Genomic DNA, 460045 nt, shown 5'->3' on the forward strand with positions numbered 1-460045 from the left:
CCTATCTATATCCCTCTGCAGACTTTCCACATCCTATGTACAATTTGCTTTTCCATTCAGTTTAGTGTCGTCAGCAAATTTTGCTATGCTACACTCAGTCCCCTCTTCCAAATCATCAGTGTAAATGGTAAACAGCTGCAGGCCCAGCACTGACCCCTGCAGCACCCCACTCACCACTGGCTGCCAACCGGAGAAACACCCATTTATATTGACTCTCTGCCTTCTGTTGGTCAACCAATCTACTATTCACGCCAATACACTTCCTCCGACTCCACGTATCCTTATTTATAAGTTTCTTATGCGGCACCTTATCTAACGCCTTCTGGAAATCCAAGTATACGACATCCACCTGTTCCCCTCTATCCACTGCATTCATTATGTCCTCAAAGAACTCCAGTAAGTTTGTCAAACAGGACCTGCCCTTTCTGAATCCACGCTGTGTCTGTCTAATGGAACCACTCCTTTCTAAATGTTCTGCTATTTCTTCCTTAATGACAGCTCAACCATTTTCCTGACTACAGATGTTAAGCAAACTGGCCTATAGTTGCCCGTCTTTTGCCCACATCCTTTTTCAAAAAGTGGCGTGACAGTTGCTGTCTTCCAATCTGCCGGGACCTGCCCAGAGTTTAGAGAATTTTGGTAAATGATTACCAATGCCTCTATTATAACCTTCGCCAATACCCTCAGCACCCTGGGATGCATCCCATCAGGACCAGGGGACTTACCTACCTTCAGGCCCTCTAATTTGCTCATCACAATCTTTTTAGTGACAGTGATTTTATCAAGGTCAACACCTCCCTTTTCATCCATAACATCCTTCTTTGGCATATTAGACATGTCCTCCACCATGAAGACCAACACAAAATGGTCGTTCAATGCCTGAGCCATTTCCTTATTACCCAATATCAATTTCCCCTTGGGTCCAAGGGACCTACGTTGACTTTAGCCACCCTTTTCCGCTTTATTTATAAAGACTTTTGCTATCTGTTTTTATATTTTGTGCTAATTTACTTTCATACTTTATCTTCCCTTTACTTATTTCTTTAGTTGTTCTTTGTTGCTTTTTCAAGTTTTCCCAATCCTCCAGTCTCCTACTACTCTGCGACTTTGTACACGAGCTTTTAATTTGCTACTATCTTTTATTTCCTTAGTTATCCAAGGCTGGCTCTCCCCACACTTACTGTCCTTACTTTTGACTGGAATATACTTTCGTTGAGCACCGTGAAAAATCTCTTTGAAAGTATTCCGCTGTTCCTCAACTGTCCTACCAAATAGCCTGTGCTCCCAATCCACATTAGCCAACAACTCTCATCCTGTTACTGTCTCCCATGTTCAAGCATAATACACTAGTTTTAGATCTAAGTATTTCATCCTCCATCTGTATGTGAAATTCAATCATATTATGATCACTCTTTCCAAGAGAATCCCTGACTACAAGATCATTAATCTTACCTGTCTCATTGCACAGGACTAGATCTAAGATAGTATTTTCCCTTGTAGGTTCACTAACATGATGCTCAAGAAAGCCATCACGGATGCATTCTATGAAGTTCTCCTCAAGACTTCCTTGACCAACCTCATTCACCCAATCTATGTGGAAGTTAAAATCCCCCATGACAACTGTCGTTTTTTCTTACAAGCCTCAGTTATTTCTTGGTTAATCACCTCTGCCACTGCAATATTTTTATTAGGTGGCCTATAGACAACTCCCACCAGTGATTTTTTTCCATTTACTATTCTTAATCTCTACCAACATTCTGCTCTGTAGATCTTATATCGTCTCTCACAGTCGCCTTGATCTCATCCTTAATTTATTGTAGCCGCTTGTGTTGTTCCCAAGCTTTTACTCCCCTTGTAAATAAACTCAGTATTATTAAAACTCTGTGTCCAGAGCTCTTGCCTTTAAGAGCACCACCCCACCTCCTTTGCCTTCCTGCCTATCTTTCCGTATTACCTGATACCCTTGGATATTTAATTGCCAGTCATCTCCACCTTGCAACCAGGCTTCTATAATGGCCACTAAATCTTATGCCTTGGTACTGATCTGTGCACAAGTTCACTAACCTTGTTTTTAATACTATGGGCATTTAGATAAAATGCCCTTATATTCATTGTCTTTTTAGAATCTAGTGGCCTATGCGATTTTTGCTTTTTACTTTTATGCACTCTTACTTTTTTCTTCACTAACTCTAGGTTTGGTTTCTGCATCACTTCACTCTTCTTTTCTGTGTGTGTTTCTCTCCCCCTGCCATATTAGTTTAAAGCCTCCCCAACAGCACTAGCAAACAATCTCCCTAGGACATTGATCCCGGCCCTGCCCAGATGTAGACCGTCCGGATGGTACTGGCCCCACGTCCCCCTGAAGCGGTTCCAATGCCCCAAGAATCTGAAACCCTCCCTCCTGCACCACCGCTCAAGCCACATATTCATTCTAGCTCTCCTGCTATTCCAACTCTGGCTAGCACGTGGCACCGATAATAATCCTGAGGTTATTACCTTTGAGGTCATACTCCTAGCTCCCTAAATTCAGTTTGTAGGTCCTCATACCACTTTCTTCCTATATCGTTAGTACCTGCATACACACGACAGCTGGCTGCTCACCATCACCTTTCAGAATGCCCTGCAGCCTCTCCAAGACATCTATGTTCTTATGTCTGACTCAATGACTCAGTGCAGCAGATTTAACATTCCTTCTGAAACAGTGTGCTAAACTATTTGGTCCAGAGGTAATTTGAGATGGACGAGAAATAAAACAATAGTGAAACAGTTGCAGTTGTGAGTTGTGCCTTGAGATTAGTGTGGCCAGTTTGCACTGATGGATAATTGGTGCTTTTGCACAGAAGTGGCAGCATTTTCTATTGTTTTCCTGCCAGTGCAGTGTAGTATGGAAAAGTTGAATATGTGACCACCTGCTCTTTGTACGGAATCACATAATTGTGGGTGTTCTGGCTTGAGGTGTTAGCTACACTCCACTCTCTTCCCAAGCTATGGCATTAAATCTGATGCAGATATTTACCTGTAATGAAGTGCCCTGTTTTCCACAGGCTTCAAGCTCTTTTGTTTTCCTGTGCCCTGGAGGTGGGTGGATCTGTGGAGGACTACTACAAGGCTATAGCTGGCCTGGTTATAGAAGACAAGATTATGGTGGTGAAGGGTATTATTCTGATGGGAGGTCTGTGACCTTTGGTGTTCTGCAAGGATCACAGCTAGGACATCTTTGATGATTAGGACAAAACTGATTTAGGTCTGATTAGTAAGTTTGCAGATAAAAAACTATTTGGAGTAATTAGATACTGAGGAAGGTTGTCAAAGTATATGACAGGAGGTGTATCATTTGGAAATTTGGAGAAATGGCAGATGGCGGTTAATCGAAATGGTTCATTCTGGGAGGTCAAATACAAAAGGAATGCATTCATTAAATGCCAGAACCCTTCGGAATGATGATGTACAGACTGGGGTGCAAATCCATACTCCCTGAAAGTGGCAACACAAGCTTGCTTGCCTTAATAAAAAAAAGACTATTGAGCATAAAAGATTGGCAGATTTTGTTGCAGATTTGGTTAGGCATAGATAGGATAGACGGTTAGTCTGTTTTCCAGAGTGGAAATGTGGGTTTAAGGTGAGAGCAAGAAAGTTTAAAGATGTACAAGGAAAGTTTGTTTTACACAGCAGGTACCATAACAATGTTTAAAAAACATTAAGGGAGACTGACGACTGACATTAGAAAGAGATACTATCTGCAAGTAAATTAGTTAGTTACGCGGATATCGTTGGTTCTAAGACTTGTTCCAGTGCTATGCCGTATGATGTTCATTTATTGAGAGATACAGCACGATAACAGGTCCTTCTGGCCCATCGAACACCCACTGTCCAATTATACCCATGTGACAAATTAACCTACTAATCTTTATGTCTGGAATGTGGGAGACTCCTAAAAACAAGATTCTGCAGCTGCTAGAAGTCCAGAAAGAAACACATGCAAAAATGCTGGAGGAACTCAGGCAGAGGGGAAAAGCAGTCAATGTTTCAGGCAGAAACCTTTACCAGTTCTTCTAATCCCTTTTGTTGTGATATTGTATTTCATACTTACAATTCAGGGTCTATTTTTGGTTCTAATTTGTATCTACAGTAGTTTACCATTGTTGTGGGAGAATGTAAACTGGAAGGTATTTTGGTCCAAATGTGAAAGAAGCCCAGACCTTGCTTTAGTTTTGTTTACTCTGTAGTTGATGTAATATGGTGTAATCTTAGAGATAGGTAGTGGTTAAAAAAAAAGCTCTGAAGCTGCGAATGAAAATTGGTAATTTATTTTTGAGAGGCATTGGACCAGAGATAATGAATTTAAATGAAAGGAAATTGGAGGAGAACCTGGAGAAGCTCATGCAGAAAGAGATAATTATAAGAATAAGGTTTATTATCACCATCTTATATGACTGAAATTTGATGTTTTGCCACAGCATTGGAGTGCTAAAATTACAAAATAAATTTTGTGCAAAAGAAAAGACAAGGCAGTGTCCATGGACCATTTAGAAATCTGATGATAGAGCCAAAGAAGCTGTTCCTGAATAGTTGAATGTGGGCTCTTGTACGCCTTCCCTGCTGGCAGTAATAGATAGATAGATAGATAGATACTTTATTCATCCCCATGGGGAAATTCAACAAATGAGAACACACATCCCGGATGGTGAGGGCAATAAGGAGAACACACATCCCGGATGGTGAGGGCAATAAGGAGAACAAGTGTCCAGGATGGTGAGGGTCCTTAAGGATGGATACCACCTTCTTGAGGAACCATCTCTTCAAGACGTCCTCAATGGTGGTGAAGGTTGCACCTGTTTTGGATCTGGCTGAGTACAATCATCTGCAGTCTTGCAATCTTGTGTATTGCACTCTCCATAATAGGCTATGATGCAATTGGTCAGAATGCTCTCCACTGTACATTTACAGAAATCTGCAAGACTCTTTGGTGACATGCCAGATCTCAAACTGCTAACAAAGTAGTGTTTCTAGCATGCATTCTTCATGACTGCTTTAATGTGTTGGGGCCCAGGACAGATCCTTAGAGATGCTGGCACTCAGGAACTTACAAATTGCTCATTCTTTTTGCTGCTGACCTCTCAAAGAAAACTGGTGTGTGTTCTCCTCACTTCCCCTTCCTGAAGTCCACAATCAATTCCTGGTTTTGTTGACACCGAGTGTGAGATTGCTTCAATGCCACTCAACTAAACAATTTATCTCATTCCTGTGTATGCTTCCTTGTAGTTATCTGAGATTTTACCAACAGTGCAGTGATGTTTTAGCTGTGTCTAGACACGCAATCATGAGTGTAGAAAATGTAGTGAACTGAAGACACATCCTTGAGGTTCGCCAGTGTTGAATGTAGGCAAGGGGATTTAATTATGTGAAAGGAGAAAGGAAGATTTAATCATGTAATTATGTTCGTGTGAATGAGGAAAAATTGATTTGAATGGTAGAATCTCAAATATATTGGGTTTTGCATGAGTTCTTAAGACAAGGCTGAATTATTTGCCTGAATTATTGAATATTTGATCCATTTGGCTTCACCTGAGAACCCATCATCACATGGGTAATGTTCCAACTATAAAGAAGTGACTGCTCACATTGCAAACTTTTATATCACTGGAATCTAGCTGACAGGTTGAAAAGTTGCCCAGGTGTGCTTTGCTTTCAAATAGCAGGATGCAAACTATCTGTTATTACCATTTAAAGAATCGGCAATATTGCTGACAGTGCGGTAAAAGGACATCAATAGTCTGCTCTTGAATAAAGAAAGGCAGTAATTAGAGGTCAGTTGTCTGTGCCTTACGACTTCACCTCAGTAGTTCTCAAGCAGTGCCTTAAACCCAAAATATTAAGCTGCTTTATGAATATCCTTCCTTCCATAGTGAGCCTAGATGTGGGATATTTAATAATGATTGCTCAGTGCTCAATTCTGTTTGTAATTTCATAAATGAAATAGTCTATGTCTGAATGTAGCAATACCTAGAAAACCAACAGGCAGAGGCTCAGGCTGGAGGTATAGTCCACCACAAATGTGCCAAGCAAGGTCACTTCCAATGAGAAAGAGAGACTCCACCTAAACTTCAAAGTTTGAAGTAAATTTATTATCAAAGTTATGTTACCGTATACTATCTTGAGATTCATTTTCATACAGGCATTTACAGGAAAAATAAAGAAATACAACAGAATCTATGAGAAAACGTACATAAGCAAAGACTGACAAATGACCAATGTGGAAAAGAGAACTAACTGTTCAAGTGTAAAAAAATACTGAGAGCATGAATTGTAAAGGAGTCCTTGAAAGTGAGTCTGTAGATTGTAGAATCAATTCAGAGTTGTGGCGAGTGAAGTTACCACGCTTGTTCAGGAGCCTGATAGTTATAGAGTATTAACTGTTCATGAACCTGGTTGTGTGAGACCTAAGGCTCCTATACCTCCTGCCTGATGATAGTAATGAACAAGGGTATCTGATGCATGGCAGCAATGCCTTATACAGGTTTCCCCTCCAAGTCACATACCATCCTGATTTGGAAATAATAATGTAATTTCGTCATTGCTGAGCTAAGTCCTGGAATTCCATGGTCAACTGCACGGTTGGGGGTGACCTTCACTAGAACTGTGGTGATTAAAGAAAGCCCGTCATCACTAGAGGATAGTTAGGGATGGCAATAAATGTTGGCCTTTTCCAGGGACACCCAGATCGTAGACAAATGAAAGGTAAACAGAGTTTGTTAGTTCAGTTTCAGATTTAAACTAATGGGAAAAGAGCCCGAGTGTAATAGTTAAACTTACACGTTATGGTCTAAGTTACTTACTTGGTGCTTGTTTGTAGAGCTATGTGGAAAGGACAGAGGGACTCTGAGTAATTGTGTGATTTCAAAAGACTGTCCCCCTCACTGGAAGACTATAATCTGGAAGAAAGGGTAATGATGCAAGCTTCCTTAAGGATTTTGCCAGTTTATGTCCATTACCTTGTATTTTAATGTGAAAAGAGTTCCCAGATTGTAAAAGGCCAGTGAGTGATGATGCTTAAATTCCTGCCTATTGCCAGCATTTGGAAGAGATCACATTGCCAGGTTGTGTCACAGTTCTCTTGAAGCTCTATTTACATATAACTGTACCAACAATTTTATTTGTTAGGTGTAAACCAAAAATGTACTTTGCTCTTGTATACTCAGTGAGCACTTTATTAGTACACCCTTGCACCTGCTGCTTTAATGCAAGTATCTAATCAGCTAATCGTGGCAGCAAGTCAATTCATGCAGACATGGTCAAGAGGTTCATTTGTTTAGACCAAACATCACAATGGAAGAAATGTGACTTTAAGCAACCTTGACTGAAAAGATTGTTGGTGCCATATGGGGTGGTTTGAATATCTCAGAAACTGCTGATACAGGATTTTCTTGCATAGCAATCTCTAGAGATCACAGAGAATGATTTTAAAAACAAATGCAAAGATAAAATATCCAGTGAGCGACAGTTCTGTGGGTATTAATGACAGAGGTCTCTAAACGCAGAAGTGGATGGCCAACAGCAGCAGAAGACCATGAGCATACACTCAGGTACCCAATAAAGTGGCTACTGTATAACGTGGTGAAGAACTTTAAACTTGATAAGGTAATCGAGCAGAAGGACATACTGTACAGCACACTGGCATGCATTGTTAGCTGTGTGCAATATGCATGGTCTAACCAGAGTGCTGTCTAATTCATGAACTTCTCATATGCTCAGTTTTGATATAAGATTCGGAATGTATTGATTTGCTTCATTGTTCCTCTACAATAGTTAAGTATTGTTAAACATTGTCATCTAATAACAGCTTTATATTTACTCTCAGCTAATTTGTAAATGTATCTTTAAAGCACCCACTTTTGTATTGATCAGATATCTGGGGAGGGTCTAGAGGAGATCCATGAAAATGATCCTGGAAATAAAGGGTTAACATCTGAGGAGCATTTGATGGTTCTGGATCTGTTTGGAGTTTAGAAAAATAAGGGAGATATTGAAACCTACCAAATATTGAAAGGCCTAGATAGAATGGATGTTCAGAGGATATCTCCATTAGTGAGAGAGTCTAGGATCAGAGAGCACAGCCTCAGAATATAAGGACATCGCTTTAGAACAGAGATGAAGAATTTCTTCAGGCAGACGGTGGTGAATCTGTGGAATTCATTACCACAGATGAGTTTGGTATACTTAAACCAGAGGTTGATAGGATCTTGACTGGTGGGAGGTGTCAAAGGTTACAGGGAGAAAGCAGGAAATTAGTTTCCATGGCATTGGTTGTCCATTCCCCTCATTTGAATGTCACTGTACAGTTATTGGTTTTTTGGACTTCCATCCTATAAATGATATAATAACCCCTTTCCCACAACCACCCCTAACCCATCCACCCACCCAACTTTTTATTATATTGTCCATATTCATCTATTGCTCTAAATCAGGTCGTCACAGCCCCTTATATTACCACATCTTTGTTGTTTTAGTAAAGTTGGTGGTATTGTATATTATTTCCAAATGTAGCAATAAATCCTGTTGGACTTACTTACCAGAACTCTATAACTCATGTTCTCATTACTTACTTATCTATTTATTTACTATTAATAATAATAATTATTATTATTGTATTTTCACAGTTTGACTTTTTTCATTTGTTTGTCAATCTTTGCAGTTTTTCCATTGTATTTCTTTGTTCTATTGTGAATGTCTGCAAGTAAATGAATCTCTAGATAGTACTTATATAATGACATATACGCACTTTGATAATAAATTTACTTTCTACTTTGTAGATGGGAGAAAAAGGTCAACCCAGTATATTTGAAAAAAAATTGCTGTTCATTTTGTTGCTGTGTATCTTACCAGATTACCACAGGCTCTACTCTTTACTTATGGCCATGCTAATTCTAGAAATATATGAGATATATGGTTAAGGAATGCAACATACAAGACTTACTTCAACCAGAGGGTGGTGAACCTGTGGAAGTCTTTGCCTCAGAGAGCTGTGGAGGACAAGCCATTGGATGTACTTAAGGCATAGATTGATAGATTTTTGATTAGTAAGAATGGGATTATAAAAGAAATCCGTCACGATTGAACGGTGGAGTAGGCTTGATGAACTGAATGGCTTAATTCTGCTCTGATATCTTATTACCTTATGGTAAGACTTTACCTATAATTGATCCCAATTATTTTAGAATAGGCAGTTGCAGAACTAACTAACTGAGGAGAAATCCTTATATTTTAAAATACATATCAAAATGAAACACAATTTTCGCCCTTTCTTTGAGTAGAACAGCTAAATTTGTTAACATTTTAGACATACACTCAGTGGCCACCTTATTAGGTACACCTGCACGTCTGCTTATTAATGCAGCAATCTAAACAGCTAATAATGTGGCAGCAACTCACACAAAAGCATGCAGACATGGTGAAGAGGTTCAGTTGTTCAACCCAAACATCAGAATGGGAAAGAAACGTGATAGAAGTGACTTTGACTGTAGAATGCTTGTTGGCATACGGAATGACTTGAGTATCTCAGAAACTGCTGATCTAGGATTTTCATGCACAACCATCTCTAGAGTTTACAGAGAATGGTCCAAAAGACAAAAAAAAAAATTCAGTGATTTGCAGTTCTGTGGGTGAAAATGCGTTGTTAATGAGAGAGGTCAGAAGAGAATGGCCAGACTGGTTCAAGCTCAAATAACCACATGTTACAACAGTGGTGTGCAGGAGAGCATGTCTGAGCGCGTGACATGTCGAACCTTGAATTGGATGGGCTACAGCAGCAGACGACCACAGCCGGGTTCCACTCCTGCACCCAATAAAGTGGCCATTGATTGTATTTTGCAATTATTTTGTTAGATTATTTCATAGATTATAAGAAAGATTCATTTTGGTGCAGTAGAAATGCTCACAACTGTGAGCATTAACTGTGTCCATAGCATGGACACAATATAGATTTATATATTCACAATATAAATGTGAAGTTTTAAAGTGATTATTCTGCCAGAGAAACTATTATAAATACTATCAGTGTAGTATTCGGACGTTTCTGACTGCACTTATACTAGTATTGAATGTTCTGCTGAATACAGAGTACTCTAAATGAAGAGTTTTGTATTTAACCTCAACTTAGTTGGTTCAGTTTTACCAAGGCTATAAATACACCCTTCTATGTTATCTACATTGTTTATTACAAATCATTAAAATAAACAAATTATTAGAAACAGATTATATTTGAATTGCAAATGAGCACATGGTCAGAAAGTAATGGCATTGATATAAATAGAGAAATACTGTCATGGTTAGCAATTCAATGGAGATGCATGATAAGTGAACAAAAAGTGCATTCAGTTAAGATTTATTTTGCAGAACTTCCTACTCTGAATAATGCAAAGACTCACATAAAAAAGGAATTTTAAGAATTCGAATACATTCAACATTTTTATACATTTTTTTCCCCTTTTTTTGCTGTTTGGTTAGCATTCGGGAAACAAGATGGAGCACAGAGAACCTCATAGTTGGTATGCTGGACTGGATCTTTACCACAAACAATTATCTACACATGCTCAACAGATAATCAGAGCCATTCGGTCTGAGCATACAAGGAGTGTGCTGAATTCAGGAGACCACAAATGCTGTGAGTTGTCACAAAAGGTCCTTGTTGACACCCAAATTTGGAGTTTTCAGCCATACATAAATAGCAATGTAAAAAAGATTAGCTTTATCTGTCACATGTACATTGAAACATACAGTGCAATGCGTCATTTGTGGCAAATCAAATCAGCGAGAATTGTGTTTGAGCAGCCCAAAGTGTCGGCACTTAGAATGCCATACTAACCTTTACTAACCCATATGTCTTTGGGCTGTGGGAAGAAACCCATGTGGTCATGGGCAGAATGTACAAGCTCCTTACAGAAGATGGTGTATTTATGGATAATGACATTAAAGGAATCAAGGCGTGAAAAGATCAGGCAGAAAAATGGTGTTGAGGTGGAAATACAGACATAATCTCTCTGAATGCTGTAATGGAATAGACACAGGAGGCTTAACAAACCAAGTTATTTGTGCAAGTTACCAGTTCATGGAAGAATTGAAGAGGAAGAGCAAGTGAAAGCAATACAGACAAGTAGGGCAACAGAAGCAGCAATAAAAATAGGCCAATGAGTACCACAGTGAGCAATAGGAGACTAGTCAGGTAATTGTTAGGAAGGGGATTAAGAAAGTCAATTTTAAAAGATGGTCAAAAAATCTGGCAGGACTCTATTTATTTCCATGTTCCTCATTGGTTTTCTTTTTCAAATGGACTTGGTGTTGGTTTATTATTGGTAGATGTACTGAGATACTACAAAAAGACATTGATGAAGGAAGAGCAGTAGATGTAGTGTATATGGATTTCATCAAGGCATTTGATAAAGTAAGGAGGCAAGGGATCCAAGGGGTCATTGCTTTGTGGGTCCAGAATTGGCTTGCCCACAGAAGGTAAAGAGTGGTTGTAGACGGGTCATATTCTGCATGGAGGTCATTCACCAGTGGAGTGCCTCAAGGATCTGTTCTGGGACCCTTACTCTTCGTGATTTTTATAAATGACCGGGATGAGGAAGTGGAGGGATGGGTTAGTAAGTTTGCTGATGACACAAAGGTTGGAGGTGTTGTGGATAGTGTGGAGGGCTGTCAGAGGTTACAGCGGGACATTGATAGGATGCAAAACTGGGCTGAGAAGTGGTGGATGGAGTTGAACCCAGATAAGTGTGAAGTTGTTCATTTTGGTAGGTCAAATATGATGGCAGAATATAGTATTAATGGTAAGACTCTTGGCAGTGTGGAGGATCAGAGGGACCTTGGGGTCCGAGTCCATAGGACGCTCAAAGCAGCTGTGCAGGTTGACTTTGTGGTTAAGAAAGCGTACGGTGTATTGGCCTTCATCAATTGTGGAATTGAATTTAGGAGCCGAGAGGTAATGCTGCAGCTCAGTTCTGGTTGCCTCACCATAAGAAGGATCTGGAAGCCATAGAAAGGGTGCAAAGGAGATTTACAAGGATGTTCAAACAACAACACACACAAAATGCTGGTGGAACGCAGCAGGCCAGGCAGCATCTATAGGGAGAAGTGCTGTCGGTGTTTCAGGCCAAGACCCTTCTCCCTATAGATGCTGCCTGGCCTGCTGCGTTCCACCAGCATTTTGTGTGTGTGTGTTGTTTGAATTTCCAGTATCTGCAGATTTCCTCGTGTTTACAAGGATGTTGCCTGGATTGGGGAGCATGCCTTATGAGAATAGGTTGAGTGAACTCGGCCTTTTCTCCTTGGAGCGATGGAGGATGAGAGGTGACCTAACAGAGATGCATAAGATGATGAGAGGCATTGATCATGTGTATAGTCAGAGTCTTTTTCCCAGGGCTGAAATGGTTGCCACAAGAGGACACAGGTTTAAAGTGCTGGGGAGTAGGTACAGAGGAGATGTTGGGGTAAGATTTTTACTCAGAGAGTGGTGAGTGCATGGAATGGGCTGCCGACAATGGTGGTGGAGGCGGATACAATAGGGTCTTTTAAGAGACTTTTGGATAGGTACATGGAGCTTAGAAAAATAGAGGGCTATGGGTAACCCTAGTAACTTCTAGGGTAGGTACATGTTCGGCACAACTTTGTGGACCGAAGGACCTGTATTGTACTGTAGGTTTTCTATGGTTCTATGTTTCTAAAAATATGTTTTGCATACCACTCAGATAGATCATGCTATACATAATTACACTGAGGCTGAGGGAATAAAAATAGAATGCAGAATATGGTAAACAGAAGAGATTCTGCAGATGCTGGAAATCCAGAGCAACATACACAAAGTGGGACTTGGCACAAAACATCGAATGCTTATCCATATCCATAAATGCTGCATTGCTGCAGCATTTTGCCTGCAGGATATAGTATGGAAGTTACAGAGTAAGTGCAGTGCAGACAGACAAATAAGTGCAAGGGCCACAATGAGGTGGATTGGGAGATCAGGAGTTCATCTTTTAGCAGTTGATAATGGCCATAAAACGATATAGGGAGTTATGGAAAAATAATGTTTAAAGTCAGGATGGGGTGTAGTGTTAGTGAAAAAATACAGGTATTTATGTTCCTAAAGATAGTATTTGTGATCTGAGAGCTGTTATTGAAGTAAGTTAGGTGAATTTCAGCACTGCATAGTGTAACTGGTAAGCTCAGACACTATTACCTGAGTTGTCAGTGCTACTTAGCAAGCTTGCTAATTTATCCTACCGTCATTGTAATAGAATCATAGAACAAGGAAACAGATTGTTCGGCTCAACAGTTCCATGCTCGGCAAGCTAGTCCCGTCTGCCCATCCTTGGCTCATAGCTCTCTATGTACTTATTTAGATGGCTGTTAAACATTGCTAATGTGCCCAGTTCAACCACAACTGCTGGCAGCTCATTCCACACAAAATGCCGGAGGAATTCACTAGGTCAAGCAGCATCCATGGAAAGGAATAAACAGTCAACGTTTCGGACATCAGGACATGCATCAGGAGATGTAGCATGATATGTCTTCATTATCTACAAGGCTCAACTCAAATCTCAATTTTAATGGGATACCTACTACTTTTCTGGACTGGTACAATTCAATAGGGACCTAGGAGCTGCACATAGCATAGTGGTTAATTAAATCCCTTTACAGCGTCAGTGACTACCATTCTGGGTTCAACTTACACTGTCTGTAAGGAGTTTGTACGACCTCCTAGTGACCGCATGGGCTTCCTCTGGGTGCTCCAGTTTCCTCCCACGTTCTAAAGATGTACAGGTTAGAGAGATGCTATGTTGGTACCGGAAGCATGATGACACTTGCGGGATTCCCCAGCACAATCCTAGGACTGTATTGGGTGTTGACGCAAAACAGCACATTTCATTGCATGCTTCAATGTGCATGTGACAAAGAAAGGTAATTTTTCAATCTTTAGGAGTGTAATGCAAGTCATTGAAAGGGCAGTCACGGGTAAATATGGTAGCAAAGATGACCTTTGGCATGCTGGTCTTTATCAGTTGGGACACTGAGTATAGGAGTTTAGAAGTTATGTTGCAGTTCTATAAAACATCAATGAGGCCACACTTGGAGTACTAGGTATGGTTTGGTTACCCTGTTAAAGGAAAGATGATATTAAACCAGAAAGAGTGCAGAAAAAATTACCAATATGATGCCTGGACTTGGGGGCCTGGGGAAAGATTGTGTAGATTAGGACTTTATTCCTAGAACATAGAAGATTGAGGGGTGACCTTATAGTGGTGTATAAGATCATGAGAGACATAGACAGGCAGTAGTCTTTTTCCCAGGGAGGGGATGCTAAAGACAAGAGGGCATAGGTTGAATATCAGAGGTTTGTTAATAATAATATAATAACAAGTAAGTAATAAATAATATTGAAAACATGAGTTGTAGAATCCTTGAAAGTGAATCCATAGGTTGTAGAATCAGTTCAGTGTAGAGGTGGCTCAGGGTTTTATTAAGATCTTGTCTTCAACCCACAAATGTCCAGCTTAAAGAAACCAAGCAGACAAAGATGTAATTGTTCTTAGTTTAAACATTTGTTTTGTGGCTAGAGTCACAGATTATAATATTTAAAGTGTACATTAAATTTACACAGGTTGAATGTACCTCATGGGATGTTCTTTTTATAGATCAGTGGAATCTCGAAATGGAAGAGTTATCTACAGACAAACAGAATGTAAGGAAGGTTGCAGAGTTTCAGGAAGTAGGATATTGGAAAGATATGAAAAGGTATAAATATATTTTAACAACTTCTTAGCTGTGAACAGTCTAAGGAAGGATTGCAGAGTCATAGAGTTGTACAACATTGAAACAAGATCTTTGGCCCACCACGTCAATGTCAATCATCATGCCTATCTATACCAATCCCATTTGCCTGCATTACTTCTGTATCCTCCCATACCTTACACATTTAAGTATCTGTCAAAGTTCCACTTAATTATTTTATGTGTTGATAAGTTATATATTAAAACAATGTTATGGGTGCTAGTGATGTATTGAATCAATGGGCCAAGTAGCCTAATTCTACTCCTGTTCCTTCTGGTCTTAAGGTCTTGAACTGAGACATTTAATAAGAGTTGGCAGCAAGCATTCAAGTGAAAAGGGTTTAGGTGATCAGTCTAGTTCTTAGTAACTATGAAATCCTTGTCAAATCCAAAGGGTTCCCAATGGGTTTGGGAACTATTTGGTAATCCTACCCAGGGAAGCCATGGGGTAGATGATATGCAAAAAGGAAAAGGATTACATTGGTCAGATTCAGATTCAGGTTTCAGATTTATTTACCACATGTACATCAAAACATATAGTGAAATATGTCATTTGTATTAACCAAGGATGTGCTGGGGGCAGTCCGTAAGTGTCACCACACATTCCGACGCCAACATACATAAACACAACACACAACTGAACAGCACCAGCAGTAACAAAACAACAACAACAAAACAAAACAATAACAGCAAAACAACCCCCTTTCCAACTCTCTCACCCCCTACAAACACATGGGCCTCCAACCTCAGGACTGCCTCCAGTCCTTGGCCAGACTCCCAGACTTGCAGACATTTGGCCACCAACCTCAGCTGGTCATTCAGACCCATGAAAAGATGCAATTAAGGGAAAGTAATTTTCAAGAGTACAGGATGTGAAATGACTTTGCTCTACAATGAACTTGATGAGCCAATGGTCTCCACTGTGCTGTAACAATTCTGTGATTTTACGGGGCAAAAAGAACCTTGCACTAGCCATGCCATCTCTAACCTACAAGAGCTCTGTTTCCATTTAAAGTGGTTCCAAGATGTAAGCTCAAATTTTAGTTATCTTTTGTGAGCAGTTTGGCCAAGCAAGTGCCCAATAAAAGAATTGGATAAAATGTACAGCTATCTCTTGTAGCTTTAAATCTGCATTCTTCCTTACAGTATCTTTTTACCATTCCTAGAACCACAATATCTCCTTCCTGGGTATATTTCCTTGTAACCTAGAAGGAGGCCATTTGGCCCATTGATTTTATGCTGGTCTTCAATGCAATCCCATCAACTTCCTTCCTTTACTTTATTCCTTGTAACCGATTCTCTCTCATATACCTATTAACTCCTTCCAGATTCTTGATTATTTATCCAGACTAGAGTAATAATGTATGACAACCAACTGTGCTTGAGAAAAGCCGAGTGCCCTGGGGAAATAATCCAGAAAGTACTATCTTCTGAAATCCTACTTCTAAACTCCCTCATTCTTTTTCTTTTTCCCTACAGCTAACTGGGTTCAATTCCCTCCGTTGTCAGTAAGGCGTTTGTACACTCTCCCTGTAAGCATGGGTTTCCTCTGTGCGTTCTGGTTCTCTCCCACATTCCAAAGATATATGGGTTAGTAGGCTAATTGGTCACATGGGTGTCATTAGGAGGTGTGTACTGGTTGGGCCAGAAGGGCCTAATACTATTATGTATCTTTAAATAAAAATAAATGTCATTGGTTTTGACATGTTTTTGTGACCATACCTAAGGTTTATGATAATGATAACTCTGGGCTATTTTAAGTATAGGAAATTGAATGGGATTACACACACTATTCTCTTTCAGATAGAAGAGCTTGGTATTTTTGACAACAGAAGAATATTATTTATTGTCAGCATTGCATCCGTCAGTGTGCATTAAACTGTTACAGGACAGGCAGAGCTGATTTGCTCAGGAGACACAGATCAAGGAAAACCGTATAACCATATAACAATCACAGCACGGAAACAGGGCATCGCGGCCCTTCTAGTCCATGCTGAATGCTTACTCTCACCTAGTCCCACCTATCTGCACTCAGCCCATAACCCTCCATTCCTTTCCTGTCCATATACCTATCCAATTTTTTTTTAAATGACAATATTGAACCTGCCTCTACTACTTCTACTGAAAGCTTGTTCCACACAGCTACCACTCTCTGAGTAAAGAAATTCCCCCTGGCATTAGCCCTAAACTTTTGCCCCCTAACTCTCAACTCATGTCCTCTTGTTTGAATCTCCCCTACTCTCAATGGAAAATGCCTATCTACGTCAACTCTATCCCCCTCATAATTTTAAATACCTCTATCAAGTCCCCCCTCAACCTTTTACGCTCCAAAGAATAAAGACCTAACTTGTTCAACCTTTCTCTGTAACTTAGGTGCTGAAATCCAGGTAACATTCTAGTAAATCTTCTCTGTACTCTCTCTATTTTGTTGACATCATTCCTATAATTCAGTGAAAAGAGGCAACGGAAGTAATTTCTCCCAATAATAGAATAATTTCTCTAAAAGAGTGAGTGGAATAAAATTACATATATGATACATTATGAGTCTGTAACCAAATTTAGATATTTACTGCATTTAAGCCTATCACCTTGACAGCAGCTTGCTCGAGTCCTCTATCCTGGGCTAGTCCTTCAAATTGTCTCCAGGTGTGGTCCATCTTAGGCAAGATCCTTCTTTTCCTGGGATGAGGTTTTTGGAACTTCTGTTGGCATTTCTGTATTTCTGGGTTTTTACAAGATGGCGTTGCCCATGCCTAATCCTCTTCCTTTCACAGCTGGGCTTGGGACCATCCATGGTGGAGTTTTGGTTGTCAGGGAAGTTATCCAATTCTCTGCACTCTGTCTGGCTGCAGTGTGTCATTAGATACAGCCCCACTACCCCACTACCAAAACAAAGCCACAGTTAGGTAATGTTGTGTTTTTCAGGAAAGAAGCAAACTTTGTTGAATTCCAGCCTGGGAATATGACAAGTCAGAAGATTGACATAGCTCGCACAGACGCTTACACTGAGAATCAGACAGAGCGATGTTGCACAGATAGATTGGACGATACTTTTCTGACATCTGACAGTTCAGCACAGAGTCCTCCTGTAACCAGCTACCATCTACCTGTAGGTGTGTATCCCAACTTGTTCTTCCTTATTCATCCTTTTCATTTAGATTCTTTTAATAACCACAGAAATGCAGTCAGAAACAGAAACATTGCATTAAATATTGACGGGGTTTACCATTAAATGAATTTGGTAAATTTTTAATTTGTGTTTCTCAGCAATGAGATCAAACTTGTAAGCGTATTTGAATTACCCTGCAATGGAAAATTTCCCACTTTAAGTTTAAACTATAGAATGAAAGGAAAATTTACTTAATCAATTTATAAAGCTTGTCTGTAATGCCCTTTGTGAAAGTCCTTTAAGAATATTTCACCTTCAGTTTTTGTTTCTTTAAGGTAGAGTGAAGTTGAAGGTAATTTGTTTCCCAAAGAGTGATGGGAATGAGCTCGACATTGAGGGAGGCAGAAACATTTCAGATTTCAGATCCATTTATTTATCATATACACATCGAAACACGGTGAAATGCTTCATTTGCGCCAACAACCGAAACAACAGGATGTGTGGGGGGCAGCCCGCAAGTGTCGCCAGGCTTCTGGTGTCAACGTAACATGCCCACAACTTACTACTCCTAACCTGGACATCATTGGAATATGGGAGGAATCTGGAGCACCCAGAGGATACCCACATGTTCACAGAGCTAATGTACGATCTCCCTGCATACAGCACAGGGAAGTGAATCCCAATGCTGGCATTGTAGAGCAGTACACTAACCACTGTGCTACTGTCCCACCTCACGTCGCATCTTCATGTACAGATAGACAGTACAGAGCTTGTTTAAAACTTTATGGTGGTAGATGATTGTCTCTATTGAAAGACAACTATCTGAAGGTTAATTACAATTCTGTTACAAAAGGAATGGCAACATTCAGATTCATTTATGTGTCTCATTTACATGAAAACATACAGTAAAATGCACTGTCACAGTCTCAGAATAAAGAGGTGTCCTTTTAGAATGGTGATGAGGAGGAATTTCTTTAGCCAGAGAGTGGTGAATCTGTGGAATTCATTGCCACAGGCAGCTGTGGACGCCAAGTCTTTAAGGATATTTAAGGCAGAGGGTGATAGATTTTTGATTGGTCAGGGAATGAAGGGATAAGGGAAGAAGGCAGGAGACTGGGGCTGAGAGGGAAATTGGATCAGCCGTGATGAAATGGTGGAGCAGACTCGATGAGCCTAATGGTCTAATTCTGCTCCTATATTGTATGGGCATATTACTGTAAGTTACACAATAAAATAATGCAAAAGCTGAACAATGAATGTTCATGGGTTCATGGGCTCTTCAGAAATCTGATGGGGATAACACTAACTGTATGACTTCAGGCTCCTGTACTACCTTCCCAGTGGTAGTAATAAGAAGAGGGCATGCCCCTGATGGCGAATCTTTACTGATGGATACTGCCTTCTGTAGGCATTGTCTCTTGAAGATGTCCCCGCTGGTGGGGAGGGTTGTGCCTGTGATGGAGACAGCTGAGTCTACAACCCTCTATAACCTATTGAACCAGTGACATTGGAGCCTCCATACCAGACTGTGATGTAACCAGTCAGAAGTTCAACTTCAATTGTCATTCAACCAGACATGAATAACTATGGATACAACCAAACGAAACAGGGTTAGTCTGGGGCCAAGGTGTAAAATACAGTACCAACAGTCATACATAGTGCAGAGCACATATAGCATATATAAGATAGCAGTAACATTCTCCCCCATCCCTGTCCTTAATCCCTAACCTGACACCTAACTCCCCACGCTGTTGCCAAACCATCCCTATAAGAGTAAATAAACAACTAATTCTGACCCATATCTGCTTATGTAAAATACAGTCACACAAAAAATATAGTCCAAGTCCCTAAGTCTATGAATGTTGCAGCTGTCTGCAGTCGAATACATCTTCTGCAGAGTGAACACTAGGGGGCAGCACCAACTCCAGCATCAATGCTGCAGCACACCATCTCAAGCACTCTGGTGGAGCATACGACTCTGATGCCTCTTCATAGGCAGCTGCAAGCAGGCGTCACCACAGCCTGAGGCCTTGTCCTCTCTATGACTGAGGCCACACTGTTTCCCCACTCTCTGCCCTCGCCTTTTTCCAATAAACCAATGAAGTGGACTGGTAGCATTCCACACAACCAATGTCCAACAGGGTCTTGCGGTCACAAGGAGAGTGACTAAAATGATCACTCGCTGTTAGTCTGTACACCTCCTTTGTGCAAAGATGCCTCTCTGTCATAGGTTGCATCACGATCTGCACAGAGTCCAGCTCCTTCATTTTCTCCACCAATGAGCAACTCCCTGATGGGGTAGAACTGCAGTACTTTATGTTGTTAACATCCAGCAGAGTCTTGCAATCATTAAAAAAATACATTTAAAAAGGACAATAACAGCTTTGGTCCTGTAGAAGGATGCCTCCATCTGACCAGAATGGTCTCCACCGTACATCTGTAGAAATCTGCAAGAATCTGTGGTGATATGCCACATCTCCTCAAATTCCTAATGAATTGCCTTCTTCATGAGTGCTGTATTTCATCATTGCTTGGTCTAAATCCTGGAATTCCCTACACAGCATAATTGTGGGATCACCTTCATGAGAAATATTGCCCCTATAAAAGAAGACTTCTCACCACCATCTGTGCATGCTTACTCTGTGATTACATGGACTTCTGCCAGGTATTGAAGATGTGCCAGCAGAGAATTGGATCAAAGGAAAATTACTGAGTATGTTAGGGACCCGTAAAAGGGAAGTGGAACTACAATGTTAGGAATGGTCTCATTCTGTGTTTAAGTAAGCAATTTCTTAAAATTTAGAATGGACATTAAATGCTGGCCTTGCCACTGACATCTACATTCAGTGGCCACTTTATTAGGTACCTCTTGAGTGTATTTTTGTGGTCTTCTGTCGCTGTAGCCCATCACTTAAAGGTTCAATGTGTTGTCTGTTCAGTGATGCTCTTCTGCTACACCACTGTTGTAACGCGTAGTTATTTGAGTTACTGTCATCTTCCTGTCATCGTAAACCAGTCTGGCCATTCTCTGACCTCTCTCATTAACAAGGTGTTTTTGCCCACAGAACTGCCGCTCACTGGATGTTTTTTGATTTTTGCATCATTCTCTATAAACAGGTAGATAGAATAGTTAAGAAAGCTTATGGGGTGTTAGCTTTCATAAGTCGAGGGATAGAGTTTAAGAAATGCGATGTAATGAAGCAGCTCTATAAAACTCTAGTTAGGCCACACTTGGGGAGTACTGTGTCCAGTTCTGGTCCTCAGTATAGGAAGGATGTGGAAGCATTGGAAAGGGTACAGAGGAGATTTACCAGGATGCTGCCTGGTTTAGAGAGTATGGATTATGATCAGAGATTAAGGGAGCTAGGGCTTTACTCTTTGGAGAGAAGGAGGATGAGAGGAGACATGATAGAAGTGTACAAGATATTAAGAGGAATAGACAGAGTGGACAGCCAGTGCCTCTTCCCCAGGGCACCACTGCTCAGTACAAGAGGACATGGCTTTAAGGTAAAGGGGAGGGAAGTTCAAGGGGGATATTAGAGGAAGGTTTCTCACTCAGAGAGTGGTTGGTGCGTGGAATGCACTGCCTGAGTCAGTGGTGGAGGCAGATACACTAGTGAAGTTTAAGAGACTACTAGATAGGTATATGGAGGAATTTAAGGTGGGGGGTTATATGGGAGGCAGGGTTTGAGGGTCGGCACAACATTGTGGGCTGAAGGGCCTGTAATGTGCTGTACTATTCTATGTTCTATGTTAACTCTAGAGACTTGGCATGAAAATTCCAGGAGATCAGCAGTTTCTGAAATATTGAAACCACTCCATCTGGCACCAAGAATCATTCCATGGTCAATGCTACTTGGATCACATTTCTTCCCCATTGTGATGTTTGGTTTGAACATCAACTGAACCTCTTGACCATGTCTGTATGCTTTTATGTGTAACCCTCAGGCTCGGCCAGCTCGTGTTCTTCTAGGGGAAACAGCCTTCAGCCCCACCAAACTGGGTAACCACGTTGGTGTGGATGCTGTGTAACGTACCCCCAGTTACAAGCCCACAATGCAAAATATCGGACAGTACACTATATGCAATTAAATGATTGAACTTTATGAATCTTAATCTGAATATAGGGTTAGTAATAAAAATAAAAAGGGCCCAATTCAAGTCAAAGTCACGTTGGATCTCACTCAGTAGTCATTCTTCCACCATCGGTCTCCTCCGAGCGTCACCGACCTTCGGACCCTCAGAACCCAGTCCACTCCGTCTGGTGGTCTACCAGCTCTCTCTACTCGTGTCTTCCCTCTTCATCTCTCCATAACAAAAGACCGTGAAAAAGCATCCTTCCAGATACACAAGACAAAGCAACAATCTCCAGTTGGCTAACATGCATACCACAGTCCTGTTATCTTCAGCCATAACCCAAACATTGCTACTACAGAGAAACTGTTACCTCAGCAGTGAACATTGCAGAGAAGCCATTATATTAGCCTTAGCAGTGAAACATTACAAAGAAGCCGTTACATGTGCATTGAGTTGCTGCCACATGATTGGCTGGTTAGATATTTGTATTAACATGTAGGTGTAGAGATGTACCTAATAACGTGGCCACTGAGTGTACATCCCACACTTAGTTTAGATGTGAGATTAATCTGAATAGCTTTTCCTCTTGCCAGAAATACTAAGATAGGGTGAGTGCTCATAAATTTCTAGGATTCTATGATTTTGTCAAACAAAATTTGATACTGAGCCACATTAAGGACATGGTGGATCATTGTTTAATTTTAGACTGGTCATAAATCACTATGAGTTTGCTGCAATCAATAACTATTATCAGCTCTGTGCTATACTTCCTCTTCAGTGTGCCAAAGTAAAATATGAGCCCCTTTGAACTTGGAGGTTTTTATTATTCAGCTGTCAAGGTCCGGATTCTTGTGAAAATATTTATTGTCACATCTTACAAATATCAATCCTAGTTTCTGTTACAATTGTTTTTTGGAATTGCCATAGAATACATTGGAAGCTTTCTATGACTGACATTTTCACTGTCCCTTCACGCAGTCAAAGCAATGTGTTAAAACATTGGGTTCCAGAGGAGTGAATCACATGAACTGGGATCCACGACTGATAAACAACTTTGCCAGGTCAGGATGCTTAAGGCAGAATGAACATAATGTATTGCACTTTCTGAGCACCATAAATACTCACAGAACACCCTGAGCGGCTATTTAAAACAATCTATGTTTAAGTCACAATGTTTCTTCACCACACTAGTTTAAAATACATAAATCTAGTCCTTAGGTGTGCTGGAGGTAAAATCAATATTTTAAAATATTGATCTAAGAAAGTTTTTCAGCCATGTCTAGTTATCCAAAGATCATTTTAAACCTTTTAAGTCATTTTCATTTGAACATTGTTCATAGAACATAACAGTGTGGTACAGGCCCTTCAGCTCGCAATGTTGTGCTGAACTTTTAACCTACTCCAAGATCAATCTAAACCTTCCCTACTACTTAGACTTCCAATTTTCCATCATCCATGTGCTTACCTAAGAGTTTTTAAAATGCCCCTAATTTATCCGCCTCCACCACCACCCCTGGCAGGGCATTCCACACACTCACCATTCACCATGTAAAAAACTTATCTTTGACATCCCCCGTATACTTTCCTCCAATCACCTTAAAATGATGTTCCCTTATGTTAGCTATTTCTGCACTTGGAGGAAGGTCTTTGGTTATCCACTCGATCTATGCCTCTCATAATCTTGTATAACTAGCAAGTCACCGCTCATCCTCCTTTCAAACGAGAATAGCCTTAGTTCACTCAATCTTTCCTCATAAGACATGCTCTCTGAGCATGGAAGTGAACAAGCAGTCAACGTTTTGTGTCAAGACCCTTCTTCAGGACTGGAAAGGAAGGGGGAAGATGCCAGAATAAAAAGTTGAGTGGAGGGAAAGGAGGATAGCTAGAAGATGATAGGTGAAGCCAGGTGGGTAGGAAAGATAAAGGGCTGGAGAGAAAGGGATCTGAAAGAAGAGGACCTTGGACTATAGGAGAAAGGGAGGAGGAGGGAATCAAGGGGGAGGTGATAGGCAGGTGAGAAGAGTAAGAGGCCAGAGTAGGGAATAGAACAATAGGGGAGGGGGGAGAATTTTTTTTAACTGGGAGGAGTAATTGTTAGATTCACCTACCTGGGCAGCATTATTTGGCAGGATGGTGGGATCAAGGATGACAAGGTGAAGCTGTACCGCAGTTGTGTTCTGTCCACACTTTTGTATGGGTCAGAATGCTGGTGTGTGACGGAGAACGACCTTGCAAGCTGTCATCATTCCACACCATGAGCCTCTGGAAGATCCTCCATATTTTCTGGCCAAGAAAGTTCTTCAACCACAGTGTCAGTGTCACCAAGAGGACACGGCCACAATCATCATGAGGAAACGTTAGAGATGGTTTGGGCACTTGATGATAACTAAAGCCAGCTCCATCATCAAGACAGCACTTCATTGGACCCCTAAAGGATGGAGGAAACATGGGAGACCAAAGACAACTTGGTGTTGTACCAGAGAGGTGGAAATGACGACCATGAACCACACTTGGAGCACAATAGAGAGGAATGCCAAGCACAGACAGAGATAGAGGACCTTCATTGCTGCCCTAATTGGCAGCAGCTCAACAGGCAGTAACTGATTAGAAATCAATGTTCATGCCATCAGGTTGAAGGCTACCCAGACAGAATACAAGGTATTGCTCATCCAGCCTGAAGGTGGCCTCATCATGGCTCAAGAGGAGTCAATGGACAGACTGCAGAATGGGAATTGGAATTAAAATGTTTGGCCACCAGAAAGTTCTGCTTTTGGTGGATGGAGCGGAGGTGCTTGATGGAGGTTACGGGAGGTCACTTTACATATAAGTATTTTATATATAGTGTAAAGTAACTGCACCCAACCCATGCTGTGGCTAATCCCCTCAAACTTGCCTCAGAAGGGGAATCAGATGATTACACTTTCAAAATACCATCTCTTATAACCAAAGGTTTTTGCTCCACGGGATTGGTGCCAGTCTGCTGCATTGTAAATGGCACACTAGCATTTCTAGGCAGTCTTCTCTATATTTATGAATTTTTCATAATTTTATAGGTTTCGGTCACCATACTCCACAGTTACTAGATCTCCTGAGAAAATCATCCACTTTTTTTGATAGGTATAATTTCTCTCAATTCCGGTAGCATTATAGTAAATCATTTGTATTTTCACCAATGCCTCAAAATGCCTTTTATTAACATAGATAATAGTGCTGTTTATAGTAGTCCAAGTGTGATCTGACCTATGATTTTACATATTTTACACTGATTACATAAGTTTCTCGGCATTCTCCTGAAATTTACCTGGTCCACCCTATCTATGAATGAATTAATTAATCAATCAATCTATCTGTCTGTCTGTCTATCTTTCTGTTTATCTATTTATTTAGAGATACAGCACGAAATCAGGCCCTTCCGGCCCAATGAAGTTCTAAGATGGAACTAGAGCATCCAGGAGAAACCAATGTGGGTATGGGGAGAACGTATACACTCCTTACAAACAGCGGCAGAGTGGAATCTGAGTCACTGGCGCTGTAATAGTGTTATGCTAATTGTTACCTTTTACTTTGGATTCTGCTCGTCTCGTTGCTGTCATGTGGCATAAAGATTTTCTGTTTAATTATATTATTCTGCATCAAGATACCTCTTTTCAAAGCTTCAGAGCAATGGATTTAGGGAGAGAATCCTCAGAACCCATTCTTTATGTGTCCCTTGTCTCTAATCTGTGGCAGAATCATTTGGCTAAGGATTTAATGGCTTAATGATGGTCAGCTATCACAGTAAGCTCAGAATCAGAATCAGGTTTAATATCACTCACATATGTCATGACTTTTGTTGTTTTGCAGTAGCTGTATGGTGTCATATATAATTATATATATAATAAGGTAGTGCAAAAAGAGAGGGAAAAATAATAGTTAAGTGGTGTATATGGGTTCATTGTCCATTCAGAAATCTAATGGCAGATGATGTTTGCATTTGCAACTACTAAAGCTGCATTCTGAATTTTGTTTGTGAGAAGAATTAATGCAGCTGCAATGGGTTGATGATTTGGATATGATCTTTCAGTTAGCATGGAAACTGTATTTTGTAGTTTAGTAATTATGGCCTCCGTTGGTCGTGGTTGACCATGGGTACTGCGCCTCTGGTAGTCACTGGTTTGTCGAGCAGCGTCGACTGTGGCTATTGAGGCTGATCCTGGAACGGCAGGCTCTGCCACAGTTGCTGCATGTGTAGGGTGTCGTGGAATTGTTGTCCGCTGTGCTCTCCGTTTAGCTCTCTGCTCCTCAAACTGACTCAGGATCACTCTTTCACCTTGCTCTAGGTGTTGCTGAAGAGTACCTCGCCATTTGTTGGGGTCATCTGCTGTATCCTCCCAGCACTCTGTGTTGATTTTTAAGGCTTTCATGCCACGCTTGCAGAGGTCCTTGAAGCGAAGCTGGGGTCTACCAACGTTCCTCTTGCCTGTTGCTAGTTCTCCGTAGAGGATGTCCTTCGGCAGTCTACCACCCTTCATACTACAGATGTGGCCCAGCCAGCGCAGTCTGCATTGTCTTAAAAGCGTGAACATTGTGAGAAGTCCAGCGCGGGAGAGGACTTCAGAGTTTGGGTGATGCCGAGGATGCGGCGAAGGCTGAGCAGGTGAAAATTATTGAGTTTCCTCTCCCGTTTGGAGTAGATGGTCCAGGTCTCGCTGCCATGCAGGAGGGTGCTGATAATGCATGCATTGTACAAAGCAGTCTTGGTCTTTGTAGCGAGTTTCAGATTCTCCCAGACCCGCGAGGAGAGTCGAGCAAGGATCGATGTTGCTTTGCCGATACGCATATTGATTTCAGCATCAAGGAAGAGAGTGTCGCTAATGGTCGACCTCAAGTATGTGAACTCGTGGACCACTTCTAGATCGTAATTGTCGATGGTAATGACTGGTGTCTCCACTACGTTCAGGGTAAGGACATTTGTTTTCTTTAGGCTGATGGTAAGCCCGAAGTCCTTGCATGCCTTAGAGAAGCGGTCCATGAGAGTTTGTAGTTGCTGTTTGGTGTGCAAAGTTATAGCAGTGTCATCGACAAAGAGCATGTCACGTATTAAGATCTTTTGCACCTTTGTTCTTGCTCTCAGGCGCGCAGGGTTGAACAGCCGCCCATCAGACCTGCTGTGCATGTAGATGCCTTCTGTCGACATCCCAAATGCGTGCTTCAATAGCAGAGAGAAGAAGATGCCGAATAATATTGGGGCCAACACACATCCTTGTTTGACGCCACTATGAATAGCAAAGGGTTCTGATGAGCTGCCATTGTACTGAACAGTAGCCCTCATGTCATCATGGAATGACTTGGTGATACTTTGGGGTTTCGGGGGACAGCCGATCTTGAAGAGAACCTGAAAGTGTCATAAGGGGGGCATTAGGAACGGACCCAAATGCGAGACACAGACACTGAAGTACTAGGGAGAGGACTAGGTGTATCAAGAAAGCAAGGGAATTGGGGAAGAAATGACGCTGGACAAGACTAGGATACAGGGCCTGGGCTAGGACTAGACTGGGAAAGCGGGACCTGGACAAGGAATTAGGAACTTGGAACCTGGACAAGGACTCTGAGCCAGAGACTGGACAGGGACCCAGAACCTGGTCTTGACTCAGGCTTGGACTCCAGATTCAGGCGAGGACTGGACGTGGCAAGGCAACAGGACTGGACGTGGGGGCAGGACGCGGGACTCCAGGGCTGGACGAGGACATGAAGCTCAGACTTGGTCTTGATCGGGGGAGAGCAGAGCCTAGGTCAAGGGAGAGTGAAGCAGATGCGGGGAGAGGCATAGCTGGACATGGACACTAGCCCTGGATGAGACCAGCATTCAGGGCCTAGGCTACGACTTGGACTTGGACACGGAATGGAGCCTCCTCAGAGCCCTGGACACAGACTGGAATCTCCTTGGAGCCTTGGACTTGAGCACAGGAACACTGAGCCTTGGACTGGAGTACAGGAGCACAGAACACAGAGTCAGGACCCCTTGGGGACAGGACATAGGGCCGGGACTCATACACGGACACGAAACACAATTCCAAGCTCAACAATAGATAGTTCCTTCTGTTGGTGTGGCAAGGCTCCAGTCTCACTCCGGCAGCTGAACTTGACGGCGATGCAGGTGAGGTTGCCGGCAGGGCTACAGGCCAGGCTTCAGAGGGAAGGAAGGGAACAGTCCAGCCTCAAGGTAATGGCAAGGACAGCCTGAATTACCCCACGGAGGCAAGGACAAGATACCAACAAGACAAACCAGCAACCACACTCGAACCCAGGGCCACTAATATTCCAGCCTCAATATGAGAATCAGGTGCCTGTGATTAAGCCCAGCTGAAACAACGGACAGCCAGAAGACCCAGAGTCCAGAGTCCACGGACTGAACCACGAACCGGCACGCGGACTTCATGGACCGGACCATGACAGAAACAGCCCATCCCTGCTGACAAGGTCAAATGCCTTGGTCAAATCAGTGAAAGTGACATAGAGGGGTTTCTGTTGTTCCCTGCACTTCTCCTGAAGTTGACGAAGTGAGAAAATCATGTCGACAGTTGACCTCTTTGTGCGAAAACCACAGAAGGACTCAGGGTAGACCCATTCTTCCAGAGTTTGTAGATGTGCCAGAGCTACACGAGCAAAGACTTTGCCAACAATACTCAGGAGGGAGATACCCCTGTAGCTGTTGCAGTCAACTCTATCACCCTTGTTCTTGTACAAAGTGATGATTTTGGAGTTCGCATATCCTGTGGTATGGTTCCTTCCTTCCAGCACTGACAGGGGACCTTGTGTAAAGGTTAGAGGAGTGAGCTCTTGTAGTGTTTGATCAGGTCTGGAGGAATCCCATCATTGCCAGGAGCTTTCCCTGGGGCAGACTGTCAATTGCCTTGCTGAGATCCTCAATGGTTGATTCGGAGTCGAGTTCATCCATGACTGGTAGACAATCAATGACATCAATGGCTGAGCTAACAACAACGTTTTCCCTCGTGTGGAGCTCAGAGTAGTGTTCTACCCAGAATTCCATCTGCTTGCTTTTATCGGTGATTATTTCACCGCTGGATGACTTCAGTGGTGCTGTCTTGCTCTGCGATGGGCCAAGGGCCTTCTTGATACCATCATACATCGATCTGATGTTGCCTGTAACAGCTGCTGTCAGAATGTCCTCACTGAGCTGAAGCCAGTACTCCTTTGTGCACTGCCTTGCAGTCTGTTGCATTTTGCTTCTAGCAGCTCGAAGAGCCTGGAGTGTTTGGTCGGATGGTGAGCGCTTGTACTCTGTGAGAGCTGCACGCTTGGCTTCGATGACAGGAGTCATGATGCTGGACTTTGCCTCAGACCAGTCACTGCTCTTTGTGGTCTTTCTTCCAAAGATAGAGAGTGCTGATTCGTGGATGGGGTCACGAAGTTATGACCATTGTCCTGTTGCAGTATCTCCTCGTGAGGAGGTAGTCACAGCACCCTGTACTGACTTGGCCAACTGGTCAACCTTTTCTGACTGTTTCATCTCTGTTGTGTTGATGTGAGGTTTTCCAGTTTGTTTGGAGTGGTGGATTTTCTTCGGTCGTAGTTTGATCTTGCAGCATACTAAAGCATGATCCGTATCGTAGTCTGCACTGTGGTAGTGTGGTGAACTACATATACCTGTCTGGACACGCCCCCTGCTGACTGCTCCTGTGGCTCCTCCTACAGACCCCGGTATAAAGGCGATTGAGGTCTGAGCCCGGCCTTTCTGTCTCCAGGATGTAGTATGGTGGTCAACCACTGCTTGTTCCTTCTTCCAGTCAATAAAAGCCGATATCTCGCCTTTACGTCTCAGAGAGAGTTATTGATGGTGCATCAGGTAGTACAGAGCAGTACGGGTGATTAGTACAGAGTTGATGAAGGAGCGCCTGGTGATGATCATGTCTAGTTGGTGCCAGTGTTTAGACCGTGGATGTCGCCATGAGAACTTGTACTGCGACTTCATCTGAAAGTAGGAGTTTGTTACACACAGGCCGTGATAGTGGCAGAACTCCAGGAGACGTTGTCGTTGTCATTTATTTTGCCAATTCCAAAGTGGCCAAGACAAGACGGCCAGGAATCGTTATCGGCTCCCACTCTGGTGTTGAAGTCACCAAGGAGAACGAGGTGCACATCATTGACAACAGCTTCTAATTTGTCTAGTTTAGTAATACTTCCAGAGAATTTCTCTTAAATGGCACAAGATCTATCTTTCCATTAGAGCTGAGGAAATGAGGAGAACTATAGATCAGTTTGATTTTAAGTAAAGGCTGATTGATTGGCAGAGAGCTGGGCCATGAACAGAATACAAACATGGACAAGACAAAGACAAATGGAAAAAAATAGATATATCAGAATGAATAGAGTATAATTCAATTAAGCCAAGGAAGTAGCTGGTGCATTTGTGGGCATCTTAATCAGAGATTTACAACAATCTTTCTATGTGTTGTTCCAGGAATTGCTGCTGGTAACTCTAGTGGCATGCAATGCTTAAGAACTGAAATCAGAAGGAATATCTTTAGCCAGAAGGTGGTGAATCTATGGAATTCATTGCCACAGACAGCTGCAGAGGCCAAGTCATTGCATATATTTGAAGTGGAGGTTAATACGTTTTCGATTAATAAGGGTGTCAAATCTTACAAGGTGATTGTCATAAAGCTTGAGAACTTTGCATGAATTAAACTCAAGAGAGCACAAAGAATTTCAGATGCCCAGTCTGTACTGTACTGCTGGTGCATAACATCAAATTTCATAATATATGTCAGTGATAATAAACCAGATTTTGATGCATTGGGTGTAATTTATCTAAGATTCATCTTCTCAGGATGTTGGAATGATTACCTTATATTCCCACTTTGGGCACCTTGGATCAGTGAATAATTGATGTCTTCAGTTGCAAAATATTTGCAAATCCACGGTTGTGTATTTATCTGAATTTGTCCAATCTTTTAGAGCTTTTTCATAAAAGGAGTAGTATTCTTCATTATTTTGGTTAGTTCTGTAGCAGGAAGTCATTATCCACTAGTTGGAAGGATTGTACTTTCACTGTGTCAATTTTTGAAGATGGCACCAGCGAACAGTTCATGAAACTACTTCTTTTACTTCTTCTTTCACATATGATTCTACTACTAAGCCTGGAACCTGTGATTTACATTTTGATGGTGTGTTTTTGGGCCAATTGAAATGATCTGGTGCTTTGCTGCTTTCGAGGGAGTTCGTGAGGTTTTCAGTGGAGTGTGCAGCCTGGAGACAAAGCGCGAGCCCATGATTGCCTCCATTTCTCGATGATCTCGCTGATTAAAGCCTCGAGCAAGATTGAAATCATTGGGGACAAGAAAGCAAGGTCAGTGGGTGTTCAGCATCGTCTCTCTCTCGCTGCTGCTGGAGGAAGGTGCCTGTGTGTGCCCAGTCTCTTACTTGCTGTTGTTCGCTGCATCTGAAGGAAGGTGTCTGCATCTGACTGGCCTCTCCCTCCCTCTCACTCAACTTTGCTGGAGGATGGTGCTGGAGCCTTGAATGTGGTTTGTGGATTGGACACTGCTGTTAATGTTATATGTGTTTCTGGTTACTCATTTTTTTATTGCTATTTTGCGTGATTTTGATCAGGGCAGACTGGGGTCTATGGCCTGCTTCAATGAGCGACACAGTACTAAATTGAACGGAACTGAACTAAACTAAACATTACTAGACTGTTTCAACAACCCTGTGGTTTGATGGTTTATATTTTACTCTCCTTTTCTGCTTTGCACGATTTATTCTTTTTTGTGTGTTGGGTGTTTGATGGTTTCTTTGAATGGGTGCCATGGTGTTTCTTTGTTTCCTGGCTGTCTGTGGAAAGATGAATCTCATAGTTGTACACTGCATACATACTTTGATTAGAAACATACTCTCAAAACTTTGGAAGGATTATACTTTCTCTACCTGTGTCCACTTTTCATTTCTGTACAATGAGGTCTTTGATGATGATTTTGAGGTGTCCACATGAATATTGAACACACCTCTCCACCTGGTGTTTAGATTCCTTAGCTAAACCTTATCTAGTAATGTCACTTGTGCAATTAGTGATGACTATTGACTGCTATAGCTTATCCAGTTCAATTGAAATAACAACTTCGACACCTTAAGGTCCTAAGACTGGTTATTGATTTAGCGATACAGTGTGGTACAGGCCTTTCCAGCCCTTTGAGCTGCTCCACGCAGCAACTCACCTATCTAACCCTGGCCTAATCACAGGACAATTTACAGTGACCAGTTAACCTACTAACTGGTACGTTATTGGGTTATGGGAGGAAACTGGAGCATACAGAGGAAGCCTACGTGCACATGGGAAGAATGTACAAACTTTCTTACAGAAGACACTGGAATTGAATTCCAAATTCTCCAATCTGTATTTATGCTTTATGTCAATGCTTGATGAATTGCTTCTGCAGGTATTTCTACCTTTTGCAGAATAATCTGTATCAATGTGCAATATCTGCAGATTGATCACTGAAGTGTATCTTTATTTTGAAACTTGACAGTGGGTTTCCTGGCATCAAGCTCGGGACCCCTCAGCCCTGGTTGTGCATGTGTTTGCTTAGAGGATGTAAAATAAAAAGACACAGACTTAATTCTGTCTGCATTGTTCCTGATTTACAATTATATTTGATTTTGATCTGTTGAAATCAGTTTGAGTAGTGCAGGAAGTTTGGCTGATTTGTGTTTTGCTGGGTTTATTGAAGAATGCTACAACATTTTGTTCTTGGAATGGGGCAAGGTAAAATCTGCATTTACTGTTTCCTCTAGTTGCTCTAAGAAGGAAGTGATGGGCAGCTTGAACCGTCATGTTATTTGTGGTGAATATGGTCCCACATCTGCTGGGGGGGGGGGGCCTACCAATGAGGAAAGGATGAGAACTTGAAAACAACAATCCTGGACTGGACTACCTATCAATAAACAGTGAGAAAGTGAACCAACTGAGTCACTGAATCTCAGTTTTGAAGTGTTTGCTTTGCTTCTGATAGCCATAGAGTGGTACAGCATGGAAATTGGCCATTCAGCCCAACTTGTCAATGCTAACCAAAATGTCTTTCTGAGCCAAGCCCATTTGTCTACATTTGATCCCTATCCCTCTAAGCATTTCCTATCCTGCTTCAATTGAAATAACAACTTAGCTATCTTAATGTCTTGAGAATGGTTATTTATTTATTTAACTGTTCATTATGCCGCTGGTGTTTCGGGCAGCAGTGAAGATCCTCCATCTCTGGTAGTGGTCAGAGCTTCCTTCATCATGTCAGTAGCTCTGTTTTCACTACCGTCAGTGAAGCAAGTTCTGGAGGAGACTCAGGAATACTGTCACATTAGATGGAGAAGAAGAATTCTTCATTGCTGTTTCTGTAACAGTTTTGTTTTACTAATCAGGGTTGTTAGCTCTGAGATGAGCCCCTGAACCTGGAGGACTGGTGGGCAACTCTTAGTCTGCCATCTATCCCATTGATCTTTTTGGCATGGGTGACCCTACCAAAAGCCAAAGCATAAAGACCTGACTCCAGGCCGCCATTGAGACACACAAGCCTCCAAACCACGACAAGGTTGTGGTCCTCTTGGAGGACCTTATCTATTCCCCTTATGACATTTACCTTGTTACGGCCTTGCACCTTATTGTCTTTAACTGCAACATTTTATTACGTATTCTGTTATTGTTTTCCCTACCATTGCCTCAATGCACTGTTGTAATGAAATTATCTGTATGGATGTCATGGAAATAAAGTTTTTTCACCGTACCTTGGCATATGTGACAATAAAAACCTCATTTACAATTTAATGTGATGAATTGAAAATTCCAATAACGAAATTAAGTATCGAAGGAAAGTAGAAGCTAAAAAGATTTTACAATAATCTGATTCCCTGTGTCTCTTAATGACTTTACTAAATGTTTTAATTCAAAATTGCAATACAACTCAAATGCCTGAAAATTTAAAAAAACTCTCCAAATGCTGTAATAAAACCTGAAAATGATGAAAATAATCAGCAGGCCAGGCAACTGCTGTTGAGAGAGAAATAGTTATCATTTCAGGTGGATGATATTTGATTAGAATTAGTTTGGACAAGCAATCGTTAACCTGAAGTTTTAACACTGCTTCTCTTTTAATGATCTGCTGAGTATCTCTGACTTCTCAAAATATTGTTTACGAACTGCGTATTTTATCTGCAGATGTAGGGGCTCTCAGCATGCAGTGCTTGCAGAAATTCACAGAATGTCAAGATTAAACTTCTTTGAGTCAAAATCAAAAGCTGTTTTGTCCTATTCTTTCAGCGTAGTGCATTTCTTTATCCTTTATTTAAAGGACTTCTAAACACGCTAGGAAACAAAAGTTTTAATTTTATGTTAGTAAGATAAGACCATAAGACATAGGAGCAGAATTGGGCCATTTGGCCCATCGAGTCTGCTCCGCCATTCAATCATGGCTGATCCTTAAGATGTTAACAACTGCTTTTATTTCCGTTTATCCAGACTTTTTCTGGAGCTGAAACACAACTGTCATTAAACGCAGCTATTTTGCCTTTGATATGTTATCCTTAATTCTAACCTAATGGGTAGCTGGAGAAGTTTGAAGTCAGCTTCCATCACAACCACCTGATCCATCGAAATCTGTTTCCTTAGATCTTGGAAGCTAATAAAGTATTTCTATCCTTAGTTTTCTATTCTGTATGGATTTCCTGCTGAAGTCATAGAGTCATAGAGCACTTCAGCCTGTCTGTTATTCTGCCTAGTCCTAGGCTATATCTCTCCATACCCTTCCCATCCGTTTACTCATACAAACTTCTCTTAAATGTTGCAGTTGAACCCTGGTAAGCTCATCCCACATTACCACCATTCTCTGAGTGAAGAAGTTCCCCTTCAAGTTACCCATAAATATTTCAAATTTCACCCAGCATCTTTTGGAGGTATTCCTATTTTCAGTGGTATATTAATTTGTTTTCAATTAATTCACTTGTTACTTTACATACTCCTTACTTCCAAAATAGTTTCAGGCTTCGCAGTAAGCCATTCATTAGATACTTTTGATTACTTTTCCACTTCAGTGATTAGTGAGGCAGCAAACTTCTGCATGCTACAGGTAGTTCTGCTTTACTGCAATGCTCGAATTATTGAGAAAATAGTGTTGTAAAACTATTGTGTGAATAGGGAGAAGGGAGTTAGGGTCTAGACAGTTTCAGACTCATAATAACAAAGTAATTTTTCCTGCAAGATTTTCAAAAATGGTGATTTTTTTAATGCTTACAGGTTTATTCTGTTTTTTGCAAGTTAAAAATACTATAGGCCCATTGTCTGACAGAGTATCATTGCACAAGTATCAATCAAAGTGACTCATTTTCCAAAATATCACTCTAAAATGGCCTCCCCATGGTGAAACTGCAGCCAGTATTCTTGTGAGATGATGGTGCCTGATTATTGTGGGGCAAGTTACCAATTGAAATTGTTATCAGTAATGCAGTCCACTAATACACTTAGTGTTATTTAAATGCATATTATACAGAACTATGTGTATTTATTTATTTTTATTTATTTAGAGATATAGAGTGGAACAGGGTCTTCTGGCCCAATGAGCCACAACCTATCTATTTACCCATAGCCTAATCACATGACAATTTACAATGACCAGTTAACCAGTACATCTTTTGGCTGTGGGAGGAAATCCATGCGTTCACGGGAAGGATGCACAAAGTTCCTAAATATGGCGTTGGAACTGAACTCACTCTAACACCCCAGGCTGTAATAGTTCAATAAAATAATAAATTGCATCAATCTGTTCTGGTCGCAGCCTGCTATGAAGGGGGGCAGCCACGTGGTGGGGTACGGTGTGCTGTTTTCCACCTGCCAATAAAGCTATGGACAATTCAGAAGATGCCAGGTGTAGAGTGGAGATAGAAGAGCCTGTAGATGCTGTAATCTGGAGCAAGGTCCACAGCAATGACCAGAAGGCTTCAGAGCAGAATGGGCCATTCAGCCCATTGTGTCTGCTCCACCGTTCATTCATGGCTTTAGAAGGACCAAGAATCAAGGATCAACTTTATTCACCGTATACATTTACATGTGTTAGGAATTTGCTGTGGTGCATTGACATGACGTGCAATAAAACCTACCATATTCAACAGTTATAAGAATAAAGAATTATATAACATATAAACTTAGAGGTTAAACAGTAGATATGGAATAAAATGTGCATAGATACATAAATATCAACATGTAAAAAGCATTATAAACAGTGGTTTAAAGTGATTATGTTGCAGTGAAGGGGTTAATCGATAGAGGGGGTGGGGGGGCTAACTAGAATTGTTAATTAGATTAACTGCTTGGGGGAAGAAACTTTTAAGATGGTGTGAATTTTTTTGTTTTAATAGTTCTATAGCACTTTGAAAAAATATTTTCTCTCATTTGTTAAAGGAAGTGAAATTGTCTATACTGTACCCAAAACTCCCCTCAGCATAAAGGAATTGCATGTAACTGAGACACCGGTAAGTGCCAAAATTGTATTATATCATGATAACCACATGGTTCTTACCTCTCAGTACTGAGGGGAAGTTTGAAGTGACCACTGTGGATTTTGCACCTTTCACTGTTGCTGTGATTGGTTGATTGTGGGTGTTTAGTTCATGCTTGCTACAACTGGCATGATGACGTTTTGCTGAATCTGTGTCTATATACATGGCCTCCTGTACTGCTGCATGAAGAGAAACACTTCATACTCCATCTGGGTAGCCTGCAACCTGATGGCATGAGCATCAATTTCTCTAACTACTGGGAATTTCTGTCCTATTCTCCTCCTTCTCTCTTCTTACATTCCCTATTCTGGTTCCCCTCTCACCCCTTCCCTTCTCCTCACCTGCCCATTGCCATCTCTGGGGCCTCTCCTCCTTCCCTTTCTCCCATGGTCCCGTATCCTCTCATTATCAGATCCCTTCTTCTTCAGCCCTTTACCTCTTCCACATATCACCTCTGAGCTTCTTACTTCATCATCTCTCCCCCACCCACCTAACTTCCTCCTCACCTGGCCTCACCTATCACCTACCAACTTGTAGTCCTTCCCCTCCCCCATCTACTTATTCTGGCTTGTTTCCCCCTTTTTCTCTATAGATGGGACCCAACTAGCTGAGTATTTTCACCAATCTCTGTTCTACCTTCTCCTTGTGTATAGAATCAGAGTCATACAGTGCTAAAACAGGCCATTCAGCCTAACCTCTTCATGCCAACCATCTAATAATCCCATTTGCTTGTGTTTGGCCTCTGTCTTGCTAATTCTTTCCTATCCATGTTCCAGTATATTTTTAACTGTTCCAATTGTGAGATTAGCCTTACTTCTCATGTGCGTCAAACCATCAAAAACTACAGTGAAATGCGCTTTTTTCTGTCAATGTCCAAAACAGTCCAAGGAGTGCTGGGTGGCAGCTTGCAAAGATCACCATGCTTTTGGTACCAACATAGCATGCCCACTCCTGACTAACTTTAAACTCTGTCTTTAGAAGGATCAGATGGGTCTATTGAGGAATATAGGGTAGCAAGAAAGGAGCTTAAGAAGGGGCTAAGGAGAGCAAGAAGGGGGCAGGAGAAGGTCTTGGCAAGTAGGGTAAAGGAAAACCCCAAGGCATTCTTCAATTATGTGAAGAACAAAAGGATGACAGTAGAGAAGGTAGGACCGATTAGAGATAAAGGTGGGAAGATGTGCCTGGAGGCTGTGGAAGTGAGCGAGGTCCTCAATGAATACTTCTCTTCGGTTTTCACCAATGAGAGGGAACTTGATGACTGTGAGGACAATATGAGTGAGGTTAATGTTCTGGAACATGTTGATATTAAGAGAGAGGAGGTGTTGGAGTTGTTAAAATACATTAGGATGGATAAGTCCCCAGGGCCTGACGGAATATTCCCCAGGCTGCTCCACAGATTGAAGAGGAGGAGGTGCTTGGTATCTTGAGGCAAATAAGAGTTGGTAAGTCCCCAGGACCTGACAGGGTATTCCCTCGGACCTTGAAGGAGACTAGTGTTGAAATTGCAGGGGCCCTGGCAGATATATTTAAAATGTCGATATCTACAGGTGAGGTGCTGGAGGATTGGAGGATAGCTCATGTTGTTCCGTTGTTTAAAAAAGGCTCTAAAAGTAATCCGGGAAATTGTAGGCCAGTAAGTTTGACGTCGCTAGTAGGTAAATCATTGGAAGGAGTACTAAGAGATAGGATCTACAAGTGAGGTTGTATAAGGCATTGGTGAGGCCGAATTTGGAGTATTGTGTGCAGTTTTGGTCACCGAATTACAGGAAGAATATTAATAAGGTTAAAAGAGTGCAGAGAAGGTTTACAAGGATGTTGCCAGGACTTGAGAAACTGAGTTACAGAGAAAGGTTGAATAGGTTAGGACTTTATTCCTTGGAGCATAGAAGAATGAGGGGAGACTTGATAGAGGTATATAAAATTATGATGGGTTTAGATACAGTGAATGCAAGCAGGCTTTTTCCACTGAGGCTAGGGGGAGAAAAAAACCCAGAGGTCATAGGTTAAGGGTGAAGGGGGAAAAGTTTAAAGGGAACATTGTGGGGGGGACTTCTTCACGCAGAGAGTGGTGGGAGTGTGGAATGAGCTGTCAGATGAAATTGTTAAATGCAGGCTCATTTTTAACATTTAAGAAAAACTTGGGACAGGTACATGGATGAGAGGTGTATGGAGGGGATATGGGTCAGGTGCAGGTCAGTGGGACTAGGCAGAAAAATGTTTCGGCACAGCCAAGAAGGGCCAAAAGGCCTGGTTCTGTGCTGTAATGTTCTATGGTTCTATGTTCTATGAGGCGAGGGAAGAGATTGCTGAGCCTCTGGCTAGGATCTTTATGTCCTCGTTGTCCACGGGAATGGTACTGGAGGATTGGAGGGAGGCAAATGTTGTCCCTTTGTTCAAAAAAGGTAGTAGGGGTAGTTCGGGTAATTACAGACCAGTGAGCCTTATGTCTGTGGTGGGAAAGCTGTTGGAAAAGATTCTTAGAGATAGGATCTATGGGCATTTAGAGAATCATGGTCTGATCAGGGACAGACAGCATGGCTTTGTGAAGGGCAGATCATATCTAACAAGTGTGATATGAGGAGGTGACCAGGCATATAGATGAGGGTAGTGCAGTGGATGTGATCTACATGGATTTTAGTAAGACATTTGATAAGGTTCCACACGGCAGGCTTATTCAGAAAGTCAGAAGGCATGGAATCCAGGGAAGTTTGACCAGGTGGATTCAGAATTGGCTTGCCTGCAGAAAGCAGAGGGTCATGGTGGAGGGAGTACATTCGGATTGGAGGGTTGTGACTAGTGGTGTCCCACAAGGATCGGTTCTGGGACCTCTACTTTTCGTGATTTTTATTAATGACCTGGAAGTGGGAGTAGAAGGGTGGGTTGGCAAGTTTGCAGACGACACAAAGGTTGGTGTTGTAGATAGCGTAGAGTATTGTTGAGGATTGCAGGGAGACATTGATAGGATGCAGAAGTGGGCTGAGAAGTGGCAGATGGAGTTCAACCCAGAGAAGTGTGAGGTGGTACAATTTGGAAGGACAAACTCCAAGGTAGAGTACAAGATAATGGCAGGATACTTGGAAGTGTGGAGGAGCAGAGGGATCTGGGGGTACATGTCCACAGATCCCTGAAAGTTGCCTCACAGGAAGATAGGGTAGTTAAAAAAGCTTATGGGGTGTTAGCTTTCATAAGTTGAGGGATAGAGTTTAAGAGACGCGATGTAATGATGCAGCTCTATAAAACTCTAGTTAGGCCACACTTGGAGTACTGTGTCCAGTTCTGGTCGCCTCACTATAGGAAGGATGTGAAAGCATTGGAAAGGGTACAGAGGAGATTTACCAGGATGCTGCCTGGTTTAGAGAGTATGCATTATGATCAGAGATTAAGGGAGCTAGGGCTTTACTCTCTGGAGAGGAGGATGATGAGAAGAGACATGATAGAGGTATACAAGATATTAAGAGGAATAGGTAGAGTGGACAGCAAGCACCTCTTCCCCAGGGCATCACTGCTCAATACAAGAGGACATGGCTTTAAGGTAAGGGGAGGGAAGTTCAAGGGGGATATTAGAGGAAGTTTTTTACTCAGAGAGTGGTTGGTGCATGGAATGCACTGGAGGAGTCATGGTGGAGGCAGATACACTAGTGAAATTTAAGAGACTACTAGACAGGTATATGGAGGAATTTAAAGTGGGGAGTTATATGGGAGGCAGGGTTTAAGGGTCGGCACAACATTGTGGGCTGAAGGGCCTGTAATTTGCTGTACTATTCTATGTTCTAATGTGGAAGGAAACTGGAGCACCTGGAGGAAACCTACACGGTATTGGAGAGAACATATGAACTCCTTACAGACAGTATTGAAAGTCCTAGATAGAATGGTTATGGAGATAATAGGGGAGTTTAGGACCAGAAAGCACAGCTTCAGAATAGGGGGACATCCATTTAGAACAGAGATGAGAAGGAAATTCTTTAGCCATAAGGTGGTAAACTGTGGAATTCATTGCCACGGACAGCTGTAGAGGCCAAATCATTGGGTATATTTAAAGTGGAGGCTAATAAGTTCTTGGTTAGTAAGGGGGTCAAAGGTTATGGGGAGAAGGGTTAAGAGGGATAATAAATCAGCCATGAATGAATGGCGGAACAGACTCGATGGGCTGAGTGGCCAAATAGTGCTTCTATGTCTTATGACCTTACAGAGGTGTATTTGAACTCCGATCTTCTAGCTAGCACTGGAAAGCATTACATATGCTAACCACTCTGCTACTGTGCCGTCTCAATCACTTCATCTGGCAGCTTTTTCCATCTTTCCACCACTCTGTGTGAAGAAGTTGCCTCTCAGGTCCTTTATAAATCTTTCTACTTTCACCTTAACTCTATGCCCTCTAATTTTCTATTCTGTTTCCCTGGGAAAAGAAGACCCTTTCCATGCCCTTTATGGTTCTTTTAGAGATGTAGTGTGGAACAGGCCCTTCTGGCCCACTGAGCCATGCTGCCCAGCACCCCACCTATTTAACCCTTGTCTAATCAAAGGATAATTTACAATGTCCAGTTAACCTACTAACTAGTAAGTTTTTGGACTGTGGGAGGAAGCCAAAGCACCCTGGGGAAACTCATGTGCACACGGGAAGGTCGTGCAAGCATTCTTACAGATGTCACCAAAATTGAACTCCGAACTTTGGATCCCTCGGCTGTAAAGGCATTGTGCCAATGGCTACACCTCCACAGCTTTATACACTAAGTTATGTATACACATGTGCGCAAGAAACAAATGCGGATTTTTATTTCACAACAGAAAACAGATTTGGGCAGCCAATCAGAACACACGCCTGTGCAGCTTGTGAACGATCTGGCTGCTAATGAATCTCCAGAAGAATGGGGCAACTTTCGGTTCGATGGGAAGCGTCATGGTGCGGCTGTCTGTAGGGACCAAGCGGATTCTGTACAGCAGCATGGTACTCTGGCACAGCAGGGGTCCCTAGTGAACCAGTACTTGGGACTCCCAGGGCTAAACAAGACACTAACATCTTTAACAGGGAGACTCAGTTCAGTCCAGGAGGAGAAGAAGGATAATTGCCTCAAAAGGAAAAGGGAGAAGCCAGCAAACATGAGCACGGCAAAGCAACCTGTGCTGGATGGCAGGGCGAAGGAGCACCACGATCCTACCACCAAAGGCTTGGACTCTGCAGAACTACGGTCACGGCCACAGATCTGTGATCTGATCAGACTGGATTCTGATCAAAGGCCCCAGGTGCTGGAGGAGGTGGCTCGTGCAGCTGGCATCATTTTAACCATGGTGTATCAAGATGGATCCACCCAGCTAACTGCTGAGAAGGTGAGCAGAAAGGTTGTGTTATGGCAAATGTTGTATGCTTCTAAAAGTATGCTCTAGCTTAAGACATTATTCAATACAGCACACACAAAATGCAGGAGGAATTCAGCAGACCAGGCAGCATCCATGGAAATGAACAAGCAGTCGATGTTTTGGCCTGAGACCCTTCTTCAGAACTAGAAAGGAAGGGGGAAGATGCTAAAATACAAAAAGTAGGGGAGGAGAACGAGGATAGCTTGAAAGTGATAGGTGAAGCCAGGTGAGTGTGAAAGATAAAGGGCTGGAGATGAAAGAATCTGATAGTAAAAAGAGAGTAGAGCTTAGGAGAAAGGGAAGGAGGGCATCGGGGAGGGGAAGGAGGTTGATAGGCAGGTGAGAAGAGGTAAGAGGCCAGAGTGGGGAATAGAAGAAGAGGGGAGGGGGAGGATTTTTTTACTGGAAGGAGAAATCAACATTCATACCATCAGGATGGAGGCTCCTTCCAATAAGAGTAGAGGGAAGGATGATTAGATATGTGGATTCCAGATGGATAGCTTAAAATTGCTCTCTATGTTCAATCTTTGCTATTCTTCAATGTAGGAACCTTCCTCTTCAGTGAGTGGTTTCCTCATGTTATTGAGTAATCAGCCTGCTGGCCTGTTCCCTGATACAACTGCTGAAACCCAGACCTCTGAACACATCGTTTACAGAGCAGATGCAGATGGCAGGTTCTTCCACCTGAAGCTTGAGCCGAATCTCTCTTGGTTACAGCGAGGGCACGGTTACAGGGAATTTACCAGGTGAGAGTAGATTTTACACATTTAGTTCCTTGGTACTTCTGCCTCTGTCTCCCATCTCCACCCCCTTCCCCACCCCACCTGGCTCCATCTGCCCATCATCCTTCACCTTTCCTTGGTCACAATCATCTCTTGGCCCACATATCAGCCTCCATCTCCTCTCTCTACACTGGGCGTCTTCCCTCTTCAATCTCAGTCCTCAACCTGAACCACTGAGATTCTGCAGATGCTGGAAATCCAGAGCAACACACACATGATGCTGGAGGAACTCAGCAGGTCAGGTAGCATTTATGGAGGAGAATAAGCAGTTGATGTTTCTGGCTGAGATCCTTGATCAGGACTGCAAAGGAAGGAGGCAGAAGCCAGATTGAGAAGGTGGGGGAAGGGAAGAGTGCAAGCTGGATGGTGATAGGTAATGTTCCCTCTAAGGTGTGCGCGTGCACACCTCTTTCTCTGCTAGTGCACAAAGGAATTTAAACTGCGTGCAAATGGTTGTCTCCCTCTACCTCATTGGTTAAGTTTATTTCACTATCGTACACAATCACATTTCTTTTTCCACTTTCTGATGTGGACAGTGTTAACAACATGGAGTTTGTGACGATTTGTCTTCAGATTTGAGAACTGGCTTATTTATACTGTTTTTATTGAAGAAATTATTCAGTGAGCACGTATTGTTATCATTGGGCAACAAATTGCACAGCACAAGATTTTTGCGCACACCGGTCATTACAAATTAGAGGGAGCATTGGTGACAGGTGAGACCAGGAGAGGAGACAGTTAAGTGGGTAGAGGAGGGGGCGATGAAGTATGAAGCTGGGAAAGGAAAAGGTAAAGGACTGGAGAAGGAATCTGATGGGAGAGGAGAGTAGACCATGGGAGAAAGGGAAGGAGGATGGGAACCCGAGGGAGGAGAAAAGAGGTAAGAGGAGAGAAGGGGTAAGAGGGGAAACAGAATGTGGAATGGAAAATGAAAGAAGCAGGAGGGGGAGAAATTAACTGGTTAGAGAATTTGATGTTGACATAGTTAGGTTGGAGACTACGCGAGTGGAATGTGAGGTGTTGCTCCCTAATGAAATGACCTTTCGAAGACCTCAACTGGCGCATTTACTCCCTTAATTCCATATTTTCTGGATCAGCTAGAGGGACGTCCATTTAGAACAGAGATGAGGAGTAATTTCTTTAGCCAGAGGGTGATGAATCTAGAACTGATTGCCACAGATGGCTGTGGAGGCTGAGTCATTGGGTATATTTAAAGGAGAGGTTGATAGGTTCAGAATTAGTCAAGGCGCCAAAGGTTAAGGGGAGAAGACGGGAGAATGAGTTGAGAAAGAAAATAAATCAGTCATGATGGAATGGCAGAGCAACTCGATGGGCAAAAGGCCTAACTGTGTTCCTGTGTCTAATGCTCCTTGTTTCTGTACTGCAGCTCTCTCTGACTATGACTATGACTCTATGTCTCACTGACTTTCTCTACAAAACAGTGTACCTCATAAGTGGAATCGATAGTGAATTGCCAGCATCTTTTCCCCATGGTGAATACAAGAAGGCATAATTTTAAGCTGATATGAGAAAAGTATGGAAGGGGATGTCAGGGGTAGGTTGTTTACACAGAGAGTGGTATCTACATGGAATGCACTGGCGGGGGTACCGGTAGAGGTAGACACATTAGAGACGTTTAAGAAACTCTTCGGCACATGATGAGAGTAGGAGGGAAGAGTTGAATTGATCTTGGAGTAGATTAAAGGGTTGGCACAACATTGTGGGCCAAAGGGCCTGTATTGTGCTGTACTGTTTTATGTTCCATATTTCTTTTAAAGTGAATCTCTTTCCACTCATAATATGGAGTTGTGATCTTTCTCCTTGGTATTTTGATGTGTTTATATTGGTCACATGTACCAAGGTACAGGTAATTCTGCTCCTTTGTCTTATGGTCTTATAAATTTATCAGGCATACGAATCTGTTGAGAGGGACAATGACTACTTTTTGGTCAGCACAGTGGCACATTTGTAACACAATTAAAGTGACTTCAGTTCACTCCTGAGATCCTGTGCAGGTTGTGTGGGGCTTAAACATACTCCCTCTGACCGTATGCGTTTTCTCCAACTTCTCTGGTGTCCCTCTCATTTTCCAAAGAAGTGCAAGTTTGGAAGGTTAAACAGCTACTGTAAATTACCTTGGCTCTGAATGGTAGAGCAGGAGGTTCGACTGGGTAATGCGTAGGGTGGACGAGAAGGTGTATAAAGTAAATTATTGAGAAATAAGTCAAACCATAAGACATAGGAGCAGAATTAGGCCATTCAGTCCATCGAGTTTGCTCCACCATTCCATCACGACTGATCCTGGATGCCACTCAACCCCATACACCTGCCTTCTCACCATATCCTTTGATGCCCTGACCGGTCAGAAAACTATCAACTGCTGCCTCCTTAAATATACCCACGGACTCGGCCTCCACCGCAGTCTGTGGCAAAGTATTCCACAGATTCACTACTCTCTGGCAAAAAAATTCCCCCTTGCCTCTGTTCTAAAGGGTCACCATTCAATTTTGAGGCTGTGCTCTCTGGTTCTGGAAACCCCCACCATAGGAAACATCCTCTCCACTTCCACTCTATCTAGACCTTTCAACATTCAGTAGATTTCAATGAGATCACCCCCCACCGCATTCTTCTAAATTTCAGTGAGTACAGGCCCAAAGCTGCCAAAAACTCCTCACAAGTTAACCCCTTCATTCCCGGAATTCTGGAATCATCCTTGTGAACCTTCTTTGCACTCTCCCCAATGACAACACATCCTTTCTGAGATACAAAGCCCAAAACTGTTGACAATACTCCAAGTGTGGTCTGACCAGCATCTTCTAAAGCCTCAGTGTTATTTTCTTGCTTTCATATTCTATTCTCCTTGAAATAAATGCCAACATTGCATTTGCCTTCTTTATCACAAACTCAACCCATAAATTAACCTTCCGGGAGTCTTTCAAAAGTCCCGCTGCACCTCTGATGTTTGAATTTTCTCCCCATTTAGATAATAGTCCGCACTATTGTTCCTTTTCCCAAAATGCATTATCACTCATTTCCCAACACTGTATTCCATCTGCCATTTTTTGCCCATTTTTCCAATTTGTCTATAAGTTCTTAGCACTACCTACCCCTCCAGCTATCTTCATATCATCCACAAACTTTGCCACAAAGGCATCAATTCCATTAGACATAGGCATCCATTAGTTTCGAGAGACCATGGATTTGTGCCTTGGAAAGTTTCCAGGGCGCTGGCCTGGGCAGGGTTGTATGGGAGACTGGCAGTTGCCCATGCTGCAAGTCTCCCCTCTCCACGCCACCATTGTTGTCCAAGGGATACAGCTTGGCACCGGTGTCGTCACAGAGCAATGTGTGGTTAAATGCCTTGCTCAAGGACACAACACGCTGCCTAGCTGAGCTCGAACTAGCCACTAGACCAATGCCTTAACCACTTGGCCACGCACCAACACATGATTTATGCAACAATGATTTATACAAATCATTGACAAACAATGTGAAAAGTAGTGGTCCCAGTACTGACCCTTGAGGAACACCACTCGTCACCAGAAAAGGCCCCCTTTAATCCAACTCAGTGCCTCCTGCCTGTCAGCCATTCCTTTATCCATGCCAGTATCTTTCCTGTAACACCATAAGACTTTATCTTGCTAAGCAGCTTTATGTGTGGCACCTTATCAAATGCCTTCTGAAAATCCAAGTAAGTGACATCCACTGCCTCTACTTTGTCCACCTTACTTGTTACTTCCTTGAAGAACTCTAACAGATTTGTCAGGCAAGATTTCCCTTGACAGAAACCATGCTGACTTTGACTTATTTCATCATTAGTCTCCAAGTACCCCAAAACGTCATCCTTAGTAATAGACTCCGACGCTTTCCTAACCACTGAGGTTAGGCTAATTGGTCTATAATTTCCTTTCTTTTGCCTTCCTCCCTTCTTAAAGAGTAGAGTGATATTTGCAATCTTTCAGTTCTCTGGGAGCATGCCAGAATCAAGTGATTCTTGAAAGATCATGACCAATGTACCCGTTATATCTTCAGCAACCTCTCTCAGGACTCTGGGATGTAGTCCATCTGGTCCAGGTGACTTATCCACCTTAACGCATACAAACAAGCTGGGGGAACTCAGCAGGTCGGGCAGCATCTGTGGAAACGAGCAGTCAACGTTTCGGGCCGAGACCCTTTGTCAGGACCCTTATCCACCTTAATATCTTTGAGTTTGCCTAGAACTTTTACCTTTGTAATAGCAATGGCTTTCCTTGACACTTATGGACCTCTGGCACACTGCTAGTGTCTTCCATAGTGAAGACAGATGCAAAGTACTCATTAAGTTTAGCTGCCATTTCTTTGTCCCTCATTACTACCTCACCAGCATCATTTTCCAGTGGTCCAATATCAGCTCTCATCTCCCTTTTACTCTTTATATAATTGAAAAAAAACATTGTATCCTGCTTTATATTATAAGCTATTTTGCCCTCATTTTACATCATTTCCCTTCTTACAGATTTTTTTATTGCCTATTGTTGGATTTTAAAAGCTTTCCAATCATCCAACTTTCCACTCACTTCTGCTACCTTATATGCCCTTTCCTTGGCTTTTATGCAGTCCTTAACTTCCCTTGTCTGTCATGGTTGACTACTCCTGCCAATTGAGAACTTCTGTGAGACATATCTGTCCTCTGCCTTGTGAACTATTCCCAGAAACTTCAGCCATCTCTGCTCTGCTGTCATCTTCACCAGTATTCTCTTTCAATCCACCTGGGCAAACTCCTCTCTCATGAGTCTGTAATTCCCTTTATTCCATCGTGATACTGATACTGATGCATGTGACTTATGCTTCTCCCTCTCAAATTGTAGTATGAATTCAATCATATTATGATCACTGCCTCCTAAGTGATCTTTTACATGAAGCTCCCTAATAATACACAACACCTCATCTAAGATTACCTTTCCCAAGTAGGCTGAAGTACAAGCTGATCTAAAAAGACATTTCATAGGCATGCAACAAATTCCCTCTCTTGCGATTTGACACCAACCTGATTTTCCCAATTCCCTTGCATATTGAAGTCCCCAATTACAATTGTGTCATTACCCTTATTACATGCCCTTTCCAGCTCACTTGGCAGACTCAACCCCACATCATGGCTACTATTTGGAGGCCTATATATGATTCCCAGAATGTTTTTTTTACGTAACTCTACCCACAAAGATTCAACATTCACTGACCCTATGCCACCTCTTTCTAAAGATGTGATTCCATCTCTTACCAACAAAACCACAGCACCGCCTTTGCCTTCCTGCCTGTCCTTTCGATACAAAGTAAATCCTTTGATGTTACGCTGTCAACTATGGCCTTCTTTCAGCCATGACTCAGAGATGCCCACAGCATCATACTAACCAATCTCTAATTGCGCCACGAGTTTGTCCACCTTATTCCGAATGCTACATGCATTTAAATACAGGTTGCTTTTTGTAAGGCCATTTGTAAAAACAAATATAGGAGTGGGTCTGATTGGATTGATCTGAGTGTCACCGTTGACTCGCTCGCCTGAATGGCATTCCACATTGTATGCTGTTCAGATGTTCCACAGCACCATGTGTAGTCTGGTCACTGTTTAAGGGAATGCTGATCTTCATGACTCATCAGTATTATGTGCCATGTTGTATGACATGGGTAATCATGGTCTTCCATCTGTCATTAATACCTCCTTCACACTTTTGTTCTTATTCTTTTCTCTATCCATGACCAACATATATTTCTTGGCAAATTTTTCTACAGAAGTGGTTTGCCATTGCCTTCTTCTGGGCAGTGTCTTTACAAGATGGGTGATCTCAGCCATTATTGTCTGCTTGGCGTCAGTGGTCACTTAACCAGGACTTGTGATCTGCACCGGCTGCTCATTCGACCATCCACCACCTGCTCCCATGGCTTCACGTGACCCTGATCAGTGGGGGCTACACCCAAGAGTGAAGGAGTTTCTTACACATGCTTTAATAGAGACGTATCACCACCTCGTCATGACTATATTTTACAAAAGCACATACCACAAGGCTCCAGGGAATCTTCCATCCCATTGTAAGACTATTGAACTATCCCATAGTATAATAAGAATGGGTTCTAGTCCTCACAATCTACTTCACCATGGTCTTGCACCTTATTGTCTGCCTGCACTGCACTTTCTCTGTAACTGTAACACTTTATTCTTCATTTTGTAATTTATTTTTTTATTGAAGTTCATCAAACAAACATTTCCATAAGATGTATTTCAGACATTGTACATATATATCATATAATCATATATATCACAAAATCTCCACAAAGTATTTATCTGGGGTATACACTTAAAGAAAAGAGTGAAAAGAAAAATCAAGCAAAAGGAAAGAACTATGTACAAGTAGGGAGTGATCTTTTCTTTTACAACAGATTCATTGATTTGTGAGAATAAAATCAGGCCTATGAGACATTATGTAGTTAAACCATTTTTCCCAGTATGAATCAAATTGTTCCAGCTTATGATTAACAGATGCTGTTATCTTCTCCATTTTGTAAATGTCCATTGTAATTTCCATCCCTGTATTTAAAGTTGGGCTCTCCTGTGATAACCATTTCCTAGTAAGAGTCTTTTTACCAGCCATCAAAAGTATATTCATTAAATATTTATCTCTTTTCAACCATTCTTGAGGTATATATCCAAAATATATGGTCTTACTCTCCAAGGGTATTTCACATTTAAAGATGTCTTGTAGGGCATTGTGTATCCCCCTCCAATAGTTTTTGATTACAGGGCAGTCCCAAAAAATATGATAATGATTTGCATTTTGATTTCCACAATTTTTCCAGCAAACAGGGAGGTTACTATCATAATGGGATTTCTGAGAGGGTGTAATAAAATACCTTATCAAGTTTTTCCATCCAAACTCCCTCCATTTCTGTGAATTAGTACACTTCCATTGATATCTCCATACTGTTGTCCATTCTTCCTCAGATATAATTATCCCTCCTTCCTTCTCCCATTTTGTTTTATTTTAATGTATGAAGTCGAATGTGTTTTAAGATTTGACAGCCCCTTATACATGCTTGAAATTATTCTACTACCATTATCTGAATTATATGCTTTTCTAAAGAGCTCTATCAAGCATGTATTTGCCTTGGTTACATTTTTAAGCGTCTTATTAACATATTGTCACATCTGTAAATACCGATAAAAATCTTGTTTTTCTATTGTGTTTCTCTTTAAGCATTTCAAAACTGACCAGTGTTCCTTCTTTCATTATGTTGCAAAGAACTGTTATTCCTTTAGCTGTCCAGTCCTTAAATCTAGCATCCAATTTATTTGGTGTAAAATCAGAGTCGTATGCACACCATTTAAGAATTGCAATATCTCCCTCTAGATTATATTCTTTTATAGTGGTTTTCCATATTTTAAGAGTCAATTTCACCCATGGGTTATCAATAGTATTTATGTACCTTTGCAGGTTGTTATCAGCTAAAATTGCTTGTATGGGGATGGGAAGTACCCGCTCCTCAATGTTTTTCCATTGAGCATCATATGATGGGTTGCACCAACATATCACAGCTCTCAACTGTGCTGCAAAATAATAATCTCTAAGAGAAGGCAAGCCCCATCCCCCCTTTTCCTTTGCTAATTGCAAAGTTTTGAGAAGAACTCTAGGCCTTTTACCCTGCCAAATGTACCTTGATAGCATCTTGTTCCATTCATTAAATTGATTTTGATCAATCCCTATTGGTAGGGTCTGAAAGAGATATAACAGTCTGGGCAGTATATTCATTTTAATAGACTCAATCCTTGAACTGAAACTGAGAAAAGGAATCAGGCTCCATCTTGCCACATCTTCCTTAATTTTTTTATATAGAGGCTGATAATTACATTCTGATAATTTTGCCAGATCTTTTGGCATAATGATGCCCAAATATTTGAAAGACTCTGTGTGCCATGCCCAGGGGTATCAACTTTCAATTTCTTTTGGTGGGCTATAGTTATATGAAAGTAATTGGGTTTTATCTATGTTGATCTTGTATCCTGATAATTGACCATATTGTTCAAAGGATTGCATCAATTTAGGTAAAGAGTATGTTGGTTGCCCTAGATAGATCAAAATGTCATCCGCATAACAAGCCAATTTATGCTCTGTCCCTTTAATAGTAATTCCCCTGATATCTTCATTTTGTCTGATGTATTGAGCTAATGGTTCCAGATATAGTGCGAAGAGTAGTGGTGACCATGCACAACCCTGTCTCGTGCCCCTTTCTAGGGTAAGACTATTTGATAAATATCCATTGATTTTAATCCTAGCTGTAGGATTGTCATATAGTGTCTGTATAGTTTTAATAATTGTGTCTTGGAAACCAAATCTATGTAAAACTCTGTAAAGAAAATTCCAATTAACCAAATCAAATGCTTTTTCAGCGTCCACGCTTATTACTATTGCTTCAATTTTATTTTTTGTATATGATCCATAATGTGAAGTGTCCTTCGTATATTGTCTTGAGTCTGGTGTTGTTGTATAAAACCTGTCTGATCATTACGTATCAGTATGGGTAGAAACTCCTCTAATCATTTGGCCATGATGGAGGTAAATAACCTATAATCTACATTAAGAACGGATATTGGTCTAAATGACCCGCATTCCATTTTATCCTTGCCTTCTTTCAGTATAGCTGAGATTATCACTTCCTTCCAACTGGGTGGCATTTGTGACTTTTTTAGAGCCCAGTTTAGTGTGGGGAGTAAAACAGGAATTAACTCATTTTTAAATTCTTTGTACCACTCTGCCGTATACCCATCTGATCCTGGTGACTTGCTTAATTTAAGCCTACTAATTGCAGCTTTTAATTCAACTTCAGTTATGTCAGCAATCATCCTTCTATTTTGTTCTTCGCTTAAAGTGGGTAACTCTAGAGAATTCAAGAAGGTGTCAATTTGGGTTATGCTTCCCCCTGGAACTTTGGAACATAGCGTTTTGTAAAACACTTCAAAAGCTTCTTGAATTTCACTTAGCTTATTTTTTATCATTTTCGTTCTTGGGTCCCTAATTCTATGAATTGTATTTTCTGGTATCTTTTTTTTCAGTTTCCACACCAGTATTTTCATAGATTTCGACCCACTTTCATATGGTCTCTGTTTCAGAAACATTAAGTTTTTCCTGATTTCTTGCGTAGCCAAATTATTTATTTCATTCCCAATTCTTTTAATTTCCCCTAATGTATCCTGTGCCAAATTCAATTTGTGTTTTTTCTCTAGTTCCTTCAGCCTATTTTGTAATTCCTCTAATGTTTTATTCCTTATTTTTTTCTTATATGAAGATATCGCTATAATTTTCCCTCTTAAGACTGCCTTCAGAGTATCCCATAAAATGGGAGGTGAAACCTCTCCATTATCATTAAATTCTAAGTAGAGACCAATTTCTTTTTTAATTTGTTCCTTAAAGTATGGATCATTGAGTAGACTTGAATTTAGTTTCCAAATAGTATTCTTTGGTTGTAGGTCAAAATCAACAGATAAATATATAGGTGCATGGTCACCTACATCTATTGTCCCAATTCCACAGGTGTTTATTTTGTCTTTGTCTTTTCCAAATGTTCTGAAATAGTCTATTCTTGTATATACAGAATGTGGAGCAGAATAATGAGTGTAATCCCTTCTGTCAGGGAAAAGGTCCCTCCATATATCAATTAAACCAACATCCTCAAAAAGTGTATTAACTTTCTTATGTAAAGATTTTGCTTTACTACTCGCTATACTTCAGAGTATTCTTTGCATTTGTGGAGGACCGCGGGGGGGGGTAATCTTGGTTGAAATATATTAATTTATCCTCTAAAAACACTCTCTTCTTACCCCAGGCCCTTCGTAGAATCTCCGCCTTGGTGCTGTACCGAAGGAATTTAATTATAATTGATCATGGCTTTCTATCCTGGGTAGGTTTTGGGACTAACGCGCGGTGTGCTCTTTCGACTTCCAGCTTCATAGCCGGGGGAAGCTCCAGCGCGTCCCGCAGTAACTTTCCGACAAACTCCGTCATAGACGGGCCCTCCACTCCTTCGGGAACGTTGTAGAATCTGATATTTTTCCGCCGTGATCTTTCCTCCAGGTCAAGCAGTTTACCTTCTTGGTGATGTATTATTTTTATTGTCTTGCTCAGTATCCGTTCCACGTTTTGAACGCGATCTTCCCCCTTCTCAATGTGAGTCTCTGCCACCGCTATTTTTTGATTAATGCTGGCGAGCTCTGCCTTAATATCACGGAGCTGCTGCTTTATATCTTTCTGGACCTCCATTATTTCTTTCAGGATTTCAAAGACATTTGCCACTTTGACTGAACGAGGCCCAGCAGCTGCCTCGCTAGCACGCGGTCAGGTCAGAGAGCCGCTCGCTGCACTCCTCTCGGATGCAGGCTTTTTTAATTTCCATTTAAAAAGTCACTTTTTAAATTTCCATTTCTTCTCCCCACTCTTGCCCCTCTTTTCAGTTCAAATATTTTTTGAAAATTATTATATTTGATGGGTTAATGGGGCTTAATACGCATTTTTCCGGAGGAGCTAGTGACTTAAGCTGCCATTCTCGACAATGATGTCACCGGAAATGCTTATTCTTCATTTTGTTATTGTTTTCCCTTCAGTGTACTGATATGATGAAATGATTTGCATGGATGGCATGCTAAACAAATTTTTCACTGTATGTCAGTACATATGACAATGAGAAACCAATCCCAATTTACCAATGTCTCCATAATTAGCAATCTTATGAAACTTAACCCAAAACATTGAGTGCCATTTGTGTAGGTGCATCTGCCACCTGCCATGGGGTTAAGGGGAAAATATATCAGACACGATCAAATGGCAAAGCAGACTTGATGGGTTGAATGGCCAATTCTGCTGCTATGAGTTATGGTTTTATAAATGTGAGATGATGCACTTTGGGAAAGAATACACAATGAATAACAAGTTCTTAGTGGGTACTGAGGAACACACTGACTTTCATGTAAATGTTCAGGGAACCCTGAAGATGGCAGCACAGTAGTATAGTAGGTAGCATAACACTTTACAGCACTATTGATTAGCAATATGGGTTCATTTCTCACTGTACATTCTCCCTGTGACTGCTTGTGTTTCCTTCGAGTGTTCCAGTTTCCTCACACATTCCAAAGGTTCAGGTTAGTAAGTTGTGGGCATGCTACGTTGGCGCCAGAAGCATGGCGACACTGGCAGTCTGCCCCCAGCACATCTTCAGTCTGTGTTGGTCATCGATGCAAAATGATGCATTTCACAGTGTGTGTTGAGGGTTCGATGTACATGTTACAAATAAAGCTAATCTTTATCTCTATCATGTCGTGAAGAGGGCAAGAATAATGAGCGGCAAATGCAGGCAAATAGGACTAGTTCAGATCGGTAACTTAGTTGGCATGCTCAAATTGGACTGAAGGGCCTGTTTCTCTGCTGTAAATGTCTTTGACTCCATTAGGCTATGCTTGAATCTTGTCTACAACTTACAATATGCAGGCATATAGTTTATATACTGCTGACTGTATGTGCTATGTGTACTGTGTTTTGTACCTTGGCCCCACAGGGAACTCTGTTTTGTTTAGCTGTAGACACATGTATGATTGAATGACAATGAAACCAGAACTTGAACTTCATTTTCTGAGGAGTTAATGATGGGATTGAAAGTAGTGCGATCATCCACCCCCACTCAGCATCGGAGGGGATCAACCCATTGAGAGGGAATGCAGTTAGAGGTGACTAGTTTCTCACTGACAAAACTCTTCCACCCAGTGTTGATGTTATGTAGGTGCTGTTTGAACCACTCTTCCAACCAAATCTGAGGAAGCTAATTAGTGTTAGAACCATCCACCCTTCCTCGGTGTTATTTTTAGCATTTTGACTGCTCATTTTTCAAGGCATCAGATCAATTTATGAAGCCAATTGAGTCTCTAGCAAACATTTTCTACTGAAAGCACAGACTTGCAGTTGTGATTTATCATTTAAGAATAGAGCTATTTGTATTGTTCACTATTCATGACAGCATGGAAAGGCAGACTCTGATATCAGCGCAGACATTCTCCAAGGGTGTCAGATAGTGCTGTGATGATAGATTAAATCCAAAACAGGACTGCAGGCTGGGAAGAATGTATATATCACTGGGTTGAAGACTTTCCTAAAAAGTTTAGTCACTTGGTGCAATCTCAGAATACAGTCTGCTGGTTAATGTTGTAAGTGAGCAAAGGTTTGACACCAGAGATTCTGCAGATAATGGAAATCTTGTGCAACACATACAAAGTAAGACCATAAGAGATAGGAGCAGAATTAGGCCATTTCGCCCATTGAGTCTGCTCTGCCATTCAATCATGGCTGATTCTTTTTGCCCCTCCTCAGCCCCACTCTCTAGCCTTCTCCCTGTAATCTTTGATGCTGTAGCCAGTTAAGTACCTATCAAGTTCTGCCTTAAAAACACCCAGCATCCTGGCCTACACAGTTGTTTGTGGTAATAAATTCCACAAATTTATGAATCTCTGGCATAAGAAATGTCTCCGCATCACTATTTTAAATGGACACCCCTCTATCCTGAGACTGTGCCCTCTTGTCCTAGACTCCCCCACCATGGGAACCATCCTTTCCACATTTACTCTGTCTAGGTCTTTCAGCATTTGAGAGGTTTCAGTGAGATCCCCCCTCATCCTTCTAAATTCCAGTGAGTACAGACCAACAGCTATCAAATGTTCAAAAGTTTCAAAGGTACATTTAATGTCAGAGAAATGTATACAATATACATCCTGAAATTCTTTTTCTTCACAACCATCCACGAAAACAGAGGAGCGCTCCAATGAATGAACGACAATTAAATGTTAGAACCCCAAAGCACCCCCCAGCTCCCCCCCACGTGTAAGCAGCAGCCCCCCCTCCCCCACCAGCAAAAAGCATCGGCGCCCCCCATTGAGCACTCAAGCATGCAGCAAAGCATCAATAAAGACACAGATTTGCAGTACCCCAAAGGCTACTCGTTCACCTGGTAAGAAAAAGAGGTAATCCGTTTCACAGCAAGAGAGGAGACATAACAAACAACTCGCTGATTTATGATGTTAAAAGTCTGTTGCGTCGCTTCTTCTGAGCTCTGTGCCTAAAGAACTTGGGTCTCTGGGTACACAGCCAGCAGCCAGCTCGCTGCTTTTGATCTTCCGTGTACTCCTAGGACACACCAGGCAGCAGCACTGACCTCGAGTCCACCTGCATCCAGAATCACAAAATCCCAGAACCCTGAAGGTGTGCTAGTCTTCTAGACAGAGTCTTTGGTGTATCGAATAGCAGCCAATGTTGAGACCCCGAGAGTGGGTTCCATTCCCGCAAAGAACTGAAGTTGGCATGTAACTCCAAGTCAGAGTCTTCAAAAGAACCCTGAAAGGGGAAAATAGAGATATTAAAGATAGAAATAGAGCTGTTTCTGAAGATGCAAGCAAAGGAGTTGCTGTTAGGCACCATCATCTCCTAAGCTCCATCCCTTTTGTTTAGTTTTTTTTATTTTTTTATTTTTTTTGTTTCAGGAATGTTATCCCTTTCATTTCTGGAATCATCCTTGTGAACCTTCTCTGAACCCTCTCCAATGCCAACACATCTTTTCTGAGATGAGAAGCCTAAAACTGTTCACAATACTTGAGTTGAGACCTCACCAGTGCCTTAGAAAGCTTCAGCATCATGCCCTGCTTTTGTATTCTAGACCTTTTGAAGTGAATGCTAGCATTGCTGGAGGAACTCAGCAGGTCAGACAGCATCTTTTTGAGGGGAATAAACAGCTGATATTTTGGGCCAAGACCCTTCTTCAGGACTGAAAAAAAGAGGACAAAACTCAGATTAAGAAGGTGGGAGGAAGGGAAGGAGTACAAGCTGTTAAATGATATGTGAGACCAGGTGAGTGGGAAGGATGGTGGATGAAATATGACGCTGGGAGGTGATAGGTGGAAAAGATAAATAGCTGAGGAAGAAGGAACCTGATAGGAGAAGAGAGTGGACCATGGGAAGTGATGGTCAGCTCACGAATCGCACCATTCTCAATCAATTCAATTGGTACAGTTGATAGTAAGTGTGACCCTCTTACCGGGCTTGTGTACAAACAGGACTCAGCAGTGAGAAGGCCTCCTTTCATAAACAATATACTTCTAAGGTCAGTATGATTTGGGGTTCAACCAAATAGGAACGTATCAATGTTCTGATTTAAGAAACCTTGATTTGTATGAATGCTGTGTAAATATTGCCCATACACAATTGTCGGTTGGCAAGAAATAATCATACACTGGATAAAATTATAAAGAAAGTATATTTACAAATTTAAGCTTTATCAATAGTTAATAGAGAAGAGAAAAGAAAAGAATTAAGGGGCCCATTACAGTTAAACCAATCCAATGTGCCCTATGACCGTTGGAGTTCATACTGGAGTTGTATTTTACTCATGCGCTGGACCTGTGGTCTACGTGAAAGCATACGGTATATTCCAAACTTTCCTCAGAGTCAATCACAAACAAGCTGGATCTCCCTCAGGAGTATTGGCCATTCCTTCTTGGAGCCATTTATCTTCACAAAGCACTTTATGCAATGGGGCTGTCCTTGCAATGGGATTCTCTGCATCTTCCTTTCTGTCCCACTCTGCAGCTCCCGCCAAAGACCCCAGACTGGATTATTGTCCATTACAAAACTCTCTCTGCACTGCCCTCTCTAGAACTTCCTCCCAATCCCACCACCCTGACTGGCTGACACAACATTCCTAAGTTGAACAACATGACGTCTTATCTCTAGCCGAAAACAAAACATTCCACCAGCAGGGCATACTACTTTTGCAGAAACCTTCTGAAATGAAATACTGCAATGTAGCAGTAGAAATCTTAACCAGTGTATTACACTCACCCCCACCAAAAATAGTCATATCCTCATGACTTTAAAACTCATTAAATAATTATTATTGGTGAGTCACCAAAGTTGAATGACTTTGAGGTCAACTTCCTCAATCCAGGAGACTACTTTTCTTCCAGTTCTCTCAGAAAACTAGACACTACCATCACAGGAAACAAAGGGGCAATCAGCATCCGACATCTGAGGATAGCATCTCTTCCTGAGGTGTTCTTAACAATCGCTGTCATCCTGTTTGAGTAGACTATCGAAGATTTCTGCAGTTCAGACCTCACCAGCACTCCTCTGGGTAAATCTGACTCTTCTTTCTGACCATCAGGAGCATCCACCTGGTTGGCCGAGGCGTTGGGCATTTTGGCACAATTAGAGGTTCCCATCACTCCAACTACTCCTCCGGGACATAACATGACAGGTTTAGACTGGATGTACCACATAGCTCCTATTTTCCTGCACATCATCCTGCTTTGGAGGAGCTTGCACCTTCTCAAAAGCAGCTCTGAACACAGGGTGAATGGACAAGGTTTTCAAAAGTTCTCTCCATTTCTCTCCTTGCATGCTCCCACAAGTCTTCTCACATTGGAAGCTTTCATTCCCGTTAGGATGGAAGCTACAGGATCTGGGCAGACCAACACGAGTTTCAGTGACTCCAACATCTCCTTCTGAAAGCTCCAGTTTCAACAAAAGTAACCATCGTATGGGTACTCGTTAGTACTAAGTCCCCAAATTTCAAGGGCATTGAGTGGCGTCAATGGTAAATGTGTCAAATACCTGTTGTAAAAGGATCTGTAGAGTAAAGTAACTTGAGAACTTGGGTCAAGTATAGCTCTAGCATAAATACCTTCAATCTGTATGGATACATCAGAGCTTGGTCCCACTAAACCTTCAGGAGTAGTATGTCTATGAAACGTCTCAGTCATCCAGGTCATTGTATATCAAGTTGTAAACCAAGACAACTGAACTCGCTGAGTTACAGAATACGTCAACTCGGTGGATAATAAAATCAAATTTATGCGAGAAGATGTCGAGAACAATAAACTGGCCTTTTTAGACTGTGCAGTACTTATCGAAGATAGTGGACACCTTGATATTGAACTTTACAGGAAACCAACACACACAGATCAGTACATATGGTTTAATTCTCCTCACCCATTAGAACATAAGCTAGGGCTTATCAGAACACTACATCACTGCACTGAGAATGTGTCACCAACATTACAGCCGAAGACAAGAAGTGCAAGTAATTGAGAGAAGTCTTGAAAGCTTGCAACTACCCGGACTGAGCCTTCGTCAAGATAGCAACAAAAACCAGCAGGGTCATCAGCTCAACAGGCAGAGATAAAGAGCAAAGCAGACAGAAATACAGCCAACATGAGGAAATCTGCAGGTGCTGGAAATTCAAGCAAGACACACAAAATGCTGGTGGAACACAGCAGGCCAGGCAGCATCTATAGGGCGAAGCACCGTCGACGTTTCGGGCCGAGACCCTTCATCAGGACTAACTGAAAGGAAAGATAGTAAGAGATTTGAAAGTAGGAGCCATCCTGTATGTCGCTGGAGCTTCAGAAAAACTCAAAAGGATTGTCACAAACACCAAATCCCTGTGTTTTTTAAACCACAAACACACTCAGACAGAAACTCAACCACCCCAGGGTTACTACACCGAAACATAAAGAGAGCAATGTTGTAGATGCTGCCCAGTGCAATGAGAACTGCTCAGATCTGTATATCGGTGAGACTAAACAACCTCTTCACAAATGGATGGCACAACAGAGGAGGGCTAACACCTCAGGTCAAGACCTGGCTGTATATCTACAACTAAAGGACAAGAGACACTCGTTTGATAATAACAATGTGCATAGTTTGGACAGGGAAGATAAGTGATTTGAAAGAGGAGTTAAAGAAGCCATGCTTGTCAAACTGGAAAACCCATCTTTAAACAGAAGGGGTGGGGTACGACACCGCCTATCAGCTGCTTACAATGCAGTCCTAATATCTCTACCCTGGCATCTCCACAACACTATACCCTATTGTATTCGCCTCTCTCACTGTCACTGGCAGTGCATTCCAAGCACCCACCACTCTCTGTGTGAAAAACATACCATTGACATCCCCTTCCAAGCACCTTAAAACCATGCCCCCTTGTGTTAGCCATTTCAGCCCTGGAAAAAAGCCTCCACATGATCAATGCCTTTCATCATCTTATGCATCTCTGTCAGGTCACCTCTCATCCTCCGTCACTCCAGGGAGAAAAGGCCAAGTTCACTCAACCTGTTCTCATAAGGCATGCTCCCCAATCCAGGCAATATCCTTGTAAATCTCCTTTGCACTCTCTCTATAGTATCCACATCCTTCCTGTAGTGAGGTGACCAGAACTGAACACAGTTCTCCAGGTGGGGTCTGACCAAGGTCTTATATAGCTATAACATTAACTCACGGCTCTTGAACTCAATCCCATGGTTGATGAATGCCAACACACTATACGCCTTCTTAACAACACTGTCAACCTGCACAGAATCATGGACCCCAAAATCACTCTGATCTTACGAACTGCCAAGAGTCTTGCCATTAATATTATACTTTGTCTTCAAATTTATCCTACCAAAATGAACCACTTCACACTTATCTGGGTTGAACTGCATCTGCCATTTCTCAGCCCAGTTCTGCATCTTATTGATTCCATGCTGTAACCCCTCTGACAACCGTCTTGACTATCCACAACACACCCAACCTTTGTGTCATCAGCAAACTTACTAACCCACCCTTCTACTTCCTTATTCAGGTTATTTATAAAAATCAGAACAGGAAGGGCCTCAGAACAAATCCCTGGGGAACACCACTGGTCACCGACCTCCATGCAGAATATGAACCATCTACAACCAACCTTTCCCTTCCGTGGACAAGCCAATTCTGGATCCACAAAGGAAGGTCTCCTTGGATCCCATGTCTCTTTACTTTTTGAATGATCCTGGCATGGGGAACCTTATCAAAGGCCTTACTGAAATCCATTTACACTACATTCACTGCTCTACCTTCATCAATGTGTTTTGTTACATCCTCAACGAATTCAATCAGGCTCGTAAGCCACAACCTGCCCTTGACAAAGCCATGCTGATTATCCCTAATCAGATTATGTCTCTCCAAAACTCATAATTCCTGCCTCTCAGGATCTTCCTCAATAACTTGCTCACTACTGAAGTAGACTCACTGGTCTATAATTTCCTGGATTATCTCTACTCCCTTTCTCGAACAAGGGAACAACATTTGCAACCCTCCAATCTTCTGGTACTTCTCCCGTCCCTATTGATGCAAAAATCATCACCAGAGGCTCAGCAATCTCCTCCCTCACTTCTCACAGTATATCACTGTGTATATGAGATATCTCATCCAGACCCAATGACTTAACTAAATTAAAAGTTCCAGCACATCCTCTTTCTTAATGTCTATATGCTCAAGCGTTTCAGTCCGCTGTAAGTCATTCCCACAATTGCCAAGCAAAGTATTCATTAAGTACCTCTGCTATCTCATCTGACTCCATACCCCTGATTCCACTATCGAACCTGATTGGTCCAATCTCTTACTCTTACTCTTCACATGCTTGTAGAATGTCTTGGGGTTTTCTTTAATCCTACTCACCAAGGGATTCTCATGGCCCCTTCTAACTCTCCTAATTTCATTCTTAAGCTCCTTCCTGGCAACCTTGTAATTTTCTAGAGCTCTAACAGTACCTAGTTTCTTGAATCTCTTGTAAGCTTTTCTTTTCTGCTTAATTAGACTTTCTACATCATTTGTATACCTTGGTTCTTTTACCCCACCATCCTCTCCCTGCCTCAATGGAACACCATGCAAATGTTCCCTGAACATTTCAGAATCAGAATCAGAATCAGGTTTATTATCACTGTTAACTTAGCACCAGCAGTTCAATGCAACACATAATATAGAAGAAAAAAATAATAATAAATAAATAAGTAAACCAATTACAGTATATGTGTATTGAATAGATTAAACATTGTGCAAAAAACAGAAATAATATATACTAAAAAAGTGAGGTAGTGTTCATGGGTTCAATGTCCATTTAGGAATCGGGTGACAGAGGGGAAGTAGCTGTTCCTGAATCACTGAGTGTGTGCCTTTGGGCTTCTGTACCTCCTACCTGATGGTAACAGTGAGAAAAGGGCATGCCCTGGGTGCTGGGAGTCCTTAATAATGGACGCTCCTTTTCTGAGACATAGCTCCTTGAAGACGTCCTGGGTACTTTGTCGGCTAGTACCCAAGAAGTAGCTGACTAGATTTACAACCCTCTGCAGCTTCTTTCGGTCCTGTGAGTAGCCCCCCACCCCCCATACCAGACAGTGATGTAGTCTGACAGAATGCTCTCCACAGTACATCTATAGAAGTTTTTGAGTGTATTTGTTGACATACCAAATCTCTTTAAACTCCTAGTGAAGTATAGTCGCTGCTTGCCTTCTTTATGACTGCATCGATATGTTGAGACCAGGTTAGATCCTCAGAGCTCTTGACACCCAGGAACCTGAAAATGCTCATTCTCTCCACTTCTGATCCCTCTATGACGATTGATATGTGTTCCTTTGTTTTACCCTTTATGAAGTCTACAGTCAGCTCTTTCGTCTTACTGACGTTGAGTGCCAGGTTGTTGCTGTGACACCACTCACTAGTTGGCATATCTCGCTCCTGTATGCCCTCTCATCTCCATCTGAGATTCTACCAATAATGGTTGTATCATCAACAAATTTATAGATGTTATTTGAGCTATGTCTAGCCACACAGTCATGGGTTTGTAGGGAGTAGAGCAGTCGACTAAGCACGCACTCCAGAGGTGCACTAGTGTTGATCGTCAGCGAGGAGGAAATGTTATTACCAATCGGCACAGGTTGTGCTCTTCCAGTCAAGGATCCAATTGCAGAGGGTGGTACAGAGGCTCAGGTCCTGCAACTTCTCAAACAGGATTGTGGGAATTATTAAGTGCTGAGTTATGGTCGATGGACAATATCCTGACATAGTTGTTAGTGTTGTCCAGGTGGTCTAAAGCCACATGGAGAGCCATTGAGATTGCATCTGCCATTGACCTATTGTGGTGATTGGTAAATTGCAATGGGTCCAGGTCCTTACTGAGGCAAGAGTTCAGTCTAGACATGACCAACCTCTCAAAGCATTTCATCACTGTAGATGTGAGTGCTACCAGGTGAAATTCATTAAGGTAGCTCACATTATTCTTCTTAGGCACTGGTATAATTGTTGCCTTTTTGAAGCAAGTGGGAACTTCAACCCTTAGCAGTGAGAGGTTGAAAATATCCTTGAATACTCCCGCCAATTGTTTGGCATAGGTTTTCAGAGCCTTACCAGACACTCCGTCGGGACCTTCCACCTTGCGAGGGTTCACTCTCTTTAAAGATAGCCTAACACCAGCCTTTGAGACAGAGATCACAGGGTCATCACAGCTGTAGTTATATTCTCCCTTTCAAAGTGGGCATAGAAGGTTGAGTTCACCTAGGTAGTGAAGCATCGCTGCCATTCATGCTATTGGGTTTCACTTTGTAGGAAGAAAAATGTTGCAAACACTGCCAGAGTTGTTGTACATCTGATGTCACCTCCAACCTTGTTTGAATTGTCTCCTCACCCTTGAAATTGCCCTCTGCAAATCATACCTGGTTTTCTGGTACAGGCCTGGGTTGCCAAACTTGAATGCCACAGATCTAGCCTTAAGCAGATGACGTACCACCTGGTTCATCCATGGCTTTTGGTTTGGGAATGTTTAATAAGTCCTTGTAAGCACACACTATTCCACACAGGTTTTACTGAAGTCAGTAACAACTGCAGCATACTTATCCAGGTTCGAAGATGAATCCCTGAATACAGTCCAGTTCACTGATTCAAAGGAGTGCTATAAAGGCTCCTGTGCTTCCCTTGACGATACCTTCTTGGTCCTCACTACTGGTGCAGCAGTTTTCAGCCTCTGCCTATACTCAGGGAGTAAAAGTACAGGCAGGTGATCAAACTTCTCGAAGTGAGGGTGTGAAATAGCATGGTAGGCATTCTTGGTGGTGGTGTAACAATAGTCCAGTGTGTTGTTTCCTTTAGTATTGCAAATGTTTTGTTAATGGTAATTACTTAGTGTTTTTTTAAGACTGGCCTGGTTAAAATCTCCCAAAACGATGGTGAAGGCATTAGGGTGTGCTGTTTTGTGTATGTTGATCCCATTGCTCAGATCTTCTAAAGCCTGATTGACATTGGCCTGAGTTAGCATGTATACTGCTACCAAAATGACCCCAGAGAACTTACGTGGTAGGTAAAAAGGACGACACTTATTGCTAGATTTTCCAGGTCTGGTGAGTAGAATTGGGACAGCACTGATATATTTGTGCACCAAGAAGAGTTGATCATGAGGCATACTCCTCCACCTCTGCTTTTGAGAGACTCTATAGATCTATCCTGACAGTGTATAGTAAATCCGGCAATCTGGATCACTGCATCCAGTATGGAAGGGGTTAACCAGGATTCCATGAAACAAAAGACACACAGGGTCCTAATGTCCCTCTGATTCAGCACCCTAGCTCTGAGATCATTGACTTTATTCACCAGAGACTGCATTTTTGCCAGCAAGATAGTCCGTATTGGGAGTTTAAAACCACGTTTTCTTAAATGCACTTGTATCCCTGGTCTGCAGCCATGCTTTCTCTGAGGATGCATCCATCCACAATCAGTGTTGTTTCCGTTGGTTTTAAGCAGCAATGGTTCATTTAAATGCATTCAACATCTTTGTTGACTGTCTGACCTTGGAAGCAGTTGTGCTTTTTAGCTGTATTAGGCTGAAATGAGAATATTTCTGCCGTGCATTTCCCTGAGAACATCTGCCTAGTAGCATCATATTTTCCCCTACCCCAATTAAATGTTATCCCAAGTTGTCTGCTCCTATCTCTCTCCAGCGCTATGGTAAAAGAGTTAGAGTTGTGATCACTACCTTCAAAATGCTCTCCTACCGAGAGATCTGACACCTGACCAGGTTAATTTCCCAATACCAGATCAAGTACAGCTTCTCCTCTAGTTGGCCTATCTACATCTTGCATCAGGAAACTTTTCTGAACATACCCAGCAAGCTCCACCCCATCCAAACCCCTTGCTCTAAGGAGATGCCAGTCAATATTAGGAAAGTTAAAATCACCTATCACAACAACTCTATTATTATTGCACCATTCCAGATTCTGCCTCCCTAGTTGCCCCTCAATGTCTCTGTTACTGTTGTGGGGGGGGGGGGAGAAGGGTCTAAAAAAATCTCAGTCGAGTTATTGCCCCCTTCCTGTTTCTGACTTTTGACTTGGTAGACAATCCCTCCATGACTTCCTCCTTTTCTGCAGCCATGATACTATCCCTGGTTAGCAATGCCATGCCCCACCTCTTTTGCTTTCCTCCCTGTCCGTTTTGAAACATTTAAAGACCAGCACCCTCAGCAGCCATTCTTGCCCCTGACATCCAAGTCTCTGTAATGGCCATAATGTCATAGTTCCACTATTGATCCACGCTCTAAGCTCATCAGCCTTGTTATGATACTCTTTGCATTAAAATAGACACATCGCAAACCATCTGGCTGTGTGCATCTTTGCTCTATTGTCTGCCTATCCTTCCTCACAGACTCCCTACAAGCTGTCTCTATTTATGTGCCAACCGCCCCATTCTCTGCCTTTTCACTTCAGTTCCCATCCCTCTGCAAATCTAATTTAAAACCTCTCCAACAGCATTAGCAAATCTCCCTCCCAGGATATTGATTACTCTCCAGCTCAGGTGCAATTCGACCCACTTGTACAGGTCACCCCTTCCCCAGAAAAGGTTCCAATGATCCAAGAACGTGAAACCCTGCCCCTTGCAACAGCTCCTCAGCCACTCATTCATCTGCGCTGTCTTCCTGTTCTGACCTTCACTAGTTCATGGCACTGGGAGTAATCTGGAGATTACCACCTTGGAGGTCCTGCTCTTCAGCCTCCTTCTGAACTCCCTAAACTTACTGCTCAAGAGCACTACCCCTCACCTTTCTATGTCATTGGTACCAATATGTACCACGACCTCTGGCTGCCCACCTTCCCCTTCAAGAATATTCTACAACCGCTCAGAGACATCCTGGACCCTAGCACCTGGGATGCAACCCACAATTGCGGTGTCTCTTTTGCTGCCGCAGAATCTCCTATCTGTCCCCCTAACTATTGAGTCCCCTATGGCTATTGCTCCATCTGACTTCACCCTCCCCTTCTGAGACTCAGAGCCGACCACAGTGCTATTGGTCTGGCTGCTGCTGCCTTGCCCAAATAGGTCATCCCCCCAAGCAGTATCCAAAGGGGCATACCTGTTGCTGAGGGAAATGTCCACAGGGGGACCCTGCAGTGAACTCTTTCTCCCTTTACCTCTCTTGGTGTTCACCCATATACTCCCTGAATTCTGCACTCTGTGTGTACTCACCTGCTCAAAAGTCTTATCTATCAGTTGCTCTGCCTCCCAGATGATCCTTAGTTCATCCAGCTCCTTAATGCGTCTTTAAGGTAATTATGGAAAAGGATAGGTCTGGTCATTGGGTTAAGATTTAAATTGGAGAAAGGCCAATTTTGATGATATCAGAAAAGATTTGGCAAGAGTAGATTGGGACAGTTTGTTTTCTGATACAGGTGTACTTGCTTGGTGAAGGCCTTCAAAAATGAAATTTTGAGAGTATAGAGTTTGAATAAAAGGCAAGGATAACAGGTTTAGGGAACCTTGGTTTTTGAGAGATATTGACGCACTGCCTAAGGAAAAGAAGGAGGTGCAAAGCAGGTATAGGCAGGTAGGAACAAATGAGGTACTTCCGGAGTATAAGAAATACAAGAGAACACTTTAGGGATGAAATCAGGGTGGTTAAAAGAAGGCATGAGGTTGCTCTACCAGAAAAGGTGAAGGAGATTCCTATGGGCATCTACAGATATATTAAGGGCAAAAGGATTGCAAAGTCCTGCCGAAGGGTCTCAGCCCGAAATGTTGACTGTACCTTTTTTCCCATAGCTGCTGCCAGGCCTGCTGAGTTCCTCCAGCATTTTGTGTGTGTTGCTTGCAAGGGTCAAAATTGGTTCTCTGGAAGATAAGAGTGGTAATCTATGTGTGGAGCCGAAAGAGATGGTTGAGATCTTAAATGGATTTCTTACATCTGTACTTACTCAGGAACAAACATAGAGTGTATGGATGTGAGGCAATGCAGCAGTGAGGTCATGGAACCTATACAGATTATAGAGGAGAATGTGTTTGCTGTCTTGAAGTAAATTAGGGTGGATACACCCCTGGGGCCTGACAAGATGTTCCCTCGGATCCTGTGGGAGGTATGCAAAAACTGCAGGGGCCCTAGCAGAGATATTTAAAAGGTCCTTAGCCACAAGTGACGGGCCAGAGGATTGGAGGATAGCAAATGTTACTCTGTTGTTTAAGAAAGGCTCTAAGAATAGGCCGGTGAGTCTGACACCTGCAGTGGGAAAGTTATTGAAAGGTATTCTGAGGACTGGATATTTAAGTATTTGGCTAGACAGGGACTGGTTAGGAATAGTCAACATGGTTTTGTGTATAGTATGTCATGCTTTTCAAGGAAATTTTCAGGAAATCTTGTGGAGGCAAGGCAATGGATGTTATCTACATGGAATTTAGCAAGGCATTTAACAAGGTCCCATTGCGCAAGAAGATTCAGTTGCTTGGCATTCAAGGTGAAGTAGTAGATTGGATAAACTATCTCATCCACTCTGGAGAAGCCAGAGAGTGGTAGTAGATGGTTGCATCTCTGACTGGAGGCTTGTGACTGATGGTGTGGCACAGGGTTTGGTGCTGGGCCCATTGTTGTTTGTCATCTAGATGGATGATAATGTGGTAAACTGGATCTACAGATCTGCGGATGACACCAAGATTGGGGATGTGGTGGACAGTTCATACAATAGGTCAATGCAGACACAATCTCAATGGTTCTTTACACTGCCTTAGACCACCTGGACAATACAAACACCTATGTCAGGATGCTGTTCATCGACTATAGCTCAGCATTTAACACCATCATTCACACAATCTGATCGATAATTTAAGTCAACTTTTATTGTCATTTCGACCATAACTGCTGGTACAGTGCATAGTAAAAATGAGACAACGTTTTTTTGGTGTCACATGACATGGTGTTACATGACAAAGCACAAAAAACTAGACTGAACTACGTAATAAAAAAAAAAACAACACAGAGAAAGCTACACTAGACTGCATAAAGTTCATAAGTTACAGAACCTGGGTCTCTGTACCTCGTTCTGCAATTGGATCCTCGACTTCCTAACCAGAAGATCGCAATCTGTGCAGATTGGTGATAATATCTCCTCCTCGCTGATGATCAACACTGGTGCACTTCAGGGGTGTGTGCTTAGCCCACTGCTCTACTCTCTCTATACCCATGATTAGGCATAGCTCAAATACCATCTATAAATTTGCTGATGATACAACCATTACTTCCCTCAATCGCAGGACTCTGCAGGGAGTGGTGTGGACAGCCCAGCTCATCTGTAGATGTGAACTTCCCCAATATTCAGGACATTTACAAAGAGGTGTGTAAAAAGGGCCCGAAGAATCGTTGGGGACCCGAGTCACACCAACCACAAACTGTTTCTACCATCCGGGAAACAGTACCAACAGGCTCTGGGACAGCTTCTTCCACCAGGCCATCAGACTGATTAATTCATGCTGACACAACTGTATTTCTACATGATATTTGACTATCCTGTTGAACTTACTATTTATTATAAATTATTATAAATTGCACATTTAGGTGGAGATGTGACGTAAAGATTTTTTCTCCTCACGTATATGAATACATGATTCAATTCATTGTTGGTGGAATCTCAGGTGGTGACGAGAGGGTGTACAGGAATGAGATATGCCAACTAGTGGAGTGGTGTCACAGCAACAACCTGGCACTCAACGTCAGTAAGCCGAAAGAGCTGATTGTGAACTTCAGGAAGGGTAAGGCGAAGGAACACATACCGATCCTCATAGAGGGATCAGATGTGGAGAGAGTGAGCAGTTTCAAGTTCCTGGGTGTCAAGATCTCTGTGGACCTAACCTGGTCTCAACATGTCAATGCAGTTATAAAGAAGGCAAGACAGCGACTATATTTCATAGGAGTTTGAAGAGATTTGGTATGTCAACAAAAACACGCAAAAACTTCTCCAGATGTACCATGGACAGCCTTCTGACAGGCCGCATCACTGTCTGGTATGGAGGGGCTACTGCACAGGACTGAAAGAAGCTGCAGAGGGTCATGAATTTAGTTGGCTCTATCTTGGGTAATAGCCTCCAAAGAACCAAGGACATCTTCAAGCAGTGGTGTCTCAGGAAGGCAGCGTCCATTATTAAGGACCTCCAGCACCCAGGGCATGCCCTTTTCTCACTGTTACCATCAGGTAGGAGGTACAGAAGCCTGAAGGCACATACTCAGTGATTCAGGAACGGCTTCTTCCCCTCTGCCATCCGATTCCTAAATGGGCTTTGAACCCATGAACACTACCTCACTTTTTTAGTATATATTATTTCTGTTTTTGCATGATTTTTAATCTGTTCAACATACATATACTGTAATTTATCTACTTATTTATTTATTTTCTTCTATTTTATGTATTTCATTATATTGCTGCTGCTAAGTTAACAGATTTCAAGACACACGCTGGTGATAATAAACCTGATTCTGAGAGGTATAGATGGTAAACGCAAGCAGGCTTTTTCCACAGAGGTTGAGTGACACTACAGTGAGAGGTCATGGGTTAGGGGTGAATGGTGAAAGGTTTAAAGGGAACATGTGGAGGAACTTCTTCACTTAGAGAGTGGTGAGTGTGGAATGAGCTGCTAGTGAAAGTGGTGGATATGGGGTATATTTCAACATTTAAGTGAAATTTGGATAGGACATAGATGGAGGGGTATGGAGGGCTATGGTCCAGTGCAGATTGGGACTAGGCAAATTAATAGTTTGGTTCAGAGTAGATGAATTGAAGAGGCTGTTTCTGTGCTGTAGTGTTTTATGACTCTGTGACTGTAACCACCCCCCACCACCCCAACTGCTCAAGATGCAAGATTCAAGATGTTTGTTATCATTCTTCAGTAGATGTATGTAAAGGAGAACAAATTATTTGTTACTCTGGAGCTGATGCCCCACAAAAAAACACAATATGCATAAATATAAAAGCAAACCCATAAAATACAATGTATAAACTGTTAAAAGTAGCCGTGGGTACTTATGATTCAGCTTATATGCATAGACTGATTGTATGAGCATGAAGTGACCCTTGGTGCAGCAGTATCTGAACATATGGTGATTGACTGGAAATGATAAACTGGGCATATGAAAACACAGGTAGTCACTGTGTCAGTGCAGGGATGAGATGTGGAGTGTCAGTGTAAAGTGGTGGTGCATGGGGTGATGAAGGGTGCTGAGGGGCTGCGGAGAGGAGTGGCTGTTGTGGATGTAATGGTGGGGTGTGTTAATGGGTAGAGGTGTTGATTAGCTTGGGGAAGTAACTGTTTTTGAGTCTAGTGGTCCCGGCGTGGATGCTGCGTAGCCTCTTCCCTGATGGGAATGTTCTTCCATTGATTGTAGTTTCTTATTGACAGTCTGGAGTTTTGACACCAACTTGCCATGTTTTAAACATTATTAAACTCATCATTATTATCTCAGTGGATAAAATGCCACATACATAGAGCATTGATAACAGACAAGTGATTGTCTTTTATTGCCTGCAGGGCACTGCTGCTTCAGATAATGAATCATAAAGGCTGCATTGTCGCTTTTAAGGCCAAGGATCTGCTACGGACAGTGCTTCACTATGCTGCAGACACAGTGTGCTGGAAACAAGGTACAGTGGGACACAAGATGTACAATAAGGGTTAATGACACAGGATCTGATGCTGGATTTGTGCTCAGCTTGTTGGATAATTGACATTATTTTTTACAGGGACAAAATGTTGCATTTATATAGACGAGTAAACCTCGCTGCTCTGCAAGGTTTGCTCATCTCTGTGCTGAACTGAGGCTACAGCCTGCAATTAACAAGCTCTTGAATTGGCTGGCTGCTGGTTTCGTGTCAATGGACTCACATTTGTGAACTTCAGTTCTGAATGTTATTTGCTTACTTTTATTGTTTGTATGATGTGTTTTTTTTCTGCACGTTGGGTGTTTGATGGTCTTTTTTATTGGGTTTTATTTTGTTTTGTGGCTGCCTGAAGGAGCTGAATCTCAAGGTTATATAATATATACATACTTTGATAATAAATGTACTTTGAATTTTGAAAAAGCACTAAGGCACTTCAGAGGAGCAGAATTAGAGAAAGATGATGCTGGAAAAAGTAATAATAACAACAACAACAAATAATAATAATAATTATAATAATTATGATTATTATTCACCAAAATCTTGCTTTAAAATACACAATCCTAAACACGAATAGAATAGTTTCTAGTAATTTAGAAATGAATGTGCTTGGCAGGGCCTGTACCTCAGGTTTTACCAGCCTGAGCTGAGAAAAAAATAACAATAATAATGATAATAACTTAATTGTAGAACTACAGACAATGTAGTTCAAACTGCTTTACAATGGGATAAAGTACATCATGAAAATAAAATAAAAAATAAAAATAAAAATAAATGTGAAAATAAAAGAGAAGAAGATGTTAGTTAAAAGCAAGGTTAAATAAATAGGTTTTGAGCAGGCATTTAAAAGCTTCCTCAACAGGCAGTCAGATTGCTAAATAGTTGCTCTACCTGACTCTGCTTTGGACACTTTTAACTTGTACTGGACACTTATAACTTGATTTTAACCGACATGTGGCTGTTGTGTTTTACTATTTATTGTTGTGTTTACTATTTATTGTTGCGTTTGTTACGTTATGATTGCACTTGCCCCTGGGAAACGCTGTCTCATTCTGCCCTGCAGAGCTGATGTATGGTTGGAATGACAATAAAGTTTTTGAATCTTGAATCTTGAAGTGTCAACTGAGACTGCATCCCTTATAGTTTTAGATATTGAATTCCACAACTTTAGGAGCGTAGTTCAAAAAAGCTGGCATGCCAATTATCTTTTGAGGGAGATTGTTTAAATTTAAGAGATCAATTGAAAAAGACCTGAGAGCTCGAGCAAAGTTATAAAACAAAAATGAAAAAAGAGGTATTAAGCAACCTGTCATCTGGATTAGACTAGATTAGGGGCAGCATTGCAGCGTAGTGGTTAGATTAATGCTGTTACGGCACCAGTGACCGGGTTCCATTCCATCATTGCCTGTAAGGAGTTTGTATGTTCTCCTTTTGATCATGTGGATTTCCTCCGGGTGCTCTGGTTTCATCCGTCTCAGAGTCCAAAGACCTATGAGTTAGTAGGTTAATTGGTCATATGGGTGTTATTGGGCTACTCGGACTTCTTAGGTTGGAAGTTACTGTGCTGTTGTTTCCATGTTGTATCTCTAACTAAAATAAAATATGCTGTATTTAAATAAAATGAAAATTAGTATAGTTTTATCTCAAATAGATTAACTCATTGTCATATACACTAGGGTGCAATGAAATTCATCATTTGCATGAAGCTCACTGGGAATTGTTACTACGTTGTAACAATACAGTAAATATAGCGACAAGTGCAAAACACCAGGATGTTGCAAACGTAAAGATAAAGATAAAATTCGCCCACATCTCAGCGAGTTCTGCATACGCCATGATGCCGAACTCTTCTTCCGCCGTCTCCGTCTCCGAGCTTACAAAATCCTCCCCCTTTCTTTCTCCCGAGGCCTCCTGTCCCATGATCCTTTCCTTTCTCCAGCTCTGTATCCCTTTTGCTAATCACTTTTCCAGCTCCTAGCTTCATCCCACCCCCTCCGGTCTTCTCCTATCATTTTGCATTTCCCCCTCCTCCCACTACTTTCAAATCACTTACTATCTTTCCTTTCAGTTAGTCCTGACAAAGGGTCTCGGCCCGAAACGTCGACAGTGCTTCTCCCTATAGATTCTGCCTAGCCTGCTGCGTTCCACCAACATTTTGTGTGTGTTGGTTGAGGATAAAGATTAGCTTTATTTGTCACATATACATCAAAACATACAGTGAAATGTGTCTTTTGTGTCAAATCAAATCAGCGAGGATTGTGCCGTGCAGCCTGTAAATGTCGCCACTCTTCCAGCGTGAACGTAGCATGCCCACAACTCACTAACCCTAACTGTACGTCTTTGGAATGTGGGAAGAAACTGCAGCACCTGGAGCAAACACACAGTCACAGGGAAAGCATACAAACTCCTTAAAGAAAGACAGAATTGGGAAGAGAACCCTGATCTTACGGCTGGCGTTATAAAGCATTGCTCTGACCACTACACAAAATGCCACTCTAGATGGTAGTACAATTTGAATTAGTGCAAAAACAAATGGTAAAGAGACAAAACCAAGCGAAGTAATGTTAGAGAATCTTAGCAAATCAGGCAGCATCTGTGGAGAGGAATAAACAGTCGACATTGCTCTCCATAAATGCTGCTTGACCTCCCAAATTCCTCCAGTACTCTGTGTGTGTTCCTCAAGATTTCCAACATCTTGTGTTAGAGAATCTTTGTATCACTGGAATTCTTCAAAGACCATTGAATCCTTTTTCCAGCATGTGTTATTTTTAGAAAATAGTGTATATTTAGTTCAAGATGTATATAGTAAATGCAAATGGTGCCTCAATCCTTCGTTCACTATACCAAGAAATTTGGGACATTCCCTAACTTCATATTAATGTCACTAGTGTTCCATCAGTGTGCAGGAGTTATGCAGGACCCAGCCTCTCACTGTCTGGTTGCAGCAGCATTATCAAGCTTCAGTGCATTCTTCAGTATATGCTCTTGCACCGTGCGACGTACCAGTTGGCAGCACTCGTTTGTGAACAACAACCTTTAATGGAAGTTTCATGCAGGCCAATGTGCATCTTTCATCAAGCTGATGATCTTCTGGCAGCAGGCCATGTTGCTGTAGAGCACAGAGCTGCTTGGGACAAACCTTAGTAAAGACCTTTGCATCCCTTTCCAGTCCTCAGTGGGAAATGCATAGCACACAAGAAGATAGGGTGTCCATCTCAGCCAAGTCAAGTGGAATCGAGATCCCAGCTGTGTATAGCAAAGCTGATGGCAAGGGACCTACTCACCTGGGGTGCAGCGAGGTCATGGTGCTTGTTTGTTAGGTTTTGACACACTTTTATGAAACACTGTACGGCCAAAACTGTGTGTTATGTCCATTTATGATGACTTATTTTCATGAAGATGTGAAGATTGTGGAGATACTGCAGAAGAGACATTTATATAATTCCAGGATTGGAAGATTGTAGATACATGGACAAAATGGGGAAGCTGAGATATTTTCTTTGGAATAGAAGAGATTGAGAAGGAATCTGATGAGGTATTTAAAATCATGAATTTTGATAGAATAGATAGAGTGAAACCATTTGCAGTGGTCTACAACTTGAGGACATAGACTGAAGGTTCAAGGCCAAAGTTGAGTTTATTGTCACACGCACAAGTACATGTGTACACAGGTGCAATGGAAAACTTGCTTACAGCAGCATCTCGGGCACAGCATCCGATAAGCAGTGTTCACAAGAAAATCATCAACTATGCACATGTTTTACAAGAAAGAACACAATTAGAACAAAAACAGTCTGTTTTAGGGCAAAGAGATCTAAGTGGCCACACTATTGCTAAACTACGGTGATAGGGCTGTGTTTGTCGATCAAGAACTGAATGGTCAAAGGAAAGTAGCTGTTCTTGGACCAGGTAGAGTGGGACTTCAGGCTTCTGCAGCTCTTGATGGTAGCCATGAGAAGATGGCATGGCCCAGATGGTGACATTGAATATGTAGAGGTGACTACAGTTGTTGGCGAGCATGAAAGTGATGAAGAATGTGCTTTTTAATTGCAATTCTGATGAAGTTAGCACAAGACTGTTGAGATATCTCCAAGGCTGGACTGTCTGATCTGTGAACTGGGAGTTCTACCTTGTTCCACGTAGATGACCACCATCCAGGTCATGCTCTCTTCTCACTTCTACCATTGGGGAGGAGATACAGGAGCCTTAGGTCCCACACCACCAGGTTCAGGAACAGTTACTGCCATGCAGTCATCAGACTCCTGAACCAATGTGGATAACTTCACTCACGTCATGTCTGAATTGATTCCACAATCTATGGACTCACTTTCAAGGACTCAACAATTCATGTTCTCAGTATGTATGTATGTACCTATATCTGTATGTATGTATGTATGTATTTATTTATTATTATTTTTAATCAGCTTATTATTATTATTAAAAGTTTGTCTGATTTTGCACAATGGTTGTTTGTCCATCTTTGTATATAGTTTTTCATTGATTCTATTGTGTTTCTTTGTTCTGTGAGTGCCCACAAGAAAATGTATCTCTAGGTAGTATCTGGTGACATGTATGTACATAGTTTGATAATAAATTTATCTCAGGTCACCATAACTTTTCCCAAATAGGGCAGAAGTTACATGCTGGGATATTTAAGACAATAAATCTGTGTTATAAGTTGTATGGCATTGTGTACTGTATATCATTAATTAACCTTTGATTGCTCTATGATGATGCTGTAACTGTCTATAGCTGCTAAAAATGGCACCACAATCTTCACCTTTAATGCTTCATTGCAGCCAGCAGCTGGAAAATATTTGATCCAAGGATTGCTGGCTGGTTGTTGGAACCCACAGACACTTCCCCCTGCTTCAAGACTTTGGTATTGAAACACTGTGGGGCATCTTCGGCACTGGAATTGACTCCATCCAACATTCACTGTACAGGAAACTCAAAGGTTGGTCTCTGATTTATTACAATTAGACAGATGCTCCTTTGATCATCATCTCCACAGTGTCCTGGTTTTAGTACATGACTGACATTTGAAAGAGATATGGAAAATACTCAAGGAATACATGAATCTTTAAAAGTGGACTGGTCCTTCACACTCATCATTAAGGTTGGGTCCCCATCCCAAGGCCTTTTTCTGAGTAGACCACATTTAAAAAGTACCTGAAGACCCATGACCTGCAGGCATGGGAAGTGGGTTTAACTTAAGTTCCAATTTCAGCTGCCATGGTTGTGGTGGGCCAAATGGCCTCATTCTCTGATCAATATTTCAGTTATAATATGATTTCCATGATGATTTTCTCTTTGTCTACCATATCAATTCCTTTCAAAGTCTTCAAAATATCAATCAAATCTATAACCTATGCTGCAGGGAGTATAATTCTCTGTTAACTAGTCTCTCCTTGGAGATTGTGTAATTGGTGCATTCACACTGTGCTGGAACTCTGCATCAGACTACAGGTACAGCTTAACCAGGGCATTGATCAGCTGTGGAAGTGTTGTTGAAACCTAGGGCAACCATTTTGTGGAGCACCTGTGCTCTGTCTGCAATGGACATCTTGTGCTTTCGGTTACATGTCATTTAAACTCTGCTTCCCACTCCCACACCAGCCTGTCTGTTCTCATCCTTCTCCATTGCTATGGAAAGGCCAAATCCAAATTGGGAAGAATATTTCATATTTCTTCTAGGTAGCTTACAACCTAATGGCATGGACAATGAATTTCCAATTACAGGCAATCCGCATCTCCGCTGTTCTCACCCCCACTCACCTGTCCACCTGGTTTTCTACTCCTTCTCCCCCACCTATCTGCTTTCCCCCTTTATCTAATTAGTTGGATAAAGAGCTTTACTACAGAGAATCAATCTTCATATGTCTTTTCAGTGAAGTACAGATATGCAGGAGACCATTTTGCACTTTAAGTGCTGGCTCTATGATTATCCCAATCCTCTGCTTTTTCCACAGAGCCATGAGAAAAGTTTTTCTTCATAAGTATTAATCCCCATTTCCTTTTGAAAGTCACCATTAAATTTGTTTCCATTGTCTAATGATAAAAAGTCATTCAGCTCCCTTCTGCATTTTTTTTAACGGTTATCTCAACCAACCACTTGCCCAGCTCTGCTTCCTTCACGTTTAATTATCGAACATTGATGGCAAATATCGTGGCTGTCAAGGTCCTAATTTGCAGAATTCTTTCCTTAAAGCTCTTGTTTCTCTGTTCAGTATTCCTCACTTCTGACCAGAGTTTTGGTGAACTCACTTAACAAGCTATTGTTAGATTCTGATGTTTTTGATCCATCCAAGGTTCTTTCAGAAGTCAAGAAAGAACTATAAAATTGTTGCTTCATGATCATTTTATTAAGAACTAACAGAACAAAGAGAATTGTCTGTCTGGAATGTGGTGGCTACTGCAAAGGACCGAGAGAAGCTGCAGAGGGTTGTAAGTTTAGTCCGCTCCATCTTGGGTACTAGACTACAAAATACCCAGGACATCTTCAAGGAGCGCTGTCTCAGAAAGGCAGCGGCCATTATTAAGGATCCCAGCACCCAGGGCATACCCTTTTCTCACTTTTACCATCAGGTAGGAGGTACAGAAGCCTGAAGGCACGCACTCAGCGATTCAGGAACAGCTTCTTCCCCTCTGCCATTCAATTCCTAAATAGACATTGAATCTTTGAACACTACCTCACATTTTTAATATATATTATTTCTGTTTTTTGCACTATTTTTAATCTAGTCAATATATGTATACCATAATTGATTGATTGATTTATTTTTTTTCTTCTATGTTATGTATTGCATTGAACTGCTGCTGCTAAGTTAACAAATTTCATGACACATGCTGGTAATAATAAACCTGATTCTGACCCTGATGCTGATTCTGAATTGGAAATGTCCAATTGCAAAAGTCTGGTAGCTAAGAACAAAGAAGATTAAAAAATCTAAAGATGGCGGGGCAACGTGTTCTGCCATAGGTAAGAAATATTGCATTTAAATGTGTAGATAAGAATTAATCAATCAGATAACCGCTATTCAAATAATGCAATACCAAAAGAAGCTTCCAGAATCATGCAAAGAAATGTATCCTTTAGGCGACCTACTGAGCAACTGCATATACATTCTGTGACCACAAGGAAACATACTAAACAGTTCCATGTATGTAAGTAGTACATGAAATACAAGCAGGCAAGTAATTGTTGAACTGGTATGATAGTAACAATTATATAGTCTAATCCATCACTCCCCATGTAGGTGAGTAGCAATTCGCACTGGGTGGTGCACCTATGAAGTGACTGTAGAGCTTTTCCTGTGTTAAAGGTACACTATAATGGTAGTTGTTTGATTTTTCTATTTTTCATAAGCTGCAGGAACTCTGTGTTGGCCTTCGCATTCTTCACCGCCTCATGATGCATGTCTGTGCTAAATTACAGGTACGAGTCATCTCTTTTAATCAGAGTTGCCTTCTTGAGGTAACGACACCTGTGGATGGTACTGATGGAAGGGAGGGATGTGCTCATGATGTATCGGGCAGAGTCCACTACCCTCTGCAGCTTCTTACACCCCTGTGCATTTGAATTGCTGTACCAGATCTGATCTCTGAATCATCACTTTTCTTCTAGTCATTCCCATCTTAACCAGCCATGCTGTTGTCTACCTCCATTAAATTTCTCAGCCTTATTTGTTCCATGAAGACTAATTCCAACCTCTCCAATCTTAACATGTAGCTGAAATCCCTTGTCCCTGGAAACATTTGTGCAAATCTTCCTGCAACATTTTGAGGACTTTCCCATCTTCTCTTAACTTTGAGGATAGAGTTGAACAGAGTATGCCAGTATCAGAAATAGAAAGCAGAATGAAGATAAAGAAAGAAATTAGATAAAGTTAAAGATTAGCTTTGGTGGGAATTGAACCACGATCACTGGCTTTGTAAAGCATGCACTAGCCGCTATGCTACAGAGTTGCCATTGCTTTGCTGTTCAAAAGCAGGCTCAATGCTCCAAACTCCAGCATCTGCGATCCTTTGGGTCTCCATGGCTACTCACAATTGTGGATTTGCTCTTCCTCTACTTCAGTTCTCTAACCTGTGCCCAAAGCCTTAATTCCCCTCAGGTCCAAAGTTCTGTCCACTTGCGTGTTTCAAATGGATGATGTGAGGTGAGGTGAGGGCTCCGTCGGTCAGAGTTGACCATGGATGTTGCATCCTAGCTGTCTAGATAAGCAAGCCTGGGCAGTATGGTATGGAGGCCAAGTTGGTCCCCATATAGCAAGCTCCCCCTCTCCACACATCTGATGAACCCAGAGGAATGGCAGAGACCTGCATAGTTTGGTACCAGCAGCATTGCAGGAGGTTCCAAACAACAGTGAACTCAATGTAGAGTAGGACTGCTGAGGGACTTCGGCTCTGGATTTCTCCCTCGGGCTTTACTCCCGAAGCTTTCCCCATGAAGAAATGGAGGAAGAGGCAGAGAAAGCTTGGAGACAGTGCGAGAGGGAGAATAGGCAGGTGATCAAGAAGGGACGCGCCCTGACCGATGGTTTCAGATGTGTCTATTTTAATGCAAGGAGTATTATGAACAAAGTGGAAGAGCTTAGACCATGGATCAGTACTTGGAACTATGATGTTGTGGCCATTATAGAGACTTGGATGGCTCAGGGGCAGGAATGGTTACTTCGAGTGCCAGACTTTAGATGTTTCACAAAGGACAGGGAGGGAGGCAAAAGAGGTAGGGGTGTGGGACCATTAATCAGAGATAATGTCATGGCCGTAGAAAAGGAGGAAGACATGGAGGGATTGTCTATGGACTGTGTCAGGGTGGAAGTTAGGAACAGGAAGGGGTCAATAACTCTACTGGGTATTTTTTTATAGACAACCCATAGTAACAGGGGCATTGAGGAGCAGATAGGGAGACAGATTCTAAAAAGGTGTAATAATAACAGGCTTGTCATGGTAGGAGATTTTAATTTCCCAAATATCGATTGGCATGTCCCCAGAGCAAGGGGTTTAGTTGGGGTAGAGTTTGTTAGGTGTGTTCAAGAAGGTTTCTTGACATAATATGTAGATAAGCGTACAAGAGGAGAAGCTGTACTTGATCTGGTATTGGGAAATGAACCTGGTCAGGTGTCAGATCTTTCAGTGGGAGAACATTATGAAGATAGTGATCACAACTCTATCTCCTTTACCATAGCATTGGAGAGGGATAGGACCAGACAAGTTAGGAAAGCATTTAATTGGAGTAAGGGGAAATATGAAGCTATCAGGCAGGAACTTGGAAGCATAAATTGTAAACAGATGTTCCCAGGGAAATGTATGGAAGAAATGTGGCAAATGTTCAGGGGATACTTGCATTGGTACGTTCCAATGAGACAGGGAAAGGATGGTAGGGTACTGGAAACATGGTGTACAAAGGCTGTTGTAAATCTAGTCAAGAAGAAAAGAAGAACTTACAAAAGGTTCAAAAAACTAGGTAATGATAGAGATCTAGAAGATTATAAGGCTAGCAGGAAGGAGCTCAAGAAAGAAATTAGGAGAGCCAGAAGGGGCAATGAGAAGGCCTGGTGGACAGGATTAAGGAAAATCCAAGGCATTCTACAAGTATGTGAAGAGCAAGAGGTTAAGATATAAGAGAATAGGACCAATCAAGTGTGACAATGGAGAAGTGTGTATGGAACCGAAGGAAATAGGGGAGGTATTTAATGAATACTTTGCTTCAGTATTCACTACAGAAAAGGATCTTGGCGATTGTAGGGATTACATACAGTGGACTGAAAAGCTTGAGCATGTAGATATTAAGAAAAAGGATGTGCAGAAGCTTTTGGAAAGCATCAAGTTGGATAAGTAGGTGTATAAGATGATGAGAGGCATTTATCGTGTGGATAGTCAGAGGCTTTTTCCCAGGGCTGAAATGGCTAGCACGAGAGGACACAGGTTTAAGGTGCTTGGAAGTAGGTACAGAGCAGATGTCAGGGGTAAGTTTTATATGCAGAGAGTGGTGAGTGCGTGGAATGGGCTGCCAGTGATGGTGGTGGAGGCGGATATGATAGAGTCTTTTAAGAGACTCCTGGACAGGTATATGGAGCTCAGAAAAATAGAGGGCTATGGCACAGCTTTGTGGGCCGAAGGGCCTGTATTGTGCTGTAGGTTTTATCTATGTTTTCTATGTTTCTATGACTGGGTGTAGCTACAAGGCAGCGGAGGTTTAGGATCAGAGTATTCCTTCTCTTACATGAGCTGCCAACTCATGTTAATGAGCCCCATCTGCCCAAAACAACTGGTTTTAAGGCACCAGTAACCCGCCTTTGCCCCTTCTCCTGTCAGTAGAAATGGTTCTGCCGGACTTAATAGCTAAGCCACATGTGAAGGCCAGGAGCTAGACTTGGTTGTCAGAGGCTATTTGAGGCACAGGCCATTGGGAGCATTTAATAGGTAGTGGGGGCTTTTTCCATTACCACCCCCAGCTATAACAACCTTAAGGAAAACAAATGGATGATAAGCTCTGATAAAATAATCACCAGATAATGCAATTGGAGACACTTATCATCACCAGCTAATATCACTCTGTTTTTAATTCCAGAGTCAACACCTTTGGAAGCTGTTTTGCCTGGTGGAGTTGAGATTGATCCCAGTTCTGGCAGGTGAGCAAGCAAATACAATCTATAGGATCAGAATCAGAATCAGAATCTGGTCTAATCACAGATATATGTTGTGAAATTTGTTGTTTTGTGGCAGCAGTACAGTGAAAACATTTAATATAAAATAAATTAAATAAGAAGTGCAAATAGAGCACACATAGTGAGATAGTGTTCATGGGTTGGTTCATTGTCCATTCAGAAATCTGATGGTGGAGGGGAAGAAGTTCTCCTCTTCAGGCTCCTGATATGATTTGTAATGTATTAAATCATCTAAAACTTCTAATGAAATATAGTTGCTGGCATGATTGCAGAATATGTTGAGCTCAGGATAGATCCTCACTTCCAAGAGGACCACAGCCTTGTACTGGTTTGGAGGCTTGCATGCCTCAAAGGTTCAAAATGTTCAGAGGTTCATTTATTATTACAGTATACAACTCTGAAAAAATTTTTCTCAGAGAGCCAGGGAACCAAGAAAGAAAAAATCGGCAGCACGATCATCAACTCCCAAATCTCTCCTCCCCAGACAAAAGTATTACAGGCACATTGACCCCCCAAATCCCCCATCCCTGCACACAAAAAAATGAGAAAGATCGGGCAAATAACACAGAATATAAATTCTATAAGACTGAAAAGAAGTCTATAGTCCAAGTCCACATCCAAAATGCAGAAAACCTGGGTAATGTTCTCTGGGCAGAGTGGCAGGCCTTCACCTCTCCGGCAGCAAGTGATCCTACCTGGGATCAAAAGTCAGTCTCCCCTCTCCGTAGCAGAGCAAGCTCATCAGCGATCAAAAGACAGCCTCCTCTCTCTGTAACAGAGCAATCTTACCAGCGATTAATTACCCAGAGAAATATGTTGGCTAGAGTCTAGTTTTATGCTTTGGTTCCTGGCAGGGTTACCCATGCCAAACAGGTCAAAGGATAGAGGACAGACTAAGAGTGATCCACCAGTCCTCCAGGTTCAGGGGTTCAGCTCAGGGCTAACAACCCTGACTGGTAAAACAAAATTGTTATGGAAACAGCAATGAAGAATCTTTCTACACCTGAGTGCAACGGTATTCCTGAGTCTCCACCCAGGACTTGTATGACTGACAGTGGTGAAAACTGAGGGGAAGCTACTAACATGATGAAGGAAACTCTGAACACTGCTAGAGATGGAGGGCTTTCATTGCTGCCCGAAATGCCAGTGGCAAAACGGAAAGTAAGTAAGTAAGGATAGATCCTTTGAGGTGTTCATGCCCAGAAACTCACATATTTATTGTTTTTTACAGTGATGGAAAATTACAGAATTCAAGTCAATAAAGAAGACCTGAAGAGAACTTCTGAGCTGCTGGGGGTATCCATCTCTCCTGCTTTTTCAGTTTTTAATGTTGCACATTGGACATGACTAAAACACTTATTACAGCCTGGCCACCAGTGGGTATGGGTGAACAAACAATTGGCTTTGTGTTGGATCCACAAGAGACTGAAGATACTGGAATTGGGAACAGTGTACAGTGTGCTGAGGGTCAGGCAGCAACCAGTTTGAGTTGAATTGTGTCTTTCCTGCGCGCCCAGTCCAGTATTTCATTCCTCACACGCTCAAGGATTTCAGATTCCCTGACCCCCATGATCTTATTTTTACTATGGATGTCCAGTCACCATACACCTCCATCCCCCAGCAGGAAGGCCTCAAAGCTTTCCGTTTCTTTCTGGACACCAAACCCAACCTGTTGTCCTGCACCACCACTCTTCTCCGCCTAGCGGAACTTGTCCTCACTCTAATTTCTCCTTTGGCGCCTCCCACTTCCTTCAAACAAAAGGGGTAGCCATGGGCACTCGCATGGGTCCCAGCTATACTTGCCTGTTTGTTGGCTATGTGGAACAGTCTATGTTCCAAGCCTAGACTGGTGACTGTCCACACTTTTCCTACTCTACATCGACGACTGCATTGATGCTGCTTCCTACACCCATGTTCAACTTGTTGATTTCATCCACATTGCCTCCAACGTCCACCCCGCCCTCACATTCACCTGGTCTATTTCCGACACTTCCCTTCCCCTTCTCGATCTCACTGTCTCTATCTCCGGAGGCAGCTTATCCACCCATGTCTATTATAAACCAATGGACCCTCACAGCTACCTGAACTATACCCTGCCCCACCCCGATACTTGTAAAAATGCCACCCCCTTCTCTCAATTCCTCTATCTCCACCACATCGGCCCTCAGGATGAGGCTTTTCATTCTAGAACAAAGGAGATGTCCTCTTTTTTCAAAGAAAGGGGCTTCCCTTCCTCCACCATCAACACTGCCATCAACTGTATCTCTTCCATTTCATGCAGGTCTGCTCTTACTCCATCTTCCTGCCACCCTATCAGGCATAGGGTTCCTCTTGTCCTCACCTACCACACCATCAGCCTCCACGTCCAGCACATAATTCTCTGAAACTTATGCCACCTCCAATGGGATCCCACCACCAAACACATCTTTCCCCTCCCCCCACTTTTTGCTTTCTACGCGACTCCCTTGTCCATTCGTCCCTCCCCACTGATCTCCCTCCTGGCACTTATCCTTGCAAGTGGAACAAGTGCTACACCTGCCCTTGCCCCTGATGATGAAATGAGTTATAATAAAGTTAGAGGTTAAAGTATAGATATGGAATACAATGTGCATAAATGCAAAAATGCCAGAAATATAAACATCATAAAATGAGGTTTTGTTGTACAATTGACAAATAAAGCTAATTTTTAAATCTTTCTTTTCTTGAAAATGACAAATACAGAAACTTTGAATTGAGAAGAGAAATGACAGGAATTGAGAGTTCTTCCACTGCCTGAGGTGGTGGATGTTAATGGCAGACTTTAACACTGCTGTCAGGATTGGTGCCAGGGTGACTGGTGTTGTTGTTGAACTTTTGCAGGTTCGGCAGAAGCAGCTGGAGCAGGAAGCACATCTGGTGGCCGGAGAGCAATTCCTTCTGACCAGCAGCAACCAGCTTCGGCAGGTGGGCTTAGTTTTCCAAAGGCAGTAAGTACCTGATTCAGCTTCAGTGTTTCGCTTTGCATCAATGAGCAACACAACCCACATATGTGATGGAGGCAGCCCACTAGTGTCACCACACTTCTGGCACCGATGTAGCATGCCCACAACTGACTAGCCCTAATGCTCTGTCTTTGGAACATGGGAGCATACCGGAGGAAATCCTTGTGGTCATGGGAGAATGTACAAACTCTTTACAGACAGCAGCGGGAATTGAACTCCAATCTTCCAGTTGCTGGTGCTGTAGAGCGTTACACTAACCATAAAGCTACTGTGTCACTCTTGTTCCCATTTCCCAGACAGAGTTCCCAGTTCACTGACGATAATAGGCTGAGTGGGACTCTTGAGGAGCACGTAGAGGAGTTTGAGGTCAAGCTGAAAGAGTGGGTGAGGACCTGACAGGTGGATTGCAATGTGACAAAATGTGACCACAATTTGCAATGGTGAACAAAATAGAAATCAGAGTGTTTGTTAAATAGTGAGAGATTCTGTGGTGCTGTTGATCCAGATTCAGATTAATTTACTGGTCACATTTACATTAAAACATGCAGTGAAATGCATTGTTTGCGTTAACAGCCAACACAACCGAAGGATGTACTGGGGGCAGCCCGCAAGTGTCGCCTTGCGTTCCGGCGCCAACATAACATACCCAAAACGTTCAGCAGAACATCACAAGCTGCAACAGCATTAACTCAACAACAAAAACAGCAGAACACGCCACATCTCTCCAACCCCAGAGTAGGCTGCTTCCAAGCCTCCGGCTTCCAGTAGACTCACAGATTCAGACATGTGGACTTGTACAGCCAAAATAATCATCCAGCTCCTGATCCAGTACTTCAGAGGCAATTTTGTTGCATTTTGTTTTTGTCTACATCTACCTTACCCTTTGAACATAAGAAATAGTAGCCACAGTAGCCCCTATAATTCTAATAAGTCCTTATGGTTCTTCATGTAGAGGGTGATGAGGACGTGGAATGAGCTGCCAGAAGAAGTGGGTGAGGCAGGTACAATGGTTTCATTTAAGAAGTACTTGGCTAGGTCCATGGAGGGAGTGGCTGAACACTGGAAATTGGGACTAGCATTGTGGTTGTCATGAACTTGCCTTCAGTTTTATTTTGTTTTTGAACACCTTAGATTGGTTGGATTTTGAACCTTTATTAATATGACTTTCTTTCAGGTTGGTATTACTCTGTATAGAGACATAGAGCCCTGTAGTGCGAAACAGGCCCTTCAGCTCATCTAGTCCATGCCAAAGTGTTATTCTGCACACTCATCAACCTACACCTGGACCATAGCCCATCCATGAACTTATTCAAAAATGTTGCAATCGAACCTGCATCCACCACTTCTGTTGGAAGCTCGTTCCATTCTTCCAGTATCTTCTGGGTGAAGGTGCTCCCCCTCAGGCTCCCCTTTAAATATTTCACCTTTCACCCTTAACCCATGACCTCAGTTTTAGTCTTCCACAACCTTAGCGGGAAAGGCTGCTTGCTTTAACTCTATCTATACCCCCTCAATGTTGTACGCCTCAATAAGATCTCACACGAGGAAATCTGCAGATGCTGGAAATTCAAACAACACACACAAAATGCTGGTGGAACACAGCAGGCCAGGCAGCATCTACAAGGAGAAGCACTGTCGACGTTTCGGGCCGAGACCCTTCGTCAGGACTAACTGAAAGGAAAGATACTAAGAGATTTGAAAGTGGTGGGGGGAGGGGGAAATGCGAAATGATAGAAGACTGGAGGGGGTGGGATGAAGCTAGGAGCTGGAAAGGTGATTGGTGAAAGTGATACAGAGCTGGAGAAGGGAAAGGATCATGGGACGGGAGGCCTCGGGAGAAAGAAAGGGGGGGGGGGAGGAGCACCAGAGGGAGATGGAGAACAGGCAGAGTGATGGGCAGAGAGGGAGAAAAAAACCAAACAACTAAATATGTCAGGGATGGGGTAAGAAGGGGAGGAGGGGCATTAACGGAAGTTAGAGAAGTCAATGTTCATGCCATCAGGTTGGAGGCTACCCAGCTGGTATATAAGGTGTTGTTCCTCCAACCTGAGTGTGGCTTCATCTTGACAGTAGAGGAGACCATGGATAGACATATCAGAATGGGAATGGGACGTGGAATTAAAATGTGTGGCCAATGGGAGATCCTGCTTTCTCTGGCGGACCGAGCATACTCTGGCGCGACTCTCTTGTCCAAGCAGACTGGGAGACCGTTTCACTGAACACCTACGCTCGGTCCGCCAGAGAAAGCAGGATCTCCCAGTGGCCACACATTTTAATTCCATGTCCCATTCCCATTCTGATATGTCTATCCATGGCCTCCTCTACTGTCAAGATGAAGCCACACTCAGGTTGGAGGAACAACACCTTATATACCAGCTGGGTAGCCTCCAACCTGATGGCATGAACATTGACTTCTCTAACTTCCGTTAATGCCCCTCCTCCCCTTCTTACACCATCCCTGACATATTTAGTTGTTTGGTTTTTGTCTCCCTCTCTGCCCATCACTCTGCCTGTTCTCCATCTCCCTCTGGTGCTTCCCCCTCCTTTCTTTCTCCCGAGGCCTCCCATCCCATGATACTTTCCCTTCTCCAGCTCTGTATCACTTTCGCCAATCACCTTTCCAGCTCTTAGCTTCATCCCACCCCCTCCGGTCTTCTCCTATCATTTTGCATTTCCCCCTCCCCCCACTACTTTTAAATCTCTTAGTACCTTTCCTTTCAGTTAGTCCTGACGAAGGGTCTCGGCCCGAAACGTCGACAGCGCTTCTCCTTATAGATGCTGCCTGGCCTGCTGTGTTCCACCAGCGTTTTGTGTGTGTTGTATAAGATCTCCGCTCATTTTCCTATGCGCCAGTGAATAAAGTCCTAGCATATTCAACCTTCCCCTATAACTCAGGACCTCAACTCCCGGCAACATCCTTGTAAATTCTTCCTGTACTTTCAGTCTTATTGATTTATTTCCTGCAGGCAGATGACCAGAATAGAACCCAATATTCTGAATTTAGTCTCACGAATGTCTGATACAACTTCAGTATAACATCCCAGCTCCTGTACTCAATGCTTTGACTTACGAAGGCCAAATTGCTAAAAGCTCTCTTTACAACCCTTCTTGACCAAGATTACAACAGGATCTAGATGAATTTTGTTTTGGTAACTAGTCAGAGTGATCCTTGTAAATTTACCCCAGTCTGAACAGTTTCCAAACCAGTTTAGGTCACAATTAGTCACAACTTCAGGCTGAAAGATAACAGCAATATTTTCCATCTTCTGACCTGAGGCAGATTCTGTACGACAAACTATGCCTACATCTCCTTTGTGAGAAAAAGATTCGAAAGACAGACCTGAAGCAACAGCAGTCAACCTCTGAGGCAGTGGTGAGTCCAACCTCCTTGTGGAAATAAAACATGTCAAAAGGGGCTCACATTCATATGGTTTAACTCTGATTACGTTCTAAATGGAGAGATACAGTGTAGGTGTCTGGACCAGTGGAAAACAGTAAGTCATTCTGAGTGTGCAGGTAATTGGTAGAATCCAAGGGGAATGCTGGTACAAGATGTTACAAGGAAAATTTGTTCCTTCTTCATCCAAAAAATTGTTACTTTTTATTATATCCAATTCTCAGAATCAGTTCTTTTCACTAACATGTGTTGTGAAATCTGTTTTGTGGCTGCAGTGCAGTGCAATACATATAATTATTTCTATAAGTTTCAATACAGAATATAAAAAAAGTAGAACAAAAAGAGAGCAAAATAACGAGTCGGTGTGCATGGTCCCTTCAGAAATCTGACTGCAGAAGGGAAGAAGCTGTTCCTAAAATGTTGACTGTGTGTCCTCAGGCTCCTGTACCTCGTTGCTAATGAAAAGAGGGCAAGACCTGGGTGGACATAGAACGTAAAGAACACAGAACATTACCGCACAAAACAAGCCCTTTGGCCCACAATGTTGTTCTGACCTTTTAACCTATTCCAAGATCAATTTAATCTTTCCCTCCCATTTAGCCTCCATCTTTACTTTCATCCATATGCCTATCTAGGAGTCTCTAAATGCTCCTAACGTATCTGCCTCTTACCACCACCCTGGCAGCACACTCCATGCATTTACCACTCTCCTGTAACAAACTTACCCCTGACATCTGCTGCCCCCACCATTCTTTCCTCCAATCACCTTAAAAATTACGTGCCCTCATTTTATCTATTTGCACCCTGGAAACTCATACATTATCCATTGTCTCAGAGTGTGATTCAGCTCTGGGTCTTCGGATTTAGTCCTGGTATTGATGTTCTACACTGCCATAGTGTGTTATTTCACCATAGGTGTTCAGTAGCTGACTTGTGTTATGTCTCTAGCAATCTTACAAAGGTATCTTCAGAAAAACCTATTTGATGGCCATGAGGAACAAATCAGGTAGCAATTTTCCTCTGTGTCCAATAGATCTTCTCTCAGTTGTAGCAGGCTCAATTTCCCATGGGAAGCATTGTAGCCTGGGTTGTTCCATGGCAGGTCCTAGTCAAATAGTTGTACATGTTAGTACAAAGCAGTTGTCACACACTCACCTGCAACTCTTATTATACTTAAAAAGGTAGTTATAGAACATAGAACAGTACAGCACATTATAGGGCCTTCAGCCCATAATGTTGTGCTGGCCTTTAACCAGAATCAATCTAACCCTTCCTTCCCATTAGCCATAATTTATTTATTAAGATACAATGTGGAACAGGACCTTACGGCCCTTTGAGCTGTACCGCCCAGAAACCCCCAGTTTAACCCTAGCCTAATCATGGGACGATTTACAATGACCAATTAACCTACTAACCCGTACGTCTTTGCACTTTGGGAGGAAACCAGAGCACCTGGAGGAAACCCATACAGTCACAAGGAGAACGTACAAACTCCTTACAGGCAATGGTGGTGGGAACTGAATCCAGCTCACCTGTACCATAAAGTGTTGTGCTAATCTCGATGCTACTGTGCCACCCACAATATGATGGGATGGTGGAGCAGAACTTGATGGATAGAATGGCTTAATTCTACGTCTATATCTTATGGTCTTTTGCCCTCTATCTAAAAGTCTCTGAAATGTCCCTAAGAGTCTCTTAAATAACCCTAACATATCTGCCTCCACTACCACCCCAGCAGTTCCATGCACCCACCACTCTCTGTGTGAAAAATCTGCCCCTGGCATCCCCTATGCTTTCCTCCAATCACCATAAAATTATGCCTTCTTGTATGTCATGAGCCATTTCCTCTTGCCTGTCCACTCTAGCAAAGAATCTTAACATCTTATCCACCTCTGTCAAGTCACATCTCATCCTCCTTTTGTTCTGAAATGAAAAGCCCTAGCTTGTGGAGTGTTTCCTCATTAGAAATGCTCTCTAATACAAGCAGCTCCCTGGATAGGGATCTATAATACGGCTTTAACACAGGAAAAATTCCAGTCACTTCATACATACACCTCCAAATACAAATTGACAGCCAGCCACGTAAAAGGGTTACGAAGGAACATGAAATATTGAACATAGAAGAATACAGCACAGTATAGGCCCTTTGGCCCATAATGTTGTGCAACCTTTTAACTTACTCTAAGATCAATATAACCCTTCCTTTCCACATAACTCTCCATTTTTCTTTCATCCATGTGCCTATCTAAGAGTCTCTTAAATGCCCCTAATGTTTCTGCCTCTACCACCACACCTTGCAGTACGTTCCATGCACCTTACCTCTGACACCAGTATGGGTAATGCTAATCTACTCCACAGGCCAGAGTGAGATTGGATCAGGTGAGAGTTTCATACCCATACCCTTTTCCGATGAATGTTTTTTCAGAGAGATTAGGTTTCAGTTTGCTGATGACACCACTGTTGTGGTCTGTATCAAGGGTGATGATGGATTGATAATTAGGCTGACTGCTGTCATAACAACTTCTCATTTAATGCCATGAGCCAGTCCTCATCGGAGGATCAGAAGTGGAGAGGGTTAGCAACTTTAAATTCCTGGGTGTTACTATTTCCAAGGACCTGTCCTGGACCCAGCACGTAAGTGCAATTGCGAAGAAAGCATGATAGTGTCTCTATTTCCTTAGGAGTCTGTGGAGATTTGACATGACAACTAAAACTTTGACAAACTCCAATAGATGTATAGAGGAAAATATATTGACTAGTATGGAAACACCAATACTTTTGAATGGAAAATCCTATAAAGGTAGTGGATTCGGCCCAGTACATCACGGATAAAGCCCTCTCAACCATTGAGGACATCTACATTGAAACGCTGTCATTGGAAAGCAGCATCCATCATCTGAGATTTCCACCTTCCAGACCATGCTCTCTTTTTTTTAAAACTTTTTTTTTATTGTGTTTTCAAATAGTTACAGAATAAAAGTGTGTGAAAAAGAAAATATGTGTTCAGACCATGCTCTCTTCTTGCTGCTGCCATCAGGCAGAAGGTACAAGGGCCTCAGGACTTGCATCACCAGGTTCAAGAACATTTCCTACCCTTCAACCATCAAGCTCTTGAATAAAAGGGGATAACTACACTCACTTGCTTCAACATTGAAATGTTCCCACAACTAATGATCTGACTTTAAGGACTCCTTATCTTGTTCTCTCATATTCTCGTTATTTATTGCTATTTATTTATATTTGCATTTTCAGTTTGTTGTCTCTGCACTCTGGTTGATCTTTCACTGATCCCTTTTATAGTTACTATTCTAGAGCTTTGCTGAGTATGCACACAAGAAAATTAATTACAGGGTTGTATGTGGTGACATATATGTACCTTGATAATAAATTTACTTTGAAATAACACTCATGGAGCATGTATCTGACTTCAAAAATGAAGGAATCTGAGTTTTAATTATTACACCAACATAAACATTCCAAGTAGAAATTCACATTTGTATTCAATTGTTCAATCTGTCAGTCTCAATTGCAGTTACCACAGATATAACTAAATTCACTAAAAATGTCTTGGAGATTTTTTTGAGGAGATTTAAAGTAAAAACCTAGAAATACTCAACAAAGTCAAACGTATGCCACTATATACTGAAGCTTTAGGAGGCATTGGTCAATCCACACCAGGAGTACTGTGAGCAGATCTGGGCCCTGTATATAAGAAAGCATATCCTGCCAATAGAAAGAGTTCAGAGAAGGTTCACGAGAATGATTCTGGGAATGAAAGGTTTAATGTATAAAAAACGTATGATGGGTCTGGGCCCGAACTCACAGGAGTTTAAAGTTCAAAGTAAATTTATTTTCAAAGTATATTTACATCATCGTATTCAACCCTGAGATTTGTTTTCTTGTGGGCATACACAGTAACTCCAAAAGCCACAATACAATCAATGAAACACTGGACCAACAGGACGGATAAACTGCCAATGTGCTAAAGACACCAATCTGTGCAAATACAAAAGAAAAAAAGGAGAAATAATAATAATAAATAAATAAGCAATCAATATTGAGAATATGAGATGAAGAGTCCTTGAAAGTGAATCCATAGGTTGTGGGAACAGTTCAGTGACAGTGAGAGTGAGGTTGTCCCCTCTGGTTCAAGAGTCTGATTGTTGAGGGGTAATAACTGTTCCTGAACCTGGTGGTGTGAATCCTGAGGCTTCTGTTCCTTCTTCCTGGTGGCAGCAGTGAGAAGAGAGCATGGTCTGGATGGTGTAAATCCTTGATGATGGATGCTGCTTTCCTGTGACACTGCTCCATGTAGGTGTGTTCAAAGGTGGGGAGAGCTTCACCTATCATAGACCGGGTCTTATCCATCTCTTTTTGTAGGATTTTCCATTCATGGGTATTGGTGCTTCCATATACATCAGTCAATGTACTATAGAAGCTTGTCAAAGTTTTAGATGTCATGATAAAAGAATGAGGGGGGGATCTCATTGAAACCTTTCAAACATTGAAAGGCCTAGATAGAGTGGATGTGGAGAGGATGCTTCCTATAGTGAGGAGTCTAGAACCAGAGGGCACAGCCTCAGAACAGAGAGACGTCCAGTTAGAACAGGAAAGAGGAGGAATTTCTTCAGCTAGAGGGTAATGAATCTGTAGAATTCATTGTCACAGACAGCTGTGGAGGCTAAGTCATTGGGTATATTTAAAGCATAGATTGACAGGTTCTTGATCAGTAAGAGCATCAAAGGTTATGGGGAGAAGTCAGGAGAATGGAGTTGAAAGGGATAATAAATCGGCTATCATGAGGAAATCTGCAGATTCTGGAAATTCAAGCAACACACACAAAATGTCGGTGGAATGCAGCAGGCCAGGCAGCATCTATAGGAAGAAGTACAGTCGACGTTTTGGGCCGAGACCTTTTGTCAGGACTAACTGAAAGAAGAGATAGTAAGAGATTTGGAAGTGGGAGATCCAAAATGATAGGAGAAGACAGGAGGGGGTGGGGTGAAGCTAAGAGCTGGAAATTTGATTGGCAAAAGGGATACACAGCTGGAGAGGGAGAGGATCATGGGATGGGAGGCCTGGGGAGAAAGAAAAGGGGAGGGGAGCACCAGAGGAAGATGGAGAGCAGGCAAGGAGTTATTGTGAGAGGGACAGAGAAAAGAGAGAGAGAAAAGAGAAAAAGGGGGAAAAAAAAGGGATGGGTTAAGAAGGGGAGGGGGGCATTAACGGAAGTTAGAGAGATCAATGTTCATGCCATCAGGTTGGAGTCTACCCAGACGGAATATAAGGTGTTGTTCCTCCAACCTGAGTGTGACTTCATCTTGACAGTAGAGGAGGCCGTGGATAGACATGTCAGAATGGGAATGGGATGTGGAATTAAAATGTGTGGCTACTGGGAGATCCTGATTTCTCTGGTGGACAGAGCGTAGGTGTTCAGCGAAATGGTCTCCCAGTCTGCATCGGGTCTCACCAATATATAAAAGGCCGCACCGGGAGCACCGGACGCAGTATATCACACCAGCCGACTCACAGGTGAAGTGTCGCCTCACCTGGAAGGACTGTCTGGGGCCCTGAATGGTGGTGAGGGAGGAAGTGTAAGGGCAGGTGTAGCACTTGTTCCACTTACAAGGATAAGTGCCAGGAGGGAGATTGGTGGGAAGGGATGGGGGGGGACGAATGGACAAGGAAGTTGTGTAGGGAGCAATGCAGAGCAGACTTGATGGATGGAATGGCTTAATTCTGCTCCTATGTCTTATAGCCTTATGGTCTTTTTCAGCTAGACAGGGTGATGAAGGAGGTGTTTGGCACACTTGCCTTAATGAAGCAGGGTGCTGAGTTGGGATGTCATTTTACAGTTGTACGAGATGTTGGTGAGGTTGCCCTGGGAGTTTTATATGCAGTTCTGGTCACCAGCTACAGGAAGGATGTGGGTGCATGGAAAACGCTTCCAGGGATGGTGGCAGAGGCAGATACATTAGGAACATTTAAGAAACTCTTAGATAGGCACGTGGATGATAGAAAAATGCAAGGCTTTGTGAGAGGGAAGGGTTAGATTGATCTTAGAGTAGATTAAAAGACCAGCACGATATCAGAGGCCGAAGGGCCTGTACTGGACTGTAGTGTTCTATGTTTTTTGTTGTTTTTATGTTTGTCATTAAGCTAGAGAGGGTTCAGAAAAGATTCACAAAAACATTACTAGGACTAAAGGGCTCAAATTATGAGGAGAGACTGGACAATCTGGGATTTTTTCTCTGGAGCGCAAGAAGCTGTGGTCCTCTCCCGCATGATTTCATTGTTCATTTCTGACTTACAAACAGTTGGGGTTCAGGAACAGGACCCTGTCAAAACCTGGGGTCTGCTTGTAGTGGGTCTGATTGGATAGAATTTTCATGATGGGCTGAACCACCTCCTGCATGGTGTGAATCTGTGATTTACATGAGCAAAGAATTACAAGTTCCAAGCCACAGGACAAGCATGAAGAATGATATTTCTCTAATTCAAACATCTTATGTTCCTGCTTAGCATGTAACCGTATCTGGTTCTATTTTATACTTGCTGTTACTCTGTACAAACATCATGCAGCTAAGTGAGATTTATTCAGAGAAGGAATACTTTTATATTTTGTTGCCATAAATTATGGGGTTTTAAAAGGGTTGTTTAAGTGATTGGTTGCCTTATAAAAAATTCATGCTCAGAATGTACTCGCCAATAAAAATATCAACTGTATTTCCCGAGATTAGCTGCTTGACATGAAAGCTATCTGTGAGATAATGACAAGAGAGCTTAATTTAGCAGAGTCGGGGTTCTGGAATGTTTAAATATTAAGATGGTCTTGTTGTGTGGTTATATTTACCAGCTGCTGCAGCTGCAGGAACTTCATCCACTGCCTAAAATAATCCTGGAATACAGACAGGTGAGTCAATCCATTGGAAAAGGCGAAAGATTCCCAGCCAAGATCAACACTTGCTTTAGCAATGCAATGACCATAAGACCATAAGAGCAGAATTAGGCCACTCCACCCATCGAGTCTGCTCTGACATTCCATCATGGCTGATTTATTATCCCTTTCAACCCTATTCTCCTGCTTGCTCCTCCTAACCTTTGACACCCTGACCTAACAAATCAAGAAACTATCAACCTCCGCTTTAAGTATACCCAATGACTTGGCCTCCACAGCCATCTGTGCAATGATTTCCACACATTCACTATCCTCTGGCTAAAGAAATTCCTCTTCATCTCTAGTCATATGGACATTCCTCTGTTCTGAGGCTGTGCCCTCTGGTCCAAGACTTCTCACTATAAGAAACATCCTCTCTATATCCACTTTATCTAGGCCTTTCGATATTCGATAGGTTTAAAAGGGTCCCCCATCCCCATTCTTTTAAACTCCAGCAAGTACAGGTCCAGAGTAATATGCTCCTCATATGTTAACCCTTTCATTCCCAGGATAATTCTCGTGAACCTCCTCTGGACCATCTTCAATACCAGTACATCTTCGCTTAGATAAGGGGCCCAAAACTGCCCACAATACTCCAAGGGCAGTCTGATCAATCCCTTATAAAACCTCAGCGTTGTTCTCATATTCTAGTCCTCTTGAAATGATGCTAACATTGCACTTGCCTTCCTCTCAAATTGCAAATTAACCTTTAGGGAGTCCTGACCCCCAAGTCCCTCTGATTTTTGAATTTTCTCACCATTTAGAAAATAGTCTATGCCTTTATTCCTTCTTCTGAATTTCATGACCATACACTTCTCTGTACTATTCTACATGCCACTCCTTTGCTCATTCTCCCAATCTGTTTAAGTCCTTCTGCAGTCTCCCTGCTTCCCCATCATTACCTGTCCCTCCAGGTAGTGTTGACAGTGGCACTTTATTCTGCCACCCTAGTGTTCCTGAGCTGACCTTGCAATTCAGCTGTGTGAAGTTATTATGAGCTGGAGGAACCTGTTCCTGCACTGTACTGTCCGAAGTTCTAAGGTATGATCTACGATAAGACAAGATCAGGGTGACCATGGAAAAAGCCATGAACAAGATTACCTGGAACACATAAAATGATCAACAAACTCAATAGGTCAGGTAGCATCTATGGAGGGGAATAAACAGTTAAAATCTTGGGCCACGATTCCTGCAACTGTCTGTAAGGAGTTTGTACATTCTCTCATGACTGCATGGGTTTCATCCAGGTGTTCTGGTTTCCTCCCACAATCCAAGGACATTCGGTTAAGATTAGTATATTGTGAACATGCAATGTTGGTGCTAGAAACATGGTGACACTTGCAGGCTGCCCAGCACAACCTCATTGATTTGATTTGATTGGAAGCAAATGATGCTTTTCACTGTATGTTTGGATGTAAACGTGACCAAAAACGGTAATCTTTAGAGGGATGGGGGTGTAGACCTGCCTAACTGGAGTTATTTGCACAGCACTGTCCTGCAACAGCTTTCTTGCTACAATGCAAACGTTCATTGATCTCGCTGCCACGTTGGTGCCTATATGACAGAGATCTGCTCCGATTATAAAGAAAGATCACACATTGAAACATCAAATCGAACAGTGAAATCTGTGTCAATAACCAACACAGTCTGAGGATGTGCTGGGGGCAGCCCAGAGGAGTTGCACGCTTCCGGTGCCAACACAGCATGCCCGTAATCTACTAACCTCAACCCGTACAGCTTGAAATGTGGGAAGAAATCAGAACACCCAGATGAAAACCAGATCATGGGTTCACTGTACAAACTCCATACACAGAGAGGCGGGAATTGAACCTGGATCACGGGCACTGTAATGGCATTATACTAGTCTATGTTCTCTACATGTTATGATTGCCGCTGAAGGTTTTGTCCATTCCAGGACTTGTTAGATTCTCATTCTGACTGATTTACACTCCTATTATCTCACCAGGAACCCCCGGATTCTCAGCATCAAAATGGGTTCATTGGTGCTTCTCCATGTGGTATGGGACCTGTTGAATTAGGACTGGGATAGAAATTCACCATGCAGGTATAATAAAGGCCATGTATTTTTCGCTGTGTCCAAAATTTGGTTATATTGATTTTACTAACTTCTCTGGGATTCACTTCTTGTGGAGTCTGGGAGAATGAGCTTTACTCCATAATAATACTGGAGGGTTAGACAATCTAGTGAGTGAGGAATGCCAGATGAGGGACTTATCCAGCATTCTTCAATCAGAGTGAAGAATAAAAATAGCCCATTCCATCATGCACCTTGTAACCTGCACAGATTTAATTTGTTTTTCAGATTCATAAGATCAAATCAACATACATCGATGGCCTTCTGTCCTGCATGAGGAAGGTAAATTATTTTAGATGCATCTGATAGACATGAGCTGGCACACTGATGGCATTGGATTCCAGAAAATATAAACAAAATATTTAAGATTTGGATATAATGTTCCATCTTTTATTTCTTCCCCACCTCTCCCAACATTTTCTTGTCCCAAGTTTCCCTTCCTCCCCATTCTCTGCTCTGTACATGCTCCCAATTCTTTCCTGTCTCCTCACCAACCTGCTGTTCACTGTCCCTTATTTTTTACATAGTCAATGTCCTTTCCCATATTCTCCATTCTGCCCTACTTCTCCTGTTCTTCTTTCTCTTCCCCTTTCCTCCTCTCCAATCTTGCCTCATGCCTTTCTGGCTTTCCTCTCACTCCTTGTTGGTCCTCCCCTCCCCTCTCTCTCACCCCCTTCTCCATTCTTGTCCATTCTCCTTCATTCCCAAACACTCCACTGTTGTCTTTCTTCCCATCTTATTCCTTCTGTTCTTCCTCCCATCCTCTTTACATTTTCTCTACTATCCGTCTATCTGCCATACTCTCTGTGTTCTATCCTCTCTACTCTCTTCTCTCTTCTTTTCTCTCACATCCTTTTCTTTTCTCCTTACTTCTCTAATCTCTCTGCTCTCCCATCATCTCTGGTCTCCCATCTACTGCACATCCTCTCCATTGTCCTCTCTACCATGGACCTTTGCTCCGTCCCAGTCACTGCAAAATCCTTTACTCTCTTTTTTAATTTTATATTTTTAATTTTATTTAGGAACACAGTAAAAGGTCCTTCCGGCCCAATGAGCCTGTGCAGCCCAATTACACTCATGAGACCAGTTAGCTTACTAACTGATTCGTCCTTGGACTGTGGGAGGAAACTGGGGGAACAGGAGGAATGTACAAACTCCGTGCAGACAATGCCGGAATTGAATCGGAGTCACTGGTGCTGTAATAGTGTTACTCCAATTGCTAACCCCATTCTTCTCCGCTCTCCTAACCCCCACCCATGCTCTATTCTCCTCTGTCCTCCGCATCCTGTGTGTTCTCTTCACCTCCCTAATCTCTTCTGACTCTGCCACCACAGTACATTCAACCAAGGAGAAAAATGTGACAGCTGTCCTCACTTCAACTCTATGCATGTATTTCCTTAAGGGCTCACTGGGTGGCAGTGTGGCCCGAGATGACAACCGTGCAGTCCTGCGCCCTGCTGGCTCAGTACAGGTTGGAGAATGTAGGTACTTTGGTTTCTTAGAACTGCAGCCAAGTAGCCAGAATGTGCATCACACTGACATCCTAAGCCCAGGTTTTGAGCCAATTTGAAAATCCAAAGGTACCATAAAGAAAGTTGTAGCTATGCTAGATTCATTGCAGCGGGCAAAAAATCTTACCATTGCTCGCAACTGAAGAAGACTTTGCCTCAAGAATGATGCCCACCATCAGGGCCCTGCCCCCTTCTCTCTGCCACCATGAAGCAGGAGGTACAGAAGCCTGAAGTCCCACACCACCAGGCTCGGGAACAGCTAATTCCTATAACCATCAGATTCTTCAACTGACCTGTTTAACATTAACCCTGCCTCAGTGACAGAACACTACGGACCACCTTCTGCACGGTCTAGTCTCTGAGTGTAGTTAATTAGAACTAAGTTTTGTTTTGCACTGCCTTTTCTTTCTTCACTCATAAATTATGTACGATTGATGTTGTGTGTTGTCTGTAACGCTGTTGTAACCAATCTGTTTCCGTTTCCGTGCCCCCCTATATTTGTGCACATGACAATAAACTCACCTTGATTTGACTTGAAACAAACTTCTGCAGGATCTCAGTGCATCAGGCAGCATCTGTGAAGGCAGAGAGATGGTAGACATTTTAGGTCAAGCCCCTGTTTCAGATTGCAGCATGTCTTGTGTCTCCATCTCTTTGTGGAGAGGGCAGTCTAGTAGATTCAGTCTTCTGTTCCATTTTTGTTTTCCTTTCGTACATGTCCAATTCCTTTTTGAAAGTTACTATTGAATCTGCTTCCACTATTTAAAGCACTGCACTTCAACTGATAACAATTGTAGACCTTCCTCATCTCCCCTTTGTCAATTATCTTCAATCTGCAGTTACAAAACACCTGCCTTATTGAGTCTTACCAAAACTACTTGCGATTTATAACATCCTTTCCTTTATTGTATACAAGGGGCAGCATAGTAGCGTAACAGTTAAGTAATGCAATTACGCCAGCAACCAGTTGTTTAATTCTGCCGCTGCCTGTAAGGTGTCGTACAGTCTCCCTACGACTGCATGGGTTTCCTCCAGTTCCCTCTCACATTCCAAAGATGTACAAGTTAGCAGGTTAATTGGTCACAATGGGTATAATTGGCAGTGTGGACTCATTGGCCATGAAGGGTCTGTTACCGTGCTGTATCTCTAAATGAAATAAAACAATAAATTGTGAATAATTTCCTTTCTCTGCTGTGAAGCAAGTAACCCTGGTGACCTGGTATCTCCCGTGCATCCACAACAAGGCCTAAGTAGGCACCTTGACGCAACTCCCATTGTTTTGGATGTGTACCCTCAGTGAGGGTTATGTGTTGATATCTAAAGGTTTGGTTTAGTGCCAAAAGGTCAAACGTTTAAAAAATTAAAATAAAAAGAAACTATTTATATTTTAAAAATAATTATAACTATTTAAAATATAAAGACTATTCCTAGAGGATAATGAACCTGTGGAACTCATTGTCACAGATGTCAAACCATTGAGTATATTTAAAGCAGAAGTTGATAGGTTCTTGATTAATAAGGGTGACAAAGGTTATGGGGAGAGGGCAGAAGAATAGGGGTGAGGGGGAAGTAAGTCAGTCATGATAGAATGGGCCAAATGGCCTAATTCTACTCTGTTTATTATGGATAGAAATTGGACCACATGGATATTACAGAGGTGACTTGATAGAGATGTATGTATAAGATAATAAGAGGCACAGGTTGGATTGGACAGCCAGCACCTTTTTCCCAGAGTGGAAATATGAGAGTGTATAATTTTAAGGATATTGTAGGAAGGTATAGGGGATCTGTCAGAGGTAAGCTTTTTACACAGAGAGTGGTGAGTACATGGAACTCACTGACAGGAGTGGTGGTAGAAGTGTAGGTTTTCACAAAGAAAATGGTGGAGAGATTTTATGTTTAAGAAAAATCCGTAGCAGCTCATTTATTGAACACAAAAAAACCAACACAAAATGTGCTAAAAGTACTTCGTGTAATTACATCATCACATTAGATCAGCCTCTTAAAGTGAAACCCCAACTCAATGTCAGTGGCTGTGAATTCTGTACGTTTCCACCAATTACATTATCCTCCAGACCCTCTTCGCAGAATTCACTAAAACCAGCATTGTCCGGAGCTCGGAGGAGTCACCCGGCTCAGGTCCTGTGTTCCATGGTGGAGTTACTGAAGGTGCATCTGGCTCGACAGAGGTGTACTGACACGCTCATGGTCACGTTGTGATGCCAGGGGCATGGTAGCAGAATCCTCCAAATCTTGGTGAGCCAGTTTAAGGTAATATACCAAAATATGTTCAGGTTTACCCCTCTTATCTGTGATAAAAGTCTTTTCTCCCCATCCCAAACTGTAGACACTCCTTTGATGATAACAATGTTGCCTTTTTGGACAGGGAGGACAGGTGGTTTGAAAGAGGGGTTAAAGAAGCCATGTTTGTCAAACTGGAAAACCCATCCCTGAACAGAGGGAGTGGGGTACAACGCCTCCCATCAACTACTTACAACATAGTCCTAACATCTTTACCCCAGCATCTCCACAACAGTTCACACCTCCATTCATGCAAATATAAGACTAATGACTCTCTCATTACCTCAACGACTCTAAACGATCCTCATGTGATTGCTATACCTTTAAACAACCACTGAGTTTATAAGCCAGAAAACTACCCATGGTGGATCAGAACTGAAGAAGCCTCTTGGATGAGTGGTGAAGTGGCTTCTGGACAACACAGCAAGTCCAGTTGCCTTGATTTACTACTGCTTGATAAATAGCTGTAAAGGATTTGAATTTACTGAGTAGGGTGGAACACTGTTGAGAGGCTGACCTGCCAGTCATGGCATCAGGAGTCAAATCACCTAGCACTTGTATTGGCTGCCTGTATACCAACTCTGCCATGGACAACTGCAGGTCCTCTTTTGGAGCTGTTCTGAGCCATTGATGCACCATCAATAACTCTCTCTGAGACGTGAAGGTGAGATATCGGCTTTTATTGACTGGAAGAAAGAACAAGCAGTAGTTGACCACCATACTATGTCCTGGAGACTGAGGGCCGGGTTATTTTTATAACATATAATATGTTTATTAAACACTGAAAAACAAACCCCCAAAAGTAAACAAACCACTCACGTAACCGGAAATCAGCTGCTGTGCGGCAGCTTAAACAGTTCTTGAAGCAAGGAAGCTTAACCAGTTCTTAAAGCGATGTTGCAAAAACAGTTCTTCAAAGTAGTATTGCAAAAGTTCAAAATGCTTACAGTCCATTTAAGGGAGAGACTTTTTAAGACGATTTAAATTCTCTTTCACGTCGTGTTGCCGCGATTCCAAATCGAACTTTTCCCATGAAGAATATACGAAGATGAAATGTAATGGCTTAAAGGCACTGACCTTTCCTTTACAAAACTGTTCCCAATCCTTTCTGCTATTCATAGGGATTAACATGGGCACAGTCAACGAATTCCTTCCGAATGAGGATCAAACAAGGTCGAACCTGTTTCACCGTCAAAATCGACTTACCTCAATCTTTTAACTCCCGAACTCTGATCTTCACTCTCCACTAATTCTCAACTAGCAGTATTATAAAGAAACTGCTGGCAATGATCTTTTAAACTTTAAGCATTAAATAAAACTCCATTTTTCAACCACACTGCATCATAACATTAAATCACGCAGTGGCATGAAGTCAACATGGCAAATCCAGCCATGAACTGCCCCTCCTCACAGGGAGGGGTCCTCCTTTTATACCCTGTAAAAAAAACCTGTCACATGACCTCTACTGGTGGGAAAATGACATCACTCCACCATAACAAGACCATTACCTCAAGTCCAGTATAGCTTCAACACCTGTCACGTGACAAGTACACCACTGTCACGTGTCACGGGTACGTAACACCTCCCTCCAAAAAAAAATTTTTTCTGTCAAGAACAAAAATTTTAACAATTATTTACAAGAAAAACAAATGTATAAATATTATAACATACACAATATACATAGTATCATCATATAACATCTTAGAATTCACAATACAGTAGGAATGTTACAATTGTAAAAAAAACCACTCCATAAAAAAATTACATTGTACATTCATCATCGAGATAGACAATCAGCAACCACATTATCTTTACCTTTAATATGAGTTATCACAATATTGTACTCTTGTAACATCAAACTCCAATTTAATAACCTGTTTTTGTTTTTCATTTTACTTAGAAAAACTAACGGATTATGATCAGTGTAAACAATAAATGGTTTCTGAGTTGTACCAACATATACCTCAAAATATTCCAAAGCTAAAACAAGAGATAACAATTCCTTCTCTATTGTCAAATAGTTTCTTTGATGCTTATTAAATTTCCTAGAAAAGTAAGCTACTGGATGATCAACCTCATCACCCTCATTCCTTTGCATTAATACTGCTCCTGCAGCCTCATCACTAGCATCTACAGCTAATGAAAAAGGTTTTTCAAAATCAGGTGCCTTGAGCACAGGTTGTTGACATATCATTGTTTTCAACTTTTCAAATGCTTCTTGACAAGGCACTGTCCACACAAACTTCACATTCTTCTGCAAAAGGTTAGTTAATGGAACACCCCAATACCCTTTCAATAAATCAATCTTTGTAAGAAACTTTGCTTTTCCAACTTTATCTAAACAATCATCTACTCTAGGAATTGGATATGCATCTGTTTTCGTTACAGAATTCACCTTCCTATAGTCCGTACAAAACCTAATACTACCATCTAGTTTTGGCACCATAACACAGGGTGAACTCCAATTTGAGTTAGAAGGTTTAATAATATTATTCTCTAACATATATTTAATTTCTTTCTCAGCAAGTTCACATTTTTTTATGTTCATCCTATATGGGTGTTGTTTAATAGGTTTGGCATCTCCAACATCTACATCATGTGAAACTATAGTAGTCCTTCTTGGAACATCTGGAAACAAATCCTTATATTTAAAAATTAATTTCTTCATCTGCTGTTTCTGCTCCAGCTGTAAATGTGCTAATTTCTCATCAATATTTTCCAGAATGGTTGAATTTGGTAACCTAACAGAAACAATGTTGGATTTAGAATGAAATTCAGATGAATCATCTATCATGTTCCTAGTTAAATCAAACTCATTATCATTAACCACAACAGAACAGTATCAGATTGTTTCTCAAAATACGGTTTGATCATATTTATATGCCAAAGTTGTGTTGACCTTCTACGATCTGGAGTTTTTATCACGTAATCCACATCATTGATTTTAGTCACAATTTCATAAGGACCATGAAATCTAGCTAGTAAAGGATTCGTTTGCACTGGGAAAAGAACCAACACCTTATCTCCATACTTAAACATCCTCATCCTAGCTTCTTTATCATACCAAGTTTTCATTTTCTCCTGAGCCAATTTAAAATTTTCCTTGGCTAAGCTACAAGCTTTATGTAACCTGTCCTTAAATTTCAAAACATAGTCCAACAAATTAGTGTGTATTTCCTTACTAATCCACTGTTCTTTTAATAAAGCTAAAGGTCCTCTAACTCTATGCCCAAATACAAGTTCAAACGGACTGAAACCTAAAGATTCTTGTACCGATTCCCTTACTGCAAATAAAAGTAAGTTTATACCCTCATCCCAATCACTTTCATTTTCCACACAATATGTCCTAATCATATTCTTGAGGGTAGAATGAAACCTCTCCAAGGCACCTTGCGATTCTGGATGGTATGCAGACGAAGTGAATTGCTTAGCTCCCAATTTATAAACTATCTGTTGAAACAATCCAGACATAAAATTACTGCCTTGATCAGTCTGTATTTCCTTAGGTAATCCAAAATAAGTAAAGAATTTTATAAGAGCCCTTGTCACAGTTTTAGCTTTTATATTCCTAAGTGGTACTGCCTCTGGAAACCTAGACGAAGTACACATGATAGTCAACAAGTACTGATAACCAGTTTTTGTCTTTGGTAATGGACCAACACAATCTATAATAACTTTAGAAAATGGTTACCAAATGCTGGAATAGGTTGTAATGGAGCCACTGGTGTAACTTGATTTGGTTTACCCACAATTTGACAAGCATGGCACGTTTTACAAAACATCGCCACATCTTTTCTTAGACCAGGCCAGTAAAAATGTTTTAAAATCTTGTCCACAGTTTTCCTTACCCCTTGATGTCCACCTAAAGGCACACTATGAGCTAAAGTCAAAATCTCATTTCGATAAACTATAGGGACAACTACCTGGTAAACAATATTCCATTCCTCACTTGCAGGAATTGTAGGTGATCTCCACTTCCTCATCAATACTCCTTTTTCCAAGTAATATCCTACTCAATTTCACTATCTAGTAGAGCTTGTTCTCTTAATTTTATAATCTCAGGGTCTCTATTCTGCTCTGCTATCATCTCCTTCCGAGACAGAGATAAATCTTCATAGTCAGACTTACTCCAAGAATCTTGTTCAAACAACGAAGGTAAGAAAGTCTCTGACACATCCTCAAAACTCGAATCCTGAGTTGAACAGTCATGAGTAACAACCTCATTCTGCGCATCAATCTTTTTAGCCATAGCTCTAGTCACAACACAGGAAGAATTTGTGTTAGAATTCATCTCTGGTTCCTCTGACTCCATTGTCAAATGCACTTCAGGAAAAACTTGTCCACCTGCCAAGTCATTACCTAACAATAAAGAAATATCCTTCACAGGTAAGCTATGCTGTAATCCTACTTTAACAAATCCTGTAACTAACCCTGACTTTAAATTTACTTTATGCAAATGTACAGGCATAAAATCACTCCCAACACCTCTTATATAATTTACCTCAACAGTATCAGACTCTTCATTAAACTTCAATACACTGTCTAACATCAGTGATTGAGAAGCTCCAGTATCCCTAAGGATTTTTATTGGCACCAGAGTAGATCCTTCTTTCAAGGATACAAACCCTTCAGTTATAAAATGATCATATCCCTTTTTAACTTGGTCAGACTCTAACAAAACCTCATTTGTGTTTATCAAACCCTGTAATTTTACAGGTGCTTCAGTATGTTGCACACAAGCATCTGGAACTGCTTCCTTCTCTTTCTTTTTCAATCTGAAACAGTTAGCTATTACATGGCCAGGTTTCTTACAATAGTTACAAATAAGACCAAACTGTCTTTCCTTCACAGGTTTTCCTTCCTCCTTACCTTTCTCATTAACTTCTGATTTAATTTCTGATTTACCTTGAGTCTCTGTGTTATTTTTCCTCTTAAAAATTCTGCCCTGAGGAAATTTATTCTTATGGATCAAAACATACTCATCAGCTAATCTAGCAGAGTCCTGCAATGTATCAGTATCCTTCTCATTTAAGTAGGTCCTTACTTCAACGGAGATGCTTCTTTTAAATTCCTCCATTAAAATCAGCTCTTTCAATGTATCATAGTCCCCATTTACATTTTTAGAAGAAAACCATCTGTCAAAACACAGCTTTATCATAGGCAAATTCCACATAAGTTTTTTCCACAGACTTCTTCAAACTTCTGAATCTTTCTGTATACGCTTCTGGGACCAATTCATATGCTTTTAAAATATGCTTTTTCACAATATCATAATCAAGTGCTTGCTCAGCAGTTAAGCTGTATAAACTTGTTGTGCTTTGCCTTTAATTACACTTTGTAACAACACTGACCATTTATCTTTTGGCCACTCTGAAATCTGAGCAATTATTTCAAAATGTTGGAAATATCTTTCCACTTCTGTTTCACTAAATGGAGGGACCAATTTAATTTCTTGACTAGCAACAAACGGTTTTTTAGAACCAGAAGACTGATTCCCAGACCTTAATTCCATCATCGCTCTTTCAAATTACTTTTTTTTTCTGATCAGCTTCTAACCTACAACGCTCCAATTCTGCTTTACTTTCTTCCAACTTCATTTGTTCGATTTGCAACTGCATCTCTATATTACTTATTGGAAATGACTCTAAAATCGATTCATCAAAATCACCCGAATCCACATAGTGTGACACAATTTTTCTTTGTATTAGAGCCTTTGATGTAGTCTTCAAAATACCTTTAAGTTGCGATCTACTAGCTATCTCAGACATCTCAGTTTTTTTCGCCTTCGCTATCAACTCCGCGTCTGGTGAAGCCAGAAACTCATCAATATTCATTGTTGCGGAATACCACTCACAAGCCAATCAAACAAAAGAATCGAGTATTCCCCTTTTCCAAAACACCGATTCAAAATTTAACACGCATTTAAACTCAAATGATTCATCTTGGACGCAACCCCCATATTTATGTTACGGATTCAAGCAACAATAAATATATGAGCGAGGCAGGGGTTTTTATAACAAATAACACGTTTATTAAACACTGAAAAACAAACCCCCAAAAGTAAACAAACCACTCACGTAACTGGAAATCAGCTGCTGTGCGGCAGCTTAAACAGTTCTTGAAGCAAGGAAGCTTAAACAGTTCTTAAAGCGATGTTGCAAAAACAGTTCTTCAAAGTAGTATTGCAAAAGTTCAAAATGCTTACAGTCCATTTAAGGGAGAGACTTTTTAAGACGATTTAAATTTTCTTTCACGTCGTGTCGCCGCGATTCCAAATCGAACTTTTCCCATGAAGAATATACGAAGATGAAATGTAATGGCTTAAAGGCACTGACCTTTCCTTTACAAAACTGTTCCCAATCCTTTCTGCTATTCATAGGGATTAACACGGGCACAGTCAACGAATTCCTTCCGAATGAGGATCAAACAAGGTCGAACCTGTTTCACCGTCAAAATCGACTTTCCTCGATCTTTTAACTCCCGAATTCCGATCTCCACTCTCCACTAATTCTCAACTAGCAGTATTATAAAGAAACTGCTGGCAATGACCTTTTAAACTTTAGGCATTAAATAAAACTCAATTTTTCAACCACACTGCGTCATAACATTAAATCACGCAGTGGCATGAAGTCAACATGGCAAATCCAGCCACAAACTGCCCCTCCTCACAGGGAGGGGTCCTCCTTTTATACCCTGTAAAAAAAACCTGTCACATGACCTCTACTGGCGGGAAAATGACGTCACTCCACCATAACAAGACCATTACCTCAAGTCCAGTATAGCTTCAACACCTGTCACGTGACAAGTACACCACTGTCACGTGTCACGGGTATGTAACACAGGGAAGCCCTCAGTGCAGTCTTTAAGGGACAGTGAAACTGCTTACATAGGCCATTGGACTGCAGGTGATATGCTGTGGTGTGATCTAGCTTAAAGTTGAGGTTTTGGGCCATTGCAGCCTTGAAGTCTGATAGGGTTGGGGGCTACAGTCAGGGGAAATATCGGATGGGGTGCCAAACCCAGCAATCGTGTGCTGATGAATGCCTGAGCTATGTCTACAGCCATTGTCGAGGCTAGAGGGATGACCTCTGGCCACCTGGTGATATGGTCCACCATGGTAAGAAAGTGTGGGAGGGGGAAGGGACCAAGAAATTCCACATTGACATGGCCAAACTGTCACTCAGGGGCTTCAGAAGGTGCCAGTAGTGCCTGGATGTGATGGTTAACTTTTGTTCTCTGGCTCTCCACACACAGACTGATTCCAATCAAGCACATCCTTTCCAAGGCTGTGCCACACAAACTTAAGTGCAACCAGTTTCTGTGAGGCCTTCTGTCCTGGTTGCAAGAGGCCATGTATGAAGTTAAAAACAGTCTACCTCCGCTTTGCGGACATAATTGGGCAAAGATGACCAGTTGAGACATTGCACAGGACAGAAATCCCAGATTTCCTGAACTTAATGTCAGCTAATTGCAGGCCCGTGATTGCTGTTCAGTAAGCCTGGACTTCGGGGTCAGTAATGTGGTTGGTGCCCAAGGCAACATTGTCAACCCCTTTGTGAATGGCCTCAGTGTCTGGCCATGAGAAGCAATCCACTACGGCATTATTTTTCCCCTTCATATATGATTTATCAGTTGTGAACTTGGATATGTGGGTCAGGTGGCATTACTGCCATGCAGGCCATGGGTCTGATATTTTGGCCATCGCTTGAAGGAGCGGTTTGTGGTCAATGAACTCTATGAAATGGCGACCCCTCGAGAAGAAAACAAAAATGGTGGACAGCCGTTACAGCTGTACTTGTTTTCGGTGGGATGGAACTGTCGGCTGAAGAAGACGTACGACTTCGTGCACAGCACCCACAGTATGGTCCAAGGTTTCAGTGGTAATGGCTATGAGGAGTGGGTGCACCAGTAGGTTTGTGTTAGAAAGAGCTTGTTTGGTATCATCAAATGCCCTGGTGATGTCCGCTGACCAGTCAAGCACTTGATTAGGGGTATTGCTTTTAAGCACACCATACAGGGGGACCATAAGTTCAGCAGCTCGTGGAAGGAAGCGGTGATATAAATTCACCATGCCTAAATACTCCTGTAGTTTTTTGTAGTGCAGGACAGTAGGAAATCCATAATACTGGCTACTTTTGATGGGAAGGGTTCACACCTTCTGCAGAAATGCGATGGCTGAGAACGCCATTGGAAAGTCTCTGCTGTATTTTTCAGGCCACACGGCATACACAGAAACTCAAACAGACCTAACAGGGTTATCACAGCTGTTTTGGGAATGTCCCTCGAGTATACAGGTACCTGATGGTAGCCTCTAACTAGATCGACTTTAGAAAAAATTAACTTCCTGGCTAAACGTGCAGAAAAGTCCTGGATGTGTGGGATCAGGTAATGATCGGCATCACATCAGACCAGCTTCTTAAAGTGAAACCCCAACTCAATGTTGGTGGTTGTGAATTATATACATTTCCACCAATTACATTACCCTATACAGACAGATACATTAGGGAAAGTTTAAGAGACTGTTGGATAGGAAGGCTATGTGGGTTGGAAAGGTTAGATTGATCTTGGAGTAGATTGAAATGTCAGTACAACACTGTGGGCCGAATGGTCTGTCCTGTGCTCTACTGTTAAGTTCTATTGTCTATGTTCACCAACATCCATATAACAGGGATGGTGGAGCTGATGCAAAAAACAAAATGATATCAAAGCAGGGCCTTGAGTCTGCACTGTCATTAAGTAGCTAATATTTAGGAATGAACTCAGAATCAGAATAAGGTTTACTGTCAATGACACGTTATGAAAGTAGTTGTTTTATGGCAGTGCAAGATATAAAAAAATTACAAAATCAAAATAAATAGTGCGAAAGAGGATTAGTGTTCATGGGTTCAGAAATCTGATGGCGGAGGGGAAGAAACTGTTCCTAAAATGTTGAGTATGGGTCTTCAGGCTCCTGTACCTCCTACCTGATGAGAAGACGGAATGTCCTGGATGGCGAGGGACCCTGATGAATTCATCTGTTAACCCATTTTTACCCTGAGTGAACTCCCCTCCCCAGGTTTCCACTACCTGCAGTGTTTTCCCTCTGCTTCTTTTTATTGTTCAGTGTCTCATCAGGTGGCATGTTCTTTCCCTAATGGATATATTTTCTTATCTTTCTTACACAGGGTTTTGTGTCCCCTACGTGGAATCAGACTGGCACTGTCAGTGGGAGGCTGTCGGCCAAGCATCCTGTAAGTGCTTTCAGTCAGCCTAGGGCTTCTTTCACATTGTTCTCTCTGCTGCAGAGGTGAGTGCACAGGCCATTGTCTAACAGAAAGCAGGAAGGCCTTTTAAAATCAATCGGCCCCTTCTCATTATGGGTTTGAGTTTAATCTTTACCACAGCACACAAAGCCTCTCTATGTTACAGTCCATAGTCATGGAGTCATACAGCCCTGAAACAGGCCTTTTGGCCCAACTTGTCTGAACTTCCGGGGTAGTAATTTCTGGATTGCTGCCTGTGCCACGCGGCAGTGATAGTAGAAATGGGATGATTTGGCAGATAAATGTGTGGCTGAGAATCTGGTGCAGGGGGCAGGGCTTCAGGTTCTTGGATCATTGGGATCGCTTCTCGAGGAAGTACGACCTGTCCAAAAGTGACGGGTTGCACCTGCACCCGAGGGGAACCAATATTCTCACGGGCAGGTTTGTTAGAGCTGTTGGGGAGGATTTAAACTAATTTGGCAGGGGGGTGGGAACTGGAGTGAAGGGAATCAAGATAGGACAGATGGTAAAAAAGCAAAGATAGCATGCAGTCAGACTGTCAGGAAGGACAGGCAGATGATAGGACATAATTGCAGCCAGCAGGGTGAGTATCAGTGCATTAGGGATGCAGAATCAAAAAGGGTAGCAAACACAGCACTCAAAGTGTTATATCTCAATGCACAGAGTATAAAAAATAAGGTGGATGATCTTGTTGCACTATTATAGATTGTCAGGTATGCTGTTGCCATCACTGGATCGTGGCTGAAGGATGATTGCAGTTGGGAGCTAAATGTGCAAGGTTACGCATTGTATTGGAGGGATAGGAAGGTAGGCAGAGGGGGTGGTGTGGTTCTGTTGGCAAAGAATGGTATCAATTCAGTTGAAAGATGCAACATAGGATTGGACGATGTTGAATCCTTGTGGGTTGAATTAAGAAGCTACAAGGGGAAAAGAACCCTGATGGCAGTTGTATACAGGCCTCCCAACAGTAGCTGGGTTATGGACAACAAATTACCACAGGAAATGGAAAAGGCATGTCAAAAGGGCAATATTTTGATCATCATGGGAGGTTTCAACTTGAAGCTCGATTGGGGAAAATCAGGTTGGAAATGGATCTCAAGAGAGTGAGGTTGTTAAATGACTACAAGGTGACTTTTTAGAGCAGTTTGTCGTTGAGCCTACTAGGGGATCAGCTATACTGGATTGGGTGTTATGTACTGAACCGGAGGTGATTAGAGAGCTTAAGGTAAAAGAACCCTTAGGAGACCATGATCACAATATGATTGAGTTGAAATTTGATAGGGAGAAAGTAAAGTCTGATGAAGCAGTATTTCAGTGGAGTAAGGGAAATTACATTGTTATGAGAGAGGAGGTGGCCAAAGTAAATTGGAAGGAGCTGCTGGCAGGGATGTCAACAGAGCAGCAATGGCGTGAGTTTCTGGGAAAAATGAGGAAGGTTCAGGATAGATATTCTACAAATGAAGAAATACTCAAATGGCAAAATAGTACAACCATGGCTGACAATGGAAGTCAAAGCTAATGTGAAAGCAAAAGAGAGGGCATACAACAAAGCAAAAATTAGTGGGAAGACAAATGATTGGGAAGCTTTTAAAACCCTACAGAGAGCAACTAAAAGAATCATTAGGAGGGAAAAGATGAAACACAAAAGCAAGCTTGCAAACAGTATCAAAGTGGATAGTAAAAGCTTTTTCAAGTATGAAAAAAAAGAGAGATGAGAGTGGATATAGGACCGCTGGAAAATGAGGCCAGTGAAATAATAACAGGGCACAAGGAGATGGCAGATGAACTAAATGAGTATTTTGCATCAGTCTTCACTGTGGAAGACACTAGCAGTGTGCCATTTATTGAAGTATGTGAGGGAAGAGAAATGGGTGCAGTTGCTATTACAAGGGAGAAGGTGTTCAAAAAGCTGAAAGACCTAAAGATACATAAGCCAGCCAGACCAGATGAACTATACCCTAGGGTTCAGAAAGAGGTAGCGGTAGAGATTGTTGGGGCATTAGTAATGATCTTCAAAATCATTGGACTCTGGTATGCTGCCAGAGGACTGGAGAACTTAAAATGTCGCTCCACTCTTTAAGAAAGGAGGAAGGCGGCAGAGAGGAAATTATAGACCAGTTAGCCTGACCTCAGTGGTTGGGAAGATGTTGGAGTCAATTGTTAAGGATGAGGTGATGGAGTACTTGGTGACACAGGCCAAGATAGGACAAAGTCAGCATGATTTCCTTAAGGGAAAATCCTGCCTGATGAACCTGTTGGAATTCTTTGAGGAGATTACAAATAGGATAGATAAGGGGGATTCAGTGGATGTTGCATATTTGGACTTTCAGAAGCCTTTGACAAAGTGCCACACATGAAGTTGTTTATCAGGTTAAGAGCCCATGGTATAATAGGAAAGTTACTGGCATGGTTAGAGCATTGGCTGATAGGTAGGAGGCAGTGAATGGGAATGAAAGACCCTTTCTGATGGCAGCCAGTAACTAGTGGTGTTCCACAGGGTTTGTTGTTGGGACCGCTTCTTTTTATGCTGTGTATCAATTATTTAGATGATGGAATGGATGGCTTTGTTGTGAAGTATTCAGATGATTTGAAGATTGTTGCAGGGACAGGTAGTGTTGAGGAAACAGATAGAGAGAGGCAAATGAAATACAATGTTGGAAAATGCATGGTCATGCACTTTGGTAGTAGAATTAAATGAGCAGACTATTTTCTAAACAGGGAGAAAAATCCAAAAATTTGAGATGCAAAGGGATTTGGGAGTCCTTGTGCAGAACACCTTGAAGGTTAATTTTCTGGTAAAGTTGGTGGTGAGTAAGGCAAATGCAATGTTAGCATTCATTTCAAGAGGTCTAGAATACAAGAGCAGGGATGTGATGCTGAGGCTTTATAAGGCACTGGTGAGGCCTCAGCTTGAGTATTGTGAACAGCTTTGGGCTCCTCATCTAAGAGAAGATATGCTGGCATTGAAGAGGGTTCAAGGGAAGTTCACAAGGATGATTCTGGGAAAGAAAGGGTTATCATATGAGGAATATTTGATGGCTCTGGGGCTGTACAGCAATGAGGGGGAATCTCACTGAAACCTTTTGAATGTTGAAAGGCCTGGACAGAGTAGATGTGGAAGGGATGTTTCCCACAGTGGTGGGAGTCTAGGACAAGCAGGCACTGCCTCAGGATAGAGGGAAGTCCATTTAAAACAGAGATTTGGAGGGTGGTGAATTTGTGGAATTTATTACCTCAGGCAGCTGTATAGACCAGGTCATTGGGTATATTTAAGGCAAAGCTTGATAGGTTCTTGATTGGACATGGCATCAAAGGTTGCAGCGAGAAGGCTAGAGATTGGGGCCGAGGAGGGAAAAAAGGATCAGCCATGATTGAATGGCAGGGCAGCCTCGATGAGCCAGATTCCCTAATTCTGCTCCTGTGACTTACGGTCTACCTATCGCCACCTATTCCAGAGCCAACAGAGCATGCTCACAATGTTCAGCAGACCAACACTAATAAATATCCCCTGTCCCACCCTCTTATAACACAAACCCCTCAGTTCTGGTTACATCTTTGTTGATCTTTCTTGCACCATCTCCACTTCAGTAACATCCTTCATATAACAGGGTGACCAGAACTGGGTTGTTTTGGATTTCTTTGTGTTGTATCTGCCTGTAAGGAGACAAATCTCATCACTGTGTAATGTTTAATTTACAATAAGTGTACTTTGAACTTTGAACATGACATCCCAAATCCTGTATTCAGCATTATGACCAATGAAGGCAAGCATGCCAAACACCTTTACCATCTTGTCTACCTGCATCACCAGGTAACACTTCAAAATATCCACAGAGAGGCCTAGGGCAGCACAATGCAACACTGTTCACACTTGCTGTAAAATTGGGTTTTGATTCCCATCACTGTCTGTAAGGAGTTTGTATGTGATGCACCATCAATAACTCTCTGAGACGTGAGGCGAGATATCGGCTTTTATTGACTGGAAGAAAAAACAAGCAGCAATTGACCACCTTGCTACATCCTGGAGACTGAGGGCAGGGCTCAGGCCTCAATCGCCTTTATACCGGGGTCTGTGGGAGGAGCCACAGGAGCAGTCAGCAGTGGGGTGTGTCCAGACAGGTATATGTAGTTCACCACAGTATGTTTTCCCTGTGATAATGTGGGTTTATAGCCGGGGTGGGGGTGGTGGATAAGCTCCCACTACCTACTTAATGCCCCCAATGTCGTGTACCTCAAATAGTCTCTGACGACCAAGTCCAGCTCCTGGCTTTCATGTGTGGCTTAGCTTCAAAGTCCAGTGGACAGGAGAAGGGGCAAAGTCAGGTTACTGGTGCCTTAAAACTAGTTGCTTCAGGCAGATGGGGCTTGTCAGCTGTGGTTGGCAGCTCATCTAGGAGGAAAAAAAGCTCTGATCTCAAACCTCTGCTACCTTGTGGCTGTACTCACTCATGGGGAAGGCTTCAGAAGTAAACCTCGAGGGAAAAATCTGAAGCTAGAGTCCCTAAGGCGGTCTTACGTTGAGTTCAACATTGCCTGGCAACTCCTGCGATGCTGCTGGTACCAAACTGAATCAATCTCTGCCTTTTCTTCAGGTTCATCAGATGTGTGGAGAGGGGAGCTTATTACTTGGGCAATAGCTTGCACTCCATGTTGTACTGCCCAGGCTTGCATATCTAGACAGCTGACTGACAGAAGCCTCATGAGTGTCAGTTTTCTCTCTGGGTGCTCCTGTTTTCTCCCACATTCCAAAGACGTACGCTTAGGTTTAGTCAGTTGTTGGCATGCGATATGTTGGCACCAGAACCATGGCGACATTTATGGGCTGCCCAGCACAAATTCTTGCTGAGTTAATTTGACGTAACCAACACATTTCATTGTATGTTTCAATGTACATGTGACAAATAAAGCTAATCTTTTATCTTCATCTTTTAACTTTACATATAATTTTGATTAGATGCATAAGTTTGCATTTAGGGTTCACTATCAATGATGCACCTTTTCTAAAAGTAGTTTTCTCCAACCCTCCAGCAACTTGGGTTCAAACAGGACAAAAGAGCAAATAAGTGCAAACCATTCTGGGTTCCTCAAGCTTCGAGGTTGCTTGTTAGATCTGAGGATCACTCATGATGGTTCGTGGGTGTTCCTGATTCTAGGGTACAGATGCCAACCATGGGAATGGTAGAACTGTGGGTAAACTATTGGCCTGGCAAACCAGATACTTGTGCTGACCAAGTGACAGGAGTTCAGATTCCATCTGCGATGTTTAAATTTAGTTAATCAACTGTATCCTTGAGTTAAAAGGCTCACATCTGGAATGGAGAGCAGGAGCCTGCTGAATTGTAATAACCAATGTGGTTACTAATGCATGAAGGAAAGAATGTCAGCTTTGCTTTCTTTGACCAGTTAACTCATGACTTCAGGTCCGCAGTAATGAGGTTAACTATTGCCCAGCCAATATTTCTGGGATTATTATGACCAACTAATGTAAAGGGTTGAACCTGTAGTAAACTGGTAGGATACACATCAACAAAATGAACAGCAAAATTTTCAAATTTACTAGGTTGACATTTTTTCTTTTTACAAAGTTCAAAATGAATCTATTATTAAAGTGTATATAAATTGTATGTCACCATATACTACTCTGAGAATCAGTTTCTTAGACCATAAGACATAGGAGCAGAATTAGGCCATTTGGCCCATTGTATCTGCTCCACCATTCGATCATGGCTGATTTATTATCCCTCTCAATCCCATTCACCTGGCTTCTCTCTGTAATCTTTGATGTTATTATTAATCAAAATTCTATTAACTTCCACTTTAAATATACCCAGTGACTTGGTCTCCATGGCCATCTATGGCAATGAATTCCAGAGATTCACCATCTGCTGGCAAAAGAAATTTCTCTTCATCTAAAGGGACGTTCTTTCTATTCTGCTGCTCTTCCCTCTGGTCCTGGTTTCTCCTACTTTTGGAAACATCATCTGCATGTCCATTCCAACTAGGCCTTTCAATATCCAGTAGGTTTCAATAAGATCTCCCTCATTCACCCAAACTCCAGCAAGACAGGCCCAGGGCTATCCAACACTCCTCATAACTTTTCATTTCAGAGATCATTCTTACAAACTTCCTCTGGACCCTCTCCAATGGCAGCACATCCTTTCTTAGTTATGGGGCCTAAAACGGCTCACAATACTCCAAATGGGCTCTGACCCACGTTTTATAAAGCCTCAACATTACATCCCGAGGAAGAGAGGAACGAGAGAGTAACAGAGAGGAACAATTATTGATTGTCATTAAATTCTGGTCCTGCTGGTGATGTCCCCAACTTGTGAATCACAGAAATTAATTAAAAACTTGTCAGTTTTTATATTCTCTACACAAGAATATTACAGAAAAGTATTTATTGTTTCAATTTACTGTATAATAGCGTGAACACAAAAAAATTGGAACGGGGTTGTGCTGGAGCTTGGAAGTCAGTACAACCACAACATGGACATTTGTGGTGAAGGGTGAGCTTGAGTGAGAAGGTGAGGAAGAGAGACTGTAGATGCCGGAATCTGGAGCAACACACCATCTTCTGCAGGAACTCAGTGGGTCAGGGGCATCTACAGAGGAAAATTAACAGTTGAGATTTTGGGTTGCGACCTTTCATCTGGGAGGGTGATGGAATCAGAAAGTTGCTGGGAGAATTCTGTGTTGCCATACACAGATGGGATCTCCTTATTTTGGTGAGCAGACAGAAGCACGTGTCCTGGTGTCCTTTGCAATCAGAGTATAGTTTAGTATAGGCCATACCAAGGATACCAGCCAGTTCCTTCATTTTGAAAAATGCAGAGCAGTAAATTGGATCGAAGAGATTTGGTTGGGAAAAGCAAATTATAGAACATAGATTGTACTGTATCAGATTGATTGTGAGAATGTGGCAAGTGCTCACGAGCCGATTAATCAAGTGGTGAATCAATTGGGCCTCCTATATGTGAGAGGCACTCTCTTTCAGCGCGGGTTTTCGAGTGCACATGCATTTCGTATTGGTGGGCCCAGTTTGTTGCTCCCTCACAGCAAATAGATAGATAGATAGATAGATAGATAGATAGATACTTTATTCATCCCCAAGGGGAAATTCAACATTTTTTCCAATGTCCCATACACTTATTGTAGCAAAACTAATTACATACAATACTTAACTCAGTAAAAATATGATATGCATCTAAAATCACCCTCTCAAAAAGCATTAATAATAGCTTTTAAAAAGTTCTTAAGTAGTTTACTTAAATACATTGAGTCCTAACCCCAGCACTTTAACATATCTTACTCCTGGCGGTTGAATTGTAAAGCCGAATGGCATTGGGGAGTATTGACCTCTTCATCCTGTCTGAGAGCATTGCATCGATAGCAACCTGTCGCTGAAACTGCTTCTCTGTCTCTGGATGGTGCTATGTAGAGGATGTTCAGGGTTTTCCATAATTGACCGTAGCCTACTCAGCGCCCTTCGCTCTGCTACCATTACTAACATGACTCAGTATAAAATTTTAATTATTACTCTGTTGTAGTAACATGTAACATAGATCATACATCATACGGACAGGCCCTCTGGCCCATGATATCTGTTCATGCTATAATCCCAATTTAAACTGCACATATGCCTGCTCATTGTCTCTATCCCTCCATTTCCTGCCTGTTCATGCCATGGTATCTGCTTCATAACACAGTCTGAGTAAAAGAACGTACCTCATAAAGGCTCAGATTAAAGATTAGCTTTGTCACGTGTACGTCAGAGCATACAGTGAAATGCATTGTTTTGCGTCAAATCAAACCATTGAGAATTGTTCTGGGCAAGTGTCGCCACACTTCTGGCACTGACACAGCAAACCCACAACTTACTAACCCTGCCTGACATCTTTGGAATGTGGGAGGAAGCTGGAGCAGGTGGAGGAAACCCACGTGGTCACAGGGAGAATGTACAAAGTTCTTACAGACGGTGATTGAACCCCAATCGGTGATCATCTGGCTGTAAAGCCTTGTGCTAACCACTACAGTACCATGCCACCTTTAATCCTTCCTTCGAACTTCGAACAGTACATCACTCTACACGCCATTCGGCCCACATTGTGGTGCTGACCTATATGAACCTTCCCAAAACCCACGTCCTCTGGTATTTGAGACATGGGAGCAGAATCAGTCGAGTCTACTCCGCCATTCCATCATGACTGGTTTATTGTTCCTCTATAAGATTGTAGGCACAGCAGAGGAATTAGGCCATTCAGCTCATCGAGGCAACTCCACGAATTTAACATTTCTACATTGGGAACAAGCATTATATCTCAATATATATATGACAGCACAGTTGCTAGTTTCCTTGACTGCCCATATCATTCAAACAGACCTCATATCATAGAGACCAGAAGTATTACAGGAATATCATAACCTCCAAAGTGACCTCAGTAACACAACACCTTGGGTTGCCTATCCACTGTCAGTGCAAGTTGATATCTGTGGAACTACCAAAACATCGCTTTAGCTAGAGCTTGGTGAATCTGGGTATATTTAAGGCAGTGGTTGATAGATACTTATTTGTCAGGGCCGTGTTCTTTTGATTGACTGTTTATGAACCAAATCAGCACAGACACCTAGTGCTGATAATGGACTGCCTTCAAACGATGCTTTCAATGAGTGTATCCTCCAAATCTTCATATTCATTGTAACATTCAAGATGATTCTTTGTAGTTCCTAACCTGTTGAATTAGTGAAATCCTTTCATTTTCGCTCCTGGCTTTTTCTGGCATCTCCAAGCTTGAATGCCTGAAACCACAGTGAGGAACGAAGTTCAGAATTCTTACCGCTTTATTTCTCTCCATCAGTGACAAAAGTCACTGCTTTTTGAACAGAAACACATGCAACTCTCGCTATTTAAAAGTTTTACTCTAAGTGTGGCGTAGTGTCCAACACGAGTTAGAAACTGTTCGGCAATGGTCTCCTGTCCCAATTAAATGGCATAGTGTCCCAAGTAAAAGAAGGGAATTCTGGCTATTTTCTTAATTTGCTATTGTTCTTCAAGAGTTGTCCCAAATAAGAGGTTGCCCCAGCTAACCAATAACCCAATTAACCAGAATCTACTGTACATTAAAACAAACACCTCTTGAATATTACAATTGTACTTGTCTGGACCTCTTCCTGAGGCTACTCATTCCCTTTACTCTCTCCCCCCTTCTCTTGTATCTGGCCCTCTGGTGCGGGACTCCTGAGCCCTGCAGAAAACACTATGACTGTCAAATTATTAATGGTGAATAAATGTTACTGTCATCACCATGAGCTTTAGTACCTCGGAGAGAAAATCCATTCATTGTATTCTTAAGGGAACAGAAAGCAGTCAATTAGAGTGGCATTTATAAATGACACTCACAAACCCCACAAAAATAAAATGAACAAACAAGGCACCTGGGAGTATTAGTCGGCAGTTCAGTGAAAGTGGTAAACGCTGTGTGGAGCAACATTTTGAAATTCATAACTAAAGGTAAGAGCACAGACCACAAAAAGTGATCATTTGGAGGAAATTAGACTACATCGTGCCCATTTCTTGGGTAAAAGTGGTTGTATGCTCGGACCACACATGAAGCATTTTGAACAGATGGGAATCCTTATCTAAGAAAGGATATGCTGGCATTGGAGAGGATCCAGACAAGGTTCACGCAAATGATCCTGGGATGAAAGGGAAGTGGAGCATTTGATTGGTCTGGTCCTGTACTCACTGGAGTTTAGAAGAATGGAGGGTGGAGAGGTTCTCTATTGAATATTGAAAGGACTAGATAGAATAGAATGGCCATGGAGAGGATGTTTGTGATGGTGCGAGAGTCTAGGACTAGAGGGCATAGCCTCAGAATAGAAGGCCGTCCTTTTTAAAAAGAGATGAGGAGGAATTTCTTTAGCCAGAGGTTTGTGAATCTGTGGAAATCATTGCTACAAATGCCTGTGGTGGCCAAGTCATTGTGTATATTTAAAGCAGAGACTGATACGTTCTTGATGAGTAAGGCCATCAAAGGTTATGGGGTAAAGGCAGGTGAATGGGGTTGAGAGAGATAATAAATCTGCCATGGTGGAATGGTGTATAAGACGTTGGTGAGGTCTAATTTGGAGCATTGTGTGCAGTTTTGGTCACCTGCCTACAGGAGAGGAGTAAATAAGAGTGAAAGAGTTCAGGGAAAATTTCCAAGGGTGTTGAGGACCTGAGTTACAGGGGAAGTTTGAATAGGATTGGACTTTTTCTTAGAACATTTGATAGAGATGTACAAAATTATGAGGGGTATAGATAGGGTAAATTCAAGCAGGATTTTTCTATTGAGGTTGGGTGAGACTACAACTGGAGGTCATGAGTTAGTGGTGAACGGTGAACCATTTAAGGCGAACATGAGGAGGAACTTCTTCACTCAGAGTGTGGAATGAACTGCCAGCACAAGTGGTGCATGCGGGTCGATGGAATGGTGGAACAGACTTGATGGGCTGAGTGGCCTGGTGCAGCTCTTAAGTCTAATGGTCTTATAGTCTTATGGTATGGTGTACCAGATTTTGGCTGAACACTCAAGAATCTGACTTGGGTCCCAGCACGCTGCCACCATATTGATGTTCACTGTTTTGGCATGCTGGTTGATTGCTACAAGTGATGTTGATCGAATGTAATTATGTGAGAAAGCATCCAACATCCCATCTGCAGTATTTCTCAGAAATTTGGCACAGCATATGCTGTGTATATTGCAAACCATCTTCACAGCTCAACTAGTCTTCTTGGAGACACGTTGTAAATGGTATCTGATTTTCTTTTTAAACCTACCTTCATGTAAAGGTGAGTGGCCTGGGTGCAACTCTGCAAGAAGGAAGCTTAGCTTTATTTGTCACATGTACAGCTAAACATACAGTGAAATGTATTGTTTGTGTCAATGCCCAAAACTGCTGTGGGCAGCCTGCAAGACACCTCCATCTCCACTCAGTAACCCACCTGCCCATGCCCCCAACCACCACTACTTTATCATTTCCTGTCAGTTACCCCTTGTACAGACACCCCAGAACCTAGAGTCACCTCATGGACATACAATTAATTTATGAATACAAGCTACTTTATGCATTTATATTTATTCTGTTTTTATTTTAATATCATGTTCTTGATCTTATTGAGTTTATTTTTGTTCTGCATCAGATATGGAGTAACAATTTGTTCTCCTTTACACTTGTGTACTGGAAATAGCATTAAACACTCTTGAATCCTGAATCATGGTTAAAGAACCATGGTTCCAGCACCAGCATAGTTTTCCTACAGCTTTCTACCCTAACCCGGATGTCTTTGTGGGAGGAAACCAGTCATGGGGAGAACGTACAAACTCCTTTCAGACAGCAGTGGGAATTTAACCCTAATCACTGGCACTGCATTGCATTATGCTAACTGCTGCGCTACCCTGCTGCCCATCAGCATTTTGAGTTTGAGCGACAGTCTCACTGAGATAAAACATTACTGTTCAGTGAGTCACAGATGGCATAATTGTGTAGACCATCATAAATAAATAGAATCATATATACTTACTTAACCTTCCTAATTCTTTGTAAAATATCAATTTAGCCATTTAACATAGAACATAGAATAGTACAGCACATTACAGGCCCTTCGGCCCACAATATTGTGCCGACCCTCAAACCCTGCCTCCCATATAACCCCCCACCTTAAATTCCTCCATATACCTGTCTAGTAGTCTCTTAAATTTCACTAGTGTATCTGCCTCCACCACTGACTCAGGCAGTGCATTACACGCACCAACCACTCTCTGGGTGAGAAACCTTCCTCTAATATCCCCCTTGGACTTCCCTCTCCTTACCTTAAAGCCATGTCCTCTTGTACTGAGCAGTGGTGCCCTGGGGAAGAGGCGCTGGCTGTCCACTCTGTCTATTCCTCTTAATATCTTGTACACCTCTATCATGTCTCCTCTCATCCTCCTCCTCTCCAAAGAGTAAAGCCCTAGCTCCCTTAATCTCTGATCATAATGCATACTCTCTAAACCAGGCAGCATTCTGGTAAATCTCCTCTGTACCCTTTCTAATGCTTCCACATCCTTCCTATACTGAGGCGACCAGAACTGGACACAGTACTCCAAGTGTGGCCTAACTAGAGTTTTATAGAGCTGCATCATTACATCGCGTCTCTTAAACTCTATCCCTCGACTTATGAAAGCTAACACCCCATAAGCTTTCTTAACTACCCTATCTACCTGTGAGGCAACTTTCAGGGATCTGTGGACATGTACCCCCAGATCCCTCTGCTCCTCCATACTACCAAGTATCCTGCCATTTACTTTGTACTCTACCTTGGAGTTTGTCCTTCCAAAGTGTACCTTCTCACACTTCTCCGGGTTGAACTCCATCTGCCACTTCTCAGCCCACTTCTGCATCCTATCAATGTATCTCTGCAATCTTCGACAATCCTCTACACTATCTACAACACCACCAATCTTTGTGTCGTCTGCAAACTTGCCAACCCACCCTTCTACCCCCTCATCCAGGTCGTTAATAAAAATCACAAAAAGTAGAGGTCCCAGAACAGATCCTTGTGGGACACCACTAGTCACAACCCTCCAATCTGAATGTACTCCCTCCACCACAACCCTCTGCCTTCTGCAGGCAAGCCAATTCTGAATCCACCTGGCCAAACCTCCCTGGATCCCATGTCTTCTGACTTTCTGAATAAGCCTACCGTGTGGAACCTTGTCAAATGCCTTACTAAAATCCATGTAGATCACATCCACTGCACTACCCTCATCTATATGCCTGCTCACCTCCTCAAAGAACTCTATCAGGCTTGTTAGGCATGATCTGCCCTTCACAAAGCCATGCTGACTGTCCCTGATCAGACCATGATTCTCTAAATGCCCATAGATCCTATCTCTAAGAATCTTTTCTAACAGCTTTCCCACCACAGACGTGAGGCTCACTGGTCTATAATTACCTGGACTATCCCTACTACCTTTTTTGAACAAGGGGACAACATACTCCTCCCTCCAATCCTCCGGTACCATTCCCGTGGACAACGAGGACATAAAGATCCTAGCCAGTAATCTCTTCCCTTGCCTCATGGAGCAGCCTGGGAAATATTCCGTCAGGCCCCGGGGACTTATCCATCCTAATGTATTTTAACAACTCCAACACCTCCTCTCCCTTAATATCAACATGCTCCAGAACATCAACCTCACTCATATTGTCCTCACCGTCATCAAGTTCCCTCTCAGTGGTGAATACTGAAGAGAAGCATTCATTGAGGACCTCGCTCACTTCCACAGCCTCCAGGCACATCTTCCCACTTTTATCTTTAATCGGTCCTACCTTCACTCCTGTCATCCTTTTGTTCTTCACATAATTGAAGAACACCTTGGGGTTTTCCTTTACCCTACTTGCCAAGGCCTTCTCTTGTCCCCTACTTGCTCTTCTCAGCCCCTTCTTAAGCTCCTTTCTTGCTACCCTATATTCCTCAATAGACCCATCTGATCTTTGCTTCCTAAACCTCATGTATGCTGCCTTCTTCCACCTGACTAGATTTTCCACTTCACTTGTCACCCATGGTTCCTTCACCCTACCATTCTTTATTTTCCTCACCGGGACAAATTTATCCCTAACATCCTGCAAGAGATCCTTAAACATCGACCACATGTCCATAGTACATTTCCCTGCAAAAACATCATCCCAATTCACACCTGCAAGTTCTAACCTTGTAGCCTCATAATTTGCCCTTCCCCAATTAAAAATTTTCCTATCCTCTCTGATTCTATCCTTTTCCATGATAATGCTAAAGGTCAGGGAGCGGTGATCACTGTCCCCCAGATGCTCACCCACTGACAGATCTGTGACCTGACCCGGTTCGTTACCTAATACTAGATCTAGTATGGCATTCCCCCTAGTTGGCCTGTCAACATACTGTGACAGGAATCCATCCTGGACACACTTAACAAACTTTGCCCCATCTAAACCCTTAGAACTAATCAAGTGCCAATCAATATTAGGGAAGTTAAAGTCACCCATCATAACAACCCTGTTATTTTTGCACCTTTCCAAAATCTGCCTCCCAATCTGCTCCTCGGTATCTCTGCTGCTACCAGGGGCCCTATAGAATACCCCCAGTAGAGTAACTGCTCCCTTCCTGTTCCTGACTTCCACCCATACTGACTCAAAAGAGGATCCTGCTACATTACCCACCCTTTCTGCAGCTGTAATAATATCCCTGACCAGTAATGCCACCCTCCTCCCCCTTTTCTCCCCTCTCTATCCCTCTTGAATCCAGGAATATTGAGAATCCATTCCTGCCCTGGTGCCAGCCAAGTCTCCGTAATGGCCACTACATCATAATTCCATGTATGTATCCAAGCTCTCAGTTCATTACCTTTGTTCCTGATGCTTCTTGCATTGAAGTACACACACTTTAGCCCTTCTACCTTACTACCTTTATACCCTTTATTTTGCTGCTCTTTCCTCAAAGCCTCTCTATATGTTAGACCTGGCTTTACTCCATGCATTTCTTTCACCGCTCTATCGCTCCAGGTCCCATTTAGCAACCATTTCATCTAAGAAACTGTATCAGTAGAATATTATTGAACACAATTGAATGGAAAGGTTTCTTAAATCAGTATTCTCGCAATAGAATATTGATTTGTTCGAGTGTTAAATTGTTTGGAAGGGAACCATGATTTCCACACACTCTGCAGCCGGCAACTGATTCTTTCTGGACTGCAGATTTGATTGAATGGTTGGAGGACAAGGCTTCAACATTCTCATTAGTTCAGTCAACAGTTTATTCAATTTTCACATTGAAAAGAAAGGCCATGCATTTATATAGCAACTTTCATGATCTTAGTCATGGCTGTTATGTGGCATATGTAGCAGCCAATCCTACAAACAGCAAAGTGATTGTGCTCAGGTAATCTTTTAGCTGAGGAATATACACTGGGTGAATGTCCCTTCTTCGAATTTTTAAGACAATGAGACAGAATTAGGCCATTTTTATCATTGAGCCTGCTCTGCCATTCCATCATGGCTGATTTATTATCCCTCTCAACCCCATTCTCCTGCCTTTTCCCTGTAACCTTTGCCTCCCTTACTAATCAAGAACCTATCAACCTCCACTTTAAATATACCCAATGACTTGACCTCCACAACGTCTGTGGCAACGAGTTCCACAGGTTCACTGCCTTTTAGTAAAAGATTAGCTTTATTTGCACATCAAAATATACAGTAAAATGTGTCATTTTGTGTCAGATGAAATCAAATCAGTGAGGATTGTGCTGGGCAGCCTGCAGGGGTCGCCACACTTCCGGTGCCCACATTAGCATGCCCACAATTCACTAACTCCAACCCAATTATGTTTGGAATGAGGGAGGAAACCGGAGCACCTGGAGAAAACCCATGTGGTCACGGGGAGAATGTAAAACTCCATATAACAGTGGCAGTAATCAAGTCCCGATCTCTGATCACTGTAAAAGTGATGCACTAACCACTGCATTACTGCCGTGTTCCAGCTTAGACCAATACTGGGACTGTTAGGTTGTGTGTGAGCAAATGGTAGACGCTGGAGTTAATGAGCAAGTAGGGAGACTAACAGGAGATTAGTGTAAATGGGTTGTTTAAGGTCAAAATGGACTTGGTATTCTATGTTCTACAGGACAGGTAGGGTAAATGCAAGCAGGCTTTTCCCACTGAGGATAGGTGAGTCTAGAGGTCATAGGTTAAGGGAGAAAGGTGGAATATTTAAGGGGAACTTCTCTCAGAGGGTGGTGCCAGCGCGGAACAAGCTGTCAGCGGAAGAGGTGGATGTAGGTTCAGCTGTTAAGTACATGGATGGAGGGATACAGAGGGCTATGGTCCAGGTGCAGCTTGATAGGATTAGGCAGAATAGATGGGCCAAATATCCTGTATCTGTGTTGTAGTGTTCTGACTCCATGACTCTGAGGTGTTATGGTCCAGGTGCATGGATTGGTGGGACTAGGCATACTAACAACTTGCCACAGACTGGATGGATGGGCTGAAGGGCCTGTTTCTGTGACTATGACTTAGTCTACAACTCTATGTCTCACTGAGTTTCTCTACAAAACAATGCACCTCCATAAGCAATATAGATAAAGTGGACGGCCAGAAACCTTTTTTCCAGCGTGTCAATGGCTAATACAGGGGATATAATTTTAAGGTGATTGGTTGAAAGACAGAAGTAGGTTTTCCTACACCCTCTCAGGGGTGGTGGTAGAGGCAGATACATTAGGGACATTTTAGAGACACTTGTATAGGCACATGGATGATAGAAAAACGGAGGGTTATGTGGGAGGGAAAGTTTACATTGATCTTGGAATAGGTTAAAATGTTGGCACAGCATTGTGGGTTGAAGGGCCTATACTGAGCTGTAATGCTCTATGTTTTGCGTTTGTATTTATTTCAAACAGTGAATTGCTTTCCACTTATAATATGGAGTTGTGACCTTTCTCCTGTTTAAGTTTTTAAGTTATTTAAGTTTTTTAAGTTCCCCTTAAATATTCCACCTTTCTCCCTTAACCTATGACCTCTAGACTCACCTATTCTCAGTGGGAAAAGCCTGCTTGCATTTACCCTACCTGTCCTGTAGAACATAGAATAGCAAGTCCGTTTTGGTTGGTTTGTTATTGTCACGTGTACAAAAGTACAGTGAAAAGCTTGTCTGGCATTGATACAGATCAATTCATTATACAATACTCCTTATCGAGCATTTCCATGGACCCCATTGTGCCACTCTTCCCCTACGTCCTTTCCACTGCCTTTTCAATTTCATGTTAAAGACCCTGGTTAATCTGTGCTCATGCCCCTACAGATCCAAACTGCTCTTCTGCTCAGCAGCCACACCTTCCCACCACTCCAAAATATCTTTTGCCGGAATATTAAGCCTGTGTTGCTTGTTCCTTGAACTTCTGCCAACGAGGACAAGCCAAGTATCACAGTTGCATCCCTGGCTAGGCAGAATGGAAAGTCCCTCAGTACAAATGTTCCCCACATTTCAAACAGAAATTTAATATTCTGGCAAGCGATATTTTGGAGGGGGGTGTGGGAGGTTTGTTGGTGCGGGTGTGGCATAGACCCAATGGGTCAAATGGCCTCCTTCTCTGCAACAATTTTAATATTCCAGTGTATAAAAAGAATACAAAAAAATACCATGGAAGGTCAGAACATACATCTGAGGAGCAGGCCTTTCACCCCACCATGTCTGTGCCAACATGAAATATTTAGTCATTCTTTGCAGGCTGAGCCAGCGTTTAATTTCCCATCCCTTAACCCCCCTCCAATAGGTAGTGGTGAGTTGACTTCTCGAACTGCTGTGCAACCATAATGCTGTTAGGGAGGGAGCTCCAGGGTTTAGCCCAGTGATAGTGAGGGAACAGGGACCTGGAGGGAATTTCCAGGGAGCGTTGCTCCCTGTGATTCTGCTGCCCTTGTCATTCCAGCTGGTAGAGATGGTGGGTTGGGAAGGTGCTGTCTGAGAAATCTTGGTGAGTTACTGCAGTCTGTTCTGTAGATGGTACAAACTGCAGTGACTGTGTGTTGTGTTGGTGGGACGAGTGAATGGTCGTGGAGGGGGTGTCAAGCGGGCTGCTGAGGCCTGTATGGTATCGTGCTTTTTGAGTGTTGTTGAAGCCCTTATCAGGCAAGTGGGAAGTGTTCAGTCACATTCCTGACACAAGCCGTGTAGATGGTCGATGGGCTTTGTGTTCGTGGTGAGTGTTCCATCACACTCCTGACCTGAGACGTGTCGATGGTGGATGGGCTTTGTGGAGTTAAAAGGTGAGTTATTCACTGCAGGAAGTCAAGAGAATATGGTCAACTATCCCTAGATGCATATCTGTTTGCCATTGTGAAGTTTCCAAATAAGCTCTGGAATCTTCTTGTCACTGCAGAGCAAACATTAACTTGCTAAAGTACACTGAATCAGCATGTGTAAGTAAGTGCAGAGTCATAAACCTAAAATCCTGTTGTGAAGAGGAATCGTTCAGTTCAAAGTGGAAGCAAATTGACTCAAATGCTACCTTGTGTGATGAATTATGAGCTGTATTTTGACCAATTTGACCCAAATGCATTCTGGACAGGTTAGATTTTTGTAAAACAAGCATCTGATATCATTCTGACTAGTGTTCATTTAGCCTTGCTGCATTGTAAGCAGATTCAACAACTTGGCAAAGAAAACACTGGAAGCTCCCAATAGCTGTGGGCACTTTATACATTCCTCTAATTAAGCTTCAGTTTTGCAAGATAATCCTTGTCTATCATAGTCATCCATTCAGTATAGTCTGCCAAAACACGATGTGTGATTCTATACATTGCATCTGCTCCAAACCTTCACAATTTCTCCAGTTTAGGCTGCAAGATTGATGTATCCTTTACTGAGGTACAACTGCATAATGAAACAATGCATCAAACCACACTACAGATGACTTAAACACAAGAGATGCTGCAAATGCTGGAGGAACTCGGCAGGTCAGGCAGCATCTGTGGAATGGAATAAACAGTCAATGTTTTAGGCCAAGACCCTTCATCAGGACAGGAGAGGAAGGGGGAAGAACTCAGAATAAGAAGGTGGGGGAGGGGAAGGAGTAAAGCTGAGACCAGGTGAGGGGTAAGGTGGGTGGGTGAGGAAGGTGGGGGCGTGGTGGAGATGAATTAAGAAGCTGGGAGGTGATAGTTGGAAAAGGTAAAGTCCTGAAGAAGAAGGAATCTGATAGAAGAGGAGAGTGGAGCATGGGGGAAAGGGAAAGAGGAGGGGATCAGAGTGAGGTGATGGCAGATGAGGAAAAGAGAAGTGGTAAGAGGGGAGCCAGAGTGGGGAATGAAAAAGGAAGAGGGGAGGGGGAGAAATTGCCAGAAGTTAGAGAAATTAATGTTCATGAAAAATCCACACTCATACTCATTGAAACTAGGCTTTTGATATTTTTTATGTGCCAAGTTTTCTATTTTTAATTTTATTTAGAGATACATCACAATAACAGGCCCTTTCGGCCCAGTGAGCCCATGTAACCAATTAACCTATTAACAGGGACGTATTTGGAATGTGGGAGAAAACTGGAGCACTCAGAGGAAACACGGGCTCTCACAGACAGAATGTTCAAGCTCCTTTCAGGCAATGGTGAAAACTGACCTCTGACCGTAGGCACTGTTATAGGGATACGCTCACTGTTATGTCCTGTGCCACCCAAGTGTGTCTGAGCATAACTACAAGGAGTGCTGCCACAAGAAGGCAGCATCCATCATTAAGAACCCCACCATCCAGGCCATTCTTGCTGATGCCGTCAAGCAGGGAGTACAGGAGCGTCACCACCAGTTCAGGAACAGTTATTACCCTACAACCAAAAGGCTCCTAAACCAGAGTGGATAACTTACACTCACCTCAACTAAACTGATTCCACAATATATGGATTCACTTTCAAGGACTTTGCAACTCATGCTCTCAGTATTATTTATTAATTCATCTTTTCATCTATTGTGCAAATGTCTTGGGTACGTATATACAGCTAAGATGCCTAATACTTTTGCATAGTACTGCATATGTCAATGTGAAGTAGAGAGTGAGTTTGTAAATCTGGCGGGAGCAATGGATGTTGGGAATGACAAGGGTGGAGCGTTGCGGGAGGGGTGTGGGACAGGTGGCAGAGAAGGAGAGCCAGGAGCAGAAGCTGGTGCAAGTGCAGACACACCCAGCCCTGGGACACCAGGAAAGATCATTTGATTCCAAACAATTGGTTTATTGATCATTACAGAATGTTCCTCTGGTATTTCTCTCTTTCACCCCCCCTTCCCCATTTCCCCAACCATGATTCCCCACTCCCTGCCCTCGTCCCACTCGCAGTCCACAACAGAGACCCATATCGGAATCAGGTTCATCATCACTCATATATCTCATGAAATTTGTTATTTTTGTGGCAGCAGTATATATATACTTTTGCACAGTACTGTATTTCCTTTTTTATTTTTGTATTTGCATAGTTAGTCTTTTTTGCTCATTGGCTGTTTGTCAGTCTTTGTGTGTAGTTTTTCATTGAATCTGTTGTATTTCTTTGATCTACTGTGTATGCCTGCAAAAAATGAATCTCAGGGTTGTTCTGATGACATATGTGCTTTGATAATAAATTTACTTTGAACTTTGTAATACAGATTTATAATTGTTGATGTTTGCAAAACCCTGATAATCAACTTCTTCTTGAACTGTCTTGAACTGTATATGATGTATACATCAATGTATTTCATTATGTTAAAACTGTTACATAAAAGCTGTGAATAAATAGGAATTGCTGTTTCCTTAGAATATTATTGAGTTAAGGTTCCTTAAATGAAAATTAATGCTCCTAGATGTATTTTTCAGTAAGGCTATAAAACAGCCACTTGATTTAGGAGCAGTGTGCACTTTACAGAGGATTCATAAATCTCGGGCTGGAGCTGAGCAGCCATGCCAGGGTCACACTTCGTTAATACATCAATATAAAGAGGGAGCTGCTGTTTAAGACGGAGCTGACTTTATGTAGAGGAGCCTGGCTGTGGAGGGATGGAGCCCAGTGTGGGTGGGAACAGACTGCGCTCTCCATGGTTGGAAGCACTTGGGTTGCATCAAGGTTATCTGGAGAGTGGTGCTGTCAAAGAATAGCTGATTTGTAGGATTATATGAAACGGGAGGTATGAACTTTCTTCCTACATGAGTGCTCACTATGGCTAAGATAAGCTTCACAAGCTCCAAGCCTCACCACTCAAAACACTGAGGAACTATTACATTGGTAACTATCGGATGTGACTAATTAAATGACATGCTTAAAACATGTCAGAAGCAGAATCAGAATCAAGACATATGTCATGAAATTTGTTGTTTTGTGGTAGCAGAACAGTGCAATACATAAAAAGACTATACATTACAATAAGAAATACGATATATGTTGTGCTGGCATTGGAGAGGATCCAGAGATTTGTGAGAATGATTCTGGGAATGGAAGGGTTAATGTATGAAGAGTGCTTGATGGCTCTGGGCCTGTATTCACTGGAGTTTAGATGAATGAGTGGAGATCTCATCGAAACTTGTCAAGTATTGAAAGGCCTAGATAGAGTGTCTGTGGAGAGGATGATTCCTATAGCAAAGGGAATCTAGGACCAGAGGGCACAGCCTCAGAATAGAGGAATGGCCATTTAAAACAGCGACGAGGCAGAATTTTTATAGCCAGAGAGTGGCGAATCTGTGGAATTAATTGCCACAAACAGATGTGGAGGCTAAGTCATTGAGTTTACTTAAAGTGGAAGTTGATAGGTGCTTGATGAGTAAAGGCATCAAAGGTGACAGGGAAAAGCAGGAGAACGGGGTTGAGAGGGGTAATAAATCAGCCATGACGGAATGGTGCAGTAGACTCAATGAGTCAAAAGCCTTAATACTGTTCATGGGCTGGTTCATTGTCTGTTTAGAAATCCTAAAGCTATGGAAGGAAACTAACACGTATTGACAAATGATTGGCAAGTATTGACATACACCCTTCGCCTCCTCAGATTGACCAGCATTCTTGTTTTCTCGTCCAGATTCCAGCATCTGCAAACTTTTTGTCAAAGTATATATGCATAGTTATTTATGGATATTAATGTTTATGGGCATGCTGTGTGAATTATGTGGCTGCTCACTGCCAATTCCGTTAGTGACAGTCCTTAGTTATTGCTTAGCGTTAAATCCTGGCAAATGCAGTGCCTGTTACTAGTTCCTTCTGTAAATTAAGATGCTTCCTGAAAGGTTAACCCATCAGATGCTATTTTTATGAAGCAATGAGACATTGGATGGGGAAAATGTAGAAGGACACAGACATGATGCAGGCAAAGGAGAAGAATGTAGGTAGGCATCTCGGTCAGCTTGGACGAGGTAGGCCAAAAGAGCCTATTCCTGTACTTGTGTGATTCTATGCATCTTTAGTAATATAATTATCAAAAGACAGCGCCTCCAGTATTGCTGGGCCTCCTCTGTATAGATCGAAGTGTCACTCAGCCACTCCAGACATTCTCCCATTCAAGGCCTCAGGATCAGAAAAAGCTACAGGAAATTGTGAACTCAGCCAGATCCATCATACCTTCTAGCATCCAGCATCCTTCAAAAGGGAATGCCTCAAAAAGACGGCATCCATCATTAAGGACGTCCCCTTTTCTCATTGCTACCATCAGGGAGGAGGTACAGGAGCTTGAAGATACACTCACTATTTCAGGAACAGCTTTAACTTCTTTGCCATTAGATTTCTACATGGACAATGAACCCATGAATACTACCTCACTATTTTTTAACCTCTCATTTTGCACTGCTTACTTAATTTAGTTTTCTTTTTTTATAATTTTTTTCTTATTGTAATTTATAGTTTTATTATTTTGTATTGCAGTGTACTGCTGCCGCAAAACAAGTTTCACGACGTATGTATGTCAGTGATAATAAACTTGAATCTGATTCTCTTGAATGGTCATCTTGAATAAGAAGGGCAATTCAATCTACGTCAATCTACCTCAGATCTTACACATCCACCTGAGTACAGGCAACATCATGTTCAGTCCTGAAGAAAGGTCTTGGGCCAAAATGTCGATTGTTTATTCATTTCCACAGATATTGTCTGACCTGCTGAGCTCCTCCAGCATTTTGAGTGTGTTGCTCTGAATTTTCATTCTCTGCAGGCTTTCTCATGTTTACGTGGAGGGTATCGATCCGAAGGTTTGACTGTATTTCCCTCTAAAGATGCTAACTCACTGTGCCCCCCTGGCATTTTGTTGGTTGCTCCAGCTTCCAACATCTGCAGTCTCTTGTTCCTCCAGCACGTTAGTGAAATGTGTCTTCCAAAAGATAGCTTTTCTCACAGACCACAATATACCCCTCCCCATGTTACACTGAGAGATGCTGACCCAGAATATCCTCAGACTGTGTTGGTCATTGACACAAACAAAGCATTTCACTGTATGTTTCATAAATGCAAGAGCTTCTGCAGTTGAAGGTTTTGGTATTTCAATGTTTTGATGTACCTGTGACAAATAATACTCATCTAATCTAAACATTACTCTGTTCCTCACAGCAGAAGAATGGTTTGTATATAACATTGCTGTCACTCATTTTATTGAGGATTCAAAGCCTCCTGTATGAAATAACAAGTAGCCTTGTAATTTAAGCTGTTAAGACCATAAGTTATAGGAGCAGAATTAGGCCATTTGGCCCATTGAGTCTTAACTTAGAAGAATGCATGGTAGAATGAAAAAGATACCTTTGTCTTAGACATAAGGTTGGAAAGAGCTTACAGAGGAAGTGGCTGAAGCAGCTACAATAATAACTTTTAAAATACATTTAGATAAGTGCATGGGTCGGAGGGGTTCAGAGGGACATGGGTAAACTTGAGCAAATGAGGCTAACTTGGCATAGATTGTTTGAGCTGAAGGGCCTGTTTAGAATCAGCAAGCCATTGTCAGGGAAACAGGCCTTTTGGCCCTACTTGTTCATGCCGACTGTGTTGCCTAGTGAACCAGTCCCATCTGGCTGCATTTGGCCCATCGACCTCCAGACCTCCCCGATTCAGGTACAATAGATGGCTTTTAAATGTTGCTAATGTGCCTGCCTCAACCACTATTTCTGATACCTCATTGCAAAGACACACCACCCTTTGTGCGAAGGAGTTGCCCCTAATGTACCTTTTTAACCTTTTGCCTCTGATCTTAAATCCATGCCCTTTTTTTTAAGCATGACTACCTTTTACATTTTATTTTCTGTGCCCCTATTGGTCTTGTATACCTCCATCAGGTCACCCCTTAGTCCCCTAGATAGATAGATAGATAGATACTTTATTCATCCCCATGGGGAAATTCAACTTTTTTCCAATGTCCCATACACTTGTTGTAGCAAAACTAATTACATACAATACTTAACTCAGTAAAAAATATGATATGCATCTAAATCACTATCTCAAAAAGCATTAATAATAGCTTTTAAAAAGTTCTTAAGTCCTGGCGGTAGAATTGTAAAGCCTAATGGCATTGGGGAGTATTGACCTCTTCATCCTGTCTGAGGAGCATTGCATCGATAGTAACCTGTCGCTGAAACTGCTTCTCTGTCTCTGGATGGTGCTAAGTAGAGGATGTTCAGAGTTATCCATAATTGACCGTAGCCTACTCAGCGCCCTTCGCTCAGCTACCGATGTTAAACTCTCCAGTACTTTGCCCACGACAGAGCCCGCCTTCCTTACCAGCTTATTAAGACGTGAGGCGTCCCTCTTCTTAATGCTTCCTCCCCAACACGCCACCACAAAGAAGAGGGCGCTCTCCACAACTGACCTATAGAACATCTTCAGCATCTCACTACAGACATTGAATGACGCCAACCTTCTAAGGAAGTACAGTTGACTCTGTGCCTTCCTGCACAAGGCATCTGTGTTGGCAGTCCAGTCTAGCTTCTCGTCTAACTGTACTCCCAGATACTTGTAGGTCTTAACCTGCTCCACACATTCTCCATTAATGATCACTGGCTCCATATGAGGCTTAGATCTCCTAAAGTCCACCACCATCTCCTTGGTCTTGGTGATATTGAGACGCAGGTAGTTTGAGTTGCACCATATCACAAAGTCCTGTATTAGTTTCCTATACTCCTCCTCCTTATGTTCCATGTGATACAGAGTCAAACATTACTGAAGCAGGCCACTTAGCCCACCACATCCAAGATATATATATCGTTCTATCGATATATTGTTGCAAGGTGGAAGTCATTTGAAAAGTGCAAGTCTTGTCAGGAGTAAATTTTATTTGAGCCAATAAAAGGAAGGAAGGTGTAAGCAGACACCATTGTTGGAGCAGCCATTATGTGAACGGCCCAGTGTTAGAATGGGAGACTTTGGAGAACAGGCTTGGGCAAGCAAAGGTGGAGGTTCCAAGTAAGATTCCAGTAATTTTTTTTCTCTTTCTTTGTTTATTAGCGTACAGCTAGAGCACCAAGAATGGGTCCAGAGTTAGTGGCATGTTCTTTGTGTGAGATCTGGGAACTCTGGGAGACTTTTCGTCTCCCTGATAACTACATCTGCATGAAGTACATCAAGCTGCAGCTTCTTAGAGACTGAGATAAGGAATTAGAGCTGCAAATCGATATATACTGCTTTGGATACTGTCGGGGTGGTGTGGTTGTGGAAAGATCTACCAGGAAGAAGCTGCAATGACTGGATCTCTGGCACTGAATCTCGCTCTGTGGCTCAGAAGGGAAGAGGGGAAAAGAGGAGTGCAGTAGTGATAGGGCATTCCATGGTTAGAGGAGCAGACAGGAGATTCTGTGGATGTGAAAATGACACCCAGATTGTATTCTGCCTCTCATGTGCCAGGGTGTGGGATGTCTTGGATCGAGTCCACAGCATTCCAAAAGGGGAGAGTGAGCAGCCAGAAGTCGTGGTACATATTTGTAACAACAACATAGGTAGGAAATGGGAGGAGGTCCTGAAAATATATAGGGAGATAGGTAAGAAGCTAAAAAGCAGGACCTCCAAGGTAGTAATTTTTGGATTGCTACCCGTGAGACGCGCCAGTGAAGGTTAAAATGTGGGATACACATTACAATAGGAGATAGAAAAGTCTAGGGGATTTCAATATGCAGGTAGATGGGGTAAAACAGGTTGATGCTGGATTCCAAGAGAGGGAATTTGTAGAATACATTTCTAGAGAAACTTGCGATTGAGCCCAAAAGGGGAAAGACAATTCTGGACCGGGTGTTGTGTGATGAACCAGATTTCATTAGGGAGCTTAAGGTAAAGGAACACTTATGAGAGGGCGGTCATAATATGATAGAGTTTACCCTGCAGTTTGAGAGGGAGAAGAAAAATCAGATGTATCAGTATTATAGTGAAGTAATTACAGAGTCATGAGAGAGAAGCTGGCTGAAGTTGATTGGAAGGGTCACTAACAGGGATGACAGCAAGAGTTTTTGGGGGAAAATCAGAAGGCGCAAGATAGATACAGCCCAAAGATGAAGGAGTATTCTAACGGGAGGATGAAGCAACCATGGCTGACAAGACAAGTCAAAGACAGCATATAAGCCAAAGAGAAGGCATATAATATAGCAAAAATCAGTGGGAAATTAGGGGATTAGGGAGCTTTTAAAAACCAACAGAAGGCAACTTAAAAATCATATGGAGAGAAAAGATGAAATATGAAGGTAAGATAGCTAATAATAAAGAGTAAAAGAGAGGTGAGGATGGATATCAGACCACTGGAAAATAAGACTGGAGAAGTAGGAATGCGGGTCAAAGAAAAGGTGGGTGAATTTAACAAGTATTTTGTGTCAGTCTGTACTGTGGAAGACACCAGCAGTATGCAAGAGTTTTGAAAGTATCAGGGTACAGAACTGAATGTATTATTAAGGAGAAGGTCCTTGGGAAGCTGAAAGGTCTAAAGGTAGATAAGTCACCTGGACCAGATGGACAGCACTCCAGGACTCTGAAAGTTGTAGCTGAAGAGATTATGTAGGCATTAGTAATGATCTTTGAAGAATGACTAGATTCTGGAATGGTTCTGGAAGACTGGAGAATGACCAGTGTCACTCCACTCTTTAACACTGGATGTTGTTTACCTAGATTTTCAGAAGGCCTTTGACAAGGTGCCATACATGAGACTGCTTAATAAGGTAAGAGCCCATGGTATTATAGGAAAAATACCATCTTGGATAAAAGATTGGCTGACAGGCAGGAGGCAAAGAGTGGGAATGAAGAGGGCATTTTCTGATTGCCTGCCTATGACTAGTGATGTTCTACAGGGTGCAGAAATGGGACCACTTCATGTTCTACGTCAATGATTTAGATGACAGAATTGATGTTTTGTGGCCAAGTTTGAGGATGATAACAAGATAGGTGTAGGGGCAGATCATGTTGAGGAAGTAAGGAGTCTGCAGAAGGACGTAGGCCGATAAGGAGAATGGGCAAGGAAGTGGCAGATGGAATATAGTGTAGGGAAGCATATGGTCATTCAAAAATTGGAGATGCAAGATGACTCAGAAGTCCTTGTGCAGGATTCCTGAAAGATTCATGAGAGGACTATAAAATACTGTAAGTGCAATGAAGTGATGTTGAGGCTTCAGACTGGTTGGTCAGACTGAACTTGGAGTATTGTGAGCAGTTTTGGGCCCCTTTTCTAAGAAAAGATGTGCTGGCATTGGAAGGGGTCCAGAGGAGCTCCAGGAATGAAAGGGTTAACAAATGAGGAGCATTTGTCGCTCTGGGCTGTACTCGCTGGAGTTTATAAGAATGAGGGGGATCTAAATGAAACTTAACAAATATTGAAAGGCGTAGATCAAATGGGTTGGAGAGGATGTTTCCTATAGTGGGGGAGTCGAGGACCAGAGAGAACAGACTCAGAATACAGGGGCATCCATTTAGAACAGAGATGAGAGGAGTTTCTTTAGCCAGAGGTTGGTGAATCTGTGGAATTCATTGCCAGAGGCCAAGTCATTGGATATATTTAAAATGGAGGTTATTAGTCAAAGTGTCAAAGGTTACAGGGAGAAAGTAGAAGAATGGGGCTGAGAGGGATAATAAATCAGCCATGATGGAATGGTGGAGCAGGCTCCATGGGCTGAATGGCCTAATCCTGCTCCTATGTCTTATGTTCTTAAGGTCTATGCTGGCACCAGAACTATGGCAACACTTGCGGACTGCCGCCGGCACAGCCTCGGACTATGTTGGTCGTTGACACAAACAACACATTTCACTGTATGCTTTGATGTTTTGATGTACTTGTGACCAATAAATCTAACCTAATCTTTTGTTTACATGAATACATTATAAGGATGTACATATGATACACGTTCTGTGAATGTTGTATGTTGCGTTAAATATACAGTATCACTGGAATTGAAATCCAGTCCCCTAGGAAATACATCCAGTTTTAAAAGCCAATTTCCAAAGAATTTCTGCTGCCAATTTTCAGTGAATGCAAGGAAAATTCAATCACATTTTAAATTGGAAGTGGATATTGTTCAATTCACAAAGCAGTTAGTGAGTGTTCAGTCTGTGGTTTTCACAATAGCAAAATGAAAGTCTAGTCTTTCTTCTGCATAAAGCACACAGCTCCCAGACATGCCAACAGTGATGTACACAAGCAGTTTCCTTTGTCTTCCTCTCTGTACACACACAGGCTAAAAATAGTAGGTGAGTCTATCCCAGCGCCAGCCAGCAAAGCAGGCTGGGAGGCTGGCTATGCAGAAACCCATCAGAAAGATTAGATTAGCTTAATTTGTCACATGTACATTGAAACATGTAGTGAATGTGTTCTTTGCATTAACAATCAAAAGTCTGAAGATGTACTGGGGCAGACTACAAGTGGTGCCAACATAGCATACCCACAATTTACTAACCCAACATAGCATACCCACAATTTACTAACCCAACATAGCATGTCCACGACTTACTAACCCAACATAGCATACCCACGACTTACTAACCCAACATAGCATGCCCACGACTTACTAACCCAACATAGCATGCCCACGACTTACTAACCCAACATAGCATGCCCACGACTTACTAACCCAACATAGCATACCCACGACTTACTAACCCAACATAGCATGCCCACGACTTACTAACCCAACATAGCATGCCCACGACTTACTAACCCAACATAGCATACCCACAACTTACTAACCCAACATAGTATACCCACGACTTACTAACCCAACATAGTATACCCACGACTTACTAACCCAACATAGCATACCCACAATTTACTAACCCAACATAGCATGCCCACGACTTACTAACCCAACATAGCATGCCCACGACTTACTAACCCAACATAGCATGCCCACGAGTTACTAACCCAACATAGCATGCCCACGACTTACTAACCCAACATAGCATACCCACGACTTACTAACCCAACATAGCATGCCCACGACTTACTAACCCAACATAGCATGCCCACGACTTACTAACCCAACATAGCATACCCACGAGTTACTAACCCAACATAGCATACCCATAATTTACTAACCCAACATAGCATACCCACGAGTTACTAACCCAACATAGCATGCCCACGACTTACTAACCCAACATAGCATACCCACGACTTACTAACCCAACATAGCATGCCCACGACTTACTAACCCAACATAGCATACCCACGAGTTACTAACCCAACATAGCATACCCATAATTTACTAACCCAACATAGCATACCCACGAGTTACTAACCCAACATAGCATGTCCACGACTTACTAACCCAACATAGCATACCCACGAGTTACTAACCCAACATAGCATGCCCACGACTTACTAACCCAACATAGCATGCCCACGACTTACTGACCCAACATAGCATGCCCACGACTTACTAACCCAACATAGCATGCCCACGACTTACTAACCCAACATAGCATACCCACGAGTTACTAACCCAACATAGCATGCCCACGACTTACTAACCCAACATAGCATACCCACAATTTACTAACCCAACATAGCATACCCACAACTTACTAACCCAACATAGCATACCCACAATTTACTAACCCAACATAGCATGCCCACGACTTACTAACCCAACATAGCATACCCACAATTTACTAACCCAACATAGCATGCCCACGACTTACTAACCCAACATAGCATGCCCACAAGTTACTAACCTGTACTGCATGCCTTTGGACTGTGGAAGGAAACTGGAGCGCCCCATGGAAACCCATGTGGTCATGGGGAGAACATACAACCACCTTACAGACAACAGTGGGAATTGAACCCTGGTTGCTGACATTATAAAGCACTACGCTAGCTGCTATGCTTCCATGCCAAAGATGGAGGGATGATGCTTTGCCTGGTTAATGTGTATGAACCATGTCTCAGAATATGGATTGGTCCTTCAGGAACATGCAGAAGTTGACAGGAGAGCTGTCAATAAGATTGAAAGTGTGCAGAGGAAACTTACAAGAATGTTTTCAGGACTTGAGGACCTGAGCAAAAGAAAGGTTGAATGGGTTAGGACTTTATTCCCTGGAGCACAGGAGAATGATGGAGATCTGATAGAGATGTACAAAATTATGACTGGTATAGATAGGTAAATGCAAACAAGCTTTTTCCACTGAGGGTGAGTGAGACCTGAACAAGAGGTCATAGGTTCAGTGTGAAAAGTGAAATATTTAAGGGGAACCTGATGGGGGACTTCTTCGCTCAAGAGGGTGGTGACAGTGTGGAACAAGCTATCAGTGCAAGTGATGGATTAAAGTCTGATTGCAGCATTAAGGAGAAGTTTGAATAAGAACATTGATGGGAGGGGTATGGAGGGCTATGGTCTAAGTGCAGGCCAATGGGACTAGGCAGAATAATATTTTGGTGCACAGTAGATGGGCTAAAGGGTCTGTTCCTCTGATGCGTGCACTAAGACTGATTTTAAATGTCTTTCTTGAAAAGGACTCCTCAGCTTTCTCTCCCTATGACGATTTGAGAAACTCAGTTGCTCAGTAAAATTGAAGACATTGATCGCTATTTGTATATTAGGGGAAAGAAGGGATAATGAGGTAGTGCTGGAAGTGGTGTGAAGTAAAATATTAGCCATGATCTGAGGGGTGTAAAGGGTCAGGTGACCTAACCATCACTTCTATTTTTTACGTCCTAACCTATTTCTTATGTTCTAATGTTCTATTTACGAGTTTAGATACTGCAGGATGTTATTTCTGTCACTATTACAGAGTGAAATTATCTTGGCAGAACATGATGTTGGCACAACTTGTTAGGAATGCCAAATCTTTATAAACACTAAGTACAAAGCACAGTTAAGTGCTACTGTAAACCCAGACATAGAACAAATTGATATTGGAAGCAGAGTGTAGATTTATAAGAGCTTGCTAAAGACAGTACATTCCTTATTGCAAGTGTATTAAAAATGTTGAACACATTATTATGGAAATAGGTTTCAGCTGCAATAATAGGTCGAGACTGCCCTGTTCCTATAAATAGTGGCACACAAACTCACAGTAATTCCTGCACGCACTGCCCTGACTCACTGCCTTACTCTCTCACCTCTGAGGCTGACCACTGTGTCCAAGTTTTGTTGCAGAAATTAGGGACAAAATTGTTAGGCAGTTGTTCCCAGTGTAGTACTGAGGAAGTTCTGCACTGCCAGTAATGTTATCTGGCAACACTTATATAATCCTAGGGGAACTTACCTATCAATGTACTGTACCTGTCCAAGTGTCTTTTAAATTATGTTCCCTGATTGTGCAATGGGCAGCGCAGAATGGGCTTTATTCTGTATCTCAGAACCCACACCACCAGGTTCAGGAACAGTTATTACCCTACAACCATCAGGTTCCTGAAACAGAGAGGATAACTTCACTCACCCTATCACTGAACTGTTCTTAATATTTATTCCTTAATAATTTCCTGTTTGTTATTATTTTGTTTGATAGAACAGTTTTTGAACAGTTTGCTGTCTTTTGCACGTTGGTTGTTTGCATATCTGGTTGATGGAGAGGGTCAGCAACTTTAAATTCCTTAGATAGATAGATAGATAGATAGATAGATTATTCATCCCCATGGGGAAATTCAACATTTTTTCCAATGTCCCATACACTTGTTGTAGCAAAAACTCCTTACATACAATACTTAACTCAGTAATAATATGATATGCATCTAAATCACTAACTCAAAAAGCATTAATAATAGCTTTAAAAAAAAAAAAAAAAAAAGTTCTTAAGTCCTGGCAGTTGAATTGTAAAGCCTAATGGCATTGGGGAGTATTGACCTCTTCATCCTGTCTGAGGAGCATTGCATCGACAGTAACCTGTCGCTGAAACTGCTTCTCTGTCTCTGGATGGTGCTATGTAGAGGATGTTCAGGGTTTTCCATAATTGACCGTAGCCTACTCAGCGCCCTTCGCTCAGCTACCGATGTTAAACTCTCCAGTACTTTGCCCACGACAGAGCCCGCCTTCCTTATCAGCTTATTAAGACGTGAGGCATCCTTCTTCTTAATGCTTCCTCCCCAACACGCCACCACAAAGAAGAGGGCGCTCTCAACAACTGACCTATAGAACATCATCAGCATCTCATTGCAGACATTGAATGACGCCAACCTTCTTAGTGTTATAATTTCAGAGAATCTGTCCTGTGTCCAGCAGGTAAGTACCATTTAGAAGAATTTCTAATTTCTTAGAAGTTTGCGAAGATTCGGCATGTCAAACTTCTAAAACACTGACAAATTTCTCTCGATGTGTGGTGGAGAGTACATATATTGTCTGGTATGGAAACAACAATGCCGTTGTATGGAAAAACCTACAAAAAGTAGTGAATATGGCCCAGTCCATCATGAGAAAAGACCTCTGCATGAGCAATGTCACAGGAAAACAGCATCTGTCGTCAAGGAACACCCATCATCCAAGCCATGTTCCCTTCTCACTGCTGCCATCAGGAAGATGGTACAGAAGCCTCAGGACCCACAGCACCATGTTCCAGAACAGTTATTATCCCTCAAGCATCGGGCTCTTGAATCAGAGGGGTAACTTCACTCAACTACCCGTGTTCCATTACTGAACTGTTCCCACTGAAATGGACTCACTTTTAAGCACTTTTCGTCAATACTTATTGCTTATTTATTTATTATTATTATTTATTTTTTCCTCTCTTTCTTTTTGTATTATTTTTGCACATTGGTTGTTTGTCCACTCTGTTGGGCATGGTCTTTCATTGATTCTATTGTGTTTCTTCGATTTGCTGTGAATGCCTGCAAGAAAATGTATCTCTATGTTGTATATGGTGACTTATATGTACTTTGATAAAATATTAACATAGAACTTTTGAACCAATGCTGCCCCTGCCCTGGAAGTAATTAAGTGTAAGAGAGAGTTTGATTCTGTCTCTAACCCATACTGCATGATAAACTGTGCAGGCAGAGCTTTACTCTCCTGCACCTGCCCTAGGAGTAAGGGGCAGGACAGAGGGACAGTACACTCTCTGCCTAATCCATACCATCCATGACCTTTGACAATATGCACACAATCCTGAAGAAACTCAGCAAGCTAGGCATCATCTATGGAGAGGAATAAACTGTTGATGTTTCAGGTCGAGATCCTTCATTGGGACAAGACAGAAAGGGGACAGAAGCCAGAATAAGGTGAGGGAGGGGAAGGAACACAAGCTGGCAGGTGAAAGGTGAGACCAGGTGAGGGGGATGGTGGGTGGGTGGGGAATGAAGTAAGAAGCTGGGAGGTGATAGGTGGAAAAGGTAAAGGGTTGAAGAAGGAATCTGATAGGAGAGGAGAGTGGACCATGGGAGAAAGGGAAGGAGGAGGGGAACCAGAGAGAGGCAATAGGCAGGAGAGGAGAAGAAAATTGGTGAGAGGGGAACCAGAATGGGGAATAGAAAAAGAAAGAATGGTTGGGTGGACAAATTACTTGAAATGAGAGAAATTGATATTCATGCCGTTAAGTTGGAGGCTACCCAGATGGATATGAGGTGTTGCTCCTCCAGTCTGAGTGGGGCCTCATTGTAGCACTATGCCATGGACCGACATGTCAGAATGGGAATGGTAACTGGGAAACTACTTATATATTTTATCAAAAATTTCAAGGAGAAGCCTTGATCAGCTCGGCTAAGGAATGGCAATCGATGTCCAGTTCAGATGTGCAAGGTGTTGCATTTAGGGAAGTCAAACCAGGGTAGAACTTATGCAGTGAATGGCTGAGCCCTGAGGAGTGTCGTAGAACAGAGAGACCTAGTTTGTTGAAAGTGGCAACGAAGGTGGACAAGGGGCTGAAGAAGGTATTGGGACTGTTGGCCTTCATCAGTCAGGGCAGTGACTATGAGAATTGGGATTACGTTGCAGTTGTATGAGATGTTAGTGAGGCCATACAGTCTTGTGTACAGTTTTGGTCACCCTGAGATAGGAAGGATGTGATTAAGATGGAAATTGTGCAAAGAAGATTTACAAGGATGTTGCTAGGACTTGAGTTATAAGGAGCGGTTGGGCAGCCTAAGACTTGGAGTGTTGGAGACTGTGTGGTGACCATACTGGGGTGTTTAATATCATGAGAGACATAGATTGAGTGGAGGCACATAGTCATTTCCAGAAAAAGGAACCAAAATCTCTAAGGCATGAGTTTAAAGTGAGAGGGGAAAGATTTGAAAGTGACCCCAGGGGTAACTTCTTCCTGCAGGAGAAGGTGTCTATGAAACAAGCTGCCACAGGAAGTCAAACACGAGGAAATCTGCAGATGCTGGAAATTCAAGCAACACACACAAAATGCTGGCCTCCTGCGTTCCACCAGCATTTTGTGTGTGTTGCCGCAGGAAGTAGCTGAAATAGACATAGACATAGGAGCAGAATTAGGCCATCTGGCCCATCGTGTCTGCTCTGCCATTCCATTGTGGCTGATCCTTTTTTCTATCTCCTCCTCAACCCCAGTTCCCAGCCTTCTCCCTGTAACCTTTGATGCCATGTCCAATCAAGAACCTATCATTCTTTGCCTTAAGTACACCCAACAACCTGGCCTCCACAGCTGCATGTGGCAACAAATTCCACAAATTCAAATATTTGCAATGATAACATTAAAGCTACAGAAAGGAAGGGTTCAGGAAAACAGGGATCAAATGCAAACAAGTGTACCAGCTCCCGTACTCAGTGCCCTGATTGATGAAGGCCAGCACGCCAAACACATTCTTTCACCACCCTGTCTAACTGTGATGGCACTTTCTATGAATTATGCACTTGTACTACTAGGTTCCACTGTTCCAATACACCCTCTAGTGCTCTACCATTCATTGTCTAAATCCTACGCTGCTTCGCAGACATTCCCTGTGCATACCGAGGCACTCCTGGGAATTACCCTGCAAGTACTGACTCATACACAGAGTCAGTGTAGCTACTGATTCATCTCTGCCATAATGATGTACTCCAAAGGGATACCTGTGCAAATATTGGCCCTGCATTCTGCTGCCTTGCCTTTTGAAATAAATTTTGGAATTGATTTTGTTTTTGAATTCTATTTGAGCTCCTCTTCAAAAATGGTGCTTCCCTGAAACACTGCCATTCCCCACCCCCAACTCAAACTGGCCATCAGGTCTCTCAGAGTAAACAGGAGCTCAAGAGGGGCTGAAATTCCAAATCAAAGTACATAGATGTCACCATCTACTACCTTGAGATTTCTTATCTTGCAGGTATTTACAGGAAAATAAAGAAATACAATAGAATTTGTGAAAAAAAAATAAAGATAACAACCAATGTGCAAAAGAAGACAAATTTTGCAAATAAAAATATAAATAAATAATTCAGAGAACAACCCTTGAAAGTGAGATTGTCAAGTCAATTCAATGTTGAAGTGAGTGAGTTATCCATGATGGTTCAAGAGCCTGATGGTCGTAGGGTAATAACTGTTCTTGAACTTGGTTGTGTGGGACCTAAGGCTCCTGTACCTCCTGCCTGATGGTAGTAGTGAGAAGAGGGCAGGGCCTGGATGGTGGGAGTACTTGACGAAGGATACTGCTTTCTTGTGGCAGCGCTCTTTGTAGATGTGCTCATCGATGGGGAGAGCTTTGCCTGTGATGGGGCATCACTTTCTGTAGCCTCTTCCATTCCTGGACATGGTGTTTCCATATCAGGCTGTGTTGCAGTAAAGATACTCTCCACTGTGCATCTATAGAAGTTCATCAATATTTTAGGTGACTTGTTGAATCTACCCTACCTTCTAAGAAAGTAGAGGCACTGTCATGCATTCTTTATGATGGCACTTAAGTGCTGGTCCCAGGATAGATCCTCTGATATGATAATGTATATCTTCAAATTTGAATTCAACCTGCCAACTCCCCCTCCCCCATACCTGAACCTTGAAGGACCTCAAGACCAAAGTGTTGGTCATTCAGGGAGTAGCTGAGGTTGAGAGAAGAGTGACTGATGGATAAGTGGGGTGCTGTGTTCTGAAGTCCCATATTGGTAACTAGGTCCCAGTGAGCTCTAATTCAACGTCTTCCATTAACTTCCCCCACCCACCCCACTCGTTTTGTTAAGTGACTGTGAAGAAGAAAGGCTAAAATGTTAGAGCATAGAACATAAAGCATCAAAAAATAAACAGTACAGGATCTTTAAACCTACTTCAGCATCAATCTAACCCTTTCCTCCCACACAGCCGTCCATGTGCCTATTTAAAAGTCTTAGATGTCCCTAATCTCTACCGTCACTCCTGGCAGCGCATTTGCTGTTTAGCATTTTAGTCTGAAGGAACTGAAATCCACACTGATGCCTGACTACATCACCCGTGTGAATGATCTGTCTTTTTATCTGCACTGTAGTGGTTCCCAGAGTACAAAGAATCCAGGCTAGAATGCACATGTATCAAGACTACTGCAAACATCGTTAAAATGCAAGAAGAAGCTTCAAGTACATGGGCTGAATGGTAATGGCCTTTATCAGTATTGGACCCATTTATTCTCCCGTTCCAACTCCCCCCCCCCCCCCAATAGTGCAGCATGGACATCACGACTCACCATCCCCATGGAAACCAAGATTATGACATCACTGCAGCTTTTTCCAATAGCAAAGGTTTAATTTTATCCACCTATTAATACGCTTTGGGCTCACTGAACACTTAAAATATGATCCGTTCAGAATGCTGTACTGTTAAGCTGCAATGTACATACCTGTATATCTCTGCATCACATTATCCTCCTCTCCTTGCATGAATATGGCATGGTCTATAGCTCCTGTTCGATCCCCAGACTGGAGGTCAGGGAATCGAGTTACACCGCACCGTCTCTGGGAATTTGTGCTGTTACTTTTAACAATGCAGATGAAGACAGACTAAGGATTAGCTTTATTTGTCACATGTACCTCAAAACATCAATAGGTACAGTGAAGTGCGTCGTTTGTATCAATGAGCAACACAGTCTGAGGATTCTGTTGGGGACAGCCATGCTTCTGGCACCAACATAGCATGCCCACAACTTACCTGTAGGTCTTTGGAATGTGGGAGGAAACCAGAGCACCCAGAGGAAATCCACATGATCACAGGGAGAACGTACAAACCCCTTACAGACAGCAGAGGGGATTGAACCCTTGTCACTAAGCACTATGCCAAATGTAATTGAAAAGGCTGCTGGGGTGGCGCATTTCACATGGATTTCAGGCAGTGCAGAGAAATGGGAAAGCCTGCATCAGAGGTGCACAGATTTATTGACAGTGTTTGGCTGGGAATCCCTTACAGTCTGAGTACAGAGAGGATCTATTTCATTCTTTCATCAATGTGAGGTCCAAGTAAATCTGTGTAGATGTAAAGCTGGTCTGTTGGACCAAGCGATAAGCATTTGATGATTAATTGGAACGGAGTAGAATGTGGAACAGTACAACACAGGAACAGGCCAAAATACTCTAATCTCTTCTGTCTGAACGTGATTCCTACCCCTCCATTCCCCGCACATCCATCTGTCTCTCTATCCATCTATCTGTCTGTCTATTTGTTTAATTATTGGTTTATTTATTTGTTATTTATTTGCATGCACATTTTAAAAACTTTTTTTATATAGAGATATTACGTGGCCCTTTTGGCCCTTCAAGCTGCGTTGCCCCAGCAATCCCGATTTAACCCTAGTCTAAACATGGGACAATTTACAATGACCAATTAATCCACTAACCGGTACATCTTTGGACTGTGGGAGGAAACTGGAGCACCCAGAGGAAACCCACGCATTCCATGGAGAGGACATAAAGACTCCTTACAAAGGACACTGAAACTGAACTCCAGACTCCAATGCCCTGAGCTCTGATAACGTCCTGCTAGCTGTTACACTACTGTGACACCCCACCTGTTTATCCATTTATCTATTATTTATATGGAGATGCAACATGGTACCAGACCCTTCTGGCCCAACAAACCATCGGATGTGATTTCATGGTCTGTTCTTCATTCACAGAACCTCAGCACCCTCCAGTTTTACCGGGGAGTGAAGCTCCCGCTGATTGATTTATGTCAGATAGCATAGCAGGGTGGAAATGGCTAATGGAATGGTGTTTGGAGGGAAGTATAGGGAGGACATCAGAGATACATTTTTTGCACACAGTGTTGAGTGTGTGGAACATTTAAGAAAGATAAGCACATGGATGATAGAAAATGGAGGGCTTGTGTATGTGGGAGGGTAGAGTCAGATTAAAAGGAGTCAGTTAAAAGGTTGGCACAACATTGTGGGCAGAAGGGTCTTTACTGTGCTGTTTCATGTTCTATGCTCTATATCCAATCTATCTAACCCCCTCTTGGTCTTATACATCCCTTATATCTCTCCTCTGCAGAGAGGAGCAGTGTTGAAGACATGCTGGCATAATGTTAGCACCGAGTGCAATCAGTACCACATTCTGAGCAGACAAGACTGGTCAGGGATGGGTAATGTTGAATGTCGGTTACACAACAGCACAGCAACTTGATTTGATATTTCTCTCTGAAGAGAGAAAGGTTTTCAGGAGGATTTGCTCAGGAAATTAAATGAGTTTTGTACAGTTCGTGGTTGAACAGATTCCTCCTTTGCTCAATCCGTGATTTTCCATGTTTTTGTAAATGAAGTACAAACATCTCAGTTGGCTCAAGACATTAGCCAGTCTAAAAGTTTTCAAATCAGCCTTGATGGTTGGTGGCAGAGTGTCACACTTGCTATGCAGGAAATCAGGTCAGATGGTGAAACTACATAATAAGGTTAATAACTATTAGAGCCATAGAGTCATAGAGTGCAACTGCACAAAAACAGGCTTTTGGCCATCTAGTCTGCGCAAGTCCTGCCTAGTCCCATTGACCTGCACGGAGACCATATCCCTGCATACCCCTCCCATCCATGTACCTACCCAAATTTCTCTTAAATGTTGAAACTGAATCCTCATCCACCACTTCCACTGGCAGCTCATTCTACACTCTCACTACCTTCTGAGTGAAGAAGTTTCCCCTTAGGTTCCCCTTAAATATTTCATAGTACAAAACAAGCATGTGGTCTTTTCAACACTATAACCACTTTGCAGTCAATTGGTCTTTGTTTCTTTTTGCTCTAATTGTGTTCCTCCTTGTAAAATTCACATATTCTTTATATTTTGCTTGTGAATGCTGCTTGCCTGATGTCATGTGCCTGCGATGCTGCTACCTGTGCATATCTGAGAATAGAGAATACTGAGAATGAGAATAGGTTGAGTGAACTTGGTCTTTTCCCCTTGGAATGACAGAGGATGAGAGGCATTGATTGTGTGGATAGTCAGAGGCTTTTCCCCAGGGCTGAAATAGCTAGCATGAGGGGGCATAGTTTTAAGGTGCTTGGAAGTAGCTACAGAGGAAATGTCAGGATAAGTTTTTCACAGAAAGTGGTGGGCGTATGGAAGGCACTGCCAGCGAAGGTGGTAGAGGTGGATACAATAGGGTCTTTTAAGAGTCTCTTAGATAGGTACATGGAGCTTAGAAAAATAGAGGGCTATGTGATAGGGTAATTCTAGGCAGCTTCTAGAGTAGGTTACATGGTTGGCACAACATTGTGGGCTGAAGGGCCTTAATGTGCTGTAGATTTCTATGTTCCATCTGTATGTGACAATAAATTCCACTTCCACTTGGATAATTAATACCTAGAAGGAGACTACTTAGTCTATCTAATCACAGCAGACCAATCCTATTGGACTTAATAATTTCTGCCTTATTCCCCTTTAATGCATTATCTCTCATGTGATCATCATATCTTTGATCCTTTGATACTTTTCCTACTTAAACTAAGGGGTAAGTCAAAGTTGCCAATTATCATATGAGAGAGTGAGAGAGAGAGAGAAAGAGGGAGAGAGACAGAGGGATAAAAGGAGAGAGTGAGGGGGAGAAAGAGAGAAGTAGAAAGAGAGAAAGGAGGAGATAAGGAGATGGGGAGAGAGAGGGGGAGAGAGGAAGTCAGAGGGTGAGGGGGAGAAGGAGCGATAAGGAGAGAGAGACTGTGGGGGACAGAGAGATTGAAAGGGAGAGAGAAGGAGAGAGGGAGAGAGAGGGTGGGAGGAAGAGAGGAGAGAGGGAAAGAGAGAGAGAATACATTGATCAACTGTTGTACAGTATGCTAGAGCCACAGAACACTACAGCACAGAAATAGGCCTTTTGGTTCATCTAGTACATGCTGAGCTGTTATTCTTCCTAGACACCGACCCGCAGCTGAATCATAGCCCTCCATATTCCTTATCCAAACTTCTCTTAAATGTTACAATTGAACCTTCATCCACTACTTCTGCTGACAGCTTGTTTTACACTTGCACCACCTTCTGATCGAAGAAGTTTCCCCTCAGGCTCTCCATAAGTATTTCACCTTTCACCTTTAACCTATGATCTCTAGTTCTTATCTCAGCCAACCTCTGCGGAAAAAGCCTGCTTGCATTTACTCTGTCTATAAAACCTCCTAATTTTGTATAACTGTATCAGATCTCCCCTCATTCCCCTACACTCCAAGATCACTCCCTACTCACTGGCTAGTGCATGAATCATATAAGGCATAATCACATGCAAGTACAGCAAGGTGTTAGGCAATTTAGTAGAACGTTGCTGTGGTACTGACCTACAAATATAGGAATGTTATATAGCATGTTGATGAAGTCAAATCTGGAGTACTGTGTACAGTGTTGATCTTAAGGACATTGTTACATTGAAAGCAGACCAGAGAAGGTTACTGAAGAAGTCCTGGAGTCGTATAGCACAGAAACAGGCTCCATCGTGTACATTCTGACCCTTTGGCTAATCTACACTAATCCCATTGCTAGGATTAAATCTATATTCTTCATTCAAGACCTTCTCCCTCATCCCCCCCACTTCCCTGAAGCTTAACAAGCTTCTGTTCTCTCCCCCAGGGTTTCTGGTCTGTTTCTCTTCCTACAGATGTGACCTGACCTGTTGGATATTTCAAGCATCTGCAGTTTTTAGGATTTTCCATGCCCTGCCATTGAAATGTTTGTCTAAGTGTCTCTCAGTTGTGGCGATTCTATCTGATTCCACCCTCCCTAACTCTCTCTGATCTTGGGTAACTTTGAATAGGACCGGCCTGCAGATAATGAACACTGAGCTGAACTAAATAGGCCAGGACTCTTTCGATGTTGTGTTTTATATTCTGTGATTTATGCTAGATATTTTTTGTGGCTGTTTGCGCTTTTTTTGTGTGGGGTGTGTGTTTGATGTTTTTCTTTGAATTGGTTCCAGGATTTTCTTTGTTTTGTGACTATATGTGGGAAGGCGAATCTCAGGGTTGTATACTGCATATGGACTTTGATAATAAATGTACTTGGAATCTTTGAATTCTCTGGAAGGTATCCAGATGTCAACCACTTCCTGTGGAAAAAAAAACTCCCTCAAATCTCCTATAAAATTCCTTCCTCTTATCTTAAACCTTTGCACTCTTGCTTTTCATACTCCTACTAAAGGAGAAAGATTATGACTTTATACCATAAGACCATAAGACATAGGAACAGAATGAGACCATCTGGCCCATCAAGTCTGCTCTGCCATTCAATCAAAGCTGATTCCATTTTTTTTTCTCCTTCTCAATCCTAGTTCCCGGCCTTCTCCCTGTAACCTTTGTTGCCATGTCCAATCAAGAACCTATCAGTCTCTGCCTTAAATACACCGAACACCCTGGCCTCCATAAAACCATATAACATATAACCATATAACAATTACAGCATGGAAACAGGCCATCTCAGCCATTCTAGTCTGTGCCGAATGCTTACTCTCACCTAGTCCCACCTACATGCACTCAGCCCATAACCCTCCATTCCTTTCCTGTCCATATACCTGTCCAATTTTTTTTAAAATGACAAAGTCGAACCTGCCTCTACCACTTCTACTGGAAGCTCGTTCCACACAGCTACCACTCTCTGAGTAAAGAATTTCCCCTCATGTTACCCCTAAACTTTTGCCCCTTAAATCTCAACTCATGTCCTCTTGTTTGAATCTCTCCTACTCTCAATGGAAAAAGCCTATCCACGTCAACTCTATCTATCCCCCTCATAATTACATTACATTCCAACTCCTATACTCAATGCTCAATATTTCAAATGTCGTTAGAGACATTTATAAAGGCCAGCATACCAAAAGCTTTCTTCACCACCCTATCCACATGAGATTCCACCTTCAGGGAACTATGCACCATTATTCCTAGATCACTCTGTTCTACTGCATTCCTCAATGCCCTACTATTTACCATGTAAGTTCTATTTTGATTAGTCCTACCAAAATATAGCACCTCACACTTCTCAGCATTAAACTCCATCTGCCATCTTTCAGTCCACTCTTCTAACTGGCCTAAATCTCTCTACAAGCTTTGAAAACCTACTTCATTATCCACAATGCCACCTATCTTAGTATCATCTGCATACTTACTAATCCAATTTACCACCCCATCATCCAGATCATTAATGTATATGACAAACAACATTGGACCCAGTACAGATCCCTGAGGCACACCACTAGTCACCTCAGGCCTCCAACCTGACAAACAGTTATCCACCACTACTCTCTGGCATCTCCCATCCAGCCACTGTTGAATCCATTTTACTACTTAAATATTAATACCTAACGATTGAACCTTCCTAACTAACCTTCCATGTGGAACCTTGCCAAAGGCCTTACTGAAATCCATATAGACAACATCTACTGCTTTAACCTCGTCAACTTTCCTGGTAACCTCTTCAAAAAATTCAATAAGATTTGTCAAACATGACCTTCCGCGCACAAATCCATGTTGACTGTTCCTAATCAGACCCTGTCTATCCAGATAATTATATATACCATCTCTTAGAATACTTTCCACTAACTTACCCACCACTGACGTCAAACTTACAGGTCGATAATTGCTAGGTTTACTCTTAGAGCCCTTTTTAAACAATGGAACCACATGAGCAATATGCCAATCCTCCGGCACCATCCCCGTCTCTAATGACAGTTGAAATATTTCTGTCAGAGCCCATTTCTACACTAACTTTCCTCAAGGTCCTAGAGAATATCCTGTCAGGATCTGGAGATTTATCCACTTTTATATTCTTTAAAAGCACCAGTACTTCCTCTTCTTTAATCATCGTAGTTTCCATAACAACCCTACTTGTTTCCCTTACTTTACACGATTCAATATCCTTCTCCTTAGTGAATACCGAAGAAAAGAAATTTTTCAAAATCTCCCCCATCTCTTTTGGCTCCGCACATAGCTGTCCACTCTGATTCTCTAAGGGACCAATTTTATCCCTCACTATCCTTTTGCTATTAATATAACTGTAGAAACCCTTTGGATTTATTTTCACCTTACTTGCCAAAGCATCCTCATATCTTTTCTAATTTCTTTCTTAAGATTCTTTTTACATTCTTTATATTCCTCGAGCACCTCATTTACTCCATGTTGCCTATATTTATTGTAGATCTCCCTCTTTTTCCGAACCAAGTTTCCAATATCCCTTGAAAACCATGGCTCTCTCAAACTTTTAACCTTTCCTTTCAACCTAACAGGAACATAAAGATTCTGTACCCTCAAAATTTCACCCTCCATAGCTGCATGTTGCAACAAATTCCACAAATTCACTAACCTCTGGCTAAAGAAATTTCTCCGCATCTCTGTTTTGAAAGGGTGCCCCTCTATCCTAAGGCTGTGCTGTCTTGTCTGAGACTCTCCCACCATGGGAAACATTCTTTCCATGTCTACTCTGTCTAGGCCTTTCAACATTCAAAAGGTTTAAATGAGATGCCCCTTTATCCTTCTGAATTCCAGTGAGCACAGACCCAGAACCATCAAATGTTCCTCATATGATAACCCGTTCATTCCTGGAATCATCCTTGTGAACCTCCTCTGGACCCTTTTCAATGCCAGCACATCCTTTCTAAGATGAGGGGCCCAAATCTGTTCACGATATTCAAGGTGAAGCCTCACCAGAGCCTTATAAAGCCTCAGCATCACATCCCTGCTCTTGTATTCTGGACCTCTTGAAATGAATGCTACCATGGCATTTGCCTTCCTCACCACTGACTCAACCTGCAAGTTAACCTTAAGTGTGTTCTGCACAAGGACTCCCAAATCCCTCTGCATTTCAGATTCCTGGATTTTCTCCCCATTTAGAAAATAGTCCACACATTTATTTCTAGTACCAAAGTGCATGACCATGCCTTTTCCAACATTGTATTTATACCCTCTCTAATCCTCATGACTGTATATACTTCTATCAGGCAACACCTCAGCCTCTAAAGAAAACAAGCCCAGCTTTCCCAGTCTAAAGATAAAGATTAGATACAAACAGTGTAATGCATTCTTTGTGTCAACGACCAGCACGGTGTGAGGATGTGCTGGGGACAGCCTGCAAGTGTCGCCATGTTTACGGAGCCAGCATAGCATGCCTACAACTTACTAACTCTGACCCGAACCATACGTATTTGCAATGTACGAGGAGACAACAAGGGCAAAACAAGTCTCATTCCTCCCTCCCACCCAATCACATACACAAACAGGACAAGCTGCTTCCAATGGACTCACAGACTTGCAGATTTCCCCAATGACTTCTTTGGCAGATCCATCCATCTTTGGTTATCCACTCTACATACGCTACAGGAGGTACCTAATAAAGCGGCTACTGAAGGTATGTTCATGGTCTTTGTTGCTGTAGCCCATCCACTTTAAAGTTTGACATGTTGTGCGTTCAGAGATGCTCTTCTGTACACCATTGTTGTAATGTGTGGTTATTTGAGTCACTGTCTCCTTCCTGTCAGCTTGAACCATTCTGGCCATTCTCCTCTAACCTCTGTCAATAACAAAGCACTTTTGTCCACAGAATTACCACACACTGGATGATTTTTTTGTTTTTTGCACTATTGTCTGTAAACTCTAGAGACTGTTGTGTGTGAAAATCTCAGGAGATCAGCAGTTTCTGAGATACTCAAACCACTCTGTCTAGCACCAACACTCATTCCACAGTCAAAGACACTTAGATCACATTTCTTTCCCCTTCTGATGTTTGATCTGACCAACAACTGAACCTCTTGACTGTGTCTGGATGCTTTTATACGTTGAGTTGCTGCCACATGATTGGCTGACTAGATATTTGCAGTAGTGAGCAGGTGTAAAGGTGAACAGGTGCACCTAATAAAGTGGCTACTGAGTGTACTGCCATCCACTTCTACGTGGATGGGAAAGCATTAGAAGGACAGCTCAGCACATCATGGAAACAATCCTCCCCTCCATCGACTGAACACCAGTCAGAGACCCCTCCCCTCCCAGATATTCCCTTTTCTCCCATCGGTCAAAAGATAATGAAGCCTGAAAATGATGTGTTTCCAGGGTCAAGGACAGCTTCTACTTCACCATTATTGGACTATTGAATGGTTTCCTAGTACAATAAGATGGACTCCTGACCTCACAATCTACCTTGTTATGATCTTTCACCTTCACAATCAGAAACAGGATCAGATTTATTATTGCAGACATTTGTTGTGAAATTTGCTGTTTCGTGGCAGCAGTACAGTGCAATACATAACAATTACTAAAGGATACAATAAGAACTAAACAAATAATGTGAAAGAGGGCAAAAGAGTGAGGCAATGTTCAGGGTTCATGGACCAGTCAGAAATCTGATGGTGGAGGGGAAGAAGCTGTCCCTAAAACATTGAATGTGGGTCTTCAGGCTACTGTACCTCCTCCCTGATGGTAGTAATGAGAAGAGGGCATGTCCTGGAGGTGATGGATACCACCTTCTTGAAGCTGTCATCAAGGATGTGGAGGCTAGTACCCACGACGGAGTTCACTGAGTTTATAAGCTGAGTCATTTGGCACTGCACTTTCTCTGTAACACTCTGTTCTGCATTCTGTTATTATTTTCCCTCGAATTACCTCAATAGACTGTGTAATGAATTGATCTGTATAAACAGTAGCGAGATAAGTTTTTCTCTGTACCTCAGTACATGTGATAATAATAAACCAATTCCAAATGAGCCAGATGCAGGCGGATGGGACTAACTGAGGAAGAGCGTTTGGTCGGACGGGTCTGAAGGGCCTGTTTCTGTACTGCGTAACTTAATGACTGTAAAGTGACTGCCAGTGCTTGCCATTGGGTAAGTTGTTGCTGTATTTCATCAATTGCAAAGCACTTAGTGAAGGGAAGATCGATGCAAGCCCTTCAATCCGTTTGTTGACACCCGTGGTGCAAGTTGCACTCTCCACTGTGTCCTGAGGGTGGCAGTGTGGGGCAGCAGAAGGCCCTTCTCTTGCCTTTACTTGAGGTGTCTAACTGGACAGTTGTGCACATGACAGACTTTCAGAATGTCAGTTGCACAGGTCTGATGACAAATGGGATAGTACCTCACTCTGACTAGTGACCAGAGCACAGTGATCCTGTTATAATCTTGGTCAAGAAGGTACTTGGTATGGTTGTCTTCATCTGTGAGGGCACCGAGTGCAGGAGCATCAGTGTTATGTTACAATGGTACACGACGTTGGTGAGACCACACTTGGAACATTGTGTGCAGTTCTGCTCGCCCAGGTAGAGGAAAGGTCTCATTAAGCTGGAAAGGGACTCACAAGCATTTTAATAGGACTGGGGGTTTGCATGCTTCCCCCGGCACATCCTCAGACCGTGTTGGTCATTGGCACAAGCAACACATTTCACTCTATGTTTTGATGTACATATGACAAATAAAGCTAATCTAAAGAACCTAATCTTTATAAGGAGAGGCTGGAGAGGGTGGGAATTTTTACCTTGAAATGTGGGAGTCTGAGGAGTGACCTTGTAGAGGTTTATAAAATCACGAGGGACATAGATAAGGTGGATGGTTAAAGCCTTTGTCACAGGACAGGGCAGTCTAAAACTAGGGGCCATGGATTTGAGGTGAGAGGAGAAAGATTTAAAAGGGACGAGGAGAAGCTTTTACACCCACAAAGAGTGGTGATTGTATGGAATGGGATGCCAAAGGGAACATTAGAGGAGAGTACTATCACACTGTTTAAAAGTTATTTATACAGTTTAATGTCTAGAAAAGACTTAAAGGGAAATGGGTCAAATGCAGTTAAATGTGACTAGTATAGAACATGGAACACAGTACCGGCCCTGAGCTCCACAGTGTTTAAACTACTCCAAGATCAATCTTATCCTTCCCTCTATTTTCTATCATTCCATTTTCCTTTATCTAAGTGTCTTTAATTTACTCTAATGTATCCACTTCAACCACCACCCCTGGCAGCGCATTCCACACTTCCACCACTCTCTGTGTAAAAACCCTACCTGACACCACCCCTATACTTTCCTCTAATATGTATATCCCTCATATCCCCTCATAATAACCGTTTCCACCCTGGGAAAAAAGTCTCTGGCTGTCCACTCGATCCATGTCTCTAACTATCGTCATTTCTCACCCTCCTTCACTCCAGAGAAAAGCCCCAGCATGGACAAGTTGGACAAGTTTGACCCCATGACCTTATGACACAGACTCATGTTTGCTACAACGGACTCACAGATATATAGTGGAATTGATTAGAAATCTTCCGACAACATCGAATAATTAATCTTGATTATCAAGCAGCATAGCAACTACCTACCAACTGTCACGCAAACACATCACACTCTGTGCCATTAACCAACACTTTTAGTGTTCATAGTAATTTTCTCTGCTAATAGGTGAGCTGAAGCTCATTTTGCCTGGACTGCAGGACTTTAGTTATGGGGAAAGATGGGTTCGGCGAGGGCTGTTTCTCCAGGAGTGAAGGAGACTTGGGGGTGAGACCTGATGGTGGGATAAATATCAATTACACTGTAGACAGGGCAAATAAAGACTTTTTGGCTCCATAAAAGAGGTATCAGAAATGAGAAGGCAAAAGGTTTAAGGTGAGGGGATGGCGTATTAAAGGGGATTTGAGGGGCAAGTTTTTTTTACACAGAATGTGGTGGATATACAACATAGAACATTAGAGCACAGTACAGGCCCTTCAGCCCATGATGTTGTGCTGACCTTTTAACCTATTCCAAGATCAACCTAACCCTTCGCTCCCACCCAGCCCTCCAGTTTTCTTTCATCCATGTGCCTGTCTAAGAGTCTCTTAAATGTCTCTAATGCATTTCACCTTTCATCCTCCTTCACTCCAAAGAGAAAAGCCCTGGCTCACTCAACCTATCCTCATAAGACATGCTCTCAAATCCAGGCAGCATCCTGGTAAATCTCCTCTGCACCCTCTCTAAAGCTTCCTAATCCTTCCTATAATGAGGCGACCAGAACTGAATACAATGCCCCAAGTGTAGCCTCACCAGAGTTTTATAGAGCTGAAACATTACTTTGTGACTATTGAACTTAATCCCCCTTACACTTTCCTCTAATCACATTAAAGTTATGCCCTCTTGTACTTTCCATTTCGCACTAGGAAAAGTTGGAACTTGCTGCTAGAAGAGGTGGTGGATTCATTTACTATCTTCAAGAGGCACTTAGAGGGGCAATTAAATAGGAAAGGCATAGAATGGTGCAAGGGAGACGGGATTAGTTGAAGATGGACAAAACGATCAGCATGTTGTGGTGGGACAGTTTCTGTGCTTTAACACTCAGTGACTCTATTATAGACTCAGGTTTATTATCACTGATGTGTCATGAAATTTGTTGTTCTGCAACAACTGTACATCGCAATACATAAAACTTTGTGTGCATACCTTCAGGGTGCTGTTCCTCCAAGATGGTAGTAATGAGAAAAGAACACGTCCTGGCTGGTGAGGGTTCTTAATGATGGATGAACCTTTTTAAGGCACCACCTTTTGAAGATGTCCTTGACAGTGGGGAGGCTAGTGGTCACGGTGGAGCTGGCTGAGTTTACAATTCTCTGTAGCTTTTTCTGATCCTGTGCATTGCCACTTCCATAGCAGGCGGTGATGCAACCCTGTTAGCTACACATGAGGTCTCCAGTCTGACCTTAAATCCTGAGGCCATCAGTAATTCATGCGTGACAGCACTGAGCTTCTGTGTTAATGCTGCAATGCCCGGTGATCATGCAAATTTCATGCCATTTGGTTTAAAAGTACTTTTAACGTAAGTTTGTTTTATACTTTAATATTTTACAGAATGCCACAATGACTTGAAGTTCCTTAGATATTTAAGCATATGAATGGCATGGCATATGGATTGATGATCTCACAGCAGTTAGCGTAATGCTTTACAATACCAAAAATCGGGGTTCAATTCCTGCTGTCTGTAAGGAGTTTGTATGGGCTCCCTGAGAGCTTGTGGGCTTCTTACAGGTGTGCTAGTTTCATCCCATATTCGTACAGGTTAGGGTTAATAAGTTGTGGACAAGCTACTTTAGCACTGGAAGTGTGGTGACACCTGTGGGCTATCCCCAACACCAACCTCAGAGTGCATTGGTCATTGACATAAATGGCACATTTCCCCCTATGTTTCCACGTAGATATGTCACTTGTCACCTCTTTCCACCAATTTTACAGTCAGGACAGTCAAAGATGAGAACATTAAGCACTTTTACAAACTAGATATTAATATAAAGAGCACTAAATTAAAATAATAATAGTTTACATTTATATTAACTTATATTTCTTTGAGGAGGCTTTGAGCATGTCCTTGAATCTTTTCCTCAGTCCCTCTGGTATATCTCCCATGACAAAACTCAGCATTGCAATTCTGGCCACCACATTACAGGAAGGATATGGAGTCTTTGAAGAGGATGCAGAAGAGGTTCACCAGGATGCTGCCTGGATTGAATGTAAAAAACGAAATCAAATCTTTAGAAACAGGTGACATAGGATTGGAAGATGTAGGAGTGTTGAAAGATAGAGTTAAGAAGCTGCAAGGATAAAAAGACCCTACTGGGAGTTATATACAGTTCTCCAAACAGTAGCCATAATGTTGGGTACAAATTAAAATGGGAGAACGAAAACGCATCAAAAGGCAACGTTATGATAGTCATGGGGGGATTTCAATATGCAGCGCTGGATTCCAAGAGAGAGAATTTGTAGAATGCCTGCAAGATGGCTTTTTAGATCATCTACTGGTTGAGCCCACTAGGGGGTTATTCTAGACTGAGTGTTGTATAATAAACCAGATTTGATTAATGAGCTTAAGGTAAAGGAATCCTTAGGAGACAATTATCATGATATGATAAAATTCACCATGCAACTTAAGACAGAGAAGCTAAAATCAGATGAATCGGTATTATAGTGGCATAAAGGGAATTACAGAGGCACGAGAGAGGAGTTAGTCAAAATTGATTGGAAAGGGACACTAGCAGGGGTTACGGCAGAGTAGCAATGGCTGGAATTTCTGGAAGAAAATTAGAAGGCTCATGATAAATACATTCCAAAGAAGAAGTATTCAAAGGCAGGATGCCGCAACTGTGGCTGACAAGGAAAGTCAAGAACAACATAAACTGCAAAAGAGAGAGCATATAACAGAGCAAAAATTTGTGTGAAAATAGAGAACTGGGAAGCTTTTAAAAAGCACCAGAAGACAACTAAAAAGCCATAAGGAGAGAAAAAATTAAATCTGAAGGTAAACGAGCCAGTAATATCAAAGAGGATACCAAAAGTTTTTTTCAGATATATATAAGAAAATAAAAGAGAGGTGGGAGTAGGTATTGGACCACTGGAAAATGACACTGAAGGGGTAGTAATGAGGAACAAGGAAATAGCGGATGAATTAAAAAAGTATTTTGCATCTGCCTTCACTGTGCAAGACACTAGCAATATGCTGGAAGTTTGACAGTGTCAGTGGACAGAAGTGAGCACAATTGCTATAACTAGGAAAAAAGTTCCTGGGAAGCTGATGGGTCTGGACCAGATGGACTGCACCCCAGGATTTTGAAAGAGGTAGCTAAGAAATTGTGGAGGTGTTAGTAACGATCTTTTAAGAGTCACTAGATTCTGGCATACTTCTAGAGGACTGAAAAATTGCAAATGTCACTCCACTCTTCAAGAAAATAATATCTCCTTCTCTCTGACAATCAACACTGGTAAACCCCGGAGGTGGGTGCCTAGCCCATTGCTCTACTCTGTCTATATCCAAGACAGTTTTATGGCTGTCATGCATCTGAGTTGCACTTTGTACTGCTGGACATTGCTTGTACTGGCTGGTTACTTGATTTTATTTATTGTTTATTTATTTTATTTGTTGTTTTATAGCATTGAGTACGAGAGTTGCAAACTCATTTTCGCTGTATTGGTGCGTGAAAATTGTACTATGCAATGACAATAAAGATATTTCATTTCATTTCATGACTGTGTGGCTAAGCATAGCTCAAATACCATCTATAAATTTGCTGATGATACAACCATTGTTGGTACAATCTCAGATGGAGACGAGTGGGTGTACAGGAGCGAGACCTACCAACTAGTGGAGTGGCGTCTCAGCAACAACCTTGCACTCAACATCAGCAAGATGAAAGAGCTGATTGTGGACTTCAGGAAGGGTATAGACAAAGGAACACATAACATTCCTCATAGAGGGATCAGAAGTGGAGAGAGTGAGCAGCTTCAAGTTCCTGGCTGTCAAGATCTCTGAGGACCTAACCTGGTTCCAACATATCAATGAAGCTATAAAAAAGGCCAGACAGTGACTATACTTCATTAGGGGGATTATGTCAATAAAAACACTCAAAAACTTCCATCGATGTACTGTGGAAAGCATTCTGACAGGCTGCATCACTGTCTGGTGGGGGGGGGGGGGTGGGCAGGGTGGTGGTGCTGCTACTGCACAGGACCAGAAGAAGCTGCAGAAGGTTGTAAATTTAGTCATCTTCAAGGAGCGGTGTGTCAGAAGGGCAGCATCCTTTATTAAGGAGCTCCAGCACCCAGGGCATGCCCTTTCTTCACTGTTACCATCAGGTAGGAGGTACAGAAGCCTGAAGGCACACACTCAGCGATTCAAGATCAGGTTCTTCCCCTCTGCCATCCGATTCCTAAATGGACATTGAACCCTTGAACACCACTTCACTTAAAATATATATTGTTTCTGTTTATTGATTTTTTTCTTCTATTTTCTGTATTGCGTTGAACTGCTGCTGCTGAGTTAACAAATTTCAGGACACAAACCAGTGATAATAAACCTGATTCTGATTCTGAAGCAGAAGAAAGGAAATTACATACCAGTTAGCCTGACCTCAGTGGTTGGGAAGAAGCTGGAGTCAATTGTTAAGACTGTGGTGTCTGAGTACTTGGAGGCCCATGATAAAATAGGCTGTAATCAGCATGGTTTCCATAAGGGAATATCTTGCCTGAAAATTTGTTGGAATTCTTTGAGGAAATAACAAGCAGGAAAGATAAAGGAGAATCAGTGGATGTTGCGTACTTGGATTTTTAGAAGGGCTTTGACAAGGTGCCACACATGAGGCTCCTTAACAAGATAAGAGCTCATGGCATTACAGGAAAGGTACTAGTATGGATAGAGAATCAGAATCAGGTTGATTATCACAGTTATCACTGACTTCATCAAGACCTGTGTGGGTAAGGGCGTGCCTTTGAGAAGTACTGGACATACCTAAACCAAAAGCTGTGGATAAACCAGGAGATTTGTCATCTCTGAGGGCTAGATCTGTGGCATTCAAGACTGGTGATGTTGAACTATACAAGAAGTCTGGGTATGAGTTATGGTAGGCTATTTTAAGAACAAAAAAACAATTCTGACTGAAGTTAGAGACAGAATCGGAATGTATGTCAGCTCTTGCAGGGTATCAAGCCATTACTTCCGACAAGCGAAACCTAACATCATGAATAGCCGCGAGCTCAACACCTTTTATGCACACTTTGAAAAGGAGAATAAAACTACAACTGTGTGATCCCTGCAGCATCCAGTGACCCTGTGATATCTGTCTTGGAGGTTGCCGTCAGAATGATTTTCAAGAGTGTGAAAGGCGTCAAGCCCAGATGGTGGACCTGGTAGGACATTAAAATCCTGTGCCAACCAAATGGCATGAATGTTCAAAGATGTGTTCAATCTCTCACTGCTGCAGTCGGAGGTTCCCACCTACTTCAAAAGGGCTGCAATCCGATGCCTTGTGCTCAAGAAGAGCAGGGTGAGCCGTCTCAGCGATTATCACCTAGGGCACTCACATCCATAGTGATGAAATGCTTTGAGAGGTTGGTCATGGCCAGAATCAACTGCCTCAGCAAGGGCCTGGACCCACTGCCATTAGCCTATTGCCACAATAGATCTACAGTAGATGCAATCTCACTGGCTCTCCACTCAGCTTTGGATCACCTGGACAACAGCAATACCTACATCAGGCTTTTGGTCATTGATTACAGCTCAGTGTTCAATACAATCCTTCCCTCAGTTCTAATCAACGAGCTCCAAACCTGGGGCTCTGTGCTGGAACTGGATCCTTGACTTCCTCACTGGGAGACCACAGTCAGTGCAGATCGGAAGTATCATTGCCTTTTCTCTGACAAGCAACACTGGGGCACCTCAAGGATGCATGCTTAGCCCACTGCTCTATTCTCTTTACACTGTGTTGCTGGGCGCAGTTCAAATGCCATTTATAATTCTGCTGATGGCACAACTATTGCAGGCAAAATTTCAGATGGTGACCAGAAGGCCTACAGAAGGAAGGTAGGAATTACCATCAATATTTACATCGATGGCTGGTTGAGTGGCATCACAACAACAACCTTGCACTCAACATCAGTAAGTTCAAGGAATTGATTGTGGACTTCAGGAAGAGGAATTTGAAGGAATTTATACTTGTTCTCTGCAGCAGTGAGAATGGTGAGAAGTTTCAAGTTCCTGGCTGTCAACATCTCTGAAGATCTACCCTCAGCCCAACATATTAGTGCAATTACAAAGAAGGCACCACAGTGGTTATATTTCATGAGGAGTTTGAGGAGACTCGGTATGCCACCAAAAACTCTCGCAAATTTCTAGAGATGTGACATGGAAAGCATTCTAACTGGTTGCATCACTGTTTGATATGGAGGAGCCACTACACAGGATTGGAAAAAGCTGCAGAAAGTTGTAAACTCATCCAGCTCCATCATGGGCACTAACTTCCCCAGCATCCAGGACACCATCAGAGACGATGCCTCATCTATCATTAACCATATAACCATTTAACAATTTCAGCACGGAAACAGGCCATCTTGGCCCTTCTAGTCCATGCCGAATGCTTACTCTCACCTAGTCCCACCTACCTGCACTCAGCCCTTAACCCTCCATTCCTTTCCTGTCCATATACCTATCTAAACTTTTTCTAAATGACAAAATCGAACCTGCCTCTACCACTTCTACTGAAAGCTTGTTCCACACAGCTACCACTCTCTGAGTAAAGAAGTTCCCCCTCGTGTTACCCCTAAACTTTTGCCCCTTAACTCTAAACTCATGTTCTCTTGTTTGAATCTCCCCTACTGTCAATGGAAAAAGCCTATCCACGTCAACTCTATCTAAACCCCTCATAATTTTAAATACCTCTATCAAGTCCCCCCTCAACCTTCTATGCTCCAAAGAATAAAGGCCTAACTTGTTCAACCTTTCTCTGTACCTTAGGTGCTGAAACCCAGGTATCATTCGAATAAATCTCCTCTGTACTCTCTCTATTTTGTTGACATCTTTCCTATAATTTGGTGACCAGAACTGTACACAATACTCCAAATTTGGCCTCACCAATACCTTGTACAATTTTAACATTACATCCCAACTCCTATACTCAATGCTCTGATTTATAAAGGCCAGCATACCAAAAGCTTTCTTCACCACCCTATCCACATGAGATTCCACCTTCAGGGAACTATACACCATTATTCCTAGATCACTCTGTCCTACTGCATTCTTCAATGCCCTACCATTTATCACGTATGTCCTATTTTGATTAGTCCTACCAAAATGTAGCACCTCACACTTATCAGCATTAAACTCTATCTGCCATCTTTCAGCCCACTCTTCTAACTGGCCTAAATCTCTCTGCAAGCTTTGAAAACCTATTTCATTATCCACAACGCCACCTATCTTAGTATCATCTGCATACTTACTAATCCAATTTACCACCCCATCATTCAGATCATCAGAACATTGGACCCAGTACAGATCCCTGAGGCACACCACTAGTCACTGGCCTCCAACCTGACAAACAGTTATCCACCCAACACACACAAAAAGCTGGTGGAACACAGCAGGCCAGGCAGCATCTATAAGGAGAAGCACTGTTGATGTTTCGGGCCGAGACCCTTCGTTAGGACTAACTGAAAGGAAAGATAGTAAGATATTTGAAAGTAGTGGGGGGGGGGGGGAATGCAAAATGATAGGAGAAGACCGGAGTGGGTGGGATGAAGCTAAGAGCTGGAAAGGTGATTGGTGAAAGTGATACAGAGCTGGAGAAGGGAAAGGATCATGGGACGGGAGGCCTCAGGAGAAAGAAAGGGGGGGGGAAGCACCGAGGGAGATGGAGAATAGGCAAACAACTAAATATGTCAGGGATGGGGTAAGAAGGGAAGGAGGGGCATTAACGGAAGTTAGAGAAGTCAATGTTCATGCCATCAGGTTGGAGGCTACCCAGCCGGTATATAAGGTGTTGTTCCTCCAACCTGAGTTAGGATTCATTTTGACAGTAGAGTAGGCCATGAATAGACATATCAGAATGGGAATGGGATGTGGAATTAAAATGTGTGGCCACTGGGAGATCCTGCCTTCTCTGGCGGACTGAGCGTAGGTGTTTAGCGAAATGGTCTCCCAGTCTGCGTCGGGTCTCACCAATATATAAAAGGCCACACCGGGAGCACCGGACACAGTATACCACACCAGCCGACTCACAGGTGAAGTGTCGCCTCACCTGGAAGGACTGTCTGGGGCCCTGAATGGTGGTGAAGGAGGAAGTGTAAGGGCAGGTGTAGCACTTGTTCCGCTTACAAGGATAAGTGCCAGGAGGGAGATCGGTGGGAAGGGATGGGGGGGACGAGTGGACAAGGGAGTCGCCTAGGGAGCGATCCCTGTGGAAAGCAGAAAGGTGGGGGGAGGGAAAGATGTGCTTGGTAGTGGGATCCCGTTGGAGGTGGCGGAAGTTACGGAGAATTATACGTTGGACCTGGAGGCTGGTGGGGTGGTAGGTAAGTACAAGGGGACCCCTATCCCGAGTGGGGTGGCAGGCGGATGGGATGAGGGCAGGTGTGCAGGAAATGGGAGAGATACATTTGAGAGCAGAGTTGATGGTGGAAGAAGGGAAGCCCCTTTGTTTAAAAAAGGAAGACATCTCCTTCGTCCTGGAATGAAAAGCCTCATCCTGAGAGCAGATGCGGCGGAGACAGAGGAATTGTGAGAAGGGGATAGCATTTTTGGAAGAGACAGGGTGGGAAGAGGAATAGTCCAGGTAGCTGTGAGAGTCTGTAGGCTTATAGTAGATATCAGTAGATAAGCCGTCTCCAGAGATGAAGACAGAAAGATCGAGAAAGGGGAGGGAGGTGTCGGAAATGGACCAGGTAAATTTGAGGGCAGGGTGAAAGTTGGAGGCAGAGTTAATGAAGTCAACGAGCTCAGCATGCGTGCAGGAGGCAGTGCCAATGCAGTCATCGATGTAGCGAAGGAAGAGAGGGGGACAGATACCCGTATAGACTTGGAACATGGACCGTTCCACAAAGCCAACAAAAAAGCAGGCATAACTGGGACTCATACGGGTGCCCATGGCTACACCCTTGGTTTGGAGGAAGTGGGAGGAGCCAAAGGAGAAATTATTGAGAGTAAGAACTAATTCCGCTAGACGGAGGAGAGTGGTGGTAGAGGGGAATTGGTTAGGTCTTGAATCCAAAAAGAAGTGAAGAGCTTTGAGACCATCCGGGTGGGGGGTGGAGGTATATAGGGATTGGATGTCCATGGTGAAAATAAGGCGGTGGGGGTCAGGGAACTTAAAATCATTGAAAAATTCAAAGCTTGAGAAGTGTCATGAACATAGGTGGGAAGAGATTGAACAAGCGGGGATAAGACAGTGTCAAGGTATGCAGAAATGAGTTCGGTGGGGCAGGAGCAAGCTGAGACAATAGGTCTACCTGGACAGGCAGGTTTGTGCATCTTGGGTAGAAGGTAGATAAACAGTTATCCACCACTGCTCTCTGGCATCTCTCATCCAGCCACTGTTGAATCCATTTTACTACTTCAATATTAATACCTAACAATTGAATCTTCCTAACTAACCTTCCGTGTGGAACATTGTCAAAGGCCTTACTGAAGTCCTTATAGACAACATCCATTGCTTTACCCTCGTCAACTTTCCTAATAACCTCTTCAAAAAATTCAATAAGATTTGTCAAACATGACCTTCCACGCACAAATCCATGTTGACTGCTCCTAATCAGACCCTGTCTATCCAGATAATTAAATATACCATCTCTAAGAATACTTTCCATTAATTTACCCACCACTGATGTCAAACTTACAGGCCGATAATTGCTAGGTTTACTCTTAGAACCCCTTTTAAACAATGGAACCACATGAGCAATACGCCAATCCTCCGGCACCATCCCCATTTCTAATGACATTTGAAATATTTTTATCAGAGCCCCTGCTATTTCTACACTAACTTCCCTCAAGGTCCTAGGGAATGATCTGGATGATGGGTGGTAAATTGGATTAGTAAGTATGCAGATGATACTAAGATAGGTGGCGTGTGGATAATGAAGTAGGTTTTCAAAGCTTGCAGAGAGATTTAGGCCAGTTAGAAGAGTGGGCTGAAAGATGGCAGATGGAGTTTAATGCTGATAAGTGTGAGATGCTACATTTTGGTGGGACTAATCAAAATAGGACATACATGTTAAATGGTAGGGCATTGAAGAATGCAGTAGAACAGAGTGATCTAGGAATAATGGTGCATAGTTCCCTGAAGGTGGAATCTCATGTGGATAGGGTGGTGAAGAAAGCTTTTGGTATGTTGGCCTTTATAAATCAGAGCATTGAGTATAGGAGTTGGGATGTAATGTTAAAATTGTACAAGGCATTGGTGAGACCAAATTTGGAGTATTGTGTACAGTTCTGGTTGCCGAATTATAGGAAAGATGTCAACAAAATATAGCGAGTACAGAGGAGATTTACTAGAATGTTACCTGGGTTTCAGCACCTAAATTACAGAGAAAGGTTAAACAAGTTAGGTCTTTATTCTTTGGAGTGTAGAAGGTTGAGGGGGGCTTGATAAGAGGTATTTAAAATTATGAGTGGGATAGATAGAGTTGCCGTGGATAGGTTTTTTCCATTGAGAGTAGGGGAGATTCAAACAAAAAGACATGAACTGAGAGTTAAGGGGCAAAAGTTTAGGGGTAACGTGAGGGGGAACTTCTTTACTCAGAGAGTGGTAGCTGTGTGGAACGAGCTTCCAGTAGAAGTGGTAGAGGCAGGTTTGATTTTGTCATTTAAAGTAAAATTATATAGGTATATGGACAGGAAAGGAATGGAGGGTTATGGGCTGACTGCAGGTCAGTGGGACTAGGTGAGAGTAAGTGTTCAGCACGGACTAGAAGGGCCGAGATGGCCTGTTTCCATGCTGTAATTGTTATATGGTTATAAAGCTACAATGAGTTCAATTTTTCAACACATTTAAAAATAGATGCAGCTTTTTGAAATGAGTGTTGTACTAGACCAAACCGTACTGTATGTGTCAGTGTTTGTGTGTGTAAGAGACACCCTGTACTTAGTGATGTGTCAGTCAGTTTCATAGTCATTTAGTCTCAGCAGTGAAGTAACTCCTTAAGTTCCTGTAGTAATTCCCCCCTTTCTGCTTTCCCCAGGTATCGCTCTCCCTTTTGATTCCCTTGTCCTTTCAACCCTCCTCACTAATCCCCCTTCAGGCACTTATCCCTACAGGAGGCCTAAGTGCTCCCCTGCCCATATACTTCCTCCCTCACCTCCATTCAGAGCCCCAAACAGTTCTTCCAGCTGAGGCAACACTTCACCTGAGAATCTGTGGGGTCGTCTGTCGTGTCCTGTGTTCCCAATGCTCTACATTGGTGAGACCTGTTGTAAATTGGAGGACTGCTTCGTCGAGCATCTCCGCAATATCTGCTACAAGTGGGACTTCCTGATGGCTAAACATTTCATTTCCGATTCCCATTCCTATTCCGACACGTTGATCTGCGTCCTCCTCTAGTGCCAAGATGAGGCCATCCTCAGGGTGGAGGCACAACACTTTATATACTGTCTGGGTACCCTCCAACTTTATGGTATGAATATTGATTTCTCCTTTCGGTGAACAAAATCTTCCCAACCCCCCCCACAACTTTCTCTATTCCCCAATTATTTCACTTCTTCTCACTTGCCTGTTACTTCCCCCTGTGTCCCTCCTCCTTCCCTTTCTCCCATCAGATTTGTTCTTCTCCAGCCCTTTCCCAACCACCTGGCTTCACCTATTATTTTGCAGCTATCCTCCTTCCTGTCCCGCCACTGTTTAATTCAGGCATCTCCCCACTTCCCTCTTAGTCCTGAAGAAGGGTCTTGGCCCAAAATATTGACTGTTTTCCCTTTTCTATGGATGCTGCCTGACCTGTTGAGTTCCTCCAGCATTTTGTGTATGTTGCTTATATACATAGATCAATTGTATGCCCATAAAGTTACGCTAAGCACAGGAATGTCTGTGCATAAGGTGACTCTGACAGGAAATGATAAATTAGTGGTGGTTAGGGGTGTGGTGGTGCGGGTTAGTGGGTGGAGGTGTTGAATAGCCTTACTGCTTGGAAAAAGTAACTGTTTTTGAGTCTGGTGGTTCTGGAGTGGTTGCTATATAGCCTCCTCCCTGATGGGAATGGGACAGACAGTCCCATCAAGTTTAGCATGTGATTCTAATCCATAATTGCCTGTGAGAAGTTAGCCAATGTTGTGAACTACTTCAGTCCCTCACAATGTTGTTGGGGAGCTAGTAGCAAGGAGCGACAGATTAAGGAATGGCAATGTACTGAGAATGGTGTGATTGAAAGGAGGAGGTTGCGCTCCTGCTGCCAAATGCAGAATATCAAATAAACCTTTTACAAGGAAACATTATGTTTCATGAACCTATGCAAACACCAATTCCCAGCAATGGAAAAGTCTACAGAAAGTGGTGGATGCACCACAGGCAAAGCCCTCCCCACCATTGAGCACATTTACATGGAGCACTGCCTCAAGAAAGCAACATCTGCCATCAAAGATCCTCACCATCCAGGCTTTCTCTCTTCTGGCTGCTGCCATCAGGCAGGAGGTACAGGAGCCTTATGTCCCACGCCACCAGGTTCAGGAACTGTTGTTACTCTTCAACCATCAGGCTCTTGAACCAGCGTGGATAACTTCACTCACCTCATTGCTGAATGACTCCACAGACTCATTTCCAAAGACCCTGCCACTCCTGTTCTCAGTATTATTAATTTGTTTTATTATTTGCACGATTTGTCTTCTTTTGCTCTATGGTTGTTTTTCAGTCTATGTTTATAGATAGCTTTTCATAAATTCTGTTGTATTTCTTTATTTTCCTGTGAGTGCCTGCAAGAAAATGAATCTCAATATAGGATATGGTGACATATACTGTATGTACTTTGATAATAAATTTACTTTGACCTTGACTTTTGAAAGATTTTAATGGTTAGCTCTTTTTGTCACAAGTATATCAAAATATTGAAACATCAAAGCATGGGTGCCATGGTTAGCACTGCACTATTAGAGTATGGAGGTCAATTCTGACATTGTCATATGTTCTCCCCGTGAACCCCATGTGTTTCCTCCAGGTGCACCGGTTTCCTTGTACAGTCCAAAGTCATAACAGTTAGTCGGTGATTTGGTTTCGTAAATTGTCCTGTGACTGAGCTATTGTTAAAGTAGGAGGATTGCAGGGCGATGCGTCTCATTGGGCCGGAAGGGCCTGTTCTGCATTGTATCTCAAAATAAAATAAAAATAAATAAATACAGTTCTGATCTAAAAGTCTTTTCAACGTTGCTGTGATCGCTGCCTCTGCCAGAAGTTCTTTCTTTCCCCTCAGATCTTATACCTTCAACCAAGCATCTGTTCATTTGGTCATACATGTCATCCAGCTATGACAATGAAAGCATTTATTTACATGTTCTAACATTATTTGGTGCCATTTTGTCAACATAAATGTCAGCTATTAGTACTTTAAATAAATGCTGCTTATATTAAAAGTTTGCATATAAGAACCCTCAACATTCTCACCTTTGACTGTCCTGTTTGTAAGTGTGATGGAAGGAGATAAAGATTAGCTTTTTTTGTCACATGTACATCATAACATACAGTGAAATGTGTTGTTTACATCAACAACCAACAAGGATGTGCTGGGGGAAGCCACAAGTGTTGCCATACTTCCAGTGCCAACATAGCATGCCCACAACTCATTGACACTTACTAACCTATACATCTTTGGAATGTGGGAGAAAAATGGAGTAAACCCATATGGTCACAGGGAAAATGTGCAAACTCCTTACAGACAGCAGCACACTTGGAGTACTACGTTCAGCTTTAATGCAGCAGGACCTGGACAATATCCAGGCTTGGGCTGACAAGTGGCAAGTGCATTCAATCCACGCAATTGCCAGGCAATGACCATCTCCAACAAGAGAGGCTCTAACCATCGTCCCTTGACATTCAGTAAATCCCCTACTATCCTGGGGGTTGCCATTGACAGGAAACTGAATTGGTCTAGCCATATAAACACCGTGGCTACCAGAGCAGGTCAAAGGCTAGGAATCCTGTGGCGTGCAACTCACCTCCTGACTCCCCAAAGCCTGTCCACCATCTTGCTCAGGCTCAGATCAGGAGTATGATGGAATACTCAGCACTTATCTGGATGAGTGCAGCTCCATCAACACTCAAGAAGCTTGACACCATCCAGTACAAGGCAGTCCACTTGATTGGTACCCCTTCCACAAGCATCCAATTCCTCCACCATTGACGAACAGTTGCAGTAGTGTGTACTATCTACAAGATGCACTGCAACCTACCGAAGTTCCTAAGGCAGCACCTTCCAGACCCATGACCACTACTACTATCATCCAGAAGGATGAGAACAGCAGATACCTGGGAACACCACCACTTAGAAATCCCCCTCCAAGTCACTCAACATCCTTGGAAACACATCGCTATTCCTTCATTGTCGCTGGGTCAAAATCATGGAATTCCCTCCCCAAAAGCACTGTGGGTGTACCTACACCTCAGGGACTGCAGCGGTTCAAGAAGGCAGCTCATCACCACCTTCTCAAGGGCAACTAGGGATGGGCAATAAATGCTGGCTTAGCTGGTGATGCCCACATCCTGTAAATGAATAAAAAAAAAATTAGCCACCGTGCTATGGGAAAGATGCCATTAAGTTGGAAAGAATACAGAGGAGATTTATAAGGATGTTGCCAGGACAAGCAACTGAGTTATAGGGAGAGGTTGGGTAAGCTAGGACCTTTATTACTGAGGTGTATAAAATCAAGAGGGAAATAGATAAGTTGAATGCATGCAGTCTTGAACGTGAAAGCACGTTCAACCACCAGGCTCAAGGACAGCTTCTAGCCTGCTGCTATAATGCTATTGAATGTTATTCTTGTATGATAAGATGATTCCTGACCTCACAGTGAACCTCTCTGTCCCTTTATTCAGGAGAGAGAGAGAGAGCCTGTGGAGTGTCAAATTGTTGGGTGAATTTGTTGTTCTACAGATCATGGTCTTTCTTGGGGGCCTTGCTATTGTGTGCTTGGTGGGTGGAGGGTGCTAATGCCTTTTGCTGAAGTAAGTAGGTGAGTGGAGGGTTGATGCTTTGTTGCTGCTTGTGCGTGGGAGAGAAGAGTAGGGGGGGATTCTGACATTTCACCATTCCTCATTCTTTTGGGCATTCTGTTTTTGTGGATGCCTGCAAAGAACAAGAATTTCAGGACATATATTGTATACATTCTCTGATATTAAATGGAACCATTGTACCACTGACCATTCTACATAGAACATAGAAAATTACAGCACGGTACTTAGGATATCGGAAACAAGAAGGCAAAGGTATAAGGTGAGGGAAAGGAGTATTTGAGAGGCAACATTTTTTACAGAGATTGAGATTGATATAGAAAGTAGAACATAGAACAGTACAGCACAGTGTAGGGCCTTCAGCCCACAATGTTGTGCAACCTCAACCTACTCTAAGATCAATCTAATCCTGCTCTCCTACAAAGCCATCTTTCTTTCATTCACGTGCTATCTAAGAGCTATGGCCTTATACCTCATTGTCTGTCTGCACTGCTCCTTCTCTGTAACTGTAACACTTTATTCTGCCTTCTGATATTACTTTTTCTTTGTACAGCCTCAATGCACCATTGTGATGAAATGATCTGTACAGATGGTATGCCAATCAAAGATTTTCACTGTACCTTAGTCTATCTGACAATAATAAACCAGTTTACCAACTTATGAATTTATTACTGATGCAACAAATTGGGAAATGTGGGGGGACAAGAAGCAATGCTGTGAAGAATTTTAAACATACACACATGAGTAGCACAGCCTCCATTGGGAAACCACCAGGTAGACAAGAGCCACACAGTCTGTGTACTGAGTTCCACTTAATAACTACAATTAGAACCGCTTATCAGCCTATTTCTTGAAGTACAGCTCCACCCTAATTTCAAGGGTGGGTAAGATGTGAAGCATCATGTTGTTGTTCTCCTTATCGATTTACCAAGATTCTGCAGTTACCCAGCTGGGTATAGCTCCCAGCAGACCCCACCTTAAAATTTAAAAGGATTATTCAGTGGCATCATTCCTGAAGCTGCATTTGTGCACAAACCCTGACAGACCCACCAACCCAGCCATTGAGGTGGAAGTCCCTCTTACCTGGCAAATCTTGCCTTGGGGTCAATGAGGTGAGCTTCCACCACCCTCTACAACCACAGAATCACCACATACAGATTGGAGAAATTCCTCCTCATCTCAGTTTGAAACATAGACACATGAGTAGCATAGCCTCCATTGAGAAACCCCCAGGTACAGTCACACAGCCCTTTATTCTGAGGCTTTGCCCTCAGATCCTCAACTCTCCTACTGATGGGAACATCCTCTCCATATCCACTCTATTCAGGTCTTGCAGCATCTGGTACATTTCAATGAGATTCTGCCACCCCCCACCTCATCATTCTGAACTCTTATCGAGTACAGACCCAGTGCCATCAAACACTCTTTATACATTAACCCTTTCATTCCTGGGACAATTTTTGTGAACCTCTTCTGGACCCTTCCAAAACCAACACATCCTACCTTAGAGAGCTGAAAATTGTTCAACGTATTCCAAACACATTCTGACCAATGCCTTAAAAAGCTTCGGCAGTATATCCTTGCTTTTATATTCTCATCCTCTCAAAATGAATGTTAACATTGTATTTGCCTTCCTTAGTACCAAACTCAATCTGCAACTTAATCTTGAAGGATTTCTGATTCTGGACTCCTATGCCCTTTTCACCTCTGATTTCTGAATTCTCTCCACATTTAGCAAATAGATTTCACCTTTATTCTTCCTACCAAACTGGACAAGCCCCACACTTCCCTGCGCTGTATTCCATCAGCCACTTGTTTGCTCACTCTTCCAACCTCTCCAGATCCTTGTGCAGACTCTCTGCTTCTGTGACACTACCTGTTCCTCCACCTATCTTGGTATTGGAAGGGTTTGCAAGAATGCACTTGAAGACTAAGGGGAAAGTAGAGGTGTGAGGTGGTTACGGAGAAGAGAAGAAGTGATGAAACCTTGAGTTGTTAATCCTGTTTCTTAGATCACTGACTTTCTTTTTTAATCCTCTGATGAACCTGAAAGCCAAGTGAGATGTAGAATGCACATCTGTGTCTGAAGACCAGGTAGCCGAGCTAAAATATTAATGGGTCAGCTTAGGGAGGTCACAAAACCAACTGTTGAAGGTACAGCGGTGGGTGTGGTGTATATGGATTTTAGACCAGGTTCCACAAGGTCATCCAGAAAGCCATGAGGCATAGGATCCAGGGAAACTTGACTACATAGATTCAGAATTGGCTTGTCCATAGAAGGCAGAAGGTGGAGGTAAATGGAGCACATTCTGCCTAGTGGTGTTCCACAGGGATCTGTTCTGGGACCCCTGATCTTTGTGAGCTGATTGAGAAAGTGGATGACTGGGTTGGTAAGTTTGCAGGTGACACTAATGTAGATAATGTAAAAGCTTGTTATAGGTTACAACATGTTATAGACAAGATGCAGATTTGGGTGGAGAAGTGGCAGATGCAGTTTAATCCAGAAATTTCACACAGAGTGTGGAATGCACTGCCAGTGACAGCGGTAGAGGTGGATACAATAGGGTCTTGTAAGAAACTCTTAGATAGGTACATAGAGCTTAGGAAAAAGAGGGCTATGCGGTAGGGAAGTTCTAGGCAGCTTCTAGAGTAGGTTACATGGTCGGCACAACATTGTGGGCGGAAGGGCCTGTAATGTGCTGTAGATTTTCTATGAACTATGTTCTATGTTCTAAAATGTGAAATGATGAACTTTAGAAGATCAAACTTGAAGGCAGAGGACTAGGTTAATGATAGGTTTCTTAACAGTGTGGAGGAACAGAGGAATCATGGGGTCATGCCCATAGATCCCTCAAAATTGCCATGCAGGTTGATGGTTAAGAAAATGTATAGTGTGTTGGCCTTCATTAATTGGGGAATTGAGTTGAAGAGCTGTAAGGTAATGTTGCAACTCTATAAGACACTGGTTAGTTCATACTTGAGAGTATTGTGTTCAGCTCTAGTCACCTCCTTATAGGAAGGGTGTGGAATCTTTAGATAAGGTGCAGGGGAGATTTACCAGGATACTGTCTGGATTAGAGAGCATGTCTTATGAGGAATGGTTGAGAAAGCTAAGGCTGTTCTCTTTGGAGTGAAGGAGGGTGAGAAGTGACTGGATAGAGACATATAAGATGATAAGGGGTATAGATCGAGTGGACAGACAGCCTCTTTTTATAGGGTGACAGTAGCCAATACCAGAGGACATCCAGTTAAGGTGAGTGAAGAAAAGTTTAAGGGAGATATTGGAGGTAGGTTTTTTATGCAGAGTGGGGTGGGTGGGTGCTGGAACAGACTGCCAGGGGTAATCAAGTCAAATGTCAAGTTTATTGTCATTTCGACCATAAACTGCTGGTACAGTACACGGTAAAAATGAAACAACATTCCTCCAGGACCCTGGTGCTACATGAAACAACACAAAACTCCACTAGACTATGTGAGTTAGATATGGCCCTTGTGGCTAAAGGGATCAGGGGGTATGGAGAGAAAGCAGGTACAGGATTCTGAGTTGGATGATCAGCCATGATCATACTGAATGGCAGTGCAGGCTCGAAGGGCCGAAGGGCCTACTCCTGTACCTATTTTCTATGTTTCTATGTGAGACAGCACAAGGCTACACTAGACTACATAAAACAACATAAAAACTGCACTAGACTACAGACCTGCACAGGACTGCATAAAGTGCACAAAACAGTGCAGGGCAGTACAATAATTAATGAACAAGACAATAGGCACAGTAGAGGACAAATTACAATATAATAATAAATGATGTAGATGTCAATCTACACTCTGACTATTGAGGAGTCTGATGGCTTGGGGTAATGATAGGGGCTGATATAAAAAGGACATTTCAAAAACCCCCAGATAGGCACATGGATAGAAGAAAAATAGAGGGTTATGTCCTGTGTGGGATTGAAGGGTTAGATTGATCATGGAGTAGGTTTATATAGATCGGCACAACATCAGTGCCCATAATGTGTTGTTCCATGTTCTATTAGTGAAACGTTCTGAGAGGAAATTCTGTACAACAGACTAGAATATGGCAACACGATAGTGTAGCGGCAGCACAACGCTTTACTGTAGCAGTGACCTGGGTTCAATTCCCACCACTGCCTGTAAGGAGTTTTACATTCTCCTCATGACTGTGTGGGTTTCCTCTGGGTGCTCTAGTTTCCTCCCACAGTCCAAAGACCTACTGGTTGGAAAATTATTTGATTATTGTTAATTGTTCCATGATTAGGCTGGGACTAAATTGGGAGATTGATAGGTGGTGCAGCTCACAAAGGGCTGGAAGGGCCTGTTCTGCAATGTATTGCAATAAATACTAGTGGAAAACCAACATCATTGTGAAATACCCTCCTGTAAATTTTAAGCAATTGTCAATGCCTAAAGAAACTGAAATTAACCTCCCAATGATTGTCCACAAGTGACTGAACACTCTCTAGCAAGTCAATATCAACCCACCCTCCATGTAGCAGGTTGCATCATTAATAAAGAATCGGAGTCTAAGAGATTGGGTGAGTGTTGAGGGTCTGTTGGAGAGAAGTCCTCCAGGTATCTACAGCTGAGAAAGAAGCACTGTTTCTGATGTAAGCTTCCAGACTAAGGGTCGTAGTCTCAGATGTCCTAGCGAAGTGGAGAGAAATTTCTTTGGAATCCTCTCTCTCCCTCTCTCAGTGGGATGTGGGTGGTCAGACACTGAATGTACTCAAATCCGAAACTGATAGATTTTTAGATTCTATGGACATTATAAAGATACTTGACATGTCTCTTTTAACCCTCACCAATTTTTATTGATGCACCATGGAATGCATCCAGGTGCACCACGGCTTGGTACGGCAACTGCTCTACCCATGAGCGCAAGAAGCTGCAGAGACTTGTGGGCACAGCTCAACATATCAAGGAAGTCAGCCTCCTGTCCATAGACTCTGTGTAAATTTCTCGCTGCCTCAGTAATCAATCAAAGATCCCCATCCACCCCAGACATTTTCTCTTCTCACCCCTCCCATCAGGCAGAAGATACAAAAGCTTGAAAGCACATGGCACTAGGCTTAAGGACAGATTCTATCCCACTGATATAGGACTATTGTATAATCCCTTAGTAGGACACAATAGACTCTTAACCTCACAATCCACCTCATTATGGCCTTATTCTGCATTATGTTATTGCTTTCCCTTATACTACCTCAATGCACTATGTAATGAAATGATCTGTATGGATGGCATGCAAAGCAAGTATTTTACTGCATTTGAGTACATGTGACAATGATAAAACAATTTACCAATTTATCAATAGTTTCTATTAAGTTTGAGGAAAATCAGTTAGAATTGGAATTGGTGTTAGCTTATTAACAAGAGATAATGAAAACCTTGTCTTGCATATTGCTCATACAAATCAAATCAATTATATGGAGCATTGAGGTTGTAGCAGGTAAAACAATAACAATACAGAATAAAGTGTAACAATTACGGAGAAAGAGCAGTGGATGTAAACAACAAGGTGCAAGATCATAACGAGGTAGATTATGAAGCCAAGAGTTCATCTTATTGTAGCAGGGAACCATTTAATAGCAATGGGAAGAACAGGAGGATCTCTGCACTTCCAGAAAATGAATCGTCTGCTCTGTGCTGTAATCCTCTGATCTGCTTTGGTTCCAAGATGTTAATATCTTTGTGATCAAAAATTTATTTACTTAGAGCTGTAATTATTAATTGAAACGCGAGTTAGACAAGAGAAGTTGGGTTTTCTTCTTGGAACAAAGGATGAAAGGAGGTTTGACAGAGGTGGGTGCAATCACAGCAGGATTAGAGAGGGTGAACAGAATGAAATGGTTCCCATTAACACTCAGTTCAAGGGGCTGGGTCCACATACTTCAGAATCAGAATCATATGTCATGAAATTTGCTGTTTTGTGGCAGTAATACAGTGCAATACATAAAAAATAACTATAAGTTGCAACAATAGCCATAAGAATATAAATAAGTTGAGAAAAAAAGAGGAAAAAATAGTTATGTAAAATCAGATTACTCTGCCATGGACAATCCTAGACCGGCTGCGAAAGGAGGGGGATGGGGATGGGGATGTTGGTCATTGGGCTAGCAACCCCATCCCATAAAAGCCCAAAGATACAGAAATGGCAAAGACCTCTTCCCTGTGAATGGCAGGATACATCAAGAAGATGGGCTACACTTGGGAAAACTTTTAAGGACTGGCCCAGGTCAGAGGACTCTGGTGAGCTGCTGTTTGTGGCCTGTGCCCAGTAGGGGTGAACAGCTTAAGAAGAATGTTCATGGGTGCTCGGACCATTCAGAAATCTGACGCTGAGGGGAAGAAGCTGTTTCTAAAATGTTGAGTGTATGTCTTCAGGTTCTTGTACCTTCTCTCTGATGCTAGTAATGAGAAGAAGATATGTTCTGGATGGTGGGCTCCTTCATAATGGATGCCGCCTTCTTGAGGCCTCCCCTTTTGAAACTGTCCTCGATGGTGGGGCAGCTAGTGCCAGTAATGGAGCAGGCTGAGTTTGCAGCCCTGTGCAGCTTTGTCCAGTCCTGTGCATTGGAACCTCCATACCAGACCACGGCACATCTGCAGAAATTTGCTAGTCTCTGGTGACGTACCAAATCTCCTCAAACTTAAACTGTTGCCAAAAGGTGAATATGAGTTACATGTGACAGTAATAAGCCAATTTAGCAATTTATCTATTTACCAATTAAGAATATGTCATGGTAGTATTAGCAACACAGAGGAAAGGGTAATCTTTGAATGGAGACATGCTACAGGTGGAGGGGTCAGAGGCTCAAGCGTCTGCCATTCCAAATGAGGACAAGATTTATTTCCCCTGCTTGTAAATCTTTGGAATTCTTAAAGAGGCTAACAATTTATCTGTGAAGTTGTGTTGAAGTCACAGGAGCACTGACTTTAGCTGACTGACTTCATGGGAGCGTGGAAGTGATTAGCCTGAGAACATGAGCAGGGTAAAGCTGTTCAATTTCACCAGCTGCTGTAACAGTGTCATTGAGAAGGAGAACATCACCACAGGAGGGCCTGGAACTTGTCTTGAAGATTGTTTAGACACAAAAGCTGAGAGTATCCTTGAATGAACCTAATGCCAGTTTGACTAATCTACCTCCTACTGGTTACTTAATTATTACATGAAAGAGGAGGACATTTGGCCCATCAGCTCCATGTTAGCTCTCAGCAGAGAAATTCCATCAGTCCCATCAGATTTGGAACAGAATTAGGCCATTCAGCCCATCGAGTCTGCTCCACCATTCAATCATGGCTTCTTGATTATTATACCCATTTTCTCACATTCCTCCTTTAACTCTTAACCTCCTTACCAACCAACAACCAATCAATTTTGCCTTAAGTACACCCCATCACAACCCCATCATTTGTCCTCCAGAATGAATTCCACAGATTCATCACTCCCTGTCTTGAAGAAGTTTCTCCTCTTTCCTTTACTGTGAAGCTCTGCTCTCAGATCCCAGATTCTCTCACTAATGGAAACATCCTTTCCCTGTCCATTCTACCCAGGCCTTTCGGTATCTGGTAGGCTTCAATGACTTCTGTCCTCATCCATTGAGTACAGGCTTAGAGACATCAGAGGTTAAACTTTTCATTCTTGTGAATCTCCTCCAGACCCTCTCAAGGGCCAGCACATGCTGAGAGCTGACATGGAGCTGATGGGCCAAATGTCCTCCTCTTTCATGCAATAATTAAGTAACCAGTAGGAAGTAGATTAGTTAAACTGGCATTAGGTTCATTCAAGGATACTCTCAGCTTTTGTGTCTAAACAATCTTCAAGACAAGTTCAAGGGCCTTTAGGTATGGGCTCCTTTCCTTCCCTCCTTATTTCCCCTCATTTGCGCTACCCAATTAACCTATCACCCTATCTTTGGTTTGTAGCGGGAAATCAGGGTACCCAGGGGAAAGTTCATGGTCACAGAGAGAATGTGAAAACTCCACACAGAAAGAACCAGAGGTTGGACTTGAACCCGGATTGCTGAGCTGTGGGATTGTAATCTGCAGGCTCTGTCACCGGGACTGATTTGAGCTGGGTTAGAATTGAGGACAAATTGGTAATATGAATAGGAAAACGGGAGGCAGACACTGGGGAAGGAGGGTAGACCAGAAGAATCTTTTCTTTTTAGGATCCCTGTTTCCCTGTAAACTGAACGGTTTTGGGCCCCTTATTTACAAAAGGATGTGCTGGCACTGGAGAGAGTCCAGAGGAGGGTCACGAGAATGATGGGTCTGGGCCTATACTCATTGGAATTTAGAAGAATGAGGAGGGATCTCATTGAATCCTATAGAATATTGAAAGGCCTAGATAGAGTGGATGTGGGAGGATGCTTCCTATAGTGGGTGAGTCTAGGATCAGAGGGCACAGCCTTAGAATAGAGGCTTTAGAACAGAGATGAGGAGAAATTTCTTCAGTCAATGGGTGGCAAATCTGTGAAATTCATTTCCACAGACAGCTATAGGGACCAAGTCATTGGGTATATTTCAAACAGAGCTTAGTAGGTTCTCAATTAGTAAGCGCATTAAAGGTTATGGAGAGAAGGCAGGAGTATGGGGCTCAGTGGGATAATAAATCAGCTGTGATGGAATGACGAAGAAAATTCAGAGGGCCAAGTGGACTAATTATGTTCCAAGGTCTTATGGTCTGGAGACACTAATCAATTTTCACAAGATTCTGCAGATGTTGGAAATGCAGATCAACACACACAACACAGAGGGATCAGAAGTGGAGAGAGTGCGCAGCTTCAAGTTCCTGGGTGTCAAGATCTCTGAGGATCTAACCTGGTCCCAACATATTGATGTGGTTATAAAGAAGGCAAGACAGTGGCTATACCTTACTAGGTGTTTGAAGAGATTTGGCATGTCAACAAATACACCCAAAAATTGTTATAGTTGTACCGTGGAGAGCATTCTGACAGGCTGCATCACTGTCTGGTATGGAGGGGCTACTGCACAGGACTGAAAGATGCTGTAGAAGGTTGTAAATCTAGTCAGCTCCATTTTGGGTACTAGCCTACAAAGTACCCAGGAGCAGTGTGTCAGAAAGGCAGCGTCCATTATTAAGGAGCTCCAGCACCCAGGCATGCCCTTTTCTCACTGTTACCATCAGGTAGGAGGTACAGAAGCCTGAAGGCACACACTCAGCGATTCAGGAACAGCTTCTTCCCCTCTGCCATCTGATTCCTAAATGGACATTGAATCTTTAGACACTATCTCAATTTTTAAAAAAATATACAGTATTTCTGTTTTTGCATGTTTTTAAAATCTATTCAATATACATAATTGATTTACTTGATAATTTATTATTTTTATTTTATTTAGTATTATTTTTTCTCTCTGCTAGATTATGTATTGCATTGAACTGCTGCTGCTCAGTTAACAAATTTCACGTCACAAGCCGATGATAATAAACCTGATTCGGATGTGCTGAGTTCCTCTAGCATTTTGTGTGTTGCACTAATTCATTTTGTCTCTGCCAGTTTTGAGACAATTTGCGTAAAAAAAACTTTTCCTCACATTGATCTATTGACCTCCCAGTCAAGCTTGGTATGTCTTGCACCTTATTCTCTGCCTGCACTGCACTTTCTCTACAACTTTTTCACTTTATTCGGCATTGTTATTGTTTCACCTTGTTCTAGCTCATTGCACTGTGTAATGATTTGACCTGTGTGAAACAATCTTTACACTCCGTACCTTGGTACATGTAACAATAACATATCAATTCCAATTCCAATTCTCCTTCGATTTTCTGCTAACACTTTATGTATGTTGACCCAATTGGAACTGTGTGTTAATGGGAATGACTTCATTTTCTAACCTAACTGTGATTGTGTCTACCTTTGCCAGATCTCCTTCATCCCTTTGTTCTGAGAAGAACAACACAACTCCTGCCGTGTATCTTGCGGGTTAGTTAAAATCTAAAGCAGCAAATAAATGGATTTTTGTTAGGGAAACCTGTTGAGATTTTGGGACCAACTCAGTTCAAAGAATTACGGCACATATCATGAAATATTCATTTCCTGGAAGTGCAGAGACTCTCCTGTTCTTTCTGTTGCTATTAAATGCTTCCCTGGTACAAAGATCCCATAATCTACCTCATTACGATCTTGCACCTTATTGTCTTACCTGCCCTGCACTTCCTCTGTGGTTGTTACACTTTATTCTGCATTGTATTGTTTTTCGTTGTACAACCCCAATGCACTGTGTGTTGATTTGAACTCTAAACAGTATGGGTGGCGGGGAGGGCATATGTCTCAACCAAAGAAGGCATAAGGCGCTCCTTCCTTCTGCAAGCCTGCAGTTCACCCTTGGACAGGGTAGAGCACCTGCTTAGCCCCCAGTGAGGGTCACGAGAAGCCATGGGAGTAGGTAGTGGATGGTTGTATGTGCAGCTGGTGCATATCACAAGTTCCAGTTACGTGATCACTGATGCCAGGCAGACAATATCTGAAGAGTATTGATAATGGCTGGGGTCACCTGTCTTGTAAAGGCACTGCCCAGAAAAAGACAATGGCAAACCTCTTCTGTAGGAAAATTTGCCAAGAACAATCACGGTCATGGAAAGACCATGATCACCCACATCATACGGCATGGCACATAATGAATGAATGAATGAATGAAACAGTATACAAGACCAGCTTATCACTGAGCATGTGACAATAATAAATCAATTCCAATTCCAGTTCTAGATGGGTCAAATGCAGGCAAGTGGGACTAACTGAGAAAGACAGTTTGGTTGAAATGGGCTGAAAGGCCTGTTTACATGCTGGATAACTAAATGACTTTAAAGTGACTGTATCTGCATTGTTATTGTTTTACCTTGTTCTACTTCAATGCACTGTGCAATGATGTGATCCATATCAACAATATGCAAGACAAACTTTTCACAGTATCTGTGACAATAATAAATAATAAAAAAAAATAAAAAATCTAATTTCAATTCTGTTCCCATTGGATTTTCCTCACATTTAATAGAAGCTATTGATAAATTGGTAAATTGGCCTAGTATTATTAACTGTACTGAGATACAGTGATCACCTGGGGCACATGGAATGGTGGCTGTAAATTCAGCTTACCCAGCTGACCAAGCATTGGAGAGGCAGCTCGGCATGGTGAGTGGTTTTCTACCATTCCAGTGAGTCACAGTGTTCCCTCTTCATCACTGTGTGGTTCTGATCATCTCATTACACAGGGGACACAACAGCAGAGTGCAGAATAAGGTGTGTCAGTTACTGAGAAAGTGCAGAGCAGTGCAGGCAAACAATAAGATGCAAGGCAGTAATGAGTCACTGTTCAAATGGATCAAATCATTACACAGTGCAGTGAGATACAGCAAGGTAAAGCAATAAAAAACAAGGTTCCTTAAGGTTGTCATAGCTGGGGGCAAGCTGTTGCCCATGTGGCAGGCTCCCTCTCTCCACACTGGGGGCAGTAGTGTGGAAAAGCTCCTACTACCTGTTAAATTCTCCCACTGGTGTGCAGCTCAAATAGCCTCCGACAACCAAGTTCAGCTCCTGGCTATTCAGCTTGGCAGAACTGTTTCTACTGACAGGAGAAGGGCCAAAATTGGGTTACTGGTGCCTTAAAACCAGTCGCTTCAGGCAGATCAGGCTTGTCAGCCGTGGTTGGCAGCTCACATAGGAGAAGGAAAACTCTGATCTCAAACCTCCGCAGCCTTGTGGCTATTCCCATGCACGGCAACTCCTGTGATGCTGCTGGTGCCATTCCTTCGGATTGATCAGCTGTGTGGAGAGAGGGAGCCTGCCGCATGGGCAACAGCTTGCTCTCCGTATCATTCTGCCCTGGCTTGTGCATCATGTAGACAGCTAGGATGCAACATTCACGGTCAACCGTGACCGACGGAAGGTCCCGACAAAATAACAGTGCAGAATAAAATGTAACAGCTATAGAGAACATGCAACAATAGTGTCCAATAGCAGGGTAGAAGCTGTCCTTGAGCCTGGTGGCATGTGCTTTCAGACTTTTGTATCTTCTGTCTAATTGGGAAGTGGGATGGGGAAAGAAAAGAGTATATCCAGGGTGTGTGTGTGTGTGGGGGGGGGGGTGTCTTTGATTATGCTGGCTGTTTTACTGCGGCAGTAAGATGTATAGACAGAGTCTATAGAGGGGAGTCCGGCTTCCAAGTTGTGCTGAGCTGTGTCCATAACTCTCTGCAGTTTCTTGCAGTCACGTGCACAGCAATTGCTGTACCAAACCGTGATACATCAAGACAGTATGCTTTCTATGGTACGAAAATAAAAATTTGTAAGCACGCACAGGACATGGTAAATTTCTTCAGTCCAGGAGTTCCCAGCCTGGGGTCCACAGTCCCCTCAGTTAATGGGAGGGGACAATGGCATAGAAAAAGTTGAGCACCCCTGCTTTAGGCTCGTCAGGATGTAGAGGCACTGATATGCTTTCTTGGGAGCTATTCTTCCGAAGCAGAACTCAACATTTGTGGTTTTCTGTGTTTCTTTCAGAATATTCAAGCAATTCCAAAGCAGCCAGTCCAAATTACCAAACTGCAGTATATCCAAGGTAGAGTATATAGCAGAGGTTGGCATCATGTTGTCCTGTTTGTTCAATCTGAGTGCATCAGGAGAGGCCAGAATTTATTGACCTTCCCGGCTTGGCCCCAGCAGAGGGTAGGACATCTTCTCAAATCGCCTCGAGGAGCGGCTAGACGTGGCATGCTAGTAGAGTGGTTATTTTAAGAAACTTGGAGCAGTGATGTGGAAATGTGAATTCCAATCTCCCCATGACTGCTGTGGAAGTCAAATTCAGATAATTAAATAATCTGGAAGTAAAAAGCTGCTGAGCCATATAGCAAGAGATTACTGGACTTTTAAAGAGATTTTTAAAGATTAAGAGATTAACTTTATTCATCATGTACATTGAAACATAAGAATCAGGTTGAAAATCACTGGCAAATGTCATAAAAATAGTTGTTTTGTGACAGCAGTACATTGTAATAAAGAATAATAAAAACCTATAAATTATAAATAAGTATATATAAAAATTAAATTAAATAAGTAGTGCAAAAAGAGAGCAAAAAATAGTGAGATAGTGTTCATGGGTTCACGGACCGTTCAGAAATCTGATGGTGGAGGGGAAGAAGCTGTCGCTGAAATGTGACGTGTGTGTCTTCAAGCTCCTATACCTCTCCCCTGATGTTAGCAGTGAGAAGAGGGCATGTCCTGGGTGATGGGGGTCCTTAAAGATGGGAACAGCACATCGAATATCACATCAAAGTATCAAAATATTGAGTGAATTGTGTTATTTGAGTCACAGTCCGAGGATGTGTTGGGGGCAGCCCCCAGGTGTCGCCAATGCTTCTGCCGGAAACATAACATGCCCACGACGTACTAGAGGTTGAGGTTCCAGAAAAACGCAGAGAGTGCCCAACGTCACTGAGAGGGAAATTGATGCAGTCTGTAATGAAGTATATAATAATAGAATCACTAGAAAAGAAAAATAGATTTCACTGAAGTCAGCTTGGATTTATGAAAAAGAACTAATGCTTAACTAATCTATTAGGATTAGTCTGATAGTCTAATTTTTTAGAAAGAAGAGAGCTGCCTTGATAGAGATGTTAAGATAGAGTGGACAGCCAGATACTTTCCCCTAGTCTGGAAATGGCTAATATGGGGGGCATAATTTTAAGGTATTCGGAGGAAAGTATAAGGAGGATGTCAGAGGTAGGATTTTTACAGAGAGTGGTGGGTGCGTAGAATGCGATGCCCAGGGTCGTAGTAGAGGGAGATACATTAAGGACATTTAAGAGACTCATAAATAGGCACATGGATGAAAGAGAAATGGAAGGCTATGTGGTAGGCAAAGGTTAGGTTGATCTTAGAGTGGGTTAATGGGTCAGCACAACATTGTGGGCCAAAGGGCCTGTACTATGATGAACTGTTCTATGTTCTATTGGAATTCATGAGAGTGTGATTAGAATATCTAAGGAACAGCATGAAGTGTTATCTCCAGATCTTCAGAAGTCAATTGAAAAGTAGCTACAGGTGAGGTTGATCAGCAAGTCTGGAGTGCACCCTGCTGGGGTGAAGTTGTCAGACTGAGAACTGGACAGAAAACAGAGAATGTGAATAAGTGACTTTTTGTCCAAGTGCCAGGCTATGAGCAGTTCTTCACAATTTACTCTCAGTGGTCACTTCATTTGCTACTTTATGGCTTTCTGCTGCTGTAGCCCATCTAGGTTCGAAGTGTTGTGTATTCAGAGAAGCTCTTCTGCTACACCATGAGTTACTGTTGCCTTCCTGTCTGGCCATTCTCCTCTGACCTATCTCATTAACAAGATGTTTTTACCCACAGGGCTGCCGCTTACTGGATGTGTTTTGATTTTCGCATCGTTCTCTGCAAACTATAGAGACTGTTGTGCGTGAAAATCCCAAAAAAGTTCTGTGGGCTTAAAAGCTTTGTTAACAGTTTCTGAGATACTCAAGCCACCCAGTCTGGCACCAACAATCATTCCATAGTCAAAGTCACTTAGATCACATTTCTTCCCCATTCTGATGTATGGTCTAAACAACAACTGAACCTCTTGGCCATGTCTGCATGCTTTTATGCACTGAGTTGCTGCCACATGATTGGCTGAATAGATGATTGCATAATGAACAGGTACAGTGGTGTACCTAATAAAGTGGCCACTGAGTGTACATCGGTGTTGTGACTATATGTAATAGTTCTGGGTTTGCTGATGGTGCAGAGTGAATGTAAATTGAATAATGAGGAGGAAGGAGGATGTAAAGGCACCCAGGGGAAACACATGAGCTGAAAGAGCTAAGAGACAACATGACAGATGGAATATTATGGGAGGTGGGGGGTGGGGGAATGTGAGATTATCCACTTGTGTGCTAAACAGAGAAGCAGAGCATTTTTAAACAGTGACAAATTTGGAAATGTTGAAGTTCAAAGGGACCACATATCCTTTTACTCATTGAAAGATTATGGGCAGATGCAGCAAGCAATTATGAAGGCAAATAGTGTGTTGGCTTATACACTCGGTGTCCATTTATTGCCCTGTTTCTTAATGCAAATATGTAATCAGCCAATCATGTGGCAGCAATTCGATGCATAAAAAGCATGCTGACATGGTCAAAAGGTTCAGACCAAACAGCAGAATGGGAAGAAATGTGATCTCAATGATTCTGACTGTTGGTGCCAGACAGTGTGGTTTGAGTAAACACAAAGTACACTGCAGATGCTGTGGTCAAATCAAGACGTACAAAAAAGCTGGAAGAACTCAGCAGGTCGGGCAGCATCCGTTGAAAGGAGCAGTCAACGTTTCAGGCTGAGACCCTTCATCAGGACTAAAGAAGGAGGGGCCAGGGACCCTATAAAGAAGGTGGGGGGAGGGTGGAGAACCAATCAGAGAAAAGATCAAGGGGAAGCAGGGTGGGGATAGGCAGGAGAGGTGAAGAAGGAATGTAAGGGGAAAGCACTATGGGTAGTAGAAGAAGTCAGAATCATGAGAGGTGATAGGCAGCTAGAAGAGGAGACAGAGTGAAGGTGGGATGGGAGAAGGGTGAAGGAGGGAATTACGGGAAGTTGGAGAATTCGATGTTCATACCAAGGGGCCGGAGACTACCCAGACGGTATATGAGATGTTGTTCCTCCATCTGAAGTTTGGCCTCATCATGGCAGTAGAGGAGGCCATGTATGGACATATCCGAATGGGAATGTGAAGGAGAGTTGAACTGAGTGGCAACTGGGAGATCCTGTCTGTTGTGGCGGACGGAGCATAGGTGCTCGACAAAGCGGTCCCCCAATCTGCGTCGGGTCTCGCCGATGTAGAGGAGGCCGTACCGGGAGCACCGGATGCAATAGATTACCCCAACAGACTCACAAGTGAAGTGTTGCCTCTCCTGGAAGGACTGTTTGGGGTCCTGAATGGTGGTAAGAGAGGAGGTATCTCAGAAACTGCTGATCTCCTGGGATTTTTATGCACAATAGTCTCTAGAGTTTGCAGAGAATGGTTCGAGAAACAAAAATCATGCAGCAAGCCATAGTTTTGCAGGTAAAAACGTCTTGTTAATGTGAGAGGTCAGAGGAGAATGGCCAAACAGGTTCAAGGTGACAGGAAGGTGACAGTAACTCAACCAACCATGCTTTATAACAGTGGTGTGCAGAAGAACATCACTGAATGGCACTACATGTCGAACCTTGAAGTGGATGGGGTGCAGCAGCAGAAGACCATGAACGTACACTCAGTGGACACTTTTTTAGGTACAGGAGGTACCTAGTAAAGTGGCTACTGTGTGTATTAGGAGAGGACTGAAATAAAGGCGTAAAGAAGTCTTATTGAAAATGATAAAGCCTCTGTGGGACCTCACCTGGAATACTGTGTACGGTTTTGATTCCTTACTTTCGAGGTTGTGTAGCAGAGAATTACCAACCAACTGCTGGGATGGTGGGTTTGTATAAGGAGAGTATGAGAAAATGCAGAGGATGTTTCTCCTGGCTAAGGAGGGTGGCAGCAGGGGGTAGTAGTCTCAGAATAATTGAGGTTGTTTTGGACTGAATGTGGTAAAATATGAAGGGAGAGGGCTGTGGAGGCTTTGTCATTGTTTCCCCTCCCCCAAATTCAGGTTCAAGTTTATATTGTCATCTGCCTATAAATATACTGTACAGCCAAACATAGATTTCGGGATATGAAGGAAATCCAGGAATGTGGAGATATTGCAGGAGATGTGGAGATCAAAAGCAACACTCACAAAATGCTGGAGGAACTCGACAGACCAGGCAGCATCTATGGTAAAGAGTAAGCAGTCAATGATTTGGGCCAAAACCCTTCAACAGGACTCAGGATGTGGAGATCATTTGTGATTATGATGAAAGGCGAAGCAGGCTCAGTCTATTCTCGCTCCCAATCCCTCTCCTCAGATGGTCATGGTCCTCCCTTGGGCCTTGCAAGTGGTGAAGAAGAAAAGAGGGAGAAGAGAGAATGCTGGGGCTGGGAGTGAGAACTGACAGAGTCTGCCAGTGTTATGTTGGACACCAGTGCATCTTGTAACATTCCCATCAAGCATCTGGCAGGAAAACCTTCATAAAGGCTGAAATACCGATTAATATTCTGCTTTCTGGAAACAGGTTGAAATGACTGAATTTTGTTGGATGGAAAGAAATGCAAATAGAACTTTCAATATATCTGAGGACAAGTTCATAACGTGATGAAGATATTTAAAGTACACCTGCTCAGACTGCAACAGCTGGAAAGACACCCAACACCAGCAGGAGTGTGGTATCTGCTGCTTTTCCTGTCCATGGGCAGTGTAGCGGTTAGCATAACTCTTTACAGCACCAGCAACCCAGCTTCAATTCCTGCAGTTGTCTGAAAGAAGTTTTTACGTCCTCCCTGTACTGGGTGGGTTTCCTGCAGGTACTGTAGTTTCCTTTCACATTCCAGAGACATTTGGATTAGGGTTAGTAAGTTGTGGGTATGCTATGTTGGCACCGGAAGCATGATGACACTTGTAAGTTGCCCCCAGCTCACCCTCGGACTGTTGGTTATTGATGTTAAATGATCCATTTTGCAATGACGTATGTTTCAATGTACTTGTGACAAACAGAAATAATCTGTTTAATTTTCAAGATAATTAACTTTAAAAATCTGTAATTGATTATAAATGAAATTTTTTAAGAGTAAACAAATCTTAGCAGCACAACTACAGCATGTCACAGACTCTTTATTACAACTCCCTCACCTACACAGCAACCATCAGATCACATCCCTCTTGGCTGCTGTACACTACACACCCCCTGCCCACTCACAAATGCTCCTCAGTGTGTCAGCCTCTCTCCAGAAGCACAACGGCACCACTTGTCCACAGCCACGAAAGACAAAACATAGATTAGTTCTTGAACATAAATGCAAGAGGTTCTGCAGATGCTAGAAATCTTGAGCAACACTGGCATCAGGCCTGACTTGCAGAGTTCCTCCAGCACTTGCTGCGTTGCCCTTTTTCTAGCTGAGTGTGGTCCTTTCTTATTTATATTATTTATATTAGTTTATATTAGGCAAGAAACGGTGTTGGATAGACTGTTGAGTCTGAAGGCTGATAAGTCCCCGGGACCTGATGGTCTGCATCCCAGGGTACTTAAAGTGGCTCTAGAAATCGTGGACGCATTGGTAATCATTTTTCAATGTTCTATAGATTCAGGAACAGTTTCTGCTGATTGGAGGGTGGCTAATGTTGTCCCACTTTTCAAGAAAGGAGGGAGAGAGAAAACAGGGAATTATAGACCGGTTAGCCTGATGTCAGTGGTGGGAAAGATGCTGGAGTCAATTATAAAAGAGGAAATTATGACACATTTGGATAGCAGTAGAAGGATCAGTCCGAGTCAGCATGGATTTATGAAGGGAAAATCATGCTTGACTAATCTTCTGGAGTTTTTTGAGGATGTAACTATGAAAATGGACAAGGGAGATCCAGTGGATGTAGTGTACCTGGACTTCCAGAAAGCTTTTGATAAAGTCCCACATAGGAGATTAGTGGGCAAAATTAGGGCACATGGTATTGGGGGCAAAGTACTGACATGGATTGAAAATTGGCTGGCTGACAGGAAACAAAGAGTAGCGATTAACGGGTCCCTTTCGGAATGGTAGGCTGTGACCAGTGGGGTACCGCAAGGTTCGGTGCTGGGACCGCAGCTGTTTACAATATACATTAATGATTTAGATGAAGGGATTAAAAGTAACATTAGCAAATTTGCTGATGACACAAAGCTGGGTGGCAGTGTGAAATGTTAGGAGGATGTTACGAGAATGCAGGGTGACTTGGACAGGTTGGGTGAGTGGGCAAATGTATGGCAGATGCAGTTTAATGTGGATAAATGTGAGGTTATCCACTTTGGTGGCAAGAACAGGAAGGCAGATTACTATCTAAATGGAGTCAAGTTAGGAAAAGGGGAAGTACAACGAGATCTAGGTGTTCTTGTATATCAGTCAATGAAAGCAAGCATGCAGGTACAGCAGGCAGTGAAGAAAGCTAATGGCATGCTGGCATTTATAACAAGAGGAATTGAGTATAGGAGTAAAGAGGTCCTTCTGCAGCTGTACAGGGCCCTGGTGAGACCCCACCTGGAATATTGTGTGCAGTTTTGGTCTCCAAATTTGAGGAAGGACATTCTTGCTATTGAGGGAGTGCAGCACAGGTTCACAAGGTTAATTCCCGGAATGGCGGGACTGTCATATGTTGAAAGATTGGAGTGACTGGGCTTGTATACACTGGAATTTAGAAGGATGAGAGGGGATCTGATTGAAACATATAAGATTATTAAGGGATTGGACGTGCTGGAGGCAGGAAACATGTTCCCGCTGATGGGTGAGTCCAGAACTAGAGGCCACAGTTTAAGAATAAGGGGTAGGCCATTTAGAACAGAGATGCGGAAAAACTTTTTCACCCAGAGAGTGGTGGATATGTGGAATGCTCTGCCCCAGAAGGCAGTGGAGGCCAAGTCTCTGGATGCATTCAAGAGAGAGTTAGATAGAGCTCTTATAGATAGCAGGGTCAAGGGATATGGGGAGAGGGCAGGAACAGGGTACTGATTGTGTATGATCAGCCATGATCACAGTGAATGGTGGTGTGGGCTAGAAGGGCCGAATGGCCTACTCCTGCACCTACTGTCTATTGTCTATATTCTCGGGCAATGTGCTGCAATTAGGGCCAAGCTGTGCATCCACAAAAAGCTCATGGAGTTTCACAGTCATACAGCACAGAAACAGGCTCTTTGGCCCATCATGAACATGCTGACTATCAAATACCCATCCATTCTAATCCCATCTAAGGAATGAATTCCACAGATTCACTACCCTCTGGCTAAAGAAATTCCTCCTTATGTCCTTCCTAAAGTGACATTCTTCTATTCTGAGGCTGTGCCCTATGACCTTAGACTCCCCCACTTTAGGAAACATCCTCTCCACACCCACTCTATCTAGGCCTTTCAAGATTTGGTAGGTTTCAATGAGATCCCCTTTCATTCTTCTAAACTTCAGTGAGTACAGACATGGAGCTATCGGATGCTATCAAACCTATTGGTGAGTAAATGCGCTCTTCATGACATCAATTGAATAAATGACCCTTTTCAAAGATACAGAATAGTCTGCCATGTTTGCTTGTTGTACCATGAGCGTTCTGTGATCTGTTAATCCATCGACTCTGAGGCACGGTGGGGGTGGGGCATCCTGAAAACACAGAAACTATAAAGTGAATGCCAGATTAACCCTTCTGATCAGAGAGCAGGCTGAAAGTTGTCAAGCAAGCAATGCTTAAAGTGCAAATTTAAGATTAATACACACGAAATGCTGGAGGAACTCAGCAGGCCAGGCAGTAAATATGGAAGGGAATTAATAGTCGATGTTTCAGGCCGAGTCCCTTCATTAGGTCTGGAAAGGAAGGGGGCAGAAGCCAGAATCAGTTTAGAATATTCTGTAGAATGCAAAGGGACTAATGTAAATCCAGGGGAAAGTTCCATTGTGCCTGTGTTCTGTTTGTAGGAAGGGAGGCGGACTCGATATCGATCTCACCGAGAAGCATGTTTCTTTCATCGGATGGGTGGACATTTTTAGCAGCAGGTAAGCAAAACAATAGCAGAGTGGGAGCAGCTTAAAGCTGAACCAAAGATACCAAAAATGTTTTACATAAAGCTGAAAATAAAAATACATTTATTTTATGTTGCCTCGGAATAAAGGGACATCTCTTTAGACTGAGATGAGAAAGAATTTCTTTAGTCAGAAGGTAGTGACCCTGTGGAATTCATTACCACAGAGGGTGCTGGAGGCCAAGTCATTTTGTGTACTTAAGGCAGAGATTGATAGATTCTTGAATGGTAAGGGAATTAAAGGTTATGGAGAGAAGGCAGGAGAATGGGGTTGAGAGGGATAATAAATCAGGTGATGGGCTAAGTGGCATAGCACTGCTCCTATGTCTTATGGTCTTGTGGCTAAAATTCTTTTCTTCTGCTCTTTCCCCACTCCTGTGGATGTACAACTTTACAAGAATTTGAACTTAGAAATCTCTGGTGCCCCTACTCCCATGTTTTTATCTTTTTTCTATGTTTCTTTACCTTGATGTTTCACTCCACTTATCTCCTTAGATAATACATAGAAACATAGAAAACCGACAGCACAATCCAGGCCTGTCAGCCCATGATGCTGTGCCGAACATATACTTACTTTAGAAATTACCTAGGGTTACCCATAACCATCTATTTTTCTAGGCTCCATGTACCTATCCAGGAGTCTCTTAAAAGACCCTATCATTTCCGCCTCCACCACCATTGCCGGCAGCCCATTCCACACACTCATCACTCTCTGTGTAAAAAACTTACCCCTGACATCTCCCGTGTGCCTACTCCCCAGCACCTTAAACCTGTGTCCTCTTGTGGTACCCATTTCAGCCCTGGGAAAAAGCCTCTGATTATCCACACGATCAATGCCTCATCATCTTGTACACCTCTATCAGGTCACCTTCCATCCTCTGCCACTCCAAGGAGAAAAGGCCGAGTTCACTCAACATATTCTCATAAGGCATGCTCCCCAATCCAGGGCACTTCCTTATAAATCACCTCTGCACCCTTTTTATGGTTTCCACATTCTTCCTGTAGTGAGGTGACCAGAAACGAGCACAGTACTCAAAGTGGGGTCTGACCAGGGTTCTATAAAGCTGTAACCTTATCTCTCGACTCTTGAACTCAATCCCATGATTCATGAAGGCCAATGCACTGTATGCCTTCTTATCCACAGAGTCAACCTGCGCGGCAGCTTTGAGTGTCCTATGGACTCGGACCCCAAGATCCATCTGATCCTCCAAACTGCCAAGAGTCTTACCATTAATACTATATTCTGCCATCATATTTGACCTACCAAAATGAACCACCTCACACTTATCTGGGTTGAACGCTCAGCCCAGTTTTGCATCCTATCCATGTCCCGCTGTAAACTCTGACAGACCTCCACGCTATCCACAACAACCCCAACCTTTGTGTCATTAACAAATTTATTAACCCATCCCTCCACTTCCTCATCCAGGTCATTTATAAAAATCTCAAAGAGAAGGGGTCCCAGAACAGATCTCTGAGGCACACCACTGGTCACTGACCTCCATGCAGAATATGACCCATCTACAACCACTCTGCCTTCTGTGAGCAAGCCAGTTCTGGATCTGCAAAGCAAGGTGTCTTGGATCCCATGCCTCCTTACTTTCTCAGTAAGCCTTCGATGGGGAACCTTATCAAATGCCTTGCTGAAATCCATATACACGATATCTACTGCTCTACCTTCATCAATGTGTGTAGTCACATTTTCAAAAAATTCAATCAGGCTTGTAAGGCATGACCTGCCCTCGACAAAGCCATGCTGACTACTCCTAATCATATTATGCCTCTCCAAATGTTCATAAATCCTGCATCTCAGGATCTTTTCCATCAACTTACCAACCACGGAAGTAAGACTCACTGGTCTATAACTTCTTGAGCAATCTCTACTCCCTTTCTTGAATAAGGGAACAATATCTGCAACCCTCCAGTCCTCCGGAGCCTTCCCCTGTCCCCATTGATGATGCAAAGATCATTGCCAGAGGCTCAGCAATCTCCTCCCTTGCCTCCCAAGTAGCCTGGGGTACACCTCATCTGGTCCTGGAGACTTATCCAACTTGAGAGTAGTCCACCCAGAGAGTGGTGGATATGTGGAATGCTCTGCCCCAGAAGGCAGTGGAGGCCAAGTTTCTGGATGCTTTCAAGAGAGAGTTAGATAGCGCTCTTATAGATAGCAGGGTCAAGGGATATGGGGAGAGGGCAGGAATGGGGTACTGATTGTGTATGATCAGCCATGATCACAGTGAATGGCGGTGTTGGCTAGAAGGGCTGAATGGCCTACTCCTGCACCTATTGTCTATTGTCTATTGACACTTTCCAAAAGCTCCAGCACATCCTCTTTCTTAATGTCAATATGCTCAAGCTTTTCAATCCTCTGTAAGTCATCCCGACAGTCACCAAGGTCCCTTTCCTTAGTGAATACTGAAGCAAAGAATTCATTAAATATCTCTGCTATTTCCTCCATTTCCATACACAGTTTTCCAATGTCATATGTACTTACTTGATTGGTCCTATTGTCTCATGTCTTATCCTCTTGCTCTTCACATTCTTGTAGAATGCCTTGGGGTTTTCCTTAATCCTACTCAGCAAGGCCTTCTCATGGCCCCTTCTGGCTTTCCTAATTTCATTCTTAAGCTCCTTTCTGCTAGCCTTATAATCTTCTAGATCTCTGTCATTACCTAGTTTTTTGAACATTTTGTAAGCTTTCCTTTTCTTCTTGACTAGATTTTCAACAGCCTTTGTACACCAGGGTTCCCATACCCTACCGTCATTTCCCTGTCTCATTGGAAGGTACTTATGCAGAATCCCTCGCAAATATCCCCTGAACATTTGCCACATTTCTGCCGTACATTTCCCTGAGAACATCTGTTCCCAATTTATGCTTCCAAGTTCCTGCCTGATAGCTTCATATTTCCCCTTAACTCCAGTTAAATGCTTTCCTAACTTGTCTGTTCCTATCCTTCACCAATGCTATGGTAAAGGGGATAAAATTGTGATCACTATCTCCAAAATGCTCTCCCATTGAGAGACCTGACACCTGACCAGGTTCATTTCCGAATACTAGAGCAAGTACAGCCTCTCCTCTTGTAGGCTTATCTACATATTGTGTCTGAACACACCTAACAAACTCCACCCCATCTAAACCCCTCTCTCTAGGGAGATGCCAATCAGTATTTGGGAAATTAAAATCTCCCACCATGACAACCCTGTTATTATTACACCTTTATAGAATCTGTTTCCCTATCTGCTCCTCGATGTCCCTGTTTCTATTATGTGGTCTATAACAAAACAGTAGAGTTATTGACCCCTTCCTGTTTCTAACCTCCATCCAGAGAGATTCAGTAGACAATCCCTCCATGACTTCCTCCTTTTCTGCAGTCGTAACGCTATCTCTGATCAGCAATGCCATGCCCCCACCTCTTTTGCCTCCCTCCCTGTCCTTTCTGAAACATCTAAAGCCTGGCACTTTAAGTAACCGTTCCTGCCCCTAAACCATCCAAGTCTCTGTAATGGCCACAACATCATAGCTCTGAGTACTGATCCACGCTCTAAGCACATCCGCTTTGTTCATAAATACAAACACAAAATGCTGGCAGAACTCAGCAGGCCAGACAGCATCTATGGGAGGAGGTAGTGACGACGTTTTGGGCCGAAACGTCGTCACTACCTCCTCCCATAGATGCTGTCTGGCCTGCTGAGTTCTGCCAGCATTTTGTGTTTTTATTTATTTATTTCCAGCATCTGCAGATTCATCCGGTTTGTTCATGATGCTTCTTGCCTTAAAATAGACACATCTCAAACCATCGGTCTGAGTGCATCCCTTCTCTATCACCTGCCAATCCTCCCTCTCACACTGTCTCCAAGCTTCCTCTATTTGTGAGCCAACTGCTCCTTCCTCCATCTCTTTGGTTCCCACTCCCCAGTAATTCTAGTTTAAACTCTTCCCAGTAGCCTTAGTAAGCCTCCCAGCCAGGATATTCGTTCCCCTCAAGTGCAACCCGTCCTTTTTGTACAGGTCTCGCCTCATCTCAGCCATGCATTTATCCTCCACCTCACTCTATTCCTATACTCACTGTCGCATGGCACAGGCAGTAATCCTGAGATTACTACCTTTGTAGTCCTGCTTCTCAACTTCCTTCCTAACTCCCTGTAGTCTGTTTTCAGGACTTCCTCCCTTTTCCTACCTATGTCGCTGGTACCAACATGTACCATGACTTCTGGCTGCTCACCTTCCCCTTTCAGGATATTGTAGACTCTGGCACCTGGGAAGGAAACTACCACCCGTGTTTCTTTCCTGTGTCCACAGAATTGCCTATCTGACCCCCTAAATATAGAGCCCCTATTACTGCTGCCGTCTTCCTTTCCCTACCCTTCTGAGCCACAGGGCCAGACTCTGTGCCAGAGGCACAGACCACCCAGGTAGGCTGTCTCCCCCAACAGTACTCAGACAGGAGTACTTATTGTTAAGGGGGACAGCCACAGGGGTACTCTCTAGTATCTGACCCTTGCCCTTCCCTCTCCTGACTGTTACCCACTTATCTAACTCCCAAGGCCCCAGTGTGACAACCTGCCTGTAGCTCCTCTCTATCACTTCCTCATTTTCCCTGACCAGAGGAAGGTCATCGAGCTGCAGTTCCAGTTCCCTAACCTGGTCCCTAAAGAGCTGCAGCTCGACACACCTGACGCAGATATGGCCTTCTGGGAAGCTGGGAGTCTCCCAGACTTCCCACATACGACACGCAGTACAGAACATCGCTCACAGATATACTTCCTGTTTCTATTCTTCACAGGTAACCTACCTCGCCTCAACCTGTCATCTCCGAAGCCCCGCTGAGCCAAAGCCCTCCTACTCTGTCTACCTCTACTCAGATGCCCGCTCTATAAAACTGTCTCCTTTCTAAACTCTTCCCACCAGTCTAACTTGCTGATGTCCACATGCCTGCACAGTCATTCCTCGATCAAACTGCTAAAGAAAAAATGATCTCCTTTTATACTCTTCCAGCCAGTCTAACTTGCTGACGTCCATGCGCTTGCACAGTCGTTCCTTGATCTTACCTTCATACATACTTCCACATCATGATTATCTGTTCAGAACGTGAAAGATTGGAGCAGGACTAGGGCACTGGGTCACTTGGAACTTGATCTACCATTTCTTAGAATCACATACAAAATGCTGGAGGAACTCAGCAGGTGATGCAGTATCTATGGAAAAGAATAAACAGTTGACATCTTGGGCCAAAACCCGATCTCGGCCCAAAATGTCGACTGTTTATTTATTTTCACAGATGCTGCCTGACTTGCTGAGTTCCTCCAGCATCTAGTGTGTGTTACTCTGGATTTCCAGCATCTGCAGAATATCTTGCATTTATCATAGAATCACAGCCAATTTTATACCTGAACGCTTTCTCAACTCCCTGCACACGTTTTTTAAAATTGTTTTACTTCCCTTTGACACTTCAGAATCGGAATCAGGTTTATTATCACTGACATATGTCGTGAAAATTGTTGTTCTGCAATATTTTCCAAAGTGAAAGGCATTTCTTAAATGTAAGTTACTTGTGCTGGTGTGAAGCAGTTAAAAAACCAAGAACAATCAACCAGTAAATGCAGAAAATATATAACTAATTTGTGGAACAAACTGAAGCCTCCTGAATCCGCTGGGGCCATCTCACAATCCAGGTACTCCATTTTGAACTCCTGTGCTGGACATGAAGAATGTTATAGTCAAAGTCAGCTTCAATGTCAAATACACAAGAACCTAAAGATTACCATTATTTGACACGTACATTGAAACATTAAAACATACAGTGAAATGCATCATTTTGTATCAATGACCAACATAGCCTACAAGTGTCACCATGCTTCCAGTGCTAACAAAGCAAGCCCACAGCTTACTAACCCTAACCTGTACCTCTTTGGACTGTGGGAGGAAACCGGAGCACCCAGAGGAAACCACGTAGTCACAGGGACGATGTACAAATTCCTACTATTAATGCTGTAGGGTATTTCATTTATAGCTTTCCTTAAAAGCAGTGTGGCCTACTGGGAGAATGTTTTGGTTTTGGCTAAAGATAAGGGGCTACGATGTTTAATTTAGGAATGTTGTGACAGCCATTCAGAATGGTGGAATTGGGAGATGGTTCTAGCGAGAGCTGGGCAAAGAGAGATTTGTGATCCACACCGGTGGGGGTTCGTGGTCATTTTGGCGGGAGATGGAGAGAAGAGAAGATCGGGAGAGATGGCTCTAGGAATTGATCCAACAGAAAGACGTGATGGCAAGGAGTGCTTTGTGAGACGAAGGAGTCCAAGATGGGAAACTCTGCCAGTGATTGTTGATGAGAATTCGGCACCGTGAGTAACCGTCATACCCAGTTTTTGAACAATATGAGCTCCAATGCCATGTGCACATTTAGACTGGTTTAATGTATTTTTTCTTTTCTTTTTTTTTCTCTTATTAACTGTTTGATAAAGCTGAAACTAGTAAATACACTTTCTTTATAATTGTATGCGGTGCACAATCCGTTATTTCTTGCCAACTGATAATTATGTATGGACAGTATTTACACAGCATTCGCACAAATTAGGGTTCTGTTGATCAAAACAGCCCAACTTTCCTGTTTGGTTGAACCCCAAATCATACCCACCCTAGACGTATGATTGTTTGTGATTGGTGACCTCCTCACTGCTGAGTCATGTAGCTACAACAAGTGTATGGGACATTGGAAAAAAGTTGAATTTCCCCATGGGGATGAATAAAGTATCTATCTATCTATCTATCTATCTGTCAGCAGAGCCGGCTAACAAGCCCAGTCAGGGACCACACTTCTTACAGAAAAAGGCAGTAATTGAACTCCGAACAGTGACCCCTGTCACTGTAAAGCAATTGCTTTAACCTCTACACTACCATGCTGTCCCTGTATGCACAGGTGTAACGAGAAACTTACTTGCGACAGTCGTAAGCATATAGCATTAGATAAACGGCATTCACAAGAAAATTATAAATTAAACATCAATTATATACATTTTTTACTAGAAAGAACACAGAACAAAAAAAAAGCCCAATTTTAGTGCAAAGTTGTTGAACAGTGGATTAGGGTTTACTGGTTAGTTCAAGAACTGAATGGTTGAAGGGAAGTTATTCCTGGATCTAGTGGTGAGTGACTTCATGCTTCTGTACCTCCAGAAGAAGATGGGATGGATGGATGGTGAGGATCTTTGATGATGGATGTAGCCTTCTTGCGGCAGTGTCTCCTGTAGATACTACCAGTGGTGGGAAGGGATGTGTCTGTGATTTATTAGGCTGAGTCCACTACTCTCTGTATCTCCCTATTTTTCTGTACATTTGAATTTCCATGCCAGCCTGCGATGTAACCAGGATACTTTCACCAGTAGAAGTCTTTTAGGGTGTTTGGTTACAAGATGAACCTCCATAACCTTCTAAAAATGTAAAAATGCTGGTGTGCTTTCTTTATGAGGGTAAGAAGGAGACATCTGTGTGGAAAAGATCCCAGTGTAGACGCATTCTGGTCTTAGCACTTTTAACACCTCTTGAAAACCATTGTAAAACCCACCGTGTATCTTTAGTCTAAATCAATGACTGTCTACTCCCTTCCAACCTTCTGAGTTCCTCCAGCATTTTTTGTGTGGTGCTCAAGATTTCCGGCATCTGCAGAATCTCTTCTGTTTACATATCTTTAGTTAATCTGGATTGGTGTGTAGACAAATTCAGAACATGGACAAGAAAGGAACAGAGGCATATGAGCCAAATGCATGCAAATGGAAATAGCTCAGTAAGGCAATTTGGTTAGTGTGAATGCAATGTGCTGAAGGGTCTATTTCCAAGCTGGATAACTATCACTCTAATGCTATTAGAGTTAAAATGTTATGTTATGAATACGAGGTTTGTGTTAATTTGTATTGTGCTAGTAATATCAGTTTACGGGTCATGTCAAGAGTGATTCCTTTTTTGGAATGGGCCCTTTGGTCTGAAAGCTGATCACCGCACATTGTGGAAACCAAGGTAATACTGAGGGTCAGGCTGTATCTGCAGAGAGAGTTCCAGGTCAATGGCCTCTCATCAACGTAGGATGCTATGTGGAGCCAAGATTTCAGAATCAGAGTCAGGTTTATTATTTGCTTATTTATCTAGAGTGACAGGTCCTTACAGCCCAACGACCCCACGTTACCTGATTACACCCATGTGAACAATTAACCTACTAACCCTTACGTCTTTGGCATGTGGGAGGAAACCAGAGCACCCGGAAGAAATACACGCAAGCGTGAGGAGAACGTACAAACTCCTGACAAACAGCTGTAATAGGTCAAACACGAGGAAATCTGCAGATGCTGGAAATTCAAACAACACACACAAAATGCTGGTGGAACACAGCGGGCTAGGCAGCATCTATAAGGAGAAGCACTGTCAACGTTTTGGGCCGAGACCCTTTGTCAGGACGAAACATCGACAGTGCTTCTCCTTATAGATGCTGCCTAGCCTGCTGTGTTCCACCAGCATTTTGTGTGAGCTGTAATAGGTCTCTCTCTCTCTCTCTCTCTCTCTCTCTCTCTCTCTCCCTCCTCCCTCCCCCTCTCCCCCTCTCTCCCTCTCTCCCTCTCTCCCTCTCTGCCTCTCCCCTCTCCCCACTCTGCACTCTCTTCTCTGTACTGGAACCTCAGCCTGGTTTAACACGCCTCTCATATGTCCTTTCTAGCTGCCACTTTAATAGACACTGACGTGAAGCTGCAGTTTGGTAGCAGCAACGGTAAGTAGTTGTGGGTAGTGCTGGCCGAAGTGTTCCATGAGGGACAGTATATTGACACCATAAATTACAGGAGATACTATGGCTAAGAAGAGGAAGGAAGATAAGGGACTGAAAGACTGTACTGGATTCTGCACTGCTCACCACGTACAAACCCAGCCACAGGAACTCGGCACGCAGCCAAAGGCTGAGGCTTGGTAACCCAGTGGAAACCTTCAAGCTTCCAGAGCTGCTGACTGCGGTTTACACTTCGACCGCAGTTGGTTTGCAGAGAATGACCCCACACTGCTGACTCCTATAGTCGGACTCCTACACCCCATTTCACAATGATGGGGACAGATGGTGTCACTAAATGACTGCAAGCCTTGTTTCAAAATGAGGTGCTAGTAAAAAAAAATGAGGAGCTAAACAAATTAAATAATTTAACATTTGGCCATATTTGTAACTTGTCATGGAGATATGTACATATTGGTACATTGCACAGAAACAGGCCCTTTGGTCCACGATGCTGTACTAAACTAATTAAACAAGTAATTGTATGCCTAACTAAACTAATCCCTTCACAAAGTCCATTTCCCTCCATTCTCTGTATATTAATGTGTCCATCTACAATAAGAGCCTCTAAAAGGCCTCTATTGTATTTGCCTCCACCTTCGTTCCAGGTAGTGCATTCCAAGCACCCATAACTTTCTGTGTGAAAAAACATGCCCCACTCATCTCCTTTGAACTTGAACCTTCTCCCCTTAAATTCATGCCCTGTAGTATTCAATATTTAGACCCAGGGCAGTGGGGTGGGGAAGATTCCAGCTTCATTATCAATTCCAACCTCTCTTTACAGTACATGCCCTCATCTGACAGCAAACCACTGGTAATTAGTGACTGGTTCATTGTTGTTAAATATACCAAGATACGGTAAAGGGATTCGTTTGTGTGCCATCCAGATATGTCATTCCGTACATCAAGGTTGTAAAAACAAATCCAGAATGTAGAATATCATTGAACTGAATTGACTTCATTTCTTACATTCTTCACATACATGAAGAGTAAAAATCTTCATGTTACATCTCTGTCTAAATGTGCAATCATAGTAATTTATAATAATTTATAATAAGTAGAACAGTCAATGTAATATAAAGTACACTCAAATCAGTGTGAGTTAAGCAGTCAGATGGCCTGGTGGAAGAAGCTGTCCCGCCTGTTGGTCCTGGCTTTTAAGCTGTGGTACCATTCCCAGATGGTAGCAGCTGGAATAGATTGTGGTTGTGGTGACTCGGGTCCCCAATGATCCTACAGGCCCTTTTTTCACATCTGTCTTTGTAAATGTCCTGAATCATGGGAAGTTCACAACTACAGATGCGCTGGGCTGTCCGCACCACTCTTTGCAGAGTCCTGCGATTAAAGGAGGTACAGTTCCCGTACCAGGCAGTGATGCAGCCAGTCAGGATGCTCTCAATTGCACCCCTGTAGAAAGTCCTTAGGATTTGGGGGCCCATACCAAACTTCCTCAACCATCTGAGGTGAAGGAAGCACTGTTGTGTCTTTTTCACCACACAACTGGTGTGTACAGACCACGTGAGGTCCTTAGTGGATGCCGAGGAATTTAGGGCTGTCTACTCTCTCAACCCTAGATCCATTGATGTCAATAGGGAGAACAATTACAGAGAAAATACAGTGCAAATAAAGTGTAACATTGAAAGGCCTAGATAGAGTGGATGTGGGGAGGATATTTCCTGTAGAAGGAGAGTCTAGGACCAGAGGGCACAGCCTCAGAATAGAGGGAACTCCTATTAGAACAGAGATGCTGAGAGATTTCTCTAGCCAGTGAGTGGTGAACCTGTGAAATTCATTTCCACGATGGCTATGGAGGCCAAGGCATTGGGTATATGTAATTAAAGTGAAGGGACACATGCACTTAATTAGTAAGGGGGTCAAAGGTTACAGGGAGAAGGCAGGAGAATGAGACTGAGAAGGAAAAGAAATTAGCCATGATCAAATGATGGTGCAGACTTGATGAGCCAAATGGTCTAACTCTGCTCCTGTGTCTTATGGTTTTATGGTCTCAAATCACAGCTGCTGATTCTATATGCTTTGACTCTCCTGCTGATAATCAGTGAAATTACATTTGAAGGGGTTGGCTAAATTTCAGAGTTATGGACCTGTGTAACTGTGTCCTATGGTCTCACTCTGATGAAATATCAGATACTCAGTTTGACAGGCAGACTGCCATGGAGTAGTGGTGAAAGGAGGTATGATAGTGTCGTTTAAGAATCCATTAGATTGAGTACGCAGGGAACTGAGAGATATGGGTCATATTTGCATGTGTTTTTTAACACATATAGTACTATGCAAAAGCCTTAGGCACATACTGTATATATTGCTTGGGTGCCTCAGACTTTTTCACAGTACTATAGTAATTTTATGTTTGCCACCAAAAAAAACTAATTTCATGACATTAGTGAGTGATGATTAACCTGATTCTGATATGAATCTCTATTTTAGATTGAGAGTGGAAGGGGGGCAGGGACAGAGGAATCATGATTGGGAAAGGGGAAGGGAGAGGAGAGGGAACAGGAAGCACCAGAGAGACATTCTGTAATGATCAATACACCAATTGTTTGGAATCAGATGACCTTGCCTGGTGTCTCAGGGCTGGGTGTGTCTGTACCTGTGCCAACCTCCCCCCCCACACCTGGCATTCCTTCTCTGACACCTGTCCCATACCCCTCCCGCAGCACTCCACCTTTGCCATTCCCAACATCCTTTGCTCCCATCAGATTTACAAACTCGCTCTCTGCTCCACATTGACGAATACAGTACTGTGCAAAACTCTTAGGCAGCCTAACTATATGTATGTGCCTAATGCTTTTGCTCAGTACCGTATGTCTGGATGTTTCTGCCAGTCATACCCTGCTTTCCTTCAAGTTACACCTTTGAGCTCTTTGCCAATAGAGTTCCACTGGGCACGCAACTCTCACCTGTGGCTCGGTGCCTCATATCCTAGTGATATGTTTCTGATCACCTATCCTTATCCTTATCCAGATAATTTGGAAAAATCTCAGCTACTGTCTCCATTCCCAGCTCTGACCTCCTGTGGATCAAGATCACCTGGGCCAAGGGGTTTCTTCCACTAACTATTGCTGATCTTATCCTGTACAGCATTCCCGTTTATTCAGAAAGCATAGATCCGACAGTGTGGTGCTTGGACAGTTTCAGTTCCTCTGTGTGCTCTAGTTTCCTCTCGCGTTCCAAAGGCATATTGGTTTGTAGGTTAATTGGTCACATGGGTGTAATTGGGTGGTACGGGCTTTGGCACAATGAGAAGACCATTATCTTACCTACTGAATGTTGAAAGGACTAGATAGGGTGGATGTGGAGATGATGTTTCCTCTGGTGGGGGTATCCTGAACTAGAGCATGCAGCCTCAAAATTGAGGGGCAACCTTTTAGAACAGATTTAAGGAGAATTTTTTGAGCCAGAGAGTATTGAATCTGTGGAACGCTTTGCCACAGACTGCGATGGAGGCCAAGTCTTTGGGTATATTTAAGGTGGAAGTTGATCATTTCCTGAATGGTCAGGGCATCAAAGGATATGGTGAGGAGACAGGTATATGGGGTTGAGTGGGGTCCAGGTTCAGCCATGATGGAATGGTGGAACAGACTCAATTGGCTGAATGGTCTAATTTTGCTCCTATGATCTTCCTTACAAAATCCTATTTAACCATGAACTGAACTTCTGAACCTTTGCTACATGATAAATCTATGTACCAACAATGCAGTAATGCATTGAAACTGCAAACATGCATTACCACTGCAAAATAGTGACAGCGCAGTTGAACTCTGCACTGTACTTTTGCGGCCTGTATCAAGGACATTGTCAAGGATTAAAGGAAAAAGGAGGACATGAATCCATTAAAACTAAATCCAAAGTTCTAGGTCGAGCCATCAAGCAAATGCAAGTCTACAGCCCTCCAGCATGTTCACAACATAATCAAAGACCTCACCCACCCAGACATTCTCTCTTCTCCCCTCTCCCACTGGCAGGAGATACAAAAGTCTGAAAGCACCTACCATTAGGCTCAAGGGCAGCTTCTACCGCATTGTGATACACTCTTGAAAAGGACCTATTGTATGATAAAATCAACTCTTGGCCTCATAATCTACCTGGTTATGATCTTTCACTTTATCGTTTACCTTCATTGTACTTTCTCTGTAACTTTTGAACTTTATTCTGCATTGTTATTGTTTTACCTGGTTTTTAGAGATTGAGCGCGGAACAGGCCCTTCCGGCCCAAAGAGCTACACTGACCAGCTACCCACCTATTTAACACTAGCCTAATCACAGGGCAATTTAAAACGAACAATTAATCTCATAACAGTACATCTTTGGATTGTGGGAGAAAACAGGAGCACCCAGAGGAAATCCATGCGCTTAGGGAAAGGGCATACAAACTCCTTACAGCTGGTGTCGGAGTTGAACTCCAAACTCTGACAGCCCAGACTGTAATAGTGGCACACTAACTGTTACCCAATCGTGGCACTCTGTTGTTCTAGCTCAATGCACCATTTAATGATTTGATCTGTATGAACAATATGCTAGACAAGTTTTTCACTACATCTTGGTACGTGTGACAACAATTAACAAATACCAATTTCAGGAAATCTGCTTTGTCTCTGTCCCATTCTCCTTCCTCCTGATGTATCAAGCTGATAGATCTATCTAGGAAAGTCCATCTCCAAACCTCCAGTCCTTAGTCTCAGATTCTCGCAGTCATCGGTCTCCAGCTTTGGATGTCACCAACTTCTATTTGGGCCTAGATCCCAGGACTTACTGATCACATGTTTGACCTTTGGACCTTGACTTCTGGACTTCCATGGACCTCTGATCTCAGTTTGACCTTGGGCCCTCTATCTTTGGGCTTGCTGACTTTAGCCTTCTACCTCCTGACCTGCTCTGGATTTTGACCTTCGCTTTTACCCTCTGGACTTTGCCCGTGTCTGGGTATCAACCACAGTACTAGCTGATCATGGGTTTAATCTTCGAGCCTCGACTTCCAGAGCTGCACAGAGGACTGATCCTGGTGACTAGGGATGGAGGGGTGGAGGGTTCAAGGGCCCTCATGACTCCCATCCATTTGGACCTCTGACCTGGGATCCAGGACTCGCTAACCTGGGAATCACCGATCTCCTCAGCGACCGGTGACTTGAGCTTTAGGTTCGCTGGCCTTCGACTGCGGAGTAGTCCAGCCCTGGACTCCAAATACCAGCTTCTGCCCAGACCTCTAACTCCGCATCATCCCATCCCAAAAGCCCAACCTGTCTGTCACAGCAGCATAGTGGTTAGCACTTTGCTTTAGAGTATAGGTGACGAGTTCAGTTCCTGCCACTGCCTGTAAGGAGTTTGTACGTTCTGCCTGTGACTGTGGGGGTTTCCTCAGGTGCTCTGATTTCCTCCCACAGTCCAAAGATGTACCGGTTTGTAAATTGTCCTGTGATTAAACTAAGATTAAATTGGGGGATTGCGGGACGGCATGGCTTGAAAGGCTGGAAAGGCCTGTTCTGTGCTGTATGTCAACATAAAATAAAATAACTGCCTGCCCTGTCCCTAACATCATCCCTATGAAACTAAAAAAAATCACCTCAGGCCGAGGCACGGACCTCACAGCTTGATGATATCCTTGAACATTAGGTTAACTGACCACTGTAAGTTGCCCCTAGTGTATAAGTGGGTGGTAGAAATGATGGGAGTGTGGGGGGAATAGTTTAAAGGGAGGTTGGTTGGAGAAGATTTGTTTATTCCGGCGGTCACATAGCATGTCCACATTATCCAACAGAACAGCCACAACAACTACACAAGCCCCTTTCCTCCCTCCCACCCACCAACACGTGTGCGCACACACACACACACACACACACACACACACACACACACACACACACACACACACACACACACACACACACACACACACACACACACACACACACACACACACACACACTTCAGGTGCCTTGCTGTTTGGTGTGGGCAATCATGTCTCTCCATCCATCACAGTCCCTGATGCTCCGAATTGTAGCTGTTGCCTCCCCTGTTTCTAACCGTGATGTTAATCCATCTATCATTTTCATTCTCTGTTTGCCTCTGCTTCTGTTTCCTTCCAGCTTTCCAGTTGTAACTAAATGTTCTAATGTTTCTCTTCGCATGATGTGTCCAAGGAATTTTAATTGCTGTTTTCTGATTTTTTTAAGTAATGCACATTTTGTTTTCGTTTTCTGTAGAACTTATATCCTGTCCGTATACGATATGCATAGCATTCTTCTGAGGAACCACATCTCTGCTGCATTGATTCTTTTTTCTGTTGTATTTGTGATGGTCCTTGACTCGCAGCCATACATCAATATAGGAAGAATGTAGCAGCTGAGAGTTCTAAGGTGGATGTCAATTGCTATTTTCTTGTTCGTTAGGGTGTTTCTCATTTCTGTAAATGCTGTTCTTGCCATTGCTATTCTTGCTTTTATGTCTGTTTTGCATTTGCCATCAGATGTTACCCGTGATCCAAGGTACTTGAAGTTGTGAACTTATTTCAGGATTTCATTTCCTAATACGATCCTACAGTTTGGGATATCAGGTTTCTTTGATATTACCATTACTGTACTTCAGTTTTCTTTTTGTTTAAGGTTAGGCCAAGTCTTTTACTCTCTGTGTTGATGGTAGATACTAGCTTGATGGTAGTTGATGGTAGTTACTGAGTTTGCAGCTAGGGCCAAGGACAGTGGAAGCAAACTGCAATGGAGTGTGGATGAGGAATGGGAAAAGGTTAAGGATAAATCCAGTGGAATATTAAGTGTGGAGTATGTAAACAGTTCAATTGTAAATGTGTGTGGTTTGAAGCATGTTAATGCCTCTTTCTCTATTATCTGTTCATCATGGCAACGGTATTGGTAGCAGTTGCTTTTATTTATAGGTCACATTGCAACCCCTTTAAAAATTCATTATATAGGTTACTACGGTAACTATTCAGATTTAAGCAGAGGGTCATGTGACTATTCAATATTCATTGAACGCAAATCACTGTGAGGGAATTTCTGTGAAATCGTTTCAGTCACAATGTTACAGGGTTTGTCCTAGACTTACCCCTGCTGAGACCCAAAATGAACTGGAGCTGAAGCCCTGGATTTGCTGAGATGGACTATTAATGCGTATTGAGAAATGGAGTGATTAACACAATGAAAGCCGGACTTCAATTCCCGTCGCTGTCTGTAAGGAGTTTGTACCTTTTCCCTGTGGCTGCATGGGTTTCCTCATGGTGCTCTGCTTTCCTCCCATGGTCTGAAGACGTACAGGTTAGGTTTAGTAAGTTGTAGGCACACTACGTCGGTGCTGTAAGCATGGCAACTCTTGCAGATTGCCTTCAGCACGTCCTTGGACTGTGTTGGTTGTCAACACAAGCGATGAATTTTACTATACAGAATGAAATGAATTTATTTGTGTTCCCATGTGCCTTTTGCACAGACTGGCTCGGAACTGAAATTTTGCTCCTGTGTCTTATGGTCTTATAAACTAGCATAGAACCAGCAATTTCTACTTGTGCTCTTGTCAGGAAATTTGGCTAACTATGTTGCTGATTTGTTTGATGGTAAAGATTAGCTTTATTTGTCACATGTAGGCGTCTGAAGATTGTGTTGCAAGCATCCTGCAAGCGTTGCCATGCTTCTGTTGCCAACAAAGCATGGTCCCAACATGCTCACCTTAACTCTTTCATAACATCAAATAAATCAGATAAAGATTAAAGATTCGTTTTGAAGTTACTTATTCTATTTTGCTCTCTTTTTGCACTACTTAAAAATGTGAATATTTTATATATATATTTCTTTTAGTCATTTATAGTTTTTTTTTGTAGTACACTGTACTGCTGTTGCAAAACCTGGTAGTGCAGTGGTTAGTGCGACATTATTACAGCTTGGGGCGTTGGAGTTCAGAGTTCAGTTCCGGCCTAATCTGGAAGAAATTTTCCTCCAGGTACTCCAGTATCCTCCCGTAGTAGGTTAGTTAGGTTAGTAGGTTAGTTGGACATCGTAAATTGTCCTGTGATTAGGCTAGGCTTATAATCAATGGGTTGCTGGACAGCGCAACTCTGTGGGCCAGAAGGGTCTGTTCTGTCCTGTATCTTCAGACTAAAAAGTAATAAAAATAACAAATTTCACAGCACACACAAAATGCTGGAGGAACTCAGCAGGTAATGCAGCATCTATGGAAATCAACAAACAGTCGATGTTTTGGGCTGAGAACCTTCTTCAGAACAGGAAAGGAAATGGGAAGTGTGGTAAACTATGTATACCTGTCTGGACATGCCCCTCTGCTGACTGCTCCTGTGGCTCCTCCCACAGACCCCTGTATAAAGGCGATTGGAGGCACTGCTCCCCCCTCAGTCTCCGAGATGCTGTGCTCCGTTTTGCTGCTAATAAAAGTCTATCATTCGCCTCCCGTCTTTGAGAGTTATTGATGGTGCATCAGGAAGATACCATAATAAGAAGGTAGGGGGAGGAGAAGGAGGATATCTAGATGTTAATAGGTGAAGCCAGGTGGGTAGACCATAAGGCCATAAGACAAAGAAGCAGAATTAGGACATTCAGCCTATCAGGTCTTCTCTGCCATTCCGTCAAGACTGAATCCAGATCCCACTCAACCTCATACACTTGCCTTCTCGCCATATCCTCACCACACCCTGACTGATCAGGAAACATTCAACTTCTGCCTTAAATAAACCCATGGACTTTGCCTTCACCGCAGTCTGTGGCAGAGCATTCCACAGATACACTACTCTCTTACTAAAAAATTCCTTCTTACTTCTGTTCTAAAAGGTCGCCCCTCAATTTTGAGGCTGTGCCCTCTAGTTCAGGATAGCTCCACCATAGGAAACATCCTATCTAGTCCTTCCATCATTCAGTAGGTTTCAATGAGATCCCCACATATTCTTCTAAATTCCAGTGAGTACAGGCCCAAAGCTGCTCAACACTTCTCATATGTTAACCCCATTCATCCCCCGACTCCAGGAATCATCCTTGTGAACCTCCTCTGGACTCTCTCCAATGACAACACATCCTTTCTGAGATATGGGGCCAAAACTGTTGACAATACTCCAAGTGTGACCAGACTAGTGTCTTATAAAGGCTCAGCATTATCTCCTTGCTTTTATATTCTGTTCCCCTTGAAATAAATGCCAACTTTGGATTTGCCTTCTTTACCAGAGACTCAACCTGTAAATTAACCTTCTGGGAGTCTTGCACAAGGACTCCCAAGTCCCTCTGCACCTCTGATGTTTGAACCTTCTTCCCATTTAGATAATAGTCCACACTGTTGTTCCTTTTACCAAAATGCATTATCATACACTTCCTAACACTGTATTCCATCTTTTTTGCTCATTCTTCCAATTTGTCTAAGTCCTGCTGTAATCACACTACCTATTCCTCCACCCATCTTCATATCATCCTCAAACTTTGCCACAAAGCCATCAACTCCATTATCCAAATCACTGACAAACAATGTGAAAAGTAGCAGTTCCAATACTGACCCTTGAGGAACAACACTAGTCACTGGCAGCCAACCAGAAAAGGTCCCCTTTATTCCTACTTGCTGCCTCCTGCCTCTCAGCTATTCCTCTATCCATGTCAGTATCTTTCCTGTAACACCATAGGATTTTATCTTGTTAAACAGCCTCATGTGTGGCACCTTATCAAATGCCTTCTGAAAATCCAAGTAAATGACATCCACTGCCTCTCCTTTGTCCACCCTGTTTGTTACTTCCTCAAAGAACTTTAACAGATTTGTCAGGCAAGATTCCCTTTACAGAAACCATACTGACTTTGACTTGTTTTATCATTAGTCTCCAAGTACCCTGAAACCTCTTCCTTAATAATACACTCCAGCACTTTCCCAACCACTGAAATTAGGCTGACAGGCCTCTACTTCCTTTTCTTTTGCCTTCTCCCCTTCTTAAAGAGAGGAATGACATTTGCAATCTTCCAGTCCTCCAGGACCATGCCAGGATCAAGTGATTCTTGAAAGATCATGACTTATGCATTCATTATCTTTTCAGCAATCTCTCTGGACTTTGTGATGTGGTCCACCTATTCCAGGTGACTTATCCACCTAAGGCTGCTAGTGTCTTCCACAGTGAAGTCAGCTACAAAGTACCCATTAAGTTCATCTGCCATTTCCTTATATGCCCTTCCCCTCAGTCCTTAATATCCCTTGTCAGCCATGGTTGCCGACCCCTGCAATTTGAGAACTTCTTCCTCTGTGGGACATATCTATCCTGCACCTTGTGAACTATTCCCAGAAACTTCAGCCATTTCTGTTCTGCTGTCATCCCTGCCAGTATCCTCCTCCAATTCAACTCGGCAAGGTCCTCTCTCATGCCTCTGTAATTCCCTTTATTCCATTGCGATACTGATACATGTGATTTATGTTTCTCCCTCTCAAATTGCAGTATGAATTCAATCATATTATGATCACTGCCTCCTAAGTGTTCCTTTACATTAAGCTCCCTAATAAGATCTGGATTACTGCACAACACCCAATCTAAAATTACCTTTCCCAAGTAGGCTGAAGCACACGCTGATCTAAAAAGCCATCTTGTAGGCATTCAACAAATTCCTCTCTTGCAATCCAACACCAACCTGATCTTCCCAATCCTCTTGCATATTGAAGTCCACCATTCCAAATGCATCATTACCCTTACTACATGCCTTTTCCAGCTCCCTTTGCAATCTCAACCTTACAACTTGGCTACTATAAGGTCTATATATGATTCCCATAATGGTTTTTCAACCCTTGAAGTTTCTTAACTCTACCCACAAAGATTTTATATTCTCTGACCCTATGTCACCTCTTTCTAAAGATGTAATTCCATCTCTTACCAACAGAGCCACACCACAGCCTATGCCTTCCTGCCTATCCTTTCGATATAAAGTATATCCTTTGATGTAACTCAGTGATGCCCACAATGTCATACCAACCAATCTCTAATTGCATCACAATTGCAATGAGAAGATCCTGAGAGGCAGAATTTATGAACATTTGGAGAGGTATAATATGATTAGGAATAGTCAGCATGGCTTTGTCAAAGGCAGGTCGTGCCTTACCAGCCTGATTGAATTTTTTGAGGATGTGACTTTACACATTGATGAAGGTAGAGCAGTAGATGTAGTGTATATGGATTTCAGCAAGGCATTTGATAAGGTGACCCCATGCAAGGCTTATTGAGAAAATAAGGAGGCATGGGATCCAAAGGGACATTACTTCGTGGATCCAGAACTGGCTTGCCCACAGAAGGCAAAGAGTGGTTGTAGATGGGTCAATTTCTGCATGGAGGTCGGTGACCAGTGGTATGCCTCAGGGGTCTGTTCTCGGACCCCTACTCTTCGTGATTTCTATAAATGATTGGATGAGAAATGGAAGGATGGGTTAGTAAGTTTGCTGATGACACAAAGGTTGGAGGTGTTGTGGATAGTGTGGAGGGCTGTCAGAGGTTACAGTGGGACATTGATAGGATGCAAAACTGGACTGAGAAGTGGCAGATGGAGTTCAACCCAGATAAGTGTGAGGTGGTTCATTTTGGTAGGTCAAATATGATGGCAGAATATATTCTTCACGGTAAGACTCTTTGCAGTGTGGAGGATCAGAGGAACCTTGGGGTCCGAGTCCATAGGACACTCAAAGCAGCTGCGCAGGTTGACTCTGTGGTTAAGAAAGCATACAGTGCATTGGCCTTCATCAATTGTGGGATTGAGTTTAGGAGTCAACAGGTAATGTTGCAGCTATATAGGACCCTGGTCAGACCCCACTTGGAGTACTGTGCTCAGTTCTGGTTGCCTTACTACAGGAAGGGATGTTGAAGCCATAGAAAGGGTGCAGAGGAGATTTACAAGGATATTGCCTGGATTGGGGAGCATGCCTTATGAGAATAGGTGGAGTGAACTTAGCCTTTTTTCCTTGGAGTGATGGAGGATGAGAGGTGACCTGATAGAGGTGTATAAGATGATGAGAGGCATTGATCGTGTGGATAGTCAGAGGCTTTTTCCTAGGCTGAAATGGCTAGCGCGAGAGGGCATTGTTTTAAGGTGCTTATAAGTAGGTACAGAGGAGATGTCAGGGTTAAGTTTTTATGGTGAGAGTGGTGAGTGTGTGGAATGGGCTGCCGGAAGGGTTTTCTATGTTCTATGTGCTGTAGGTTTTCTATGTTTCTATGTTCATCCACCTTACTCCAAATGCTACATGTATTTGAATACAGTATCTTCAGTCCTGCATTCTTCACCTTTTTGAATTTTGCCTCTGTGGTACAATCTAACTCTTTGCTGTATCTGCATTTATACTCAATCATTGGCTTGTTCTTCCTTACATTTATGTTACACCCATCATGTACTTGTAAACCTGCTGGCTCTATCATACTGGATCCCAACTACCTGCCATATTAGTTTAAACCACTCCCAGCAGCTCTAGTAAACCTGCCCACAAGAATACAGGTCCCCCTCAGATTCAAGTGCTACGCGTCCCTTTTGTACAGGTCCCACCTGCCCCAGAAGAGGTCCGAATTATCCAGAAATCTGAATCCCTGTCCCTTGCTCGAATTCTTCAGTCATGCATTTATCTGCCACTTCATTCTATTCTTATCCTCACTGTCACATGGCACAGGCATCAATCCCGAGATTACTACCCTTGAGGGCCTGCTTCTCGGCCTCCTTCCTAACTCCCTGTATTCTTTCAGGACCTTCTCCCTTTTTTTACCTATGTTGTTGGTATCAATATGACTTTTGACTGCTCACCATCCCTTTTCAGGATATTGTGAACATGTTCAGAAACATTGTGGACCCTGGCACCTGGGAGGCAAACTGCCATCTGTGTTTCCTTTTAGTGTCCACAGAATCACCTATCTGTCCCCCTGACTATAGAGTTCCCTATCACTGCTGCCATCGTCTTCGGTTTCCCACTCTTCTGAAGTATAGGACCAGACTCAATGCCAGAGACATGGCCACTGTTGCTTCCCCCAGGTAGGTCTCTCCCCCCCCCCCCCAACGATACTCAAAATAGAGTACTTATTGTTGAGGCGGACGACCACAGGGGTGCTCTCCAATATCTGACATTCTCCCTTCCTTCTCCTGACAGTCATCCATTTATCAGTCTCCTGTTGTCTTGGGGTGACTACCTCCCTGTAGCTCCTGTCTATTACTGATTCACTTACCCTAAGAAGCCGAAGGTCATCGAGCCGCAGCTCCAGTTCCCTAACATGGTCTCTAAGGAGCTGCATCTCGATGCATTTGGTGCAGATGTGGCCATCAGGGAAGCTGGAAGTCTCCTGGAGATCCCACATCTGACACTCAGGGTAGGAAAGGTTAAGGGCTGAAGAACAAGGAATTTGATAGGAGAGGATAGTGGACCATAGGAGAAAGGGAAGGAAGAGGAGCACCAGGGGGAGGAGATAAGCAGGTGAGAAGTAAGAGGCCAGAGTGATTCTGATTCTCATTCTCAATATTATCATAAATGGGGGAAGTGTAACCTTGACGAATTGGCCTCTACTGATGATGAACTCATTAGCCTTCAGCCTGGAGCAGTTTTTCAGGTTTATTCCTGTTAAAATTTTACATTCTGAAGAAATGAGCCCTTTCCAGTCAATTGTTTGCATAGTTTATGTGTTTAAACTGAATGCACTTAGAATCGAAAGAGCCCTCAAGAAGGAGCAGGAACCCAGAGATTATTGATGACAAAGGTCGACTCACGGTGTTTTGTACCTCACATTGCCAGCAGTGTTTTCATTGCCTCTCATCTGTTCTCATTCATCTCTCGATGTGTGGTAGAGAGCATCCTAATTTGCTGCATCACTGCATGATACAGAAGCTCTACCGCGGTGGTCAGGGAGGCTCTACCACTGCCCAATGCATCACTGGCAACAGCCTACCCACCATCAACGACGTATATACAGCACATTGCCAGAAAAGTGACATTAACATCATGAAGGGTCTCACCCATCCTGTTCATGGACTGCTTGTCCCACTCCCATCAGGGAGGAGGCTAAGTAGCATCAGGACCACCAGACTCAAAAGCAGTTACTTTTCCCAAGCAATAAGGCTGATCAACATCTCCACCCACTAACCCACTCCTCCACAACCCCAACCACCACTACTTAATCATTTCCTGTCAGTCACCTTATGTACAGACACTCATGTGCGTAGCGTCACTTTATGGACATACAATCAATCTATGCGTATAAGTTATATATGTATTATATTTATTTTGTTTTTTACATTATAGTGTTCTTTATTTTATTGTGTTATTTTTTGTGCTGCATCAGATCTGGAGTAACAACTATTTTGTTTTACTGTTGACTGGAGATGACATTAAGCAATCTTCTCAACTTGTACTTCTATGCCCGTTTCTGCCGGGCAGGTCCACTGTAGATGCAGGTTTAATCCTGACCTTGAGTGCTGTCTGTGTGGAGATTTCCTCTTAACCTAGAACATAGAATAGTCAAGTTTATTTATATAGCACATTTAAAAACAACCCACGTTGACCAAAGTGCTGTACAGATCAGAGCAGATCACAAATACAAGAAACACAGACATAACCAACAAGGCAAACAGCTTATTGGCACAAAAGAAACAACACAAGGGCTTCGGCACAAACCAAAAATCAGCCACATCAGGATTCAAACGCTAGTGAATAAAAGTAAGTTTTGAGCCTGGATTTAAAAGAGTCGATGGAGGGGGCAGATCTGACAGGGAGGTGAATGCTGTTCCACAGTCTAGGGGCTACAACAGCAAAGGCGCGGCCACCCCTGAGCTTAAGTCGCGGGACAGCCAGGAGCCCCAAGTCAGCCGACCTGAAGGACCTGGAAGTAGAATAAAGGTTAAAAGGTCAGTGATATGGGGGGGGGGGGTAGCCCATTTAGGGCTTTATAAACAGGAGAATCTTAAAATCAATTCTGAACCATACTGGCAGCCAGTGGAGGGAGGCCAGGATAGGAGTAATATGGTCCCTCTTCCGGGCACCTGTCAGGAGCCTGGCTGTGGCATTCTGGACCATTTGCAGATGGGACAGCGCAGTGCTGTACAGCCCCTTTGGCCACAATGTTGTGCTGACCTTTTAACCTACTCCAAGATCAATCTAGTACTTCCCTCCCACATAGCCCTCACTTTTTCTTTCATCCCTGTTCTCCCTGTGTGACTTCCCCTGTGTGCTCTGAGTTCTATTTCTCTCCCACATCCCAAAGGTGTCCAAGTTGGCATATTACTTCACCACTGTAAAGTACCCTTTGCACAGTACTGTATAAAAGTCTTAGGCACATGCAAAAAAAAATCTGTAAAGCAAGGATGCTTTAAAAGTAAGGAAATGAAAAGTTTCTAATGAACAAAAATTGTTATAAAGAACAGTAAGCAGAGAAAAATGAAATCAAATCAATATTTGATGTGAATGCCCTTTGCCTTTAAAACAGCATCAATTCTCTTAGTTGTGCTGTTGTGCAGTTTTATCAGATAATCAGCTGGAAAACTTGCCACAGTTCTTCCGCAGACTTTGCCTGTCTCTCTGGCTTCTGTCTCTCCAGGCAATCCCAGATGATATTGAGATCAGGGCTCTGTGGAAGCCATACCATATGAAACCATATAAAAAATCTAGGGTGGCTAAGACCTTTGTACAGAACTGTATATAGATAAGTGATAAAATCAGAGTGTGTGATTTGTAGGGAGAATAACATGGGATTAGCGCAGTCACTGAAGAAGTCCGCTAGTGTTAGACTGTTTAACTTTTTGACTTGTGTCCAAAATGCACCTTATCCTAAATATTAATCTATCTGGAATATATTTTATTATCTGTTAATATATTAATGGTAATATTATGTTAAAGGTTTCAAGGGTACATTTAATGTCAGAGAAATGTATACAATATACATCCTGAAATGATTTTTCTTGGCAACCATCCATGAAAACAGAGGAGTGCCCCCAAAAAATGAACGACAGTTAAATGTTAGAACCCCAAACTCCCCCCAGCTCCCCCCTCCCACATGTATGCAGCAGCAAAGCAATGATCCCTCCTCCCCCACTGGCAAAACAAAAGCATCGGCACCCACCACCTCAAGCGTGAGCAAAGCAACAGCAAAGACACAGACTTGCAGTTACCCCAAAGACTATGTGTTCACCCGGTATTCGACATACCACAGGCTCTCTTTCTCCCTAATAAAGGAGAAAGAGGTGTCTCTGTTTCACAGCAAGAGGGGAGACGTAACAAAGAACTCACTGATTTATGATGGTAAAAGTCCGTTGCGTTGCTTTTTCTGAGCTCTGATCTCGGGTCTCTGGGCACATAGCCAGAGATCTTCTGTCTCCCATGCACACCGATTTCCTGCCAGGACACTGACCTTCGGTCCACCCTTCTCCAGAGCCATGAGATCCCAGAACTCTGAAGGTGAGCTAACCTCTTAGGCTGCATCCTTGGCATGTCGAATAATGGTCAGTCGTGAAATCTCTAGAGCAGCTCCCATTCCCGCAACGAACCGAAGTCAACGTGTAACTCCAGGTCAGGGTCTTCAAAAGATCCATGAAAGGGAAAAATAGAGATATTAAAGGTAAAAATAGAGCTGTTTCTGAAGATGCAAGCAAAGGAGTTGCCATTGTCTCTCCTTATGTGTTGTGTGTGAGTTATACGTACTGTGTTGTGTGTGAGTTATATGTACTGTATTATGCACCTTGGTCTGTTCCTTTGGTTACATCTAAATCTCCCACTTCTCTGTTTGATTCCTAGCTTCTGATTATTAGGGCATAACCTCGGCTGTTTCTCTTTTCACAGATGCTCCTCCATCTGCTGAGCATTCCCAGCATTTTCTGGTTTTGCTTGGTTGCTGGTCTGGCCTTGACCAGATCTGAACAGTGAGGATGGAGGAGGTTATTTTTCTGTTTCATTCAGCATATTTCTCTTTCTCTCTCACTTTCTCTCTCTCTGATTCTCTTTTCCCTCTCTCCTTTTCTCTCCGATTCTCTCTATCTCACTCTTTCCCTCTCTCTCTCCCACATGATAGCACAGCAGTTAGCACAATGCTTTACAACACAGGCTGTAAGATCAGAGTTCAATTCCATTGCTGCCTATAAGGAGTCTGTACTTTTTCCCTGTGACTGCATGGACTTCCTCTGGGTGCTCCTGCTTTCTCTTACATTTCAAAGACATACAAGTTAGGCTAGTAAGTTGTGGAAATGCTATGTTGGTGTCAGAAGCATGGTGACACTTCCTAATCTTTTCTCTCTCTCTTTCTCTGTCTCTGTCTCTCTTTTTATTTGTCTGTCTGTCTCTCTCTTTTTTTTCCGAGGGATATTTCAGCTGATATTTTAGATGGTATGAGGAGATTGGAAGATTCCATAAGACCACAAGACACAGGAGCAGAATTAGGCCATGCAGCCCATTGAGTCTGCTCTGCCATTCCATCATGGCTGATCCTGGATCTCACTCAACCCCATACACCTTCCTTTCCGCCATATCCTTTGATGCCCTGACTGATCAAGAAATGATCAACTTTTGCCTTAAATATACTCACATACTTGGCCTTCATCATAGTCTGTGGCAGAGCATTCCACTCTGTCTAACAAAAATTCCTCCTTACCTTTGTTCTAAAGGGTTGCCTCTCAATTTTGGAGCTGTGCCCGCTAATTCTGGATACCCCCACCACAGGAAACCTCTTCTCTACCCTATCTAGTCTTTTCAACATTTGGTAGATTTCAATGAGATCCCCTCACATTCTTCTAAATTCCAGTGAGTACGGGCCCTAAGCTGCCAAACCCTTGTCATATGTTAACCCCTTCATTCCCAAAAACATCCTCGTGAACCTCCTCTGGACCCTCTCCAATGACAACATATCCTTTTGGAGATATTGGGTCCAAAACTGTTGACAATACTCCAAGTGTGGCCTGACTAGTCTTATAAAGGCTCAGCATTATCTCCTTGCTATTATATTTTATTCCCCATGGAATAAATGCCAACACTGCATTTGCCTTTTTTACCACACTCATCCTGTAAATTAACCTTCTATGAGTCTTGCACGAGGACTCCTAAGTCACTCTGCACCTCTGATGTTTGAACCTTCTCCCCATTCAGATAATAGTCCGCACTATTGTTCCTTTTACCAAAATGCATTACCATACATTTCCCAACACTGTATTCCATCTGCCACTTTTTTGCCCATTCTTCCAATTGTCTTCCTGCTGCAACCGCATTGCTTCCTCTGCACCACCTAGCCCTCCACCTATCTTTGTATCATCCTCAAACTTTGCCACAAAGCCATCAGTTCCATTATCTAAATCACTGACAAACAATGTGAAATTCCTCATGTAATATGCTGTTGCATTAAAAGTAACATCAGTAGAGGGTGGTAGTGTGGCAGAATATTTTATCTGGTCTGGTGTGTTTAAGGTGGGTAGACTAAAAGGCTTGAAGACTGCTTCTGGAAACTAGGAATGCAGGTGGTCTCCGTCACTGGAAATCTTGACCATCCAACCTTGTCTGTAGCAGTTTGCCCAGAGGATCTTGTCCTGTTGAGGTCTGAGACACTTCCCTAAGACCCACTCTTCCTTGGAGGCATGGATAACTTCCTGACCCTTTTCACTCTCTCCACAGCCCTGCCCGGTGCAGTTATAGGATTGTTCAAGGTAACATAGGGAGGCAGTAAAGTCTCCTGCCAAAGTAAGCTTGTCAGTTGAGGGTGACCTTAGGCAGTGATCCGTAAGGAAGCTGAAAACAGGTTAATATTTCCCAGCGATGCACTTCCCTCTGATTGCAAAGTGCCACTGGGAGCACACATAACATGCAACAATTTGGCATATTTATGAGGTGAATGATTTTTATTGGAAAATTTTGCTCATGGACTGAATATTCATAACCCTCCAGTAACATATTCACAGGGCACATGTCTGACTACTCTGTGTAATGTGCTTTGGAAATAGCCGCACTGCTCTCTTTGATTAAGGAAATCAAGGAAACCCAACATTTGTTGTCCTCTGTGAGAACAGCTAATCAGTAGTGGGACTTAAGTGGGCTACTGATGATTACTCAGTGAAACTAAGACTGCAGGACCACCCTAAGGGTAGCCTTCTTGTTACACAACAGGAAGCCACGGACTGTCACGGTGGATTGGGAATGGGAGTGAAAATTAAAACATTTGGTCTCTGGAAATTCCCACTTGCGGCGGGTGGTGTGGAGGTGCTTGACGAAATGGCCCCCCGATATGCGACGTGTTTCACCAATGTAGAGGAGGCTCCGTCAGGGGCGCTGGACACAATAGATGACCCACCAGCAGCTTTGCAGGTGAAGTGTTGCCTTACCTGGACGGACTGCCAGGGGCTTTGAATGGAGATGAGGGAAGAGGTGTATGGGCAGGTGTGGCACTGAGGCTGCCCGTAGGCATAAATGCTGAGAGGGAGGGATGAACTGACAAGAGAATCACGGAGGAAACGATCCCTGTGAAACCGGGGGGGGGGGGGGGATGAGGAGGGGGTCTAGTGGTAGGATCCCTTTGGAAATGGCAGAAGTTGTGGAGGTTAATGTATGCCATACTCCTGGTGTAACCTTAAACTCTGTAACAGTTGTAAGCCTTACACCCTCAATAGAGTAAAAGAGTCATAGAATACTATATCATGGAAACAGGCCCTTTGGCCCATCTAGCCCTACCGAAATGTTATTCTGCCTCATCCTATCAGCCACCACTTGGGCCTCCATACCCATCCCGTCTATATAGCTATCCAAATTTCCTTTAAATGTTGCAATTGAACCTGCATCCACTGGCAGCTCGTTCCACGCTCTCACTGCCCTCTGAGTGAAGAAGTTTCCCCTCATGTTCCCCTTAAACATTTCACCCTTCATCCTTAACTTAGTTATACTCACCCAAACTCAATGGAAAAAGCCTCTTTGCATTCACCCCATCTATATCCCTTATAATCTGTATACTTCTATAAAATCTTCCCTCATTCACCAGGGAATAAAGTCCTATCCTATTCAGCCTTCTCCTGTATCAGGTATCTCCTCTGTCTGAGGTCCTCAAATCTTGCAAATTTTCTCTGCACTCTTTCAATCTTATTGATATCATTTCGGAAGGTAAATGTGACCTTTACACCCTGTATAATTGTAACCCTTGCATTCTGTTCAGTTGTAACCTCACGCCCTATATACAGTAATTGTAGCCCTTGCACCGTGGTTTCATTTGCACACTGTATGTTTGTTAACTACATCTGATACAATTGTAACCCTTTCATCCTGTACAATTGTAACCCTCACCTTTCTTTTAAACACCATTCCTTCTTTGCAACAAGGTCTCCAGTTCCACGTGTTGGCTAAATATTTGCTAAACTTACATGCTAACACCCGGTGTTCCTGTGGGCAACTCAAGCGAATAATACCTACCTGAAGAGTGCAGAGGCACAAAGCAGTAGTTTTCAGTGAACCTTACACGTTGTGGAGATTCCTGCTGACACCTACTCATTCTCACAGCCTGGCTGGTACAAAAAATATTATTTTCCCCAAGCAGTAAGGCTGATCAGTATGTTCACCCACTAACCCACCCCTCCACAACCCCAACCACCACTACTTTATCGTTTCCAGTCAGTCACCATATCTCTAGACACTCTTGTGCCTAGTGACACTTTATGGACTTACAATTAATCTACTGTATCTATATAAGCTATCATATATATTTATATTTATTGTGTTTTTTCACTTTCAATATTTTTATTAGTTTCTGCATAGAGGAATACAGAGTACAAGAAGATATATTAGTCAAAAGAAACAAAATAAATAGTACCAAATACATTGTATTAAAAATACAGTTACAATCACAAATCCCTGTATTCATAAAAATTAAATTAAATTGTAATATTGAAATATAATAATTTTGTCATACAAAAAATCTAAACCCACTACCAAAGTCAGAGCTGTTAGGAAAAGCAAGAAAAAAAGGAGAAAAATCCCTTATCATATAATAAAATATATTATTAGCCACCATCTGTATTTTACAACAAATCAAAGGTTTTGTAAATAAGTCAAAAATGGTCCCCACAATGTCTAAAAGTCTTGGCTAGATTCAATAACTGCACATTTGATCTTCTCTAAATTTAAGCATGACATAACATCCCGTAATCATTGAGCATGAGTAGGCAGAACAGCATCCTTCCATTTAAGCAAGAGCGCCCTTCTAGTTATAAGAGAAGTAAAAGCCAAAATGTGCAAATCAGGTGTCTCCAAAATAAAGTCTTTTATTTTGGATAAATCGGGTAAAAGGGTTAGGCTTAAAATTTACCATGAAAAGTATCGAGAAAGTCTGGAATACTGTACTCCCTTCCAGTATCTTTCAAGGCTCGGACATGTCCAGAGCATGTGAATTAATGAAGCTTCTCCATTATTACATCTATCACAGAAAGGAGATATATCCGTGATGCACCATCAATAACTCACGCTGAGACGTAGGAAGCGAGGTATCGGCTTTTATTGACTGGAAGAATGAACAACACTACATCCTGGGCAATGAGGCAGGGCAACAGGCCACAGTCGCCTTTATACAGGGGTCTGTGGGAGGAGCCACAGGAGCAGTCAGCAGGGGTCTGTGGGAGGAGCCACAGGAGCAGTCCAAACAGGTATATCTAGTTCACCACATTCACCCCCCCTTTGTTTTAAAAAAAGTCCCCAAGTATATTTACAGGTTAAGTCTATCAGGTGGTCGAATCTTTCACTGCAATCTACGTAGCTCCGGCTGCAATTGCACAGGTGCCGGAGGTGGTGATGGTACAGGTGCCGGAGGTGGTGATTGCACCGGAGACGGAGAGTGGGCTGGTTCTGGCCCAACTGGAGGTGTCAGGGATCCCTCGCGTGTGTGCGAGGCCCCCGGAATAGACGCGTACGAGATGCCCGGTACATGAGCGTCGTGAGGAGTCTGTGCCTAACAGCGGGGTCAGTGGCACGAACCTCCTCCAAGTATGATTGGAAGCATGCAAGCCAGAGTTCAAAGGCAAGAGTTGCTTCAGGGTCCTGGGGGTCCAAATCCAAATGTTCTGGGTGTAAAATGGTTTCCATGCTTTAACTTCCAGTCAATAAAATTGATGCACCATCAATAACTCATGCTGAGACGTAGGAAGCGAGGTATCGGCTTTTATTGACTTGAAGAATGAACAACACTACATCCTGGGGAATGAGGCAGGGCAACAGGCCACAGTCGCCTTTATACAGGGGTCTGTGGGAGGAGCCACAGGAGCAGTCAGCAGGGGTCTGTGGGAGGAGCCACAGGAGCAGTCCAGACAGGTATATCTAGTTCACCACAATCCGAATAAAAACGAGGTAGCTTATATTTAGACATGTAAGCCCTATGAACCACTTTAAATTGTAAGAGGGAATTATTGTGCTCTTATTGTGATTTTTTTTGCGATGAGGAGTAACAATTATTTTGTTCTCCTTTACACTTGTATACTGGAAATGACATTAAACAGTCTTGAATCTTGAATTCCAATTAATCTTGAACCCATCTCCAACCACTCTATAGCAGGCGATTGTCTCCTCACTGGTAGCTCCCCTTCCTGGGGAGCCACAACCCAATACAAATAGGGTGTGATAGTTAATGTAACGCTATTACTTCAAATATCAAACACCCTCATGAACCATTTGTGCCTCCTTTTCTGGTTTCATGGTCTTCAGATGATGGATAATTGGGCTTTGAGCATATTCTTAAGATGACCATGGGATGAAATTCCCTGTGTTCTTTGAGAGTGGAGATTATGATTGAACCTGCCTGGCAGACTAGACAATGTCTCAGTTCACACTAAATAGGATCTTCTGCAGCCTTGTAGATCAGCCCACAGATAATTGTAGAAACTTTACTGAAATGCTACCAACTCTCCTGTGGTGCCTGGTCTACAGCAAAGCTGTGTGTCACCAATCTTTTTCACAAATGCTCTGGATAACTGCACTCACTACCACTCCGAACTGATTTTACAACCTATGCTCTCACTCTCAAAGACTCTTCACAACTCATGTTCTCAGTTTTATTTTAATTTGCACAATTTGTCTCCTTTTGCACATTTGTTACTTGTCAGGCATTGTTTTTTGAATATTGAACATAAAACGTAAAACAGTACAGCACAGCCCACAATGTTGTGCCAGCCCTTTAACCTACACCAAGATCAATCCATATAGCCCTTCAGTTTTCCTTCATTCATCTGCCACTTATGTATAGATCTTTAAAATTTTTGCTGTATTTATTTATTTTCCTGTAAATGCCTACAAGAAAAGGCATTTTGGTAACGTGTCTGTGCTTTGATAATAAAATTTACCTTGACTTTGAAAGTTACAATACCTCAAGTTTCTGGCTCACTCCTAATGACTCGTGGGAATAAGTTTACAAAAGATGCATTGCGGGTTTCTTTAGTTTTCACATCCTCTGTCTGCTGCAGTTACACTGTCCTGGAACCGTTCCACGTTATTGTTTTCAGTGCATCTATTAAAATCTGGAGCATGGGAGCTCTTCTTCACACCAGGGGATCATTAAGGCACCTGGTATCAATGTAAGAGAGCTGATATCGCTGCAACAGCAATTTTAGTAAATTTAATTTTGTTTTTATTTAGTGAAACAGCACGGTAACAAGCTCTTCAAGCCCAACGAGCCCGCACTGCCCAGTTACACCCATGTGACCAATGAAGCTACTAACCTGTACACCTTTGCAATGTGGGAGGAAACCAGAGCACCCACAGGAAACCTGCGCAGTCACGACAGAAAGTACAAACACCTTACAGGCAGCAGAGGGAATCGAACTCCGATCACTGGCACTGAAATTTATTTTTTAATTTCATTTTATTGAGATACAGTTTGGAATAGCCCTTCTGGCATTTCGAGTGGTGCCGCCCAGCAGTCCCCAATTTAATCCTAGCCTAATCATGGGACAATTTACAATGGCTGATTAACCTACCAACTGGCAAATCTTTGGATTGTGGGAGGAAACCGGAACATCCGGAGGAAACCCAAATGGGTACAGAGTGAACGTACAAGCTCATTACAGACAATGGTGGGAATTGAATCCAGGTCGCTGGTACTGTAAAGCATTATGCTAATCACTATCCCTATGCACTATGCTACAGTGCCCTAGAATGTTATTATGGAGCACTTTACGGTACCACTTGGCTCTTTCTGCCTTTGCCCAGTGCTTTGCCTCCTTTCCCTCTGGCTATGTTGATGCTTGCTGGGACTGGAGGGCTTGAGTTACAAGGAGAGACTGGAGACTTTAAAACCTGGAATGCAAGATCTGAGGGTTATAAAATCATGAGGGGTGTGCACAGCATGAATGTTCATGGGGTAGAGGGGTTTAAAACTAGAGGACATTGGTTTGTGAGAGAGGAAAGATTTAAAGGGGATTTGAGGGGCAAATTTTCCACACAGAGGCTCGTGGGGATAAGGAACGAGCTGCCAGAGGAAGTGGTAGAGACAGATACAATGATTAGTGCAGCACTTCACAGCAGTCAGCTGTAAGATTGGGATTCGCTTCATGCCGCTGTCCGTCGGGAGTTTGTATGTGTGCGTTTTTGCCAGGCGCTCAGGGTTCCCCCCACATCCCAAAGGCTTACCGGTTAGGATCCCCTGCATGCTATGTTGGTATCAGAAACTCAGTGGCATTTGCGGGCTGCTCAGCAAAATCCTCGCTGATTTGATGTGGCGCAAATGTCACGTTTCACTGTAGGTCTCGATGTATGGGCGAAAAATAAAGGTGATCTGACATTTAAACATTTGAAAGGTGTTTTGGCAGGTACATGGACAAGAAAGGTTACAGGAAAGTTTACCGTGGCACCTGTGCATACATGGTACTGTACTTGTACGTACAGCAGTGAACTCAACTTAGTTTAGAGCATGGCTCCAAACCGTTTTTATGCCACTGTCAGCGGACCCCAGGTTGGGAACCCCTGGTCTGGAGGGCCAAAAGCAGGCAAATGGGCTGATTTCAGACAGACATTCTGGTTTGTGTGGACTAGGTGTGGCAGAGGGCCTATTTTGTGCTGTCTGACAACAAAGCCAAAAGTAAGCACATGTATCATGGAAAGAAAACATAAAGGCACTACCAGAAAACATCAAACAAAATTTGACATCTAGCTAGAGAAGGACACATTAGCATTGATGTCTAAAGTGAGGTTGTAAGGAGGAAAATAAAGAGAGAGAGTTTATGGCAAGAATTTCAAAGTTTGGCACCTTGCTTTCTGAAGGGAATAGAGCAGTAGATATCATGGATGATCAGAGACAAGAAATGGAGGAGTGCAGAGGTGCTGGAGGGTTCACAGAACTGGAGGAGGTTGCAGAGAAATGGGAAGGAATATTAAAACTGATGCTTTGATGAAAGAGGGTTCATGCAGGTGAGTCAGCACAGGTTTGAAGTTACAGCAGCTGCAGTAAACTACTTGGCCCCTTGTGCCAACCCTGCTATCCAATGAGATCACAGCTGACCTTCGACATCAGCACCACTCTCATGCACTCAGCAGGTATCTCTCAATCCCCTTCACATCCAAAATGATATGGAAACCTCCACCAGACGCGCACGAGAAGCCTGATGCAGGAAGGGAGGCTGAGACACGTGGGCGAAGATTTCCTCTTTAATCACCACTTAGACAGTCACTGAGTGGTCACTTTGTCTGGTACCCCTATACACCTGCTCATTAATACGAATATCTAATCAGCCAATCATGTGGCAGTAACTCAATGCTTAAAAGCATGCAAACGTGGTCAAGAAGTTCAGTTGTTGTTCAGACCAAACAATGAACTACAATGAACTAACATTGACCTATCAGAATAAACACAATGAACTATCAGAACTCACCCTAGCCCTTCCTGAGGGAAGCAATGCAATCAAAGAGACTTTGACCGTGGAATGATTGTTGGTGCCAGACAGGGCAGTTTCACTATTTCAGAAACTGCTGATCTCCTGGGATTTTCACACACAACAGTCTCTAGAGTTTACAGAGAATGGTGTGAAAAACATTAAAAAATATCCAGTGAATGGCAGTTCTTTGTTAATGAGAGAGGTCAGAGGAGAATGGCCAGACTGGTTCATGCTGACAGGAAGATAACAGTAACTCAGATAGCTTTGGGTTACAACAGTGGTGTGGAGAAGAGCATCTCTGAATGTACAACACATTGAACCTTGTAGTTAATGGCTACAACAGCTGAAGGCCACACTGCGTTCCACACCTATACCTAATAAGATGGCCACTGAGTATGCAATATAAAACATTATAGCGCTATACAGGCCATTCAGCCCACAATGTTGTATTGACCTTTTAACCTAAAATCAATCCAGCACTTCCCTACTTCATAGCCCACCATTTTTCTATCATACGCATGCCTAAATGCATAACATTTACAAATACATTCCATAGTTCCTATTTTGAAAAAAAAAAGCATACAATCTTCATACAGGGCATCTATTTCACTTTTCATATCTCATATTCAAAACCTGTTGAGTTTTAGCTGTGGCCTTGTCTGGACAACAGATTAGCTTCTGACCTAAACCTTCTCACCCCACACCCCTGTGCCACACTGGCTTCTGGTTTAGCATCATTTCAAAATTCTCATCCATCTCTGAGAAATCAATCCCAGCCACCCTCCTCTGTCTAACCCTGATCTCATTCAGCCTGAAAATCATCCCAGGTATAAACACGGGATTCCGCAGATGCTGGAAATCCGGAGCAACACACATAAATTGCTGGAGGAACAGGCAGCATCTATGGATAGGGATAAATGGTTAACGTTTTGGGTTAAGACTGTTTATCAGGATTGGAAAGGAAGGGTGAAGCAGCCAGAATGTGAAGGTGGTGGGTGGTGGGTGAAGAGGAGGAGTATAAGCTGGCTGAGCATGTGGTTGAAGAGTTGGAGAGCAGCAGGGATCACAGAGGGGGAGCAGTCAGTGGAGGTTTCACTGAACTCCCTTCAAAGAGAACATTTATCTTGGAACGACATACAAAATGCTGGAGAAACTCAACAGGTCACCTGTAGAGGGAAGTGGACAGTCTCTAGGTATCTGAGATAGCCAGTTCCCTCTAATTCTCTGAGCTTTCCTGAATTTAATTGTGCCATCAATTGCTATCTGGTGTCCTAAGTTTTGGAATTTCCTCCCTCAAACTCTCTCTCTCCCCTTCAAAAAGTTCTTTAAAATTTACTTCTTTGACCAAGCATTGAACCACCTCAAATAATATCCCTTCAGAAAGCATACCTTCAAGTATTGACTGATAACGTTTCAATGAAAAGACCAGGGACATTTTGCTACAATAAAGCTGCTATATAAATCAAAACTGTTATTATAATTGATGTCTCAGAACCTCGTTTGTAGTCACATACTTCATATAGTCTCAAGCCTGGAAGATACTTGCAGCCCGCTGCATAATATTGATTCCCACTTAACTCCAGTCAGTGGAACGGAAGCACTTAGCCTGATGTTGTATCAATTGTTCTGTTCTATTGGCCCTGAGACAGCGGGTTGCTGTATCCTCCTCAAACCCACCCCATAATGACGCTTTGCAATTTTCTGAAAGATGCCTATGATAGCATGGGCAAAAGTTGACACTGAGGAAATTGAAAAGGGCTCCACAACAGAATACTAAAAGCCCAAAGAATCTCTTGCTGTTGGAATAGAAAGGCACAGAAACCCCACCTCTGCCATTTGTCTGCTTTTATTTCCTCATTTTCTCTCGTTATAAACTCCTCTATTGCTTTTAAATTTGAACTTAAATTCTAGTTATCACTCTATAGTAGGGGTTCCCAACCTGGGGTCCACGGACCTCTTGCTTAATGAGATTGGTCCATGGCATAGAAAAAGTTGGGAACTCCTGCTCTATAGGAGTAATGTGAAGCAACAAACAATCTGCTGGAGGAACACAGAGGGTTGAGCAGAATCTGTGTCATGGGGGTTGGGGGGAGAAGGAAACGCAGATGTTTCAGGTCAAAAATCTGCATCTGGACAATAGAAGCCTAAAGAATTGGGCGCCATGGCAACGCAGTGTTTAGTGCGACGCTATTACAGCTCGGAGCTTCAGAGTTTAGAGTTTCAATTCCAGCAGCCTCTGTAAGAACCTCGTTCATCCTTCCCGTGAAGTGCCTGGGTTTCCTCTGAGTGTTCTAGATTCTTCTCACATTCCAAAAATGTACCGGTTAGAAAGTTAATTCCGCCCACTGAGTTCCTCAGTCAGCTCCATCATGGGCACTAGCCTTCCCAGCAGAAAGGACATTTTCAAAAGGCAATGTCTCAAAAAGGCAGCATCCATCAATAAGGATCCCCATTACCCAGGACGTGCCCATTTCTCAATACTACTTCAGAGAGGAGGTACAGGAGAGCGAAGACAATCTCTCAACATTTTAGGTACAGCTACTTCCCTTCCGTCATCATATTTCTGAATGGACAATGAACCCTTGTACACTACCTGGTCCTGGTGTGGCCTCCTGTATATCGGTGAGACCCGACGTAGATCGGGAGACCATTTCGCTGAGCACCGGTGCTCCATCTACCAGAAAAAGTGGGATCTCCCATGGCCACCCATTTTAGTTCCATTTTCCATTCCCATTCTGACATGTCAGTCCATGGTATCCTCTACTGTTGTGAAGGAGGCCACACTCAGGCTGGAGGAGCAACTCCTCATATTCTATCTGGACAGCCTCCAACTTGATAGTATGAACATCGATTTCTTGAACTTCTGGTAATGCACCCCCCCCTCACCATTCCCCATTCCTATTTCCCTCTCTCATTGTATCTCCCTACCTGTCCATCACCTCCCTCTGCTGCTCCTCCCCCTTTTCTGTCTTCCATGGTCTTCTGTCCTCTCCTGTCAGACTCCCCCTTTTCCAGCCCTGTATCTCTGTCACTGATCAACCTCCCAGCTCTTTACTTCACCCTTCCCTCCCCAACTCCACTTCACCTATTACCTTGTGTTTCTTCCTCCGCTCCCCTCCCCTTCTTACTCTGACTGCTCTCTCTTTTTTCCAGTTCTAATGAAGGGTCTCGGCCTGAAATGTTGACTGTACTCTTTTCCACGGATGCTGCCTGGCCTGCTGAGTTCCTCCAGCATTGTGTGTGTGTTGCTCGGATTTCCAGCATCTGCAGATTTTCTCTTGTTTGTGATTACACCACGTCAATTTTTTTTGCTCTGTTTGCAATGCTTATTTAATTTATATATAGATATGTTTCTTTTTTGCAATTTATAGTTTACTTATTATTATGTATTGCATTGTACTGCTGCTGAAAAACAACAAATTTCATGACATATGCTGGTGATGTTAAACCTGATTCTGATTCATAGAGTCGTGCTGTTTATATAGTATGCAAACAGGCCCTTCAGCCCATCTCATCCATGCAGGCCAGGTTGCCTACCTGAGCTAGTCCCAGTTACCTCGTTGCCTACCTGAGCTAGTCCCGGTTACCTCGTTGCCTACCTGAGCTAGTCCCAGTTACCAGCAGGACCTTGAGAAAAGCAACTATGATCTGCGCAAAGCTATCAAGGCTGTGAAACAACAATACAGGGACAAGATTGAGTCAAGATTGACAACGAATAGCACACGTGACTTGTGGCGAGGGTTGCATACCATTACAGACTTCAAAGCCAAACTTTGTGGTGCCGCCAACATCGCGTCCTCTCCCCCAGATGAGCTCAATCACTTTTACACGCGGTTCGATGTCGCTAACTCTCAGCCTCTGAGGAAAGACACCGCAACAACCTGCAACCTGGTCATCTCTGAGGCTGAGGTACGCAGGTGTTTCCAACGAGTGGACAGTCGCAAAGCTGCGGGACCAGACGGCATCCCAGGGCGAGTACTCAGGATGTGCGCAGCACAACTGGCAGGTGTGTTTGCAGTAATTTTTAATCGTTTCCTCTCCCAGTGTAGAGTGCCCTCCTACTTCAAATTATCCACCATTGTTCCTGTACCAAAAAAGACCAAGGTAACATGTCTGAATGACTGGCATCCTGTCGCACTACAATAATAAGCAAGTGCTTTGAGAGGCTTGTCAAGGATTACATCTGCAGCTTGTTACCACCCAAGCTGGACCCCCTACAATTTGCCTATCGACACAACCGATCGACAGACAACACAATAGCCACTGCTCTACATACTGTCCTTGCACATCTGGAGATGAAGGTTGCTTATGTGAGAATGCTGTTCTTGGACTACAGTTCAGCATTCAACACCATAATTCCATCCAGGCTTGACAGGAAGCTCAGAGACCTCGGCCTTCACCCTGCCTTGTGCAGCTGTCAGATCGCCAGCAGGTGGTAAGAGTGGGCTCCCTCACCTCTGCCCTTCTGACCCTCAACACAGGAGTCCCTCAGGGCTGTGTACTAAGTCCTTCCTTTACTCCCTGTATACCCATGACGGTGTCACCACCCACAGCTCTAATCAGCTAATTAAATTTGCCGATGACACTACATTTATTAGCCTAATCTCAAACAATAATGAGATTGCCTACAGGGAAGAAGTCATCTCTCTGACACAGTGGTGTCAAGAAATCAACCTCTCCCTCAAAGTCGTGAAAACAAAGGAGCTGGTTGTGGATTACAGGAGGAATGGAGACGGGCTAACCCCTATTGACATCAATGGATCTGGGGTTGAGGGGGTGAACAGCTTTAAGTTCTCACGACGTCTGTACACACCAGCTGTGTGGTGAAAAAAGCACATCAGCTTCTCTTTCACCTCAGACAGTTGAGAAATTTTGGTATGGGCCCCCAGATCCTAAGAACTTTCTACAGGGGCACAATTGAGAGCATCCTGACTGGCTGCATCACTGCCCAGTATGGAAACTGTATCTCCCTCAATCGCAGGACTCTGCAGAGAGTAGTACAGACAGCCCAGCACATCTGTAGTTGTGAACTTCCCATGATTCAGGATATTTACAAAGACAGGTGTGTAAAAAGGGCCCGAAGGATCATTGGGGACCCGAGTCACCCCAACCACAATCTATTCCAGCTGCTACTATCTGGGAAATGGTACCGCAGTATAAAAGCCAGGACTGACAGGCTCTGGGACAGCTTCTTCCACCAGGCCATCAGACTGATTAACCCGCACTGATTTGAGTGTATTTCTATGTGACATTAACTGTTCTATTTATTATAAATGATTATAAGTTACTATGATTGCACATTTAAACGGAGACTTAACGTAAAGAATTTTACTCCTCATATATGTGTAGGATGTAAGAAATAAAGTCAATTCAATTCAATTCTATAAACCTTTCCCATGCATATATCTGTCTATGTGTCTTTAAACACTGCAATTGTACTCATCTCTACCACTTTCTCTGGCAGCTCGTTACATATATTCACCAGCCTCTGTGTGAAAAGAACTGCCCCTCAGATCCCTTCTAAATCACTTCCCTACCCTGGGAAAATGACTTCGGCTACTCACCTTATCTAGATCCCTTGTGCTTTTCTGAACTCCTGTAAGGTCACCGCTCAGCCTTGTATGCTCCAGGAAATAACTGTTGGTTACAGATGAATAGTAAGTCCTAGCTTAACCAACCTCCCATTATAACCTCAGCCCTCTAGTCCTGGTAATATGCTCATAAATCTTTTCTTGAGCCCTCTCCAGTTTAATGACATCCTGCTGTGTATAGAGGTAAAGTAGCAGAGCCTGGGGAACAAGTTCCTAAGATGCTTCTGGTGTATAACACTTAATCACCTCCACCACCTCCAAATAATTTACGACTTTATATTTTGTTACAGACTTTTCCCACATCGAACTGCGAATCCTCGCACACCTCACCTCAGACCCAGAGCTGCTGAGGCTGTTCCAGGAACCAGAGCCACCTGATATCTTTACCAGCCTTGCTTCTCAATGGTAGGTGAACAATATCCTTGCCACAAGTGTTCATATTGGAACATCTTGTTGGAAGTCAGCTGATTGCAGATCAGCGAAGGTGCGACCTACACCTTTTCTGTCATCCTATCACAGGCACACATGATTCAGTACCACAAGATAGTGTCACTCCTGTTTAATGCATCAAAACCATCCCACAGGAGAGCAGGCAGAGTGCTGCTATTGGCATCAGAAAGTTGTGAGTGAGAGTCCTACACTGGAGACTTCAGACCAGATTCTTATTTCTTAAAAGTTAAATATTAGCTTTATTTGTCACATACACATATACATTGAAACATATAGTGAAATGTGTTGATTGCATCAAATCAAATCACTGGTGGTTGTATTGGGGTAGCCTGCAAGTGTCACCATTCTTCCAGCACCAACATAGTATGCCCACAACTTGGTTGGAGGAACAACACCTTATATTCGGGTCTGGGTAGTCTCCAACCTGATGGCATGAACATTGATTTCTCTAACTTCCATTAATGCCCCCCTCCCCTTCTTACCCCATCCCGTATTTATCTATCTATCTATCTATCTATCTATCTATTTATTTATTTATTTATTTACCTGCCCACCCACCCTTTTTTCCTCTTTTTTCTCTCTCTCTCTTTTTTCTCCCTCTGCCCCTCTCACAATCACTCCTTGCCTGCTCTCCATCTCCCTCTGGTGCTCCCCTCCCCCTTTCTTTCTCCCTAGGCCTCTGGTCCCATGATCCTTTCCCTCCTCCAGCTCTGTATCCCTTTTGCCAATCAACTTTCCAGCTCTTAGCTTCATTCCTTTCCCTCCTGTCTTCTCCCATCATTTCGGATTTCCCACTCCCCCTCCCACTTTCAAATCTCTTACTATCTCTTCTATCAGTTAGTCCTGATGAAGGGTCTCGGCCCGAAAAGTCGACTGTACTTCTCCCTATAGATGCTGCCTGGCCTGCTGTGTTCCACCAGCATTTTGTGTGTGTTGCTTGAATTTCCAGCATCTGCAGATTTCCTCGTGTTTGCATTTTTCCACACTGTATATTTTTGGACTGTGGGAGGAAACTGGAGCGCCTGGAGGAAACCCTCGTGGTCATGGGGAGAACGTACAAACTCCTTAAGGGCAGCGGTAGAAATTGAACCCTGACCTTACAGCTAGCACTGTAAATTGTGACACTAACCACTGCACCACTGTGCTGCCCCATTGAGTTTTTAGTTTCATTGAGTTCATAGAGGAATACTGCACAGAAACAGCTCCTTTAGTCCAAATTGCCTGTGCCAACCAAGGTAACTACTTAAGCTACACAGACAAAATGCTGGAGCCACATCAATTACTGGCCCTTCGGCCCACCATGTTGTGCCAACCTTTTAACCTACGCTAAGACCAATCTAACCCTTTCCTCCTATTTAACCCTCCATTTTTCTTTCATCCACGTGCCTCTCTAAGAGTTTCTTAAATGTCCCTAATATATCTGCCTCCAACACCATCCCTGGCAGGGTATTCCACACACCTATCATTCTCTGTGTAAAAAAAAAAATCTAACCTCTGACTTTGCCCCCTATACTTCCCTCCAAACACCTTAAAATTGTGTCCCTTGGTCTTGGTCATTTCCGCCCTGAGTGAAAGGCACTGACTGTCTATTCTATCATCTTCGTGTTCTATGTTCTATCAGGACTAACACAGGATTTCAGCCTGAAATGTTGACATTTCGTTTCCCATCACAGATACTGCTTGACCTACTGAGTAACTTGAGATCATTTGGTGTGGGAGAAATTTTGCCCACTCTCCTGTTCTTTAAGTGTGCATCACAAGCACAAACTTTGTTGTAGCATGGAATGTAATAGTTCAAATTTAATTGTCCTTCAACCATACATGAATACAGCCAAATGAAAAGGCGATTCTCCGGGGCCAGAGTGCAAAATACCGTAGCAACAATCACACACAAACAGAATACTTCGGTAAAGTATTCTGTTTACCAAAATATTTCATTCGTAGTCGGATGTGACTCCAAAAACTGCTACTCAACAACAGTAACTAATAAATTTAGACAACTGTCACTCGTTTTACATTCAAAGCAGGAACTTGGTCTAATTGACTATTACATTGAAGGATTTCTGCATAAAAGGAGATGTCAGGTGATTGTCCATGCAGCCAGGTCATTAGAGAATGTGGCAGGGTGATGCCTACAGTGGTGGTGAAGTTTCAGATCAGGCTTTAACTTGGAACCCCTGACGTAAGATGCTGAGGTGGATATAAACAATCCCACTGTAATATGTTAGACTGCATTTGGAGTACTGTGTGCAGTTGAGCTCACCTCATCACAGGCAAGATGTTCAAAGGTCAAAGAAAATTTATTATCAAAGTACTGTGTATATCACCATGTACTATGAGATTCATTTTCATGTAGGCATTCACAGTATAATCAATGAAAAACTACACACAAAGACTGACAAACAACCAATGTGCAAAAGAAGACAAACTGCAAATAAAAAATAGTGGTGCCAGAGAGTTTGTGAACCCTGTAGAATTTTCTCTATTTCTGCATAAATATGTCCTGAAATGTGATCAGATCTTCACGAGTCCGAAAACTAGATAAAGAGAACCCAATTAAATAAAAAACACAAAAAAACATTATACTTCATTTATTTATTGAGAAAATGATCCAATATTACATGTATTTGTTGGAAAATGTATGTGAACCTTTGGTTTCAGTAACTGGTGTGACCCCTTGTTCAACCAAATATTTCTGGTAACTGTTGATCAGTCCTGCACATAGGCTTGGAGGAATGTTCTCCGTACAGGACTGCCTCAACTATGTTGGTGGGCTTCCTTGCATGAACTGCTTGCTTCAGTCCTTCCACAACATTTCTATCGGATTAAGCTCAGGACTTTGCTATTCCAAACCACGAATTTTCTTCTTTTTGTTGATTTATCCTTCTCTTTTGGATCATTGTCTTGTTGCATTATCCGACTTCTATTTAACTTCAGATGATGGACTGCTACCCTGACATTTTCCTGTACAATGTCTTGATACAATTTTGAATTCATTGTTCTCTCAATGATGCTCAGACCCTGAAGCAGCAAATCAGCCCCAAATCATGCTGTTCCTTCCACCATGCTTCACAGTTGGTGAGCAGTGCCCTTTTTCACTCCAAGGATAGCAATGTGCATTTCTGCCAAAAAGTTCAACTTTTGTCTCTTCTTTCCCAGAAGTGTTGTAACTTCTTTGCAAACTTGAAACGTGCAGCAATGTTTTTTTTTTGGAGAGCAGTGGTTTCCTCTCATGGTGTCCTTCCATGAACACAATTCTTGTTCAGTGCTTTTTTTATAGTGGACACATGAATAAAGACTTCAGCATGTTCTAGAGATTTCTGCAGGTCTTTTGCTGTTACCCTTGGGTTCTTTTTCACCTCCCTCAGCATTGCACGTTGTGCTCTTGGTGTGATCTTTGCAGGATACCCACTCCTAGGGAGAGTAGCAACAGTACTGAATTTCCTCCACTTGTAGACAATTTCTCTTACTGAAGACTGATGAACCCAAAGGTCATTAGAAATGTTTTTGTAGCCTTTTCCAGCTTCATTCATCTCTATAATTCTTCTTCTAAGGTCTTCTGAAAGTTGTTTTGATCAAGGCATGGTGCACATAAATAGATCTTTCTTGAGAAGAGCAGGCTCTGTCAGTAACCTGACTTAGTGTGTCTTTTTTTAGAGCTGGGAACCTCTACAACCCACACCTCTAATCTCATCTCATTGATTGGAACAGGTGACTCCAAATAGCTTTTGGAGAAGACATTACCCCAGAGGGTCACATCCTTTTTCCAACAAATACTGTACATGTATATTAGATCATTTTTCTCAAGAAATAAATTAAGAAAAATAATATTTTTTGTGCTATTTATTTAATTGGGTTCTCTTTATCTAGTTTTCGGACTTAGGTGAGGATCTGATCACATTTTAGGTCATATTTGTGCAGAAAAAGAAAATTCTACAGGGTTGGTGTGGAGAGGAGCATCTCTGAATGCACAACATGAGGACATGAGTTGTAGAGTCCTTGAAAGTGAGTCCATAGGTTGTGGAATCAGTTCAGTGTTTAGGTGAGTGAAGTTATCCACACTGGTTCAAGACCCTGGTGGTTCCTGAACATGAAAGACCTAAGGCTCAAGAAGGTGCAGAAGAGGTTCACCAGGATGACGTCTCGATTGGAGAGTGTGAGCTATGAGGAGAGCTTGGATTGTTTTCTCTCTTTCAGTGAAGATGGTGAGATGACCTGATATAGGTTTTTTTAATGAGAGGCATAGATAACATAGATGGAATCTTTCTTCCCAGAGTAGATATATTGAATACTAGGGGGCATAAATTTAATGTCAGAAGGGGGAAACGTGCCAGACAAGTTTCTTTTTACGTGGAGAGTGGTAGATGCCTGGACAGGGTTGACAGAGAAGAGTGTGGAAGCAGATACAATAATAGAGTTTTCAGAAGCTTTTAGATAGACAGATAAATCAAAATCTCTGCAAATCTATCCTAGACCCAACATACTGATGGCAAAGGCACACCAGTGGCTAAACTTCATTTGTCATGGGGGGCAGGCGTTGATGGCAGACCCAAACGCAAGACACAGACACTGAAGTACTGAGAACAGGACTAGGTTCATTGAGAAAGCAAGGGAAGTCGGGAGGAAACGACGCTGGACATTGACACACAGGCCCTGGATGAGACTAGGATTCAGGGCCAGGGCTAGGACTGAGACAAGGAAAGCAGGACCAGGACAAGGAACTTGGAACTAGGTCAAAACATGGGTCTTGACTTGGGCTCGGAACCCAGATCCAGGCAAAGACATGGTACTAGGATTGTGGCAAGGACAGGATGTGGCTACAGGACAGGATGAAGGTACAGGATGAGGAATCTCCAGCATCGGGCTGGGCAAGGAACCGGGACGAGATGAGGACACGGAGCTCAGATTCGGACAGGAAACATGGTACTCTGGAACGGAGCCTGGGTAAGGACCCGGAACCTAGGTCTTGGTTGGACTAGTAACCTGGGTGTTGACTCCGAACCAAAACCCAGGTCAGGACTAGGACAAGACGTGGTTACAGGTTGTGGCGTGGCAGGGCTACAGGACTGGACGAGACACATAGACAGGATGAGACCATGAAGTCTTGACTAGGTCTTGGGAGGCTGGAACCACAGAGCCTTGGCCTGGGCAGGACGCAGCTCTTGGACTCGGCTTGGCTTGGCTCTTGGGTATGGAGCTGGGACACCTCCTTGGAGCGCAGGGCCGGGATGCTTGCTGAGGATACTTGCCGAAGGAACTGCCGAGGATTCAGATGGGGACAGTCCAGCACAGATTGAGGAATCTCCAGCACCGGGCTGGGTAAGGCACATGGGCAGGCATAGGACTTCAACCATGTGACTTTGGACACGACACTACCTGCTTTCTCCCAGTATGTGGATTGTTACACCAGGGGTAATAGGACTATTGACCTACTGTATGCAAACGTAGAGGGTGCATACAGTGCATCCCCGCTGCCTGCACTGGGGAAAGCTGATCACAACCTGGTTTTGTTACAGCCCAGATATAAATCAATTGTGATGAGGCATCCCACTACCACACGCTCTTTTAGGAAGTGGACTCCTGAAGCTGAACAGGCCCTGAGAGACTGCTTTGGTACTACTAACTGGGATGAACTGCAAGAAGGGGCTTTGTAGGGGCGTTGGGGAGGTCACTGAATGCACAACGGACTATATTAACTTTTGTGTGGATGTCGTTGTTCCTGTTAGAACTGTTCGCTGCTATCCCAATAATAAGCCCTGGATCACTAGTCACATCAAAGGCCTCCTAAACCAGAAGAAGAGGGCCTTTAAAGATGGTGATCGGTTGGAGCTTAAAAGAGTTCAGAAGGAACTCAGAGTACAGATAAGGGGGGCAAAGGAGCAGTATAGGAGGAAGCTAGAACAAAAGCTGCAGAAAAAAAGCATGAAGGAGGTGTGGGATGGGATGAAGATCATCACCGGATGCGGTGCAAAGCGGGGGGCAAACATAAGTGGAGATGTGGAGAAAGCGAACCAGCTGAACAACTTCTTCAATAGATTTGACAGCACAATCTCATCCTCACCGCAGAACTCCACACCAGGCTTGTCTTTCTACTCGTCCTCCCTCTTACTTCCCTCACAGGAAAATAGCCACTCACAGGAGACCTTGCCCACGCCCAGGATTACGGCTGCACAGGTGGAAGGTCAACTGAGGAAGATCTGTACCAGCAAGGCGGCTGGACCGGATGGAGTATCCCCACGATTACTGAGGGCCTGTGCGACTGAGCTGGGAGAACCACTACAGCGCATCTTCAACATGAGCCTGGAGCAGAGAAGAGTACCCAGACAGTGGAAAACATCCTGTATTGTCCCGGTACCGAAGAAACCACAACCAAAGGAGTTGAATGACTTCAGACCTGTTGCCTTGACGTCGCACGTGATGAAGACCATGGAGCGGCTGATAATACAGAATCTGAGGCCACAAACCAGGCACGCCCGGGATCCTCTTCAGTTTGCGTATAAGGAGAAGGTGGGAGTGGAGGATGCTATCACGTATTTGCTGCACAAATCCCTCTCTCACCTGGATGGGGTCAGTGGTGCTGTGAGGATTACATTCCTGGACTTCTCTAGTGCCTTTAACACCATCCAGCCCAAGATCTTAAGGCACAAACTAACGGAGATGGGAGTAGACTCTCACATGGTGGATTGGATAGTGGACTACTTGACAGATAGACCTCAGTATGTGTGGTTGGGAGACTGTAGGTCTGACACGGTGGTCAGCAGCACAGGAGCGCCGCAGGGGACCATGCTCTCTCCGGTCCTGTACACCCTGTACACATCAGACTTCCAATATAGCTCGGAGTCCTGCCATGTGCAGAAGTTCGTTGATGACACGGCCATAGTGGGGTGTGTCAGGAATGGACAGGAGGAAGAGTATAGGAAACTGATACAGGACTTTGTGATATGGTGCAACTCAAACTACCTGCGTCTCAATATCACCAAGACCAAGGAGATGGTGGTGGACTTTAGGAGATCTAGGCCTCATATGGAGCCAGTGATCATTAATGGAGAATGTGTGGAGCAGGTTAAGACCTACAAGTATCTGGGAGTACAGTTAGACGAGAAGCTAGACTGGACTGCCAACACAGATGCCTTGTGCAGGAAGGCACAGAGTCGACTGTACTTCCTTAGAAGGTTGGCGTCATTCAATGTTTGTAGTGAGATGCTGAAGATGTTCTATAGGTCAGTTGTGGAGAGCGCCCTCTTCTTTGTGGTGGCGTGTTGGGGAGGCAGCATTAAGAAGAGGGACGCCTCACGTCTTAATAAGCTGGTAAGGAAGGCGGGCTCTGTCGTGGGCAAAGTACTGGAGAGTATAACATCGGTAGCAGAGCGAAGGGCGCTGAGTAGGCTACGGTCAATTATGGAAAACCCTGAACATCCTCTACATAGCACCATCCAGAGACAGAGAAGCAGTTTCAGCGACAGGTTGCTATCGATGCAATGCTCCTCAGACAGGATGAAGAGATCAATACTCCCCAATGCCATTTGGCTTTACAATTCAACCGCCAGGAGTAAGATATGTTAAAGTGCCGGGGTTAGGACTCAATGTATTTAAGTAAACTACTTAAGAACTTTTTAAAAGCTATTATTAATGCTTTTTGAGAGGGTGATTTTAGATGCATATCATATTTTTACTGAGTTAAGTATTGTATGTAATTAGTTTTGCTACAATAAGTGTATGGGACATTGGAAAAAAATGTTGAATTTCCCCATGGGGATGAATAAAGTATCTATCTATCTAGGTTGCAGATAAGGCTTCAGAAGGGAAGGGAACAGTCCAGCAGGGACTCCTTGGTTTGAGAGGTATTTATGTGCCAGCCCACAATGAGAATCAGGTGCCTCAATTAAGGCACCCAACAGAACAAGGGAGAAAACAGGAAAACCCAGAACAGGGATTGATGGACCGGACTGTAAACCGGAATGCAGACTTTATGGACCGGACCATGACATCATTAGGAGTTTGAGGAGATTTGGTATGTTACCAAATACTCTGGCAAATATCTACAGATGTACATGGAGAGCATTCTGAGTGCACCTGGTATGGAGGGACCACTACACAGGATCGGAAAAAGCAGCAGAGAGTTGTAAACAGCCAGCTCCATCATGGGCACTAGCCTCTCCACCATCTAAGACATTGATTGGAGTACTGTGCAGATGCAACAGCAGCATTCTCATGCAGGTCCAGCGAAGCATTTTAAAAAGCAGGAAGCTTTTTGATAGGAGTCATAGATGGGAGTATTGCACAGACGCAAGAGAAGCATTCCTGCACAGATCCGGCGTAGAGCTTTAAAAAAAAAAGGCCCAGTCTCTATAAAAGAGTGGTACCACCAAGTGTAGTGGTCAGCGTGGGAGCTGTCAATAGACAATAGACAATAGACAGTAGGTGCAGGAGTAGGCCATTCGGCCCTTCTAGCAAGCACCGCCATTCACTGTGATCGTGGATCATCATACACAAATCAGTACCCTGTTCCTGCCCTCTCCCCATATCCCTTGACCCCGCTATCTATAAGAGCTCTATCTAACTCTCTCTTGAATGCATCCAGAGACTTGGCCTCCACTGCCTTCTGGGGCGGAGCATTCCACATATCCACCACTCTCTGGGTGAAAAAGTTTTTCTGCATCTCTGTTCTAAATGGCCTACCCCTTATTCTTAAACTGTGGCCTCTAGTTCTGGACTCATCCATCAGCGGGAACATGCTTCCTGCCTCCAGCGTGTCCAATCCCTTAATAATCTTATATGTTTCAATCAGATCCCCTCTCATTCTTCTAAATTCCAGTGTATACAAGCCCAGTTGCTCCAATCTTTCAACATATGACAGTCCCACCATTCCAGGAATTAACCTTGTGAACCTGTGCTGCACTCCCTCAATAGCAAGAATGTCCTTCCTCAAATTTGGAGACCAAAACTGCACACAATACTCCAGGTGGGGTCTCACCAGGGCCCTGTACAGCTGCAAAAGGACCTCTTTACTCCTATACTCAATTCCTCTTGTTATAAAGGCCAGCATGCCATTAGCTTTCTTCACTGCCTGCTGTACCTGCATGCTTGCTTTCATTGACTGATGTACAAGAACACCTAGATCTCGTTGTACTTCCCCTTTTCCTAACTTGACTCCATTTAGATAGTAATCTGCCTTCCTGTTCTTGCCACCAAAGTGGATAACCTCACATTTATCCACACTAAACTACATCTGCCATACATTCGCCCACTCACCTAGCCTGTCCAAGTCACCCTGCATTCTCATAACATCCTCCTGACATTTCACACTGCCACCCGGCTTTGTGTCATTGGCAAATTTGCTAATGTTACTTTTAATCCCTTCATCTAAATCATTAATGTATATTGTAAACAGCTGTGGTCCCAGCACCGAACCTTGTGGTACCCCACTGGTTACAGCCTGCCATTCCGAAAGGGACCCGTTAATCGCTACTCTTTGTTTCCTGTCAGCCAGCCAATTTTCAATCCATGTCAGTACTCTGCCCCCAATACCATGTGCCCTAATTTTGCCCACTAATCTCCTATGTGGGACTTTATCAAAGGCTTTCTGAAAGTCCAGGTTCACAACATCCACTGGCTCTCCCTTGTCCATTTTCATAGTTACATTCTCAAAAAATTCCAGAAGATTAGTCAAGCATGATTTTCCCTTCATAAATCCATGCTGACTCGGACTGATCCTTCTACTGCTATCCAAATGTGTCGTAATTTCCTCTTTTATAATTGACTCCAGCATTTTTCCCACCACTGCCATCGTTGGAGTAGTCTAAGTCAGAGTAGTAAGGCTTTGGCTCAACAAGGCTTTGGTGAGAATAGGCGGAGGCAAGGTAAACAGGTCAATTCATTCCTTATTTCTTATTTCTTGAGAATATAGGGGGTATGGCTACGGAGCCAGTGCTTCTGTTTTGGATGTCAGATGTGTGATTTCCAGGAGACTTCCAGCTTCCCTGATGGCCACATCTGCACCAGGTGCATCGAGATGCAGCTCCTTAGAGATCATATTAGGGAACATGATCTCTAACATGTTCGATGACCTTCAGCTTGTTAGGGAAAGTGAATCATTGGTAGACAGGAGCTACAGGGAGGTGGTCACCCCAACGCTACAAGAGACAGATTAATGGGTGACTGTCAGGAGATGGAAGGGAGGACATCAGATAGTAAAGAGCACCCTTGTGGCTGTCCCCCTCAACATTAAGTGCTCCATTTTGAGTACTGTTGGGGGGGGGGGGATCAGGAATGACTTGCCTGGGGGAAGCAACAGTAGCCATGTCTCTGGTGTTGAGTCTGGCCTTATAGTTCAGAAGGGTAGGGAACTGAAGAGGATGGCAGCAGTAATAGAGGCCACTACAGTCAGGGGGACAGGTTCATGATTCTGCGGACATGTAAAGGAAACATGGATGGTAGTTTGCCTCCCAGATGCCAGGGTCCATGATGGTTCTGAATGTGTCCACAATATCTTGAAAAAGGAGAGTGAGCAGCCAAAAGTCGTGGCACATATTGGTACCAATGACAGAGGTAGAAAAAGGGTGGAGGTTCAGAAAACAGAATACAGGGAGTTAGGAAGAAAGCTGAGAAGGACCTCAATGGTAGTAATCTTGGGATTGCTGCCTTTGCCATGTGACAGTGTTGATAGGAATAGAATGAGGTGGCAGATAAATGCATGGTTGGACCATGGGGCAAGGATTCAGATTTCTGGATAATTAGAACCTCTTCTGGGGCAGGTGGGATGTACAAAAGGGATAGATTGCACTTGAATCTGAGGGGGACTAATATTCTTGTGGGCAGGTGTACTACAGCTGTTGGGAGTGGTTTAAACTAATATGGCAGGGGGATGGGAACCAGGATGAGCCAACAGGTTTACAAATAGATAATGTATGTAATATGAATGTAAGGAAGGACAAGCCAATGATTGGGTACAAATGCAGACAGAGCAAAGAGTTAAGCAAAGAGCAAAGAGTTTTGCCAATGAGGCAAAATTCAAAAGGGCAAAAAATGCAGGATTGAAGGTGCTGTATTTAAATGTGTGTAGCATTCGGAATAAGGTGGACAAAATCGTGACGCATTTAGAGATTGGTCGGTATGACATTGTGGGCATCATTGAGTCATAGCTGAAAGATGTTAGTTGAGAACCTAACATCAAATGATATACTTTGTATTGAAAGGACAGGCAGGATGGCATAGGCGATGGTGTGGCTCTGTTGGTGAGAAATGGAATTTTATCTTTAGAAAGAGGTGACATCTGGTCAGAGAATGTTGAAACTTTGTGGGTGGAGTTAAGAAACTGCAAGGGTAAATAAACCACTAGGGGACTTGTGTATGGGCCTCCAAATAGTAGCCAATGTGGTGTTGAGATTGCAAAGGGAGCTGGAAAAGGCACTTAATAAGGGTAATGACACAATTGTAATGGGGGGGACTTCAAAATGCAAAGTGATTGGGAAAATCAGGTTGGTGTCAGTTTGCAAGAGAGGGAATTTGTTGAATGCCTATGAGATTGCGTTTTAGAGCAGCTTGTGCTTGGGCCTACTCAGGAAAGGCTATCTTAGATTGGGTGTTGTGTAATAATCCAGATTTTATTAGGGAGCTTAATGTAAAGGAACCCTTAGGAGGCAGTGATCATAATATGATTGAATTCATACTGCAATTTGAGAGGGAGAAGCATAAGTCACATGTATCAGTATCGCAATGGAATAAAGGGAATTACAGAGGCATGAGAGAGGAGCTTGCCCAGTTGGATTGGAGAGGGATACTGGTGGGGATGATGGCAGAGCAGAGATGGCTGAAGTTTCTGGGGAAAGTTCACAAGGCACAGGATAGATATGTCCCACAGAGGAAGAAATTTTCAAATGGCGGGTCGGCAACCGTGGCTGACAAGGGATGTTAAGGACTGTGTAATAGTGAGGGAAAGGACATATAAGGTAGCAAATGTGAGTGGGAAGTTGGATGATTGGGAAACTTTTAAAATCCAACAAAAGGCAACTAAAAGAGCTGTAAGAAAGGAAAAGATGAAATACGAGGGCAAACCAGCCAATAATATAAAGCAGGATATAAGAAGTTTTTTCAGTTATATAAAGAGTAGCAGTGTGCTGGAGGTTTGTGAGTGTCAGGGTGCAGGAGTGAATCCCATTGTTATTACAAAGGAAAATGTGCTAGGCAAAATCAAAGATCTTGAGGTGGATAAATCACCTGGATCAGGTGGACTACATCCCAGAGTCCTGAGAAAGATTGCTGAAGAGATAATAAATACATCGGTCATGATCTTTTAAGAATCACTTGATTCTGGCATGGTCTCGGAGGACTGGAAGATTGCAAATGTCACTCCACTCTTTAAGGAGAGAGGAAGGCAAAGGAAAGAAAATTATAGGCCACTCAATATTTTAAGAATAACTTCTTCCCCTCTGCCATCAGATTTATGAATGGTCTATGAACATATGGTGGGTGGCGGGTGGAGATACAGTATGCCTCTACCAAAGGAGATGTAAGGTGTTCCTTCCCTCTGCTGGCCTGCAGATCATCCTTGGGCAAGGTGTAGCACCTGCTCAGCCCACTGATATGGATCACATGAAGCCCTGGGAGCAGGTGGTGGATGGTCGTATGAGCAGCTGGTGCACATCACAAGTCCTGGTTATGTGAACACTGACGCCAGGCAGACAACCTCAGAAGAGAATTGATAATGGCTGGGATCAGCCGTCTTGTAAAGATACTGCTCAGAAGAAGGCAATTGCAAACCACTTCTGCAGAAAACATTTCCAAGAACAATCATGGTCCTGGAAAGACCATAATTGCCCACGTCATACAACATGGCACATAATGAATGAACAAATGAACCTATGAACACTATCTCGCTATTGTGCACTATTTATCTTTATCTATATTCTTACTGTATTTTATAGTAATCCTTATGTACTGCACTCTACTGCTACCACAAGGCAACATATTTCACAACATATGTCAGTGGTAGTAATTCTGATTCTGAGTCTAAATATGCAGGGGATGGACAGATATGCATTTGTGCAAGCAGATGAATTTAATTTAATTTGTCACTTTCAGCACAGACACTGTGGGCCGGAGAGCTTTTTCTTGTGCAATACTGTTCTATGTTCTGATACAGGAGGATAATCAAGGAGCCACACACACAAGATGCTGGAGGAACTCAGGATTGATGCAGGGTATCGGCCTGAAACGTCACTTGTTTATTCCCCTCCATAGACGCTGCTGGACTTGCTGAGCTCCTCCAGCATTTTGTACATGTTGGGATGTTATGTTGCAGCTGTACAAGATATTGGTATGGTGTATCAGAATGTTATGTTCTGTTTTGGTTTCCCTGCTATAGGACCGATGCTTTAAGCTGGAAAGCATTCAGCATTGGAAAACTACAGAACACCTCTTGCACCACCATAGATATGTTTCTGGGTTTTGCATTAATATCATACTTTGCCCAGTCTTTCATTTCACTGTTTTGTATAATTTACAGGATTAATAATATAGGATCAGAATCAGGTTTATTATCAGTGGCACGTGACGTGAAATTTGTTAACTTAGCAGTTCAATGCAATACATGATAGTATAGAAAAAAGTAAGTATATATGTACATTAAATAGATTAAAAATAGCACAAAATGGAAATAATATATATTTTAAAAAAGTGAGGCACTGTTCATGTGTTCAATGTCCATTTAGGAATCAGATGGCAGAGGGGAAGAAGCTGTTCCTGAATCGATGAGTGTGTGCCTTCAGGCTTCTGTACCTCCTTTTTATGTAATATGCATATACGTGATATAAATTAAACATGCTGTGAGAGGAGGACTTGATGGACTGATGGGATAGTTCTCCTGTAGAGCCGACTCAATGGGCCGAATAGCCTAATTCTGCTCCTAGGACTTGTGGTCTTTATCTATAGCTTATGTTTTGTGTGTTGTCTGAACCTACATGCCTGTGATGTGGCACAAGCTAGTTTTTCAATGTACTGTACCTCACTTGTGTGTGTGACAACAAAATGATTGAGCCATAGAACACTACAGCACAGAATTCGGCCATTTGGCCCATCTAGTCCATCCTGAACTGTCATTCTGCTTAGTCCCATCAACCAGCAACACCACCATAGCCCTCCATTCCCCTCCTATCCATGTTCTTACATGTTGCAATAAAACTTGGATCCACCACTTCTATTGGCAGCTCCTTCCACACTCTCACCACCTTTCGAGCGAACAAGTGCCCCCTCATGTTACCCTTAAATAGAAACACAGATGCTAGAAATCCAGAGCAACTCACACAAAATGCTGGTGGATCTCAGCATTGTCAGGCAGCATCTATGGAAAGGAGTAAACAGTCGACATTTCGGGCGGCGATCTTTCATCGGGACTGAAAAGGAAGGGGGAAGAAACCCTTAAATATTTCGCCTTTCGCCCTTAATCTATTAACTCGAGTTCTAGTTTCATTCAACCTCAGTGGGGAACAGTCTACTTGCATTTACCCTAATACCTGCGGTACTAAGATTCCACTGATTTTAGGTCAGAGCTCGTTTCCCAAGATAGCAAGCGACCGGGACGGACCGGGCTGCAGTGGATGCAGCAGCGAGGCTGAGCGACCGGTCTCCCGCCTCTCTCTGATCGGCATTGCAAAGGACTCTCGCTTCAAGCGCAAAACTCTTAACTCCCTCTGACGTGGATTTAGACCATTTTGCCGAGGGACTGTGCCGCAGAATGGATGACTGCGGACAGAGTTTTATTTTAGCTCGCTGCCTCTGTCCCTGCCCGGGTCGATGCGAGGCGGCTGCTAACCAGAATCTTCGTCAACGCCGCACAGCGCCCAGTGAACTGTCTGTCGCACTCTGCAGTGTGCAGTCATGCGCTACGAGACATTAAAAATTCGCGGCAGTGTTTTAGATTAACTCTGGGAGTTGCGGTCTCCCTTCTATTAACCAGGACAATGCCCAGTGTCTCCGGGGATTACCGGCTACCGAGGCGCCAAGGGTGAAGGTTTCATCGGGTTTCCAATGGAATGGTGCCCGCGTTATTCTCCTGACTTGGCTGCCATTTATAATCACTATTGTGAACACAAGCTGCTGCTCGTGTTTACTCTGAAGGTGTAGGAGTGAAATAGACACTTCAAGGTAGAAATTAGTGTCAGCGTTTATATAACTCACGCTTAATACCCTTGAATTAAATTATCTCCCCATGGTACGGGAGGCACACTGTTAAGACAGCGGAGGCAGCAGTCTAAAGGGTAAGCTTCTCCACAACAGCACAAGAACAGAGACTGACAGTAAAATGCCTATATGCCTCTGGGTTGTTGGGTGTTGGACCATGTAAGTTGTCTGTGTTGACGATGATCTTGTCATCCATAGATGGTAATAATAACAACAATTTTGGCTAATGATCATAAACACGAATGATGTAGGGCCTGGGCCTGAAACATCAACTCTTTATTCTCCTCCATTGCTGCCGCCTGACTTGCTGAGTTCCTCCAGCAATTTGTATGTGTTACTTTGGATAATGATCAGTAGCTGATAGAATTAATTTTTTAAAAAATTGTAGTCAACACACTCCATTCCTCAAAGGTCTAGTTGAATTAGGTGCATGGAATAGGCTGCCAGGGAAGGTGGTAAAGGCAGATTTATTATGGAGATTTAAGAGACTCTTAGCTAGGTTCATAGACGACAGGAAAATGAAGAGCTATGTAGGAAGGAGGGGTTAGATTGATCAAACAAACATCCAGTGAGCGGCAGTTCTGCGGGCTGTTAATGAGTGAGAACAGAGGAGAATGGCCAGACTGGTTCAAGCAGACAGGAAGGTGACAGGAACTCAAATAACCACACATTACCACACTGGTGGGCAGAAGAGCTTCTCTGAATGCACAACATGGCAAACCTTGAATTGGATGGGCTACAGCAGCAGAAGACAATGACAGGAGGTACAGTACGTAATAAAGTGGTTTCTAAGTGTACAACACAGTACAAGTCACTTGGCCCACGATATTGTGTTGACCTTTTAACCTACCTGATCTGTGATCAATCTAGCCCTTCCCTCCCGCATAGCCCTCCATTTTTCTGTCATCCACGTGCCAGAAGAGATTTAGTTTAATTTGGCATTGTGCTTGGCCTAGACATCTCGGCCAAAGGGCCTACTTCTGTACTGTATGTTTTATGTTATGTGTTCTGTAGACTCACGGGCTCCACAGTGTACAAGGAGGAACCACAAGTGCTGGAATTAGTTCAGTAGGGAAGTACTTTCTCCCCAAGACTTTGTGGGTTTCCTCTGGGTGCTCCAATTTCCTTTCACATTTCAAAGATGTATGGGTTAGGGTTAGTAAGTTGTGGGCTTGCTATGTTGGTACTGGAAGCATGGCAACACTTGTGGGCTGCCCCCCCCCCCCCCCCCGGCACATCCTCAGACTGTGTTGGTCATTGAAGCAAATGACACATTCACTGCCTGTTTTGATGTACGTGTGGCAAATAAAGCTGATTTATTACCCCTCAGCCATCAGGCTCTTGAACCAGAGGCGATAACTTCACTCGTCCCATCACTGAAATGTTCGCACAAACAATGGACTCACTTTCGAGGACTCTTCATCTCATGTTCTTGGTATTTATTGTTTATTTATTTATAATTAATTCTTCCTTTCTGTATTTGCACAGTTTGTTGTCTTTTGAACACCCATGTTGGTACGATCTTTCATTGATTCAATTATAGTTATTATTCTGCTATGCCCAAAAGTAAATGAATCTCAGGGTTGTGTTTGGTGACATACATATACTTTAAACTTCGAACAGTTTAATTTTTGAAAAGTTAGTCTTTAGAAACAGGCCCTTCTGCCCAGCTATTTCATCCTGACCAAGATACCTAACTAAGCTGGTCCTATTTCCCTACGTTTGTCCTATATCTCTCTGAGCTTTTCCTATCCATGTACCTGTCCATGTAACTCTTAAATGACTAAAACAAGAGGGTATAATTTTAAGGTGATTGGAGGAAGTATAGGGGGGGATGTCAGAGGTGGATGTTTTATATAGACAGGGGTAGGGTGGATGGAGTGTCCTGCCAGGGTGGTGGTAGAGGCAGATATATTAAAGACATTTAAGAAACTATTAGGTAGGTACATGGATGAAATAAAAATGGAGGAAAGGGGTGGATTGATTTTAGAGTATGCTAACAAATCAGCATAACATTTCATGAAAATTCCTTTTAAATCTTTCCCCTCACCTTCAACTAGAAAAGAGCCCTGGTTTCTCTCTAACTCAGTGAATGTCTCCCACACCCTCTCCATTACTTTCCTGTGGAGGAAGACTTCCCCAAAAGCAGTCACAACATTCTAATGACAAGCAATCTTCTCCTTCATTCCCTTCCCTCCTCATCCTCTGACCCTCTCCTTACCTCAACACCCTCCATTTCATTCTTGCTCCCCCTTCCCTCTCCCCTAGCTGCTCTGTCAGGAACTAATATATGTCAACTCTGCTTTGTGCCTTTGGCAGGAAAGGGATCCCTGTGGATCAGGTGAAGAACGCTGAGCGAGAACAAGCCAAGAGGATTGTCTACGCATTGGTTTATGGGGCAGGTAAAGTTCACAAACACGTGCAGGGAATAAAGAGGAAAAAATAATAACAGATCATGAAGCATAGAACAGTACAGGAACAGGCCCTTTGGCCCATCATGTCTGTGCCAACCACGGTGCCAAATTAAATCAATCCATCTGTGCACACACATCCAGTTCATGTGCCTGTCTAAATGTCTCCTATAGTTTCCATCACCTATCCTGGAAATACATTCCAAACTCCTATTCATCATTATGTGCCAGATTGTATTGACATGGGCTATCATTGTTTCATGACCATGAGTGTTCTTGACAAATTTTTCTGCAGAAGGTGTTTCCCATTGCCTTCTTCTGGGCAGTGTCTTTACAAGACGGGTGACCCCAGCCATTATCAATATTCTTCAGGGAGATTGTCTGCCTGGCATCAGTGGTCACATAACTAGGATTTGTGATATGTACTGGCTGCTCACCTGCTCCCATGGCATCATGTGATCCTGATTGGGGAGGGGGCTAAGCAGGTGTTATACCTTGCCCAAGGGTAACCTGCAGGCTAGTGGAGGGAAGGAGTGCCTTATATCTTCTTTGGTAGAAACATATCTCCACTCTGCCACCCAAAACATCTACGAAGCTCTGTAAAAAACTTGCCTTGAAAATCCCCTTTACTTATTTACTCATTAATCTTTTAACAGCAGGATAGAATAAAGAATCAGGTTTGTTATCCCTATTTTATATGATGAGATATTGGTGTTTTCTGGAAGCAGTACAGTGCAAAAATATAAACTAACTATAAATTACAAAATACACCCAGTAGCCATTTCATCAACTACCTCCTGTACCTAATAAAGTGGCCACTGGAGGTATATTTGTGATCTTCTGCAGCTGGAGCCCATCCACTTCAAGGTTTGACATATTGTGCATTTAGAGATACTCTCTGCACACCACTGTTGTAGCCCTTGATTATTTGAGTTATTGTTGCCTTCCTGTCAGCTTGAACCAGTCTGGCCATTCTCCTCTGACCTCAGTCATTAACAAGGAGTTTTTGCCCACAGGACTGCCACTCCCTGGATGCTTTTTCGTTTCTTGCACCGTTCTCTGTAAACTCTAGAGACTGTGGTGTGTGAAAATCCCAGAAGATCGGCAGTTTCTGAGATACTCAAACCACTCTGGCATGAACATGAACAATCATTCTACGATCAAAGTCACTTAGATCACATTTCTTTCCCCTTCTGATGTTTGATCTGACCAACAACTGAACCTCTTGACTGTGTCTGGATGCTTTTATACATTGAGTTGCTGCTTCATGATTGGCTGATTAGATCTTTGCATTAACGAGCAGGTGTACAGGTGTACCTAATAAGGTAGCTACTGAGTGTAAATAAATAGTGCAAAATAAGGAATAATGAGGTGGTGTTCATGAGCCGTTCAGTAGAGGGGATGAAGTTGGTAAATCGGTAAATTAGATTAGTTACTTTTTTAATGATGGTGTGTGCTTTCTGGCTTTTGTATCTTCTGACCTATGAGCCAGGGAGAAGAAAGAATGTCCAGGGCTGGTGGGGTCTTGATTATACAGGCTGCCGTGGCTCTGTTGTTGTTGTTGTTGTTGAGTTGTTAAGTTGAGTTGGACTTTTCGTGACGTCATGGAGCATAGGGTCCATGGGGTTTTCATGGCAAGATACAGAAGTAGATTGCCAGACCTTTCTTACACACAGATACTGCTGCTGTCCAGGTTGGGACCTGGCTGGGTTTGAACTCAGGACCGCTTGCTTTGAACTCCAGTGCAGATGCAGGGCATATATTATAGCAAAAATTAGTGGAATGTTAGAGGATTGGGAAGTGTTTAAAAACCAACAGAAGGCAACTAAAATACCAGAAGGAGAGAAAAGATGAAATATGAAGGTAAGCTAGCCAAAACTTTCAAAGACGATACCAGAATCTTTTTTTTTCAGATATGTTAAGAGAAAAGAAGGGCCAGAGTAGATATTGGACTGCTGGAAAAGGACACTGGAGAGGTAGAAATGGTGGACAAAGCAATGGCGGATGAACTTAATATGTATTTTACATCAATCTTCACTGTGGAGGACACGAGCAATACACCAGAAATTCGAGAGCATCAGTGGGATTAAGTGAGTGTAGTTGTTATTACTAAGGAAAAGGTACTTGGGAAGTTGAAAAGTATGAAGGTAGGTAAGTCACCTGGACTAGATGGACTATACCACATGGTTCTTAAAGAGCTAGCAGAAGAGATTGTGGAGCCAGTAGTAATGATCTTTCAAGAATAGTTCTGGAGAATAAGAAAATTGTAAACGTCATTCTACTCTTTGAGAAGGGAACAAGGTCTTTCCACTCTTTTCGATAAGTGTATACCTCAAATAAATACTTTGTGGAGATTTGTGATATATATGTTTATATGATATATATGTACAATGTCTGAAATACATCTTATGGAAATGTTTGTTTGATGATGAACTTCAATTAAAAAAAATAGAGAAGGGAACAAGGCAGAAGAAAGTAAATTATAGGCCAGTCATCCTGACTTCAGTGGTTGGAAAGATGTTGGAGTCCATTAATATGGATGAAGTTTCATGGAACTTGCAGGTGCATGATAAAGTAGGCCAAAGTCAGCATGGTTTCCTTAAGGTGAAATCTTGCCTGACAAATCTATTAGAATTCTTTGAGGAAAAAAACCAGACAGCATAGACAAAGGGGAGTCTGTGGATGTTGTTTACTTAGGTTTTCAGAAGGCCTTTGACAATGTGCCACATATGAGGCTGCTTAACAAGGTAAGAGCCCATGCTATTGCAGGAAAGATACTAGCATGGTTAGAAGACTGGCTGATTGGCAGAGGGCAAAGAGTCAGAGTAAAATAGGATGAGATGTAACCAATCAAGTGTGACAGTGGGAAAGCAGAGGTACTTAATGAGTACTTTGCTTCAGTATTCACTACAGTAAAGGATCTTGGAGATTGTAGGGATGACTAACAGCGGACTGAAAAGATTGAGCATGTAGATGTTAAGAAAGAGGATGTGCTGAAGCTTTTGGAAAGCATCAAATTGGTTAAGTCACCAGGACTGGACGAGATGTACCCCATGCTACTGTGGGAGGCAAGGGAGGAGATTGCTGAGCCTCTGATGATCATCAATGGGGATGGGAGAGGTTCCGGAGAATTGGAGGGTTGCGATGTTGTTCCATTATTCAAGAAAGGGAGTAGAGTTAGCCCGGGAAATTATAGACCATTAAGTCTTACTTCAGTGGTAGGTAAGTTGATGGAGAAGATCCTGAGAGGCAAGATTTATGTACATTTGGAGAGGCATAATATGATTAGAAATAGTCAGCATGGCTTTGTGAAAGGCAGGTCGTGCCTTACGAGCCTGATTGAATTTTTTGAGGATGTGACTAAACACATTGATGAAGGTAGAGCAGTAGATGTATGTAGATTTCAGCAAGGCATTTGCCAAGGTACCCTATGCAAGGCTTATTGAGAAAGTAAGGAGGCATGGGATCCAAGGGGACATTGCTTTGTGTATCCAGAACTGGCTTGCCCACAGAAGGCAAAGAGTGGTTGTAGATGGGTCATATTCTGCATGGAGGTCGATCACCAGTGTTGTGCCTCAGGGATCTGTTTTGGGACCTCTACTCTTCGTGATTTTTATAAATGACCTGGATGAAGGAGTGGAGGGATGGGTTAGTAACTTTGCTGATGACACAAATGTTGGAGGTGTTGTGGATAGTGTTGAGGGCTGTCAGAGGTTACAGTGGGACATTGATAGGATGCAAAACTGGGCTGAGAAGTGGCAGATGGAGTTCAACCCAGATAAGTGTGAAGTGGTTCATTTTGGTAGGTCAAATACGATGGCAGAATATAGTATTAATGGTAAGAGTGGAGGATCAGAGGGATCTTGGGGTCCGAGTCCATAGGACACTCAAAGCTGTTGCGCAGGTTGACTCTGTGGTTAAGAAAGCAGACGGTGCATCGGCCTTCATCAATCGTGGGATTGAGTTTAGGAGCCGAGAGGTAATGTTGAAGCTATATAGGACCCTGGTTAGACCCCACTTGGAGTACTGTGCTCAGTTCTGGTTGCCAAACTACAGGAAGCATGTAAAAACCATAGAAAGGGTGCAGAGGAGATCTACAAGGATGTTACCTGGATTGAGGAGCATGCCTTATGAGAATAGGTGGAGTGAACTTGGCCATTTTTCCTTGGAGCGACGGAGGATGAGAGGTGACCTGATAGAGGTGTACAAGATGATGAGAGGCATTGATCTTGTGGATAGTCAGATGCTTTTTCCCAGGGCTGAAATGGCTAACACGAGAGGGAACAGTTTTAAGGTGCTTGTTAGTAGGTACAGAGGAGATGTCAGGGGCAAGTTTTTATGCAGAGAGTGGTGAGTGAGTGTGTGGTATGGGCAGCCAGAGATGGTGGTGGAGGCAGATACGGAGGTGGAGGGTTTTTTAAGAGACTCCTGGACAGGTACATGGAGCTCAGAAAAATAGAGGGCTATGGGTAAGCCTTGGTAATTTTAAGGTAGGGACATGTTCGGCACTGCTTTGTGGGCAGAAGGACCTGTGTTGTGCTGTAGGTTTTCTATGTTTCTAAAAGAGGCCTATTCTGGTTAGCTGCTGGTGACAATGGTGTTCTGCAGGGGTCAATATTGGGATTGCTTCTTTTCATGTTATACGTCAGTGATTCAGATGATGGAATTGATGGCTCTGTAGCCTAGACAGAGTGGATGTGGAGAGGATGTTTTCTATAGTTGGTGAGACTAGGGCCAGAGAGTACAGCCTTAGAATAGAGAGACATCTACTTAGAATAGAGATGAGGAAGAATTTCTTTAACCAAGAGGGTGGTGAATCAATGGAATTCATTGCCACAGACAGCTGTGGAGGCCATGTCATTTGGTATATTTAAAGTGGAGGTAGATAGTTTCTTGGGTAGTCAGGGTGTCAAAGGTTACGGGGAGAAAGCTGGCGAAATAGGTTGAGAGAGATAATAAATCAGCCATGATCGAATGGCGGAGCAGTCACGATGAGCCAAATGGCCTAATTTGCTTCTCTGTCTCCTGGTCTTATGTGTTAGATGTGGGGCCCGGTAAGGAATGGGCAGGTGTTCTATGATCCACTGTGGCAGTATGGGATTTTCAATGTAGAACAGTTTTGGATGTTAAGGTAAGAGCTGGTCTAAGTAAAATGTCCTTTAAGCTTCCAGGTTATCATGACCAGTTTTTTACTATAGGTTCTGTGTAAGTCAATGTTGAGTTTATTATCTGTACTGCTGCAAAAAACAACACATTTCATGCCATTTTTCAGTTATAATAAACCTGATTCTGATTCTGAGATGAACATATGTTGTCATCACAGTCAGCATGGGCATGATGGGCCAAAAGGACTCATTTCTGAGCTGTGTGCCTCTCTGACTGTGACTATATTACAGCCTAGCTATACACCAATGTGACGATTCTAATTGTCATGGCAGTTAATTACATCACAGTTTTACAAATGTTGGGCAATAAACATCAGCCGTGCTGAGAATGGAGATTTAATTAAATTAGATAACGACAATTCACTGCCACCATTGCCCACCTGATGGATTTAAGATGGCAGCTCAAGTGTCATCTTACAGTGTCAGCTCTCTCACACTGCACACAACACTATCTCAGCGAGTCAGCATTTGCTGCCTCTCAGGAAGTACATGAGAAGGAGCATCTTTCCACAGGTCTGACACTAAACCAGTTACAGGCTATGTCTCAATGACTAACATGCTTTTCCAGCACTAGATTGTTCTGTGAGTTTGTCTCTATGTGTTTCTGCATATGTCTGAGAGTGTGTGTGTGTGTGTGTGTGTGTGTGTGTGTGTGTGTGTGTGTGAGTGTGTGTGTGTGTGTGTGTGTGTGTGTGTGTGTGTGAGTGTGTGTGTGTGTGTGTGTGTGTGTGTGTGTGTGTGTGTGTGTGTATATGCATATGTACATATCCATGTTTGTGTGTATGCAAGCGTGCATAGGTGTGCGTGTATGTGTGTGCGTGTGCAGATACTGGATGACAGAATCAGAATCACATTTATTATCACAAACGAGCGAAAATCTGCAGATGCTGGAAATCCAAGCAAGCCACAAAATGCTGGAGAGACTCAGTAGGCCAGGCTGCATCTATGGAAAAGAGTTAACAGTCCTGATGAACGGTCTCGGCCTGAAACATCAACTGTACTGTTTTCCATAGATGTTTGCTGAGTTTCTCCAGCATTTTGTGGGTGTTACTTATGTTTATTATCACTGACCTGGGTCAAAATATTTGTTGTTTTGTGGCAGCAGTACAGTGCAATATATCAAAAAAATACTCTATTTTGCAAGAAGAAATATAAAAGACCATAGGATCATAGGATATAGGAACAGAATTAGGCCATTCGGCCCATCAAGTCTTCTCTGTCATTTCATCATGGCTGATCCAATTTTCCTCTCACCCCAAATCTCCTTCCTTCACCCCATATCCCTTCATGCCCTGACCAATCAATAATCTATCAATCTCTGCCTTAAATATACAAAAAGACTTGGCCTCCACAGCTACCTGTGGTAAAGAATTCTATAGATTCACCACTTTCTGGCCAAAGAAATTCCTCATCTCCATTCTAAAAAGACATTCTTCTATTCTGATGCTGTATCCTCTGGTCTTAGACTCTCCTACCATAGGAAACATCCTCTCCACATCCACTATATCAAGGCCTTTCACCATACGGTTTCAATGAGGTCACCCCTCATTCTTCTGAATTCTAGTGAATACAGGTTCAGAGCCATCAAACACTCTTCAAATGACAAGCCATTCAATCTTGGAATCATTTTCATGAACCTCCTTTGAACCCTCTCTAGTTTCAGCTCACCCTTTCTAAGATAAGGGGCCCAAACCTGCTCACAATATGCCAAGTGAGGCCTTACCAGTGCTTTATAAAGTTTCTACGCTACATCCTTGCTATTATATTCCTGTCTTCTTGAAATGATTGCTAACATTGAATTTGCCTTCCTCACCACAGACTCAACCCGCAAATTAATCTTTAGAGAATCCTGTACAAGGACTCCCAAGTCCATGTGTGCCTCAGTTATTTGTATTTTCTCTCTATTTAGAAAATAGTCAACACTATTCCAATAGTTCCAATAGTTTCATCAGGCAAGGTTTTCCTTTGAGGAAACCATGCTGACAACGGCCTATTTTATCATGTGCTCTCAAATGCCCTGCGACCACATCATTAATAATCTACTCCAACATCTTCCCGACTACTGAGGTCAGACTAACTGGCATATAGTTTCCTTTCTTCTGTCTGACTCCCTTCTTGAAGAGTGAAATGATATTATATATGAATAAATAGTGCAAAAAGAGAGCAAAATAGTGAGGTAGGGTTCATGAGTTTATAGACCATAGCAATCTGATGGCAGAGGGGAAGAAGCTGTTCTTAAAATGTTGACTGTGTGTCTTCCAACTCCTGTACCTCCTCCTTAATGGTAGTAATAACACGAGGGCATGTCCTGGATGGTGAAGGGTGGAGGTCGTTTCTGATGGATGCTGCCTTCTTGAAGCACCATCTTTTGAAGGGGGGGGGGGAGGTGTGTGTGTGTGTGTGTGTGTGTGTGTGTGTGTGTGTGTGTGTGTGTGTGTGTGTGTGTGTGTGTGTGTGTGTGTGTGTGTGTGTGTGTGTGTGTGTGTGTGTGTGTGTGTGTCCATCTATTTCTGTGCTCTGTGTAGACTAGTAACCTAAAGTGAGGATGACAGGAGGGAATGTTTGGAGTTCTGAAGGCAAAGTTTTAGACAGTGTGCTCTTGCCTGTACAGCTGACTGCAAGTTAACTAAGAGCAGGAAGCATAAACTGCTGCAGGAAACATCACCACCAGTCAGGATAAATTGTGCTCAGAAGCTCAAATAGTCAATAGACCATCCTACATGGCAGTGATGTGAAATGGATGAGCAGTAAGTAGCTAAAGGCAAACCAGTCATTTGGAAAGGGCTGTCCACATACACCAGGGCTTTTCACAGAGCACCCATTAAACACGGCAGGGTGAGAAGACAGGGAGTAGTTAAGGACAGGGAAGGGTAAGGAGGTGGGGTGTGTAGTAAAGGTGAGTCTGGGGAGGGTGTATGGTGAAGAAGAGTGACATGTAATCTGGGAAAGAGTTCAGGCTTCCTCTGGATGTTACAAGTAACATTCTAAATCTGTCTTCTTGAAGTACAGAGGAATGTTGGGGAAAAGTCTTTAGTTCTTCGAAAGTTGATAAGGTGGTAAAGAAGGTGTATGCCATGCCTGCCTTCATTGGCAGCGGTATTGAGTAACTGTAAGGAGAGTGTCTGACATCTTTATAAATTGGTAAAATTGTTTTTCATTGGTTTATTAAACATGCCTTGCATACTGTTCATATCGATCATTTGATTAAAACAGTGAGTTTTTATTAGTTTTTTAAAATTTAGCGATACAGTGAGGAGTAGGCTCTAATGGCTCTTCCAACCACGCCACCCCAGCTACCCCACAACTCCAATTGACACTAACCTAATCACAAGACAACTTACAATGACCAATTAACCTACCTGGGATGTCTTTGGACTGTGAAAGGAAACTGGAGCAGCCGGGGGAAACCTACATGTTCCACAGGGAGGATGTACAGAAGCTCCTTACAGAGAACGCTGGAACTGAACTCTGAACTCCAGAACGCCCCAAGCTATAATAGCATCACTCTACCCGATATGCTACCGTGGCAACGTTAGTTATTGTTTTCCTTTATACCACTTATATTAAGGTAGTATAAAGGAAAACAATAACAGAGTGCAGAATGGAGTGCTGCATTTACAGAGAAAGTGCAGTGCACACAGGCAATAAAGTGCAATGGCACCGTGAGGTACTGTACTGTACAAATATATAGCAAGGGTGTCTTAGACTTTTGCACAGTACTGAATTTGTAAACGTGGAGCAGAGAGCGCATTTGTAAATCTGGCGGGAGCAAAGGATGTTGGGAATGGCGAGGGTGGAGTGCTGTGGGAGGGGTGGCAGAGAAGGAATGCCAGGGGTGGGGTAGTAGCACGGATGCAGACGCACCCAGATCTGAGAATTAGTCAAGGACATTTGATTCCAAACAATTGGTTTGTTGATCATTACAGAGTATCTCTCTAGTGTTTTTGCTTTCTCCCCTCTCCCTTCCCCTTTTTCGAACCATAATTCCCCTCTCCCTGTCCCCTTCCCACTCTCAATCCACAATAGAGCCCCATATCAGAATCAGATTTTTCATCACTCATATATGTCATGAAATGTGTTTTTTTTTGCAGCAGTACAGTGCAATACACATAATTGCTACAGTACTGTGCAAAAGTCTTAGGCACCCGAGCTGTGTATACATACAGTACCGTAGGTTGTGAGGTCAAGAGTCCGTCTTATTGTACTTGGGAAGGTTCAATGGTCAATCAGCAGGATAGAAACTGTCCTTGAGCCCAGTGGTATGTGCCTTCTGGCTTTTTGTATCTTGTTCCCGATGAGAGGGGACAAGAAAGGGTAACATATGTGGTGGGTGGGGTCTTTGATAATGCTGGCTCCTTTACCGAGGCAACGAGAAGCGTAAACGAGTCCTTAGTGAGGAGCTTGGTTTTTGTGATAATGTGCTGAGCTGTCTCCACAACTCTCCGCAGTTTCATGCAGTCATGGGCAGAGCAGTTGCTATTCCCAGCCATCGTGCATCTGGATAGGATGCTTTGTATAGTGCATCAAAAAAAAATGATGAGTTTCAGAAGGAACATGCCAAATTTCTTTAGCTTCCCACAGAAATAGAGAAACTGGTGAGATTTCTTGGCCATGGAATCAATGTGGTTGGACGAGGACAGGTGACGTTCATTCGGAGGAGCCTGAAGGTCTCAACCTTCTCAACCTCAGCACCATGATGTAGACAAGAGCATGTGCACTGAACTCCCTTACTGAAATCAATGGCCAGCTCATTCCTTTTGCTGACATCGACTGTTGTCATGACACCATGTCACTAGGCTCTCTCTCTCCTTCCTGTACTCCTGACTAACACTCTAATCAGTCTTCACTTGGAGTATTGTGTGCAGTTCTGGTTGCCCCACTATAAGAAGAATAGGTAGACTCTTGAGAAACTATGGTGCAGACAAAGTTTACTGGGATACTATTTAGATTCAAGGGTCAGAGCTATGAGAAAAGGTTGGACAAACGTGCATTATTCTCCCGAGAGCAGAGGCTGGGGGGAGACATGGGGAGGATTTTAAAATTATAAGCAGCATAGATAGGGTCAGAATATGTTCCCTAAGGTAAGAATGTCAAATACCAGTGGACTTCATAGGTTAGTGGAGTGAAGTTTAAGAGCAATGTGATGGGGCTTGTTTTTTTCACTGTAGGAAGGATGTTGAGGCTTTGGAGAGGGTGCAGAAGAGGTTTAGCAGGAGCTGCCTGGTTTACAGGGCAAGTGCTATTATGAGAGGCTGGAGAAACTTGAGTTGTTTTCTCTGGACCGGCGGAGGCTGAGGGGAGATTTAACAGAGGTTTATAAGATTACGAGAGGCATAAATAGAGTAGACGGAGTATCTGTTTCTCAGGGTAGGAATGTCTAATACCAGAGGGCATGCATTGAAGATGAGAGGGGGTATGCTTAAAGGGGATGCGAGCGGTAAGTTCTTTATTCAGAGAGTGGTGGATGCCTGGAATGCACTGCCTGGTATGGTGGTAGAGTCAAGTATATTAGAGGCTCTTAGAGTTGTTCAGATAGGCACATGGATGTGAGGAAGATGGACCGTTATGGACATGGTGTAGGTAGGAGGGATTAGTGTTTGAGTGGTTTTGATTGGCTTTTGAGCTGGTTGGCACAACATAATGGGCTGAAGGGCCTATTCCTGTGCTGTACTGCTCCAGAGTGGTAGGTTCCTGGAATAGGTTACCAGGAGTAGTGGTGGAAGCAAGCAGTTCGGTGGAGTTTAAGAAGGTTATAGATAGATCGATTAATATCAAGGGAATGGAGGGATATGGATGATACTCAGGAAGAAGTAAGTTGGTATAAATTGGCATCAAGGTTGGCGCAGCATTGTGGCCGAATGGCCTGTCTGGATGTACTGTTCTATGTTCCAAGAAATGGTCTCCTCAGTAACGTTGAGGAATTGTGCTACATTTAGATGGAAGCTCTACCTGCCTTCTCCTCGTAACCTTTGACACCCTTACTAATAAATAACCTATTAACCTGTGCTTTAAATATCCCCAATGATTTAGCTTCACACATGTGTCAATGAATTCCATAGATTCGCCACCTCCTGGCTAAAGGAATTCTGACCAGACATATGAGGTGGTAACTGTGTGAAATACCAGCAGGAAACCTCTCGGAATAAATTTTAATTGACGTTAATAATGAAATAATTCCAGTATGCATGTTGGAGTATTCTTGTGGAAGATATATGTACAACCTTATAACATATGTCCCTGATGCATTATTTATATCCTTTTCTGCACTGGCTCAACGCAGCCATAAATTAATTTGTCATCACATAGCTCAGAAATAGATTTTAATCAATATTAGATTAGTTTAAATTAAATGAAAGGTCATTTTGATGTTTTGATCAAAGGGTTCATGATTGTTTCAAATTATGGAATGATTGAGAGAGTATTGTGTTTCTTTACACTCTTTGAGTGGTGAGGTTATGTTATTAAGATGTAAGACCATAAGGCATGGGAGCAGAATTAGGCCATTCAGCCCATTGAGTGTGCTCCACCATTTGATAATGGCAAATTTATTATTCCTGTCTTCATTATTTATTATTCCTCATTCTCCTGTCTTCTCCCCAAACCTTTGATGCCTTTACTAGTCAAGAACTCATCAACCTCCAATTTAAATATACCCAATGACCTGGGCTCCACAGCCATCTGTGGTAATGAATTCCACATTCACCACCCTCTGGCTAAAGAAATTCCCCTCATATCTGTTTTAAATGTCCTGGTATTCTGAGGTTTTGCCCACTGGTACTAGACTCTCCCAGTACTGGAAATATCCTCCCCACATCCACTCTATCCAGGCCTTTCAATATTTGATAGATTGCAGTGAGATACACCTCGTTCCTCTAAACTCCAGTGAGTTCAGAATGAGAGCCATCAAATGTTTCTTATACATTAACCCTTTCATTTCCAGGGCTATTCTTGTAAACCTCATCTGGACCCTCCCCAATGCCAGCTCATCAAGGGGTCCAAAACTGCTCACAATACTCCAAAGGGGTGGTGGTAGAGGCAGATAATTAGGAACATTTAAGAGACTCTCAGGTAGGCATATGGATGATAGAAAAATGGAGGGCTTTGTTGAAGGGAAAGGTTAGATTTAACTTAGAAAAAGTTAAAAGTTCAACACAAAGTGCGTGTATTGTGCTGACTTGTTCTATATTTTATATTTATGTTCTATGTTTAGAAGGTTACGGGGGAAAGGCAGGAGAATGGGGTTGAGATAATACATCAGCCATGATCAACTATTGGTCACCATTAATCTGAGAAGTTTTCAATTCCATTTCTTTAAATTAACAATTTAACTTCTCCAGGTGCAGAGGTGGGATTTGAATCCTTACAGTACTGAGATTTGAGATGGCACATTAGCATTATGATTAGCATAACACTACTACATCGCCACGAACACTGTTCATTTTCCACTGCTGTCTTAAGAAGTTTGTACGTGACCACATGGATACCCTGGGTTTCCTCCCACATCCCAAAGATGTACAGGTTAGAAGCTTAATTGTTTATATGGGTGTAATTGGTCAGCACGGGCTCATTGGGCTGGTTACCATGCTGTATTTTTAAATCTAAATAACCCCCATGCTGTAGTTTCTTTGCTGAGTTTAATGAGTAATTAATATGCAAACACAGCAACTTTATGAAAATCATAGGGTGGTCCACAGCTTCACAAATCTTCCAAGCAATTCCAGGGGGTATCTCTTCCTCCCTCCAAGGTTCAGGAACAATTGCACATTAATGTGGCTTTTTGGGATGTCTTCATTATTAAAACAGTATTGGCACCATTAATTCTGATTACTGCACGTTCATATTAGCATAGCAAAGAAATATAGTAAGTTTATCAATACATTTATTGCATGTTCAGAAGACTTAAGGTTCCACACACAAAATATTGCTTTGAAATTCATTGACTGTTGTTACATACACTCAGTGGCCACTTTATTAGGAACAAGAAGAGTCTAATAAAGTGGACACTGAACGTATTTCTCTATGTTTGTGGTCTTCTGCTTCTGTAGCCCATCTACTTCAAGGTTCAATGTGTTGTGCATTCAGAGATGCTCTCTGCACACGTGTTGTAATGCATGGATATTATATTTTTTCAGTCCTTTGAGCCATATCTCCAGCAGCTCCAACTTTTAACGCTAGTCTAACCATGGGACAATTCCAATTAACCTACTAATTAGTACATCTTTGGAGTCTGGAAGAAAAATGTTGCACCCAGAGGAAACCCACGCATTCCATGGGAAGGATGTACAAACTCCCTACAGAGGACACTGGGATTGACCTCTGAACTCCGACATCCTGAGCTGTAATAGCGTTGTGCTAACTGCTACACTACTGTGGCACCCACACTGTTGTCTTCCTGTCAGCTTGGACCAGTTTGGCCATTCTCCTCTGAACTCTCTCATTAACAAGGTATTTTTGCCCACAGAACTGCTGGTCACTGGATGCTTTTTATTTTTTGCACCATTTTCTGCGTGTGAAAATCCAGGAGAGCCGCAGTTTCTGAGATACCCAAACCACCCTGTCTGGCACCAACAATCATTCCATGATCAAAGTTACTGAGATCACATTTCTTCCTCATTCTTATGTTTGGTCTGATCAACAACAGAACCTCTTCTTCGTTTTCTCTTGAAAAGTTTAATGGCGGTGGGCAGACCAACATAAAGTGCTTTACCACCAGCTACTGCGGTGGAGTGTGGAGCAAGGAGACAGGAAGTATACCCACTAAATTCCCCTCCAAAACCTCAAATATTATCAAAAATCTAATGCTATGCAGAATGTCAAATACACACATATACATTACAATGGCAGTTCTGTACTAACAAACTTTCCATGTTAAACTGTGTCTGTTGCAAAGAACTCAGTTTAGCAATGCAGTGCTTCCTTTGCACCTCATAGGAACCACATTCAAACAATATATGCTGCATTGTTTTTTGACAAGTATGCTACCTACAAGTACCTGTATCATGCATATCAATTCTGAACAAGGAATTATTCAACCTAGTATGTCCAATACATAAATATAAGTATAATTTCTTCCCTCCTTATATACCCATCTCCCAGTTGAGTTCCCACCATCCTCTGAATTTTATATAAACGCTTTCCTTTCTTTTCCTTATGCCAACTTTGTTGCCACGGTGATCGAATAGACTTTTTAATTATGGCTTTCATCTCCCTTTTTGCAAAGGCACCACTATATTTACATCCTTAATATTAAGTGATTGTTTGGCTCGAATATCTGCCCTCTCTAGCCAAGAGTTCTCCACGGAAGGTGGGTTCTCGCTGAGCAGCCTGCGTTTTGAGATCCTCACGACCAATTTGGAACACGTGTCTTCAGGGCGGATGACCGTTTCCTCACCGATGTTGCCGACTGAAGCTTCGCAAGACATTGAAACATCGAGACAGCGGGCGCGGCTGTTGGAGGCTCTGCACTCAAATTCGGGAATGATATCTCCCTCTCCCTCATGAGTGAGTGAGAAGGCCTGTTGAGCTGTCAAAGTGATGAACAGTAGTTCTTGATGGTCTGTAGATCATGGTCTCTGGAGGCTTGCTGTTACTTGGTGGGTGGGGGAGGTCTGATGCTTTTTGCTGGACCAAGTGTGGGGAAGGGCAGAAGGGAGGTTGCTGTGTTGCTGCTTCTCATGAGCACAAGGGGGGAGGGGGGCTTTGGGGTTCTAAAGTTTTTCTGTCATTTATTCTTTGTTTTTTTTTCTCTTTTGTGGATGTCTGTGAAGAGTAAGGATTTTAGGTTGGATACTGTATACATTATCTAACATTAAACTGAACCATTGAATCACCTCATTTCCTTCAACCCTAGCATGGGCAGGCACCCATAAGAAATGGATGCACAACCCTAGATCCTACAGCCTCAACAGATGTCCAATCTCAGGAAGGATGTCTGGCCTACAACTTGAAATACCTCTTTTAATAGATGCCAAAACCGAGAATGAATCAGAGCGCAGAAGTACATTATCACGGCATACTTTGATGCCATTCTAAGGCTGAAACAAGCAACTTCCTCAGATGTGAATACTTAGTCTGATAATCTTTCCTTAATTGTTAATTGTTACCCGAAACTTTGGAATATAAACAGAAACACCTGAACGACCTGTCACTGGATCTTTTGAACTATCTGTATAGATATGTAAGAATCCATAATATCTGCTTTCTATATATTGCTGAGCTACCTGTAACACTGATAAACAATCAATCTTCATCTTCATTTTCTCTTCAAATCAACCATAGACAAAGGGAAAAACCATGGAGGAGCAACTGAAAGGGGTACACTATGACCATATTCCGTATTAAACAAGCCAAGATTTTGTGCCCAGTCATTTCCCATCAACCCAAAACTGAAAACTTTATGAATACAGTGCTCCCAACTCTTTTCTAATGTTGTCAATCTTATGTTAGCCCAATAAACCATTATAACTGTAACAGGCATAGATGTAAAGGTATATCACTCATACAAGAAATACTGATTGGTTACGTTATATCGGAGAGATAGGAAGGTAGGCAGAGGGGGTGGTGTGGCTCTGCTGGTAAAGAATGGTATTAAAAAGTAGAAGCATCAAGTCAAGTCACTTTTTATTGTCATTTCGACCGTAACTGCTGGTACAGTACACAGTAAAAACGAGACAACATTTTTCAGGGCCGTGGTACTACATGAAACAGTACAAAAACTACACTAAACGACGTAAAAAACTACCGTCCCGTTGCACTCACATCCATCATCATGAAGTGTTTTGAGAGATTTGTCATGAGGCACATCAAGACCCTGCTGCCCCCCTCACCGGACCCCCTGCAGTTTGTGTACCGTCCCAACATGTGACATAGGATCAGAAGAAGTTGAATCCTTGTGGGTTGAGTTAAGAAACAACAAGGGTAAAAGGACCTTGATGACAGTTATATACAGGCCTCCCAACAGTGGCTGAGATGTGAAACACAGATTTCAATGGGAAATAGAAAAGATGTGTCTAAAGGGCAATGTTATGGTAGTCATGGGAAATTTCAACATGCAGATTGATTGGGAAAGTCAGGTTGGTAATGGATCTCAAGAGAGTGAGTTTGTTGAATGCCTACAAGATGGCTTTTAAGAGCAGTTTGTTGTTGAGCCTAATGGGGGATCAGCTATACTAGATTAGGTGTCATGGAATGAATCAGAGGCGATTAGGGAATTTAAGGTAAAATAAGAGTTAGGAGACAGTGATCACAATACGACTGAGTTCAACTTGAAATCTGAGAGGGAGAAAGTAAAGCCTGATGTAGCAGTATTTCAGTGGAGTAAAGGAAATTAAATTGGTATGAGAGAGGAATTGGCCAAAGTAAACTGGAATGAGATGCTGGCAAGGATGGCAGAAGAACATTGATGGTGTGAATTTCTGGGAAAAATGAGGAAGGTGCAGAACAGATGTATTCCAAAAATGAAAAAATACTCAAATGGGAAAATAGTAGAACTGTGACTGACAAGGGATGTCAAAGCTAATGTAAAAGCAAAAGAGAGGGCATACAACAATGCAAAAAATAGTGGAAGACAGATGATTGGGAAGCTTTTAAAACCCTACAGAAAGCAACTAAAAGAATCATTAGGAGGGAAAAGATGAAATATGAAAGTAAAGTAACAATATCAAAGCCGATAGTAAAAACTTTTTCACTTATGTAGATGCTGGGAGAGTCCAGTACCAGAGGGCATGGTTTGAGAATAAGGGGCAGGTCATTTAGGACAGAGTTAAGGAAAAACTTCTTCTCCCAGAGAGTTGTGGGGGTCTGGAATGCACTGCCTCAGAAGGCAGTGGAGGCCAATTCTCTGGATGCTTTCAAGAAGGAGCTAGATAGGTATCTTATGGATAGGGGAATCAAAGGATATGGGGACAAGGCAGGAACCGGGTATTGATAGTAGATGATCAGCCATGATCTCAGAATGGCTCGAAGGGCCGAATGGTCTACTTTTGCACCTATTGTCTATTGTCTAAAATAATAAAAGAGAGATGAGAGTGGATATAGGACCACTAGAAAATAAGGCCGGAGAAATAATAACAGGGCATAGAGATGGCAGAAGGACTGTATGAGTATTTCGCATCAGTCTTCACTGTGGAAGACACTAGCAGTGTGCCATTTATTAAAGGGTGTGAGGGAAGAGAAGTGAGTGCAGTTACTATTACAAGGGAGAAGGTACTGAAAAAGCTGAAAGACCTAAGGGTACATAAGTCACCCGGACCAGAGGAACTGCACACTAGGGATCTGAAAGAGATAGCAGTAGAAATTGTGGAGGCATTAGTAATGATCTTTCAAAAATCATTGGACTGTGGCATGGTGCCAGAGGACTGGAAAATTGCAAAAATTACTCCACTCTTTAAGAAAATAGCAAGGCAGCAGAAAGGAAACTATAGACCAGTTAGCCTGACCTCAGTGGTTGGGAAGATGTTGGAGTCAATTGTTAAGGATGAGGTTATGGAATACTTGGTGACACAGAACAAGACAGGAGAAAGTCAGCATGGTTTCCTTTAGGGAAAGTCCTGCCTGACGAAACTTTTGGAATTCTTTGAGGAGATTACAAGTAGGATAGATAAAGGGGATGCGGTGGATGTTGAATACTTGGACTTTCAGAAGGCTTTTGACAAGGTGCCACACATGAGGTTGCTTACCAAGTTAAGAGCCCATGGGCTTACATGAAAGTTACTGACATGGTTCAAGTATTGGCTAATTGGTAGGAGACAACAAGCGGGAATGAAAGGATCCTTTTCTGGCTACCAGTGACTAGTGGTGTTCCACAGGGGTTGGTGCTGGGACCACTTCTTTTTATGCTGTATATAAATGATTTAGATGATGGCATAAATGGCTTTTTGCCAAGTTAGCAGATGACACGAAAATTAATGGAGGGACAGGTAGTGTTGAGCAAACAGTGAAGCTGCAGAAGGACTTAGACAGATTAAGAGAATGGGCAAGAAAGTGGCAAATGAAATATAATGTTGGGAAATGCATGGTCTTGCACTTTGGTAGAAGAAATAAATATGCAGACTATTTCCTAAATGGAAAGATAATCTAAAAATCTGAGATGCAAAGGGACTTGGGAGTCCTTGTGCAGAACGACCTAAAGGTTTACTTGCATGTGGTGAGAAAGGTAAATGCAATGTTAGCATTCATTTCAAGAGGTCTAGAATACAAGAGCAGGGATGTGATGCTGAGGCTTTCTAAGGCGCAGGTGAGTATTGTGAACAGTTTTGGGCTCCTCATCTAAGAAAAGATATGCTGGCATTGGAGAGGGTCCAGAGGAGGTTCACAAGGATGATTCCAGGAATGAAAGGGTTATCATATGAGGAATATTTAATAGCTCTGAGTCTGTACTTGCTGGAATTTAGAAGGATAAGAAGGGGTTCTGATTAAAACCTTTCAAATGTTGAAAGGACTAGACAGAGTAGATGTGGAAAGGATGCTTCCTATGGTGAGGGAGTCTAAGACAAGAGGGCACAGTCTCAGGATAGAGGGACATCCATTTAAAACAGAGATGCAGAGAAATTTCTTTAGCCAGAGGGTGGTGAACTTGTAGAATTTATTACCACAGGCAGCCGAGGAGGCCAGGTCTTTAGGTGTACTTAAGGCTGAGATTGATAGGTTCTTGATTGGACACAGCATCAAAGGTTACAGGGAGAAGGCCAGGGAGTGGGGCAGAGGAGGGGAGAAAAAGGATCGGCCATGATCGAATGTCGGAGCAGACTCATTGGTCCAAACAGCTTAACTCTGCTCCTATGTCTTACGGTCTTATGGATGATTTGTTAGCACTACAACATCAAGTCAACTGTTTATTCATTTCCACAGATGCTGCCCGACCTGCTGAGCTCCTCTGGCATTTTGCATGTGGTGCATTGGATTTCTAGCATCAGTAGTCTTTCTCATGTTCTCAATACTTGACCTTGAATTTTACTGAGGGGCTTTAAAACCACTGATGAGGCTGGCCCATAAGCAACACATCCATAATCAAAGGCAGGTCTGATAAGTGAACCGCTTGACCATGTCTGCATTCTTTTGTGCATCGAGTTGCTGCCACATGATTGGCTGATTAGATATTTGCATTAATGAGCAGGTGTACCTAATAGAGTGGCCACTGAATGTAAATTAAGCATTCAAATTAATCCTCTTGTAATTGAGACAGATTTTTACAGCTGATTTCAAAAGTACTTTGATTTTATTTTAACCAAAATTACTTCTGCTTTGCTTCTAACCTGTTTAAATGCGAATGATTATGGCTCTGTTCTCTGACATAGCTGTAAATTACAGTCCCACGCAAGCACCAGCGGATGCATTTAGAATGTGGGAGACCTCAATTGGCCTGAACATTGCTGCCCTCACTTCGCCATCTTGCTAATTTAAAGCCAGTACATGCTGAATATGCTGCAATTAACTTATGACAAAATGAAATCCTTCACTTTATGCAGTAATAATTAGTATCTACCTTTCCGCATCCGATACCTTTTGGATGAGATATTGTACATAGGTTGGGCTGCTCTCCCAAGTAAATGTTAAAGGTCTCTTGGTGTTCTTTGTGTAGTCCTCTGGATATTGGCTGACTTTTACCCCTTCACCATCATTACCTCAAGCAGCTTTTCAGATCCAGATTTATTTATCACATGTACACTGAAACATACAGTGAACATGTGTCATTTGTGTTAACAGTCAACACAGCTAAGGACATGCTGGGCACAGCCCACAAGTGTTGCCACACATTCTGGTACTAGCATAGCATGGTCATAATGGTCAGCTAAGCAACAGTACAGAATGCAACAAAACAAGCCTTTCTCTGTCTGACACTGCCTCACTGCCTTACAGGCAGTCCTCCAACTCAGGGGCAGCCTCCGATCTCCATGCTTTGACCATTGGGCTACGATTCTGGACTTCTGATCAACTTTGGTATCGATCCGCAGACTAGCCGATGATGATGATTCCAAAGAGGGGCTCTGGGGAATGGTGTAGAATAGAGAAACCTAGAGCAGTAAAGCCTGAAAGAGAGCTGTGAAAGGGTCAGTCAAATAGAGAATTCAAAGGAAAATGATGCATTTTTTGGATATTGAGTGAATTAGGTAATACTGTATAGGGTTAGTGCAGAAAAATGAGGTAAAGATCAGCCATAATCTTAATGAATGGTGGAGGTAGCACAAGGGGCCAATGGTGTTCCCCTGCATCTGTTTATGTTTTTAATGCCTACATCAATGGTGCTGGGAGGGTAGAGAGCTTCAAGTTCCTAGGTGTGATAGCCCATCCATGTCCAACTACATCAATGCTAAAGCCACAAAAACTCTCCAACACCCCAACTTCCTCAGCAGGCAAAAGAGGTTTGGCATATTCCCAGTCATCTCTTACTAATTTTTACCAACGCACCATCGAAATGCATTCTCTCTGAATGAAAAACAGCTTGGTATGGCAACTGCTCTGCATGTGGCCACAGGAATTGTGGACACAGCTCGGCACACATCACAGGAACCAGCCTCTTCTTTATGGTCTCTATCCATACTCTTCACTGTGTCAAGAAAGCAGTCAGCATAATAAAAGACCCCACCCACCCTGGACATTCTCTCTTCCCCTCTTCTCATCGGACAGAAGATGCTAAAGCCTGAAAGCATGCACCACTAGACTCAATGTCAATTTCTACCGCACTGTTATCAGACTATTGAATAGTACCTACACTCCTTCAGAGGCTACCCATGTTAAATTCCCTCCCCAGTTCCGTATGTCAATCTGTGGCTTCCTCTATTGCCACGATGAGACCACCCAGCCCAGACATCCAATGCCCTCTTCTACAGTGAAAGCACATTCCACCAGGCTCAAGGGCAGTTTCTTCCCCACTGTTATCAGATTCTTGAATGGACCGCTTGAACAATAAGATGGGTTCTTGGCCTCACAATCTACCTCACTATCATCTTGCACTTTATTATTTCCCTTCAGTAGCCGTTACACTTTATTCTGCAATGATATTCTTTTTAAACCTGTTTCTACCTTAGTGCACTGTGTAGTGATCTGATTTGTATGAATAGTATGCAAAACAGGCTTCACTGTATCTCGGTACATGGACCATAATAAACCAACATTGATAGATAGATAGATACTTTATTCATCCCCATGGGGAAATTCAACTTTTTTCCAATGTCCCATACACTTGTTGTAGCAAAACTAATTACATACAATACTTATCTCAGTAAAAAATATGATATGCATCTAAATCACTATCTCAAAAAGCATTAATAATAGCTTTTAAAAAGTTCTTAAGTCCTGGCGGTTGAATTGTAAAGCCTAATGGCATTGACCTCTTCATCCTGTCTGAGGAGCATTGCATCGATAGTAACCTGTCGCTGAAACTGCTTCTCTGTCTCTGGATGGTGCTATGTAGAGGATGTTCAGAGTTTTCCATAATTGACCGTAGCCTACTCAGCGCCCTTCGCTCAGCTACCGATGTTAAACTCTCCAGTACTTTGCCCACGACAGAGCCCGCCCTCCTTACCAGCTTATTAAGACGTGAGGCGTCCCTCTTCTTAATGCTTCCTCCCCAACACGCCACCACAAAGAAGAGGGCGCTCTCCACAACTGACCTATAGAACATCTTCAGCATCTCACTACAGACATTGAATGACGCCAACCTTCTAAGGAAGTACAGTCGACTCTGTGCCTTCCTGCACAAGGCATCTGTGTTGGCAGTCCAGTCTAGCTTCTCGTCTAACTGTACTCCCAGATACTTGTAGGTCTTAACCTGCTCCACACATTCTCCATTAATGATCACTGGCTCCATATGAGGCCTAGATCTCCTAAAGTCCACCACCATCTCCTTGGTCTTGGTGATATTGAGACACAGGTAGTTTGAGTTGCACCATATCACAAAGTCCTGTATCAGTTTCCTATACTCCTCCTCCTGTCCATTCCTGACACACCCCACTATGGCCGTGTCATCAGCGAACTTCTGCACCAATCTCAAAATGTTACAGCACAAGACGGGGTTATTTGCCCATCAAAACCGTACTGTCTCCATGTAAGACCAATCTAGCAAATCCCACCAACTCACTCTCTCCCACAGCTCTGAACATTTCAAGAGGCCATTCAGTTCCCGTTTTGAACAGCCTGATTCAGTGCGCTCAACAGATCATAAATTTTGAAGTTTTTTCCCCCAAGTTTTTCACTGCATCTTGGTACAAGTCACAATAATAAATCAATTTACCAATTTAATCACTCACTGCATGAAAATATTTCCATTGTAAAGTGCTGTGCAGAGATGAAAATATACTTATGAAAAACTAGAGAAACTCTGCTTTTTTTACGTTCATTTAATTTTAGGAAATTATTGCTCATCCATTTGTTTATTGCAGTCGTACCAGAAGTCAGAGACAATAGGGTGTTATTATCATCATCAGGCTCAACTGAGATATGCAATTGTGTGTCATCTGCATAACTGCAGAAATCAAGATTATGCTCTCTAATGATGTCTCTTAAAGGGAGCATGTATAAGGAGAAGAGGAAGGGGCCAGACAGCCTCCCTGAGCAACACCAAAAGACACATCTTACCTGTTAGAAAATTGGTCTCCAAGTCAGACAAAAAAATTTCTGTCTAAAATATGACTGAAACCAATTGCCACTGCACTTAGATATGGCCCAAGAATTTCAGGATGTTGTATACATTTCTTTGACTATAATGCACCTATTGAACCTACCTATTGAATTGTGGAGCCAGAGACAGTGAAGCAGGTCGGTAGTTCACAGACTTTAATGCAAACAGAGTTAGAAGGAAAAGAAAACAATAAATGCTAGACCAAACAGGGCCATTAACTAAAACTCTCAAATGGAAAACGAAGACAATACTGCAGCTGAAAGGAACATCTAAATATAACACGAATACCACTAATCTTCAGAGTTAGTTGACTCGACAGTCCAATTTCTCTCTTTAATCCTTTTCTCTCCTTATGGAGCATAGGGCCTCAACAAAAGTCCTCCACTTTCTGCGATCTCTAGCAGATGTTTTTGCAGTCTCCCAAGTTTGGCCGGCGGCTTTCAGTTCATCCAAAAGCCTACGCCTCCAGGTTTGCTTTGGGTGACCTCTTCTTCTCTTCCCTTGTGGATTCCATTCGAGTGATTGTCGAGTGACCTTCGACTGGCTCTTCCTCAAGGTGTGGCCGACCCATCTCCACTTCCTCCTCCTTATCTGGAATACAATGGGCTCTTGGTTTGCTCCCTTCCATAGGTCTAGGTTTGACACTCTGTCGTACCACTTGAGGCGGAGGATCTGCCGGAGGCATTTGTTGAGAAAGGTCTGGATCTTGTTGCAGCTGGTGTTAGTGATTCTCCATGTTTCGGATCCATATAGCAGGATGGCTTTCACATTGGAGCTGAATATACGGAGCTTAGTTTTGACAGAGATGGCCGTAGATCTCCAAACAGATTGCAGGGTTGTGAAGGCATCTTGGGCTTTTCCGATCCTTACTCTGATGTCCTCATCTGTACCTCCTGATTTACTGATTTTGCTTCCGAGGTAGGGGAGTTTGTCTACATCTTCAACTATTTGTCCTTCAATCCGTAATGGCTCCCCTTTTTTGTTATTAATGCGTAGAACTTTGGTCTTCTTCTGACTGATCTTAAGGCCTACTCGCTGTGAAGTCTCTCCCAAGGAATCTGCTTTCTTTTGCATATCTTGAAGCCGGTGTGAGAGAAGAGCGATATCATCTGCAAATGCCAGGTCTTCCAATTTCCCTGTTAACGTCCACTGGATGCCTCTCTCTGAGCCAGCATAGGCTGTTCTTGTAGCCCAGTCGAGTATCACAAGAAAAAGTAGAGGCGACAGCAGGCATCCCTGTCTGACTCCAGTAGTGACCAGGAACTCTTCGGACAGTCTCCCATCGTGGATGACCCTGCATGAGAAGCCATCATAAAGCTGCTTGATGATATTCACCATCTCTTCTGGTACACCGTAGTGTCGTAAGATGCTCCACATTGATTTTCTGTCCAGGCTGTCAAATGCCTTCTTAAAATCAATAAAACACACATATAGTGGAGTTTGCCATTCTATTGTCTGCTCCACAGTGACTCTAAGTGTAGCTGTCTGGTCAATGCATGATCTCTCTTTCCTGAACCCTGCCTGATCATCTCTAAGTCTCTGGTCAATGGTGTCTTTCATCTGCTCCAAGATGACCCTGGTGAGAACTTTGCTAGGAATGGACAACAAGGTGATCCCCCTCCACTTGCCACACAGTGAAAGATCTCCAGATTTTGGCAGCTTCACAAGGAGGCCCTTCTTCCAATCTGATGGGATCTCTCCTGTTCTCCATATCAAATTCAGCAGTATATGCAAATGGTCCTCCATAACCTCTCCACCCTCTTTCAATGCTTCTGCAGGAATGTTGTCTTCTCCAGCAGCCTTGCTGTTCTTCAGGCTTTTCAGGGCTTTTCGAATTTCTTGCTTAGAGATGTCACCTATATTGATGTTGCGTGGGTCTCCAGGCTCCAGGTCAGGTGGGTTCTGTGGTGGTGGTCTATTCAATACTTCCTGGAAGTGTTCCTTCCATCTCGCCAGCTGATCTTCAACCGAAGTGAGCAGATGACCTGTCTTGTCTCTAACAGGTCTGTTGAAATTGCTTTTCTTCCCTCTCAAAAGTTTAGTTGTCATGCAGAATGCCTTGAGGTCCCCTTTACTGGCTGCTGTTTCTGCTTGCTCTGCTATTTCATTGAAGTATGACCTCTTGTCCTTTCTGAGCTGTTTCTTCACCTCCTTGGCCATCACGCTGTACCTGTTGGCGGCAATTTGTTTCTGTTGCTGGGTTCTGGCCCGATTCAACTCCTGTTTGAGCTTTTTCCTCTCCTCCACCTTTTGCCATGTCTCGTCCCTGATCCAAGGTTTACTGTTGTCTGGTGGTCTTCCCAGTACTTCTTCGCAGGCTCCTACAGTGGCCTGCTTGAAGGTAATTCAGGCGTGTTCCGCTGTTCTCTCATCTTGTTCCTCTATTTGAAGAGCCCCAAAGCGGTTTTGCAAGGCGATATGGAAATCGTTCTTGTTCTCTTCCGTCTGTAGTTTTCTAACATCAAACTTTATTTGTGTGTTCTGTTGCTTCTTCTTGGCTGAAGAAACAACCAAATGGTGGTCAGATCCAATATCTGCTCCCCTTTTGACTCTCACATCTTGCAATGAACTTCTCCAGTGCTGGCAGACTATGACGTGATCAATCTGGTTCTCTGTTTGATGGTCAGGTGAGACCCAGGTTATCTTATGGCAGCGTTGGTGGGGAAAGAGGGTACCTCCAATGGTCAGTTCGTTGAAGGCACAGAAGTCAGTAAGGAGTTCTCCATTTTCATTCATATTCCTCAAACCATTCTGGCCCATCTCTCTCTCCCTGCCAGTGTTATCGCTGCCTACTTTGGCATTCAGATCTCCCATGACGATCAACATATCTTGCTTAGGTACCTTTCCAACTACTGCTTGAAGCTGGGTGTAGAAGAGATCTTTTTCTTCTTCCTCTGTGTTGTTAGTTGGGGCATAGCACAGGATAATGGATACCTTCTGGAATCTGGACTCAAACCTGGCTGTGATGATACGGTCGGACACTGGTTCCCATTCTATCAAACTTCTGGCTGCTTCTTTGGACAACATCAGGGCCACACCAGCCTCATGCGGGTCTTCCTCTTTTTCTTTGCTGGAATAGAGCAGAGTTTCTCCCGTCTGCAGTTTGGTCTCACCAAAAGTATTCCACCTCGCTTCGCACATGCCCAGGAGTGTGAGGTGGTATCGGTTCATTTCCTTCACTGCCTGTGCACACCTACCTGTCTCCCAAAGCGATCTCACATTCCATGTTCCGATTAGGATAGATTTCTTCTGTGAGAGCAACTTTGGAACCTCCATTATGGTTTTCCTCGGGTGAAGGAGGGTTGTCAGCCCTGCAGCTTCCTGACGGGTTTGGTTGCAGCGCGTCATCAGCCTCCTGAACGGGGCCCTGCTTTTCCCGAGATCTGGGTTAGTGGTTGACAATCTGTTGACGGTTTCTGTAACAATTGCTTGTTTTACGTGAACGGGTTGTTAGCCCATTGCACAACCCCCAATCTGGAGGACCAGGGGTTTTCTGTCGGGGTCACCTTCCCCTAGGCGATGGCATTTCCATGCTAACGAGCTCCACCTGCCCGGGTTTGAAATCAGAGTTTACCCTCTCCTAGATAGGCTGCCATCCAAGGCTAACGAGTCCTATCTACCCGGGTTTGGAATCGGAGTTCCTTCTCCTAGGCTATGTTGGTTCGCGGCACCTTCTTCCATATTATCCGGTGCACCCCTCACACGAGGGATCCCCCATCCACCACCCAGGGGACGCTCCTCAACGCCGTATAGCCCCAGCGCGAGGGTCCAATTTCTCAGGCAAGGCCTAATGCAAGCTGACAGCGAAACATTGTAGTGCTTTGCGCAAGTCTTGACAAGCGTAAAGACAAAAAGAATGGAGTTAAATACCATCACAATGAAATAATAATTAGCTAACACATGCACATTCATGAGCATTCTAGGAGACTGTTGTGGTCAATTGTGTCCACTTAAAAAGCTTTTGTTGAGTTTTTTGTTTGCTGCTGCAGATTTCAGTGTCTGCAGTCTCTTGTGTCTCTGAAAAATACTTAGCTGTCTGTTATTGTTACTATCATTACTTATTTATCGTTACAATATTACAGTGTAAGGAGTTTACACGTCAGCTGTGGTTGCCAGCTCATAAGGGAGAAAGAAAACTCTTGATCTCAAACCTCCGCTGCCTTGTGGCTATACCCACTCATGGGGAAGGCTTCGGGAGTAAACCCTGAAGGAACAATCTGGAGCTGCCATCCCTAAGCCAGTCCTACGTTGAGTTCAGCACTGACTGGCAACTCCTGCGAGGCTGCTGGTGCCAAACTGTATCAGCCCCTGTCATTCCTTTGGATTCATCTGCTGCCTGGAGAGAGGCACCCTGCTGCATGGGCAACAGCTTGCCCTCCATATCGTACCGCCTGGCTTGAGCACTGGCTTGCATATCAGGTAGAGCGCTGAGAAGCAGCATCCATGCTCAATCCCAACCAACAGAGGGCCTCACGATTATAGATACAGAGCGGTAAAAGACCCTTCTGGCCCAATGAACTCGCGCTGTCCAATTACACCAGTTAACCCAGGGCATGCCCTTTTCTCACTATTACCATCAGGTAGGAGGTACATAAGCCTGACGGCACACACTTAGTGATTCAGGAACAGCTTCTTCCCCTCTGCCATCCGATTCCTAAATGGACATTGAATCTTTGGACATTACCTCACTTTTTTTTAATGTACAATATTTGTTTTTTTAAGATTTTTAAAATCTATTCAATATGCATAATTGATTTACTTGTTTATTTATTGTTATTATTATTTTATTTAGTTTTTTTTCTCTCTGCTAAATTATGTATTGCATTGAACTGCTGCTGCTAAGTTCACAAATTTCACGTCATGTGCCAATGATAATAAACCTGATTCTGATTCTGAACCCGTACATCTTTGGAATGTGGGAGGAAACCAGAGCACCCGGAGGAAACATATGCAGTGATCTGTTCTTTTTCATTTGAAACGTTGACCAGTTTTAGAAACATTCTTGTTTGTCTCTGTAGGTAAAGACCGTCTATCAGAGTGTCTCGGCGTGTCTGCAAGTCAAGCCGGCCAGTTTATCGAAAGCTTCCTGCAGAAGTATAAGGAGGTTCGCACATTTACTCAGAGAACCATTCAGCAGTGCCACCAGCAAGGTGGGTTGTAATGATTGCCCTGCTATGGTGTTTATAAATTCATCGCACGAAGACACCAATCTGTTGTTTCTCTCAGTCTCCCTCAATATTTAGGAAATCCCCTTCCGTGGACATTGCCAGCTTTCATTAGTCAGAATCATGTTTAATATCACTGGCATATGTCATGGTATTTGTTGTTTTTCATGGCAATTTGTTAGATTGCAATACATAATAAAAACTATAAATTACAATAAGAAATATACAACAAGAAGAAGTAATGTACATGGGTTTATTGTCTATTCTGAAATCTGATGGTGGAGGGGAAAAAGCTGTTTAGGAAATATTGAGTGCGTGTCTTCAGGCTCTTGTACCTCCTCCTTGATGGTATCAATGAGAAGAAGACATGTTCTGGGTGGGGGGGGGGGGATCCTTAATAATTTTTTTTCCCCCCAGGGTCACAATGTCTAATGACTAGAGGGAATGCATTTAAGGTGAAGGAGGATTGTTCAAATATGTGTGGGGTACGTTTTGTACACAGAAAGCGGTGGTGTCTGGAACGTACTGCCAGGATGCCTGTGCGGTATTGCTCCGTGACTCATGAATATACAGAGAATTCAGGGATATGGACCAGGAAGAAAGAATTAGGTGTCATTAGCTAAGAGGTTTAGCTCAGTATTGTGGTCCAAAGAGCCTGTTTGTGCAATGTACAGTATTGTATATTCTATGTTCTTCTCCAAAGTTGCTGTGATTCCTTGGAATTCCCTGCTGCAGAACTTTGAGGAGGCAGTGCTGCTATATTGTAACTCTGATCTAAACTGCATTTTAATTCAAAAGAATTCACACCTATTTTACTGTAGCAAATAATATTTTGTTTTTTTTCGAGTGGTTATTCTCCAGCTAATTTATTCAGATTTTAAACTTATGCACAAGAAAATCATATGCCCCTAATGTATTGCAATTCATCATTGTATTACCGTTGACATCTCCAATTAATCCTTGGCTTTGATCTCTATTTATAGCAATGTTTTACAGAGTCATTGAGTCATAGGTTTATACAGCATGGAAACAGGCTCTTCTGCTTACCAGGGCTGAACTGACCAGTAACACTAACCCTACAATTATCCAAATTTGTAATTCTCCTCACACATCCGTTAACATATGTTAACCTAGGGTTAGCCCTAGGCCTCTATTTTTCTATGCTCCTAGATAGGTACATGGAGCTTAGAAACATAGAGGGCAATGGGTAACCCTAGGTAATTTCTAAAGTAGGTATATGTTCGGCACAGCATTGTGGGCCAAAGAGCCCATATTGTGCTGTAGGTTTTATACGTTTCTATGTTTCTAACTCCTCCCCAGGTTTTATAACTCACCTTGACTAGGGGCAATTAACCTACTGGCCCACACGCATTTGGGACGTGGGCCGAGCCGTGGTTATGTGGTTGCACACTAACCCCACACAGACAGCACCCGACTGCAGGACTGAACCTGTATCTTTGGCATATGAGACTGTGGCTCTACTCACTACACCACTCTGCTGACTGGTCTGAATAATAACTTTTTAGCTATGCAAGCTTTTCCACAATGAATAATTAATTTGGAACTAACACAATCTGTAAGTCTGATGGAAAGTAGACCATTCAGTTCTTTATTTTTAAACTTATTCTCAGATTACAGAGACCTCTGACAGAGCACTTGCAGTCAGAATCAGAATCAGGCTTAATATATGGCCATATGTTGTGAAATTTGTTGTTTAGTGGTGGGTGGCAGCTGTACATTCCAATGCATAATAATACAAACTATTAATTATTACACACACACACACACACACACACACACACACACACACACACACACACACACACACACACACACACACACACACACACACACACACCACCACCACCACCACCACCACCACCACCACCACCACCACCACCACCACCACCACCCCATATCTATATATACCTCCTCCCTGATGGTAGCAATAGGAAGACAGCACATCCTGGGTGATGGGGATCCTTAATGATGGATTCCACCTTTTTTGAGGCATTGTCTTTTGATGGTGTCCTAGATGTTGGGGAGGCTTCTGCCAGTGATGGAGCTGGTTGAGTTTACAACTTTTTGCAACTTTTTCTGATCCTGTGCCGTGACCCTCCATAACAGACAGTGATGAATCCAGTTGGAATGTTCTCCATCGTACATCTGTAGAAATTTACAAGTGTCTTTGGTGACATTCCAGTTCTCCTCCTAATGAACTATAGTCACTTTCGTGCCTTCTTTGTGATTGCATCAATATGTTGGGCCCAGGATAGATCTTCAGAGATATTGACATCCAGGAACTTGAAACTACTTACCCTTTACCCTTTCAGAGTCACAAATTCATAAAAGTTCAAGTTGAAAGGAAATTTATTATCAAAGTGCATATGTTGCCATACACAACCCAGAGATTCATTTTCTTGCGCACATACACAGTAAGTCCAACAAACACAATCACATCAATGAAAGATCATGCCCAACAGGAAGACAAACAACCAATGTGCAAAAAAAACCAGACCTTGCAAATACAAAATAAAAAATGTGATAAATAAATATGCTATAAGTATCGAGAACATGAGGTGAAAAGTCTTTGAAAGTGAGTCCATTGGTTGTGGGAACAATTCAGTAATAGACCAAGTGAATTTGAGTGAAATTATCTCCTTAAACAATGTGGTAACAGGCCCTTCCACCCAACTCATCCATGCCAGTTGTCTTGCCCAGTGAGCTAATCTCATCTGCCTGCTTTATTTTTTATTTTTCATTTTACTGTGATAAGCACAGTAACAGGCCCTTCCAGCCATACGAGCCCATTCCACAAAGTTACACTGTGACCAATGTCCTTGGAATGTAGGAAGAAACCACAGCACCTGGAGTAAACCCGTGTGGTCATGGGGAGAACATACAAACTCCTTACAGCAAGTGGTGGAATCGATCCCAGCTCGCTGGGCTGTAATAGCGTTACACTAATGGCTATGGCTGTCCTCTAAACCTCTTCTATTCATATACTTATCTGGATAGCTTTTAGACGCTATTATTGTTTAAAGTTCAAAGTAAATTTATGATCAAAATATATATACGTCATCACAATCCTGTGATTTATTTATCTATAAATCTATCAAATAATAAGAAAGACATAATAATAATAATAATAATAATAATAATAATAATAATAATAATAATAATAATAATAAAAAATAAGCAATGAATATCAAGAACGTGAGATGAAGAGTCCTTGAAAGTGAGTCTGTAGATTGACTGGTCAGTGATAGGGCAAGTGAAGTTGAATGAAGTTATCTCCTTTCGTTCAAGAGCCTGATGGTTCAGGGGTATTAACTGTTCCTGATTGTTGGTGTGAGTCCTGAGTCTCCTGTAACTTCTTCCTGGTGGCAGCAGTGAGAAGAGAGCATGGCCTGGATGGAGGATGTCACTGATGATGACTGCTGCTTTCCTGCACAGGCATTGCATGTAGATGTAGGTGGGGAGGGCTTTACCGGTGATGGCCTGAGCCACAACCACTACTTCACAGTCAAGGGCTTTGGTGTTGACTGCTCATCCACTATCTCTGGCAGCTCATTCCAAATATGCACCACCCTTTGTGTCAAGAAGCTACCCTGGTGTCCCTTTTAAATCCCTCATCTCTGAGCTTAAAGCTATTGTGTCGTGTTTGCCATCCTCTCCCTAGGAAAAAGACTTTGTGCTTTCACCCTGTCTATGACTCTTTAACAGGTCACCCCTCAATCCCCAATGTTCTGGGGAACTAAGTCCTCGTTTACACACTCTCATTTAACTCAGGGCCCAAAGTTCAGACAACACCCTGTACTATGAACATCAATTTCTTCAATTTCCTGTAATTTCTCCCCCTCCCCTTCTCTTTTTAAACATTCCCAATTCTGGCTCCCCTCTTATCCGTTTTCTTCTCCTCACCTGCATCACCTCTTTCTGATTCTCCTCCTCTTCCCTTTTTTCCCACGATCCACTGTCCTTTCCTATCAGATTCCTTCTTCTTCAGCTCTTTACTTCTTCCACCTATCACTTCCCAGCCTCTTACTTCATTCTTCCCAACAGCCCCCCCCCCCCATCCCTAACCTGGTCTCATGAATCACCTGTCAGTTTGTACTCCTTCTCCTCTCCCCCTTGGTTTCCAGTCCCAATAAAAGGCCTTGGCCCAAAACATCGACTATTTATTCCTTTCCTGTTGCTTGATCTGCTGAGCTTCTCCAGCCCTTTATGTGCGTCCCTCAAGATTTCCAGCACCTGGACAATCTCTAGTGTTCATGATCTTGAGAAATCTTGTCTGGGCTCCTAGTTTATACATTCCTCTAACAGGGTGATCAAAACTGTACACAGTAGCCCAAGTGTGGCCTCACCAACATCTTGCATTATCATAGCTTCATTGTACTAACAAAGGAGAGATGGCCAGCTTCATAAACACAAGAGATTCTGGAAGTCCAGAGTTACACACTCAAAATGCTGGAGGAACTCAGCAGTAGGGCTGCATCTATGGAAAGGAATAAACAGACAATGTTTTGAGCTGACATCCTTCTTCAGGACTGGAAAGGAAGGGGGAAGACACCAGAATAAGAAGGTGGAAGGGGGAAGGAATACAACTGGCAGGTGATAGGTGACACCAGGTGAGTGGGAAGGAGGTCAGCTTCATCAGCACAGTCAGCCAGTACATCTGCTAGCTCACTGATCTAATGCACGATGCTGTTGAAAGTTAAATATCGTTGGAAAGGGTCTGCTCCAGTTAGGTCAGACAGGGTGAGTAAGCCAAGTTTCCTCCATTTAAAGACATTAGTGAACAAATCGCATTTTCACAATAATCTGGCAGCTTTGTGCTGATTTTTTTAAACCTTTAAGTTCGCTCTTATTTTGACACTGAATTTCAATTTCCCGATTGAATTTGAAATTGTGTTTGGATTTGAATTTATTATCTCTCAGATTAGTGAGCTCACTGGGTTACCTCATGTTTAAATCTCTGCAGGGAGATCTATTTCTATATAATCCTCAGTTTGCACCTTCAGTTGCCTGGGTCTCATGCTCTCTTCCCTTGAGTTTTTTTAAAAAAAGGTGACAAAAATGAAAGCTTTTTATACTCGGCTGCACCCTGATTGTCAGATCAATTTGGTGGCTTGAATGGTGCCTGGTACCACATTTTCCTTACACATCAACACACATAGGACATACAAACCAATGGCACAGGGGTGCTGAAGTGTTGTGGGTCGGTTTCTTCAATGGGATGCCTCCCGTAAGGAATATGAAATACTTTTCCTTCTTGAAAACCTATCTTCTGACACATTCATTCTCTCCACTGCTCCAGAAGGCAAGACCCTTAGCAGTGTTGATGAGCAGAGGAATCTTGGGGTCAGGTTCATAGCTCCCTGAAAGTGGCTACACGCGTTGATAAGGAGGTTGAGGATGCATATGGCATGCTTGATTCTATTCATCGAAACACTGAGTTCAAAAGTCAGGAAGTTGTGCTGTAGCTTTATAAAACTCTAGTTAGTTTGCATCTGGAGTATTGCATATAGTTCCATTATAGGAAGGATGTTGAGGCTTTGGAGAGGGTGCAGAAGAGGTTTACCAGGATGCTGCCTGGATTAGAGGGCATGTGCTGTCATGAGAAGTTGGATGAACTTGGTTTGTTTTCTCTGGAGTGCCAGAGGCTGAAGGGAGATTTGACAGAAGTTTATAAGATAATGAGAGGCATAGATAGAGTAAATGGACAATATCTTTTTTTCCCCAGAGTTGAAATGTCTAATACTAGAGGGCAGACATTTAAGGTGAGAGAGGGGTAATTTCAATGGAGATGTGAGGGGCAAGTGTTTTACACAGAGAGTAGTGGGTGTCTGAAATGCACTGCCTGGGGTGGTGACAGAGGTATATACAGTAAGGACTTTTAAGGGACATTTTGATCAGCATGTGAATGTGAGGAAAATGGAGAGATATGGACATTGTGTTGGCAGAAGAGATTAGTTTAGTTGGCCATTGTTACACGGGGGCAACAGAGGAGAACCCAAGTGCAGGACACTGGCACGTCAACTCAGTTGGGGAGGCTGGCGTAGACCTGAACGTAGAGCAGGAAACCAGAGGGATCTTGACAAGGAGACGGGATTCACAGAGACTCTCTAGAAATTAGAGCAGAACTTAGAACTACCGGTTCTAATCGGAACAGGGAACAAAGCATCACACGAGAATTGACCAACGAACTGGCAACCTGTGATAGAGTCGCCATCGTATTTATTTCCCAGTCTCTGATGAAAGCCAGATGTACGGTAATTGGGTAACTAGCAGCAATTGACTGAAATTGGGACATGAACAGGGAGAAAGAAGTGTTAAAGGGGAATGGCCAACCAGAATCATGACAGCCATTTGCTTACTAATTTAATTGACTCACCTCAATATTGTGGGCCAAAGGGCCTATTCCTTTGCTGTATGTTCTGTTCTCTGTCATTGCTTCCATGTTCATGAGGAGGAGGATGAGAAGACACTTGATAGAGGGGTACAAGTTGATAGGAGGCATTGATAGAGTGGACAACCAGAGACTTTCTCCCAGGGTAGAAATAGCTAATACAAGGGGTCGTAATTTTAAGGTGATTGGAGGAAGGTATGGGGGGGGGGGGGAGGGGGATGTCAGTGGTAACTTCTTACACAGAGAGTGGTGGGTGCATGGAATGCCCTGCCAAGGTTGGTGGTAGAGGCAGATACAAGAGGGACATTTAAGAAACTCTTAGATAGGCACATGGATGATAGAAAAATAGAGGGCTATGTGAGAGAGAAGAGTTAGATTAATGACAGAGTAGGTTAAAAAGTTGGCACAACATCGTGGACTGAAGGGCCTGTACTTTGCTATGTTCACTTATCACCCACCCCTACTGCCCACGAGACTATGATGCTGAGTCAGCTTCTCAAACCGCCACATTGCTTCCAGATTGGTGAGCGGTGGGGTGGAAAGGGGGCTAGTTTTGCTATTGCTGTTACTATGATGGACATTGTGGGATGCTAAATTGGCACCAGAATGCGTGGCTGCCTTCACCACATTGCAAGGTGTGTTGGTTGTTAATGGAAATTACACATATCACAGTATGTTTTGAAGTACAGGACATGTGATAAATAAATCTAAACGTTAATGTGAATCTAATGAAGATTAGGACCCTAAACTAGTGAACATCTGCAGATGCTGGAAATCTGAGCGACACACACAAAGCACTGGAGGAACTCAGCAGGCCAGGCAGCATCTATGGAAAAGAGTAAACAGTCGATATTTCAGGCTGAGATCCTTCATCAGGACTGAAGAAAAACGATGAGACGTCACAGTAAGAAGGTGGGGGGAGAGGAGGAAGAAATACAAGGTGATAGGTGAAACTGGGAGAGGGGGAGGGGTGAAGTAAAGAGCTGGGAAGTTGCTTGGTGAAAGAGATACAGGGCTGGAGCAGGGGGGATCTGATAGGAGAGAACAGAAGACCATGGAAGAAAGAAAAGGGGGAGGAGCACCAGAGGGAGGTGATGGGCAAGTAAGGAGATGAGGTGAGAGAGGGAAATGGGATTGGGGAATGGTGAAAGAGAGGGGGGCAATTACCAAAAGTTTGAGAAATCAATGTTCACGTCATCAGATTGGAGGCTACCCAGATTGAATATGGGGTGTTCCTCCTCCAACCTGAGTGTGGCCTCATTGTGGCAGTAGAGGAGGCCATGAACTGACATGTTGGAATGGGAAAGGCTAGGATCCTGTTGGACTAGATTGCAAAACTGTTACTTTCCTTGTAGTTTAATTTTCTTACACCTGTGTATTGCTTGCATTATCTCCTGTGACTGCTCACCGCACTCTTTATGAGACAATCAAATCAAATAGTACTACACTAGGTGCCAGTGGGCCATCAGAAGCTCTAGGTATTGTGAGGAGGCAGTGAATAGAAAACACATACTTCTAGAAGTAAGTTTATTTATAAAAAAAAGCAATATATTCAAAATATTTACATGAGCAACAACATATAAAATTCCAATATTCTGTCTTAGATTTCAAATCTCAGATATCAAACAAAAACCAAATTCCTTTTTTGTTAGAATTAGTGGGATTCATTAGAATAATCTTTATTACTCCAATATCTCTAACTAATTAGATCTAGTGTTATTCCCTATTTAAAGGTTTATGGACTAACATTTGCCTTTTTATTTATTCCTAGTTAGTTAGGAAACTAATTGAATTCCTATTCTTAAGTATTATCGTTAACTTCAGTTTCAGTTTCAGGTCATGCCTACAAATTCAAATTCAACAGCGGAGTGAAAATATATATACAGCTTAAATCCTTTCACAATTCTCCAACATCACAACTTTTAAACAAAGTAAATCTCATTCATTAACTTATCACAGAATTTGCAAAAGTAATCAGTTCTTCGAGAAAATCAAATTCAGATCCTTCGAATGAAAAATAAACTTATACATCCAACTGTACTAATTCCTCTACGTCTAGAAATATTTTACAATAGATAATAGACAATAGGTGCAAAAGTAGACCATTCGGCCCTTCGAGCCTGCACCGCCATTCTGAGATCATGGCTGATCATCTACTATCAATACCTGGTTCCTGCCTTGTCCCCATATCCCTTGATTCCCCTATCCATAAGATACCTATCTAGCTCCTTCTTGAAAGCATCCAGAGAACTGGCCTCCACTGCCTTCCGAGGCAGTGCATTCCAGACCCCCACAACTCTCTGGGAGAAGAAGTTTTTCCTTAACTCTGTCCTAAATGACCTACCCCTTATTCTCAAACCATGCCCTCTGGTACTGGACTCTCCCAGCATCTGGAACCACTCTGGTTCTTCAATCTAGGGTGGCTCACCATCTTGTTTCTTGGTTCATTGGATGAAGTGGTGGGTCCGCCACGGAAAGCCGACTCACAAAACTTATACAAAAGAAATGTGACCTGTGCACAGCAGGGTTGCAATCTGTTAGTTCTTAAATGCATTCTATTTTCTATTTCAAAATAACTCAATATCACATTATTATTTCCAAACATTTTTCTGTTACAACACTACTGAACATGTTTCACACACAAATTATACACTCAGAACAGTAGAAGTGTTTTAACTCACCAAATCCCTTGTTATGATTTAATGAAACTAATTCCCAGCTACTCAGTGGAGACCGTTAACACTGCTTGCTACCGATATTGTCTTGCTATAGCTGGTGCTCGTTATAGCTGTAGCTTCAATAATCTTTTATTGCTATCATCTCTCCTCCCGGGTTTCACCCTGAGGATTTCCAATAAGTAGGGCAGAGATACTAACTACTAACTCCACTTTTAACAGTTTATATCTTTAGTTAGTTTTTATAGTTTGCTGTGTTTCTGTCGCTTGTCCACACCTCTGTCAGCCATGCCTCATTCTTGCATAGCTATTTTTTTCAAGTTCTTTTTTTAATTCAGTAAACCTAGTTTTCATCCCTCCACAGGTGGAGCTTTCTAACATTACGTCTTTGGGCTTAATTAACCTAGGTTACGTACATGTTTGTATTTATGTATAATTACCAATGTACATGTAATTGTTCAGTGTGTATTTTAGTGGTTACTGTTGTGGGTATCCCATTACTGGAATAGGAGCTGTCTCATTGGTTAACTGTTATCTATGGAAGTTCAATGGAATTAGCAAGTTGGTATAAGAAGACCAGACCACATTGGATCAATCTTTCTTTTCTGCCTTCACCGTCCCTTCCCTAGGCTCTGCTCTCACCATTCCTCTTTCCTAATTTCTTTGTTCTTAAAGTGCTTTATAAAACTGGCCATAAGCAACAGGTTTTATGCCGAATTCTTGACTTCCGAAGAACTTGGGATCAAAACCATCAGGATCCAACAATCCCGTATGCCATTTTTATAGCAGTGTCTTACTGTTAAAGCAGGCCATGCTCTATTCTCAATACTGCCATCAGGAAGAAGGTACAGGATCCTCTGAACCCAGATCACCAGTTTCAGGAACAGTTATTACCCCTCAACCATCAGGCTCTTGAACCCGAGGGGATAACTTCACTTGCCCTATTACTGAACTATTCCTATGAAAAGGACTGACTTTCAAGGACTTTTCATTTCATATTCTTGAAATTTTTATTGTTTATTTATTATCATAGTTTTTTTTTGCCTTTCTATTTGTATTTGCATAGTTTGTAGGTTTTCTTGCACATTGGTAGTTGCCCCTGTTGGGTGTGGTCGTTCAGTGATTCAAAGTTCAAAGTACATATACATTATGCAGCCTTGAGATTCATTTCCTAAAAGACAGCTGCAAAACAAAGAAACCCAAAAGAACTCATAAAAAAGAATGTAGAACACCTAATATGCAGACAGAAAAAAAAGCAACAAATCATGCGAATGGTGTTCTGAATTGACATCCTCAAAGAGAACACGAGACCCCTAGTTCAGCGCAGAGCTGAGTAAATATCACAGAGCAGTATGCTGAACTGGCCCGTCCCTCGCCTCAGGCCCCGACACACTGACCTTTTCAATCTCGCCTGGCACCTAAATTGATGTCCAAATATCAGGTTCAGTTGCTTCAGTAAGCTCTGGGGTCTGGACCCTGCCACCTTGATTTGGCCTGTACCTGACCCTTCTGATTCGGCAGGGCGCTTAACTTGATTGACCCTCGGGTCTTCCTCGCTGTTGGCTTTCTTGTATTTACTGTGATTGCCTGCCAGTAAAAGAAATCTCAGTGTTGTATACTGCGATGTATATGTACTTTGATACTAAATTTACCTTGAATTTTGAACTTTGAACAAATTGTAAGCCTGTTTTCTGAAGTGCCAGTGTTGGACGTTAATGCTTTCCCCGTGAGCCTGTATGGATGAGCTCAGCCATTTGAATGTTATGCTCTTTTCTGAATGTCACTATGCCGTGCAGCCACTCTGAATAAACACCAGATGATAGTCAGGCATTGACCTTTTGTAAGAGTATAATTAGCTGTACGGTTTTCTCCAAACTTGAAAAATTGCTTCACTAGTGACCTGCCCCTGCAGAGACTATTCATTTAATCAAAGAAACTCCCACCCAGTGACTTTTATTCCTGCTGACCCCCTTGTTCGTCTAATGCATTGGGTTGGGTAACTACCATAGCGGGTGTCCAGTCTCTTTCCTTCAATCTTTATTGCTTAACCTGTGAAGTACAGCTCTCCATCTTGCTGAAAGAGATGTCTAACATCCTCAGCTTCAGATTGAGATCCAGATACACTTATCATGTTTACATCAAAACATAGAGTGAAATGTGTCATTTGCGTTAAGAATGTGCTGGGGAAAACCTGTAAGTGTTGCTACACATTGTGGCACCAACATAGCGAGTCCACAATGCTCGGAAGTAGAACAATGCAGAACACAGCAAGCAACAAAACAAAACAAGTGCCTTTTCTCCTCCCTACCCTCCCTACACACACACACACACACACACACAGAGTTCTGCTACTCTCTGTAAGAAATTTGTATGTTTTCCCGGTGACTACAAGGGTTTCCTCCGGTGTTCCGGTTTCCTTCCTCATTTGAAAGATGAACAGGTAGGTTACATGGTCAGCACAATATTGTGGGCCAAAGGGCCTGTAATGTGCATTTCACTGTATGTTTCGATGTATCAATGTAACTGTGACACATAAATGAAATCTTGACTGATAAGATTCAGTGACCCGCTGCTGCCTGTAAGGAGTTTGGACGTTCTCCCTATGACCACGTGAGTTTCCTCTGGATGCTCTGGTTTCCTCCCACATTCCAAAGGTGTACCCGTTGCTAGGTGAATTGGTCATTGTGAATTGTCAAAAACAAGAGAAAATTGGCCAATGCTGGAAAGCCAACCAGCACACACAAAATGCTGGAGGAACTCTGCAGTCCAGGCAGCATCGATGTGATTAGGCTGGGATTAAATTGGGGGATTGCTGGGTGGCACAGCTCGAAGGGCCGGAAGGGCTGTGTGCTGTCTGTCAGTAAATAAAATAAATCAGTCCTCCTGGCTGACAAGAATGTTGGAAGGAAAAGCCTTCCTTTCCGGTCTTGGTCTGAAACGTTGACTGTTTATTCCCCTCCACAGATGCTGCTGAGTTCCTTGTAAAGACAGGATGATAGTTTGTGATGAACCTCTGGATCATTAACACTGATGTAGATCAGACAGACACAAAATGCCGAACAAATTCAGTAGGTCAGGCAGTGTTGATCGAAAGGAATAAAGAGTCGACATTTCGGGCCAAGGCCCATCATCAGGATGGAGCCTGAAGACACACACTCACATTTTAGGAACAGTTTCTTTGCCTCCACCATCAGATTTCTGAATGGTCCATGAGCTCTTCAGTTTTTGCTTTCTTTTTGCACTTCTTATTTATTTCATATATAATTGTAACTTCAATTATTTTTTTATGTATTACACTGTACTGCTGCTTCAAAACAACAAATTTCACAACATCCAGTACGTCCGTGATAATAAACCTGATTCTGATTCCATTATTTCCACTGTAGTATTTCTTCTTGCACGACTTGAGACAACAGTAATATACACATCCATTCTGCTGCTTTGCATGTGTTGTTACAGTTATTATTACCGTGTTTACTGTGTAAGCTTCAAGTAAGTGAGGAATTTCATTGCACTCTGATGTAAGTCATATTAAACTAATCTAATATGAAAAAAAGATAATTCTGCAGATGCTGAAAATCTTAAGGAACACACAGACACACACACACACACACACACACACACACACACACACACACACACACACACACACACACACACACACACACACACACACACACACACACACAGTGCTTGAGGAACTCAGCAGCTCAGGCAGCATCTATGAAGAGGAAGAAACAGTTGATGTTTGAACCTGTTTTGTTGGAAGTTGTAGAAAGTCTGCTCACTGCCACTGTTCTGCAACGAAATTACATTATCACAATAAACTACTCTGATATGACCTGAACTCAAGAGATTCTGCAAATACTGGAATTCCAGAGTAACACACACAAAATGCCGAGGGAACTCAGCAGATCATCTATGGTGCAGGGTGAAGAACAACCTCTGAGCCTGGGTAGTTGGAGTTGTAGCAACTCTTCTCACTGTACTACTGTCCTATGATGGCAATGAGCAATCGTGGCTCTCCTGAGTAGTGAGAATTCTTCCACTGGCAAACAATAGTTGTGTTGCAGCAAGTTGGAAAGAGTCAGGGTTAATATCACTGGCAAACAGTATGTCATGAAATTCATTGTTTTGTGACAGTAGTACATCCCAATACACCATAAAAGAATCTATAGATTCCAATAAGAAAAAATATAATTGTTTAATAAAGAGTGCAAAAAAAGAAAGAAAATAGGTAGTGTACATGGGCTCATTGTCCATTCAGAAATCCATGGGGACAAAACTGTTCCTGAATTTTTGAGTGCGTGTCTTCAGGCTCCTGTACCTCCTCCTCGATGGTAGCAATGAGAAGAGGGCATGTCCTGGGTGATGGGAGTCCTTAAAGATGGATACTGCCTTTGTGAGGCATTGCCTTTTGAAGATGTTCTTGATGCTGAGTGCTGGGGAGGTTAGTGCCCATGATGGAGCTGACTTGAGTTTGCAACTTCCTGCACCTCATAGACTCATCAACGATATATGTGGGAGGTCACATGGCAGACTCTTTGAACCCTTTGCAGTGAATACGGAGGAACAGTGTTTAATTCCACTTACAGAACTTCACCTTCCTCCTGACTGAATACCCTTTCCAATTCATATACTTGAGATTCTCACTTCTGTCTGCATTTGAAGTTCATTCAGTCCTGGGAGCACCACCAGAAACTGCTAACACATCTCAGCAAAAGACTCATGGTCTCTATTATATTGGAACCAGGGTTGCTTTGTATAAGCGACAAACAAAAAGAAACAAATTAAAAAGTTGGCAACATTTTGTATCCAGGAGTATTTTGGCAAGAAAAAACATTAACCTCATTGGCAGCAGCACAATTGGGCCCATGTTTCATTGTGATTGCTATTCAAAACACATTCCAAATTAAATAACTTGTTCAGCAGCTCACAAGGATCATAGATCTGAATGTTCTGAAACAGCTGCTGAGATACCTGTATGCCTGAGAAAGCAGTAAAATTGAACGGTAGCTGAAGAGAACCATTGTTGATCAGGCAATAAAGGCCAGTGGCTTATCCTGAGGAGCTGTGGTAACATTAGATCTGCCTTTCAGCTAGTATAAAAGAAAAAGGGTTTTGTCTGTTTGTAAGGTCTGCCTAGACAAACTGCCTTTGATGTAACTAGATCATTCCATTACCAAAAGACTCAACTCCTGAGAAGTCCAAATATTTCGTCTTTTATAAAACAAAAAGTTTATTCAAAAAAATTCAATTAGTTGTGAGTCCCTCCTTAACAATGAAAAGAAAATGTCTTTTGGCGTTTGCCAAGCTTTCTGTAATAAAACTTTTTCCCACAGCGGGTTTCTAGAATTAGTGTCAATCACTGATGGTCAGAGTTTAAAGAAAGTTGTTTTTTGTAGGGCGACTTCCAGCATGGACCAGGAGTGAATGGCAGTGCCAATATCCTGTTCCTAAACAAACTCCCACTGATTTTTGGCTGTCTCAAGAGAGGCTAGGCAGTTCTGGTTGGTGTTCATTGGAGTTTAGAAGACTGAATTTAGAATTCCCCAATTTAATATTAATCATGGGACAATTTACAATGACCAATTAACCAACCAACAGTCCTAATCAAGGATCAATTTTACTCTTCATATAGATTTGCATGTATTAGGAATTTCCTGTGGTGTGTTGGTGAAGGTATGTTACACCACAAAAAACAATTTTCAGCAATTATAGTTAATTATATAAAAATAAAGAAGATGAAAGTACAGATATGGAATAAAACATGCATAGATAGTTGAACACCAAGTGGAGAAAGGAAGAGACACCACAATCATCTCTAAGAAGCTTGCTACTTTTTCTGGCAGGGAGTTCCTAATTCCTGCCACCCTCTTATAGAGCATGGAACAGTACAGCAAAGTTGCGCTAACCTTTTAACCTACTCCAAGATCAATCTAGCCATTCCCTTCTACATAGCCTTCCATATTTCTTTGATCCACGTGCCCATCTAAGAGTCTTTCATATGCCCCTAATGAAACTGCCTCTAGCACCACCCCTGGCAGGGCGATCCATGCACCCACCACTCTCTGCGTAAAAGAAAACTACCTCTGACATCCCCTCTATTCTTCCTTCCAAACACCTTAAAATTATGCTGTCTTGAATCAGGGGTATCTGCCCTGGGGAGAAGACTCTGTCCACTCTGTCTTTGCCTCTTATTGTCTTGTACACCTCTCTTAAGTCACCTGTCCTCCTCCTTCTCTCCAAAGAGACTATCCTTAAAACAGGGGTTCCCAATCTGGCGTCTATGGACCCCTCGGTTAATTGTAAGGCTCCATGGCTCCTGCCTTAAACCTATCAGAGAGTTGTTCAGATTTGCAGCATTGAGGAAAAATACTTGGTGCATTGTGTCCATGACAGAGGAGCTGATTATTACATATACAGTCTGTGGATAATTATTTATTCTGAAGACCTATGGTGAGATGGAGATGACAGAGTGTCTTTGTCTGATTCTGTTAGGTCATGTTGTTTCGATCATGGGCCGTAAGAGGTCATTCCCTCTCATCAGTTCACAGGATTACTGTGCCAGGAATCAAGCGGAGAGGCAGGCTGTTAACTTTGTAGTCCAAGGTAAGAAGACAAGCTGGATTGCATTCGTCTGTGGATGCACTAGTGTGTGATGATCGGATTGCTGCGGGCTTGTTCTTGCCGACAACATCCCAAGCATCATCAATCTGCAGGATGTGACTCTCAGGGACTTGAGCTATTATTTGTTATTGTGTCTGATGTTTACTGCTGTTGTAATTATGTGTGCTATATGTGCCCAATAAAGAGGCCACTAAGCCTTTCTGCTGCTGTAGCCCATCCTCTTCAAAATCGATGTGATGTGCATCCAGAGGTGCTCTTCTGCACACCATCGTTTTAACGTGTGGTTATTTGAGTTACTGTCAGTATGAACCAGTCTGACCATTCTCCTCAGAGCTCTCTCAAGACTCACGAAACTGCCACTCACTAAGTCCTTTTTTTTTGTTTTTTGCACCATTCTCTGTAAACTCTAGAGACTGTTGTGCATGAAAATCCCAGGAGACCAGCGGTTTCTGAGATACTCAAACCAACCCATCTGAAACGAACAATTATTCCACAATCAAAGCCAAAGGTTCAATGGTTCCATTTAATATCAGAGAATGTATACAGTATATAATCTGAAATTCTTGCTCTTTGCAGACATCCACAAAAAATGGAAGAGTACCCCAAAGACTGAGAAACCCCAAAGCTCCTCCTCCCTCCTCCCATGCACAAGCAGCAGCAAAGCACTTAGATAACCTTTCTTCCCCATTCTGACGTTTGGCCTGAACAACAACTGAACCTCTTGACCATGTCCGCATGTTTTTATGCATTAAATTGTTGCCACTTGATTGGCTGATTAGATATTTGCATTAATGAGCAGATGTGTTGGCCTTTCAGAATTAGAATCAGGGTTTAATATCACCAGCAAATGTCATGAAATTTGTTGTCTTTGTAGCAGCAGTACATTGCAATACATAATAATAACAAAAAAGTGTGAATTACAGAAAAAATATATATAATAGTTAAATAAGCCGTGCAAAAATAGAAATAAAAAAGTAGCAAGATAGAGTTCATGTGTTCAATGTCTATTCAGAAATTGGATCTCAGAGGGGAAGAAACTGTTCCTGAAAAGTTGTGTGTGCCTTCAAGCTTCTATACCTCCTTCCTGATGGTAGCAATGAGAATAAGGCATGACCGAGTCCTGTTCACCAGATCTGGAACACCTCACCATCAAGTGTCATCCATTTTATCTGCTGTGGGAGATTTCAGTGATCATCTTAGAAGCAGTGTATAGCTCACCTTAGGCCAGTGTAAAACAGGCTCTAGACGAAATGAGTGATGTAATCAACAGGCTGGAACAGCTCATCATTTCCCCATCATTTTGGGGGATTTTAACCAGGCCAACTTGAAAAGTCTATAAATAATTATTACCAACAAAGCCCTTGTAGTACCAGAGGAATCAACACTCTGGACCACTGTAGACCACCGTCAAGAGAACTTACCATGCTATCCCACACAACTAATAAAGTGGCTACTGAGCTGAAGTTTAAATATTAGCCCCATCTCAAATCCCTTTTCTTTACGATTCCCTCTTGTAAAATAAACACTAGGGGTCAATTTTGTATTTCATGTACGAAGGATGTGATTAAACTGTAGAGCATTGAAAAGGCATTTGGACAGGTACGTGGATAGGAAAGATTTAGAGATAGATTGTGAGGCCATGACCACATGGGTTTCTTCCGGGTGCTCCGGTTTCCTCCCACATTCCGGTAGGTAGGTTCAATGGTCATTGTAAATTGTCCTGTGATTAGGCTTGGGTTAAATCGGGACTGCTGGGTGCCATGGCTCGAAGGGCTGGGAGGGCCTGTTCTGCGTTGTCACAATTAAAAACAAAATTCAGTGATCTGAACATTAACTGTATTTTCTCTCTCCGTAGGAGCCACCTGACCTGCAGAGTATTTTGCACATTTTTGGTTCTGTGTAGATTTCCGGTGGCTAGGTTCAATGGTCATTATAAATTGTTCCACGATTAGGCTAGGATTAACTTGGGGGATTGCTGGGGGGCACGGCTCGAAGAGCTGTTCTGCACTGTATCTCAATAAATAAATAAATACAAAAAAACAACAAGAAAACTACACACAAACATGTGACATGTGTCACACGTAAGAAACATGTGATTGTACATGTGACAATAACAAACCGATTAACCAATTTAGAGTGGAAATTGCCTGGTTGTGTAGCCGCTGATTTGTACACTAACACTGATTTCCATTTGTCATGGCTTATACAGGTTCTGCAGCCGATATATGTAAGATGGCAATGATTAAGATTTTCACCAGAGTTGCCACATCCTCCTCTCTTACAGCAAGGTAGGGATCCTCACCATGTCCATGGACCTATTTTATTCCTACCAAATAGGAACGGCAATGATGCAGAGACAGTGTAAGGAAGAGTTACCAGATTGCCTGAAGTCCACTGTGCAGACCAGTTGTCCACAAGACAGCTCTAGACCTGGAGGTCTGCCCTGGGGTCTGTGTGGGTGCCAATAGTGTAAATTGGCAAAAAGGTGAACATGGATGTAGTGGGCCGAAGGGTCCATTTCTGTGACTCTGTTACCAAGATGCCTGTTCAGCACACTCTACAGAAAACACAGTTTCCATGATGAATAGAAAATTATATCCGAGTGGGTGGGTGGGAGGGAGGAAAGGGCTTGTTCTGCTGGTGTTGCTTGTGTTGAACGTGGTGGGCATCCGGGCACATGGACGAGTGGTGATGCTTGCAGACTTTCCCCAGCACACCTCATCCTTAGGTTGCGTTGGTTGTTAGCACATACGTTGTATTTCAACCCTGAAGTTCAGACTCAGTGGCCACTCCATTAGGAACACATGTACACCTGCTCGGTAATGCAATTATCTAATCAGCCAATCATGTGGCACCAACTCTGCATAAAAGCATGCAGACATGGTCAAGAGGTTCAGCTGTTGTCCTAACATCGCAATGCGGAAGAAATGTGATCTAACTGACTTTGACTGTAGAATGACTATTGGTGCCAGACAGGTTGTTTTGAGACCTCAGAAACTGCTGATCTCCTGGGATTTTCACACTCAACAGTCTCTAGAATTTACAGAGAATGGTGATGAAAACAAATAAAAAACATCAAATAAACAGCAGTTCTGTGGGATGAAAATACCTTGTTAATGAGAGAGGTCGGAGGAAAATGGGCAGATTGGTTCAAGCATTCAGGAAGGCGGCAGTAACTCAAATAACCACACGTTGCAATAATGGTGTGTAGAAGAGCATCTTGAATGCGCATCACATTGAGCAACACACACAGAATGCTGGAGGAACAGGCAGCATCAATGGAAAAAAGTGCAGTCAACGTTTCAGGCCAAAACCCTTCGGCAAGATTGGAGAAGAAGAGCTGAGGAGTAGATTTAAAAGCTGGGGGGAAGGGAGAGAGAAGCACTAGGTGATAGGTGAAACCAGGATGGGGAGGGATGAAGTTAAAAGCAGGGAAGTTGATTGGTGAGATGAGGTGAGAGAGGGAAAAGGGGATGGGTAATGGAGAACGGGGGGAAGATGTTGTGGGGCATTACCGGAAGTTTGAGAAATCAATGTTCATGCCATCAGGTTGAAGGCTACCCAAACAGAATATAAGGTGTTGTTCCTCCAACCTAAATATGGCCTCATCATGACAGTGAAGGAAGCCATGGATGAACATATCAGAATAGAAATGGGAAGTGAATTAAAATGGGTAGCCACTGGGAGATCCTGCTTGTTCTGGCAGATGGAGAATAGATGCTCAGTGAAGTGGTCTCCCAATCTACTTTGGGTCTCACCGATGTATAGGAGGCCACATCAGGAGCACCAAACACAGAAAATGACCCCAACAGACTCACAGGTGAAGTGTCACCTCACCTGGAAGGACTGTTTAGGGCCCTGGATGGTAGTGAGGGAAGAGGTAAAGTAGCAGGTGTAGCATTTGTTCTGTGGCAAGGATAAGTGCTAGGAGGGAGATCAGTGGGGAGGGATGAATGGACAAGGGAGTTGCATAGGGAGTGATCCCTGCAGAAACACAAAGTTAGGGGAGGGAAAGAAGTGCGTGGTGGTGGGATCTCATTGGAGGTGGCGGACGTTCTAGAGAATTATATGCTGGATGCAGACAGAGGCTGCTGGGGTGGTGGGGTGGTAGGTGAGGACAAGAGGAACCCTATCCCTGGCAGAGTGGGGGGAGGATGGGGTAGGAGCAGATGTGTGTGAAATGGAAGAGATGCGGCTGAGGGATTGAGGGCAGAAGTTATAGTAGAGGCTTTGGTGATAATTTACCAAAATTCTCTGGACTCTGGGCAGGTCCCAGTGGATTGGAAAATGGTGTATGTGACACCACTGTTCAAAAAAGGATGGAGGCAAAAGGCAGGTAACTATAGGCCAGTTAGTTTAACATCTGTAGTTGGGAAAATGCTTGAAGCTGTCATTAATGAAGAAATAGTGAGGCACCTGGAAAGAAATGGATCCATCAGGCAGACACAGCATGGATTCAGCAAAGCCAGGTCCTGTTTGACAAACTTACTGGAGTTCCTTGAGGATATAACGAGCGCAGTGAATAGAGGGGAACAGATGGACTTTATTTGCTTTGATTTCCAGAAGGTGTTTGATAAGGTGCCACAAAAAAGACTTATCCATAAGATAAGGATGCATAGAGTTGGGGTGATGCATTAGCATGGATAGAGGATTGGTTAAGCAATAGAAAGCAGAGAGTTGGGATACACAAGTGTTACTCTGGTTGTCAATCAGTGGTGAGTGGTGTGCCACAGGGTCAGTACTGGGCCCGCAACTGTTCACAATATACATTAACGATCTGGAAGAGGGAACTTAGTGTATCTAAGTTTGCTGATGACACTAAATTGAGTGGAAATGCAGATTGTGCAGAAGATACGGAGAGTCTGCAGAGATATAGATAGGTTAAGTAAGTGGGCAAGGGTCTGGCAGATGGAGTACAATGTTGGTAAATGCGAGGTCATCCACTTTGGAAGGAAAAATGAAAGAGCAGATTATCATTTAAATGGTAAAAATTGCAGCATGCTGCTGTGCAGAGGGGCTGGAGAGTGCTTGTGCATGAATCACAATAGGCTGGTTTGCAGGTCAGCAGGCAAATAGAATGTTGGCCTTCATTGGTAGAAGGATTGGATTTACGAGGGAAGTTATGCTGCAACTGTACAGGGTACTGGTGAGGCTGCACCTTGAGTTCTGGTCTCCTTACTTGAGGAAGGATATACTGGGTTCAGTGGCAGTGCAGAGGAAGTTCATCAGGTTGATTCCAGAGATGAGGGGGTTAGACAATGAGGAGAGATTGAGTTGCCTGGGACTGTACTCGCTGGAATTCAGAAGAATGAGAGGAGATCTTGTAGAAACATATAAAATTATGAAAGGGATAGATAAGATAGAGGCAGGAAAGTTGTTTCCACTGATAGGTGAGACTAGAACTAGAGGACATAGCCTAAAGAGTCGGAGGAGCAGATTTAGGATGGAGATGAGGAGGAACTACTTTTTGCATAGAGTGGTGAATCTGTGGAATTCTCTGCCAAGTGAAGCAGTGGAGGCTACCTCAGTAAATATATTTAAGACATGATTTTTGCATTGTAGAGGAATTAAGGGTTCTGGAGAAAAGGCAGGTAGGTGGAGATGAATCCATGGCCAGATCAGCCATAGTCTTATTGAATGGCGAAGCAGGCTCGATGAGCCAGATGGCCGACTCCTGCTCCCATTTCTTATGTTTTTATGTTCTTATGAAAGGCAGGGGAGAAGTCAGAGGGTGGGGAGGGGAGGATGAAGTAGGAGGTGCCACGTGATAGGTGAAACCGGGAGACAAAATCGACTGGTGAAAGAGATACAGGGCTGGAGAAGAGGGAATCTGACAGGAGAGGGTGGAAGACCATGGAAGAAAGGGAAGGGGAGAAGCACCAGAGAGAGGTGAAGGGCACGTTAAAGGGATGAGGTGAGAGAGGGAGACAGGAATGGGAAATGGTGGAGTGAGGTGGGGGTAATTTCCAGAAATTTGAGACATTGATGTTTGAAGACCTGTTGAAGATATAATATATTAAAAATAATACTTACACCTTATTTTCCCACTTTACCAATTATTTTAGGGTATTTCCTAACCTGTGCCACAGATGCCATTTTTTGGTATAATTTCATTCCTTACTTGCAACTTGGTACAGGTTACTGCATTCTACAGGACGCAGACGGGTGCCCACGAGGCTGCCTGTCATTTTAATTCATCCCCCCCCTCCCCCCGCCACTGCCCTTTGGCCTTTTAACCTGTTTTTTTTTTAACAAAACTTTATTCACCAACAAAACACAATACAATAAATCAGGGCTTTATTAACTATGATCACAAGAGATTCTCCAGAGCAACACACACAAAATGCTAGAGGAACTCAGCAGGGCAGGCAGCATCTGTGGAGAGAAATAAACAATCAACGTTTAAGGCTGAGACCATTCATCAGGACTGGAAAGGAAGGGGGAAGAAGCCAGAATAAGAAGGGGGGAAGGAATGAGTACAAGCTGGCAGCTGATAGGTGAGACCAGGTGAAGGGGAAGCTGGGTGGATGCTGAAGTCACAAACTTTACTGTTCCAAATTAAAATACAATTATTACTATCTGCAACATATTTGAGCCCCTGAGGGCCCCACTGTTCTCGGGAATCCCCTATTGCGCCCATAGAGACCACGTGCTCCTTTCCAAAGACACCAGAGCATGGCCCTAACCCCGGAAGAGGGGCAGGTAATGGGCTTGGGCAAAGCCCTTGACTACCCCCTGCCCGGACCCGTGTTTCACCTGTCAGCAATGAATCGGCATACAGAGAGGAGGTAGAGAGACTTGTCATACAGTGTGAGAGAACAACTTGACTCTCATCGTGGACAAGACAAAATAAATGATTGTGGACTTCAGGGAGGCACAGATCGACCACTCTCCATTCTACATCAATGGCTCTGCTGAGGAGAGAGGGAAGAGCACAAAGTTGCTTGGTGTGCACATAACAGACGATCTAACCTGGACCCACAACACCTCCTCACTGGTCAATAAGACACAGCTGCATCTACACTTTCTGAGAAGACTGAGGTGTGCACGGCTCCCCACCACATTTTAACAACTTTCTTCATGAGTGCCATCGAGAGTGTCCTGTCTGGCTGCATCATTGTGTGGTACGGGAGCTGCAGAGGACAGTAAAAACTTCTGAGAGGATCACCAGGCTCTCCCTACCCCATTTGTAATATTTACTGGGAGGGTTCTTATGTTCTTATAGATATATTTAAGACAAGGTTGGATAGATTTTTGCATAGTAGTGGAATTAAGGGTTATGGGGAAAAGGCAGGTAGGTGGAGATGATTCCATGGCCAGATCAGCCATGATCTTATTGAATGGTGGAGCAGGCTCGGTGGGCCGGATGGCCTACACCTGCTCCTATTTCTTATGTTTTATATCAAGGGCCCAAAGCATTGTTGAGGATCCCTACCACCCATACCACAATCTCTTTGACCCGCTAAGATCAGGAAGGAGGTTCTAGGACTGCTTGACTGGGTAACAGCTTCTTCCCTCAGTCTGTAAAACTGAGCACTCTGCCAGCACTGAGCTCTTGTCACTAGGGCAGTGAGCTGTTGAATGTTTACCAGTGCTGTGCTTTACTACATGCATTTGAATTATATTTTATTAACTTATTAAGGTATAATATTTTGCTTTATGTGTTGTGTGTGATATATGCTGTGTGAGTGCACCGTGGTCCGGAGGAACGTTGATTCATTTGGTTGTCTATGTGTATAGAGAGATGACAATGAACCTGAATAGCCCGTTTGACTAGGCCTGGGAGCTAACTGACCAGGAGATGCCAGGAGTGGCCCTCTCCCCTCCGTAACAAGTGACCGTAGATCAGGACCGTGGATCTGAAGTGTAACCAAAACATGAGAAAGGCCCCATCAGAGACTCAAATAGAGGTTGCAACTTCTCATATTCCATGTACACTTTGTTCCCTGGCTTCCCCCCTCCCCTCCCCTGGCCACAGAAAGAACGGGTGGCTATGCAGTCCGTGAACCATCAGTGAAATCCAGAGCAACACGCACAAAATATGGAGGAACTCAACAGATCTGACAGCATCAAATGAGAACAAACATTTCCTATCTTGATAAAGGATCTCAGATCAAAACATCGACTGTTCATTTCCCATCATAGATGCTGCCTGACCTGCTGAGTTCCTCCAGGTTTTGTGTGTGTTGGTGCTTGGCAGGACCTTCATGAAGCACCTTCCACCCCAGATCCCCAGTGTATAGGGAAAGGACCCCTGCATAAAGAGACCTCCTCTGGGGATCTCCCTCATTGCTGGGTGGTAAAACAAACCACAGGAAACAGCAAGGAAGTGAAAAGTATACACGAGTAGTCTGTACAAGAACCACCTCAGTACATTCCCCTTAACGAGTCCCAACAAAACTAAAGGATCATCTCCAGACTCCTTACAGTCTTCTGATCCCAACAATCATTTCAACAATTTCACATCGTCGGCTTTGTAGCTCACATTTCTGGCGTTCGATTGTGTTTCCACAGAGGAGAGAGGAGATCATTTTAAAGGAGATGTGAGGGGCAAGTTGTTTACACAGAGGGTGGTGGATGCCTGGAATGTGCTGCTTGGGGTGGTGGGAGAGGCAGAAACATTAGAGACTTTTAAGAGATATTTAGATAGGAAAATGGAAGGATATGGTCATTCAGATTCAAATTCAGATGACTAAGTTATTTGGTTCGGCCTGACATTGTGGCCGAAGGGCCTGTTCTTGTGCTGTAATTTTCTATGTTCCATGTTCTCTTTTCTCTTCTGGAATTTCAAGTTTTATCCACCCCCAAAACACTGTTTGTTGTTCACCTTCCTGTGCTGTCACTGCCACTACCTGTGTCGTTCCTAATGAGTGAGGATGTAATCCCAAGGCTTCACTAGGCTTTGGTCAAACCACTTTTGAGGATATATTGTCACACTGGAGAGGATCCCGAGGACATTCACAACAATGATCCTGGGATTGAAAGGGTTAATGTATGAGGAGTGTTTGATGGCTCTGAGCCTCTACTCACTGGAGTTTAGAAGAATTTGGGGGGGGGGGAGGGTTAGAGTCACTTTGAAACCTATGTAATATCAAAAGGTCTAGACAAAATAGATGTGGAGAATCTAGGACCAAAGGGCAGAGCCTCAGAATATAAGACTATCCATTTAGAACAGATTTGAGGAGGAATTTCTTTAGCCAGAGGGTGATGTATCTGTGGAATTCATTGCCACAGATGGCTGTGGAGGTCAAATAGTTGGGTATATTTAAAGCAGAGATGGATAGGTTAGTGGTTAGTAAAAGTGTGAAAGGTTACAGAGAGAAGGCAGAAAAATGGAGCTGAGAGGGAATATAAATCAGCCATAATGGAATGGCAGAGCAGACTTGATGGGCTGAATGGCCTAATTCCACTCCTGTTTTTTCTGGCCTTAATGTAACCTGTGAAATATCCAGATTCAAATGATGTGACATTTGCTGTAGAAAAGCTCAAAAGCTTCTAGAAAATACAGAATTAGCTATACTACAATTACTAGAAAATTTACTGAACAATTACACAAATATAGGTGATTATATGAAAGTTTTAAGCTACAAGGATACAAGAAAAATAGAAATTCTACACCCTAATCTCAAATGCAAAGATCCCTCAAAATGGAGTGCAGGTTGTAGGTGTATGAACTCTTGGCCTTCATTAATCAGGGGACTGAGTTCAAGAGCTGCACGATAATGTTGCAGCTTTATAAAGTGTTAACCAGCTCTGGTTAGTCCACACTTGGATTACTATGTTCAGTTCTGGTCACCTCATTATAGGAAAGATGTGGAAGCTCTAGGGAGGGTGCAGAGGAGATTTACCAGGATGCTGCCTGGATTATAGAATATGTCTTATGAGGATAGATTGTGTGAGCCAGGGTTATTCCCTTTGGAGCAAAGGAGGATGAGAGCTAACTTGACAGAGGTGCATAACATTTTAAGAGACATAGATTGACCGAAGAGCCAGAGACATTTTCCAAGGACAGAAATAACTACTACCACAGGGCATAACTTTAAGGTGTTCGTAGGGAGAGGCGAATATCAGAGGTAGGTTTTTCACACAGAGAGCGGTGGGCGCATGGACCACGCTGCCCAGCGTGGTAATAGAGGCAGATATATTAGGGGCATTTAAGAGACTCTTGGACACATGGATAAAAGAAAAGGAGAATATGCCTCCCCCTCCCCTTCTTATACTAGCTTCTGCCCCCTTCCTTTCTAGTCCTGATGAAGGGTCTCTGCCTGAAACATCAACAGTTTGTTCCTCTCCATAGATGCTACCTGACCTGCCGGGTTCCTGCATCATGTTGTGTGTGTTGTAGGGTTAGATTGATCTTGGAGTAGGCTGGATCATGGGCCAAAGGGCCTGTACTGTGCTGCCTGCTCCACAGTATGTCCTCTGTTCCAATCCAACAATGTACACTTCTTGTTGAACCAACAATAAAGATCATAGCATTTCTCCATTGCAGATGAGCTGATGAATGTATTCTGTGCTGAAGGGATATTTTCACACTTCAAGAAGGGAGTGCAAACAGACTCTCTCAGAGGTATTCCAAATCACCTCATAATCCACTATTCACTCTGCTTTTATCTCTTAACACCAGCATTTTCATTTAGAGATATTATTTATACGGCTGGAGATCGCAATGACGTACAATGCCAGCTGCCTATGCTCTGTGTAGCCACCATCATCTTCTATCATAATGGTTCCACTGGAACACATTTTGCTTTGTCTGTTGCATTAGATGTTGGTTGCCAGCTTCAGATTCAAAATAAATTCATTACCAAGGTACATATGTGTCACCTTATGCTCCACTGAGATACATTTTCCTGCATTCACAGTAAGTACAAAGAAATACAGTTGAATCAATGTGAAACACAACAAAGACGGAAAAAGAACCAATGTGCAAAAGACAGCACACTGTGCAAATACAAAAAGGGAAATAAGCAAAATAATAATAATAAATAAATAATCATTAGTTATTGAAAACATGAGTGGGAGAGTCCTTGAATGTGAGTCCATATGTTGTAGGAACAGCTCAGTGTTGGGGTGGGTGAAGTTATTTCTTCCAGTTCAGGAGCCTGATGGTTGAGGGGTAATAGCTGTTCCTAAACCTGGTGGTGTGGGACCGAAGGCTCTTGTACACCTATGTGGCAGCAGTGGGAAGAGGGTATGGTCTGCATGGTGGGCGTCCTTGATGATAGATGTTGATTTTCTGCGATGGAACTCCTTGTAGATTTGTTCCGTGGTGGGGACCTGTGTTGGACGGCATCCACTACCTTTTGTAGGCTTTTCCTTTCAAGATTGGGAGTGCAAGCCCCACATAAGAGACTGAAGCCGGCTTCATTTTCTCAGTGATAAGATGGCACTAATTGTTGCTCCATGCTGAGTTATATAAAAAAAACTTGAAAGGTTTTACAAAATTCAGTAGCACCAATTAGCAGCACCATCGCCAGTCTCCCTTGTGTGGCACCATGCTGTTTTGGAGATAGTAGCCATTAACGGAGAGACTTAATCTGTCAGCATTTGCACTCCACCACCAGCTCTTCCTCAGCGACTGCAGACTGATTCTTCAATATCCTACACCAGAGAATCTAGACAGTGGGAATTGTCTCCCAGGGCAGTGGAGTGTTCTGCCTGGGCTACTTGCCTGGCAATGTTCAGGGGGTATCTCCATGCCTGGGTATCTGTGGAAAAAGAACACGCAGTGTCCAATGGTAGCAGAGGTGTTTTGAGACCATTAGGCACCACGGGATAAATGCCATCCTCAGTGAGAATGGGAATGGGTTAGTTTAGTCTGTGTTAGTCATGATTTGTCTTTTTTTCTGTTTGTAATGTGATTGTACTGCAGTGGTCTGAATTTTTAATAAATGTGTTTTTGTAAAAAAAAGGTTCTTTGAAGGGGGCCTGCAGAGGCTGATGAACCAAATCGCTTGTAGGAGCAGTATATTGTTTGTAGACAGTACTACAGAACCTCTACAGCTACCAGGGAGGTGCCTGCCAGAATCAATATTCCCCCAGGATTTCATGATCTCACAACAGTGAGCAAGCAGAGTCCTCACAGCTGGAGACTACTTCATTCCAGCTCTTACTAACACCTCTCCAATTGCATACTGTGACCGCTTTCCCTTAAAACAGTCTCACCCTCTCGTGCAACCTTTCTACCTCCACTCTCCTCTCTCTACCTCTCCACTTTGCTCACTTCCTGCGGCTCTCTCTCTCTCATTCCCCCATCTCTCTCCTTTATCTGTCCTTCATTTTCTTCTCTCATCTTCCCTCTATTTCTCTCTTCTCTCTTTCTTTCTCTCTGTCTGTCTATCTCTTCTTGTTTTCTTTCTCTCCTCTCCCTCTTTCTTTCCTTCCTTTGTCCCGCTTTCTTTTCTCTCTTCCATTCCCTGCTCCTCTCCCTGTCTCTCTCATGCTCCCATCCCTCCCTCTCCCCCTCCTAACATGACTCTCACCACTCTGCTAACTCACTCAGTTGTCTTGTTCTTTGTCCTACTAAGTTGAGGCTTTATAAGGCATTGGTCAGACCACACTTGGAGTATTGTGAGCAGTTTCTTTTATTTGTTTGTAGATACAGAGCGGAATAGGGCCTTACAGTTCAATGAGCTGTACTGCCCAGCAACCCACCTATTTAACCCTAGCCTAATCACAGGACAATTTATAATGAGCAATTAACTAACTAATCTGTACATCTTTGGACTGTGGAAGGAAACTGGAGAACCCAGAGGAAACCCACATGCTCACGGAAAGAACATTCAAACTTTCTTACATAGAATACCAGAACTGAGCTTTGAACTCTGACACTCTGAGCTGTAATAGTGTTGTGCTAACCACAATCCTAGCATAGTGCCTTAGTGGGCCCCTTATCAAAAAAAGAATATGCTGCCATTGGAGAGGGTCCAGAGGAGGTTCACATGAATGATCCTGGGAAAGAAAGGGTTAACATATGAGGAGCGTTTGATGACTCTGTGTCTGTACTCGCTGGAGTTTAGAAGAATGAGGGAGGATCTCATTGAACCTTATCAAATATTGAAAGGCCTTGACAGAGTGGATGTTTCCAATAGTGGGAGAGTCTAAGATGAGAGGACACTGCCTCAGAAGACAAGACTGTTCATTTAGAAGAGAGATAAAGAGGAATGTCTTTAGCCAGAGGGTGATGAATCTGTGGACTGGGGCAGAAACCAGAATAAGAAAGCGAGGGGAGTGGGAAGAGTACAAACTGGAAGGTGATTGGTGAGACCAGGTGAGGGGGAAGCTGGGTGGATGGCAGAGCGGTGGGGATGAAGTAAGAAGCTCGCACTTTTGTACTATAGGTGATAGGTGGAAGAGGTAAAGCGCTGAAAAAGAAGGAATCGTGTTAGGTGAGGAGAGTGGACCATGGGAGAAAGGGAAGGAGGGGAACCAAGGGAGGTGATAGGCAGATAAAGGGAAGAGAAGGAGTGAGAGGGGAACCAGAATGTGAAATGGAAAAGAGAAAAGGGAAGGTGGGGAGAAATTACCGTGTTAGAGAAATCGAAATTGATGACATCAGATTGGAGGCTACCCAGATGGAATATGAGGTGTTGCTCTTCCACCCTGTGTATGACTTCCCTTTTCGTAGTTTCACAAAGAGAAGTCATTCAATATTTAACTTAGGCAGAATTCACCTATTGTAGGAGAGGATTAGCAACTAAAATGAGACTAATGCTCACCCTGCCTTGCAGAGCCGAGCACAAAGTGATGATGTGGCCCAGTGTGCCCAGGCTGCCCCTATTTACAGATGACTACACAATCAACATGGGTTTCCGCGAAGATGCTTGAGGGGGTGAGGGAGGTGAGGTAGGTGTGCAGGGGGGCACAGTGCAGATTGTTCAGGCTGTATGACTGGACAAGAGACAGCTTGCAGCTTCCCTCCGGGTGAACTGCCAGACAAGCTGTAGCCTCATCCGGCTTTTCACTGCTGCTCATTACCAAAGCCCAAACCCCATTGGTCTGAGGAGGTTTATTGAATATTTCCAGTCCAACAGCCAGCCCAATGCTGGATGACACTTCAGGGTAGAGGGAGCTTACTCTGTACCTAGCCCACTAATCTTTCTTTAGTTTTTGTGACAGGACAGTGTTGAGGGAATTTTATTTGAATCCTAACCTGATGTCTTGATAATTTTGTTCTTTTGTCTGTAACCACTGATCTGGGGCACGTGCATTTAAATCTCACCATGTCACGTTCTGATTTTTAAATGTGATTAAAGAACATTCTGGAGTATAAATGTCAAAGTTTAAAGTAAATTTAATATTGAAGTATATATATGTCACCATATATTATGCCTGGAATTCATTTTCTTGTGGGCATTCACAGTAAGTAGTGTCAATGAAAAGTAAACACAAACAAAGACAGACAACAACCAACGTGGAAAAGAAGACATTCTATGCAAATACAAAAAATAACAATAATAAGTAAATAAATAATATGAATGATATTGAGAACTTGAGTTGTAAGGGAGCCTAGAGGTTGTGGAATGAGTTCAGTGTTGAGGTGAGTAAAGTTATCCTCACTGGTTCAGGAGCCTGATGGTTGAGGGGTAATAACTGTTTCTGAACCTGGTGGTGTGGGTCCAAAAGCTCCTGTTCCTCCTTCAAGACAGCAGCAGCTTGAAGAGAGCATGGCCTGGATGGTGGTGGTGGGGGGAGTCCTTGATGATGGGTGCTATGGCTTCCCCCCACATTCCAAAGATGTTAATTGGCCACATGGATGTAATTGGGTGGCATGGGCTTGTTGGGCTGGAAGGACCCCTACTGCGCTGTATCTCTGAATAAAAATATCAAATAGGAAAGGTTTCAGAGGCATTTGGGCCAAAACTGTGAGAAAATAGGACTAGCCCACAAAGGTGGGCCGAAGGGCCTTTTCCTATGCTGCCTGACTCTATGATTGCATGTCTCTAAAGCTGTCCAGTGACGATCAGGTGTGAATAAACTGTTAGCCTTGCCAGGGTTGTCCACATTCTGTGAAGAACTAAAAAATAACAGTTCAAGCAGCTATGAATCCAGCTCGTGCTCCAAGTTGTGATGTTCCTGTCTGTTTGATACTGAGCAGAAGCATCATTTGCCTCCCTTTGTTCCTTTGCTATAGCAGCCTTAAATGCCTTTAGCATTGACTGAGTGCAAGAGAACTTGTGTCATATTCAAAACTGAATAAACATCAAGTGAATTTAAAGAAACAATCATTCATCTTGATATCTCCCCAGTCTCTCTTATTAGTTTTGTGACGGGTGTCATCTCCTTGAAGAGGGCAGATTTATTTTATTTGAGTTCTAAGAGGTCCCAGAGATGTGACAAGCTTTGATTTAATACAGTTTAATACAGTTTCTGCATGGGAACTGAGGAGAAAATATTAACTGGGCTTTAATTTTCCTTTGAGTTCACTTGTATCTTTTGATCTGGTAGTGCAATATTAATCACTTTGAGAAGCTTCTGTCCACTACAATTATAAAATCGTTTATGGCCGCCCCTGACACCAGCCCTACCCAAGTTGTAAAAGACAACCCAGCCTCTGAGTTATGAGATATGAAGAGATTCTGCAGACTTGAAATCTAGAGTAACACACACACACAAAATAAACAGTTGGCATTTCGGACCGAGACCCTTCATCAGGAAGGGGGAAGAAGCCAGATTAAGAAGGGTGGGGGAGGGAATGAAGGCAAGCTGAAAGGTGATAGGTGAACCCTGGTGGGTGGAGGAGGGGTGAAATGAGAAAGCTGGGAGGTGATAGGTGAATAAGGTAAAGGACGGAAGTAGAAGGAATCTGATAGGAGAAGAGAGTGGCCCATTGCGAGAAGGGGAATAAGGAGAGTCCCCAGGGAGAGGTGATGGGCAGGTGTGGACAAGAGAAGAGATGGGGGCGGGTGAGCCAGAGTGGGAATTGGAAGTGGGAGGGGGAGAAATAACTGGAATCAGAGAAATCGATTTTACCGGAAGTTAGATAAATTCATGCCATCGGGTTGGAGTGATATTAGACAATAAGACCATAAGATATAGAAGAAAAATTAGGCCATTTCATCATGGCCATTCTGCCATTTCATTATGGCTGATCCATTTTACCTCTCACTCCCATCTCCTGCCTTCTCCCCGTATTCCTTCATGCCCCGACCAATCAAGAGTCTATCATCCTCTGCCTTAAGTACACGTAAAGACTTGGCGTCCACAGCTGCCTGTGCCAATGAATTCCATAGTCTTACCACTCTCTGGTTAAAGAAATTTCTCTGTTTTAAAAGGACACCCCTCTATTCTGAGACTGTGTCCTCTGGTCCTAGACTCCCCCACCACAGGAAATATCCTCTCCACATCCACTCTATTGGGGCTTTTCAGTTTTTGATAGGTTTCAATTAGGTCACCCTTCATTCTTCTGAATTCCAGTGAGTACAGGCCCAGAGCCATGAAACATTTCTCATATGATAAGCTGTACAATCCTGAAATCATTTTTGTGAATCTCCTTTGAACCCTCTCCAGTGTCAGCACAGATAAGGGGTCCAAAACTGTTCACAATGCTCCAAGTGAGGCCTCACCAATGCTTTATAAAGTCTCAACATTCCATCCTTGCTTTTAGTCCTCATGAAATGCTAATATCGCATTTGCCTTCCTCACCACAGACTCAACACATAAATTAACCTTTAAAGAATCTTGCATGAGGACTCCCAAGCCTTTGCACCTCAGGTTTTTGAATTTTCTTTCCATTTAGAAAATAGACTAACCTTTTATTTATTCTGTCAAAGTGCATGGCTGTACACTTCCTGGCACTGTATTGCATTGCCCATTCTCCTAATCTGCCTACACGAGTGAATCTGCAGATGCTGGAAATAAATAAAAAAAACACGAAATGCTGGCAGAACTCAGCAGGCCAGACAGCATCTATGGGAGGAGGTAATAACGACGTTTCGGGCCGAAACCCTTCATCAGGAGTGAAGTAACATGAGATGGTCGAGGGGGAATAAGAAGTAGGGGGAGGGATAAAGTAGAGAGCTGGGAAGTGATAGGCTGGAGGGAAATGGGCTAGGGGGAAGGTGGAGAATTATGGGAAATAAAAGAGAAAGAAAGGTAGGGCTGGGGGGAGAGATTATAGTGAGGGGGGAAAAAGAGAGAGAAAGAGAACCAGACTAAAATAATAGATAGGGATGGGGTAAGAGTGGGGCAGGGGTATCAACAGAGGTCTGTGAGTTGAATGTTCATGCCGGCAGGTTGGAGGCTACTTGGGCAGGAGATAAGGTATTGCTCCATCGACCTGTGTGTGGCCTCATCTTGACGGTAGAGGAGGCCATGGACAGACATGTCGGAGTGGGAGTGGTCTGTGGAATTGAAGTGTGTGGCCACAGGGAGATCCCGCCACTGCTGGAGGACCGAGCGCCGGTGTTCGGCGAAACGGTCTTCCAGTCTGTGGCGGGTCTCCCCAATGTATAAATGGACACATCGGGAGCACCGGATACAGTATATCACCCCAGTTGACTCGCAGGTGAAGTGGTGCCTCACCTGAAAGGACTGTCTGGGGCCTGGGATGGTGGTGAGGGAAGAAGTGTGGGGGTAGGTGTAGCACTTCTTCCGTTTGCAGGGATGAGTGCCCGGAGGGAGGTCCGTGGGGAGGGATGGGGGGATGAATGTACAAGGGAGTCGCGTAGGGAGCGATCCCTGCGGAAAGCCGAGAGTGGGGGGGAGGGGAAGGTGTGGTTGGTGGTGGGATCACGTAGGAGGTGGCGGAAGTTACGGAGGATTATGCGTTGGATCTGTAGGCTGGTAGGGTGATAGGTGAGGACCAGGGGGACTCTATCCCTGGTGGGCTGGCGGGGGGATGGGTGTGAGGGCAGAGGTGCGTGAAATACGGGAGACGCGATGGAGAACAGAGTTGATAGTGGACGAAGGGAAGCCCTTTTCTTTAAAAAAGGAAGACATCTCCTTTGTCCTAGAATGAAAGGAAATTGAGAGAAAGGGATAGCATTTTTGCAGGAGACAGGGTGGGAGGAGGAATAGTCTAGGTAGCTGTGAGAGTCTGTAGGTTTGTAGTAGACATCATGGATAGGATGTCTTCAGAGATAGAAATAGAAAGATCTAGAAAGGGGAGGGAGGTGTCGGAAATAGACCAGGTGAATTTGAGGGCGGGGTGAAAGTTGGAGGCGAAGTTAATGAAGTCGATGAGCTCAGCATGCATGCAGGAAGCAGCACCGATGCAGTCGTCGATATAACGTAAGAAAAGAGGAGGACAGATACCGGTGTAGGCTTGGAACATAGATTGCTCCACATGGCCGACAAAAAGGCAGGCATAGCTAGGACCCATGCGGGTGCCCATGGCTGCACCTTTAGTTTGGAGGAAGTGGGAGGAGCCAAAGGAGAAATTGTTAAGGGGGAGGACTAATTCCGCGAGGCGGAGAAGAGTGGTGGTAGAAGGTGACTGGCTTGGTCTGGAATCCTAATCTGTCTAAGTCCTTTTGTAGCCTCTCTACTTTCTCAAAACTATCTGCCACTCCAGTTATCTTTGTATTGTCCGCAAAAATTGCCACAAAGCCATCAATTCCATCATCCAATTCATTGACATATATCATAAAAAGTAGTAGTCCCAACAGAGGCCTCTGTGGAACACCACTAGTCACTGGCAGCCAGCCAGAAAAAGCTCCCTTTATTCCTGTTCTTTACTTCCTGCCAATCAGCCACTGCTTTATCCATGCTAGAATCTTTCCTGTAATATACCAAGGGCTCTTAAATTGTTAAGCAGCTTCATGTGTGGCACCTTGTCAAAGGGCTTCTGAAAATCTATGTACACAACATAAACCGATTCTCCTTTGTCTATCCTGCTTGTTATTTCTTCAAAGAATTCCAACAGATTTGCCGGGCATAATTTTTCCTTATGAAAACCATGCTGGTTATGGCCTGTATTATCATGTGCCCCCAAGTATCCTTAGCAATCAATTCCAATATCATCCGGACCACTAAGGTCAGGCTGACTAGCCTTTAATTTCCTTCCTTCTTGCTCTCTCCCTTCTTGAAGAGTAGAGTAATATTTGCCAATTATCGTGGTTTAGCCACTATGCGAATGTCCAGAAAGCATTGTAAAAATTAACCTGGATAACAAATGTTTAAAGGATGTAAAATCATAAGGAGCATGGATAAGGTAATAGCCACAGTCTTTTCCCGAGGGCTGGGGAGTCTAAAGCTAGAGGGCATAGTTTTAAAGTGATTGAAAAGAGGTTTAAAGGAGCAAGTATTTTCATACAGAGGGTGGTGGTTCTTGGGCCCCGCTATCACAGAAAGTGGTAAACCCAGAAGATACTGCAGATGCTGGAAATCCAAAGCAACACACCCACAGAATGCAGGGGGGGGATCTCAGCAGGTCAGGCAGCAGCTATGGAGTGTGAACAGAAAATCCTACAAAATGAGTGGATCCTGCCCAGTGCATCACAGCAAGTATAGTCCTCCCCACCACTGAGCACAGCTAAATGGAGCACTGTTGCAGGAAAGCAGCAGTCCTCATCAGGGGCCCCCACCATCCAGGCCATGTTCCCTTCTCGCCACAGGAAGAAGGTACAGGAGCCTCAGGGGTTCAGGAACCCCTCAATCATCAGACTCTTGAACCACTGGTGATAACTTCACTTAGCCGCATCACAGAACTGTTCCTGCAACCTGGACTCACTTTCAAGGACTCCTCAACTCATGTTCTTGATGTCTGTTGTTTATTTATTTATTATTGTTGCTTTTTTCTTTTGTATTTTCACAGTTTGTTGTCATTGCACATTGGTTGGTTGTCCATTCTGTTGGGTGGAGTCTTTCATTGATTCTATTGTGTTTCTTAGATTTACTGTGTATGCCTGCAAGAAAATGAATCTCAGGGTTGTATACAGTGACAGATATGTACTTTTAGGAATAAACAGTCAACTTTTCAGACAGAGACCTTAATCAAAGCCAGATACAAATACAAAAAAGCAGAGGCACACCTCAATTGTTTGCTGCATTGAGATTTGGTTAATAGCGAACATACTGGATGCAGCTATCCGGCCAGAAGGTTTTATGATTTTCAGAAAGGACCAAACCTCAAATTCTGGTAAGGAAAAAGGTGGTGGAGTGTACTAAAAAGCACATTTATCATTGGTGCACGAACATTAGGGTTATAATAACATCTTGTTCTCCTGACTTAGAACAATTAATGATTAGACGTAGACCATTCTTTTTCCCTTGGGAGTTCTCGTCCATGATCCAGACCACAGTTTACGTACTACCAGTGACTGATTATAAGCAAGCATTCGCAAAACTGCACGATGCTCTCTGTTAACAAGAAACGGCCCATCCTGATGCATTTCAAATTATAGTTGCTGACTTTAACCATGCCTGTTTGAAGAAAACCCTGTCCAATTATCATCATCATATGCAGTGGTGCTAGAAAGTTCATGAATTCTGCAGAATTGTCTTTATTTCTGCACAAATATGACCTAAAATGTGATCAGATCTTCACCTAACTCCTAAAACTAGATAAAGGGAACCCAATTAAATAAATAACACAAAAACATTATACTTGTTCATTTATTTATTGAGAAAACTGATCCAATATTACATGTACAATATTTCTTGGAAAAATTTTGTGAACCTCTGGGAAAATGCCTTCTATAAAAGCAATTTGGAGTCAGGTTTCCAATCAATGAGATGAGATTGGAGGATGTGGGTTGTAGAGGTGCCCTGATCTATAAAAAAGACACACACAGTCAGGTTTCTGACAGAGCCTGCTCTTCTCAAGAAAGATCTGTTTATGTGCACCATGCCTCGATCAAATCAACTGTCAGAGGACCTAGAAGAAGAATTGTAGAGATGCATGAAGCTGGAAAAGGCTACAAAAGCTTTTCGAAAGATCTGAGTGTTCATCAGCTGTCAGTAGGAGAAATTGTCTGAAAATGGAGGGAACTCAGTACTGTTGCTACTCTCCCTAGAAGTGGACATCCTGCAAAGATCACACCAAAAGCACAACGTGCAATGCTGACGGAGGTGAGAAAGAACCCAAGGGTAACAGCAAAAGACCTTCAGAAATCTCTAGAACATGCTAAAGTCTCTGTTCATGTGTCCACTGTAAGTAAAACACTGAAGAAGAATGGTGTTCATGGAAGGAAATCACCAGTCTCCAAAATATAATTTGCTGTATATCTCGAGTTTGCAAAGACCAGCCGATGTTCTACAGTTCTTCTGGGGCAATGTTCTGTGGACAGATGAGACAAAAATTTAACTTTTTGGCAGAAATGCAAAAAGTTTGGAGGAAAAAGGGCACTGCACACCAACATCAAAACCTCATCCTAATGTGAAACATGGCTTGTCGCTACATTACTGCCTCAGGGCCTGGACAGCTTGCAATCATTGAGGGAAAAATGATCTCAAAATTATATCAAGATATTTTACAGGAGAATGTCAGGGTAGCTGTCCATCACATGAAGTTTAATAGAAATTGGATAAGACAATGATCCGAAAGACAAGAGTAAATCAACAACAGTATGGTTTAAAAAGAAGAAATTTTGTATTTTAGAATGGCTGAGTCAAAGTCCTGACCTTAATCCTAAAGAATTGTCATGGTAGGACCTGAAGCAAGCAGTTCATCCAAGGAAGCCCCCCAACATCCCAGAGTTGAAGCAGTTTTGTAAGGAGGAATGACCTAAAATTCCTTTAAACCAATGTGCAGGACTGAGCACCAGTTACTGGAAAAGTTTGGTTGAAGTTATTGCTGTACAAGGCGTCACAACAGTTACTGAAAACAAAGGTTCACATACTTTTTCCAACAAATACATGTAATATTGGAACACTTTCTTAATAAATAAATGAACAAGTATAATGCTTTTGTGTTATTTATTTAATTGGGTTCCTTTTATTGAGTTTTAGGACTTACATAAAGATTTGATCACATTTTAGGTCGTACTTAATCAGAAAAAGGGAAAACTCTACAGGGTTCAAAAACTTTCTGGAACCACTGTAACCTGTTTCACCAGATGTCCCAACACACTAGACCACTGCAGTACTACGATAAGGAATACCTATTGTTCCTTCCAGAGACCTCATTTTGGCAAGTTGGATTATTTGGCTGTTCTATTATGTTTATACAGACAGAGCCAAAAGAGCAAGGCTCCAGAGATCAAGGCAACCAAGAAGTGATTGCGGAAGGGTGAGGAATAATTACAGGATAGCCTTGAGTCAGTGGACTGGGCCATGTTCAAGAACTTATCTGAAGACTTGAACGACTACACCGGGGTTGTTACCGACTTTATTAAAGCAGCTGTGAATGAATGTGTCCCCACAAAATCATTCAGGGTTTTTCCCAATTATAGCCCTGGATGAACAATGAAATACAGAAACTGCTGAGAGCCAGATCAGAGGCATTCAAGTTCGGAGATCAAGAATGGAAAATCCTTCAAAAGGTAGTGGATTCGGCCCAGTACGTCACGGGTAAAACTCTCCCAGCCATTGAGCTAATCTATATGAAGTATAAGCACCCAAGTCATGCTCTTTTCTGGCTGTTGCCTTCAAGGTACAAGAGCCTCAGGACTCGCACCACTAGGTTCAAGTATAGTTACTATCCCTCAACCATCAGGCTCTTGAACAAAAGGGGATAACTATACTGATTTAAGGACTCTTATATTGTTATTTCATGCTCACTATTTATTGCTATTTATTTGTATCTGTATTTGCACAGTTTGTTTACAGTTAAAACAGTTCTTGGTGTTTACAGTTTATAGTTACTGTTCTATAGGTTTGCTCAGTATGCCTGCCAAAAAAGAATCCCAGGGTTGTATGTGGTGACAAGTATGTACTCCGATAATAAATTTTACTATGAACTTTGAATGCAATTATGTAATTTAAAAGGTATTTGGAAAGGTATGTGGATAGCAAAGATGTAGAGGAATAGAGGCCAAATGCAAGCAACTGGGACCAGCACGGATGAGGGCCCGATTCCGTTTCCATGGTAACCAATAACCTGCAGCAGGAACTCAGTGGGTCAGGCAGCATCTGTGGAGGGAAAAGGACAGTTGACATTTTGGTTGAAAAATCATCCTTCATCTGGATTGAAAGATAGAGGTTAGACAACTAGTGTAAAAGGGGGAGGGAGAAGGAAGGGCCTGTGTCCATACTGTAAACTTCAATGACTCTGTGACAATGACTTCCCTGTTATGGCTTGTGTGTGTAAATCAGACCCACAATGCTTAACAACCTCCTCAACCGGGGGACAATTAACAGAGTGTTTGATGGCTCTGGGCTGTACTCGCTACAGTTTAGAAGAATGATGGGCGGCGGGGGGATCTCATTGAACCCTATCAAATATTGAAAGGTCAAGATACAGTGGACGTGGAGAGAGTCTATACTGGGAGAGTGTAGGACCAGAGGGCATTGCCTCATAATTCAAAGATGTACCTTTAGAACAGAGATCAGGAGGAATTTCTTTAGCAAGAGAGTGTTGAATCTGTGGAATTCATTGTCACAAATGGCTGTTAGGCAAAGCCATGTTGTCTATTTAAAGTTCAAAGTTCTAAGTAAATTTATTACCAAAGTACAAATATGTCATCATATACAACCCTGAGATTCATTTTTTCACAGGAATTCATAGTAAATACAAAGAAACACCACTATCATTGGTCGAATCAAAGGTGGCAATGAATCAGCATATGGGAGGGAGATTGCCACAGCAACAACCTCTCACTCAATGTCAGCAAGAACAAGGAGATGATTATTGATTACAGGAGGAGGAAACCAGAGGTCCGTGACCCATTCCTTTTTGTGTGATCAGAGGTGGAGAGAAACAACAAATTTAAATTCCTCTGTGTTATCATCTCAGAGGACCCAGCATGTAACTCCTATGACAAAGAAAGCATGACAGCTTCTCTACTTTCTTAGATGTTTGTGTAGATTCAGCATGATATCCAAAACCTTTACAAACTTTTATAGATGTGTGATGGAGAGTATGTTGGCTGTTTGTTTCATGCCCTGATATGGAAACACCAATGCCCTTGAATGGATGCCCATTCAGTGTTGAATCGGCTTGCACTAAGTATACATTCTTGGCACTTGTCTGCACGACAGTGTAACTGTATCTGCTAAACTCTGTTCCAGGTTGGTGGCCCAGATTCACGATGAGCTGCTGTTTGAGGTGGAAGATTCTCAGATTCAACAAGTGGCAGGTCTGTGCACTTCAGAACCTCTGCAATCCACACCTGTGGGGTGAAATGCAGGTCCATCATTGTGTAAGGGGGCTGGACTAGAGTTCTCTGTAATGGCAAGGATATGGACAGAGCAATGGGCTTAATATGTCAGGTCAGAATCAGAATCAGGTTTATTATCACTAACATAGTATATTTTGTGAAATGTGTTAACTTACAGCAACAGTGCAGTGAAATTCAGAGTAAATTTGTTATCCAAGTTCATATACTCTATGTCACCATATTCTCTTTCTTTCTTTTTACAATATTTTTATTCAGAAGAAAAAACAAGATTTACAGAGTGCAACACATAGATACATCTCAACATAAATTGTGTACATTCATATATTGTAATAAAATTGATCAAAATGTTATAGCATAACACATAAAGGTATACCACTCTGTAATCAAAAATTTAAAGATAGGTCATACATCATAAAATAAATTTTTAATATAAAAAAGTCAACCCCCTACCAACTACCAAAGAAAAAAGCTGATGGATGATAATGGGTAATTAGAAAAAAAACATATTCGCTTAAGAAGAGAAGATAGAAATATACATAAAAGTCTGTGCACTGTTAAACTTTATAAATTGGAAAAGTAATTTAGGAAAGGTCCCCAGATATCATAAAAAGATTGTTTCGAATTTAAGACTGAGCAGCGGATCTTCTCTAAATTTAAATAAGACATAATATAACATAGCCATTGAAGATGTGTAGGAGGGGTAGACTCCTTCCATTTAAGCAAGATTGCTCTCCTTGCTAAAAGAGAGGTAAAAACTAAAACCTGTAGGTTAGGAGTATTTAAAGTTATATCTTCATTTGCAATAATACCAAACAAGGCAGTAAGGGGATTTGGGTCAAATTGGACCCTAAAAAGTTGTAAGAAGGTATGGAATACTTCCCGCCAAAACTTTTCAATTTTAGGGCAAAACCAAAATATATGAATTAAAGAGGCATCAGCAGAGTTGCATTTATTACAAAGTGGAGAAATGTTCGGATAAAAACTGGACAGCTTCTGTTTAGAAATGTAAGCTCTATGAACCACTTTAAATTGTAGAAGAGAATGATGAGCACAGAAAGATGATTTATTAACCTGTTTAAGAATTTTATTCCATCTTTCATCAGAAATCTGACAATTTAGGTCATCCTCCCAAGCTTTTTTTATTTTATCTAAAACATCTTGTCTAGAATCAATCAACAAGTTATAGATACCAGTAATAGAACCATTAACAAAAGGTTTTAAATTTAAAAGATCGTCCAGTAAATTTTTATCAGGACCTATAGGAAAAGTAGTTAATTGGGAACGTAAGAAATCTCTAATTTGAAGGTATCTGTAAAAATGTGTTTTTGGCAGTGCAAATTTAGTTGACAATTGGTCAAATGCAGCAAGAGATCCTGAGATAAGCAGGTCCCAAAAACACTTAATACCTAGTTCATCCCAATCCTTGAAGACTTTGTCAGTCATAGAAGGGATAAAAAAATAATTAAGGAGAATGGGAGATGATGAAAAATTCGCTAAACCAAAAGATTTTCTAAATTGAGATCAGATCCTTAAACTTTGCTTAACAATTATGTTATCTGTTGTTTTATTTGCTGAAAAAGAAGAGTATGATCCAAGAAGAGAGACAATAGAGGAATTTTTTACAGAATTAACTTCTAAGGAGACCCATGATGGGCAATCTTTACGATAAATATAACAGGACCAAAAAGTAATATTCCTTATATTGGCAGCCCAATAGTAAAACCTAAAATTGGGTAAGGCTAATCCACCCATCTCTTTATTTCTTTGTAGGTAAACTTTACTTAAACGAGCTTGTTTATTATTCCAAATATAAGATGTTAAAATTGAATCTAAAGAATCAAATAAAAAAACACGAAATGCTGGCAGAACTCAGCAGGCCAGACAGCATCTATGGGAGGAGGTAATAACGACGTTTCAGGCCGAAACCCGAAACCATCCCATGTTACTTCACTCCTGATGAAGGGTTTCAGCCCGAAACGTCGTTATTACCTCCTCCCATAGATGCTGTCTGGCCTGCTGAGTTCTGCTAGCATTTCATGTTTTTTTATTTATTTCCAGCATCTGCAGATTCACTCGTGTTGCTAAAGAATCAAAGTAGGTCTTAGGAATAAAAATAGGTAAAGCCTGAAAAATATATAAAAATTTAGGAAGAATCTTCATTTTAATTGAATTAATTTGACCATATTCTCCATTGAGATTCATTTTCTTGTAGGCATATACAGGAAAATAAAGAAATTTAATAGAATTTTTGAAAAACTATACACAAGCAAACACTGACAAACAACTAACACACAAAAGAGGACAAAATAATAAAAATATATAAAAATAAAAATATAAAAAATGTAAATAAATGATACTAAGAACAGGAGTGCAATATATAAAATTACTATAAATTACATTTGGAACATATTTAAAATAATTCAGTGGTGTAAAAGAGCAAAATAGTGAGGTAGTGTTCATGGGTTCAGAAACTGTTCAGAAATAGACCTTAAAGAAAGGTTGATCACCTTACATTAAGAAGTCATGAATCATTAACTGCTGGTCCTGTAACTTATCTACTAGCCTCTTACATTTATTTTCCTTCCACCATTAACTACTGGGCAACTCATGCAAAATGCTGGAAGAACTCAGCAAGTCAGGCAGCATCAATGAAGGAAAGGGAGCAATCGACATTTTGGGCTGAGACCCTTCATCAAAACTCATTTTCTCTGACCTTTTGAGTTCCTCCAGTAATTTGTGAATATTGCTCAAGATTTTCAGCATCAGCAGAATCAGTAGTGTCTTCTAAACACTGGAAAAAGTGCCACTTTGTGTCACATGGTTGTCAGTTCAAGACCCAGTTCAAAGATATTTTAAAAAATCCTTCCCCACCTTATTATTCAGAATCAGAATCAGGTTTATTTTCATTGACATAATGTATGTCATTAATGTTTTTTGTTTTGCAGCAGCAGTACAGTACATAAAATATACTACAAATTACAATAAGAAATATATACAAAATTAATAAGTAGTTCAAAAAGAAAACAAAACTAGTGAGGTAATGTTCATGGGTTCATTGTCCATTCAAAAATCAGATGGTGGAGGGGAAGAAGCTGTTCCTGAAACATTGAGTCTGTGTCTTCAGGGTGCCATACCTCCTCCCTGTTAGTAGTGATGCGAAGAGGTCATGCCCTGGGTGATGAGGGCCCTTAATAATGGATGCTGCCTTTTTAAGGCATCACATGTTTAAGATGTTCTTGATACTGGGGAGGCTAGAACCCATGATGGAGCTGGCTAAGTTTCCAACTTTCTGCAGTTTTTTCCGATCCCGTGCTTTGGCACCTCCAGTCCAAATGACAATGCAACCCGTGGGCTCCACCTTTGGCTTCTAATTCTTTCTTCCTGCCACCCCCAACCTTCACTTCCAATCCTAATGGAGGGTCTTGGCCTGAATGTCCTGATAAGTTGATAATAACATTTAAAACAATTGCATAAGTATATATAGAGAGAAGGAGCAAAGAAGGACATGGGCATGCTTGGATTAGGGTGTAGGTTTGTTATTTTTCTAATATTTCTCTTGCAGTTTGCTTGCTTATAATTTTATATAAATCACTTATATATACAGCTGTGCTGCTCCAAAGAGTGCTCTATGAGGTCATTCTTACTTCTGGCTACTAGGTTCTATAATGAGTCAATCTATAACTAGGGAAGCAATGACTCCCTCCTGTTACACTGTTTGTGGTAACTTATCTTTTATTCTTTCTGCTTCTAATATTTTATATCTGTGCACTTGTAATGTTATAGTGACACTGTAATTTCCTTTGGGATCAATATATTTATCTATAGTTGTTCAGTATATATTGGATACGTGTTAACTGGGCCATCAGTTAAATCCAGGCAGCCACTTATTTGGGACAACTCTTACAGAACAAAAAGTAATGGAGCAAATAGCCAGGATTCCCTTTTATTTAGTTGGGGCTCTATGCCACTTACAGAAATTGGGGCAGGAGACTGTTGCCAAATAGTTTCTAACTAGCATCAGGCACGTACACTTGTGTGGCTGTTTAACACTATACCAGTCTTAGAGTGAATAGTTTTTAAATAGCATCAATTGTGTGTGTTTCTCTTCAAAAAGAAGTGATTTTTGTTACTTATAACAAATAAGCAGTAAGACATGCCTTCTGTATTGCTTACTACGGTTTCAAGCATTCAGATTTGAGATGCCAGAAATGACCAGGAATGAAAATGAGACAATTGCACTACTTCAACAATCATTTTGAATGTGTCAATGAAAATGAAGATTTGGAAGTTGCAAACATTGAAATCATTGTTCGAAGACAGTCCATAATCTGCATGAAGTGTCTGCAGTGATTTTGTTCATTTACAGTCTAAAAACAAAATAACACAGCAGTTTAAATTCCCCCATCGATAACTATTAGGAAGTAATACACAGTTTTTACTACTGTAGTAGTATTGATAATTTTCTTATTTGTCCTGTATTTCATTTAAATACATAATTACTTGCTCAGTTAAATTGTAGTTTGTCTTTTTTATGCCTTAACTTATTTTCATGAAACTTCAGCAAATTGGGCCAAAATGTACTAGTCCCGATATGCCCCAATTAACCAGAATCCACTGTATTTTCCAGCAACTGTAGTATAGCTGATTTTGTATTTTCCTAGAAGCTTCTCAGTTTTTCTGCAGCAGGTGTCCCACCACCTGAATCAGATCATTTTACAGGTTAATTCTCGTTACTGAGAATCCATTCATTACTCCTCAGATAGTGAAGCAGTTCATACCCAAATGCAGCAGGACCTGGACGATATCCAAGCTTGGGTTGATAAGAGGCAAGTAACATCTGAGTCACACAAGTGCCAGGCAATGACCATCTCCAACAAGAGAGGCTCTAACCATTGTCTCTTGACATTCAGTGAGATCACCATCACTGAATCCCCTATTACCAACATCCTAGGAGACAGGAAACTGCATTGGTCTAGCCATATAAACACTGTGGCTACCAGAGCAGGTCAAAGGCTAGGAATCCTGTGGCGTGTAACTCATGTCCTGACTCTCCAAAGCCTGTCTACAAGGCTCAGATCAGGAGTGTAATGGAATACTTGCCACTCACCTGGATGAGTGCAGCTCCATCAACACTCAAGAAGCTTGACACCATCCAGTACAAGGCAGCCCACTTGATTGGTACCCCTTCCACAAGCATTTAATCTCTCCATCATCAATGAACAGTTGCAGCAGTGTGTACTATCTACAAGATGCACTGCAACAACACACCAAAGTTCCTAAGGCAGCACCTTCCAGACCCACAACCACTACCATCTAGAAGGACGAGAACAGCAGATACCTGGGAACACCATCCTGACTTGGAAACCTATTGCCATTCCTTAATTGTCGCTGTGTCAAAATCATGGAATTCCCTCCCTAACAGCGCTGTGGGTGTACCTACACCTCAGGGACTGCAGTTGTTCAAGAAGGCAGCTCATCACCACCTTCTAAAGAGCAGCTAGGGATGGGAAATAAATGCTGGCTTAGCTAGTGATGCCCATATCCTGTAAATGAATAAATTTAAAATAAAATTGGGAGGTTGTTGCCTCTAATTGAGTATGAGACAACTGCAACTTCTCTTTTTGTGTGTCTTCTTTCTTCGTTCATTCTTTGTTCTTGTAATACTTAATAAATTGGCCATGTTTTGTGTCCCATTCCTGACTTCTGAAGAACCAGCTCCAGCAATGCCATGATCAGCACGGACCAGTTGGGCTAAAAGGCCTGTCTCCATAGTAGTTCCTCCATGACTGTATTTAATTTATTCCTGTATTGACCTACCTACTCTCTGCTTTCCATTGATTTTACATAAATTCCCAGGCCACCTTCACTTGCCTTGAGGAACTCAACCCTCCTTCCTGTTCCCCAGATACTCCACACATAACCCTCATTCTGCTCTGGCCTGCAGTGTGTGGCCCCTTCCTCAGTAATATACTGCCGACCTGGACCTTGGCTGGAGAAGCCCATGTTGGGTTTCTCTTAGTCCATATTACTCTCAAGACCACATTTACAGATGGTGCTTTGTCTCCAATTATTAATCACTTGGCCATTGAGGTCAGTATGGGTTTGACTACCTCAGCGAAGCATTGTCCCTGACCCATTTGCAATCTTCTCCACTGTTTCTCTGCAGATGTCAGTACGTAATGAAGACCACACATGGCACAGTGCAATATTACTGTGGCGTCTTTGTTAATGCAAATACAAACTCATGGCTAATTCTATCGTGAAACCATAATTTGAAATCTGCCCACACTGGGTTTCATCAGCATGATTCAATATTCAAGATTGTTTAAAGTCATTTAATGTTTCCAGTACACAGGTATAATGGAGATTGAAATAATTGTTACTACGTGTTAATAAAACCCAGTGTCCTGTATGGATAACTTCACTCACACCACACTGAATTGACTCCACAACCTAAGTATGTAAGTAAATTTAGGATCAAAGTACATATATGTCACCCTGAGATTCATTTTCTTGCCGGCATTCCCAGATGATACAATACAATCAATGAAAAACTACACCGAAACAAAGATGGACGAACAACCAACGTTTAAAATAAGACAAACTGTGCAAATACAATAATAAGATATAAATAAATAGATGAATAAATAAATAAATAATACTGAGGACATGAGTTGTAGATGCCTTGAAAGTGAGTCTATAGGTTGTGGAAGTTATCCACACTGGTTCAGGAGCATGATGGTTGAAGAGTAATAACTGTTCCTGAATCTGATAGTGTGAGCCCTAAGGCTCCTGTACCTTCTTCCTGTAGCAGCAAGAAGAAAGCATGGCCTGATGATGGGAGTAGAATTATGTTCTCAATATTATTTATTTTATTATTTGCATGATTTGTCTTATTTACGCATTGGTTGTTTTCTTGTGAATGCCTGCAAGGAAATGAATTTCAAGAAAGTATATGGTGACATTAAGGTGATAATAAATCACTTCGAACTTTGAACTTAAATGATAACTCTCCACTCTTTTTCCACTTGCAGAGCTTGTAAAAGGCACCATGGAATCTCTGCGGTCTGTGGAGGCTCTTGGGGTCTATTTGAAGGTAAGACCAAGCTGTCCTTGCACAAGGATTTCAGCCCAACTTAATCACAGGTTCATCAATTTATTGGTTTATTATTGCCACACGTACTGAGATACAGTGAAAGGATTTGTATATAAGCCGTCCACATGGATTATTTCAAAACATACTTCTGTTTTCTCAGCAAAGCAGCCAGCATACTCACAGACCCCACCCACCCCTCTCTTCCCCCCTCTCCCATTGGGCAGAAGATACAAAACCCCGAAAACATACCACCAGGGGCAAGGACAGCTTCTACCCCATTGTTATGCAACTCTCAAGTGGACCTGTTCTACGACAGAATAAAGAATAAAGTGTTACAATTCAGAGGAAGTGCTGTGCAGGTAGACAATAAGATACATGCACCATGATGAGATCTTTAAAGACTAGCTTTATTAGTCACAAGTACATCAAAACATTGAAACAAATTATGAAATATATTGTTTGCGTCAATTACCAATACAGTCCAAGGATGTGTTGTGGCCAGCCAGCCAATATTTCCATGCTTCTAGCGCCAACATAGCATGCCCACAATTTACCAACCCTAACCCTGTATAGTATGCAAGACAGGTTTTTCACTGTATCTTTGCACATATGACAATAATAAGCCAACACCATTACTAACACCCACCTAAAGCCTTCCTATCTTTACTCATCCAACAAAGTTCAACCCTACACTTAACCCCTCTTCTTTCCCTTTGCCCTGTGGTCTACTCCCCTCTCCTGATAGATTCCTTCCTCTTAAGCCCTTCACCTTTCCCACCCACCTGGCTTCACCTATCATTTCCTAGCTATCCTCCTCCCCCTCCTCTCACCATTTTATTCTGGCAGCTTCCCCCTTCCTTTCCCATTCTGAAGAAGGGTCTTGGCTGAAACATTGACTGTTTCTTCATTTCCATCCACATTGCCTGGCCTGCTCAGTTCCTCCGGCATTTTGTGTGTGTTGCTTGGATTTCAGCATCTGCAGATTTTCTCTTGTTTGTGATCTCAAACCTCTGCTGCTGCCTTGTGGCTATTCCCACTCATGGGGAAGACTTTGGGAGTAAACCCCAAGGAAAAATCTGGAGCTGGCATGCCTAAGACAGTCCTACGTTGAGTTGAACGTAGAAATCTACAGTACATTTCAGGCCCTTCAGCCCACAATGTTGTGCCAATCATGTAACCTACTCTAGAAACTGCCTAGAATTTTCCTACCGCATAGCCTTCTATTTTACTAAGCTCCATTTGATAAGCGATCTTGCAGTAAAGGAGCCATTAGGAGGTAGTGATCATAATATGATAAGTTTTTATCTGCAATTTGAGAAGGATAAGGGCAGCTCGGAGGTGTCAGTGTTGCAGTTGAACAGGGGAAACTATGGAGCCATGAGGGAGGAGATGGCCAAAGTTGACTGGACGGATAGCCTAGCAGAAAAGACAGTGGAACAGCAATGGCAGGTATTCTTGGGAATAATGCACAAGGTGCAAAATCAGTTCATCCCCCAGAGAAGGAAGGATTCAAAGGGGGGAAAGGGGCCACAGTGGTTGACAAAGGAAGTCAGAGATTGCATAGCATTAAAAAAAAGGAAGTATGACAGAGCTAAGGTGAGTAGGAGGACAGATGATTGGGAAATTTTTAAGGAACAACAGAACTTAACTAAAAAGACAATACGGGGAGAAAAAATGAGGTACGAACGCAAGCTAGCCAGGAATATAAAGGAAGATAGCAAAAGCTTTTTTAGGTATGTGAAGAGAAAGAAGATAGTTAAGAACAATGTTGGGCCCTTGAAGAATGAATTGGGTGAAATTGTTATGGGAAACAGAGAAATGGCAGAAGAATTTAATGAGTACTTTAGATCTGTTTTCACTAAGGAAGACACAAGCAATCTCCCAGATGTATGGATGGGCCAAGGACGTAGGGTAACAGAGGAAATGAAACAGATTGACATTAGGAAGGAAACGGTGATGAGTAGACTGATGGGACTGAAGGCTGACAAATCCCCAGGTCCAGATGGTCTGCATCCTAGGGTACTAAAGGAGGTGGCCCTGGAAATTGCAGATACATTGGTAATCATTTTCCAATGTTCCTTAGATTCAGGATCAGTTCCTGAGGATTGGAGAATGGTTAATGTTATCCCACTTTTTAAGAAAGGAGGGAGGGAGAAAACAGAGAACTATCGACCTGTCAGCCTGACATCGGTGGTGGGGAAGATGCTAGAGTCCATTATTAAGGATGAAATAGTGGCATATCTAGATAGCAGTGATAGGATTGGGCCGAGCCAGCATGGATTTACCAAGGGTAAATCATGCTTGACTAATCTGTTGGAGTTTTTTGAGGATGTAACCAGGAAGTTAGTCGGGGGAGATCCAGTGGATGTAGTGTACCTCGATTTTCAGAAGGCATTTGATAAGGTCCCAAATAGGAGATGGGTGGGTAAAATCAAAGCTCAGGGCATCGGGGGGGAAGACATTGACATGGATAGAAAACTGGTTGGCAGATAGAAAGCAAAGGGTAGCGGTGAATGGGTGTTTCTCGGAATGGCAGGTGGTGACTAGTGGGGTGCCACAGGGCTCGGTATTGGGACCACAGCTGTTTACAATTTACGTCAACGAGTTAGATGAAGGCATTGAGAATAACATCAGCAAATTTGCTGATGATACTAAGCTGGGTGGCAGTGTGACATGTGATGAGGATGTTAGGAGAATTCAGGGTGACTTGGACAGGCTGGGTGAGTGGGCAGATACTTGGCAGATGACGTTTAATGTGAATAAGTATGAGGTTATCCACTTTGGGAGTAAGAACAGGAAGGCAGATTATTATCTGAACGGTGTAGAGTTAGGTAAGGGAGAAATACAAAGAGATCTAGGAGTCCTTGTTCATCAGTCACTGAAGGTGAATGAGCAAGTGCAGCAGGCAGTGAAGAAGGCTAATGGAATGTTGGCCTTTATTACAAAGGGAATTGAGTACAAGAGCAAGGAAATCCTCTTACATTTGTACAGAGCCCTGGTGAGACCACACCTGGAGTATTGTGTACAGTTTTGGTCTCCAGGGTTAAGGAAGGACATCCTGGCTATAGAGGAAGTGCAGCGTAGATTCACGAGGTTAATTCCTGGGATGTCTGGACTGTCTTATGCAGAGAGGTTAGAGAGACTGGGCTTGTACACGCTGGAATTAAGGAGATTGAGAGGGGATCTGATTGTGGAGGCCAGTTCTCTGGATGCTTTCAAGAAGGAGCTAGATAGGTATCTTATGGATAGGGTAATCAAGGAGTATGGGGACAAGGCAGGAACTGGGTATTGATAGTAGATGATCAGCCATGATCTCAAAATGGTGGTGCAGGCTCGAAGGGCCGAATGGTCTACTTCTGCACCTATTGTCTATTGTCCATGTACCTATCCAAGAGTCTCTACCACTATCACAGGCAGTGCATTCCATGCACCCACCACTCTCTGTGTGAAAAACTTACCCCTGACATCCCCTCTATACCTGCTTCCAAGCACCTTAAAACTATGCCCCCTCATGTTGGCCATTTTAGCCCTGGGAAAAAGCCTCTGGCTAGCCACACAATCAATGCCTCTCATCATCTTCCACACCTCTATCAGGTCACCTCTCATCCTCTTTTGCTCCAAGGAGAAAAGGCCGAGTTCACTCAACCTATTCTCATAAGGCAGGCTCTCCAATCCAGGCAGCATCCTTGTAAATCTCCTCTGCACTCTCTCTATAGTATCCACGTCCTTCCTGTAGTGAGGTGACCAGAACTGAACACAGTACTCCAAGTGGGGTCTAGCTAAGGTCTTACATTGCTGTAACGTTACCTCATGACTGGCAATTTCTGCGATAACGCTGATGCCAGACAATATCGGTTTCTGCCATTCCCTTGGATTCATCAGCTGTGCGGAAAGGGGGAGCCCGCTACATGGGCACCCGCTTGCTCTCCATATCGTACTGTCCTGGTTTGCATTCAGATAGGACTCTGCCCCTAACCCTAACCTCCACACCCCCTCTCTCCTGGAGCCCTCTCTCTCCCTGCCAATATATATACCTTTTTTTTTCATTGGCACAGTTTGTCTTTTTTTTGTTTATTCATTGTTTATTAGTAGTTATTTATTTATGTAGAGTTTTTCATGAATTCTGTTGTATTTCTTTATTTTCCTGTAAAGAAATGAATCTCATGGTTGTATACATACTTAGATAATAAATTTACTTTTACGTTACCTTTGCTCAAACAATCAAATTATTAAACAGTACATTGAGGTAAAATGATAATAATGCAGAATAAACTTTAAAAGCTACAGAGAAAGTGCAGTGTAGGTAATCAATAAAGTACATAGATTGTGAGGTCAAGAGTTCATCTTATCGTACAAGAGATCTGTCAAAAAGTCTGAAACAGCGGGGTAGAAACTGTCCTTGAGCTTGGTGATACGTGCTTTCATGCTTTCGTTTATTTTGCCCCATGGGAGAGGGAAGAAGAGGGAATGCCAGGCTAGGTGGTGTTTGGATAATGCTGACTGCTTTATCGAGGCAGCGAGGGTAAGTTAGGGTAAGAAGGGTGTGATGTTGGAAGGCAGGACTGGCTGGCTACACTGATGGTGTTATGTAAATGCTAGGTACCATGGGCATATCAAGTTATGAATGTAGTCAACAAAGAGAAATGCAAATACAAATGTTTTTAACAGCACAGTAGTGTAGCAGTTAGCATTACACTATTACAGTGCCAGGGACCTAGGTTCAGTTCCTGGCACTGTCTGTAAGGAGTTTGTGTGTTCTTCCCATGACCACATGGGCTTCCTCTGGGTGTTCTGGTCTCCTCCCATAGTCCAAAGGCATAGGTTAATCGGTCACATGGAGTAACTGGGTGGCGCAGGCTCCTTGGGCCGGAAGGACCTTTACCCGTGCTGTATCTCTAAACTGAAAAAAAATGTGAAGCTTGCAAGATGGATAAACTGCATGCAAGATAATGCATTATTGGTACAACAGATTCTGCAGATGCTGGAAATCCAGAGCAAAACACACAAAATGCTGGAGGAACTCAGCAGGCCAGGCACATTCATGGAAAGGAATAAAGAGTTGATGTTTTAGACTGAGAAGCTTCGTCAGGTCTCGTGAATGAAGGGTCTCTGCCTGAAACGTCGACTCCATAGAGTTTTTAATCTCCCCAGGGTCCCCCACACAAGTCTGTGTGAATTACATTACATTATAAGTCTTGTTTTCTGTTCTGTGCAGGTCCCTTTGAAAGTGTCTCTCAGCGCAGGGAAGTCGTGGGGTTCAATGAAAGAGCTGTGAGGTGTGGAGTGTTGCCATATGCCAACCTATTTTGCAAAGTATTGATAAGCACCAGTTGTCGTGTTTTGGTTCCTCCCACTGCTGCCTCGCAAGTAACTTTCCTCTCTCTACTTGGGGCACTTGGGGGCCAAACTAAGAACTCTCAGCTGGTTTTTCCCGGATTATTTGGTTTGATATAATTAGCAAGGTGTTTCTAACTAATGGCGATCAACAGCAGGTTTTAGTAAATAGTTTCCTTCCTGTTTGAAAACACTGTTCATCGTTTATTCTGTGTAATAATTAACTGTTAGTTCACCTCTCCCACCAGCATTTGCTGCTGACCAAAGATGTTGTTGTACTTATTTATTAGGATGCAGAAGGTAGTAATTCGGCCCATTGGGTCCATGCTAGCTCCCTTCAGAGCAACTCATTTATTTATCTGTAATCCTGCAACATGTTTCCTCTCATGTGGCTGAAGAGCTGAGGTTGCTCAGTTAAAACTCCTTTATCTGGTTTAAAGGCAGAACCCGCTATAAAGCAGCCAGTCAATCCTATGAAAAACTTGTAGCTTAATTACCTATTTAGATTTTTAAAAAAGAATTGATGGAGTTACAGATCTGACTCACTAGGGTACCTGTTAAGTTCATAATCAATAAAGGATCATCAAATGCCCTCTCCCTCCAAATTTTCTTCCTTCATCTCTGCGTCAGACTTTCCACACCAGCTTACTGCTTCATGGTAGAAATAATTTCTTCTCGTTATCCCCATCGTCCTCTCATTGAAGGTTGAAGTTCTGCACCCAAAACACAGTTCATGAGGATTTCCTCTCAGTACAGGAGCTGTGTGCTGCGAGTGAGATCCCTTTAATGTCCCTCCCACTCATGATGATCCAACTTCGATTATGACGTGCTCTGCATGGTGAATGAACAAAGTCTTTGCTTCACTAAACCCTTGACAGAGCAGAAAGGTTAGAAAGAGAGAGAAAAAAGAGAAATAACAATAATAATTTATTTATGGAGTACTTTTCATACAGACAATGAAGATCAGTGTGCTTTACAATGGGATAAAATGAAAATAAAATATAAAAAATGAGCATGAAAATAAAAGAAAAAGATGATTGTTAAAGGTTAAATAAACAGGTTTTGAGTTGCTGTTTAATTGAGTCTGCCTCCTTTATGGTTTTAGGTATTGAGTTCAACAGTTTAGGAGTGTAGTTCAAAAAAGCTGACCTGCCAATTGTCATTTGAGGAGATAGTTTAAATTCAAGAGTCCTGAGAGTTGGAGCAGGATTATAAAACAAAAACAGTTTCGTGATGTAGTCTGGTCCCAGACCATTAAGAGCTTTAAAAGGCATAACATTCTACTTTATAGCAATGAAAAAAGTTCATATCAATACATGGATGTGGACAAATCACTGACCTTTTTCAGTGAATGAAGAATAGCCAAGGGCTTATGCTTTAATGGATGTTTGGTTTAAAAATAGAGTGGGAACACTGCCTTTTCTTTTCAAGATCATTTTCAAGTTAAGATCACTATTTTTTTCCTCTGCCCTTGGGAGTGAAAGACTGGGTGGCTGTGGATACGAATGCCCTTTCTTTCACATACACATAGAATGACCAATCGGAGTTTTGATTAATAAGGCTCCTAGCTGGGATTTGCTTATTTTAATTCAGGTTCTATTAATACTGCAGGATGAGAAGAAAAAAAGTGGGCAGCATGGCAGCGTAATGTTATCACAGCACCGCAACCCCACTGCTGTCTGTCAGGAGTTTGTACGATCTTCCTGTGACTGCGTGGGTTCCCCCCGCGGGGTCCAGTTTCCTCCCACAGTCTAAAGACGAATGGACTAGGTTAGATGGTCAAAGAGGTGTAACTGGGAAGCAGGGGCTCGTTGGGCTGAAAGGGCCTGCTGCCATGCTGTATCTTTAAATAGATAAAATAAAAGTGTGTTAACCTTTGAGAACACGCACACACTGTACTGATTCTTCTGCTGAATAGAAAAAATATAAAAATGGATGTGTGATAGAGGTCTGTCATCAGTGACATTTATTGGATAATGTGACAGGTACAGGGGGTCATAAAAAATATTGTGGATACGGCCTGGTCCATTGAGAGTAAAGCCTTCCCCACTATTGAGCACATCTACATGGAGCACTGTCGCAGGAAAGCAGCATCCATCATCATGGACCATCCAGGCCATACTCTCTTCTCGCTGTTATCATCAGGAAGGAAGTACAGGAACCTTAGGTCCCACACCACTAGGTTCAGGGACAGTTATTACCCCTCAACCATCAGGCTTATGAACCGGAGGGGATAACTTCACTCACCCCCCCGCTGAACTGATTCCCACAAGCTATGGACTCACTTTCAACTACCCCATATCTCACATTTGCAGTATTATTTATTTATTATTGTTATTGTTTGTTTTTTATGTATTTGCAGTTTGTCTTCTTTTGCACATTGGTTGTCCCCTCAATTTTTACGGGTAGTTTTTCATTGATTCTATTGTATTTACTGTGAATGCCTGTAACAAAATAAAACTCAGGGTAGTATATAGTGACACATAAGAAGAGGTGGGACAAACTTGGATTGTTAATAATAAATTTACTTTGAACTTTAAACTTTGAACCTATTACCGACTGCCGCTGATTTATACCTTTGGGAACCAGCCACAGTCGCAGTTTCCCTCTCCAGCAGCAAAGCCCTCTCAGCACCTACCTTATCTTTGTCCCCGAATGCTGCCTGAGTTATTATTTCCTCTCTTGAAGTTATCATTACACTAATCAAATTCCCAGTCGACTACCACCATGGTCCAAACCAGCTGATGGATTTGTTTGCTAACTGGTCGGCTCCCATGCTACTGTGTGTTTAACATTTTGTTTGGAGTGTATTTCAGAATTTCCTTAATTAAATCTGTCGGGTGGTTGATTTGCGTTTTGTGATCTCCCAGTGCTGATGTCTGCTCTCTTGAGCTTCCACTAAGTAGAACGCTGAGCTATTCTCTCCACTGGTGTGAAATTCTACAAATCCCAAACCTGCTGAATCCCAAACAACAAGAAACTGGGACTGAGAATTTGAATAGTGTAATGATGAGAATGCTCCAGCAGTGAACCATTTGATGCACCATCAATAACTCTCTGAGACGTGAGGCGAGATATCGGCTTTTATTGACTGGAAGAAAGAACAAGCAGCAATTGACCACCATGCTACATCCTGGAGACTGAGGAAAGGGCTCAGGCCTCAATCGCCTTTATACCGGGGTCTGTGGGAGGAGCCACAGTCAGTGGGAGGAGCCACAGGAGCAGTCAGCGGGGGGGGGTGGGGGGGTGGGGGGGGTGGGGGGTGTCCAGACAGGTATATGTAGTTCACCACACCATTGATCAGTTAAGTTCAGAGAATTGAGTATAGAAGCAGGCCATTCAGTTCAACAGATCTGTAAATGGCTTATACTCCCCATCGCGCCCCCACCACCACACCTGGGAGCACGTTCCATGCACCCATCACTGTGCGAAAGAACTTGCCCCTCACACTTCCTTTGAACTTAACCCCTCTCACCTTAATTGCATGCCCTCTACCATCAGATGTTTTGACCATGGGAAAAAGGTACTAGCTATCTATTTCATGAATCTTATTATTTTATAAACTTCTATTGGGGTGCCCCTCAGTTTCCACTACCCCAGAAGAAACAATCCAAGTTTCTCCAACCTCTAATCCAGGCAGCATCCTGTTGTACCTCTTCTGCACTCTCTCCCAAGCCTTGATAGCCTTCCGATATTCCTACCAGAATTAAATGCAATTCTCCAGAGTTTTATAAAGCTGCTACATAAATTCCTGATTCCTGAACTCAATGCCCCGATTAATAAAGGTGAATATGCTGCACACATGTTATCACGTTCCATCTTTAGTGTTACTAATAATTTTTCCTTAGTTTTATTTGACAGTAGGGGGAGTAAACACCCAAGGTTTTGGGGGTGGGGGTGCAGAAGCATGGGGAGACCTCATCATTCCTGAGTCCCAGTTCTAGGGGAAATTCTTCATCTGGCATTACCCCAAACTCTGTCACACTATGGACATACAATCAATCAATGAATATAAACTATCTTATGTATATATATTTATTGTGTTTTTTATTATTGTGTTTTTTTGTGTTGCATCAGATCCAGAGTAACAATTATTTAATTGTGTACTGCAAATAACATTAAACAATCTTGATTCTTGAAACTCGTTTTCCAGTAAGATACAAATTCAGGAAGCAAGTCTCTCCTGGATTCAATAAATTACCTTCTGGATGTTGCTAGGTAACTCCCAAGAGGAAGTCATTGGCATATTGAAAAGAATTGTGATTTCCTTGAATGATTTAGTAATTAACATAATATTATGGTTTAGGGAAAATTATATCATCTTGACTGTGGGTCAATGGCAATCATCTAGCACTAACATGGAGAAAGGAGAGATGCAGGAATCAGGAGTAACACACAAAATGCTGGAGAAACTCAGCAGGTTAGGCAGCATCTGTGGGAAAAAATGTAGTCTACTTTCTGGGTCGGGAAGATAAGAAGGGAGATAATCAGTATAAAAAGGATGGGGAGGTGGCAGCAAAGGCTGGCCGATGATAGGTGGATACAGTTGATAGGGATGATTGGCAAGTGAAGGAGGGGTCGAGAATAGGAATCATATAAGAAGGTGGAAATTGATAGGTGGAAGTAACAAAGATCTGAAGAAGATGGAATCTGTAGGTATATTAGACCATGGATTGAATGGAAGGGGGTGAGCAGGGAGATCGGATGGAGTAGTGTGCTGGTGATTCTAGAAATCACAAACCTGCTGAATCCCTAACAACAAGAAACCCCAGACGAGAACGAGGGAAACGGACAGTCAATATTTTGTGTTGAGACCCTTCATCTGGACTCGAAACAAAATGGAGAGATAGCTGGTGTAAAAAGAAGGGAGGAAGGAGAGAAAACAGTGAATATGTTCGGTGACCATAACTTTACATCTGTACTAGGACGAAGAGACATCAGCTGTGGTTTAAGTTTCAGGGAAGGGTTGAGGTGGGTTGGTGTGGGTTGAGTCTTTTGCAGAGTGGTGGGTGCCAAGGGTGGTGGTGGAAGCAGATACAATAGAGATGTTTAGACAGACATTTGAACATGCAGGGAATGGAGAGATCATGTGAGGGCAAAAGAAAATTTAATTTTGCATTGTGTTCAGCACAGATATTATGGGGCCTGTTGCTGTGCTGTACGTTCTAAGCATGAAGGGAATAAGATATATACTGTCTACGTTAGAAACAATGGGAATGCTGCCACAAGAAAGCAACATCCATCATCAGGGACCCCACCATCCAGGACATGCTCCCTTTTTGTTGCTGTCATCAGGAAGAAGGTACAGGATTCCCAGGATCCTCAGGACCTACACCACCAGGTTCAGGAACAGTTATAACCCCTCAACCATCAGGATCTTGAACTAAAGGGGGTAACTTAACTCACCTGAACACTGAACTGATTCCACAACCTATGGACTCACTTTCAAGGACGCTGCATCTCATGTTCTCAATATTATCTATATTTATTTACTTTTTGTTGCTTGTTTGTCTTTGTTTTGTTTATGTGTAGTTTTTCATTGTATTGTATTTCCTTGTAGATTCTATTTTGTTTCTTGTATCTATGGTGTATGCCTGCAAGAAAATAAATCTCAGGGTTGTATATGGTGACATGTACATACTTTGATAATAAATTGACTCTGAACTTTGAACTTTGTGACTGCTGCCATGATAATTTTGGATAAACTTCTTGTTCTATGATCCAGAAAACCATTTCCGGTGCAGTTACTACCACACTAATTCCAAGCTATTTTGATATTTAATTTTCGATTTCTGGCCAGGATACCAAGGGACACAGAATGCCTGCAGGGTGATACACAGACAGTGGCAACAGATGGATCAAGCAACGGGCAGCCTTGGCAGCTTGAACGTGTGGCCATCTGTCTGGGAGGATGAAGCTCCACCCCGCATCAACTCCCCTTTCCCCATGCCGTCACTCTTGGCAAGAGGGGGATCTGGGAACGAGCAGGGATGCGAGGGCTCACTTTAACACAAGACCTGGAGTGCGGAACACAACCCACCGCAGGCTGGCCAGGGTCAGTGGGTCAGCTGGTCTCATTCAACTGGAATCAGTTCTCAAAGCTAATTATCATCCCTTACCTTAATGAGCAGACGTGAGAATCACGTCTCAGGGAAAACTGCCACTTGCTAATAGGCTCCCAAGTGGCTTTCAGTAGCCTGAGCTCTATCCTCAGCCTCTTACTGATAACTACAAATCTTTGACTTTAATGTTAGCGTGTGGTAGGAGTGTGTCATATATAATGGGGGAGGTGTGGACAGGTTAACCAGAAGGATGGAAGGTATTCTACATCACAAAAGGATGTATTTACTGAGTTCCCCTTTGAGAGGTGATTGAATGATGAAGGGTGTTGATAAAGTGGCTGCCCTTTGTAGAGAACAATATACATCAGAGGTCATCGTATCGTGAAGAAACCCAATAGGGAATTGTGAAGAGCCTCCTTTGTGTAGAGAACGGTGAGACTCCCACAGGGTGTGGGTGAGATGAACAGCCCTGAAGCATTTCATATGCTGGGCAAGTATATGAGGGAAATGGACAGCGAGATCCATAGGTAGTTTAACTGAGGAAATGTGGAAGGTTTCAAGTTGGCATGAAATGGTTGGGCCGAACGGGCTGTTTTGTGTCGTATGGAAAATTGAAGCACAGAAGGAGGCCACCGATGCTCCCTCTAATTTTTTTACAGCTGCACCAACCATCTTTACACAGCCTGAAAACTGTGTAGCAGATTTAATGGCATCAGCGTTTGGTGAGCCAGTGGTTTATTGACAATGAACTGCTGATTTCCATTCTAGGTTTATCGTTACAATTTGTAACAGTTTTGTAACTTGAAACACTGACAATGTAAATATGTTGAAGTTCTAAAATGTTCCAAAGTAAAAATTGTGGTACATTGATTATATTTACATAAATTCAAAATTATATTAACATTTTATAAAAGATAATTCCAACTGCGTGGCAACAAAGGCACAGCTTAAGGGAACACTGGAGGCCACTCAGCCCATCATGTCCAGTCATACTATATTTCATATCCATTAGATTCTTCAAAGCATCCCATAACATGTTTTGTAGGAAAACAGCAGATGGGTTCTACACAGCAAGATCCCACTCACACAGTAAACATTAGGCACCCAAGGTGCAGCTGGAGGAGGACATGTTGCACAGGACGGGAGAGTCCAGAATCAAACTATTCCGGATGCTGGCAATCTTTTTTGCCAGCTTCTTTTTCTTAGTTTGTCCCTTGGGGTTGAGAGTCACACTGAGAATCCGGGTGTGATACAGCACAGAAACAGGTCCCAGCACACAGAGTCTGTGTTGACCATTTACACCAATCCTAGTCAATTCTCAACTCCAGAATCTACCTTTCACCCATACACCAGGGGCAATTAACTCAGCGACCCCGTCTTTGGAATGTGGGAGGGAACTGGAGCAGTTGGAGGAACTATGTGGTCATGGGGAGAAGACTGAAACTCCTTAAATTGCTCTTCTGAGATTGTCGAACTGAACGTTGCCTTAATGTTGAAAGTCAACGTGGTGTTACTGTCATTTGGACAAATCCATATGTGCAAGGATGCCATGAGAAACTTAGAGCAGCATTACCAGTACAGAGCATCAGATAAAAACCAAGCATGAGAAAAACATAATTATACATAATTTTTTACGAGGAAGGACACCATTAGAACATAAAATAAAACAAAGTCCATCATAGTGCAGACTGATCAAAGTGGTCATAATTTTGTTAAGCTGGGGCAGTGATTACGGTTATGCCAGTTGGTCCAAGAACCAGCCATTTGAAGAGAAGTAGCTGTTCCTGAACCTGATGGTATGGGACTTCAAAGTTCAAAGAAAATTTATTATCAAAGTACATGCATGTCTCCATATACAAATCGGAGCCTCATTTACTTGTGGGCATACTCAAATCCATAAAAGAATCAATGAAAGACCACCCCAGTTGGGCGTCAACCAGTGCGCAAAAGACAGCAAACTGTGCAAATACAAAATGAAAGAAAGAATAAATAAGCAATAATATTGAGAACATGAGATGAAAAGTCCTTGAAAGTGAGTCCATAGGTTGTGGGAACATTTCAGTGATGGGGCAAGTGAAGTTATCTCCTTTGGTTCAAGAGCCAAAGGTTGAAGGATAATAATATCTGTTCCTGAACCTGATGTGTAAGTCCTGTACCTTCTTCCTGATGGCAACAGTGAGGAGAGAGAATGACCTGGGTGGTGGAGTCCCTGATGATGGATATTGCTTTCCTGTGACAACTCTTCATCTAGATGTAATGTTAATGGTGGGGAGGGCTTAACCCGTGATTGACTGGGCTGTAGCCACTACTTTTTGTAGGATTTTCCAATCAATTGCATTGGTGTTTCCATACCAGGCTGTGATGCAGCCAGTCAATATACTCTCCACCACACGTCTATAGAGATTTGTCAGTGTTTTAGATACCATGCCAAAATATTCGCAAACACATAAGGAAACACACCATAGAGGTGCTGCCATGATTTCTTTGTAATTGTATTTACATGTTAGGCCTAGAGCAGCTCCTCTGAAATGATAACACCAAGGAATTTAAAGTTGCTGCCTTCGGGTTTCTGTAACTCCTGCCCAATGGTAGCTGTGAGAAGATGGGATAGACTTCAGTTTTACCACAGCTACCGACGTAATATTGGTCGTTCTGCCTTGATGTGAAGGGAAGCCACTTTCTCTGCTTCACCAGAACACGGCTGCTTGGTCACGTGTGGGTCATCGGTGAGTGAGAGTTGCTTGCACAGGGGTTCGCATCCTGGGGTCCATGAATCCCTTGCTTAATGGAGCTGGTCGATGGCATAAATAAGGTTCAGAACCCCTGCTCCAGCAGGTTATTGATGATTGGGAAGGGACTGGGTGACCATTAACCAGGTTAGATCTTGTGTGAATAGGACATAGCCCGGCATCCTCAAATTCAGGGCCATGATGATGCCATATTGTTTTATAAGACGATAAGGTATAGGAGCAGAATTAGGTCATTCAGCTTATCGAGTCTGCTCTGCCATTTCATCATGACTGATCCATTTTCCCTCCCAGCCCCAATCTCTTGCCTACCCCCCTCAACCATATCCCTTCATGCCCTGATCAATCAAGAATCTGTCAACCTTTGCCTTAAATATCCATCAATACTTGGCCTCCACAACTACCTGTGGCAATGAATTCCACAGATTCCTCACTCTGGCTAAAGAAATTCATCCTTATCTTGGTTCTACAAGGACACCTTCCTGTTCTGAGGCTGTGTCCTCTGGTCTTAGACTCACCATAGAAAACATCCTCTCCACATCCACTCTGTCAAGGCCTCTCACCATTCGATAGGTTTCAATTAGGTCACCCTCTCATTCTTCTGAATTCTAGTGAATACAGCCCAGAGCCATTGACCAGTCTTCATATGACAAGCCGTTCAATCCTGGAATCATTTTCATGAACCTCCTTTGAATCCTTTCCAGTTTCAGAATGTCCTTTCTAAGAGGGGCCAAAGCTGCTTACAATACTCCAAGTGAGGCCTCACCAGTGCTTTATAAAGTCTCAACATTACATCCTTGCTTTTATATTCTAGTCCTCTTGAAAGGAATGCTAACATCTCATTTGCCTTCCTCACCACAGACTCAACCTGCAAATTAACCTTGGAGATGTAAGAGATACCAGATCAGATGCTGGAGTCTGGAGCAATACATAATCTGCTGCAGGAACTCAGTGGGTCCAGGCAGTGTGTGTGGGGAAAGGAATTGTTGATGCTTCATTTTGAAACCCTGCATCAGGATATCTTCCTCGTTCTTGAGTCCGATATAATTCCATCGGAATCGCGTTGGAAGTGTTTCAACGTACTCTCAAGTTCAAATTTATTGTTAACAAGAGTAACAAAAAGACCAGGCTACTAATCTGAGCCACCACACACTCTAGCCCACACTGCACCAGAATGTGATCCTGAATTACCTCTCCAGCTGCCTGAGGACCCACCAATACACAACCTCATAGAACATCATACTCGACTTGAGTGGTTGCACCTACTCTAGATACGCAGAACACGATGGGCTGAATGGCTTAATTTTGCTCCTATGTTTTATAGACATAGGATGTCATGAATACCATGAAAATTAGCTTTTTGCGGCAGCAGCAGAGACCTAGACAGGACAAGCATAATTTACCATAAATGAACATAAATTACACATCTCAAAATGAGCATAATAAACAACAAAATGAATTTTATTTATTTATAGATACAGTGCTGAACAGGCCTTTCTGGTCCAACAATCTGGGCTGCCCAGTAACCCTAGTTAACCTAAGCTAATCACAGGACAATTTACAATGACCTATTAACCTACTAACCGGTACATCTTTGAACTGTGGGAGGAAACCAGAGCACCAGGAGGAAACAGGACAATGAACAAAAACACTAGTGCAAGGTTGAGAGGGAGGGAAATACAACCTAGTCCGAGTGTTAGAAGAGTTACTGAACCATGACTCATCTTTAAGGAAAGAACTGCAGGAAATGAAGAGCTGTGCAGGTGGCTTTTCTTGCTGGGACCTTTAGATTGGTTGGCAGAACACGTAAGTTAGAGTATCCTGCAGAATATCAGGTAGAGAAAGAAAGAAAATGGTTTGGATCTAAAAGATTCTGGAAATTCTGAAACAAAAACACTGATTCTCAAGAGGCTTCAGATGGTCAGGCAGTATCTGTAGGAGGAGGGAGGGAGTGAGAGAGAGTGCAGGAGAAAGAGACAAAGAGAGAAGGAGGAAGAGAATGGGGTAGAGAGAGAGTGGAGAAGGAAGAAGGAACAGGATAGGGAGGGAGGAAGGGATAGAAATCGAACAGGAGAGATGGAGGGAGGGAACAAGAGGAAGAGAGGGAGGGAGGGAGAGAGAGAGAGCAGAGCATTTTATAGTTTTCTTGCCCTTGGGCACCACTCCTGAGTGTGTTAATATCGAGAGGACTGTGACCCAGGCAATTGCAATATCCCATCTTATTATCCCCACCCTCAGATGCATCCCATCTAGACCAGGCAGTTTACCCAGTTTAGGAATCCTTTCTGGCAAATCCTCCTCCTGGTCCATTGAAAGCTCATCGGGCGTCCCAGCAACATCGCTGAGATTTTCTTTAGTGAAAGCAAATAGTAAACAGATTATTACAATACAACAAAGACTATGATACCAGTTACAGAGAGTCACAGAGTTACACCACATGGCAATGGGCCCTTTGGCCCAATGTTCCTGCCAACCAAAATGCCTAAATCTGAGCTAATCCCATTTACCTAAATTTGGCCCATATCCAGATCATTTTCTCTATAAATGAATCCGTCTAACAGCCTTGTAAATATTGTAATTGTACCCTCTGTCGCAGTCTTCTCTGGAATACAGTGCCGAGAGAGGTGGTAGAGGCAGATGTATCAGAGTCATTTAAGAGACTGTGATATGCATGTGGATGAAAGGAAAAGGGAGGGCTATGGGGAGGCATTAGATTGATCTCCAAGTAGGTTAAAATGTCACCACAACATTGTGGTCTGAATATCCTGTGCTGTACTGTGCTGTAGGTGTTCTAATTTAGCTATGATTGAATGGCAGAGCAGACTCGCTGGGCTGAATAGCCTAATTCTGCTCCTATGTCTAATGGTCTTACGCCCATCGTGTTGTTATATACCTCTGTAAGGTCATCCCCATCCTCCTATACATGGGTGACTGTATTAACTCCATAAATACATTGGGGACAAGGTAATTAATTACATTCAATAGCCACTTTATGAGGAACCTCCTGTACCTAATAAAGTGGCTACTGAGTGTAAGTGTGTGGCCTTCTGCTGCTGTAGTCCATCCACTTCAAAGTTTGATGTGTTACGTGTTCAGAGATGCTCTTCTGCACACCAGTTTTGTAATGTGTGGTTATTTGAGTTACTGTTGACTTCCTGTCAGCTTGAACCAGTCTGGCCATTCTCTTCTGACCTCATTTATTAACAAGGTGTTTTCATCCACAGAACTGCCACTCACTGTGTTTTTTTTTTGTTTTTACACCATTCTCTGTAAACCTCCCAGGAGATTAGCGGTTTTTGAGATACTCAAAGCACCCAGTCTGGCTCCAACAATCATTCCACAGTCAAAGTTACTTAGATCACATTTCTTCCCCATTCTGATGTTTGTTCTAAACAGCAACTGAACCTCTTGACCATGTCTGCATGCTTTTATGCATTGAGTTGCTGCCACATGATTGGCTGATCAGATAATTGCATTAATGAGCAATTATCTAATCAACCAATAAAGTTCCTAATAAAGTGGCCACTGAGTTTAAAACTGGTATTAGATCATACCAGTGATCATCTAGTGGCCTTGATGGAATGGATGTGGAGAGGATGGTGAGAGAGTTTAGGACCAGAGGACACAGCCTCAGAATAGAGGGGCATCCTTTTAGAAAGGGAATGAGAGAACTTTCTTTAGCCAGAGAGTGGTGAATCTGAGGAATTCTTTGCCACAGGCAGCTGTGGAGGCCATTTTTATGCATATTTAAGACAGAGGCTGATAGATTCTTGATTGCTCAAGGTATGAAGGGATGAGGGGGGAATGCAAGATATTGGGGCTGAGAGGGAAAATAGATCAGCCATGATGAAATGGCAGAGCAGACTTGATGGGCCAAATGGCCTAATTCTGCTGCTATGTCTTATGGTCTTAGTATCATATTCTGAATTGAAATTCTGTTGGTGTTTGAAACTGGTGACTGGAATGATGGAGGTAAAAGTCATTGGCAGACTAAACCGCCAACCTTTACAACACCTTATTCTTGCTCAAGGGAAACTTTGAAATTGATACCGTGTAAAAGGATACCTCTTTAAATTTTAAATAAAACACAAAACAATGGAGCAGTAACTACGGAGAGGGAAAATACGTCAATACCTCAGGTCAATCACGTTTCACGAGACTGATAACTGTTTCATTCTCTGAGATGTGGGGGGAGGTCACCCAGGCTAATTCTGTACCCCTGTTAGATGTAGGAGAGTGGGAAACAGCCTGATAGAAATGTTTAAAATTATAAGAAGGTGATGGATTCTCTCAGTTCTCCAGGGTAGGTGAGCCTCAAATTAGAGGGCATAGATTGAGGGTGAGAGGGGAAAGATTTAAAAGGAACCTGAAGGGCAGATTTTTCACACAGAGGATAGTATATGGAATGAGCTGTCTGAGGAAGTGGTTGGGACAGGTACAATGGTATCATTTAAGAAGCGCTTGGACAGGTACATGGAGGGGCAGAGTCTGAGAGATATGTGTTGAACGCAGGAAATTAGATGGGCACAGATGGTATGGTCTAGTTGGGCCAAAGGACCTGTACTTGTATGGTATTGCTCTATGACTCTCCCGACCTGCTGAGAGGTTCCAGTATTTCCTGCTTCTTTTCAGGACCTCTGCAGCCATTCCTTACTTATTCTCTTAGAGATACAGCAAGGCAACAGGCCCTTCTGGCCCATGCGATTGACTAACCTAGTAGCCCGTAAGTCTGTGGACTGTGGGAGGAAACCAGAGCTCCCAGAAGAAACCCACGCAGTCACGGGAAGAATGTACAAACCCCTTACAGACAGCAGCAGGAACTGGACCAGGATCATTGATACTGTAATAGTATTACACTAACAGGCTGCGCTACCATGCTCCTCAGCTAGACTTCCGGCATAGTGAATCTCGATGATTTAGGCAACGTCACTGAATATAAACTACAAAATCATTTGCAGAACCTTTAACTTGCTTTTATTGATACAATATTTACACAGCATTGCTTTCATATTACAAGTAATCATCTTTAGAGATTCCCTTATTAACAAGAAAGTCCACATATCATGGCACGTAAGTCAGGGGTCACCCTACAGTCACAGTGGCAACCTGGAGTTCAGATAAAGTGAATACAAATCCTTAGTCTCATAGATCAGTGTATCTTCACACAGATTAAACTTCAACAGAACACAAATCGTTGAATGAACGGAGCAAACTCAACATGCGGCCAACTGTATCACATCCTGAGCTCTTTCAGGTTTGAGCCAATATAAAAGGGTACTCAAAATGGTGTAAGCTATAAATTCCTGACATTCCCAGCAAAATAAAAAAAAAGACATTGAGTCCTGCTCAATTAATCCGGCAGCAATTAAACAAAAGCGAGCACTGGAGATTAAACCCCAATTCTGATGAAGCTGGTTGAATTTTACGTTTGGCTTCAGGCAATAATCAAACATGTGCAAAGTAAAACGAGGTGCGGGGTCAGAGTTTGTCCCAGGCTGTAACTGGTTTGATGCCTCCCGTTCCCGTCCCCCACCCTCGCCTGGTTGTACTCACTGGCATGGATTCAGTGAAGGGAGACGCTGCATTCAAGAACAGCCCAGATTATCACCATGAACAATCATTGAAACAGACTAAATGAACCAAGACAGAGAAACGAAGGCAGCAAAATCCATGGGAGCAGACACTGGGCTTCAGTCTACAAGGTAGAATCTCTGGAGTACAGCCGCTATGTAGACAGTGACATCTACTATTTCCAATATCATGATCTTTTTAACAGCCCTTCTGAAACCCCTAACATTCACAGTCGTTTCTTGCGCCTCGTGAATGTTACTGTGCACTTGTCTTGTGTGCCTTTGTCAGATTCAATATTGCACGGTACTCAACACTTCAACCTTGGGACTCTGAACAGTACACCTGACCAGCAGAACGAAGCAGCTAACTAACAGGGTTGGAAAGGGACCCACGCACTCCTTCCACTTAGGGAACTCACTGCCGACGGCTGCAGTTTATACAATTGTGCATTTCACTGGAAGGCTGTGGTACATTCATTAACAGGACATTGGTATTTTTCACAGTTCTGAACAATCAGGGATATACAACTGAGTGCCGTGTTCCAATGTATAAAAACTCAGCTCCGGCAATGCATTTCAACACGGTGAAATGGCAGGGTTCCCTTTCCCCACTCGTCACTCCCAGCAGCACCAATCCCCTGACGGGCAGCTTGCTCCAGTCCTGGTCACACCAGAGAGAGCAGTGCATTGCAGTCCTGGTTGGGGAGGTCCACCCAGGAAAGGTTGGACAGTCTCAGGCCTGCTCAGAGGAAACAAGTCAGGAGAAGAGGCATCCAGGCTGGGGGGGTGGGAGCAGAATGAGAAAATTCCAATGGGAACGTATGCCGTAAACCCAGCTAAGTCAAAAGCCAGCATTGCACTGCCCATTACTGGTAATTTCTACATGAGTTTGTCCAAAAACAGATCACCAATTACTTTATTCAACATTGTTTCTCGCTGCTGGTGGAAGTTGAAAGACTAAATGGTATCTGTCTTCAGACAGGAACCAAAGTCCTGCAGATGCTATCTGGAGCCTCCTCATCCGTGCTTGCCTCCTGTCTGCCCATGGTTACAGCAGATCACGGAGGGTGTTGGATGTGTAGATCACTGGCTTTGCATACAACCAGCAGGAAGAATCTCCAGGGGCGTTGGATGTATGGACCACCTACTTCACCAGTTCTAAGAAGCAACAGGACAATATTTGCCAGCAGTGGTGCAGTGCAAAACTATTAGCGACGTTGACATAGGCTCCGTCAAGCAAGACAGGCAATGTTTCAAACTCTTGTGCACCAAATGGAGGTAATTACAGCAGCAACCTCAATAACATGCAAACTGCAAAAATATGCTGACAGTAGTTCATTGTACATTCCAAATTTTCTCCAATGATTGAGAAGCTAGATATTAAATTGAGTTTCCGTAATTGACAGTTGCATTCACTTGCCACGGCCGGGGAATTTCCAAATTAAAATAATTATATTTTCCCAAAGTTTGCAAAGGTTTTCTGAATGCAACATTCAAAAGGGCTGTATTTAAAACTGGAGCATGGTCAACTTCATAATTCTCCCTCTACATCAATTTTGAAGCTTTTGTTTTAGGCTGACAGTAAGAAACCAGTTTAGCAATTTGACCCATGTGAATTTACCGATGTAAGGGTGAAACGGAGAGGTAATGTTTTGGGTCTAATTCCATCCATCCCTTCTCAGGTCGGATGAATTTAAGTGAGGCTTTTGCCAAGCTCCCACATGGTAGAATAGTAAATGTCTGTGGGATCTGAGGGAGTGGGGCGGATATGATCCCAAACTGGCTCAATAAAGAACAGTGTCTGATGGGTAGGATATTACCAGTGAGGTTGCACAGGATGTGGTATTTGCTTTATTCCTTGTGCATTTATCGGCCATCCTAGTCTTTGAGGATGGGGTGGTGTAGACTGCGTGGTGAAGGAGCTCTCCTCTCATGACTATTGAAGAGCAGAGCTGGCATGAAGGGCTGAATGGCCTCTTCCTTTTTCTAATGATCTTGTGGATTCCAGGGGAGAAAACCGAGGATTCCCGGGAGCACATTTCCACAGCTCACACACACACACACACATACAGACACACACACAGTCTCACACACACACACACACACACACACACACACACACACACACACACACACACACACACGATCACAGTCATTCACATATACTGACAGTCACACACACACAGTCACATACGCACACACACACACACAGAGTCTCACACACACACACACACACACAAACACAGCCATTCACATATACCGACACATAGTCACACACACACACACAGTCACAGCCATTCACATATACCGACAGTCACACACACACAGTCACATACGCACACACACACACACAATCACAGCCATTCACATATACCGACACACAGTCACACACACACAATCACAGCCATTCACATATACCGACAGTCACACACACACACAGTCACAGCCATTCACATATACCGACACATAGTCACACACACACAGTCACATACGCACACACACACACAGAGTTTCACACACACACACGCACACGCACAATCACACACACACACACACGCACACGCACAATCACACACACACACGCACAGAGTCATGCCTTGCAGAGTCACGTGCACACACACACACAAATCAAAATCAGCTGTTGATGAAACCTCAGAGTTTGGTGTGCAGTCTGGACCCCACTGTAGGAAGGATGTCAGTAAGCTGGAAAGGATGCAGGAAAGATAGACAGAGATGTTGCCAGGGGTCTGGAGGGCTTGAGTTGTAAAAACAGACTAGACAGGCTGAAAGCATTTCCCTGGAGCGAAGGAACTGAGGGATGACCTAATAGACTCCAATTAGGTCAGGAGGAGTAGAGAAAAGGTGGATGGTCCTAGTCTTTTTTCCCCAGGGTAGGGGAGTGTAACACTAGAGGGGACAGGTTTAACCTGAGAGGGGAAAGGTTTAAAGGGGACCTGAGGGGCAACTTTTTCACCCAAAGTGTGGTGACTGTGTGGAACGAGCTTCCAGAGGAAGTTGTTAGAGGTGGGTACAACATATGGACAGATACATGGATATGTAGAAGGATATGGGCCAAACGCTGGTAACTGGGACTAGCTTAGGTACGTATGGATGAGTTGGGCTGAATGGCCTCTCTGTCCTGCACCATGAGTTCAAAAGTACTGGCTGTGAAAGACTCCCGAGTTGCAGAAGTTTCTGCACACACTGTGTGTCCAGCAGGTTTCCCTGTATATCCTTCCTAACTCCCTTGTCAGCATGGGAGGGCTGACCACTGACCCAAGTCTTGGATCTGAAGTGCCAGCTAATAGATTGAATTACAATGTTAGAATCAAAATCAGAATCAGGTTTATTATCCTTGACATATTTCGTGAAATTTGTTGAATGTTAGAAAATTAAATATCTTTGAAGTCAGTCTGTATATCAATATCATGGAGAATATTTGCATGTACACTCCATTCAAAGCAAGAAATGATTGTTCAATATTCAATACAAAGCACAGTCTTATCGCTAAAATGCAGTCAGCTTCTGACAGACGCTTAAAATCATTTAGCAAAGGAACTTATTACTGAAAGGTGTTCACCACTGTCTGTAGTCTGTTTTCTGGTACCTCCCGACCTCACTTATTGCTGAAGAGGACGGTTAAGGCTAAAAGGGCCAACGCAGCATAACTCGAATTGTAACAGGGAAAACAAGAATGACATTGTGAGAGGGTATGTTTCGGGAATGTGGCACCTGAACATAGAAACACTCAGCACACATAATCTCACAGCACATCCAAAACAAAAATCCCCTCTGCTCGCTAACTCACTCACTGACCCATGTTTAAAAATTTTCTTATAAACAAATCTAAGTGATCAGTATTTAACAGTACAGGCCAGGGATATGCAACAGGTTTCCATATTACTCTAAGGATGTCCACCTGCCTTCTCACTCACTGACCTGCTGGGTATTTACAACTTCTTTCTTTACATGAGTTTAATATTTTCAATGGGTTACTGTCACTCTGACAACAGACTGTAAGACACAGGTGCAGAATTAGGCCAGTCCGCTCTGCCGTTCCATCATGACTGATTTATTTTGCTTCTCAGCCTCATTCTCTTGCCTTCTCCCCATATAAGAACATTAGACTTATAAATTTCAGCTCAGAGAGTAACGATGTACGAGTGGACTGCATTCTCATGCTTCTGAGCTAAATAGTTCCTCTGTTGTAGAAACTATTTTCTCATCTCTGCCTCCACAGTAATACATTTAGAAAGGTGTGGTTGTTCACTTTCCAAAGAAGGCTTATTGTTGAGTACTAACTCTGGTGTTTCTTGTTTCCTTCCCGAAAATCATTACTCACTGGGGTGAAACGGTATTAACCTAACAGAATCGGACCTGACCATCTCTGGGCTGTGCCAGAGGGGTTGAGGTACTCAGCTTTTGCGTATGATCCTGAACGTTACTTGGCCTCCAGTGGAGATTTCTAGCAGGCCAAGAGCATGGTGGACAAGAAGGATAATGTCCATGAAATGGTGATATGGAGAGAAGTTCCATTCTGTTCAACATAAAGTGCTTGCTCAGAACACAATATGAAGGGTTGTACTGGTGACGTCTAGACTTTCCCTACCCCATTTCTGCCCAATATGATGGTCTTACCACCAAACCATTCTGTCCAACACTCTCCCACCTCCTGCTCTGTCTAATACTGATGATCTGTACTCTCTTCCCACACCTCATCTCTACCCAATATGGGACATCTCTCCTCCACCCTACCCTTGCCCTAATTATGGTAATTTCTCCCCTCCCCCTTCTCTCTTTTTCCATTCCCCATTCAATTCCCTTCTCACTCCTTCTTCTTATCTGCCCATCAGCTCCCTCTGGCCCCCCTCCTCCTTTCCTTTCTCACTTAGTCAACTCTCCTCTCATATCAGATTCTTAATTCTTCAGACCTTTACTTCTTCCACCTATCCCTTCTTAGCTTCTTATTTCATCCCCTTCTGCCACCCACCCATTGTTCCCCTTACCTGGTTTCACCTATCACCTGTCAGCTTGTACTCCTTCCCAACCCCATCTCTTTATTTCTGCCCCCTTCTTTTCCAATCCTGATGAAGGGTCTTGGCCCAAAACATCTGAAGTTATTTCTCCTCCATAGATGTTGACTGACTTGCTGAGTTCCTCCAGCACTTTGTTTGTGTTAGTCCTCTTATTCTGTTCATCCCCAATCCTTCTCCATCTCACCAGACAAATTCTGGTCACCTCTCCTCTCCCCAACCACCTCTGCTCAATGCTGAACCTCTCTCTCCCCTTGCCCATCCTCTCCTACCCCCATTCCACCTCTGCTCAATGCTGAACCTCTCTCTCCCCCTGCCCTTCCTCTCCTACCCCCATTCCACCTCTGCTCAATGCTGAACCTCTCTCTCCCCCTGCCCTTCCTCTCCTACCCCCATTCCACCTCTGCTCAATGCTGAACCTCTCTCTCCCCCTGCCCATCCTCTCCTCTCCCCATTCCACCTCTGCTCAATGCTGAACCTCTCTCTCCCCCTGCCCATCCTCTCCTACCCCCATTCCACCTCTTCTCAATGCTGAACCTCTCTCTCCCCCTGCCCATCCTCTCCTACCCCCATTCCACCTCTGCTCAATGCTGAACCTCTCTCTCCCCCTGCCCATCCTCTCCTACCCCCATTCCACCTCTGCTCAATGCTGAACCTCTCTCTCCCCCTGCCCATCCTCTCCTACCCCCATTCCACCTCTGCTCAATGCTGAACCTCTCTCTCCCCCTGCCCATCCTCTCCTACCCCCATTCCACCTCTGCTCAATGCTGAACCTCTCTCTCCCCCTGCCCATCCTCTCCTACCCCCATTCCACCTCTGCTCAATGCTGAACCTCTCTCTCCCCCTGCCCATCCTCTCCTACCCCATTCCACCTCTGCTCAATGCTGAACCTCTCTCTCCCCCTGCCCATCCTCTCCTACCCCCATTCCACCTCTGCTCAATAGGAGTCCATCTCTCTTGCTCAGACCCCTCCCAACCAACACCACTTCCACTCATACCATTATTATTCTAATGATATGAACTTCACAGTGCCTTCCTTCACGGTCTCCTTAACTCAGTACCGCACCAGATGAGATGCAGTATGGTCACATGGGGGGGGGGGGGCACCAAAAGCCTTTTTTCAGTCTTACAGTTGCAATAAGCTAATGGCAACCTGTCCACTATAAGCACAGTCAGCATCTGAGATGGTCCTTGGCATCTGTCCCATGTGTGAAAAAGCCCCCAACCCAATATAATTTATAGACCCAATATAATTAATAGACTATAAGGCATTATAGTCCTTCAAAGCACTAGTTTCATACCAATGGACCATCAACATACTATATATATTTATGTGCTTTTAATTGACGAAGATATTGGCATGAGATGGCTAACCTATCTTCAAGTTATTCTGTTCCACGCACCCTGTGGGCAGATCAAGACCCAGAACCAAGAAGGTTTCCCCCTAATTCCCCAGAGCTGAGGGTAGTTAATCCCAGGGTAGGACAGTCTTACAGTTGAGGAGAGGCAACAAAAGTGGAGAATGATTTCTTTCCAAGAAAGAGTTGAGTTGGGAGAATAGTTGACAGAGGTGCGAATCCAAACTGAGTCCAGTGACCAACAGTCTTCAAATCTTTCATTTGATTTTACAGTCAATTTGAACAGCAGCCAACTAGCAATTCAAAGCAGTTACACTAAAGTCAGAGGTTCACCTTGGTCAACATAGTCAAAGTCACCTTCTACTTCTGAATGTGCGTACAACCAGCCCAGGAAACACCGCATTGAGATTACAGGCCAAATCTCAGAAGACTGCAATCCCCCGGATTCCAGGCTTGAAGGTAACTCAGGTAACTCTGAGCACTGTGCAAAGCAAGATGCATCCGAGTCAGCTCGCTTTTAAATGAACACATGTGAAACATATGCCATGGTGAAAGCCGTTCGGAAGTCACCTCTTGGAAAATCAAAACTGGATTCGCACAGAGGCAAGTCCACAAGTACCGATCTTCTTTCATTCCCAACATACTTGAGATATGGGTCTCAATTATATGTCAAGCGCCATGCTCTCTGAACCTCTCATTTTGGATATTACTAAACTAAGAAGTCATAGAATGCTACAGTACAGAAACAGGCCCTTCAGTCCATCTAGTCAGTGCTGAACTGTTATTCCTAGCCTAGTCTGCCAAGTAGACTCACACATTTTATTGCCCACCCCTAATTATCTCTGGGAATTAAAAGATAACCATGCTGATATGTTTCACATGTCAGAAGAGAAGATATTGTTTTGCCCTAAAAGGACATTATTGAACCAGATGGACTTTTAAAAATTCCTTTCTTAAATGGATATTTTAATTATTTTTATTTAAGTTCACACAGCTGCCGTGGTTAGATTTGAACTCATGTCTCTTGATCATTGGTCCAGGTCTCTGGTTACTAATCCAGTAACCTAACCATTATGCTACCATGTCACAAAAACTGCTGGCTAGTGATCTGGAAAGGCAGGGGAGAGAAACTGAATTCTGTAATCCAAAGCTAGACTCGGAAAAGATAAACACAACACAATCTTATCTTTTTTTTTAGCTTAGAAAGTTATGATTCATCCAGATCCCACTGACTGCCATGCACGGGCATTGACTGTGAGTGGGTGCTGGGGCCAAAGGAAACCTGATAACTGAAAACCATGCCCAAGATCACCAGTCAGGTGAAGTCCGTCCACAGAAAAATGATTCAAAGGAGAATTTGGACTAAAGTGAGTAGTCAGAACACCTCTAATTTTTCCACAGCTTATCTGTACATTAAAAGCTAAGAAATATTCATTGCCAATAAAATCTGAATCTTAGAAAAAACAAAATTGTCTTGTGCCTACTTTTTTTTTGATATTTCTCTGAACACAGCAATGTAATAAAAATAAACAAAACAATCCGATCTTTGTTCTTTAAACAGGAAATGACTTTGAAAAAGTATCTTATTTTACACACATCACACTTCATATTTCTATTAGAAAATACAGAAACAAACATCTTCCTTTACAAATCATCGAGGGCCTGCATCTCTAGAGAATTTCTGAAGTGCATTTCCAGAAAGCTTTTTTTAATATATAATATGTATATATTTACACATTTCCATTGTTAAAATTCAGCTACCCCTTTTTTTGTTTCTCGTTGAATTTCTGAATTCAAGACAGACATTCGGCATGCAAGAGGAAGGTTTCTGTTAAAATATACACGTCTTTATTTCATGAGGAAGGAGTTATATCCTTTGCCTCAATATTCAGGCAGGCACTGTACACATACACTCGGTACAGACATGCCAAATTGCATTGCTTCTGCATTCTACGAATCACAAGTTTGATGTCATTAAAGCAACTACCATAGCAACACTAAGCAAGGCTGCAGAGACCAATCACAACTACTATTAGTAATTAATAAGATTTTTTTTGCTTATGTCGTTTTGTGTTGTAATAGCATTTTTTTTATTTGCAAGAGCCACATTTCCTCTCCCCTACTTTCCATTCTCTGGACTCTGTTGATGTTAATGGTGGTAGTGGTGGGGAGGGGTGTTATGGGTGTCAGTGGCGGGTGGGGGGGGGGAGCAGATCTATTCCCATAGAAACCACAGCCTCCATCTGCTCAAATGACATCATTCAGCGCAAGCACGGTTCATAGAGAGGCAGGAAAATAAAACTCAGAAGCAGCACAGATATTCCAGAGCACATGCAAAGAGATGAACATGTGTAGAATGGAGGGGGTATGGGGGAGAAAGTGAGAGGAATGCAGAAGAATTGTCTATTTTACAGTATACAATATGGGGTCTGCGACTGTCTCAATCTTGTTGGCTTCTGAAGACAATGGAAATAACAGTCAATGGTGTTGGACGCACCTTATTTCTCTCTCTCTCTCTCTCTCTCTCTCTCTCTCTCTCTCTCTCTCCCCTCTCTCTCTCTCTCTCTCTCTCTCCTCTCTCTCTCACTCTCTCCCCTCTCTCCTCCTCTCTCTCTCCTCTCTCCTCTCTCTCTCTCTCTCTCTCATGTCGTGGTACATCCGATTATGCAACTTCCTGTAGGAGCCCGCGCCTGTTCAAAGCCCATGGGCCAGTTAACTGCCGAGGTCAGGCACGACCTTTCTGCAGATGACTGCAACTGCTCTCACACCCCTCCAGCAACAGAGCAAAGCCAGACTTATCAGGTTTGATATATTTAAAAATCCCCCAACAATAATTTGATCTTCAAAAAATAGTGGTGAAGTGAAGGTTGTGAGGATCGGGGAGACGATAGTGGGGGGACGAGGGTGGTATTAAGTGCATGTGATCGACCCCCAATGAAATCCCCACCCCCTCTCTTCTCTGTCATTCTCTCTCTCTCTCTCACTCATTCTGTCTCTCACACACATACACACGACACCCTTGCAGTGTTTGCTGCCACTACATTGCGTGGCATGAGCGACAGTTCTCTTTGCTTGTGGGTGTATGAGCTGCCCTGACTCGGTGAGTTAGGTGCCTCGGTTCGAAGACCCTCGGCAGCGGATCTTGAACGCCTGCTGTCTGTCCGTGTTTTCTTTTTCTCCTGGGGTGGTGGATTGAGGGGAGGGCAGGGATGGAGGGGGGAGAGAGACTCCTCCTCACCAACGTTCCCCGGGTCTCTCGAGGGTACTGGTGAGGGGAAGCAGCCGGTGACCACAGGGTGGGGAAGATCGGGGGACCCTCATCCCATGACAGAAATAGGAAGGTGCTGGGGGTGTGGGGTGGGAGACAGGGGACGGAAAATAGTCGAGGGATTGGTGCTCTAGAGGGGAGAGGGAGGGTGGAGGAGGAGGAGGAGTTAGGGGTGCGAGTGTAGGCTTTACTCCTCGCGAAGGTTCAGCCGGGGTAGCGATGGTAGCGCACTTGGAAGAAGATACGCTCCAGCATCGAGTGAGTCATCCCGGGGAGCACGTAGTGGTCGGTGACGCCCACGTGTCTGAAGCCCAGCGACTCGTACAGCTTGTGGGCGGCCACCTTAACGGCGGTGGTGCCCAGCACCACGGCCGAGTAGTTGTTGAGCACGGCGAACTCCAGCACCTTGCGGCCCAGCGCCTTGGCGATGCCCTTGCCCCGCTGGTCAAAGTCCACCGACATGCGGCACAGTTCCACCGTGTTGTCGTCCTCGTGGCTTCGGGCAGCTACGATGCCCACCACGTTCCCGTCCAGGACTGCCACCCAGAAACAGGAGCCTGCGGCAAGATAAAAGGAGGAGCGACTCAGTCTTCCCTTGGTGCAGATCTTAAACTGCGGAGCTGATTTAGTATCGTCACGTTGTACCAAGGTGCAGAGACAATGGGAAGGTAATGCTTGTTCACTCCACTTCGGTACATGCGACAATAATAAACCACGCAGATAATTTCATGACAACAATCCATCAAGGTAATAACAAGGGAGAACAATAAATAACAGAATTCAGAGTAGCACACACAAAATACAGGAGGAACGCAGCAGGTCAGGCAGCATCTGTGGAGGGGAATAAACAACCAGTGTGCTGGAGTTGCAAACCTTCACCTGGACTGGAAAGGAAGCCAGGATGCAGAATAAAGTGTTACAGTTACAGAGTGCAAAGGCCCTGAGGAGTGATCGTGAGGTCGGGAGTCAATTTTATCACACGAGGGGACTATTCCATAGTCTTATAACAGTGGGAGAGAAGCTGTCCTTGAGCCTGGTGGTACAGTATGTGCTTTAAAAGTTCAAAGTAAATTTTTTCAAAGTACATATATGTCACCATACACTCCCCTGAGATCCATTTTCTTGTGGACATTTGCAGTGGGTTCAACGGAACACAACAGAATCGATGAAAAACTACACAAGCAAAGATGGACAAACATCCAACGTGCAAAAGACAACAAATTGTGCACATACAAAAATGTAAACAAGTAATAAATAGTATTGAGACTCCTTGGAAATGAGTCCATAGGTTGTGTTCAGTGAACAGTTCATTTTGGAGGTGAGTGACGTTATCCACCCTGGTTCAGGAAACCAATTACTTGCAGACCAACATTTTAAGTTTTATGTACAAGCTTTCCCAAACCCTTTTCTACCTGAATATTTTGGAATCTTATTCCATTTAAGTTACAATTTACTTTTTAATCATTCCTGCCATAGTGGATAACCTCAAGCTTTCCCACTCCATCTGGCATTTTCCTACCCCTTAACCAACCTATCTATGTCCCTTTGTGGATTCCTCACAACTTGTACTGTATCATCAGCAAATGCGGCTACAGTATAGCTGATCCCTTCACTTAATACATCTGTGCGGATTGTAAACAGACAATTTACTTTGAACTTTGAACTGATACCTTGAAAATGAATGACAGTCCAAAAATGCCCCCATTTATCTCAGTACTGGTTTCTGTAAGTTAGCCAATCTTCTATTCATATCAAATGGTCTCGGGAGTCATACAGACCCTTCAGCCCAGCTGGCTCATGCTGACCCAGAGTCCCATCTAACCTAGTCACATTTGTCTGCGTTTGGCCCTTATCTCTCTGGACCACTGAAGTGACCAGGAATATGGAACAAGCTGCAGATCCTACAGAATCATACCACACTACAGCACGGAAACTGGCCCTTTGATCCATCTAGCCCATGCTAAACTGTTAGGCTGCCTTGTCTCATCGACCTGTACCCAGACCACAGCTCCCATCCAAGTACCTAGCAAACTTCTCTTCAATGTTGAAATCTAAACCACATGCACCACTTGTGCTGGCAGCTCATTTCACACTCTCACCACCCTCTGAGTGAAGGTGTTCCCTTTAAACATTCCACCTTTCACCCTTAACCCATGACCCATGACCTCTAGTTCTAGTCTCACCTAACTTAAGTGTAAAAAGCTAGCTTGCATTTGCCCTATCTACACCCTTGTATACATTTACCAAATCTCACTCATTTTCCTATGCTCCAGGGAATAAGGTCTCACTCCTGTAGGCAGCTGACTAGAACTGCACACAATACTCCAGATTTGACCTCACCAACATCTGATACAACTTCAACATAACATCACATCTCCTGTATTCGGTACTCCAGTTTATGAAGGCCAATGATGATGCGGCATTTTGCTCTAATGCACCAAAAATCTGAAATACTCGATCGACTGAGATACACTAGGCTAGAACGGTGCAACATTTCAAAACACTTCTAAAATCCTACTTTCTTAATTCAGCCTATTTACCGGATTACTTAATGCTTGTTGATGTTGATTATAAAATTTGCTATAGTCAATTACATTTTATTCTATAACTGCAAGCTTTGTCTTTACATATGACTTTTAATCTTGTCTCATGTTTTTATGATTATATTGATTTATCTTTATAATCTATGTAAAGCATGTTGAACCTGCATCTTAATCTGCGCAAGGTGCTATTTTTAAAAAGTTCTTCTTATTATTAATATGCCAATTGCTTTCTTTATGACCCCATCTACCAGTGATGCCATTTTCAAGGATTTATGGGTCTGTATTCCTAGATCCCTCTGTTCTACCACTCTCCTCAGTGCCCTTTCCCTTACGTTATTACACAGAGAGTGGTGGATGTGTGGTGTGCCTTGCCAAGCATAGTGTCAGAGGCAGATACATTAGGGACATTTGAGAGACTTTTAGATAGGCGCATCAATGAAAGAAAAATGGACGGCTACTGTAGTGTGTATGTATGTAGGCCTCCGTTAGTTTCGAGGATTTGCGCCTCAGAAAGTTCCCAGGGCGCAAGCCTGGTCAAGGTTTTCTTTATGGAAGACCGGCAGTTGTCCAAGCTGCAAGTCTCCCCCTCTCCATGCCACCGATGTTGTCCACGGGAAGGGCATTAGGACCCAAAGAGCTTGGCACCGGTGTCGTCGCAGAGCGATGTGTGGTTAAGTGACTTGCTCAAGGACACAACGTGCAGCCTCAGCCAAGGCTTGAACTAGGGACCTTCAGATCACTAGATGAACTCCTTAACCACTTGGCCATGTGCCAACACTACTATACGGCTACTATATGTGGGAGGAAAGGGTTAAATTGATCTTAGAGTAGGTTAAAAGGTTGGCACAACATTGTGGGCTGAAGGGCCTGTACTCTGCTATACTGCTCTAATTTCTCTGTTCTAGTCTCATTTGCCCATGTCTGGATCGTATCCCTCTAAACCACTCTGAATTAACCAGGAATATGCCCCTCTCCTTTATGTTATCACACAGCACCAAGGATGACAAGCTTTCAACAATAAATACAGTTTATGTAGATGAAGATGCCTTCACACAATGTTTCATCAAACTTACTAAAGTAACATAACTCATCAAGTAAGGTCCGTCCGCCACAGAAACCAAGCAACCCTCAATAAAACCAGGAGGAATAATTTGCTGTGTAATTGTCCCCACACACAGTTGCACACAAAACCCTGCAGTTCTGACCGCATTCCAGACCTGATGCATCAACTGTTTTTCTTTCTCTACAGACACTGCTTGACCTGTTGAGTGTTTCTGGCACTTTCTGTTTTATAAATGTCTTCCATGCGTGATTTTGGAAGGCTGTATGCAGAGCCTGAGGAGTGGTTTTATTAAAAATACCAACACTTTGATAGAGCAGTCATTGTGTTTGGTAGGCAGTGTCTCAACACCCCTCATCAGTTACGGTACTGACTGAGCAATGTTCAGACTGCTTACCTCTCTCCTAATAAAACACTTGCTTGCATTTAAGTCATTACTGTAATTACAGCATCCTTGTCACACTCACTGTATTCTCTGACACACCACCAAGGACAAACAAAGAGGCGACATCAGGTGAAAAACCTTTCGACAAATTCTAATTCTGTTCTACTCAGCAAGCAGATAAGGATTAGGGTGTAGAATTGTTATTTTCCTTGTGATTTAGCTTTCCTATGCTTGCTTGTATTTTTATATAATCACCCACGTACGTGTAATTGGTGAATTTTCAAGTAATTACAGTACAGTTGCAACTTATTTTATTTAGAGATTCAGCGTAGTACAGGACCTTCTGACGCTGCCCAGCAACCCACCTATTTAACTCTAGCTTACTTAAAGGACAGTTAACCTACTAACTGGTACACCTTTCGAATGTGGGAGGAAACCGGAGCACCCAGAGGAAATCCACGCGATCACGGGGAGAATGTACAAACTCCTTACAGACTGCTTCAGAATTAAATTCTGAATTCCAGCACCCCAAAGTTGTAATAGCATCACATTGACCACTATGCTACTGTGGTGCCCCAGTTGCTTCTAAAGTAACAGTGCAGTTGCTTCTGTACTTTGCTAGAACTCTCTTAGTTTTCAATAGCAGGTGTCACACGGCTTGAATCTCTGGCTTCTTTAGCACTGGAGTTTTCATTATCTCCAGACTGAATATGAAAATACCGCAATTACCTTTTCTGAGACTTTTCTTTGTTCTCTTATTCAGTTTTTGCCCTTGTAACACTTAATAAAACAATCCTAAGGAACTAGTTTTATGCCTCATTCTTGACTTCTGAAGAACCTCTGGATCACAGAAACATCTGGATCCAGCAGTAATTTGTCTTGGCTTAAATTAGTCTTTAGTACAAGCCAACTGGATGCTTATTAATCTTCACCACAAACTTGGGGTGTGGCAATCTTCACTTTAAACTGGATAGAGTCATACAGCAATGAAACAGGCCCTTCAGCCAAACTGGTCCATGCTGACTGAGATGCCCCATCTAAAGTAACTCAATCTGACAGCATTTAATCCATAAACTTCTGAACAAAGGGTTCTCAATCTTTTTTTATGCCATGGATCCCTACCATTAACCAAGGATTTTGTGGACTGCAGGTAAGGAACTCCTGCTCTAAACCTTTCCAATCCATATACCTGTCCAACTTTTTTTTACAAGATGGCGCCGGTAACTGGTGACTCTGTGCGTGCTCTCCCGAGCAAACTGCCCTCTTTTACAAGTTGTACTTGCCTCAACCATTTTCTCTGGCAGCTCATTCCATATATATACCACCCTTTGCAGAAAGAAAAATTGCCTTCAAGTTCCTTCCTCTAAACTCTTCAGGTCTTGATTCCCAAACCCTGAGAGAAAAAAACATTTATCCTATCTATGGCCCTCACGATCTTATACACCTCTATAAAATCATCTCTCAGTTCTCCTACACTCCAAAGTATAAACTTCTAACCTGTTCAACCTCTCCTTATTCAAACTCAGTTCAAACTCAGTCCTGGCAACATCCTTGTAAATCGTTTCTGCAATATTTCCATTTTAATTGGCAAAGAGAGGAGATTAGTTTTATGTTCTCTTGTACATTGAAACATCCAGTGAAATCTGTCACTTGTATCAAATCAAGTCAGCGGGGATTGTGCGGGGGGCAGCCCGAAAGTGTTGCCACACCTCCTGCGCCAACATAGCTTGCCCACAACTCACTAACTCCAAGCCTAACCATACGTCTTTGCAATATGGGAGGAAATGAAAGCATCCAGAGGAAGCCCATGCGGTCACGGAGAGAACATACAAACTTGGTATAGATAGCAACAAGAATCAAACCCTGATTGGTGATCACCAGCATTATAAAGTGATTGCCCTAACCACTATGCTATGGTGCCTCCCACTTAATTGGTATTGGTTTATTACTGTCACATAGTGAAAACAGTACAGCATGGGAACAGGCCCTTCGGCCCACATTGTTGTGCTGAACTAGCTAAAAAGCAAATCAAAAACACTCAAACACTAAGCCATTCTATCTACACAATGTCCATATCTCTCCATTCATGTGCCTATCTAAACATCTCTGATGTATTTGCCTCTACCACCATACCAGGCAGGGCACTACAGACATCCACCACTCTCCGAGTAAAAACTTACGTCAACTCAGGAAGTACAACCTGCCTCAGGAGCTGCTGATTCAATTCTATTCAGGAATAATTCAGTCTGTTCTCTGTTCGTCCGTCACTGTCTGGTTTGGATCAGCTACCAAACAAGACAAGAATAGACTCCAAAGAACCGTCAGGGCTGCGGAAAGGATTACTGGTGTGAAGCTGCCCTCGATCCAGGACTTATATGCATCTAGAGTCAGGAAGCGAGCAAGCAGCATTATTGTAGACCCGTCACACCCTGGACATCACCTGTTCCAACTCCTTCCTTCTGGTAGGCGCTTTAGATCACTGTATGCCAGGACAAATAGGTACAAGAACAGTTTCTTTCTGTATGCCATCAGTCTCATGAACACTTGAATTTTAGTCTATTGTAAATCAAGTCCACCTGTACATTCAGTGAGGTGGACCTCATTGTATATAGTTTATGATTATTTGCACTTTTGTTTTTGTTTGCTTTTAATTCTGTACAGAGAGAGCTCAGGGAAACTGGCATCAAATTCCCTGGATGTGTCCTCATACTCGGCGATAATAAAGGATTCTGATTCTGATTCTGAACTTACCCCCTGACATCCACTCTGAATCTACCCCCTCTGACCTCCAATGCATGCCCTCTGGTGTTGAACATTTCTACCCTGGGAAACAGATCTTCATGCAGATCAAATCATTGCACAATGCTTTGATCTAGAACAAGGAAAAGCAATAACAATGCACAATAAAGTGTCAAAGCTACTGAGAAGGTGTAAAATGATAAAGTGCAAATTAACATCTTTCCTCTTGCAAGGGGACCATTACTCCAAATGCGGCCTCAACAGCGTCCTGTACAAATGCACCACAACTTCTCAGCTTCCAGGCTCACTGGCCTGACTGATGAAGGGCAATGTCAGCAAACGCCTTCTTCACCCTGTCTACCTGTGAAGCCACTGAATGAGTAACTATACCCCTGAGCTCTAGGTTCTCCCGCAACATGAAACAGAGGATTCTTCCAACTGTGGGAGAGTCTGGGACCGGGTGGTACAGCCCCTTTAGAAAACAGAGGGATGCCCCTTTAGAAAAGAGATGAGTTAGAATTTCTTTAGCCAGAGGGTGGTGCACCTGTGGAATCCATTGCCGCAGACGCTGTGGAGGCCAACTCATCGAGTACATTTAAAGTGGAGGTTGATAGGTTCAGAATTAGTCAGGGGTCAAAGGTTACAGGGAGAAGGTAGGAGAATGGGGTTTGAGAGGGGCAATAAATCAGCCATGATGAAATGGCAGAACAGACTCCATGGGCCAGATGGCCTACTCCTGCTCCTATGTGTTATGCTCTTTGGTCTTTGAATCTGGATCAGGGTCATTTCTGCTGCCCCTGTTGTTCTTTCTCAGGCAGGTTGATACTCGTTTTCGTTTGATACCAGTGCTCAAGGCTCAGTACTCATGGTCAGTTCAATCAGTGATTTTAAAAAGCAAATTACAGATTCTTCAATTCAGCTGAGAGGAGACATCATATGTAGGCAGCGCGGCACACGACAGCAGCGGCCTTTCGGATCTGGTGCTACTTTAAGTTAGTTTTTTAATTTAATTTTAAGGCACAATTAGGGTTTAGGGCAGTGGATAACAGAGTGACTATCTAGCATCACCAGAAACTGCTACAATACAGAGTTCGCCCAAAAACAATCCTTCATGAAAATCTGCTGGTTGGATTGCGCGACCTCGGCTTGCTGTGGGAATCAGGCCTGCAGTCCTCGGAGTCGCCTGATGCCGGTGGCCGGAGGTGGGGACGTCGTAAGCGTTGTGCAAGGAGGCGAGCGGGCAGGAGTCTGTGCCAGGAGAAGAGCAAGCCCTTGCCGACCGGCTCTCCCGTCCATTCTGCTCTCCAATGGACATTAAATTGGACTACATCTGTGGCAACAAAATACTCGGCGGGAGTGCAGGGAGCAGGCGGTGGATGATCGTATGAGTGGCCGGTGCATATCGCAAGCCCTGGTAATGCGACCATTGATGCCAGGCAGACAATCTCTGAAGAGTATAGATAATGGCTGGGCTCACCTGGAATGTAAAGGCACTGCCCAGGAGAAGGCGATGGCAAACCACTTCTGTAGAAAAAGTTTGCCAAGAACAATCATGGTCATGGAAAGACCATGATCGCCCACGTCATATGACCTGGCATTCAATGAATTGACTGTATTGCCATGTACTACTGCCGCAAGACATCAAATTAGACAGCACACGCCAGTGATATTAAACCTGATTCTGATTCCGAACTAGCTGAAGGATTACGGGAAGATAGTTTCTACAGATCCTAGGCTTCAACACTGTAATTAATTACAAGTCTTCATCCAAAACATCGCTGATTACAGAATATTCAGCTCAAGCCCTGTGACTGAGACCAAGTCTTCAGGCAAACTGGGTTGACATCTTTAATTAAATCAGACTAAACACATCACAGCTTCGCACAAAAGGTCGTGTAGAGGTTAGCACAACGCTATTTCAGCTCGGGGAGGTCGGCGTGTGGAGTTCAATTTCAGCGTCCTCTATAAGCAAGTTCCTACGTTTCTTCCCGTGTGCGCGTGGGTTTCCTCCGGGTGCTCTGGTTTCCTCCCGACTACGGGTTAGAAGGTTAATGGGTCATTGTAAATTATCCTGTGATTAGGCTCGGGTAAAATAGGTGGGTTGTTGGAAGGGCCTGTTCCGCGCTGTATCTCTAAATAAATAAATAAATGAATAGGCTGGAAGAATTCAGCAGGCCAGTATCATTTGTGGAGGTGCAAATCCTGGTGGAGGATCTCAAATCAAAATAAAGGCTGTCTGTTTTCCTCCACAGATGCTGTCTGATCTGCTGAGTTCCCTCCTGCCTTTGATTCATGATTCTCGGCGTCTGCAGTCCCTTGTGCCTCTAGGTAAGTGACAGATTTCAACTTCACTCAGACTGAAGCCGCTCAGGGCTCACATCTGCACTACTACACTGTACGGTTACAGTGAGGTTAACTCTGGGGTTCAATCCAACCGATTAAGAACAAGATCTTGAATTCATGGAATTTCAAAGAAAATGCCCACATTCCTGGAGTCTGATTTAGGCTCTGCCAGATAGAAACCCATAAGACATAGTAGTGGCATCAGGCCATTCAACCTATTGATTCTGCTCCACCATACTGTCATTGGTTGATTTATTTTCCCTTTCAACCCCATTCACCTGTCTTCTCTATTGACTTCCTTACTAATCAAGAACCAACTAAACCTCTGCTTTAAATGTACTCAAGTGGCTTGATCTCCACAGCCATCTGTGGCAAAGAAATTCCACAGATTCATGACCATCCAGCTAAAGAAATTCCTCTTCATCTCTGTTCTAAAGGGACAGCCCTCTATTCTGAGGCTGTGCCCTCTGGTCTGAGACTCCCCCACTATTTTCCACATACACAGGCGGCCAGGCTTGGGAGTGGTGTGGTCAGAGTGGGAGTCCACTTGACCAGAACCTACCCTTTACAACACACTCCAGCAGCACTTCCCCAGACTCATGTCTTAGAATATAGAATATGGACCAGTACAGAACAGTCCAGACCCTTTGGCCCACAATGTTGTGCTGACTTTTTAACCTACCCCTAGATCAATCTAACCCTTCCCGCCCACATAACCCTCCATTTTTCTTTCACCCATGTGTCTAAGTAACAGTTTCTTAAATGCCCCTAATATATCTGCCTCTACCATCACATCTGGTAGCAAGTTCCACACACTCACCACTCTCTGTGCAAAGAACTTACCTCTGACATCCCTTCTATACCTTCCTCCAACCACTTTAAAATTATGACCCTCATATTAGCCATTTCTACCCTGAGGAGAACTCTCTGGCTGTCCACTCGATCTATCTCTCTTATCATCTCGTACACCTCTATCAAATCACCCCTCATTTTTCTTCGCTCCAAAGAGAAAAGCCCAAGCTCACGCAAACAATCCTCATAAGACATGCTCTCTAATCCAGGCAGCGTTCTGGTAAATCTCCTCTGCACCCTCTCTAAAGTTTCCACATCCTTCCTATAATGAAGCGACCAAAACTAAAAACCTAACAAGTGCGTTGAAAAATAATAAAAATACATGGCAATAATAAACCAACTACCAATTATCAATCAGCTCTTTAATCTCAGACGTTCAGCATCTAAAGTATTTTATCTCTCAATTGGGTGAGGTCAAACTTGGGGAAATTGTGTACAGTTCTGGTCACCTACCTACAGGAAAGAAATCAATAAGATTGGAAAAGTGCAGGAAACAATTTACAAGGATGTTGCCAGGACTTGACCTGAGTTATAAAGAATGGTTGAATAGGTTAGGACTTTATTCCTTGGAGCGCAGGAGAATGAGGGGAAATCTTAAAGAGGTATACCAAATTATGAGGGGTATAGACAGGATATATACAAGCAGGCTTCCCCCCAACCCCCCCAGGTTGGATGACTAGAACTTGATGTCATAGGTTTAGGGTGAAGAGTGAAATATTTAAGGGGATCCTGAGCAGGAAACTCTTCCCTCAGGGTGGTGATAGTGTGGGACGAGTGGAAGTGGAATTGTTAGATGCGGGGACAATTGTAACATTTAAGAGAAGTTTGGTTAGATAAATGGGTGGGAGGGATTTTCAGGGAGACGGTCTGGTTACAGGTAGATGGGACTAGGCAGAAATCCAGGCCGACACGGATTAGATGGGCCAAAGGGTTTGCTTCTATGTTGTAGTGCTCTACAACTCTATAATGAACGTGGGTACTAATTTGAGCACAGACCTCCAATCAAATTTCATGACTATGTTTTTGGTTTCACACAAATGGAGCTTGGATTTCCATTGAAAATCTTTTGTCCTATCAAAAACGTTAGTACAGTGGTTAGCGCAATGCTTTTCAGTACAGGTGACCAGAGTTCAGTTCTGATGCTGTCTGTACGGAGTTTGTACGTTCTCCCTGTGACCATTTAGGTTTCCTCCGGGTGCTCCGGTTTCCTCCCACATTCCGGTTGGTAGGTTCAATGGTCATTGTAAATTGTCCTGTGATTAGGCGAGGGTTAAATCGGGACTGCTGGGTGCCATGGCTCGGAGGGCCGGGAGGGCCTGTTCTGCGTTGTCACAATTAAAAACAAAATTCAGTGATCTGAACATTAACTGTATTTTCTCTCTCCGCAGGAGCCACCTGACCTGCAGAGTATTTTGCACATTTTTGCTTCTGTGTAGATCTCCACAATGTTTTTTTGTGACCCACTATGTTTAGAAAACATACTGAATCTTCTTGTTGCCTGTTTAACTGGAGCAAAGACTCTGTCGATAGAACAGCTCTGTCCGGAGTTACTGCCGGCAGAAAGGGAGGCAGAGTGGGGATTTCAGCCCCACCGAGCCGCCCCTCTCCCCTGCCGCCTCCTCCCACCACGCCCCTCCCCAGCCAGCAAAACGAAGGTCGCAGACACTGTGAGTAGCGCCCTGGCGCCAACATTGAATGAAAAGATATGGAAAGTACCTGTAATCGCCGCAAAAGGGCAGGAATCAGGCTGTGGAACCTGTCTGATTGCAGGTGGAAGATTCCATTTAGGTGGGAGAGACGCTCGGGGCTTTCCGCTTCTGTGCTCACCCACCCATCGGTTTTAAAGGACAGAGAACAGGGCTGCAAGCACAGAATCAGAGAACCTTCATCAGATCGTCCCGGTCACACCCAAGACTGGCTCAGCTTTCACCAGTCTCCTTGTAAAAGCCCAGAGATAGACAAGAGTCCCCAATGGTTTAATCACAGTGGGAGCAAGACAGTGCATGGAGCAGCCGCGGGGTGGGTGGGGTGGGGGGGGCTGCCTGTGTCAACTTCGGTCTCTATGCTCCAACTAGGACTACAGGGCGACTTTGAGACTCACTGGAGCTTTACAGTAACTGCTGGCCTGGCTTTCTACAAAAGTGGGAACCCAGTCCTTTTAGAACACGGGGAATCTCTCCCACCTCCTCTGCTATGTCTGTCCCCTAGAGCAGGTTTACAAGAATGATCCCGGGAATGAAAGGGTTAACATATAAGGAGCTTTTGATATCTCTGGGCCTGTACTTGCTGCAATTTAGAAACATGAATGGGGATCCTATTGAATATTGAAAGGTCTAGATAGAGTGGATGTGGAGAGGATGTTTCCTACAGTGGGAGAGTCTAGGACCAGAGGGCACAGCCTCAGAATGAAGAGCATCCCCTTAGAGCCGAGACGAGGGGGAATTTCTTTAGCCAGAGGGTGGTGAATCTGTGGAATTCATATCCACAGATGGCTGTGGAGGCCAAGTCATCGGGTATACTTAAAACGGAGGTTGATTAGTTCTTGATCAGTCAGGGTGTCAAAGGTTACAGGAAGAAGGCAGGAGAATGAGGATGAGAGGAATAATTCAGCTGTCATGAAATGGTGGAGCTGACTCGATGGGCTGAAGGGCCTAATTCTGCTCCTGTGTCTTACGGTTTTGTGGTCTTTGCTCCAACTGGGAATATGGGGCAAGAGCTGGGGAGATGTCGAGAGTCAATGGAGGGTTGACTGCCCACCTGGCTTTCAACAAAAACAGAAACCCAATCTCTTTAGAAAACAGAAAAATAGGAGTGGGAGTAGGCCACTCAGCCCTTCAAACCTGTCCCATCTCCCCTGCTGTGACAGTTCCCCAGTCTTTCAAAATGCATCTATTACTAGTGATCCAGGCTCTACCACCAGTCCAGAGTAGATAAGTTTAATTTGATCTTTGCTCTTCTGTATCATAGAATACAGAGAAGGAACTGGCCCTTCGGCCCATCATGGCTGTGTTAGATTTCATTCTAACTAATCCTTATCTGCCTACCACATTCCTCCGTTCCCTGACTGCTCATCCGCCAGTCCTAATGCCCCCTAAACATTGCCAGTGTTATCTGCTGCCCTGCTCACCTGCTGATCTAAGTGCCCCCTGAACATTGTTAGTGCATCTGTTTCTACCACCTCGCTTGGATGCCCATTCCAGACGTCCACCACTCGCAATAGAAAACTTGCCTTGCAAATCTTCCTTTAAACTCTCCTCACCCTTCACCTTGAACTGGTGCCCTCTAGTATTTGATATCTCCTCCCTGGGAAAAAGCCTCTGACTGCCCTATCTACACTTCTCATAATTCCTCTTAGCCTCGTCATTCAACCCACCGCCCCCCCTCCCCTACCGCCAGGTCCCTCCAACACACGTTCACCCTGTCCTGACTGAGAGGTGGGGAAGGGAGGTTGACCAAGTCTCCTGCGACACCAGTGAGTGAGACCTTGGCCTAACTGGTGGAGACCGGGACAGACCCCTCCTGACCCTTCCTTAGAGAGTGAAACATACATAATGTTTCAGGTCTGTGATCTTTCACTAGAACTGACAGAAATTGTTTTGAATTTTGTCACCTGTTTCATTTTCAGGTGGATTCAATGAGCTACAAACGCAAAATCAATCCAGCCTGATGCCCCTTTCCAGCAGCCTGGGTGACAGGGCATCAGCTCCTTAGATTCTCAATGTGTTCTCTGCCCTGCAGTGCAGACGCTTGCTTTCATTTGAACTACCTCTTTAAACCCTCTCCCTTTATGAGGCACAGAGTCACTGAACCAGGCCCTTCAGCCCAACTCACCTGTGCTGGCTGAATTATCGAGCTGAGCGAGTCATATTTGTCTATAGCAACACACACAAAATTCTGGTGGAACACAGCAGGCCAGGCAGCATCTATAGGGAGAAGCGCTGTTGATGTTTCGGGCCAAGACCCTTCGTCAGGACTAACTGAAAGAAGAGATAGTAAGAGATTTGAAAGTAGTGGGGGGAGGGGGAAATGCGAAATGATAGGAGAAGACCGGAGGGGGTGGGATGAAGCTAAGAGCTGGAAAGGTGGTTGGCGAAAGTGATACAGAGCTGGAGAAGGGAAAGGATCATGGGACAGGAGGCCTAGGAGAAAGAAAGGGGGAGGGGAGCACTAGAGGGAGACGGAGAACAGGCAGAGTGATGGGCAGAGAGAGAGAGAGAAAAAAAGGGAGGGGGGGAAAACTAAATATATCAGGAATGGGGTAAGAAGGAGAGGAGGGGCATTAATGGAAGTTAGAGAAATCAATGTTCATGCCATCAGGTTGGAGGCTACCCAGACGGTATATAAGGTGTTGTTCCTCCAACCTGAGTGTGGCTTCATCTTGACAGTAGAGGACGCCATGGATAGACATATCAGAATGGGAATGGGACGTGGAATTAAAATGTGTGGCCACTGGGAGATCCTGCTTTCTCTGGCGGACAGAGCGTAGGTGTTCAGCGAAACGGTCTCCCAGTCTGCATCGGGTCTCACCAATATATAAAAGACCACACCGGGAGCACCGGACGCAGTATACCACACCAGCCGACTCACAGGTGAAGTGTCGCCTCACCTGGAAGGACTGTGTGGGGCCCTGAATGGTGGTGAGGGAGGAAGTGTAAAGGCAGGTGTAGCACTTGTTCCGCTTACAAGGATAAGTGCCAGAAGGGAGATCGGTGGGAAGGGATGGGGGGATGACTGGACAAGGGAGTCGCGTAGGGAGCGATCCCTGCGGAAAGCAGAAAGGGGGGGAGGGAAAGATGTGCTTGGTAATGGGATCCCATTGGATGTGGCGGAAGTTACGTTGAGTTATACGTTGGACCCGGAGGCTGGTGGGGTGGTAGGTGAGGACAAGGGGAACCCTATCCCGAGTGGGGTGGCGGGCGGATGGGGTGAGGGCAGATGTGCGGGAAATGGGACCATCAACTGTGCTCTCAAACGCATCTTTCCCATTTCCCGCACATCTGCCCTCACCCCATCCGCCCGCCACCCCACTCGGGATAGGGTTCCCCTTGTCCTCACCTACCACCCCACCAGCCTCCGGGTCCAACGTATAACTCAACGTAACTTCCGCCACCTCCAACGGGATCCCACTACCAAGCACATCTTTCCCTTCCCCCCCTTTCTGCTTTCCCCAGGGATCACTCCCTACGCGACTCCCTTGTCCACTCGTCCCCCCCTATCCCTTCCCACCGATATCCCTCCTGGCACTTATCCTTGTAAACGGAACAAGTGCTACACCTGCCCTTACACGTCCTCCCTCACCACCATTCAGGGCCCCAGACAGTCCTTCCAGGTGAGGCGACACTTCACCTGTGAGTCGGCTGGTGTGGTATACTGCGTCCGGTGCTCCCGGTGTGGCCTTTTATATATTGGCGAGACCCGACGCAGACTGGGAGACTGTTTCGCTGAACACCTACGCTCTGTCCGCCAGAGAAAGCAGGATCTCCCTGTGGCCACACATTTTAATTCGACGTCCCATTCCCAATCTGATATGTCTATCCATGGCGTCCTCTACTGTCAAGATGAAGCCACACTCAGGTTGGAGGAGCAACACCTTATATACCGGCTGGGCAGCCTCCAACCTGATGGTATGAACATTGACTTTTCTAACTTCCGTTAATGCCCCTCCTCCCCTTCTTACCCCATCCCTGATATATTTAGTTTTCCCCCCTCCCTTTTTTTTCTCTCTCTCTGTCCATCACTCTGCCTGTTCTCCATCTCCCTCTGGTGCTCCCCTCCCCCCTTCTTTCTCCTGAGGCCACCCGTCCCATGATTCTTTCCCTTCTCCAGCTCTGTATCCCTTTCACCAATCACCTTTCCAGCTCTTAGCTTCACCCCACCCCCTCCGGTCTTCTCCTATCATTTCGCATTTCCCCCTCCCCCCACTACTTTCAAATCTCTTACTATCTTTCCTTTCAGTTAGTCCTGACAAAGGGTCTCGGCCTGAAACGTCGACAGCGCTTCTCCCTATAGATGCTGCCTGGCCTGCTGTGTTCCACCAGCATTTTGTGTGTGTTGCTTAAATTTCCAGCATCTGCAGATTTCCTCGTGTTTGCATATTTGTCTATATTTGCTCACGTCCCTCTGAACCCTGCCTGTCCAGATGCCCCTGTTGGATCTGCCTCTATCACTACTCTGGCAACTAGTTTCACGTACTCACCACCCTCTGTGTGAAAAGGCATAACTCATCCAGTACTGCGCAGAAGTTGTAGGCACATGTATGTAGCTAGGGCACTTAAGGCTTTTGCACAGTACTGCGATTGTCAATGTGGAGCGGAGAGAGAATTTGTAAATCTGTCGGGAGCGAGGGATGTTGGGAATGGTGAGGGTGGAGTGTCGCAGGAGGGGTGTGGGTCAGGTGGCAGAGGAGGGCTGCCAGGGGTGGGTGCAGAACATGATTCCCCACTCCCTGTCCCACTCCACAATAGAGACCCATTTCAGAATCAGATTTATCATCACTCACGTGTCATTAAATTTGTTTTTTTCTGTGGCAGCAGTACAGTGCAATTCATAAAATTACTACAGGCTCCAGGACTGTGCAAAAGTCTTGGGCACCCTAGTGCTCGCTCTCTCTCTCTCTCTCTCTCTCTCTCTCTCTCTCTCTCTCTCTCTCTCTCTCTCTCTCTCTCTCTCTCTCTCTCTCTCTCTCTCTCACACACACACACACACACACACACAGACACACACACACACACACACACACACACAGACACACACAGACTCCTAAGATTCTTGCAGAGTGCTGTAGCAATTGAATTGGGCCATTCGGCCCATCAAGTCTGCTCTGCCATTCAATTATGGCTGATTTAATATCCTTCTCAATCCCATTCTCCTGTCTTTTCTGATAAGACACAGGAGTCCATCGGGTCCTCTCTCACATTAAGCCTATGGCCTCTAGCTGTGACTCCCCTGCCCTGGGGAAAAGACTGTGCCTGCTCAGCTTATTTACACCCCTCATGGCTTTATAAATTCACCCTTGGATCTCCTGCTAACAGTCGGCTGTGCATTGAATCCACCTTGGATTCCTTCTGGCTGAGACGGAGAAGGCAGTTCAACTCATCCAAGCTTCACACCCTCCTCTCCTGTACCCAGTCCTATCAGCACTTAACATAGAACGTTACAGCAAGTACACGCCCTTCCTACCCTTTAACCTGCTCCAAGACCAATCTCCTTTATTTAAAAAGGGCAATAGACAGAAGGCTGGGAATTATAGGCCAGTTAGCCTAACATCTGTGGTTGGCAAAATGTTGGAATCGATAATTAAGGAAACAGTAACAGGGCATTTGGATAAACATAGCTTAATAGGACAAAGTCAGCATGGCTTTACAAAAGGGAAGTCATGTTTGACAAATTTGTTGGAGTTCTTTGAGGACATAACATATAGGGTAGATAAAGGGGAACCAGTGGATGTGGTGTATTTGGACTTCCAAAAGGCATTTGACAAGGTGCCACACTGATGCACCATCAATAACTCACGCCGAGACTTAGGAAGTGAGATATCGGCTTTTATTGACTGAAGAACAACACTACATCCTGGGAAAATGAGGGAGAGCAGCAGGCCACAGTCGCCTTTATACAGGGGTCTGTGGGAGGAGCCACAGGAACAGTCAGCGGGGGTCTGTGGGAGGAGCCACAGGGGCAGTCAGCAGGGTCTGTGGGAGGAGCCACAGGAGCAGTCAGCAGGGGTCTGTGGGAGGAGCCACAGGGGCAGTCAGCAGGGTCTGTGGGAGGAGCCACAGGAGCAGTCAGCAGGGTCTGTGGGAGGAGCCACAGGAGCAGTCAGCAGGGGTCTGTGGGAGGAGCCACAGGGGCAGTCAGCAGGGGTCTGTGGGAGGAGCCACAGGGGCAGTCAGCAGGGTCTGTGGGAGGAGCCACAGGAGCAGTCAGACAGGTATATCTAGTTCACCACACACACCAAAGATTATTACTTAAAGTAAAAAATCATGGGATTGGGGATAATATTCTGGCATGGGTGGAGGATTGGCTTTCTAACAGAAGACAGAGAGTTGGGATAAATGGTTTATTCTCAGACTGGCAGTTGGTGACTAGTGGTGTTCCGCAGGGGTCGGTGTTGGGACCCCAACTCTTTACAATCTATATTAATGATTTGGAGAAAGGGACTAAGTGCAACGTATCGAAGTTTGCTGATGACACAAAGATGGGAGGGAGTGTAATGAGTGCGGAGGACATTGAAACCCTGCAGGGGGACATAGATAGGCTGAGTGATTGGGCAGACATTTGGCAGATGAAATATAATACTGACAAGTGTGAGGTCTTGCACTTTGGCAGGAAAAATAATACAGCAAGTTATTATCTAAATGGAAAGAAACTGGAAAGTGCTTCTGTGCAAAGGGATCTGGGGGTCCTGGTGCAGGAAACACAAAAAGTTAGTATGCAAGTGCAGCAGGTGGTCAAGAAGGCCAATGGAATGCTGGCTTTTATTGCTAGGGGGATGGAGTATAAGAACAGGGAGGTCTTACTGCAGTTGTACCGGGTATTGGTGAGACCACACCTGGAGTACTGCGTGCAGTTCTGGTGTCCATATTTAAGAAAGGACATACTGGCTCTCGAGGCAGTGCAGAGAAGGTTCACTAGGTTAATTCCGGGGATGGGTGGGTTGATGTATGATGAGAGGTTGAGTAGACTGGGACTCTACTCATTGGAGTTCCGAAGAATGAGAGGCGATCTTATTGAAACATATAAGATTGTGAAGGGGCTTGATCGGGTGGATGCGGGGAGAATGTTCCCAATGATGGGTGAAACTAGGACTAGGGGGCATAATCTTAAAATAAGGGGACGCCGTTCCAGGACTGAGATGCGGAGAAATTTCTTCACTCAGAGGGTAGTGGGGCTGTGGAATTTGCTGCCCCAGAGAGCTGTGGAAGCTACTACACTCAATAAATTCAAAACGGAGATAGACATTTTCCTGGATAAAAATGGCATTAGGGGATACGGTGGGCGAGCAGGTAAGTGGACATGAGGCTAGGTTTAGATCAGCCATGTGATCTCCTGGACCAGTTTTCGATAGCCTGGATGGGTCGGAGAGGAATTTTCCAGATTTTTTCTCCTCAATTGGCAACTCAGTTTTCTCCCCCCGGGTGATCACATGGGTTTGGGCGGGATGAATAATAAAATAAAATGGGCGGCATGGTGCCCTGTTGGTTGGCACTGTTGCCTTGTGGGATTCGGTGAAAACTAGAGTTAAGATTGGATCAGCCATGATCTTGTTGAATGGTGGAGCAGGCTTGAGAGGCCGATTGGCCTACTCCTGCTCCTATCTCTTATGTTCTTATGTTATGTTCTAGCCCTTCCCTCCTCATGGCCCTCCATGTCTCTTTCATCCATGTGCCAATCTCAGTCTTTTAAATGTGCCTAATGTATCTGGCTTTACCAGTACATGCCCGTGCTTTCCACGTACCCATCACTCTGTGTAAAAAAACCCACCTCTGACATCCCCCCTATACTGTCCTACAATCACCTCATATTAGCCATTTCCACCCTGGGACAAGGCTGAACACTTCATCCATGCCTCTAATCATTTTGTACACCTCTATCAAGTCACCTCTGGCTGGCTCAACCTATCCTCATGCTCTCCAATCCAGGCAGCGTCCTGGTACATCTCCTCCGCACCCTTTCTAAAGCTTCCGCATTCTTCCTATAATGAGGCGAGCAGAACTGAACACAATACTCCAGACGTGGGAGCACAAACATGAGAAAATCTGCAGATGCTGGAAATCCAAAGCAACGCACACAAAATGCTGGAGGAGCTCAGCAGGCCAGGCAGCACCTTGGGAATATTGTGTTCAGTTCTGGTGGCCTCATCATAGACGCTGCCTGACCTGCTGAGTTCCTCCAGCATTTTGTGTGCGTTGCTTTGGATTTCCAGCATCTGCAGATTTTCTCTTGTGTGTGATATTACTACTGCTGTGAAATCTCTTCGATGCATGTCTACCCTGATGAAGTTTAAATATTTCTAAACCCGATGAAGGGTCTTGGCCTGAAACGTCGACTGCACTCTTTTCCAGAGATGCTGCCTGGCCTGCTGAGTTCCTCCAGCATTTTGTGTGTGTCGCTCCAAGTGTGGTCGAACCAGGGTTTTATAGAGCTGCAACATTACCTTGAAGCTCTAGAACTCAGTCCCCCAACTGATGAAGGCCAACCCAGGGGTGAGTGTTCCCAGGGGTAAATGTAAAGGGGTGAGTGTTCACAGGGGTGAGTGTAAAGGGGTGAGTGTTCGCAGGGGTGAATGTAAAGGGGTGAGTGTTCGCAGGGGTGAGTGTAAAGGGGTGAGTGTTCGCAGGGGTGAGTGTACATGGTTGGAGTCAGCCTGGTGATGAGTGTCCACAGGGTGGAGTGGAATGTACAGGAATGTGTGAGTGTGTGTGTGTGTGTGCGTGCGTGCGTGCGTGCGTGCGTGTGTGTGTGCGTGTGTGTGTGTGTGTGTGTGTGTGAGAGAGAGAGAGAGAAGGACAGGTACAGAAGTGGGGGAATGGAGATCTTTAAGAAGGGAATTACAGAGCCAAGTTTCAACAGTTAAAGGCACCATTGCCGAAACTGGAGTGATTGTCTTCAGGCACAATTGGTGCTTATGACATCTCTAGAAATCTTTGTTTTAAGACCATGAAGGCTCCCATGTAACGACTGGAACTTAATCCGCTTTGATTGACAGTCCTGGGCTGAACTCAATTTCACATTTACTGGTTCTCTCATTGATTAAGCCACACAAAGGCCATACAGCCCACTGTGTCGGTACTCTGTCTCTCTGGAAGTCTTGTCTCATAAATCCAGTATTACCCTAAATCGCTCTAAATAACTCCCAATACCCACCCACCTGCCTCCTGTTGAACCTGCTGCCTGAGTACTGATCTCCCTGTCTGAAGGAAGGTACAGTATACTGGTTTTGGATGCCGTGTAGATGAGGTTCACCAAGTTGATTCTGGATTCTGGAGATGAGGGATTAACCCTACAAGGAGAGGTTGAGTAACCTGGGACTATGTCCAAAGAATATAGAACATGATAGCACAATACAGACCCTTGGGCCCTTAATGTTGTGCAAACATTTTAATCTGACCTTTCCTTCGCACATACAACTCCAGTTTTCTATCATCTATGCGTCTATCTATGAGTCTCTTAAATGTCCCTAACGTAATACCACTCCTGGCAGCGTATTGCACGCACCTCCCACTCTCTGTGAAAAAAGCTACCCTATACAAATATATATAGATTTTTAATAAATAAATAAATAAATAAATGTATATATGTATATATTAAAAACCTACCTTTGACACCCCACCTATACAAACATATACATACTTATATCCTCCAATCACCCCTCATGATGACCCCTCGTGTTAGTCATTTCTGCCATGGGCAGAAGTCTCTGACCATCCTCTCGATTTCTGTTTCTAACCATATTGGCACTGAAATTCAGAAGAACGAGAGGGGAGCTTATAGAATAACATTTAAAGCACAATTTGCACTGTGTTACTGTTTCTGTAGGCTGTTAATGCAACGACGCATTTCACTATCGAAGACGATGCTCGTGAACCACAGTGACATGTTGTGGGCTGCTTGCAAACCTTTTAAGCATACTTCTGAATTACTCTCACTGCAATCTGCAGACTATGCTTTCCCTTTATACAATGTGTTTTTGAACTGTCTTAATGAACTAGTGATATCACGATCTTTGAAGGACTCGGCAGACTGAACTCTCAACCATATGGGTAGGTACCTTTAAGCAAAAGAGGTACATTGCCACGGCCGAAAGCGAGGGCTCTGAATCAGACAGACTCAAGCCAAAAACCTCCTCTACCCAGAATCTTGTTAGCTGAAGAGGAAGTTTAAGGATCTCAGCCTTAGATCCTCCAGAGCGAGCCATGTCTCGGTGAAACACAAAGCACAGCAATTCCTTATTTCCCTCTGATCCAGCAATCTTCCCCTTAAATTCTAAGGGATTCCCCTTAAATAAGGGATTGCTGTGCTCTGTGTTTCACGGAGACATGGCTCGCTCTGGACCCACTGGATACATCGGTAACACCCAAAGGCTTCTCGATATACAGGACAGACCAGACTGCTGATTTGGAAAAATCAAAAGGTGGGTTTCTGTGTTTCATGATAAATCCCTCGTGCTGCTCAGACGCAATGGTCTTATACCACTCTTGTTCCCCCAACCTGAAACTTCTGATGATTAAGTGCCAATCGCTCTACTTACCAAGAGAGTTTGCCTTTGTGATCCTGACTGCTGTTTACATACCTCCATAAACAGATATCAAAAAGGCACTTGACGTACTGAGTGTCGTGATTAGCAAACAAGAAACAGCCTACCCTGACACCTTTGAAGTTATCTTTAAGAACTTCAACCAGGCTTATTTGAAGAAAACTTTGCCCAATTATCATCAACATATCACCTGCAGCACCAGGGGTCCCAACACACACGACCACTGTTGCACTACGATTAGGAATGCCTACCTTTCCATGCCTAGACCACACTTTGAGAAATCTGTTCACTTGGCTGCCCTTCTCCTACCTGCGTACAGGCAGAGGTAAAGAGCAAACCTCTAGAGATAAGGACAACAAAGAGGAGGCCACATAAGGCAGAGGAGTGGCTACAGGATTGCTTGAAGTCAGTAGACTGGGCCATATTCAAGGACTCATCAGAATGAATACACCATGGTTGTCATGGACTTTATAAAAGCAGTGATAGACAAGTGTATTCTCACAAAATCATTCAATCTTCCCCAACCAGAAGCCCTGGATGAACCATGAGATCCACAATCTGCTAAGGGCCAGATCAGTGGAATTCAGGTCAGGCGACCAAGTTAAATATAAGAGGTCCAGGTACGATCTCCGGAAAGTCATCTCACGTGAGGTGGCAATTCCAGACCAAACGAATCACTGAAGGATGTTCAACAACTGTGGCAGGGTTTGATCGCTATCACGTCCTACAAAGTGAAACCAAGTGACACAGGTGAGCTCAATGCCTTTTATGCTCGCTTTGACCATGAAAACACGGAGGCATCTTCATGAATTCCCACAGCCCCCCATGACCCTGTGATTTCAGTCTCTTGGGCTGATGTGAGAGAATTCTTCAGGAGGGTGAATCCATGGAAAGCATCTGGCCCAGAGAGGGTACCTGGCTGAGTACTAAAGATCAACTGGCTGGAATGTTCACCGATACCTTTAACATCTCACTTCAGCAGTCGGCGATACCCACCTGCTTCAAGCAGGCTTCAAGTATACCGTTGCCTAAGACAAATGTAGAAACCTGCCTCAACGACTATCACCCAGCAGCATTTACATCCACAGTGATGAAGTGCTTTGAAAGGTTGGTGATGAAACAGAACAACTCCTGCCTGAGAAGTGACTTGGATCCACACCAATTTGCCTACCGTCACAATGGGTCCAGAGCAGATGCCATTTCACTGGCTCCTCGCTCAATCCTGGAGCATTTGGACAGCCAAGATGCATACATCAGGGTGCTCTTCATTGACAACAGCTTGGAATTCAATTCTATCAGCCTCTCAGAACTAATCAATAAGCATCAAGTTGTAGGGTTGAATACCTCATGTGCAAATGGATCCTCAATTTCTTCACTTGCAGACCACAGTAAATTTGGATTGGCAACGATATCTCCTCCACAATCTCCATCATTACAGATGCACCACAAGGTCTTAGTCTTAGCCCCCTGCTCTGCTCACTCTGCACTTATGACTGTGTGGCTAAGCACAGTTCCAGTGCCATATTAAAGTTTGCCGAAGACACCACTGTCGTTAAGCAAATCAAAGGTCATGATGAATCAGCATATAGGAGGAAGATTGAACAGCTGGCTGAGAGGTACCACAACCACAACCTCTCAGCAAGACCAAGGAGAAGATTATTAACTTCAGAGATCCATGAGCCAATCCTCATCAGGGGATCAGAGGTGAAGAGGGTCAACAACTTTAAATTCCTCAGTGTTGTCATTTCAGAAGATTTATCCTGGGTCCAGCATGTATGAGCGATTATGAAGAAAGTGCCTCTAATTTCTTAGAAGTTTGCGAAGATTTGACATCATCTAAAACTCTGGCAAACTTCTGTAGATAGATGGTGGAGAGAATATTAACTGGTTGCATCACAGCCTGGTAAGGAAACGCCGATGCCCTTGTACAGAAAAGCCTACAAAAAATATTAGATACGGCCCAGTTCATCACGGGTCCAACCTTCCCCATCATTGAGCACATCTCCATGGAGCATTGCCATTGGAAAGTGGCATCCACCATCCAGGACATACTCTATTCTCACTGTAGCTCTCAGGAAGGAGGCACAGGAGCCTCTGGTCCCTCACCACCAGGTTCAGGAACAGTTATTACCCCTCAGCCATCAGGCTCCTGAACCAGAGGGGATAGCGTCACAACCATTGGACTTCTCATCTGATGTTCTGAATATTTATTCTTTATTTATTAGTTATTATTATTTTCTCTTTCTTTTTGTATTTGTATTGGTTTTTTTGGCCCCTTGGCTGCCGTATGCCCAGTTGGGTTTGCTCTTTTATTGATTCTATTGTGTTTCTTGTATAGACCAGAAATGCCCACAAGAAAATGAGTGTGTTGTATATGGTGTCATATATGTACTTTGATAATAAATTTACTTTGAAATTTGTACATTCAAACTGTATATTTCAATGTACACGTGAATAATAAATCTAAATCTGAATTCTGAAATCTTAAGAAAGTAGTAGGTAAGCTAGAGGCAGGAATTTTTTCCCACTGGTAGATGAGACCAGAACAAGTGGAAATAGCCTCAAAATTTGGGTGAGTAGATTCAAGACCGAGATGAGAAGGAACTGCTTTTTCTGGAGAGTAGTGAATTTGTGAAATTCTCTGCCCAGTGAATCTTGAAGGCCACCTTATTAAATATCTTTAAGACACAGTCAGATAGATTTTTGCGTAACAGGGTAATTAAGGATTGTGTGGAGAAGGCAAGTAGGTGGAACTCAGCCCATGGGCCAGTGCAGGCATGAGTGTATTGAATGAAGGATCCCACCCACCCTGTTCATGGACTGTCTGTCCCGTTCCCAACGAGAGGAGGCCACATAATGTCCACGTCAGGACAACCGCACCCAGAAACAGGTACAGTACTTTCCCCAAGCAGTAAGGCTGATCAACACCTCCACCCACTAACCCACCTTCCACACCCTCAACCACCACTACTTTATCATTCCCTGTCAGTCACCTTATGTACAGACACTCCTGCGCCTAGCGTCACTTTATGCACACACAATCAATCTATGCATATAAGCTATTTTATGTATTTATATTTATCTAATAGTTTTTTTTGCGCTGCATCGGATCCAGAGTAACAATTATTTTGTTCTCCTTTACACGTGTGTACTGGAAATGACATTAAACAATCCTGAATCTTGAATTCTGAGCTGGCTGACCCCTGCTCCTATTCCTTATGTTCTAACTGGCTGCTCCTCGCTGAGCCTCTGGCCAATCGCCATGTGGCAGTGGCCTGGTATCTGGATGAGCCTGTGACTGCACCCTGCACATTGTCACTGTGAATCAGACAGGCTCCGTCACCACACCACTGGTGTTTATGAACACCACTGGAGTTCTGGTGCTTATCAACAGCTTTTGACCTTTCAACAGGCAGAGAATGAAGTACAATAAACAACTGTTATCAAGGCTCTGATCTAACACCTAGAGCCACAGAAGCAGAGCCTTTAGCCCATCCAGTCTGCGCTGACAATAAGGACTCATTTACACTAACGCTACACCCTCTCCCCACACTCCCATCAACCCATCACCCTCACACCGGGGCAATTTACAAATCAGTTAACCTGCTGAAGGTGGTGGTGTGGAGATATGGAGGTGTGAGGTGCTCTTTCTCTCCGCTAGCCTGCAGGTCTTCCTTGGCAAAGTGTGACAGCTGCTTAGCTCCCCCCCCCCCCCCCACCGATCAGGGTCGCGTGAAGCCATGGGAGCTGCTGGTGGACGGTTGTATGAGTAGCTGGTGCATATCACAAGTCCTGGTTATATGACAGCAGCCAGACAGTCTCTGACGAGTATTGATAATGGCTGTGGTTACCTGCCCTGTAAAGACACTGCCCAGAAGAAGGCAATCCACTTCTGTAGAAAAACTTACCAAGAACGGTCATGGTCTGGGAAGACCACGATCGCCCATGTCATACGACATGGCACAAAACGAACGAACGAATCACATAGGCTAGTGGGGAACTTCAATATCCTTCGCCAAGGGTGGCTCGGTGTCACCATTACTTATCAAGGAGAACGCTCCCAGACAAAGTGTATAGACTGCAGATGGCAAAAGATGGAGATAAAGCTACCTGACCTCTCATTTAATTTATTTTACTTTGAGATACAATACAGTAACAGACTCCTCCAGTCCAGCGAGCCTGCGCATTGCACCCATGTAAGCAATTAACCTACTAACCAGTACATCTTTGGAACGTGGGAGGAAACAGAGCACCCGGAGGAAACCCACACAGTCATGGGGAGGACGTACAAACTCCGTGCATACGAAGGTGAGAATGGTATCCCAATCACTCACACCGTGAAGTATTACATCACTGCGATACGACCGTGCCAGCCACACGTAATTAGATACTCATCTCCAGCACTTGGCAGCTCAATCCCATATACCCACAACCCTCTGTGTCACATTTAACCCACTGAGAGTCCTACCAGAAGTGGGACTGCCAGCCTCAGGTTCCCCTATGGTTTGGCAGATCTACCTAGGGTCTGTTGTTGACATCATCATCATTACATGCCCCGTCGTACGACACGGGTGATTATGGTCTTATCCATTTCCATGATTGTTCTTGGCAAATTTTTCTCCAGGGAGTGGTTTGCCATTGCCTTTTCCTGGCAGTGTCTTTACAAAATGGGTGACCCCAGACATTATCAAAAGTCTTCAGAGTTTGCCAGTGGCCACATCACCAGGACTTGTGATATGCACCAGCTGTTCATACGACCATCCACCACCTACTCCACTGGCCTCACGTGACCCTGATTGGGGAGAGAGGGGCTAAGAAGGTGCGGCAACTTGCCCAAGAGTGACCTGCAGGCTAGTGGAGGGAAGAAGTACCTTACACCTCCTTTGGTAGAGACGTATCTCCACCCCGACACCCTCTTGTCACTGTAGGCAACTAAAATTGTCCCACTAATGATCAACTTTGACTTACCCTGGGCCCCATTCTGGGGTCAGCAGCCAGAGCCCCCTAGAACCCAGTGAGAGTTATTTACATGCCTTTCCCAGGGGTCAGTCATGTGACCATCTCATAAACACAAGTGATTCCGCAGATGCTGGGAATCCAGAGCAACACACACAAAATGCTGGAGGAACTCAGCAGGCCAGGCAGCATCTATGGAAAGGGATAAACAGTCAACATTTTGGACCAAGGCCCTTCTTCAGGACTGGAAATGTGAGCATCTGGTGATTACTGATTCAAGATCCATGATTCAAGATTGTTAAATGTAAATTCCTGTATACAAGTGTAAAGGAGAACAAAATTATTGTTCTTCTGGATCTGAAGGAGCACAAAAAGAAACACAAAACATAAAGAACACAATAATAATGAAAACACAATAAATATAAGTACATAAGATAGATGCTGTACAGTACTGTACAAAAGTCATAGGCTCATATGTATATATAGCCAGGGTGCCTAAGACTTTTGCACAGCCCTGTAGTAATTTTAAGTGTTACACTGAACTGCTGCCACAAAAATAAAAACAAATTTCATGACATACGTGAGCGATGATAAACCTGATTCTGATATGGGTCTCTATTGTCTATTGTGGAGTGAGAGTGGGATGGGGAATCACAATTGGGAAAAGGAGAAGGGAGAGGGGAGGGAGTGGGAAGCACCAGAGAGACATTCTGTAATGATCAATAAACCAGTTGTTTGAAATCAAATGACCGTGCCTCATATCTCGGAGCTGGGTGTGCCTGCACTTGTGTCATCTCCTCCTGCCCCTGGCACTCCTTCTCTGCCACCTATCGCACGTCCCTCCAGCGGCGCTCCACCCTCGCTATTTCCAACATCCTTTGCTCCCGCCCAATTTACAAACTTGCTTGCTGCTCCAGTGCTGTGTAGGAGTCTTAGGGACCCTAGTTATATGTATGTGCCTAAGGCTTTTACCCAGTACTGTACACTGACTGTATCTCCATAAAGTGACGTTAAGCTGCACATAAAGTGACTGACAGGAAATAATGAAGCAGGGGTGGGTTAGTGGGTGGAGGTGTTGATCAGTCTTACTGCTTGAGGAAAGTAACTGGTGGTCCTGGTGTGGAAGATGTCTCTGGACTATTGTGAGTTGGTTTTGAGCGATAACGGAACAGGACGAGGAAGAGTGCCTTACCTGGACCCTTGGGCCTCCTGCACTATTCTGCATTGTTATTGTTCTACCTCAGTGTACTGTGCAGTGACCTGATCTCTATGAACAGCTTTTCACCGTACTTTGATACATGTGACAGTAATAAGCCAATACCGTTTCCAAAGGACTGAGGGGGACAAGAGTGGCAAAGTGGATTCACAAGTAACCTTCTTGTGGGGAAACAGAAACTCACAGGTGTCATTGTCACCAGTGAATTTCCATGGAACTAGATACAATATGTTTAGTCTTCCTGCTTCCAAAGGAGTAAAAATGATTTGGACTTCAGATTTGTTTATCCCCTGTCCATACAGTGAAATGTGTGGTTTGCATTAACAACCAGCACACACAAGGGTGCACTGGGGGCAGCCCGCAAATGTTGCCATGCATTCCAGTACCAACATAGCATGCCATGCCACGATTCTCGGCAGAACTACACCAAACACAACAGAACTTACAGTGAAATGCGTCACTTGGTCTAACAACCAACATGCCCAAGGACGTGCTGTGGGCAGCCCACAAGGGTTGCCGCACTTTCCGGTGCCAACGTGGCATACCCACGTACCCACAGTGCTCGGCAGAACAACACAATAATTGCAGGAGCCACAGTTGAGAAGGTGGCTGCTCAAATCAAAGTTGGCAGTAGGATTAATGAGGGAGTTCTGGGTTACAGTGGAACGTTCAGGCAGCAGGAAGGTATTAAGTCGGGAGTAGTGTGAGGCAATGGAGTGGGTGGGGGGGCAATATGGAGGAAAGGGCGGGGTGAGACTGAGAGTGGGGTGGGTGAGAGGGAACAAGAGTGAAGATAGGGTAGGGAGTGGGTGGGTGGAGAGTAGGGAGAGGGTGAGCGGGAAGCCACTACACTGGCTTTCTGTCCATCAGAGGGTTGACTTAAAAATATTACTTTATAAAGCACTGGATGTGCTCAGGCCAAAATGCATCTCTGATCTCCTGCTGCATTATGAACCTTCATTACGAGCCCTCAGGTCAGGTCTGTTTACCATCCCCAGGGGCAAAGCTAAATGTGGTGAAGCAGCTTTTAGTAACCTTTCAGAGGGTCTGAAGCCTGCCTCAACTTTAAGCTCTTTTAAACTGAGGCTTAAAACTTCTTACTCTGCTGTAGCTTTTCATTAGAATCTCCTGCACTGTAACTTTCATTCCTTTGTTTTTATGTGTGATTTTATTCTCTTTATATTGTCCGAAATTTGATGTCTGATTTTGTGTCATTTTATGTAAAGCACTTTGAACTGCTTTGTGTTTGAAAAGTGCTTTATACAAGTAAACTTGCCTTGCCTTGCCATGGACAGTCCCAAGCCCGGCTGTGACAGGAGGAGGGCTGACCGTGGGGCTAGCAACCCCATCCCGTAAAAACCCAGAGGTACAGAAATGCCAACAGAAGCTCCAATGACCGCATGCCTTGAAGAAGACGGGTTACACCTGGAGTCAACTTGAAAGACTGTCCCAGGGCTCTGGTGAGCTTCTTTCGGTGGCCTGTGCCCCAGTAGGGGAGATGGGCTAAAGGGAAAAGGTGATGGAATGGGTGGGGCCAGCAAGAAAAGGGAATGGTGGAATCGTAATTGCAGGGCTGTGGCATCAAGGTTAACTGTCCCTGAAGGTAACAGGGCAGGTCGAGAAGTTGGAAAGGAAGGCAAGTGATCTTATTGGCGGAGGTATAGAACACTGCAAAGTCATTCCCAGACAACCTGACCTTGCGAGCGTCCTCCTCACAAACACCTAGACACCAGGGTCTAAATCGGGAGACGGGTCCCACAGGATGGTCCAACTGCAGTTTGACAAAGTCACACATGCAGAAGCGTACCTTCCAGACACACAGTACTAGGCAGCGTGGCAGCTCAGCAGTTAGCGTAACAGAGAGGGGCATGAGCCTGGAATGCCCTGCCGGGGGCAAGTACGATAGTGCTATTTAAAAGTTCCTAGACAGGTATATAACTCCCCCATGGGCAGTCCCAAGCCTGGTTGCAGCAATAGGGGTGGTGGGCTTGGGGCTAGCAACCCCATCCTGTAAAATCCCAGAGTAACAGAAACACCAGCAGAAGCTTCGAAGACCTCATCACTAGGAGAGGAAGAATTTTTGAAGATGGGCTACACCTGGGGACAATTTGGAAGACTGGCCCAGGATAGAGGCCTCTGGTGAGTTACTGTTTGCAGCCCATGCCCAGTAGGGGTGACATCCTTAAGAAGAAGAAGATAAGTATCTGATTGTCCAGATAATGGAGGGACATGGACCTTGTGCAGACAGAATGGATCTTGTGTCATTAGATTTATTGGTTCAGTATAATTCAGTGGCTGAAGGGCCTCTTCCCGTACTGTTCAATGTTCGATATTTTAGGTACATTTTGAGTGACTGGACAGTTGAGGATATGGGGAACTGACTCAGAGTGGGGGACTGACCTGCCAGAATGATATTGAATGCTGGAGCAGGCTTGAAGAGTTGAATGGCCCACTCCTGCTCCAGGTAACGGGTGCTCGGTGAGTCGTGTCAGGCTGTCAGTTTGTTCCACGTCAGACAGGATGCAAGGAGTGCTCGAGAGGCCCATGCACCAACAAATCCACAGAGGCTGTTGCTTGGAAAGAGGAGAGGTATTGATAAACTTGACTCAGACTGTGATTGGTGGAAAGTCGTTGGGTTGTTTGGGTGGGAGAACAGGCTCCAATATCCATTATGCTCCAACATTCCAAACCAACAGTAGCCTGTACCCCTGGCTTGGGTATATTCAGGTTAACAGGTTCTTGATTAGTCAGGGTGTCAAAGGTTACGGGGAGAAGGCAGGAGAATGTTGCTGAGGGGGGATAATAAATCAGTCATGGTGGAATGGCGGAGCAGACTCAGTGCTCCTATGTCTTATGGAGTTGCAATTATCATCTAATTCGGCAAGTCAACTTCGAGGGGAAAGATTTAATAGGAACTTGATTGGCAACTTTTTATCTTTACACAAAGGATGGTATTTTTGTGGAATGAGCTGCCAGAGAAGTGGTACAAAAACAGCTTTTTAAAGACAGTTGGGCGGTACATCATAAACACGAGAGATTCTGCAAGTGCTGGACATCCAGAGCAAAACACACACACAAGGTGCTGGAGGAACTCAGCAGATCAGGTAGCATCTGTGGAGGTCCAGTAAATAGTCGACGTTTCAGGTCAAGCCCAAAATGTCAGCTGTTTATTGACATCCAAAATGTCAGCTCCATAGTTGCTCCTTGACCTGCAAGGTTCCTCCAGCATTTTGTGTGTGTGTGCTGCTCTGCGCAGGCACATGGATAGAAAAGGTTTAGAAGAATATGGGCCATACACAGGCAAATAGGACTGGCTTGGATGGGGCACCCTGGCCAGTCGGGCCGAAGGGCCTGATCCTATGAATCCTGGACCCCAAGCCTTGAGGGTCTCAAATTTCTGACACTGGCACCAGCAGTACCAAGGGATCCTCCCTTTTAGATTCGAAGTAAAGCAGATAATGAATTGTATTAAGTATTTAATTAGGTTATTCACCTGTGAATAAAACTGCTTCACGTTTCAAAATGCAGGAATCTGATTTTTTTAATATAATAAAAGTAATAGAATTTCAGCAAAAGAAACGGAATCAAATTACCAAAGGATAATTTTACAAAGCCTTATGCTATAATTGCATAAAAGTGTGACTTCAATATTATCCCAAATCATTTTTGAATTGCATTGGCCTGATTGTTTATTCTGACCGAGCCTGACATTTTAACATCACTTTGTGCTGTTCCAGCTTTCAGGCGAGGGGCTAAGATTAGCTGTCAAAGCGTTACTGCAAGGCTCACAGAGAGAATGGAACAGCACATCACGCAGTGTGGTGTACAGGGGCTTCAGGACAGGCAGAGACTATTGACAGTTAATCTGTGTGGCTCTTTCTGAAGCAGCCCTGATGAAAAGGATGGGAAAACAAGAGGGAGGTTATCCTCTTGTCAAAGCATAAACCTCCACAGACACCCATTACAGTCTCTGAATGAAGCCACATTTTCTGCCTTTACTTCCCAGCTCAGTTACAAAGCCCCGTCTGTACAGAAATAGGTTTAATTCTATCTAACAGAACATGGTTCCCCTTCACAGGGACCCTTTGGCCCATCCACCTTGTTACTGGCCATCAACCACCAAGGGCTGCATGGTTAATGCAACACTTTACAGCACCAGCCATTACGGATCGAGGTTCAATTCCCGTCGCTGTCTGTAAGGACTTTGTCCGTTTCTCCCTTTGACTGACTGGCTTTCCTTTGGGTGCTCCAGTTCTCTCCCACATTCTGAAGACATACAGGTTGGGGATAGTAAGGTGTGGGCGTGCTATGTTGTGTTGGAAGAATGGTGACATTTGCGGACTGCCCCCAGCACAATCCTCAGTCGTTGATGCAAGACAACACATTGCACTCTATGTTTCGATGTACACGTGACAAACAAACCTAATCTCTCTTTTTATTTATACAAACCCTATATTAATTCAATTTTTTAATATCCTCCCCACATTCTAATCAATTCGCTCAGACAAACACTCAGGCAGAACAAAGCAGCCAATTAACTCACCGACCTGCACGGCTTGGGGATGTGTATGGAGAACATGGGAAGCCACACACAGACAGAGTCTGAGGTTGGGATCGAACCCAGGTCCACTGGTTTTCTGAGATAGTGGCTCTACCATCTGTGCCACTAAGCCAACCTCACTGCTGGTCTGCTGAGTGAGATAAGGGAGCTGTGGCCAACAATGCAAGAAAAACAACGCCAGCACTTCCAGCTTTAAAAGCTTAGGGTTCCTTGTGAAACAAAGGGGGGGGGGGGGTGATGTTCAGAATCTGTCCTCACGATTTCAGGCTCCTACAATGGAGCCCTCCCCATGCTGCAAAACACCCGGATCCCTATATACACAGAATGGCTATTTTAGTGGGTATCTCTTGTACTTAATAAAGTGGCCTCTGAGTTTATGCTTGTGATCTACTGCTGTTCCAGCCCATCCACTGCGAGGTTCAGAAATGCTCTTCAGTTACCTTTACCTTCCTGTCAGCTCGAACCAGTCTGGCCATTCTCCTCTGACCTCTCTCAGTAATGAGGCGTTTTCTCCCACAGAACTGCTGCTCACTGGATGCTTTTGTTTTTTTGCACCATTCTCTGTAAACTCTAGACACTGTTGTGCGTGAAAATCCCAGGAGATCAGCAGTTTCTGAGATACTCAAACCACCCCATCTGGCACCAACAATCATTCCATGGTCAACAAACACGAGAAAAATCTGCAGGTGTTGGAAATCCAGAGTAACACACACAAAGTACTTGAGGAACTCAGCAGGTCAAGCAGCATCTATGGAAAAGCATACAGTTGACGTTTTGGGCCAAGACTCTTCTTCAGGACTGGAAAGATTTAAACTTCTGCAGGATAGATATCCCTCAAAGTGACTTCACAGTAGTAGTAGTCTCACAAACACAAGAAATCTGCAGATGCTGGAATTCCAAAGCAACACACACTAAATACTGGGAGAAATCAGCAGGTCAGGTAGCATCTATGATGAAGGGTTTCGGCCCAAAACATCGACTGTTTACTCTTTTCCATAGATGCTAAGTTCCTCCAGCATTTTTGTCTGTTTTGCATTCCCTGGTCAAAGTCACTTAGATCACATTTCTTCTCCATTTTCATGTTTGGTTTGAAATGCAACTGAATCTCTTGACCATGTTGCTGCCACACGATTGTATGATTAGATTTTTACCTCAACAAGCAGATGTACTGAATGGATTAGACATAGACATTGGAACAGAATAGGCCATTTGGCCCATTGAGTCTGCTCTGCTATTCAATCATGGCTGATTCACTTCCCCTCTCAACCTCTTTCTCCTGCCTTCTCCCTGTAATCCACATGAACAATCTTCCTGTTAACTATCTTTTATCAGTCCTTCAAAATGTCCATCAGACATGTCCTACCCTTGACAGCATTTGAACAACTGACCACTTTCAATGAAACAGATGATTAGTCTCTTTTTCTTTAATTTTGGAGTCTAGCAACTTACTAACTGATCTCTACGCCACCCTTCTGTGTTTTCATACTTTCTAAATTTGCAGAAGATGCAAAACATCAGAATTCTGATGACGAAGAGGATTGTAATAGGTTGGAGTGATGTTTGGAGGCTGGTGGATGGGCAAACACACGGCAGATGAAGTTTAATGTGATGAACTGGCAGGCAACACATTTTGGTGAATGAGATCCACAAAAGATTCAGTTCTACAAGGGGTATCGGTGCACTGGGACCTGGGAACTTTGGGGCACAAGTCTTAGAGAAAAAGGATTAGTTCTATTTGTCACACGTATGTGAAATCATACACTGAAATGCATCATTTTACATGAAATCAAGATTGTGCTGGGGGCAGCCCACAAGTGTCACCACTTTTCTGGCACCAACATAGCATGTCCAAAACTTACTAACCCTAACCGTAAGTCTTTGGAATGTGGAACTAGAGCACCCGGAGGTAACGCAAGTGGTCACGGGGAGAATGTACAAACTCCTTACAGATAGTGGCAGAAATCAAAACCTAATTGGTAATTGATGGTGGTGTAAAATGATTGCTTTAACCTCTACGCTACTAAGTTTAGTATATCAAGTACTAAATCTGTCTTTTGAAGACTACTGTTTCTGATTATTGTAATCAAAGAAAAATAAGGAGACATTTAGTCTACCAAACACAGTCCAGCTGTACTTGAATGGGGGTGTGTCATGACAGGATTCTCCTTGTCATTCTCTGGTTATGGACTGATTTGAGTATTTTATTCTCAGCCATAGGGCAATGGGATTCAAGTCCACTTCCAGAGACCAGACCATCTGTTTGATGGCTCTGAGCCTATACTCACTGGATTTTAGATGAAGGAGGGGGAATCTCATTGAAACCTATTGAATATTGAAGGGCCTTGATAGAGTGGATCCAGGATCAGAGGGCACAGCCTCAGAATAGAAGGGTGTCACTTAAGAACAAAGATAAGGAGGAATTTCTTTTGTCAGAGAGTAGTGAATCTGTGGAATTCAATGCCACAAATGACTGTGGAGACCAAGTCATTGGGTATATTTAAAGCAAGGGTTGATAGGTTCTTGATTAAACAGGATGTCAAAGATGACAGGGAAAAGGCAGGAGAATGGAGTTGAGGGGGATAATAAATCAGCCATGATTGATTGGTGGAGCAGACTCAATGGACTGAATGGTCTAATCCTTCTACTATGTCTAATGGCCTTATGGTCATCCATTTCATATTGAACTGTCATCTCTCGTTCTGTATATGGCATTAAACCAAACCCACATGGGTAATAATGCCAGTTCATCTATAGGGCTCCCCAGAGCATTCCCAGTTACATTGTCACCAACAGAGCTCGAAGCCAAACTCTAGACGAACAGGGTCCTCTGACTGAGCTCCCAACCTGAAGAATTTTGTTAGGGCACTCCTCCCCTTGGAGAGATACGGGGGGGGGGGTGGGGGGTGGGGAGCAGGAAATCGGGCCTGAGAGGAAAAGTGGATCAGCCATGATGAAATGGTGGAGCAGACTCGATGGGCCAAATGGCCTAATTCTGCTCCTATATCTTCTGGTCTCCTGCAAGTTCCTTCCAAGCCACACAGTGTCCCGTTGCTTCAATGTTGCTGGGTCAAATCCCGCAATTCCTTCCCTAACGTGGGTAATATCTAACATGCTTAATACAACGAGCACTGCTTCTGCTACAGGGGCAGAAGCTGAGGGAAGACCTGGTGGAAGTTTATCTTTTTTAAAAACAAAATAAATTTTATTCGTAATGAAATATTTATAAGAATAAACTGTTCAGTGCCTTTTCGTTCTTTACATCCACCGTCAATGTGTTCCATGCAGCTCCATCGCATTCACACACACCAACAGCACCGCTGCCACTCCTGCCACCCTGGGGTGGGGCAATACTTCTATAATCGAGGGACTTCCTCACCCAACCTGGCCCTCCCTCTCCAGTAGCTGAAGGACCCTACACTGTGGTCCTTCCCCCACCGAGCCCTTGTGGAGGCTGCACCAAGCTTCAGTCAGTCCTTCAGCATGTCCTCGTGCGGCCTGGAACGTGCCAGTCAGCAACCTTCCTCCATAGACATCTCGACGTGCTGGCAGACCAACAAGTCTTGGTCAGGCCAAAGGGCACCTTACACCAAGTTGAATGTAATTACGGGCACAGGTAGAATCTTCCCCCCGGGGTAAAAAAGTCCAATACTAGAGGACGTAGCTTTAAGGTGAGAGGGGGAAAGTTTAAAGGAGATGCGTCAGGCAAGTGCAGACCAATAAGATTCATAGGGACCGTTCTGACGATCAGTAAATGTTAAGGATGGACTATTTCTGAAGACACAGTAGCAGCTTTGTAGGATGTACCATTGTTCACATGACACATGAAACTGAAGACCTGCCTAGTCTAACAGGGGCAGGTAAAAGACTCTCTGCCATTACTCACAGAAGATCAAGGAGTTCTCCATAGGCACCAAGACAACATTCACTCCAAACTGATCACTAAATATACATATCTGCTCACATTACTATACAGATATTTCACACATTTAAAGATTAGTTATTACATTGATAACGTATCTGCAGTACCAGCCCCACAGGCAGTGAATTCTGGATAATAACACCCAGAGTTAACCTTTCGATGGCAATTTTAACTTCTTGTCTCCCATCTTTGAACAGTAAGCCAATGGTTAAAGAGCTTTATTAATCACATGTATATCAAAACACAGAGTGAAATGCATCCTTTACATCAACGACCAATGCAGTCCGAGTTGTGCACGAGAGCAGCCGCAGAAAATTGCCATGCTTCCGGCGCCTAGGGAAAACACTAAAAGCTTACTAACCCGTACGTTTCAAATATGGGAGGAAACCTACAGGGTCTCAGGGAGAACACACAAACTCCTTACAGACAGCGGCAGGAACTGAACCCGGATCACTGGTGCGGTATAGTGTTATGCTGACTGCTGCGCTGCCATGCCACATAGTGTGTGTGCTGCTTTGTGGGAGTTCTGCTGAAACAGTGACTATATTACAGATTATTTACTGGTGAAGAGGAGGCCATTCAGCCCATTGCATCCATCGCAGCTCTGCCATCAATTCTATCCCCCACAACATACACAAAATGCTGGAGGAACTCAGCAGGTCAGGAGGCATCAATGGAGAGGAATTCAAAAATCAAACATTCAGGCTGAAACCCTTCATTGGGTGGCTAGTCCAAAACATCAGTTGTTAATTCCCTGCCGAAGATGCTGCCTGACCTGCTGAGTTCCTCCAGCATTTTCTGTGCGTTGCTCCAAATTTTCAGCCTCTGCAGAATCTCTTGTGTTTATAATCCTGTCACCCCTCCCATTTTCCTGCACCTCATCCTCTCGTCTGCACCCTGCCACTAGGGAGAGAATTAGAGCACGCAAGGAAAACCTTCCCGGTCATAGGGAGAGCATGCCAACCCCATGCTGACAGCTCCTCAAGTCAAGATTGAACCTGGGACCCTGGAGGTGTGGAGCAGCAGCTCTACCCGCTGAGCCACACATTCAGGGCTTGCTCCATTACCACTACCAGTACTTCCAAAGTATTTAGTTATTTACTTGCTTGTTGAGATACAACTTGGAACAGGCCCTTCTGGCCCTTTGAGCCGTGCTGCCCAGCAGTTCCTGATTTAACCCCTAGCCGAATCACTGGACAATTTACAATGACCAACTAATCTACTAGCTTTGGACTGTGAGAGGAAACTGGAGCACCCGGTGGAAACCCACGTGCACATGGTAAGAATATACAAGCCCAAGCTTTAGCAGCATCGTGTCAGCCACTGCGCTATCCTGGTAATCTCCCTTCGTCTTGTGTCTGGTTCCAAGCTCTCTGCAGGTGAGGCCACTTGGATAGTGAAGGTCTGTGGCCAGCGACCTGCACATCTTAGAGCTCGGCCCCCTGCTGAGAGGACAGGGCCACTGGATATGCTTGTGAATGCACTGTTAGGAAATACTTCCTTCAGTGAAAACTGGATTTCCAAAACTTGAATGCTCCACAGTATATGTTTTGCAACATTCCCAGAAGTTTCGGCACAGCAATGGCCAGCTGTTTCCCGGGAATGGGTAACAGTGCAGGTCAGGAAAGAGTTGGGCAAAGCAGGCTATTGCGATGCAATTACAAAACCACACAGCCCAGAAGAAGGCCATTCTGCCTGCTGTGTTCATGCTCGCCCTTTGAAGCTTATCAGATATAATACATGCCCAAGATAGAAGTAAGGACTGATACAATGATTCAGCACAGAAATGGGCTGTTTTACCACCACCTCGCCCATCTCAGGAGAAACCTATGGAAAGGAGTCAACGGTCGACATATCAGGCCTGATGAAGGGTCTCAGCCCGAAACGTTGACTCTTTATTGCTTTCACAGACGCTGCCTGACCAGCTGAGTTCCTCCAGCATTTTGTGTGTGCTACTCTGGATTTCTAGCATCTACAGAATCTCTTATGTTTGTGCCCAGGTTAGGCAAACATCCCTCTACACTTTTCCTATCCAAGTCTAAGGTCAAAAGTAATTTTCTTATCAAAGAATGTATATATTACCATATGATGTCTTGAGATACATTTTCTTGCAGACATTTACATGAAAAATAAAGAAATAGATTCTATGAAAAACCATACATAAACAAACACGGAGAAACAAAAGGAGACAGATCATGCAAACTAAAACACAAATTGGGAACACGAGTTGTAAAGAGACTATGAAAGTGAGTCTATAGATCATAGAATCAGTTCAGAGTAGTGGTGAGTGAAGTTATCCACACCAATTCAAGAGCCTGAAAGTTGTAGGGTAATAACTGTTCCTGAACCTGGTGGTGTGGGAACCAAGTATTCTACATCTCCTGCCCAGTGGTAGCAGTGAGAAGAGAACGTGGTCTGTGTGGGGGGGGGGGGGGGGGGGAGTTTCTGAGATAATGGATGCTGCTTTCTTGTGGCAATGCTCCCTGCAAATGTACTCCGTAGAGGGGAGGGCTTTGCCTGTGATGTACCTGTCCAAATATCTTTAAAATATTGCAATTGTACCTGTCACCACCACTTTCTCAGTCAGCTTATTCCTGATAAATACCACCCTCTGTGTGCAAAACTTGCCTCCTCATACCTCCTTTAAATTTTCCCCCTCTCACTTTAAACCTGTACCCTCTTGCACCTCCCCCCCCCCCCCCCCCCCCATCATAACTGTATGTTACAGGAGCACCATTGAGAGCATCCTGACAAGTTGCATTTCCATCTGGTAAGGGAGCAGCCGAGCCTCGGAGCAGAAGTCCCTACGAAGGACTGTGAGAACGGCTGAGAGGATCATAGTAGTCTCCCTACCATCCATCAGGTCCTTTATCAGTAGAGCTGTACACACAGGGCATTTGGTATTATTAAGGATCCCACCCATCCCCCCCATCCAGCATCCTCTCTGACTTTCTACCATCAGGCAGGAGACTTCAATGCATAAAAACAAGAATGGTCAGGATGGGAAACAGTTTCTTCCCCCTGGCCATTAGGCTTCTGAACTCCCTGCTGCATCGTATTTGAAGTGTCACTGGTTAATCTGTTCTGTACCTTACAATATTCAATATTAATGCACTTTAGTTTATTATTTATGTGTGATTCATCTGTAGATTTTATCCTTACCTTTATATAGGTTATCATGTGTTATGTACTGTGCTTTACACCCTGGTTCAGAGAAATGTTATCTCATTTCTATATACATTATATAGTTATATACATGTATATAGTTAAATGTCAATAAACTACTTGACTAGTCAACATTCCCTCTAATTTTTACACAGCTATGTAGATCAACCATTGCTCTAAGGGACTTTAAATGTTTATTTTTGTAATATGGATACTATGACCACTACTAATGTACTATGGCTGGTAGTTTATTAACAATGAGCTACAGTCTTCCATTCTGTGTTTATTGTTACAATTTGTAACATTGTCATAACTTGAAACACTGACAATGTAAATACATTGAAGCTCTGAAATGTCACAAAGGAAAGGATGTGATACATTTATTATTTAGAAAATTTATGGATTATATTCATTAACACATAATTAATTACAGGGGATTTCACAATTATATTAATGTAGATTTCAAAATTATATTAACATTATATAAAGGAAAACCCCAGCTACATGGCAACACAGGCAATGTGAGTGGGAGCATTTCAGTGTCTCTAGTTCAAGATTTGACTGTGACCATCTAACACATCTGTGCTCCTTATAATGTTATAATATTTAATCAGCAAGCTTCCAAACCTGGGTGTCTGTACCTCCCTCTGAAACTGTATGCTTGACATCCTTGTCAAAAGACCACAGTCAGTGTGGATCAGAAATAACATCTCCCCCTCGCTGACAATCAACACTGGCACACCACAAGGATGCGTGCTTAGCCCACTGCTCTACGCTCTCTACCCTCATGACTGCGTGGCTAGGCACAATTAAAATGCCATCTATAAACTTGCCATTGAAACCACTGCAGTTGGCAGAATCTCAGAAGGTGATGAGGAGTGAGATAAATTGGCTAGTTAAGAGGTGTCCCAACAACAATCTCGCACTCAATGTCAGTGAGACCAAGGAATTGAGTGAGAACTTCAGGAAGTGGAAGTCAAGGGAACACATCAATCCTCATTGAGGGGGTCAGTAGTGGGAAGGGTGAGCAGTTTCAAGTTCCTGGGCATCAACATCTCTGAAGATCTATCCTGGGCCCAACATATTGGTACACTCATGAAGAAGGCACAACAGTGGCTCTAGTTCAATAGGAGTTTGGAGAGATTTCCCAAATTTGGCCTCAATACCTCCTTATGCAATGGACCCTCGATTTGCTTACTTGTGGGCCCCAGTTAGTTCAGATTGCAACATCTCTTCCACAATCTCCATCGGCACAGGTGCACCACAAGGTAATGTGCTTAGCCCCCTGATCTATTCACTTTATATATATGACTGTGTGGCTAAGCACAGCTCCAATACCATCGTTTTGGAGGACTTTCCCTGAGCCCAGCACATAGGTGCAATTACAAAGAGAGCACATCAGTGCTTCTACTTCCTTTGGAGTTTGTGAAGTTTCAGCATGACATCCAAAACTTTGACATCCTTCTATAGATGTGTGATGGAGAGTATACTGACTGGCTGCATCACTGCCTGATATGGAAACACCAATGCCCTTGAATGGAAAATCCTACGGAAGGTAGTGGATATGGCCCAGTCCATCACGGGTAAAACTACTGAGGACATTATATGGAGCATCTTTGCAGGAAAGCAGCACCCATCATCAAGAATCCCCACCACCCAGATCATAGTCCCTTCTCACCGCTGCCATCAGGAAGAATGTACAGGAGCCTCAGGACTCACACCACGAGGCTCAGGAACAGTTGCTACCCCTCAGCCATCGGGGTCTTGAATCAGTAGAGACAATTTCACTTGCCCTATTATTGAAATGCTCCCAAAAACTATGGACTCACTTTCAATGACTCTTCATCTCATGTTCTTGATATTTATTGCTTATTTATTATTACTGTACTATTTATTTCTTTTTGTATTTGCACAGTTTGTTGTCTTTTGCACACTGGCTGAATGCCCATTTGGTGCAGTCTTTCCTTGATTCTATTATGGTTATTGTTCTATTATGAAATTATTGAGTATGCCTGCAAGAAAATAAATCTCAGGGTTATGTATAGTACTTTGATAATAAATTTACTTTGAGCTTTGAAATTGGTACGTCACCAAAGACTCTAGCAAATTTCTACAGATGTACTGTGAAGAAAATTCTGACTGGTTGCATAGGATTGGAAAATGCTGCGGAGGGCTGTAAACTCAGTCAGCTCCGTCATGGGTACTCGCCTCCCTAATATTGAGGACATCTTCAGAAGGCAGTGCCTCAGGAAGATGACATCCATTATTAAAGCCCTCACCATCCGGGACATGCCCTCTTCTTGTTACTAAGCATAAAGATATCTTAGGAACACCCTCTTCCTTTGCAACATCAGGTTTCTGAAAGGATAATGAGCCCATGAACATTAGTGCACTATTTATATCCAGAGCACTAGATTTAACCACACCGTGATACAGGAAAATAAAAAACAGAACAATAGAGTTTACAAAAAACTGCACACAAAGACTGACAAACGACCAATGTATAAAGGAAGACAAATTGGCAAAAAAGTAAAATAATACTGAGAAGATAAGCTGTAGAGTCCCTGAAAGTGAGTCTGTAGATTTTAGAATCAGGTCAGCGTTATGGTGAGTGAAGTTATCCACACCAGTTCAGGAGCCTAAGGTTGAAGGGTAACAACTGTTCCTGAACCTGGGGGATTGGGACCTAAGGCTCCTGCACCTCCTGCCTGATGCAAACAGCAATAAGACAGCATGGCTTGGATGGCTGGGGTCCTTGATGAAAGATGCTGCTTTCTTGTGGCATTGCTTCTAAATGGTGGGGAGGCCCTTGCAGGTGATGATCTGGGCTGTATCCACCATTTGTGCAGACTTTTGCATTCCTAGGCATTTGGTTATTCATACCAGGCTGTGACGTAACTAGGTATTTTAGGTGACATACTGAATTTATGAAAACTTGAGAGCAAGTAGAGGAGCAGTTGTGCCTTCTTTATGACGGCACTCGTGTGTTGGTCCCAGGATGCTGGTACCATCACAAGTTCACTTTCTGTTCACGTTGTATAAAACCTACTCAGGCGAATTCCACACAATCAGGAAAGCTCATCAATGCCTCAGCTTTCTGAGGAGCTGGGCTAAGCACATCAATATTCACCAAGTTCTACAGATGCACAGTAGAGAGCAAACACAGCACTCAAAGAGTTATATCTCAATGCACGGAGTATAAGAAATAAGGTGGATGATCTTGTTGCACAATTACAGATTGTCAGGTATGATGTTGTGTCCATCACTGAATCATGGCTGAATGATGATTGTAGTTGGGAGCTGAATGTCCGAGGTTACACGTTGTATCAGAGGGATAGGAAGGTAGGCAGAGGGGTTGGTGTGACTCTACTGGTAAAGAATGGCATCAAATCAATATCAACATGTGACATCGGATTGGAAAATACTGAATCCTTGTGGGTTGAGTTAAGAAACTGCAAAGGTAACAGGACCCTGATGGCATTTATAGACAGGCCTCCAAACAGCAGCTGAGATGTGGACCACAGATTACAACAGAAAATTAGAAAGGTGTATCAAAAGGGAAATGTTATGATTGTCATGGGAGATTTCAACATGCTGGTACATTGGGAAAATCAGGTTGTTAATGGATCCCAAGACAGTTAATTTGTTGAATGCCTACGAGGTGGATTTTTAGAGCAGTTTTTCATTGAGCCTACTAGGAGCAGCTATACTGGATTTGATGTTATGTAATTAACTGGATGTGATTAGGGAGTTTAAGATAAAGGAACCCTTAGGAGACAGTGATTGAGTTCAACTTGAAATCTGATAGGGAGAGGGTAAAGTCTGATGAAGCAGTATTTCAGTGGAGTGAAGGAAATTACAGTGGTATGAAAGAGGAGTAAACTGGAAGGAGACGCTGGCGGGGATGACAACAGAGCAGCAATGGTGTGAGTTTCTGGGGAAAATGAGGAAGGTGCAGGATAGATGTATTTCAAAAACAAAGAAATACACAAATAGTAAAATAGTACAACCGTGACTGACAAAGGAAGCCACAGCAAACAACAAAGCAAAAATCAGTGGGAAGACAGAGGATTGGGAAGCTTTCAGAAACCTATGGAAAGCAACTGAAAGAAATATTAGGAGGGAAAAAATGAAACATAAAAGCAAGCTAACAAACGATATCAAGATAGATAGAAAAAGCTGTTTCAAGTACATAAAAAAATAAAAGAGTTGATAGTGGATATAGGACGGCTAGAAATGAGGCTGGAGAAATAATAATGGGGACCAAGGAGATAGCAGATGAACTAAGCTAGAATTCTGCAGCAGTCCTCACTGTGGAAGACACTAGCTGTGTGCCAGGTGTTGAAGGGTGTGAAGGAAGAGAAGTGAGTTCAGTTACTATTACAAGGGAGAAGGTGCCCAAAAAGCTGAAAGACCTAAAGGTACATAAGTCACCCAGACCAGATGAACTGCACCGGAGGGTTCTGAAAGAGGCAGTGGTAATGATCTTTCAAGAATCATTGGACTCTGTGCGGTAAACTATGTGTATACATGTCTGGACACGCCCCCCGCTGACTGCTCCTGTGGCTCCTCCCACAGACCCCTGTATAAAGGCGATTGGAGGCACTGCTCCTCCCTCAGTCTCCAGGATGTCGTGGTCACATTTGCAGCTAATAAAAGCCTATCTTTTGCCTCTCGTCTCCGAGAGTTATTGATGGTGCATCACTCTGGCACGGTTCTAGAGGACTGGAAAATTGCAAAGGTCACTCCACTCTTTAAGAAAGGAGGGAGGCGGCAGAAAAGAAATTACAGACCAGTTAGCCTGTCCTCAGTGGTTGGGAAGACGCTGGAGTCAATTGTTAATGATGAGGTTATAGGGCACTTGGTGACACAGGACAACATAGGACAAAGTCAGCATAGTTTCCTTAAGGGAAAATCTTGCCTGACGAACCTGTTGGAATTCTTTGAAGAGATTACAAGTAGAATAGATAAAGGGGATGCGGTAGATTTTGTATTTTTTGATTTTCAGAAGGCCTTTGACAAGGTGCCACGCATGAGGCTGCTTACCAAGTTAAGTTTGAAGATGATATGAAGATTGGTGGAGAGGTAGGTAGTGTTGAGGAAACAGGAAGGCTGCAGAAGGACTTAAACAGATTAGGAGAATGAGCAAGAAAGTGGCTTATGAAATTCAATGTTGGAAAATGCATGGTCATACACTTTGACTTTGATAGAAGAAATAAATATGCAAACTATTTTATAATGGGGAGAAAATCCAAAAATCTGAGATGCAAAGGGACTTGGGAGTCCTTGTGCAGAACACTCTAAAGGTAAGCTTGCAGGTTGAGTTGGTGGGGAGGAAGGCAAATGCCATGTTAGCATTCATTTCAAGAGGTCTAGAATACAAGAACAGGGATGTGATGCTGAGGGTTTATAAGGTACTGGTGAGGCCTCACCTTGAGGTATTGTGAACTGTTTTGGGCTCCTTATCCAATAAAAGATATGCTGACATTGGAAAGGGTTCAGAGAAGGATTACAAGGATGATTCCAAGAATGAAAGTGTTATCATATGAGGAACATTTGATGGCACTGGGCCTGTACTCACTGGCATTCAGAAGGATGGGGGGGGGGGGATCTCATTGAAACCTTTCGAATGTTGAAAGGTCTAGGCAGAGCAGATGTGGAAAGGCTGTTTCCCATGGTGGGGGAGTCTAGGACAAGAGGACACAGCCTCAGGATAGACGAGTGTCCATCCAAAACAGAGATGCAGAGAAATTTCTTTAGTCAGAAGGTGGTGAATTTGTGGAATTTGTTACCACAGGCAGCTGTGGAGGCCGGGTCGTTGGGTGTATTTAAGGCTGAGATTGATAGGTTCTTGATTGGACATGGCATCAAAGATTATGGGGAGAAGGCCGGGAACTGGGGTTGAGGAGAGAAAAAAAAGGATCAGCCATGATTGAATGGCGGAGCAGACTCGATGGCTCAATTGCCTAATTCTGCTCCTGTGTTTTATGGTCTTATGGTCTAACTTTCTTGTTATGGAAAATGCACTACAGTGGACAGGAAGGTTCTGCAACGATTAGTCAAAACTGCCCAATGCATCACCAGCACCAGCCTACCCACCACGAAGGACATTCTGGATCAGGAAGGATGTTTGGATCAGTCCACTCTGCTCATGGACTGACTATCCCACTCCCATCAGCGAAGAGGCTACGTAGCATCCGCGCCAGGACCACCAGACTCAACAACAGTCACTTTTTCCCAAGGCTGATCACCACCTCCACCCACTAACCCACCCCTCCATGCCCCCATCACCACTTTATCATTTCCTGTCAGTCACCTTCTGTACACTCCTGTGCCTAACGTCACTTTATGGACGTACAATCAATCTATTTACAATACTGTGTGACCGTGTTAGTCACATATAAATAGCTAGAGTGCTATTTTCCCACAGTACTGAATTCGTCAACATGGAGCAGAGAAAGAGTTTGTAAATATGGTGGGAGTAAAGGAGGTTGGGAATGGTGAGGGTGGAGTGCCAAGGGGGGGGGGGGGGAGTGGGACCGGTGGCAGTAGAGTGTCAGGGGCAGGTAGCATTTCAGGTGCAGACACACCTAGACCTGAGGCATGAGGCAAGGTCATTTGATTCCGAACAACTGGTTTATTAATCATTACAGAATGTCTCTCTGGCTCTTCCCACTCCATTCCCTCTCCCTTCCCTTTTTCCCAATCATGATTCCCCTCTCCCTGCCCCTTTCCCACTCTCAGTCCGCAATATCAGAATCAGGTTTATCATCACTCACATGTGTCATGAAAAGTGTTTCCTCTTTTGTGGCAGCAGTACAGTGGAATATATAAAATTACTGCAGAACTGTGCAAAAGTGTTAGGCACCCTAGTTAAATATATATGCCTGATACTTTTGCACAGTGCTGTATACAAGCTGTCTTATATATTTATATCTATTAGGTTTTTTGTGCTGCATTAGATCTGAAGTAACAATTACTTTGTTCCCCTTTACACCTGTGTAATTGACATGACATTAAACAATCTTGAATCTTGAACCTACACACTTCTGGCCTCAATAAAATTACCACCATTGACACCCTCGCACAACACAGCACACCGGGCCAAGATAAAGGCTTGTACAGCCAGCCTGCGAACACGATGCCTGGACAGTGTGAAGAAATTCTATCAGCCAAGTTTTCACCTGCCCTTTCTTTAAAATATTTTCCTCTGAAAATATCACAGCACAGATTGACTGCTGTCTTCACAACAAGTCAGGAGATGTACTGCCTTTCAAGACAGGTGTTAGTTACCAGGCGTCACTGGGATAGTGTGACACGAAACAAGTGTGATTATTACACCCAGCACGTACTGCAAGGCTATTAACATCTGAAGTCGCTTGATTCAAATCATCTGGTAATTCCAGAGAAAACAACACTGCATTGTACTGCAGTTGTTAGATCTGCAGTACTTAAAATGATTCGTCAACTCCTCTGTGTGGAGTTACCATGAGCCAAATGGGTAAAGAGGCCTGAATAGTGCTGGAATTTTGTCCACCAAAGCCTAGCTACAAAATTTTGCCCACCACATAGTCCAACCAGGTCGACACTCTCTCCTGCCTGCTTCAGACGCAGAGCCAGAGACCCAGTTCCTGCAGCTTCCCCCGGCAGGTCATCCCTCCAATAGTATCCAAAGCTGTATACTTATTATTGAGGGGAACAGCCACAGGGGTATTATGCACCCTTTCCTTGATTATGTAGGGCATCAAAGGTTATGGGGAGAGGCAGGAGAATGGGGCAGAGAGGAATAGTAAATCAGCCATGATGGAATGGTGGAGCAGATAGATGGACTGAATGGCCTAATTCTGCTGCCATGTCTTCTGGTCTTACCACAAAACCAAACTCTTAAAATTATAATCACTAAATCTATCGTCTTCACAGGCACGGCAGAATTAATCTGACAGACAATATTTGTAAAATACAGCACCCCAGTTAACTTAACAAAGGAATATTTATAACTTTCTTCCAAGTTAAAAGTTTAATTGTTCCTTAATGAGATTAAAGAATATAGTTGTCCAATTATTATTGTGAGGAAGTTTGAAATGAATTAATATCAACAGCATAGAGCAGGCTCTTCATAAAATATTGCTAATGTTATCACAGTGAAAGGAGCAGGGAGCTTTGTTGTGGTAAGTAGGACGGATTGTTGGCTCATTAAGTATTAACAGGACTTGAAAGGTAAAACTCAAATATGCTTCCTCCCCTCCAACACTCCCACCCATCGCTCAAAGAGAGGACCACGCAAGGATTCCGCAAAAGACTGCAGAATAAACAGGTTAAGTCAGTGTGTGATCCAAGGCCGATTGGAAAATGCTGAGGGTTGGGGGGAGAGCGGTGGAATGTGAAACAATTACTCTGATGTGAAACACCAGTGAATGTTCAGAGTACTATCTGTCTCGTCCAGGAAACACAGAAAGATAGCAGTAAGCACACACACACAATGCTCGAGGAACACTCTCAGAAAGCACTCTCTCCTCTCAGATTCCTTCTTCTTCAGCCCTTTATCTTTTTCACCAATCCTCATTTCCTCCCTCACCCTCTTACCTTCCCTCTCTCCAGGTCTCACCTGCCAGCTTGTACTCTTGCCCTCCCCTCACCTCCTACTCTGGCTTCTACCCCCTTTCCTCTCCAGTCCTGATGAAGGGACTCTGCCAGAACCACGGTGACATAATGGTTAGTGTGGTGTTATTACAACTTGAGGTGTCGGAGTTTGGAGATAATTTCTGGTGCTATCTGGAAGGAGTCAACGTATTTTCCCCATGACTATGCATTTCCTCAGGTGCTCCAGTGTCCTCCCAGTCCAAAGACGTTCAATTAGTAGGTTCATTGGTCATTGTAAATTGTCCTGTGATTAGCATGGGTTAAGTAGGTGGGTTGTTGGGCGGTGCAGCTTGTTCTGTGCTGTATCTCTAAATAAATAAAGAAAGAAACGTCTTTATTTATTATGCACCCTTTCCTTGATTATGTAGGGCATCAAAGGTTATGGGGAGAGGCAGGAGAATGGGGCAGAGAGGAATAGTAAATCAGCCATGATGGAATGGTGGAGCAGATAGATGAACTGAATGGCCTAATTCTGCTGCCATGTCTTCTGGTCTTACCACAAAGAGTTCCTGAGTTCCTCCAGCATTTTGTGTGTGTTGCTCTGGATTTCCAGCTTCTGCAGAATCTCCAGTGTTTAAAATTGTGAGCAAGTACAAGATGTGGTTAGGAAGCCAATGGGAATTTTGGCAGTTATTGCAGCGTGTTACACCGGCAAAGTTTTGTACAGATGTTCAGGTATTGTCACCCACAGTTGGAGTCCTGTCTACTCTTCTAGTTTTCTAACTGAAGGACCTATCACTTGAATTGGAAGGTGGCTGACTAGGCTGAGTTCAGGGTTGGCTTATGAGGAAAGGCGGCCATGATGAGGATCAGACCAATGCTCATTGTTGTCTGGGAGACTGAGAGGTGATCTCACGGAAGCATGAGATTCTGAGGGGTGGAGATGCTGAGAGATGGTTCCTGAGTGTGGTGGAGGGGTGGATCTGGTATCACTGGAGAAGGGAATCACCCATTTAAGACTGAGAGAGTGGACAAGCAAGTGGCAGGTGGAATCATGTCGAGAAGTATATAAAAACACGAAATGCTGGCAGAACTCAGCAGGCCAGACAGCATCTATGGGAGGAGGTAGTGACAACGTTTTGGGCCGAAACCCTTTATCAGGAGTGAAGTAACATGGGATGGTCGAGGGGGGATAAGAAGTGGGGGGAGGGATGAAGTAGAGAGCTGGGAAGTGATAGGCTGAAGGGAAATGGGCTAGGGGGAAGGTGGAGAATTATGGGAAATAAAAGAGAAAGAAAGGTAGGGCTGGGGGGAGATTATAGTGAGGGGGAAAAAGAGAGAGTAAGAGAACCAGACTAAAATTATAGATAGGGATGGGGGTAAGAGTGGGGCAGGGGTATCAACAGAGGTCTGTGAGTTGAATGTTCATGCCGGCAGGTAGGAGGCTACTTGGGCAGGAGATAAGGTATTGCTCCATCGACCTGCGTGTGGCCTCATCTTGATGGTAGAGGAGGCCATGGACAGACATGTCGGAGTGGGAGTGGTCTGTGGAATTGAAGTGTGTGGCCACAGGGAGATCCCGCCACTGCTGGAGGACCGAGCGCCGGTGTTTGGCGAAACGGTCTCCCAGTCTGTGGTGGGTCTCCCCAATGTATAAATGGCCACATCGGGAGCACCGGATACAGTATATCACCCCAGTTGACTCGCAGGTGAAGTGGTGCCTCACCTGAAAGGACTGTCTGGGACCTGGGATGGTGGTGAGGGAAGAAGTGTGGGGGCAGGTGTAGCACTTCTTCCGTTTGCAGGGATGAGTGCCCGGAGGGAGGTCCGTGGGGAGGGATGGGGGGATATGAATGTACAAGGGAGTCGTGTAGGGAGCGATCCCTGCGGAAAGCCGAGAGTGGGAGGGAGGGGAAGATGTGTCTGGTGGTGGGATCCTGTAGGAGGTGGCGGAAGTTGCGGAGGATTATACGTTGGATCTGTAGGCTGGTCGGGTGATAGGTGAGGACCAGGGGGACTCTAACCCTGGTGGGCTGGTGGGGGGCTGGGATGAGGGCAGAGGTGCGTGAAATACGGGAGATGCGATGGAGGGCAGAGATGATAGTGGATGAAGGGAAGCCCCTTTCTTTAAAAAAGGAAGACATCTCCTTTGTCCTAGAATGAAAGGCCTCATCCTGAGAGCAGATGCGGTGGAGGTGGAGGAATTGAGAGAAAGGGATAGCATTTTTGCAGGAGACAGGGTGGGAGGAGGAATAGTCTAGGTAGCTGTGGGAGTTAGTAGGTTTGTAGTAGACGTCATTGGATAGGCTGTCTCCAGAGATAGAAATAGAAAGATCTAGAAAGGGGAGGGAGGTGTCGGAAATAGACCAGGTGAATTTGAGGGCGGGGTGAAAGTTGGAGGCGAAGTTAATGAAGTCGACGAGCTCAGCATGCGTGCAGGAAGCAGCACCGATGCAGTCGTCGATATAACGTAAGAAAAGAGGAGGACAGATACCGGTGTAGGCTTGGAACATAGATTGCTCCACATGGCCGACAAAAAGGCAAGTATAGCTAGGACCCATGCGGGTGCCCATGGCTACACCTTTAGTTTGGAGGAAGTGGGAGGAGCCAAAGGAGAAATTGTTAAGGGTGAGGACTAATTCCGCGAGGCGGAGAAGAGTGGTGGTAGAGGGTGACTGGCTGGGTCTGGAATCCAGGAAGAAATGGAGAGCTTGGAGACCTTCCTGGTGGGGGATAGAGGTATATAGGGACTGGACGTCCATGGTGAAAATGAGGCGGTGGGGGCCAGGGAACTTGAAATCTTTGAAGAGATGTAAAGCATGGGAAGTATCACGGACATAGGTGAGAAGGGATTGAACAAGGGGAGATAAAACAGAGTCAAGATAGGCAGAAATGAGTTCGGTGGGGCAGGACCAAGCAGAGACAATGGGTCTGCCTGGACAGGCAGGTTTGTGAATCTTAGGTATGAGGTAGAAACGGGAAGTACGAGGTGTGGGAACTATAAGTTTGGTGGCCATGGATGGGAGATCTCCCGAGCTGATGAGATCAGAAATGGTTTGGGAGACAATTTCAAGAGGACCAGAACACAAAAGCAAGGGGGTAATGTTGAGGCTTTATAAGGCACTGCTGAAGCCTCGCTTGGAGTACTGTGGGCTGTTTTGGGCCCCTTAGCTACGAAAGGATGAGCTGACATTGAGAGGGTCCAAGAAGGTTCATAAAAGTTATTCCAGGATGGACAAGTTTGTTATATGAGGAGCATTTGCTGGCTCTATGTCTCTACTCACTGGAATTCAGAAGAATGAGGGGTGACCCCATGGAAACCTATCGAAAGTTGAAAGGCCTTGATATAGGGGATGTGGAGAGGATGGTGAAGGAGTCCAAGACAAGAGGGTATGGCCTCAGTATAGAGAGGTATCCTTTTAGAATGGAGATGAGGAGGAACTTCTTTAGCCAGTGAATGGTGAATCTGTGGACTTCATTGCCGTAGGCGGTTGTGGAGGCCAAGTCATTGGGTATACTTAAGGCAGAGGTTGATAGATTCTTGACTGGTCAGGGCATGAAGGGATATGGGCAGAAGACAGGAGATTAGGGCTGAGGGAAAATTGATTACCATGATGAAATGGTGGAGCAGACTCGATGGGCCAAATGGACTAATACATCTCCTGTAGCTTATGGTCTTAAATTGCTTCTCTCAGATCACTGGAGCTTTTCACCCCAGAGAGTTGTGCAGATGGAGCCAGTAAACAAATGAAGGCTTGACATAGGTCATTGTCTGTAGGAAAATCAGGAATTAGGAGGATTGGACAGGAAGATTGGAATGGGCTAGAATTGGACTGCCTGGAGTATTGTTAACTAGAGAGAAGGAGTTCAAAGGACTGCATGAAGATTCTTTCTTCAACTTCAACTGAACTCTTATTTTCTCATTCATTGACTCATAACACTGAGGGGGTTCGGACCGGGATTAATTCCTCTCCCAGCTATTCAGTAGTTTCAATGATGATAAGTTATGCCCAACGCAATGGGAAAGGATTGTGGGTTAGCTGACGATAACTTTCCTACTGTAGTGGTAATTCAAGCCTAAGAGTAATATGGGCACACAGCACATGAGCACAAAGGACTTGGTCAGATTACTATACAAACAAAAACCATGCCAACTCCATTCGCTTCATGCACCTCCATGAAGTCTTGACCCTTGTTGACCCCATGAGTGATAGTTTTAGCATCTTTCCCACACCCTCCTGTCAAGGGGAATGAATTCCAAGTTACCAGTACCAAAAGTGCTGCATAAGGAAATTGCAAATCGCACTTTATGTTCACATTGTACAGGGCCAATATCATCACTGATAATAAAATAACAGAACCCAGAACACATGCACTCTTATGACTCAAACACACTTTATTTTCCTTGTGCACAAGGATAGCAGCATGACCCCTGTCACCACTCTGTTCTGAAGCCAGGGCAGAAGCTGCTATTTTTATACAGAATTAGCTTATCAGTTATGATATTGGTAAATTGTCTATATTGGAATTCCTTATTTGCAAGATCAATCGCCATTCACAATACTGGTGTTAAGAGTCAGTAGAAACTACAAGCTGTCAACCGATGATACTTTGAAGTTAGTAAAGCAATTGTCCCTTAGTTGACGTGTGTGCCTGGGATCATCTATCTCATCTCCAGAACCCTGGTGTGTAAATGGAAGCTAAGCTCTTCAAAGACCTTTCTCGTCTCGGATGTCTGCACTCTCTTCTTGCCTGGATATTATATTTACGCTTTCCTAACCACAAATTCCACACCTACACACTTGCAGCATCATTTCCATCAGTAGCCTTTATCTTCACCAGGTGTGCTCTGTCGTGTTATGTCGTTAAGTGATGTTGATCATCACCAACAATGCAACATTACATAGCCCACCATGAGGTAATATACCTGTTATATATTTAACTAAATGCTGTATATGCACTTTATGTCAGCTTGTACATCTACAGAATCTTTTTTTTTATCAGTTAATATTCTCCTCTTTTTCTATGATGAAGCAACTCTCAGACTGGGGGAGCAACACCTCATATTCCATCTGGGTAACCTCCAACCTGATGATGTGAACATCAATTTCTCCTTCTGATAATTTTTTTCCCTTTTTTTCTTTTCCCTTCATCCTTCCTGGTTTTCTATTCCCCACTCCAGCCTTTTACCTCTTCTCCTCACCTGCCTGTCACCTCACCCTGGTGTCCCTCCTTCCCTTTCTCCTATGGCCACTCTCCTTCCCTATCAGATTCCTTCCTCTCTAGCCTTCTACCTTTTCCACCCATCTGGCTTCACCTGTCACCTTCTTGCTATCCCCCTTCCCCTCCACACACCTTTTTATTCTGGCATCTTTCCCCCTTCTTTTGCAGTCCTGGTGAAGGGTCTTGTCCCAAAGCATCCACTGTTTATTAATTTTCATAGATACTGCCTGACCTGCTGAGTTCCTCCAGCATTTTTGTGTGTTGCTTAGTGTGTTAATATGTGCTGTGTGTGATCTATGTGCTACGTTTTGCATTTTGGTCCCTGAGGGACATTGTTTCATTTAGCTGTATACATGTGTATGGTTGAATGAAAATCAACTTGAAATTGAACGGAAAGACTATCAGACCCATCGAGTCTGCTCCGCCATTCCATCATGGCTAACTTATTACCCCTCTCAACACCCATTCTCTGCCTTCTCCCCATAACCTTTGACACCCTGACTAATCAAGAACCTATCAAGCTCTGCTTTAAATATATCCAATGAATTAGCCAGGTGAAGAAGAAAGCTACTGATGCCAATGTCATTCGATGTGCGTAGGTTTTATACAAAGTGAACAGAAAGTGGAAATTGATTCTATGATAGAGGAGTTCTAGACAAAAATAAAATCTGTTCATTCAAAACTACACATCTCTTGCCCCTCGTTTATTATAGAACAACATGAGGCAACCTATTATTTGCAAGTTGGGGAAGGCCAAAGTGGCACCAGAAAAGCACTCCATAGAAATATTCCCACCTCAGCACCCAATCCCATGTTTCTGAAAACTGGGAACTTACCTGCCGGTTTCATGTAATATTGCTCAATATCTGACATGTCGGTTTGCAGTGCGCACTCAAGATAGCTGACGATAACTTTCCTACTGTAGTGGTATCTCGAGCCCAAAAGTAAGATGGGCACACAGCACGTCAGCAGCAAGGACTTGGTCAGATAAAAGCACATTACTATGGAGACAAGGGAGAGAAATAAACGATACCTGTCAGAAAAGAGAATGGAGTGTTTATTTCGGAACAACCCCAGAGGAGAGTTACAAACAGTTATATATAAAAATATATAAATACATTTATCGTGCATTGTTTAGGTAATAATGCCTATATATTTATATACTTACATGGCTCGTTTGTTTCAACTGCAGGAGGCGTCCACAAGAGTCCGCAACATAGTAAGTATCGCATTTTATTAGCCTGTTCTATTGCCAAAACTGACCAGATGGTTTAAACAACAGTTCTGTCAAATTATTAACATAGGATCCACTGGGCAGCCTAATTCACAAGCGCACCATCCTAATAGCGCTCCTCACTCAGGACAAAGCCTCACATAACACACACGCGTGCATGCACTCATGCACATACATGCCGACACAACACATGATGGTTTTTAGTAAGTGTCTGAAATGGAAGTAGCAACAATCGTTGGATGGAACTTCCAACTGTGCAGGAATGTAGCGGACACCACATGGTCCCATGGGATATTCCTACTCCCTGTCTATTGGCTCATACACTCAGTGGCCACTTTATTAGGTACAGGAGTGGAACCCGGTGTGGTCTTCTGCTGGTGCAGCCCATGCACTTCAAGGTTTGATGTGTTGTGCATTCAGAGATGTTCTTCTGCGCATCACAGTTGTACCAGGTGGTTATTTGAGTGACTGTCACCTTCCTGTCAGCTTGAACCAGTCTGGCCATTCTCCTCTGACCTCTCTCATTAACAAGGCGTTTTTGCTCACAGAACTGCTGCTCATTGGATGTTTCTTGTGTTTTGCACCAATCTCTGTAAACTCTAGAGACTTTTATGCACGAAAATCCCAGGAGATCAACAGTTTCTGAGATACTCAAACCACCCTATCTGGCACCAACAAACACTCCATGGCCGAGGTCACTTCGATCACATTTCTTCACCATTCTGATGTTTTATCTCAACAACAACTGAACCTCTTGACCATGTCATGCATTGAGTTGCTGTCACATGATTGGCTGATTAAATATTTACATTAACGAGCAGGTCTACAGGTGTATCTGATAAAGTGGCCACTGAGAGTATATTCAAATACAATATTCCTCCTCTTATTTTGATAGAATTCTGTCAACCTTGTAGTATTCCCATGGGATAATTTTCCAGTTGCACATCAAACAGAAAATGCTGAAAATGCCCGGCTAATCAGGCAACAATCCCAAGGTACAGAATTAGGGATCAATGAAATAAATTGGTGATTATTCTGATGAAGGGTTCTCCATCTCTCTCCCCCCACAGATGTTGCCTGACCTGCCGAGTGTTGCCTGCATTTTCATTTTTCATTCAGATTTTCAGCACCTGCAGCATTTTGCTTTTGTGTTTCTATATGCATGGGATGTAGGTCCCTACAGTGAGACGATGAACATTGCTGAGAGATGATTAAAAATAATCACAATGCCAAAATGCCAAATAAATAGAACATTCTTGACACAGCAGACCAGCCAAACATGAAGACATGACAATGGTGTCACGGTAAAGGGATCCAGGTGAAAGCTCGGGGGAGGGGGTTGAGTTGAGGAAAGGTACCTGGGTTAAGATAAATGTACTAGGTAAGACACCTGGGTTAAAACAGGAGGGTTTGGGTTAGGAAAGGTATCTGGGTCAAGATAAAGGCACTGGGTAAAATATCTGAGATAAGGTGAGGGTATCTGGGTTAGGGATAAAGAACAAAATTGAGAGTATGGTCTCAGTTCCAAGTCATGAGAACCTGGGCAAGGGAACAGCGTATGGGTTAGTGAAACCTTTGTGAGGCTCATATTACACTACAGCACAGAAACAGGCCCTTTGGCCCATCTAGTCTGTGCCAAACTAATAATCTGCTTAAACTCATCAACCAGCACTTGGACTGTGGCCCTCCATACTGCTCCCTTCCATGTACCGATCCAAATTTCTCTTAAATGTTGAAATCAAACCCACATCCGTTACTTCCACTGGCAGATCATTCCACACCCTTACCACTCTGAGTGAAGAAGTTCCCCCTTGTATGCTCCTTAAACATTTCACCTTTCACCCTTAACCCATAACCTCTAGTTCTAGGCTCACCCAACCTCAGTGGAAAAAGCCTACTTGTATTTACCTGACTATACCCCTCACTTGGATAGGGGTAAATTGCACATGGCTGCCATTTTAAAGTCACTTAGATAAGAAAGCCATATGATGGGACCATTTCAGGAACCATATTTGGGGTATTTTTATTCTATTTGGAAATACAGCATGGAACAGGGATTTCTGGCCCAGCAACCCATCTATTTGGCCCTAGCCCAATTACAGAACAATTTACAATGACCAATCAACTAGGCAGTTATTCTTTGGACTGTAGGAGGAAGCTGGAACACCCAGAGGAAACACACGTGCATTCAGGAAAAACGAACAAATTTCTCACAGAGGACACCGGAATTAAACTCTGAACTCTGATGCCCTGATCTGTAGTAGCATTGCACTGACTGCTATGATACAGCCGGTATCGGAGGGAGGGAAATCAAGATTTTGTTTTGCACATTGGTTGCTGTCCATCTTGTTGGCTGTGGTCTTTCATTGATTCTGTTGTGTTTCAGGTTTTTACTGTGAATGCCCACAAGAAAAGGAACCTCAAGACTCCATATGGTAACATATATGTACTTCGATAACAGATTTGCATTGGACTTTGAACTTAGAGATACTTAGACAGTGTAACCCATTTGTGGGAAACCTACTAAGGCTGTGACATTGAGAGTGCCATAGGGGTGATGTCAGTTTAGGTATTAGGGTACCATGTTAAAGAGAAACAGTTACATTTCTGATAGAGCTGCCATGTGTTTCCTGTAACAATAACTTGCTGCTTTAGGTATTGAAGCTCTGGATTGAAGCAGATGGATGCAGTCACTACAGTGGGCAATGAATGTTGCTGATACCACCTAGACGAGACCACTCATCCAATGGTTTTTCCTGTGCCCACATGGATCAGTAAAGATCCATTCTGGCAGGGAACATCAGAATCCCGCTGGTCCAGTAAATCCCCCTTCCAGTGAGCCCCTGTTCAGTCCCATTGGCCTTTACAGCTCCAGCCCTGTAATCCCAGCTGAGTCCCATTGCATCAGTAAAACTCCCACCCAAACCATTACCCTACTGGGACAGTATAACTCCCATCTAAACCATCACCCCCACTGGGACAGTATAACTCCCACCCAAACCATCACCCCCACTGGGACAGTATAACTCCCATTGAAACCATCACCCCGACTGGGACAGTATAACTCCCACCCAAACCATCACCCCACTGGGACAGTATAGCTTCTATTCAAACCATCACCCCCACTGGGACAGTATAACTCCCACCCAAACCATCACCCCCACTGGGACAGTATAACTCCCACCCAAACCATCACCCCCACTGGGACAGTATAACTCCCATCTAAACCATCACCCCCACTGGGACAGTATAACTCCCACCCAAACCATCACCCCCACTGGGACAGTATAACTCCCATCTAAACCATCACAGCCACTGGGACAATATAGCTTCCATTCAAACCATCACCCACACTGGGACAGTATAACTCCCACCCAAACCATCACCCTACTGGGACAATATAGCTTCCATTCAAACCATCACCCCCACTGGGACAGTATAACTCCCATCTAAACCATCACAGCCACTGGGACAATATAGCTTCCATTCAAACCATCACCCCCACTGGGACAGTATAACTCCCATCGAAACCATCACCCCCACTGGGACAGTATAACTCCCACCCAAACCATCACCCCTACTGGGACAGTATAACTCCCACCCAAACCATCACCCCTACTGGGACAGTATAACTCCCATTAAAACCATCACCCCCACTGGGACAGTATAACTCCCACCCAAACCATCACCCCTACTGGGACAGTATAACTCCCATCAAAACCATCACCCCCACTGGGACAGTATAACTCCCACCCAAACCATCACCCCTACTGGGACAGTATAACTCCCATCAAAACCATCACCCCCACTGGGACAGTATAACTCCCACCCAAACCATCACCCCCACTGGGACAGTATAACTTCCATTCAAACCAATACCCCCACTGGGACAGTATAACTCCCATCAAAACCATCACCCCCACTGGGACAGTATAACTCCCATCAAAACCATCACCCCCACTGGGACAGTATAACGTCTATTCAAACCATCACCCCCACTGGGACAGTATAACTCCCATATAAACCATCACTCCCACTGGGACAGTATAACTCCCACCCAAACCATCACCTTACTGGGACAATATAGCTTCCATTCAAACCATCACCCCCACTGGGACAGTATAACTCCCATCGAAACCATCACCCCCACTGGGACAGTATAACTCCCATCGAAACCATCACACCCACTGGGACAGTATAACTCCCACCCAAACCATCACCCCTACTGGGACAGTATAACTCCCACCCAAACCATCACTCCTACTGGGACAGTATAACTCCCATCAAAACCATCACCCCCACTGGGACAGTATAACTCCCACCCAAACCATCACCCCCACTGGGACAGTATAATTCCCAACAAAACCATCACCCCCACTGGGACAGTATAACTCCCATCAAAACCATCACCCCCACTGGGACAGTATAACTTCCATTCAAACCAATACCCCCACTGGGACAGTATAACTCCCACCCAAACCATCACCCCCACTGGGACAGTATAATTCCCAACAAAACCATCACCCCCACTGGGACAGTATAACTCCCATCAAAACCATCACCCCCACTGGGACAGTATAACTTCTATTCAAACCATCACCCCCTCTGGGACAGTATAACTCCCATCAAAACCACCACCCCCACTGGGACAGTATAACTCCCATCCAAACCATCACCCCCACTGGGACAGTATAACTCCCATCAAAACCAACACCCCCACTGGGACAGTATAACTCCCATCAAAACCAACACCCCCACTGGGACAGTATAGCTTCCATTCAAGCCAATACCCCCACTGGGACAGTATAACTCCCATCAAAACCATCACCCCCACTGGGACAGTATAACTCCCATTGAAACCATCACCCCCACTGGGACAGTATAACTCCCATCTAAACCGTCACCCCCACTGGGACAGTATAGCTCCCATTGAAACCATCACCCCCACTGGGACAGTATAACTCCCATCAAAACCATCACCCCACTGGGACAGTATAACTCCCATCAAAACCATCACCCCCACTGGGACAGTATAACTCCCATCTAAACCGTCACCCCCACTGGGACAGTATAGCTCCCATTGAAACCATCACCCCCACTGGGACAGTATAACTCCCATCTAAACCGTCACCCCCACTGGGACAGTATAGCTCCCATTGAAACCATCACCCCCACTGGGACAGTATAACTCCCATCTAAACCGTCACCCCCACTGGGACAGTATAGCTCCCATTGAAACCATCACCCCACTGGGTTAGTATAGCTCCCATCCAAACCGAACTGAACTAGGTCGGAGTGACTCCAGTCCAACATGAACCCTACCGGGTCAGTATCACCCCCGTCCAAACTGATCCCCAGTGCAGTTCCAGTCCCGGTCCAGCCGGGACCAGCGGAGCCCCATGCGGTCAGTCTAACTCCCGTCCAAACCCGGCTCCACTTACATTCGCAATGCGGCTCGCGATCGTCTTTTTTGTTTCTCATTTTCAAATGATTTCTGACCGAGAACTTTTAAAAGATTAAAATGATCGTCACATAAAGTGTCTTTTTTTCTCTAAAATGAAAACATAATCATTAAAGTAATTCAAACGGCACAGTTCCAGATATTACACAAATGACACGCAATGTTTTGTGTGAATCCCGCTTACAACATAATGTAGAACCCTGGTAAAAACAATGTTAAACTGCGGGCGACGTTAGACCGGCGAATGTAGACAACGGCTGTAAATTTAGATTAGATTTCGCTCACCAGTCAAACATAGATAAAACAGAAGAATTCTGGGCTGCTGTTTTAACCCTCTGAAGGCCGTGTTAGGAATCCTCTCCATGATACCATCGAAGAAAATACGGCGCACGCTGTCTCGGTCGCTGAGCTCAAACTCACGAATGTAGACGGCGCCCCGCTTCAGGCGCGGCTCGCCGGGGGTAGCTTCGAGCTGCGCCGCGGGCGAGGAGGAGCCGGCAGGCGGCTGTGGAACCGGCGGAGGCCACATCTGGCTGGAAGAGACGATCGGGTCGTTCTTGGAACCGGGCATCTCTTCGTCGGCCACGATCTTCGTCTGGCAAACCATGACGGGAGGCGAAATCGGCATAAAATTGGACAATCCCGGGGACAGGTTCAAAACAAGAACAGTAATGTCAAGTAAATCTATGAGGACGGGTGGTGGGGGTTAATGAGTGATAAAAAGATGGGGGGAGAGAGAGAGAGGGGGGGAGAGAGAGAGAGAGAGAGAGAGAGACCCCCGTAATATCTTCTCCCCCCTGCAGCCGTTCTGTTCTGTCCTTCCGTTGGCGCTCCAGCCCTATTTATAGGGAGCGGACTGTCGCCTCTTATTCAGTTTATGGGGCCTCGCCGCCCCGTTGGCTGTGAGATCTGTCTCATGTGATCGGTGGTCGGGGCTTCTGGAGAGAGAACTCCCCCCCCCACCCCAGCAGCCCTCCCCACCGCAAATACTATCACATCTCCCTCTCGCTCTCCATCAAAGCAGTCAATCACATTAAAGGTGATGTCGCCCACTGCAATTCTGGCAAAGCGCTTAATGTGATTTTTTTTTAAAAGAAAAGAATGGGGTTATAATTACCCCGCCAACCTAACACCCCCCACTTCCCTCCCTCTCAAAAAAATCTGCAGCTCCCAATACATGCGGAGGGTTAACATCAAGAGCCGCGAGGGGTCGTTGAATATTAATGGCGTTGGGTTCTGTTCTCCGTCTCGCTGTCTTGACCCGAGGTTTAAGGGGTCCAGTCAGTCTGGCGTTCCTGGGGATTGGGGGGTGGGGTGGGGTGTCTTGTTAGACACCGCTATCTGTCGTGACAAGACGTTTCCCGATCCCACACACGGGAGCCAGGGTCGGGAACACACTCTCCTCTTCCCTGTTTAATTCTACCCCTGCAGTCGGTGCACCTGTTTCTCGCGACCAATATTTCTTCCACCATATCAGTCTTGGCATCTTTGTGGTTTCTTGCCATTTTGATACATCTGGGGCGTTAGATTTGGACCAGCCGAGATTGGGATGAAGCTTGGACCCGTCAACTGGGACTGGATTTGTAATTACGTTTGAAGGTGAATAGTCTCCTTCTGATACCGAGCACCAGATTTTCTCGGAGACCTGGGGAGATGTCCCACCCTCACCCCCACCCCCAACTCCACACACACACACACACACACACACACACACACACACACACACACACACACACACACACACACACACACACACACACACACACACACACACACACACACACACAAACACCCGCACCCTCTCTCGGTAAAATGGTGCAAAGATCGAAGGAGGATATTTCTTCATTCGCGGGAGTCCGAAGCGGCGGGAGTCCGAGGAAAATCGCTTCAAACTGCGGCACGTCCTCCTCATAGCGGAGATCCCGCAGTTAAATATCACACAGTAAAATTTTGAGTGTTTTTTTTTTGTGTGTTGGAAAGAGAGAGAGTTGCAGAGGAAAATGTCGTGTCATTTTACAGGAAAATAAAGGTTTCGTCTTCTGACGGAGTTTAAATTGCAATCAAGAAATTGGCAAGTGCATTCTTTTTAGCGCAAGCCCACTTCCTCGCCAGCAGTTGGGTTTCCTCTCCCGCATTCCCCACAAAATACCTGTGAAATATTACATTGAAAATAATAACATTTCGTTTCATGGACGGAGATGGGCGGGAGAAACAGGGCGATGTTTGATTTTGGGGTTTAGAACCTTCGGTGCTTGTGGATCTCCGGCATCATAGCAGCTCGTCAAAGGACACCCGAAAATTACAACAGCCTTGTTTAAATCTGTGCATCGGCACGGTTTTATTGAGCTCCGGGATTGGTCCGAAGCAGGTTTGTTGGAAATCTTGATTGGATATAATGGCTATTTCGTTCGGATTAACGATGGTGTGTTTTATAGCGCGGAGTCCGGGACACCACACTGACTACGCTAACCGCACGGTACAGCGTACACTAAACACATTTGCCCCCTACGTTCCTATCAATCCCTCCCCCCCCACACAAATACATTCACACACACATTCTCTCTCTCTCTCTCTCTCTCTCTCTCTCTCTCTCTCTCTCTCTCTCTCTCACACACACACACACACACACACACACACACACACACACACACACACACACACACACACACAGGGACAATTTACAGTGGCCAATTAACCTACAAACTCACACTCTTCGGGTCGTGTGGGAAAGTCAGAGCACGCAGAGAAAAGCCACGCCAGTACATAGAGAACACGCAAACTCCACACAGACGGCGTCAGGTCAGTCTCGAAGCCGGTTTTCTGCATCTTTGGGGGGGGGGGGGGGTCTCCAATCGCGTAGCTGCGTCGCCGCAGGTAATTGTGTCCCCAGCACAAACAAGAGAAAATCTGCAGATGTTGGAAATCCAAGCTAAATATAGGAAATGCTGGAGGAACTCAGCAGGCCAGGCAGCATCTATGGAAAAAGAGTTACACAGTCGACGTTTAGGGCCGGTACGAAAGGGTCCTGATGAAGGGACTCGGTCCGAAACGTCGACTGTTTACATTTTTCCATAGATGCTGTCTGGCCTTCTGAGTTCCTCTAGCATTGTATGCGTGTTAATTGTGTCCAGGATTTTGCAAAGTAGTGTGTCAGTTAACTGAAGGTTTGTAAACCGTGCGAAGAAATTAACTTACCTCCAGTGAGGAAATATATCTGGAGTTATTTGATGGGAAATAAAATGGGATGAGTGCATGGTGTATAAATGTACTGTTTGCACGAGATGGTACAGGAGTTCGGCGAAGGACCGAGCGGCCTTCTCGTCCTCCTCCCGAGCGGCGAAGGGTTGGCTGATTCCCGGGATGACTGACAGACATGGATTCAGAACTGCGCACCTCCAAGTGACAGGCGACGTTTTGCAGTTGCGCACCTCCCCCCCACCCCCTTACCGACACCCCTCCTACCACCTCCAGAAACACTAGGTGTGTCTATGCCTGTGTCTGGGGGTGTGAGTGACCCTGTGGATGCAGCGAGGTCGCCCCCCCCCCCCCAGCTCCACCGCCTTCACCCGGTGGGAGGTCGCCCACCCAGCCCGAAGGACCGCAGTGCGGCTCCGAATCAGCCCCGGCTGCTCTCCTCTCCCGACGACAGACAGCGCCTTGTCAGCCGGGTTCTTCCCGGAGGACAGGGCAGGGGCTGGAGGAAGATTCGCCCACTGTGTTAGAGGGCACGCAGCTTTCCAGCCGCATCTAGACAAAGGCGTCACTGAACGTGCCGACGTCTGCGCAGCCCACGACGCGTCTCCTCCATTTCATGGATATTGGAATGGAAACCGCAGATCTCAAGTATAACAGACAGGCCGCAATCTGCCGGTCGGGCAGCGTCTGTGGTGGGAGGAACGCGGGGGAGGGGAGAGTTCAGCCCCCTGCCCGTTTCCAACATCAATCTCATATTCATGCTGTTAAATTAATTGGACATCGCAAATTGCCTGGATGTAGGTTAAAATATGGAGGAACTCTGGCAGCTTCTATAGAACATAGACCGTTATAGCACAGTGCAGGCCCTTCGACCCACGATCTTTTAACCTACTGTAAGATAAATCTAACTCTTCCTTCCTGCATAGTCAGTAGAGGGGGCCATGGATCAACATGTCAGAATGGGAATGAGGAGTACAGTGCATAGAAAAGTATTCACTCCCCCTCCCCCCAAGTTTTCGTGTTTTATTGTTTTACAACATTGAATCACAGTGGATTTAATTTGGCTTTTTTGACACTGATCAACAGCACCAGACTCTTCTGTGTCAAAGTGAAAACAGATCACTGCAAAGTTATCTAAATTAATTACAAATATAAAACACAAAATAATTGGTTGCATAAGTATTCACTCCCTTTGATATGACAGACCAAATCATCACTGGTGCAGCCAATTGGTTTTGGAAGTCACATAATCAGTTAAATAGAGTCAAGGTGTTTCAATTGACAGTAGTAAAAATACACCTGTATCTGGAAGCTCCAGCTGCTGGTGAGTCAGTATCCTGGCAAAAACTACATCATGAAGATAAAAGAACACTCCAAACAACTCTTCAAAAAGGTTATTGAAAAGCACAAGTCACTGGATACAAGAAAATTTCCAAGTCACTGAATATCCCTTGAAGTACAGTTAAGTCAATAATCAGGAAATGAAAAGAATATGTCACAGCTGTAATCTGCCCAGAGCAGGCTGTCCTCAAAAACTGAGTGACCATGCAAGTAGGGGACAAGTGAGGGAGGCCACCATGAGACCTATGACAGCTCTGGAGGAGTTACAAGTTTCAGTGGCTGAGATGGGAGAGACTGCACATACAACAACTGTTCCCCAGGTGCTTCACCAGTCACAGCTTTATGGGAGAGTGGCAAAGAGAAAGCCACTGTTGGGAAAAACTCACATGAAATCTTGGCTAGAGTTTCCCAGAAGCCATGTGGGAAACTCTGAAGTCAGCTGGAAGAAGGTTCTATGGTCTGATGAAAACAAAATTGAGCGTTTTGGCCATCAGACTAAATGCTATGTTTGGCATAAGCCAAACACTGCACATCATCAAAAACACCCCATCCCTACTATGAAGCACGGTAAAATGAGTGCAACAAAATACAGGGAAATCCTGGAGGAAAACCTGATGCAGTCTGCAAGAGAACTGCGACTTGGGAGATGATTTGTTTCCCAGCAAGACCCCAAGCATAAAGCTAAAGCTACACAGGAATGGCTTAAAAACAACAAAGTTAATGTCCTGGATTGGCCAAATCAGAATACAGAACTCAATCCAATTGAGAATTTGTGTCTGGACTTGAAAAGGGTTGTTCACTCATGATCCCCATGCAATTTGACAAGAGCTGGAGCAGTTTTGTAAAGAAGAATGGGGAAAAATTGCAGTGCCTTTGCACACAGACTCAAGTCTGTAATTGCTGCCAAAGGTGAATCTACTAAATACTGACTTGAGGTGGGTGAGTAATTATACAATCAATTATTTTGTGTTTAATAATTATACATTTAGACCAATTTGTAGAAATTTGTTTTCACTTTGACACGAAAGACTCTTTTCTGTTCAAAGGTTTCAAAGGTATATTATACATCCCAAAATGCTTTTTCTTCGCATCCATCCACGAAAATAAAGGAGTGCCCCAAAGAATGAATGACAGTGAAATGTTAGAACCCCAAAATCCCCACCAGCTCCCCCTCCCTCCCGCGCATAAGCTGCAGCAAACAACAATCTCCCCCCTCCCCCCTACCTGTGCCATGTGCTAGTGAGGCCAGAAGTAGGAAGATTTAACACATGGCTAGGATCTTGGTGAAGGAGGACATAAGATTTTTGGATCATTGGTCTCTCTTCCAGTGAAGGTGGGACCTGTACAGAAGAGACTGTTTGTACCTGAACTGAAAGGAAACTAATATCCTAGCAGGGATGTTTGCACAGTAGGGTTTGAACTAGAGTTGCAGAGGGATAGGAACCAGAGTACCAGAACAGTTAGTGGGGAGGTTGTGGAGGCAGATGTTGGTAAGTCCTCGGACAAAGCCAGGAATCAAAGGGTTGAGCTTAGTGAGCTGAGCTGTGTATATTCCTATGCAAGAAGTATCATAAGAAAGGCAGATGAGCTCAGGGCATAGATCAAACCTGGAATTATGATATCGTAGCCATTAGTGAGACTTGGTAAACACGAAGTACACTGCAGATGCTGTGGTCAAAGCAACACGTACAACAAGCTGGAGGAACTCAGTAGGTCGGGCAGCATCCCCCGAAAAATTGACTGCTCGTTTCCACAGATACTGCCCGACTTGCTGAGTTCCTCCAGCTTGTTGTAAGTGAGACTTGGTTGCAGGAGGGGCAGGACTGGCAGATTAATATTCCAGGGTTCTGTTGTTTTAGGCATGACAGAGTGGGAAGGATTAAAGGAGGGGGGTGGCATTACTAGTCAGGGAAAATGTCATGGCAATGTTCCATCAGGACAGTCTGGAGAACTCATCTAGTGAGGTGTTATGGGTGGAACTGAGAAATGATAGCTATGACCATGTTAATGAGGCTATATTACAGACCACTCAGCAGTCTGAGGGATTTAGAGGAACCAATTTGGAGAGGGATCGCAGACTGCTGCAAGCAACATATGGTTGTTATAGTAAGTGAATTTAACTTTCCACATATTGACTGGGACTCTCATACTGTCAAAGACTAGGTGGGATAGCATTTGTAAAATGTGTTCAGGAAGTTTCCTTCACCAGTACGTAGAAGTCCCAATGAGAGAGTGTGTAACTTGATCTGCTATTGTGAAATGAGACAGGACAGGTTACAGAAGTTTGTTTAGGGGAACACTTTGCATCTAGTGAGGACAATACAATTAGTCTTAAAGTAAATATGCAAAAAGATAGATTGATCTATGAGTTGAGAATTTTACTTGGAGAAAGGCCGATTTTGATGGTATCAGAAATGATCTGGTAAGTGTGGTTTGGGAAAGGCTATTTTCTGGCAGCTGTGTACTTGGTAAATGGGAGGCCTTGCATGTGCCTGTCAGAACAAAAGGTAAAGATAACAAGTGTAGGAAAGCTTGGTTTTCAAGTGATATTGAGGCCCTGGTTAAGAGAAAACTGGAGGTGCACAGTAGGTATAAGCAGGTAGGAACAAATGAGCCACTTATAAAAAATGCAAGAGAACATTGAAGAAATAGATCAGGAGGGCTAAAAGAAGGCATGAAGTTGACCCTTAGTGACAGGAAAGGTACCAGAGGGCAGCCAAAGTTGTTTTGTTGTTTAAGAAAGGCTCTAAACATAAACCAGGAAATTATAGGCCAGTCAGTCTGACATCAGCCGTGGGAAAATTATTGGAAGGTTTTCTAAGGGACTGGATATATAAAGTATTTGGATAACCATGGACTGATTAAGGATAGTCACTGTGGCTTCATGTCTAACCAAACTTAGAATTTTTTGAGCAAGTTACCAGGAAAGTGGAGGAAGGCAGGATAGTAGATGTTGTCTATATGGACTTTAGCAAGACATTTGACAAGCTCCCACCTGTGAGGTTGGTCAAGAAGGTTCAGTCGCTTTACACTCAAGATGCGGTAGTAAATTGGATTAGATAATGGTTTTGTGGGAGAAGCCAGAGAGTAGTAGTAGATGGTTGCCTCTCTGATGGGCGGCCTGTGACTCATGGTGTGCCATAGGGATCAGTGCTGGGTCTGTTGTGGTTGGTCACCTATATCAACAATTTGGATGATGATGCAGTTAACTGGAGCAGCAAATTTGTGAATGACGCCAAGATTGGGGATGTAGTGGACAGCGAGGAAGTCTATCAGGGCTTGCAGTGGGATCTGCATCAGCTGGGAAAAAGTGCTGAAAACACACAGATGGAGTTTAATGCAACCAAGTGTGAGGTTTTGCACTTTGGTAGGACCAACCAGGGTAGGTCTTAGACAGTGAATGGTAGAGCACTGAGGAGTGTGATGGAACAAAGGGATATGGGAATACAGGTCCATAATTCATTGCAAGTGGCATCACAGGTAGATAGGGTTGTAAAGAAAGCTTTTGGCACATTGGCCTTCATATTGTAAATCAACGCATTAAATACAGGAGATGGGATGTTATGCTGAAGCTGGAAAAGATGAAGGTGAGGCCAAATTTGGAGTATTGTGTGCAGCTTTGTTCACCTACCTACAGGAAAGATGTAAATAAGATTAAAAGGGAAGAGAAAAAATTTACAAGGATGTTGCCAGACCTGGAAGACCTGAGTTATAAGAAAAGATTGAATAGATCGGGACTTTATTTCTGAGAATGTAGAAGAATGAGGAGATTTGATAGAAGTATTTATAATTATGAGGGGTAATAGATAAGGTAAATGCTAGTAGGCTATTTCCACTAAAGCTGGGTAGAACATCAAGCAGAGGTTGTGGGTTAAGGGTAAAAGGTCAAAAGTATAAGGGGAATATGAGGGGAAACTTGTTTACTCAGAGAGTCATGAGAGTGTGGAAAGAGCTCCCAGCACAAGTGGAACATGCGAGCTCGATCTCAATGCTTAAGGGAAGTTTAGATAGGCAGATGGATAGTAGAGTTATGGAGCTCTATGGTCCATGTGAAAATCAAAGGGGGTAGGCAGCTTAAATGGTTTGGAAAGGAATAGATGGGCTGAAGGACCCTCCCCAGCACCTTCCCGACCGACCACTTCCCCCGGCACCTTCCCAAACCACCACCTCTGCCAGCACCTTCTCAATCCACCACCTCCACCAGCACCTTCCCAACCCACCACCTCCACCAGCACCTTCCCGACCCACCACCTCCACCAGCACCTTCCCGACCCACCACCTCCACCAACACCTTCCCAACCTCCATCTCTACCAGCACTTTCCAAACCCACCATCTCTATCAGCACCTTGGTTGGTTGGAAATTAAATATCCAAGGATATCAGGTAATACTGAAGAATAGGTAGGAAGGTAAGGGAGGTGAGGTAGTGCTCTTAATGAAAGATGAGATCAGGGCAATAGTGAGAGATGATATAAGCTCTAAAGTGCAGAATGTTGAATCCATCTGGGTTGATTAGGAATAGTAAAGGGAAAAATGACTGGTGGGAGTTGTCAATCGGTAACCAAGTAATAACTTTACAATGGCACAGGCAATAAACAGAGAAATATCTGAGGCATGTAAGAACGGAACAGCAGTTATCATGGAGGCTTTAACCTGCACATAGATTAGGTGAATCAAGTTGGTTGAGGCAGTCTTGAGGAGGACTTCATAGAATGCATCCATGATGGCTTTCTTGAACAGCATGTTACTGGGCCTACAAGGGAATGTGCTATCTTAAATCTGCACCTGTGAAATGAGACAGGTAAAATTAGTGATCTTGTAGTTAGGGATCCTCTTGGAAAGAGTGATCACAGTAGAGTTTCTCATACAAATGGAGGGTGCAATAGTTTGATCTAAAACCAATGTATTATGTCTACACAATGGAGACTACAATGGGACGAGGGAGGGTTTGACTAGTGTAGACTGGGAACACAGGCTACATGGTGGGATGGTGAGGAACTGTGGAAGACTTTCAAAGGGATTTTTCCACGGTGCTCATCAAAAGTATATTCCAGTTAAAAGCAAGGACAGTAAGGGTGGGCAGAGCCAGACTTGGAGAACTAAGGAAATAAAGGAAGGCATCAAACTAAAAGGTCATGGGTACAAAGTCACTAAGAGTACTGGAAACTGGAAGATTGGGAAAACTTTAAAAAGCAACAAAGAACCACTAAGTGAGCAATAAAGAAAGGGAATCTAAATTATAAAAATAAACTCACACAAAATAGAAAAATGGATTGTGAATTCTTTTATAATTATATAAAGCGGAAAGGGGTGGCTAAAGTGAATGTAAGTCCCTTGAAGGACGAGAAGGGGGAATTGATACTGGGTAATGAAGAAGTGGCCGAGGCTTTGAATGACTATTTTGTGTCAGTCATCACTGTGGAGTCAGTCTTCACAGCTAACATGCCAAAGAGAGATGTTATGGTTGTGATAGGAGGTGAGGACCTCGATACAGTAACTATCACTAAAGAGGTAGTGCTGAGCAAACTTGTGGGCCTGAAGATAGACAAGTCCCCTGGACCTGATGGAATGCATCCCAGGGAACTGAAAGAAACAGCAGAAGTTATAGTAGAGGCTTTGGTGATAATTTACCAAAATTGTCTCGATTCTGGGCAGATCACAGCAAATTGGAAGATGGTGAATGTCACACCACTGTTCAAAAAATGATGTAGGCAAAAGGCAGGTAACTATAGACCAGTTAGTTTAGTATCTGCAGTTGGGAAAATGCTTGAAGCTATTGTTAAAGAAGAAATAGTGAGGCATCTGGAAAGAAATGGATCCATCAGGCAGATGCAGCATGGATTCAGCAAAGGCAGGTCCTGTCTGACAAACTTACTTGCATTCTTTGGAAGGAAAAATGAAAATGCAGATCATTATTTAAATGGTGAGAGATTGCAGCATGCTGCTGTGCAGAGGGACTTGGGAGTGCTTGTGCATGAATCACAAAAGGTTCACTTGCAGGAGCAGCAGGCTGTCAAGAAGGCAAATGGAACGATGGCCTTCATTGCTAGACAGATTGAATTTAGGAGCAGGGAGGTTATACTGCAACTGTACAGGGTACTGATGAAACCGCACCTAGAGCACTGTGTGCAGTTCTGATCTCCTTACTGGAGGCTTACTGGCTTGGGGGGGTGGTGCAGAGGGGGTTCACCAGGTTGATTCCAGAGATGAGGGGATTAGACAATGAGGAGATATTGAGTTGCCTGGGACTGTACTTGCTGTAATTCAAAAGAATGAGAAGGGATCTTATTGAAACATAAAATTATGAAAGGGGTAGATAAGATAGAGGCAGGAAGTTGTTTCCATTGGTAGGTGAAATAAGAACTAGGGGACATATCTTCAAGGTTCGGGGGAGTAGATTTAGGACGGAGATGAGGAGGAACTGCTTTTCCCAGAGAGTGGAGAAACTGTGGAATTCTCTGCCCAATGAAGCACTGGAGGCTTGCTCAGTAAATATATTTAAGAAAAGGTTGGATAGATTTTGCATAGCAGGGGAATTAAGGGTTATGGGGAAAAGGCAGGTAGGTGGAGATGAGTCCATGGCCAGATCAGCCATGATCTTATTTTTATGGCAGAGCAGGCTCGATGGGCCTGATGGCCTACTCCTGCTCTCGTTTCTTATGTTCTTATATTCTTGTGTTATCTACCAGCATTTTCCGACCCACCACCTGTAGACAGCATGTATGGAAGTCAATAAAGAACCGACATTTTAGGCCGCGAACTGACGAAGGGTTGTGGTCAATATTTCGGTGTAGAAGGCCAGAAAATGGACAGTACATCATGGTGAGCACTGGCAACAACTGAACCCAGGTGTAGAGGAACGGCAGACTCTGTCACAGTGAGCACTGGCAAACAATGAACCTGGGGTGCAGAGGAATGACAGATTCCAATGTAGAGACGTAAATGTAACCGTCAGGCTCGGCCAGCTCGGGTTGTTCTAGTGGAAAACAGCCTCTGGCCCCGCCAAACTGAGAAATCACGTTTGTGTGGATGCTGTGTAATGTACCACCCAGTTACAAACCCACAATGCAAAACATCAGACAGTACACCATATGCGATTAAATGATTGAACTTTATGAATCTTAATCTGAATATAGGGTTAGAAATGAAAATAAAAAAGGGCCCATTTCAAGGAAAAGTCAAAAGTGCATGTTGGAGCTCACTCATTCGCCATTCTTCCACCATCGATCTTCTCTGAGCGTTGCTGACCTTCCAGATCCCAGTCCACTCCGTCTGGTGGTCTACCAGCTCTCTCCACACGCGTCTTCCCTCTTCATCTCTCCTTGACCAAAGACCGCGAGAAACCTCCTTCCAGATTCACAAGGCAGAGCAACAATCTCTTATTGGCTAACATACATACCACAGTCCTATTATCTCCAGCCATAACCCAAACATTGCTGCTACAGAGAAACCATTACCCCAGCAGTGAACGTTACAGAGAAGCCATTATATTAGCATTAGCAGTGGAACATTACTGAGAGGCCATTACAGTAGCAGTGAATCCTTACAGCACGTTACATAAACAAGATGTTATACCTCGGAATACCAAAAGAGCATTGGTAGTTTAACTGAATGATACTGTGAAACAAATCAATCTCATCAGAAGAATCCCACAATGATCACTAAGCAAGACTCCAATTAAATAATCGTGGAAAGTGAAAAACCTGTGGCAGTCACAGTTAACTTGAGCAGATTAAACAGAAAGCGCAAGGGCTCTCATTAAAGCAACAATTAGTAAATACAGGTGCTGAAGAAACCTAACAGCCCAATGCTCTGTGTCTCACTGCAGAGCCCTGCAGGGCTCATGGCAAAGTACGATTGGTCAGTTGTGGAAACATTGAGCTTATACGAGGCTTATACAGGCCCTTTGGTGCCAACCTTTAAACCTATATAACCTTTTCAGTCTAACATAGCACTTAATTTTTCTCTCATGCACGTGTCTATCCAAGAGTCTTTTAAATGTCCCTAATGCATCTGTCTCTACACCCCTGGCAGTGTGCTCCACTCGGCTACCACCCTCTGTGTAAAAAAAAAATTACCTCTGACATTCACTCCATACTTTCCTCCAATTAACTTAAAGTTATGCTCCCTTGAATCACCTATTTATGCCCTGCGAAATATCTTTGGTTATCTGCTCACACCTCAGCCAAACACCTTCGCCCCATCCACAACAGGCAGGATCTCCCAGTGGCAAACTTTTCAATTCCAATCACCATTCCCATTCCAACATGTCGGTCCATGGCTCAGGAGACAGGTAGCTGGGTGACTGTCAGGAGAGGGAAGGGGAATAGACAGGAAGAGCAGAGCACCCCTGTGGCCGTTCCCATCAACAATAAGTATACCGTTTTGGATACTGTTGGTGGGGACGACCTACCAGGGACAAGTTGCAGTGGTTGCGTCTCTGGCACCGAGACTGGACCCTCAGCTCAGAAGGGAAGGAGGGAAAAGAGGAGAGCTGTAGTGATAGGGGATTTGATAGGTGGACAGATAGGAGGTTCTGTAGAAGAGATCGAGAATCCTATATGATCTGTTGCCTCCTTGGTGCCAGGGTCTGCAATATCTCGGATCGTGTTCTCAGTATTCTCAAGAGGGAGGGTGAGCAGCCGGATGTCGTGGTCCATGTAGGGACCAATGATGTGGGTAGGAAGAGTGAGGAGGTCCTGAAAGGTGAGTTTAGGGAGCTAGGTGCCAAGTTAAAGGACAGGACCTCCAGGATAGCAATCTCAGGATTGCTACCAGTGCCATGTGCAAGTGGGTTTCGAAATAGTAAGGTAGTGCAGATCAACATGTGGCTGAAGACCTGGTGCAGGAGGGAGGGCTTCAGATTTATAGATAATTGCGCAGTTTTCCAGGGAAGGTGGAACCTGTTCCGGCGGGACAGTTTACATCTGAACTGGAGGGGGACAAATATTCTTACAGGTAGGTTTGCTAGAGAGACTCCAGTGGATTTAAACTAGATATGAGGGGGGAGGGGAACCAGAGTGTAGGAACAGATGTATGGGGGAAGGAAGAATAGGAAGACAGTAAAGTTCTTTGTACCGTTAGAGATAAACAGAGAGGAAGAGGTGGAGAATTTCTTAAATGCATTTATTTTAATGCTAGGAGCATTGTAAGAAAGGTGGATGAGCTTAGAGCATGGATTGATACCTGGAAATATGATGTTGTAGCTATTAGTGAAACATGGTTGCAGGAGGGGTGTGATTGGCAACTAAATATTCCTGGATTTCGTTGCTTCAGGTGTGATAGAATTGGAGGGACAAGAGGGGGAGGTGTTGCGTTGCTTGTCAGAGAAAATATTACAGCGGTGCTCTGGCAGGATAGATTAGAGGGCTCATCTAGGGAGACTATTTGGGTGGAATTGAGGAATGGGAAAGGTGATGTAACACTTATAGGGGTGTATTATAGACCACCTAATGGGGAGCGAGAATTGGAGGAGCAAATTTGCTAGGAGATAGCAGATATTTGTAGTAAGCACAGGGTTGTGATTGTGGGAGATTTAAATTTTCCACATATAGACTTTGAAGCCCATACTGTAAAAGGGATGGATGGTTTGGAGTTTGTAAAATGTGTGCAGGATAGTTTTTTGCAGCAATACATAGAGGTGCCAACTAGAGAAGGGGCAGTATTGGATCTCCTGTTAGGGAATGAGATAGGTCAGGTGACAGAGGTATGTGTTGGGGAGCACTTTGGGTCCAGTGATCACAATGCCATTAGTTTCAATATAATTATGGAGAAGGATAGGACTGGACCCAGGGTTGAGATTTTTGATTGGAGAAAAGCTAACTTTGAGGAGATGTGAAAGGATTTAGAAGGAGTGGATTGGGACAATTTGTTTTATGGGAAAGATGTAATAGAGTAATGGCAGTCATTTAAAGGTGAAATTTTGAGGGTACAGAATCTTTATGTTCCTGTTAGGTTGAAAGGAAAGGTTAATAGTTTGAGAGCGCCATGGTTTTCACGGGATATTGGAAACTTGGTTCGGAAAAAGAGGGAGATCTACAATAAATATAGGCAGCATGGAGTAAATGAGGTGCTCGAGGAATATAAAGAATGTAAGAAGAATCTTAAGAAAGAAATTAGAAAAGATAAAAGAAGATATGAGGTTGCTTTGGCAAGTAAGGTGAAAATAAATCCGAAGGGTTTCTACAGTTATATTAATAGCAAAAGGATAGTGAGGGATAAAATTGGTCCCATAGAGAATCAGAGTGGACAGCTATGTGTGGAGCCGAAAGAGATGGGGGAGATTTTGAACAATTTCTTTTCTTTGGTATTCACTAAGGAGAAGGATATTGAATTGTGTAAGGTAAGGAAAACAAGTCAGGTAGTTATGGAAACTATGACGATTAAAGAGGAGGAAGTACTGGCGCTTTTAAGGAATATAAAAGTGGATAAATCTCCATGTCCTGACAGGATATTCCCTGGGATCTTGAGGGAAGTTAGTGTAGAAGTAGCAGGGGCTCTGACAGAAATATTTCAAATGTCATTAGAAACAGGGATGGTGCCAGAGGATTGGCCTATTGCTCATGTTGTTCCATTGTTTAAAAAGGGTTCTAAGAGTAAACCTAGCAATTATAGGCCTGTCAGTTTGACGTCATTGCTGGGTAAATTAATGGAAAGTATTCTTGGAGATGGTATATGTAATTATCTGGATAGACAGGGTCTGATTAGGAGCAGTCAACATGGATTTGTGTGTGGAAGGTCATGTTTGACAAATCTTATTGAATTTTTTGAAGAGGTTACGAGGAAAGTTGACGAGGGTAAAGCAGTGGATGTTGTCTATATGGACTTCAGTAAGGCCTTTGACAAGGTTCCGCATGGAAGGTTAGTTAGGAAGGTTCAATTGTTAGGTATTAATATTGAAGTAGTAAAATGGATTCAACACTGGCTGGATGGGAGATGTCAGAGAGTAGTGGTGGATAACTGTTTGTCAGGTTGGAGGCTGGTGACTAGTGGTGTGCCTCAGGGATCTGTACTGGGTCCAATGTTGTTTGTCATATACATTAATGATCTGGATGATGGGGTGGAAAATTGGATTAGTAAGTATGCAGATGATACTAAGGTAGGTGGCGTTGTGGATAATGAAGTAGGTTTTCAAAGTTTGCAGAGAGATTTAGGCCAGTTAGAAGAGTGGGCTGAACGATGGCAGATGAAGTTTAATGCTGATAGGTGTGAGGTGCTACATTTTGGTAGGACTAATCGAAATAGGACATACATGGTAAATGGTAGGGCATTGAGGAATGCAGTAGAACAGAGTGATCTAGGAATAATGGTGCATAGTTCCCTGAAGGTGGAATCTCATGTGGATAGGGTGGTGAAGAAAGCTTTTGGTATGTTGGCCTTTATAAATCAGAGCATTGGGTATAGGATGTAGAAAAAAGCTGGATGAAGTCAGCAGGTCGGGCAGCATCCGTTGAAAGAAGCAGTCAGCATTTCGGATCGAGGTCCTTCGTCAGGACTAAAGAAGGAGGGGGCAGGGGCCCTATAAAGAAGGTGGGGGGAGGGTGGAAAACCAATCAGAGGAAAGATCAAAGGGTGGGGGAGGAGAAGCAGGGAGGGGATAGGCAGGAGACGTGAAGAAGGAATCTAAGGTGAAAGCACTATGGGTAGTAGAAGAAGGCAGAGTCATGAGAGGTGATAGGAAGCTAGAAGAGGAGACAGAGTGAAGGTGGGATGGGGGAAGGGAGAGGGAGGGAATTACCGGAAGTTGGAGAATTTGATGGATAGGAGTATAGGAGTTGGAATGTAATGTTAAAATTGTACAAGGCTAAATTGTAATTGTAAATTGTAAGGCTAAATTTGGAGTATTGTGTACAGTTCTGGTCACTGAATTATAGGAAAGATGACAACAAAATAGAGAGTACAGAGAAGATTTACTAGAATGTTACCTGGGTTTCAGCACCTAAGTTACAGGGAAAGGCTGAACAAGTTAGGTCTTTATTCTTTGGAGCATAGAAAGTTGAGGGGGGACTTGATAGAGGTATTTAAAATAATGAGGGGAATAGATAGAGTTGACGTGGATAGGCTTTTTCCATTGAGAGTAGGGGAGATTCAAACAAGAGGACATGAGTTGAGAGTTAAGGGGCAAAAGTTTAAGCGTAACATGAGGGGGAATTTCTTTACTCAGAGAGTGGTAGCTGTGTGGAACAAGCTTTCAGTAGAAGTGGTAGAGGTAGGTTCGGTATTGTCATTTAAAGTAAAATTGGATAGGTATATGGACAGGAAAGGAATGGAGGGTTATGGGCTGAGTGCAGGTCAGTGGGACTAGGTGAGAGTAAGCATTCGGCACGGACTAGAAGGGCTGAGATGCCCTGTTTCCGTGCTGTTATTGTTATATAGTTATATGGCTTCCTCTACTGCCACGATGAAGCCACTCTCAGACTCGAGGTGCAACACCTCATATTCCATCTGGGTAGCCTCGAAATCTAACAGCATGATCACTGACTTTTCTAATGTTCGTTAACTTCTCCCGCTCCTGGCCCACTTCTTTCCTTTTCCATTACCCAATCTGACCCCCTTCTCCCATGTCCACTCTCCTCTCCTATCAGATTCCTTTCTCTTCAGCCCTTTACCTTTTCCAACTGTCCATCCCAGCTTCTCTCTTCATACCCCCTCCTCCCCACCCCCTACCTTCCTCCTCACCTGGTCTCACCTATCCCTTCCCTCCCCCACTTTCTTATTCTGGCTTTTCCCTCTTCCTTTCCAGCTCTAATGAAGAGTTTCACCCCACACCTTTCACTGTTTATCCTCTCCATACATGCTCTCTGACCTGCTGAGTTCCTCCAGATTTTTGTGTGTGCTACTCTGGATTTCCAGTATCTGCAGAGTCCTGCCAAGGGGCCTCGACCCGAAACATCGACTACTCTTTTCCATAGATGCTTCCTGGCCTGTTGAGTTCATCCAGCTTTTTGTGTGTGTCATATGGACTTCCAGCATCTGCAGATGTTCTCTTGTTTGTGATCTGCAGAATCTCTCGTCTTCATGATTTCCCACCAGATAGTTGCTGTGTTTGGCCCAAATGAGGGAGCCAGATTACTGAAGTTGGTCTCTATATATCCTACCTGTACAAGCCTCCATGTAAAGTGCTGAAAATTAGCCCGGGTTGTTTGGAAGAATGAGGGGGGATCTTATTTGAAAACTACTGAATATTGAAAGGCCTTGATAGAGTGGGCATGAAGAGGATGTTTCCTATAGCAGGAGAGTCTAGGGTCAGAGGGAATGGCTTCAGAATAGAAGGATGTCCCTTCAGACCAGGAATGGGGAGGAATTTCTTTAGCTTGAGGGTGAAAAATCTGTGGAATTCATTGCTACAGTCGGCTGTGGAGACCAAATCATTGTGTATGTTTAAGGTGGAGATTGTTAGGCTCATGATTAGTAAAGGTGTGAAACATTATGGAAAGAATGCAGGAGAATGGGGTTGAAAGGGATAACAAATCAGGCCTGATTGAATGGCATAGAAGACTTGATGGGCTGAATGGCCGAATCTGCTCCTTTGCCTTATGGTCTTGTGGGCTGAAGCTCTTCATCGTCAACCATTAGAAATCCAGCAGCAATCCCGAGGTGTTATTTTAGTTTGGTATCGGTTTGTTATTGTCACAGTGAAAAGCTTGTCTTCCATAGTGTTCATAGAGACATTGCACAGTGCATCGAGGCAGCACAGGAGTTCCCAACCTCTTTTATGCCATGGACCAAAGCAAGGGGCCCGTGGACCTCAGGCTGGGAACCCCTGAGCTAGAATAAGGTAAAGCAATACCATTGCAGAATAAAGTGTAATATATACAGAGCAAGTGCAGCGCAGGCAAACAAGATCATAGTGAGGTAGATTGAGAAGCCAAGGCACGACACACCAAATGTGGCTGAACTGAAGATTTTAACACACAAAATGCTGAAGAAACTCAGCAGCTCAGGCAGCAAGGATGGAAAGGAATAAACAGTTGATGTTTTAGAATAGTACAGCCCACAATATTGTGCTGACCCTTAAACCCTGCCACCCTTATAAACCCCCACCTTAAATTTCTCCGTATACCTGTCTAGTAGTCACTTAAATTTCACTAGTGTATCTGCCTCCACCACTGACTCAGGCAGGGCATTCCACGCACCAACCATTCTCTGAGTAAAAAACATTCCGCTAATATCCCACTTGAACTTCCCACCCCTTACCTTAAAGCCATGTCTTCTTGTACTGAGCAGTGGTGCCCTGGTGAAGAGGCACTGGCTGTCCACTCTGTCTATTCCTCTTAATATCTTGTACACCTCTATCATGTCTCCTCTCATCCTCCTTCTCTCCAAAGAGTAAAGCCCTAGCTTCCTTAATCTCTGATCATAATCCATACTCTCTAAACCAGGCAGCATCCTGGTAAATCTCCTCTGTACCCTTTCCAATGCTTCCACATCCTTCCTATAGTGAGTTGTTTTGGGGTCCTTCATCAGGACTGAATAAGAAGGTAGGGGAGAGGCAGGAGGACAAGCTGGGAGGTGATAGGTGAAGACGGGTGGATGGAGGAGGGGGTTGGAGTGAGAAGCTGGGAGATGATAGGTGAAGATGGGTGGATGGAGGAGGGGGTTGAAGTGAGAAGCTGGGAGATGATAGGTGAAGATGGGTGGATGGAGGAGGGGGTTGAAGTGAGAAGCTGGGAGGTGATAGGTGAAGACGGGTGGATGGAGGAGGGGGTAGAATTGAGAAGCTGGGAGGTGATAGGTGAAGACGGGTGGATGGAGGAGGGGGTTGAAGTGAGAAGCTGGGAGGTGATAGGTGAAGACGGGTGGATGGAGGAGGGGTTGAAGTGAGAAGCTGGGAGGTGATAGGTGAGGATAGGTGGATGGAGGAAGGGGTTGAAGTGAGCTGGGAGGTGATAGGTGAAGATGGGTGGATGGAGGAGGGGGTTGAAGTGAGAAGCTGGGAGGTGATAGGTGAAGACGGGTGGATGGAGGAGGGGGTTGAAGTGAGAAGCTGGGAGGTGATAGGTGAAGACGGGTGGATGGAGGAGGGGGTTGAAGTGAGAAGCTGGGAGGTGATAGGTGAAGATGGGTGGATGGAGGAGGGTGTTGAAGTGAGAAGCTGGGAGGTGATAGGTGAAGATGGGTGGATGGAGGAGGGTGTTGAAGTGAGAAGCTGGGAGGTGATAGGTGAAGATGGGTGGATGGAGGAGGGTGTTGAAGTGAGAAGCTGGGAGGTGATAGGTGAGGATGGGTGGATGGAGGAGGGGGTTGAAGTGAGCTGGGAGGTGATAGGTGAAGATGGGTGGATGGAGGAGGGGGTTGAAGTGAGAAGCTGGGAGGTGATAGGTGAAGATGGGTGGATGGAGGAGGGTGTTGAAGTGAGAAGCTGGGAGGTGATAGGTGAGGATGGGTGGATGGAGGAGGGGGTTGAAGTGAGCTGGGAGGTGATAGGTGAAGATGGGTGGATGGAGGAGGGGGTTGAAGTGAGAAGCTGGGAGGTGATAGGTGAAGATGGGTGGATGGAGGAGGGGGTTGAAGTGAGAAGCTGGGAGGTGATAGGTGAAGATGGGTGGATGGAGGAGGGGGTTGAAGTGAGAAGCTGGGAGGTGATAGGTGAAGATGGGTGGATGGAGGAGGGTGTTGAAGTGAGAAGCTGGGAGGTGATAGGTGAGGATGGGTGGATGGAGGAGGGGGTTGAAGTGAGCTGGGAGGTGATAGGTGAAGATGGGTGGATGGAGGAGGGGGTTGAAGTGAGAAGCTGGGAGGGGATAGGTGAGGATGGGTGGATGGAGGAGGGGGTTGAAGTGAGCTGGGAGGTGATAGGTGAAGATGGGTGGATGGAGGAGGGGGTTGAAGTGAGAAGCTGGGAGGGGATAGGTGAGGATGGGTGGATGGAGGAGGGGGTTGAAGTGAGCTGGGAGGTGATAGGTGAAGACGGGTGGATGGAGGAGGGGGTTGAAGTGAGAAGCTGGGAGGTGATAGGTGAAGACAGGTGGATGGAGTGGGGTTGAAGTGAGAAGCTGGGAGGTGATAGGTGAAGACGGGTGGATGGAGGAGGGGGTTGAAGTGAGAAGCTGGGAGGTGATAGGTGAAGACGGGTGGATGGAGGAGGGGGTTGAAGTGAGAAGCTGGGAGGGGATAGGTGAAGACGGGTGGATGGAGGAGGGGGTTGAAGTGAGAAGCTGGGAGGTGATAGGTGAAGACGGGTGGATGGAGGAGGGGGTTGAAGTGAGAAGCTGGGAGGTGATAGGTGAAGACGGGTGGATGGAGGAGGGGGTTGAAGTGAGAAGCTGGGAGGTGATAGGTGAAGACGGGTGGATGGAGTGGGGGGGTTGAAGTGAGAAGCTGGGAGGTGATAGGTGAAGACGGGTGGATGGAGGAGGGGGTTGAAGTGAGAAGCTGGGAGGTGATAGGTGAAGACGGGTGGATGGAGGAGGGGGTTGAAGTGAGAAGCTGGGAGGTGATAGGTGAAGACGGGTGGATGGAGGAGGGGGTTGAAGTGAGAAGCTGGGAGGTGATAGGTGAAGACGGGTGGATGGAGGAGGGGGTTGAAGTGAGAAGCTGGGAGGTGATAGGTGAGGATGGGTGGATGGAGGAGGGGGTTGAAGTGAGCTGGGAGGTGATAGGTGAAGACGGGTGGATGGAGGAGGGGGTTGAAGTGAGAAGCTGGGAGGTGATAGGTGAAGACGGGTGGATGGAGGAGGGGGTTGAAGTGAGAAGCTGGGAGGTGATAGGTTAAGACGGGTGGATGGTGGAGGGGGTTGAAGTGAGAAGCTGGGAGGTGATAGGTTAAGATGGGTGGATGGAGGAGGGGGTTGAAGTGAGAAGCTGGGAGGTGATAGGTGAAGACGGGTGGATGGAGGAGGGGGTTGAAGTGAGAAGCTGGGAGGTGATAGGTGAAGACGGGTGGATGGAGGAGGGGGTTGAAGTGAGAAGCTGGGAGGGGATAGGTGAAGACGGGTGGATGGAGGAGGGGGTTGAAGTGAGAAGCTGGGAGGTGATAGGTGAAGACGGGTGGATGGAGGAGGGGGTTGAAGTGAGCTGGGAGGTGATAGGTGAAGATGGGTGGATGGAGCAGGGGGTTGAAGTGAGAAGCTGGGAGGTGATAGGTGAAGATGGGTGGATGGAGGAGGGGGTTGAAGTGAGAAGCTGGGAGGTGATAGGTGAAGATGGGTGGATGGAGGAGGGGGTTGAAGTGAGAAGCTGGGAGGTGATAGGTGAAGATGGGTGGATGGAGGAGGGTGTTGAAGTGAGAAGCTGGGAGGTGATAGGTGAGGATGGGTGGATGGAGGAGGGGGTTGAAGTGAGCTGGGAGGTGATAGGTGAAGATGGGTGGATGGAGGAGGGGGTTGAAGTGAGAAGCTGGGAGGTGATAGGTGAAGACGGGTGGATGGAGGAGGGGGTTGAAGTGAGAAGCTGGGAGGGGATAGGTGAAGACGGGTGGATGGAGGAGGGGGTTGAAGTGAGAAGCTGGGAGGTGATAGGTGAAGACGGGTGGATGGAGGAGGGGGTTGAAGTGAGCTGGGAGGTGATAGGTGAAGATGGGTGGATGGAGGAGGGGGTTGAAGTGAGAAGCTGGGAGGTGATAGGTGAAGATGGGTGGATGGAGGAGGGGGTTGAAGTGAGAAGCTGGGAGGTGATAGGTGAAGATGGGTGGATGGAGGAGGGGGTTGAAGTGAGAAGCTGGGAGGTGATAGGTGAAGATGGGTGGATGGAGGAGGGTGTTGAAGTGAGAAGCTGGGAGGTGATAGGTGAGGATGGGTGGATGGAGGAGGGGGTTGAAGTGAGCTGGGAGGTGATAGGTGAAGATGGGTGGATGGAGGAGGGGGTTGAAGTGAGAAGCTGGGAGGGGATAGGTGAAGACGGGTGGATGGAGGAGGGGGTTGAAGTGAGAAGCTGGGAGGTGATAGGTGAAGACGGGTGGATGGAGGAGGGGGTTGAAGTGAGAAGCTGGGAGGTGATAGGTGAAGACGGGTGGATGGAGGAGGGGGTTGAAGTGAGAAGCTGGGAGGTGATAGGTGAAGACGGGTGGATGGAGGAGGGGGTTGAAGTGAGAAGCTGGGAGGTGATAGGTGAAGACGGGTGGATGGAGTGGGGGGGTTGAAGTGAGAAGCTGGGAGGTGATAGGTGAAGACGGGTGGATGGAGGAGGGGGTTGAAGTGAGAAGCTGGGAGGTGATAGGTGAAGACGGGTGGATGGAGGAGGGGGTTGAAGTGAGAAGCTGGGAGGTGATAGGTGAAGACGGGTGGATGGAGGAGGGGGTTGAAGTGAGAAGCTGGGAGGTGATAGGTGAAGACGGGTGGATGGAGGAGGGGGTTGAAGTGAGAAGCTGGGAGGTGATAGGTGAGGATGGGTGGATGGAGGAGGGGGTTGAAGTGAGCTGGGAGGTGATAGGTGAAGACGGGTGGATGGAGGAGGGGATTGAAGTGAGAAGCTGGGAGGTGATAGGTGAAGACGGGTGGATGGAGGAGGGGGTTGAAGTGAGAAGCTGGGAGGTGATAGGTTAAGACGGGTGGATGGAGGAGGGGGTTGAAGTGAGAAGCTGGGAGGTGATAGGTTAAGATGGGTGGATGGAGGAGGGGGTTGAAGTGAGAAGCTGGGAGGTGATAGGTGAAGACGGGTGGATGGAGGAGGGGGTTGAAGTGAGAAGCTGGGAGGTGATAGGTGAAGACGGGTGGATGGAGGAGGGGGTTGAAGTGAGAAGCTGGGAGGGGATAGGTGAAGACGGGTGGATGGAGGAGGGGGTTGAAGTGAGAAGCTGGGAGGTGATAGGTGAAGACGGGTGGATGGAGGAGGGGGTTGAAGTGAGAAGCTGGGAGGTGATAGGTGAAGACGGGTGGATGGAGGAGGGGGTTGAAGTGAGACGCTGGGAGGGGATAGGTGAAGACGGGTGAATGGAGGAGGGGGTTGAAGTGAGAAGCTGGGAGATGATAGGTGAAGACGGGTGGATGGAGGAGGGGGTTGAAGTGAGAAGCTGGGAGGTGATAGGTGAAGATGGGTGGATGGAGGAGGGTGTTGAAGTGAGAAGCTGGGAGGTGATAGGTGAAGACGGGTGGATGGAGTGGGGTTGAAGTGAGAAGCTGGGAGGTGATAGGTGAAGACGGGTGGATGGAGGAGGGGGTTGAAGTGAGAAGCTGGGAGGGGATAGGTGAAGACGGGTGGATGGAGGAGGGGGTTGAAGTGAGAAGCTGGGAGGTGATAGGTGAAGACGGGTGGATGGAGGAGGGGGTTGAAGTGAGAAGCTGGGAGGTGATAGGTGAAGACGGGTGGATGGAGGAGGGGGTTGAAGTGAGAAGCTGGGAGGGGATAGGTGAAGACGGGTGGATGGAGGAGGGGGTTGAAGTGAGAAGCTGGGAGGGGATAGGTGAAGACGGGTGGATGGAGGAGGGGGTTGAAGTGAGAAGCTGGGAGGTGATAGGTGAAGACGGGTGGATGGAGGAGGGGGTTGAAGTGAGAAGCTGGGAGGTGATAGGTGAAGACGGGTGGATGGAGGAGGGGGTTGAAGTGAGAAGCTGGGAGGTGATAGGTGAAGACGGGTGGATGGAGTGGGGGGGTTGAAGTGAGAAGCTGGGAGGTGATAGGTGAAGACGGGTGGATGGAGGAGGGGGTTGAAGTGAGAAGCTGGGAGGTGATAGGTGAAGACGGGTGGATGGAGGAGGGGGTTGAAGTGAGAAGCTGGGAGGTGATAGGTGAAGACGGGTGGATGGAGGAGGGGGTTGAAGTGAGAAGCTGGGAGGTGATAGGTGAAGACGGGTGGATGGAGGAGGGGGTTGAAGTGAGAAGCTGGGAGGTGATAGGTGAAGATGGGTGGATGGAGGAGGGTGTTGAAGTGAGAAGCTGGGAGGTGATAGGTGAAGACGGGTGGATGGAGTGGGGTTGAAGTGAGAAGCTGGGAGGTGATAGGTGAAGACGGGTGGATGGAGGAGGGGGTTGAAGTGAGAAGCTGGGAGGGGATAGGTGAAGACGGGTGGATGGAGGAGGGGGTTGAAGTGAGAAGCTGGGAGGTGATAGGTGAAGACGGGTGGATGGAGGAGGGGGTTGAAGTGAGAAGCTGGGAGGTGATAGGTGAAGACGGGTGGATGGAGGAGGGGGTTGAAGTGAGAAGCTGGGAGGTGATAGGTGAAGACGGGTGGATGGAGGAGGGGGTTGAAGTGAGAAGCTGGGAGGTGATAGGTGAAGACGGGTGGATGGAGGAGGGGGTTGAAGTGAGAAGCTGGGAGGTGATAGGTGAAGACGGGTGGATGGAGGAGGGGGTTGAAGTGAGAAGCTGGGAGGTGATAGGTGAGGATGGGTGGATGGAGTGGGGGGGTTGAAGTGAGAAGCTGGGAGGTGATAGGTGAAGACGGGTGGATGGAGGAGGGGGTTGAAGTGAGAAGCTGGGAGGTGATAGGTGAAGACGGGTGGATGGAGGAGGGGGTTGAAGTGAGAAGCTGGGAGGTGATAGGTGAAGACGGGTGGATGGAGGAGGGGGTTGAAGTGAGAAGCTGGGAGGTGATAGGTGAAGACGGGTGGATGGAGGAGGGGGTTGAAGTGAGAAGCTGGGAGGTGATAGGTGAGGATGGGTGGATGGAGGAGGGGGTTGAAGTGAGCTGGGAGGTGATAGGTGAAGACGGGTGGATGGAGGAGGGGGTTGAAGTGAGAAGCTGGGAGGTGATAGGTGAGGATGGGTGGATGGAGGAGGGGGTTGAAGTGAGCTGGGAGGTGATAGGTGAAGACGGGTGGATGGAGGAGGGGGTTGAAGTGAGAAGCTGGGAGGTGATAGGTGAAGACGGGTGGATGGAGGAGGGGGTTGAAGTGAGAAGCTGGGAGGTGATAGGTTAAGACGGGTGGATGGAGGAGGGGGTTGAAGTGAGAAGCTGGGAGGTGATAGGTTAAGATGGGTGGATGGAGGAGGGGGTTGAAGTGAGAAGCTGGGAGGTGATAGGTGAAGACGGGTGGATGGAGGAGGGGGTTGAAGTGAGAAGCTGGGAGGTGATAGGTGAAGACGGGTGGATGGAGGAGGGGGTTGAAGTGAGAAGCTGGGAGGGGATAGGTGAAGACGGGTGGATGGAGGAGGGGGTTGAAGTGAGAAGCTGGGAGGTGATAGGTGAAGACGGGTGGATGGAGGAGGGGGTTGAAGTGAGAAGCTGGGAGGTGATAGGTGAAGACGGGTGGATGGAGGAGGGGGTTGAAGTGAGACGCTGGGAGGGGATAGGTGAAGACGGGTGAATGGAGGAGGGGGTTGAAGTGAGAAGCTGGGAGATGATAGGTGAAGACGGGTGGATGGAGGAGGGGGTTGAAGTGAGAAGCTGGGAGGTGATAGGTGAAGATGGGTGGATGGAGGAGGGTGTTGAAGTGAGAAGCTGGGAGGTGATAGGTGAAGACGGGTGGATGGAGTGGGGTTGAAGTGAGAAGCTGGGAGGTGATAGGTGAAGACGGGTGGATGGAGGAGGGGGTTGAAGTGAGAAGCTGGGAGGGGATAGGTGAAGACGGGTGGATGGAGGAGGGGGTTGAAGTGAGAAGCTGGGAGGTGATAGGTGAAGACGGGTGGATGGAGGAGGGGGTTGAAGTGAGAAGCTGGGAGGTGATAGGTGAAGACGGGTGGATGGAGGAGGGGGTTGAAGTGAGAAGCTGGGAGGGGATAGGTGAAGACGGGTGGATGGAGGAGGGGGTTGAAGTGAGAAGCTGGGAGGGGATAGGTGAAGACGGGTGGATGGAGGAGGGGGTTGAAGTGAGACGCTGGGAGGGGATAGGTGAAGACGGGTGAATGGAGGAGGGGGTTGAAGTGAGAAGCTGGGAGATGATAGGTGAAGACGGGTGGATGGAGGAGGGGGTTAAAGTGAGAAGCTGGGAGGTGATAGGTGAAGATGGGTGGATGGAGGAGGGTGTTGAAGTGAGAAGCTGGGAGGTGATAGGTGAAGACGGGTGGATGGAGTGGGGTTGAAGTGAGAAGCTGGGAGTTGATAGGTGAAGACGGGTGGATGGAGGAGGGGGTTGAAGTGAGAAGCTGGGAGGTGATAGGTGAAGACGGGTGGATGGAGGAGGGGGTTGAAGTGAGAAGCTGGGAGGTGATAGGTGAAGACGGGTGGATGGAGGAGGGGGTTGAAGTGAGAAGCTGGGAGGTGATAGGTGAAGACGGGTGGATGGAGGAGGGGGTTGAAGTGAGAAGCTGGGAGGGGATAGGTGAAAACGGGTGGATGGAGGAGGGGGTTGAAGTGAGAAGCTGGGAGGGGATAGGTGAAGACGGGTGGATGGAGGAGGGGGTTGAAGTGAGAAGCTGGGAGGTGATAGGTGAAGACGGGTGGATGGAGGAGGGGGTTGAAGTGAGAAGCTGGGAGGTGATAGGTGAAGACGGGTGGATGGAGGAGGGGGTTGAAGTGAGAAGCTGGGAGGGGATAGGTGAAGACGGGTGGATGGAGGAGGGGGTTGAAGTGAGAAGCTGGGAGGTGATAGGTGAAGACGGGTGGATGGAGGAGGGGGTTGAAGTGAGAAGCTGGGAGGGGATAGGTGAAGACGGGTGGATGGAGGAGGGGGTTGAAGTGAGAAGCTGGGAGGTGATAGGTGAAGACGGGTGGATGGAGGAGGGGGTTGAAGTGAGAAGCTGGGAGGTGATAGGTGAAGACGGGTGGATGGAGGAGGGGGTTGAAGTGAGACGCTGGGAGGGGATAGGTGAAGACGGGTGAATGGAGGAGGGGGTTGAAGTGAGAAGCTGGGAGATGATAGGTGAAGACGGGTGGATGGAGGAGGGGGTTGAAGTGAGAAGCTGGGAGGTGATAGGTGAAGATGGGTGGATGGAGGAGGGTGTTGAAGTGAGAAGCTGGGAGGTGATAGGTGAAGACGGGTGGATGGAGTGGGGTTGAAGTGAGAAGCTGGGAGGTGATAGGTGAAGACGGGTGGATGGAGGAGGGGGTTGAAGTGAGAAGCTGGGAGGGGATAGGTGAAGACGGGTGGATGGAGGAGGGGGTTGAAGTGAGAAGCTGGGAGGTGATAGGTGAAGACGGGTGGATGGAGGAGGGGGTTGAAGTGAGAAGCTGGGAGGTGATAGGTGAAGACGGGTGGATAGAGGAGGGGGTTGAAGTGAGAAGCTGGGAGGTGATAGGTGAAGACGGGTGGATGGAGGAGGGGGTTGAAGTGAGAAGCTGGGAGGGGATAGGTGAAGACGGGTGGATGGAGGAGGGGGTTGAAGTGAGAAGCTGGGAGGGGATAGGTGAAGACGGGTGGATGGAGGAGGGGGTTGAAGTGAGAAGCTGGGAGGTGATAGGTGAAGACGGGTGGATGGAGGAGGGGGTTGAAGTGAGAAGCTGGGAGGTGATAGGTGAAGACGGGTGGATGGAGGAGGGGGTTGAAGTGAGAAGCTGGGAGGTGATAGGTGAAGACGGGTGGATGGAGTGGGGGGGTTGAAGTGAGAAGCTGGGAGGTGATAGGTGAAGACGGGTGGATGGAGGAGGGGGTTGAAGTGAGAAGCTGGGAGGTGATAGGTGAAGACGGGTGGATGGAGGAGGGGGTTGAAGTGAGAAGCTGGGAGGTGATAGGTGAAGACGGGTGGATGGAGGAGGGGGTTGAAGTGAGAAGCTGGGAGGTGATAGGTGAAGACGGGTGGATGGAGGAGGGGGTTGAAGTGAGAAGCTGGGAGGTGATAGGTGAGGATGGGTGGATGGAGGAGGGGGTTGAAGTGAGCTGGGAGGTGATAGGTGAAGACGGGTGGATGGAGGAGGGGGTTGAAGTGAGAAGCTGGGAGGTGATAGGTGAGGATGGGTGGATGGAGGAGGGGGTTGAAGTGAGCTGGGAGGTGATAGGTGAAGACGGGTGGATGGAGGAGGGGGTTGAAGTGAGAAGCTGGGAGGTGATAGGTGAAGACGGGTGGATGGAGGAGGGGGTTGAAGTGAGAAGCTGGGAGGTGATAGGTTAAGACGGGTGGATGGAGGAGGGGGTTGAAGTGAGAAGCTGGGAGGTGATAGGTTAAGATGGGTGGATGGAGGAGGGGGTTGAAGTGAGAAGCTGGGAGGTGATAGGTGAAGACGGGTGGATGGAGGAGGGGGTTGAAGTGAGAAGCTGGGAGGTGATAGGTGAAGACGGGTGGATGGAGGAGGGGGTTGAAGTGAGAAGCTGGGAGGGGATAGGTGAAGACGGGTGGATGGAGGAGGGGGTTGAAGTGAGAAGCTGGGAGGTGATAGGTGAAGACGGGTGGATGGAGGAGGGGGTTGAAGTGAGAAGCTGGGAGGTGATAGGTGAAGACGGGTGGATGGAGGAGGGGGTTGAAGTGAGACGCTGGGAGGGGATAGGTGAAGACGGGTGAATGGAGGAGGGGGTTGAAGTGAGAAGCTGGGAGATGATAGGTGAAGACGGGTGGATGGAGGAGGGGGTTGAAGTGAGAAGCTGGGAGGTGATAGGTGAAGATGGGTGGATGGAGGAGGGTGTTGAAGTGAGAAGCTGGGAGGTGATAGGTGAAGACGGGTGGATGGAGTGGGGTTGAAGTGAGAAGCTGGGAGGTGATAGGTGAAGACGGGTGGATGGAGGAGGGGGTTGAAGTGAGAAGCTGGGAGGGGATAGGTGAAGACGGGTGGATGGAGGAGGGGGTTGAAGTGAGAAGCTGGGAGGTGATAGGTGAAGACGGGTGGATGGAGGAGGGGGTTGAAGTGAGAAGCTGGGAGGTGATAGGTGAAGACGGGTGGATGGAGGAGGGGGCTGAAGTGAGAAGCTGGGAGGGGATAGGTGAAGACGGGTGGATGGAGGAGGGGGTTGAAGTGAGAAGCTGGGAGGTGATAGGTGAAGACGGGTGGATGGAGGAGGGGGTTGAAGTGAGAAGCTGGGAGGTGATAGGTGAAGACGGGTGAATGGAGGAGGGGGTTGAAGTGAGAAGCTGGGAGGGGATAGGTGAAGACGGGTGGATGGAGGAGGGGGTTGAAGTGAGAAGCTGGGAGGGGATAGGTGAAGACGGGTGGATGGAGGAGGGGGTTGAAGTGAGAAGCTGGGAGGTGATAGGTGAAGACGGGTGGATGGAGGAGGGGGTTGAAGTGAGAAGCTGGGAGGTGATAGGTGAAGACGGGTGGATGGAGGAGGGGGTTGAAGTGAGAAGCTGGGAGGTGATAGGTGAAGACGGGTGGATGGAGTGGGGGGGTTGAAGTGAGAAGCTGGGAGGTGATAGGTGAAGACGGGTGGATGGAGGAGGGGGTTGAAGTGAGAAGCTGGGAGGTGATAGGTGAAGACGGGTGGATGGAGGAGGGGGTTGAAGTGAGAAGCTGGGAGGTGATAGGTGAAGACGGGTGGATGGAGGAGGGGGTTGAAGTGAGAAGCTAGGAGGTGATAGGTGAAGACGGGTGGATGGAGGAGGGGGTTGAAGTGAGAAGCTGGGAGGTGATAGGTGAAGACGGGTGGATGGAGTGGGGGGGTTGAAGTGAGAAGCTGGGAGGTGATAGGTGAAGATGGGTGGATGGAGGAGGGGGTTGAAGTGAGAAGCTGGGAGGTGATAGGTGAAGACGGGTGGATGGAGGAGGGGGTTGAAGTGAGAAGCTGGGAGGTGATAGGTGAGGATGGGTGGATGGAGGAGGGGGTTGAAGTGAGCTGGGAGGTGATAGGTGAAGACGGGTGGATGGAGGAGGGGGTTGAAGTGAGAAGCTGGGAGGTGATAGGTGAGGATGGGTGGATGGAGGAGGGGGTTGAAGTGAGCTGGGAGGTGATAGGTGAAGACGGGTGGATGGAGGAGGGGGTTGAAGTGAGAAGCTGGGAGGTGATAGGTGAAGACGGGTGGATGGAGGAGGGGGTTGAAGTGAGAAGCTGGGAGGTGATAGGTGAGGATGGGTGGATGGAGGAGGGGGTTGAAGTGAGCTGGGAGGTGATAGGTGAAGACGGGTGGATGGAGGAGGGGGTTGAAGTGAGAAGCTGGGAGGTGATAGGTGAAGATGGGTGGATGGAGGAGGGGGTTGAAGTGAGAAGCTGGGAGGTGATAGGTTAAGACGGGTGGATGGAGGAGGGGGTTGAAGTGAGAAGCTGGGAGGTGATAGGTTAAGATGGGTGGATGGAGGAGGGGGTTGAAGTGAGAAGCTGGGAGGTGATAGGTGAAGACGGGTGGATGGAGGAGGGGGTTGAAGTGAGAAGCTGGGAGGTGATAGGTGAAGACGGGTGGATGGAGGAGGGGGTTGAAGTGAGAAGCTGGGAGGTGATAGGTTAAGATGGGTGGATGGAGGAGGGGGTTGAAGTGAGAAGCTGGGAGGTGATAGGTGAAGACGGGTGGATGGAGGAGGGGGTTGAAGTGAGAAGCTGGGAGGTGATAGGTGAAGACGGGTGGATGGAGGAGCGGGTTGAAGTGAGAAGCTGGGAGGGGATAGGTGAAGACGGGTGGATGGAGGAGGGGGTTGAAGTGAGAAGCTGGGAGGTGATAGGTGAAGACGGGTGGATGGAGGAGGGGGTTGAAGTGAGACGCTGGGAGGGGATAGGTGAAGACGGGTGAATGGAGGAGGGGGTTGAAGTGAGAAGCTGGGAGATGATAGGTGAAGACGGGTGGATGGAGGAGGGGGTTGAAGTGAGAAGCTGGGAGGTGATAGGTGAAGATGGGTGGATGGAGGAGGGTGTTGAAGTGAGAAGCTGGGAGGTGATAGGTGAAGACGGGTGGATGGAGTGGGGTTGAAGTGAGAAGCTGGGAGGTGATAGGTGAAGACGGGTGGATGGAGGAGGGGGTTGAAGTGAGAAGCTGGGAGGGGATAGGTGAAGACGGGTGGATGGAGGAGGGGGTTGAAGTGAGAAGCTGGGAGGTGATAGGTGAAGACGGGTGGATGGAGGAGGGGGTTGAAGTGAGAAGCTGGGAGGTGATAGGTGAAGACGGGTGGATGGAGGAGGGGGTTGAAGTGAGAAGCTGGGAGGGGATAGGTGAAGACGGGTGGATGGAGGAGGGGGTTGAAGTGAGAAGCTGGGAGGGGATAGGTGAAGACGGGTGGATGGAGGAGGGGGTTGAAGTGAGAAGCTGGGAGGTGATAGGTGAAGACGGGTGGATGGAGGAGGGGGTTGAAGTGAGAAGCTGGGAGGTGATAGGTGAAGACGGGTGGATGGAGGAGGGGGTTGAAGTGAGAAGCTGGGAGGTGATAGGTGAAGACGGGTGGATGGAGTGGGGGGGTTGAAGTGAGAAGCTGGGAGGTGATAGGTGAAGACGGGTGGATGGAGGAGGGGGTTGAAGTGAGAAGCTGGGAGGTGATAGGTGAAGACGGGTGGATGGAGGAGGGGGTTGAAGTGAGAAGCTGGGAGGTGATAGGTGAAGACGGGTGGATGGAGGAGGGGGTTGAAGTGAGAAGCTGGGAGGTGATAGGTGAAGACGGGTGGATGGAGGAGGGGGTTGAAGTGAGAAGCTGGGAGGTGATAGGTGAGGATGGGTGGATGGAGGAGGGGGTTGAAGTGAGCTGGGAGGTGATAGGTGAAGACGGGTGGATGGAGGAGGGGGTTGAAGTGAGAAGCTGGGAGGTGATAGGTGAGGATGGGTGGATGGAGGAGGGGGTTGAAGTGAGCTGGGAGGTGATAGGTGAAGACGGGTGGATGGAGGAGGGGGTTGAAGTGAGAAGCTGGGAGGTGATAGGTGAAGACGGGTGGATGGAGGAGGGGGTTGAAGTGAGAAGCTGGGAGGTGATAGGTTAAGACGGGTGGATGGAGGAGGGGGTTGAAGTGAGAAGCTGGGAGGTGATAGGTTAAGATGGGTGGATGGAGGAGGGGGTTGAAGTGAGAAGCTGGGAGGTGATAGGTGAAGACGGGTGGATGGAGGAGGGGGTTGAAGTGAGAAGCTGGGAGGTGATAGGTGAAGACGGGTGGATGGAGGAGGGGGTTGAAGTGAGAAGCTGGGAGGGGATAGGTGAAGACGGGTGGATGGAGGAGGGGGTTGAAGTGAGAAGCTGGGAGGTGATAGGTGAAGACCCGTGGATGGAGGAGGGGGTTGAAGTGAGAAGCTGGGAGGTGATAGGTGAAGACGGGTGGATGGAGGAGGGGGTTGAAGTGAGACGCTGGGAGGGGATAGGTGAAGACGGGTGAATGGAGGAGGGGGTTGAAGTGAGAAGCTGGGAGATGATAGGTGAAGACGGGTGGATGGAGGAGGGGGTTGAAGTGAGAAGCTGGGAGGTGATAGGTGAAGATGGGTGGATGGAGGAGGGTGTTGAAGTGAGAAGCTGGGAGGTGATAGGTGAAGACGGGTGGATGGAGTGGGGTTGAAGTGAGAAGCTGGGAGGTGATAGGTGAAGATGGGTGGATGGAGGAGGGTGTTGAAGTGAGAAGCTGGGAGGTGATAGGTGAAGACGAGTGGATGGTGGAGGGGGTTGAAGTGAGAAGCTGGGAGGTGATAGGTGAAGACGGGTGGATGGAGGAGGGGGTTGAAGTGAGAAGCTGGGAGGTGATAGGTGAAGATGGGTGGATGGAGGAGGGTGTTGAAGTGAGAAGCTGGGAGGTGATAGGTGAAGACGAGTGGATGGTGGAGGGGGTTGAAGTGAGAAGCTGGGAGGTGATAGGTGAAGACGGGTGGATGGAGGAGGGGGTTGAAGTGAGAAGCTGGGAGGTGATAGGTGAAGACGGGTGGATGGAGGAGGGGGTTGAAGTGAGAAGCTGGGAGGTGATAGGTGAAGACGGGTGGATGGAGGAGGGGGTTGAAGTGAGAAGCTGGGAGGGGATAGGTGAAGACGGGTGGATGGAGGAGGGGGTTGAAGTGAGAAGCTGGGAGGGGATAGGTGAAGACGGGTGGATGGAGGAGGGGGTTGAAGTGAGAAGCTGGGAGGTGATAGGTGAAGACGGGTGGATGGAGGAGGGGGTTGAAGTGAGAAGCTGGGAGGTGATAGGTGAAGACGGGTGGATGGAGGAGGGGGTTGAAGTGAGAAGCTGGGAGGTGATAGGTGAAGACGGGTGGATGGAGGAGGGGGTTGAAGTGAGAAGCTGGGAGGTGATAGGTGAAGACGGGTGGATGGAGTGGGGGGGTTGAAGTGAGAAGCTGGGAGGTGATAGGTGAAGACGGGTGGATGGAGGAGGGGGTTGAAGTGAGAAGCTGGGAGGGGATAGGTGAAGACGGGTGGATGGAGGAGGGGGTTGAAGTGAGAAGCTGGGAGGTGATAGGTGAAGACGGGTGGATGGAGGAGGGGGTTGAAGTGAGAAGCTGGGAGGTGATAGGTGAAGACGGGTGGATGGAGGAGGGGGTTGAAGTGAGACGCTGGGAGGGGATAGGTGAAGACGGGTGAATGGAGGAGGGGGTTGAAGTGAGAAGCTGGGAGATGATAGGTGAAGACGGGTGGATGGAGGAGGGGGTTGAAGTGAGAAGCTGGGAGGTGATAGGTGAAGATGGGTGGATGGAGGAGGGTGTTGAAGTGAGAAGCTGGGAGGTGATAGGTGAAGACGGGTGGATGGAGTGGGGTTGAAGTGAGAAGCTGGGAGGTGATAGGTGAAGACGGGTGGATGGAGGAGGGGGTTGAAGTGAGAAGCTGGGAGGGGATAGGTGAAGACGGGTGGATGGAGGAGGGGGTTGAAGTGAGAAGCTGGGAGGTGATAGGTGAAGACGGGTGGATGGAGGAGGGGGTTGAAGTGAGAAGCTGGGAGGTGATAGGTGAAGACGGGTGGATGGAGGAGGGGGTTGAAGTGAGAAGCTGGGAGGGGATAGGTGAAGACGGGTGGATGGAGGAGGGGGTTGAAGTGAGAAGCTGGGAGGGGATAGGTGAAGACGGGTGGATGGAGGAGGGGGTTGAAGTGAGAAGCTGGGAGGTGATAGGTGAAGACGGGTGGATGGAGGAGGGGGTTGAAGTGAGAAGCTGGGAGGTGATAGGTGAAGACGGGTGGATGGAGGAGGGGGTTGAAGTGAGAAGCTGGGAGGTGATAGGTGAAGACGGGTGGATGGAGTGGGGGGGTTGAAGTGAGAAGCTGGGAGGTGATAGGTGAAGACGGGTGGATGGAGGAGGGGGTTGAAGTGAGAAGCTGGGAGGTGATAGGTGAAGACGGGTGGATGGAGGAGGGGGTTGAAGTGAGAAGCTGGGAGGTGATAGGTGAAGACGGGTGGATGGAGGAGGGGTTTGAAGTGAGAAGCTGGGAGGTGATAGGTGAAGACGGGTGGATGGAGGAGGGGGTTGAAGTGAGAAGCTGGGAGGTGATAGGTGAGGATGGGTGGATGGAGGAGGGGGTTGAAGTGAGCTGGGAGGTGATAGGTGAAGACGGGTGGATGGAGGAGGGGGTTGAAGTGAGAAGCTGGGAGGTGATAGGTGAAGACGGGTGGATGGAGGAGGGGGTTGAAGTGAGAAGCTGGGAGGTGATAGGTTAAGACGGGTGGATGGAGGAGGGGGTTGAAGTGAGAAGCTGGGAGGTGATAGGTTAAGATGGGTGGATGGAGGAGGGGGTTGAAGTGAGAAGCTGGGAGGTGATAGGTGAAGACGGGTGGATGGAGGAGGGGGTTGAAGTGAGAAGCTGGGAGGTGATAGGTGAAGACGGGTGGATGGAGGAGGGGGTTGAAGTGAGAAGCTGGGAGGGGATAGGTGAAGACGGGTGGATGGAGGAGGGGGTTGAAGTGAGAAGCTGGGAGGTGATAGGTGAAGACGGGTGGATGGAGGAGGGGTTGAAGTGAGAAGCTGGGAGGTGATAGGTGAAGACGGGTGGATGGAGGAGGGGGTTGAAGTGAGACGCTGGGAGGGGATAGGTGAAGACGGGTGAATGGAGGAGGGGGTTGAAGTGAGAAGCTGGGAGATGATAGGTGAAGACGGGTGGATGGAGGAGGGGGTTGAAGTGAGCTGGGAGGTGATAGGTGAAGATGGGTGGATGGAGGAGGGGGTTGAAGTGAGAAGCTGGGAGGTGATAGGTGAAGACGGGTGGATGGAGGAGGGGGTTGAAGTGAGAAGCTGGGAGGTGATAGGTGAAGACGGGTGGATGGAGGAGGGGGTTGAAGTGAGAAGCTGGGAGGTGATAGGTGAAGATGGGTGGATGGAGGAGGGTGTTGAAGTGAGAAGCTGGGAGGTGATAGGTGAAGACGGGTGGATGGAGGAGGGGGTTGAAGTGAGAAGCTGGGAGGTGATAGGTGAAGACGGGTGGATGGAGGAGGGGGTTGAAGTGAGAAGCTGGGAGGTGATAGGTGAAGATGGGTGGATGGAGTGGGGTTGAAGTGAGAAGCTGGGAGGTGATAGGTGAAGACGGGTGGATGGAGGAGGGGGTTGAAGTGAGAAGCTGGGAGGGGATAGGTGAAGACGGGTGGATGGAGGAGGGGGTTGAAGTGAGAAGCTGGGAGGTGATAGGTGAAGACGGGTGGATGGAGGAGGGGGTTGAAGTGAGAAGCTGGGAGGTGATAGGTGAAGACGGGTGGATGGAGGAGGGGGTTGAAGTGAGAAGCTGGGAGGGGATAGGTGAAGACGGGTGGATGGAGGAGGGGGTTGAAGTGAGAAGCTGGGAGGTGATAGGTGAAGACGGGTGGATGGAGGAGGGGGTTGAAGTGAGAAGCTGGGAGGGGATAGGTGAAGACGGGTGGATGGAGGAGGGGGTTGAAGTGAGAAGCTGGGAGGTGATAGGTGAAGACGGGTGGATGGAGGAGGGGGTTGAAGTGAGAAGCTGGGAGGTGATAGGTGAAGACGGGTGGATGGAGGAGGGGGTTGAAGTGAGAAGCTGGGAGGTGATAGGTGAGGATGGGTGGATGGAGGAGGGGGTTGAAGTGAGCTGGGAGGTGATAGGTGAAGACGGGTGGATGGAGGAGGGGGTTGAAGTGAGAAGCTGGGAGGTGATAGGTGAAGACGGGTGGATGGAGGAGGGGGTTGAAGTGAGAAGCTGGGAGGGGATAGGTGAAGACGGGTGGATGGAGGAGGGGGTTGAAGTGAGCTGGGAGGTGATAGGTGAAGACGGGTGGATGGAGGAGGGGGTTGAAGTGAGAAGCTGGGAGGGGATAGGTGAAGACGGGTGGATGGAGGAGGGGGTTGAAGTGAGCTGGGAGGTGATAGGTGAAGACGGGTGGATGGAGGAGGGGGTTGAAGTGAGAAGCTGGGAGGTGATAGGTGAGGATGGGTGGATGGAGGAGGGGGTTGAAGTGAGAAGCTGGGAGGGGATAGGTGAAGACGGGTGGATGGAGGAGGGGGTTGAAGTGAGAAGCTGGGAGGTGATAGGTGAAGACGGGTGGATGGAGGAGGGGGTTGAAGTGAGACGCTGGGAGGTGATAGGTGAAGATGGGTGGATGGAGGAGGGGGTTGAAGTGAGAAGCTGGGAGGGGATAGGTGAAGACGGGTGGATGGAGGAGGGGGTTGAAGTGAGCTGGGAGGTGATAGGTGAAGACGGGTGGATGGAGGAGGGGGTTGAAGTGAGAAGCTGGGAGGTGATAGGTGAGGATGGGTGGATGGAGGAGGGGGTTGAAGTGAGAAGCTGGGAGGGGATAGGTGAAGACGGGTGGATGGAGGAGGGGGTTGAAGTGAGAAGCTGGGAGGTGATAGGTGAAGACGGGTGGATGGAGGAGGGGGTTGAAGTGAGACGCTGGGAGGTGATAGGTGAAGATGGGTGGATGGAGGAGGGGGTTGAAGTGAGACGCTGGGAGGTGATAGGTGAAGATGGGTGGATGGAGGAGGGGGTTGAAGTGAGAAGCTGGGAGGTGATAGCTGGAAAAAGGAAAGGGTATAAGGCTGAAGAAGTTTTTCCTTCCCCTTCTCCCCACCCCCACCATCTTATCCTGGCCTGCTGAGTGCCCCCAGCATTTGTGTGTGTTGCTCTGGATTTCTGGCACCTGCAGAATCTCTTGTGTTTAAGTCCAATCATTCTCTTTCACTCTAAAGAGAAAAACCTTCACTCGCTCAACCTACCCTCATAAGTCACTGTGGAGGTGTGGCTGTCAGGAATTTTGCCAAGAGCTGCCCCTTTCTCCTTGCAATAGCAGACTCTGCATACTCAATTAACCTTTCACCCCAATCTTTATACAATTACTCTAACCATAAGGTAAACAGGATTGAACTGGCCAGTTGCAATGTTAACTTACCCCAGGGCTAGAGCAGGAGCCGGCAGGTGAATTTGGAAGCTCTCTCTCTGTTTGAAAGGCCTGGGTAAACAAAGAGTCAGAGAACAAACACCAAACAAGGCTTATGGACTTAAGCAAGCTCATTTCACAGCACTGATATGTCTTGGTCTATCAAGAAGATTTTTATAAAAATAAAGATTAACTTTATTTGTCACATGTATAGTGAAATGCACGAGTTGCGTCAAGTCTGAGGAAGAGCTGGGGGTATCCCACAAGTGCCGTCATGCTTCCAGTGTCAACATTCACCCTATCTGTAACCCTCATCATCATACACACCTCTATATGAGTCTACGTCCACACTAGACCGGATAATTTTGAAAATGTCGGTTTTGCGTAACGATTGGCGTCCACACCAAGCGTTTTTGAAAATACCTCCGTCCACATTAAAATGGATAATTGCTCATATAAAAAAATGAAATTGAACCAATAGTGATAAGCATGGGCACTGAAAAGGCATTTGATTCAGTTAATTGGAATTTTCTTTATAGAGTTTTACATAGATTTGGTCTACATGACACAATTATTAAAACTATACAGGCACTGTATGACAATCCTACTGCTAGGATTAAAATCAATGGATATTTATCTAATAGTTTTACCCTAGAACAGGGCACGAGACAGGGTTGTGCATTGTCACTGCTACTCTTCGCATTATATCTGGAACCATTAGCTCAATACATCTGACAAAATGAAGATATCGGGGGAATTACTATTGAAGGGACAAAGCATAAATTGGCTTGTTATGCGGATGACATTTTGATCTACCTAGGGCAACCAACATACTCTTTACCTAAATTGATGCAATCCTTTGAACAATATGGCCAATTATCAGGATACAAGATCAACATAGATAAAACCCAATTACTTTCATGTGTCACGTACCCCATGACCGGGTTACCAAACCAGCAGAAATGGAATAATACGTTGGAGTCTGGTCGTACTGTAACTAAAAGTGTTTATTAATAAACTAAGTAATACAGTACTATAAAATGCAAATATACATATAAAACAGGTTAGCAATGATATATACAGAAGTGTGGAAATAGGAATCAAAACCAAGCTCTATCGAAGTCTAGGGGTAAATGAATAGTCTTATGATGATGCAGAGTACAGTTCAGTTTAGTTCAGTTTAAGTCGAGGTAGTTGCTGTTGTAGAGAGAGAGAGAGAGAGGGAGAGAGAGAACGCAGTTGTAACAGGCAAACCTTCCGTTGTCTTCTTGTCCTGTTGTGGTCACTGACTGTGACCCCTCCGTTCCTGGCCAGACCGTTCTTCAGTGGTGAGCCTGTCACCCAGGCGAGGGTGGACACACACACAAGCCCCCACCGGCCTGCCTTCACACACTGTGAGCCTCTGATCAATTCCTCCGAATCAATCCTCCAAGCCCCCACCTTCCTGTGGGTGCACAACACTCTTTCAGCGTCCCGTGGCGTGTCTGCCAGTGTCTCAGCAGACCTGCCTTTTAACTCCCCCGCTGGGATACCAGCCATCCATCATGTCCATCACCTGGCACCGCCTCGCTGTCTCAGCAGGAATCTACACAAGCAGACAAAAGTGTCCTTGGATCAAAAGTAAACAATTATCGAAGAAGCCATAATACTAAATCGTTCTCTCTCTCTCTCTCTCTCTCTCTCTCTCTCTCTCTCTCTCTCTCTCTCTCTCTCTCTCTCTCTCTCTCTCTCTCTCTCTCTCTCTCTCTCTCTCTCTCTCTCTCTCTCTCTCTCTCTCTCTCTCTCTCTCTTTCTCATTATCAGCATGTGCAGTAGGATGCCTCCCCCCTCTTCTTCTCTTGCTCTCGTTAGCAGCATAGTTCACAGGGGGGTCAGCTCTGGACCCCATCTCCGCCTGGTTTGCTCATCACACATCACACCCCCACCCTTAAAATAATTTTTACTGGGGGAAAAGTTCAATAGTAAGGCACATTACAAAGTCTAATAGAATACAGAAGTAGTCATTAACCAACAGAGTAACACAGATATAATTTCAAATCTAACACTTCGATAAACAATCAGTAATTACATTATCAGTCCCCTTTACATGTTGTATCTTTATATCAAATTCTTGTAACATCAGACTCCAACTTAGTAGTCATCTATTCTTATCCTTCATGTTAGTCAAAAACACCAATGGTTTGTGATCAGTATAAGCTATTAATGGCTTCTGTGCCAGACAAATGTAAACCTCAAAATGCTGTAATGCCAGAATAAGTGACAGTAATTCTTTTTCTACAGTGGAATAATTTCTCTGGTGCACATTGAACTTCCTAGAGAAATAAGCCACTGGGTGTTCAATTTCGTCCTCGTCTTTCTGCAGCGACACTGCCCCTGCACCCTCGTCACGAGCATCCATTGCTAGGGAGAAGGGTTTCGAAAAGTCAGGAGCTTTTAACACAGGATGGTAGCACAAAATAGTTTTCAGCCTCTCAAAGGCTTGCTGACAAGGGTCACTCCACACAAATTTTTCATTCTTTTGCAAGAGCCTTGTAAGAGGGAGGGCAATGTCTGCAAAGTTTTTACAAAACTTCCGATAGTACCCCACCATTCCCAGAAACCTTCTCAGTGCCCTCTTATCAGTCGGGATGGGAACTTCCGAAATAGCCTGCGCTTTAGCCTGCACAGGAGCCAGCTGCCCCTGACCTACCACATACCCCAGGTATGTGACCGTAGCGTAGCTGAACTCACTTTTGGCGAGGTTCACTGTGAGCTTGGCTTCAGACAGCCGTTTAAACAGTTCCTCCACAGCCACAATGTGCTCGTCCCACGTATCACTCCAGACCACTAAATCGTCAATATAAGCCCCTGTGTTCTTTAACCCTTTAATCACTGAGTCAGTCATCCTTTGAAATGTTCTTGGAGCGTTTTTCATTCCAAAAGGCAAGACATTATACTCATAGAACCCTGATGGTGTGACAAATGCTGAAATTTCTTGAGCCCCATCAGTTAAAGGAACACACCAATACCCTTTTAGTAAGTCAATATTCGTGATGTCCCTAGCCTTTCCCACTCTATCAATGCAATCATCCACCCTTGGGATAGGATAAGCATCAGCCTTTGTGATGGCATTTACTTTCCTGTAATCTGTACAAAACCTTACACTACCATTAGGCTTCGGGACAACCACACATGGAGATGCCCAGTCTGAGGAAGATCGCCTGATAATACCAGCAGCTAGCATATGTTCAATTTCTTTTTCCACTAGCTTGCTCTTTTCTAAAGTCATCCTATAGGGGTGTTGCTTAATAGGCTGGGCTGCATTAACAACAACATCATGTACTGTGACCGTACATCTCCGAGGTACATCTGGACATAAATCGGTATGCTGGTTAATTAGTGTTATCAGCTGTTCCCTTTGTTCAGACTTCAAATGACAGACCTTATCAGCAAAGTTGGTCAAAACAACAGAGTTTTCTAGTCTGGTGGACACTATATTTATCTTTTCAAAATGCTCTTGTCCTGCATTAGCAGTCTCTCCAGCCTCGTTTGTTTTCGTGACAGCACTAACTGGGGCGGGCGGGTTTAGGATCATGATAAGATTTCTACATATTGATATGGACCAATTGAGTTGGTTTGCACTGATTAGGGGTTTCAATAACATAATTCAAAGAATCTGTCATCTTAATTATCTTGTATGGACCTAGGAATCTCGCCTGCAGGGGGTTGGTCACCAAGGGGAATAACACCAAGACCTTATCACCAATCTGAAACACCTGTTCTCGTGCTCGTTTGTCATACCACTGCTTCATTTTGACTTCGGAGTCTTGGAGGCTTTTCTTTGCAAGGTCACATATCTTGTTAAGCCTCTCACAGAATTTCAAAACATAGTCAATCACATTGACATGCACTGTCGGGTTAGACCATTTCTCTTTAAGTAAGGTCAGAGGTCCCTTGGGCCACTGACCGAAAACAAGCTCGAATGGGCTGAACCCCAGCGACCCCTGAACCGTGTCCCTCACTGCGAACAGCAAGAGGGGCAATTCATCATCCCAGTTTCTGATATTCTCCTGGTTTTTATCATGTTTTTCAGAGTCGAATGAAATGGCTCCAATGCCCCATTGGGACTCAGGGTGGTATGCAGAGGACAAGATATGTTTAACTCCCATCTCAGACGTCATCCGTTGGAATGTGTGGGACGTGAATGTACTCCCCTGATCGGACTGAATCTCTTTAGGCAACCCTACCACAGTGATAAATTTAACAAGTGCCTTTACCACCGCGTGAGCTTTGATGCTCCCCAAAGCTACAGCTTCCGGGAATCTAGAGGCAGCACACATAATAGTCAGTACATACTGACGCCCAGCCGCGGTCTTAGGCAACGGACCCACACAATCTATGATGACTAGGGAGAAAGGCTCCCTGAAGGTGGGTACCGGCGGAAGGGGTGCCTTAGGAATGACCTGATTCGGCCTTCCTACCACCTGGACACATGTGACACCTCTTACAATAATCAATAATGTCCTTCCTCATATTTGGCTAGTAGAATTCTCTCATAACCCTATCTACCGTTTTCCTTACTCCAAAATGTCCACCTAGGGCATATATGTCAAAATCAAGGCCCGCGGGCCAAATCCGGCCCGCGGTGGAATTATCTTTGGCCCGCGAGATAATATCTAATTACTATTAAAGCTGGCCCCAGTAGTCGAAGCGCCTATGGCGTATGATATGGCTAATGCTGAGTTTATTCAGGTACCAGGTTTCAGGGTTTTTAGTGTTTATTCGGCAGTCTTGCTCAGCAGTCTTTCTTCATAAGAAACGGAATTTGTAAAGTGAAACACTTTGTAGTTATAGCAGAGACTGAGACACATGAGAGCAGGCTGAAAAAACGGATGCAACGAAAGCTGCGTTCGCATGCGTCCGACTGATTCGGCCCGCATGAAGCTGCATTTTGCTCAATCCGGCCTGTGACCTAAAATGAGTTTGACACCCCTGACCTAGGGGTATCTTGTGGGCCAGGTTCAAAATTTCGTCCCGATAGACCTTCGGAACTAGCACCTGGTATACAATCGCCCAATCCTCATCTGCAGGCACTGTAGCCGGTCTCCACTTTCTCATTAATATTCCCTCTTTAATGTAGAATCCCACTGGTTCCTTTTTAATTCCCTCCTCTGAGAGTGCTGTCTCCTTCAAAGCCACAAGTTCCTCATCTTTCCTCTGTTCCCTTCACAAATCCTTTCCTCGATAAGGGTAAATCCGTCTCGTCCCCCTTTATCTCCTCATCTTCACTGTCCTCTAACCCCTTCTGATACAGGGACAGTAAAAACATCTCAGTTAAATCTACGTCCGCCTCAGCAGCCTCTTCCGCCATTCTTCTGGTTACTGTGCAAGCCGAATAAACTTCTAAACCTATGGGTGGGTCCTCAGCACTTAAAGGCTTACTGGTAAGCTGTCCTGCTAAATCAATTGCACACTGACTAGGTGTCAATTTAATATTTACCAAACTCAGCACTATCATTAAGCTTAGAAAGACCATGTTTACATTCTGAAAGTTCCCAAACAGTCCATCAATTCCGCTTTTGCGACCTTTTCTTCGATTCGTCCCCATAGTAACCTGGACAGGTGGTCTCTGAAACCCAAAACCAAAACAATCTTTTGCTCTACATTGTCACCTTGAACAACAGCCCCTTTCTCACTATTGTCCATAAAATTCACATCACCAGCTTTCATCTCATCACGAACTTTTAGAACACCTTCTAACACAAGTGACTGAGAATCCTCAATTTTCACTGGTGCCAGGGTTAACCCCTTACTCACTGAACCAGGTCCATGTGACCCAAAAGGACTACATTCCTTTCAACCAAATCAGACACCTCAGACCATAACTGAGTCTCAACACAAGGCTCAGTACCCTGTGAATCCACAGGTACTTCAACAACCAGAACACAGGCAAATGGGACATCTGCCTCTTCTAGGCTTTCAATACCACTCTCAGTTTCAAATTCCAAGTTCCCCTGATACTCTCTGGGTAATTCCCATCCGGAATAAACTCAACCTTGCGGGTTAAAACAACTTCATCTGCTAACCCAGCAGACTCCTCAAGGTAGCGGCATCCTTTTCATCTTGGAATGCTCTTATATCATCGGGAACACCCTGCTTAAATTCTTCAACTACAAACAGCTCTTTCAAGCAATATAAATCATCAGTGTCCAATACTGGACCTTCCAGCTGCCACATCTGTTTCTCAAATTGTCTCTGTCTTTCCCTTTCCTCTCTCTGTCTCTGTGCTTCTTCCGCCTTTAACTTAATTCTCTCTATCCTCATCTATTCCAGACGTATCTGGACCTCTGGAGGAAACATTTCTACCTCCTTCTCACTAAAATGCTTTGTAGAAATATAGTGCTCCACTATTATCATTTGGAGTTCCACCTTCGTCATACTTGTCTGTGCCTTCAGTTGCAATGCATTAACAATTTCCCACAACTCATTCTTTTTAGCTTTCCATAAGTCCACAGGGTCTGGACTTAACAGAAATCCCTCAACATCCATTTCTGCTGTTTTCCTTTATGGTTTT

At 43.9% G+C, this 460045-nt stretch overlaps 2 protein-coding genes and 1 long non-coding RNA gene across 5 annotated transcripts; 1 reads left to right on the forward strand and 2 right to left on the reverse strand.

The window, feature by feature from the left end:
- The first annotated feature begins 41274 nt into the window (after positions 1 to 41274).
- poln (polymerase (DNA directed) nu) lies at positions 41275 to 334739 on the forward strand. The gene is made up of 19 exons (XM_073047757.1): positions 41275 to 41865; positions 77855 to 77923; positions 81065 to 81125; positions 82393 to 82457; positions 84021 to 84104; positions 87423 to 87512; positions 94396 to 94452; positions 96800 to 96853; positions 109548 to 109613; positions 184853 to 184910; positions 192886 to 192963; positions 233489 to 233603; positions 251145 to 251227; positions 279037 to 279168; positions 294772 to 294882; positions 297110 to 297188; positions 319015 to 319082; positions 326159 to 326220; positions 331436 to 334739. Exons 1-19 carry the CDS (start codon positions 41275 to 41277, stop codon positions 331493 to 331495), a joined length of 1983 nt encoding a protein of 660 aa, XP_072903858.1. The 3' UTR covers positions 331496 to 334739.
- On the reverse strand, positions 216052 to 233245 carry LOC140728884 (uncharacterized). Its single transcript, XR_012099199.1, has 3 exons — positions 233172 to 233245; positions 218027 to 218313; positions 216052 to 216246 (listed from the first exon to the last, which is right to left on the reverse strand). It is a non-coding gene; the product is annotated as an uncharacterized lncRNA (long non-coding RNA).
- A 7064-nt stretch (positions 334740 to 341803) lies between the features above and the next one.
- Positions 341804 to 416928, reverse strand: nat8l (N-acetyltransferase 8-like). 3 transcript variants are annotated; one of them, XM_073047960.1, is made up of 3 exons: positions 416368 to 416928; positions 410224 to 410388; positions 341804 to 342714 (listed from the first exon to the last, which is right to left on the reverse strand). In XM_073047960.1, exons 1-3 carry the CDS (start codon positions 416708 to 416710, stop codon positions 342227 to 342229), a joined length of 996 nt encoding a protein of 331 aa, XP_072904061.1. In that variant the 5' UTR covers positions 416711 to 416928; the 3' UTR covers positions 341804 to 342226. The 3 variants fall into 3 exon arrangements, with proteins under 3 accessions (XP_072904061.1, XP_072904062.1, XP_072904063.1); XM_073047961.1 differs by lacking the exon at positions 341804 to 342714 and adding an exon at positions 354954 to 356149 and having other exon boundaries at positions 416368 to 416898; XM_073047962.1 differs by lacking the exons at positions 341804 to 342714; positions 410224 to 410388 and adding an exon at positions 354954 to 356149 and having other exon boundaries at positions 416368 to 416900.
- Between the last annotated feature and the right edge of the window lie 43117 nt (positions 416929 to 460045).

Source organism: Hemitrygon akajei, chromosome 6, assembly GCF_048418815.1.
Source record: "Hemitrygon akajei chromosome 6, sHemAka1.3, whole genome shotgun sequence".
In the NCBI taxonomy this organism is placed as follows: domain Eukaryota; kingdom Metazoa; phylum Chordata; class Chondrichthyes; order Myliobatiformes; family Dasyatidae; genus Hemitrygon; species Hemitrygon akajei.

Bases quoted from the DNA above. Each gene is read 5' to 3' on its own strand.
- poln (XM_073047757.1), top strand. From the start codon at position 41,275: ATGTATACACATGTGCGCAAGAAACAAATGCGGATTTTTATTTCACAA. The intron at 41,866-77,854 runs GTGAGCAGAAAG...ATTTTTCATAAG, and splicing joins CCCAGCTAACTGCTGAGAAG to CTGCAGGAACTCTGTGTTGG. The intron at 87,513-94,395 runs GTGGTGAGTCCA...TATATTTACCAG, and splicing joins AGCAGTCAACCTCTGAGGCA to CTGCTGCAGCTGCAGGAACT.
- nat8l (XM_073047960.1), bottom strand. From the start codon at position 416,710: ATGCCGATTTCGCCTCCCGTCATGGTTTGCCAGACGAAGATCGTGGCC. The intron at 410,389-416,367 runs GTGAGCGAAATC...TTGTCTCCATAG, and splicing joins GTTTTATCTATGTTTGACTG to TAATGTGCTTTTATCTGACC. The intron at 342,715-410,223 runs GTAAGTTCCCAG...CTTTCACTAAAG, and splicing joins ATATTACATGAAACCGGCAG to AAAATCTCAGCGATGTTGCT.